This window comes from Sciurus vulgaris, assembly GCF_902686455.1.
Source record: "Sciurus vulgaris genome assembly, chromosome: 8".
Lineage (NCBI taxonomy): Eukaryota > Metazoa > Chordata > Mammalia > Rodentia > Sciuridae > Sciurus > Sciurus vulgaris.
In genome coordinates this window covers 59372409-59949124 of record NC_136468.1, presented here as the reverse complement: position 1 = coordinate 59949124, position 576716 = coordinate 59372409, and the positions used below count along the sequence as shown (strand labels likewise).

The window sequence follows — 576716 nt, the reverse complement described above, 5'->3', positions numbered from 1 at the left end:
AACGACTGGCTCAAAGGCATATCATCCAATGCAGGATTTACAGAGAGCCCAGGGAGTTCCTCAGAGCTATGGGGAGGTGAGAGCAGTTTTGCATCCAGGGGTGCAGCGCGGCTGAGGTGGAGCTGTAGTTGTCTTCCCAGGACAAAGGCACAGCATGGAAAAACAGATCCTAAAACAATCATTTGGATTCTAGTTCTGGAATTTTTTTTTTTTTTTTTTGATTTCTATCACTTTTTATTTGAAAAACTATAATAATTATACTATAAGTTATTTCAAGTATGTATTATGTGTAATGTTATTTTTTTTTTATATATTCTAGGTGCTGTGCTAAGCACTTTATTTTTTTTTTTTATTGTAAACAAATGGGATACATGTTGTTTCTCTGTTTGTACATGGCGTAAAGGCATACCATTTGTGTAATCATAAATTTACATAGAGCAATGTTGTTTGATTCATTCTGTTATTTTTTCCCTTCCCCCCACCCCTCCCACCCCTCTTTACCCTCTATACAGTAGTTCCTTCCTCCATACTTGCCCCCCTCCCTAACCCTAACTCTAACCCTTCCCTCCCCCCCATTATGTGTCATCCTCCACTTATCAGCGATATCATTCGTCCTTTGGCTTTTTGAGATCGGCCTATCTCACTTAGCATGATATTCTCCAATTTCATCCATTTGCCTGCAAATGTCATAATTTTATCATTCTTTATGGCTGAGTAATATTCCATTGTATATATATACCACAGTTTCTTTATCCACTCATCAATTGAAGGGCATCTAGGTTGGTTCCACAGTCTGGCTATTGTGAATTGAGCAGCTATGAACATTGATGTGGCTGTATCTCTGTAGTATGCTGATTTTAAGTCCTTTGGGTATAGGCCAAGGAGTGGGATAGCTGGGTCAAATGGTGGTTCCATTCCAAGTTTTCTAAGGAATCTCCACACTGCTTTCCAGAGTGGCTGCACTAATTTGCAGCCCCACCAGCAGTGTATGAGTGTACCTTTCTCCCCACATCCTCGCCAACACCTGTTGTTGCTCGTATTCTTGATAATCGCCATTCTAATTGGGGTGAGATGGAATCTTAGGGTGGTTTTGATTTGCATTTCTCTTATTACTAGAGATGTTGAACATTTTTCCATATGTTTGTTGATTGCTTGTAGATCTTCTTCTGTGAAGTGTCTATTCATTTCCTTAGCCCATTTGTTGACTGGACTATTTGAATTCTTGGAGTAGAGTTTTTTGAGTTCTTTATAGATTCTGGAGATTAGTGCTCTATCTGAAGTATGATTGGCAAAGATATTCTCCCACTCTGTAGGCTCTTTCTTCGCATTGCTGATAGTTTCCTTTGCTGAGAGAAAGCTTTTAGTTCTGGAATTTTTAGGCATGGAAATCTACATATTTTATTTAACTTAAAGCGTTTTGAATTAAATTCTTCCATCCTTATATCAAAAGGATCCTGTCTCATCAAGTTCTTCAAACCCTTTAAGACTCAGTGCCTACATGGGTAAAATAGGTATAATGCAGAATATAAGTGTATTAGAGTTTTAATAATACAATATAAAATTAATACATTATATATTGATACCCATAAAAATAATAGTCAAAACTTTTGTACTGTGCACCTAACACTATTGTAAATGCTTTACAAATATTAACTTATTAACCCGTATAACAACTCTTTGATTTAGGTGTTTGCCTAATGAAGAAATTGAGATGTACAGAATTTATGGAACTTGTTTTCAGTCATAAAGGCAAAGGTGGGATTCAAGCCTAAAGACTCTGGCTCCATAGTCTGTTCATAATCACTGTTCTGTACTGCCCCTCAGCAATGCTTAGTGCCTGATGTAAAAAGTAAGGATCTGAAGGCTTATTGTCAATGTTCTTATAATTTGTAGTTTTTCACTGATTGAATTGTTTGTTTCTGGGGCAACTGTTGCACCTGCCCATAGCAGATAATATTTAAAGCACTGATTCTCACACTGGAATTTGCAACCAAAACCACCTGAAAGGTTTGTTTAAGCCCAAATTGCTGGGCACACCCCACCCTGAGCTTCTGATTCCTCACTTCTGGTATGGGCAAGCAATCGACTTTTCTAATGAACTCCAGGAGCTGCTGATGCAGCTGCCACACTCACCACCACCTGAGATCCTTCTGTTTTAAAGTAACATTGTAATGCCGCTGGAGTAGATGGTTTGTGCCAAGGGAGGAGAGGAAGGGAACAGGGAGATATTTCTGCCTTTCATAACCCTGGGAGAACACACATTTCATTGTTTCTATGATTGGAAGTTGTATCAATCAGGGTTTTTCAGAGGAACAAAACCAGTAGAATGTATAAGTAAGAGTAGATTTATTACTTAGCTTCCATGATCAGTGGCTGAACAGTTCATGAAGGCCATCTGCTGGGTGGAGAGCTGGGGAAACCAGTAGCTGCTCAGTGTAAGGAGCTGGACACCTCAGAACAAGAAAAAAACGCAGCCTCAGTACAAACCTGAAGACCTGGAAGTTCCCAGAAAGCCGCCGGTGCAAGTGCAAGTTCAAAGGCTGAAAAATATGGAGTCTATGGGCAATGGCAGCAGCGAAAACACCAAACCTGCTCAGAAGGAGTCAATGAGTGTGAGCAAGCCTCTTTCTTCAGTTTTCATTCCATCTGGTACCAGCCTATTGGATAGTGCCGTCCACATTTACAGCAGTTCTTGCCACCCAGTTTGCTGACCCACATGCCAATCATCTTCAACTCCACCCTTAGGGACACACAAAAAAGTATGCTTTGCCAATTTTTTGGGTGTCTCTCAGACCAGTCAAGTTGATCAACAATTTTAACCAAGTTTAATTGTTTAAGCAGCTTCATAAAATCTAAATAACTCCTAAAATTTCAGGAGGAACTGCATAACGTATTTGTATTCAAAATACTAAGAGTGATGGGCTGGAGTGTAGCTCAGTAGTAGAGTGCTTACCTAGCGCATGCAAGGCCTTGAATTCAATCCCGAGCACTACATAAACAAACAAACAAATAAGCAAATACATAAATAAAATTACTGACAGTGAGATTATGGTTAATGTGAAAAGGTGGGCCTATTTAGTTCAAGAGCAGGTTGATTTTTAAAAATGGTACCCTATTGTTTTTTATAGTAATTTTTAAATTTGTCTTATTTATTTGTGTATTTGATTATACATGACAGTATAATGCATTTTGACACATTGTACACAAATGGAGCATAACTTCTTAATCCACTGGCTGTACATGGTGCTGAGTCACACCAGTAGTGTATTCATACATGTATATAGGGAAATAATGTCTGTCTCTTCCTTATCTTCCTTCCCGTCCCCACTACACCACTCTTCCCCTCACTCCCCCCTGCACAATCCAAAGTTCCTTCATTCTTTCCTACCCCTACCCCCTCAACTATGGATGGTATCTGCTTATCAGAGAAAACATTCAGTCTTTGGTTTTTTTGGAATTAGCTTATTTCACTTAGCATAATATTCTCTAGCTCCATCCATTTACCTGCAAATGCCATAATTTCATTCTTATTTAAAGCCAAGTAATAGTCCATCATGTATATGTACCACATTTTCTTTATTCATCCATCTGATGAAGGACATTTAGGTTGGTTCTATAGCTTAGCTATTATGAATTGAACTGCTTTAAACATTGATGTGGCTGTGTCACTGTGGTATGCTGATTTTAAGTCCTTTAGGTATAAACCAAGGAGTGGTATAGCAGGTCAAATGGTGGTTCTGAAAAATGGTACCCTATTTTTTTAAAGGCATATTTATTTTCATCCACTAAAGTATTTCTCAGAAAACAGAGTTTACATCATTATTCATATAATTACACAGGGATGACTTAAAATCCCATTTCATATCTTGAGAAGAATAGATTCTTTTTCCAAATTTCTGCACGTTTACATCTATTTTTTTCATGCTTTCTGAATTCTTCTTTTTGATTTTTAGATTCAAGATATTTTATTAACAACTACTACAAACAGAAAAATAGCTCAATTAGATTACCAAGTACGAAATCAACATACAAAAATCAGTAGTTTACATATATTCAAACAATCTTTTAGAAGATTTAATGGAAGAAGATTTCATATGTAACAGTAACAAAATATATTAATATGTTTGTCAATAAAAATGAGACCTATTAAAAATTAAAATTGAAATACAACTGAAGCCAAAAAAATAGTCTTTCTACAAATAGAAGGACCATATTATTACGTACATTAATTTGTAAATTTAACAAAATTTCAATGAGAACAGTTTTAAGCTGAATCACCTGATGCTAAATTTTGTGAAAAAAATAAACATAGAAGTGGGACTAGCACTAAAACACATTAAGGCTTTTTCAAAAGCCTAAATAATTTAAGAGTATCATACTGGTCTGTTAACAAATCAGAACGCCCAGATGTAAGTACAGTCAGATACATATAGAATTGAATTTATAAAGAGGACAGCATCTCAAATCACTGGGAAAAAGAAGTAGTCAATAAATGTTATAGGGATAAATAAAGTAATATCCCTGCCTTACCATCATAAATTCCACATGTACCAAAGATATTTTTTAAAATAACACAACAATTAAATAATAAGAAGAAAATTTTTTTCTTTAAAAATCTGGAGTTAGCAAGAACGATCTAACCTTTCATGACTCAACATCCCAAGTCATAAATTATTTCACTGGTACTTGTGGTCACCTAAAAATAATTTTTTTATGGAAAGGAGCATCATAAACAAACTTTTAAAAAAAGACAAATAAGGGAGATATTTATAGCTCATATTATAAAGAGCTATCTTTCCTAAAATGTAAATTGACAAAATCATAACCCTTTTGAAACACAGAAAAAGGAAATAAAATTTGCTATTAATAAACAACAAGATAGTTAACTTCTCTCATTAAAAAAGGGAAATGTAAATTAAAATTGTGGATGAAAGACCATTTTCTCTCTCTCTCCATTGGCAAAAATCCAAAGTTAGCTAACATACTCTATTGAGAGGACTCTGGAGGGGAAAGCATTTTCTCATGCATTCTGACAGCGATGTGTTAAAGTCACCCAGAGTTATTGTGTTTTGGTCTATTTGATTCCTGGAATTGAGAAGGGTTTGGTTGATGTACATGGATGTGCTGTTGTTTGGGGCATAAATATTTATGATCATTATGTCTTCCTGATTTATGATTCCCTTAAGCAATATGAAATGTTCTTCTTTATCCCTTATGACTAACTATGGCTTGAAGTCCACTTTATCTGATATAAGGATATAAGGATATAAGGATGTTTTTTACTGAGTCCATGTGTTGGTATGTTTTTTCTCCCATCCTTTCACCTTTAGTCTGTGGGTATCTTTTTCTATGAGATGAGTCTCTGGAAGGCAGTTTATTGTTGGGTCTTGCTTTTTAATCCAATCTGCCAGTCTATGTCTTTTGATTGATGAGTTTAGGCCATTAACATTCAGAGTTATTATTGAGATATGATTTGTATTCCTGGTCATTTTGGCTTATTTTTGGTTTTTAACTAGACTTGGTTTCTCCTTTGATTGGCTTTTCCTTTTGGGTAGTTCCTCCCTTTGCTGACCTACATTGTTGTTTTTCATTTCCTCCTCATGGAATATTTTGCTGAGAATGTTCCGTAGCACAGGCTTTCTATTTGTAAATTCTTTTAACTTTTGTTTCTCATGGAAGAATTTTATTTCACCTTCAAATCTGAAGGTTAGTTTTGCTGGGTATAAGATTCTTGGTTGGCATCCATGTTCTTTCAGAATTTGAATTATGTTGTTCCAGACTCTTCTAACTTTTAGGGTCTGTGCTGAGAAATCTGCTGATATCCCTATTGTTTTCCCCCTATATGTAATCTGATACTTTTCTCTCACAGATTTTAAAATTCTATGTTTATTTTGGATGTTAGGCATTTTCATTATAATGTGCTTTGGTGTGGATCTGTTATAATTTTGTGCATTTGGTGTTCTGTAAGCCTCTCATATCTGATTTTCCATTTCATTCTTCAGGTTTGGGAAATTTTCTGATATTATTTCATTGACTAGGTTATTCATTCCTTTGGTATATATCTCTGTGCCTTCCTCAATCCCAATAATTCTTAAATTTGGACTTTTCATGATATCCCACAGTTCTTAGAGGTTCTGTTCATGATTTCTTACCATCTTCTCTGTTTAGTCAAATTTACTTTCAAGATTTAAATATTTTGTTTTCATTGAGGTTTTGTCTTCCAAGTGATCTAGTTTGTTGGTGGTGCTTTCCATTGAGCTTTTTTATTCAGTTTATTGTTTCCTTCATTTCAAGGATTTCTGTCTGGCTTTTTTTTTCAGAATCTCTATCTTTTTGTTGAAATGATCTTTTGTTTTCTGAAGTTGCTCTTTTAACTATTTATTGCAGTGATTGTTCATTGCCTTCATTTGCTCTCTTATTTCATTCTTCACTTTGCAATCATTTCAATTAAGCAAGTTCTGAACTACTTTTCTGACATTTCTTCTACCATGCTGTCATTAGATTCTATTAATATAAAATCTTGGTTTGTTTGAAGCACTTTCTTCCCTTGTTTTTTCATGTTGTTCACGTATCTTCCCCTCTAGCAGTGCAAATCTGGTGTATTGCAATTTCCCCCCTATAGGTTTATAGTGACCCTGCAGGTTTCCAAAACCTCTTCTTTAAGGGGGAGATCAACATTAGCAGTACCCAGTACAGACAATATGCAGCCCTAAACCAAATAACCCGTATGAAGACATTAACAATATTGTCATAATAAACAGAGAGGATGAGTTCAATTATTATCTATAGTATGACAAATAAATTTACAATGAGGTCTGCAGTTTCTAATGGTGGACAAAGAGGATGGGGAGGGGTGTAAGATGTAACTGTTAATGGGATAAGAAAAGAGAGTATAGAAGTACTAGATCATAGGAAGAATGAAAGTAGAATCAAAAGAAGTTGGTTGTTAGCATGAGAAAAGGAAGGAGGAGACTCTGAGGAAACAGGTAAACAAAAGGAAAATAGAGTGAGAAAAATAAAGAAATAAAAACTTAAAAACTTTTCAAAAAGGAGAAAAAAGTCTACACTCTAACAGTCGTATACTATTCAAACCTCCAAGTCTTTGGTAGCCTGATGCATGAGAGGTACCGGACAATGAACTTCCTGTCTCCAGCAGGCATCTCAGGATGGGATTGGTCCCACCTAAGGATGGGAGCTTCCGCTTCCAGGATAATCCATGATGGCTGCACTGGCTTCCAAATGTGTTGGCAAATGGAGAGCTGCAGTGTGGAGCATGGGCACCGAGACTGTGTGGGGTGTGGTCGGTTAAGCCAGGGGGTCCTAGAGGTGGGGGGTCAGTTGGGCCAGGGGTCCTGCAGGTCCTGACTTTTGTCCCAAAATGGTGACAGACACATGTAACCAAACCTGTGGGTACTGTGACAATGGACTTCCAGGCAACAGCAGGCAGCTGATGATCTGCTGGTGGTCTGTAGGCGACCTTAAGGATACCGGTGGACGATGGGCCGGTGGACCTCAGGCAGTGGGTGATGGGTAGGTGAAAGGCAGGTGATGGGCAGACAAGAGGCAGGCAAACAGTCAAGTGGTGGATGAGAGGCGGCAGTCAGTGAGCAATCCTCTCTTCACAGAGGCCATTTTCCTTGTCCAGGATAATTTCCTCTTAGAGGTTGGTATTTTCTTTCAGATGAATTTCCTGTGATCTCAATTCTTCTGAATTCTTATATTCCATTTTATATCCTCCAGCATCATTTTGGCCTTCACCCACATGTAGGACTCATTCTATTTCTGTGCTTGATCACAAACAAAATGTTCACACACAACTTCATGTATGTGCACGTTTGCTAAAGTGCCAGAATGGTATTGAATTTGCAATTCTCCTGCCTCAGCTTCCCAAACAGCTGGGATTATAGGTGTGTGCCACTACAACTGGTCTGTTTTGATATTCTCAGGTAGCTTGAAGTATGTTGTATAAAAATTTGCAAGATGAAGGTATTCCATAGATTGGCTAAATGTCAGGTGCAGGGGCAATGCCTGTAATCTCAGCAACTAGGGAGGCTGAGGCAGGAGAATTGAAGGTTCAAAGCTAGCAACTTAGTGAAACTCTATCTCAAAATAAAAAATAAAAAGGGATAGGGATGTTTCTCAGTGGTAGAGTGCTCCTGGTTTCAAACCCTGATACAAAAAAAAAAAAAAAAAAAAAAAAAAGAAAGAAAGAAAAGGAAGAAAAATTGGCTAAATATGTGAGTTGTGCTGTATAAAGCAGTAGCCTTACACAAATATTCATTGCATACCTTTGCAGCTTTATAGGAATCACAGGTTTGAAATTTTGAATCTTACTCAGAGTTGCTAGAGAGCATTTCTCTCTACTTTTACTATCTAATTCCAAAAAGATAATTTTACATTAGCATAATCAAAAGCAGAAGTATCATGCAAAATCTTCAATCCTGCAGAAAGAAATTTTAGTTAATGTTTGCATAAAATCATAACTGTGAGACACATGTCAACAGCAAATGATTTACAGATTGGTTAAGAAATTTCAAAATCACGACTCATTTTTGGTCCAAAAAATCATTTAAATAATATATTCGAATGAGGATTTTTTTGAAAGAGGATATTTTGGTTGTATGGGTGCAAATTCTTATAGCAGAGACTTTCTTAAACTCTTTCAAGGCCACGTATCGAGTGACACTTCACTGCAAATTGTTCTATTATATATCTATTAGATATATTTCCCAGTCACAAATGGAAGGTCCACAAGATGCCTCTTACTCTTTGTGACCCTGGCAATGTTATCATGAATAAGAGCATAAGTCAGCTATTTTATGCTCTCAGTGTTTCAGTTTCTGGTTTCAAACACTTTTCACTGCAAAATATTGCCTTCTTTCACTTAAAAATAATTAATAGAAAACAATTAAAAACAGCAGATATGAACTTAAGTATTATTTTTAGCTTCTGGAAAATTAATATATTGTTTTAATAAACTCTTTTACTACTGAATAGCACTATAAAGAATCATCTGTCAGTGTTCACACATTCAAGAGAATGTATTAACATTTATTACCACAAATGTCCTCATTAATATTTTATAAAAGAGCTGGCACAGAAAATGGCTTTAAATCTCTAAAATGCTGCCGTCCTGTTTATTTCATGACTTTACTTGAATTTCCGTAGTAGCAGTAGAGGATCAAAGTTCATAGGTGATTCCACTGAATTTTAGACAAGTATAGTATAGGTGCTACTTTTTAATTCACTCATTACTATCTTTCCGATTCTAAACACAAAATATATTGATCAGTGAGGAGATGAAACATGTGGGTTACAAAAAAAATAGATAAATAACCTCCTAAAAGAACACTTGAAGATGGCGATCGTTCTAAAATACTCAGCATTATCCTTGTTAGAAACTGCTATTCAGCGTAGGAACCTGGGAGGACTTCCCTCCTGTGTGTCTTTGCCTTGGAGCAGCACTTCCCAGCAGAATGTTCTGTGATGATGAAAATGTCCTACACCTACTGCACTGTCCAGGCGGAGAGCCACTAGGCACATGAAGCTTTGAGCATTTGAAATGTGCCTACTGGAACTGAGGAACTAAGTTTTAATTTGATTAATTTAAATTTACATTTAAATAGTCATGTGTGGCTAATGACTCCAAGTTGGACAAAGTGGCTAAAGACATCATAAAATTAAGCTCATTTTCTCAATATTCCTTTGTAATTATTGTAGTCATGTGTCTCACTTATGATTGATAAAACTGTCTATGTCAGAGTACAGTCATGAAAGTGGAGCCACTTGAGACATAAGAAGAATACAATGGCTACACACTTGTTAGAAGGCATGAGTATTCTAACTGACATGTTAGGAGTATGCTCTGCAGCAAGACTCAGGCTTCAGGAACTCCGTAGAGGTTGGCAGGAAAGCTGCCATCTGTGTTTCCACCTGCCTGCATGCCATGCTGGAACCATCTCAGAACTCAAAAGCTATGGAAATACATATTCATGAGCTCCCTGCCCGAAGTGGGTTGGTTCTGCAGGGAACTCCCAGAGTCAAGAGAAATTATCTTCGGTTATTTCAGCTGCTACTGAGACAGACCATCAGAGAACAAGTGCTTCCCTGCTAGCAGTATCTCTCAGCACAGTTTCTAAAGCAGAGTCATTGAAGAAATCCTGAGAGGTACAGGGGAGAACAAGCAAAGGGTCACTGAGGCCACAAGAGGTATATTGGCACAAAGATTCAAGAGTTTTCAGTTGTTCCTTCATCTTCTTGTTACCTGAAATGTGAATGGGATGGCCTTTAGTTCAAGGGGACACACATATGAATGACAGCAAGAATTCTATAATGGTGGAGTGGTGAGACAGAGCCCAGGATCCTGATGACATTGCTCTGTGACTGGACCAGACCTGGATTGTGTATATCTGTTGTTAAGTTAGAAAAACATATGGAATTGATTTCTTTTTCTTTTTTTTTTTTGTCAATAGAAGACATTCCTAAATGATGTAGGAAAACTAAAATTGTGCAGAGCTTCATTTCTTTCTAGTCAAGAGAGAAGACTCTGGAGCAAGCTTCAAGATTCAGTTTTCTTGTTGAGTGCAGTGATGTATGCCTGTAATCCCTTTGACATAGGAGGCTGAGGCAGGAGGATCAAAAGTTGAGGCCAGTCAGAGATTTAGCTAGACTTTCTCTCAAAATAAAAAAATAAAAAGGGCCAGGGATGTATCTCAGTGATAAGGCACCCATAGGTTCAATCCTCAATACCAAGGGGGAAAAAATCAGTTTGCTTAGAAATACTCCAGAACCCTGATGTACTTCTTTCATTCCAGAAAGCATGAAGATGACTCATGAAGTGAATAGCATAAACACTATTGGAAAAAGATGGATGCCAAGTATTTCCTTTTAAGTGGGGGGCAGTACCAGCTATTTATCAGTGTAACAGATCAGCCCAGATCCAATGAAAAGATAACACTGATTCCTGATGAATCCCAAATAGGAAAAATTCAAATAATGAAGAGATGAGTATACCATTTTCAAAATCCCTTTCAATGACAAATTTCCATTTCTATTTTGAACTGTCCTACTATTGTGTCATTATTGTCATTACTATTATATCTCTTGTTGCTATTTTCTTTCTTCCTGAATACCTTAGCACTCTGTCACTGGTAACATTTTAATAAGACATAAAAAACTTACAATAGTCAATAAGTAATAAAGATTTCAGGTTACTCTACTTTGGGGATCATAGCTTCTCAAGATAATAAATTTAGTAACGAAAGTTGAATGTTGGCCAATTGTAATATAACACATTCTTTGATTTTGTTCTGAGAAAGAAGACATTTTTAATAATCATCTTAACATCTTTATAATACTGCAAGGGCATTAGCTTCTTATAATTGGTTGATGACATGGATAATTTAGGACACTGTCATGCTCCTGATCAGAAATATTTGATGTTTTCTCTTTGTTGAAAAAGATAAATCTCAAGCCCTAAGTAAGCATCCTAAGCTTTCTTGTGCACAGACAGTGCATGGTCTACCCCTCCTAACTCTTCGCCATCCAAGGAAAATGCCCCCTGCTCCTTGCATCCCTGCCTTACTCAAACGTCAACCTGTCTCTTCTTTTCCCTTTCTCTACTAGCAAACTGGTAATAACTCTCCAGGATACAATGTGGAGCACATCCCTTTCCACTATCAGCAACAGCCTCCATCACATTATGTTTGTTACCATCTTTTTTTCCTTCTATATAATGAGCATCTATATTCAAAAAAAGCACTGAAGGTTTTGTTGATCTCTTTATCTACAATAAAAAGTCTGGCATGAGATAAATACTCCAGAAATGTTTGATAAATTATTTCATTAATTAGGTTAAGCCAAGATAAGCTGCAGTTGAAATAAAAACACAAGCCAAACTTAAGTGGTTCTGGACAACAATCACATTTCCTGCCTGTTATAAATCAGCTGTGGTTCTACCCCAAATTGTTGTTTTGTTTTGTTTTTTTTCCAGATCCCAGGCTGAAGGAACAAACCCTATCTGGTCACAAGATAGAGCATGGGGAGAGGTGGTGGGATCACAGTATAATTCTTTAAGGGGCCACTTTCATTCTCGATTAATAAAAGCAAACCATGTAGCATTTCAGGAGATGGAAATACAAAATCTTTTGATAGGGAAGAACAATACATATTTAAAATCACAATACAATTTAATATAATTACCCATAATAACCCCAAACTTATTAATCACTTACTATGTAGCTGGCATGGTATCAAATACATAAGATAGTCTCATTGCAAGGAACTTCAGGTTGGGAGATGTCAAGTAATATACCAAGTCATATAGTAAATGACAAGGCCTAGTGTTAAATAAACTTTAATTTTAGGATCAAACATTTGGGTCTTCATTCACTTCCCCATAAAAGATTTACTAAATAAATGTAATCCTCAAGGAAAAGAGCAGAAGCACTAGCAGCAGGCTGCCTTTTTAAGCCACGGTTTTGGTTGCTAACTAGATGACAAAGGACACTTGCTCTCACAGTCTGTCACACATCTTTATCTAAGGCTGTTGTTTTTAACCAGGGCCAATTTTGCCGGGTAAGAATCATATGGCAGCATGGAGACATTTTGGTTGTCACCACTTGCAGGGGTTGGAGGGCGAGTTGTTTGCTACTGCCATCTAGTGGGCAGAGTCCAGCTATGCAGCAAGACTTCCTACAGTGTATAGGGTTCACCCCAACAAAAATCTGGCCCCAAATGCCAACAGCATTAGGTGGAACCCAGGTCTAGGGTATGGAAAAAATATTCAGGTCATCTTTAAGTATGGATACCTTATTCTTAAAGTAAATAATTACAGGAAATCCTTTTCTGCCTAGTTTAAAATGCCTTTTTTTTTACTTCATACCATTTAAGACAACCCAAAACTTTTGATGTGTTCACATATATCTAAAAATTATCCCCAACTTATTTAGAAAAAATTCACATTCTGCGTGTGTTTAGAAGGATGACGGGATTAAGTGGGAAGGTGACATTTGGAAGAGAGGCTCTGAGCACCTCTGGATGTAGCCACCAGACAAAGAGCTGAAGAGACAGAAGCTGCAGAAAAAGCTCAGTTGGCTCTTGGAACCAAATCACATATTGAGACACTCTAGTGATATTTTTCTCCCCCACATTTCTACAAATGCACTTTATATTAATTAGCTAATGACTCAAGTGTTTTAATAATGAAAATTCAAGTAAATAATCAGTACCATTATGATCCGTCCTATTTCTTCTTGAGTTGATCAAGAATAACTTAATTTGCATACTATAAGGCAGAATTATATCCTCATTATATTAGACTCTTTTTCTTGATATATCCCTTGGATTATTTCTCAAGTTTTTCATAGGACTGCAAAATTTAAGAGAGTGTTTTCCAGGGTATTTTATGACTTACATCTAGACCAATTTTACTGTTTAATTTATGTTCTAATCTTTTATTTATTTTTGAATCACATCACAAGATTTATGAGGTGTCATCATATAAAACGATTAAACAAGTACAAATTTTAATATAAATATGCCTCACACATTTTCAGATAGTGCTATGATATAAATGAATTCCCCAAAGAATTATGTGTTGGAAACTTAATGTCCACATTCATATGATGATAACACTGGGAGATGAGGTTTGGGGTGGTAATCTGAATAAGGTGAGGTCATGAGGGTGGGGCTGCCATGATGGGATTAGTGGCTTCATGAGAAGAGAAAGGGAGACTGCGCTTGCCTGCTTACTCCACTGGATCTTGCCATGTGATGCCTTCCACCATGTTGACAAAAGAAGATTTTCACCAGATGAAACCCCTCAATCTTGAATTTCCAGACTCTAGAACTGTGGGTGAAAGTCTCTATTGTAAATAGTTCGTGCAGTCTATGATACTCTGTTATACAAGCAGAAAATAAACTAGACAAGTGGTAATATAGTTTGAAGAATCAAAAAATTAATGTTGAATCAATGCTGGAAATTCTTATCTGGCATTTCATTCAATATAAACAAAATTAATGTGTTTGTGCAGGTCAAATACCATAATGTTTTGGGAAAATATCATTACACAAGGGTTGAAAAACTTTCTCTGCAAAAGATTTTTAGGCTGTGAGTTGTAGGCAACGCTTCCATTTGCCATTGTAGCACAAAATAGTCACAGACAATATGCAAACAAGTAAGATTGGCTATTCTTCCATGAAGTTTATTCCCACATACGCAAGAAACTGGTAGAATTTTCCCTGCAAGAAGTACTGGTCTGACCCTTACTGTAGCACAATTAAAAAGGCAATCGCAATTTCATAGAAAGGAAAAACTTTCTAGTGAGACATAAATACTCTACAAGTTCTAGAGCTGAGTAATCAAAACTCTATTATCTGATATAAATTCTCTTCTTCAGTTTCATTTTCTTCTACTTTTCTTTGCACAAGCCTAAATAAACCATTCTTGAATTCTCTGTGAGATTTAGGAACCCCATACCTGTTGCACTTTATACATGCCTATCTATTCATAACATTTGCATTCTACCTTAAATTCCAGCTCTGTGTGAGATGCTTTATGCTGAAGAATGACGCCAACATGATTTGTCTTTGACCCTTTCAAGTAATTTCCTGCGTCTAACCTCAGATGTTGCCACCGTAGATTGTGGAAAATCATGGGCTTTAGGGTCAGACACAAAAGATTTTAATCTCATACTGCCACTTGTTAGTTATATGACTTTGAAGAAAATACCTGTCCTCTTTGGAGTTTATTTTTTTGTCAGCAATATGAGATAATGAATACTTGCATAGAAGTACTGTGATTTGGAATAAATTAAATAATTTAATGAGATAGCATACATTGGTTCACAGTGATGTCAGGCATTATTCATTTTGTCTCACCTTTGGGGAGTCGTAATCACAAAATGCATCAAATAAATAAATAAATAAATAAGTTCATACAGGGTTTCAAGGCAAAGTTGATCCGTAAAATTGTTCTTACTGAAAATATTTATATGATACAGAAAAGAAATATCAGGGCAATAGAGCAAATAACAGAATTTGTATACCAAAACACTGAGGGGAATTAGATAATAATTGTGGCATTGTCAAACTTGGAGGTACAATAATGTTTTGTTAAACACTTTCTGTTCCTGTAAAAAAAAATACTTGAGATACATATAAAGAGGAAAGGATGGTTTTTGCTCACAGTTTTGGAGGTTTTAGTCCAAGGTTAGGCAAGCCCCTTGCTTTTTTTTTTTTAATTTAATTTTATTTGTTCTTTTTAGTTATACATGACAGTAGAATGTATATTGGCAAATCATACATACATGGAGTATAACTTATTCTATTTAGGATCCCATTCTTGGTTGTACATGATGTGGACAGGCCCGTTGCTTTTTGACCTGTGGAGTGGCAGCACTCCAGGGTGGGATCACAATGTGAAGCAGATTGATCCCTCATGGCCAGGATGCAAAAATCAAGGAGAGAGACAGGAAGGGGCCAGGATCCTAATATCCCTTTCCAGGGCACACCTGTAATGACCTAAGACCTCCTCCTGGGCCCCCACTCAGAGTTTCCACCATTTTTCAATAGCACCGCGAGTTGGCCTTTAGGGAACATTCCAGATTTCAACCAAACTATGGAAAAAATGAAATATTTTTCAAAATGTGGTATGAAAACTGCTACTAAAAAAAATAAAGATCATTTCCAAATAGTTCAAAGATTAAAAACATTAAAAAAAAATTAGACCATAAATAAAACCAAGGAAAGTAAGAGCAAATCTATTCACAATATCAGAACATGGAGAGACTTTTTGATTAGCCATTAATTGCAAGATTGAAAAAGTTGTCCTTATAAAATCATTGACAACAAAACTTCCCCATGATAACAAATAAATTTACAAACACAAGTTTGAAAAATTAATAACAACTTGGAAAAAAGCTTTATTCATGTAACAAAATGGTATTTTTTTAACTTACAAAAACTTACGTAAATCAATAAGAAAAGATGAACAAACCAATTTCTTAAGAACCAAGCATTTTTCAAAAAATAGGAATGATGATAAATTGCATGCAAATGATGTTCAATCTCAGTAACGACTGAAGAAATGCAAATTATGAAAAACAAATTGTATTTCTCTCCTATTAAACTGTCAAACTGAGAATAGTTTGATTTTCCTAGCATTGGCAATAGCGTAGAGAAATGAACTACCTCATATATTGTTGCTAGGAGTATAAATTGCTACATCTTTATTGGAGGAATATTTGGCCTTACCTATCAAAACTTACACTTTTTGCCCACTGCTAAAATTTTAATCTATCATTATAGTTATAAAAGTTTGTCAAAATTCATGTATAAGTATATTCACTACAGAAATTTTTTAAGAGACGAATGCTGAAAACAACCAAAATACTCATTTAAAGAGAACAGATTAATACATTGTAATGGTTAATTTGAATTGTCAACTTGATTGTATTAAGAGATGCCCATGATTAAGAGGCTTCTGGGTGTGACAATGAGGGTGTGTCTAGGAATGACTGGAATGTGGGATAGTGAACTGAAGTGGAGACTCTCCTTAAGGTTGGGCAGTACCGCCCAATAGGATGGTAGCTTGGATGGAATAAAAGTTGGAAGAACAAGGAAGCAGATGCAGATACAAGCTCGGCTCTTCTTGAACAGGTTCTTGATTACTGCTTTGATCATCTGAGGATATCAGACTCTTGCGTCTTCATTCTTCCAAAGTGAATTCTGCTAGTGATTCTCCAGGGAGTTTCCAGAAGCCTTGGTCTCAGACTAGGGTAGCACTGTTGATCCTTCTTGTGATAGGGCTTCTACTTCTTGGACTGCACAGCTGCTGGTTCTTCTAACTCTCCATCTGTAGACGGCCATTTTGGACTATCCAGCTTCTGGTCATGTAAGCTAATCTAATAAATACCCTTTTTATAATCATACTTCCTGTTGATTCTGTTCCTCTAGAAAGCCCTGACTAATACACACATAATAAATGAATATGATGGTATACTGTACCATCATGATAAATAATGGAATGTTGATGTATATGCTAGTATCAGAAGATTTCTAAAGTCTGTTTACTGGGGGGAAAAGATTGAGAGCATTATGTTAAGATTTCTTTTGAGAAAATAGATTTAAAACAAGCTACATATATGTGGATAAATATACATTTCAGGGAGGTGAAGAAATCAAAAGAAACTGAATGGCAGAAGGATTAAATTAATTTTTTTTAAAGGACATTTTAACAAATGAAGGGCTCAAACAGTACATTAACATCATCAGATGAGTTCCTGAAAGCAAACACAAATAGCTTACTTCAAATTTTTCCTGACATGGGCCCAGACCTCATCTGTAGATGCTGATTATTTTAGAGAAAGCAGAGATGAAATACAAGAAGTTGTAAAACATTTTATAAGATGAAAAGAGACTTGAACTCCTGAAAGTTTTTTGTGCAACTGACCTCTCCTGCTGAAGATAGTGTGACAAGAAATGTTCCGCTCTGGGTTGCAGATGTACCTCTCAAGGGAGAGACCATGGTTCTGCAGGTTCATTGCTATGCTCCTCCTCAGTGACTACAAGCCATAGACACTCTGATCCTCAGTGTCCTATGTATCAAAGATTTGAGACATTAGATACCAAAGCTGCAGTGGAGACCCCAAGATTAAGAGATGCCAGTAATGTGGGTCATCTGCCAAAGAAAGATGCGTGAATAAAGCAGAGACAAGCCAAGGGAGAGGCCATGTAGGCTGTGGCCAGCACTCCATTGGAGTGGAGCTACACCAGCTCTTTGGAGAAAACATCAGGATGCCATGTGCCCCAGATGCTGGATGTGGAGCTACAGGACTTATTTGCTCAGCTGTATTTTGGCTTTGCTTTGGTACCATTACTTCTTTCTATGCCCCTATTTCTCCCTTATGGAATGAAAATGTTTACTCACATATACTCTCTGCCATACATATTGAATATATGTAATTTTTTTTTTTTTTTTTCAGGAAGCAGGCTTTATTCTGCAACATGGAGGAAACATGCTTTGCCACCTGTCCCAGACATAAATTGCTAGGACTCAGGAACTGGCCAACAATGCCCCTTGAGGATCCCATGTGGGTTTCTAAAGACAAATCAGAGCCCCAAAATTCTGAGCTTTCTTTCCATAAACACTTGTTTTTGATCTTGGCACATAGCTAAGAACTTGCCTTAAGTCTCAGATGAGAGTTTGGACTTGAACTTTGTGCACTGCTGTAACTGTGCAATGGGGACTCCTAGAAATACACTAAATGCATTTTGCATTGTAAGATAAGCATGAGATTTTGGGGAGCCAAGGCAGAATGTAATGCTTTAGACATAACATTTCCCCTAAAGCTAATGTGTAAGACGATGAAAGAAATTTCAGAGGTGAAAAGATTAGATTATGAGAGGTATAACCTAATCAGTGGATTAATCCACCGATATGGATTAACTGGGTGGTAACGCTAGGCAGGAAGTGTGTGACTGGAGAAGGTAGGTCACTGTGGGCATGACTTTGGGGTAAATATTTTGTCCCTGGTGAGTGGAGCTCTCTTTGATTCCTGGTTGCCATATCCTGAGATTTTTTTTTCTGTCACATCACAATCTTCTGCCATGATGTTCTGCCTCACCTTGGGCTCAGAGCAATGAGGTCCACTGACCATGGACTGAACCTCTGAAACTATGAGTCAAAATAAACTTTTCATTCTTTGAAGTTGTTCTTGTTAGGTCTTTTGGTCACAGCTGTGCAAAAGCTGACTAAAACACATATATGCAACTACTTTTATATATATATTTTTACCTTATGTAAACTTACATATGTGAATATATGTATATATTCATATTCATATATATATATTTTTAATATCTGATATATTTCTACATGTTCCTTTCTTTAGCTTTTCTGTTATTTTGAAAATTCACACATTTTCACTGTATGATCTTAATATCTTTAGTCTCCTTTAAAAAAAAAATCATTGTTTGATGAATGAAAATAAAATTTCTTATTCTTCTGTCTTCTATCATACTATTTTAGTTGATAATATTGTCTTTATTGAGAGAGTGAGTATCTTTGCATTCATAAATATATTTAAGACTTTAATCCTAAATTTGTCCACTTCAATAATATTTTACTTTAAATTATTGCTTATAAGGTAATAAATAGGATTATTTTATAATATACTCTTCATATTTTTGTTTAGTTGAGCTATCTCAGCAACAAAAACATGTATGTTATGTATGTATATGTGCATATATATACCTATACATCTACTCTTTTTGCATATGTATCTATAATATATGAACTTATGTTTATATATATGAATGTATATGCATACGTGTGTGTATATACTGTTGTAATATCTGGCATGTTTCTCTGAACATACAAAATTTATATAAAACTTGGTCATCCTTATCCCGGTCTTTTGTTTTCCTTGTTTTTAGTTTTATGATTAAAAGTACTCAATGTTCAAATTGAAAAAAATTTCTATAGCAAAGTTCTTACTCTTCTTCCTAGTGTTGTTGGAAAGAGCCCTTGAAAGGTTTATCACTCCTAAGTATTGAAAAGCTTGTTTTAGCAAGTATTCCATATTTCTCCTCTTTCTTCAAATTTATCTTTCTCCTTGATTCTTCTTTTCTGCATATAAATATATTCATTATTCTCCTCTTATTAAATAAACTAAAAATGACTTGATCTTGATCTTTTTTTTCTAGCTATCAGAGTACATTACTCTCTATAAGTATATTACTCCTTATAAGAGCATATTACTCCTTATAAGCATTTTAGAAGAGTATGTTTTTGCAACCTGACTCTGAGTCATTACCTACCACTCACTTCTCAATGCATCAGAATCTATTTTCTATTTTCACTCCCAAGAGACAATTGGTGTCAAAGCACTCATGACTTGCTAATACTAAAAAACTGATTATCTTCATTCACAATTCACTTAAATTCTATGTAGTACTAAAAAATGTTGCTGCTATCTCATAATTCATGATTTAAAAAGAAGTCTTTATCCTATGTTGCTAAGTCTCCTGCATTCTCAATCACCTTTACCAGATTTTTTTCTGTTGTTAGAGCTCTCCTTTCTCTTTTCTGATTTTCTTACTTTTAGAGCAAACCTAACTAGGTTTACAACCTCTGCTACTACCTGTAAGTGACAATACCCAAACCTACATCTTGAAATCTAACTTCTCTGAATTCTGGAGCTAATCTATTCAATTGCTGTGGTGACATTCTTACTGAATAGTTAGTATGAGGTGCCATGACAAAGTAGAATATCTGTCTTATAAATGGCAATGTATTACTCACATTCTGAGGGCTGGCAGTTTGAGATCAGGGCGCCAACATCATCAAGTACTGGTGAGAGCCCTCTTCTGGCTTACAGACTGCCAATTTTCTTTTATATCCTCATTAGGTAGAGCACAGACAGAGGAATCAAGCCAGGACTCCTATAAGGGCACTAACCCATTCATGAGGGTTCCACCCTTATGACTTCATCTAATTGCCTCCCATAGTTGCTGCTTCCTGATACCATCACACTGCAGAGTGAGGTTTCAACAGATGAGTTTTGAGAGAAGATGAACATTTACTCTCTAACAGATGTCTCACAGATTTCTCAATTCCATACAATTAAAACTGAATATTTCCTCTCAAATCAGTTTCAGAACTGAATGTTCTCTCTCCAAATCTGCTTAAAATGGAACAGAAGAATATGTTTTTCCTCCTTTCTTCTTACCTGTCATATTCGGATGCTGTCCAGTTCTGTCAACAGTCACTCTTCAACTCTATTACCCTCCACCCTGGCTGCAGTAGTGTGATGGTACAAGCTGGCAACCCTGGCAACACCAACTCCATGCAACAGGTGAGACAGTTGTTCTTTAGCAGTTTAGCTTTGTGTTGTAAACTTGGGAATTTTTTTCTAAAAATTCAAATTAGATCCTGTCTTCAGCTTTCCATATTATCCTATTGGACCATCATAAACCTCTTGCTGCTTAATTTAACTACAACAAATTTTCTTCTCTGCAACTGGACCTAAACCAACTACCCATATAATTTTCCCACAATAGCACTTATTGGCCCCATCAAATTATTTTTGCTGAGATGTACATTTCTTTTATTTGATTGTGAACTGCTTGAGCACAATATTCCTTTTGTCATGTATATGGTAGATATTCAATATTTATAAATTGAACGAGTTCACAATTAAATGCTATGTGATATACAAAGATAACTTCATATCGACTACTCTTTCCTTTAGAGACTATTAAACTAAATAAAATTATGTTTAAAATATTAACAAAATTGTGGCTTCAACTCAGTATGCTAAAAATATCTTTTTGCAACAGAAATTATTTTCCAAGGTTTAAATTTTCTTTAATAATCATATCTCATTTCCAAATTTTCTTTGATCAAGAAAACTACTTTTGTTGTTGTCCTAGAAGTTTTCATGCATGATTTCATTTTCTTTGTTGCACTTGAAAATAGAAATTGAAGTTACAAAGTTATAACCTTAAGATACATTGATGCTGTCAAATTGAAGGCCATGTAATTTTTTCTTTGCTTTCCTCTGTGGTTCTTAGCATGTCAAGGATGACTAGTCACTTTCATTAAGCTCTATGACCTGGGTATGGAAATCCAAAGATATTGCAGAGCTTGTCAAAACAGCTTAGTTCTTCTAGCATTTCTGTGCCATTTATTTTAAAGTTTAAGAAATGGAAAACAAAGAAAGATTTTTGAATAATGACATAGTTATGGTTAAAAAATTTAAATGATAAGTTATGAATAATGTTTAGCAGTGCTTAAATGAAGCAAAGTCAATTTGGAATAGGGGTACAAAATTAAATGTGTGCATAAATTATGTAGTTAGTAAATTGGACTGAGTGAACATAATGGGTGGGGGAACTAAGGGAAATAGTATATTCAAGATCCACAGGGGATATCACTGCTTAGGAGGAATGGATGGTTCCCTTGCAGAAAGGTGGGTCCAGGGTGGACAGATCAGATTTTTTAAAAGAAAAAGTAGGAATCTAGAGTATGTGTGAATTTGCCTGAATTTTACAAAAAGTTTACAATTTTTTGGACAACTAAATCAAATTTACATGAAAACTAAACTGTGTGGGTTAATTTCAACTCAGTTGTTACTAGGTGCTAAGTCTACTTTGGAATCTATTAAGAGGAGAGCAGTTCATCACAATATGGTTTCCATGTAATATAGTTTACATTGTTTATTTTGGAATAATTATTTATTTTTAGCTACATATGTACAGTTTTTATAGAAACAATGGACTTTCACCAATGATTTTTGAATTTTTTTATGTTTAGATCACTATTTAGAAACTTTGTCAGTATTTTTATCTTATTAAATAAATAAGCAAATCATGGTGTGAAATAATAGCACAGAGCTAAAAAGAGAATGTGGATTATTTTGTAAAGGCATAAAGATATTCCTGATCTTGATATCAGGAATCTTACAAAGCTATTGGAAAAAGTATCTAAATACAAAAAATAAATTAGATACAAAAAACAATCAATCATTGCAAATTAGTAAAATGTAATTAACCATTTTATTAGGACTAGGCAGTTTCTCATTAGTGCATCAAACCATGTCTGTTCCTGAGGGAAATAATGGTAAGTAAAAAACACAAAGGAGGAAATAATTCACAACATTTTGCATATATAGAAATACACTTATGATTTTTATATAGATGTGTGCTATGTATTCATAAATGACTTTAATTTATCAACAATATAATAAAAACTTGATGTCAGGTTCGTTATTCAGCTCTGTACTGGAACATGCTGGCTTCAGATGTTAGCTTTACCTCTTAGGAGGTATACACTTGAGTGTGTTGTATGACTCAGTTCCCAGTTTCCCCATTTCATAGGGTTGTTAGGAAGATGGAATAGGAAGTAAAGTGCTGGAGACAGAGAATGTCGCAGTGCCAGCATTCTATAAATAGAAAATATTTCTCTAAAAAGTGTGCTGGGTCAACTGATGGACTACTTGATTTCTTGATTCTCCAGACCTTTATTTTTATTTATTTATTTATTTATTTATTTTTGGTCTATAGAACAAATATTTTAAATTACAGTTGTTAGGATAAGAACAAGAGAAAGAAGAGCTGATATTCTGAAAGTGCTCAATCACTAGTAGAACTAGAAATACTTATGAGCCCAAAACCACCAAAGTGATTTATATTTCATAAGCAGTCTTTATAAAATGTTAAGGAGTATAGAAATATTTTGATCAGAAGGGTCAAAATAAGTTTAATAAAAAGGTGATGTTTAAGCTGAGTGAGTTATGTAGGATGAGCTGAAGTTTTGCTGGTGGAGGAAAGGAAGGGAGCTGGAGAGAAGCAAGCTGGGCACCAACTGGCTGCATGATGGGAACTTTTTTTTTTTTTCCTTGAGAGAATGTTTAGCACATTAGAAAATGAGAAGTCATTTTGACCAAAGTGAGGTGTAGCAAAATGGGAGGACTGAGTTGACCACATGTCTCTGTTCTGAAAACCATCACAGTTCATTTGCAGATCAAACTAATTTTTTCACAAAACAAGTTGCCAACATTTATACAGGGTTTCTTATGCACTGATCTCTGCTCTATGTACTTTCCTAGGGTTAACTTTTAATCTTCACAAATCTACATGGTGAGTAGAATTATTATTCCATTTTTACAGACAATAATAATAAAAAAAGACAAAGATGTTAAATAGCTTTCTCAAGGTCACACAGAGAAAAAGTAGCAAGACTGGATTCAGATTCAGGTTGTCTAGCTCCATGCCCACTCCTATAGTATGATGATTCTCACAAAATCTTACTTTCTATGCATGTAGTTTTCTCAGCATGAGTTTAGTCGGTTGCTTAGACACATTTATGTACTTCAAGATGGTAAGTTTAGGTGTATGGCTATAGGAAAAAAATGAATAATAAGTCATAAAATGTTGATTTTCTGGCTTTCATTTTGGCAAAAGGTATATTGTTGAATTATTTGTAATTTTACATAATTATGTTTTTTATAAGCGACTTCTTGTTTCTGTTACTTTCATGAATACATCAATATTTCACAAAAGAAAACATGAGATTTCAGACCCTGTGCCTCAAATTAACTACATTGATAATATTGTCTAAAAGACTAATAAAATGCTTCATCACAAAATATATATAATTAAAATGGGTTTTATAGTCAATGAAATACCAACCCAAGTATTAAAAATAAAACTTAAAAAAAATCAACAAGTGGCATGGATATCTATTCCTTTCCTTCCTTATAGTGAAAGATTCTACCACACAAATGAACACAGATACTAAAACATCAAGATCAATAAAGCTTTGTGCTCTAGGCCACACCTTCAAAAATTTCTGGTACTGGCATTAATTTAATTTTCTTTCTTTTCAATCCCTACTCACAGATTGCTGGATATTAACACAAAATTATACATGTAGGCATCACTACACATATTGAACTAAACATTTCTTGGATCCTCAGTACCATATTGCCTGGGGATATTAGACATTCCTTTGCTCTGGGAGCTTTTTCTCATGACATGACTTCCTAGTCTAGTTCTTCAAATCTTGCCACCTCTGCTCTCACCATTGTTGCACTGTCCTAGTCTGCAACACTTGAGTTGGGGCTGAAACAATGGAGGGAGTACCTCTGTGTTGCACTATCCTAGTGTGCTACACCCACAACGATGGAAAAAGGGACTCAGACTCTGTGTACCGAGATTTGAGGAGAAGAGCTTTATTTGGGAGAGATGGAGCACTTGTCACATAGGAAGCTGCTTCTGTCTTTACTGCGTATAACACTGTCTTTTATATGCTTGCAGTTAAGCTAGCCACACATCTTAAAGGTCAAGCCTTGTGTAAGCAGTTACTAAACTATTTGGCAGATTATAGGTTAGGAAGAGAAAGTAAAAAACAACCGTGTGAACACAGAGGGTGACAGTTTCACAGATACTGAAGAACTGTCTTATAGACCACAGAGGAACATCCTGTTCACAGAACACAGGAAAGGAGGATGGAGCCCTATTCCCCGAGAATCCTGGCTGGTGCCTCCATCATTCAACAGAACACTTAGTAGGTCTCTTTCCAGGGGACAGGGCCCACACACCATTAGGATTCTTAGCCAAGAAGAAAGATCTGTAGGCAAGAGGTTGCTCAGCTTCCAACCACCCTCCTATAAACCCTCATCCCTTCACAGTCACATGGTTCCATAAGCGAAGCCATGCTGTCTGCCCCAGGTTCACACTCTCTGTCATGAGCATGTCCTCTTCCCAGTGTTCTCTGTGGTCCACCTCTCGCTTGACTTTCTGTTTCCACCTGTAGCACCTGGTACTTTCCCCTCAAGACTGCCTCTCTTTGCCATAAGAATCCTCAGAAAGGTTGAATGTGAGGCAGATCATCCTTATTCTTCATTCCCTTTACATTTAGAATTTTCATCCTCACCCTATAAAGCTGAATATGAGGATAAGCTATTCTCTAAGGAAGATCTGGCTAAAGAGAAGAAACTTCAAAATAAGAGAGAAAGTGTGTTAAATGTGCTTATAAGGGGAAAGCACTTGGGGGCAAGGAAGGAGGCTTTATAAAGAAGATTCTATTTCAAATGGAAGCGGTAACATTCTTCTGAAAATTCAAAATTTGGAACTGTGGCATGTTATAGGTCTATAACTGAGTCACTTTAATGTCAGATTTTTAAAAAAAATCTATTTGTACATTTATATTGGTGGACACCTAAACCTGAACTGGCTTCTTTAATTGCCCAAGGGCTGACTGTACAACAAGTCTTTAATTTCTTGGGTATTTTTCCCAATAAAGTGCCTTTTTTTTTTTTTTTTAATAAAGTGCCTTTTTGATTAAAACAATCCAGTAAATTTTATTTGCTTTTATTTGAAGGAGAATTAACTACTAACACTTTATATAAACATGTAGAGGAAAATTTAGTGGCAAAAGGAAAGACAAATAAAAACAAGAGAAGACATGTGTGGTAGAACATGCCTGTAATTACTCTGGAGGCTGAGGCAGGAGGATCTCAAGTTGAGAATAGCCTAGGCAACTTAGTGAGTTTGTCTCAAAAAAAAAAAAAAAGTGCTGGGGATGTAGAGTGTTTGAGTAGCATGTATGAGGTCCGAATTCCAACCCCAGTACTGTAAACAAAACAAGAAAAAGATGCTTGATATCACTGGTCATCAGGGAAATTAGATGCTCAACATAGCTGTATTTCCTTGAGGTATACTTCACATGCAATATAATATGCTTCAAGGAAATACAAATTAAAACTACAAAGAGATATTACCACAGACTAGAATATCAAAAGTTTAGAAGCTAGGCAATACCAAGTACTAGTGAGGTTGTGGAGTAATTAGAAATTTCATATATTGCTTCTGGGAGTGCAAATTGCACAGCTGCTCTGGGAAACAATTTGGAGATTTCTTACAAAGTTAAACATACATTTTACATATGACTAAGCAATGCAATTTCTATTTACTCAAGAGAAATACAAGCATATGTTCAGACAAAGACTTGTACACTTGTATTCAGATAGCCTCAGAATGAAAACAACTCAATGTCCATCAATGCAATGAACTTCCAATGTATGAAGAAAAATCAGTGAATCTCAAAATCATTATGCTAAATGAAAGAAGCCACTTGCAAAGGAACATACATTGTAAGTTTATTTTTAAGTCAAGAAAAGACAAACTAATCTATGGTGTCAGAAAGCAAATAAGTGGAGGAATGAACTTCTAAGGGACATATGAGGGAAGTTTCTGTGACAGTGGAAATATTCTATATTTTGATTGTGGTGATAGTTACATGAGGATATACATTGATCCCACATTTATCAATCTTCACACTTAAAATGAGCATATTATATTGCATATGAAGTATGCCTCAATAAAAGAAAAACATAAACATAACACTATTCTTTGGGGTTAACATCTAAGATTTTACTCACTGGCTCCTTATAAATAATTTCAGCTTCAAACTTGATTATAAGTTTTTTATTTATTCATGTCTGTGGTCATGTCTTATCACTTCAACAATGTTTAGAATGCATTATACCTAACAATATATGGATATTAATATATGATATTAAAACAATATCCACATATTAGACTAACAGGACTAATTTCTTTCAAACCATAATGTGCACATAAGCATGTTCATTTTTATGTGAATAAAACTTGTTTAGCTGCTAACCAGAATTTATGCTTTTGTGTTGATAATGATCTTCTAAATAGTATCCATTCTGATGCTCTGGAAATTCTAAAATGTGCTAATAAATCTAAATCTTACTGCACTTTGGGAAAGATACTTTGAGGATTCTTCATATACAAAGCAATACCAGAAAGTTGTAAGAACTGCCTTTATATCTTCCTATTTTGTTTATTTTTTCTTCATCTAAATTCTACCAAACATAAAATAAAGGGAAATATATATATGTAAGTTTTTTCTATGAACATACCATTATTACTGTCAGAATAAAAAGATCTAATAATTCTCTCAAAGTCAATTTGTATGGGATTAGCAGCTAATATTTTTTGAACTGCATATTTGCCAAGATAACTCGAGAAGTTCCCTGGGATTTCTATGTATATTCCTTTAAAAACCATTCTTGTTTTTTCTTAGATTAAAATCTATCATTTTCTGAAACTAAAATTACTGACTACAACCTATAATATAAAGCTTTATAAATATTCTATTGAGATTCCTCAAAAGATTTAGTTGAAATTTTACCTATGATGACAGATGGGATAAGGAAGATAGGGTAACATTTTTTACTCTGCCTACATTCTGGACAGACAGGATTTATGTTCCTATTTTCTACAAAGGACAGAAGATGCCAGCTTCTTTCATAAATCTATTTACATTTGCTATGAAAGGAATATCACAGCCAAATATTTGAGTGCACTGATTTTGGGTTTGAAAGAGTCCTTTTATTTCAAAACAGGAAAATCATGGGATGATGGAAGAATGGTATTGGTGCTATGTTGGTAAATGCTTAAAAACCAGTTGTTGGAAAAAAAGGAAACAGTTGATTTGTAGCATTTTCTGATTTCCTTGGTGTGAACACATCAACTATTTCCCATTTCCAAGTCACCAATGTGCTGTCAACATCTCACAAATTCCTGAAACTCTAACTATGGTTTTTACAAGTCATTACCAGCTGGCTTTAGCACACTAGTGAATGGAATATGAGATTCATTTTTAGCAATCAATTTCAAGCTCATTGATGACATGAACAAAAGAAGTATTACAATTCATCTTTTAATTGAAGGTTGGAAAATAAAGTTTTCATTACGCCAACCTAGAAATGCTATAATTTTTTTTTTAATGTAGAAGAAAAAAACATGTAAGTAATCTTTTATCAAACTGTGGAAACTCAGATTAACACAGCCAATTAGTATTTTCCCTGTGCAAGCAGAACTTGTGCCAAAGCATATTCATGAAGGACACCAGGTTATTCTTAGGCAAGAAGAGAGAGGGAGTCAGAAAAAGCAGGGCTTTGAGTCTTGGGAATTAAATTGATGCCACTGTCGTTTCATCACAATAGGAGATACAAGAGAATGAGGGGATGATGATTTCAGTATTGGTTGGCTTAAGTCAAGGTACATGCAAAATGCATTGGAGGAGTTATTCATTAGCAAGAAATATTTAGGTGTCATAAGTTAGGAAAGTACCCTGGACAGTGAAAGAACCCTCAGTGCCCTTGTCCTGGTTAAATCCGAGTGTCTCTTAGTAACACAATAACTTAGTCTCCTACCCCTCATTTCTGATTTTCATTTTAAAATGGTATGTCAATTAAATATTTAAATTTAAACTCAATGCATATTGAGTGTGAAGCTTTAATTAAGAGTCAGTACACTATGGTTTTCTCATGTAAATTTGTTGCTTGAAGGCTGCCTGGCAAATAAAGAAAGGATAAAACAGAAAATGTCTTTGAGGTAAACTCGGCAAATTCACAGATGCAGTTCCTCTGAGTACTCTGCATTGAAAATCCCTTTAGAGATAGGAAAAAATATTCCTGTCTGCAATACTGTATGTTCCCTAAACTATGCTCTTTTGAAGCCGTCATTAACAGCTGCCTCCTCGGTGTATAGTGTTTTATGGCCTCACTGTGTGTGACAACATTAAACATCATTAAAAAGAGTAATTAGAATAAAAATGGAAAGTTCCATGTATCTTTTGAAATAGTCTGTCCTTGAAACAAAAAAGGGCATAATCATAAAGTTAACTTTCCTTCCTTCCTAAATACATAGACACTATATCAAGACTTGATTGCCTTAAGATACATAATGACTCCAAAACAAAAATAAAAATAGAAAATTTCAGTGCTTTATATGATTTTTTAGTATGTGAAATAAGGTTCTTAAGGTAACAACCAACCTAGTAGTAGATGGGTAAGAAAAAGCAAAACACACATAAATGCATCTTTGAAGAAATCATAGGGTCAAGAAGAAAATTATTGCTAGGATTAGTGAAAAATTAGGAAAAACATAATTGTCCAACCTAATGATAAAATACTCATATATGACATATTATATAAGCATTACCCAATATTCTATCAAACATAGTTAATAATAGAAAAATGTTTTATAAACATGAGCAAAGACATTCAAAATATCCCACTATGTAGACAGAATGATTAAAAATCATAAAAACAAATATTTAGTGACAATTGTCTCACTGTACATTTTCCAGAACTGCTAATGGGGAAAAATTAATAATAATTTTAAATGTTATTTAGAAAGATGACTTAGTGTTTCACATGGTTTCTGGCAAATTTTTCTATTAAGTGACTCAAGTGAGTACAAAGTCAATGATAAAGTAAATCTTCGGCTCCAGCACAGGGAAATGGAAGTTTAATTAAAAAGATAATTCTTGTTTTGTTCAGGAAAATCATATTTTAGCTTTGGATCTAGGGTGAAACATACAGGTGGGTACATTTTTCTTTATCATATTTAGCTTTGATTTCTGCTGTACTCCCTGAACATCCTGCATTCAAAAAGTGAATATAATAAGAGGTTTTCATAAAACTTACCAGAATAGTATAAACCAAAAAACTCTGAAATTTAAAAAACATTAAAAAATTCCATGTTGAATATTAAAAATTAAACAACTAAGTTGCTGATACATAAGTTGGTTACTATGAAAGATACTTCCTACGTGGGTTCAAATATTGACATGTTAGAAATGCCTCATGAATTCACAAAGTTGAAATTGAAAGGCATGATTTCCATTAGGAACGTATTTACATCTTGCTTCAGGGGAACAAGATGCTTTCTTCATTCAGTGTTAAGTACTAAATTAGTCATAACTTTAGCCCCAAGCCTCTATGGAAATAGAGTGCCACATAGGAAACCATTCACAATACCATATTGAAAAGACAGACAAATTCCTGACAATAAGCAGTGTTCCCCCTCCCCACCACCCCCAGCAAGATTATATTTGTAACTAGGACATACCACTATGTAAAAAATACTTTGAGGTTAAAGGATAAAAAAGAAACTCAAATTTTAATCTAAAAATGGAAGAAACCCTTAAACATACAGCTTGCTACTAGAAATTGTGATCTCACTGAGGAAAAGTTGCAAAGTTCTTTATAAAACATTTGCTTTAATAAAACCAGATAAAATCCAGTCATTAAATCGATACTCAGGAGTTGCCCTTGATATCACCACTTCTAGGTTACTGCTGAGCACCACTGTGTTCAGGATGTTGGTGTGCAGACACCCGATGGGGCCTTTGCTAGCAAAAGTGTGGCCCAAGGACCAAAATCATGAGCAATTTGGGAGCTTGTGAGAAATGCAAAATCTCAGACCCTGCCCAAGACTAGAGGATAAGAATCTGTATTTTAACTAGATCTCCAGGTGATTTATATGCACATTAAAATGAGAAGCACTGCTTTAAGTGTTTCAGGGTCACACAAGTGGGATTTCCACTTTCCTTAAAGATCATGCTTAGTTCTCAGAGGCCCTATCTCTCTTAAATCACAAGATTTTATTAAATGCCACTTAACTCTTTCATGAAAACTGTTGAGTCCCAGGTTCCTTTCTGTGCTTTTGAAAGTTCTTCTAATTTGCAGTGAGCCAAGTTTCTGCAGTGAGCAAGTAGAATGGATGATGTTGAGGGTACCTGGGAAGAGATGAATGATTCTGAGTTTTATACATCCTCTAGTACCATTAATTGTTTTCTCAAATACTATACCTAAAATAATGGACCTCTCTTGAACTTGAACAATTATTTTTCTGCTGAAACCCTCTTTGGCCTATATGAGACAAGAGATTCTCATTTCTCTTCGAACATAACTTAAACCTTATTTTACTCTAAGAAAATTGAGGACTAGGGTTGTAGCTCAGCGGTAGAGCGCTTGCCTCACACCTTTGAGGCACTGGGTTTGATCCTCAGCACCACATAAAAATAGAATAAAGGTATTTTGACCATCTACAACTCCTACACCCCAAAAGATGTATGATTTAGAAGGTAACTTGCATGATGAGTTTTTCAAATTCTTCTTAAAGGAGATAAAGTTTCTTCCAGTTTCATCAGAATAGAGCGTGGGAAAGATCTCTCCAATAAAATAATGTGTTACTATATAAAACAGACTGAGTTTTAATGACACACTGAATTTCAGGGAAGAACACAGTGACAGTCTCTAAAGGCAGCTCATTAGGGGAAGACAGGCAGGTTTTCTAATTTACATTGGATTTTGGAGTTCTTGGGGCAGGATATCAGACTCAGGGTGTGTCTTGGTAAAATCTTACCTTGAATTCTTCACCTTATGGAAATATAACCAGATCTGGATCCAAATAGGAACAGAAAAGCTTAAACAATGATTCCTGGTGGATCCTCCTGGATCAGACAGCCTCCCTGATTAGCTTCCCAACCTTCTAAAATCAGTATCTTTTCCTTTCTCCCATCCAACTACTCTCCAGGAGCCTATTTTAGAAGTTATCACCTAAAATTGCAAGCTAGATGAGACACCTTTTTACTTTTCACTGGTTGTTAAATTATGTCAAGAATATAATTTTTTAAAAAGAATTGTATCTTTTAACATTAGTACTTAACTTTTCTCTCTGATTTTGAAACTTATAATTGAAAGTAGGATTATAGCCTATTCCCAGGAGGTATTTGCCTCAGAACAGTAGGAGATGCTTCTAGCTCCCCAGTGCTTTTGTGATATGTCCATCAGCTTCTCTTCCTTTATTCAAAAACAAATGCAGACAGATGGCTATTTAGAATTAATAAAAGGATTCTTAAAATAAAGTATATTTATTAGGATGCACATCATCAGTAGAATTTAGGATATCAGTTTATTCATTGTTTAACTTTTTAAAAAGTATTATTGGAATTCTCTTCTTTAATGGAGCTGTATGTCACCTGGATTAGAGAAAAAAATAGTTTCACTTTTAGTTTTATAAATTAACTGTTTGTATAGCTTAGTACTGAAATGTAAGCATTATAATATTAACTAGATGTCTTAAAGTTATGCCCATGTAAATCACAAGGGGCTCATGACAACCACATTAGATTGTGCAATTTTAAGAAGAGAACTTGTTTAAAATGTGGGGTGTTAAAGATTATAATGAGACCACCTGTGCTCTCACGGATCCCCTGCTGCTGGCACAGATCCCACTGCACGTGCCCCCCATTTACCAACCCGTGACAACCTCCACTTTGGGACACTGGACAGGGCCTGGAAACAGTCACCTATGTAGCATCTCCCACCACTGCATAGCATCTCCAAACAGGCTGCCCAATGCCATTGCATGGCCCACCCTCACCGCCCCGTCTCTGAAAGTGGTCACCTCTATCTTGGGACACCTCTGGCATCATTTTGGGCTACCTCTGCTGCCACCATGCCATCTTTAGTTGGGGAAGCATCCATCTTGGGACCCCCACTAGAGGCTAGAAACCCAATATTAGGGTACCTACAGGTTAACCACTGCCACCACCACCAACTAAGGATGTCGCCACTTTCATCCAGGGATAATAGCCAGAGGCCCAAAGAACATCACCAAGGACCCCGCAGGTTTGGCTACATTTGAGGTATCCCTGCTAGGTGTGCTAATCGCCACCATCTTGCTGCAGAGGCAGGAGAGAGACTTGCAAAGAGTTGGTAGGTTGGAAGAGGATGTGAGGGCATCTTGATTCCAGCTCACCCAGCCAACTAACCCAGCACACACCAGGATCCCACAGACAATTCAGACAGCACTTGCTGGGACCTAACATAAGCCTGGTCCAGGACTTCCTCCCCTATATGGAGTCAATCGACTCCCTGGTCCCACCAGTCTGGCAATTCACAGGGCCCTCCAGCCCTTCAATTTCCAGTGTCCTAACCACCCTCTAGCCACCAACATGGTTTAAGGCTGCTATGTGGCTGGCCCACAGTTCTCAACACCTGGCCCTGACCTGCCTAATACAGAACAACTTTCCTTGACAGGCACACAGGTCCCAGCACTCAGCCCCCAGGACCTCCAGGGAGAGTGATTCCTGATTGGGAATTTGAAAGGGCAGGGGCAGGAGATATACAATTTAGAGACTAAATTAGAGACCAGGGATTGTGGGGCCCACAAGTGAAGGGGCTAAGAACAGGCTCCTGGGTCACACAAGTGGACCCTAAAGGAGGTTCCTGGGGTACAGTCTTCCAGTGGGACTGGAAATTGCTACACCCTGCCTTTAGGAGTCCCACCTCTAAGCCTAATCCTCCTGCCTTAGTAACTGTCACTACTTGGAAGGTGGAATTACTATACCAGACAACCCCATCTATCAGATGAGAAGGGAAGCAGAGAAGATATTGATCTCCAACAGAAACAATTGTTCAATTTTCCTTCAAGATTCTTTTCTTTTTCTTTTCCTCCTATTTTTTCTTTTTTCATTGCCTGCTCTCACATCCCCAACATTTTTGAAATCAAGTAATTTTCATGCATTAAGGCTACTGAGGACTGGGAAGTTTTAATAGTGTATTACAGTATGGTTGTGGATTCTTTTTTTTTTTTCACTCATTTCTTTTCTTTCTTTTTTTTTTTTACTCACTCTATTTTCCTCTTATCTGTTTCCTCAGTCTCTTTCTCTCTTTTCTCCTGCTAACAACCAACTTCTATTAATTCCTCTTTTACTCTTTCTATGATCTAACACCTCTATATTCTCACCTCCTACATCATTAACATCACATCCTACCCCCTTTCCCCATACTCTTTCTGTCCTCCATAAGAAATTGTAGACCTTATTGAAAACCTAATGTTCATGTTGTAAATAATAATCAAGCACATCATCTCTGTTTATTGCAATGAAATTATTAACAACTTAATAGGGGCTATTTAAGGCTGCATATTATTTGCATTGGGTGTTGTTAATATAACTAGATATATATAAGGTGGGAACTATAATACCTATGATTCACACTACTAAAGAGGAAGACACATGAATAACATGAAAAAACAAGGGAAGAAAGTGCCCCAAACGAACCAAGATAATATATTAATAGCACATTGAAAGCACAGTAGAAATGTCAGAGGAGTTCAGATTATACATAATCAAAATGATCTGCAAAGCTAAGGATGATATGAGAGCAAATGCAGGCAACAAAAGATCACTTCAATACTTCAATAAAGTTAAAAGAGCAAATGCAGAAAGCAAAAAGATTATTTCTGTGATGAGCTAGAGATTTTGGAACAAACAAACAAACGAACAGAAATCCTTGAAATGAAGGAAACAATAAACCAAATTAAAAACTCAATAGAAAGCATCTCTAACAGACTGGATCCACTTGGAAGACAGCCTCAGACAATGAAGACAAAATGCTTAATCTTGAAAATAAAGTTGACCACACATAGAAGAAGGTAAGAAATCATGAACAGGACTCCAAAAATTATGGGATAACATGAAAAGGCAAAATTTAAGAATTATTGGGATTGAGGAAGGCACAGAGATACAAACCAAAGGAATGAACAATCTATTTGATGAAATAGTTTCAGAATATTACCCAAACCTGAAGTATGAAATGGAAAATCAGATACAAGAGGCTTACAGAACACCAAATGTACAAAATTACAACCAAGGCACATTATAATGAAAATGGCTAGCATACAAAATAGGATAGAATTTTAAAGATCACAAGAGAGAAGTATCAGATTATATATAGGGGGAAAACAATTCAGGTATCAGCAGATTTCTCAACCCAGACCCTAAAAGCCAGATGATCCTGGAACAACATAGACTAAGCTCTGAAAGAAAATGGATGACAACCAAGAATCTTATATTCAGCAAAATCAAGCTTCAGATTTGATGATGAAATAAAAACATACCATGATAAACAAAAGTTAAAAGAATTTACAAATAGAAAGCCTGCACTATAGAACATTCTTCACAAAATATTCCATGAGGAAGAAATGAAAAAAGATCAATGAAAGTCAGCAAAGAGAGAAACTACACTAAAGGAAAAGCCAATTAAAGGAGAAACCAAGTCAAGTTAAAAACCAAAAATAAGCCAAATGACCAGGAATACAAATCATATCTCAATAATAACCCTGAATGTTAATGGCCTAAACTAATCAACCAAAAGACATAGACTGGCAGATTGAATTTTCTAAAATGATCCAACAATATGCTGCCTTCAAGAGACCCATCTCACAGGAAAAGACATCCACAGACTGAAATGGAAAGGATGGGAAAAAGCATATCATGCACACATACTGTGTAAAAAAGCAGGAATTTCCACCCTCATATCAGATAAAGTGGCCTTCAAGCCAAAGTAAATCATAAGGGATAAAGAAGGACATTTCATACTGTTTAAGGGAATTATACATCAACAAGGCATAACAATTGTAAATATATATGTTCCCCCAAATGGAGCATCTATATATATCAAACAAACCTTTCTCAATTTCAGGAATTGAATAGTCCACAATAATACTATGTGACTTTAACACACCTCTCTCACCACTAGATAGATCTTCCAAACAAAAATTGAACAAAGAAAATATAGAACTCAATAACAAAATCAAGTTTAAACTTAAAAGATATATATAGAATAGTTCATTCAACAATAAGCAAATAGACCATATGTTATGCCACAAAGCAACTCTAGGAACAAACCTCAACATTGTAAAGGCTATTTATGCTAAACCTACGGCCAGCATCATTTTAAATGGAGAAAAATTAAAAGAATTTCCTCTAAAAACTGAAACAAGACGGGGATGCCCTCTTTCATCACTTCTATTCAACATAGTCCTTGAAACTCTAGCTAGAGCAATTAGGCAAAAGAAATTAAAGGGATATGAAAGGAAAAAAAGAACTCAGCTATCACTATTTGCTGATGACATGATTCTATATTCAGAGGATCCAAAAACTTCCACCAGAAAACTTCTAGAACTAATAAATGAATAAATGAATTCAGCAAAGTAGTAGGATATAAAATCAACACACTAAATCTAATGTATTTCTGTTCATAAGGGATGAATCCTCTGAAGGAGAAATTAGGAAAACTACCCCATTCACAATAGTTTCAAAAAAATAAAATACTTGGGAAACAATCTAACAAAAGAGGTAAAAGACCTCTACGATGAACACTACAGAACACTAAAGAAAGAAATTAATGAAAACCTTAGAAGATGGAAAGATCTCCCATGTTCTTGGATAGGCAGAATTAATATTATCAAAATGACCATTCTACCAAAAGCATTACACTGACTCAATGAAATTCCAAATAAAACCCCAATGTCTTTCCTCAAAGAAATAATAAAGCAATCATGAAATTCATCTGGAAAATAAGAGACCCAGAATAACCAAAGCACAACTTAGCAAGAAGAATGAAGCAGGAGGCATCACAATACCAGACCTTAAACTATATTACAGAGCAACAGTAACAAAAACAACATGGAATTGGCACCAAAATAGACAGGTAGACCAATGGTACAGAACAGAACACATAGAGACAAACCCACATAAATATAGTTATCTCATACTAGACGAAGGAGCTAAAAACATACAATGGAGAAAAGGTTGCCTCTTTACCAAATGGTGTAGGGAAAACTAGAAATCCATATGCAGCAAAATGAAATTAAACCCATATCTCTCACCCTGCACAAAACACAATTCGAAATGGGTCAAAGATGTAGGAATTAGACCAGAGACCCTGCACCAAATAGAAGAAAAAGTGGGGCCAAATCTTCATCATGTGGGCTTAGAACTAGACATCCTTAACAAGACTCCTAAAATGCAAGAAATAAAATCAAGAATCATTTAATGGGATGGATGCACACTAAAGAGTTTTTTCTCAGCAAAGGAAACAATCAATAATGTGAAGCCAGAGCCTACAGATTGGCAAAATATCTTTAGCACACATACTTCAGATAGAGCACTAATTTCCAAGATTTATAGAGAACTCAAAAAACTTAACACCAAAAATAAAATAACCCTATCAATAAATGGGCTAAGGATCTGAGCAGACACTTCACAGAAGGTATGCAATGGATCAACAAATATTTGAAAAAATGTTCAACATCTCTAGCAATTAGAGAAATGCAAATCAAAACTACTCTAAGATTTCATTTCACTCCAATTAGAATGGCAATTATCAAGAATATAAGCAAAAATAAGTGTTGGTGAGGATGCAGGGAAAAAGATACACTCATATATTGCTGATGGGATTGCAAACTGGTACAGCTGCTCTGGAAAGCAGTATGAGATTCCTTAGAAAACTTGGAATGGAACCACCATTTGACCAGCTATCACACTCCTTGGCCTATACCCAAAGGACTTAAAATCAGCATACTACAGTGATGCAGTCACATTAATGTTCATAGCAGCTCAATTCACAATAGCTAAGATGTGGAACCAACCTAGATGCCTTTCAACAGGTGAATGGATAAAGAAAATGTGGTATATATACACAATGGAATATCACTCAGCCTTATAGAAGAATAATGGCATTTGCAGGTAAATGAATGGAGTTGGATAAAATCATGCTAAGTGAGATAAGCCAATGACAAAAATCCAAAGGCCGAATGTTTTCTCTGATAAGTGGATGCTGATACATAATGGGGGTGGGGTGGGGAACAGAACAATGGAGGAAATTTAGATGGTGCAGAGGGGAGTTGCGGGGGGAGGGAGCAGGATATGGGAAAGTTGGTCGAATGAGATGGACATCATTACCCTATGTACACATATGATTATATGAATGGTGTGACTCTACATCATGTACTACCAAAGAAATGAAAAGTTGTGGGGTTTTCAAGATGGCGGCCTAGAGGGTGGCTGCATTTCATGTTGCTCCAGGACTCAGGATTCAAAAGAGGAGATATTGAGACGCTTGGGACCAACTCAAAGCAGCCGGGTGACTCTCACCCCCTGGGGGGGCATCCCGGATGGGACGGGGGTCCCGGAACTCAGGAAACTTTGTGAAGTAGAACTGCCGGCGAGACGCCCCTCCCCCCGCTGGAGCAGTGAACTCGGACAGCTGGGAGCGCCGTAAAGGAGGCTGCTCGGCACAGCGCTGGGACTCGGAGCAGCCACTGGGGCTCCGGCGGCTGCCCAGGGGAAGAGTGGCGAGGAGAACTGTGTGGACTCAGGACACCGGGGCCTGCCCTGAGGAGGAGGAGAGGAGCGTGGCCACTTAGATTCGGAGAGACTGCACCAGAGCTACAGGCGGTTGCCAGAGGAGAAGCCGCGCGGCGAGCTGTTTGGAATCAGAACGACGCTTCTGAACACCGGGGCCTGCCCTGAGGACGAGGAGGAAGAGGAGCGGCCGCTTGGATTCGGGTGACTACACCAGAGCTACAGGCGGTTTCCAGAGAAGGGGCTGCGTGGCGAGCTGTTTGGACTCTGACCACTTCTGAACCCCGGGGCCTGCCCGGAGGAGTAGGAGAAGGAGGAGAAGGAGCGCGGCGGGTCCTTTGGACTCGCAGTGACTGCATTAGCGCTCCAGGCGGCTGCTCAGAGGAGAAGGCGAGTGGTGAGTTGTTTGGTCTTAAAGTGACAGCTCCTGAACACAGGGGGGCTGCCTGGAGGAGAAGCGTGGTGGGACGCTTGGTCTTGAGTGGCCGCACCTGAGCTCCGGGCGGTGCCCAGAGGACCCGTGCAGCGGGTCACGTGGATTCAGAGCCACTCAGAGGGACTGCTCCTGAACACCCGGGGGGTTATCTGGAGAAGGAGGAGGAACGGGGAGGGTCACTTCGACTCGGAGTGATTGATTGCCCCGGGCTACGGGTGGTTGGTGGGAGGAGGAGGCACGAAGTGAGTTTCTTGGACTCCTAGTGACCGCACCGGCATACTGGGTGGCTGTCTGGAGGAAGAGGCCTGTGGCGGGTCTCTGGGACTCAGAGCGATTGTTCGGGGCCACAGGTGGCTGCTCAGAGGAGGGGCCACGCAGCCAGGCGATTAGGTGCAGAACAGGGTCCCAGGATCTAGGAGGCTTCTGGGTGGAAGAGCCGCATAGAGACAGGCTTAGGGCGGAGCGAAGGTTCCAGGCCTGTGGGCAAATTCTCTGAGGAGGGGCAGCCTAAGGAGATTCATCTGTGAAGGGTGAGGCTCCCAGGCACAGGAGGTAGGGCCGGGCCCCTGGAAACTTTGCAGAGGAAGGCAGCCCAGCCCAGGCAGTAGCTGTAAATTGAGGGGAACCTCTAGGAGGAAACTGACCAGCGAGACCTCCCCACTGGGTGAGTCTTCCCTGCCTGGTGAGGTTTCCCCACAAGGACGGTAAAACCAGAGACACAGGCCCAAACAGGCCTTGCCTCAGCCCACAGCCTAGGTCCCCTTTGGATGACCATTGGTCAACAAGTGGAGGTACCTCTGCCCACTAGCAGGGAATATACCCCACCTGAAGGCCACCACTCCTAGAGAGGCAGCTTCCTTGTGGAGCACCGCATTATCAACTTCCTCCAAGACTTCAGCCTACTGAAGGCTAAGAGGGGATATATATATAGAAATCTTCAGGGACATTGTAAATCAACAGAGGAAATCTGCAATATCTCAGCGGTCCACTGATATCTGAACAATATGAGAAAACAAGGAAAGAAAATGCTGCAAACAAATCTAGATGTTACATCAATAAAACCCAATGACAGCATGGCAGAAGAAATGACAGAAAAGGAGTTCAGAATGTACATAATTAAAATGATCAGAGAAGCAAACGATGAGATGAAAGAGCAAATGCAAGCATTGAATCGACAGTTAAAAGAGCAAATACAGGAAGCAAAAGATCATTTCAATAAAGAGTTAGAGATATTGAAAAAAAACCAAACAGAAATCCTTGACATGAAGGAAACAATAAACCAAATTAAGAACTCCATAGAAAGCATATCCAATAGGATAGAACACCTGGAAGACAGAACCTCAGACATTGAAGACAAAATATTTAACCTTGAAAACAAAGTTGAACAAACAGAGAAGATGGTAAGAAATCATGAACAGAATCTACAAGAACTATGGGATATCATGAAAAGGCCAAATTTAAGAATTATTGGGATTGAGGAAGGTCTAGAGAAACAAGCCAAAGGAATGAACAATTTATTCAATGAAATAATATCAGAAAATTTCCCAAATCTGAAGAATGAAATGGAAAATCAAGTTCAAGAGGCTTACAGGACTCCAAATACACAAAATTACAACAGACCCACACCAAGGCACATTATAATGAAAATACCTAACATACAAAATAAAGACAGAATTTTAAAGGCTGTGAGAGAAAAGAACCAAATTACATTCAGGGGGAAACCAATACGCATATCAGCAGATTTTTCAATCCAGACCCTAAAAGCTAGAAGGTCCTGGAACAACATTTTTCAAGCCCTGAAAGAAAATGGATGCCAACCAAGAATCTTATACCCAGCAAAACTTACCTTCAAATTTGACGATGAAATAAAATCCTTCCATGATAAACAAAAGCTAAAAGAATTTACAAAAAGAAAGCCAGCATTACAGAACATTCTCAACAAAATATTCCATGAGGAAGAGATGAAAAACAAAGAAGCAAATCAGCAAAGGGAGGAATTATCCTAAAAGAATTGTCAAATAAAGGAGGAAACAAGTTGTGTCAAACAAATAAATAAACAAAATTTTAAAAATGAACCAAATGACCGGGAAACCAAATCATTTCTCTATAATAACCCTGAATGTTAATGGCCTGAATTCATCAATCAAAAGACATAGACTGGCAGACTGGATTAAAAAGAAAGATCCAACAATATGTTGCCTGCAAGAGACTCACCTCATAGAAAAAGATACCCATAGATTAAAGGTGAAAGGATGGGGAAAAACATACCATGCACATGGAGTCAGCAAAAAAGCTGGAGTATCCATCCTCATTTCCGATAATGTGGACTTCAAGCCAAAGTTAGTCAGAAGGGATAAAGAAGGTCATTTCATACTGCTTAAGGGAAGCATAAATCAGCAAGATATAACAATCATAAACATCTATGCCCCAAACAGTGGCTCATCTATGTATGTCAAACAAATCCTTCTCAATTTCAGAAACCAAATAGACCACAACACAATAATACTAGGTGATTTTAACACGCCGCTCTCACCACTGGACAGATCTTCCAGACAAAAATTGAACAAAGAAACCATAGATCTCAACAACACAATCAATAATTTAGACTTAACGGACATTTATAGAATATACCATCCAACCAAGAGTGAATACACTTTCTTCTCAGCAGCACATGGATCCTTCTCTAAAATAGACCATATATTATGCCACAAAGCTAATGTTAGCAAATACAAGAAGATAGAGACACTAGCATGTATTCTATCAGATCATAATGGATTGAAGTTAGAAATAAATGAAAGAGTAAAACACAGAAACTATTCCAACATCTGGAGATTAAACAATATGCTATTATATGATGAATGGATAAGAGAAGATATTAACAAGGAAATTAAAAAATTCTTAGAGGTAAATGAGAACAAAGAAACATCATATCAAAATCTCTGGGACACTATGAAAGCAGTACTTAGAGGGAAATTTATTTCATGGAGCGCATTTAATAAAAGAAGTAAAACTCAACAAATAAACAACCTAACACTACAGCTCAAAGCCCTAGAAAAAGAAGAACAGAACAGCACCAAAAGTAGTAGAAGACAGGAAATAGTTAAACTCAGAGCTGAAATCAATGAAATTGAAACAAAAGAAACAATACAAAAAATTGACAAAATAAATAGTTGGTTCTTCGAAAAAATAAACAAAATTGATAAACCTTTAGCCACACTAACAAAGAGAAGACGAGAGAAAACCCAAATCACTAAAATTCGGAATGAACAAGGAGATATCACAACAGACAGGATTGAAATACAAAACATAATTAGAAGCTATTTTGAAAATCTATACTCCAACAAAATAGAAAATTTCGAAGACATCAACAGGTTTCTAGAGACATATGAATTGCCTAAACTGAACGAGGAGGACATAAACAATTTAAATAGACCAATTTCAAGTACTGAAATAGAAGAAGTCATCAAAAGCCTACCAACAAAGAAAAGTCCGGGACCAGATGGGTTCTCAGCTGAGTTCTACAAAACCTTTAAAGAAGAGCTCATTCCAATACTTCTCAAAGTATTCCATAAAATAGAAGAGGAGGGAACCCTCCCAAACTCATTCTATGAAGCCAATATCACCCTGATACCTAAACCAGACAGAGACTCATCAAGGAAAGAAAATTTCAGACAAATATCCTTAATGAACATCGATGCAAAAATTCTCAACAAAATTTTAGCAAATCGCATACAAAAACATATTAAAATGATAGTGCACCATGATCAAGTGGGTTTCATCCCAGGGATGCAAGGTTGGTTCAACATCAGGAAATCAATAAACGTAATTCACCATATTAATAGACTTAAAGTCAAGAATCAATGATTATTTCAATAGATGCAGAAAAAGCATTTGATAAAATACAGCACCCCTTCATGCTCAAAACACTAGAAAAAATAGGGATAGTGGGAACATTCCTTAACATTGTAAAGGCCATTTATGCTAAGCCCATGGCTAATATCATTCTAAATGGTGAAAAACTGAAAGCATTCCCCCTAAAAACTGGAACAAGGCAGGGATGCCCTCTTTCACCACTTCTATTCAACATCGTTCTTGAGACTCTGGCCAGAGCAATTAGACAAACCAAAGAAATTAAAGGGATACGAATTGGAAAAGAAGAACCCAAACTATCCCTGTTCACTGATGACATGATTATATATTTAGAGGAACCAGGAAATTCCACCAGAAAACTCTTAGAACTCATAAGTGATTTCAGTAAAGTAGCAGGTTACAAGATCAATGCCCATAAATCCAACGCATTTTTATACATAAGTGATGAATCTTCAGAAAGAGAAATTAGGAAATTACCCCATTCACAATAGCCTCGAAAAAAATAAAATACTTGGGAATCAATCTCACAAAAGAGGTGAAAGACCTCTACAATGAGAACTATACAACACTAAAGAAAGAAATTAAAGAACACCTTAGAAGATGGAAAGATCTTCCATGTTCTTGGATAGGAAGAATTAATATTGTCAAAATGGCCATACTACCTAAAGTGCTATACAAATTCAATGCAATTCCAAATAAAATCCCAATTGTGTACCTTACAGAAATAGAGCAAGCAATTATGAAATTCATCTGGAAGAATAAGAAACCCAGAATAGCTAAAGCAATCCTTAGCAGGAAGAGTGAAACAGGGGATATTGCAATACCAGATCTTCAACTCTACTACAAAGCAATAGTAACAAAAACGGCATGGTATTGGTACCAAAATAGAAAGGTATATCAATGGTACAGAATAGAAGACACGGACACAAACCCAAATAAATACAATTTTCTCATACTAGACAAAGGGGCCAAAAATATGCAATGGAGAAAAGATAGCCTCTTCAACAAATGGTGCTGGGAGAATTGGAAATCCATATGCAACAGAATGAAACTAAACCCATATCTCTCACCATGCACGAAACTAAACTCAAAATGGATTAAGGACCTCGGAATCAGACCAGAGACCCTGCATCTTATAGAAGAAAAAGTAGGTCCAAATCTTCACCTTGTTGGTCTAGGACCAGACTTCCTTAACAGGACTCCCATAGCACAAGAAATAAAAGCTAGAATCAACCACTGGGATAGATTCAAACTAAAAAGCTTTCTCTCAGCAAAGGAAACTATCAGCAATGCGAAGAAAGAGCCTACAGAGTGGGAGAATATCTTTGCCAATCATACTTCAGATAGAGCCTAATCTCCAGAATCTATAAAGAACTCAAAAAACTCTACTCCAAGAATTCAAATAGTCCAGTCAACAAATGGGCTAAGGAAATGAATAGACACTTCACAGAAGAAGATCTACAAGCAATCAACAAACATATGGAAAAATGTTCAACATCTCTAGTAATAAGAGAAATGCAAATCAAAACCACCCTAAGATTCCATCTCACCCCAATTAGAATGGCGATTATCAAGAATACGAGCAACAACAGGTGTTGGCGAGGATGTGGGGAGAAAGGTACACTCATACACTGCTGGTGGGGCTGCAAATTAGTGCAGCCACTCTGGAAAGCAGTGTGGAGATTCCTTAGAAAACTTGGAATGGAACCACCATTTGACCCAGCTATCCCACTCCTTGGCCTATACCCAAAGGACTTAAAATCTGCATACTACAGAAATACAGCCACATCAACGTTCATAGCTGCTCAATTCACAATAGACAGACTGTGGAACCAACCTAGATGCCCTTCAATTGATGAGTGGATAAAGAAACTGTGGTATATATATACAATGGAATATTACTCAGCCATAAAGAATGATAAAATTATGACATTTGCAGGCAAATGGATGAAATTGGAGAATATCATGCTAAGTGAGATAGGCCGATCTCAAAAAGCCAAAGGACGAATGATATCGCTGATAAGTGGAGGATGACACATAATGGGGGGGAGGGAAGGGTTAGAGTTAGAGTTAGGGAGGGGTGCAAGTATGGAGGAAGGAAGGACTGTATAGAGGGTAAAGAGGGGTGGGAGGGGTGGGGGGAAGGGAAAAAATAACAGAATGAATCAAACAACATTGCTCTATGTAAATTTATGATTACACAAATGGTATGCCTTTACGCCATGTACAAACAGAGAAACAACATGTATTCCATTTGTTTACAATAAAAAAAAAAAGTTAATGTTGAATGCAAAATAAAAAAAAAAAAAACAAAAAAAAAATGAAAAGTTGTACTCCATTTATGTACAGTGAATCAAAATGCATTCTGCTGTCATGTATAACTAAATAGAACAAATTTAAAACAACAACAACAAAAGATTACAACAAGCCAAGTGTGGCATAATTAACACAAATTTACACTCTGGGAAAAATCTCCTGTCTAGAAAAATTTTGGCCTTGGTTGAAGGTACTCCTAAACTGATCATGAGCTTCTTTCTGTACATGGCAGAACAAATGAGGGAAGTACCTTGTTTAGTACATTATAGGTTCCAAATGATTTGTTTACATAATTTAAAAATACAATACCAGAAACACTCATAGGAAAGTAGACCCAAAGTGTAAGTAGGTCCCAGGAGGCAGAAATAACAAGATCAGCAGTAACAGAAATAGTTCTTTAAATGCTTATGATATTAGAATTATTGCATTCAAGCTGTAAAACAATTATGTCAACCATGTTCAAAGAAATCACACCAATAGCTTTTGCTTATTTACAAGTGTTAAAAAATAAAATGTGAACCATGTGTGGTGTTGCAATCCTAAAATCCACAACTATGCAAAAGGTTAAGGAAGGAGGATCACATGTTTGAGGCCATCCTGGACAACCTGGTAAGACCCTGTCTGAAAATAAAAATTAAAAGGGCTGGGAATATTGCTCTGTGGTAGAATGCTTGTCTAGCATATGAAAGACCCTGAGCTCAATTCCCAGCAAAACACACACACACACACACACACAGCACTAGGTAAGTTTGAAGACATCTGCTGGAAACAGGAAAGTAGTCAAAGTAATATGGAATTATTAAAAACAAACCAAAAGATTAGTAAGAATAAAAATAAATGATAAATATTGACTTAGAATCAACTTAGTCTAGAACTTAGAAAATTATATTTATTTGGAGCTAATTAGGATTGTCATCCCAAAAATAATGCATGAAAGTAGTCTTTAAAATATGTTCTGAGGTTTTAGAAAATGGTGGTTCTGTTTATAATTTAATCTACAAGGAGTTTTGGAAATTCCAGCACATATTAGTCAGGCATTATGATTGGTGCTGGTGAAAACTGCCACGAAAGAAAAGGTTTGGGTAGGGTCTGGGTCTCTGGGAAGTTTGGAGGAGAGCACCCATTGCACAGAAGTCCTACAAAAGTAAACACTGATAAGTGAATTCAGTAAAGTAGCAGGTTACAAGATCAATGCCCATAAATCCAACGCATTTTTATACATAAGTGATGAATCTTCAGAAAGAGAAATTAGGAAAACTACCCCATTCTCAGTAGCCTCGAAAAAAATAAAATACTTGGGAATCAATCTCACAAAAGAGGTGAAAGACCTCTACAATGAGAACTATACAACACTAAAGAAAGAAATTAAAGAACACTTTAGAAGATGGAAAGATCTTCCATGTTCTTGGATAGGAAGAATTAATATTGTCAAAATGGCCATACTACCTAAAGTGCTATACAAATTCAATGCAATTCCAATTAAAATCCCAATGACGTACCTTACAGAAATAGAGCAAGCAATTATGAAATTCATCTGGAAGAATAAGAAACCCAGAATAGCTAAAGCAATCCTTAGCAGGAAGAGTGAAACAGGGGGTATTGCAATACCAGATTTTCAACTCTACTACAAAGCAATAGTAACAAAAACGGCATGGTATTGGTACCAAAATAGAAAGGTAGATCAATGGTACAGAATAGAGGACACGGACACAAACCCAAATAAATACAATTTTCTCATACTAGACAAAGGTGCCCAAAATATGCAATGGAGAAAAGACAGCCTCTTCAACAAATGGTGCTGGGAGAATTGGAAATCCATATGCAACAGAATGAAACTAATCCCATATCTCTCACCATGCACGAAACTAAACTCAAAATGGATTAAGGACCTCGGAATCAGACCAGAGACCCTGCATCTTATAGAAGAAAAAGTAGGTCCAAATCTTCACCTTGTTGGTCTAGGATCAGACTTCCTTAACAGGACTCCCATAGCACAAGAAATAAAAGCTAGAATCAACCACTGGGATAGATTCAAACTAAAAAGCTTTCTCTCAGCAAAGGAAACTATCAGCAATGCGAAGAAAGAGCCTACAGAGTGGGAGAATATCTTTGCCAATCATACTTCAGATAGAGCACTAATCTCCAGAATCTATAAAGAACTCAAAAAACTCTACTCCAAGAATTCAAATAATCCAGTCGACAAATGGGCTAAGGAAATGAATAGACACTTCACAGAAGAAGATCTACAAGCAATCAACAAACATATGGAAAAATGCTCAACATCTCTAGTAATAAGAGAAATGCAAATCAAAACCACCCTAAGGTTCCATCTCACTCCAATTAGAATGGCGATTATCAAGAATACGAGCAACAACAGGTGTTGGCCAGGATGTGGGGAGAAAGGTACACTCATACATTGCTGGTGGGGCTGCAAATTAGTGCAGCCACTCTGGAAAGCAGTGTGGAGATTCCTTAGAAAACTTGGAATGGACCCTCCATTTGACCCAGCTATCCCACTCCTTGGCCTATACCCAAAGGACTTAAAATCAGCATACTACAGAGATACAGCCACATCAATGTTCATAGCTGCTCAATTCACAATAGCCAGACTGTGGAACCAACCTAGATGCCCTTCAATTGATGAGTGGATAAAGAAACTGTGGTATATATATACAATGGAATATTACTCAGCCATAAAGATTGATAAAATTATGGCATTTGCAGGCAAATGGATGAAATTGGAGAATATCATGCTAAGTGAGATAAGCCAATCTCAAAAAGCCAAAGGACGAATGATATCGCTAATAAGTGGAGGATGACACATAATGGCGGGGAGGGAAGGGTTAGTGTTAGGGTTAGAGTTAGGGTTAGGGAGGGGGGCAAATATGGAGGAAGGAAGTACTGTATAGAGGGTAAAGAGGGATGGGAGGGGTGGGGGGAAGGGAAAAAATAACAGAATGAATCAAACAACATTACTCTATGTAAATTTATGATTACACAAATGGTATGCCTTTACCCCATGTACAAACAGAGAAACAACATGTATCCCATTTGTTTACAATAAAAAAAAAAAAAAAGTAAACACTGTTTTAGGAAGCCGACATTTGGCCCAATCCAAAGGTGGAATCATATGGGGGTTGGGAATGAAGATGGGGGAGAGGAAGATAGGAAGGGGTGGAGAGTGTATGTGTTCAGAGCCAAGTTCCAAGGTTCAAGTCTGGATACATCTGTGGCTAGATTTAACAATGGCCTCCTGAATCCATTTTAAGTGCCTGGAACCAGTGCTTCTCCATTTTTATTTTCTTCCTTGATACAACTGATTTTAAAACATTCAATATCTTGATGGAATAGCAGACTAGACATAGTAGAAGAGAGAATTGGTGCACTGGACTGTATGTCGGAACAAAATATTTGGAGTGCAGTTCAGAGAAACAAAAAAAAAAAAAAGAAAGAAAATGTAAAGAAATTAAGTAGAGGACATAGTAAAAAAATGTATAACATAAATTCAATCAGTATCTCAGAAGGAAAGTATGGAATGAAGCAAACTTTAAAATGATAGGTGCTGAGAATTTTCCAGAACTGATGGAGTACTTTCATTCACAAATTCAGGTAGCCTGAATAATTTGAATTCAAACAAATAAAGAATTCTCCCCATAGAAAGAAACTCTGTGTGTGTGTGTGTGTGTGTGTGTGTGTGTGTGTGTGTGTGAGAGAGAGAGAGAGAGAGAGAGAGAGAGAGAGAGAGAGAGAGAGAGAGAGAGAGGAGGACAAATAGAAAATCCTAAAAGCATCCAGACTAAAAAAAAGCTAGATTACTTTTAGAGAAGCAGCAACCACATTGAGATAAAGGGAAGTTATTTACAGGTGAAAAAGAAATGAGATCCTAAACATACAGGGAGCAACTGGTCTTTGAATGAAAGAACAAGTAATCTTGTACTCTTGAAATAATAAGAAGAACATGGCTAGGTGAAGACATGTTCATAGATTCATAGAAGAAATAAGGGAATTTCCATCAAAGAAATGTGAGTCATAGTTGTCAGTTAATAACAGAGGAAGGAAAAGAGGTATGGAAAGCCATGGATTAGAGAGGCAAAACTAGGGGGAAAAAAAGAGGATTGAAGCAGTAATGTGCTGTATTAAATGAGAATTGTGTGAAAGTGATATATGAGAGAGAGCTTGACAAAAAGCTCTCTTGACAAAAGCAGGTCTCTGGATGACAGGAAATTTGAAACATTCTACAAGTGACTGCAGGCAGGAGGCTGGCTGAGCTGGCAAAGGACAACCAGGATGTATTTTGGAACATATTAAATTTTCTCGGTGATTTCAACAAATATTTAGTGAGGGAACCTGGGAAAATAGCACACAAATCTGCAATTAAATGTAGGGTTTTCCAGATAAATGTCAAAATGATAATGGAGATTTCAAAAACTGGTTAAGTCTGAGATTTACACTTTATGAATGCAATTCAATATCTACACAAGAAAATAGGTTGCGTTCTCTACCACACCAGGCAGTGATTCCAGACTCCTATCTATGCACAGATACACAGCTACTCTGTGACATTATCTTGTCCATGTTGGCAGGAAGCCAGAAGTTTTATTACATTTCTTTTCAGCTTCATCTTTAATATCAAGTTGAGCAGAAGCACAAGCGTTGTGGAAAGGTTTGAAGGCTATTCTGTGGGTATTATTTTCTTGCTCCTACTTGTAAAATAACAACAATTAAGCACACTGGACTATTTGAATTAGGCTATTGTAATAAACATTAGCTTAGTTTGAAAAACAGAGTAATTTATGAGCCCATGTTCTAGTTAGAGCTTATAAAATATTTGAACAGCTGGGCAAATATTTTTAACTGAATAAAAAGGAAGTAAAGGACAATTAATCACTACAATAAAGATATATAAATGGGTTCAATAAAAGCAATAGTGGGGGTCAATGAATCCCGAGGGAGTGCTGAGTACTTAGTGCACTTAACCAGCCTCAAGCCACAGAAGAGCTTTTGTGACATATGAGATAGCTTCAACAGGGATTAAATGAGTGGTTACAAATTTGACAACCCTCAAAGTAAATACTCATTTAAAATATCTGTGATCTATATTTTCCCCCAACAACAGATTATTTGTCATTGTGCTATATATATTTTTGCTGAATATTTAGCATTTAGAATTGTCCTGGAGTCCCTGATATATTGCCATGCATTGTAAAATAATTGTGGTACTTGACACAGATTAGTATCTCAATAACTGAATACCAAATTCAGGTTGAATGGAGGTATTTTTTCAGTATTTTATTTAACATTGAATTTCTAGCATTTAGGTCAGACTAGTCCCTTTAGGTCTGTAATAAATATTCCTTCAATTAACTTATTATACTTAGTGTAGTCATATTAATATGCTCAAGGTCAAAGTTTTTGAAAATATCTCTACCTAAAATTGGAGTATAAATGACTACTTTATTCTATTTTAGCATGAGTATCTATATTAGTACCTCTCTATATAGTGTATACATTATATAAATTAGTGTGTCCCTCAGGGAAGCCTTGCTTGTCAACAAGTTCAGGCTAGTCTTCTGTTTGTATAGACTTCAAATATTACATTCTGCCAAGTATTTAGAATTGGTGGTTGGTTAATAGGAAACAAGTCAGAAATTTGTATGTGTGTGTGTGTGTGTGTGTGTGTGTGTGTGTGTGTGTGTGTGTGTGAGACAGAGAGAGAGAGAGAGAGAGAGAGAGAGAGAGAGGTATTACTTACAATGGGAAATATAAGTGGAGCATTATGGCCTTTGTATGGGACATAAAATCATTTTCACACTGATTTTTATGATGAGTATTTACTCCAAAAGAGGGCTTTCATCTGATATTCTAATATACAATTGCATCCAACTCTGGTGTCTAGATTCATCATTTCCCTTTAAGGGTTTAAGAACCACAGGTGTTGGTTATGACAAAATTCATTCTTCAGAACTTCCTCCTGGAACAGTCAGCAAAACACTGTGCTGTATTTACCATCTGTTTTTTTGTAGATTTTCACACAAACCAAACCATTTACCTCTTCATTTCTTGGCCTGACTTTTTCCTTAACAACTTAATTTCATATTTAAACTTTGTATAAATAGATAATATCAGAATGAAGTTATATACGACTTCTTGTTTGAAATGTTGCTATTGCCCCATCTTTTCAGATACTTATCTAAATGTAAGGCTCTTGATTTTAAATATGGTTTACTGTACCCTAGTCACTGCTAACGATAAAGTATAATTGCCCAAGCATCAGAAGCAAAATTAAAGTCTGAAAAATTTATTTAATATCATTCACTTCTAACTCAAGGTGCATGATAAATAGAATTGATGAGTTTGATGAAATCATTGTGGTTATAATATTTTACATTTGTATGACATACCGTCCTTTTCAAAGCATGTTGAAAAATATCTCAATTCAGTTTAGTTTGGTCCTCAATTGGGAAAAACCCAATTCTATATTTGTCATCTGAGGCTCACAGAGGTTTAGTAATTGCTAGTAAACAGAAGATGGGGAGGAGTCCAAGAATTATTGGTGATAATTTTCTTCATATGAGGATGAATGCTGATGAATAATAATTCTATTAGTCATCTTTTTGTTGCTGTGACCAAAATACCTGACAAGAACAACTTAGAGGAAGAAAAGTTGATTTTGTTTCATGGTTTCATAGGTCTCAGTCCATGATTGACTGACTCCATTGCTCTGGGTCTGAATTGAGGCAATGGTGCTCTGGGTCTGAAATGGTGGAAAGGCAGGATGGAGGAAAGCTACTCAGTTCATGGCAGACAGGAAGCAGAAGAAGACAGCTCGAGGAACTAGGGACAAAATATAATCCCCAAGGGTATGTCCCCAGTGGCTTACTTCTTCTAGCCACACACCACCCACCTAGTTACCTCCCAATAGTCCATTCATATCATTAATTTGTCAAATGGATTAATCCATGATAAAGTTACAGCTCTCATAATCGAATAATCGTACTTTTGAACTTTCCTGCATTGCCAAACACATGAACATTTCAGGGAATACTTCGTATCCAAACTAGAACAGTGATCAAGTTGAAACACAATGTCAGTCACATAGAAATAGAATGCACCAGTAAGTAGGTTCTCAGAAGATGGCTAGATGTTAGTGGCTCAGTTGGTACATGGAAATAGTGTATAGCAATATTGTGATGAGAATAAAATTTAGATAGAAACCGATAAAATCACTTTTAGAAATACTGCTATTTTTGAAGCCATAACAAAATGAACTTTAAATTATTAAAGTGAGCTTAAGCATAAAAGGCTTCAAAAGTCATGCCACATGTATTTGTTCTTTGGCTCTTGGATTATTCTTTACTCGTTTATGTGAACTAAAATATTCTTTCAGACCATAACTGAATTAACAGACGTTCATATTTTGCCTCCTTCTTTGTGATTTCTTTTGCTCATAATCTAAACAATTTTCAGTTGACTTTTTGTTAATGAAATAAACATGCAGAATGAACTTCGGAAAATGAGTTTAGGTCTAATACATATTCATCATATATCATACTTTTATTTGGATTGTTATTATCTGTTGTAATGTTCACAGGTTTGTGAGCAAATGCTGCCATGGAATATTATTCAAGTCACTAATGAAAAATAAAAGTACTATGAAAACATGCTAGAGTATTTCATAGCTAAATATCACTGCCACAGTTCAAATCTAAGTTGTTACAAATCTCTATGAAAAACAACAATCATTACCTAATATTCTAACTGTATTAATAATCCCCATGATAGGGCACTAATATACATGATAATTTGATAAATCTTTCATGATGCATTTTTTATCTCTCAAAAAATAATTCCTGCACATCTTTTCAATTAGAGGGCAAGTCTCATGTTCTGTAATAATCCCTTGAGTAGAAATCTAATAAAAGAATATGCATGCATCAGAGAGTGGATGCATATTTTTTATTTCCCTTGATTCCAACTTTTACCCCCAGCAAAAATACTTGAATCGCCAAAGGATTTGAAGTTTTTTTAGTAGGATATGTATATTAGAATATAATTTATTCTGATGTTAATAGTTTATTAGTTACCAAGTTCTATTCAACTACAATATTATTTTGTCTTAATTATTTACCATAAATGGATATGAGTAATTATTATAGAATAAAATTTTTCCAGGATACAATTGAAAATAGATTGATGAGCCATAGTAAAGGACTCTTGTGGTTCAAATTCTGACTCCATGTCATTATTACTTATTAGTAAATAGAACCCTGGACAATATTCAGCTCCCTTATTGTCTTAGTCTAGTATCTACTCTCTGGTACTGGGGATTTAACCCAGGGGCACTCTACCACTGAGCTATATTCCTGCCATATTTTATTTTGTTTTGGTATAGGCACCCCCTCCCCACAATTTACTGAAGCTAGCCTTGAACTTGTGATCCTCCTGCCTCAGTCACCAGAGTCATGGAGATTATAGGTAAGTGTCATGTGCCCAGAAAATTTTGCTATAATTGAATATAATAGACTGAGTAGTTTATATATATATAGTAGTCCTGGGGTGGTGCTGGACACCATATGGCATGTGGCCCACATCTAGGAGACAAACTGGCTTTGATGTGAGACCTACTCACATGAGATAACCCATTAACCTATTAATCTGTCAGTGGCCTAATCCACTCATAATGGCAGGGCTCTCAAGACCTAATCACCTCTTAACAGTCTCAAATGGTTTCGAAGCTTTCACTATGGGTATTAAATTTTAAAATGAGTTTTTATATTACTTTTTGAGGTACTGGAAATTGTACCCAGGGCCTCACACACATCCAAGGCAAGTATTCTACACTGAGCCACACCCCAGCCACCAAACATGAGTTTTGGGAGACACATTAAAACTATAGCAGAGGTCTATAAAATTAAAGCCTTTTTATAAAGAACCAGGGATTCAGTTATAATAGTTTTATTATGAGTAATCATTTATTCAAAAGATAACACCTACAGAAAAAAAATCAAATGATAACTATAGCAACTTAGTTTTTCTTTTTTTAAAGAAAGTTTTTTTTTTTTTTTTTGTTCTGGGGATTGAACCCCCAGGAGTGCTTAACCACTGAGCCACATCCCCAGCCCTTTATATGTTTTATTTAGAGACAGGATCTCGCTGAGTTGCTTAGGGCCTCACTAAGTTGCTGAGGCTAACTTTGAACTTGTGATCCTCTTACCTCAGCCTCCAGAGCTGCTGGGATTACAGGCATGTGCCATGGAGCCCAGCTTTAAAGATTTCTTGGTATTACATTTATATATATTCAGAACTGATGATACTTAGAACATACCACCACAAATAAGTTCCCTTTACACAGTGAATACTTCAGACTGAAGGAATTTGAGAACTGGCATGTGCAGGAAGGATTTTCTGAGCTTTTCCTGAAGTAGTACATAGACCCTCATGTGAGAAATGCCCTATCTGTATTTGGAAGGATGGAAAGATGGATGGACTGAACAAACAGCCCTTGCTGCTTCCCCTGACCCATCACATTTCTTCAACTTCTCTCTCTCTCTCTTTCTTTGTCACTCACCCTCCTTCTTCTCTCTCTCTCTCCCTTTCAAGCTGCTGATTGAGACCAGGGCCTTAAACATGTAGGCAAGACCTCAACCACTGAACTAAAGGACATCCCCAACCCTTCAACTCTACATTCTTCATCAAATCTCATATTAAAGACACTTGGGCACAACCTTCTTCAAGTCTTCTTCCTTAGGGAGCCTCCTTTGTCATGTAAAACTCATTTTGTAACAAAGACTTAGAGGCTGCTTTTGCTAATAAACACTTCACTTGAGCCTGCAAATGAAAAAGCTTGGCATAGCTGCTTTCATTTTGCATCCATCTCTTTTGCTCTGAGTCACCTTCGATTCTAGGAACAAGTCTGGTAGATGAACTAATAATGAGGCAAAACTATCCCCCAGGCAACAGCAGCTTTCTTATCACCGCCATCAAGGTCCTGCCTGATGCATCCTGAGATAATGATCAAGCTGCTACAGTTTGACCAAGGCTGCCTGACAGTGCATGATTTCTGATCTCTTTTATCTGTACAATGTGGAAGCTCCTGTCAGTACCATGAAGACAGGGCTGAAAATGCTGGTCCCCTTTGTCTTCCTGGTGTGGCAACACTGATTAAAGTTCCTGTCATGCTTTTCACATTTTTTTTTCATTTGTTTTTTGAGGTGAGTAGGTAGACCTGTTTGTTGGGTTCCCCAGAGTCAGGCCTCTGGTCTAGAACTCTGATAACAATAGTAGATAAGTCTGTATGGTTTTTCTCTTATTAGTTTCTTGTTACAGGATCCCAGCTGAGAATGTAGAAGGGTAGAAGGAAAAGTTATTTTTCCTCCTAGAGAGCTTACATTTCAGGGACAGAAAGGCTTGTTTCTTTGTATCTTATTTGTGTAATACAGAGCTGCTCCCCCGCCTTTCCGCTGCATCACAACCTAGCTTGTCAGTCTGAAAGCTGCTCTCCCTGCCCTTTCCGCTGCACCCATATCCCCGCCTCCCAACTACTTGTCAGTCCGTGAACATCCTAGCTAGCTATTGGTTCCATCAGTTAGCTTGCAAGTATCTTTCTCCGTTATTGGTCCCCTGTTAGCCCAGCGGAATTAAACTGCTTAAGGGTAGCTTCCCGCCATCTTTTCTCATGCTTTCTCTCTCCTACTCACTTGCTTTCTTCTCCTCCCTTTCCACACTCTCTCTTGCCTGTGCCCTTTCTCTTCCTCTCATTTTCTCTCTTACCCTGCAGAGAGACACTGTTTGCTTAATAAACTCCCTTATGTGATTTCCTGTGTCCGGCCTGGTTTTCGTGGGTTTTCTTAAAATTTGGTCATAGCCCAACATGTTAATATGTTTTGTGATTATGATCGCATGTATATTTGTTTTAAGCAATACCTAACAATATCAATCAAAAATCACTTTCCTGGGATTTTAGCAGTAAATGACTTGTCCAAGGCCACACATCTAGACAGTATGGTAAAATCTGGGCTCGAAGCTGAACCCTATGACTCTTGTTGTAATTTTCTGTATATTATATTACATTGTTTAGAGAAAATCATTTATCTTACAATATCATACCTAAAATTTTGAGTGAGTCATTTTTTTTACCAAAAAGTATGCATGCCTCATATGATAATAGCTGTACATTTACTATAAATCAACTGTTAACCTTTGAAATAAAAGTGATTTAAATCTTTAAAAAGAAAAAAGAAAAAAACACTTTCCTAAGTCTCTTTCATGAATGACATTATTAGGCATGCTTAATTTCCATGTCTGTGTATCTTTTTTTGTCTGTGTCTCTGTCTATAATTGAAATGAGGGTATTATTTTATGTAGATTTTTAGATTTGTCTTCTGAAATAAAATGTAAGTTTATGACAGATGTGTGATGTTCTCTCCGGTTATTCAAATGCACAATTTTGAAGTCGTGATATAAATATTATGATTCATAAATGTTGAACAAATATGGTACTATTTTGACCTGCTGTGCTCCTCCTTCTAAAAATAACTCATTTATTACATTTTCTTATTGAAATTTTAATATCTGTATATTACAGCCATAAAACTGTTCACTAAATATGTAATGGGTGATATTGTTATGTTAACTACCTACTTTGTATTACCGTTATACATAATTTTTGACATCTATAAAGGTGATTGAATATTACAATAAAGTTGAAAGCAGATATACCATTTTTCAGTTTTATTTCAGGTAACAGAATATTTTGTTCCAAGCATGAGGTAACCATAGTATTTGAATATCTAGTCCTATATATGGTGCTTAAGCTGTCATGTTCCATTAGAAAATGTCCTCGGATTAGAAACTTAAAAACCTGGTTTTTCAATCGAATTTCACATCACATCAGAAGCCATTCGAATTTAAGCAAGTTCTTAATCTAAGTTTAGTTTCTATATCTGTAATATTCAGTTCATCCCATAAAAATTCCCTGAGACCTTGATATCTTCTAACTGCAAATTTGGGGTTAAAACCACAGACACTAAGAGATTAGTGATGTCAGAGTATAATTTTTAAAAGGTTAAGTATATAACTATTATTGTTTGGACATTCCAGAATGTCCTCCAAAGGCTCATCATTGAATGCTTAGGCCACAGTGAAGCAATGTTTAGAGGAGTGCTTTTGGGAAACAACTGGATCATAAGGGCTCTGACCTCATCAGGATAAATAATTTGATGACAGTATTGGTGGAAACTATAGGAGGTGGGAGGGACCTAGTTGAAGCAAGTGAGTCATTGAGGGCATGCCCTTAGGGACTATGTCTTGTCTCTGGACCCTTCCTTTGTCTTTCTCTCTCTTTGATTGCAGGGGCACCTGGCTCTCCTTGCAGTGCTTGACAGAGTTCCACTCAAGGATGATTGCAGAGACCCATCCTAAAAGGATTGTAGCCAGATGTATGCCTCCCTAGCTTGGATGTTATTCTGTGGAGTTTTCCTAATAATATATTACTCACTTCAGTCTGAGGATCTTGCTAGAGGTGATGGGAATAATTCTACAAATTTCCAGAAAAACATCACGGAGACAAAACACATGTTGAAACCCTGTGATGTTAACCTCACTACAGGAGAATGTTTTTATTATGTTAAAAATCAAACACTGCATTTACTGCACAGCCAGAACCTGTTGGGGCACAGAAATTTATAGATAACAATGTTTCCCCAAGTTCTAGGCACAAAGCACCTCCCACAGTAGCTACTAGATATGGACCAGCTTATTTTATCTATGGCAAGCCCTGGTACCCCCCTAAAGGCAAGCCCTTAGAGAAGGTAGATATAGATCTCCTTCTGTCTCCTACAGGGTGGTTTAATCCAGATGATGGTTTTGTTTATGTGTGGTGGTAAGGTAAAAGAATAAGGTTTCATAACATTCCTTCCTTCCTCCAAAAAATATGTCACCCCTGTAATAAACGTTGATACACAATAACCATTGGGACCGCTGCCCTCCTGTAACCCTTAACTCAGCAATTTAGATATTAACCAGAAGGACCTAATAGAGATGGTCACATGAGATTATTTGTCTATCGCTTTACCGCAAAAAGTAATAAAAATAGCCTTAGGTCATATAGAGTTTAGATATTAAGGAAATAAACATTGTATTAGCTCATTGATGTAATTAGATATTTTTAAAATAACTGTGATTAAGTCAGGATAATCTGTAAGGTTACTGTTTTCTCATAATCTTTCGGTAAAAAATATTTCTGCCTATGCTTTGGAAACTTCTTTGATTTTATTAATCATAAGCCTGTCATCATAGCCTGAAGAAAAATGTATATAAACCCAGCCTTCCCCAGAATAAAGTGGGAATGATTGCACCAGAACTAGAGTCTGTGTCTTTCATTCTCCATCCATCACCGACGCTGTCTCCCCACGCCCCGTTTACCAGTGTGGAACCCATCGACTCCTGCTAGGGCTGGACCCTGGCATTTGATTCCTGGCAGTCATGAAATGAGTAACTCTCTTCTAACACGTCCCCTCCACCATGATATTCTACCTCCACTCAGACCCAGAAACAACGGAGCCAGACAATGATGGACTGAAATCTTTGAAACCACAAGCCAAAACAAAGGTGTCCTTCTTTAAGTTGTTCACGTAAAGTATTTGGGTCACAGCAGCACGAAGCTAACACAATAACCGTCATAAGAACATGAAGTAAGCATTAGTCACAGATTGAATTCACTAATGAATGATGGAACCTGTAAGATGGTAAGGATGGCTCAAAAAGAATTGAAAAGAAGGAAGTATTTAGAGCAGCTAAAAGAATGACTGCCTGAATAATGAAGGTTACCAGAACATACCACCCCAAGATGTTTCTTTGACACACAAATTGCTTTGAGCAAAAGTTAATTGGGGACCAGTAGATATAGGAAATGCTGTCTAACAACCTAAAAAGAGTATAAATTTCCCTTTTGTAAAGGAAATCTACTTTCATAAAGGAAGTTCTTTTTTTCTTGATACAGATTTTCTATGTTGCCGGGGCAGAGCTCGCACACCCAATCCTCCAGCCTCGGCCTACCAAATAACTGGGACTGCAGGTGTGCACCACCATGCATGACAGAAATTCACAATGTTAAATTTGTCTTTTAACAGTAATAACTCTTATTACCTAAGAGACTCTTACCTGCATAACAAGACAGCTCTTATTTACCATACATTTTCCCCATCATTACCTTCTTATATTTCTTCTCTTGTCCGAAATCCAAAACCCCTTTTCCTTTGTTTGGCCTAAGGTAATACATAAACCTCAATCACCTGACTCTCTGCTTGAGTCTCATATTTTCAATGTATCAAGTTAAAATATTATTTTTCTTTTATTAACCCATCTTTTAACAATTTGATTCTGTGAGCCAGCCCTAAGCCCTAAACATAGGAAGGCAAAGGGAAAAATGTTTTCTTCCCCTACAGGATTGCTAATTGAGATAATAACCCCAGTTAATATCCTACAAGGCAACAAAACTGAAATTCTATAAAACAAGTATCACTTGAATTAACCAGTTTATGGAAATCCTTATAGAATTATAAAACTCAAAATCAATAGTAAAACAGCAAGGTAAGTAAAGCACATAACCCTAGGAATTAGGTAATCCCTATCTGGGTTTCTCAATGTTCAACAATGAAATTTAGAGAAGTCATAGCAATCTCTTTTGCTTATTTGAAAGTACCCCAGAATAAAACTCTCACAGGGCTTGGGCCTGGAATTTTCCCCAAAGGCTCTTGGGCTGAAGACTTGCTTCCTAACATAGCAACGGTCAGAGGTGGAGCATTTGGGAAGTGATCAGATCTTGAAGCTTCTGACCTCATCAGTGGGTTAACAACTGACTGATTAATAATATGATGGCAATATGGGGATGTTGTGAAGAATGTAGGAGGTTGGGCCCTGTTAGAGGACATAAATCTCTGGGGCTGTTCCCTAGAAGGGTATTATTTTCTCCCTGGTCTCTTCTCTTTTTCCTACCCACCCCACTCTGCTTGCTATCTGCCATGAACTGAGCAGCTTTCCTGTTCCACCGTCCTCCACCATGATGTTCTGCCTCACCTCAGGCACAGAGAAATGGAGCTGGAATGAAACCACGAGTCAAAATAAACTTCTCTTTCTTTAATTTGTTCATGTCAGGTATTTTGGTCACATTGATAAAAAGCTAACATACAGTGAGGGGCTACTTGAAAGTCCCCTTTGCTCCTTCTCCTTTTGTACTTCTGTCCCTCTGTAATTTTGGGGAATGAAGAGAAGCCCCACTAGATGGTTAACTGATAAATTTTTCTTTAAACTCACAGAACCCAGATGGCCTTGGTGTGACCTTTCCTTAGTAACTAGCCACAGGAGGTTGGAGTCTATTGCAGTGTTCTAGAGAAAACCTGCTCTGGCTAATGAAGAACCCATCCAGACTGAGCTTCACTGTTCCTCCTTTCCCTGCCCATAAAACCCTGTATCCCCCTGACCCCACAAGATGGAGGTTTAAGGAGTTAGTCCCTCTGTCCTGTTCAGATCTAGCTTTGAATAAACCTGATTCCTTTTTACCAATTCTTGTATTCTGAATTTTGATCATAGTAAGTGGTGGGCAGCCTGGACATTTGATTCTGGTAACAAAAGTAAACAAATTCAAAGATCTTAATTAACTTTATTTTGTGATCCTGGACTTGGGCAATACTTTATACCATAAAATAGGATCAGTGTTCTGATGGGCTAAGCAGAAGAGACTGGTTTTATAGACAGAGAAGGGCTGAAGAAAGCAGAAACAAAGAATGAAAAGCAGATTGGTAATTTCAAAGTTACTTTCCTTGTAATGAATGGAGAGGGAGACAGAACGTAGAAAAATAACTGATTGTTATGACTGGGGATGAAGCTCAATGTTGGAGAACCTGCTTATTATGTACAAGGCATTGGGTTCAATCCCCAGTATAAAAGATGAAAGGAAGAGAGAAAGAAAGCAAGGAAGGATGGAAGGATGGAAGGATGGAAGGATGGAAGTCAACTGATTAACATCATGATACTTTTGATTTCCTTAAGTAGGGATTATAGGATGTATGAATTAAAGCAGAAGGACTTCACTGTCATGCCCACTGGCCTATTTTGGAAATTTTACTCTCTCTCTCTCATTCTCCCGATTTTGGTAAGGTCAGATAACAACTTGGTGACATGGAAATTTAGCATGAGTTATTCCACTTTGACATTAGTCTAGTCTGGTGGGACCCAAGATACAGCAGGTTATCGGTGACCAGTTCTGCCTCCTCAAATATTGAAGTTGGAACATTAGAGAAGCACCCAGGCAATCATATAAAGCAGGTCTTAATAAAAAATAGTAACACGGACTTCATGACACCAATATTGTCATCAATAGGTGGTATCCTGGTATCTTAAGAAGTGAGAGTGCCCTGCATCTTTTATACATTTTGACTTTCTTTGTTCTCTTGCTCTCTTCCCCCTTATCTCTCTCCTACACATGACCCCAGGAGATGCTGGTGGGATGGCCAAAAGATGAGACACTGATGGGTAAGGGGAAGGGCCAAATGGAGTGATCCAGGCAGAGGGGGCATTAATTAATAATTCCCTGTCTGCTACCTTTTGGAAGAGGCAGTATAGGCAGGTAATCTTGCTAATCAAAGCGCTCTGGAGACATTAACATTCCAATCTCCCAGGGGTGGTCTCCAACTTCCTGGATCCAAATTATTCTCCATTTTCTCTATCTGACCTGATTGCCTATCTACACTGACTGCCTGTCTTTAATTCTTGCTTCACCAATGAAGGAGCTTAATCCAAAACAATAGCCTCCTACAATTTTTATCTAATGCAACATTTGGGTGCTTTTCTTAGCACAGAGAAAGAGAGTTGTTCAATGATTAAAATATGACAAGTGCTTTGATGTAGTCAAGAGCTAGGTATGAAAAATTACAGCAAAACCACACTTAATGAGTATTATGAATGAGAGCAGGGTGTTTTTAAGAAAAATGCTAAAATACTAAGAACATTTCTCTCGAAACCTGAAGAACAGGTAATCAGGCATTAGAGAGAGAATACAGAATATAAAGGGGAAACTGCCTTTGACTTTTTGTTGGGCTATTATGTGAATCACATGAGACAAAAAACCAGAAATGGAAATAATCAGATTAATGTGTAAACAAGAGGGTGGGAAGTAAAGATTTCAGCAGAATGATTAATTTGACTCAGAAAATCTGGAGCAAATGAAAGTCCAGATCCCAAGGACATACCTCTGGTATCAGTATGAATATTTCAACATTTTGGGAATTATGACTTCCTAGAGAACAATTCCCTTTTTGACCATAGATTACTTCTCTTATTGATCATGGATCACCTGCCATTTTCATGAGGCAGTTCTATTGGTGCTATTTATTCATTCAATTGTCAAGGTTTCCCCATGGGAATAGGGTTTACAGTTTAAGGTCATTCTTATAGGATATACTACACTATATTTACACTCATCTGTATAACTATGCTGAGTAACAAACCAACACAATTTCATCATCTACTCTTCCATTCATTGGAAAGATTAAATGACATCACCTTGGCATCTGCATTGTAAGTGCAAAAGGACAGGATGTAGACCTTAATGGACTCAGAGAATCCTTTATTCATTCGTGCACTTGGGCACCATTGGGGCACATGTTCTGGATGTGAAAATGGTGGTCAGTTACAAAGAGGGATCTTGGTTTTATAGGATACAATGAGGATGATGAAATCATTGGAAGCTGTGCATGTGCAGTTTTGACATCAGAGGCTAGTTGTAGGTTAAAACCGGACCCCAAGGGATGAGTACTCAAATCTTGCCCACTGTTATTTGCTGTGCTTCTGTTCAGGACTAATTTGCCATGGAGGAAGGTCAAGGTCAGTATCCACCCCTTTCCTTTCGGGCTCATTGTTACCAGGAAAAGGTGCACTGGGAGATATTTAATGTTTGGCCAATTTCCCCTCCCTCCTCCCGAGCCACACTGTCCCACTTTTCTTGGGGAGTTGTCTTGTAGGAATATTATTTTCCATAACCCTTCAAGCATTAGCATAATTAAATCTGGAAGTCTCGATCCAGAGAAGTGGTAAGATAAATGTGTGTTTTTTTAAGCTGCTAAGTTTGTGGATATTTGTTATGCAATAATAGGTGGCTAATAAAATAGTCAATTGTAGAACTGCCTCCAATTTTTGAAAATGACGACTCTATAGCAAAACTTTACTTCCTTTAAGCAAACCCAAAATTACCTAACAAATACTCAAATCTTACAAGTTATTCCTTTACCTTCTTACTGAGATGCACTTATGATTTCCCCTTATTGCAATGAGAAATCCCTCCAAATTTTTTCAACAATAGCTGGATTTGTGGTGGATTTTGGCAGTTGGGCCTTGACTCTTCATCTTTGAACACTGAGTTATTTATTACCTGTTAAACATTGACCTTCCAAGAGGCCAACAGAAGCACCTGGTGACCAAACAAAACTAATGCAAAATTTCAGATTACCACTAGTTTCTTAAAATACATAATTTAGGGGATAATATTTATGAGGCTTTAACACCTTAGGAAAGTGTTTTTAAAGTGGATCTTGTGAAGGGGATAAGGACTGGTTGTAACTGGACCAAGTTAAAGTCAGAATAAATTTGGATGGAAAAGTAAAACTAGACAGCAATGTTGACATGGGCTTTGGAGAACAAGACTTCTGTCTTGATAATTGAGATAATTTAATTTATTCAGTGTTATTTTCTAGAAGCAGATATTTTCTGGGTCAAGTTGCTAAGTTATTTTTGCCTGCCTTTAGTATTATTTAACATGTAGCATAAAAGCAAGTTTTCACTCAGAATTATTGCATAAGGGTGGGGAATTCGTTTGATTTCCACTTCATATTGTTGTATCATAACCCTTATTGCTGTTTGTAGGTAATGATTACTTAACAGCATAGTTCAAATTTCCCTTTAAATTCAGATTCAATTTGCTCTTCTGTTATACCATATTTAATTTAATCCCGAGTTATCCCACATTTAATTGCTACCTTGTTTCTACATTTTCCCTTATTCTCTGTTTTGTACACGGGGTCTACGAAAACACACCAAGCTAAAACACCAAGTGTGTGAGTCAGCTTTGCTTAACTATGACTAATATACTCAACAAGAATAATTTGGAGCAGGAAAAGTTGATTTTCGCTTATGTTCTCAGAGGTTCAGTTTATGCTCAGCCTACTTCATAGCTCTGGGCCCCAGGTGAGGCAAAACATCATGGTAGAAGGGCATGGTGGAGGAGAGTTATACAGATCATGACAACCAGGAAGGAGAGAGGCCTTGAGTGCAAGGATCCAGGGATAATATATTCCTCAAGGGCATGCACCCTATGACCTACTTCCTCCAGTCATGCTTTCTCTGCCTAGAGTTATCACCCTTTAATACATTCAAATTATTAGTTCATCAAATGGATTAATCTACTAATTATATTACCACTATCATAATCTAATCATTTTACCTCCAAATATTCCTGCATTTTCGGGGATATGTATCCAAACCATAAAAGCATTTGGGGCAGGATTTCAGTCTCAGGCCTGAATTATGAATATGCTCTTCCCTGGCCTTGGCATATATATCTTGGCTTTTTTGAGTAATACTATTAAAAATCCTCCTTGGGTGTAGAATCTCAGAATTTTAGTATTTAAGAGCCTCATATTCTGTTTTAGTTAGTTTTTGCATCACTGTGACTAAAATACCCTAAGAGAATAATGCAAAGGAGGAAAAGTTCACACGGGGCTTTGATTTTGGAGATCTTGGTCCCTAAGTGGCTGAATCTATTGCTCTGGGCCTAAGGTGAGGCAGCACATCATGGGGAAGGACCCAGCTGCAGAAAGCTGTCAGCTCATGGTGGGGTCAGGAAGTGGACAGGGGTGGCGGGGGAGGCTGGAGGGAAGATACACCCTTCCAGGGCTCACCCCACTGTCCCACCTCCTCCAGCCCTATCCCACCTGCCTACAGTTACCATCCAGTCAGTCCATTCAAACTAGGATATACTGATTAGGTTTCAGCTTTTGCACCTAAATCATTTAAGCTCTGAATATTCCTTCATTAACAGGAGCTTTTGGGGGACACCACACAAATAGATCATAACACTATTCTATATCTAAATTTTTCCAGTATTGAAATAACAACCTATTTGATAAGGTAGTAACTTTTCTACCAATCCAAATACCTTTGTATGCATCTTAGACAAGAAGAAAAATCTTTTAAAATACATTGCCTTGTGGTAACATGTCAAAATTATGTCTTCTTCATGGTAAGGACATGTGGTCTTAACTCAGGGCAGGGACTCATCTTTTTGTTCTTGCAACTCTCAGTTCTAGCCATCTCCTGAGCAGCATCTCCTTTGGAACTTTTCTTTTGCCCTTTGATGACCAAACAGGGAAAGGCAGTTTCTTCCTTCACTAGTCTTATTCAGAAAGTAAGGGCAAGTGTAGCAGGTCTAAACTAACTTATGTGTCATGGTTATAAGCCAGTACAAGCTATCACAGTAATTGGAGGTTTATATTGACCAAGAACTTAAGGCATGTCAAATGCCAAGAACAGATAAAAGCAAGTAACTCTGTTGTAATTCTCTGAAGGAAAATAAAGTAATCCCCAACCCCCAACTGTGGTGTTTACTTTTTGTGGTTTGTTACCCAAGGTTAACCACAGTCTGAAAATATTCAATGGAAAATCCCAGGAACAATTTATAACTTCCATTGTGCAGTGTTCCGAAGAGCAGATGAAATCTCCACTGTGCTGATGTCCATCCCTCCTGGGACATGGAACCTCCCTTTTTCAGGGTATGTCTCAGCCCTGCAGTGCTGCTGCTCAAGTAACCATACTTTCCTTAATAGCACCCCAAAGCACAAGAGAGTAATGCTGGCAATTTCATTACAGTATATTATTACAGTTATTCTATTTTATTATTGTTATTAAACTGTTGTGCCTAATATAGAAATTTAACTTTATCATAGGTATATATTAATGGGGAGCACCACAGTATATGTAGAGTCCAGTGCTATTCCATGTTTGAGGCACCCAGTGGGGGCCTTGGAACATATGCCTTGTACATAAGCGGGAATCACTGTACCCTCTTGTTCCCCACCCCGTTCCCGAGGTAGGCCCATTGCAGCAGGTGCACAATACAGAGCTGTTGATGGATTTGAAGTCAAGTGAACCGAATGGACAGGGTGAGTGCCTGTCTTGCTCCATCCCTTTTCCAGGTGCTTGTGGTCTATCCATGAGGACAATAAAAACTCCTGTCTATATATTCAGACAATAAGCTGAATAAGTAATAAAACTAAGTGGTGCTATCGTCTAAAAAAGGTATGTGAGACGGACAAGGCAGGCAATGTAGTGGGATGAGGAGTGCTGGGGGCCTAGAGGGAGAAGCCTCTGGGTCAGCTTAGTCCAGCGCCAAAACATCTGGAAAGAGCTTTATAGTAAGAAGCAACAGCCAGAAAAAAAATGCTCAAAAATGTCCCCAGCATGGTAAAAAATGTTTGAGCAAATCAGTTTGACCAGAGCAGAGAGAGCAAGGGCAGGGCGTCAGGTGAAGTCAGGAGAGTACTTTCTTCACTCATTTCATTCCAGCATTCATAATGACTTTGATCAATTTTCTCTTTTCAAAAATCACTACCATGAATGTAAATAGCCAAATTAATATTCCGTAATATAGTGATGGTAATTGGCATTTATATTATCATATATATTATTCATTGACAAATGGATCTCACTGAAAGTTATAAAAGATAAGTGTAAAAATTAATCTTAAAAGTCAATTTTTGGAACAAACTTCCCATAGATGGATTCCCAGGTTCTAAAATTAAATTAAAGTTTAAGGCAATTTGAACACACATTGGATCAGACCTCAATCCTGCTATAGTGTTCCTCACATTGCAAAATTTCCACTGATGTTGGAGACTCCATTTAGGCAAGTTCTTCCAGTGATTCAGAAGTTCAGTCACTTGGTGTCACCTTGTGGCCCTTCTTGGTATAGCAAACAAGATAATTTAAAAATGAAATGATTTCCTTTGATAGGGAGCAAATATCATTTGTCAAATTGATATGGAAAGAGTAGAAAGGACAGGAGGCACTGTGATATTAACCAATCAACAAATTTAAAGGAAACAACTGATCATAACCAACAAGGAATTTAAAGAGTCTACAGTAATAGCCCAACTGGCTCAGACTAGACAGTGCAAAGCTTATTTTTAGAATTAGATGTTTGTATCTTTAGGTTTTGTCAAAGCTAAGGAATTTATAAAACGTATCAAACTTTATCAAAACTACAATTGCTGTTTGTCAGGGTATGTCTCAGCCCTGCAGTGCTGCTGCTCAAGTAACCATACTTTACTTAATAGCACCCCAAAGCACAAGAACATCTAATTCTAAAAATAAGCTTTGCACTGTCTAGTCTAGTTTTGTTAAACAGCAATCATCTCAACGTGTGAAACTATGTCACCATTCACTCCAGTATAGCAATGAGAACTCCACAAAATGTCTAGTCCAATCACATTCAAACACTAAGTCAGGGACTGGGGTTGTGGCTCAGTGATAGAGTGCTTGCCTAGCATTTGTGAGGCACTGTGTTCAATTCTCAGCACCACATATAAATAAATAAAATAAAGGTCTATCAATATCTAAAAACAAAACAAAACAAAAAACAAAACAAAACAAAACAAAAAAACCACCTAAATCAATTCATACCATAGTCTAAACCTTCTTCTCTTTGAATCGTGGTTGATCCCTTCACTAGCCCCTCAATTTTTGTCAACACAACTTTAATGTCATCTTTCTATTGGAATATAACATTGTAAATAAGTTTTCTCAATCGAATCTGGATGTATTTCCAAATGTATATGCTGGTTCATTTACTGTAGCATTCTTTTATTTTGTGGTGCCAGGGATAGAACTCAGGGCCTCACAGTTGGCATGATGGACAAGTGTCCTACCACTGAGCTGCATCCCCAGCCCCCTAAAAACTTTTGTTTTTCATAGAGTATCAATTTACCAGTTGTTTGGATAGGATTTTTAAAAAATCATTGTTTTTTTTGTTTTCCAGTGCTGGGGATTGAACTGTGCATTTTAGGCATGTGTTCTACCAGTGAGTTATATCCCCAATCCACCTGTAAAATTTTATCTTGCAACAGGATCTCATTAAGTTTCCCAGGCCAGCCTTGAACTTGCCTTCCTCCTCCTAGCTTCCCAAGCAACTGAGATTACAGGCATGTACCACTGTACCCAGGTAAGGGGATTTCTGATGGAGCACTACACTAGTGCAATGAACCCTGAGTCCTGATCCAGCTCCATCACTGTGTGAACTTAGATATTCATGACAAATACAGGTGAAAGCTCTCATGTTAAAAAGAAGGTAAGAATCTTATTGCCCTTTAAAATATGGTTGTTATTATAATGTTCTCTTATAAATCTGTAAAAGTACAATGTTATAATGCTATATTATAAATATTATTTCTTTATCATGTTCTTAAAGCTTGGGAGTTACAGAGATAATGAAATATCTTTCTCTGGGAAATTATCACGTTAGAAGCTTTTTTTTTAGAGCAATTATTTACTTTTAGTTTAACCTAATATAGCAATTATTAATTATCCATTAATTTAAAAATATACAAGAAAATACATAGATACTATTATTTCTACAGATTTACTTTCATATGTTCTTTTATTAAAACAAAATATTTCAGCAGACTATAAATATGCCTACAATATATCTTAGTTACAGCTCTTATTTTTTTTTGTCTTTCTATTTAAGAAGATCTACTTGAGTAAGAAGATTTGTAATGTCATGAAATTTTATTGCATTAATATTTTTTTAAAGTATATAACATTTAGTTGCACATTTTTTGCTGATAAAATTCTAAGAACCCTGGGATGACACACAAACTTTAAATTCTATGCTAAATATTTAGAATTATGTTCTATTGTCCTATTCAATTGTCCTCCTATTTCTAAGCCATGCATGGCACGTTAGATTTATTAGTTGGAAACTCTAAAGCTTAGCCCCCCCAAATTCTCTTTTTGAGACAATGATGGAAGCAGGAATCTAAGACAAAAGGGAATTTTTATTCTGAAAAATGAGCAAAACCAAAAGTACTGATACACATTACCTAAGAGGAGAGATCTCTAAGTACACATGACACTGTAAGTATTTTACACCTAAATGAAAATGTTCTATCAGTTGCTGCCTTTTGATTTTGATATATTATAGTTCATTCATATTTTTACATTGGGATTGCAAAGCCAGTGAGTAAGGCAAATTATTACATCTTTTTAAAAGAGTTGTGACTAGTGGTTTTATAAGAGATTTTACTAAATCATTATTGCCATACTGCAATTCAATTGTTAATAGTTTGTATACACTGTTAAAATACCCATTAGAAATTTTAAACACTTTAGTCTTGATAAAGCTTTTTGTATCTGATTTTATACATTGTGCAGTATGAATTTCACTGGGTTATCTTTATAAAGGAACAAAACACAAATGCAGGTCACCTTTTCTACACTACATTACTCACCCGAATCCTTAATATCTGTTGTGTCTTACAGTACTAAAAGCCAGAACTCACATGATTTTGATTTTGTGATCTTGATTTTTAAATTTTGAGTCAAGAGATAAATTTCTGGAAACAGGGAATTTAAAAAATGATAAGTAGGTCAGTTAGAACTAAAGACATCAATAAATCTACAATTTAAGTTTGTTTTGCTAAGAATCACATTTGTTCAAGACACAATTTACTAGGCTCTTGTCCCAAACTTGTTAAATCAAAATCTTCAGGGAAGATGTCTGAAAATTTTGTTTTTTAAAACGTACAGTCTTGGAGATTATTTTTGCTGTTTCATAAATCACAGTTCTAATTTAGATATAAAACCTAGCACAGGACACAATCCTAAAAGGTGAAATGAGTACGAATTCATGATCTGATATTTTTAACCTTAAATACATGCCTTAGCTAACCGGAACCTTGGATTTTTTCACCTGAAGAAAGGATAACAATGATTACACCTAAGCAATGATAGGGCAATGGGCATTGAGTCAGTGTATGTAAAACATCTGGCATAGCATCTGGCACGAAATCAAGTCTTAATCTTAGCTGTGATTATTGCTATGTCAACATCATTCTTATAAAGTGATTTCACATTTTATGATTTATAGTTGCTTAAGAAAACTTTACTAACAGTAGAAAATTTCTACAGTTATTAAAACTATGGAGAAGTTAAACTGTAAAACAAAAATATGCTATACTCATGCTTTGTGTTTGTTTTTTTATAAATCTTGAAATAAATGATACAAGTTTGGGAGCTTTTTAACTTTTGAAGAGTTTTACCGCCCCCTTGTGGCAAAATGATGGTAGAACAAAGACAACAATTGACCAGTGTGCTCCTTAGGTATGATGGAATAAAAAATTATTTATCCAAGTGAGGCAATGAATTCAACTTTACAAATATTGGCCAATAATTGCAAATGAGTGAATAAACAAATAACTTCATAAACATAGAAGTAAAGTTTAGAAATAAGATGTTAACTTGAGAATTGCAAATCTTTCAGAGGCAGGAACCTGCCAATTTAAGGACATGCCAGGAGCACAAGTTGCTCCTGGGCTGCAGAGAGCCACATGATTTGCCAAAATTTGAGTTTGAAAAGATCATTTTTAGAGCACTAAGTGTTTCCGTTAGAGCCAACCCTGCTATTTCTACTGGAATCCTATCTTTCTACCTCCCTTTCTATCCCGAGGATGTTCAAAATGATGTTAAATGCTTGTAATGCCAGTACAAACTTTCATGAAAATTTCACAGTATTTCAGTTTCATTGTTCAAAATGAATATTTAAAAAATCAGGCATTTATCCAGTCTGTCATTAATGTGAAACACATTGATATGAGCTGTCACTGGTGCACTGAATTATTTCTCTCCTATTAAATTTCATCAGTTCAAATGTAGATTTCACTACTTATTGGCTTATTTTCTGACAAGTTAACAGCATTGGCCAGCTGAAATTAATTTTAGAAATCCATTTTTGTATAAAATAACTATTGCTAGAAAGATCCTCAGCATTATCCTGTTTTGCATTTAATGAAACTTCTCTGAACAATTTGACAATCCTTATTGAATTCTCACCCACAGGTATTCAATTATCACTTTATGAACATATACGCCAATAATGACTTGCTTAACTTACTTCACCATGGTAGCAAAGAAGATCACACCTGAATATGAGGCAAGAAGGCTTTTTCCTAATAGGTATTTCTTTGAGCCTAGAGAACTATGATAACCCTTAGAATAATTCAACAATTTTCTCATTTTTTAAAAAAATACATATTTGAAAAATAGAAAGTAGAAAGGTTAAATATAACATGGACATTAAAGATCCTTGGCTGTTGTTTCTTTCTCTTTTAATGTGGTGCTGAGGATGGAACCCAGTGCCTCACATTTGCTAGGCAAGCTCTCTATCACTGAGCTACACCTCCAGTCCCTGTTGTGTTTCTTAAAGTTATGATACAAGGCTCCAATCAATGATAATTAAAAAAAAATTTTGAAGTGATGCACCAGGGCATCATACATACTATTCAAATTGTACATTGGAAATACGGTCCTCAATGAGTCTATAGCATAAGTAGGCAAAAAACAGAGACAAAACAAAAAACAAAAACAAAAAAACAAAAAACTAAGTATAAAACCAATATAATACACAATAGTAACTGCTATGAGATTTCAGAGACAGGAGAGATTACTTACAAAAGTGGCATCACATGGCCAGTGATAAGAACTGTTCTCTCATTAGTAGCCTTAGGTCCCTCATTCCTTTATCCTTCTGTGTAAACAACCCATCTACTTAGTACCAACCACAACTTATTCCCCAAATCTACCTTCTCAGCATGCATACCTGATCGACAAACAGAATACTAATGGAGAAACCAGAAAAACAAATGTGACATCATGCCACCAAAATTTCATAGTTTTTATTCATATTCGGGAAACAATCACTAATCAACTTTCATTTGACTTGCTCAAATATTTCCTCCACAATGTGGGGCAATTATTTTGAAAAGTCACCACTCTGTTCCTGTCCTCTACAGAGATCTCTACTCTCTTTGTCTCTATTCAGTCTTCTAGTCCCTGAGAAACTTGAAGTTACCCAGCACATAGTCATCACTTATGCTATGGCTAACCCTACTCTCTGTTTTAGTTATAAAAACATAACTGCTCAAGGCACAAAGTGGCCAAAGTACACAGTCAGGAGAGGGTTGTATAAATTCAATAGAAATGGTACCATGGACACAGTTTGTATCATGTTGACTCGGACTTCCTGGACACAATTTTATTTGGTCTCTTCTTTTTATATGGGCATTTGGAGATAAGCCTAGCCTGATTGTTGTCCAAACTTGCTCAGGCATTCAGGGAAGTAACTTTGCAGATATAAACTATTTGAAAATCATTGAAAATTATTGCTTAAAGTAAATCACATTTTTACATTTCTAATACAGCTCTAGTCAAAAATTCAATATGCTGAATTAAGATCAAATAACAAGAAGCCAATTATATATTAGGTGGAGGTGGTGGCCACAATTCATTTCATAATAAAATGCATTTTCTTGATTTCAAGCTGCAAAAGTGCATTGTTATCTAGACTTCAAAGACACTGAAAATGTAATTTAAAGTAAGAGCTAAAGGATGTGTATGAGTTGAGCAAAGAATGCCTGAGCAAATGCCCTGAGGCAGGCTGAAAACAAGGATGGTTTTAGAAATTGAAAGGTCAGTGTGGTTGCAACATAGAATAAAAAGGGAGTGGAATGAAAAAGTCCAGGCAGGGGCCAAGCCCCATGGGTCTGGATACAGCTTCTTCAGGAGGGCTCTCCTTGTGACCTGATCATCTCCCCAAGTGACCTGCCTCCTAGTACCGTCTTCTTGGGGGTCGCGATCTCAACTTTTGACTTGTGGGTCGACACAAATGTTCAGATCATAGATCATAGCAGGTATGAAGTGATTATATTTCCTTTTCAGGTGAAGTGTTCCTTGAGACAGTTCCTGAATGCCAGGAAGCCAGGACTCACAGCTCACCCCATTACTACTTCCTCCATAGTTCATGGATCAAGTATGGATATGTGACTTCCCTGGAAAGTAAGTGCAAAGGTAACAGGTGACTAAGGAGCAGTGTGGCTTTTTTTAACCCATTAAGTTTTAAGTTTTCACTTCTGTGAACATATTAATTATCTCAAAGTTATCATAAGTGGCATTTTGGCTGCTCAGTTCCAGATTTTATAGGGGTTTCACATCAGGGACAATAGTACAAAATGGTTGATAAGGTTAGCTAGGCTAATATGATTCACTTTCTTAGGAATTTAAACTAATATATGAAAATAATATTACAGTCGTGAGAAGCTATAATAATAGCTGAGGGTGTATTCAGAGACACTCAGTTAAAAAATTAGATTTTTGACTCGGAAATAAAATTAGGTACCTTTACAGTTTTTGAGTCATTGGTAGGGGGCCTCTTAAACGTACCAGTACATCGGCTGTCTCTTTACACAATATCTGAAACCATAGATATCTGTGTTTAGAGATAGGCAAAAAAATATTACTATGAGTTTCTTTGTTTGCTATGAGTTTATTCATGAGATCTGCACTCTCTTGTTTGTTTTCCATGCCCCCCACAACTTTATGTTATACTAAATAAAAAAAAAATTTATGGATACAACGAAGGATTTTTGTATGTTCTGTCAGGGGTGTGTGTGTGTGTGTGTGTGTGTGTGTGTGTGTATCACCATCACTTTTTGACAGGTTTCTGTTACTTAGAAACTCACTAAAATAGGCTCTCAACTTTGCCTTATAGATTTGAATTCTATGAGAAATAGTGTGTGTGCACGTGCTGTTCTCTTTTACATATATACATATATATATATATACACACAAATATATAGTTTTTCTCTATTATACACACACACACACACACACACACACATTTTTTTATCTATTCTGGCAAGTTTATTTTCTGCTGTGCATTTCTTTTTGATTGTAGAACTTTATTCCATGAAGACCCCTTACAGTCTGTGTTCTTCTTTGCCCCCACTCCTCTGTCTTACAGATATCTCACATGCCCTCTTTCATGGGATTGGGTTTATCTCTGCAGTTTTTAAGCTGCTTGTAGAGTGTGGTGCTTACCTTGGCAAAGTGTAGACAGATTCTGTGTGGTTCTCTGGTTGGTCAGGGGGTCTTCATTGTGCTGACCACTATAGTTATACAGTGGGACATACTGACACAGAATAACTGCAGCCTTATTACACAGACATGAACAGCCTCCATATTTTCAGCCTCCAGAGCCTGGTGATCCAGGGGGCCTTTTGTCACCATCTGAAATGATTCTCCTCAGTGTTAATGGGATAAGTCAAACAGGTTCTGTTTGGCTACAGTAAACAGATTAATTTTCAATATATTTCTGAAGTCTTTAAAGGAAGTTGTGTTATTATAATGTTGCATGAAAATTTCTCATTTTTTCCCTCAATAGGGTTCTTATGCCAATTTCTACAGAGGGTAAGTGTTTGTTGTTTATTGTGTCAGGCTATTGAGTTTTTCAAGAAATATGTGTCTCTTTGTCTTCTTCTAGTCTACATAGTTACTTTCAGTTACTAGAAGGATTTTAGGGATGTACTTAATATGATGATCTTTACAAGCTGAGTTAAGCTGAGGAGGAAGATGAATAGAACATCTGTTACAGACCATCCAGGACATCAGAGGCAGCTTTTAGACATACTGGTCAAAGCCCTGGGACTGAAAGGAAGTATTTTATTACAGTTCACTCCAGAAACAAACAATAAAACTTCAGAGCCAAAGACTCAGCTGCAGTCTGATAACCTGAAAATTCACTGATAAATCCATTGATGTTACTTAGGTATATTTTGTACTAAAAAAGTTGTTTTTGTTTATGTTTTTTTTTTTTTTTTTTTTTTTTTTTTTTTTACCAGGGATTAAATCCAGGGGCACTTAGCCATGGGAAAAATAGCTCCAGTCTGTTTTATTTTTGATGTTGAGGCAGGGTTTTGCTAAATTGTTTAGGGCCTCACTAATTTGCTGAGCCTGGCTTTGAATTTGTGATCATCCTACTTCAGCCTCCCAAATTCCTGGGATTACAGGCATGCACCACATATCCTGCTGAGCTCAGTTTTAAGGATTAATAGAGAAGTCCCTGCCCTGGAAGTAGGTAGTACTACATTCCATTCCTCAGTGGCTCTGAGGTGCATAAACAACAGCAAGATATTCATGGATACATTTTGCAGATTTAGAAATGAAACTACCTAGTGATTTGGAGGTTTTCCCTTTATGATCTCTGCATTATAAAATTTATATGTATAATAAAAATATTTTCATATACACAGAAACATGCTATGTTTCCTGATTTCTTGACATTGGTAGTGTAGAAAATGCATTCACAGACCAGAATTTTTTTCACCCCAAATTGACCAGAATGTTCTGAGGCATGTCCAAGAAACAGGGCCAATGGCATAGACTCTGAAAAGTGATATTTTTGAAATAAGGGCATAGACTTTGGCTTCACAGAGAAAAGCAAAGAGAAAAGATAACCAGAATTAAGAAAGACCATATAAAGCCTAAATTGTCCATGTTTTGTAAAACCTAGAGAGATGTCATATACTGATTAAAAAAAAAAAAAAAACAAAAAAAAACCTTGAGAATGGATGAGTGCTTTGATGCCCTCACATGTCCAAGTCAGTCAAGCAAACTAATCATTCAACCAAGAGATGCATTTATAACCTATAATGAAAGCTTACAAAATTCAACTGTGGTCAACCTTCTTGTTCATTCATAGGTTCTTAACTGTTAAATATCAAAAATGTTTAAGAGGGGAAGAGAGGGGGTAGAAAGGATAGTAGAATGAGTTGAACATTTTTACCCTATGTACACATATGATTACACAACTGGTGTAACTCTACATCATGTACAACCAGAAGAACAAGAAGTTATACTCCATTTATGTGTGACATGTCAAAATACATTCTACTGTCATATGTATCTAATTAGAACAAAATTTTAAAAATTTAAAAATATTTAAAAACAAAATATGCCCATAAAAAATGTTTAAGATCTACCTTCTTGTGTCTTCTGGGTTGACAAACGAAGGTAGAGAGAATAAAATGAGACATTTCCGAAATCTTGTTGTACTTCTCATTTCTATGGTAATTCATAATGGATGGCCTGTTTTTAGTGCTATTTTTAAAATATATTTATTTTTAGATGGACCACAATGTCTTTATTTTATGTATTTATTTTTAGGTGGTACTGAGGATCGAACCCAGTGCTTCAGAGGTGCTAGGCAAGAACTTTACCACTGAACTACAATCCCAGCCTTCTAGTGCTATTTCTTTTTTTTTTTTTAATTAAAAATCATAAATTTACATAGGGCAATCTTATTTGATTCATTCTGTTATTTTTTTCCCTTCCCCCCCACCCCACCCACCCCTCTTTTCCCTCCATACAGTCCTTCCTTCCTCCATTCTTACCACCCTTCTTATCCCTAACCCTAAACCTAACCCTAACCCTAACACTAACCCCTCATACCCCCCCTTATATGTCCTCATCCGCTTATCAGCGAGATCATTCGTCCTCTAGTTTTTTGAGATTGGCTTATCTCACTTAGCATGATATCCTCCAATTTCATCCATTTGCCTGCAAATGCCATAATTTTATCATTCTTTTATCATAATTTTATCATGGCAGAGTAATATTCCATTGTATATATATGCCACAGTTTCTTTATCCATTCATCAACTGAAGGGCATCTAGGTTGGTTCCACAATCTGGCTATAGTGAATTGAGCAGCTATGAACATTGATGTGGCTGTATCTCTGTAGTATGCTGATTTTAAGTCCTTTGGGTATAGGCCAAGGAGTGGGATAACTGGGTCAAATGGTGGTTCCATTCCAAGATTTCTGAGGAATCTCCATACTGCTTTCCAGAATGGCTGCACTAATTTGCAACCCCATCAGCAATGTATGAGTGTACCTTTTTCCCCACATCCTCGCCTGCGGGGGCACCTGGCTCTCCTTGCAGTGCTTGACAGAGTTCCACTCAAGGATGATTGCAGAGACCCATCCTAAAAGGATTGTAGCCAGATGTATGCCTCCCTAGCTTGGATGTTATTCTGTGGAGTTTTCCTAATAATATATTACTCACTTCAGTCTGAGGATCTTGCTAGAGGTGATGGGAATAATTCTACAAATTTCCAGAAAAACATCACGGAAACAAAACACATGTTGAAACCCTGTGATGTTAACCTCACTACAGGAGAATGTTTTTATTATGTTAAAAATCAAACACTGCATTTACTGGCACAGCCAGAACCTGTCGGGGCACAGAAATTTATAGATAACAATGTTTCCCCAAGTTCTAGGCATAAAGCACCTCCCACAGTAGCTACTAGATATGGACCAGCTTATTTTATCTATGGCAAGCCCTGGTACCCCCCCAAAGGCAAGCCCTTAGAGAAGGTAGATATAGATCTCCCCCTGTCTCCTACAGGGTGGTTTAATCCAGATGATGGTTTTGTTTATGTGTGGTGGTAAGGTAAAAGAATAAGGTTTCACAACATTCCTTCCTTCCTACAAAAAATATGTCACCCCTATAACAAACATTGATACACAATAACCATTGGGACCGCTGCCCTCCTGTAGCCCTTACCTCAGCAATTTAGATATTAACCAGAAGGACCTAGTAGAGATGGTCACATGACATTATTTGTCTATTGCTTTACCGCAAAAATAATAAAAAATAGTCTTAGGTCATATAGCGTTTAGATATTAAGGAAATAAACATTGTATTAGCTCATTGACGTAGTTAGATATGCTTCAAATAATTGTGATTAAGTAAGGATAATCTGTAAGGTTACTGTTTTCTCATAATCTTTCGGTAAAAACAATTTCTACCTATGCTTTGGAAACTTCTTTCATTTTATTAATCATAAGCCTGTCATCATAGCCTGAAGAAAATTGTATATAAACCCAGCCTTCCCCAGAATAAAGTGGGATTGATTGTACCAGAACTAGAGTCTGTGTCTTTCATTCTCTATCCATCGCCAACGCTGTCTCCCTGCGCCCCGTTTACCAGTGTGGAACCCATGGACTCCTGCTAGGGCTGGACCCCGGCACTCGCCAACACCTATTATTGCTTATGTTCTTGATAATCGCCATTCTAATTGGGGTGAGATGAAATCTTAGGGTAGTTTTGATTTGCATTTCTCTTACTACTAGAAATGTTGAACATTTTTTCATATATCTGTTGATTGCTTGTACATCTTCTTCTGTGAAGTGTCTGTTCCTTTCCTTAGCCCATTTGTTGATTGGATTATTTGTATTCTTGGTGTAGAGTTTTTTGAGTTCTTTATATATTCTGGAAATTAGCGCTCTATCTGAAGTATGAGTGGCAAAGATATTCTCCCACTCTGTAGGCTCTCTCTTCACATTACTGATAGTTTCCTTTGCTGAGAGAAAGCTTTTTAGTTTGAATCTATCCCAGTTGTTGATTTTTGCTTTTATTTCTTGTGCTATGGGAGTCCTGTTAAGGAAGTCTGATCCTAAGCCAACAAGTTGAAGGTTTGGACCTACTTTTTCTTCTATAATCTGCAGGGTCTCTGGTCTGATTCCAAGGTCCTTGATCCATTTTGAGTTGAGTTTTGTGCAGGGTGAGAGATAGGGATTTAGTTTCATTCTGTTGCATATGGATTTCCAGTTTTCCCAGCACCATTTGTTGAAGAGGCTATCTTTTCTCCATTGCATATTTTTGGCCCTTTTGTCTAGTATGAGAAAATTGTGTTTATTTGGGTTTGTGTCCATGTCTTCTATTCTGTACCATTGATCTACCTGTCTATTTTGGTACCAATACCATGCCGTTTTTGTTACTATTGCTTTGTAATAGAGTTGAAGATCTGGTATTGCAATACCCCCTGCTTCGCTCTTTCTACTGAGAATTGCTTTAGCTATTCTGGGTTTCTTATTCTTCCAGATGAATTTCATAATTGCTTGCTCTATTTCTGTAAGGTACACCATTGGGATTTTAATTGGAATTGCATTGAATCTGTATAGCACTTTTGGTAGTATGGCCATTTTGACAATATTAACTCTGCCTATTCAAGAACATGGGAGATCTTTCCATCTTCTAAGGTGTTCTTTAATTTCTTTCTTTAGTGTTGTATAGTTCTCATTGTAGAGGTCTTTCACCTCTTTTGTGAGATTGATTCCCAAGTATTTTATTTTTTTCGATGCTATTGTGAATGGGGTAGTTTTCCTAATTTCTCTTTCCGAAGATTCATCACTTATGTATAAAAATGCATTGGATTTATGAGCATTGATCTTGTAACCTGCTACTTTACTGAATTCACTTATGAGTTCTAAGAGATTTCTGGTGGAATTTCCAGGTTCCTCTAAATATACAATCATGTCATCAGTGAACAGGGATAGTTTGAGTTCCTCTTTTCCAATTCATATCTCTTTCATTTCTTTGGTTTGTCTAATTGCTCTGGCTAGAGTCTCAAGAACGATATTGAATAGAAGTGGTGAAAGAGGGCATCCCTGCCTTGTTCCAGTTTTTAGGGGGAATGCTTTCAGTTTTTCACCATTTAGAATGATATTGGCCATGGGCTTAGCGTAGATGGCCTTTACAATGTTAAGGAATGTTTCCACTACCCCAATTTTCCCTAGTGTTTTGAGCATGAAGGGATGCTGTATTTTATCAAATGCTTTTTCTGCATCTATCGACATAATCATGTGATTCTTAACTGTAAGTCTGTTGATATGGTGAATGACATTTATTGATTTCCGGATGTTGAACCAACCTTGCATCCCTGGGATAAAACCCAGTTGATCGTGGTGCACTATCTTTTTAATATATTTTTGTATGCGATTTCCTAAAATTTTGTTGAGAATTTTTGCGTCGATGTCTGAAATTTTATTTCCTCGATGTGTCTCTGTCTGGTTTAGGTATCAGGGTGATTTTGGCTTCATAGAATGAGTTTGGGAGGGTTCCCTCCTCTTCTATTTTATGGAATACTTTGAGAAGTATTGGAATGAGCTCTTCTTTAAAGGTTTTGTAGAACTCGGCTGAGAACCCATCTGGTCCCGGACATTTCTTTGTTGGTAGACTTTTGATGACCTCTTCTATTTCATTGCTTGAAATTGATTTATTTAAGTTGTGTGTGTCCTCCTCGTTCAGTTTAGGTAGTTCATATGTCTCTAGAAACTTGTTGATGTCTTCAAGGTTTTCTGTTTTGTTGGAGTGGAGTTTTCAAAATAGCTTCTAATTATGTTTTGTATTTCGCTCATGTCTGTTGTGATATTTCCTTGTTCATTCGAATTTAGGAATTTGAGTTTTCTCCCTCTTTCTCTTTGTTAGTGTGGCTAAGGTTTCTCAATTTTCTTTATTTTTTCAAAGAACCAACTATTTATTTTGTTAATGTTTCCGATTGTTACTTTTGTTTTAATTTCGTTGATTTCGGCTCTGATTTTAACTATTTCCTGTCTTCTACTATTTTTGGTGTTGGTCTGCTTTTCTTTTTCTAGGGCTTTGAGCTGTAGTGTTAATTCATTTATTTGTTGATTTCTACTTCTTTTGTTGAATGCACCCCATGAAATAAATCTTCCTCTAAGTACTGCTTTCATAGTGTCCCAGAGATTTTGATATGATGTGTCTTTGTTCTTGTTTACTTCTAAAAATTTTTTAATTTCCCTCCTGATGTCTTCTGTTATCCATTCATCATATAATAGTGTATTATTTAATCTCCAAGTATTGGAGAAGTTTCTGTTTTTTATTCTGTCATTTATTTCTAATTTCAATCCATTATGGTCTGATAGAGTACAAGGTAGTATCTCTATCTTCTTGTATTTGCTAACAGTAGCTTTGTGGCATAAGACATGGTCTATTTTAGAGAAGGATCCATGTGCTGCTGAGAAGAAAGTGTATTCGTTTTTGTTGGATAGTATATTATGTATAAGTCGGTTAAGTCTAAATTGTTGATTGTGTTATTGAGATCTATGGTTTCTTTATTCCATTTTTGTTTGGATGATCTATCCAGCGGTGAGAGAGGTGTGTTAAAATCACCTAGTATTATTGTGTTGTGGTCTATTTGATTTCTGGACTTGAGAAGGATTTGTTTGACGTACATGGATGAGCCAATGTTCGGGGCATAGATATTTATGATTGTTATGTCTTGCTGATTTATGCTTCCCTTAAGCAGTATGTAATGTCCTTCTTTATCCCTTCTGACTAGTTTTGGCTTGAAGTCCACATTATCTGAAATGAGGATGGATACTCCAGCTTTTTTGCTGTGTCCGTGTGCATGGTATGTTTTTTCCCATCCTTTCACCTTTAATGTATGGGTGTCTCTTTCTATGAGATGAGTCTCTTGCAGGCAGCATATTGTTGGATTTTTCTTTTTAATCCATTCTGCCAGTCTATGTCTTTTGATTGATGAGTTCAGGCCATTAACATTCAGGGTTATTATTGTGATATGACTTGTATTCCCAGTCATTTGACTCATTTTTGTTTTTTGACATGATTTGGTTTCCCCTTTATTTGGCTATTCCTTTAGGCAGTTCCTCCCGTTGCTGATTTGCATTGTTGTTTTTCATCTCTTCCTCATGGAATATTTTGCTGAGAATGTTCTGCAATGCTGGCTTTCTTTTTGTAAATTCCTTTAGCTTTTGTTTATCATGGAAGGATCTTATTTCATCGTCAAATCTGAAAGTAAGTTTTGCTGGGTATAAGATTCTTGGTTGGCATCCATTTTCTTTCAGGGCTTGGTAAATGTTGTTCCAGGCCCTTCTAGCTTTTAGGGTCTGGATTGAAAAATCTGCTGATATTCTTATTGGTTTCCCCCTGAATGTAATTTGATTCTTTTCTCTCACGGCCTTTAAAATTCTGTCTTTATTTTGTATGTTAGGTATTTTCATAATAATGTGCCTTGGTGTGGGTCTGTTGTAATTTTGTATGTTTGGAGTCCTATAAGCCTCTTGTACTTGGTTTTCCATTTCATTCTTCAGATTTGGGAAATTTTCTGATATTATTTCATTGAATAGATTGTTCATTCCTTTGGTTTGTTTCTCTAAGCCTTCCTCAATCCCAATAATTCTTAAATTTGGCCTTTTCATGATATCCCATAATTCTTGTAGATTCTGTTCATGATTTCTTACCATCTTTTCTGTTTGGTCAACTTTGTTTTCAAGATTAAATATTTTGTCTTCAGTGTCTGAGGTTCTGTCTTCCAGGTGTTCTATCCTATTGGTTATGCTTTCTATGGAGTTTTTAACTTGGTTTATTGTTTCCTTCATTTCAAGAATTTCTTTTTGGTTTTTTTTCAATATCTCTAACTCTTTATTGAAATGATCTCTTGCTTCCCGTATTTGCTCCTTTAACTGTTGATTGGTGTGATCGTTTAATGCCTGCATTTGCTCTTTCATCTCCTCCTTCAATGCCTGCATTTGCTCTTTCATCTCCTCGTTTGCTTCCCTGAACTCCCTTTCTGACATTTCTTCTGCTGTGCTGTCATTGGGTTTTATTGATATAGTATCTAGGTTTGTTTGGGACATTTTCTTCCCTTGTTTTCTCATATTGGTCAGATGTCAGTGGGACTTTGTGATATTGCAGAATTCTTCTATTGGCTTATATTGTCCCTGTATATTTCCAGTGTATCACCTTCCTGCCTTCAGCAGCCTGAAGTCTTGGAGTAACTTGATAATGCAGTGCTTTTGAAGAAAGGTGCCCTAGCCTGCTACTGGTTCCAGGACTTGTGGCTGGCTCTGTGTGGAAAGGCTCTCACTGGGGGGTCTGCTCCGAGAAGCTAGTCTGGAAAGGCGTTTCCTGCCTGAGGGGGCCGGGCTGCGAGCTGCTTGGGGAAGTCCCTGGCTGCCCTGTCCTGGTCCCTGAAGCAACCTGGGGGCATGAACTCGCCGCCCTGGTTCAGGGACTTGAAGCTTGGTTCTGTGCAGAAAGGCTCTCACTGGGGGGCCTGCTCTGAGATGCTGGAGAATCTTGCCCTGTGGGAGGAGCCCACTGCCAGAGTGCGCAGGGCTGCCTGGGGAGGACTCTAGCTGCTCTGCCCTACTCTAATAAGCCACCTGATCCATGCCTGCCGCCTGGGCAGCGCTTCACCGGGTGGGGGATACTCACCCCGTGGCTCTATTTTAGTCCAAGTCTCTCAATGCCTCCCCTTCTTGGATCCTGGGTTCTGGAGTGACTGGAGATGCAGGCACCCTGTAGTCCACCATCTTGGATCGCCCCGTGGAAAAAACCTGAGGCCGGGGGGGGGGCAGGTCCGCCTGGAGAGGTCTCTGGCTGCCTTGCCCTGGTCCCAGAGGCTGTTTGCGGGCTGGAGGTCACCACTGGCTTGGGGACTTGTGGCTGACTCTGCGTGGAAAGGCTCTCACTGGGCAGTCTGCTCCAAGAAGCTAGCCTGGAAAGGCGCTTCCCGCCCGAGGGGTCCAGGCTGCGGGCTGCTTGGGGAAGTCCCTGGCTGCCCTGTCCTGGTCCCTGAAGCAACCTGGGGGCCGGAACTTGCCTCCCTGGTTCAGGTACTTGAAGTTTGATTCTGAGCAGAAAGGTTCTCCTTCTAGTGCTATTTTTATAATAAAAGTGGATATTTGATTAGATTAGGAGACCACTGAAACATTGTGTTTTTGCCATCATACTCAAAGATGACATCTTTTGGAGAACACTGAATTTTGTTCATGTCATATTTTCTCTCCCAGCTGATTTCAAGGTTGGGTTAGGAAATGGTATTTGGAAACCATGATCCCTAGTGATTCTATAAATGCTTTAGGTCCTTCCCTTACTATGGACAGGGGGCAGAAACCTATTCTCTGAATTTGTAACTTTCCCCATTTTGAGGAGAGAGAAGGAAAACCATGTTATAGAATTACATTTGTCTGTTCTATGCTTTCTTTGCTATCTAGTGAGGTTACATATAAGAATGGCTAAGGGGCAAGTTCATGAAAAGATAGCAAGATTAGGGGCACATCACAACAGACATGGTTCTTATGTTGTACCTTCATCCTGCACTTCCATCTGAGATCTAGCTGCAAGACTTCAAGTTAAATATGGAAGATTAGGCTGGGCATAATGGCACAAGCCTTATATCCCAGATAGTCAGGAGGTTGAGGTAGAAGGATCCCAAGTTTGAATCCTGCCTGGGCAACTTCATGAGCTTCAGTCTCAAAATAAAAGAAAAAGAAATACACTGGTGATGTAGCTCAGTGGTATACTTGGCTAATATTAGTGAGTCCCTGGATTCAATCCCAGCACCATAAAGCAGTTCTCAAAGCCAGAATTATTTCCTCCAATTCTTCTCTGGGAAACTTAAGCAAATGAAAAAAGAAACGAGCAAAAAACCAATGATGCCAACATTGGGAATTTAACAAGGGAATGTCCCAGTCAGATCATTCTACAATGAATACCATAGTTGAAGAGCTTCATCTAAATTCAACTTCCATTTGAGTTTCTGATGTGCCACTCAAATATGAGCATATGACTATTCACGCAGGCAATAAAATAAGAAAAAAGAAAGGAAGGAAGAGGAGAGGAGAGCAGAAGAAGAAGAAGTAGAAGGAGGAGGAGGAAAAGGAAACAGGAATTATACAGAGTAAAGGAAAACAGCATTAATGTAAACATGTAAAAATATAACAGCATTAATATCCATTGGGAAATAAGAATACTCTGAATTAATAAGTAATTCAAAACTCTGAAAATGTGACAAAGAAAAAGTAGAGGGTGTTTTTGAAGATTAAAAATATAAGACATGAAAAATTCAAAATGAGATTTGGAATATGAAGTTAGCAATTCTCCCACAAAGTAAAGAAAAAAGCAAATAAATGAAATATTTGGGAATTAATCTAACAAAAGAGGTAAAAGACCTCTACAATGAAAACCACAAAACACTAAAAAAAGAAAGTGAAGAAGATCTTAGAAGATGGAAAGATCTCCCATGTTCCTGGATAGGCAGAATTAATATTGTCAAAATGGCCAGACTACCAAAAGTGCTATACAGATTTAATGCAATTCCTACTAAAATTCCAATGAGTTTCTTCATATAAATAGAAAAAGCATGCGTGAAATTCATTTGGAAAAATAAGAGGTCTAGAATAACCAAAGCAATACTCGGCAAGAAAAGTGAAGTAGGTAGCAACACAGTATCAGATCTTATACTGCAGAGCCATACTAACAACAACAGCATGGTATTGGCACCAAATACCAAATACCACAAGAAGGTCAATGGTATAGAATAGATGACACAGAGACAAACCTACATAAATACAGTTATCTCATACTAGATAAAGGTGTCATAAACATATATTGGAGAAAAGATAGCCTCATCAAATGGGAAAACTGGAAAGCCCTATGTCCCAAAATGAAATTAAACTCCTATCTCTTACCCTGCACAAAACTCAATTTAAACTGTAGAAAGGATCTAGGCATTAGACCAGAGATTCTGTGCCTAATAGATGAAAAAATAGGCCCAAATCTCCTCATATCATCTTAGAACCCAAATTCCTCAACCAGATTACTAAAGCACAAGAAGTAAAATCAAGAATCAATAAATGGGATGGTATTAAACTAAGAAGTTTATTCACAGCAAAGGAAACAATAGAGAATGTGAAGAGAAAGCCTATAGAATGGGAGAAAATCTTTGCTACCTGCACCTTAGATAGAGCATTAATCCCCAGGATATATAAGGAACTCAAAAAACTTAACACCCCCAAAACAAATAACCCAATTAATAAATGGGCAAAGGAAATGAACATACACTTCTCAGAAGAAACATGATTGGTCAACAAATATATGAAAAAATGTTCAACATTTCTAGCAATTAGAGAAAGGCAAATTAGAACTACAGAGATTCTATCTCACTCCAGTCAGAATGGCAATTACTAAGAATATAAGTTACAATAAATGTTGATGAGAATGAGGGGAAAGAGGTACACTCATACATTTCTGGTGGAACTGCAAATTTGTGCAACCACTATGGAAAACAGTATGGAGATTCTTCAGAAAACTTGGAATGGAACCATCATTTGACCCAGTTATCTCACTCCTTGGTATATGCCCAAAGGACTTAAAATCAGCATACTGTAGTGACACAGCCATATCAATGTTTATAGCAGCTCAATTCAAAATAGCTAAGCTATGGAACCAAATTAGTACCCTTCAACAGTTGAATGGATAAAGAAACTGTGGTATATATACACAATAAAATTTTACTAAGCCAGAAAGAAGAATGAAATTATGGCATTTGCCAGTAAATGGATGGAACTAGAGACTATCATGCAAAGTGAAATAAGCCAGTTCCAAAACCAAAAATCCAATGTTCTCTCTGATATGCAGATGCTAACACACAATAAGAGGATGGGGATGGAAGAATAGAAGTACTTTGCATTAAAGGGGAATAAAGGGAAGGGAGGAGGATGGGAATAGGAAAGATAGTAGAATGAATTGGACATAACTTTCCTATGTTCACATATGAATACACAATCAGTGTAACTCCACATCATGTACAACCACAAGAATGGGAAGTTCTACTCCATTTATGTATAATACATCAAAATACATTCTACTGTCATGTATGACTACAAAGAACAAATAAAATATTTTTTTAAAAATTGAAAAAATAAGTTGAGGTGAGGAAAGCAAAGAAAGAAAGCAAATTAAAGAAAGTCCAGTTCAGGAGACCCATTTTTTAATTTCAGAGAAAGAAAATAAGTATACAGAGAACACAAGGACAAGAGTAAAATAATTTGAAAAAATTTAACTGAAAAATGTGAATTCCTACTTGAAAGAAATCATACCCAGAGTGCCGGACACAATGGACAGAAACAGTCCACCAAATGACACATGTGCAACAAGAACAGAGTACAGACAAATTGGTGGGGGTGGGGGTGGGAAAAGAACCAGGTTTCAAACAAAATGTAAAAAATTTGTATGATTTCAATAACAACTGGGACTAGAAGACAGTGAGTAATACCTTCAAAATTTTGAAAGACACCATTTCCAACCTATACTTTGTTAAATTATTAAGTCGCAGGGTGGTAGAATAAGTAAATATTCACATATACAAAGTCTCATGACAAAGTTTCTTGAATGGGGTGTGGTAGCACATACCTGTAACCCCAGCTACTCAGAAATCTGAGATAGAGCGTTGTGAGTTTGAGGCCAGTCTCAGCAACTTAGTGGTGAAGCTGAGGGACAAAAACACAGTCAAGATAGATAATAAATAATTGGGTCTGATCAGGAAGTGGGGGCTGGTCGGAAAGAAAATAAAATGCTGCCCTTTCTCCCTCCTCCTTTCAAAGCCTTTCCTATTCCTGCTTCTGCTCCAAATTGTTGCTAAGGTAACCTGCCCCAGGAATTGTTCCTCCCTGCAGGGAGTTGTAAGCATTGTTAGTTAATACCTCCTGGCTCTTATCTCACCACCTGGCTCACTCCACCATTGGCCTTTCCCTTGTCCATTTGGCTCACCCTGGCCACTGGTCACCTATGCAGGATGGGGAAAAATCAGGGAGAATAGAGCAGGAGAACAAAGAGAATCTAAATGTATAAAAGGGGTGGGACACTCCACTTCTTTGAATGCCAACTCTGGGTCACCTTCTCTACAGAGAAGTCTGTTTCTGTTCTTTAAATAAAACTTGCTTTCTATGTTTGCTTCGGCATTTCTCTGGCATTCAATCTTTAACATCTGGGGAAATGGAACTCGTCGTCACTGGTAACTAGTGGTATCATATTTGGAGTTCCTACTGAGCATTTCACCAAGGTAAGCTCCTTTACACGCAGCCCACATCTGACTGAGGTGCATCTTTCTTTCTGGAGGGCAATAATGGGCACCCATGGGCTCTTTAAGTTCACTTAGTGAAGCTGCCATTCTACAAGACATGGGTGAGAGGGTTCCTGGCCTAGGCAGCTCTGAGTCACCTATTCTGCAGATTAGGTATGTTGGGTTCTACTGAAGGCATCTTGGGCTCTATTCAGGCCCAGAGAGTGATTGGCATGGGTACACAGTGTCTCTAATCCAGGTCTACCTTTGGAGGCATGGAGTGGGTGAAGTGGTTGGAACAACTGCAGGGTTCTGGCCTGGGCTACTCATAAGCAAATTCCGAAGTTTCCTTTTCATGGACTTTCCTTAGGACCATCCCAAGGGCTATCTAGGCTGATCAGTAGGTAGGTGTCACTGAGGGAAAGGGCCAATAACACTAGCCCCCTTGAGGGTCATGTTGTACTTCCCCGCATCCAACCCCTCCTGGATTCTCCTCTTGCTTTTCAGTTCAGACGCTAGCGATTCACACTCTAGGGCTGAGAGAGGGACATGAAACGGTTAGTAAGAAAACGCCTGGAGTGTGTGTGGGTTCCGGGTCCCGTGTCAGCGGGACAGCTATACCTGGGAGTTCACCACCCCCCACCGAGTTCTCTTGCCAGCAGGTGGAGCTGCAGACTGATGAGAACGATGGCAAGAAAGAAGTGCTGAGTGGTTTCCATGTGATGTTGGAAGACACATTGCTTTTCCCTGAGGGCGGGGGACAGTCTGAGGACCACGGTACAAACACTGACATCTCTGTACTGAGAGTGACTTGCCAGGGAGCCCAGGCTGATCATTTCACATAGATGCCTCTGGTCCCTGGGAGCCAAGTTCAGGTCCAGGTTGACAGGGAGCAGAGGTTTGATCACATGGAACAGCATCCAGGGCAGCATCTCATCACAGCAGTGGCTGATAATCTGTTTGGTTTGAAGACAACATCATGGGAGTTAGGGAGACTGGAGGATAATTGAGCTGGACAGTCCCTCTATGACTGCAGAACAAGTACCTGCCATTAAGCAGAGTGTCCATGAAAAAATCAGAGATCGGTTGCCTGTGAATATGTAAGAACTGAGCCTGAATGATCCTGAGGTGGAGAAGGTGAGGGGCCAGGAATTACCAGATGATCATGCCAGACCCATTTGAGTTGTTACCATTCCAACATGTGCTGTGGAACTCATGTAAACAATCTCAGTGACCTTTAGGTCATTAAAATTTGGGGCACTGAGGGGGAAAAAAACCAAAACCAACTTGATATTTCCGGCTGGGATCCAGGTGCTGAAGTGGATGGAGAGAAATCATGACACTGAAAAGGCACAGACCACTCTGCTTAGGTGTGGAACAGAAGATCACGTAGAAGCAGTGATAAAGCTCCAGAACTCCTCCAGTGATAAAGCTCCAGAACTCCTCCAGTGATAACGCTCCAGAACTCCTCCAGTGATAACGCTCCAGAACTCCTCCTTCTGCTCCTGCAGAAGAATAACCTGAATCCGCTCAGAGACCTGGTTGTGCACATTGCCCATGGTCTCAGGAATAGCCCAGACTGGGGAGGTGTATTGATACTACACAGGAAGGAGGGCGATTCTGAGTTCATGAATATCATTGCCAATGCGATTGGGTTCAAGGAGAACATCCTCTTCCTAACAGTGGGAGATGAGAAAGGTGCTGGGCTTTTCTTACTGGCAGGGCCAGCAGAGACTGTAGACACTGGAGCCCAGGTATTGCTACATGGACTCTAACACTGCATGGACCCTCTTGTGTGAGAGGGAGAGAATGGTAGCTGAGGTCCTGGAGGGCAAAGGAGCAGGGAAGAAAGGCCACTTCCAGGGCGAGGTCGCCAAGATGAGCTGTCAGGCAGAGGTGCAGGTGCTTCTACAGAACTACGTCAGCAAGCAGAGCACTGAGGGGTGAGAATGCAGGGTGCCCACCCCCTGTGACCATGAAAGGAGTCTCCTGGACAATAAAATAATGTGGCTCAAAATGGTGCTACTACCACTTAAATTTATGACTAATTTGTACAGTATACTCCAGTGTGTTTATGTGATTAGCATGTTTGTGAATAACAGTTTTCTGATTTGGTGCCTGATAGGCATAAAAAAAGAAAGGAAGGATGGAAGGAAGGAAGGAAGGAAGGAAGGAAGGAAGGAAGGAAGGAAGGAAGGAAGGAAGGAAGGAAGAAAGAAAATGCCTGGGTTCCCTTTGGTTGCATAGTAAGCCTTTACAAGCCTGTTTAGAATCTTCCCATTGCTGTTCCTGTGCTCAGATGTGCTCAATGTGTTTTCTTTAAGATACAAGAAAGAGGCATTTAAAAAAAAAATCAACTCCTTCCATAAACTCCTCTGGGAAAAGGGTGTTATATGTCTAATGACCACTGGGTGTCCCCCTAAGCCTCTGGAGATCCCTTTGCCCACAGAGCAGAGAAATACGCAAGTTCTTTTTTTCCTTTTTCATGGGTGTTCATATTTGGAAATTTATAATGTTAGGAGAAGGTCAGTAAGTCCCCTAAGTCTGAAATCTCCTGGGTCTCTGGCATGGGGTAAACTGAATCACTAGTATTTTGCCAAATAGGCCAGAAAGATTTGGCAAAACCAGGTGATAAGAGGCAGGTTTTTCTGGACTGCTTTGAAGCTCATGGAGAGACATTTCCAGGACTCAGATGGGAGTGAGCTTCACTCTCAGCAGTATTTCCAGGTTCACCACTAGCCTGCATACTGGGAAATAGGGATGTGTTTGACCCACAGACATCCAAAGCCAAAGCACCTCATTTTCTTATGCTGCCAGGCCTGGCCTCAGTAATCAATACAATGAAAGGAAGACACCTTAAGGAATCGCCTATTGAGGGAAAGGAACAAGGGAAACCCTCAAAACTTCCACTTCTTGCTGGTCTCCATCAGCAGTCCTTCTGTCCTCCATACCCTAGCCCTCCTTCATCTGCCCCAATAGTCAGGTCAAATATATCACCTTGCCAAGAGATGCCAGCTGGAGAATTTGGACTAAAGTACATACCCCTTTCTCCCTCCAAGACTTAAAACGATAAAGATGGATTTAGGGAGGTTTTCAGAGGATCACGATAAATATGTTGAGGAGTTTCAGAACTTAGGCCAGGTGTTTGACCTCACCTGGAAAGATATTATACTATTACTTAACCAAACTTTTATTTCCAAGGAGAAGAAGGCCACCCTAAAAGCAGCTGAACAATACGGGGATGACCTACATCTTGCTGGTGCTCCAGCAGCACAAACTAGAAGTAAACCCAATTATCTATCTGGTGCACAGTGGGGTTCCCAGAAATGATCCTGACTTTGATCTGAATGTTGAGCAGGATGTGTGGAAAATTAGACATGTCCAGATATTAATCCTTGAGGCCCTCCGATAGGAGAATCAAACAAAAGACCATTAATCAAACAAAAGACCATTAAGATCACCAAGTGATCTGAGATTATACAAGTCCTATTTTCGTGGAGAAACTCAGGGAGGTAATAAGAAAACACCATTCTAGATCCTGAATCTGTAGAGGTCCACCTACTTTTGAAAGATAAGTTTATCATTCAGTCAGTCCCAGACATTCAGATGAAATTACAGAAATTGGCATATGACCATGATCAATCCTTAGATGATATCCTCCAGCTTGTGTCTTCCATTTTTTATTATAGAGGTCAAGAGGAAAAGAAGAAAAGGGAGCGTAGCTGAGGAAAAAGGTTGAGGTGCTGGTCATGGCCATAAGAGAGTAAGCTTCCTGGATAAGAAAAGAAAAAACAGAATGCACCACGAGTCACAAAAGAGACTCGTTTCCATTGTGGAGAGGAGGTACATTTCCAATGGGAGCGCCCATGGGTCAAATGGCCTCCGAAGCCCTGTCCTAAATGTCAAGGTAATCATTGAAGTAGTAACTGTCCTGAACCACATAGGTTCTTGAGGCGGATTCCTCCACACAGGCCTGAGCTGGATTCTAATGGTTCCTGTAACTCCTATCACTATTCACGAGCCCCAGGTATGCTTCTATGTAGGGAGCCAAGAAGTCAGTTTCCTCTTGGACACTGGTGCCAGTTTTTTGTACTCACCTCTTACCCTGGACCTCTTTCCTCTAATACTATAATGGTGCAAGGGGTGTCTGGATGGCCTATCACCAGAAAGTTTACTCACCCACTGAGTTGGGAATGGAATGATGTTTTCTCATGTATTCCAGATAGTCTCAGAGGGCCTAACCTCTTTATTGGGAAGAGATTTACTTTCAAAACTCCAGGCTTCCATCAATGAATTTAGGACCACTAGGACCATTATGTCTACCTCTATTAAAATGTGATATAAACCCTGAAGTATAGGTCCCTGGAGGCAAGATTGGATGGACAAAAAGTGCAGTCCCAATTAAAATAGTCTTAAAGGATCCCTCTGTCTTTGCAGATTAGAGAAAATACCCCCTATGCCTAGAGACAAAAAAAGGGCTTATTAAATAAAGATCATTCAGAACCTCAAACTGCAGGAACTTCTAGTTCCCTGCAATAGCCCATGGAATACATCCATCCTAGGAAAGTAGAAGCTAAATGGGGAATGACATCTACTCCAGGACCTTAAAATGATTAGTAACAGTCACTTCCCTCCACTCTGCATTTCCTAATCCAGGTACTCTGTTATCTGAGATCCCAGTTGCTGTTGCTTGGTTTACCACACCAGCTCAACAGTCAGTAGCATATCTTAATAAGATGCTTGACATAGTAACTTTGTTCTCAAAAGTAATGGAAAATAATATCTCATAATTTTCTGCATCCAAACCTGGCCTGATTATCAACTGGGTAATTTTTCAAAAAGTTAAAAATGCCCTCAAAACAGTAGCACAGCAATTTCTTTTACTTAATCGGCCAGAATTCTGCCAGAACTCTGTCTTGCCAAAGCTTGCATTGAAATGTAAATGGAAGAAGCCTGCAGACCCAGCAGGGGACCCGTCAGGGACCAGTCAGGAAAAAAAGTGTCTTTAAATCCCAGCAGCTTGCAAGACCTAAAGATGGGCTGCAGCACAGGGAGGGAGAATGAGATGGCCAAGTCTTCTTTGAGAATCTTTACCCAAGGATTTCAGAGCATTTCTCTCTCTCTCTCTCTCTCTCTCATTCTTTCAGTATCTGAACTCACTGTAGTCTGAGCCAAAAGTAAACTCTGATCTGATAAAAATGTTCTGCATACTCCTTTACTAATTGCAGCTATTTTTTTTTTCTAGGACTTTTTTTTTATTCTATATTTTGAGCTCATAGTTTTATCATGAATTCATATTTTGTTCCTGCACTCCTAATATAGTTTTCTGATCAGTTTTATTTTATCCAACTGTAGAGGTTCCTTACACTCCGTTTTGTCCAGATGCCAATTTGCAAAGGTTAGCTCTCAATCTACTAGGTTTTAATAAACTTCTGTAGCATAGCAATTTAAATCTACCTACAAACAGCTACAAGGTCTTTGTTTCTTGTTTGTTTTGTGTACACACTTATGTATTGTGTTGTTGTGTCTCCAAATGTGCTTGTATTTCATGTACATATCAAAATTGGCATTTAGATAAATGAGCTCTCATAAATTAAAGTTTAAATAAAAAATGGATCCAAATATCTTTAATTCACATGATTTAAAAAGTTCAATGAAATTAGATAAATAGATAAACAAATGAGAGTAAAGATGTCTTTAAAATTACTAACAAAGGTTTCCCTAGGTGGTCAAACAATAAAATGTTGATGTCTATTTATCGAAGTGCATTCTACTGTCATGTCTAACTATTAAAACAAATTCAAAGAATTAAAAATTAAAAATGTCTAAAAATGTAACATCTATTGTTTCTAGAATTTTTCTTCAACAACAAGGAAGAGATAGCTAATACTGTTCACAATACTTGTCTGCTATCTTGGTTTTTACAGTTAAAAATAAGTAAATTAGATTTGACATATATGGGATTAATCATAAATGTGTTTGTTGAAGAGACATTTGATGAATTTACAAAATTAAAATGCTAAGTGCTAAATATAATATTGAATACTCTTCATATCTTAAGTTCCATAGAGTAATATACTTGAACATTATGTATGTTTTCATAAATTGGCAAATGAAAGAAGGTTTAAGATTATTTTGTTTGTGTCTTCACTGTAAACAAGATTACTAAAGGTTAAAGTTCTAACAGGTATAATTATATATACAAATAGTTCAGAACTTTCAGCTGTGTTTCAATTAGAGTACTATAAATAAAGTATTTCATTTTATTAAAATGGAGTAATTTGTCTAAATTCAGAAATTTACAAGGATTGCTTCAGATCGTGAATTTTAAAAAGGGATCAACAACTAGGAAAGAGAAATAAGAAGGTTCTAGGAACTGAAATATATTTTGTAGAAGGAAAAGGAAAACATTTCTGGGTAAGAAAGTCTTTATGTGGTAAAATTGTAAGACATCAAGTAAGCAAGAAGAGGGTATGAGTAAGTGATAAGGTCTGTGTAAGTGAAGGGTAAATTTCAAAAAGTTTGTGTGTAGCTAAGTTGGTTGTATATAAGTAGCACAATCAGTTAAAGTTATTCAAGGTTTTTCCCTAAGGTCAAATATTAATGTACTGATATAAAGCAAAGTTTAACCTATACATTGAAATATTTCTTTAAAACAGTAGTTCACTCTTAACAACAACTGTTATTCTAGAGTATTACACTACATTACAGTTTAGATTTTTCTTTAAAAGCTAAACTTGGTTAATATAAAAACATCAGTGTAATTATGATGCTATTACTGTCTTCTTTGTATATTAAATGTGTTCATATCTTCCAGGTATACAAGTCTTTAAAATAGGAGGTTTAAAAGAGCATTTTTATCAAACTGGTGTTCTCCAAACTATATTTGTCTGTAATGGTAATTTTAGACTTATAAAAACAGTGAATTTAATGGAGGATTTATTTATTTATGTCATTTAAAGTTCTGTAACTGGACCTGTTATGAATAAAATATATGCGATATTTTATGTTACTTTTTACAGTAAAAATTTAAATAGATTTTCTAAAGATAACAATCTGTTTAAAGGTTAGTATTGTAAAACATGAAAGCATTTTGTTACTTTTTTCACAAAGGAAAGTTAAAATTTCTTAGCTTTTGTGTGATTCGTGTTTTAGATGTAATGTTGTATTGTACTTTTTACCTGAGATAGTACCCTGCCTCCCAATTTACTCATGTTAAAATGACTCCAAAAAGGCTGAACTTGAATTTATTCAGAGTTGTGTTCAAAAGATCAAATTTTTATTGTAGGGATTTCTGTGATCTCAAACAGGAGGTATGTAACTAAGGTTTGAAATTATAAAAATTATGTTTCTTGGGTCATAGCTATTATACAAACTCAACATGTTTTTTTTTTTGTTATTTTCATTTTGTGTTTTGTCAACTTTGAATGTTATCTGTTAGTGCCTTACAGAAGTACAACTTCCAATATAACAACCTAAATTAATCTGAGATAATAGACCATCATCTATAGACATAGGATGTAAGGTTAGCTTCCAGACCTAATATAGACCCCAATTAAGTCGAAGGGATAAAATGACTATAAAGTTGTAGACGCTAAATTTTAAGTCCATACTCTTTAAGACTGGTGAGACTGGCTTGCTGGATGTTTAAGGTGAAAGATTAAAGATTAAGGTTAAAAAATAAAAGACCCAAGAAAAATAACCAATATTTGACTCTTGTCATCTGGGCTAGCTTAAACCCAGGGAATTAAAAGCTCTAAGAGCTTTGCTACTCTGAGTCACATGACCTTCTGATCAGGGGGGTCACTGAGACCCTGAAGAAAAGAAAGCTGACCAGTGCACATGCTGCAAAAGAGGAGGGTCATTGGAAAAAGGAGACATTCCTGATGCTTCCAAGGGAAGTCACATGGTCAGCAAGACCCTTGACCTATCCTGGCAGATGACACTAATGGAGCTAAAAGGCTGCTCTCACATTCCCAAGAGTGACCCTGTAAGGGAGCTCAGCTGACTCTTAACGATAGGAACAACATCAATTTGACCAGCTCGATCTTAAATGCCTAGCAAAACTGTTATAACCAAAGTAAAACCATCCATGAACATTTAAAAGAAAAAAGACAATAGTTATTTTAATACACTTGTATTAGCCCCACCAAGAGTAAGTAAAATTGGAGGCTACAAAAGAAAGATTCTCAGGCAGGAGTGCCTAAAAACTATCAAGAGAAACTGTCAGAGTCAGAAGGGATTTTTTTTTTTTTTAGGTAAATTTAAGGTCTACAAATCTTCCTAATCACCTACACAGGTAGGCTTAATCAGTATTTGCTAGTATGAGTATCTAGCCCTAAGTAACAAAAATAAAGGGATCTTTACTAAGCACAGAGGTTATGCCAATACAAAGATATTTTACCAAAATCAGATGACATTAAATTACTAAACTACATCTTATGGGACATCTGTGACATTAAAAAATAAGTGTTGTGTTTACATTCCCAATAACTCTGGCATTGTTAAAGATTTATATTCCCAAATCCTCATTGGCCTTGTTATAGGAACAACTTTTCAGCTCTTGCACCTCCTAGTGAGAGATTACAGGTTTCTCTCATTTTCGAGATATTCATTGGCATGTTCCAGATGCTGTGACATTTATTTTATATTAGTCTCATTCTAGTACTTATGTCTTTTTTTTTTTTTTTTCCTCATAGGGGCACCCACCCCAGATGACTTTACAATCTATTCTTTTTGAACCAGATTTTTCCATGAACCTCTAAACTGACCCAAAACATTTTTAAGAGGGAAAGTCAAATTGCTTGCCCATCCCACATTGTCCCCTCTCAGTTTGAAGCAGCCAGAGCAGTCATCATTCATTATTCTCTAATAGCAGTTAAGAATCACATTCTCAGAAAGGGGACTGAAGCTGGGGAACAAAAAGACAATAAATACAGATGATAAATAATTGGGTCTGATCTGGAAGTGGGGGCTGGTCGGAAAGAAAATAAAATGCTGCCCTTTCCCCCTCCTCCTTTCAAAGCCTTTCCTCCTATTCCTGCTTCTGCTCTAAATTGTTGCTAAGGTAACCTGCCCCAGGAATTGTTCCTCCCTGCAGGGAGTTGTAAGCATTGTTAGTTAATACCTCCTGGCTCTTATCTCACTACCTGGATCACTCCACCATTGGTCTTTCCCCTGTCCATTTGACTCACCCTGGCCACTGGTCAAGTATGCAGGATGGGGAGAAATCAGGGAGAACAGAGCAGGAGAACAAAGAGAATCTAAATGTATAAAAAGGGCAGGACATTACCACTTCTTTGGATACTAGCTTTGGGTCCCCTTCTCTACAGAGAAATCTGTTTCTGTTCTTTAAATAAAACTTGCTTTCTATGCTTACCTTAGTCTCCGGTATTCAATCTGTGACATCTGGGGAATGGAATTTGTCGTCACCAGTAACTGGCAGTATCAGTGGAACACCATCTGGAAAACCAAACTATGACAACAGAGTTTCTTATGTATCTTATACTAGGAATTTTTCAGAAATTATGCTCTAATAAAATTAAAAAGAGAAATAACATCAACATAAAATCAAAGAAACAAAGAAAACAGGAGGTCCTCCAAAAGAGAGGAGAAGGGGACTCCAAAATATAGTGAAGGAATGTCCCAGATCCAGAGAGTGACCACTCCAGCTTGTAGAGGGTCAGAAGTTTCCAATAAATATGTATTTTTCTAAGAAGGGAAAATTGTGAGAAGGCCTAATATGCTTCAATACAATAACAAGTGCTTTATATAACTGAAGGAGAGTTTTGTGTTAAATTAGTGAACATAAAATTATTCAAATAAAAGAGACAAATGTTTGTTCAAAGAAAAGCAAAATGTTATACAAAAAAAAAAAAAAAAAGAATTTTGGTGTACTCAATTTCGTCTAAACCAAAACCAACTTTCACTCATAAATAAATTGCAAGAGATTGGGAGAGAAAGAGAGAGAGAGAGTTGGGGTTAAAGAGGGGACTAGAAAAAGATGTACATTCTTACCTTCACAAAGGGAAGGTCAACAGATGATTCCAAAGAAAAAACCACAGGGTGTAGAAAAGCATAAACATGCTATAGGAAAATATAGGGTAAATTCCAAAGCATCAAACTAAAATATTCAGAGTTATTGCCAGTTGGAAGCATGAAGGAGATGGGAATAAAAAGAGTCTGTGAGAGTCATTTGGTGCTCTGAACACTATGCTACTTTCTTTAATTAAATAAAAACTAAATGAAAAGACTGAAAAATTAAAAGAAGATGCTCTGTCTTTCTATATACATTGAATTTGTACCAACTAAAGTATATTATTTTTAAAATAAAAATTTTCTTTTAAAAATTAAATATATCTATAAATGACATAATGCTTTAACACAAGGTCCTAGTTAGCTGATTCTATGGCAAATATTTCATTAGTAACAGAGACTTTCAAACAAATGTAGAAATGAAAACAAATTTTATTGTTTCACTATGTTTATCATTCTGGGATTATACTTATTTTCTTTTACAAATATCTTATATAAATAACCAGAACCTTTATCCCACCAACCACTGTAAAATGTGGTGCTAATAATAGCAATGTGTTCAACGATTGCAGTGATCTATAAACTTAAAATTTTTTTTAACAACTTCCTGATTTGTCTTGTTTCTTTTAACATTTTTCTTTTTTAATTTGTTCTTTTCAGATGTACATGACAGTAAAGTATATTTTAACATATTATACATACATGCAGTATAACTTATTCTAATTAAGATTCCATTCTTGTAGTTGTACATGATGTAGAGCTACACTGATTCTATACTCATATATGAACATAGGAAAGTTTTATTCAATTCATTCTATCTTTCCTATTTCCCTCCCCACTCCCATTCATCCCTCTTTGTCTAATTCACAAATTTCTATTCTTTCCACCCACCCTCCTGTGTTGTGGGTTAGCATCCAGATATCAGACAGAACATTCGGCTTTTGGTTTTGGGGACTGACTTATTTCACTTAACATGATAGTCTCTAGTTCCATTCATTTACTGGCAAATGCCATAATTTCATTCTTCTTTCTGGTTGAGTAATATTCCATTGTGTATATATACCACATTTTATTTTTCCATTCATCTGTTTAAGGGTACTTGTTTGTTTCCATAGCTTAGTTATTGTGAATTGAGCTGCTATAAACATTGGTGTGGCTGCATTACTGTTGTATGGGTATATACCTAGGAGTGGGACAACTGCGTCAAATGATGGTTCCATTCCAAGTTTTCTGAAGAATTTCCATATTGTTTTCCATAGTGGTTGCACCAAATTGCAGTTCTACCAGCCATGTATAAGTGAAATTTTCCCCCACATTCTTGCCAGCATTTATTATTACTTGTATTCTTTTTTTTTTTTTTTAATTGTAAACAAATGGGATACATGTTGCCTCTCTGTTTGTACATGGCACAAAGGCATACCATTTGTGTAATCATAAATCCACATACAATAATGTTGTTTGATTCATTCTGTTATTTTTTCCCCTTCCCCCCACCCCTCCCATCCCTCTTTACCCTCTATACAGTACTTTCTTCCTCCATACTTGCCCCCCTCCCTAACCCTAACTCTAACCCTAACACTAACCCTTCCCTCCCCCCCATTATGTGTCATCCTTGATAATTACCATTCTGACTGAAGTGAGATGGAATCTCAGTGTAGTTTTAATTTGCATTAATCTAATTGCTAGAAATATTGAACATTTTTTCATATATTTGTTGACAATTCATATTTCTTCTTTTGAGAAGTGTTCAGTTCCTATGCTCCTTTATTGATTGGGTTATTCTTTTTTTTTTTTTTTTTTTTACTATTTCCTTCATTGTTGTGAGTTCACAATTCAAGTTACTCAGCTCATCTGTTTGTTTCACAATCAGGAGCAGAATGAGAATGCTGTAGGACTTTGGATTTTTAAATAAAGTTCTACTAGTCATGCTAGTATTCAGATAGGCAGGACAATTTCACAGTCTCTAATCTTTCTTTGCTTTTTCAACAATATTGAGTACGGTTGTCCCTAAGTAACTGAAGAATTGATTTTGGGACTCTCCTCAGATACCAAATTCCAAGGATACTTGAGTTTCTTGTATAAAATGATGTAATATTTGGATGTAAGCTGATACCTCTTCCTACATATTTTAAACCATCTCTCAACTACTTTTTATGCTTAATATTGTAAATGGTATATAAATGGTTATTGTACTGTGTTGTTCAGGGAAAAATGATCATAAAAAATGTTCTGTACATGTTCAGTACATTTACATTTTTTTCTTACATTTTGACAAAATATGTTGGTTGAGTTTACAACCATGGATATGTGAGAGTCAAATATCCAGAGATTTAGAGTCTACATTTAAAGAAATATAGAATTTGGGTTATGACTCAATGGTTTGAGTACTAACCATTGAGACTCTCTGACACTCAATAACTAACTCTGAGCATGTTGTGTTATCTTAGTTCTAAATCTTTCATTTAAAAAATAATTTTATCATATATGTTGTACATTTTTATAAGGATTGGAAATAATTTATATCATATAATATTAGCTCTGCACATAATAACCACTCAATAAATTTTTACTCTTGCTATTAATTCAGGCTACCTGGTCTTAATAGCTTAAAGTTTGTGACTATCACCACATTTACATGTTGAAGCCCTAAACACAAATGTAATGACACTTGGAGGTGGGGCCTTTGAGAAATACTTGAACTCATATGGGGTTATAAGGGTGGAGCTATTGGGATGCGATTAGTGCCTTTATAAGTAGAGCAAGAAAGACAAGAGGTCTCCCTCATCCCCACGTGAGGACATAAATAATTCGAAAGTGTTCATTTCCACCTGAAGGAGATATCTGTTTCCTAAAGCAGGGCTAAGGCTACTGAAAATCAAACACAGAATCTCATCCTGTGCTTGGGTTGAATTTTAAAGCAAAGGGAACTCTCAGACTCATATGGTTGTCTATTCCTAAGGTGAAGGCAATGACTGAGAAGAATGGAATCCTTTCAGTCAGAATGGGAGTGTGTGGGAAGACCTCAGGAAGCTGGAGACACTGAGTTCTTGAATCCTAATGAGTCATCTCTGCCAGTGAAATGAGCCCATAACAGCACTAGTAGAAGCGATGTTTCCCAATCCCCTGCCAAGTGGTAAGAGTCTTCCCTTCATACAGTGGTAATGAGCTCTCTTCCACTGTGAGGATATTAACCCTACATTGCCTGAGGAATTGCCCTCAAGACAGTTGCCACATATGACAACGCTGATTCTCTTCAGGACTCACCAACACCACCTCTCTTTATCTCTAGACCTATAACTACACTAAAGTCCCACAAGGTTCCTGAAGATGAGATACCAAATATGATTGCACAAGAAAGCTTTGATTATACTCCAAAAGACATTCTTTAATTTTCTAATTTATATAGACAGAAATCTGGGGAGAATATGTAGGGATGGATATTGAGGGTATGGAATAAGAATGGAAGAAAAATGAAATTGGATTAGGATGAATTTATAGGAACTCACTAAGCTTCATTTAAGTTGCAGCCTGTAGAGTAAGGAAAGGGTCTTATAGTTTGCTTATTTGGTTGATTCAAACATCAGCCAACATGTGACCACAGTGAGGAAATTAAAATTTCAGGATCCTCCTTGGTTAAATGTAGAAAAGGAGATTAAAAGTCTTGGGAAGACTGGAGATTTAGAATGGAACTGTCATTTAAGACCTACTCAGCTTCCCTGTGAGGGACTATAAGGCATACCTTTCACCCCTACCATGAGAAATAAGTGTGTGAGAATAGCCTGACATCCTTAAAGAACTCTATAATTACTTTTCTTTGCAGGCCAGACCTTATAGTGGGGATTGTAGTCACTGTACACAGACTGGGAAATCTAAATATAAGTGAAGGAATTGAATACTGGATTGGCAGGGACCAAGTGGGAGAACTCAGCAGCTAAAGGCAAAGTGAGCATGGTTACTATAACAGACATTAGAGTCAAAGCAGCAATCAGACTCTCCTGACTCACACTGACCTGAGATTTGCTAGTTAATAATGGCTTTTTGAGAAGAGAAATAGATAGGAAGTCTACTAATTCTTAATTGACTTGTATAAGCAGAAAATTCTAAGCCAAGCCATGAGTGATGGCATGCACCTACAGTCCAAGCTACTTGGGAGGCTGAGGTAGGAGTCTGAGCCCAGAAGTTTGAGACTAGTCTGGGCAGTATAATGAGATCCCATCTCAAAAAACAAGAGAGAAAGAAAAGGAATGAAATTTCTAAATCAAGTGTGCAGAGGTCTAACCTGAATCATAAAATACGATCCCTAAATCAGTCCCTTATGTTCCATCTATCAGTTCCAGACTTGAGTCAGTTTATAGGCTGGGCTAGTATTGAATGGAGGGGAGAGGAAGTCACCTAGAGAAAGGATGCTGGTGTACTGCCACAAATGTTTATCTTTCTCCCAGTCATTCCCAAAGGGAGTTATGGACTCTACCATGGTAGTTATACATGGGGGAAAATAATATAAGTCCATTCAGGGACTACTAGATACTGGCTGCAAAAAGACACTAATTCCAGAAGACCCCAAATGTCACTGTGATCTATCTGTCAGAGCAAGGCTTATGGAGATAGAGTGATCAGTGGAGGTTTAGCTTAGGTTTGTTCAGTGGGCCTCTAAACACATCCTGTGATGTTTTTGCAAATTTCAGAAGACTAATTATAATAGATACACTCAGCAGCTTGTAACATCCCATAATGTTTCCTGATTGTGGAGTGAGGGCTGTTGAGGTAGAAAAGGACAAGTGCAAGCCATTATAACTGTGTCTACCCAGGAAGATCATAAACCAAAGGTAACATTACATTCCTGAAGGGCTCACAGAGGATGGTGCCACCATCAAGATGAAAAGAGGAAAGATGCATGTGTAATGATTTCTATCGCACCTCCATTCAGCTTAGCTATTTGGCCTCTGTAGAAGACAGATCCTGGATAATGAGAGGATCTTCCTTAGTTTGACCAAGTCATGACTCCAGTTGCAGTGGTTGTACCAGATGTGGTTTCATTGCCTGGGCAAATTAAAACATCCTCTGGTATATTGTATGTAGCTAATGATCTGACAAATCTTTTTTCTCCATAATTGACAATAAGGACCACCAGAAGCAGTTTGTTTTTAGCTGGCAAGGCAATATACCTTCACTGTCCTATGTCTGGGGTATTTCAACTCTCCAGGTCTATGCCATAATTCTGTTGGCAGTGAATTTACTGCGTTTTCCTTTCCCAAGATGTCACACTGGTCCATCACACCAATGGTACTATGCTGATTGGACCCAATAAGAAAGAAGTAAGATCTACCTTAGACTCATGGCTAAAGCATTTGTGTGTGTGACAGTGGAAACAAATGCAACAGAAATTCAGGGACCTTCTAGAGCAGGGAGATTTTTTAGGATTCCAGTGATGTGTGTCAGGTCAGCATACCTTCTTAAGGTGAAGGATAACTTGTGGTATCTGCCTCCTTCTACAACCACAATACTGGATATGCACTGTGTGTGTGTGTGTGTGTGTGTGTGTGTGTGTGTGTGTGTGTGTGTGTATTTTGACACCTACAGATCTTGAATCTCTCAATTTCCCTAATGGTATGGGCAAACTCTTCAAGGTATATCAGTCTGTCTGATTGTCTGTCTATCTATCTATCTATCTATCTATCTATCTATCTATCCATCCATCCATCCATTTATATATCAAATCATCTATTTAATCATGTATCCATCTCTTACCCATTATGTTTTTCTGGAGATATAGACTAACATATTTTGAAGGAAAAGAAATGGATCTCAATACATCAAAATTTGCTAAAACATGATCTCTTACATTGATAGAGATAATGTACTTTTTTGGACACAAAATGAAGGGGAATGATATTGTTATGTTTTTAGCAAACTGCAAAGAGCCAATTTCTGTTTTCCACAGTAACTTCTTTAGGGATACTTTTAAGAAAATCTGAGTTGGATAATGGTGGTGTTGAAAGATATAAAGCATTGATTTGGGATAATAACAAATGCAATTTTCTTTACACAGAGAAACTCCCCTCCTCTCCCAATCTTGCTACATAACTATATTATTTACATGAAAAGAACTTTGTGGATGACAAAGGTCACCACAAAATACTGGAAGGGAGAATACGAGAAGGTTATGTTTGTATGAGAAATACATTTTCTACCTTTATCTTTGCATAGGTAGAAGAAAAAAAATGAAAACACTTTAAATATAAGTTTGGCAGTTAGGGACAGGAAATGATGAATGTGGAAAACAGGACCCAAAGCTGTCAGAAGAATCTGACTTAGCCTCATTAGTCATTTAAGAAATAAATAGATCATAGCAAAAAGACTCATCTCTGAGGGACTACTGAGCATACACTTTGTGCGTCTTCTCCATTAGCAGGGATCACCATCGATTAAAGAGTTCTCCTTAGTGCACTTGGTGTGTTCAGTTAATATCTGTTAAATTGAGCTCATGGGGCTCCAGCAGAGGGCATGATAAACAATTGCTGAAGCATGGGAAACTTGGGCAGTATATAAAAAAGAGGTAAAAATGGATCTAGAATTCCCAGCCAATTTAGATCTTAGCTCCTTTTCCTTTTGCAGTGAGCTGGATTCAGGTAATAACTGGTTCAAACTAATAACATGATTCATGCTTTTTGCCTTACAAAAAGAGCAATGAGAAACAGGAAGCTGATTTTTTGAAGACTAATTATTAAATAAAATACTTAGAATATTTACTGAACAAATTTTTTTTTGTTTTTTTTGTTTTTTTTTTGTACTGGGGATACAACCAAGGGACACTTTACCACTCAGCTACATCCCCAGTCCTTTTTATTTTTTATTTTGAGACAGGGTCTTGCTAAATTGCTTAGGGTTTTGCTAAGTTGCTGAGGCTGGCCTTGAACTTACAATCCTGCCTCAACTTCCCAAGTTTCTGTGATTTCAGGCTTTTACCACTATACCCAGTCTGAACAAGAATTTTTAAAAAATAAATCACATTTTTCTTTAAAATGATTAGAAATGTATCTTTCTTTATCAATATTAGCTAATTTACTGAGTCCAGAATCTGAGGGAAAGACAAAAAATAAGCACATCTTTTTAATGCCATGTTAACAGGGGAGGAAGAATGAGTATAGTGAGAAAACACCTACAGCCTGATAAGACTTCTTAATATTGAATTCTAAACATCACTAAATAAAACACCACTTTGCTCCTTAGGCAAGTGTCTTAAAATATACACATTGCACCTAAAAATATTCCTGATGTCAAAAATATTCAGACTTCAGGGAAACTAACAGAAGTTGAGAAGTTTGCTATAGCATCAAGATGACTTGGCTTCCCCTGATTTCTGAAGAGTTTCTTTAAAAATTTCCCATTGAGTGGATACCTGGGCTCTTTTTGTCCAAATCAGGCTAAACTTCATGAAGACCAGAGAAAATATTTCACATGAATTCTCCTCTCCTACCTTCTGACTGACCCAACATCTGGTCTTGATGTCCTTGAGAACATGTTTCTGTGTTCTTTGAGTGTGAGTTTTTAGCTTTAACTTATATTTGGCATTCATTCTTGACTCTATCTTTCTTATTGTGCATAGGTGGCTGCAAGCCTCACTGAGAAATGTTTAACCTACTGAAGGCAAGGTGATAACACTTTTTGTTTTTGGAACTAGGGATTGAACCCAGGGTTGCTTAACCACTGAGGCACATCCCAGCTCTTTTTATATTCTACTTTGAGACAGGATCTTGCCAAGTTGCTTAGGATCTCTCTAAGCTGCAGAGACTGGCTTTGAACTGGTGATTCTCCTACCTCAACTTCCCAAGCTGCTGGGATTATAGACGTACACCATCACTCCTGGTGGAAGATGGTGACTTTTGATAATGTTGTTGATATTGGTGATGATGATGTTAGTGACTGTGTGAACAGGAAAGAGAACAGGATGGAATACAGAAAAGAACTAGAACAGGCAACAGCCTAGCTGTTTCAACTGAAGCCCTAGTGAAAACAATGATTTCTCTGTCACTTCTGTGTCTCCAGATATCTAGGTCTGAGTATTTATTTTCTTCCTTGGGAGCAGACACACTTTCATATCCCACTTTATGAGAGTACAATTACTGAGGCAGCAGCTCTGAGCATCCCTTTGAAGTAGGTACTAAGGAAGCATTTTAAGCACTACTAAAAGCATGCTGTACCATCATTAAAAGCCAATATTAAAATTCAGAAAACCAAAGCATGTTTACGCCAGGCTAAGCCATTTTTTTTACACATTAAAAGAATATCAAGCTATCCAAAATAATTTAGTTAAAAAAGTCTGTTCTCCTTTTCCCCCACCAACTAACGAGGTGCTTAGCCAACATTTTTTGTATTCATCTTAGCATTTTCAGTGTTTTCCTTTGTAAAAGGAGAAACTCTAAACACATACTATCTGATTGGATATAAGAAATAGATTATTCAAGCAAATCAAAATTATAAAACAAACAAGAAAAAGTGTTCAGTACTCTTCAAAATGGAATGGAAAGAAGGTAAACTGGTTTCTAATTCTTAATCTATTCCCTAGTTTTCCCCTGGTCTTATATTCACTTCCCCTAGCATGTGTTTCCAAATTTTATTTTCTCCCTGTAATTTCATTGGGGCATTATAGTGGTACATAATGGCGGAATTTGTTGTTATATATATATTTTCATATTTCAAAATGGATTCTTGCAAGTGGCCTCTCCTGGTGGCTGTGGAAGTGCTTCACTTGGTTTTCCTTCATGAAAAGCTGCTGTGGGGAGGTATACCATTGACTGTAATAATTTCTAGCTGTGACCCTCATGACCATGGAGGCCCTGCATCCCCCAGCTGCTCCCAGAAAATGGCTAAGCACAGCAGTGAGACCAGAGCTAACCCATGTCTGCCCAAAGTGACACTTCTTCTAATAAGCAAAATAGTCTCTGTGTTCAAGATTTCCTTAGAACTGTTCTCTGCTCTGAGGTTCTTTTTCCTCCCTGCACCCCACTTTATACAGCTGTCATCTTTGCACCCCAGCCTGAAGACCCATCCTGCTTCCTCCTTCCTGCTGCTTTGTCCTTCATAGGAAAGATCCCAACAGATCCCTGGTACACCCAGTCCTGCCATGGTGTCTACTTCTTGGAGGACCCAAACTGAAACAAATGATTCAGATAGTGGTCTGAGAAAGTAGGTGGCAAGATGGGGACAGGAGCACTTACTGTTCAGCTGGCAAATAAAACATCATTCTGGGAAATATGATGCATGAGAAGTCCCTGCATGAGATGTCAATCAGATTGTTGATGATTTCAGGAGTGGTGACTTAGAAGTTCTCATAGAGGGGAATGTCTCGTGGGTGTGATGACTAAAGAAATCGTTTGAAAGACATAGAATGAATAATGCCTGTAAGACAGCACAGTTGACTCTTCACCACTAAGCTGAATTGATGTCTCATAGATATCTAATGATAAATTGAGAGCAGTTGAAGATAGTTAAAGTGTGGGTGTCCTTAGAAGTCCTCCATGGAAGTTTACAGAGAAACCTTGTTTCTTGCAGTGCAAGAACAGATGGGCTAAGACCTAGACCCAAGATTTCAGTTAGAGATACATAGCTCCAGAAACATTAAATGTTCTACAGGCACTACTGGCTCCTCCTAAAGTTTTGGCTATGACAGGGAAAACCTGGAACCCCACTAGATGGAAACACAGGAATGTGACAGCTATGTCCCCCAGCTTGACTGAACTTTAGACAACCTTCTTCCTGCCTCCAATTCCCTGACCTCCCCTTTGTTGAAGCACCTGCTTTAGAAAAATCTGTAACTGAAATTCTCTCCCTGACTTGTTTAGATATAAATCTCTTTAAAACCCTCTTGCCAAGCTGGGCACAGCAGGATGCACCTGATAATTCAGGTACTCTGGAGGCTGAGGCAGGAGGATTGCAGGGCCAGCCTGGGCAATTTAGTGAGAGGCAGTCTCAACAAACCCAAATAGCAAAAATGAACAAAACTCTTGCCAGTGTCACAACCAGGAATGTCTTTGTGAAGGACCTGGAATCCATCCTTGTGAAATGAAATCTCAAGGAAGGTAGTGCACCTCTCTCTCCTCAGCAAGTTAGGGGTCTAACTTCCATGGATGCCAGTCAGCAAGTGTGATTGGCTTAAAAACTGAGAAAAACTTTTTGCACACTCAGGAGTAGCACATCCCACTGATCAGCTCTGTGGCTCACCACCTCCACATCTTTCAACACTTTGTCATTATCCTACCCCAATGCTGTAATCGTTGCTGCCCTTTGTTTCAATGGGGTTGAGCTCAGACTGAGTTTTGGCCTCTCTCCCTTTATTTCATAGTCATGAATGAAGTCTTTCTTACCTTCCAGTGCAATGGCCCTGAGAATTGTGGCTCTTCAGACTCCTCCTTCTCTTGAAACTTGCAAAGGGGATGAAACTGTCCTTCCTAGTAAGAGCCAGCACTTCTCCCACTCAAGGAGAAGCTTCAGAAAGACCTTGCCTCTGCAGAACAACAGGTGCTCTTTGCATGTGTTGCTCCTGCCCTCCATCCTGGCTCTCAGGCTGACAACTGATTAAATTCTAGCATGATCTAACTAGAGACTTGCTGGGCCTGATAAAGAGGAAATGATATTATACACTGAAGGAGCTGCAAGAATTAGCCACAACAGACCAACAGTAACAAAGGGAATACCCCTGGGGTTAGGTTTTGAGGGTGTATGATCAAGGGGGCGAGAAAGAAAAGCTGAAGAACAATTTGTTGACTCAGAAGGAATTTCTTGAAACATTTGGTTTTACGTCATGTTGAGAGCCCCAGATAATGGAACAAACTCACTACTTACTTAGAGTAGCTCTTAGAAGCCAGAATAAACAATAGCTCATACTTGGAAAAAGTGCAAAAGCCTGTGTTGCCTTGTAGACTGTAGAGGAAAAAGAAATAGGTTTGGGAATGTGGGCCTGGTTGAGACCAGAAGACTTATTAGATGATTATGCTTCTTGGAAGGTCCTAGGGAATGAAGCACTCAGTGGTGGTCAGGAATGAATTGGGGGGGCAACCAGTATCAAAAAGTTCAGTAGTGGCTCAAGTCACAATGACAGGGTTGTTAGTAGGAAAGTTGCTCGCAGAATTGTACCTATTAGCATCCACAAGGATGATGAGACCCTGAATGATTGGGGCTAGGTGGCAGTGCTTAACTTCAAAAGAAAGTGACCCATAGATCAGAGTGGTAGCCCAGTGGGCCTTGATCTTTAAGGAGTTACAGAGATCATTCATATGAAAGACGTCACCAGGAGCAAAATAAACAGGTAGCCAATGAGGGTACTATGTGGCATCTATAATCAGAAACAGGCAGGAAAAGCAGGAAGCTGAGGACCGTTGCCTCAATTACAAGTTACAATCCTTTGTATAGCTCTCAAACCTAAATCGATCTTGAGTTCAAGAATTGACTGACGAGATATACCCATTCCTGGGAGGAACACTGAATGATTCAAGTCCTTCCCCGTGGAATTAACAACCATTTTACACCTAGGACCACATGATGGGAAAGGGATATATGGACAAAGGGTCTGAGTTGACACTGAGACTTGGAAACTCAGTGAAGGATCATGGCTTTCTAGTTAAGGTGTGGATTATAGGAGCAATATATAATTAGAGTCTAATAAAGTGTGATTTTGAGTGGACCACAGGCATATCTGGAGTCATTTCATGGTCTCTGAATATGTAACTGGTAACGTTAATTGGCAGTTGGAGCATTCCCCATGTTGGGTCATTGGACTCATTGGAAAGGCCAAGTAGAAGTCTGCAGTTATTCCCTCTCCTTCCCTGTGCCAAGATTGTAAATCAATGCTTCCCTAGAGGACAGGAAAGAATGGTAAAAATTAGTATAAAGGGATAAGGTTCTGTATTTAATTCATCATTCTGGTCCCTGGAGAATCTGAATATTCCAGAAGAATAAATGTACATTACTATAAACTCAACCAATTAATAATTCTGGTTGCAATTACTATTCCATGTATGGCATTATTGATAAAGTTGACCAATAAGACTTTGGAAATGTACACTATTAAAATTGTGATTAAAATATGAGGAAAAAAAGCTGTATTTATACAGAATGGATAATATTCACTTAGTTTTCCCTAAGAACCTTATTAACTCTCTCAACCCTCTATTATAATATATTCAAAGTTGATTTGGACCTTCTGGATATTCCATAGATTAACATTTATTTATTACATTTCTGACATTATGCTGATTTAGGCAGTACAAAGAAAAGAACACAATTGGTTAGAATTTTGGAGGCCTTGCTCATACACATTTAAGAAAACAGTGATTTCAGTCAAGTTTTTAGGGTTCTAGTGGTCAGGGACATTTGAAATATTCAGGTCAAAGTAAAACACTTTGTTACATTTTCTAATGCATATCATGGAAATGGAAGCACAATATCTGCTATATCTTTTGGGGTTTAACTTGGAACACATTGCTCACATACAAATAATCGCAAAGACCTAAATCCCAATGATATGGAAGAATATGAGTTTGAATGGAATCCTAGAATAGAAAAGTACTCTGCAGTTGGTTCAAGGTGTCATACAAGCAGCCCTACCACTTGGGCTATATAATCTATCAGGCTCTATATTGTAAATATCATTAGTGAAAAAGAGGGAAGTGTAAGTTTTGGCAAACTCCAGTGAGAGAATCATAATATGTGCTACTGGAATTCTGGAGCAAGGCCAAGTTATCTGCAGTGGAGAAATGATATTCCTTTTGAAAACCACCTCCTGGTATAAGACTTTACCATTGTACAGATGGAACTCTTGATCACAAGTCAGCAACTGAACACGTGTCTGGAAGTGCCCATAATTAGCTGGGTTCTTTTAGAACGGCACTGTCATAAAAGCATCAGGATCAGCTACAGTCCATCATAAATTACAAGCTGTACATTTGAGATCAAGTTCAAGCAATGGCCGAGGGCACAGAAAGTTGCATGAGCAGATAGTGCAGAGCCCCGTGTCAAATGGCATGGTGGTACCAGTTCTTCTTCTGGGTGAATTTTCTATGACCAACTGAAGGAAGAGGAAAAAAAAAAATCCAAGCTTGGTTATGGATAAGTAGATTCAACATATGAGTTCAAACTGAAACTGGATTTCAGCAGTCCGTAGTATTAATTGCTAATCCATGGAGAGAGAAAATCTTCCTGACAAGTGGAAGGAAAAATGGAGAGTATGATGTGGAAGGAGAAGTGGCCTGCAAGGATCCATTCAGATTTCTGGACATATGCTAACAGTCTAGATGGTTGGTGGAGGGTCTAGAAAGAAAAGACTAAAGGATGAGAAATAAGGAGGTCTGGGATAGCATGATGAAGGACTCTTGGGGGTTGAAACACTGTGAAAATGTACAAATCACAAGCTAATGTCTAAGAGAAAGTAATCACCAAAGAAGAGATGCTGAACAATGAAGTAGACAGAGTAATGTGGTTAAATGACACCAGCTACCTTTGTCATTTACACTCCAGAACTGCATGAGGGGCATATGAATGTTACAACCCTGGCATAATGCTGGTGTTTCTTAATCATGGACAAAGACTAGATTATGCTTATGCTAATTGGCTTGTCTTTTAATTGTCTTCCCAAAATTTTTAAATTTATCTCAGTGATGGTTTACAGACCTAGTTAACCCTTGTGTTTGGTTTTTCAAACCAACAACAACAACAAGAAAGAAAAGAAAAGAAAAAAAAATACAATTTGAGAAAGTAGTGTGAAAAGTGATAGTGGTTGAAAAAAATTACAAATTCCAAATTTGTCCCAGGTGTTTACTTACAGATTTGATAGAGAAAGTCTTTCAGAAAATGTTAATAAGCCTGTTTCAACTCTGGACACTTTCGTTTGTTTTGATTGCCATTTGTTTTGAGAAGAAATCATAGATGTTATTGATCTTTCCCACCAAGTAAGGTGATCTTACTTGAGATTTTCATAAGATTTTGGTCAGTTTAATGACAACAGCTCACTTTCAGGCTTTTTTTTCCTCTTCGAATTGTAAACATCACACTAGTATGGGGGAACTAGCTAGTCAGCATTTCATGCTTTTTTTTTCCCCTAAAACTTTCCCCCTTAGGTTTCTGCAAGTATATTGTCACTGAGCAATGATAACTGTGATTAAAAGGTGTCAAAATTATATCTGAGAATTTGTTCTCTTCCTTCCTACTTATTCTCCAATTTGGTCATTTGCTATGAGATATTTCTTCTATGTATAATGTTGTTTGTGTAATAGTGATCATTTTAAATTAAAGATATTCAACAAATATTTTAATTACAAGAAATGTTTTGTCAGAATTTCTAAGGAAAGAAGTCCACTTGTCTAAGATTTGAATGAATGCTAAAATCAGGAAGGGAATCAGTTTTAGTGACATTTTATGGCTCTTATTGTTTAGAATATTGAAAGCCTTTTGCTATTATACCTATGCCCACAGGGCTCAGTCATTCTTCTTGTTCCCTCTTTCCACATCACAGTTCCTGGTAAGTCATCTCTTCAGAAAGGGTGTTGTCCTTTGTTCTGTTAGTGTTTTTCCTGACCACGAGACCATGAATTTATGAATTCACCTGGTATTTTCTTTCCAGAGGAAAGGAGAGAGAAAAGGGTGTGTGTGTGTGTGTGTGTGTGTGTGTGTGTGTGTGTGAGAGAGAGAGAGAGAGAGAGAGAGAGAGAGAGAGAGAGAGAGAGAGAGTGAGTGAGTTGGGGATGGGGAGTGGGTGGGAACCAAGCAGTGACTAAGATGGCTCGAACACGTCCCTCAGCTTGACCAAACCTTAGATGGCCTTCTTTCAGACACTATGCTTTTCCTTCCTCAAGCCTCAAGTCTGCTTTATAACCCAGGAATGCCTTTCTCAAGTACCTTAGAACCATCCCTTTTGAAGGTAACCATCAAAGATAGCACCCTGTTTCCCAGTCTCAGTACATGGGGAATAGGAGCCTAACTTCAATGGATGCTTTGCACTAAGTTGCAAGAAGTCGTCTAGTTATGAGGAAGTATATTCTTTGTTGGAGAGGAGGAGAGCAAAATTTCCTTAGATCTGGAATTTAGCATTTAATGCTTCCCTTTCCTTTCTTTCCATTTTTCCTCTCTTCATTCATTTCTCCTTCCTTCCTTCTATTGATGCTTTTAAAAAATTCCATTTTGGCATATAACTGGGTTTATTTTTATAAAACTAAAAATATTTAAAAATTTTTTCCCATTGGGAAGAGTTAGTACATCCTGAAGATATTCCTTGCTTCTCTAGGTTAAAGCTTTCTGAGAAATAACAATCCTTTAATTTAAACATTTATTAGGTACCTACTCTATTGCAGACACAATGTTAGGAAATGAATTTATAATAATTAGAAAAATAAATATGGTTCCTTTACTCCTGAAATTTATAATCTCACATTAGTTAGCTAATCACCCAAAATTAATAAATTCAATGTATACTAAGTGCTTTCTTTGAAATGCTTACAACAGCAGATTTGAGTAGCCCTCTTTAAGACAGTATTTGAACCATTCAAAAGCCCTAATCAAATGACATTGAGTTCCTTGAATTTCACAAGTAGAACCAAAAATAAACCAATAAAATAATTAAATTTTCCAGCTTGACAGAATAAAGTCTGTCTGCACAACACAAAAGCAGACCACTAAAAGCAGAAATGTCATCTGAACATCCCAGGGTCAGTATGAACTGATTAAAATAGCACATAGCAAAGGAAAGAAAATTGGTCAATTTTGCTAATAATCAGCTGTTGTCTGAGGTTCAGTTCTTCTTTCAAATGTTCAGGTACCATTTTGAGTGTACTGGAGAAAACCGTAATCTGTTTTTCAAACTGTGAAGGCTAGAGACTCTTAAATATGTCTAGAAATATTTTACTTGCATAATTTTTCATTGATAAATGAAAGGTAGAATCAGATGTTATCCCTCATGAATCATTTAAAACATAAAAATGTATGGCAAGTTATACAATTTGATCCCAATACCTTATAAATCCCTCTTTAAGTGTCATCACCATTGTAAACTATGCTTGGAAAGGTCTCAACGTTTCTAAAATAAATAATACATTTTCACCATCGCTTTGGCTCTTATTCTTTTAGTTCAACTAGTCAACTTTTTAGTTACCATCTGACTTGACTCAGAGTCCCCTGTAATTTTTCAGATTGTCCAAGAACAACTAGTCTTTCTATCCTGTTATTTCAGTTTTAAATGTGTTTCTATTTGCTAGATCTTTGGTCTTTCCCTTTATCTCCTTTTTTAAGTATTATATATTTGATGGTCAAGCAATTTAAAATCAAATCATTCTGTGCCCTGAACTCTTTTGGACTTTGGTTTCTTTTCTCTCTCTCTTTCTGTCTTATCCATCTGGTAAGACCCATTCTAAATAAAACTTACCACATTCTATTTCTGATCTGATGTAGACTCCAAATCCACCATGCGGAATGTCAGAGATGGCGCCAGGCAGATTGATGTCACTGTATATTGCCACTAAGCTCAAAGGTGCCCCAACATGCACAGCATCTTTCTCTTCCTGGCTACTTGTTCTCCACTCTACCCCTAGACTATTTTAAGCTTCTTTACTTCCTTCAAATACTCAATCATGATTAGTTTCCTTTCCACTCTAAGCAGAGAACTTCATTTCTTATTCCACTGAGAAAATTGTAGCCATCAGAAGAACTCTCTTTGAACATCTTCATAAGTGATCTAAAATCTGTCTACATCTTTCTAATCATCTTCTTTTCTTTTTCTTTTTGTTTCATTAGAGTAGTACTTTTAAACTTAGTTTATGCATTGACAACGTTTAAAAATGTGCTTATGCCTGGGGCCAAAATAAACACAAGACATCAAAGTTGATATTTTCAATATTTATTAGTAAGGCTGAGACAACAGCCTTTAAACAGCACAATTTACATAAATTATCAAGGTACATCTTGTATACAATCACAAAACCAAGACATATTTTTACATAGAATAAAACTCAAGACAGATTTACAAGCATTTTTTTAAATATAATTTTCATGTATTTTCAGGTCAATTTATACAATCTTTAGCCCAAGAATTTGTATTTGTTCATTAGATTTTCCAAAGGGATTTGGGTAAACCAAAGGGGGGGGGAGAAAAAAAGAAAAAAAGGAAGAAAGAAAGAAAGAGAAAAGAACATTAGCAAATCACCAACACAGCATGCAACATAGTCAGAAACAAGACATATCTCCAAGTACTTTGTTTTTTATTTTGAAATTGATTTTATTAGGTTTTAAATTTTTTCAGACAAGAAATTGTTTTAACATCAGATGTGTTGTTAGGATATTAGCACACACATTAATCAGTAGTGGGAGCACCTGAGCACATCACCGAACAAATATTTCGACACAGTCAAATAATAATCATATTCACATGCTGAATGCCAAAAAATGAATATTTCAACTTTGTCTATTATACCAAATGTATATTTATGTACAGGGTAACGAATTAAGAAAATGCTCTCAATCTACCTATCAGATAAGATTTGATTAAATGATTTTGGTATAATGGGTAACTTTAATAATAACAACATGGGACATACAGAAAACATCAGTGTGTCTTATTCAATGAGAATCTGTTTCACTCATTCATTCTTATACCAAAGGCAAGAAATTATTAAAGAAACAGCTCATAACTATTCATTGAGCTACCTCTCATTTTCATTTCAAGCTCAAAAAGAGGGGAAGTCACTTCTGTCACACATATATTTATAAACACAGAGTAATTGGCTGATTTTGGAATATTAGACATTCTAGCAATGAAAATAAGTTTTTAAAAATATTGTTAGTTATGATTTAAATAATAAAGTAAAAAAATACTATAAACATCTTTATGACTTCTTAATGAAATGAAGCATTGATCAAATAATTCCTAATATTTTGGGCACAATATAATATACAATTTATTTTACTTCACATCACCACCACTAGTATCACTATGCTACCACCACCATCGTCACAACCCTTTCTATAATAAGAATCAATATCAGCTGGTTACCAGCTATAATAATCCCACAATATGACTATTTTAATGTGTGTGTGATTCACAAAATTAATCTTACTGATATGCTGAAAATATGCATTTAATTAGTGTGATTTATTAGAATATGGGCAATATTAAGGAAAAAAGACAATTGCTAACCCTTCATCTTGAATATTATTCTTTTGAACTGAAATGGTAAACAAAGAGTTCATAGTCACAGAAAATTTCCCTAATCTTTAGTAAAAACAGGGAAAACACCAACTTCTTGCTACTGCTGTTATTTGTGTCTGTAATGACGATTTTAGAGTCCCTATCTTTTGTAAAAATTCACTCTGTGCTTTTCCTCTACAGCTTAACATTTCTTTAGGACCAAATTTTAAAATAATATACTACTTTAGTCTTTGATGACTCAATGAAATAGTGGAAAAATTGTGATGCTTTTCAAGGTATAAGTGTTGTAATTGAACTAATCACATATTAATTAGAGATTACAAACTGTTGCTATAGGATTAAAAAAAGCTAATTCCAATAAAATTAAAGAAAATAAAAAGTGGAAAATCATGTGCTGTGATCTATACAAAAAAGTAAAAAATACCAAGAGCCCTATATGTAATTAAAAAAGAAATAGTTTAGTTGTAAGAAGGGTAATCAACATCATTCAGAAGAAATGCATTCATATAAGGATCAGTGTTGCATAGAATAATTCCAGTACGACCTAGGAGTTTGGTCAGCTGCAAACTTGGCACACTGGCAGGATCTTATGCTCTCTGAAGGGGAATGCTGGTGCGTGAAAAGAAGCCCTGTCATTTACCCTCTTGAGTGACCAAGCCTTATCACTAGTTTATTGGAATAGAGGGGCACCTAGAATAGAAAGGCTCTTATTCTTTCAGGTTAAATAGCTATCAAGGGATGATCTTTGTTTCAGTTGGCCTCCATTTGTATTATTCCAAAAGAAATTGCAACTGCAATGAAGTAAGCTAACTGGTCATCAACCTCTCGTGCATACCTCTGGATGCAAGCGGCTGCAGAAGAGTACCAAGGTGAGTCAGGGTTTCCTTTTAAGAGCAAACAGCAGAGTCTTTTTTATGTCAGAAGGAGATCTTCCTGGACCCTTTTCTTCCCCAATTATGACTGATGATTACAGGCTTCCCCAAGTGCTAGCTTCTGCTGGAAATATCCATGGCAACTATCAGCAGATCTAGTAGTCCCTAAAAATAAAATCCTAGCAATATCATTTTTTGGATGATTTACTTCCTCAATGCTCACTTTAGAGCAACATCGGTGGTAAATGACATTGCACTGTCAGAGGACGGGCGATTAAAAAATAGAAGAAAAGCGATGGTTACGTTAGGTTGGGGAAAAGTGAATTTGTATTTCTTTATGAATATAATAAAGATATACAGCCTGGGATATATATTACAAATTCTTTAGTTGAGTTTTACATTATTCTCTAATTGAAAGTATTTTCTCTCTAAAAATGAGAAAATTTAACATCCAACCAACTTTGTGGTGCTCATTTCCTCTACTTTACCCACTAGAATCTAACTTGAAATAGCAGCTTTTAAGTTCAAAATGCTCTGAGAAGGAATTTAATTTGTTTTGGTCAGGGTATGGAAATAGGATAAAATCAGTATAATTCATTTAATTTAGTATAATAAAACTTACAAATCACTTAATTAATTCATCTTTTTTCAAGTTAAATAATAAAAATTTATATTTTAAATAAAAAATGAGTTTTGGAGCAAATTTACGGTTTCTATCCATGCCAATGCTTATCATTGGTATGGAGGATGTTTCTCACATACAAGATTTGAAAATTAAAAAGCAACATAACAATTATTCTTCACTTCGGTGGAAATGTGCTTTCATCTTTCATAGATCTCTTGATTGAATCATCCCAACATCCCATGAGGAAGGCTAGGAACATATCATTATTTTTACCTACAATTAAAAAAAACTGGGTAAAATTGAGTTTAAGTGACATTTGCAAAGTGACATGTTCAAGGTCAGTAGTAGAATCAAGGCAGAAGCTAGGGTTCTAATCTTAGTTGAGTGCGTTTTCTACAATTCCACCTTACTTCCTTTATCAATGTGGTGGGTTAATGGGGAAGAGGATGTTTCATTTTAATAACTTAAACCTTGGATGTTTCACCCTATATTATTAAAATAGCTCAAAGTATGTTTTAATCTCAAATGTTGACTTTTCAAATTTTTCTCACATTGATGAACTTGATCACTGTGATATTGTCACTAACAGAGGAAAAGAGAGTACTAGAGAGAACTTGAGTTTTATGTGAGGGTTATCATTGTACAATCAGTTAATGACTTCATGATAAAAACATTGTGGATAAGCAAGAAATTATACCAATTTAACTAATCAATGTTACCAGATTAATATGATTTAATTTTTTTGCCAGAGGAAGAATTTTCTGTCTCTGACAATATGTTACTTAAGAGAAAGGAAAATGCAGGATAATACATTTATTTTCAATACCACAAAGAACAAGTGATCATGCTTCCTAGGACATACCAAATTAATCTAGGCCCTTTGTTATGTAGATGGAAATGCTTTGGCTTAATGGTAAATCATGGAGATTTTAATGTTTTCAACCAGAGTTCCAATATTTTGTGGGTCAACATTCTTCTTTATTAACCATTCATGGTTTTATTTCTAGATAAATGTAATTTCATTTCTACCTAGTATTATCTTCACTCTATATTATTTCAAATTGTATTGAAACAAATGTGCTTTTACCACATGGATTCCAAAAGTAATGTTGTATACCCTTGTAACATTTAGACACAGGGAAAAACTGTATGATATGGTCTAAAAGCCAGGATTTCTATATCTTCTGCTCTGTCGTCCCTATGATCACAGCCACCTCATGTCCAGTTCTTTACATATATTATAGACGTATCTTATATCAGGATCTCAAAACAGAAAGTTGCCTGAGAACACTAAGAAGAGGCTTTTTGACAACTGAGATTCATTACATCAGTTCTTTCAACCAATGTTTCTTTGCATAAAGATTTTCATTTGTGCTGCATTTGGAAGCCACATTAATCTTTGAGCCTGTCTTTAGCTACAGCTCACTCTGCCCAAAGATTTTTGCCTTAAGTATCCAAAATTTCTCTCACAGTTTATCTTCACAGTCATGGGAAATCCAAGGTCTGGAGCTCTATTTTTGTGAGTGGTTATCAACGTGTAAACTTTCTCATGTGTCTTTTTCTGTGTTCCACAGCAATAAATTTACAAGGCTTTAATGTATGCTTGTTCCCACCTCATGTTTGCCTCTGAAAATAGCTCAGTACAATAGTATCTGACTACAGTGTTGATTTGAGGCTATGTAGATCCATTCTATATCCTGAGCAGACGCTTTTCTTCAATGTGGTTGAGTAGGACTGACCAAAAGTTTGTGCCAGTTGACTATTCTTTTTCTGAGATCCACTTTGTCAAGCCAGATACAGGCTTCACCAATCAAAGTCTTTTTCATAAACTTCCCTCCATTGGAGAAAAGTAGAATCTATATATAAAAAAGGAGATAGTCAAAATTACATAATTGTCCAGGATCACCAGTAAAAGCACTATATTTATATTTTTAAAAAATGTGGAGTATGGTGATGGATGTAGGGAAATGATGAGGGAGCTTTGACATGAGGGAAAATCTGAGCATGGATTGGAGGCTCAGCCTGATTTGAAGAGATTCTGGAGTAACTGGAGTATGAGTACATGGGAAAGTATATGAGGAGCTAAGACTAAATCAATACAACTAAAACTCACTTTGAAAGACTGAATGACTGAAGATAATGCACTTTAATGAAACTCAACCAGTGTTTTTAAAAGATAACTCGGGAAACAGTGTGATACAATGAATTGAAGGAGTAAGACAACAATGACAATTTGACCATATAAACTACCAAAATAATGTGAATAACAAAGATGGGAGACAAAAAGGATTAATGGCAGTGACATGGGAAGCATGTGAAATCTATGTAAATTAACAGAACGGAGAGAGTAGAAAAGACTTGGCAGATGACTGGATGAAGTGAGAGGGTTATAGAAGTAAAATAGTTCTTGGGGAGATACTTCTAAAGAGTTATCATTTTCTCAAGTGTCATATAGTACCGAAAAGTAAATAAATTTTGAAAAATCAAAGAGAAAATAAATAAATACAATACATATGAAATTTTAAAAATAGTGACTATGTACTAGAGTTACCTGAAGAGAATGTCCAGCAGGACTTAGGCTGAATCTAAAAGTTTCATTAAATGAAGGCTCTCGATCATGTCTACATACTCTTGTTTTTTTCTTGATCACCTTTTTCTGAGTAGAGATGTTCATGACATATATTTTCACATATAAATCTGAAAATAAGATTCCATCCCAGTAAGTGTACATTTATCATATGATTTTCTATTGAAAGAACTATAATTGCATGCTGAGAGTTCTACCTATGTTTTACTCAAAGGCAGTAAATGGTGCACAATGTGTTTCAGACAACATAAAGTGATTAAAAAAAACCCAACTTCTTATCAACTTGGATTTGTTTTTTTGTTCTTTAATAAACATAATGCTCTAATTTGTGTGTTGAAGAATCTAGCCAAAAACTAGGAACAAATTGACCCATCTCGCAGAAATTTTTTTGCTCATATTTTTTTGATATATTCAGTATACTGACCACATTTGAATGAGCATTTCCCATAGCATTTAAGACATACCCCAAATAAATTTCCAGATATATTGATCATTGTCATAAAACTACTTACCTGGTAAATGATCAGGAGACTTAAATTTGTAGGTAATATTTCTGCATTGGAGAATTTCAACTATCAGTTGTTCACCATCTGTCTTCATTTCCTTTTTCAATGCAATTTTGATTTCTCCCATTACCTGAGTTTTAACTGAAAGAATTTAATAAAAAGCTGAGGAACATATAGTGCTATTTATTAAATATTAGTTCAATCATTCATTCATGCATTCATTTATTGAATACTAATCAAATGTAAACACCTTATTGTATCTTTGGATGTCCAGAAGAATAAAATACAGTCCAAACCCTTTGGGATAAAATAATCCCATCAAGAGATGGATAATTAGACAGTTACTTATAACAAAGTATATTAAAAATAATGATGGGCTAGTAATAAGGGAGATATGAGGACTTATAAGTTGATGTGTTACTCAGACATAGATTTGTAAGAAAAAGAGTAACAGATGAGACTGTAGGAACAACATATATGATAGAATTCCAATATAATTTATAGAAAATATTAAGTCATGTGAAATTCAAGAAGTTTCTTGCCAACAATTTCTTACTACTAGGCTTGCTCAAGAACATTCACTAAAACAACTAAACTTGATTGTATATTATTTCTACTACTTCTGCTTCCTTAGTTTAAAAAATAGCTAGCAAGACTATGTAATAATAAAATTGTATAAGGCAAGATATAATGAATGATGTAAATAGGAATCAATGCATTTCCTTCCAGTGTTCTATCCTGGGTCTTACATGCTGGAAGAAGCCATTCATACTAGGACCAATCCTTTATTCTTCCACTCATTCTTTATGAATTCATATATTCATCCATGGACTCATGTGCCAACAAGTATTTTATTTTCCATGCTACTCTGTGCTGAGCATTCTACTACAGAGAATGAACACAAGGGTGATCCAAAACATGCCTGGTTATTGGTTTCATGATTTTGCCATCTACTGCAAGACAAATACTAATTAGATTATTTCCATGATAAATGTATAATTATAAAGAAATGAAAGGTTCTGAAGTACAAGAAAGTCTGTAACAAAGGAACACTTGCCTAGGAAGTACCACTTGAGCTGAAACCAGAAGGATGAGAAAGAATTACCCAAGTGAGATGGATGGGGAAGGGCATTCTACAGAGAAGAAATGGTGTGTTCACAAATGGGTATGTTATGTGGGAAACGAAGGCCCATGTGATAGTAAAATATTTTTAACTGAGGTCATTAGTGACTTGGTTTTTACCTTTAGAACACAGAAATCTATTGACGGTCTCTAAGCATACCTGTCAATAATTGGTTCTCAAGTATTTTGGTCTCAGGATTTATTTTTACTCTTAAAAAAATTGAGGCTCCTCAGAGAACTTCATTTATGTGGATTATAGCTGTTGACATTAGAAAACTTAAATTTCTAACTTTATGTTAAAAAGGTAAACATTTAAAATATTTACTAATTCAGTTAAAATGAAAATAATGTATCTATAAATGTTTTAGTGAAAATTAAATTTTATAAAATAAAAAATAATTGTTTTTTCAAATTTCATAAATGCTTGACTGAATAGAGGACAGATGGATTCTTATGCTTGTTTCTACATTAAATCCAGAGCAATATGGTATTTTAGTAGGAGTATGTATGAAATCCACTCTCACACAGATGTATAGTTAGAAAGGGGAGGAATATTTTACTGATCTTTCCAGACAATTGTGAATATTCTTTGATAGAACATTAAAAGTTTTATAAGAGGTGGTTTCTTAAGATGAGGGGCAGTGAGAAATTTGAAGCCAAATCAATGAGCTTTCTATACTGTTATTTTAAAATCCGTCATTTCACATTCCACTTTGAACAGATCTGATTTTTTGTTTTGGTTTTTGGGGCCTTGCACATACAATCTAAGTGCTCTATACCAAGTTTTAATATCCCTAGCACTTTTTATTTCTTATTTTGAGACATGGCCTTGTTAAGTTGCCCAGGTTGACCTGGAACTTGCAATTCTCCTCCCTCAGCCTTTGTGACTAGCTGGGATTAGAGGTGTGTGTTACCATCCCAGTTGAACAAATCTTTTGACTCTGCCTAAGATGACAATAAATATATCATTCTAATTTATGGGTTGAAAAATATTAGGTTAAAAACTAGGAAAATGTGTTCCATATGGTATAAATAGATCACTTTTTTCCATATTTCACAATATATTATATATATAGAACAAATTTTAGTTAACATTTTTGTTTGGTTAATAAAGCAAAGCCCAACTTTAGGCTGTATACAAAAACCAAAAATCTGCTTTTGTTCTAAACAGTCAAAAATGCAGAAATTGGTACATATATTAGCCATATTTAGATCAAATTTGAGTAAACAAGAAGAAAAACTCTGTATAAAGCCAAAAATTTAGAAATCATAATGAAGGCACAACAATTATAAATGTCTCTGAATCATTTGTGTAGTTATATAAACAAAACTACAAAATAAGAGGATATGGGAGATTTAAGGAGGAATACAGAGAATAATAATAGAAAACTTTAATGCATGATTGGTAATAAAAGGCAGGCCACGGGGACTAAAACAATTAGACATAAAATTGAGACATCAAAACCAATAAAGTAAATCTAATGGATCTATCTCGAACACTACACCCACATAATAGAGAATACAATGTTTTCTCAATCTGTATGGAATATTCACAAAGATTGATAATATATTATGTTACAAAAATCAATAAGTTGTATAAAACTGAGCTATTTCAAAAATTCTTTGATCACACATACAAAAACAATTCTTGATGAATGAGGAAATACTATGAGAAAATAGTAAGTTCTGCAAAATTAATGATGATTAAAAAACTGCAGCAGAATCTGAGCAAAGTAATAATCAGATGAAAATCATTATATTCCAATCTCACTTGAAATAATGATCAGAAGAAAATACATGTACATTAATATTTTAGCAGTAAAAATAAAAAATAATTGGTTTAAATTCCAACTACAAAAACTAGAAAAAGAACAACAAAGAAAAACAAAGAAACATATAAGGAAGAAAATAATAAAGTTCTATAATGAAATTAATGAAGTAAAGAATATAAAACAGTAGGTAAATTAATAAATCAAAATTCTGACACTTGGAAAAATGTTAAAAAAACAGAAAAACTCATAGTGAACTGGTAAAAAACAGTTAAGAATATGCAGCCCTTAACTATGGCAGCACTCTCCTTTCAATGATTTTGGTGTAAAAAGTTGACCTTACTCTAATGCTAATTAGCTGACATTCTGTTTGCACATTCTTGACAGATAGGAAACTACGAATATCATCTAATATATTTATTAGAACTTGCAGGTAAGAATCCAGTTCTGTTTACTTAACTATTTTAAATAAAACTTAACAAGCCCATGCCAATGATCTGTTTTTTGAAAAGGACCTTCACAGGAACATAAAGTCCCTGAAATAAAAATAAAAAAATTGGACAGATATTAGGATCTCTTTCTTTCAACATCTAGAGAAATCAGGGAGGAAAAAAGAAGACAAAGAAAAAGTAAAAATTTAGGGAAGTGTTAACCAGTAGCAACCAAACAAAGAATAAGTTATATTCTCCTGCCAGAAGACCTAAAAACTGGTGTTTAGGAGCAGAAAGTTGATTCCAGTACAGCTTAGCAGCATTCCTGAACAAACCATATATCACAGGAGTTTGCCAGGAAAATAGAATGAGTTGACAAAACCCTGAGAATTATCACTAAATCCTCCATTACTGAGAAGTGGATGAACAGTGAGCACAGCCAGTCGAGAAAAAGTCAAGCCAGCCTGGGAAGCCAGGAGGTCAGCCGTCTATGCACATCACAAGGAAGTTATGAGAGGTTCAGTAGATTAAAACAAAACAAAACAAAACACACACCAGGCAGGGATCCCTTCTACTGGTCCTCCAAGATGCATCAGAAGACTGTGCAAATCTCAGAGTGTCTTTTTTATTAGGATTAAGACATTCCTGGGTTCACTCTAGTGAACATAGGCAAAAATTATTCAATCAAATTCCAAAAAGGGAACAAAATCTAGTCAATACTACATGTAAATGTATCCATCTGGTAACAGTAACTCTTTGCTCTAAAAGCATATAAAAGTAGATAAAATTATCCCTTATCTCTCAAACCACACCTGGAATGGAGGGAAAAAGAGGATTCTTACAGAAAGGGAGGAAGTCAAGGAGGTATCATCCCCAAAATTTGGAACCAATAGATCTTGTAGACAGAACTGACCACACTAATAAGCATGAGAATTTTGAGAATTTTTATTTTCTGGGAGAAATTCATTTTTATAGGTCATAGTCTACTTATACGCCTAAAATCCCAACACACCCACCATGTGAAATTTGTTGTTTCTTCCTACCTTCTCACTCAGGGAGAAAGGTGAATTAAAAACTTGCTAAAGTTTCCAAGTCATCACATTGCCTGTTTCTTTCTTGGGAGTCTAACTTCACATGCTTCACAGTGTGACACCTGTGAAATTTTTTGATGAGTCGCTCTCAGGTCAAAGATTTTTCTAGCTTGCACTTTCATATTTCTACCAAAGGAAGAGGCCGTGCTCACTGGAATTGCCTCAAAGCTGTGGATTGTGCCAATGGTGGTTCATCATAACTATCATATCTTTGTTTTTACATGGTCTGGAAGCCTCTGTCTTTTGAGGCAGATGCCTGGGTGGAGACAGAAACCTCTGTGACCATGTTTCCACAGAGTGGGCAGCAGCTCCCGATCTGCCCAAAACTGTATCACACACACAGAGGATGTGTGCTGATGTTTTAGAATAAAGAGCAAATGCAGTAGAAAAATGCTTCAACCAACTTCCAGGCCTCTTGGTATCCTAAACCTTAGACTTCTTTGATGGTATTAAAAGAATAGAATTTAAAAGCTGGAAGAAAAGATTTTGAATGTTTTTAATGCACACACAATAAATGTTTAAGGAGATAGAAATGTTTAACCTGCTTATACTACACAACAGACACAAGTATCAATAAACCACCTACACCACCTGGTACCCCAGAAACATATATACTTTTTACGTGTCAATTTTCAGAAAATAATAAATTAATCCTACTCTAAAGTGGGTATTTATCCTTCAGGGTGGAACAAACCTGGAAATTAAGACTAGAAAGAAAGAGAAAAGGAAGGAAAGGTTGAGGAAATATTTGAGAAATGACCAAAAAATGATGAGGTAAAAATGTGGATTATAAAGTTAATTATGTAACCTATCTCATTTTAAAAGTATTAATGAATTAGAAACATCAGGGACTGAAAATGGACAATACAAAAATGAATATTACTGTCACAGAGGAAAGGCTTAAGATAATATAAAGAAAAACAGAGAATAACAAGTTAGGAAACAATGATAGACATGTACATGAACAGAATAATTAGATTCAATATAAAGAGTTTCCCAGAAAATTAAATTCAAGAGAATATAAAGTAACATAAAAAATATAGAAGTATTTCTAGAAGTATTTCTTCAAAATAATAGAAAAGTAGATCTGTGGATAGAAAGAGCACCTCATATACCGGAAATGTTGATAAGTTGATATATTGACATAGCCAACATAATGTTATACTTCGCAGATAAAGAAAATATTCTTAAAAGATCCATCAGGAAAAGATCACATTGGTACATAAAAGAAACATTTTGAAATATGTATGACAGTATGAGTATTAATAGGATAATGACTATTTGAGAACATAAAGCAAGGAGTGACAGAAAGAAGGAATAAAGAAGGAAGGAGGAAAGGCAGGGAGGAAATCCTGAAAATGAAATCCAGGCGAGACTCGAACCCAGTGCATCACACATGATAGGCAAGCACTCTGCCAGTGGGCCACAACCCCAGCCCCTCTCCTTATGTTTTAAAGTAGACAATCAATAGAATTTAAAATTGAAATATTGCATTAAAAAATCATAAACTCTAAATGTTCAAATATTTGATTTTATTTCTTAAGTAGTGAAATTTCTCTTGAACTATTATGGATAAAACATTAACACATTCTTTCATCTTTACTTTGATATATTCTCTTTGTTAAATTAAAAAACAAAATAGTCATTTTTTGACAAAGAGCATAAAAATTTAATTCCATTTTTGTTAAAGTATTTTTTTAGTTGTCAACGGACCTTTATTTTAATCATTTATTTCTCTACAGTGCTGAGTATTGAACCCAGGGCCTCACACATGCCAGGCAAGTGCTCTACCACTGAGCCACAACCCCAGCCCCTTAATTCCATTTTAACAAAATTGAGTCCTACTATCTCTCTTTCACTAACTGAAGTGTTCCAACTAATATAATTGTCAATTTGTCGTATTTTTTATTTTCCACAGCTTTTCTTTTTCACTTTCTCATCAAGATACACAATGGTCTTCCCACTTTTTTCTCTTTTCCTTCCCTTCCCTTCCCTTTTTTCTTTTCATGGTGTTGGTGATGAAACCCAGGGCCTCTCAGAAGCTAGACAAGTGTGAGGGACGCCCCAACCCCCACGTTTTTCTCAGAAGAAAAGTTTACATTTACTTTACCTTTAGAAATGATGAGTATGTTGTTATGGTTTGGATGTGAGGTGTCCCCCCAAAACTCACATGTGAGACAATGCAGGAAGGTTCAGAGGAGAAATGATTGGGTGGCAAAAGTCCAACCCAATCAGTGAATTAATCCCAGATGGGATTAATTGAAGTAGTATGGTGTGGCTGGAGGAGGTGGGAATTGGGGCATGGCTATGGGGTATATATTTTGTATCTGGAGAATGGAGGCCACCCCCCACCCACTCCCATTCTCTCTCTCTGCTTCCTGATGATGCGAGCTGCTTTCCTCTGCCACACTCTTCTGCCATGATGTTCAGCCTCACCTCACCTTGAGGAATGGAGCCAGCCTTCTGTGACCTAAGACCTCTGAACCCGTGAATCCTCAAATAAACCTTTCCTCCTCTATAATTGTGCTGGTCAGATCATTTACTCACAGCAGCAAAATAGCTGACTAAAACATAGGTCCTATCTACGTGCCTACATTTACAGAAATATTTCTCTCTCTAATATATATTTTGGGGAAATATATTTTAAAGAAACATTAAAATTAACAAAATAATCATCTCACAAAACGAAATAAGATAGGTATAATTTCTGTTTTACAGAGGAGTAAATAGTGACAGGTATTTAAAGTAACTTGCCATGTTGTTAAATGAGTCAAGCAGAACTTTAATCTAGATCTTCTGATTTTAAGTCCAGGGTTTCATTCTCTCATGAGCACCTTTCATTTTCTATGAAAGAGATCATTCAAAAATTGACTCATGTGTGGGAATATTCATTTTGAAGGATTTTTTAAAACAATATCAGAATGAAAGCATTTCCAGAGCTGAATTTTCTGCTGTATCTTAGCCACAGTCTGGACATTAGCAAAGAAGGTAGCCAGCAACTGCCTACATTCTTTAGACAATGGAAAAGTCTTCCAGAAGTTATTGTCTATAAGCAGACATTAGGTCAATTGTACAGATGAACAATGAAAACAACAATAAAACTTTTTGAAGGACTCTAATACTTGAGATCCTATATGTTTAAACATGCAAACACATGATCTATAAATATTTCTTTTTTATTACTTTATTGGAATCTAACACTTGACATCATGTAAATTGAGTTTTATTATCTCTGAATTCTACTGCATTTTCAAGCAACTTTTTCCAGTGAAAATTTTAGGCAAATTTATCTTTAAAAGGCAATGTTATATAAACTGAAAGTGAGTAAAATGTGGAAAAGAAAAGAAGGAAAGAATAGCACTTGGTAAAAGGAAAGTCTGTGTAAGGAAAAAAATAGAGTGTGAATAAAATTCTCATTAACAGATTTCTTTGCATTTGCAAATTTCCATTAATATATACTACGTACCCCTGAGCAGATCAGTGATACTAGCTAATGAAGTCTAAATTGGTGTTATGTAAGATGTATATTTAGCCCTGACAGTCTTTCACCTCATAATTGTCACCTAGCTCCTACTGTTCATTCCAAAACTAAGAAAAGTCTAATGAAGAATTAAGATGTACTTAAAGAAAACAAACAAGAAATTCTGACTTTTTTGCCCTATGAGAAGACAGGCAAGTCACTAAATCTCTCTGGTTTCTGTTTCCTGCTATGTAAAATGAAAATGTGTAATAAGATCATTTACCTCTCTCAGCTCTATTGAATAATATTTTGGACATTTTCTAAATAAAATAAAATAGCTTATATCCGGCCCTCCAATAACTAAACATCTCTGAATAATTTCTTCTGTTTGTTAAACCTGTCATTATGGAAATTGTTATTAAAGTTCTAATATCTGTCATAGCCAAAGTAGTGTTGCATATTCCCTCATACATAGTCTTATATTCCTCCCTTTCATTGTTTCTACTCTATCAGTTTTATATACGTGACAATTTTTTCTTTTTTAATGACAAGATTGCCAAGTTAAACTGTTAGCACAATGCCTGAAATAGTCATTACCTAACAAACAAGAATTCTTTTATTTCTAAACATTACTTATGTGCTTTTTGTTAAAATTATATTTACTGGACAAAAATGATTGAACATATTTGTGAAGTAAAATGTAATGTTTTGATATATACTTTAAAATATGGAATTAGGAGTTGAAGCTAATTAAATCTTTCATCCCCCCCATACTTAACTTTTTTCAGCATTATTGCTATAATGAAAAATCAGTAACTAATTGACAATGTGTTTCTACCATTAAGTCAATTGTTCATATACTCAGAATAAACAAAACAAGAAAAATCATGTCTTAAGATATCTATATGTCAATATATTTTAAATTGAATTTTCTATGAAAGAAAAGGAAAGGGAAAGAAGCCATTTTCCACTTTGCTGAACCTGTCAGAGAGAGAAAATAGGCTCACTATAATTTGTTCTAGTCACCATTCTTTCTCTATAATTTCCAAACAGGTGTATTAAAGCTGCCCTGAAGTCTATAATAATTTAACTTTCCCTCTTCAAAAAGTTCAAAGGCCTTTAGACTGTGGGACTCAATAATTATCCATAATTAGCACCTTTTCTTTATACCATATCCTCAAATAGAAAGAAGAGCTACTGGATTTTTAAAACAGGTCTGGCCATCTTATTTGAATTGAATTTTATCTCCTGATTTAATCATTTTGGGTAGGCTATGTTAAAGCCACTGACATGTATTTTAATCCTCAGAAACACATTTTCTGGACAAAATTTCTTAGCTATACAGAATAGTTTATGTGTAAGGACAAAATAGAAGGAATGAAGAATTATATCATTTGAAGGTTTATCTTGCTCATGTCAGAAAGAGGGAAGCAGAATGGAACTAAATTCTTTAATTAAGTAGTGGATTAGATTCTATTCCAAATGCCCTATGGTATAACTTCCTGGGTTTGGTTCTTGATTAATCAGTTTGTTTATACAATGAAAATGACAGCTAGCTCCACGATCCAGCTCTCTTTCTGCCTATGTGGCTATGAGATGTCTATATAACGTTTGGGTCCAGCACTTTTTCCTAACATACACCATGCAAAAAGAGTTTGAGAATTCCTAAGATAGGATTTGGAAAATGCTAAGGGACTAGATAGGTCTTTAGAGAGCAGCTCACTGGATTTGGTTTCAAGGGAAGAAAAAAAAAAATCTCATCCCTAAAATATATCAATAAATTAAATTTATATTCTTTCACAGTATATGCTCATCTGTAACCAAATAAATAATACTATGAAGTGATATATAACAATTAAATGATTAAAAATAACATGTAAACTTCTGTCAGATTATCTTATTTCTTCTCAGACATATGAAATAAAGGAGGCATTATTGCTCTTACTGCCCTTGCTTTAAACTAATAATGAGTTTTAGTCAGTTTTTTCCACAGCTGTGACTAAAAGATCTGACCAGCACAATTGTAAAGGAGGAAAGATTGATTTGGGGGCTCACGGTTTCAGAGGTCTCAATCCATAGAAAGCAAACTCCATTCCTCAGGGCTTGAGGTGAGGCAGAACATCATGGTAGAAGAGTGTGTAGTGAAGCAGCTCACAGGATGATCAGATAGCAGAGAGACTCCACTCACCAGATACAAATGCCCCAGATAAATATACCCTAAAGCCATGTCCCCAATTCCCACCTCCTCCAGCCACACCCTACCTGACTTCAGTTAATCCCTATCAGGGGATTAATTCACTGATTGGGTTAAAACTTTCATAATCCAATCATTTCTCCTCTAAACTTTCTTGCATTATCTCACACATGAGCTTTTTGGGGGACACCTCACATCCAAACTATAAATGATGCTACAACTAGATTAGATGTTTCCAGCAAGATGGTCCAGGTTAGAAAAATCACAGTAAACTGTGTACCATGTGATAGTAATTTTATGCCAATTTTATGTGTGTGTCTCCGTGTCTGCATGTGTTGGGCAGGGAATTTGGAATGGCTGGGAATCAGCAAGCATGTGCATATGTGGATTTGTGCTCAGGATTTGTGGGGAGGTTGTCCTGAAAAAATAAAGTATGATCAAGACAGGAAAAAAATGCTTACCCATTTCTTTTCCAAACTGCTAATTTATGAAAGGATACATCTTTATCTGTTATGTGTAGGCAGTTACATTGACCTGAAGGGCAGTTACCATGAATTCAATTTATTGAACAAATCTTGTGTTCTAGGTACTGTACGTATAGTTCATAGCCTTTATAGTATAAGGATAGTATAAGTACTGAAACCTACTTATTCTTGTCTTTTTAGACTACCATAAAATACCTAGCATATATCAGATATTTAATGGTTGAATTTGTATAATTTATCTCTCTCCTTCTCTTTTTTTGTACAGAGGATTGAACCCAGGATCACTTAACCACAGAGGTACATCCTCAGCCCTTTTTATTTCTTCTTTTGAGGCAGGGTCTCAGTAAGTTGCTTAGAGTCTTGCTAGAGGCTAGTCTGAAACTTGCAATCCTCCTGCCTCAGGCTCCCAAACCACTAGGATTACAGGCATGTGCCATTGTACCTGACTTGAATTTGTATAATTTGTCTATCTTTACAGCACACCTACAAGGTAGATGCCATTTCCACCTAGATCTGAACAAAGTGATCCCTCAGTTCTCAAAATTCCAGGCTTTCTCCCACTCAACTATGCTGAGGTCAGTGGAAAGCTTTCCGAGTCTATATGGAAATAAATGATTGTATGTTAGCCTATTAATTTCATTTTCACTTATGTGTACATCAGAAGCTCTATTAAAGCTATAGAGTGGCATCCTGTTACACTCATATCTTAGGGCTGAATGGGAGCTGAGGAAGGAGGCATTTATTATATTTTCATTAAAAATATTTTTTCCAAGGAAGAAGAGTTCTTGTAAACTTTCATTAAGACCTTTATTTGAAATAACCCAGATTCAAGAAGATATATCCTACAATAAAGCAGGCATTCTGCCCTGATAAGATTTAAGAGTTCTGTGAAAATAGGGCAAGTCTGCACATTCTCTCTGTATTCTGTTACATAAAAGAAGCCATTCTCTCTGAGATAAAGCCAGAAAGAACATAATTTTAGGAGGAAAAATAGATTTTTCCTGATTGAGTTCCTACAATGTTTTTGATCTTTTTTTTTTTTTTTTTTTTTTTTTTTTGTCCTTTCGGTAGATGCTTTTTAACATTCATTTTATTGTGACTAAAAATAACCAGACTTCTTTGTAAACATTTTTGATTGAAAGCCTCCTATTATCTTGTATGAGACAACAAATAATTTTCATGAGAAGCAAAACTGAAAACTTAAATGGACATTACCTTCAACATGCTTAGAGTTTTAAAACAACTCCCAAGAGCCTCACGAAAACAAAGCCCAGGAATGAAGTAGGAGAGGTAGTGCGATGACCAATATGTTAATAAAATCCTTTTCCAGAGAAGAGTGAAGCTTAAAAAGACAAGAGTAGCTTCCTGTGTCCTCAAGGCCCTGGCTACCGTGTTCTCTCAGTTCTACTGACCTTTTGTCTGAAAGCAGACAAATCACCCTTCTAGGGGACTGGTGCACCCTGGTGTGTTCTCTTAGTATGGAGAAATATCAGGATCATCACATAACAGATTGAGAAAATAAAACCAGACAATGGTATAACTCAGGGTAAGTCAGAGCTCTTAGGAGGAAAATAGTGTCTCTGTAAGTGTGACACTAAGTAACTGCAGAACAGACTTGGGCTCCTCTCTGGAGTGAATGGTCACCAAGGAGCCAGGTAAGCTCTGAGAGTACCTACCAATACCTCCTGAACAAGGGTGAACAGATGGTAGAAGTCAAATATTTGCATTGACCCATGGAGTTATTTACATCATTTATCCTTCTTTGTCCTTAGTTTAGTTCAACACTCTTAACATCCAATCATTCAGATTTTCCTTGTAATTTTAACTGAATCTGTGGTGTTCTACTTTCTACTAGATACATCACATAGGAATAGTTTACTGTTCTATAGGACTCTTCTTCAACTTTGTTTTTTCCAGCTGCTATTTCATCTCCTTTTTCGTAACTGCCACACTAGATAAAAGAGCAGTGTATTTCTACCCCAACAATTTATTCGTAACACTCATATACTAGATATTTTTTTCACCTCTCTGGTTCCCCTCTTCGTTTGTCTCCCTTTGCTTCACCCCAAGAAGATCCCCATGACCTTCACTGCCTGAGTTTTCTTACCTAATTTTTTTTAAAGATGGTAGATTTTATTCCAATTATATCCATGATCATTTTTTTAAATTATTTTTTTTTAAAATTTTTTACAGACTGCATCTGGATTCATTGTACACAAATGGGTACATCATTTCTGTGGTTGTACATGATGTAGATTCATACAATTTGTGTAATCATACATATACATAGGGTAATGACGTCTGTCTCATTCCACCACCTTCTAATTTCTGATGTGGATAAAATTTTAACCAGTAGGAGCCCTGAGGGTAGAAGGAGAGGCTTCTACCCTCTTTATTTCCTTCTTTCACCCCATCCAATCTGCCAGTTTATTGTTTTGCAAAGGCTTCTACTATTGTACAGGTCCCTTCTACCACAGTATAGCTTTCACTGGGTTCTATAACAGCTTCTCTCCTTTTTATTAGACAGAAGGATGGCAATGGATCTTTGTTGTAATGAATTCTTGTGTGCTTCACCTTCCCAGGTTGGTTCTCAAAATATGCCTCACTTTGTAAATGGTCATTTCATTAAAATCTTTTCAACTACCTTCTTGATCATGTCAACTGGTGAATATTAGTACATTATGTGACATTCAGTATTGCATAGGAAGTGAGATAAGGATCCAGGATTTTTTTCTCCTGAGAGGAGAAATGTTCCCCATTCTGTTTGTGATAATCTTTTTTGATTTATGGTGTCACTTTTAGTTCCATATATTCTCATATCTATCTCTGAGCTTTATATGCTATGGCATTGTTTCTTTATCTTGCATAAGTCCCAGTCAATTGAAAGTTGTCAGGGTTTCTGATCATTATAGTTAAAAAAAAAATCTCAGGTTGATGGGGCAGACATTATCTTCTCCCTTGATGACTGACATACATGAAGGAAAAGAGAACTCTGCAAGTCCTATTGAGGTAGGACAGAAAAAAAAAATAAGAAATAGGTAGAAAGGAGACATAAATGAAGGATAGAAAAATAGGATTTTAATTCAGAAGTTTTCCACAGACTTTTCCAGGCCTTTCACTCCCCAACCCAGTATCTATCCCAGGCCTGTTACTCCCTGGGAAATTTGGAAATCTACCTTTGTACTGATAATTAACTCCCTGATAAGTAGATTAAGGAAAGAGAGACATGACATCTTGAGGGACCTATGATTTAGGGAACTTTCTAGCACTATGTATAGATCAGATAATGAAGATCACAACAGTCTATGAATCCAGAGACTGACAGACCACCAAAAACCATCTGAGATCACTGGACTGATATCATTCCTACACACTTTTCCATACCGACTTTTCACTAAGTTTCCTTTAATAGAAGAGCTACGAATGTGTCTCTCACTCTCAAGATGGCTTCCATTCTCCCTTGAATGAATATTCCTTGCTTTATCATCAAAGGCATCTCTCTCTTGAGTTGCCCCCATTTTCCCTTGAATGTGTATCTACTTCCCTAAATAAACCTCTGTCTATGCCTTTGATTGAAACATGCTGAAATTCTGTCATATATGCCAAGAAGACTACTGGTCCTGAGTTAGGTTCTTCCTTCACTCCAGGAATTCCTCAGTCCCTTCTTTAGAGGCATCTCTTCTCCTATGACATCTTTTGGGGTCCAAATATGGGGCTTGAAGTCACTGACTTTTGTTAAGTCTATTTCTTTCTGTATGGAATATGACTTATTCTGTTAGTTCCTGTACTTAAAATCTTTTCCTTGGCTTCCTTAACTTTCAAAGAACAAGAGCAAAAGCTCCATCTGCCTTTCTTGCCATTGCTCCCCTTTGTGGGTGGCTGGAAAATCCCCAAATCATGTAGATTCAAGTTGCAAAAAGGTGATGGTTGACACCTTCCTGAGTATCTGGTAAGAGTCTTTGAATTCTAAAACCATGAAGGAGCTCAATGATCTCTTTCTAAAAAAATTTTTTGTAGTTGTAGATGGACAGAATGCCTGTATTTTATTTATTAATGTGGTGCTAAGGATCAAACCCACTGCCTCACACGTGCTAGGCAACTGCCCTGCCACGGAGCTACAGCCCCAGCCATTCAATGATCTCTTTAAAATCCTTTCCTTCTCTTCTTACACTGTGTTGCAGGATTACCTCTGTAGGTTCCTCAGCTGCCTGCCTGATATCTGTCTGTCTAAGGTCTGCTAGCTCAATTGGACTAGAATGTAAACTATGTGAGTCACTGTCCATACTTCCTTATGACCAGTGGGAAAAAGTGTTACTTTTAGATCCAAGCCACCATGGAACTTAAACAGATGATTTCTCACTGTTTTGCCTCTTTTACTTGACCAAAACCCCTCTTCCACTTGGAAAATGAGTGCTTGTTCATTAAAGCACCAGGTAAGTTAGAAAACGAGCACTTGTTTATATAACACTGAAGAAAGGAAATAACCATGGGTCTACATGCCCCATTTCTGGGTCAGACGGAATATAAGTTGCTTATCTGGAAGATTCATATGAAGAAGTGATCTCCCAGTGTCCCAAGCACTCCCTTGTTTCATCAAACATGGGGTTCATCCAAGATATTGTTTTTGGAAGGACCTGACCTTGACATGATAATCAAGGAAGCTACCTTCTCAGTCCCCACATTCAGATCTGATAGATACTCTTAGAGGTCCATTTCTTAACTCTTTAAACTTTTGCTATGAACCTAAGTTCTGAGAACTCTTGTCTTCCCACACTCTCTTCTCTAAATTCTCTCTGTGCATTCTCATATTTCGAGCTCCAGCTAAATCAGACTGTCGAGCTAAATCAGCTACCATCAGCTAGAAGGCATTTTTAGTCCTTTGATTTAACAAAATCATACTTGTTTTCATGTTTATTTTCACATTTTCTTTGCTTGATACCTGGGGAATTAAGTCATTCAAATCCAGACCCAAAGTTTAACAGATACAGTCCAGAAGGAAAGTGTCCTCCCCTCTGTCCAACCTCTCATTTTAGTTGCAATAAATACCCGACCTACTGGTACTATCTAACTGAAAGAACAATGACTCCACCTCTAGTAGGGAAGCAATTGCCACACTTAAGTTTCTTTGCTTGACATCAGAACTCACCAGGAAGAGACAATATTGCCTTGAGGCATTCATCCCCTTTTCATATCATCCTTCATGATATAAAATGTCAGCTATAAGCAAATCTCATTCTAGTTCAACTTACCTGACTTTATTCTGTTCCAAAATGTCTCCAAACTCTCTACCAGGTCTTTGTGTCCTCATTATCTTACAATCATAAATGCTCAAGCACACCTAGATTATTTGCGATCTCAAAGATATTCTTTTCATAAAGAACTACGCCACCTTCTTTCTTTCCTTGAGAATTCCCGAGTGGGAGATCCTGGGGCTCCAGAAATTCCTGGAAGTGGAAATCTTACTGGCAATAAGGAAACTTGTATCACTGAAATGTGCAGATGGCGTGAAATGACATTGTTCTCTCAGGTTGGGTAGCATCTCTGTAGCAGGGACACCTGGCCACTGTGAGACTAGCAGCATAGGACAAACTTAAAAAATCTCAGTATGGATTTGTAGAATACCCTGAAGTCTATCTTTTGTCTTTCTTTCTTTTCAGAAAAAAGCGCACACACACCCCTTAAAGTATACAGATTACAAGATCATGGGTAATTTCATGTCTATCCCTGAGAAGTCACCAATAAGGTGCATAATAAATAATTGATAAATAATTGGAGTTATTTTAAGTCCAAGAATTTAAGAAAAAGTAAATTTATTTTTTTCTGTAACTCAGCTTGGCCCCAATATGGAGAATAAGGAAATACAGCCAAGAAAAATGGGACCCTAAATATGTCAGCTTATTTTATTTGTAAATGGGGAAGAAATTGACAAGGACCTGACTATCTCCCTGCTATCTTTTCTAAGAGAACCAGTTATTCAAGTGCTGTTATGTTAGGCGATTATTCTAGCACTCACTATTCCCATTCTATAATCTTTCTTTTATATTGCTTGCCAGCCATCTCTGCTTAATGAGCACCTGTAACTTTCTTGTTCCCGACCTGTGGGGATCCAGTGAAGGGAAATTAAAAACTATTAAAATCATTGTTTCTATTTTTATGTATGCTTGGATGCATGTGTGTATTGTGTATCTATATGCATATTGTCTATGTGTACCAAATTAGCTTATAGATAAATGAATATTCACAAATTTAAAAGAAGAATTAAAATCCCTCTAAGTTCATATGTTTTAAATAATCTTTAGCAAAATAAGTTAATTTAAATTATTGGTTAAATAAAAGTAAAGAATATTTTAAAAATTATTAACATATGCTTTCGCCCAGGTTGTTAGCCAGTCAGGATGTATCTGTTTCTGTTAGATGTTTAAAATAAAATGTTCATTGTTTTTAAGATTTCTATTTGACAAAAAAAAATAACTGCTTGTTTGATATCTTGATTTTCATGGGTGATCTAAAAATAGCTATTAAAATTTGACAAATTAGGTAAATAAAGACAGGATAAACATTTATATGTTTAAAAACATGATTTGTTTGTAAATTGAACTAAAATACTAAAACACCAATTGCTAAATAAAAATTTAATACTCTTAGTTTCTTAAAGTCTATAAAAAGATAATATATTTGGGTCTATAAAATGCATTTTCATATATGTAAAAAAACAGTTTAGATTGCTTTCTTCCTAGATTTTCACTAAATTTAAGACTACAGAGTTAGTTAGCATTTTATACAAGGAATACAAAATATTTAAGCTGTATGAAAAGCATAAAGTATTTTATCTTATTGAGAAGCGGGAATAGTTTGTCTAAGTTCAAAAAAACAGATACAGGCATGTGGAGGAATTTTGTTAAAGAAAGGAAACAAAAATTGCTTTTCAATGAGAAAGTATTTTGTATTGTAAGATTTCTTATCCTAAAATAAAATGACTGGATCATTCCAGGATGGGTTAAGAGACAGAGGACAAAAATACAAGGATATTGAATGTTTAAATAACTTGCAGAAGGTAAATGTGTGTGATGAATTGACTATAATTTGATCATTAAAAGGGTTTTCTAAGGTCAAAATTTAATACACTGATATAAAATTAGAATCTTTTTTATATTTAAAACAATAGGTTTTCTGCTCTTAGTAACATTTGCAAATAATAGGCTTAAGGAACAAAGATTTTTGTGTTTTATAAGACAATCTCTTATAATTACTTAAACAGTCCCAGAGTAAAGATTTATTAGTCTATCTGCTTCATAACATTTTAATGACCATACTGTAATTCTCATTAAATGAACAACTATTATTTCGGGTTACTGAAGTATGTTTAATACTCTAAATATCTGAGACTATATATGTATATATATATGTGCATGTATATATACTTCAGGGCTAAATATGCTATATATATGGGTTTTATCTAAATAATATGCAAAAGTATGTTAAAATTAAAGGTATATACTTCTAATATATGCAAAAAACTGGTAAATGCTATATTTTATGCATTTTATCTAGACCTTAAAACATGCAACATATTGAATTAAACTTTTAAAATTTTTATCATTTTTTTAGTATCATTCATACACACACACAAACACACACACACACACATAAAACACCTGCCCCTGGCTTTCGCCTGTTTTCTTTGACTAAATAAATGTTTTATTATTGTATAATTGAGATGTACTTATATATCAGGTAATAAGTCTATTTCTGATAATTAGCACTCTTTCCTATACTTATAAGAGGATGGAAGTTACTCTTTGAGTTGTATCAATATACACTATATTTACAGCTACCAAATTATGGATTCTAAATTTTAATCCAAAAGCTAAGTTAATATATAAAGGACTTCTATGTTACTGTGATGTTAATTATTACTTTTTTTTATGTTTTGTGTTAAATATATACACACAATGTGTGTGTGGGGGTGTGTGTGTATATGCGTGCCCCTCAAATATACAAATCTTCTAAGAAGCAAATGCTTAAAAAAAAAAAAAAAAAAACAACTTTAACAAGTTGGTCTCCAAACTCAAATTTTTAGAAATAACAGTATGTTCATTTTTTTGTGTTTCTATTATGACCATCATTTTTAAGCACACATAACTAAATATGCCCAAAAACGTGGTATTCAAACCATGCTGCTGTGATGATCAAAACATTGGACACTGATAACCTTAAAGTCACAAACATTATAATAATAATCTGTAAAGAGTGGGATTTAAAAGGGGATTTATGTCACCTAATATTTCAAAACTACTGTACAAACTTGATTTGTTTTGTTCCTAATATGTTGTTTTATATTTTCCTTAGAAAACTTCATAACTGCTTCCTTATTAACATTTTATAGAAGTACAACTTAGAATAATCTAAAGAGTATTTTAAGATGTAAGTATTTTAAGACCTGTAAGACAGGCTACAATACTGACCCCTATTCATTAACAAGAACTGGTGGAACTGACCTTCTTAGTGTTCAACATCTGAGAATTAGAGAAAATTCAAGAAATGAAAGGGCTGAAAAAAAAGTAGTCAATATTTTGGCTCTTATCCCCCAAGGTCAACTAGGACCCAGGGTATGACAGAAATTCTTTAAGGGGCCTGCAACTCTGGTGAGTCAACCAACCTTCCCATGAGGAGATTGCTAAGACCCCAGAGGAGGCACCAGTGGTGTATAATCTGCAAAAAGGAGAACCACTGGAGAGGGGAATGTCCCCAGTGATTCTGAAAGAAGGCATATGTTTAGCAGGACACTGACTCATCCTGGCAGATGGCTTGACTGATAGAGGAGAAAGACTAAAGAAGTCTGTAGGTTCCTTACAAAGTCTCTAGAAGCAATACCTGAGGATCCTTGACTGACCTTAATGAAAACTTTAGAAAAAGATGTTTGCCCAACATAGGTTTATGCACTTGGTCTTGGACACCCAGCAAGGAAGTATGAGCAAAGGGAATTATACTGTTATGGGAGTAATGAAAGAGTCATACTCATGGATCACTCCCCCTCAAGACACAATTCATTTCATTAGATATCTTCTGACTTTCGTTCTGTCATATATTCTACTTCATAATTTATACTAATTCTTCTATTTTTGGGCTTCTAGTATTGATTAAGATATGGCCCTGGCTCCTAAAACTTGTCTCCAATTTATGTTATAAAATTAAAATTGTCCTTTTTGAGGTTTCAGAGGTGCAGGACCATATGCCACCATCAGAAGGGAAAAATTTCTACTCATATGAGGCACTGGAGGGTCTATAAATCCTGCTTTTAAAAAACTGCTTATGAGCCAGGTGCGGTGGTGCACATCTGTAATCCAGCAGCTCGGGAAACTGAGACAAGAAGATTTCGAGTTCAACGTCAGCTTCAGCAAAAACAAGGTGCTAAGCTACTCTGTGAGACTCTGTCTCTAAATAAAATACAAAATAGAGCTGGGGATGTGGCTCAGTGATCAAATGCCCCTGAGTTCAATCCCCAGTATCCAAAAATAAATTTAAAAAATATTTTTTTAAATGTAAAAAAAAAAAAAAACTATTTATAAGGCAGGTGTGGTGGCATATACCCATAATCTCAGCAGCTCAGGAGGCTGAGGCAGTGGGATTACAAGTTCAAAGCCATCCTCAGCAATTTATTGAAGTCACCTAAGCAATTTAGAAAGACCCTGTCTCAAAATACAAAATAAAAAGGGTTGGGGATGTGGCTCAATCTTTAAGCACCGTTTGATTCAAGTTGAAACAAAAACAAAAACAAAAACAAGACTGTTTATGCTGTTACCCTATGTAGTATATATCAGATATCTTGCTTATTACCATTCTTGTGGGACTTTGACTTTTGGCTATGAGAATTACTCTACTTCATAAGGAACCAGTGCTTTGATGAGGAATCTACGTTCTCTTAGCAATCCTAATCCTTTAACTCCTCACCTTCTTATATATGCTCCCTGGAGCAACTGTACAGCAATGCACCTTCCAAGAGTAATAATATTAAAAATTACTTGCCTGCCTCCATATGGCTGTCACTACTGTCTGTTGGAGGCAATATATAAATTATGGGTTTGTTCGAACCATTAAGGCAGGAAAGCTGCTCTTCTGGTGAAATTCCCCAGTTCAAGAGAGCCCAGATCATGCTGGTGCCCTGTCTTATCTTAGCTCACAGCCTTAGGATCAAACAGCCTCACCGAGATGAGCATAACCTGCCAAGCACCAAGCAACCTGTTTACCCAAGATCCCCTGCTACACTGAAACCTTATACCTACCCATCCCCTTTGATCTGTACCACTATAAATAAAGCATGCCCAGTCTTTATCTTTGTTAGAAGTCAGACCCCTGTGGTCAGTTCAACTGGTAACACCCCTACTTTGAAAATACAGAATTCTTGCCTTTTTGTCTTGATATATTACTTCCATAGCTTTTATTTTGTATCCAGCCCATACCTCCCATGGGTACCCACTCCTTTGTCCTCTATGTACTATCACGACTTGCTATGTTCCTATTTCTATTATTTTCTATTATTTGTCCCTTTCATTCTTAATCTTATGACAAAATTTGTATCTTCTAGATTACAACACCTCTGTCCAAAAGATGGCAAGGCAAGAATTCTAACCCATGCTCACAACTGAGAGCAGTGTCTCTCTGTCTCCTTTAGATCAGTCAGGATAAAACTTCCAATACCTGGCTATGTGGGGTCACTGCCCCTTGTCAGCATTAAGTAGTCAGAAGATGGGTCTTCACCCTCACTGACTCTGAAGACTAAGCTATCAGTCTCCAGGAGGGTGGTAAGGTAGGACCCAAAAAATAAAGAATAGGTAGAAAAGTGATATAATAGAAGGAGAAGAAAACAGAATTTTAATTCAGAAGTTTTACGTACATTTCCAAGTCTGTTATTCCCAAGCCAATCTTTCTCCCAGGCTATCTACCTATATGCTGTTAATTAGCCCCCTGATAAATAGAAAAAGCAAAAAGGAATACAATATCTTGAGGAACCTAAAATTTAGGGGATTTTCCAGCACTATTTACTGATTGGATAATGAAGATCACATCTGCCTAAAGTTCTAAATTGACCAGACCACCAGAAACCATTTTGAGATAGTGGGACTGATGCCATTCTTGCATACCTTTTCATACCCACCCATCACCAAGTTTTCCTTTTTTTAAAAAAAAGGAGTTAAGAACCTCCAAAGCAAGTAAGTCTCTTAATCTCTTGAATGCATCCAAAATGCATCTCTTCCTGAGAATGCCTTCATGCCCTTTTGAATATGTATCTACTTTCCTAAATAAACCTCTGTCTGTGCCTCTGACTAGTATGTCTTGAAATTCTTTTCTTTCATGTAGGCCAAGAACACTGCTGGTGCTGAGTTCAACTCCCCCTTATTTCCAGGAACTCCTCAGACCTTTCCTTGGGGACAGATTTTCTCCCATGAAACTGGAAATTTTGGGTTAGAACTAATCAAAGTTCTGTCTTAAAAAAAAGGTAAGGAATCTGGGAGATGGAGCAATAGAAATAATCAGTGAGCAACACTAATGAATAGCACAGACTTCATTGCCTCTCATTTTGCAGTGGACTTGGATATTGCAACTTCTCTGTTATTTCATGTCAATTTAAATATGTATTTTGAGTTCTTGAAACATATCAAACTCCTAATTCAATTGGAACTTCACTAGACTTAAATTTTCTTATCCCACTAAGGAGCATGGAATCACTGCATTTATTCAGATCTCTTTATGTCTTTTGATGGAATTTCGGAATTGTTTGTTTTTCTGAAGGTTTCTTTGTTATTTCACACATTAAGTTCAGGACACTTTAAAAATTATTGTAAAGTTATTTTAAAAAGTGGTTTTATGAGGGAAGATGGTGGGGGGAAGAGAAAATGAAGGAACTTTGGATGGTGTAGAGGAAAATGAGATGGGAGGGGGTGGGGGACAGAAAGATAGTAGAATGAAACAGTATTATCCTATGTATATGTAAGATTACACGAATGGTGTGAATCTACATTGTGTACAACCATAGAAATGAAAGTTGTGCCCCATTTGTGTACAGTGAATCAAAATGCAGTCTGTAAAAATAAAAAAGATTTTAATAAAAAATAGTGGTTTTAATTTCATGGCAAATTGAGAGGAAGGTACAAAGATTTCCCTTATGTCCCTACTCCCACACAGGCACAGCCTCCCCATTGCCAATACCTCCCACCAGTGTGGCTTGTCTGTAACAATTGACAAACCCTACATGGACCCACCATGATACATCATTACCACCCAAAGACCACTACTTACATTACGGGTCATTCTCAATGTTGTACATTCCATGGGACAAATAATAATGATAAACATCTACCATTATAGTGTCATACAAAATATTTCACAGCTCCCCAAATCCTCTGTGCTCTGCCTATTTAGTTCTCTTTCCCCTTAGCTCCTAGCAAACACTGATAACTTTACTATCTCCAGTTTTTCCTTTTTTTAAAATGTCATATATTTGGAATCATTATAATCATCCAGTATTGTAATATGTATAGCCTTCTCAAATTGACTTCCTTTAATTTATAATATGAATTTAAATTTCTTCCATATCTTTATGACTTGATTGCTCATTTCCTTTTAGCACTGAATAATATCTCATTGCCTTTGTACCATACTAATTTTTATTTATTCATATATTGAAGGACATCATGGTTGCTTTCAAGATTTGTCAATTATAAATAAAGTTGCTATAAGCATTCACTGAGGGTTTTTGTGTGGACATAAGTTTTCAACTTCTTTTGGTAAATGCCAAGAAGCATGATAACTGAATCATATGATAAAAGAATGTTTAATTTTGTAAGAAATTACCAAACTATCTTCCAAAGTGGCTGTACCAGTTTGCATTCCCATTGTCAGTGAATGACAGTTCCTGCTGTTCTGAATCTTTGCCAAAGTTTGGTGTTGTCAGTATTAGAGATTTAGGTCATTCTAATACATGCACAGAATTACCTCTTTGCTTTAACTTGCATTTTTTTGATGAGATATAATGTGGAGCATCTTTTCACATTCTTATTTGCCTCTGTGCAAGGTATATGTTGAGGTCTTTGTCTCAGATTTTAATTGAGTTGTTTGGAGAGTTCTTTAAGTTTGGACTACAGTCCTTTATCAGATAGGTCTTCTGCAAATATTTATTCACAGTCTGTGGCTTATCATTTCAACCTCTTGACAGTATCTTTCACAGGGCAGAAATTTTTAATTTTAAAGAGATCTAGTATATTGTCTTTCATAGATTGTGCCTTTGGTGTTGTATCTAAAAAGTTGTTGCCAAAGCCAAGATTTTCTCTGGTTATCTTTTAGGAGTTTTTTAGTTTTGCATTTTACAGTTAGGTCTGTGATTCATTTTGAGTTACTTTTTGTGAAGAACAAGATCTGCATCTAGGTTCATTTTTTGCCCGTGGACAGCCAGTTGTTCCAGTATCATTTGTTGAAAAGATGAAATGTATTTTAGTTTTCATAATATAAATATTATTTTTGATGCTATTGCTATGTGTATTTAGGATCACTTATTGGTAATTTAGAGAACTTTTTATTAGTTATAATACTTATCTGTTGATTTTTCAGTTTTTCTGTATAGATGCTCACATTGCAAATAATTTGTTATACTTTTTCCTTCCAATCTTTATACATCTTACTTTATTTTTTTTTCTTATACTTAATGAAGGCTGATATTATGTTAAATATCAGTGTTAGTAGTGAGCATATTTATTCAGCCAAGGGCAGGAACAAAAATCTCTCCAATAAATAAAAGGACTTAAATAGTAGAATCTTTACAAAATTTAGAAATGGCCCTATATTTTTCTAATTTGCTAGAAGTACTCATAAAAAAATGGTGTTTAATGTAAGTCAAATGATCTTTCTTCATTTAGGTACTGTTTCATTTATTGCAACATTTATGAATATATAAAATTGTCAATTTCTTGTGGATATAGTTTTTCAATCCTTTACTAATATAAGCAAAGCTTAATTGAACATTTTATATGTAACATTAAAATGCAAGTATTTATGTGGGATATATTCAAATATTTAGGATATATTAGAATCATTGGTTTTAAGAACATATACACATTTTTATCTTTGTCTTTGATAAATTATTCTCCAAAATATTTATACTAATATTTCATGTAATATTGATCTATTAATAACATTTAATTCCATTTTGCCACATTTCTATGAACTCTAGTGTTTTCTTAATGATTTTTTAGAAAAACCTTATGAATGCATACACATATACACACTGTGTCTTGATCCATTTTCCTCTACATGCATTGTAAATGTCTACACTCAGTCTTCATATTGCTTTATTTTGCTTCTGGTGCCATTTGTTGAACAAAAGTTCTGTGAAAATTGTAATGTAGCCAAATGTTTTAGTCTTTTATGTTATTATTTTGGCTTTAAATTTTAAAAATTTATTATTATTCATTCAATAAATACATGTTGTCAATTTCCTTTTGAAAACTTCAGAGCATTACGTTGTATTTTAGATGCTTAAAACTTCCACAATTGTTTAATCCTTGCATTTTTTTACATTGTGAGGTGGTAGTAATTATTTTTTATGTAGCAACCAATTTTCTTTATCTGAGGAGAAAATTCTTCATAAATAAAGTTTCTATATATATAAGAATATTTTCTGGGCTTCCAGTTCTGTTTCTTTGTTTGGCTAGATTATAACTGTTCTATACCATAGTGTTTTCTATACCATAACCTTATAATTAATTAATCTTGATAACTGTGAGGAGTTGTATTTTACCATTTTTCTTCGAAGGCTATTTTATCCCTTTAATCTTTTATATGAACTTTAGGGTCAGCTGTCAAAAGTCAATAATGAATTTTTAATTAAATTTTTGCTATATTCACATATTAACTTGGGAATAATTATAATCATTTTGATATTCATTTTATGGCATGCTCTATATGTCTGTTCATGTCTTCTTTTGAAAATGTCAATATTATTTTATAATTTTCTCATAAATGTGTTTTTGTGTTTTTTGGTTACATTTATATATTAGAATCTTAGACTTTTGCAGCTATGATTTAAAATGCTTTATTATTTTTTTAAACATGCTTTAAAGTGGTCAAGAGAGGCAACACAAGAAGGCTATTTTTTCTTGCCTTGATTTTTAATTTTACCTGACTTTGATATCATTTTGTCAGCTTTATTTTGAATAGCAATTGCATGGTATGTATATTTTCATCACCATTTTGTGAAATTTAACTTTAGGTATATTTTATGTGAATAATATGCATCTAGGTGTACATATATATGTATATTATATATTACATATTTATATATTACATATTTATATATATGTATATTTACATATATATATATATTTACTGTTTTGATTAAATCTGCCTCTTTCTACTTATTTATTTGCAGTGCTGGGGATGGAGCCCAAGGTCTCATGTGTGCTAGGCAACACTCTGATCACTAACTTATAGGTCAGCACTAAATTTGTCCTTTTCTAGATGATTTAAATACATCAATATGGCTCAGAGGTGACTTGGTATTAATCTTACTTTGTTTAATGCCTTTTTAATTTTACTTTTTCTTACTCTTTCCCTTCTTCATTTTTAAGGAATACTTTAAACTTTCATTGACATAAAATTTCACTTAGAATGATGAAATAAAATAAATTTAAAAAAGTAACAAGAAATCCCAGGTAGATATAGGTTTGTCATCTTAGTGATGATTTTAGGAACTTGAGTTCTTTTAAAATTTCTACTCCATCATCTTTATGATTTCTTTTCATCCTTTTTGCCTCAGGGTTGCAAGATGCATGCTACATATTCAGGCATCACTTCTGCCTTCCAGACATCATAATACAGGTCAGGGAAAAAAAGAGTTTAAGTCATAAGTTTCTTGCAAAGAGTAACTGAGCTAGTCTAGTACCAAGCATATTTTAAGCCCTATATAGGTGTTAATCATTAGCAATGATTCCTTTCTATAATATAAATTACTCCTTACCTTTCTGTTCTTGTAAACCCAAGGTTTTCTGACTTAAATTTATTTGGACTTTTACTGCTTCCCTGCATGCAACATTGATAACTCCAGAGGGTACAGATTACTAACTAGTTTATGTGAACAGTGCTTCCTGGAATGCGCTGTGCAAATTCTACTTGTTCAAACCTTAGTGGTAGTAAATGAGACATTCAAGATTATCCCTGATCTTGATAAATACAAAACATGATTGCTATGAAAGCTGAAATTACTAAGTATAGAATTTGGTAACCTATCTTAAAAGACAAAATATAGGATGCTTCATTCATGAACTTACTGATATATCTCTCCATCTCCTCTAAAAACCTGCTACCATTCTTCCCAACAGACTGCAGTTAAAAAGCCACCCTAATCTAATACCACTCTTTAATTAGACAGAGCTATCATCTGTTCCGGTGCTTGAACAGCAAATTAAAAATCTCTCATTTTATACTCAATTTACATAGTAATATTATAAATAAGTAGCTACTAATAATATTTGCATTCTTTTAAGCCCACATATGTCAGACATTTTCCTCAAATGGTACAGACAATATCTGGTATAAAAGTACTTGGAATTATTATTATCTCCCAAATTAGCGGATCAGATTTTCATTAGTTTAATTTTAAAGAAGCAAAATCATAGGAAATGGATGAACCATAACATTCAGACTGGCTGAGGGATGTTGAGAGTATATTATTTGGCACTGTAAGTACTGAAATACAAATTTTAACTCAGTGTAAAACAATCCTTGAAAACAGACTCAACTAGGACTTTACCAATATTGGATCAAAATGAGCAAGCTTTCTGAGAATGAAAGTAGGGTAAATTATTTTTAAATAATCAATATACCAATAAACATTGGAAAGATAAAAATCAGTACTTTTGAAAAGAAATGTAGGCAACTGCATAGTGATTTTAAAAATATTAAAATTTATATAAATTAATTTTTAAAAATTCTCCATTTCAGGTAAGATGAAGATCATGCTCTTTTTATATATTGGAAAAGAAGATCATGCATTTTTTTATTGTCAATTATGAGCTCAGGTCAAGTGTAGAAACCTTCATAGTTAAAAAGATCAATAATAGACTTTTTCATCATTACTCAGAAATGATTAGCCTTAGACACACCACACACACACACACACACACACACACACACACAGACACACACACAAACTCTCTCTTTCTCTCTCTCTCTCTCTCCCCCCCAACCCTGAATCTTGCTCATCCATTAGAATGTCTTTAGTTATTCACTATTTTATGAGTACACACACACACCAGACACATGCCCAAATTACTTTAAATTACTTAATAGTTTTGCTTCTCAGAACACAACAGATCATGCATCAGATTGACTGGAAGGTTTTCTGATGCTCAGATTTGGCTATTTTCATCATTGTTCTACTTTAATAAGAGCAGATCTCAGAGAACAAGATCAAGCATTTTTATATGTTGAATTAAATGTATTTCTTATGATTTATAATTTTGTATTTATATGAAGGAACTCCCATTTCTATGATGACATGTAATGGCACTTCCTCCTAGAAAGAAAAAAAAAAAAAACTTTTGTATATTAATGCTCTGTTACAGCATGCAAACTACTGATAATTTATTATTATTTTTATTTATTTTGATTAACCACCAGGATTAACTACATCAATTTTAAAAGACTGATTGTGCAGTCCATCTAAGTTTGTAAATCTATTATAGTAATATTTGCTTAGCTTCAAAAAGCTGAAAGAGTAGAATGCTGAATTTCTGGAAAAAACCTGAAAACATCTCTTTATTGATGTTTTGTACCTCTTTACATGCCAAATATGTTGTTTGTTTAGTATCATTTTATATTTTATTTTTGCTTGCATCTTATGTAAGCTTTGTTTCTGCCTTAGCAGAAATGAGGTCTTCAATGATAAAAGCTAAGAAATCCTTCTAAATATCCCTGTAACCCTCTAGCTCCCATCTCGGAGAGCTTTTAGCTCAGTCTGGCAAAAGAAGTCGAAGTTAAAAAGATTACTACAATTTGGTGCAAAGATAGAGGTAATGAGGGTAGCAGAAGAAAAACATCCTTAAAATAGCCAGGTGGAGGTGGACTGGATGGATAGCTTCTAGAAAGAGGTAAGCTGAGGGTTGGATCTCAAGGATAGATATTTTCCAGGCCAGACTCATCATAGTAAGCAAAGAGAACATCCTGAGCTAAGGAGAGTAGAGAGGAAGTGTAGAGCTTATACGGAAAACTATAAACAATGTAAATATAACCAGGATGTAAAATAGGAGAAAGGATATATCAGAAGACAACCCAGAGAAGTAGAAAGTGGAACTCATTGTAGTAATCCAGCTAGGTTTATGTGGTCGATGGAGGTCCATAGAAATGCTTTATGCTACAGATGGACAAAGTCAGATTAGACAATAGCTCTAAGTGTGAAAAAATGCTTCGAATATAGGTTAAGGGAACAATTATGATTTTGTCATTTCTCTTGGTGAGATGTGATGAAAACCTAAACTTGGGCAATATTGGAATGAAAAAGAAGAGATTTAAGAATATTTAAGAGGTAAAATCTGCAAGGATTTACCAATTACCCAGCTGTGAAACTGAGATAGTGACTAGAATAATAGTTTGACAAACCTTAGATAAAAAATATAGAGATAAGTTTTGTTGTTATTGTTACTGGGGATCAAAACCAGGGACTTCCACTTGCGAAGTAAGTCCTCTACCACTAAATCCCACACTTAAAATAAATCAGAAGGGGTTGGGATTGTGGCTCAGTGGTAGAGCACTGCATAGCATGTGAGAGACACTGGGTTCAAGTCTCAACACCATATATAAATAAAATAAATAAAATAAAAGGTTCGTCGACATCTTAAAAAAATTAAAAAAATAAAGCAGAAGGAATTTACAGCTTAAGAGTTATAGTCTTTACCTCTATCCTCTAGTAAAACTAATCCAAACTAAAGTCTTATATATTTTTCTATGCAATAAATCTGCATAATTAAAGTTTTAAAATTTTCAGAAGTTATGTTTAAACCTGCAGGGAATAAATAAATAATAATTAAATTAATTAATTAATAAAACAATTGCATTTCTTCAAGTAACAAAATTGTGTGATTCTATAACATGCCTTTATACTATCATGTCTGCCATTATTATAATTCAACCTAGATTGAATTCTAGTTAATATTCTGGCAGGAAGAAAATCTACTTACTCATTATTTAGGAAAGATCAAACTTTTAAAAGCAGGTTTCCAAGTAACTCAATAATTCTGTTCCATATTGTTCTATCCTTTTAAACTATGTATAACATGATTATTTTCAGGAATTTTTTAAGAATATTTTACTTAAATGCGGAAATTATTAAGAAAATGTCTAGGAACAAGAACATGATTAATCAAATTTAGCTATATAAAAGTTTAAAAGAGTAAGTGTAGTGCTATAAAAATTTCAATCTGAGACTGCTTAATCCATGTTCCTAACATCACAAGAAAAACACATCTGAAAACATTATATTCAGAGCTCCAAAACACCCATAAGTCAATATATAATAGCAGCTCATATTAATTTTACTCAGAAAGCCTCACTGGTAATGATTTCAAAAAGTAAACTGCAAATTGACTGAGAAATATCACATCAGTTGCAAAATCAAAGCAAACTGAACAAATTGACCTCGATGTTGACCCAGTCAATTCATCATTCATTAAAAGGAAATGAACTCAAACTATCAAACTATCAAGAGTGGTAAACACTTGAAGAAAAGCTATTTGTCTCGAAAATAAGTTGTTGAAAAATGGTTCCTGTTCTTTGGCCTCTTGTAACAACTGAAATCACTTTAAATTACCTTTACCACTGATTAAAACAGTTAGAAGCCAAACAGCCTTGCCTTGCCCAGCTCAACACAGAACCACGCAACTTGAAATGGACTCAAGACACTCTTGAGGGCTAGCAGACCATTACAGATGGAAAACGTTCAATCAAGATGCCTGATTCTCAGATTTAATGAAAACCTAATCAAGGAAAGAAATGTTAAAAAGGCAAAATAGTAACTCAGTTGACTGTCTTACTTTAGGAAATAAAGTATTTTGATGAATTCCATTTCTTTTGGTTCAAAGAAATTCCCTAATTCTCCCGGAGAACTCTATAAAATTTATATATCAACAGAAGTCTTTCTGAATAACAGAATTGTAAGGTTTGCCTTGTGGTAGCATTTTGGATTTCTGATCTTTTTGGATAATACCATACAATGAATTCCCTCACAGTCTTCAGGATATAATCTAGAAATTTTTATTTGAAAAATCATATATCCTGCCTGGCATGGTGGCACACACCTGTAATCCCAGGGGCTCCAGAGACTGAGGTAGGAGGAGAGCAAGTTCAAAGCCAGCCTCAGCAGTTTAGCAAGGGTTTTAGTCAGATTTTTTGCTGCTGTGACTAAAGATCTGAACAGAGCAATTGTAGAGAAGAAAAAGTTTATTTGGAGGCATATGGTTACAGAGGTCTCCATCCATGAACAGCCGGCTCCATTCCTTGGGGTTCAGGTGAGGCAGAACATCATGGTGGAAGAGTGTGGTGGAGGGAAGCAGCTCACATGATGAGCAGGAAGCAGAGACAAAGATTTCCACTTTTCAGATACCAATATAAACCCTGAAGCCACGTCCCCAATTCCCACCTCCTCCAGCCACGCCCTACCACTTCAGTTACCACTCAGTTGATCCCTATCAGGGGATTGATTCACTGGGTTAAGACTCTCACAACTGAATCATTTGTTCTCTGAACCTTCTTGCACTGCCTCACACTGTCTCACACTTGAGCTTCTGGGGGACACATTACATCTAAACCCTAACAGCGAGACTCTAAGCACCTTAGTGGGACCCTGTCTCAAAATTAAAAATAAAAAGGACTAGGGATGTGGCTCAATGGAGCAACCCTGGGTTCAATCTCCGGTTCCAAAAAAAAAAAAAAAAAAAAATTCATATTCCACATCTGAACTTGTCTGCCAGAGATTCTTGTCCTTCGCTCTGAGAGTTCTGCACACGCACCCTAAGTACATGGAAGGACGGGATTCATCAAGCCTTCCAAACATGGAACAACAGATCAACATCACCATACATAAACACAAAGTGTAAACTGTAAGCATCCTACCTACTTTAAACTCCAGTTTATGCTTTTAATTCATCTTTGAAACGTACTTAGCCAATTTCTTTCTTAAAAACTTTCGGAAGCATAGGTTTGCATTTCATCCTTTGCCCATGGTTCCTCTTATATTCATGTTTCACCTTGACCTTTGTTGTTAACACTTTTTCTGTGTAAATCATACTTGCATTTAATTGTTTGCCATTTACACAATGACCATTACTGCATCATTTCAGTTGTCTGTTACTAGTACCCAAAGCTGTTCTGTTTGCATTTTGATTCTGAATCATTTTTAGAACAAAGGCACCCTCATTTCTCTTCCTAGACTTTGTCCTCATTTCTTCTACTGCTGCAGTTACATGCATTCCAGTCCTTACTCTTTCACATTTGGAATATGGAAGTGTCTCCTAATAGGTCCCTTGATTCAAGTATGATCCCCTGTAATTCATCCTCCACAGCTACAAGATCTGTGTAATTGTCCCTCTTGAAATTCATCTGTATCTTCCAATTGCCTATATACTGTGTGGAGTCTAAATTTCTCTTGTTGGCATCTTGTATTTAATAAATTATCTGAACTGTAATTCCCTTTCAAGTTGCATCTCCTTCTACTCCCTCCAGCTCAGAACTATGATCCAGTCAAACAGGCATGACTGCAGTTCATGCATGTCACATATTCTCTCATGGTGCAAGGACTTCATTTCCAGCATTCCCCCAGCTAAACTGCACATACTCTGATTTCCAGAACTATCTAAAAAGTATTCTTCTTCCAGGATTTCTTTCCTATTCAACATATATTCAACTCTACCAGAACTCTTATCCCAGTTGTTCATGAACATGTCTGTCTGTCTCCTTGTGCTGGTTCTTTCTGTTAGAGACTCAGCATTCATTATCTTCTATTGATCCAGCTATGCTTTGTGAAAAAGGAGGCACGATCAATAAAAATGCAGTTACTATACTTTTTAAGTAAATTACATAGTTTTAATTGAAGCAATATCATTTCTCTGGGTCCAGTTTTAGGGAGGTAAACTCCTTAAAAGCTGTAAACCAATACACAGGGTTAACATCACTTGTCAAGATGTTTGCATTTGGCAGGCATAGGCCAAGCACCTTCTGCTTTAAAATTCTCTTACAATATTCTCTCAAGATATTTACTTTAATTTGAAAACTATGTTATCAGGTTTGATTTGGCTCTTAGTTTATTCGAATCTTGATTTATAGATTCAATTTTGATTCAAAACTATTTATCAAATGGGTATTTTGCACATGTCTCAATGCTAGACACTGGGAATCATAAATATTATAATATCTATTATGAAGTATTGTCAGTAGAAATAGGGCCAGCAATTTTTAAAAGATTCTAGCTGTGCTTGTCAAAAAAATGTCAGTTGTACTGTTATTGTTATTAAGGGCTACATTTTTTTCAAAAGACGAATCATCAAATAGAATGAATATATATGTATAATATGCATATACATATATATATATTCATATATACATATATATATTATTCAGTTGCAACAATGTCATCATAAAGTGTAGGATAAAGCTCTGCTACTGCTACTTAGTATTCTGTAATACCAATGAGGGTTGTCTGGGCTCCAGAATGCAATGTAAATTGCAGAAATCACACTGATATGCTATTTCCTTGATAAGTAAGCATCTGTTTCAGATGATAATGGTTTAAAATTGCATCTGCTTAGTAGAGGAAAATTCTCAAATGCAAAAGATGATTAGAGACCAATTCTTCTTAAAATGAATGTTTAAAAACCAAATGTCCCCTCCCCCCAGTTTTTAAGGTCACAAAGCAAATAATAGAATGTATTGACTATTTTAGGCAGTGTGCACTTTCCTCAGAGTATACTGAATCCTGTCCATGTGACTTTCTTATCTGTGAAGTTGGTTCCTTAAGGGAATGTGATAATTGATTAGTCAAAGTCTTCTTTAGTGAAATATGTTGGTTGTTTCTTTTTTCAGTTCTACTTCTTCACTAAGATAAAATGTTTTGCTTTAGAAAACTAGATAAATTCCCAAACTTGCTGGATAATATAAATAAGAATGTATTTTACAGAAAGTAATAATCTAAATAGTAGAAAATTAAATCATCTTCAATTAATTTAAGCATTTTCCAAAGTTCTGAAATTTTTTCTTGCTGAACATTTATGAATTTCATTTTGAACTTTCGCGTGGAATGAAAAAAATTAGAATAACATCAGCACTTTCCCCAGAGATTTTATATTTTCCTGTTGTCAAAGTCAGATTTCTTAAAAGGAAAAAAAAAAAAAAAAAAAAACTCTTATTTATACAACATTGGTGCCAACAAAAGGTCTTTTGTGAGTCTGTTAAAGACAGTCTGTAGCTGCAATAGCTATTATAAAAGAATTCTAGGACAATGGACATTGACATCATTCAGGAGAAGAGTAGGAAGTTATTTATTTACTGCAAAATTACAAAACAGTTCTTCTTTGATCTACCACTGAGCTACATTCCAGCCCTTTTGTTTTTTTTAGTTTGTTTGTTTGTTTATTTTTGTTTTTGTGATACAGATTCTTGTTAAATTGCCCTGTCTGGCCTCAGCTTCTGGAGTAACTGGGATTAGAAATATGCACCACCACGCCCCTCCATTTTCTCTTCCTGTTATTCATTAACATGGTTTGATTACTTTTACTCATTTTTTATTTCCTTATAGTCAAAATGTCAAATATTTTTATGCTTTATGATGTCATTTAAAAATATCAAACCTCATATCTCAACATTTCATTTTGCCTAACCCTTAGAATTGCCAAGAAAAATCTACTTCAACCTTTATGTTTGTTTGGTTGGTTCTTTACATTCATATTTCTCAAAACATGAATAAATTTTCTTTTGCTCTCATAATGTATTGATTTTTCTTTATGGTAGATGAAGACTTCTTGCCTTTCTTTTGATTTTCTTTATCCTTGTGATATAATCTTAATTAAAAAAATATTTTGCATATACATTAACTTGTCTAACTTTTATCACTTATCATTATTGAGACAACTGGCAATCACATGGAATTCTTGACTTAATTTTGTTGTTTCTTCAAAATATTACTTTGCTTTACAATTTTCTACGTACCCATCTCTAATCCATCCCAACATTTCCATGAGTACTAAAACCCCTCTCAGTTCCATTGTTTGTTTGGTCAAACACATGATTACTTCTACCAGTTTCTCTTCTTTCCCACCTGAAAAATTTCATCACCCTTTCACAGTTGAGAACTCCCCATTTATCTATACAATGTGAATGATATAAATGTTCTCAGAGTTTTTATTAAAACTAATAATATGGTCAAAGTTAACAAGTGGATTCCCATAGATTTTGCTTTTCTCTCCAGTGCCTTGTAGAGATTACATCTCTTAGTGTGCACCCCCCACCCCAGCTTTCTCTGTGTATAATTGTGGTGGAGAAGTCAACAAGAAGGAAGATTTACATTCTATGTCATCACTAGTCTTAATCCCTCCTGGTTTCAATCTTAAAGGACCACCACCTGTGTCCGTCAAGGGAGCACCTGGGTTTTCTCCTGTGTGTGTTTGTGGGTGATTATTCTCTACTATAGTAGAGTGCATCCTTTAGTAGCTTTCTGAGATAGAAAGTAAGATTTTAGCCTTCCCTTAAATGATTTCCCAAACCTTTACACTTGACCCGTGGTAAATGAGTACAAGTTTAGTTTGTAAACCTTTTCATCTGAAACTTCAAAGACATTTCCAGATAGACCCTTTTATTAAGCGTCTATTACTGCTGTTGAGAAACTGTTTGTACCCATATCTTGGTTTCTTTGTACATAATGTATATAATTAGTTAAATATCCCTAGAAACATTTGGGATCTTCTTTATATCTCTTGTTTTCTGAATTATTATAATATTACATAGTATAATTCTCTTAATTCATTATCTTTCCAATACGGAAGTTTGTTTTCTTCAGTATGTGAGAATACGTGCTATTTTTGAATAATATTTCTCCTTATTTCTCTCCTTTCTATGGAATTACTACTAGTAACTTCATGAGTTATTAATTACTTAAATTTTTTTGTTTGTTTTAACAATTACAAGTTTTTCTTTTTTTTTTTTTTTGCTAATTTCTCTTCTTCAGGCAAAGACCATTTTCATTGAAAAGACAGTTCATAGCCTTTGGCAGGTTTTATTTTTTTCTTGATTATCCTTTTTTTGAGCAAAATGTGGGAGCCATTTACTTAGAATAGTAATAATTTAGCAATTATTGTCTTTTGGTTTCTTTTACTATATAATTCGTTGTCTTTTTGTAAAAAAAAAAAAAAAAGTTTACCATCTCTATCTTGGTGTGTGGATTCCATATCTCCACTAAGGTTAAACATGTTCTCCTAAATTTCACTCAAACATTTTTATAATTTTATTTTTAAACTTTAACTTTTTAACTTATCTTATATTTATTTGGTTCATGGTATAATCTGGGAGTATAATTTTTTTCTTACATGATAAAATTATGGCAAACTATTTGCTAATAAATCATCTTTGTTTATTTCCGCAATCTCACAGTGCTAGGGACTTGAACCCAGGTCTGCAGCATGCGAGGCAGGTACTCTACGTGATGGCTATATTGCCAGCACTAAATCATCTTTTTCTACTGAATGAAATGTCTGTTTCATTGGACTTTATAAAAATTACTTACTTTAGAGCAACATATGGACTGTCTATATTATTCCACCTATCTATTTGTCCAGTTTATTATCGAGCAAAACAATTTTGTGAAAATCTTTAATATATGATATAACAAGATTTAATTTTTTGTTTGATAAGATAGTGACTGTAATGTATTGATATTAGTTGATCATTCTTAATCATCAACAGTGTTGGATGTTTTCCTCCCTGAACCATTAGAAACAGTTTATAAATTTTAACAGTTTTTCACAAAATAATACTATAATCAGTATTGAAAATGTTGATAGGTTCAATGGCAGGTTGGGTGGTATTAGATGATCTATAGATTTTAACTCAGATTGCTTAACAAGTTGCCAATTATTTCTGGGTAAAATGGTTTCATTGCTCTGGGTTCCTTTAAAATGTAAATCATAATTCCAATTATTTCACATCTATATCTCCTACTGTTTAGAGACAAACTGTCCTAGTAATGTAAAAACATTTACAACAAAATAAACACCACATGTCTTTGGTATTTATATATCTTTTGTTAATTGTCTACATCTATACAAAAGCATTCTTGGCTAATATTCATTCAGTGTCCTACACTTTGCTATGTTTGTTTGTTTGTTGCAGTGTAAAAATTATACTCCAAGATTATACCATGTACTCAATAAATTTAAGGTAGGTTAAGGAGTGCTCAGAGTCTTGCATGTACCAGGTGAATGTTCTGCCACTGAGATCCAGCCCCAGCACTTTGCTATCTGGTGTTCTTTTCTTGATTCAAAAGCCTCTCTCAAGAAAATGAGAACATCAACTCCCAATGCATCTATTTGATGACCTTCTGAGCAAAGAAGACTTTTTTGAAAAATATTGAGAACTACCACTTCATACATTAATCTCTGAAAGTCTAAAGTACTATAGGCCTTAAATGAAGCAATTGCCAATTCTTTGGTGCATGTAACACTAAGAAATATTCAAGGTAAGTTCAAGAAGTTTAATTCATTTAGCTTTTTAGAGGTCAGTCAATACCCTACAGAGGTGGATCTGGCTCAGTCAAGACTTGAAACATCTTATATTTCAATAATAGACTATTTTTCAGTTGATGACTTCAACTTTAAATTCACAATGAGGGAATTCAGGACTAGAAATCAATGACACTACTTTCTTCATACACCTGGCCTAGAATTTCTCTTAAAATGAGTCTAAGAAAATTTTTGTAATTGCTTATTGGTATCTTCCCCTATTTAATCTCCTCTCCAGTGTGTCAAATATCATACTATAATACCAATGCTTGAGTATATTTTGCTTTGTTTTAGGGGATTAATAATTCTGGAAAAAGCAAAAACTAATCTATACATTTAGTGTGTATGTGTTTCCCAATTCTAAATGGTTTGTTTGGAAACACACACACACACACACACACGCACGCACACACACGCACACACACGCACACACAAATACACTTATATAAATTCTCTTTGCCATCAATCCTGTGTAGCTGCTACAGTACCTGACTTGCTACCACCTTTCTATCTCATAATGTAAAGGTCTGACATGCAAGTAAATCTCAATAACTGCATTAGAAAGTAACATATATCAATCAGTTAAAAATAGAGAATTTTATCACAATGAAAGCACAAGCAAATAGCATTCTTTAGAATAAAAATAACTAGAATGTTTTAAGTGTAAAGTGAAAAAAATGAAAACAATTTTACTAAGAAACAAAAAATCTATTAAGTATAGACAGGCATATATGTTCATGGATAGGAAATATTACATGTGGAGATGTCAATTCCCTAAAAATTATAAGTTGTAATATAATTTAAACAGATCTTTGTGTAGATTTTTCTTTGCTTTTCAACAGAGTTTTAAAATCACTTTAAAATGCTTTTAAAATAAGTAGGTGAAAACAGTCCAATTTAGAAAAACGGAACTTAAAATTGGGATAGTTGAATATGGCACTGGAAAATTCAAGGAGACACATCAAGGAGATTATCCATAAAACTTAGACTAAAACCTAGTTGATAATTTTCACTGGTCAATGTGATATTTCATATTAGTGAGAAATGAAAGTTTATACAACAAATGTTTCCAGGAAAATTGGTTCACTATTGCTTCTTTTTTATAATACTGGGATTCAAACCCAGGGCCTTATGCATGCTACATAAATGTTCTTAGTACCTCAATTTATAATGAGATGGGGTCTTCCTAAGTTGCCTGGGCTGGCCTTGAAGTTGTGACCTTCTGTTTTCTCTCCTAAGTAATTGGAATTACAGGTGTGACATTGGTTTAAAGAATTAAATATTGCCTTTTACATCATAAAAGAGTTGAAAGAAAACAGAAGTAATTACGTACCTAAATTGGACATAGGTACAACATAAGCAAATAAATAAATAAATAATAAACAAAATAATTCGTACATTTGACCTTAAAATTTTAGCATTTAATTCATGAGTGAAAGTCGGGGATTTAAAAAAATCATTTTAAAGCACTAGATTCAACCTTTGTTCACATGTTATCTTACTGATTCTAATGGACTGAACAGCCACCCTCTGTACTTTCCATTCTTATCAGTAACATCAATAACTTCAAATGCCATGCATAAAGCCTTCTGAGGCAGTGTTGTATGCTGATTAAGAGCACAGGCTTCAGCATCAGACACAACTAGGTTTGTCTTGACTTTGCTGCCGAAGGCCTTAAAATCTTCTGGCCCACATTTCCCTGTGTGCTAGTTGTAAGAAAATAAAGCTTATTACATGTTATTACTGTGATTTGTCTTTTTCCGGTGGATGGGGCTTACAAGAGATAATGCTCCTTCCCAATTCTAGTTTATGTTAGATGCTCCACAAATGTTACTATATCATAACTGAAATCTAGATTCAAATTGGGACTTATATCCTGAACTCTAGCTCCATAGTCTCTCTATGTATTATGCACTTTTTCTCGGCTTGAATCTTCCATGCATATACTTCAAATACAAAACTCTCTAAAAGTCTTAAAGAAAGAGGAGTACCCTGTTTGGGAATAGAAATGCTCAACATTGTAAATGTTGATACTTTAAAATTCCTCATCAAGGTTTAATTATTCTTACATTAATCAATCTTGTTGCTCATAAAGCATCGAACTCCCATATCTAATTTAACGTTGTAGAAATTTCCAGTTGCTCTGCTCTCTCTTTGCTCCCTTTGCTCTAATTTCACTTAATTACATTCCTCCTTGACACCCTGACTCCATTTTTTTCTATCATCATATTGTTCCTTCAGCCTGGAATTTCCCTCTCCCCTTACCACATGTTAGACCTCATTCGTCTGTCAAAGCAGTCACCACTTGTAACCTCTTTCACAAATCCCTCCTCCAACCCGACTCTTTTTTTTTTATTTAGCTTTTAATTTTTTACAGACTGCATTTTGATTCATTGTACACAAATGGGGTACATCATTTTGTTTCTATGGTTGTACACAATGTAGATTCACACCATTCGTGTAATCATACATGTACATAGGGTAATGATGTTTGTCTCATTCCACCATTTTTCATACACCCCTTGACACTTAACAGATGTAGCAATGTTTTCCAAAGCTGAAATCTCCTGGCACATAATTTGTTCTTTTGGCTATGAATTTTTGTCATAATTCTTTCTATCATGGTTATTAAAGCCCTTCCTCAGGACAATTGCTAAAGTATTTAGCAATAGATGTGATATGGTTACCAATCACTCCAAATAGCCACAGGCTGTACACACCTGGGTGAGCAAATGTGCTTACTGGCTAATTGTGAGGTGGCCCCATCTACATAGACCATATGTTCCCTCAGATCAGCTTCCAGATTCACTTGTTCTCCACAGTATCCAGATATTTCACAGTGTCTTATGCATAATATACATGTTAATATTTAGCCCTAATTGGAAATATAAGAAAAGTAGTATATATATTGGGAGAAACAAGGCAGTTAGCTCACATATTTGTGGAGCAAATTATTAGGTGCTGCAATAACAGCTGTTATTATGTTCTGATTTAAGGTCTTCTATAGTGGTTTTAAATTTTTCTCTTTGAAGACTACTTTTTAAACAACCCAACAGAACAAGAGAAAAAAGAAGATTAAATGAATATTTACATAAGGCATTTGGATATTATAATTTGCAAACTCCTTAAGACATACAATTATTTAATCCAATTCTTATTTAACAGAGAAAATACTTTTAGAAAATAATTTTTCAGAAGTCTTTTTGCATTTATCTTGAATAAGACAGAAGCCTTGTTCAAGATATTTAAGTCTTGTGTATCTTAGATTTCTGTTTAACACAGGTAGTCATTTCTGACCCACACTTGTGTTATGGACTTTGCAAAGTGTGTTCATTTACCTAAAACAGGTTCCGTTAGAACTATACATAAAATATACATCTATATAAAATAGGTATTGAAACACTTGGTAAAATGATATTGTTGTCATTACAGATTCCTGTAACATCTGCATAAATTGTTATGCTTTAAATTTTTTTTTCAGTGAGATATTGAATCAAATTTCTGTCCGAATCTCCTCTTAGGTAGATATTAATGGTGGTGTGTGCTTACTCAATTATCTGACAACATTTGAGAATACAGCTTTGTATATTTCTGTGATGGTAGAGGTTTATTTGTTTTGGCCCATTGAGAATACAAACTGAATTTCCATTCTCACTGAAACTAAATTCAAGCTTTCAAAGATGCTTAAGAAAATTAATGATTTATTAGGGCTATTTTATTTGTAAATATATACAGCCAAGAAAATTAAATCTCATAGAAAGTTGGGATTATAATGCTTGTAAAAGTTTCAAACACCTAGTTTAGGGGAATGATTTTATCAAAGTAGTTATTACATGGATGCCTGCTGGCAAAGAATAACCCTATTAAATACATCTAACTAACAAAAAAATGCAGAGAAGGGCTAGATGGCATATCTTAAGGGTATAATTAGAAATCTTAATGTAAATTGGGGAAAACTCTTCTTTACAATTGGAAAGGCTAATTGGTTTGATCTAAATCTTTAAGAGAAGTAGTTTTGTGTATCCTTTTCAATAAGTGCATGGCATTTTATCAATCCTGAATGTTATTACTTCTTTGGATGAGATCCAATGTCCCCATCTCAAATCATCTATTACAACTTAAAGGGTGTTAACCATGTGCAAAACACCATAATTATTTGCACTTTATATTATTCACTTATTTAAGTCATGGAAATTCAACCAATCATTAGCAGAGATGATCCCCAAAACTATTATCATTTTCTACTACAACTAATCCCAAACTTAATAGATCTCACATTCTGAACCACTCAATTAATCTCATGCTGAGATTAAAATTTATGGGTCCCTGCTATGAGGAAGACAAAACATTATTAGAAAAAATAATAAAATAGACATTAGGGCTTTTTTTTTTTAATATCAGAAGCCAGCACAAATAGACTTATTTAATAAGTGAACAAGGGTATGGCTATCCAATATCAAAAAAACTCAATATCATTTGCAACAGAAAATTTCAACCCCATGAACATTACTTTTGCATTCTATACATTGTAGTTCCCAAACAGAAATAAAAAAATTTATGAGAAGAAACTGTTTAAAGGTGATTACCTAAAATTCATAACATATTTTGATATAAGCATATGGTACATTCCATGTTACACATTAACATACTTTGTCCTAGAATGAGTCTTTGCAGATTAATTTCTCTTAGAGGACCAAAGTGTTCACAAAACAAAGTGCTTCACTCTTTCTGCTAAGGATTGCTTTAGCTATTCTGGGTTTCTTATTCTTCCAGATGAATTTCATAATTGCTTGCTCTATTTCTGTAAGGTACGTCATTGGGATTTTAATTGGAATTGCATTGAATCTGTATAGCACTTTTGGTAGTATGGCCATTTTGACAATATTAATTCTGCCTATCCAAGAACATGGGAGATCTTTCGATCTTCTAAGGTTTTCTTTAATTTCTTTCTTTAGTGTTTTGTAGTTCTCATTGTAGAGGTCTTTCACCTCTTTTGTGAGATTGATTCCCAAATATTTTATTTTTTTCTAGGCTATTGTGAATGGAGTAGTTTTCCTAATTATTCTTTCCAAAGATTCATCACTTATGTATAAAAATGCATTAGATTTATGTGCATTGACCTTATATCCCGCTACTTTACTGAATTCACTTATGAGTTCTAAAAGTTTTCTGGTGGAATTTCCTGGTTCCTCTAAGTATATAATCATATCATCAGCAAATAGGGATAGTTTAAGTTCTTCTTTTCCTATTCATATCCCTTTAATTTCTTTGGTCTGTCTAATTGCTCTGGCTAGAGTTTCAAGGACGATGTTGAATAGAAGTGGTGAAAGAGGGCATCCCTGCCTTGTTCCAGTTTTTAGGGGGAATGCTTTCAGTTTTTCACCATTTAGAATGAAATTAGCCATGGGCTTAGCATAGATGGCCTTTACAATGTTCAGGAATGTTCTCACTATCCCTATTTTTTCTAGTGTTTTGAGCATGAATGGGTGCTATATTTTATCAAATGCTTTTTCTGCATCTATTGAAATAATCATGTGATTCTTGACTTTAAGTCTATTGTTATGGTGAATTGCATTTATTGATTTCCTGATGTTGAACCAACCTTGCATCCCTGGGATGAAACCCACTTGACCATGGTGCACTATCTTTTTAATATATTTTTGTATGCGATTTGCTAAAATTTTGTTGAGAATTTTTGTGTCGATGTTCATTAAGGATATTGGTCTGAAATTTTCTTTCCTCGATGTGTCTCTGTCTGGTTTAGGTATCAGTGTGATATTGACTTCATAGAATGAGTTTGGATTCACAATAGCCAGATTGTGGAACCAACCTAGATATCCTTCAGTTGATGAATGGATAAAGAAACTGTGGTATATGTATACAATGGAATATTACTCAGCCATAAAGAATGATAAAATTATGGCATTTGCAGGCAAATGGATGAAATTGGAGGATATCATGCTAAGTGAGATAAGCCAATCTCAAAAAACCAAAGGACGAATGATATTGCTAATAAGTGGATGATGACACATAATGGGGGGTGGGAGGGGTTAGTGTTAGGGTTAGAGTTAGGGTTAGGGAGGGGGGCAAGAACGGAGGAAGGAAGGACTGTATAGAGGGAAAAGAGGGGTGGGAGGGGTGGGGGGAAGGGAAAAAATAACAGAATGAATCAAACAACATTACCCTATGTAAATTTATGATTACACAAATGGTATGCCTTTACGCCATGTACAGAGAAACAACATGTATCCCATTTGTTTACAATAAAAAAGAAAAGAAAAAAAAAACATAGTGCTTAGATGAATAATATGAAATACTCAAGATGAAGTGGAATTGCAAGCATCTTTAATTTTCAGAAAACCGTCTTATTTATAAAGAGACACTATTTTTTCTGGTCTCCAGGTCAAGAATTAAAAGGAGTAAAGATACAATTAGGTAATTCAATATTTGGTCTAAAACCAAATTACATTGATTCCTTTTTGTTTCTTTGTTTTCCTATTAAATTATTTATTTATGTTCACTGACAACAAAAGGAAGTGAAGGTAATTCTCTGGAACATGAAAACAAACAAAATGAAAGATATATATATACCTGAAGTACAACACAAAGTTGATTCCATATTTCTACATGGACATAGATCAAAATCTTGCACTTTAATTTGATGCCTTCTCCTTCTCAGAACAAATATGTTAAATAACTTTCTCCTTACTCTGTCAATATATTCTTCCTAATTTAAGGTTGTTTCTAAAGGTTTAATGTTTATTGCATACTATTAACTATCTTTTATATATCTCTTCTAGCCCAGTTTCACATAGACATTTAAATTAGAAATTTAATTATTGTCTATTGTCTAGTATAACTAAGTCAAAAACAAGTTGTCTAGAATATTGCTACCAAAAGGGCTCATGACTGTAAATGACTCACATTATATTACATATTCCATGTTGCTCCCATCTTCAACCCCCACCCCTCTGCTCAATAACTAATCTGAGATCAATTGTTGGTCAAGGTCAGTTCACTAAATATAAATATATTGTCTCATAAGTTTAAATAAAAACAAAGTAGCCTCTGATTGGCTCCTTGGAAAACAAACATGTTTTGTGTGGGATTGATATGCAAAAAGAAAGCAGTACTGGGATTAACAGTATCTATTAATTGACAGCTGCTAACTAAAATCATTGTATTTATAAATGTTAAGGTTAAAAGAGGGGTAAACCACACAAGGGCTCGGATGTAACTCATAGAGGGTTTGTTTAGTGTATGGTGGGTTCTGGGTTCAATCCTTAGGACCTTGGGGGTAGTGGGTGTGGGGAGGGGTATTAAAGCTACCCATGAATTTCTTCTTTTTATACCTGAATTCTAGAGTCATGTGAAATCAAAAGTCATTAATTTTATGTATAATCATTCATCCTAGTTATTCATTCACTCAATAATTTTTTTTGCGTGTGTGGTCTCGGTGATGAAACCCAGGGTCCCACCCATGACGGGTAAGCACTCTACCAACTGAACTATCTCCCCAGCCCTCCACGAGCATTTTTAAGTAACTCTATGGATAAGACTTTCTGCCAAGTGCTGCGATATCAGGACGAATAAACATATTTCTGCTTTGAAAGTTGTTCAGCTTTATGGAGGAGATAAGCATAAATACAGGCAATTTAAATTAAAAAGCAGTAATAAATTATGCAAATTATGGTAAAAATAAGTGCAAATTTTGTAAACTGTGGAAGAGCATAGACATGAAAGGAAACAAAATAGGGGAAAGGGTGAACCCAGTCCAGGGAATATATAGCTTGATGCATCTCTGGCATTCTCAGGTAGAATACGTGCTTGCCCTGTGCATTTATGCTCTCAGATGTATTCTTTGGTCTTTCCCTTGCACCCCTCTTAGAGTAGCTGTCTGTTGCCTGGCTTCCTGTTGGGTTTGATCAGGCACTGGCAGAGATTGTAGAGGAGGAAGGTAGAAAGCAGCATATTTCTTCTCAAACTTATTCATCTCAGGATATAATTCTGGCGTTTGCTATGACTCTTCCTTGTCTCTTGTTCCTAGTACCAAGCTTGTCCTGGTTTTAACTCTCATTATCCTTGATCCTACAGGGAGAGTAGCCTCCTTCTGCTGTCTCACTATCCCCTCCCTCTTCCTTTTCTCAGGTTCTTCCTGTTAGTATATAATCAGTTGTAGTCATACATTTCTTCTATTTTAAATACTTTCCTGGTTGGAAACAAATGCCTGACAGTCTGAATTCCAGAAAATATGAGCACCTAGAATTGGGGCTAAACTACAAATAAGAGGGTGAATAGCTCGTGTGAGAGGTTAGGTGAAAGGATGGGTGGATTGAGGATGGAACTCTGGTGAACATGGCAGGAGGTAAAGGAAGCACAGACTTTGCATGAGTCCAAGAAAGACTAAGTAGAACCAGAAAAATGTGGTATCCTCTTGATTCCATGGGAAATAAATATATAGACCCAGAATTTGTCAGATAAGGTTTCTGAAGACAGAGAAATCACATCACATTCCTGGTAACAGACCGAAATTAAACCTAAGTCTCCTCTTTCCTTTCTAGCGACATTGTGATACCATGCCCATAATCCGTTATTTTAATAGTGTGATATTTTGCTGTATTTTCCTGGGTCAACTCACTTGGTCTGGCCTTGTATGCTATTTGTATTTTGGTTTCCTTTCATGTAAAGCCAGTATGCTATTACTTACTTGCAGGAATTATAAGAATTAAATAACAATAGATGACAAGTACTTAGGATAGTATAAAATATTTAGAATAGTTAAAATTATTGAGGGGTTGGTGCAATTAGTGAAGCCTAACAAAGCTCCCAGATTTTATCATGATGTTGTAAAAGAAAAGTTAGTCATCGTACATCTCATATTCTTATTATGTGTTTGCTGAAGTTAAAATTTTTTTCTTGCATTTTGAAATGATTTACTATTTGTTGAATTTCAAATTGAATTTTAAATTTAACTTTTACTTTAGAAGTTAGTTCAATAATTAATTTCTTTATAAAATGATTTGCATATCATTTGTTTCATTTCAGCTTCATTTATTTAAATTTCCATGGCTTCAATGAGATTTTATGATTAATTTTCTATTTGCATGATATCTTAAATTTTTTTTTATTTAAATAAGACTTTTTTCCTTGAGAAAGTCTCCTGAATCTTTGTTGTCACCCTTTACACTCTTCTTTCTCTTTTAAATATTTAAGTTTTTCCCAGTACCTTAGGGAAAAAATTAAATGTAAGTGAATAAATCAGAAAATCATTAAATAAATACAAAGTCATAATTATTTAATGGGTAATAATGATTCACTACCTTGTGTTTTTGCAATTAATACTTAGACATTTAATTCGTGTTAAAAGCAAAGAATTTATAATACACTAAGTAAATTCAACCAAAATTTAACATTGTAAATTTTAACTTACCTTCAGTGTCTGCTAGTCCTACTCCTACTCCTGGCTGTTTTACAGGCTCTTGTCCATTCTGTCCCATCTTCCCTCTTTTTTTAAAAGAAATCAGAATGATATGTTTAGCTATAATCCCCTGAATGAAAATGAGGAGGTTGTGTGTAAAAAAATGAAACAACATTGTGTATTCAAAACTGCAATGAATCATTTGAAAGGCAAATATATGGATATACAATTGGCAAATATAAATGGATATCATGTTAATTTCAGAATGGAAACTTGTTTATTATTCCAATTCAGTCAAAATGATATCTTGAAATTCAATGAGTTTAAGTTGTAGACTCATTTATCAAAAAATCAAACCATCATTAAATTTTCCAATTTTGCTTTATAATTTCCCCATTTAAAAAATTCTTCATTTAACTGATACATAAAAGCATAAAATTGCACATATTAATGGGAAACAATGTGATACTTAATGAATGTATACATACATGTACAACATCTAAACCAGGTCAAACATATCCATCTCTTCAAACATTATCATTGTTTTCCTTGTTAATTCAAGAAGATTTTATAACCTTATACTTTCTTATAATGATTTGTTACAGATTATGTTGTGAGAAGGGAAATACTGAATGAAATAACTTATGGAAATAACCTAAATAAATATTTCTTAAAGAAAGATGTATAAATGGCTAACAGGTATAGGGCAAAATGTTCAGCATCACTAATTAATTATCAAGAAGTGCAAATCAAAGCCCCAATGGGCTATCACCTCACTCCAGTAAGAGTGACTTGACAAGTCTTGGCAAGGATATATGTGAAGAGCATACCCTTTCACTGTTGCTGGGTGTAGCCATTACTATTATTCATTAGGGAAAGCAGTATAGAAGGTTCCTCAAAAACCAAAAGTAGAAGTACTATATGATTCAGTAATCCTACTACTAGGTATATATCCAAAGGAAATGAAATCAGTACATTGAAAACATAGGCACACCCACTGCACAACTACTTACAATACACAAGAATTGGCAATATAGAGCTCAGTGTCTATCAACTGATGAACAGATAAAGAAAATGTGATATATATACACAATGAAATACTATTCAGTCTTAAAAAGAATGAAATTCTGTCAATTGCAACAACACAGGTAAAATTAAAAATCATTATGCTAAGCGAAATGAGTTGAGCACAGAGAGACAATTTCTGCATGATCACCTCACTTGTGGAATCTAAAAAATGTTGACCTCATAGAACTTGATAGTAGAATGGTGGTTAACAAAGGTCCAGGAGAGTAGAGGTAAGAAAGAGGATAGGAAAGTTACATTAACGAGTACTGAGTTCTAGTGTGCTGTTGCACAGTAGGGTGACTATAGATAATGATGATGTACTGAGTGTTTCAAAAAGGCTAGAAAAAAAGGATTTTGAATCTTTTTATCACAAAGAAATGAAAAATGAAGAGGTAGATCTGCCTAACCTGGATTTCAAAATTACAGACCATATATATTTGAATCACAATACCATACAAAAATGTACATTTTTTATGTATCAATTAAAAATAAAAACTGTCTATTTACCTAAAATTGTTTATATATGTATATATAATTTTATTCAGATTATACACATTATATATATATACACATATAAATATAATTTTTTCCAATTCTTCCTCTGTTTTCTGCTGTGTTGCACAAACTGCCTTTTAAAGTCAGCTTCTGGCTTTGCTCTTTCATGCTATGCAGAATCTAAGGCAAAGTATTTGGTCAAGAATTTTTTTCTTTTATAATATGATAATAGCCATATTAGCAACCTTTTGATAGAGGTAGCAAATGGCAAATATATATGAAGGGTTTAACACAGTGCCTGAGAAATTGTTAAGTGTTCAATAAGTACACTGTATTAATAGTGAGATATACACATAGTAGCCTTAGATTTCAGCCAAAATCTGTCACTTGTTTTTAGTTTCAGCCTCAAAGTTTGGGAAATCCTGTTAGATAATGAGTTCATGATATTTAAAAACTGAGTTTTGTTATCTGGTAACTTAACAGCTAAAAAACTGTAGGCCACTTCTTATTGCTTCAGTCAAAGGAAAGGCTCCTTGGCATATAAAACGGTTTTGAGATTGCCTGCATGTGTACTTTGATAAGACATTAAAAAATGAAATGAAATATCTTAAATCCCCCCCAAAAAGATGGTTGAACAAAAGAATGCCGTGTTATTTTACTTTCAGTAATTTTAACATATCAGGGTTTACTAACAATTCTGATTTTCACAAAAAGTGTTCGGTTTGCTGAAACTTTTGAAAAATGTTAACTATACACATTTTTTAAAGAACCCAATTATATCTTACTTGAAAAATGCTCTAAAGATCCTCTTATCATTCTACTTCAGAGAAGATGCTGAAATATTTTTGCACATGATAAAAGAGGAACAAATGTAAATTTAGAAATTATTTTAACTTGGTAATCATTACATTGTTTCATTGTGTTAATTCAAGGTTAAAGATTTAAACACAAATTTGTGTTGAGATTATCTGAAAACCAACTGCATGCAAATTAAATAATTTCTAACACTTATGTGTGCTTGTGTATATACATGGTTTGCATCTCAACATATAGTGTTGTTTGAGCAATGCATAAAACTGCAATTCATGTAATTGCTTCATTGAAATTCAGGTAGTTAAGTTAAAAAAAGTGAACTCTGCTCTCTCTATTACCATTAGGAAGAAAAACTTAATAACCTAGCAGTAATGTTCTTTTTAGCAGTATACTATACAAGTAGAAAGAGCCAAATCATCTCATTACTGAGTCAAATTCAGTTAAAAGTGAGTTTCTTTTTAGTATTACCAAGCTAGCAGAGCACAGTATTGAAAAATTACTATTCATATGCTTTGACAAGCTCTAAAAAAACTTATTATAAATTTTAGTAGTTGTAACTAAAATAAAGTTTTGATAATTTTAGATTTTAGTCCTAGATTTCACATTTTTAATGATATCTGGCAACAGTTTTTGTTTCTAACGAAAATTGATTTTAATGTGAGATACTTAGCTAAAGTGCTTAGACTCCATTTTGAAGACTTAAACAGAAAACTTGAAGCACAGCGAAGCTAAGTGAAGAACAGGAAATGCAACTGTGGGTTGTGTGAAGAACGTGATTTTTCTGAATTCTCAATGAACAATCTTCAACTCAGCACATTTTGACTGTATGTTTTATAATTTATATATTTCAACCACCAAATATTTATTGAACATTTATTGAAACAGCCCAAGTAGAATAATTGTGTTAGTCACAATGGGGCACATAAAAGAATTAGCAAATACTATTTCTTATACATACCATATAATGTTTTTAAAAGTAAATTTTCTTTGTGATAATATGGTAAAAATTCTAAATCAAAGCCTCTCTTTGATTTACAAGAGAAATAGAAAATGGGGGAAAAATGTCAAATTGGCATATGGTATATATGTAAAAAATATGTAATCTCATTTCAGACATTCAGATATTGATGGAATAACATCATTCACTCTCTGGAAGTCATAACTTTATCATCAAGGTTAAATTATGTATTTTGAAGGGCACAAGTAAATTGGAAAGATATAAAATTATTGTACAAAATCTTTATATGATAGTCACACTTTAGAGAGAAATGTAATGAATTAGCTGAAAAATTTTTTTTTTCATTCAAACTGGATTATCAGAAGCCAAGGTCTAATGAGATCAAATTCCTTTTAGGAATAACTTCCAATAAAATAGAACTGATTAAGTACAAATAATTCTATTAAATCCATAGCCTTAGTCTCAAAAATAAACATAAAACCCCTCAGGTGGACAGATGATACAATAAAACTTTGTTTAATTCAAGTTGGAAAAAATGTAACTTGAACACTACAAAATAAACATGTTATTCACTGTGATAATCTATTTCCCTACTATTTTAGTTTTGTAAACTTGAACCATTATCTAACTATTAGAATGATAGAATGGGAAAAATGAAAAGACTAATAACAGCCGTGATTAGGGTTGGCAAGCTCTGTAAAGGGCCAGCCAGTAAACGTTTGGGGTGGTCTCTGTTGCAACTATTCAATTCTCCTCTGGTAGCACAAGGGCAGCATCTGGCAGCACAGAAGTTCATGGTCATGGCTGTGTCCAGTACAATTTAGTCTATGTTCACTGAAATCTCAAATGATTTTCAAATATCCCCCAAAATTTCTTCTTTTATTTGTTTTTAAAAAGCATTTTAAAATTCAAGAGCCATTTTAGCTTATAGACCTTACAAAACTAGGCAGAAGGCTTTATTAACCCAGTGGCATATCTCCTGATATCTGTTGGCCCCTGTGGTAATTTGAAAACCCACAAGACGAGTTAATGGGCGGAAGGAGAGATCTGGAAGTTTAGATTTTGATATTGGAACAGATATAATCTACATATTTATCTTGAATGCTGCTAAATTTTGCCACCAATATGACTAAATCTATTCTAACACATTCTAAATACAATCTGCTTGAGTTTTGCATGTGATTTGCAAGATGATTTTCTTGAAGCTTAACATACTATGAATGAGCTTTATTCCAAGAGTAACTACTTAGGAACCTATATACAAGCTGATATATTTATTCTAGAAAATATGAAAATACTTTAAAACTATCAATTTTAATTATAGAGATTTATAGTTGCAAAGTTTATATGATTAATTCAATGGATCAGCTATTTCAGAGATGATATCTGTTCTTCGAATATGTTTAAATCTGTTCTGAGTCAAATTAAATTAATCTATGTTCATCTCAAATAGCAATAATATTTGTGTTTGGTAATCATGTGATTAAAATACAAATGTACTGTTGGTGAATTTTAGTCAGGTGTGGCTCAATTATTATTTTAGCAGTTTTTATATTAAAGACTATACTGATTAAGTAATGCTGCTAGTGATTAGCATTCATCCTTAGAATTAACTGAATTAATCCAGCCTCTCATGAGTAATCTATTTTTATGTAGGCATAAACAAATGTTTTAGGGACAATGATTCCGAATTGGTTAATTATCTACTTATTCCCTGTTAAATGTTAAGAATGCCTTAGTCATGATGCTGTTAACTTTGTAGTAAAATAAAGAACCACTTACATCCTTGGAATAGGAAATAGATTAGTCTCCCCTGCAGTGCTGCTGCTTCCTTCACTGTCCACGCTATACCCACTGCCAAAGCTGCTGCCCGAAGAGCCGGTGGACACGGAGCTTTCTGCAGGCCGGTGATTGGTAGGCTTTGCTGCATGATGTGGGAAGAGTCAACACCACAGACAATAAGTGAAGCTCACCTTGATCTTCAAATGTATAATCATACGTTTTCTTAAATTATGTGTATAAAGAAAAAGCTGTAGCAAGAACCCTACTTTTTCCAGCCTAAATTTCACCTTTACTTCCTTAGCCAGTAATGAGCAGGGGCAACACTAAATTACTTTGCTTTTTTTATTGGACATTAACAAAATTACTTTTAGGGAAAAACAATTTAATTTTTAGACAGTGTTAAGTAGTATGTAATTATTCTGCAAGCATTATTTTTGTGGTTTGTACAGTATAATAGTGATATGGCAAACAAAACTTTGGGCTATTTCATGGAGAAAGTAATGTAGGAAATTTTGTAGTTACAAATAGCAGAATACAAGAAACTGTTTTAATTACTTTCTATATTAATGACTAATAATATTTTTTCTCCTTAGACATAAAGATGCAAAATAAAATAAAAATGGAATAGACACCTTAAAAAAGAGTTTGAAAATTCTGTGCTTGTTTGTGTGTGGTACCAACAATCTCCGGGAGGATTTTAAAATTTAAAGATAATTGTTTCTCCTTAGGCATTTCATGGTTTATGATTAGAATTTGTTTTAAAAGTTTCATAATTTTGATTTTGGGTATATGAATTCACATTCCCATAGAAACATGTAAATTTATGCTGCAAATTATATAGTTGGGGTGTGGTACTAAAATTATTAGAAGAGTTATAGATTTAAAGGAGATTTGGGAGGAAATTTCTATGCAAAAAGAAGAAAGAGAAGGCCAGTATTTCCTCATATTTTGCGGGGGGGGGGGACAGAAATTTTTCTAGCAAGTTTTAAAAATTGTTGATATTAGTATTTTGCCAAAGAGAATTCAAAACCTGATGTGGTTTTGAATCTCAACCCACTGTGTATTAACTCTCTGTCTGAGATTCTTCATTTGAAAATACTGGGGTCAGTAATGCCTACTTCATAAGACTGCCATACCCTCTTCTCTTCTTCAGGGATTTACTTCAATGGCTGTGTCTTTAGGTTTACAAAATCCTTGACAATGAATTTATCTTGATTTGCTTCTAAATTTAGGTGTATTCTGCTTTCTTTTTTTCTTTTTTCTTTTTTTTTTTTGATGGTACTGGGGATTGAACCCCAGGGCCTTGTGCTTAAAAGGCAAGCACTCTACCAACTGAGCTAGATCCTCAGGAATTTAGGTGTATTCTAAGCTACAAAAAACTACTTAAGAGTCTCTACCCTCCACAGTACATTCTTGTTCCATTAGGAGTCTCTTAGCTAGTTGACTGGATTCATGCTACTGGGGAAAGAGTTGATAATTATTTCATGATCCAACATATCTACATGTTTCATAAGGAAAAGAATAAAGTCACAACAATTCTTAATCTGGGAGATTTTTAACTAAAATAACCAAATGAAACAAAAAAGTATGGGTATTTTGTGGGAAACCATTTGAGGACAGGATATCCACCATCAAGGTAGCTAGCATCAGCTCTTGTAAAAGACTTAGCTTTTTCTTCCCTCTTCCAATTCAGCAATAGCAGATTCTCTAAAAACACCAGGAATTTACACATCTGATTCAGTGACAGTAGTACCAGTCCCCCAAAATAGGAAAATAAAAAAAATTAATAATGTGTCAATTTTATATCAGGTGTTTATAAGTTGGGAACAGCTGTATAGAATAAAGGTCTGACTAGCTGGTCACCAATGTATTACCAGTCACCACAGGACTGGAATTGCAGAGAAAAAAATAGTTACAACATTTGTGTAATATTTTGTACAATTTTGTGTAGAAGAATCCCAGTGTATTTATTTAGTGTTAAAGAAAATATTTTTAAGGGATAATTTAAAAAATCTAAAGGCAATATGATTAGGATATAAAGTCATGAACATGTGTAAATTAAATTGCGTAATAAATCACATAATGAATCAGAGTAGGTGCCAATTGATTGAAAAGGAAAGCTGTCATACTTTTTGATTGGTGTTATAATCCATCCAACTAGACTGTTAATATTGTGTGTAGTATGAGATTAATTGAAAAATATTAATTTTCTCAAGCAAAAGAACAAGCTTAATATACTATTTTCAAAGACAACCTAGACATTAATTTTAACCAACTTATCCTTACTAATTAAAACAATTTTCATGTAAGAGCAACCTCACAGTGCATCAGAATAGTCACATTATGGAAATAATACCTTATTATTTACATTTCAAAATAGTCTTGTCATCTTTGGTTTAATTTGGTGTAATTTCTAATTCTATTCTTGTTCTGGGAAATACGAGAAATATATACAGAATGTAAAACACCATAAGACGAGAAAGAAACAGGGCTGGAAATAAATTAAGGGAAAGTTTTTTTTTGTTGTTGTTGTTTTTTTCATCTTGCCTATCTCTTGAACAGAAATCTCAATTGTAAAGTTTGAGCAAATGCTGTCATGATTTTAAGTGCAAACAAATAATATTTTAGAAAAATATAAAAAGAAGGAAAATCAAACACAGGGATATATACAATGGAATAAGTCTATCTAGCACCTCTGCAAAGCAAGATTACATTTAACATTAAGTCTACAAAAATAAGTGAGGAAGTCAGGTGACTAATTGAAACAAATCTAGATGTTTGACATTATTGTAAGCAAACATCTTGTGCCTTATTGAATTTTTCTTTACCTACTAAGTATAGTATAGATATGGACAACCTGACATTTAGTGAGTTTCTGAAAATTAAAGAAAAATGCAGAATGATCCTTTATTTTTTACCAGGTTTTGCCTACATTGCATAAAATGCTAAGCTGTTGCTAAAAATCCAAGTATAATAGTTCTTTTTCAGATACTTGAAACAACACATGTATTTTCTAATTTCTCTTGAAACAGACTTCAAGTAAAAAAACAAAAAAAAAACCCTCAATTTTAATAAATTGTGCTAAATCTGTGTTAGTGCACCCTTTTTAATGAAAAAGTGCTTTGGACTTATCATTGAGGCTAGACTAGTGTAATTTCAAGACATCAGCCAAATTCTTTAGTTTGCCTCTCAAAATTCTTTATTGGTCTGCTCCTTCCTAAATTTATCTCCCACAATTCTTCATGGCTTTTACATTAAAGTCCACTCATATCATTCACGCTGGTTCCCTTGGTTTGGTCTTTTTCTGTCCAAATTTTTTATGTCCTTCTCTATCCAAGCACTTTCTTGTATCTAACTTAAACTTATATTTTCTTTGTCTTCTCAATCAGCATGACCTCTCCTAATTCTGGACACTCCATAGCATATGATATGTGTAATCATTTATGGAAAACTATCACTTTGCATTTTTGGTTATAGTTGTTACGTTAATGTTACATTATTGTAAGCAGAGTCTGCTTTTACTCTTGGCAACCTCCTTAAATCTTGTTCTGGAAGCATGAGAAAGCATTATTGAATAATAAATATATAAATAACATGACGTTAATACTTCTTTACCTAAACCAAACAACTAAAACATCTGAATTATTTTTCAACTAGAATTTCATGTTTTAATCTAAGTCTGGGTTTTAAACAAATCACATCAATCTCTTGTCAAAAAGAGCATTTGATATGGAAAGGTTGTTTTTCTCTTTTTCTCTCAATATTTTTTTAAAAAAATGTAGAATTAAATATCTTTCTGGATTTTAAAATCAGAACTGACAAGTTTAATATGCCATATCATGTAGAAAAATATGATCAATCAACTACAAACTACTGTTTTTATCCCAGTATCCTCAAAAACTGGTTTGATTTGAGAAAATATTTAGTGATACTACCCTAATACTTGAAAAGCATAGGTTTTTGTACTACAAAAAGTTAGTAACAGACCATGAATATTACATCTACAAACGTATATATTCACATACACATATATATTTAAATTTGAGTGATGAAAAATAATGTGTATAGTAACTGTGTGGAAGTCATCGCTATTGCAAGTGCTAGAATTTATGTTCCTCTTCCATCTTGGTAGATAGGCAGTTGAAGAGCCTGGATTTTAACTGCAATATCTCTCTATGTTCCTGAAGGAAACAATATTTTAAAATGTTAAAAGTTAAGTATGATCTTCCATAATTTTATGATTTCAAAGTTAACAATTTAAAAATATCCTACCTCTGCCTTATTTTTTCAACTTTATTAATCAAGAGTTTGAACATATACCTACTATGCATGAATGTATTATGACCTGCATATCATACATGAAAAATGATTATTTTATAGAACTGATGTTTTTACAGATAATAAAACACATTTTTAGCCACTTTTATGAGCTACATTTTTGTGTGTCTATTTTCTTTTTGAAATTTTAATTATGCAATCAAGTATCAACTAGAAGAAAGGGTGGTTGATGTACATATTTAATGGATTATGCTCACTACTGTAGAGGGGATCCCTGTGTCCTAGAAGAATAAATCTTAGAATGTTGATCATTTTTGAAACTCAATTATTGAGGGGGTATTTCAAGTAAACAAATTTTATCTTCTGTGAGGCAATTCAATTTGTTTTAAATTATCCTTTGACCTCTTCATTTTCTTTGACTATTAGATGGTTAGACATCATTGTGTTTTATTACTCCACTGTGGCTAACCTTAATTAAATCTGGTAGTTTCTCTTTGCCCATCTGTCTTCAATTAGTTTGCTCTATTGTTTTTTTCCCACTTTACTAAAATGTGCAAAACTATCACTGTAGCTACCACACGATGGCAGCACTGCACTCAGCGTCCGCACATCAAACTGTAGACTGGGGAATCTGGAAATTAGAAGCTGGTAGGAACTCTGAAAATAACCAGCTCCAGGACCATTATTCTGACTTTAGAAAACCTAAGCCCTGTAATGATTAAATAATTCATATAGGTCACACATTTAATGAGAAAAAATTTAAAAGTGTTAATCCACTTTTATATCACATTCAGTGGTCTCTACTGAAAATGTAAGGTCTCTGCCTACCTCAGAATTCAGTGCTTGGAATGTATGTAGCTTGGCTGCCTGTGATATTCTGATGCTGCCTTGTCAGTGTGGTCCACATACTGCTGTTTACCACTAGTTCAGGAATAGTTCATTATATAGGTATCCTGTAATTTCCTCAATTACTTGGTTGACAGAGTATTAAATATTTTCTTTATAGACACAATCTATAGGATTTTAAGAATTATTTGAAATTATAAGAAATCAATCAATTATTTTATTCCAATAGTTTAATGATGGAACTGAAGTAATGACCTACTTGTTTTAGAAATCATGTGTTCAGGCAAGTTTCTTTTCTTTAGCTAGCTGTAACTTTGACTTTGCTGGTTTTTACTTTAGGAACACTTTCTACTTCTCCCCTCTGCTGGCCTGCCTGCCTTCCTTTCCTTTCCTTCATTCTTCCTTCCTGCCCTTCCTTCCTATCTCTGTCTGGCTCTCTCATCTATGTTTCTGATGTTACTTTCTGTTGTTATTTTGCTGAAGGTATTTTAAGGTTTTACTTTATTTTTAAATTTCATGTGAGCATGAATCTGAAATGTTTGGTTTTAAGTTTTAATGTGACCAATATTATTAGGGCTTTTTGTTTGTTTGTTTTCTTTTGTTTTTGTTTATTTGTTTTTGGTATCAGGAATTGAACCCAGGGGTGCTTAACTGCTGAGCCACATCCCCTTTTTCTAAAAAAAAAATTCATTTTGTGACAGGGTCTTGCTAAGTTGTTTAAGGCCTCACTAAGTTGCTGAGGCTGACTTTGAACTTATGATCCTCCTGCTTCAGCTTCCTGAGCTGCTGGGATTACAGGTGTGGGTCACTGAACGCAGCTATTATTTGAACTTTGTGTCTAATCACATGTTTTGTAATTTCCTGTTACAGTTCAGTTATTAATTTAAGAAGAGATGTTGCATCTTATAAGTAGTACTTAAGAAACATATATTTTTCTAAATCTATTTCAGTGTATTCATTGTCTAATTTGGAAATCATTGAAGAAAATAGGACACTAGAAAAATGACATAGTTCATATACAGCTCTTTGAGGCAGTGTTCACATACCTACAAATTACAAGTTTTCCTGAGTAAAAGTATTGAAAATAGATAGATTTGACATCTATACAAATCATTTGTAAATTCTTAAGTGGGACAGTTGAAGGAAGGATGTCATTTGAAATATCTTTAAAATGACAAAATACTAAATGAATAATACACATATCACATATACACATATACCTGGCATAATAAAGTATTACAAACCATCAGAAAAGAAATGTTGTAGTCTTTTTTCCTTACAAAAAAATCAAACTATGCTCCTTAAGATATTCCATATTCATATAACTTCTTTAAGAGACAGAGATGGAAATATGATGTCTCATTTGTTTTATCCCCCCAAATTTGGAAAATCTCTTAATCCTGTTTGTATTTTTCTCTTGCCATTCATATTGGCTTTATGAGTGAAGTTTTCAAGACATTTTAATGAAGAATTCAATCTGTTTTTATCTCAAGCTATCAGTAATTTGCAGGTGTTTCCTATACATACTAATCATTCCTATGGCACTGTAGATAACAGGATCAATGATCAGTTCAGGGAACTGAAAGAGTGTATAAAAATGAGAGTAAAGTTAGTTTAATGATGTGGTAATAAAAAACTATAATGGTACTGAATACTATAATCCTTACGTTTATCCTATAATTTGTTTTTTAAGCAGATCTTCCCTTTTTGAAATTATTTTGATTAGGAACTGATTTTGGAAAAAGTCACTTAAGCACAACTTATCTAGGGACTAAAATTTCATTGTGAATGTTGGAGAAAAGTTTGATTAAGATATTATCATATATGGATATTAAAATTCCTTTCCTTTTATCTTTAATAAATTTTGGCTATAGCTTTAGCTATGCTCAAATAAAGAGAATGAACAAAAATGTATCAAGTAATAAGTTGCAATTTTGTGCTAAAAAACTAATGCAATAAACATTTTTATCTTTAAAAGATTAATAATAAGGAGGATCAGATTTGAAAGAACATTCTAGAGCTATATTAATTTTTCATAGACAACTTAATATTTCAGCATTCATTTCATTCTGTTTGAAGCACAAATATTGTCTTGAAGTTTGTTTGTGCTAATCCTGCATTAGTTTGTCAGAGAGGTATTTCTAAGAGCTGACAAGCAAAGGAAAAACACAAAAACAAAAACAGGAAAGAAAATAAGCTACTTTAAAACATGCTAATTGACTGCAAGGCAATTCTAAAAATAGTCATTTAAAGAAATGTCATATAATCCTAAAACCCTGACCCTTCATCACAAATATTTTGATAACAAAGGTATGATCTAAGTGAAATCTTAATAGGTTGATTTATAAAATTCTGCCCAAAGGAAGTGGAGTAAATAAATAATAAATTAATAATAGCAAAGTGGTATATGGCTAATGCTACAACAAACATATAATTCAAATTTGGTTAAGGGCCATGGAGGAAACTTAGATAATTATTTGAGAATTGCACATGCAGACCACAAGAACTAGCCTCCTTAGTTAATTTCCAAACTGCTCATTGTCAAATACTTTCCCTCCTCCTATACTTGGTTGTATCTTAGTGAATTATAAAAATTATGAGGGAAAATGAGAGTCAGAACAAATAAAAATATCATTGATTCTATTTCCCAGATATTTCTAAACAGGTCAATGACTTCCTTTCTTTCTCATCTCAGTTGGAGATAGACAAACTCAATTCTGTCATACTTTACATTTCTTCCCAGATACTTCAAACTATATTTAATAAATATTACTAGGATGAGAGATTGATAGGAATGAGGATTATTGTCTGTTATATTTGCTGCAGTGTCAGACAACTTGAAGGGATTCTGGAACAAAATACGTGTTCAAAAGATTAAGCAAATGTATGCTTGAGTGTGAATAAATGATGAATATATGGAATTCAGGTAATACTTGTTTTAGGTGACAACATTTTCAGAACCTCCTTCTTAAAGTATTTAAAATCTCACTAAATTATATAACCAAAATTAAGGATCAGGTCTAAGATAAGAGTTTAGACACTCAATTTTTCCTCAAATTTGAATCAAAATCAAAATCTTCAGTTTTTCTATTGTTTATGCCAACATAGTTTGTAATATTATTTGCAAATTAATGGAGACAAGCAATGCAGATATGATGGAAGAGAAAAGGAACTAATAGTATATAAATAATTGTTTTCCACTAAGTTTTCCCTTTAAGAGGAAATCAAAAATAAATTTTTTTCTGCCTTTGTAAAACTCCCATCACCCATATTAGGTTTGAAGCAACTAGAAGAAAGCTGAGGCACAACTTACCAGTCAGATTTCAAAAGGAAGAAATAATGAAGATGGACATAAAATCATAATTCAATCTAAATCTTGCCCAATGAAAAATATTTTTAATTTGCTATATAAATAAAAAATTGTCATTTGTTGATCTTAATAGTTATAAATTAACATTAAAGAGAAAGAAAAGAATGGGTTCTGAAATGCAATAGAAGAGATATACAAGGCACAGAAAATTTGGACACAAATATGATGTCTTAGAAGAAAGCCTTAATTATCCAGTCTTTGGCTATTATAAAAATTATGACTGTACATAAGATCTAGGTCTGTGGGTTCTTAAACATTTTGGTCTCAAGATCCCGTTTATGTTCTTAAAAATTACATAATAATCCAAAGAAATTTATATAGGATATAGATATTGATATTTACCACATGCAAACTTAAGAAAACTTGAAAACAGTCAAGAAGCCCATATTCCTTTATCCATCAAAGAAATGCTGTTTTGACTCCTGAAAACTCCACTATACACTTAAGAATGAGTGAAAAGGCATATAACATCTTGATACTAAAGTTTTCGATCTTGCAGGGACCCCCAGGAGATCAGTGGTTACAGTTAGAGTATTACTGGTCAAGACCTATGCTGGTGGAAATGAAGAACTATGAGAATAAGAAATCAGTTATCATCAGCTTCTTTGACAGTCATTACAGACACCAAGATCATTTTATGGTGCTTTTCATTTTTCATTTTATGTGTGAAAATATATCAAATTGTTAGCCTCTTTTGAGAAAATTTATTATTTGTATTATTATTCACTTAAATGGTCTTTATTTCAGAACTTGCTTCACACCTCTAGAAGTATTTTTGGTCTTAATTAAAAACTATAGGTAGCATCAGAACTTGCTTTGCTGTTCTACCTTTGCTTAAAACAAAACAAAAAAATTTTTATGGTGCATAGAAACCCAGAGTAAATAATGAAAACTGGCAGGCTAAAACAATACAGATTTTTCCCAAAGGGGATTCTGTACATGACATCTTTTAATATTCTTGTATATTAATAGTTGTATGAAGCAAAAATAGTAATTTAGTAGTTATTTACTTTATGAAATGTCATTAGCAATGAGAATGCTTTAAAAGATACCAAAAGTATAATATATCTGTATAGACATTTAAGTAGTTATAAAAACGTCCATCTTCTATTTTTATCTAAACACCAAGTTCTTTTTATATAGAGTCAGGTTAAAAAAAATAATGATCTAAGAACTTGGAATCATATTTGAATTTAAATATTTTATGAGGAGAAGCAGATTTTGCTTCTACATTCTTTTTAAGAACAAATACAGCAAAATTTTTATTTCACTGTCTTTTCTATAGTTTTACATATAGGGATCCAGGCTCTTGGCATTTACCAAGCGTTTTTCTTAAAACTTGAACTGCCTTATGTGATTTGTGATATTAGTATTTTCATTAGTGTTTGTTCAAATTATCAACTAAATTTATTACTTGTATCTTTCAGTATTTTTGAACAGATTAATATGTAAAGCTGTGATTGTGTCTTGTTATTTCTATTTACACATCTAACAAACACAACATCCCAATCAAAATTCTATATTTCTGATACATCTTTTAAAATTCATAAGTATTTTTGGTTTCTTGATAGTTAACTATGTATTTACACATACTGCACAGTAATAGAGTAAATATAAAAAGGAATTTTTTACAGTCTGGCTCAGTACACATGACGACTCCCCCATTCTATTTTATACCCACATCCCTCACCACCCCAATTCATCCTGCATAATGGAGAATGGGTGAAATATCATGGTTTCACAAAATGTGTGTAATATATGTTGATGAAACAGAAAAATAATCAAGTAATTCATGGACAGTTAAAATGTGAATTTAGGCAAAACAGTTAAGTAGTCAAATGGTGTCCTTGGTACTCCTCCACTCCTTTTGAGTGGAGGAATCATTTCCTTAGTTCCATGACCCCTCCATCCCAGATGAAAAAGCTCCTGGCCTCATGATCATATTGCACCCTGACTGTCCAGTGTCTCCATCAACCTTCCCATAGTCCATGCTTCTCATTTCTTTCTTCCATTTACTTGCCTTTCTTGTTTTTCCTCAGGTCCTGTTCCCTGGTAGTAATTTTATGAACTGACTTTCTGAAAATGATTTGCTGCAGCTCAATATAAAATAATTTGCATTTAAAAAAGTGTGCTTTTCTGAGTATTTATTGATAAACTAAAAACATGTCATAAATAGTATTTAAAGGAGTTTATTAATAAGATTTCCTCTTCTTAGATCCTGAATTGATAATTCCATTTTCATTATAGAGGCTCATGGTTAGATCAATTGACTAAAGTATTGCAATGTTGAAGCCAAATTTAAGATTTAGATGGGTCAGTTGGTTTCCTTTTGTGTCAGGTGAAATGAACATAAAAATCGTCATTGTGGACCAGATCAAAGTACATGGATATCTTGGTGGAGATCTACGGCCACTACTGGAAAAGACCAAAAGTAGCCATTGATGGGAGATCATTGGATTCACCTTCAGAAATGAAAGTTCATAAATAAGAGAGTGTCATATGATCAGAATATGATTGCTATGCATTTACTGGCTATGACTCTGCATGTATAGCAGATATATTTCTGCTAATAAATTCAAATAACTAAATAAATACTTGAAAATGCATATGCAATCATTCTAAGATATGGAAACTCTCAAAAAACATTTTGATTTTCACACAGAACCAAAAATGAATGCCCTTATCCCCAGAGAACAGGCAAACAACTTTGAAAACTGAAAATTATTCAAATTGATTCTCTCAAGTTTTGTTGGATGTTTGCTGTGTTCACATCATTGCAGTTTCAATTTTCTTGTTATTTTAAATTTCTCAGGGTTTTATTTTTTAAAATGTTTTGATTTTTTCTTTGCACAAACACATTGAAATGAGGAATGTCAAATTTGTTTTTATTAACCATGTACATACAATATTAAAGCAGATTTCCCCTCCAAATGAACCAATTCTTATTTCTCTTATGATTTCTCCTTACTTCCCTTATAGGCCCTATTCTTTCCAGAAACAGAGAAGGCTAAATTCCTTCTGACCAAAAGTGATCTTCTACTTTGGGTCAGAAGAAAATGAGACATTGATTAGTTACTACATTTTGTAACCAATAATTTGCTCCATTCCCAGAGCCCATCGACTCCCCAACCCAGCCTCCCACTACCACTTGCCCAGGAGAGCAACTCCCACAGAGTGATGGCTTGGTAAGAGTCTGGCAAGGCAACACATGCATATGAAACTCTTGTTTGAAAGGTGCCGCAAATGAGCTTTATTGAAAGTGGAGTCTCCAGCAGCGGTCTGTGGAAGTAGCTTCAGGCTTTTCTCCTACAATTCGGCCACACCACAAACTGGCTTTCATATTTCCCTCATGCAACTTATTTAATAATTCAGCTTCCCATCTATCCTCTTCCACCTGTCCCAACAGCTCTTGTTTTATTGCCCAGAGAGAAGGGTATGTCTACCCATCCTGTATGATCTCTAAATTTAAAACTCAAAATCCCAAATCTTAATATCAAACAAAAAGACAGAAATTTTCAAATTGCTTTTAAAATTTAATGTATTAGTGTCGACTACATTATTCTTCCAGGTTTTAAGAATACTTTAATTTGTTTTGATTTTGGTATGGTTCTCCAAAACGTAAAATAAGAAAACAAAACAAAACTACATTCTAAACTCTCTTCCCTGGCTGGTCTCGCTTTCTAAAATAGTAGGACCTGTGATCGACCAAACCAAGGAGATTGGAAAAAAAAACGCTTTCAGGGATTTCTAGATACAAACACAGAGTTGTTAGGCATCAGGATGATTTGGCACAATCTGTCTAATCTTTCCCTTCAGATTTCCTAGCATGCAACTAAACCCCAGAGGGAGAGAAAGAGTTCCTTTTGGCTCACTCCATAATTCTTGCTTGACCCATATATCATGCTAGTTCAAGCAGAAATCTGCTGAGAAGCTTACAAAAATATTTGAAAAGCTCTTTAGGGACAATTTTGTCACCCTTGATAGAAATGCCTACAGATGCACACAGCTTCCTCTACAGATCCTGCCTACTGACTCCCTGGGCTTGTGCAGCAGGAACATTTTCTTCCGTGGCTTTTTAAGTCTCCAGCCCTTGGAAAGGAGGAATGATATAGGTAGAGAAAGTCTAAAGTGCATCCTGCCACCATTTCTAATAATTTGCAGAAATTTTAGTAATAAATAACCAGTAGGTAAATGACAACTGTTTTTATTGATATTAGGAGTTTGATATTGAAAGATCCCATTTAAAAAGCAAAGGTCTGAGAGTCACAAGACAAGGGCTATAGTTGCTAGTCTGGAAAATTTCTAGCTATATTCTTAAATCAACCATCCTACCCCTCTGACTCTGATTGTTCACCCACAAAACACGGATAAGAATATCTGAATGACTACCTCATCCACTTGGTGTGATAAAATGAGAAATGGATGACAAAACACTCTCTACAAGGTGAAGAACTATTCAAATGCAGAACATTATTTTCAGAATGCAGGTGGGATTATATGAACTCCATTGTGAGGATTGAAAAGGAGACTTCTATCTGAATATGTAAAATTATTACTCATACTTCTAAAGGCCGTGCCTGCTGCTTTTATATGTTTATATCTCAATCAGTTTCTTTTCCCAAATTTTAAACACATTTCACTGCATTTTATGTAAATTTGATCCTGTAGTATGTTTGCTATTAGGCAGTTGGCATGGTTCAACTTTATTATTGGTTAATTTATAATAGGGAAAAAATTCATTTATATTTTAGAAAACAGCATTTTATCTACTATCTATTAGGAAAACATTAAAAAAAGAAAGCATGCTACGTTATCTAGTTTTCCTTTTGGTTGTAATTTCAATACAGTGATTTCTAATTCATTCATAGCACTTTAAAGATAAGCATTATCTATTTGAGCATTATTCAAAGAAAAGGGATTAAAACATTTTCATATAGATTTTAAGAGCCACATCTATGATGAAAATCTTACAAAATAATTATATAAGTACTTAAATCACAATACATAAAAATAAAGCATGAAATAAGGGAAATATTTGATTACTGTGCCATTTGTAATTAATGTAATATTCAAGTAAGAAAATGAATACTATGAAGAAATCACTTGAACTTATTTGATTGAAGAAAAGGTGAGAGGTAGACTTTTAAGTACTTTTGGAAAGTACCGGTAAGACCAGAAAGGACAGGGAAATTGTGCATTGGTGCTAATTTATAATTGTGAAAAAAACACATTCAAAATTATACTAATAAACTCTTTCCTTATTTACTGAACATTTTTAAGAAACATCTCAGTGGTTTGCCTTCATATTGCCCTATACGTCCATTACCCCAAATATCTAACTAGTTGGGGAAAAAGCATATTAAATGTTTTTAATTTTCTGAAAATAAATAAAAATTAATAGATGAGTACAAGACTTTAATTTTGTGGCAATACTCATGAAAGTGAGTGTTTTAAGGTTGGAAAATACTTGATAAGGCTAATATTGCTATCCTAGTATTTTTTTAAAAATTTTTTTAAAAGAAGGGTTTAAATTAAATAGGAAATTATTTCAAAAACATGCTAGTTTGATTCTTGTCACTGGCAATGGCACTTTTTGTTGGGGAAAACTCCATGAATGCTGGGATCAGGTGAGGGACAGATAAACTTCCTTTCCTTTTTGAATATAACTATGGGATCTCTATTAGCTGCTTCTCTAAGCAGGGGCTCATGGAATTTACTTTCCTCTATACTGGTACGTGAGAAGATTGCCAATAACAGTGGAAGTGTTGCCTGGGGTAGCCCAATTTCATTATCTACGTTTTTTAATGTAAACTCTGATGCTTCCATTGGTAATGATTTTCTTTCTATTTTGTTTCCAATGTGAATTTTGTTCTGTTCCCAAATGTTTCTATCATTACAACTGTCACTAGTAATGGAATAGTAACTACACTCTACTGCAACGATTCAAATGAGAAAACAAAAACTGACACATTTTATACTGTATCATATAACAATGGCTCAGAACCCAGTAGTTATGAATGAAATAAAGATACTTTATTTATTACACAGGCACTTGGATATTCACATGCCCAACACATCTGATACACTTAACAACTATGGAAACACGAATGGAAAATGTCTGCTTGTAGGATCGAGAAAATTTCACCATGGAAAGGTGAATGAGTGCATTGACAATTTTTCCTTTACTTTCCTCTAAGAATTTCCAAAAGTTACACTTCAAATAATATGCAACAAAAACTGATCTACATTCCAACTGGTATGCTAACTTGAACTGTGAGCATTTTAAACTTTTATCACAATGCAACATATTTATAGTCATGCTTGAACAGATTAGGTTAGTAGCATGCATTCCATTCTGCAATATGAATACTGTTAATCTATTTCCCAACAAAAGTCAAACGATGCCCAGTGCATAGAAAAATACAAATCACTGTAGTCAATATATTACGAGACTGATCTTGGGACTTACATGGTGATGATGAAGTCCTAAAATGCCATGCCCACAAAAGCACATTAAAAAGTGGATAAACATTTTATCAGACAATCTCTAAAAAATTAAAGATGAGAACTTTAAATTTGGGGAATGTTCTTGCTGTGTGCTTTGAACAGGGCCTTTCTGCTCACCTCCTTCTGGCTTGACTGGTCCATCAGACATCACCTTCCTGAGGGCTAGCTGGCTTTGGTCTTGGTTGCCATTGGCTGGTGGAGGCAGATTATCAGACTGAGTTCTTTGAATGGGGAGGACTCCTGCTATGCTGTGTCTGTGCTGCTTCCTGGCATGATTAGACTGACCGCTTTTATGTGCTGCTGTGGCAGTGTGGGTGAAATGGAAACCCAGAGTATGTACCTCAGATGGAACCAGCTTAAATGTTATTCATGCAAACAGAAGTGTTCTTTTGCTCTATTTCAATTGTGTTTTCAAATGCCAAAATGACACCACATGCACAGCACTAGAGGACGTTAAAACTGGCTGTTTCTTTGAAAATGATGACTTGGGGAGATGGGAAAACAACCATCTATCTCACTGCCTGGCTGATGCCATGTGGAAGCAACAGTGCACCTACACTGGTGAAATACCTGCACTTGAGTTTGTATAAATTGATTGGCTATATTTTCACAAATAAAGTGAAAAACAAAACCCAGCAGTTAAATGGGTGAACTGCTATACTTTGATTGATTTACAGCTACTAGACACAGCACATCTTGACTTTTAAAGGATTTCAATAATTAGAAAAAAATAACCTGTAAATTCTCTGTTATCATATACAAAGTGTGATCCAACAGAAGGGACCAATTGTGCTCCTTAACGAGGTCACATTACCTCATCACATATGCTCATACATATATCAATAATATATACTTTTTAGAATATATGAAATATGATCTTCTTCACAGATTTTTCAAAAAGACTAGGAAGTTTCACACATGGAAAGCTACAACATCTCACATGCATAATTTCTTCATGTTTTAAAGCATTGGTTTGAAATGGCTTTTTCCCCTAGGTTCTAGAACTTGACTATTAGTCTCAAGACTCTTCTGTCTAAATTTTGAGTGTTTTCAGGTGCAAGAATCTCATTGCTAATTTTCTACAAATACTTGTGCGTGTGTGTGTGCGCGCGCGCGCGTGCTTTTTTGTGTGTAATGCTTGGAAAATTGGCAGCTACTTGTGCTTATAATTCCTGCATTCTAGAGAATATTTAAGCACACACAAAAAGGACACACAACACTGCTTTGCCTGCAAACATCACAGACACAGCTACCAAATACTATGAGCCAGGGTGGATGGATGGTGGAAACAATGGAGAAACAGCCAGTTTTACTGCAGTCTATGTAAATTAAAATTTAAAAAAAAAACTGAATAAGAGAGAGCATATTTATGTATTGATACTGTTCTTACACGGACAAAAGGACAGAGAACAGAGTGAGCAAGGGATGCCAAAAACAAAGCAAACAGGGAAGGACAGCAGGAGAGAAAGGCAACAGATGAACATTAAGCTGCCATGCTGAGGAATTTATTTGCGTCTTTTACTTGGTTGAATGCGGAGTTGTTGCACGGCGGCTTCGGCAGCGGCTATGGCAGCCCCTGCATCTTCCAGGTGGGTCTGAGTGACGCTGGTTTTGCTTTGACTGCGAGATGGTCCATGAGAACGGAGATGGCCTTCGGACGATGATTTTGAGCTACCAGGACTACTATGGGATTTCTCAATGGTAGGAACCTGCATGTCTGGTTACAAAAGGGTAAAACAGTTAAAGTTAAAGTTGCTCCAGACTTCCTGCAGTCGAGCTTAGTCTACATAAAATTTGGAACTGCCTCAGATTTATTTTAATACTGTCTTTCATGAATCATTTGTGCTACTGCTTACCATATAGTAATATGACTAAACTTTGGAAAACAGTTTTGGGGATGAAATCAAAAGGATTCAGATCTTGAAAAGAGAGAGGATTATAAAGAGGAATACATCCTAACTTGCCTCAAGTAATGCATTTGTTAATTTCTAGTTTCTTCTTGCAACTCTGATCATTCTAGTAGAGGTCAGATAAAAGATAATAGGTTTAACATTGCCCCAGGGGGATCTTTAAGCAAAAATATAGTGAAGTTTTAAATGAGGAGTGAGAATCACTAGAATATTAAATGTAAAGATTATAGAATCATTTTCTCTGGTAATTTTATAGAATGTATGGATCACATTTACTAAGTCGCAAAGAGAGAGAGGTCTGGACTAAACATCTTGCAGAATGCTGGATAGGGCAAAGTCTACATGGTTAGGCAGAACCCATAACGAACTATGAAACCTAATCATAAGTAGTCTACTGCACTCATTGCAGTCAGTGGTTACCATATCAACTCGGTGGACTTCTAGACATGGCCTTAGATTCCCATCTCCTAGAGCACTATATAATCCATTCTCTTCTAATGTATATAGAAGTGCTGTTCAATTTGATGTACTTTCTGATAAATGCATCAGAGACAAGAAAACAAAACTAAAGTTTGGTATAAAAGTTGTATTTAACACTTATTAATAGTTCAGCATTTCTAGATAAGATATCACATATTTATCCTAGAACCTAATTTATGACAAGGAATCATCTTGTGCTGAAGATGGTTGGTAATAAACCTCCAAAAGGAAAATATCACTCAAATGTAATGCTGTATATATTGCCAAATCCAATATATGCCACTATTATTTTAAAAATAATAATAGTTTAAAAATTAGTTTTAGTCAAGTGCATCTATTTCTGGACTGTCTATTCTGTGTCGTGAACTACTGACTACTCTTCAGCAAATATCAAAATATCTTAGATATTGTATTTTTATAGAAAATGTTGAATTATATATTGTAAGTCTTTCAATTTTTTCTTCTTTTTCAAGACTGGTTTGTCTATTCTAGGTTCTTTATATTTTCCACATAAAATTTATTAAAAATTTCATTAGATACTTTTCCAATATTGACTTTATGTCCTTGAATCTTGCCAAATACACATTAATTTTATTACTTGGAATTTTTGTTTTGCCTTTTTGTTTTGATTTCTTAAAATTTACCATGTTCACATTTTATTGTAAATAATACAATATTGATTCTTTTTTTCCTAAAAAAATTTAGTTTCACTCCAACATTTAGGAAAGACAACAAAATTTAGCATACCAAAATGTTTTGATGACACAGGTAAAATGTTCTTGACACAATAAGTAAAAAGAAGAATGCAAAATTATATCTATAGATTAAGAGTATATTCATGAAAAATCAGAGATTCAAATAATTAAAAGGAATATACCTAAATAGAAATGCTGATTATGTTTAGTCAGTGTGCTAGAAGGGATTTTTATATTTTCTTTATGAAATACTCCAATACATCTTCTAAAATCATATTATCATGGACTTTGAGGAATAGAAAAGACCAAATAGTTCATATAGCCCAAACTTCTCCATTTTGCAGATTGAAAAATGGAGAGGTAAAGGGAGGATTGGAAAGTCATTTACTTAAGAATGTGGTTATCTGAAATTAGAACTCAGTTCCCTCAATTCCATATCAACTCTTTACATACAATCATGTTTAATTTTTTTCTGACATTCTCTAAATTTTCAATATATATTAAATATACATTCAAGAAGATACTGAGTGAACAAATGGACAAAAACTTTTTTGTACTTGAAACATCTCCTACCCTTGGATGGGTCAGGGAAGATACCATGGCTCCTGCTTTTGATGACAGATGGCTTTGGGGACTGCTGGCTGCTCTGGCTGGAATGAGACTTGCCATGATCAATACTCTCAGTCTGTTCCTTGAGTGGATACCACCTAGGAGTGTTATCCAGGTGAGACGTGCTAGATAAATCAATCAGTACCTGAAAAAAGAGTGCAATGAATCAATGAAATCTATGAATTAATGATGATCAATTAATTACTTTTTTCTGCAAATCTAAAAATTGTTCAAGGATATAAACCAAAGGACTCAGGGTAACTTGTGAAGATGGTGATGCTGTCCTCCTCAGTTTTCTTTTCATTTTTTTCCTCATTTTTCTTCACCTATGATATTGGGAACAATGTCTTATGCATATTGGATACTCAGAAAATGTTGATTACATTCAACTTTATAATGTCTTTGAATATTAACTCAATTATTTGGATATCATGTAAAAAGGTAGGGTCCCAAATCAATCTTTTCATGAAACTGAAATTTTTTTTTTTGAAATTCTAGTCCTAAACTCAGCTAGCAACTTTAAAAAAATGTATGACTTTAGTCACAAGAGGGACAAAATGAAAATAATGACAATAATGGATAATTTGCAATTATTAATTTCTTCTATTTTAAAACACACTTTAATACCTGAAATAAAGATGTGACTAACAACACGATGAGAAAGCACTGTGTCATGGTTTAACTGATGGTATATTTTTTTCTTAGTGGCATATAAATAATGGCACATTACACAGTTGCTGTGTCTTAGTTTTGATGAGTTATAAAGAACTAATAAACCCCACTGCAATGGACATATGCTCTGGATTTGGGTAAATAGAAAACAATAAATTGGAAGGACTTCCACACGTTAGTTTTTTGAATGAAAACATTAGCTCAGATACAGCATTATATCCTGGAGCAGTCCTGCTTATGATCAAGATTAGTCCACCGGGCTGGACTAGGATTGAACTCCGAAGGTAAGGGTTTAATGGTCTGATTTGTGCAGGTACAACGTCTTAAAAATCAAAGAAGCCCACATTATCACCTGCTTTACACAGTCTCTAGCAAAAGAATATCACCTTGTGTAAGTTAGATTTCTTGCAAATAATTTATTTTTCAAATGCATCCAAAACTTCTGCTCTAAAAGCACCAACTAAAATAGATTTGGAACACCATAGATGAAAATGCACCACAAGATCTTCTTTTGATTGTTAGGTCCTATTCCTAGTTTTGTTTCTGATAATATCTGAGAAATTTTTTCCTAGGATAATTAATCATAAATTATAATGTATATGCCATATCAAGTCATTTATACATGCAGTAAGGAACAGCAATTGAGGAACATGAAATTCCATTTAAAAACATCCAGCTCATTTTATAACATAAATTCATTACCTCAAATCTTATTTGGATTCACAGCATGATTATTGCTGTGCATTAAATAATTAATAAAATAATTAATTATTCTTGCAAATAATTATAAAGTACATAAAGTAGTAGGCAAAACCATTTCTCAAGTTGTTCAAACATTCAAAAAGTAACTCAGGAAATAAATTATATCAACAAAAGGATTTTATTTAGAAGTGATTATTTTATAAACTTAAGATATGTGCTTTGCATCATGCTTTAAATTGGTGGTTTACAATGGTAGCAAATAAGGAAAAGGAAATCAGAGGCTTACCTCCCCAAGGAAGTCATTGGAAGAAAATCTATCATAATCCCAAACTGTCACCTCCAGCGTTTTCTTCTTGAGCTATAGTTCAAATAAAACTGTCATCAAACCCCTTTTCCATCAGAAAATTTCACTATATTCACGTAATAGACTAATTTATTGTCACCTTTGAATCCTTTTCACTTGTGTAAAACCACTTGAAATCCTATCTGAAATAATGCAGATTTATCCTAAATATTGTTTAAAATTAGTTTGCAGTCCCATCTAGTGTTTGATCATATTTTGTGAACAAAATGGCAAATCTCATTTCCTATTGTTCTATCCCACTCTCACCCACCCATTTTTTAAAAAATAGCAAGCATAATCTAAACAATCTTTTAATATAAGAAATCCTTAGATAGCAAAAATATCCAGGATTATTTAAAATATTTTTGACTTTTAAAAATATTTAAACATTTTTGTTTTAGTGATTTATAAAAAATATAGTGATACTGTCTTATTTTTGCAGGTAAATTTCACTTACTTTAAAGAACTCAGATTATAATGTATATCCAGCTGCAACTTCATAATCAAGTTCATCTTTCAGAGGACAAATGAAATGCCTCATTTTTGAAAGACAATTTCTTCCTGGTCTGTTAGTATTCTCTTCTCTCTGAATTTAACCTTATAAACTATCAGTTATTTTCTGCTATGCATGGAAAGTTAAGATTTTTAAAAGCACATTGGAGCAATTTTGTCTCAGGTAACGTATTTGTGGTAATGATTTTTATGCTAACCACTGTGATCCTTCTGCACAATTAAGCCTCATATTGCCACCTCTAAGGAGTCCTCAATTTAGGGAAGAGATGTATTCCTAAAATATGGTATGGTGTAGTAACCCATTTTGATGTGCTGAATTTTGGTTTTTTTTTTTTTTTCCTTGTATCACTTGTAATAGTCAAAATAATAGGCTGTTGAAAATATTTTCCCCCAAAGCATAAAGATGATCCATTCTATTGAAATATTTGAATTTCAAAATAATCAATGGAAATCATTACACTAGACTAATTTACTTATTTGCTCATTTTTTGGCTGTTTTGTCAAAATACCTACATTTACTTTCATCATATCTGAACTTCACTCATTTTTTACATGTATTTTATTAAACTGTTTGTTTCTATGGGAAAAATTAATATGGGTCCCAATATTTTTAAAATTTTATCATCCCTATATTTAAATTAGCCCAAATCTGTCACCTAGAAAATAATCATTACTTACCTGTTCCATGGAAATACTTTTATAAATTACTGTTTGATTCCACTCAGGATTAAGACTTTTCTGAACATATTTAGTCCTTCTCTTGTACTCAGCACTGAAAAGAAAGAGCTGTTTTGATTATTCACCTTAACTGATGACTTCACAGTCAAATTGAAGGACATGCAGACTTTTCAAGATATTTTCTTCCAAATCAGTGCATAATCGTTACATCATACTCATGTCCAAAGGCTTATTTTAAATTGAATATACAATGACAATTTAAAAATATGTTGGAGGCCTTCAGTTTTGTTTGCCCTAATGAGTATTTTTTAAAAGAAATGCCTATAGATGTTTTAACAATACTATAATTTTAGAAATCTTAATCTTTCCTGAATGTAGGAGGTAACTGCACAAACTATTTGGTAACATCAATATCTTCTTTCCCTATAAATAATGATTTGGTGTTTAACTTTCCAATGGTTTTGCATCTAATCAATCTAGTAAAGCTATATCATCTTGTAATTCATTATTTCTAAAACAGACACAAAAGAGCAATGAATGTATTAACTGAGTAAGTGATGAAGAATAGCTATTGATATAGCTGGAATTTCGTAAGCATTTATCTAATATTTAAAGTATATCCTGATGCTCTTGATAAGGTATGATATTTATTATAGCTAGAACAACTTTAATTAAATATAAATTTTTAACTGTTGAGAATCAAACTCTAGTTCAAACCCACATTTAGAGGTAGCTCTGCCATCTTCCCTCTCTCTCTGGCTTTATGCTCTTACCAGCCAGTTGCAGGGATGGTAATTCATAACAATGACTTCAGGGTGGGTCACTTGGGGATCTGAGCTCTGGCCAGGGAAGGAGAGGCAGTTAGCATTCCATCTACACCTCCTTAACCCCTGCATTGTCAAGGAAAGTCTGATATAATTAATTCTGGCATGAGGCTTGAGCATCTGGATTTTTGAAAGCTCCCAAGTAAATATAATGTGTAGTTAAGACTAAGAGACACTAAGCTGGTATCTCAGAACACCTCACATGTCAGCCATTGTGACCTGAAACCTATTTAAAAAATAAAGTGATATTCTCCCTTTTAACCACCCATTTGAACATATAAAAATAAGGTCAGTATTTGATGATTTTGTTATTTAAGATAAATTGCATACATTCTTGGGAAATATATAGACAATCATTTAAAGAAACACGAACTCATATACTGTGAACAGAAAACATGTTTGCACACACACTTCTTAGGTAACTTTGTTTATTTCTAGAGAAATTTAAGTTTATATATACTTTAACATCTGGAATATTCCACTTCAGCCCTAGAGAAGTTCTCCCCTCTGTGCAAAAGAAATTTGTTCATTACAATATTGTTCCTAATAATAAAACAATATTGTTTGCAATATTGTTGCTAATAGTAAGAAATAGACTACATTATGATATATTCAATCAATTATATACTAAACAGCAGTTAAAATAAATTAAATATCCATATATAAAATATGTAGATCTTAAAAATATATTCATCAAAAAATTTGCAGAAGGATAAATATAATAAGGTATGATATAAACCTAAAACCACATGAAATAATAGTATAAATTATCTAGTATACATGCATATAAGACATTTATATACATATAATATGATAAAAGGAAGTATAAATATTAAATTCAATTGAGTGGTTATGTTAGGTAGATAAGGAAGGGATTTCAGAAGGCTCCAGGGGTCCCTATAAAATACCTTTTATTAAATATTGAACAAATATAACAAAATTTGAATATTTGAGTATTTGAATATATGATATAACTGGATAACAAGTACATAGGTATTTGTTAAGATATTTTTTATAATTTTCAGTACTTTGTGACAAAAAATTCAAATATTTTGCTGAACTACGTCTTCTTATATTTAGGAGTTTTTTTTGTTTGTTTTGTTTTGTTTTTTGATGATAAGAATAACATGACCACTTTTAAGTTAATAGCAAACTGGCCCTCTAGAATCACAGCTATTCCTATAGGAAACAATACATGATAGTATCAGTTTTGAAGTTTCTGCTTGTTTTGGACTTAGGTAACAAAGGGTAAGACCATGGGAAAACTACAGAAAGGACTTATGACACAGTGATGAGTAGTAAAATTATTTCCCCAAATTCTAAAAATTTGAATCTGATAATGTTAACAATTGAGAATAAATGTCAAATGCAAACTCATACTTTCAGTAAAATTTTGGATATGTCTATATTGAAGGATATGTAGTGTTGAAATGTTTTCCAAGGGATTTATCAGTGTCTTTTTAAATTCATAAATATAAATAATTGTTATTAAAATTTTCACATCCATCTTTAGACTTTTTTTTATTTACACAGCAACATTTATTGAATACCAACTCTCTACCTGAAACTGTGCATCTCTATCAAGTTTACAACTGCTCAATTCTTAATTGTATTAACATGTGATCACATATTTGATTATCATGATCGAATTTGATTCATGCATAAAAAGCACTTTATAAAGCAAGCATGCTAAAATAATAACTTTTGTAAAATTCTTAGTTTTTCTAGGCAGAGTTCTAAATTATTTTTATGTGTTATCTCAATTAACCCTCAAATCATCCTTAAAAGACAGGTATTATTTATTACCTCATTTAATAGGAAGAAAAACTGAAGTTCAGAGGAATTAAGGTAGGTTGACAAGGTTGCATGCACAGTTCTTGACTGTCAGGATTAGGATTCAAATATAGGAATCTGATTCCTTGCTCTTAAATATATAATACATGAGTTTAATTGATTAGGTCCATCATAAAATGTCACTTATTCTTCTATTTTCTTAATTGGAGGCTTTATTAGCAGGGGTATCAATTTTTTTATTATGTAAAGTTCTCCACTTCAATTTAAATACTTATTTTATATGTATATGTATATGTGTAGATATTTATATGTATATAAACACAATATGTATATATATATATACATGTACTATAAATTACATGTGTATACAAACACATGATACAAAAAAGTAGGCCACTCTTAGAGAGTTGTCTAAGGAAATTCTTAATGGCATACCTATGTGAATATCATGGGACATGATAGTTATATAGTTATTATAGATACTTTTTTTTTTAACAGATCGATTCAAAAGCAAACTAAACTGGACACAAATAAAGATGTCCATTTTGAAAGAACATGTTAATCTTATTAAGGAGTTTGATTCTCTAAATCTCTCCAGACTCTAGACATTCATTTCTTTTTGGATGAATAGAGGTAAACATGCTGCCCCTGCACACACACACCTTGCCCACCCCATGACTGGGCTGTGTAAATTCCAGGGAAACCTTCTGCCAACTTTTTTTGCATTTGCAATCCTGACATGCAGAGCTGGCACACAAAGCCATTTCTTCAGTAACACTTGTATGTAAATACCATGTTGTGCCCATATTTTGCATGATCCCAGCAGGATGTATTGGCATTTCACATAATTGAAAACTTGCCATAATTCTCAAAGCCATGTTGAAATCTGTGGGTTAGAAGAGTGGTGAACAGCTAAGCTGGGGAATCTTGAATGTGAGAATAAATTCAGGCTGAGAAACAAGAGTTCACTCTCATTTTCCTTTCTTGTCTGGTAAATGCATGACAGTACATTCCCTCCTGGAATATTACATTAATGGCATTGTACTATGACCATTAGGACATATCTCATAATCAAAAATTTATTAATAAGGGAAAATAAAAAGTCAATTCATTAAGAACATGGTGTTTTTCTTACTATGTATATTTTCAATTTTATCCCCTTGAAGTTTTGACTGATTTCCTTTTTTTTTTTTTTTTTCATTTGTTTTCACTGGCTATTGTGTCATAGGTAGATGTTTTCAAGGAAGTCACCAGAAAATATTTTAAATTCAGATATTCCACCTAAACCATCAGAGATGAGTTGTCCATATTTTTTTCCCATTTTAAAAGAAAAAAGATAAGGAAAAAAAACCAGAATGTGGTAACTTCTTTGCATTTTATTTTCATAGAATTAATTATGTAAAACCTTGAAAGTATTCATTTCATTTAGTTGATTTTCCTTTATGGTTTCACAATGTATGTGTGTGTATATTGAAAAAAAAAAAAAGAGGTACAGTGCATACACCATTGTGTAAGCTTTATTTTTCTAAGCAGCAGTATATTGGTCATCTGTCACTTTATTTTCCCAGTTGTTTCCTGAGATAGAGACTACTACTGTGTTGTCAACTCAAACCCCAGCAATTGGCACAGTATCTGGCACATAGTTAGGCTAAAATAAAGTTTGTTAAATGAATTCTTAAAATGTTTATAATTCTTTTTTTTCTTTAAAATTCATTGAGACAAAATAAGTTTTGGTTATTATATTGCAAATGCATCTAATATCCATCCCAGAGGAAATAGTTTGATATGCTAACAACAAAGTTTAGAGAAAGTCCAAAAATAATTGGGTTTCCAGGCATAATGATAGCTAAACCTAGTTACGATCATAGAAAAACCTCATTAATGAGAAAGATATGTGCACTCTGCCCAACAGTGTGAAAAGAGACCAGAGGGAGACACTTCAGATATGCTCATTTCCACTCCTTAATGATCCAGGGGTGTATATTAAGTTCATTGACTATCTGGGTTCCTTCCTTGTTATTCTTTCACCTTCCCTGGCCTGACATTTGTTCTCTCAGAGCTTGAGTATATTAATTGAAGTCCAGGAAGAGGAAATAAGAAGAAATGAGAAAAATGACAAATTAGCTAACAGAACTTCTATTTTTTTTAACTTTAATCTTCTGCATTTTGTTAATAAAGATATGTTGTTTGGTTTTCTTAGTTTTGTTAAAGAAGTTAGTATAATTGAGTAGCCCAAATAGACCATATTCCCCAGTCCTCACTTTTGTTTTTTTTTAGAGATAACTAACCAGTTTGGCTAGTTTATATTTATCACTAGCAATAATAATAGCAATTGCCATTAGCTGAAATCTTATTATGTACCTGACATTATATTTATCACTATGGTTTATTTCCCCATGTATTTCACAAAAATCATGTGAAATAGGTTATTATTCCTGGTTAGCAGAGGATAAAATAGTTTTAGATAAATCTCATAGTTTCTAAGTGACAGGGGTGAAACTCAAACCCAAGTTCTTTTTTTGCTTTTTTCATGTTTGTTTCTGTGGTATTGGGGATAATACCCAGAGCACTCTGCCACTGAGCTACACCCCTAGGCCTATTAATTTTTATTTTGAGAAAGTGTCTTGCTAAGTTATCCAGACTGACCTCAAACTTGTGATCCTCCTGCCTCAGTCTCCCGAGTCACTGAAATTACAGGCGTGTGCCAGCGTGCTTGATCAAACCCATATTATACGGCTTCCATGGTCCAACTTGATTTCAGTACCTTGTCATTACAGTTACCTCTCACACTGATAATTCTTAAAGATATTTTGAAAGTGACTTTTAGATGAAAGATTGACTCCTAGAGCTTCCAAACTGTAACCCAAGATGTCCTAGACATTCAACCTTTATTTACATTGACAAAACAAAGTTTCCTCTAAGCTAAATGCAATCACTACTATGATGGTGTCTCCTGCCCCCAACCAGTTTCTCTAGATTAAAGCCCCAGAGATTCTGAATAATATGATTGATAATGTCTGTTCTAAAAATGACACTATCTCTTTGAAACAGAACAAATTTCACATATCAACCCAAGAGAACTGGAGTGTGTCCTGAGATGACAGAACTAGTATTAACAAGAAATCCATCACCATGTCAAAGTGCAAAGTAAATTGAGATTTAGTGAATGTATTATGAATAAAATATTTAGTTACATCTAATTTCAGGGTGGTAGTTTCCATGTTTACTTTGGTTTTTAATATTTTCTACTTTTTAATATTTTGTACTTTTCTGCATCCTATTGCATATACCTGCTAAAACTATTTAGAAATGTGGTCAGAACAATTTGCTGTAGGGTTAGATAAAAACTATAGAAAAATAAATGTTACAACCCACATTGAAGCGCAAATCAATGTATATAACTGTACAAAAAGCACAACTCTAGGCATAAGAGCATAGCTTGACACTGAAAGAGAATCAACTCTACCTTGCATTCTGGACAACCATGACTTGACTGCATTGATTCCAAGAGCAGAGTGAAGGACACAACAGGAAAGCAGGAAAAAGAGGAAGAAAAAAGTTAGGAACAGAAATAAGGAAGAAAATATGAGAATAATAATTAGAGAAACTATACCATAACAGATAAATGACATGAGTCAGAAGATCATTTTAGAAGTACAGAGAAAAAAAAATACTTCACAGTAAACCTCAATGCCTTGGTCACTGCAGATAATTAGGAGTAATTTAGTGAAAGAGTTAGGAGTTGAATATGGGTAGCATATTAGCTGACTTTAAGCTCAATTCCACTCATTAGGATATTTCCTGGAGAAATTACATGAGAATAGCTGGAGGTAGGCATTCATCTCCATTTCGCTCTAGTTCTCATTATTCCCTGTTATTTCCTCCAGAAGGGACTGACATATTCACATTGTCTACCTGTTCTTTTTGGTTATTCAAGTTTGCAACATTCTAATTAAAATATATCCTATATAAATAAAAGACAGGTACTCTCATGTAGTATAAAATACTTTCATTCATTTATTAAAAAATACTAATTAGAGACAAACCCTTGAAATTGATGTTTCCTTGTTTCATAATACTCTCATTAAGTAATACTAAAGCTTTGCCACACGTGGTGACACATGCCTGTGATCCCAGTGGCTTGGGAGGCTGAGAGAGAGGCTCTGGAGTTCAAAGGCAGCCTCAGCAAAAGCAAGGTGTTAAGCAACTCACTGAGACGCTGTCTTAAAATAAAATACAAACAAATAGGACCGGGGATGTGGCTCAGTGGTCGAGTTCCCCTGAGTTTAATTCCGGGTACCTCCCCCCACAAAAAAAAAAAAAAAATAAAGCTTTAATGACCACAGTTCAAGTCAGAATGAAGTTCGTTTTTTTTTTGTCATTTTTGTTATACTCACTTTAAACGATGTGGCCATGCAACTACATAAATGCATAAATTAATTAAAAGAAGAGATCTCCATTTTTAGATTATGTGAATGTAGGTAATTGCTATGTATAAATTATTGAGGGTTTAAAACTAATAAATAAATTAAAGCTAGAGCAAACATACCAACTATTTTAAGTTTCTAAGTGAAATTTTTGGGAATGATGAAATTAAAGCCTGTCTACTGAATTTAACTTAGTACCTTACAATTTTCAAATTACTTTCTGAGTATTACCTAATTTCTTTCCCCAGAAAAACTAAAGCTATGGTTCTCCTATCCTAGCTCTCTCAATATTAATCAGAAACCAAATTTCAAAGAAATTGTCATATACCATGGTGACATACAATAAATAGCAGATATATAAATGCAATGTATGACTCTAATTTGGATCCCATTCAAAACAATCAACTAAAGTCAGAAAACATATTTTGTAGGATTTCAGTGTTGAAGGATTTTTGTTTCTTGTTTTTGCCTAGAAAATAGTTTTGGTGATTGCTCCATGTGTACTTAAAAAGACTATGTAATTTGCTATTGTTGGGTAGCATGCTCTATAGATGTCAAGTAGGTCCCCAACCAACTAGGAAAATATTATGAAGTAACTAGAGAAATAAGAAATTATTGGTAAATTTTACAATTATGGCTATATATTTGTATTATGATTATTTTAAAGTAAGTCCTTATCTTTTAGATATGTATACTAAAATATTTTCATAGAAAGTTACAATAGATGAAATTTTTTCAAAACAATCCGGGTGGAAGGAGTGCACAAGGGTAAAAATGAAACACAAATGCCCAGTAAGTAAAAATTCTTGAAGACAAGTGATAGGTACATGGTGGGTCATCATACTAGGTTCTCTGCTTCTATATCACAGTTGAAAATTTCCAAGCAAAAAGTAATATTCAAATGTTACTCCCCAGATTGAAAGAAAAAAAATAAACAAAATATAAACTGTTTCTTCAAATTATCAACCCAGAGTTCTTTTTATTATACCTTCATGTGTTGATTACTTATGGTTTCATCATGCTAATTTGGCTAAATAAGTTGTTCAGATAAAAATGATTTATAGAAGCCAAATCACTGTTTTGAAAGCACCCTTGAGTACTGAGTCACATATCAGAACATAGCAATTAGCATTAATTATATGAAAATTATACATCTCCAAAGAGCACTTATCATTTATTTATTAATTTTTTTGTTGCTGGGGATTGAACTCAGGGCCTCCAGCATGCTGCCCATGTGCTCTCAGCAACACACTCAGCTCTGAGCACTTACTTTATGTCAACGAGGTATATATCACACAAGAGATTCAGAGATATTTTCCATTTACTTACTCAAGTCAACCCCTCAAATATTATTCTCAATTATTATTATTTCTAAAACACTGATGTGGAAATACACATATAAATAGGGGCATATCAACAGCCATTTAAAGAACATCGAACACATTAGAAAATACTAGCATTTATAAAAGACAGCAACTAAACATCGATTGATTTAAAAAATTTGGGAATGAAAACTAATTCTTTACATCTACCACAGGTAATTTCTTAATCTGATTGATCATTACAGGAGTGGTTCCAAGAATTGAATGCTGATTTGCTCCAGAGGCCGGTTGAATTGTGATTACTGCTATTTCAGAACTCTTTAAGGCTTAATTATGAATTTTTAATTTCACCTTATCTACTAATTAGAAAATTTAAAATTGTATCATAGAGACAAAATTAAAGAAAGGGCACTACATTAAGGTGAGGTTTTAGAAATCAGAGATTTTAAATCCTGGGCTCTTGTACTTCAAAGACATTGCTGCTTCACTTACCCTCGCCCTGGGAGAAGGTAGACTTTAACAAAAGGGTCAGAATAGCCATTGTTGTCTCGAGGGACTAGGTTTCTTGCTTGGAGAATATGTATTATGAGATTTCCAAGGTCGTAGTTGATTTGAAGCTTTAGGGGACAGCAAAATAGTTCATTAATTTATTTAAACATGTAATATATTATCACTCAGTATTCTACCAGTGTGTGTTTTTTTTTAAATCTTATAAATAAGAAGCATCAACCCTCATTTCCATTTGATTTGAAACTAAACAGACCACTTATGGTCTAATTTAATTGGGCACTCCCAGGCACATTTTAATTTCTAATAAACATGCTGTTCATTCCTTTTGCAGTGAAAAGTCCTGGCCTATCTGAAGTTCATTAGAAGGAAAGTAATACAACAAATGCAAATTATATTTTTCCACTAAATTTCTACTCTGAAGAAAATACTACATGTTACTACTATTCATAACTACAATTACCAGGATTCAGAAACTAAATTAAATGGTAAATTTATTATAAAATGCTATTTGCATTTCACGTGTTACATAATGTTGATACTGAGATGTAAGAATATTTAAGAATGTGTAGATTTTACCTCCTCCTCCTTTGCATGCATGGATGTCAAACCTATAGCTTCTCTTTTTTTTTTTTTGCCCACTTTTATTTTAGAGTGAGAGACTGGGATAATATAATCTTGTTTAATTTAGAAGCTGAAGAAGAAAGAAAAGTAGTGGTCTCAAAGATGCTTAGTGGCTGTGGCACTTTGTCATTATATAGTAAAAGAGTTATAATTCAAACAAATATTTGAGAAGCTTACATACATAATCCATTATAATTGAACAAACTCATTTTTCTTTTTCATAATTAAAGGATTCTTTTGGCATCATTTAAAATAAGCCTTAGTTCTTTTTGATGTTCCTTTTGTTTATTAAATAGAAACAGAAAGACCTATATTCAAAGGGAAGATCCATAAATAAAAATAGTAACATTTTCTTATAATCTATACAAAATAGATATGCAGATTTATATTGAAAACGGGACAACTAAATAAGTTAAACTGGCATCTGAAACTTCAAAATTGAAATAAATCTTCATTTTAGCATGACTTCAGTCTAGTTAAGTTTCCTGGCAGAAAATGAATCTTTAATTGCCTGACTCAATCAGAAAAGCCTAGAGTCTCTATGATCATCATAAAAGCCATGTGACTAATAAAGCAGTGTACCCTAAGGAAGAGAAATGGGAGTATAAACCTTGTATCATAATGTGATACTGAAACATAGAATAGGAAATTATCTGTGATTAATTTCCCTGAAATTTAGAACAGCTCCCAAATCTTAGGGAGAAGTGTTTCCTGTGCTCTCCTTTTTCTGCCTGACTTGGAGTTCACTTTAATAAAGTGTCAAAGACATTCCTTAGTGAAATGCAAACTTGCAGTTTACCCTAAGAGAGTGCATTTCAAAATGTGCTACTGTGGTCTTAGAGAACATATAGAGATGTTCAGGGCTCAATTCTGAGACAGAAGAGGATACTGCCAGTGACTAACAGCCACACAGCTCCAATGCTTGTAGATTCATGATCTGGCTTTCTACATAAAATTCCATTTGTAATTAGGTTTTGCTTAAAGAAAAAAAAAAAAAAAAAAAACTGAAATTACTGCCCTGAGAAAATATCCTAAGGTTAAGAATAATATTGTTAGGACAAATTTTACCTACAGAATCAAAGGGAAAGACAAATAAAAGAAGAAGAAACAACAACAAAATAGTCATAAACCAAAAGGAAATGCAGCGAATAATAGTCCAAAGGCAAAAAGTTTAAAAAAATTTGAGAGAGAATCAGTAATTCTGGTATTGTCTTTATTGGATGTGAACTGATGAAAGATAAATGAAATCCGGGCCTCCTAGAAGTGGGGAAACAGCAGAGATAGCAAAATCTGGAATACACGAAAAATCGGGCTCCATTCAGCTCCTTCCTTCTAAGTAAGGTGCCCACATTCTGCACTTCTCCCATTTCACACTCTCACCCCACTTTTGCTTTGATTTATATGTGCCTAGATAATTGCTTAATTGATATTTTTGGTCTGCAAGTCCTCCCTTTTACAGTATTTTTTGCAGTTACTATCATATGGATTTTTATTACTTTAGTCATCATACTACACTAGGTAACAATTAATATCCCTATGCTATGTCCAAGTTCTTTTTAATTTAAAACTTATCTCTCACAGCTGATCTCTTTCCTTCACTTTCTGAATGGCATGCCTTTACTTATACCCCTTTTTCTTCCAAGAATACCCTTCCCCCCACTTTACTATGCTTATCCTCAAGTTAGGCCAAATCTTTGTTATCCTTTGTGAAGATGTTCATGAAAATTTCCTCTAGAGGAGGAGGAAATTTTGCTGGACACAGAGCTAAGATGGTTTCTTTTCCTTATCTGACACTATTTTCAAACAGTTAATTTATTGTGGTAATTCTTTCTATGTGTCCTTTCTTATCATCTTCAATTATTTGTTATCACTTAAAGCAGAGTTTTTCTAATATTTCTTACTATGAACCACCCGAAGAAATACATTTTTACAATACAATATGCAAATACAGAAACACACTCAGATATCTTAAAATGATAGTGATCCATACTATTTTTCTTCTATTTTCCTAGTCAAAAGTATTTCAATTGATTTTATAATTGACAAAGTCATTTTGACCTATAGTATGAAAAATGCTTCTTCTCTATAATAATCATTCAGCAATTGTTTAGCAATTATTGATTATAAGGATAGAATTAGATTCATAATACTCTTAAAGACAAACCATTGGGTTTCTGGGAAAATCTGTTAGAGTTGAAACACATTCAGAAGTATATAGTTAAGAGAAGCACAAAAAATATTGATACTGCCATTAGATTTCAAAGTAAAGAATTCCAAAGCTATGATTAGATCTCATAAAGCATAATTTATATTAATATACTAGGCTATAAAATTTTATTTTTCCTACGTAGTTCTGAATGTGTTATGGAAAAAGAAATATTCTAAGATATTTACAGTTTCAATAGACTAGTGGCAAAAATGGTCAAAAAAGATGGTGGAATGACAACTATTTAAAAACTTTCATACCTGAATTTCTCCCGTAATTGGATGAGAGACAACCTTTGTTGCATCAGTAGGCTGCAATATTAAAGACCATACATTATTTTAAGAGATAAATTATTCATAGAGTTTATCATTTCAAGTTTATTCTGAAATTAATTTCTATTTGGTCAGAGCACACTGCCTGGAAAATATATTTCATTCATTTGGTTGCTTCAGAATAACAGGGTCTACTTATATTTCTCAATACAATTTCAATTTAATAGATACATAAATCTATTTTTCATTTTGCCAGGACTGTTTTGAAGCTGTAATTTTATACCGGCAGCATTTTCAATTACTTAGGAAAATGAACACTTTTGGTATAAAGTACTTCATTAAAGTATTTAGAGGATTTAAAGATCTATATAATTTTTACCTGACTATAGCATAGACAAGACCTGACTAGGAGCACAGACATTTTAATAAGAAAAGTTCTTTCTTGTACTTTGCTGGGTGCTCAGCTTCTTCCTGCTCCCTTCCAGAGTAAAGCATCCAAGTGGTCACTTTCTTTTAGTGGATGATGCTTAATTAAATTTCTATCCATTACAGATAAATTCTCATCTATTTGATAATGTCTTTTACAAGTAAACCTTAAAAATGGCTTCAGGAAAGCAATTCATGCTGCTCTTCATGACCCCTTGTTCACTTGTTACATTTGCACGAAGTAGGATTTTTCCAGCCCTAAATCTATAATAGAATTTCAGGCAATGTGGTATCAATATAGAGGCGAGATTTACGGAAGTAAATCTTTTTACTTATATATTTATTTTAGAAATGAGGGCAGTCAAAAGAAGATAGCTTTATTCCAAGTTTTGTTTTATGAAATAACAGAAGAATAACATTCATGTCATCACTGATAAAGTTATGAGGGTGAGGGTTAAATCTTCTAAGCCACATATCCTTCATTAGTTCAACTAGTTTATTTTTTTAAAAAAAGTAGAGTTATTATAACTCAAACTGTGCCCTGGCTTCAAAGGATAAACTGTTAAGTTATCAAACATTTACATTTATTTAATAATTATCTTTCTGTTTCAATAAAAAAGACAACTAAATATTGATAAAAAAAATGGTCCATACAATTCCTGTAACTATTTATATTGTAATCAAAGATTTGGAGTTTCTTCAAACCAGGAATCTTGCACCTTTTAAAAATTAAAAATTATGTTTTTTTTTTTTGTTTTACTTTTTAAAGTTTTCAGCTGACACAATTTACATAGTCACAGGATACAGTGGTAGTTTGGTAAACATTTGATAAATAAACATTATACAATGTATAACACTAGAATCAAGGTAATTATGATTTAATGGGGCACAGAAAAACTAATGTGCATGTTTTCATTCACATACAGAAAACAGAAAAGTTGATCTCATAGTAATAGAGAAAAGAAGAGTATTCAATAGAGGCTAGAAAGAGAAGAGGGGGAGGGAGATTAAATAGCAGAACCAAACTACAGTAAAACAAAGAGAAATAAGTTTTAGTGCTCTATGACACAACAGAGTGACTACAGTTTATAACAATGCATTATACATCTCAAAATATTAGAATAAAAGTATTTGCAGATTCATAGGACAAACAAATTCTTGTGTCTTAACATATAATTGGTGAAAGACTGAATAAGAATCCCCCATTCTAGGGTTCCCATGCAAAACTAAAAAAATGGTTACTGATAAATCGTTTCATTTGATTTTTCTTTGAGAACTGTACTTCATTTGACATATGATCATGGAAATATGCTTTTATTTAGTGAGTAGAATAATAGGTCATTTTTAGTTGTCCTATGGTTCTCCTATGAATACTGTGGGATATTTTAAATTATGGAGAATAAAAGACCAATATCTACTGGACACAACTATAAAATGAAAAACTGACAAATTAAATTAAGTTAAAATGCAGAGCAAAGGGAAAAATCAGCAGAACAAAGAGACAATCTGCAGAAAGGAGAATATCTGTAAGCTATATATCTGACAGGAGATCAATATCAAGAATATAAATGGAGCTTTAAAATCTCAATAATGAAAAACCAAATAACCTGATTTAAAGAACTATCAACAGACCTAAATAAACATTTCTCAAAAGAAGATAAACATATGGCCAGGAACATGAAAAAGTGTTCAATATCAATAATCATCATGAAAATGCAGATCAAAATCACAATCTCACTAAGTCAGAATGACTATTATCAAAAAGAATAGAGATAATATGTGCTGGTGAGGATGTAGAGAAAAGCAAATCTCATGCACCTTGATGGGAAAGCAGAGTTAGTACAGCCATTATGAAAAACAATATGGAGATTCCTCAAAATTAAAGCGTAGAACTACCACATAATCCAGCAATCTCAGTACTTTATATATCAAAGGAAAGGAAGTCAGTGTGTAGAAGAGACATCTGCACTCATGTTTACTGTAATATTATTCACAATAGACAAAATATAGCAGTGTTAAGCTAAGTGTCCATCACCTGATAAGTGGATAAAGAAAATGTGGTATATCACACAATGGAATGATATTCAGCCTTAAAGAAAGAATGAAATCCTGTAATTTGTGATAACATGGATAGAACTGGAGATCGTTTTGTCAATCAAGTAAGCCGTGTACAGAAGACAAGTACTAAATGATCACACTCATATGTGGATCTAAAAATGTTGACCTCATAGAAGTTAAGATTAGAATGATGGTTATCAGAGATGTGGGAAGATGGGGTGAGGGGAAAGGGGAGTGATTAGTACATGTGCACAGTGTTACAGCTGAACAGGAAGAATAAGCTCTAGTGTTCTATGGCATAGGAGGGTGAATATAATTAAGAATATTGCAATAAATAACATTTGAAAGACAGAATTCTAAATGTACCCACCAAAAAGAAATGATAAAATTTTAAGGTGATGGATATGTTAATTACCCTAACTTGATCATTATCCAGGATATACTTGAATCAAATGATCACAATGTACATCATAAATAGATACATATGTTAATGTCAATCAAAAGCATAGAATAATAAAATGCTTAATAGATGTGTTCTATCTACATATAAAATTATGCTAATTATTTGCATATTTTAGTTCTATTACATTTTATTACATTAATAGACTTTATAATTTAATATTTAATTAGTCTCATACCAATTGAAACAAAAAGAAGTTAAAACTATGATTCTTAAAATTATCTTAGGAACATATGCTATATTTGGATATATCGTTACCTGAGTTAGGGATATACAAGCTTCAGATTATCACCTGATGTTTTTATAATTGCAACATGATTTTTTTAAACTGCAGGATTTGGGGAACAAAGTATTGCCTTTTATGCATACTACATGTTAATGGGTCAAAACATCATTAAATTTGTTTATTTATTCTTTAATTCACTCAGCAAAAATGTTTCAATAAATTCTACATTTGCTAAATGTTAAAAAAAAGATGGAGAGGCTTACCCCTCTCTTCAATAGTGGCAACATATACTGACTAAGTTTTTCATTTAAGAATATATATATATCCAAAATAATCAGATTTGATTAAAGTTACTATCAATAGAGTTGACTATTATCCATGCAAGCATCATCCAATAGATTTCACTGTGAGCCACGTAAATAATTTAAAATATTCTAGTATTCATACTAAAAATACAAAAATATACATTGAGATAATTTCAATAACATTTTATGTAATTGCATTCATTCAAATATTACAGTTAACATATTAACATAAAATTGTAATGAAATATTTTATGTTCCCTTTTTTCATACTGTCTTTGAAATATCTATCACCTGGAATTTATATACAGGGCAGCTCTCAGTAGGACTAGCCACATGTGGCTAGCAGCTACTTTATTAGATGGTGTAACACTCTAATAGCATTTTAGCAAATACACTGTAACACTACATAGACCTACATTCTTCACAGAAAAGAATGTCGGAAAACTTCTCACTATAATTTCCTTAATGTTGTTCCAACACAACTGTTTTCATCTTTTAGTCATTACCTAAGATGTTCAAATATTACAATAAGTCAACTTTGTTCTCTCATAATACTGAGGTTCACAAATGACCACTGATGCTTTCATTCACAAATATTTATTTATTTTGCTATTGTTCTGTGCAAGTCACTCAACTATGAGCTTAAGGGGCTATAAGTTAAAATAAGAAGTGGCTCTTAGTTCTTACAGAGATTGTAACCACTGGGAGGTTTAAACAAGCAAACAAGTAATTATAATTAAGATACACATTGTCTTAAAAGATAAATAAAACATTTGGCACTTTGGAGGAAGGAAGGAAGGGTATCTTCTGGTATTGGGGAAAGACCACGGTATGTGAAAATTTCTGGTCTTCATATTATTTTTGCTTAAACCTCATCACTGATCCTTTATTACCTGCAAATGGTAGTGGAAAGGTTAGGCACAATCTATAATATTCTCCAATTTTTGATTGTCTGGACTTCTACTTTCTTACCCCTCTAGATTTTGTACATCTATGTAAGCAATTTTCTACTTGTGAGATTTTCTTCATGCTGCACTTTCTGCTTGGAATGTTGGTCCCTTTTCCCTGTTACCAAGGTAAGTTCATTAAACATCAGCTTTCCTAACCCATTCTCAAGGAGTCCTCCCTCTACTTCTCAGTGACTTTCAACTATACACCTTCACTGAATTTGAAAAATGATTCATAACCAGTAATTAGGTCAGCAGTTCTCAAAGTTTAAGAGGCATCAAACCCACTTGGAGAACTTACTAAAACCCACGTGGCTAGATTCCATTTCCTAAGTTTCTGATATAGTAGACAGGGGTTGGGGTCAAAATTTTGCATTTCTCACAAGTTCCCAGATGGTTCTGATGCTGCTAGACTGGGAACATTCTTCAAGAACAATTCCACATGCTATGGAGGGATTTTCCCATCTTTGCATCTTGGTTATAGAGATGTGGCATTAAAAAATATCTGCGGAAATGGGAATAGGTTGGAAACCTAAATAAATACAGTTTTTACTGCAAGGATATTAGTAAAGATTTGACAATATTGTGCTTACTGTGATATTTTCCCAAGGAAAACCATTTGACTCAGTCCTTTCAAAACAGGTAGAATACAGCCATAGAAGGAAATAGGGCAGAGGATATTCCAAGTAGAAGGGATGTCTTTTAAACAAGAGAGTGAAACAATTAGATAATTTACGAATTGTCTGTCATCTGCTTTTATAAGAGTAAAAAATTAATTTTGCGTTCCCTTTTAATTCCCTAAAATTTTAAAACAATGGTATTAGAAGTATTTGTTTCAAATGAAGATGTACATTAAGAAAAAAATGATTAGTGTGTAAATGTGGATAAAATTCAAAATGGTGACAGTGTGTTACGGGTTTTCCTTGTTTCTTATTGTTCTAAATTTTCCTTATCTCTATTTTTTTTTTTTTTGCTTAAATTATAAATCTCATGTAATGTTTCACCTTTCTTTCCAGAAAAGATGCAAAGTCAATGTCTTCTACACAAAGAAGCTCAGATTCATGCAACAACAAAGAAAAATAATCAGAAGATATGAAACATCGGGCACATTTTTCAAATTCCTCATGACAAGCACTACAAGAGATGTGGACATACATCATCTTGATGCATCTTGATCAGTTATACATTCGGAAGAGGAAAGAATGTTTTGTTTCAGTAGATTGTTAGGAAATAAGATATCACAAGAAAAACATTTTAGAAAATGATATTTTATTTCCTGTCCCCTGGACTGAGTGAAGAGCTCAGAACAAGTGACTTGGAAGTTGTTACACCCAACACTTCTCACCTTGCTACTGCTGTGCTTCTTTTTGCTCACTGAGGGTGACCCAGGCTGCCCAGGGCTGGGAACAGAACTGGATCCTGCTGATGTGGGACCGGAATGAGCATGAGATCCCTTCTCAACCACTGAGGACAGGACCAGGGGTGACTGCTGTAGCGAAACCTTTTGGAGCTCTGCTGCCAGTTGCTTGGGATCAACCCCTGGGGATTTCGCTTTGTCCACTACAAAACAATGAAAAAGCTTTACATACTTCTCTGTTTCACTGGCATTTAATTCCATAGGACTTATTGGAGTCCTATGTGACAAAAAGCAAACTATTACTTATTAACTAAGCTAAGGTTTCAAAATTAAAGCAACTTAATTGCAGTTGTCTGGATTAATTTTGGAGGAGGTCTGGAGGGCCCAGAAAAGAGTGACAGCATGATGGATTAAGAGGAACATAGAAGTTCCAATTCTCTTCAGAGAAATGTTTTTAATGTTTCATGTAAAAAAATGCATGAATGACAATGATATTTTATCCAGTGCAACTCATTTGTGTGATCAGATACTTTTCCTTCTCCAAATCTTACGTATCTCTTTCTTTTTAAGGGGAAAATTTCACAGAGAATACTTACATTAATAAATTTGTTAAAATTCCTATAGAACTTGGTCTGTTTAGTGCAGCAACCCAGATTTTAGAATTGTCACTTTAATCCTAGGAAGTACTTGATAAAAGTTAAAGGAAAAAGTGATACTTTTAGTCTTACAATTGATCTAAAAAATGTGTAGATTATATTTGTTATCTAAGAAAGAGTTAAGTCTTACACCATCTACTTATGAAATTATACGTTGGTTTTTATTTATTATAAAAAGCAACCAAAAGGATCAGGAATTAGTGTTTCGAATGCCAGTTATAGGGCTGGCAGTGTAGCTCAGTGATAGAGCACTTGCCTAGCATCCTAGCATGCCCAAGACTATGGGTCAGTCCTCAACGCCACCAAACCAAACCAAACCAAACCAAGAAATAAGAAAAATAAGTATTATATAAGATCAAAAGGAAGTTTTTAACTAAAAATTATATAAGATCAAAAGAAAATGGCTCTATGGATTACTTTCACAAAATGAATTTAAAGAATTAAAAATGTGGACTCACACAGCAAGGACTTCATGTGAATTTCTTACTAAATGAGTCTAACATGCAAACATGTGCTTCCCCAGAATGTTAAAAACATCACTATAATGCTTTTGATTTTGTTAAAATTTAAATAGAAATCTATAACTTTGTCAATATCTTTTCATTTTTTCATCTACAGCTACATTTTCCTCTACAACTGCTTCTGCATCTACATCCTTATCTATAGTTAAAAGTAGATTACTTCTACCTACCAGCTCTTGGTGGTTCGTGAAGTTCCAGGTGCTGAGGATTTTCTGAATCTGATAGCATATTGAGATCCCTAAAAATTAAGACAAAACATTAAGAAAGAAATGGAGGAAGCCTGAGACAAAGTGCATTTTTTTCCAACTACCCTGATTTTTTTTTTTCAGTAGATAAATGAGAAGTGGTTAATGACATAAAGCAACTTCAAAGCATGCTCACCCTTCTAAACCAATATATATTTGCAATGACGTTAAAAGTCAGAGCTGATAAAAATGATTATTTAAGGTGAAATCTTTATGGATTAAATGTAAGTTCATTTGAGATATAACACACATCCATGAAATCTTAATGGTTTCAGGCTTTTTTAAAAATGAAGCATGTTTCAATAAAAGCATGAAAGGGGAGAGCTATTGACATAATCAGAAACTAAATTAGCTGAATTCTGTTTATGCTTTAGACTTGGACTCTGAACACAGGAAATCTATGAACTTTGTTTTCACTTATTTTCTAATTACTGAAAATCTTGCTGACTGGCAAAGGTTCCACCTTAACAATTATAAATTAAAAGAGCCATGAATAGCCAAAAAATGGAAACAGAAAGATGGGGAAAAACTCACAGTCTTACACATATTTCTGCTTCCCCACTTTGCTGACTAATGATACTCTGTACTTCTTCATATGTTTTGGAAGTTAAGGGAATTCCATTCCATTCCAATACTTGCATCCCTAAAAAGACAAATTTGAGTATAAAATCAAACAGGTATGCTATCTGTAGACTGGGTCCACAGGGCATAGAAGACATTTCTTTGTATTTAAAATTCAACTCAGCACACCATTTCAGAGAACATAATTTCAAAGTTCTCTGGAATTTTCTGTATTTTGATTTCATAAACTTACCTGAGAACATAAAATACACTTAATACAACATGCAAAATTTTGCTCTAGAAGACTTATAAATGTTAGCAAACACATGCATAATGTTCACACTGCTATCAAGAAAACATTATTGAATATATATTGCTTAGACAAACTCTGTTTAGAAAACAAACAATTAATCAGTATAATTTGCTTTGGGGAGCAAGCTACTAGAAAAGTATAAACTTCCATATTCTATCATGGAATGAGAGTGGCAGAAAAAAATCATCAAGATTTTCTTGTTAAACTCTCTCCAGAAACTGTTTATCTTGCCTTTTCCAGGTAAAACAGATTTTACTTTGTATCTTGTTCTTCGCTGCATGTCAGATATTCCTGAATACAGTAGCAGGAACATATAGGAAGGGCAGCCATGTGGGTCTGTGACTTGTACAGTGAAGGCCCTGTGCTCAGAATGGCTCCATACTTGAGGCTGTTGCCATCTCAAAAATGTTTGATAATGTGTGAACAAACAACCCACATTTTCATTATGCAAATAATCCCATAAATTTTGTAGCTGGCCTTGTCTGGCCAGGGCATTTCATTTTTCCTTTTTACCTAAAAAGATAATGCTATACAAAAAAAAAAGGAAAAAAGTTATCACATAATTGATATTTAAACATTTTACACCTAGTTTCTTTGGTCCATTCTATATGAACTGCCAAAATAATTTAGGGTACACATTTGGCATGATACACATGGAACTAATATGTGGCTATGTGAGCTGGATATACAAAGATGAAATCATTCCACTCAGTGCTGAAATATTTGAGAATGTTAACCAGCTTCACCTGAGAAAAACGTATGTATGCCATTATCTAAATAAAATAATAATTTTATTTATTAGGTTCTTAATGAGCTTTGCCCTTTTCCATGTTGTTCACCATTGGCTTTAATGGAAAATTCTAAATATGTGTCTTTAAAAGTTTTAAAGATTATGATATACATTCACAGAAAGCATATTATAAGTTGCAATCAAGTAAGAGAAATGCTTTTCCACTCCAATGAAATACCAAAAGAAGTCCATAAAAAGGCTCACAGTAACACAAACACAATGAGTTTTCTATAACTTACTCCAAGAAAACTTTATCTTCAGATGGGCCTTAGGTTTATTTCAACAATCCAAGGCTGTTGCACACATAAAATGAGAAAATTATGTAAAAGACAGTGACAAAGCCTCTAAAGAAAAACATGACACACTGAGAGAGGAAAGCAAAGCAGTTTTTAAAAGTCAGGACAAAAAGTACATTTAAAAACAGATGATTCTGAATTGAAACAAATTAATGCTGTTATAATTCAGAAATTGCATTGTCACATTTCTGCAGGAGTGTATTTTATTGAAAGAAATAATCACATATCTTCATTCTCTTTCTGTTGAATTTACCTGTTTCTTTATATCTTGAAATGAAGAGCAAATTGACAAAACATGATTATTCAGTGAAATGAAAAAAAATGCATCTAGTCATAGAAAGAAAAATTATCCAGTATTGTTAATAAACAATATATTTCTTTCAGTACTGTCAAAAAATTATAGATAATTGGGGTCTGGCTTGGATATGTATCTGGGACTATGAACTACTTGATCTGCTCTGTCTCACAATAGGCCAGTTGAACTTCTGTCCCACTCAGTTTGTCCCCAGAGTTGGTACAATACTGCAGTTCAAAAGATTGTCAAGTTTTTTTTTTTTTTTTTTTTAAATCTTGGTTTTGTGCCTATGATGAAATCCTACAGGAAAGGTGACAACTGGAACAATTATCTAATTCTTTCCCTTTCCATTGTTGAACTTCCTACAAATCCTATGAGAACCATACTAAATAGTAAATGGAAAAATAGAAATCACCCTTTATTTATTTCAGAAAATGATTTTAGGAGTTGTGAGAATTAAATATGTAACTTTAAAAAGATACACTTGAGGAGCTGAAGAAATAGCTCCATTGGGAGAGCGCTCACCTAGCATGCACAAAGTCCGCTGTTCAAATCCCTGGCCGCTCAACTGAGAAAAAAAAAAAAAAAAAAAAAAAAAAAAAAAAAAAAAAAAAAAACCTACAGAAAAAGATATACTTGATAAATCACATCCACAAAATGAAGGACAAAAACTGTATAATCATCTCAGTGGAAGAGAAAAGGCATTTAAAAAGATATTTATTATCCCTTCATGATACAAACAAAGAAGAAATCAGGGACACATCATATAAAGATCACTCTTGTTAAGCCAGTAGCTAACATTACACCAATGGGGAAAAGCTGAAAGTTCTCTAAGATCTGGAACTAGACAAGGATATTCACTTTCTCCACTTGTATTCAACACGGAATCCTAGCCAGAGCAAGACAGAAATAAAAGATACCCAAGTTGGAAAAGAGGAAATCAAATTCTTACTGTTCACAGGTGATATATTCTTATATATAGAAAGAACCACAAACTTCATCAAAAAACTATTAGGACTAAGAAACAAATTCAGCAAAGTTGCAGGATACAAAAGCAACATATAAAATCAGTAGTAGTGCTACATGCCAGAAGTGAATTATCTGAAACAGAAATCAAGAAAGCAATTCCATTTACTATAGCTACAAAAATAACCTATTAATAAATTTATCCAAAGAAGAGAAAGACTTCTAGAATGAAAGTTATAAAACATTTATAAAAGAATTTGAAGAGGATACAAAAGAATAATGGAAAGAAATTTCGAGCTCATGGTTTAAGAAATCAATATTGTTAAAATGTTATACTATCCACAGAAATGTATAGATTCGAGGCAATCCCTATCAAAATAGCAACAACATTCTTCACAGAACTAGAAAAAAATTCTAAAATTTATGTGAAACCACACACACACACACACAGAAACTGAATTGCTAAGGTCACCTTGAGCAAAAAGAACAAAGTAGGAGGCATTACATTACCTGACTTCAAAATACTTGAAATATATTTGTTAATTGTAAAAATCCTATAATTTAAAATGCTTGAAAAATTTTTTGAAAATCATACTCTGTGAAAATTCAGTTAAGTAATGTTTTATCATTTAATAAATTTGAACGCTTTTCAATCTTAAAATACTTTACATATTGTTTTAGAAAGACTTCCTAGAAGATAGTATGCATATGAATGATGATTATTTATTACTGTGAGCAAACATTCACATTTTTCTTATATCAAGATGTATAGTGAACAGTTTTTCAGGTTTGCAAATGAACAGATAGATGATAACTATTATAGAAGCTTCCAGTAGGAACACTAAGACATAATGGGGACAGGATTTGCTGCTCAAAATCTCAAACCTAATATGTCACAAAACACTAAAAAGAAAAAGACAATTATTAGGTAAGTCTAGAACTTTAAAACAATTCTCTTGTATATATCTTCATAATTCCAGATTAATTTTGAATGTTCCTCAAACCGGTTAAAGCCAGTCTTAACTTTATGACACATAATTTCATGGTATTTTACCAATTGATTTGTTTAATATGTACCATTACATTAAAACACCTGTGGTTACCGATTATTTAGTTAACAGTCAAAATCTTACGGGTTAATGTATATTCAAACATATATCACACCAAAGCTTGTGACTCAAAACTTATGCCGAAGCTCTTTTTTTCTTTCCACATGTATTTTTCCAGCACCTAGCATGTTACTTTTATGTCTAATATTTGTTATAAAAATAAAAAGATCATATTAGAAAGACAATAGAAATAACTTGGCAATTAGTAAAATAAAGGTACATTAACAGAGGAGCAAGTCCAAAACTGTTGCCAGGTAAATCAAGAAACATCTAGATTCATTAGCGATTAGGAAGTGCAAATTAAAATAAGAATGCAATATTACCTAACTCATCAGATTGAAAAAGGCATGAAAGCCAGAAAATGCCACCTGTTGAATGGATATGGGATCAGGAGACCCTGACCTCTTCACGGGAGGTCATACTTGCTAGATGGTGTGCTCCAGCTTATTCCCACTGTGATGTGAGAATGCTATGACTAGGATGTGACGCAAAAAAGTTTGTTTATTGAAGGTGCAATTATCCTAATGAGATTAAAGAATGCAACTGTTTCAGAAAGCAATCTGGCAGAAACTAGAGAAATTAAACACACAAATAACCAGACATTCCCTTCATGAATATCTGTGGAATTAGGAAAATTGGGCATGGGGAGTATAGGAATGTTAACGATGGAAATACCTGGCAGAAGCTGGAAGAAAAAGAACACAACTAATGCTGACACCAGAAGGTGAATCCATCTTAAAACCTTTGGCAGGTAAAAACAAGTGAGAAACAGGATCTGGTCTATAGAGTAATGCCATTTAGGTAGATTCAATGATATGCATATAAGATTACAGTATATATTTTACAAATAAATAGCAGGCATCACAAAAATTATAATAGTTGCCCAAGAAGGGAAGAAGGGAATTGGAGAAGAAAATAAGAGAAAATGAATGAATAAATAACAAATGCACACAGGATGGAAGCTAACATGAACCAATTAGGATGGCATGCTACAAAATGAGGATTTGATGTTTGCAGGGGTCCAAAACAGAAGTGAGAAGTCTAAACTTAAATAAACTCAAATATTGAATACAAACACACATACACATACACACATTTATGTAGAATTTGTGTGTGTGTGTATACAATATTTTTGTAACTTCAGGGGTCCAACACATTTATATCAGTTATACTAATTACTCATTCACTTTTATTTTAGGCTATGTTAATTATGAGAAATATATAGATAAATTTTATTCTATTTTGACAAATATACTTTTTATAATTTACAATCTTGACCATTTATATAGTAGCATAAAAAAGAAAGAAAAAGGAAGCATAGAAGAAATTAAGGGATATGAAAATAGGAGGAAGGGAATATTTAGCAAATGGGGAAAAATGGTGATTGAACAGTGTCCTACTTATAGGACAAGCAGATACTTGCAGTGATGATAAGATACTAAAAACACTGGTGTGTTTATTTGAGGAAATTCATCTGTAAGTATGAAATCCAAAGGTTGGGAAGTATCTCACTGAAGAGCTAATATAATAATTTTGTTATTTTTGTGTTTATTTTTGCTATCATGTTTACTCTTGATACTCGTAGTTCAAACAAAACTTAAAATAGTGCAAATACACAAAAATGGACCTACTTTTATTGAATCAGGCTCCATTTTCCTGTTCTTTCCCTGGCCACACACTTACATGGTATCCTGTTTCCCTGATGTACATGAATACATTATGAATTCAAATGACCTCAATATGTTAGTCAGCTTTCACTCTAAGCAAATAATTGAAATAATTTACTTACAAAATGTTTATTTTGGTTTGCAATTTTCCAAGTTCAAGACCATGATTGATTGGTCCCACTCTTTTATTTCTGAGCATGTAGTAGAGCAACACCTTTTACATCACAAACCAGGGAGTAAAGCAAAAGAGGACAGGACCAAGGTCCCTCAACTTCCTTCCTTCAAGGGCATGAACACAATGACTTCAAGACCTCTCATAAGGCCTCGGATGGTTCCACCATTTTACAAAAGCACCACTCTAGGGAACCAGGCTTAAACACACGGACTTTTAAAAGACATTCAAAATCCAAACCACAGTCCTGAATAAGAATAATTTGCATTAACCAAGACACTGCCTTCAGGAACATACTGGAAGAAGGATAATCTGACTTTTGTTCTATTGAAAATGGAATCTGAATTGGAAAAAATTGTGGCGGTTGAGACCCAGGGCCCAGGGTTATGCCACGTGCACTGGCAGAGAGCAAACGGCATCCTGATTATGCCTGGAGAGAGGCAGGAAGGGTTTACAATTGGCTGTATGATAATCAGTTCTGCCGCCTAGCGCGTGGACAGATATACTTTACATGTATGCTTGAGCAAGTGATCGCTTGACCTTTAACAGGATTGGATGGACATATCTGGTTACAATTGCTTATGCAAGAGACTGCTTATATATTGAGGGTGTTATTTGAATAAAGGGGAAGCTGCTTCATGAACTTTGGAAGAGTACGTGTCTTTTGTCCCGCTGGTCGGGCTGAAAGAGCAAGAGCAGCGTGAGCCGCTTGAAGCAACCCAGGCTAGAAGCAGCAGTTTTGCGTAAAAAATATTTTTAACCCAATTATTTTAATGATGTTTTCACATACAACTCTGTGTGTGTGTGTGTGTCTGTGTGTGTGATATAGCAATAAAAAATTAAAATCTGCCCACTTCTCAGTAAAGAGAATATGCACTATTTTCAGAAGGATAAATATTGTATTTATCAGCAGTTTATTTTATGAATTCCTTGCTGCTAATTGCTAACAGTTTAAACTTTCTCTTCACCACAATCAAACTGTGCTCACATTTAGTTTAGTTATTAACTAGCTGCTGTACCTTCAAGCAAGATGGTTAATCTGCCACCCTTGACTCTCTCAAGGGAGATAACACTTGCTCCATAACTAGTTTATTTCTGTTTCATGACGTGGAGAATGAGGGGACTGATAGAATGGGAAACAAAAAAACAGAAAAGGCAATATTTGAGCTCCGGATTTACATGAGAAATTTAAAGACTATTTTAGAATCCTCAAATCTACATAAAATAAATTATTTTTACTATCTACAACTTTTCTTCACAAATGTAATAAATTTCTCAAGCACATAAGGTCACCTTCTATTTTGCATTCCTCATATTTCCTCTCACTTCTCTTTTAGTGGCAGTTTTTCAAGTTCTTGATTTTTCCTGGCTCCTAAGGTGTCTATGGCATTATTCTGACGTAGCTTCCCCTTACTCCCAGCTATTGCTGTGCTTGTCAGCTCTGGGTTTTGAATATGCAATGTTAAGTTTGCAACTAAACGTGGTTTGAATTTGCATGCCAAATAAAGTATTGAGTGTCTAAAGTTGATATAAAGCTAAAATGCATTTCATTGATTTTAGTTATTTGCATTAAATTTTCATCAAAAATTCTTGAAAATAAAAAAATAAAATATCAAAATTTTACTCTATTAAAGTATATATTTTTAAAATATGTGATACATCACAATGGACTCTCAGTCATAAAAAAAGAATGACTTTATGACATTTACCAGTAAATGGATGGATCTAAAGACAAAAATCAAAGGTTGAATGCTCTCTCTCTGATATGTGGATGTTAACACACAATGCAGGGCGGAGAACAGAAGTTCATAGATAGACAAAGGGGAATGAAAGGAAGGGAGTAGGAAAGACAGTGGAATGAATCTGAATTAACTTTCCTATGTACATATGTAAATATAACACAGTGAATCTCTTCATCAAGTATACCATAAGCCTGGGATCCTAATTAGAATAAGATGTGCTCCATGTTTGTAAAAATATGTCCAAATATGCTCTATTGTCATTATAACTAGAAAGAACCAAAAAAAGTGATAAGTGATAATACAATTTTCATAGTATGAAGATAACAGAATTTTAAACTCATTGGTAATTTTAATGTGAATTTAATAAGTGCATATTCCCCTAAATATCAGTAATATCAAACTTGCTATATCTAAAATCTCTAGGAGATTTGTGGTAATTGTCTACTTTTTGTAAGCCACTGTATATTTTGTATTGAATATGAAGATTAAAAACATTATTAAGCAAAGATATATGCTAATGTAATATATTTATTTCTATCCTTGGGCAGGAATGTAGGCAAGATTTCTACAGAGAAACATTATACAGTTTGTATATATTTTTAAATTGCTCAGAATTGGAGAAATTAAATTCTACATTTGAAGCATTTGTTGATTTGGGTTGTGATCTTGAGAAATTTACTTCCCATGCCACTTCCTTCACTAACATTTTTTTTGGTAAGAACCAGCAATTAAAATTAGCAGGGTTAAATTGCATATGAAAATTCTCAAATAAAGTTAATTTATATAAAAAAGTTCTCAGGACATTTAGAACAGGAAAATTTAAAAAATAAATAAATAAAAACCTAAGAATACCAAAATTGCCTGAGCTGACCTGAGCTATCTGAGCTGACCTAAACTTCTTTTCTAGGCCTGACTTGTATTGAAAAATACTTATAATCAACAGCTTCAGCACTCACAGATCTACTATAGATTTGGCTCTAATCACAAAAGTATAATTGTAAAATAAATAGATTCTCACATACTTTGCAGTATTAATGATTAATAATGAAAATTTCTTGATGGAGGATTACACGAATCAAATGTGTTGTAAAAGCACAAGTTGGTACCACTTCATAGACTGATGCTATAAAGAAAGATCCTTGCAGATACTCTAATTAAATTTGTTGTCCTAAATATTAAAAAGGTGGCAAATAAGAGTTGATGTATCTTGATATATCTTGCCCACATACTACAGAACTCCAATCAACTATATCCCAGGCCAATGCTAGTACCAATTATTAGGGAAGTACATTCAAATGATGTCATCTAAACCTCCATGGTAGCCCACCTGAATATAAACAATGTTCAAAAATGTAAAACTCAGCAAAAAACATATGAATGATTTATACGGCCAAATTGTATAATCTGTATGACAATATTATTTTGAAGACCTGGGCATGTAAAAACTGAAGATATTAATGAACACATAGAAAGTTCTTATTGCATATATTTAGGGTGGTAACAATAAAAATTATGGATGCATGAAAGTGGACAGGCTTCCTCATCTCTTTTCCCCATCCCTCTCCCAAATAAGAAACCAATATCACATTTCTCTAGGAAGTTATGCTGTTACCTGCCAGAAGAGGAAATAATAGAGCAATGATTAAAGAAATGGAAGGCAGAGAGTCCCTTCTAGGAAAGGGATGTAGTTGGAGTTTTCAAAGCAATTGGAACTGTCATTCTGCTTGTCATATTGTTAAGGAAGATGGCATTACCTCAAAGAAAAACACTATGAGGCACCTTTAGAAAGTTGGACATTAGATTCTGTGATTCACTAAAAACTTGGGTACAGTTAAGGGAGCCAGTTACTCTTAAGGAAGTGTACTGGCTTTGATACAGCACTTTTAATTTTATGGATCAAAGCATAGAGACTGAGACCCCAGCAATTCAGAATGTGTAATACCCTCATTGGGTATTTCCTCAGTTCAGGTGGGGCAGGAAACACCAAATAATAATTTTGCTTACATTCCCTCCCCCAGGTGAAGGGAACATTAGAACTGATTACATTAGATTTATAGGGGAAAAAAGTAATGTTTCTAGAAAACCAGTGTAACTTACAAACTTTTGCTTTTAAAACAGTTAAGTTGAATAAGGGAATATAATTAGCCATAGTTTGTGGTCCAATTGGGGAAGATTATCATGATAGGATTCAGTTTCTACTCATAATGGTCACTAAAACAGTCAAATATCCCAGTGCAGTATTTTCTGGAAAGATTAATGCAAATGACAAAGCCACTCTATGGCTATAATTTATTATATTTAGATTTACATGTGTTATTTGAAACAGACCAAATCAGAGTGGTTGAATGAGTCAGAATAAGGGGTAAAGATTTATTAGCATAATTTTTATTGATCTCCAGAAAATGTAACATATAATATCACCATCTCATTTGAAGTAGATTACAGTTCCTAAATTTATAAATTTCTTTTGCTTTCCCAATTTATTTGGATAAACTGCCTAGAATGTGTGCTTTCTACCTATTTTTAATTAAGTGCTATTAATAGACTCATACTACCAAATTCGAATACTGCCATGACCAGCTAATCTGAACAAACAAAACTAATAACATGAATTACATAACACAGTTAGTTGAATGGGCACAGGAAACTAAGGGAAATGACACATTTGTGTGTGCGAAATTCTCGCCTTACCTGTTGCCCTCTCTGTCTTAAGTATTCTTACTGAATCATTAATGATTATAACTTTAAGCCCTTAATCTTCTTTGATGTCAATATTTTATGAATTGTTCATTTTTAAATGTTATTTAAGTGTACCCCACTACTCAGACAGTAGAGTTTAACATAAAATATCACCACTTTATTCGAGGCAAATTATTTCCTACAACAATGAATTAGTGGCAAATCATCATTATTCCCACTGAACTTACATGAGAAAATAAATTTCATTTCATAACATTATTTGATAGATTGAATACATAGAGCTTTTCTTACACTACTGAGATATAACTTTAAGTCATGCATAAATGAGCAAAAATGGAATTATATTTCTAAAAAGGAATGTTATGACAAAACAAAAATTAGCAGTAAAAGGAAAATTCAAATGCCCTCATCCAAGCAGGGCAATAAGGCACATACCTGTAATCTCAGTTATGCTGAGACAGGAGGATTGCAAGTTCAAGGTCAGCCTGAGAAATTTAATAAGATTCTTTTAAACAAATTAATTAATTAATTAAAGTCTGGGGATATAGCTCATTGATAGAACACCCCCAGGTTCAATTCCCAGTACTGCAAAATACAAAAACAAAACAAAACATATACACTCGTCCCACTGTATGAGAAAATAAAATGTTTCCTTTCACAAAGGAGGAGGGATGTCTTAGGACAACCCAAATACCAAAAGTGTTCTTCCTCAAAGTATGCCAGGGGTTGGGTGGGAGGGTGTGAATGTTAGAAGAAGAGTAAGTGGATATGATCAATACGTGTTATATGCATATATTGAAGTATCAGTGAAACCCATTTATTTGTACAATTAATGTGTTAATAAATATAATAATAAGAAATAAATTAAGAAACTATTCCTCCCTAGAAAATCACAAAGCAGTTATTTGCTGTGTTAAAAAGTTAATTAAATTTATATTTTAATTGAAGAGTAGGGCACATTTCCAAACTCATTTTATGAGGGTAGCATTATCCCAATACCAAAACCAAACAAGGGCATGCCCACAAAAGAAAATAACAGGTCAATGTCACTGATTAACACAGATACAAAACTCCTCCACAAAAGACTACCAAAACAAATTCAACAGCGAATTAAAAGTTTTATTCACTGTGATAACATGGGGTTGCATTCTGGGAGGCAAGAATGGTTCAACATACACAAGTCAATAAAAGTGGTACACCATGTCAGTGGAATGGAGGAAAACCATGATCATCTCAATAAGTGCAGAAAAAGCATCTGACAAAATTCAAAAATTTCCATGATAAAAACTCTCAACAATTTGAGTATATAGGATATATTGCCAAACAGTGAAGGGCAGAAAAGCAAGCCAGCAACTAATATGATACTCATTGGTAGATAAGCTGAAAGCTTTGTCTAAGACAGGGGTGGCCACTGTCACAAATTCTAATCAAATTCCAGCCAGACCAAATAGGGAAGAAAGAAGTGGGGGATGGGGTGAAAGTGGTGGAGGAGGAGGAGGAGGATAAAGAGAAGGAAGAGAAGAAAGAGGAAGAGGAAGAAGATGAGGAGGAGAAGGAGAAGGGGAGAAGAAGTAGTAACAGCAATAGTAACAGTAATAGTAAAAGACATCCATATGCAAAAGAAAGAAGTAAATCTGTGTAAATGGCATGGTCTTATGTATAGAAGACCCTTTTAATTCCATCAGAATATTGCTATAATGAATAAATTCAGTCAAATTGCAGGATAAAAATCAAAATATAAAAATCAGCCACCATTCTATAAACTAACAATGAATCACATGAAAAAGAAATAATTAAAAAATCTCATTTACAAAAGCAACAAAGATAAATTAATTACTAAGCCATACATTTAACCAAGGAGATGAAAGATCTCTACAGTGAAAACGAAAACACTGATGAAAAAGATTGAAGACACAATTACATGGAACGATGTCCCATGCCCATCCATTGGAAGAAATAATACTGTTAAGATTTCCATACTATTTCAGTAATTTTGTAGATTAAATATGAACCCTATAAAAATTACAAGAACTTTTTTCACAGAAATAGAAAAAAATAGTTTTAAGGTTCATATGGAATCACCAAAGTACCCCAAATAGTCAAAGCAATCTTGAGAAAGAACAAAGTTGGAGGCATTCACTTTTTAATTTCAAACTGTATTACAAGCTATAATCTCCAAAATTATGGTACTAGAAAAAATGCAGACACTCAGCCCAATGGAACAGAACTGACAGCCCAGTAATATATCCAAAAATATATGATTAACTAACCTGTAACATGGTACCAAGAATATATAATAGGGAAATGATATATTTCTGTTTGGGGGTATATATTTGAAGGAAGAGATAGCCTCTGTTTGTTACATTATTCACAATAGCTAAGATATGGAATCACCTTAGTATCTGATGATGGATGAATGGATTGAATGAATAATATATACATATATGTAAAATATAAAAAACACATAAAAGAGAAATAATTTTTGCTATTTACAACAACATGATTGAAACTTAAGAGCATTATTCTAAGTGAAATAAGTCAATTAGAGAAAGACACTGTGTGATCTCACTCACAGGTGAAATCTAAAAAAGCTGAACTCACAGAATCAGAGTGAAATGGTGGTTTGCCAATGGAAGGGGGATGGGGGAAATGAGAAACATTGGTCAAAATTTTGAAACTGAGTTACAAATTGACTAAGTTCTGGGGAATCTAACATTCATGACGACTAAAGTTAGCAATACAGTTATGTACTTAAAATTCGCTAAAAAGTAGATCATAGATATTCTCACTAATAAATAAACCCATACGTCAGATGAGGGCTATGCTAATTAGCTTAAAAAATTTGATAAATTAATTAACTAAAGCTAATTAATTTAGCTTCATAATATATACATAAATCAAAATAAGGAAAATAGTAATAAAGTGGAAACAGTCTTTGAGAAAGACTTAAAAAATAAAATACTTGCTTATGTTTAAATCAATGACACTATATGATTATTATGAATGATAAAATAAAAATTAGGAAAGTGATCCTTTGATACACAATTTCTTTCATCACTAGAAGTAGAAAAGTTATAAATACTCCAGAGAGGTCATTTCAAACAATAAAAAATCAGTAACCCTGTTACCTTCCCGAGAGAATTTTCAAAGAAATAAATTATGAGTCAAGTTATTTCATAAGAAGTGCCAATATTCTCCTCTTTACATTATATAGAAGAGTTAGCAAATAATCCACTTGACTTTGATAGATGTTCAATAAACAATAATTGGCATTTGATGGTTGAATTCCATAAAAATGTTCCCAATCACTTTAAATAAATAGAATTCAATTTCAAATGCTATCAATCCATATTATAGTATAAACAACATTCTATAATTGATTTTTCATTGAAAAACAAGAATTGTCTAAGAAGAGTTCAACAGCATATCTGTCATCTGATATATGACAAATAACTATCTTTTCTCTAGTTTTCTCATATTCATGCAAAGAAATAATTAATCATAAGCAAACATGATTGCAACATAAAAAAATCAAGGCAGTATAGTTCTAAATGAATTATGGAAGATATTAATATATATACTATCTAATCATCAGGAGTCCTTTTGATGAGAAGGAAGGAAATTAGACCCATTTCACTTATGTTTCTATAATATTAACAAGTAGCACCAATAAAGGATATTTTAAAAAACAACAACAAAGTCGTTTTGCCCATTTCCCCCCCTCATTTTATCTTCACAGTCATCTAGTGAGATAGAATAAACATATCCCTATTTTTTACAGATGAAAAACTCAGTTTTATTTTTTATTATTTATTTATTTTTTATTGTAAACAAATGGGGTACATCTTGTTTCTCTGTACATGAAGTAGAGGCATAACATTTGTGTGATCATACATTTATATAGAGTAATGGTATTTAATTCATTGTTTTTTTTTCCTTCCCTCCCATCCCTCCCACCCCTCTTTTCCCTCTATACAGTCCCTCCTTCCTCCATTCTTGCCTCCCTCCCACCCCCCATTATGTATCATCATCTGCTTATCAGAGAGATCATTCATCCTTTTGTTTTTTGAGATTGGCTTATCTCACTTAGCATGATATTCTCCAATTTCATCCATTTGCCTGCAAATGCTGTAATTTTATTATTCTTTATGGCTGAGTAATATTCATATATATATTCATGTATATATATATATATATATATACATATATATATATATATATATGACAGTTTCTTTATCCATTCATCAATTGAAGGGCATCGAGGTTGATTCCACAATCTGGCTATTGTGAATTGAGCAGCTATGAACATTGATGTGGCTGCATCTCTGTAGTATAATGATTTTAAGTCCTTTGGGTATAGGCTAAGGAGTGGGACAGCTGGGTCAAATGGTGGTTCCATTCCAAGCTTTCTGAGGAATCTCCACACTGCTTCCAGAGTGGCTGCACTAATTTGCAGCCCCACCAGCAGTGTATGAGTGTACCTTTCTCCCCACATCCTCGCCAACACCTGTTGTTGCTTGTATTCTTGATAATCGCCATTGTAATTGGGGTGAGATGGAATCTAGGGTAGTTTTGATTTGCGTTTCTCTTATTACTAGAGATGTTGAACATTTTTTCATATATCTGTTGATTGCCTGTAGATCTTCTTCTGTGAAGTGTCTGTGCATTTCCTTAGCCCATTTGTTGATTGGGTTATTTGCATTCTTGGTATAGAGTTTTTTGATATCTTTATATATTCTAAAACTCAGTTTTAGAAACCATATTTAATGATAATTCAAGAAGCCAGGTCTCTTGATTAGTTGCCCAAGTTCAGCAATATTAGTGTTCTGAAGGCCTTTTTTATGTTTATTTGGAATATCTTATATTTTTTTTATAAAATTTTGACTATTTCCATAGCTAATACCTAAGATTTAAGTACATAACAAATATAAATGAATGTATTTAATTGAGATAAATCTAACCACATAAGTCCACATATATTTAGTCAGTACACGTCAAAGAGGGTTCTAGATTCTGGGCCATTGTTATCAATTGGTTATGATTTTGGGTCATACAACTAAGGACCAGAACAGGAGCAAACACTTTCAGAGTGTACATGAGGGACTGAGGTATCATATCCAGGGTTAGAATGAGGAGATGGGTGTGAAGCTGGGAAGTGGAGATGGGGTGGGTCAAGAGTTCAAGTTGGTCAGTGTCTGTTGTGCAAGGTCTTGTAGGTCACATTATATTCAGACTTAATTCAGTTGATGATATTAAGGCATAAGAGGAATGATTTACAACAATTCAATCAGCATTGTAATAACATTCTGCCATTTGGAGAGACATGTGCTTTCTTCCACAAAGTTGTTCCCAACTTTGGCAGGTTAGTGCCAGTGTGTACGTTTTTTCGGTATCTTGCACATACTTCTATTGTTATTCAACACACATTATTTCATTTTTGTAATTGTCTCCACTGATGTTCTGAGAATTTCTAAATCCATTGTATATATGTTTACTGAACAACTGAATGAAATCAGACAGACTTGGAGCTTGGAGAATGGTTGGAAAGATAAGAATTCAAAATAGTAACTGATTTTACATTTTTACATTAAATACAATTTTCAGAGACTGTTATGATAAAAAATGGGATTTCTGGGAATCAGTTCTTCAAATCAATATAGTACTTAAATCCATTGTTTCATAGTTCATTAATGCAAACTCCCTAAGCACCATAAAACATCGGGAAAGATTTTATTCAATTTGTTTTCCTTAAATACTTTAGGGAATATTTGCAGAGACACAATTTTCATAAATAAAGAAGTATTACATAGTGAATTTCCTTCATAAACATTAAAAAATGTGGCTTTTGACCATCTTTTGTTCTAGTGAGATGTGAATTGACAATGATTAAAATAAAAAAAAATATTGAAGTGCCATCTGAAAAATCAACAAATATACATTTAAGAGGTATGGGTTCCTATTAAAGGATATGTATATTGTATTAATTTAAAACAAGACAGAATTCTTACCAAATACTTTCTAGTTTTGTTACATTACATACAGTTTTTGTTTTTTTTTTTCTTAAAAAACACTTGTGACTTTTGAATTACTAAATGTGGAAACTATGTATAGGAACAAATGACTGAACATATTGAGCTCATTTTCATTGAGCTGAAATTTAACATATATATGTGAAATTTAACAAACATAAGAAGTTTTGCGTGCGCGCGCGAGCGTGTGTGTGTGTGTGTGTGTGTGTGTGTGTGTGTACATACATATATATCTCATTTCTCACCACCTTCCCTATCCTCTTCCCACCTGGGTTATTTCTAAAGCTTCCTAACTACTTCCCTTGCTTCTACCTTTTATTCCTTTCAAACAATTCTTAATTTGGCAGCAAGAGTAATCCTATTTTAACAGTGTTCAGCTTGTGTCAGGTAAATGACTTCTCATCTCACATTAAAGGCTGAAGTTTTTACAGTTGCCTATAAGATTCAATCTCTTACTTCTCTAACTGAAACTCTTGCTGTCTTCCGTCCCATGTTTCCTCAGTTCCAGCCACACCAAAGCCTCTGCTGTCTTGCCACTCCTTGGCACACACTCAGCATGCTCTTGCTCAAGGTCTTTGTCCCTGTCATTCCTCAGCCTACAATCAGGCAACACCTGGGTCACTCCTTCCTCTCCTTGGTGGCTTTACTGAAGTCTTCCCTTCTCGCTAAGGTGGTCTCAGATCACCCGTCTAAAAATGAAATGCCACCTTTCTATCTGCCATACCTACCCTCCTTCCTTTACTTTTCTTCTTAGCATTTACTACCATTTAATATATGATATTGATGAAAAATTTTTTCTTTATTTGCTACTAGAATGTAAGATCCATGCTTTATTCATTGAAGCTCCAAAAGGACCAAGAAAAGAGATTGCTTTATCTAGTATACACTAAAGAATTTTTTAAAATAAATGGATTAATGATGAGGCCCAGCAAATTCAAGCACCACAGGCAACAGTGATGAGGATCTTGGGCATGAGCATAGAATAAAGTAGCTTAAGAAACAGTATCAGGAATCTTATTTTCTTCCACCACAGTCAGTGAAACTCAATAAATATATGAAAAACAATTAATGTGAACTTGTTGAGTACTGAAATGAAAACTTGTTCCTATAGAATACTATTTCTGCTTAAGTTCTGGCCACTCTATCCAGAATGTAGTATATATACACAATGCAATATTATTCAGTCATAAGGAAGAATAAAATTATGGCATTTGCAGGTAAATGGATGGAGTTGGAGAATATCATGCTAAATGAAATAAGTCAATCCCAAAAAACCAAAGGCTGAATGATTTCTCTAATAAGTGGATGATGATACATAAAGGGGAGGTGGGGAGGTAAGAAAAGAATGGAGGAAGGATGGATTGTGTACAGGGAAATGAGGGGAAGGGAGGGATTGGTGGAAGGAAAGATAATAGAATTAGACAAACATCATTACCCTATGTACATGTATGATTACACAAACGGTGTGACTCTACTTCGTGTAAAACCAGAGAACTGAAAGTTGTATCCCACTTCTGTACAATGACTCAAAATTAAAAAATAATATGAATGGAATAAATAAAAGCCTTGAAAGATCTGTATGGTTTCTGCACATTGTCTTTTCCACAGAAAATAATAGTTTGCTTTAGAAAATTGTCTGAAAATTACTTGGAATTCCTGGGTTGCAGGAATTTAAATCTGTAGGCTCCATTTGGCCATCATACTGGTTGTATTGCATGCAGAATTGAACAATGTATTCTACATCACTCTATTTTCATTATCTTTCAATATTATAATGAGAAAACCACAAACATCATTAGTTAAGGAAAAGAGTTTTCTTTCCCTAAAGGCATCTTTTCCATAGTATTCAGATTTATTTTATATTTTTGTTCTTTCAGATCCTGATCAAACTTCCCCTCCACGATGGAAATTTTGGGTCCACTGCTTTTGTAGGGTCTTAGCACTGTGAGAACAAGAAGAACCAAATCATTTTATTTCATTCTAGGATACACCTGTACAGAGTAGATACTAAGTGAATGCTATGATCTATTTTAATTCTTCATTATTTCTAGTATTCCTAATGTTCTCACCTCTGCTCCTTTGCAGCAACCATCCCTCTGAACTTCTGTTTATCCCTTCCAGCCATTTTTAAAAATCATTTTACTATTTCACATTAGTAGGTTCTTGTATTTCTACAGTAAGTTCCTCAACATCCTTCACCAGGAAGGAACATTTCATTCAGGAATAAAGCCAGGTCTTGTAAGGCCTGAAGCTTAAACGGTTTTATAAAAAATAAAATAAAATAAAATAATTAATATTAAATTAAGTACAAATGGATATTTGTTAAAAGAAGAAACAACAACCAATTACAAATGCTATAAAGCTGACATGTGCCACAATTCTCTAATATTTCTAAGCCGACCCTAGCCTTGTAAGGAGCTATACAGGAGGGAGGAACACTGAGAGTCATGATTTATCTACTTCTCATCTCACTTATTCTTTTATCCCTTGTAATTAGTTTCATATACTTAATTCTAGTTCTTGGATCTCCACCTTACATATCCAACTTCATGATGCTCACATACTACCACCTCATCTCCCACCTCCAAACCTTTGATTCCATGTTTCTTCAGCTTCAATCTGTCCCTCACATCTCTTCAACAGGCAAAGTGTCTCATAAGTCCCACAGGCTGAATGCCAAAGATCCATTAATGCCAAATTTCTGTGACTTAAATGAAGATTATACTAGCAGTTGATGAGAAAGATGGCCAGACACTAGGCCATGTAACTCAATACCAGAACACTGTTAATTGACATGATGTGTTTTCAGTGACTCACAGACTGAGAAAATATATGCACAGATATCCACTGTATATATGTTCATAGATTTAAATCAGAATGCTAAGTTTATTGATTAACACATGGTTGATAAGAAGAAAAATTCCAAAGCCTTTTGAAAGTTTAATCAGTACGATGTCATTACAGTTAGAAAGTAGTGTATTTATATGAGACACAGTTTAGTCATGTCAGGTACTGTAATTTATTTATGTAGCTCTGTTATTTATAATGGCATATACCATTATATCAGTTACCTCTACCTGTTTAAAGTTTACTTACAGGAAGTATAAACTTTATCAGGTTAGTTGTCATCCATAAAAATAATTTCACCCATCCTTAATCAAAATAGCTTCTGTAGTGGATCTACTGTGTTTTAGTTATATAAGACATCAGCTCCTTTCATCCTCACTGTACCCTGTGACTTAGATCTTGAAACCTTTTAACTGTACAGAGATGAGATAAAAGATGACTCAGAGAAGACAAGCAATTGCCTAAAATCATGAAGATGACACTAATTCAGAGTCTTCTGACTCAAAGTATGATGCTTTTTCCATCCAGAATATGATATATTCCTGTAGTTCAGAGTTAAAACTTGAGCATGGTCAATGATCTAAATAGTACAGGTATGGGGCATGAAATTCACAGTTAATATAGCAAAAAATTATTCTTACCATCTAAGAGCTCCAAAATTGAAAGTTAGGACAATTTCTGCACCATTTACAATGTGCCAAACATGATGTGTTCTGATAAATTTATTATCAATCTGATAACAATTTGGTAAAGACTGCTATTATCCTAATTTTCCAACTATGAGTACTCAGATACTAAAAATTAAACAACTTATCAAGGTAGCAATTACTTGTCCTGATCTTAAATCCTAACCAATCTCACTCTAAAAATATGCTCTCTATTATTAAACAAAAAGCAAAATCACTTGAACACAAATAAGCATTATCCTCCAAAAAACATCAAAATAAATGGGTACAGGAAAGAAATATCTTTTTCCTGGCAATGAAGCCAATTATTAATACCCTGATATGATAAGAGTGATATTACTTGCAGCCAAAAAATGTATTACAACTACCAGTCTATGTATACCAACGATTTGTATTTTTCTTCCCAAAAGAGTTTCCTAAATATTTACAAGAAAATCTCTGTACCAACATGAACTATAAGCTTGTCCTGTGTATCTAACATACCAACTTTAGGGAATTTTGAGAAATCTCATGCTAATTACCAATCTGTACCTTGTATTCCCACCCCCAGAACAAGAACAAGGAAGCTCACTCATCTGTGTGCTGTGTTTCTTGAGCTCCAACCTTGATCACTGCCATGCCATCTGTAACATATGCCAAAAAAGCATAAGCAGAAATAGAGACTTTCTTGCCTGGAAACATTCTCCCTTAGTTACATAGGAGTGTGTCCTCTAAGAATGCTACTGGCATTAGCTCTTGTATCATAGACTTCTTCATGGCAGGGACTTTCAGAGGTCACCTTCTTAAAATCAAATTTACTACTCCTAAAACAGTTAACATCACTCTTACAGTAAGTACTGATTCTCAACAATAAATCCACCAGTATTTTCTTGCCAGAAACCGTCAGGTTATCTTTAAGAACTAGCTGGTTGGATCAATATCAATCACTTTCACTGAAATTACTAAAAATTTTAAAATATACATGAATTAGAATTTATGCACAGATAAAATCCCTCGTAGACTAGCTTACTGACAAACAGTGAGGTTTTTCTCATTTCTCTATAGGTCTAATGGTCTAGGAAGGCTAACTTACCATAAGTTTCTTGCTAAATACACAAGTAAACACTGGGCATTACTAGTTTTTAACTTCTGCTCTCATTGTATTTCCACTGATTCATTAACAAGGTTCTTGAAGCTACATTCATATTTTCATACTATATTCCTACTTTGGCTCCAAACAAATTTCAAAAACTTTTCCAAAAAATTTATCCATTATAATAGTATAGATAATATCTTCAAAGGATTTTACTAAACCAACTTTCAAACAATGTATCAATGGACACAAACAATTGCTTTTGGTTCACTGGATTAAAAAATATTTTAAGTCTTCATTGATTCTTTTTTTTCTTATGAATATTGTTGGAATTATAAAACTATCATCCAGTAGTGTATTTCACAATTAATGTTCTGATAGAAAAAAGAAAAGGACAAAATTTATTTGGAAAACAAGAAATACAGTGATAAAATAAAGCTTAGAACTAAGGATATGCACATAAAGTATTAGATTTACACACTATGGTTCCCAAATAAATTTCTACTTTATTAATATTTTCTACTCTGCCTGTTTTGAATACATGATAATATGTATTAAGTTGGCATAGAAATATATGTATATAATTATAATATATTATGATTTGGCATAGAAAAATACAAACTGTTAAATAATTGTTATGTTTTTATTTTTTTATTTATAGCATTCTTAATGTCCTACCTTACTTTAGTGTATTGATTTAGAATACAATGATTAAATCCCCAGGTAAAGCAAAGACTGCATTGTGAATATTTTGAAGGTTCAAATAGATATGACTATATGTAAGAATATATTTTTCTACAATAATCTATACATTTTGTACAGTAATTATCAAATCTCAACAGAGATCGTCATGAAAATTAACAAGCTGATTTTAGAATTTATATGTAAGATCAAAGGGTCAAGAATTGTTCCAAGAGGATTTTGAAGAATAACAATATAGTTTGTTTTCTTATAACATGTCAGGACTTAATAGAAAGATATCATGATTAAAGAGAAGGATATTGAGAAGGAAAGCAAAACTAAACTATAATGTTTCTACTCCAAACAGAACTAACAATTCTGTGACTATAAAGATGTTCATGAAACATATAGTTTTATGATTTTTTAGAAGAAAAAAACTAATATTTTTAAGACTTTAAAGCATGAAACATTTCTTCAATTTGCAAAACATAATAGATCAAAAAGAAAATTTTGACTATATTATAATATCACCTGTTTAAAAGAGAAGAAACTCAAAACATAAGCCATATACTAGAGGAAGGTATTCCCATCCTACATACTTGGTGAAGTATTATATACAGAATATATAAAGATTCTCTAAAAAATCAATAAAAATACACAAAAACCCAATAGAAGAGTAGGACAAAGAATAAGTAAATCACAAGTGAGAAAAATTGAAGAGCAAATATGATTACTAAAATATAATCATTTTCAACACTATTAAAGGGAAAGCAAATGAAAACAACAGTAGGATCTCATTCTATATTACTGTTAAAAAGAAAATGAAGGCCTTGTAATATAATTTAAGGTTTGGTCTTGTGATGCCTCCAGCTTCACTTTTCTTTGGCTATTCTGGGCCTCTTATTTTTCCAAAATGATCCCATGATTTCTTTTTCTATTTCTATGAAGAATGTCATTGGGATTTTAATGGAAATTGCATTAAATCTGTATAATGCTTTTGGTAGTATGGCCATTTTGACAATGTTAGTTCTATCTAAGAGCATGGGAGATCTTTCCATCTTCTAAGGTCTTCTTCAGTTTCTTTCTTTAGTGTTCTGGAGTTTTCATTGTAGACGTCTTTCACCTCTTTTGTTAGATCGATTCCCAAGTATGCCATTTTTTTTGAGGCTATTGTGAATGGGGTAGTTTTCCTAATTTCTCTTTCACTGGATTCATCAATGTTGTATAGGAATGCATTTGTTTTATGGGTGTTAATTTTATATCCTGCTACTTTGCTGAATTCATTTATTAGTTCTAGAACTTTTCTGGTGGAATTTTTTTGATCTTCTAAATATAAAATCATGTAATTGGTAAATAGTGATAATTTGAGTTCTTCATTTCCTATTTGTATCCCTTTAATTTCTTTCTTCTGACTAATTGCTATGGCTAGAGTTTCAGGACGATGTGGAATGAAAGTGGTGGAAGAGGGCATCCTTGTCTTGTTCCAGGTCTAAGAGGGAATGCTTTAAATTTTTCTCCATTTAGAATGATGTTGGCCTTGGATTTACCATATATAGCTTTTACAATGTTGAGGTAACAAAAATGGCATTATATTAGCACCAAAACAGATATATAGACCAATGGTACAGAATAGAAGACACAGAGTCAAACCTACATAAATAGTTATCTCGTACCCACATAAATACTGTTTGGTGCTCATAAAAGCACCAAAAACATACATTGGAGAAAAGATGGCTTCTTCAACAAATGGTGTTGGGAAAACTGGAAATCCATATACAGTGAAATGAAATTAAAACTGTATCTCTCACCCTGCACAAAAATCATATCAAAGTGGATCAAGGACTTAGGCATTAGAATAGATGCCCTGCACCAAACGGAAGAAAAAGTAGGCCCAAATCTCCACCATGTTGGCTTAGAATATGACCTCCTTAAGAAGACTCTTAAAGCACAAGAAGTAAAATCAAGGATCAATAAATGGGATAGAATCAAACTGAAAAGCTTTTTCTCAGCAAACAATCAATAATGTGAAGAGAGCCCACAGAATGGGAGAAAATTTTTACCACATGACTCAGTGCATTAATCACCAGGATATATAAAGAACTCGAAAAAATGTAACACCAAAAAAGCAAATAACCCAATCAGTAAATGGGCTAAGGAACTGAGGAGTTATTACACATATGAAGAAATACAACTGATCAACAAATATATGCAAAAATGTTCACCATCTCCAGCAATTAGAGAAATGCAAATCAAAACTACACTGAGATTCCATCTCACTCTAGTCAGAATGACAATCATCAAGAACACAAGTAACAATAAATATTGGCAAGGATGTGGGGAAAAACTTACACTTATATATAGCTGCCAATTGGTGCAATCACTATGGAAAGTTGTGTGGAAATTCCTCAGGAAACTTTGAATGGAACTGCCATTTGATCCATTATCCCACTCCTCAGTTTATTCCCAAAGGACTTAAAATCAGCACACTACACTGAAGCAGTCACATCAATGTTTACAGTAGATCAATTCACAATAGCTAAACTATGGAACCAACCTAGATGCCCTTCAACAGATGAATGGATAAAGAAAATATGGTATACATACATAATGGAATAATAGCCATAAAGAGGAATGAAATTATGGCATTTTCTGGTAAATGAATGGAATTGGAGAATATTATGCTAAGCAAAATAAGCCAATCCCAAAGAACCAAAGGTCAAATGTTTTCTCCGATATGTGAATGCTAATTCACAATACAGGGGCTAAGGAAGAATAGAGGTACTTTGAATTAGACAGGAATGAAGAGAGGCGAGAGGGTATGGGGATAGTAATAATAGAATGAATCAGACATTATTACCCTATGTGCATATATGATTATTTGATCTGTTTAACTCTATATCATGTACAATCAGAATAATGAGAAGTTATACTCCATTTGTGTATGATGTGTCAAAATGCATTCTACTGTCATATATAACAAATTAGAACAAAAAATACCCCATGAAAATAAAAGGAAATGTAGGGAAAGGAGAACAAGGATTTAGAAAAACAAGAATACCAAACAGTCACCAATGAACATATAAGAGTAAAACGTCAGAAATTTGGAAAGTTTACTATAGTTGAAGTATCCACATAATTTTCTCCTACGTTATCTATCAAGATTGACAGTCACAATAACCCAGGAATTTGACTTAAATTTTAGAAGAAGCTCCTGGACTTCAAATAATTATAGCATTGTTGCAAAAAGTAAAAAAAAAAAAAAAAAAATCATAAATAAACAGAATTTTTAAACTGTAGTAGTGACATACAATGATAAGAATTCTGTTCAGCTGTTGAATAGCATGGCATGATTCTGCCCAGTACTTAAAATAAATGAAAATGTTTCTCTGGTTTGGATAAATCTCAAAAACATCATGTGACCATAAAAAGATGGCACAAAGATATGTAGAGTAAGATATTATTAAATGAATCACATGTGGTTGTGGATGCATATATAACACTGAAGAAAAGCAAGCAAAAATGTGACTCTGAAATTAAATCTGATGGTTTATTCTGGGGCAGTAATAGGTTTGTGAGAGGAGAGGTGTCTACAGGAGGCTTTATCTCATTTATACATATTTCTTTTAAAAATACAAAATATGTATGGTCAAATGCTATGACTGAAATATAATATGCTAGACATATCACTGTTGGCCATTGACACTCAAACATTTGTAATGAAAACTGGCCGGGGGCTCCATGAAGTGTTCAATTGCATTCATCACACGATGACGCTGAGAGGCATTCCTCCCTGCCAAACATCCCCTTATCAGAGATGTTGAACGGGGCATCTTAATAGGTGAGATGAGCACAAAGTAGCAAAAACTATGTAAATGTGGTAAGGCCATTTTCCTTATTGGGGAGGGGTGTAGACTGGAAAATCGTGGCCATTTAAAAATATTTCTTTATTATATTTGATTGGTACTTTTACAGATATATATAGACAGAGTTGAATTTCACTGTGGTATATTCATATATGTACATAGGATAATTTGTGGTCAATTTCATTCCACAGTTCCTCCCTTCCCCTCCAGCCCACCTCTCCCTTCTCTCAATATGTTTCCTCTACTCCACTGATCTCCCTTCTATTTTCTATTTTCCCTTTTCCCCTTATTTTGCTCTAGCTTCACCAAAGGAAAGAAAACCTTAGATTCTTGATTTTCTGAGTCTGGAGTACTTAGCATGATGTTGTTCAGCTTCCCACTCCTGAAGGTCACACCCTGACTTTCTGTGGTTACTATGTAAGAAAAAATTAACCATTGAGTTGTTTCCAGAAAAATGTATGACTGAGAGTAAAACGTGCTTGCCATTTAAGTGTGAATAAATCCAAAACAAATGTGTCAGGCATCAAACTATTCCACAGAACTTACTATTTTGAGTGGAGATTTTAACTTTAAATGTAAAACTCCTCTGTTCTGTGCCCTTCACCTCTCACAACCACAGTTTTGCAGCTTCTGAGTTGAAGAACTGGCAGAGAAAAATCATCATGCTCAGCCACTGCACAGGAAGATTGCACTGCATTTTCCAGATGGAGCTTTCATTTCTGTGAGTAACAATCCCTGCCCCAACCCATCCCTGAGATCTGAATTTAATTTCACAGCAAAGAAAAACACTAAGGAAAAACAACAGCAAACAAACCTAGAGTAAATTTATGAAAATTTATGAGCAGTAAAGCTCAAAGTTGTGAGAATGTATGCCCAGAGGAAATAGTTTTCATTTTGTTCATCTTTCCTGGAAAGATAATCAAAAGTTATATTACAAAATGTCGATGATGCTATAAATGTACATGGTTCTTTACAATGTGTCACTTTGTCTCACATAAACCTGCGAAGAGCTGCATTTTAATAACTATTCAATTTTTGTAACTGAAAATGAGTTTGTTATCACATTTCTTCATACATTACCTAAACTCGTTTTATTAGTCACTTTCTGTGTTGGACACTGAGTATGCAGAAAAAAAAAAATTCTCGGTGTTACAGAACATAATAGATGTCTACAGAGTGGTGTGGGACACAGAAGAATTTATTAGATTATAAGAACCAAGTTTAAGTTGTCGATAATTGTATTAAGAATGTTCCAAAGTCAAAATTTTCTAAGATTGTAGTGACACTGAGTAGAGAAAAAAGTTTGTAACAGAGGAGACATCTAAATTTTGAACCCAAAAGTTAAGGTGATTATACTGAACTTGGTATTGATATTATGATATAAAAAGGTTTATAATCATTTGTATAAGAATAAAGACTTAAAACCAAATGACAAGTTATAAATAAACTTTCAAAATCTATATATTTGAGTTTTAGATATCAAAATTAGTCCAGAAAGAGATACCAATATGGAGATAGCAAAATGGGAAAAATACAATATTTAAGACTCTAACATTGGTGAACATTTCAAACGTCAGCATTGTTGGTCTAAAAACTGTTAAAATGCTTAATACCAAGCATTTAGTAAGAAATAGTACTTTAGAAACATAGATTTGCAGTTAAATCCCCAGCAAAACCTCATGGAGTAAATCCTAATAATTTTGCAATAAAAATTATTGCCAATTCTTAGCATTCTTAAAACCAACAGTCTCCTCTATTATTAAATAAGACAAAGTACCTTGTTCAGAAAGGGTTTTAAAAAAAGATTAAAACAAATCTTTTTTCAAACAACTAATGGGAATGGTAACTCAGAAAATACATTGGGAATTCTTTTATCATTTAAAATAAGCCAGTACATGCAGAAAAGAGCTTATGAGTATCAGAAAACTTATATAATTGGTATGATTTAAATGGATAAATCTGAGAACAAAAAAGAGGAAATTTGAAAATATTCTCACTTTCAGCAAAGTCAACAACATCAGAATTCAGTGCTGTAGGAGTGTTAGAATATCAGAACCTGATGAGTTTGAAAAGCCTTTTATAGGAGAGATGAACAAACTCACAAGAAGCCTTAGATCAGAAAACTCTTCTGATAACAGCTTTGTTGTTCAGGGTAGAAAGAAGTACAGTTTAAGAATTTCGTAGCCAACCAAATTTTCATTTATATTTTAAATTATTTGGGAGAAAATATTCAACCTGTAAGGGTTCTGTTGACATAATTTTGTATTTGAAAATAAAGAAAGCAAAGATATACTTGGAAGAGATCATTAATTCTTAAGTTTATCTGGAATTTATTATGCAGATAGAGAAATCTCTATGTATATATTAATTTATGTAAAAATTTTCCCTAGGAAAAAATTAAATTCAAGGGATAAAATTAATTATCTTGATTATCCTCAATAAATATGTTTTTAAAAATTACTGACCATGAAATAAAAATTTTAAATGAAATTTAAAATGATACAAAATTGGTATTATAGTAATGCTTCACATCAATCATAAAAACCACAATTATTTCTCAACCAATCTACTGCTTTGAAATGTCTGCAAAATCTATCAGGGGTTGAGGTGGAAGATCCTAAGCTCTCAGGATATAAAGTATAAATACAAACACATGCATGCACACACACAAACACACACACAAAGCACCAGAAAATATACTAATCTTAATAAGATTAAATGATTTTGCATTCTTATTTGGGTGGTGGCCTTACATGGTAATCTTTGGATACAAAAGGAATGAGCCTTTACTATTTAACCTGGTGGCACAGAACAAGGAAAGGGTATGATTTATCATATGTTAAATTAAATATTGCACAAAATATTTAATATAAAAACAGTATTTAAACATCAACAGTTAAGAGAGCAGCATGAATTTAATAGAAACATTACCAAGTGTTTTATTAAGGATTGGTGGTTTAGGAGTAAATAAACTTACATGGAAAACACAAATAACCAATTATGGGTAAGGGTTATATAAAAACTGAACTAGAGTTCATTTAGAACCAGAGGATCTGTGCTCATAAAATTAGCACTATGGCAAAACTTTGAGAGAATACATAAACAAACTAATTAATACAAATTAAATACATGCACATAGTTTTTAATGATTTCTCACTTAAATAAATCAGATAAATTGCAAAACTATTACTTCTAAAATAAGATATGAGGGCATTAGTAATAGTCTTCCATCTTAAAAAATCACAAAGGTAATTTTAGGTTAACTTTCATGTTTTTTCTTGAATGAGTTATATTAATCTATTTTTAAATTAAACTTCTGAACTTTAGAAATGCCACATAGGCTAGCAAGTGTAGAGTATCACCTCATCACCGTATGCTTCGTTGATATTATCCTTAAAATCACCCTAAATTTGCAGCATTCACTTATTCCCTTGGTGGCATGCTAATTTAAAGAAGGCTATGAAATTTTATCTGTAGATCTGAACACTTAGTTTCCTTCTGGAATCTATTATGTGAAAGTGATCCTATCATTCCATTCTTCGAAAATGGGTCTCAATTCATGTATCCTAGACTGTAACACCCAAAGAGTAGTGTTAGCCCTGAAAGATATAGTTATAGAAAATTCATGTGGTCCCAGTGTTTTTCTGATAATTGTTATTTATTGATTCATACAGTCCTTTGCTTCATGAGATATCTGGCTAGCTCTCCTAACTTTTCCTATTTTATGAATATCATCAAAATATTTTTGGTAATATGCTTTCAGTTACATACTTGCTGATGTACTGCTAAACTAGTATTCTGAAGACAAGCAAGCTAACAAGCAAAATACAAGCAAAAAAGGCAGCATTTATAATATTTGCCTATTTTAACAAGCATAAGTACTTCCAACTAAACAACTAAACAACTAAACAACTAAAGCTACCAACACTATGTCAATAAATTTGAAGCTGGGAAGAAATGTATACAGTACATTTTAATGAGCTGGATCAAGATGCATGTGGTACAACACTGAAGAACAATTACCTCCAGTTTGTTTATTTTTGTAGTTTATCAAAATATCCAAGAACATTTTTGGTAGGTTCCAAAAAATTTGACTTAAAAAGATGATGATGAATCATTTCTAGCATAATTAATGGTTTTAAGTAACAACAAGCAAAAGTTAAGCCATGAAATGACAGAAAATGGTTTTTCTCTAAATGGGCATTTAGAGTAAAAATAAAAAGGTTATATCTACTTTATGATAAACAATGTTCACTGTAAATAATATCACAATAAATAATATTGCTGGAAGCTCATAAGCTATACACACACACACACATACAAATGTTTGTGTGTATATGTGTGTTAGAGAATTGGAATATATGAATGACTACATTATATGATTGACAACTGAAAACTGTCAATTGTATTTTGAGAATTCAGTTGTAATACTATTGTGAACAGAAAATATGTAATGCATATTTTTGACCACTGGTTTCATTTATCAAATAACTACTTAAGTGCTTATGGTGTAATAAGGTGAGAATCATGTAAAAGAAGACAATACCCAGAACGTGGGTTGAAAAATTTTATTATGAAGGGCCAAAAAAGTAAATATTTTAGACTGTAAATCACATGCTCTCTGTCATGAGTGCTGTCCTAGTACTGTAGCAGGAAATCACCCAGGTTCCACATGAGAATTGATCATCCTGCATATGTTCTAAAAGACATTGTTTACAAAAACAGGTAGCAGATGGATTTGACTTGTGGACTATCTGTAGTTTGATGACCTGATCTTTACTTGTATTGAATTATCTTTTGAATCTTTGTAATTCTTCTTTCAATATACTTTCTCCTTTATTTATGAAACATTAGAGATGACCAAACTGTTTTTGTTTGTTTGTTTGTTTAAATGAAATTTTCCCAGTTAGGGAAACTCTTGGTTCATTAGTATCTTTTAAACAACATAATCCTGTAGCTAACCAGCTGCCAAAAGGACAATGCAATTGAAAATAAAATGAATATGTTTGTGGACATAGTTTCTTTTATATTGCTATACCATGATTTCACAATTTACCATAAGGACAGAAGCTTACCACACAATAATGAAAGAGAAAATCTGCATATTAAACTAAAAGTAATTTAATATGAATATATTCATTTTTCTTTGTTTTGAAATCTCTTATTCTTACCTTCCATAAGTTTCCCTGTCTGTTCTGCACCTCCCCCAGGAAGAATTTTGGCAATATAGGCTCCAATTTCTCCACCATGTCCAGGGATTTCTTTACCACCTACAATTCTGATGCCTAGTCCATTACCTGTTGTGAAGAATTAGCAAATTAGTAATAATTCAAGAAGAGACTACATTTATCATAGTTTTAGAGTCCACAAAAAGTGGATCTGGTACCAGGAAGCTAAGTATAATAACAGCAATAATAGTACATCATTTTGACTTCAATTTTAGTTTAAAAACTAAGGCACTGCCAGTTTTTAACCAAATACATTACAAAAATTTTATAAAAGGATATTCTCAGTGTAAGAAACTCCAAATTGAGAATTCACCTATGAAACTAAGGAGCATCTTACAGAAAGGCAGTAATGGCTGTCATAAACTGAACATACAATCTAAGCATACAAAAGACTTCAACTGATGATGTGAAAACATGATGATAACCTATGAATTATTATTCACTTTTCAATCTTCACTCATCAATGAACACTGCTCGTAGCATAATAAAATTGTTCTTGATTTATGAACAATCTAGTAAACTGTTTCTTACTCCACAGGACGGGTTTATCTGTAATTAGCTAAATGGAAAGAAGATAGTGAACAATAATTATGAGTAACCTAATTGAGATAGGTATAAACTGTTGATATTTTAAAGTTACATATTTTTTTAAATCAGCTAAAAACTAGTGATGGTACATAGTATCACATACATTATCATTGTAATTGCCAAAAATATTTTAACATAAAAGCACTAAATGAAAGCAGAATTCTTCATCTTTAATGAAGGCACAATAAACTATTTTTTTAAATTGAAATTCATTCATTCAGTGATTAAAGTACTATTTTCAAATTTTTTCCGATTGTCTTTCAAAATCTCTGAATTTTAAAAGCTATTGATTCTTTAAATTCTGTGGATTTTCTACTTTGCTCTTAAAAAAAATGCTATGGTCAGCATCTATATATTTCAAACATTCAACCACCATTAACACCAAATTATGGAACCATCCTGTCACTTGAAAAACAAGGAGATACTCTGGTAAAACATTTCTTCTTCCCAATTGTGATGATTCCAAATAATTCCTTCCTTTTCTCCCTCCCTCCCTCCTTCCTTCTCTCTCCCTTTTCTCCTTTTCTACCTATCTCTTCCTCTCATTCCCTATCCTTTGTTTCCTCTCTCTGTTTCTTGACCAATATAGATATTCAGAAGGTTTAGAATTCAAAATAAACACAAAAGAAAAAGTGAAAATCAAAACAAATTGACTTTGTGCTTCTAAATGCCCTATATTAGGGTTCATAGTGAAACAAGATACTAGCTCTCCTTAACCCCGCCTGTGGAGATTTTCTGCTACATGTTTCTTGGTCTAGCATTACTGTTCCTAGCAGAAATTAATATATAATGTAAATTTAACACAACTGTGAATGTGTTCTACTAAATGACTCAGCTAAGTTTGGGTAAAGGCAATTAGACTTTAAGGAATCACCAGGACTGAATCTATAGTTTAACACAAGATAGGTGTGAAGAAAATCACACTCAATTAATTTGGTCTAATTTTTTCAGTGTACTAAGTACATTTTAGAAATTACAAAATGAGTATTTTCAAATTACTGGCTATAACAAAAGGTTATTCCTTTATTTATCTTTAGGAATAAAAGTATGTTCATAACCAACATTTTCCTTTCCACAGCTGAATCACTCACAAATTGTAATCCACTATTTGTTCAATAAAAAGTTGCATAAAACTTCACAAGGATATTAAATTTCTAATGTAGTTAGTATATCAATATCAATTTTAAGACCTGGTCAGTCTAAGAACTCAAAGGTGATTCACAAGGTTTATTTTTAGCTTATAGGGATATGTTTAAGATCATGTTGTTACAATTTCTCATATAACATTTTTATGTAGATTATAGCAGAGGAAGGAGCTCAGGGCACTGGCCTTGCATATATCTTTTCCCTTTTATTTTTGTACCAGGGATTGAACTCAGAGGTGCATAACCACTGAACTACTTCCCCATCCCTTTTTAAAAATATTTTATTAGAGACAGGGTCTCGCTAAGTTGCTGAAGGCCTTGCTAAATTGCCAGTTCAAACCCAGTCATCCTCCTGCCTAAGCCTCCCAAGCTGCTGGGATTACAGGCGTGTGCAACTGTGCCCAGCTAGCTTTGCATGTATCATTTAAACCTAAAATTTAGTATACAAAGGTAGCATGTAAAAATAGTTTTAGCACAATGTGTTATGTGGCACAATCATATGCTAAGAAGTCTCAGGTATGATCATCACCCCTTTTAAAGGTATAGCTAAAAGATTAGTTGTAAAATTTCAAAATCTATATTCAGTAGAAGTGACTATTTACACTTTGGTTATAGTCTAATTCTGAAGATAATAGTGACTTGAGGGTTAAGTCATTGGGTTCTTATAGCTGTTTGCTTTTTAGTGACTGAACATATTCTAGAACCCTGTGGTAGGATCAGTGACAGGAAACCAGAACTATGTCCATCTTGATAAAGTAGAATAGACAATAATTGTTTAACATGATGAAATAAAACCTCACACAGTGAAATTGAGTATTTAAAATATTATAAAATATACTTTATAGACTTCAGGGTAGATGATAGAATGGAATAAAACATAATAATGACAATAGTGTGAAAAATAAGATTATATACATGAAAAGTATTTCAGGCACTTAGTCAATTTTCAAAAATTACTGTTAACTCTCATTGATGTTCCTGCAGTTTACTCATATAAACAATAAAGTTGCATAAAAATATTAAAAATTTTCACAAGAATAGCATGGACAATAAAAAGACCTAAGAAAGACAATTTTGGGGGTAGTTTTATAGTAGCTGCTTATACAATTTGGATATTATAAAAACAATAAATTATTTAAATTATGAGAATTTAAAACTTGGACATTTTGATTTTATGTTTCTATAGGTGAATTTTGATATTTTATATATTAAATATAAACAAAATATTTTCATAAAATTTAATACCATTCTTCAAATCTAAAAAGCAGAATGCCAACCTAAGTTCTCATAAATTCAAGAAGCAACGTTAATTTTGATCTGAAATAGTTAGAACTAAATTGCCCTTGACAATTGACATTTATTCAACCAATTTTTATCAGCAAAAACTCCTTTGCCTCTTTTGCTTCTGTTTCAATTAGAAACATTGATAAAATGTCTCCTCAGATGCCATGAAATGCATTGGGCTTGTTCTAACTTCACATTATGGTAGAGAACATAGGGCTTTAATAAGTGAAAGAAAATTTAAAAATAATGCAATTTCAAAACATAAAAGCATAGCTGTGGTTAAGGAAGTCTTATGGGGTAATTTCAAATTCAGAAAAAAACTTAAAGCATGTTGGGAATATAATATTTGTAGAAAGGAGAAGCCCAGTGATAAAAGTACCAAAACATGAAGAAAAAATATTACTTCTAACTTTAGAATTACAATTTAAATGCTAATTACTAATTATTTATTTGCTTTTTAAATTGGCCCATAATTATACATAATAGTGGAATTTATTATGGCGCAATCACATATGCATATAACATAATTTGATCAATCTCATTTCATAGTACTTTTCCTTTCTTGTAGGGAACATTCCTCAAGCTTATTTGATAGCAGTCGCTGACACCTTGGTTCAAATAAACCTAACAGTCTGGATGGAGAAACTGAAGAAATGGTAAAGACTCACCATGGATTGTAGGCCTTTGCAGTTACTGAGGCTGAGCTATGAGCTGAAGGAAAGCCTTGCTCAACAGGCATCACAGCAAGCTGTGATGTGTTGTTCGCTGTGCTGCCTCGCCTCATGCTGTGTGCTAGAGCTTGCCCTTCCCCCAGTCCTTTGTCTCAGACTTGTGCCGGACAGAATCACTTAGGGATACTTGGTTTGTTTACATTAGTATGACGTATAGCTTACTTATAGTTTGGTTCTGTTATGTTTTAACAAGCATCTTAACCTGATTGGATAATGTGCCTATATATGTCTTGTACAATCATAAGTAAAATTAGATCTGTGTCTTCCGAGCCTGGTCTCTGATGTCTGTGTTTATTGGGAGGCATCGCTGTCCTCACCTGCCACGGGACCTCGGTCCGAGATAAGTATACTTTCCCGCCTTTCTCCTCAATCTGCTTCATTTTCTCTACTGATTTCCTATTATTATCATTATTATTTTAATTAATACTCTATGATTATATACATGATGAGGATTCATTGTGGTATGTTCATATATGGACATAAAATAATTTGGTAAATTTAATTTCCTAGTACTTCCCAATGCCCTCCCCTCCTCCCTCCCCCTCAATCCCTCAATCCCCTTCCTCTACCTTACTAGTTTCCCTTCTATTATTTTTTAGATCCCTTTTTATTCCTTTCTTCTCTCCCATTTCCACATGTGAGAGAACACATTTGACCCTTGGCTTTCTTACTTTGGCTTATTTCACTTAGCATGATATTCTCCAGTTCCATCCACTTACCAGCAAATGACATAATTCATAATTTCATTCTTCTTTATGGTTGAGAAAAACTCCATTGAGAATGTGTATGTGTGTGTGTGTATCATATTTTCTTTATCCATTTGACAGCTGATGGATTCCTAAATTGGGTCCATAACTTGGCTATTATGAATTATGCTGTTTTAAACATTGATATACAGGTATCACTATAATATGCTGATTTTAGTTCTTTTGGATAAATACCAAGGAGCATTAGACTTTCAAAATCTCTATTTCTAAGTATTTGACCAATATACTATGGTATTAGGTTAGTGAACTCACTTTTAAAATGTTATAAATAAAACAAATATGAGCATATATAAGGAGCATCTTTACATTTTCATTTAAGTTTGCATTCAAAATCTAATTTTATGACTAATGATATGTTACATTAAAAGATTTGTTTTTTATTGTATCAAAAGAATGTTTTTATTTTATCATTAAAATGGTATATGAAAATATCATGAAGTCATAATTAGAGCATTAAACTTTGACATAAAGTACTTATTTCATTTAAAAACTCTGTGATATGTCTAAGCCTCAAGGAGAAGCAAATTTACACAATATAGTATATCATACAGAATAGTAGTAGATAAATAAATGTATTATTCATAATAGTTATAAAAATGAAAATAAATTGCATTATTTTTAATTGGAAGAAAGTGATAACAGACTAGCTGTACAAATATTAAGTGGATGAAGTACCAAGGAGAGTGGAAAAGTATTTAAAAGATGGTTAAATTAAACCTATGTTTGTGTAGTTTAAATGTTAATTATACTCCTAGGCTATGAAAGTTTGTTTTCATGTTCCTTCACCTACAAATTTCTGTTATAAATTATCAATGTAAACATTTAGGAAAATTAACCAAATTATATTAAACATTCATAGTAATGTCCCCTTGTATCCAATGAAATCCTATAATTTGTTCATCAACACTGAAACACAGAGAACTAAGGAATATTTCACTATTTTTCCTTTTTTTTCAGTAATGTTTTGCTCACTACAGGAAAACCATTTCCACAAACACAACAATATCAATCATCTTAACAATTCAGGCTTGACAGTTTCCAAGAGTATTAAACTGAAAATATACCAGTGCCAACTCTAGCTATTTTATCCAAATGCATGAAACCATTTTTAGCCAGGTGTGGTGGTACAGGCCTATAATCCTAGAGGTTTGGAAGGCTGAGGCAGGAGGATCACAAGTTCAAAGCCAGTATCAGCACTTAGTGAGCAACTAAGTGTTTCAAAATAAAAAATTTCAAACACATCATAACAAAATCCCTGGGACACTATGAAAGCAGTACTTAGAGGAAGATTTATTTCATGGAGCACATTCAACGAAAGAAGTAAAAATCAACAAATAAACGACTTAAAACTACAGCTAAGAGCCCTAGAAAAAGAAGAGCAGACCAACACCAAAAGTAGTAGAAGACAGAAAATAGTTAAAATCAGAGCTGAAATCAATGAAATTGAAACAAAAGAAATAATCAAAAAAATTAACAAAATAAAGAGTTGGTACTTTGAAAAAATAAACAAAATTGATAAACCCTTAGCCACACTAACAAAGAGAAAGAAAGAGAAAACTCAAATTACTATAATTTGTAATGAACAAGGAAATATCACTACAGACACGAGTGAAATACAAAACACAACTAGAAACTATTTTGAAAATCTATACTCTAACAAAACAGAAAACCTCGAAGACAACAAGTTTCGAGAGACATATGAATTACCTAAACTGAACCAGGAGGACATATACAACTTAAATAAATCACTTTCAAGCAATGAAATAGAAGAGGTCATCAAAAGCATACCAACAAAGAAAAGTCTGGGACCAGATGGGTTCTCAGCTGAGTTCTACAAAACCTTTAAAGAAGAGCTCATTCCAATACTCCTCAAAGTATTCCATAAAATAGAAGAGGAGGGAACCCTGCCAAACTCATTCTATGAAGCCAATATCACCCTGATACCTAAACCAAACAGAGACACATCAAGGAAAGAAAATTTCAGACCAATAGCCTTAATAAACATCGACACAAAAATTCTCAACAAAATTTTAGCAAATCGCATCCAAAAATATATTAAAAAGATAGTGCACCACGATCAAGTGGGTTTCATCCCAGGAATGCAAGGTTGGTTCAACATCTGGAAATCAATAAATGTCATTCACCATATCAACAGACTTAAAGTTAAGAATCACATGATTATTTCAATAGATGCAGAAAAAGCATTTGATAAAATACAGCATCCCTTCATTCTCAAAACACTAGAAAAAATAGGGATACTGGGAACATTCCTTAACATTGTAAAGGCCATCTACGCTAAGCCCATGGCCAATATCATTCTAAATGGTGAAAAACTGAAAGCATTCCCCCTAAAAACTGGAACAAGGCAGGGATGCCCTCTTTCACCACTTCTATTCAACATCATCCTTAAAACTCTAGCCAGAGCAATTAGACAAACCAAAGAAATTAAAGGGATACAAATAGGAAAAGAAGAACTCAAACTATCCCTGTTCACCGATGACGTGATTATATACTTAGAGGAACCAGGAAATTCCACCAGAAAACTTTTAGTACTCATAAGTGAATTCAGTAAAGTAGCAGGTTACAAGATCAATGCTCATAAATCCAATGCATTTTTATACATAAGTAATGAATCTTCAGAAACAGAAGTAAGGAAAACTATCCCATTCACAATGACCTCAAAAAATATGAAATACTTGGGAATCAATCTCACAAAAGAGGTGAAAGACCTCTACAATGAGAACTACAGAACACTAAAGAAAGAAATTAAAAAGAAAATCTTAGAAGATGGAAAGACTCCCATGTTTTTGGATAGGCAGAATTAATATTGTCAAAATGGCCATACTACCAAAAGTGCTATACAGATTCAATGCAATTCCAATTAAAATCCCAATGACATACCTTACAGAAACAGAGCAAGCAATTATGAAATTCATCTGGAAGAATAAGAAACCCAGAATAGCTAAAGCAATCCTTAGCAGAAAGAGCAAAGCAGGGGGTATCGCAATACCAGATCTTCAACTCTACTACAACGCAATAGTAACAAAAACGGCATGGTATTGGTACCAAAATAGACAGGTAGATCAATGGTACAGAATAGAGAACATGGACACAAACCCAAATAAATACAATTTTCTCATATTAGACAAAGGGGCCAAAAATATGCAATGGAGAAAAGATAGCCCCTTCAACAAATGGTGCTGGGAAAACTGGAAATCCATATGCAACAGAATGAAATTAAACCCCTATCTCTCACCCTGCACAAAACTCAACTCAAAATGGATCAAGGACCTCAGAATCAGACCAGAGACCCTTCATCTCATAGAAGAAAAAGTAGGTCCAAACCTTCAACTTGTCGGCTTAGGATCAGACTTCCTTAACAGGACTCCCATAGCACAAGAAATAAAAGCAAGAATCAACAACTGGGAGAGATTCAAACTAAAAAGCTTTCTCTCAGCAAAGGAAACTATGAGTAATGTGAAGAGAGAGCCTATAGAGTGGGAGAAAATCTTTGCCACTCATACTTCAGATAGAGCACTAATTTCCAGAATATATAATGAACTCAAAAAACTCTACACCAAGAATACAAATAACCCAATCAACAAATGGGCTAAGGAAATGCACAGACACTTCACAGAAGAAGATGTACAAGCAATCAACAGATATATGAAAAAATGTTCAACATCTCTAGTAATAAGAGAAATGCAAATCAACTACTCTTAAGATTCCATCTCACCCCAATTAGAATGGCGATTATCAACAACACAAGCAACAATAGGTGTTGGTGAGGATGTGGGGAAAAAGGTACACTTATATATTGCTGGTGGGGTTGCAAATTAATGCAGCCACTCTGGAAAGCAGTATGCAGATTCCTCAGAAAGCTTGGAATGGAATCACCATTTGACCCAGCTATCCCACTCCTTGGCCTATACCCAAAGGACTTAAAATCATCATACTACAGAGATGCAGCCACATCAATGTTCATAGCTGCTCAATTCACAATAGCCAGATTGTGGAACCAACCTAGATGTCCTTCAATTGATGAATGGATAAAGAAACGTGGTATATATATACAATGGAATATTACTCTGCCATAAAGAATGATAAAATTATGGCATTTGCAGGCAAATGGATGAAATTGGAGAATATCATGCTACGTGAGATAAGCCAATCTCAAAAAACCAAAGGACGAATGATCTCGTTGATAAGCGGATGATGACACATAATGGGGGGTGGGAGGAGTTAGCGTTATGGTTAAGGTTAGGTTTAAGGTTAGGGTTACGGAGGGTGGTAAGATGGAGGAAGGTAGGACTGTATAGAGGGAAAAGAGGGGTGGGAGGGATGGGGGGAGGAAAAATAACAGAATGAATCAAACAACATTACCCTATGTAAATTTATGATTACACAAATGGTATGCCTTTACTCCATGTACAGAGAAACAACATGTATCCCATTTGTTTAAAAAATAGAAAATAAAAATAAAAATAAAAAATAAAAAATAAAAAATTTCAAAAATGAAGCTGGTGATGTTGCTCAGTAGTTAAGAGCCCCTGGGTTCAATTCCTGGTACCAGAAAAAAGCATTTTTATTCTTTCAAAGATTTGAAGAGATCATTTCATCTCATATTTATATGTACTTAAGTTTATACTTGGATTTTGCAATCCAGTATAAATAATAGTACATCAAACATGTAATGTTGAAATCTAAGAATATACAAAAGGATATCTACATCCAAGTTAGCATGCCACAGGACTGAAAGGACCATTGGAATGTGATACACAGAGGATGAGTCAAAATATACAGTAGAGGACATTAGTGTTCTGACTTCATTGAACCTTTTTTTTTCCAATGACATATGAGTGTGCAGCTAGAGTAATTTTACTTAAAATAATAGGATTTTCTTCTCTCAATATACTTCAGAAATAATTCTCACAAAAGTTTTTTCCACATTGCCACATTCATAAATGCATTCATTTCTGCAATGACCTATAATTTTCTTTTTTCTTCATTTTATCTTCCCTAATGCAACTGTAAAATTACAACCATAAAGACCAAATCTGAAGGATTTGCCTGATACCTGTATAAGAGGAAACAAAATAAATTTATTACATTTAGCAGGTCATAGTTTCCAGAACAAAATGATTGCTGATATGAAATTGGATGACCCTCTTAGAAAATATCGTCAGTTTATAGGTATGTCCTTAATATTGAATTATACTGAATTAATCTATTGGCATCAGTGTAGAGTTAAGGCCAGGACTAGAGTTGGGGTCATTCATGATATCTATTTAAGAAAATTATTTTATTGGGAGATATTTATGTAAACTTAGATCTCACTGGAAATAAAATAGTTTGAATTTATATTAGCACAAATCTAGGATATACTTTCCAAAATAATTTTAATTATAGAAAATTTTTAATTACAGAAAAAGTTTTAAGTTTTAATTACAGAAAATAGGAGGAGGAGAAGGGAAATACTATTATAATTCAAAATTGAATACTCCCTTTGTACTTCTGAGTGTAATATGGATTTGTGGCAGACATTTTCTATCAAGGTCACCAATAAGCCATTTTCCATGTTGTCTCCTCCCTTAGAGGGCAGCTAGAACTTGTGACTTGCTCTATTCAATAGAATCTAGTGACAGTGATGGAACTCCCCACCATGATCACTGGATATTATGAAAGGCTTTGTCTTAGAAGATTAGAAGAAGAGATTATCCTGCTGGTCTTTAAGAAATAGGTTGCCAAGCCCGAGAAGCCGTAAGAGGGCCATGTGGCAAGGGAGTGAGGAAGGTCTCTAGATGCTGATTGTGGCTCCAGGTAAACTCAGGTAAGGGTCAGAAATCCAGTCATATAACAACCACATCATCTTGGAAAAGAACTCCCAACCTCCAGAAAGAACACTACCTGGCTAATACACCAATTGCAGCTTCATAAGAATACAACCGGGGGACTCAGTTAAGCCAAGCCTAGGTTCTTGACCCAGGAAAACTATGAAATACTCAATATGTGTTGTTTTGAGCTTCTAGATTTGTTATGCAGTGATAGAAAACTAAAACAAATATGTGAACATAACCTCAGTAGCAAAACGTGCATGATATTTATGTTTCTAGTAGTGACAACAGTGACTAACGTTGTGATAGAGTGTAGGGAAAAAAGGGAAAATAGGTCATGAAAAGACAGTTTTGACCTTCATGAGGGCAAAAGAAGGACTCTGTTGTCTCAGTTCTGCAATGTTGGTGTTCTGGAATGTTATAGAGACTACATATTATGTAGACCACACTAAACATATGCTTGAATGCATAATGAAGAGATGAAAACTGAAGACCATTTCTTTCCAAGTGAGACTAACACATCAATGAAAATAATGTTAAAAATAATATATGTATTGTATTCTGTTCTTACAAAAGGCCTTTAAAATTACATCATTTCATTAGATCTTAAAAGAACAAACAGACCAGAAAAAAAAAAATCTTTCTATTTTACACATGAAAAAAGTGAACTTTTGGGAGGTTAATACTCAAGACAGCACAGCTAATTTACTGGAAAGTTGGAACAGAATTCAAACTCTTATTAAACAGGAGTGACTTAGCAGTTATCTTCTATCTGGTGAATGCCAGTCCACCTTGTTTGGAGTCTTAAGGAATCAGTTTGACAGCATCACTCTTCAGTCCCTTCTTTCCCCCATTCAATTGTAGAGAAAGGGTGATGAGAAAGGATGCCATTGGATCATTAAAAGGAGAAACTAACAAGAGATGAATCAAAGGTATCTGAGTGCCCATCTGTCAGTCAAGATGAGAGAAAGTATTTCTGGTTCAGGCAGCCCACAAGTTATACCATAAAGTTTAATCTGTAGCTGCAACTGATTCGTTGGGAAAGATTTTTTTGTCAGTATAATTTCTATTTTTCTATTGCTACATGTGTTTTTGTGCCATGCTCATCCTTATCAAACATTGTCAAGATGTAACTATTGGTATTTTTGTATTGTGACTTTTAGCATTGTACACATGTGAATAAGTGGATTAATATTTAAATATCTTGGTATGCAATATAAGGAAAAATGTATGCAGAAGCCTGCTAACAATTATTTCAATAGCCAGTATTTTGGGGACGAGTTGAGAAACTGTTTTATGAAGAAAGGTACTAAATTAGCTGAATCACTTTAGGGTTATAAGTAAAATCCAGGTGTTTAGATTATTTTTATAAAGAGGTTGAAATTGTTCCCATCACAATTAAATTATTGGTGAAGAAGGTCTCAAAATAGTTTAAGAGCTTCTACCTTCCAATATCCATTAGGTAATTTTTTTTTCAACAAAAAGTTATTTAGTACAATTAATTTTGGTTATTTGCATTAAGCTACTGAAATTGTCACTACTATCTGGAATGGACAAGAAATGGGCTATATAGTATTAGATAACTTGGGCAAGAATATTCAAACATTACATTAAAATTATACTTTGAGCAAAAAGTGAACTGCTTTTTAAATTTATTTGCATCTAATTTTCTATTACATCAGATTTACTATCTCCTAGTTGTCAAAGCATATCAAAAAAATGACTTCAAACAGATGGATTATTTGGGTTTTATTATATTCATACCTTGTGCCAATGTTTTATTTTATTTTATTAAATATTGCCCTGAATTTCACTATTCTAATTTGGATACATTTATTATAACATTCCTTTATACCTCATATATACATATATTTATAATTATATATAATCATAATGTACCAATATTACTTTATATTTAATGTATTATTTGATTTTTCTCAAACTCTTGAGTATCATGGTCACAGATGGTAGGAAACAAAGTAACTAACATTACTAGACTTTATCCTATGTGAGAAACAATTCTGTAACCTTTTGCTTTATTATATTTATTTTTTTCTTTTGATGCTGGGGGATTTGAACCCAGGTCCTCATGCATGCCAGGCAAGTACTTTACCACTGAACCACATCCCTGGCACATTGCTTTATATTTTAAGCCATCACTATAACATTCTAAGTTAGGCACTATCTATACCATTTTCAGAACAAAATATGTGAGACTAAGGAAGATTAGAAACTTGCCATAGGTTCCTAAGATTAGAATGCATTATATTTTCTTTACTTCTACATCCTTGTTCTTTCTGTTTTCTCCAGGTCATCATTCCAATTGTCAAGAAAATATTCTAGAGTATCACTAATCCTACTCCTTCAGTTGAATATCATTTTTTCCTGCTCATTTCTCCATTGCCAATTTATGCACAGTGTATGTATATACCTTATATTTCACAATAATATTATCATTTATCCTTCTTTCTTATAGTTAAGTATCTGGAATGCCTTCACTGCCCCCCTTGGAATTAACTATTCAGTCCTTTAATTTCATTTTACTATGAGTGCACAGAAAAGTATGCTAAACCATCTACAGTTGGATTACAGACTACAATGTCACTTCCTTAGCTGGGAAACAATGTACAAGTGATATTTGTCCTGACAGATGTCAAGAAAAGTAGTAGTGTTTTGTGGAAGTAGCCCTGATAAGAAAAACCTTCTTTTGTTACTGAAGAAGTGAATCCCAGGTTTCACTAAAATTTACCTGGAAGGAATTATGATTTCAGAACAGATTCAAACTGAACCTTACTTTATTTCTATAGCCTTTTACTCAATTTGTTGCAAAAAATAAGGATTGCAATGAGTAATTGAGTCACATACCATTGCACGGTTAAAGTAATGAGAGAAAAGGTCATCTGTGTGGTCAGAGAGAAACTTGGGTCACCTTCATAGGGTGCCTTTTGCTCCACAGAAGTCTCAGCTGTGAAGATGGAACATGAAAGTCTCCCAGGTGGTAGTTATCCTTTTTCTTGGGCTTCCAGAAGAAGCAGAGGAGGGGACACAACATTGTCTCCTAACTTTCTATTCTAAGACATGGCTGGCCTGAAAAAAGTTACTTTTCTCATGAAATGTTCATGTAAATGATGGCAGAGAAATGTTTACTGGGCAATAGCCATGATCATCTAAATTGTGCATGGAACGTGGAGTTTCTCACTTTATTTTTGCTACCATTCTTTATTTGACACACCATATTTGAGACCAGCAGCACAGCCTCACACAAAGGTGCACTTTGAAAACAAGGTTTATCTTTTTCATTATGATTCAACTGTCTTCAAAATTCAAATTTGAAGCAATTATACACTTTTTAAAAAGGCCTTAAAAAGGAGTTCTATTTTCAATGATTGCAATGATGCTGATAGTGCCTATTTAATTAAATTCGGGCTCTTCCTTTGTCTACCTGGCCCAGGTCCTAACACTTTATTGTAATTCCTTTTATACAATCTGCTATAGCAAAGTAAAACAAAATCACAATAATCTCTTACCTCACATATTAAATTGATAAGTCACTGAAAGGAAATAGAAAGGGCTAATTGTGGCCTAAAGCTTAAAATGAAGATAACACTATTTGTGCCTTCATTGCTCAGTGACATCAGAAGAGATGAACCACAAGATCTCTTTCCCACTCTGCTTTGATGGATAAGGTTTCCTAGCCTCATTAAGCAGATCAAGTGCAGCTACTGTGTGTGTGTGGGGCGGGGGGGACTTGTAATTTTGTAATTTCCTGTCAGTCTGAGCAATTATTTAACGAAGATAGTCATATTCTGTGGGAATCAGGGGCACTTCAATTTTAAAAATCCTGCTGTTCCACAGGCCCTAGTTGTTCACCCTTTCCAAATACCAATCTCACTTTGCCTTGTGTATGGTATCCTGCTCTCCCAAACTGTGTCTGTGACTGATAAACTGCTATTGCTCTCACCTGTCCAGTGTTAGGTGTTATGCGTCCAGACCTTACCACAACCCTAGGATGACAAGAATCGCTCCCTCACCAAAAAAGAAGAAATTAAACTATTAAATGTAGAAAAGAATATTTTGATAATTAATAATACTTAAAGCAACATTAAATATAAAATTTGACTCCTGAACTAGGTTAAATGTTTTTTCTTAAAACTACGTCATTTTAGCTGGGTGTGGTGGTTCATGCCTGTAATCCCCGCAGCACAGGGGGCTGAGATAGGAGGATCAAAGCCAGCCTCAGCAAAAGCGAGGTGCTAAGCAACTCAGTGAGACCATCTCTAAGTGAAATACAAAATAGGGCTGGGGATGTGGCTCAGTGGTCAAGTGCCCCTGAATTCAATCCCTGGCACCCATTCCCAGCCAAAACAAACAAACAAACAAACAAACCAACAAACAAAACCATATCATTTTAAATATCAACAGCAAACAGTGAATGAAAAATTTCTTAGCTTAGAAGTGCAAATTGGTAGAATTTTCTAGTAAGAAATTTGGCATGATGTCTAAACATTTAAAATATCTTTTCCTTTTATGCAGTAATTTTACTTCTGGGAATATAGTCTATGGAAAGATCATGGCATTTTTAACACTGTTTATTGTAGTGAAAAGGAGAAGACAGTACAAATGTCAATCAATTGAATAATGGTTGAAGTAAATAAACATCGATATAATATAATAAAAATAGTCCTTAGATATATGTTTCTGAAGAATTTTTGATGTTGCATGTATTAAAATGCATTTTAGGCAATTTATATTAACATGTATATGTGAACTACATTACAATGTATCTTCAACTTTTAATATGTGTCCATGTGTATGAAAAAGGTAGGTTGAAGATGCCTGAGTAGAACTTCTGACCACTCCTTAGCCACTAAGCTATGCAGACCCAACTTCTATGAACAGGGTTTAAAAATAAAAGAACACAACACTAACAATAAGATGATGATGATTATAATTATAACAGTAATAGTAATAATAAAACAAATGCTGAGTAGACATTCAGATTGAAATACCAGAGGAGAAATTTCTCCTTAGGCAGAAAATGTGAATCCAGTGATAGATTCATAAATTATTCAAAACATCTGATTTTCAACAAAAGTATATGATACATGCAATCAGGAAAGGATGATCCACATTCAGGGAAAAAAGAAACAAACAAATGCAATAAGCTCTCAGTACCCCCAGATGTTTGTGTAATAAACAAAGACCATAGAGTTCCTATCATAAATATGTTCAAAGAATTAAAAATTGTGCTAAAAGATTTAAAGTATAAAAACAATGATTCAAAAGTAAAAAATTCAACAAGGAACAAAAATTACACAGAAGAAGGAAAGAGATGTTATAAGGTACAAATGAAATAATAAATTACTAGTGTTTTCAATAGCATACTTGAAGTGGCAGACAGAAGAATATGCAGATTTGAAGACTGATCAAACAAAATGATCTAACCTGATGACTAGAAGTAAAGATGAAAGAGAAATGAACAGATTTTCAGAAACCAGAGAGAAATCAAGTGAAGAATCACATAAAATGGGAATCACAGAACTAGAAGAGAGGAAGGAACAACAAAAATATATTCTAATAAATAACTGTGCAAAACTTTCCCAATTTGAAGAAAAGGCTTTCACGTGCAGATCTGAGAAACTCAACCAATCCTAACTGCAATGAATTAAGAGAGAGCCACACTTAGATGCATCAGAATCACATCTGAGCCAAAGGAAAGGAGGCTATCTTGAAAGGAGCAAATCTTTTCTGACTGAACTTAGGCCTGATTAGTTTCTCATTGGGAACAATGGAAGCCAGAAAGCAGGGGAATGTCACTTTCAAAATACTAAGAGGAATCGACTGTAGATCAAGAATTTCATATCTAGGAAAACTCACTGAAAGTAAAGATGAATTCAAGACATTCCCTGATAAAAAAAGACAGAGATGTTATAGCTAGCAGGTTGAAAGGCAATGTCTCTAGATGGTAATTCAAACTGACAGGAAGAAATGAAAAGCACTAGAACATTCTCTGAGAAAGGGTATATTTCAGGTTATAAAACACATCTTAATAAATTTAAAATGACTGAAATCATACAAAGAGGTTGTCTAACCACAATAGAACTTGAGATAAAAAACAGCAAATAACAGGAGAATTCCCTGAACATTTTGGAATTAAAATGTTTCTAAATAAAAAATGAGCAAAAGTAGTAAGATTAATAAATGCTTAAAATGCTTTGAGCTGAATAAAAATGAAAATAAAATGCATGGAATACAACAAAGCAGTTTTAGAGGAAAAGAAATAGCTTTAAATTATATCAGCAATGGGGGAAGTCTCAAGTCAAAGACCCAACTTTGCACTTAAGAAACAAGGAAAGAAGAGTTAACTAAACGTAAAATAAGTAAGAGGGGCTAAATAAATGATGTTTAGATAAAAAATTGATACAGTGTAGAAAAACAACAGAAAAAGATCAATGAAAGCAAAAATTGGTTCTTTGGAAAAACTGGCACAATGGCTCAATCTTCAGGTAGACATATCAAGAAAAAACTGAAAATGATCCAAATAAAGAATGAAGGGAGCATCATCATGATCTAAGCAGAAAGAAAAGGACTGTAAGAAAATATTATGAATAGATTTATAATAAAAAGTATAAAACTTAGGTGAAATGAATACATTTCTAGAGACACCCAGATTATCAAAACTAAATACAGAAGAAATAGAAATTCTAGACTTATATTAAGGAAAGACATTGAATTAGTAATGAAAAGTCTTAGCTCAAAGAAAAGCTCAGGCCATGACTTCCATGTCGAGTTCTAATACTAAAAGAACAGACATACTAATTCCTCAGAAGTTATTTTTAAAATATACAGAAGAGAGTTGCTTGGTGCAACTAAAAATTGTGGTGATGCTTCCATAACCCTGTAAATTCATTAAAATTATTTATTTTCACATTAACAATGGATATTTATAATATGTAAGTTATATATCAATAAAGTTATAATAATAATGGTAATAAAAATGAACTGTCCACATTTAGTATTGCTACTAAGATCCAATGAAATTTGTTATAATTTGTCTACCGTTCATTAAGACCCAAAAGGTGGTGACTCATGAGGTATAAAAATGAGCCATATTTCCTAAGAAAATACTGCTATATCTTGAAGTTAAACATTTTTAAATTTCCTCACTATTATAATTGCTAAGTTGTCTTCCCAGCCTTGCAGATGTAGCCAGCCTATTATGGAACATACATAGCAAATGCCTTTTTTAAAAATCACGAGAATTTCTTTGGCTTGTTTCAAACAGCTGTATTTCTGGAACCATAAGATTGGATTCTAAATTTTTTAAAAAAGAAAGTCTCATTTCTTGAGCATTACATTTTATTCTTTTTTCTGATCATTTCTTTCGAGAAATAATACTTGTTGAGAGTGTAGTAAGTCCAAGATTTTGTGCTAGGCCCACTTGGGATTTTGTGAAATACATGGAGCTCATCTTACTTCACAGATGAAAAAACTTATTCTCAAAATTTAGGTAAATGTTAGAACTGAATTCCAATCTGGGTCTTTATGACTCCAAAACTCATTACCTATTCTCTCCACTCTGTTGCCTTGTGTTGAGTAAAGACTTTGAAATCCATTGTATAAATTTTGATAATACCTATTAATTACATCTTTGAAATTTATGTGTTAAAAGTTAAAGGATCTATTTTCTAAAAAGTAAAGATCATTTAGTAAGAGGTTATTTTTATGTATTTCTCTGAATATATTACAATGTTATAAATTATGGTGCACATATTTTCATGTGTATACACTTATTTATATATAAGTATGCATATAAGTGATAATGCTTTATAAATTCCTTAGATTTTTTTAGTTCCTTCTATAACTTTATGTATGAATTATTAATTACTATAGTTCAAGTCCTTCTACTAAATTATCAGTAAGTTGAGGATCAGTGTATTCCTTTTATTCATATAGCATCCAATGTGAGTCAAGTTGTACCATGCATTTAAAAATGTATGCAATATGAGTTACAGAAATATTTACAAAATAGACTTTAGGTTGCATATTTTAATGAAAGGAAATAAAGCATATGTGCTTTTCTGTTTGTTTTTAACCTCGGTAAACCTCTTTACAGAGGTGACTTTCTGCTATTCACACTCTAATATTACTAGGGACCTCAAAGAGCTTTTGACTGTATGGATTACAACTATGTACATTTACTATAGAACAAATTAAAATGGAGAATTAAATTATGTGTTACTGCATTTCAAATAATGACATGAATTTTATGTTAAAATAAGTCACATATTTTTATGAAAAAGTAACTATTTTATAAACAAAAACTTAAAAGAAGTGATATTGGTTTAAATTTTTCAAATATGCTTAACTGGGGTAAATGGAAGAGAGCTGTGTTCAGATCTGATTCTGTGTACAATCTCTTACAATGTTAGGCAGCATGTAGCCTCTGGAAGTCTCCTGTGTATTCACAGGAGGATAAGAGGGAAAGGGCATACCTTAATATCTCTATGAATACAATTTTGATCTGAGGACCCCCTGAAGGTATCATGGGAAACATGAGGGTTCAACTGTCATATTTTGAAAATCCTGCAATGGAAATGTTAAAAACACTCTTTATTCATGTTTTTTATTTTGAAATTATTTTTGTTTCCAAAACTTTTTAATTAATTTGCAAAATGAGCTTGTTTTATATTATTTTTAAACAAAAATTCTATGCTATATTTAATAAGATTATTTGTCTGATAAAATATTTAAAGAAGTACACAGTATTTCCACTTTCAATGGGTTTATGTAACCAAAATGAAGATACACTAATGTCCATTTTCTTCTCTGTTGCAGAGAGCAGGTATGTACTACATTTTATTTTTTACTTCTTCCTTGCTTACATCCTTATCTTGCTTTTTGAAGGCAGTTAAATTATTGGCTTGGCTAGCTTTTTCAGTGTTGATAAAGTTACTGGACACTGTTGTGTATCTCTAAATATGAGAAACACTAATTTTAAAAATTTACTATAATTTTTGCTAAAAATTATAAGACTATAAATAAAACCCAAATGCAGTTAAAAATTATCAAAATACAGTCAATTTGGTTTCATCTATTTCTACCAATTCCAGACTTAGTTCATTTTGAAGCTAATCCCAGAAATAGTATGATTTTATCTGCAAATATTTTAGCATACATCTCTAAAAATGGTTAAATATAACTAATAACAACATATTGTGCTTTTGAAAAATGCTCAGAGAGTGAAGGTACTGTTTTCACCATAAACATGATAACTATGTAAGGTAATACATAAGTTAGCTAGCTGTATTTAGTTACTACACATTGTATACATACTTCAAGACATCATGTTGTACATGATGAATACTTCCAGTTTTACATGTCAATTTAAAAAGATGTATCCAATAGAAACATTGACACAAAATGACAATCATAGCTAAAAAACCATTAAGAACTCATTAATATGAACAAATATTTAGTCAGTCCAACGAGGTTTTTGCTTGAGCAGAAAATGGCATAGTATTTCACCAGGAGTGTATATACTCTATTCCAGGGTTTGCCTGCCACTAGACACTGTATGAAAAAGACTGTCATTGATCACTTTAACCTTGCATATACCTGTATTTAAAACAACATAAAATTCTAAAGACTTATTTAAAATATTACAGACTGTTTCAAACATTTAATTAGCACAGGATATTTCCTATACATATGTGGATAATACATTCAGCAGTAGTCAGTAAAGGGAAACACAAGAGGAAAATGTTATTATTTGGGGTAGATAGCAAAAGAAAGATGGGGTAGGTAGAGAGATTATATAATACATTGCTAAAAAATTTATCCTTCAAAATAATAATCCTCTTTCCTCAATTTGTGAAATTTAAATAGAGGAAACTGAATTTAGTTTTGAAAGTAGACTATGACAACCAATCAACAGCACTTATTTTTGTTATTCTTATATTTTAAAACTTTTTTTAGTTGAAGTAAAAGAACAAATTAAAAATGAGTTGCAGGCTAAGGGGATCATTCTTACTATAGAGTAAAAACAACAATACAGGTAGAAAACAGACACACTGAAATAGACTACTGATGATTTAGGAAAAATGGTTTGAAGATTTCTATTGCAAATCCTGCAAAAATAATTTTGGCATTGCTGTAGAGTATTATGTTATTTTGCTTTATGAGCTGGAGGACTGAAATCATTTTCAGTAATAACTTCTACAAAATAGCCCCTGGATTTTAAGATCCACCTCTGGAATTTTCATCAGTGCTTAAAATATAGTCTAAGTGGCAATATAACTCTTGGAATTACTTGTCTTTGGCAGAAGAAAAATGACATAATCTTAAAGGAAAACAATAATAATAGAGTCCTAATTGATTGCTTCTCTATGAAAACAGAGAGGAAAATTGCTCAAAGCAAAATCTTTTCTACATTTACATATTCTATGGTCTAAAATCTGCCTTAACAATAAGTGAAGAAATAACTTGTTTTTTTGGTCATATAGTGCTTAAAAATCCCCAATAAAACCAAATCATGCTACCATATACCATATTACAACTACTGCCTATACATATATTCACACATGAATACATATAATGAATATTTTCTGTTCGTATACATTGTTCATGAAACACAAAGAATATATAGTTTTTGTGTGAGAATGTAGAAAATATTCAGATTTGAAATTGAAATTTCATTAACTTTGAAAAAATGCTTCATCTTACTAACTTAAACAATAAAATATTTGTAATATAGGAATTCCATTATCATTCATAAATTTCAAGCTCATGAAAGATAATGAAGACTGAGGAACTATCCAGAACATGCAGGAGTCATGACAATTAAATCTGGTGGTAGATCCTAGATTGGATCCTGAACCAGGAGGTAAAAATTAGTAGATCTGGGTAAGGCTAATAGATGTCTTAAAAAATATCATAGCAGGATAAATTCTTGGGTATAGTTGAACAAAGAGTGAGCAAGAGAATAGTGTGTACTATTCTCTGGAAGTCTAAAATTATTTTAAACTAAGAAGTTTAAATATTCCTATTCCATTATCAAAATAGATTCTATTGTCATGTATAACTACAAAAACAAAAAAAAATATTCGATTTTCAGCTTCAGTTTATAAAAAGACACAAACAAACAAAAACAACATAATTGATTGTGTTTGCATTGAGCAATATAGGATAAAATACTCATTTAAGAAGAAACTAATAAAGTTCTTTACTTCCTGTATAAGAATGCTTTATACTCCTAAAGCCAGTGACTGTATTACTTAATAGAGCAATAGTTATGGACACTGTCTTATTTTGTATGTTTAAGAAATACAGTTAGGGAAAGAATGATCTAAACATGTACAACTTAGTGACTCCTCACATTGAGGACCATATGTCAGTAATGTCTTTTCTGTTTACAGGGATAGCCTTCTTATTTTTGGACACTTTCTAAAAAAACAATTTTGATATGAAAAGTGGTTTTCTAAAATTTAATGAGTCTTTTAAACTGAAATCCAAATACATGCCAATCTGACATTAAAATAAAAAAGACTAGATTATTTGATTCACTTTACCTGAAACTGTGTGATCCTTAGAGTCTCTTGTTATTTTTATTCTTGCATGAGGAAAGATATAATGCATGGTCTTCCCATTCATCTGTATAATCTAAGACATACATGTGACAAGGTGAAAACTCAAGGTCAAAGACACAAAATACAGCATACAGACTTTAAACCTGTTCATTTAAAAGCATATTGTTTAAATCAATGGCAATGCATTGGAAGATTGTCAAATGGTAATTTAAGGACCACATATTCACTGTATATAATTATTAACTTGGTTTCTGAGTTCATAATGAACATATATACCTAACTGTTCTTGCAAACTGGTTTATTTTATTTGGGAAATTAATGAATGTGTGCAATAGGTCCTGGAAGGTTTCTGGTATAACAGTGGTATGTAGTTATTATTGATGATTATAAGAATGTAAATGCAAAATTGTCAAACTTTTGTGATTTGTCATGGACAGTCTAGAAACGCGAGAGCATTTAAAAGTATTTTTCAGCAATTAAGTAGTGCAAGTAGAGAAAACCAGAGAAAATTTCCCATACTCTATTATTATAATTAGGATTGCTTTATGTTTAAGTTGCTTGGTTTTACTGTTGAATTTTACGTCTGTTGAGCACATCTAGAAATATTAACGTATGCTGAGACAAATTCCACTTAAATAAATAAATTCTTTTTTCATTCTAATACATTCTAAACCTTCTTTTCAACCAAGGGTTGTGTTATTGATGATGTTCTTTCTCATTTATTGTAGAAGTTTCTTAGAAGGAGTAACACTTCAGGCTACTATTCCAAGTCTGTTATTTTGATTCTCATGACTGAGACTTGAATGTGATAGTACTATAGACTATTATGTCTGTTTCTGCTTGTTGAAATGTTGTTTCTGAAACAAATTGAGTGAATACAAAGTTGACTTTATATTTTACAGAATTTTGCTTTCAAAAGAGACTTGTGAAATATTAAGAAGTAGAAATAGGAAATATTTATTCATATATAATAGGATGTTATGGAATCTTTTATAGTACAGAATCTTCCTATTGACTTAGAAAAAATTTTGACTCAAATTGAAAATGAAAGAAAGTTCAATAAACATGGACCTATTATGTTATTTTAGAATATGTTTAATATTTTAGAATATGTGTTCTAAACAGAAGACCCGAAGAAATGTATTGTGTGAAGAAAGATTCCTAGGAAAACTCATGTGGCCTTAATGTGCCCTGGTAAATCTCAGTTGTAAAATTATTAGAATTCTCAATATTAAAAGTAAAATAGACATTAAAAATGCAAGTTATAGCCTTTAGCATTTATTCTTCAATGTTGCTTTCAAGTCATCTTCATACAATTTCCTAGAGTTTCAGAAATTGTCTACCACCAGTTTCATGAGTATACCTAATAAATAAAAAATATTAAACTTCCATAATTAAGGTCATAATGACCAAGAACTAGGGCTAGGGCTATAGCTCTGTGGCACAGCACTTGTATAGCATGTGTAAGGCACTGGGTTTGATCCCTAGCACCACATAAAAATAAACAAATAAAATAAAGGCAGGCTGTCCATCTATAACTATAAAAAAAAAACATTTAAAAAAATGACCAAGAATCTATAAAAGCGGAGGCATCTTTTCCTACCTAGAAACTAGATGTGAGTCAGATTTTTTTCTAATCATTGCATATGAACTTGAGAAAGTCCTCTAGTAGATGGAGTCACAGGTAGGGTAGGTGCCAAATAAGAGTAGAAGCAAAGCCAGGGGCAGAACTGAGATTAAGTGGTGTCCCATATCTTATCCTAAGGATATGGTATCTGTCCCTATTGTCTTTTGTAGATTCTTCACTGACAGAGCTATCACTTGCATACCACCCCAAAAGGATTGTTTTTATTTCTTAACTACAAATATTTCAAAAGAAATTATCTCTGTGAAATGAGCTCTCATGTTTATGAAATAACAAATTTGTGTTGACATATCTTTATTTATACAGACATTCATACATTCTTTCACCTGAATACTACACTGGTGAGATGCAGGGAACAGTGTGCCCTACTGGCTTCAGAGCAATGGATACACCATGTGGATGCAATCAAGAGCTGCTTACTCTAGATGCTTATAGTCCAGGACATAATACACGGAGTAGTACTGGAGCCCAAACCAAGAACACCTGCAGATTTGCAGGGTGATGATGGTGGTAGTCTCAGGGAAGTCTTGGTGCAAGAGGGAGCATTGCATGGAGACAAGAGGGATGAGGAGGGTTAGCTGAGAGAAAGAGGAGAAAAGTCCAGGAAAAGGAAACAACATTCAAATGCCAGCATAAGAGAGAGTGGCACCTTCAGAGGAACTTCATGTGCCTCAGTGCAGCAGCTGCATGGGAACTGCAGAGGATGTGGGCATGAGTGCAGGGTGGAGGTGTTTTGTAATTGTCATGATATGTTGACCTTCACAGCCATTCTATAATGGGTATTAGTCATATTTACAGATTAAGTGACTAAGGAAAAATTTAAAAATAAAAGTTTATGTGATATATTCAGTTCACAAAGCCAGAGTTGAAGATCTATTTAGTAAGGCAAAGGTTAAACATAAATACATGTATTCGAAAGGTAACAAATACAGGTTTGCAGATTTGTTACTTTTGTAGTGAATATACTTGTGAGTATAATAAACATTCTCAAAACTATTCTTCTATCCCTACAATATATGTTTTACTTAATTTATTTTTAAAGCAGATGAGTGCTTGCATTGGTTGGTTTGTTTTTATTCTTTTTGCCTCCAGAGTACTTAATAAACACAAATTCTTGTTATGCTTATGTTTTCAAATAGAAACATCTGACTTTATTGGTTCCAAGAGCTCAATATTACCTTTTTATGATTACAGATGCAAAGCAGTGAATAAAACAAAAATATTTTGCTATTCTCCAGAAAAAAACATACTTATGATGTGTTAGAGACAGTACTTGAAATATTAATGCATAAAAAGTATGAATTTTGTGCTTTATGTAATAAATTTTGAACTGCTATACAGTTAAGCATATGTTATCTTCTATGTAGTGTCTATTTAGAAAAGAATTATAAAGAAATACAGAGAAATTATGTATTGCAAAATCAAATTATTTGTTACTTGTTTGGGTGAGGGAGAGGTAATGACCCAGAAGAGTCACCTGAGTTTGAGGGGTGGGCATTGTTCCCTTGGCCTGTGCAGGGGTTATATGGATATTAAATCTATTACTAGTTTATAACTTTATGTATTTGCAGTTTAGGTTACTCTACATATAGTTTTTTTTTTCTTTTTTTAGTTTTAATAAGGGATATCAAAGTAAAAATGTAAAGTTAAAAAAGGTAAAAGATTGGTGTCAGCAAGAAAATACACATTTGTCTACTACATTCACTTAATGACAATCATGTATTTTCTATTTTATCAATCATAACAAGAAATTTATTAAATGATTCTCAATATATCCTCTTTACTTAATTCTGTCATTATATTAGTTTATAAATTTATATTGTTGAAAATTATGATGTACATATCCTCAGTAAATCCAATGTATGAATTCATATATGTTAATAACAGAAAAGTAGGAATAAAAATGTCATTGGAGATACCATGTTTCATCTACTTATAGAATTTTAGAAATTTTTTGAGGTTGAACATATATTTCTTAAATATATTCTCAAATAATATTAGATGAAAAATTGATTGTAGAACACTGTTCTGGGTATTTCTGGGAATAGTAGTATTGTATAAAAGTTTATGTTTTAGCTGTCCAGCTTATATAGTTAAGCTTATTATGATTTTTTAAAAAACATTTTCAGTTGTAGATGGACACAATACCTTTATTTTATATTTATATTTATGTAGTGCTGAGAGTCAAACCCTGTGCCTCATGAGGCAAGTGCTTTTACCACTGAGCCATAACCCCAGCCCATGATTTTCTTAAAATACTTGTGTTTTCATTGACTTGACCTAGGTTTGTGGGAAATACTAAACTTTAGAGAAACAAATAAGTTGGGTAAGATATATTGACTATGCCATTACAAAGCAATTCTTATAATAAAATATATTTGAGTGTGATTTTGAACTGGTATATTTATTATTTTAGTAACTGTAGACTATGAAAGTAAATTTAAGATTTTAAAACACATTAGAATGATTTTATTACTTGTCTAAGTTCCTAGCTAGATCTTTTTCATAAGAGTTGACATATAACAATCAGGAAAATTCTAGGAATAAAAAGATAAGCTAAGAAAAAAGGATAAGATAATTCAACACCAACTGATATAGTAAAATGAAATACAAAGAAATAAAAGCATGTTGACATGTTTATAGTAGCAAGGCAACCCTAAACCAAAAATGCACTGAACAGGTCAAAAACTAAAGAAAGAATATTTCTGATATGTAGAGAAGAAACCTAAAATATCTAGAAAATAAGATAATGTGAAAAACATAAAAAGAAGAAAATTCTCAGAAAGGAAAATTATATTTAATATTCAGAAATTTGCCTATGAAAACTGAAATTGTTTAGGAAGAAATAAAATCTGACACTACAGATGAGGTATTGACATTAATTATACATGCAAAAGTCTTGTTTTCTTTTACACCTCAATATAGTAAGCACTGATTTAAATTATAGTAAGTTCATGTGACAGGTCTTCTTGGTTTTTGAAAATATGCTTTTCATCTGTATCAATGAATCACCTGAAGGAATAAGTTAGAAGTTAACACAAATGAAATAAGTAAATTCTCTTTTATGGGTATTCTAATGATCATAATGAATACACAATGCGCAAATATCTGAGGTTTTAGGGCAAATGATTTAAGGCCACTAGGTTTACCAGAGGAATCTCCTTCAGCTTCTCCAAATGTTAATCTCCTTCGTGTCTTTCAGGATTTACCAGAAACATCAGCTCATTTGCTCCAAAGTAAGATCATGAATTTTGGTATCATGTTTATGTAATTACAAAATTTATCTCTGAGTTTAAGTTTCTTCATTTACAAAATGACATTAATAATATCTACTTCATGTGAGTTGTTTTGTAGGAAAAAATAAAAATGAATGCAAAACAACCAATGTTTTCACAAAATAGGCCATCTAAAATATCAGTTTCCTTTTCTCCTCATGTGAAAATTTCCTTCTTTCCTAGCTAACTTGGTTTAATCATCTTACTATTTCTTAGTTCCTGAACATACTGTTATTAGAAATCATTGAAAACCACTCAAACCTATTTTACCAACATTCTTATGCATTCATCAGGAGGTCCATTATTCTTCTTGCATATCAGTGCTGGATGTCTTATACAAATTTAATGAGAATCTTTTGGAGGAATAAATCATTTAAATGGGTTTGTAGAAGAATCATAGTTATGATCCAATGTCAATGAGTCACAGTGATAAAGTGGGTTACATACTTAAGCTACTGAAAAAAATAATTTGTGCATTTGTTTGACAAACATCTAGGATAATTTTGAGACCATTCTAGGGTAGAACTGAGTGTTTTGTTGTTGTTGATAAATCTGAAAGAGACTACTAAATATAGCACTTACTTGCTCTTGATGTTGACTGAGAGGTCTAGAGTGGACCAATCTTTCTGGCAATTTTCGATCCAGACCATGTCCATTTTCCAAACGAGACTCCCTGGGTTTATCAAACCAATCCGTTTCCTCACGACGCAAGTGATAGGCTTTGGAGACCAAGGAAACATCATACGTTGCAACCACAACTAATAGAGATGACAGAGGGCAGCAGCTGTTCTGCAGTACTAACATGCACTAGGCTTGTTAATCATACATGCATTTTGAACATAACTCTCAATGGGACTAGAAACATAACTTTCATTATTATGCCAAAGATAAAATTATGCTGAAAATTTATACAAGAAAATAACCTAGAAAATATGATGCACATGGATTTTTCAACATCTCAGAGCAAAATAAAGCAAAATCAAAATTTAAATCAGAACAAAATGGAATTTAGATAGTGATGAAAAAAATAGATGAACAAGAGTCATTTTATTGAACCTCAGTTCATCAGTTCCCACTTCCTCACCTCTCCCTATAACTCATCACCCCCCACTAAAAGTCAAAGTATGCCTTTAGTGTGGAAGTTTCTGTTGCTTTTCCACTTTTATATAAACCCAATGCAAATATGAAGCTTCTGGCCCATTTTTATAAAAACCCAATGAAAATATGAAGCTTCTGGCTTTAACACTGAGTTTTTTTTTTTTTTTAAATATGACATTTCTATGACATTCACAAATAACCAAAAACATTTATTTCTAAGAAGATCCCAAATGTTATTGCTAGGAACATGTGTGCCACAAACACTTGCCAGCTTAATATTAAAAATGTATCTGTTGGAAATTTTAAATACAAATAAAAGATTACTCTCTGAAAAAAGCACTGATTTTGAAATTAGATCAAGAATTGTTTTTTCTAAATTTATACTGTGACAAAACTTTATAACATAAAATACTTTTTTGAAAATGCAATCACAAAGTACACAATTATTACTTAAAATTTTCATCATGCCATTGGTACTTCCAAGGTTTCTTAAGGCTATTATAAAGTTACTAAAAATCCTATCTTACCCAATATATAAACTTTTCCTATTATGAATTAGTTATATTCTTTGTAAAAGGGTCCCTAATTCATAGTCTTTTTGGAAATACACTGTTGCTTCCTAAACAGTAAATCCTTCTCAAATGTTCATCCTGAAAGATTTGTGGACGATGCCGTCAACGTACATTTTCTTAAAACAGCAGCTTCTATGAAGCCACACTATTGAATTTATCTCTCTCATTATAGTTTCATTTTTCTGGCTACATCCCTGAGAACCTTCTCTTCTAAAACTTGCTCCCAAGATCCTTCCCAGGACATTTCCAGTGTATTCACCACTACATACCTCAAAACTTCTATGACCCTGGCCAGAACTGCTACTTAACCACAGCATTTCCCAATTAAACATGGACTGAGAAATGATATGCACTGAGTGGTTCAGTTAACCTTGGATTTGAGGAAGTACAATAGTACGTACCTTGCTTGTGGTTGCCTATGTACTTAGCTGATCTCACCTATTAGAGTATAAGCTGCTTGAAGGCAAGGTTCAGATCTTCTTTGATTTTTTAAAATTATTCCTTAACACTAAAAAAATACCTCACACATGGCGTAACATTCAATTGATATTTGTGGAATGAATGAAGAATAGGTAATTAGTTATCAACTAGAGAAAGATGCTAAATATTTTAAATATGGTAGATTTTAAATGAAAAATTAATTTATCCCTGAGTTTCATTAATAGACACAAAGAGTTCTTTTTTAAAATCTACTCAATTATTATGGCATACTATAGTCTTAATTTGAAACCAATGATTAAATTAAGCAATATTTAGTTTTAAGAAACATTTGAAAAGTAAGTAAAAAACAAACCTTTAATCACCAGTGTTTGAAAACTCATTGGATTATCCTCGACCACACTGACTCCATTTTTGTCTTATGTGTTTTTATTATAGATTGCTCATGAAAATGAAATAATCCATATTGTCTTCAATAAATAAATTATACATCACATGATTTTACTTCAATATGTAATTGAGATTGTATTTGAAATGTGATTCTGTAAAGTAACCTAATCCAGATCTTGTCAATTTATTTTCAATACTGATTGCCTACTTTTTTGTTATATAATAACCCTGTATGTAACTGAATGAATGTATACACCATTCTTTGTATAGAGATATAAAATCAACCAAGAGCAACCAGAGTGAATGAATGGACTGTAGTATTAGATTCCATGTTCATCATTTATAGTTAGTTGTACATAAATGTTAATTGCTTATAACTATAATTGATCTATCATGTGGAGTCATATTTATAAAATAACTTTTATAAAAATAGTATCGTGTTCTAAATTAATTTTCTGGAAATTTATACTCTTTAAAAACTTGATAATATTTTCCTGAATTCTTTTGTGAAAAATAAGACAGGGAAGAATTCCATATGTAGTTTCATTCTCCTCTGTGTCAAATTTTTTTTTAAAAAATGTACACACTGATATTTGGAGGAAGGGACATGGGATATAATAAAGAATGTTTTCAACAAGAATTGTGGTAATAGAGACAATTATGATTGGATTGTTTCTACTTGGCTTCAAGCCAATGACCATAAAATCAAGTGAAATAAATTATGTCTACCTAGATATTTAACCCATGTGAAATATTTCAAAGAACTAGAGTCTTACAGAATATATCTGAAAAACACAACCTATAAGAGTTTAATTCAAAGAAAACATGTAACACATAATTTGAAAACAGAAAATTTGTTTTGTCTCCATGAGGCTAAATAAACTGTTATATGTTACACTGTTTGAAGATATGTTAGTAATATTCAGAAACAGACATAGGATTATATTTGATAAAAGTTTGTTTAAAAATACCTAATATTCTGAGTTCATACATATCATGAATACGTGATTAGGAAAAATAATTTTTATTTTCCCTTGAATAACTAAGGAATTTAAGATTTCAAAATAAAAGTAGATCATTGGTCATCAGAGAAAAGCAAAATATTTATGTGATAAATCACTGATTCACGTTACATATATAATTCAATTTGTTATAGCTGTCCTTTATATTTAATTATATCAACATAATCTTTATGAATATGTTTTAACTTATTTTAAAATGCATTATAGTTTTTAAATGTTATTTAAACTGCTTTCTTCTTTGGTCTCCATTTTACATCAGAATTTAATAGGCTGCATGATATCTAATCATCTGTATCAAATCATTTCTTTTCAATCTTTGATGACTATGAGCATACATCAAACATTTAAATGAGAAATAAATGCTCATATTCACATGACTATATATAAATAAATGCCACATACTGGGATATCCATAAACACTTATATATCCAGTCCCATGATTACAAAACATTAGTGAAGAATAAATGTGTATTCAAAAAAAATGAAAAAAGTATTGATTCATTTGAACAACTGGCTAAATTTTAAAACATACACAAATGGAGCATTTTATTTAAATGAGTAATTATCAATACCAATGGTCAACCCAACATCCTAGAGATAAAACAGAAGGTAACTGGACTACTGCAATCTCACAAGGAAAAGTATTTTGTCTTCAATCCAGTGATTAGTCCTATAAAAACTGTAGAACTGAGTTTTTAAAATCATGGTTGTGTCTAAGCTTCAGGAATTTAGTGAGGCCCTAAGAAACTTGGCAAAACCCTGTTTCAAAACAGAATATCCATAAAGGTCTGGGGATGTGGCTTGGTGATTAAGTAACCCTGAGTTCAACCTCTGGTACCAAGGTAGGTAGGTAGGTAGAAGATAGCTATATAAAATAAATCATGGCTGTTCTAAATATGGGAATAGAAAGAAATTCCTTTTCCTAAAACACATTTTCTTCTAAGTCCTCAGGAAAAATGTTTGAAAGGAGAGATGTTTGTATTAGGTTAGTCTTTGAAGTCTCCAAAGAAATGAAGTAATGATACTTTTGGTTGATCAGAACCTACATTCTTATGTAAACCACAGAGGGAATTGGGGTCAGGGAGAGCTAAGAATGGGCAAGGAATGGGCAAGGAAGGCTTTTCACACCCCTGTACTTTTTCTTCACGTCTAAAACAAGAATTGCAGTAATTTCCTAAAATTATTATGCTTCTATATAATCAAATAAAAATCCATTTTAAACTGGTTTTTAGCTAATTATGTGCTTGTCTTAAAGCAGTTGTTCAATATGAAAAACTATCAAAACAACCTAGGGCAGAAAATGATAGATGATAACAAAAAGTAAAGTCAAAGAGAAGTTAATGTGTGCACCAGGAAGGACTGAACTCCAAACTGTTAACATACAACAAGCAGTTTACAAATTTTTGAATTTGAAATCTAAAAAATGCTTCATAACTACTGGTAAGTTTCTTTTATTTTCAATATGTATTTAATGCAAAGATTTCTAGAATGTAGTGCAAAATGTACAAATCTGTCAATAATAGAATTCATGAGAGAGATAAAATGGAAATTGTTCATTTAATGAGAATAACAAAATTCTACATTATACTGACATCAGAGACTGACTGAAAAGTTCTTAAATACAACACATTCTCTGAACTAGTAAACACTCATGTCATAAAAAATGATGAAATAATTCTCTATTAGAGTCTAGCAAAATATTACTAAATGGCTCTACCCCTTCATAATGTCACAAGCTGAAAGAAATTTATCAAAAATTTTAAAAATGTACTTTAAAAAATGAAAAACTTTCCAACTGTGGATTTAAAGGATGACCATATTTTATTAATATAATTATTTGGTAATGGTTTAAGAAAGCAGACACAAAACAAATCAAGCAATCAAGAAACAGAATAAAAGAATAAATTAAAAATAAAAGCATGCCACAAAATCTATACACAAGATAAAATTTCCATGTACAAGAAATAAAATTGAAGTAAACATGCACAACACACACCAAGAAAGGTAGAATACATCCTTGAAGAAGGAAAATTAAACATGCAGAAAAATGAGAGTTTGAGTTTTGATAGTAACAGGGTAGTCTGAGGCCCAATTTACCTTCACTGTCTGACATGGCATGTTGGAAGTCATCCATGATGAATGCTATGTCACGGTCATAGCCTCGAGTTCGTGATTCTTCTCTCATGTGTTGCTGAACCTCAGGTAAGGAGTGACTTGATCCAAATTGGTCTCTGGTGTCTGCAGATATTGGTGGCAGGGGTCCAGCTGCAGCTCTGGCCATTCCCATGGGTTGGCCAACAGGACTTAGTGGACTTTCTTCTTCAGAATTCTGGGCCACAATAGGTATCCTTCCTCTACTCTGGCTAATTGGCAAACTTGTAGGCTTAGTTCTGGAAGAGGATGATGCATGACTAAAGGAAACATCTAGAGCTTCAGCTTCTTGAGCTTTCAGTCTCAGTGACGAGCTGGAGGAATCCCTTTTAATTGACAAATCAAGCCCATAGACAGATGAAGGTCGAGAGGAAGGTCTGGATCTGCTGCCACTACTGTATGGCTTATCCGCTTCATCCTGCAGAGCTGATCGTATGGTATTTCCTAATGTGCCCAATCCTGAGCCAAGTGATGATCCCATAAACTTTTGTTGGTCTGTAATATTTTTTCTGAGGCCAAAAGTGATGTCATCTTGAAGAAGCCTTGCCCTAGAAGAAATACCACCAATAGAAGAAGTGCTAGAAGTCATATAGCTCGAATAGTCAGGTTCAAGGTCTCTACTTTCTTGGATAGGTGAAAATTTGGACATTTTAGGGTCAATTAGTGATTTCTTATGCTTTGACTGCTTTTGATAAAGAATGGCTGCTGGCAGTTGTTTGGCTGCTTGTTTTTCAAGTGTGAGTCTACTGATGCTGTACTTTTCAGATTTTGGAAAATGTCTATAGCTTGTATCAGCATGGTAATAATGTGAAAGACCAGCAAGATGATCTAAGCTCTCTGTCCCTCTACGGAATTCTTGTTTAATCTGATGTTTGAGAAGTTTTAACTCATAAGGATCCTCCATTGGATCTTCCTCTGCCTTCACATAACTATGCAATCTGGAGGAACTCTGTAAAGGTGCTAGGAAATCCGTCACTTCTTGAGACCTGCGTGCCTCAGTGGTTCTAAGGAGTCGGTCTGTTTTTGACAAATCCTTTTCATGAAGACTAAATGCACTGCTTAATGCTGCTGTTCCTTTGCTTATCTCTCCAATGTCATCAATGAGGACATAATTCCGTGAAGTATGATGGTCAATATCTGCATAGAAAGAATCTGCAGATATGCTTGATATTGGACTGCTTGCCATGCTACTTCGTTCTTCCAAACCTATTCTCAAGTCTAAGCTATTATACTTACTACCAAGATGGGAAACAGCATAGGTATTGTCAGTAGAAACTGGTGCTATCATCAGGGGTTGATTGCGAATCACTTCATAGTTTGAAGTTATCTTGGGCTCCAAATACAAAGTGGCTTGCCGTGGCTTCGGTTGTATCACCATCATCTGTGATGGCAACTGATAAGATGGTTGTGGGGTTGGTGTAGGTTGAGCTTGGGGAGTGAAGGACATTGTTGCCACAGCTTGGAAAGTTGGCTGAGTTTGATAAGGTGAAACTTGCTGATGATACAGAGTTTGTTGCTGAAAATGGGATTGTTGGGTGTATGGAGTGGGTGCTTGGGTAGGAAGAGCAGGGGAAGAATACTGGTATTGTGTGTAAGGACTTGTTGGAGGGACTAGTTGAGAGTCTGTTTGTGTCTGTGGTGGTATGAACTGGCTGAATTCAGTTTGGGGGGCAGTTCTTGGTCGCTCAATGCCATGCTGACTTTCAATTCGGGTTGGCCTGGTGCTGCTGACTTCGCTGTCAGACATGTAATCCCGATCCTCAGCTACCCCCTGGAGGTATGCTCGCTCTCTCTTTTCCCTTTCCTTTAATAAAGCCTCTTTTCTCCTGTTAATTCCCATTTCCAGATACCGCAACTTGGCATCAATCTCCTTTTCTTCTTCATCCAATTCTGCTTGTTTCTTTCTGAGCTTTGCAGATTCCCTTTCCACAAGATCAAGCTCTCTGTCTATGTCCTGGAGAATCTTGGCTCGAGCCATTGTGTTGGTTCTGCAGATCCTTCTCCTAGACACAGTGCCCATTGTGCTGAAGGTTGATGGAGTTCCTGTGGAAACTTCCTCAGGAGGTGGATTTGGCAGTGTTCTCTTAACTTTTTTCTGTGTGCCAGAGGGTGTCATGGTTTGAGAACCTTTTGTCTATAAGCAAGCAAACAAAATACAGTACTTTTATTATCAATGACAAAAGCAAAGGCCAAACAAATTTCATAATTTACATTTATAAAAATGATTTTATGTATACGTTTTAGCTATCAAAGCAAAATAAAATAAAAAATTTATATATAATTTAATATATAATTTTAATTGGACACGAATATAGTTAACTGGAAAATAATTTTTTCTTTCTTGGTAAATTGGTTACTTATAAAAACACCAGTAACATGAGAGAGCAGCTTTGAAATGTGTACCAAACTCTTTGCTTATGTAGACTTGTATTTAGTTTGATTCTTTAGGAAGAATCTTAAAAACTCGTTTACCATCTAAACACACACACACACACACACACACACACACACACACACACACAGGATTATTTACTGAATCTGTTCCAAGACTCTCTGTGTTAGCCACCTAAAATACAAGTTACTATTGTTGAAGATGTTTGTTTATTGTGTTAAGTTTCATATCAGACCTATCTTGCCATTCCTGCCTCTCCCCACTAGAGTGGCTGTCATTCCTTTTCTAACCCTGCAACATTTTGAAATGATATCCTCAAATTCTCTAATATCTCCCCTCCCCCGAAACAAAGAATGATTTGAGTTCATTTCCAATTTACTCTTTCAATATTTTCATTATTTAGGTTCATTATTTTTAGGCTTTAGTATTCTCAAAATTTTTTTTCTTCTTTATGTTTTAGCAATACCTTCATGAAGCAAAAAGACTACAAGAAAAATTCACTGGAACCACTTTTAAAATCAATCAGATAACAGACTATTGGTCAGTTGTTGAGTATTTTTTATTTTATTTGGTTAATTTGCCATATACTTGCCTACTAATAAGCACAAGTTTTGAGAATCATAATTTTAGGCTATCATAAGACATAAGAGATCTTTTTGATAGTTAAACGGATGTTCTCAAAGTATCCAACTATTCCATAGCAGATTTACACTAGATCTCCGGTCTTCTGCCTGCCTGCTGCCTGTTCTTTATGAGACGCTATCTTTCCCTTTCTTTCTATTGTCATCCAAAGACATGAATTCCTCCCCTTCTCCTCAATCACCACAATACTGGTGGTAGAAAAATAATAAAAAATACACAAGGCTACGAATTTTGAACTTGAAATTAATTAGATTGCATTTGTCCTAGACCCTGTACTTTTGTTGCCTTTTTATCACTTCCAAATTCATTTCCTCCTTGGCTTTCATCTGCTTTCTGGTATCATTTTTCTGCTCATGTATCTCCACTAGTTGGTTCCTCAGTAGACAGCCATAATATGAAATATTATCCAAAAGGTTTATTGAAGTTTATGTGTGCTTCTGAAATTTAAAATATTGGATGGAAATGAATAAAGACTGTCAGTCTCTGTAACAGGTTATAGTGATTTTTAAATTTTAGTGTTTTCTTCCTCAAAGAGAAATCTGAAGAAGAATGCAGAAGGCATATGTCCAGAGGGTCTGGCTGGCATGTTACTTGTTTTCTCTCAAACCTCAGTTCTTTTTCTGTTATATAATAGGCACAGTTAAATCATAAAATTCTTTTGAAGATCAAATGAGAAAATTGTATAATACTGTAGGCACTCATTAAATACTAGTTTCTTTAAAAATCTTATTTATATAGAAAGCTACTGGGTATTGATAAAGTCACATTCTAAATCCCTTAAAAATATTGTCTTATAAAAAATACCTATATATATATGTATATTCCATATCTTTGACTAACAACTGGTTATAATTAAATAATAATAAAATGAAAACAGGGATCTTATCATTATTTTCCTCATTAATAATTTTCCAAAATGCAACATAGATATATGTTTCATAATTTTGAAAATTTTTCCACAGTAATTTTTTTCAGTCCTCTGAGTATAACAGGAAGGTGAAAATTACATTTTGGGAGTCTGGGTATAAGAAGTTTAAAATTTAAAATGTTCTCCTGTACTACACGCTGATGATTATGAAATGGCTTGATAAGGGATGTTTTGTTTTGTTACCATGGAAGTGTTATAGCACTGAATACAGAAACATTCCAAATTAAGAACTCTCCTTCCTACTAGAGGAGATGAATATGTTAAATACCCTGATGTGATTATTACAACAATGTACATGTATCAAAACATCACACTACACCCAATAAATATGCACAATTATATTATGTGTCAAAACCAAAAGTAAAAATATAGAAACAGGAAAAAGAATAAAAGTCCACTGCAAATACAAACTAAATGGTTTCCAACAGAAAAAGAAAAAGATACACAAACAGAAATTACTACTAGGGAAGGGAGAAATAGAGATAATGAAAAGAAATTTCTAGGTCGATAAGCAAATTTTGAAATATTACTTTTAAAAGTACTGTAGGCACTCATTTAATGGGTTCAAATATTTGTTGAATAAAAGAATGAAGAAATGAAACAAAATAAGAACTTGACACTATTTTTAAAGACTCTTAACTTTTCAGAATTCACTGAGTAGAACTGGAGTATATATTGTGAGGTATCATAAAAATGACTACTTATTATATTGAATAGTTTCTTAATGAGATAATCTATAAATTGACATAAATTGTTATTGTTATTACCTGTACACAATTTTTTCCTAATTAACTTTGTTTCGCTGTTTATATTTTCATTCAAGAGAACAGGCTTAATCAAATCTTTTTTTTTTTTTTTTTAATGAAGCCCCAGGTTAAAGGAACATTTCAGGTATTGTGAATTTCTAATTATCCTCCCTGATTGCAAATATTTACTAATCCATGACTTATGTCCCTTAATATTTGGGGAGCCATGGATTTGAATCATGAGAATAAGAGACAAAGAATAAGCAGGAAACTTACTGAATTAACCTAGTTTACTACTCAGTCTCCAGGTATGGAAATTGCTTTGGTTTTGTCTAGTTGGTTACATAATAGTTTTTATCCTGATTACAAAGGTAGAAACAAAGGTGGAGATTTGCCAAGGTGCCAGTCATCTATTTCACAAGTGAGGGGCAGTGTGACACAGTGATTGAAATCTTAGTCTCTCATATTATATATCTCTAATTCTGCCCTTCTTATATATAAAAGGTTAATATTTACTGCTACATTAATAATGTAATTAATAATACATTAATAATGTAGCAGTGGTCTAAGGAATAAATTAATTAACACAAGAGTCTGGATTAGTTCTTAGATCAGAGAAATCACTGCATGCACACACACACACACATACACACACAGACATGTAGGAATATACATTTTTTTCCTTTTAAAACTTCGCTCTAATATTTTACTGAAGAAATATCTTAACTGGACACTTCCTAAACAACATTTGGTCAAAGTCCTACCCAAAGTGAGCAAACACAAAGCATTTGTTTTAAAAAAAAATTATGATAGGAAATTCCATATTACAACAATGTTGATTTAATTCTTAAAACTTTAATCTATAGCTTCTGTTAAAAAAAGTCAAAGGAATTGTCTCCAAAGATGAAGTAGTCCTTTACTGATGCTTAAGTAATTTTCCATAAAATGCGTTCCCTAATCCTAAATTTTAAATATTAACTAAGGAGGTAATATTTTGTCCCTATCAAAAAAGTGTTCTAAATGAATGATAATGAATGAAAAGATATTTTAATCCCTTAAAGAAGTTTTCTCCTGTAAAGGGGTCCTCTATAACACAACATCCTATTAGGAAACTCCTAGTACATGGGCAAACCTTGCAATAGTGAAATCTTCTACTGATTATTCAAAATAAGCTAAATTTTCAAACGTGCTGACCATGAGAAATGATGAAAATTATTTTCATAAAATGAAAGGTAAAACAAAGCAAAAAAAATCAAATACTTGATTTCCCAGCTGTAAAATTCCAAAAAGTAAATTCTACATGTCAAGTTTATCCACTTTAGCAAATCAAGATATTTTTCAATCACATCCATGCATCCACACAGAAATAAAAAGATTGCTGGCTACCATGTACTAAACTCTGGCATAAAAATGATGATAACTATAATTATATTACTAGCCTGTTATCTATTAGCATATATCAATATACAAGGTATCTTAAAAATTGCATGGATACTTCAAAAATATGAGTGTACATAGATAACAATTGTTTCTTATCATTCTGATTGAGAGCTGGTATATTCCCATAAGAGCTCAAATATCCAGAACCTTGCTTTTGGAAAAAGGATTGGATCACATTCTGAGTGTAAGGGATTAGAAGGGGTCAGAATTGAAGGTTTGGAAGCCTAACAAAAATGCAACAAAGAGGATATCAAATGAATATTTTGCTTGAATCACTTTTCTTCTGTGATTGGCTTTGCATTATGGTGCAGGACTTATAGGTATGTTCTTTAGATATGAACATAAGACCATAAAACAAGAACAGTAATTGTTCATTTGTTCACCTTTTAATTTCCTAAACCAGAGAGGTAATAACCTACCTTTCATATAGGTATAATACATAACTACCTATAGTATGTAATTTGAAAAGAACTGATTTCCAGGTCCAAATATAGCTTCAAAAACTGAACTTTTTTAGGACTTGAATTTTTCACCATTATTGAGATCTCTGGATTATGACAACAATGTCTGTGGTCACATTTAAATTGTTAGTATTGATAAAATATTAGAATTTGATGTAAGTCATAATAGGGAAGCTATATTGGGGATGAAAATGGAGGATTATTTTGACTATAGCAGAGGCCATAAACCCAAAACCTAAAGGGCTAGAAGGTGAGCAGCTTAGAATGAGATTAGAGAAAAATGGAGGTGATGTGTTGAGCTGAGAGATTAAGTCCCATCTGTCAAGGTTATCTCTAGCAGATTACTATCATGGAGAAATGGAGACCCAGTGTTGTGAGATCTTCTGTGTTGTTTAGGGAAAGTCTGAAATTCATTTAAAAACTTGGGTATCTGTTTAAAATGGCTTCAACATATTGCTGAGGCCAAAGAAACCAAGTTTTGGGACTGCACAGGCAGTTAGAAATCACTGTTCTAAAGAAGGTTTTCCTAGCCAAGGTGGGTGCTTACCAAGAAGTCATTGGCTGGTCAATCAGTGATAGAGCTTAGTTGAGAGAAAGAAGGAAATGAAGCAATGAAGGAGGAGGTGGAAAGAAGGAGAGGAGTCCTGCAGACAATCTTCAGTCCTTTGTTAAATTTCCCAACTTCCTTCATCATCTTTGCTTAACTCTTATCTATGCTCATTTGAGCACTTTTCTACACAATGCCCCGTTTCCTCTTCTATTGTTCCTAGGATACTTTCAGCTACTCAGATAACTAAGTTCTTCCTTGGTCACAGCTCACTGCTGGACACATTTGTATTTAGTGAATACAAGGGGACCAACCATTCAAAAAGCGAAGATTTAAGTTTAAATATGCAAGTTTGTGTGTGTACTTAGGTTGATTAGTATCACTTACAAACAGAAAATATAATAATAAAGAATTTCAAGTGATGTCTCACCAACATATAATTTAAAATGAACTGACTTACATGACCATGAAGTTTATAAACTACTACTTAATTCTAGTTAATTCAATATAATATAAAATGGTAGCATTCAGGACTCCAAAACAGGGAATAAAAACAAAATGATACAATATTCTTAGAGAAGATCGAAAGTTGTATAAAATTAAGTTTATCATGATTAAAGATGATGTAGTTGCAAGTCATGATCAGAGGTGACAAGGGTCAAGAAAAACCTTGGTGTTTAATAAAATTTTCCTTGTTGACAAGTTTAGTAAAGTTGTTTTCAGATAGAGATGGTGCCCTTGATCTGAAAAAACATTATTGTAATAAAAATTCTGGATATAATATTTAAAATATTTTAAAATAACTGCAAATAGCAGACAAAGGGAAAAAATCCTACTAATAGAATTGAATTTGAAGGGGGGACTAGAAGAATAGCCAATTCTTAGAAAATTACAATACCAAGGAAGCAATTGGGATAACAAGCAAATAACTTTCAGGTTAAGTTTTGCTTTCCAAAATTCTTTTAAACAATATTTTCTCTGGGGAATCCATTTAAACCATTCAACTCATATGGCAAATGAAAGGAAGTTTTGCTTGTCCTAAGCTATTAGGAAAATAATAAAAATAATAATAAACTAAGGTATATATGGGTACACTACCATAAAGATGTTTTTAAAATATATATATATATATATATACACACACAAACACACGCAAATATAATGAATTGTCTTATTATCAAGATAATCTAAGCTCAATCTAAGAATGAGAAAAGGACATCTATGTTTTTCAAAAATTTGAATGTTAATGTACAGGAGTTATTATTTAAAATCATAGATGTGAAACCAAATTATCCAACTATCACATGCAATATAGAAAAATTTGATTTATTCATTTGTTCAGTTACTAATAATTTATAAGTACATTGTTCTAGCTGGACCTGGTGACACATGCCTTTAATACCAGTGAGTTGTGAGCCTGAGGCGGAGGATCTCAAATTAAGGGAATCCTTAGCAGTCAGGAACTGACCCTGTCTCAAGGGGAAAAAAATAAAATAAAATATAAAAAAGGGCAGAGGATGTAGTACAGGAGCCTCAGGGTTAAAGCTACCCTGGGTTCTATCCCCAGTGCTGTTAGAAAATTTGTTCTCAGTATTAAAAGCACAGAAGTAACAGATATGAGATTAAACAAATGAAGAACTTGCCCACAAAAGACTCAAACATTGGGGATATACTTTAGGAAACTGATGTATAAAGGAATCACCTCAAGATGGATGTTTAGTCTGATTTGAACAAGTATGGAGACATTACATGGTACCCCATTAATACATAGTGAGACATTACATGTATAATTTTTATGTTTTTGTGTTAGTTAAAAATGAAAGAAAATGAAAATTACCTCAGTCTTTTGCTAAATAGCTCCTGCTATCAATATCCAAGATATGCTTCTAAACTATTTTACCCCTAGAGAGGGATGAGAATGTACTTTTCATTTTATAAATACAGAAACCATACTGGCTATTTGAAATAAAGTTTCATCGTGAAAATCATGACATATCTTAGATTTTTAGGTTTGTCCTTTCAGTTAAGCAGGAAGTTTGAAAGGCTTGTACTTTTAAATGATGGAGATAGGGACTCATTTTCAAAATACAATTCCATAAATATTTATTAATATGTAGATATTTTGTTACATATGAAGATATAATTTTCTAGAGAAAATGTAACCTCTTTAAAGGTCATTCATGTGACATGCCAGGAGAATTAGAGGAGTATATAAACAAAGTTATATTGGGAACCAGAGAAGGGTTTATCTACAGCTTGGAAAAGGTCAAGAGGTGACAGACCTAACAGAAGTCTTGGCCTTTTGAAATAGATGGGATTTAAACAGCAGAATATTTTCTAAGTGGAGGGAATAATATTAAATATAAAATTTCAGAGAAATACCAAAGATGTGCTAGTTTTATTTGGAGAAGATGATGCATCAGTATCAGTGATTGGAAAACATATCCAGAGAATGCTCAGTGAAATCCCAGACAAGAAAATGGAAGAGTAAATAAAATGTACAGGAAAATACAAAAACAAATCTTTTAAAGCTGTATCTATGTTAAAATTTCTGTTCATCCATTTTCTTCTTTTACAGATGGAAAAAGCATCCCTGTTTATTGCATACTGAACAAATTGACTCCAGTAGCATGTGCAATACCAGGGAAAGCAATAATGGTAATGACTTACAATGCACTGTACTGGGCAGCAATCAGTGTGGTTTTGTCAGAGAGAAAACTGTGATAGCCCGATTTAATTTCCTTCAGTGGAAATGTGGCAGTCTGTGCAGATAACACAGAAGAAATAGATATCATCAGAAATGCCTCCAGAACAGCTAATGCTTTCCCAGGATAGTCACCAACATGGCTTTGGTCATAAGAATGAATAGTAACACAGTGTATCAGGTACCAGCCTACAGATCATGGTTACTCAGAGGCCAGCACCAATGTATGGAATCAGTCGAAGTTTCTTTCACTTAATACTAATGATATTTTGTACCAGATGATTCTATGTTGTGGTGGGCTGTTCTGTGCATTATAGGATGTTTAGTTGTATCTCTGTATATGCTGAATACTATCAGTACACTGTATCAATCAAAAATGCCACCATGACCATAGAAATGAAATGATGTACCACATTTGTGTACAGTGAATCAAAATGCAGTTTGTAAAAAATTAAAAGCTAAATAAAAAAATAATAATAATAAATAAATAAATGCCACCATGTATTCCAAACTGTCTCCAGGGAAGCAAAACAGTCTCTGGTTGAGAATCACTGATGTAGGGGGATGTACTAGGCAATGCTATCAGGAAGGGATCATTGATGTTAATATTATCATTATTAATATATTTATTGATGAGAATGCTACTATTTGTATATGAGAGTATCTTAGTCTATGGGAAAACAGACTTCTTAGAGGAATTGGGACTTCAGTGGTGCCTTGAAAGGCAATTGGGTGGGATAAAGGAGAAAAGATAAAGACATTCTAATTTATGGTAATGATCTGAGAGAATAAAGATAAGTATGTACCAGATTATTTTACCTTGTTTTGAATGTTTTATGGCCCTAAAATCAATTCCTTTATTCTGTTTAGCAGTCCTAAGAATGAGTTGTTATAAAGAAAGAAAACCCCAAGCCCTTGGGCTCTTCTACAAGAACCATTTCCCTTTTTTCTTATCTGCCATGTTCTGAGCATCATGTGAGCCAAAATGACACTGATAGAGCTCCCTGGCCTTAGACTTTCACCTCCAAAACAACATATTTTTCTATATATCTTACCAATCTCAGGTATTTTGTTATAGCAACAGAAAATGGACTAAGACATCTGATAAAATTCATGAGAAAATTTCTACTACTGCAATAGCTACAAAAAGCTTAAAGTGTAAGGAACTGTCACATTAAATAAAAAACTTTGTAAATGCTAGCACTTAGTTAAGAGTTGTCTGTTACTCTAGGTTTTATTTAAAAATAAGGATCAAAGATGTAATTTTAAAAAGATTAAAACCTTAAGAAAAAAGATAATTCATTGGAGAAATTAAATACCAGAATTACTAAGAGATATCAGTTGAAGAACTAAGCTTAATTTTAGAATCAAGAAACTTGTCATCTTAATAATTTAGAAAAAAAAGAATTAGAACCAAGAAAATTAATCTATATGGAAGTCCAGGGAAAGTTAAGAAATAGTTGGAAACATTTTTAATGAACAAGAAACATTTACATGTTGTTCATTTCACTGTATTAAAGATTGAGAACACAGTCTCTGCCCTTTAATTGTGCAAGAAAACACATAGAATTTGAAAAAAGAAATCACTTTCAGGGTCATTGGTCCAATCCTATTTGAACTTGCCTCATCTAGAAATTCTATTTTAATATGGGAATAAATACTTTTTTTTTTTTAAACCTTGGTAAAAAGAACAATACTTATACCTACTGTACTGCTCTTTGACTTTATCTTCAGCTCTGTTCCTGGCCATTCATTCTTCTTAGGATGTAAAGATAATCTACAAAGAGGTATGATTCTTTAGCATTAGGAAGGGAGATAAAATATTTAGGGTTTTGTCCCCTGCTAAATAAGGTAGCTCTGTAAAATATATAAACATATATCATCATATTCCTTTAACTTTGGAAAGTCAAGGTGGGGGAAGATGATGAAGTTTCAAGGCAAGCATAATGGCACACACTGGGAAACAAGCCTTTGCACTTCCTTCCTACTAAACTCACTGTTATGCAGAGTTTCACTCTGAAATATCAACGAAAATATTAATACACCTTCACAGAGTCCTCACCTGTACCTCAACAACAGAAGTTTTCAATTTTGATACAAAACCAGTGTTTTGTGTCAAAGGGTAGACTTGAAGAGGGTAGACTTGAAAATTTCAATTCTATCCTCTGCTCTACAACATTAGTAATTTGTTTCCAGACTAAACCATTATTTATCACCCTCATTCTATCTTCTACCCTCATCTCCACCTCCACAGAGCTAAAACATACATTTTTAATGTAAAGGAAGTTCTAAATGATAACGTTCATAGAAAAATACTTTTAATACTGACAAATCACTGCAAATCCATTAGGCATTGCAATAGAGCACAATGTCTCACTACATAAAATGAAGCCAACAAATCTCTCCAGTTAGAGCACTTGGAATGGTTGAGCAACTATCTCCATACAGCAAACACGAGATAAGCAGTATGATCACTATGAAAATATCTGTGAATTATGGAAAAAGTACAGTTTTTTTTTTAATCAATAAACTCTCATGAATCTGTACTGCCAACAGAATTTACCATTTGTAAATGTAATTGAAATTGTTGGAAAAAGTACTTTTTCACAAAAATATGAGAAACTAATTTACAGGACCCTATTAATAAGAGAATAAAAGTAAAGTAATCGAATGTATTTAGAAGTCACACACAAATTATTTCTCATCGTCTAATAGTTTAGACAAAAATGTTTTCAATAAATTTTGTGAAAATGGCACTCATTGTTCCATCCAACATCTTTAAGCTTTTCCTTAATGCACCTCTTGTCCCAATTTGTTTTGTTTTCTTGCTGAAAGCCATTGCTCTTGGGCTGAGCAGTCAAGCTGAAAACGAGTTTCTACCTCACTGGAGAGAGTATTAGACATTCCAGTCTGTGTGGCATTTATTGTCTTGTATTTTCTGGAGAGCCCCAAAGAGATTAATTTCTTCACTTTTCTAAAATCTGTATGAGGGGTTTAAGAAAGCCCTCTAAGAGTTTTTTTTTTTTTTTTTAGATGGACTTTGAAAAATGTTTATATGTGTATATGTATTTCTTCCTTTCCTTTCTTTTCTTACCTTTCTCTCTTCCTCCCTTCCTTCCTGTTAAGTGGCTTTGCCATAATGAATAAAACTATATATTCTGTTTATATACTCTTTTGATATAGCCCAGTATGATGGCATAGGTTTCTTTTTTCTGTTTTTCCTCTCACCTGCATGCATACACACACACACACACACATATACACATACACACGTTTCTATATTTCTGTTGAGATACATAGAGATACAGATACATATATAGATCTATCCATGTATACATATATAGATCTACATGGATAGATCTATATATGTATATATATATGTAGATCTATATAGACAGAAGTAAATATGTCAACAGAAATATCCATAGTCCATACCAAACCTACTCAGATTATTACTTTACTTAGAATATTTTATTGGAAGCTGGATTCTTCCTGAAACTCATTTTCATCAAAGGACAGCCAGCCCCAAAACCATAAAAAATGGGAACTGATAATATACTGCCTTTAGAGTTTTCACCAATCATTTTTAATATTTACAGCATAATGGTATGTGTGAAATAGTTATCATACATACAATTCTTGGCTGATACTTTATTGTCTATAAAATAACCACTATTCTTTTTGTCAATCTATTAATCATCCCTATCTGTTGATAAGATGTGCTTACTTTTCTCTAAGTATCTGAATGCTTTTAAATTTAGAGTCTTTATCTAGTATCATCTTATTTCATAACTGGATAATGAAAACAGCTTTCTAGGAAGTCTCCTAACTCTGAGCCATCTCTGAGACAATTATTAGCATGCCAATCCTTACTTTACTTTTCTCCGAATTTCCCTACCAATGATTATGTGTCAACCAAAGTGTCTCGCCAGAATTTCAAGGGTATGTTAAATACTCACCTATCAATTTTTTTTACTCTTTTCATCAGTTTCTTACATCTTATTTTAGCAAATTAGATTGCAGTGTCAACTATTTGTTCTTTATTGCACTATACTTTATCCACGCTGGTATTTCTTCACTATGTATTTATATTTGTATTCTCTTTTACAAATTTTTTAACATTCAGTTGAAGAATCTTATATGTATATTCAAGTGAATACTCTATACTGGGGTTTGAATGTGGTTTTTACTCCAAGGGTTCATAAGGGCTTGACCTCAATTTGACAGTGTAGATGTGGTGTGGAACCTTTAAGAGGTGAAGTCTAGTAAGTAGTCCTTAGGTCACTTGGGGGCATGCCCTCTGAAGGAACTCTGACTCTGGCATGTGATTGCTGCCTCCTGCACATGTTTCTCTCATTGTGATGTCATCACTATGAGGTCCTGATCAGAACTGAGCTGAGACCGGTACCATGAAATCAAACTTCCCAAACTGTCAGCCATGTAAACCTTTTTTTCTTTATAAAAGAGACTCTCAGTTATTTTGTTATATCCATGAAGAATTGAACAGCTTACCATATTTGCAGCTAGGATACATATAGTTTTGTTTATAAAATGAAGTTAAGATTTATAGCTAAACATAAAGTCATACTTTTAATACCTAAAAATTTTTAAATAGAATTTGAGTCTCATTCAATTAAAATTTGTTTGTAATAATAATTTTCATATGCAAGATTAGTTAATTTCAGTTAATGTTATTATTTTGAGAGTGGGTAGAGAAGAGCTATATCAACCATTTTCTTTTAAGTAACAAAATTTTTACTTTGGAATGGCATTTTTTTTTTTTTTTTTTTTTTTTTTTGAGACAGGCTCTCACTATGTTGCTCTGGTTGGCCTTGAACTTTGGTCCTCCTGCTCAATTGCCTGGAATCACAGGCATGTACTTCACCTGACATAGAATAGCATTATGAATAATATATAAAGACTTATAATTTTTCTTTTAATCAATGTTACATGGTATTGTAATTAGAACTCACTAGATATTCAATATGTTTTCTCTGTTTACTCTAAGTAGATGTTTAAACAAAAGAATAATATCTTTGCTTATTTAATTCACTGCTAGCTGGGAACACATGCCTAAGGTAACATAAAATTTACAATATTTTTGTCAGTGGTTTAGGTTAATTTGTAATCTTTCATTTACTTATGTGACAGCATCTAATCATTCAACTTTATGAAATACTAAGGAGAAGTATATAAATCAGTTAAGAGACTGCTGAGAGAATGAAAAAATAATAAAAATAAATTAGAGCAGTTATAAACAATGTAATGAAATTAAGTGGCACATAAAACAGGAATTTTTAGACAAGGGTATAAGAACAAAGTAAGCTAATTCTGAAATGGAGCAATCAGGCTATCAGAAGCACAGGTGGTAGAATCAAGATGTAATTGCTAATCCATGATACCTAATATATAGGAATCACTAAGAGGCAGATTTAAACATATCTTTTGAGTTATCAGTTATAAAGTTATTGGTGATAATAAGAAAGAACAATTTCACTAGATTAATGAATAAATGATAGGACAAACTGACTCTTCAGGCTTTGATAATGAAGATGGACAAGATTGTGGTTTGGGGTGAGTCTTCTGAGTACTATTTAAGGAATAAGTTAGAAATAATCTGAGGGTCAAGGGCAGAGAGGGGAGGTGTTTGAAGTTAGACAAGAGAGAGGAGAAAACAAAGCCTTTATATGAAGATATCATCTAACTAGGGATAAAACTGGTCCAACAGTAATAACTAAAGAACAATATCCAAAATTATGCACAAGCTTGCTATGCATTGAGCATCATTAAGAGCTTCATACATAATATCTTATTAAATCTCTATGACATAACTGTGAAAGAATGGACATTTTTTTAAGCTGTCTGTTTTATCTCAACTCCCTAAGGTCTCCCTCCCAGTAATGGGAACAAAGCCCTTAAAGCTGTTCCAGGAAACAGCCCCAAACAGAGAGTAAAAGAGTAAATTGAGCCTGATAGCCAGGTAGTGCTCAAACAGTAGGATTACCAGAAACTATTGACCAGAATCTACACCCTGTTGTAAAACATTGTGAAACATGTTGCATGTTATCAGCAAACCCAGACCCCCTTTGAAATTTCCTGGCAGCTTTGTTCCCCATTTTTCCTTTTTTTTTTTTTCCCCCTTTTCCCCCTTTCATGTGCGACCCCTCCCAATGTGTGGTTTCTGCCTTTATAAACCTACAAGATTTTCTGCTAGGGACTCGACTCCTGGACTCCTGCGTGAGTCATGAGTCGGGTCCCAGCGTGCTGGAATAAACACCTCTTGCAGTTTGCATCAAGTGACACCTCCTGCGGTTAATTGGGGTTGCGGTTGATCCATGGGACAGAGTTGGGGCTTCCTTTTTGGGGGCCTTACATTTGGGGGCTCGCCCGGGATAAGACGGCCCCCCCTCATCCGCGGAGTTGACCTTAGAGGTAAGAAGGGGTACCCCGAAGTTGTCTGTCTTTGTCTTGTGTTTTGTTAGTTGGTCTGGTTCTGTGAGCGCGCTTTCAGTTTCGGTGGCAGCCGTTCGGTGACTCGTGAGAGTGGCCGAACGGGGTCGGTAGACGAACCCGGAGGGCCACAGGTTGCAGCCCTGGGGGACGCCCTAAGAGTGGAGGAGAGCCAGGGACGCCTGGTAGTCTCCATCGGTAAGGGCGCTGATTGGGTTCAACTGGTGGATCAGAGATTGGCGCCCGTCTGTATCTGGTTCTGTTGTGTGTTTGTGGCGGAGGTGGAGGAAGGGTTGGAACAACTGCGGGGTTCTCGGCCCGGGCTACTCTCAGGTGGACCCCAAAGGTTCCTTCTCTGGACTCCCCCTCCCGACAGCCCTGAAGGGTAACTTAGCAAATTAGCTTCAGTCTCAAAAGTAATGAAAAATAAGGTCTCATAATTTTAACATCCAACCTGTCCTGATGAGATGGCTAAAATGCCTTAGACACAAAGTTTCTGTTAAAACCTGTTAGATCCTTCCAGATCTCAGTCAAGGCTTACATTGAAATATAAATAAAAGAAGCCTTTCAGTAGGAGACTGGTCTCAAATCCAGGGAAAGAAAAGGTAAAAAGAGTCTTTAAACTACAGCAAAGTAAATGCTATATTTTTAATTATATGTTTTTTTGAGCTCATGATTTTTTGATCAGTTCTATTTTTATTCAACTAGAGTTTTTGAACATCTGTTACATTGCAATGGAGATTCACCTATAAAGTTACAAGGCCTTGATTTTGTGTTATTTGTATGTTGTGCTGTCTGATGTCATGTTTTATCTGTATCAAAACTGAGCGCTCCTAAAATTAAAATTTAAAAATGGATCCAGATACTTTTAATTCACGTGATTTAAAAAGATTCAAATTGGGTAAACTAATAAAAGCAAAATGTCTTTGAAAATAACTCACAAGTCTCTAGGTGGTCAAGCTAATAAAATATTGATGTTAATAAAGTGTCTAATATCAATTGTTTCTAGGACTTTTCTTCAACAGGAAAGAGACAGCAAATACTGTACAGGACACTTGTCTGATATCTTGGTTTTTACAGAATAAGTGAATTAGAGTCAACATGTATGGGATTACTCTAATGTGTTTGTAGAGACATCTGATTAATTTACAAAGTTAAAATGCTAATTGTTAAATAACATCAAGTACTTTTAACTCCTTAAATTCCATGGGGTATCATACTTAAACATTATTGGTGTTTTCATAGGTTGGTAAATAAAAGGGTTTAAACTTGTTTTGTGCCATCACTAAACTAAAAACAAGGTTACTAAGAGTTATGTCCTAACAAGTGCAATTCTATATACAAAGGGTCCCAAAAGTTTCAACTGTGTTTCAATTAGAGTACTATAAACAACAGAATATTTAATCTTATTAAAATAGAGTAATTTATCTAAATTCAGAAATTTCATAAGAGTTGTTTCAGAATGTAAACAAAAAGGTGTCGACAGAAAAGAAAAAAGAAAATAAAAGGTTCTGGGTATGGAAATATATTTAGTAAAAGGAAAAAGGAAATGTTTCTGGGTAAGAAAGTGCTTGTGTGATGAAATACATGAGGGTCTAAGTAAGTGCTAAGAAAGTCTGTGTAAGTAAAGGGCAAGTTTCAACAAGTTTGTGTGTAACTAAGTTGGTTATATGTATGTGAGACAGCTAAAACTATTTAAGGTTTTTCCTAAGGTGAAATACTAATGTTCTGATATAAACCAAAGTTCAATCTATAGGGTAAAATGACATGGTAAAATGACAAGGATTTGAAACACTAATTTACTCTTAACTTTGTGTCTATTACTATTAAGTATTTTCTTTAGAACAATTAGTCTTAAAAATTGGGGTGTATACAATTATGGTTAAACAACTGTTATAGAGTATTGTACTATGTTACAGAGTCTACATTTTTCTTTAAAAACTAAATTTGGTAAGATAGAAGTGTCAAGGTAATTGTGAAATGGTCACTAGTTGTATATTAAATGTGTTCATATTTTTCAGGACCACAAGTTTTTAAAGCAGGGAATTTATCAAGCTCTGCTATTCTCCAGGTTAAACTTGTCTGTAATGGTAATCTTAAACTTATAAAGAGTAAATTTTATTGGGGATTTATTTCTATCATTTAATGTTCTATTATAGGACCTGCTATCAATAGGGTATGTGTAAAATTTGTTACTTTTTACACTGGGATAAAGAATTTCAAATGTAAATGTATTTCTAAACATTAGAGTCTGATTTGTTTAAAGGTTAATATTGTGAAACATGAAAGAAACATGAAAACATTTTGCCACTTAATCACACAAAAGGAAAGTTAAAAGATCTCTCAGCCTTTCTTTGATTCATGTTTTAGATACTGTTAAATTGTGTTAATTATAAAGTTTATATAGACTCAGGAAACAGTATATGTAAACTACTTAATGATATTTAAGGAAGAAGCAAAGATCAACATCAGAATTAGAACACTTAAGATCTGTAAAGAGCCCTGCCTTACCTGAGATAAGGCTCTGCCTCCCACCTTACTGTATGTTAGAGTGACTCCAAAATAAGTCAGACTTCAGCTTATTTAAAGTTATAGTCAAAAGATTGGTTCTTGTTGTAAAAGTACTGTGATCTCAAATAGGGGATAGAATGTAGTTCTCAATCAAAATTCAAGATAGCTATTATACAAGCTGAATATATTTTTACTCTTGCTAATTTCATTTTGTAAAACTGTTACCTGTTAATGTTTTGCAGAAGTAGCTGCTCCAAGAACACACAACCTAGGTAACTTGTGATAATAAGCCATCACCTATAGAATAGATAGTGGTAACTTCCAGTACTAATGCAGACTCCAGTTAGATAAAAGGGTAAATAACTGTAAAGTTATAGACATTGAAGTTAAAGCCCAGTACTCTTATTTTATGACTGGTGAGACTGGCTTGCTGGATAATTAAGATCAAACTTAGAGATTGGAGTTAAATACAGAGGTCAAGAAAAGTCCATATTTGGGTCTTGCCCTCAACATCAGCCTGAACCCAGGGAACAAGAGAACTTCTCTAAGGAGCGTTGCAACTCTGGGTCACACAACCTCCTGATCAAGGAGATTGTTGAGACTAGAGGATGAAAAATCACCCAGTGCATCTGCTGCAGAGGAGGGTCATGGAAAAAGGGAAACATCCCTTGATGCTTCTAAAGGAAGTCACCTCATCAAGAGACCCTGCCTAATCAAAGTCACTGGTGGAGCTAAGGAGCCGCTCTTAAGTTCTGTACAAGTGACCCCTGTGGGAACTCAGCTGACTCTTTAACAAGACAGGAACCAGGTCAATTTGACCAGCTTGATCTTAGATACCCAGCAAAACAGTTAAAACCAAAATATAGCCATTCTTGGGCATTTAAAGGAAATAATAGTTAAATGTAACTTAAGATGTACACTTGTACTAGCCCACTAGAATAGACTGGAAGCTACAAATGAGAGATTCTTCAGCAAATGTGCCTGATAACTATCAAGAGAAGCTGCCAGAGTCAGAAGTTTTTAGTCAGTTTAAGGCCTGCAGACCTTCCTAAGCTACACAGGTAGACTTAATCTATGTTTGCTAGTATGATTATCTATTCCTAAGTAACAGAAGTATAGAGATCTCTAGTAAACACAGGTTATACCAATAAAGGGATATTTTACAAAATCAGATGACATTAAGTAGCTTAACTATATTTTCTGGGGACATCTATGACATTAAGAGTTAAATGTTGTGTTTACATTCCTGATAACCTGGACAATGTTTAAGTCCCCAAATAAAGGCCTTGTCCTCTCCAGCCTTTGCTAGGCCTAGTTATGGGAACAATTTCTCAGTTCTTCCACCTCCTGGTGAGAGATTAACTTCTGTCATTCTCATGATACTCAGTGGCATGTTTCAGATGCTGCAACATTTACTTTGTGCTAATCTCATTTCAGTACTCATGTCTTTTTGTTCTTCTATCATAGAAGCACCCACCCCCAGATGACTTTACAACCTGCTCTTCCCCAACCAGGCTTCTTCCTGGGACCCCTCGATTGACCCGATTTTTTTAAAAAAAGGAACTCCAAACTGCTTGCCCCTCGCTGCCCCCATCCAGCTTCGAAGCAGCCAGAAAGACCGACGCCCATTTTCATTTCCTTAACAAGCAGTTAGGGGTTCCTACAGCTAAAGGGGGGAATGAAGCCAGAATTGGGAACAGGTAGTCAGTGTAGAAATAGGGGATCGGGTCAATTGAGGAAATGAAGCCATAAAGTCATCTGCCTCTGCAAGTTGGAGACTGCCCCTGGAAGAATGGAATGTCAAGGATCTCCGGAGGCCATTGATTACCAAATTTACCTGCCTTTATTAAGGACTGTTTATCAAGGACTGCAAACAAGGGGCTGCTAATTGGTGCCCCCTGGGCCCTTGCCTGCCTGAAAAGTTGATGGCATCCCCGCCTGGATTCACGCTTTGCATGTCAAACCTGCACCACCACCAGACCCAACGTGGAAAGTGGAAAAATTGGACAACCCCCTCAAGCTCCACATCCACCGTGTTCCTGCTCCTGTTGAAGCACCTCCCGCCGATAAGTAGATAAGTAGTCCCAACCCTCATGCCCCCCAATGACTAACATGGCAAGTCCTCTCCCAGACTGGAGATATAATATGGAGCACCACCAGGGAGAAACCCCTTTGGGCTTGGTGGCCGTCCCTAACCCCAGACACCTGCGCCTTAGTAGCTGGGTTAGATAATTGGGATATCCCTACCCTGACTTCTGAGGAGGCCCATAGACATTGGCCAACATCACCCAGGCCTTTTGGGGGAACAGAATACCGCCTAGTTGAAGGGTACAACCCAGGATGTAACTACCCACGCTCCTGTGACAATCCAAAACAGACCCCTTTCTATGTCTGCCCCCGGGATGGGAGGTCACGGAATATGGCAAGGACATGCGGAGGTATAGACCATTATTATTGCTCTGCATGGTGGTATGAAACTACTGGCAACACTTATTGGCGCCCCACCTCCTCCTGGGATTTGATAACTGTACAGCAAAATCTTACAGCAGCCAAATGTAACAACCAAGGGTGATGTAATCCTCTGAACATCTCCTTCACGGAGTCACCTTCATCAGGGAAAGAGTAAGTGCTGTACAGGTACTAATGCTCAGGCAACAATACCAGTCCCTCGGCCAAGGAAATAGATTCGGAGAAGAGTATATAGAGACAGAAGTTCCATGATTAGAACTTACCAGAAAAGAAAATGGGGAAATGAAAGAATGGACATTTTTTTAAGCTGTCTGTTTTATCTCAACTCCCTAAGGTCTCCCTCCCAGTAATGGGAACAAAGCCCTTAAAGCTGTTCCAGGAAACAGCCCCAAACAGAGAGTAAAAGAGTAAATTGAGCCTGATAGCCAGATAGTGCTCAAACAGTAGGATTACCAGAAACTATTGACCAGAATCTACACCCTGTTGAAAAACATTGTGAAACATGTTGTATGTTATCAGCAAACCCAGACCCCCTTTGAAATTTCCTGGCAGCTTTGTTCCCCATTTTTCCTTTTTTTTTTCCCCTTTTCCCCCTTTCATGTGCGACCCCTCCCGATGTGTGGTCTCTGCCTTTATAAACCTACAAGATTTTCTGCTAGGGACTCGACTCCTGGACTCCTGCGTGAGTCATGAGTCGGGTCCCAGCGTGCTGGAATAAACACCTCTTGCAGTTTGCATCAAGTGACGCCTCCTGCGGTTGATCGGGGTTGCCGTCGATCCATGGGACAAAGTAGGGGTTTCCTTTTTGGGGGCCTTACAACTGTATTAGAGAGGAACTGTTATTAATCCTATTTTTCAGATGTTTACAGCTCTAGAGACACTATGTAGCTTTGTCAGGCTTGCATCACCAAGAGTGGCAGACCTTGGATTTAATCCATGTTTGTCTAATGCTAATGCTAATGCTAATGCTAATGCTCAAGTTTAAGTACAATGTGATTGAAGTACAAATAAAAAAATCTAAATAATCTACAATGCGAATTTCTACATTAGCATATATAATAAATAATGAGCATGTGTTAATATGTGTTCATATGTGATACATAAAATCAGTGCTACACTTCATGGTTTGTAGGAAGCAAATGAAAGAGGAGAAGACAGTAAACTAAATCAATTATCAATATAATAAATTTTTGTTTCAATTTTATTCATATTTACACTCATCTGACAATTCAAACTACCAATTCTTGTTCTCTAAACATAATGTGTATTTCCTAAACTTCTAAAAAATATGTTCAAAGAAATCACTATTATTTGATGGAATAAATTGGAGTCATTATTGAGAAGCCTAACATTAAATGTGTACTTTAAACATTCAGGACTGAAGGTTTCTGTTTGTCCCTCTGTCCATTCACCCAATGAGTTTCCACAGAATCTTCATTTGGCACCATGTTCTGTGCTAGTCCACTGTGACAAAAAGATGAATGATTTGTATGATTTTTGCCTTCATGTAGATTTTAGAGTTTAGAAAATATAGATGTTTCAACAAGAAGTATAATTTAATGCAATAAATTTTGTAATAAAAGCTTATATATGGTTCTTAGTATAGGAGAAGGAAATCTTTGTCTCAGGTTGAGTTGAGTCAATGCATATAAAACATTTGAGGAAACACATAAGGTAGTTCTAAATGCTAGGGGAAAATCATAAGGTCTACAGGGGAGAGATTTCCTGGCAGCTGACTATGGACAAAGGCAATAATGATGGACACACATATGCCCCAGGACCCACAATGCCCAATGCATTTCACACAAAAGTGTTTGACGTAGAGATTGCATTTTGGCTTTTAAAGTGCTAGGTTTTTTTCATTCTCTTACTCCTTTTCATATTGTTTGTCATATTTGCATATATTTATATGTTAAATATAGTTTTGCTATATAAACATGTCTATTATTGGCAGATAACATACATATTGTGTGAATTAAAGTTTGCATTTTTATGAATAATACATATTAAAACTACTATTATGTATCTCTCTATTGTATAATTCAATGGTTTTTAGTAAAAAATTATTCCTAATAGTTACATACATCTTTGCTGCCATCCATACCTCTGAAGCTAAGTCTTTGCTTTAGTGTAGGATATCATTCATCCTACTAATATTTACTCAGCACTCACTTCCGGTGTGAATCAAGCACTGTTTTTGATCTGAGGAAAACAGTAGTGAAGTCATATGACCCCTCTCTCATGAGTGAAAAATTCAGATATTAAACCATAATATACTAATGACAAATTGTGCTAAATGCTAAGAAATTGTAGCTAGCAAAGGGCTGCTACATACATATAGGAACAGACCCAGGTGAAAATGTAGGATATTCAACAGACTAAATGTGGTTGAAACATCACAGCAAGGGGGAGGATGGCATATTATGGGTATAAAAGATGGGCAGGTTCCTGTCAGTCATATTGATAAATTATAAATTAAAAGGATCTTTCTGTGTGAAAACAATGAGGAGGAAAGACAGTACTAGTAACATTGCCATATAAAAAGCATTTGGGCTAAAGTGTAGAATGAATAGAACAGGACTAAAGATAAAAGTAGAAAACATGTTAACAACTGTTTTCATGGTCCAGGAAAAAAAGAAGAAAACAGAGTGGTATTACTCAGTCATAAACAAGAATGAAATCATGGCATTTGTGGGCAAATAGATGAAACTGGAGACTATCATGCTAAGTGAAATAAGCCAATCCAAAAATCCAAAGGCCAAAGTTTCTCTCTGATATGCAGATTTTGACTCATAATACATGGGGTGGGGGGTTTACCGGACTGGAAATGGGGAGTTGGGGGAAGAGAAGGAGTTGGGAATTGGAAAGACAGTAGAATGAATCAGACATAACTTTCCTATGTTCATATATGAATACGCAATCAGTATAACTCTACATAACGTACAACCACAAGAATGGGAAGTTATACTTCATGTACATGTGATATGTCAAAATACATTCAACTGTCACGTATAACTAAAAAGAACAAATTAAAAGAAAGGAAAGAAAATAGAGTAGTAACAGTGGGAGTTAGAGCTAGAAGACTCAGAATTTTGGGTTTTATTATTATTGCTTTGCTTATTTTAACTTTTTCAACCTACAGTAAGCTTATAAGGTAGGTACTATTTAGATCCTTGCTTATAAATGAGTAAATTCAGGGGCAGCAAGTGAAGCAACTTCCTAAAGTTCACATTGCTGGTTTATGACAGGATTTGAATTAAGGAAACGAAGAGATTTGAACTGAAGCATTTCTAGACTCATGTTCTTGAACAGCATTTGAAATGATCCACTGTTAGTTATTTATCACTGTATAATAATTCACCTCAAAATTTAGTGGCTAAAAATAACAATATTGCCTATCTTACATTTTCTGAAGGTTAGCAATCCAGTCATGGCTTGTTGTAATCTTTGCTTAGGGTTTTCTGTTAGACTGCAATTAAGTTGCCATCCAAGGCTGTGGTAACTTCTCAGGGTGACTGAGGAAGGCCTCTCCCAGGCCCATTCATGTGATTTTTGATAGGATTCAGTTGCTGGAGGGCTGTTGAACTGGGGGCCTCAGCTTGTTGATGGCCTCCTTGTTACTCTCCACGTGTGCCTCTGTAGGAAAGCTAATTGCATCATCAACATAAGAGCCAGAGAAAGAGAATATAAGCAAGATAGGAGTGACAGTCTTTTGTAATATTTTCATGGAAGTGACATCCCATAACTCTTTCCATATTCTATGCAACAGAAGCAAGTCATTAAGTTCAGTCCATATTTAATGAGAGAAGATTCCACCAAGACATGAATACGGGGATATTGAGAGCCATGTAGCAGCTGTATTAAAATGTAAAATAAATTAGATTTTATGACTGCATGCAAAATATATGTGATAGGGCAGACTCATGGGGGTATATAAGATGATTATATATTTGGTAACTAAAAATTGAGGGGACTTGTATCATCACTGTAATGTAGGAAGCACATTTATTCACTGTTTCAAGGTGGGGATTTGAGCAGAATGGAAAATAAGGGAACTGAATATTTAGGAGAGTTTGGCAGTGGAAGTGTCTGATTGAGATAGGTGACTGAAATTTATTCAATATCCCTTCTGCTGAGCCTTACTCTGAAAGTGATCAATAAGCCACAAACACATAAGGAAGAGGCAGATACTCAGATTCATACAGGATATATTTTTTTCCAGGGTTATGAGACAGATTAATGGCAAGAAGTTTGGTGAGGTGGTGGAACTTGGATTATGAGAGCAATAGAGAAAAGAGAATTGATAAACAGGGATGAAGTAAATATTCCAATGGGTTAGAAAATGGATAAATATGAAAAGGCACCAAGTGAGCAAGTTCTGAGTGAAAAAATTACATCTTAGGGGTATATATATTATTTCTGAGTTAAATTGTTTTCAAGTAACTTCAAGAGAGAAAACAATTGTGGGAAGACATGGACAGCATGAAGGAGATTGACAATCACTAGAGATGGATTTTAAGAAGGTAATAGAATAGAAAATTACGTGTTAAGTCATCATTCTCATAGATGTTGGATTTACTCAGGCCCTGGCAGGACTTTTGATGGTGCAATATTGGTTTATTACAAAGAAGTGGAGTCACATGACAAGTCACATGTAGATGAAGCATGCTGCATTCCACTGTCAATGCAAAGATATTCTCGAAGAGAAAAACTAACAACACTGGGTTGTTGGTGCTTTCCTTTATATTTACCTGCAAAAATAGGTTTTGAGGTGTTTTTCCATGCAAAAATAAATAACTAATATGCTCAGTGACCCTTTCTACATTATTAGACTTATGCATAAATGCCTATTTACCTTGCTTAAAATTTAGCCTCAAATTCTTTTGACAGACAGCCCATTCATTCTGATAATTCTCCCTGGGGAGTGTCTGTTACATGCATTGACTCCTGGTTGTTTTATTTCACCTTGCCTGTTTGGGCTATTTTCCCTCATAAATATTTGATTCCAGACATGAAAATGACTCACTGTGAGGTCAACAGGGCCCTCTCTGAGTTACTGCTGCAATTTCCCTTCCCTCTGACTGTTCCTACTAGGTAAGATTGGACCAGTCCTTGAACTATTTCCAGGAAATGAGGAAAATTCAATAGGGTGTTAATTAAATACCAGAGGAACATTTTCTTGTCTTCATAGTACTTTAAGATTTTAGTTAAAGCCTCAGCACTTCCATTTTTTCAAATTATCCTGAGGTTTTCAATTTTCTAGAAGGTTAGAAATTTCTGTGAAAATTATTGCAAGTATTCCTCATGTGGCCACTTCCAAAAAGAATAGCATTTGAGAAAACATCTTGCTGAGAGCAAAATGTGTTTTTCAAGCCTTCCCCTTTCCTAGACAGACAAGCCCTTGGAGACTCACCTCACTGGCATGACTGCATGCAGGCCCTCTTAGATCATAGGAGAGGACAAGACAATAAGACAGTATCTGTTTCATATTCCTATACAACAAATGAAGAATTGCTCCCAATAAGATCATAAAGCTGTGATAGATTTTAAATGCTGATATTGAGGAATTATGCTTTCAAATATAAACAAATGCACAATGACTTGTATTTGAAGGTAACATCAGAAGTCCAAATGTTGAGGCCCTTTGTCAAAATAAGATTAAGGTCAATGGTCTGCCTTGATTCTTCTTTCTAAATGAGTGAATTCTTCCTCAAAAAATTCAAAATTAGATCCCTCTCAGATGCATATAAACTTTAATAGTTTGCTTTATGTGTGTGTGCATGGCAGGCAGATTTTAATTACTTAGAAATAAATAAACATGCACATTAAATTCCAAGTCTGTGTACTTGGCCACCGTATCTTTTGAGTTATAGTGCCCACATAAAGTCTTCCTCTTCTCCTTAAATATACATATCTATAGTCTAGTTGGATGGAATTTCCAAAGATAGAACTTTTAAAAGCAATGGTTTTGGAAGCTACTGGAGGCACCACGTGTCAAACTTGTCAGATACAAAGGTAGAGCTGTTCTCTTCAAAGGACCATCAAGACCAGGAATAGGACAACACCATCAGGGAGCAATAAAGAAATGATGGGTCGATTTGTTTTAATGTATTAAAGAAATATTATGTTTAGACATTTCACTGTTGTAAAGTGAAGTATTAACTATGAAAGTATAAGATTTAAAGAATGGCTAACTTTAATGTCTAGAAAACACTGTATTTCTAAATTTTATATTTCATTAGAAAGAAATTGTTAAATGAGAATGTTGATAGTATTTTTAAGCGATTTGTTACTTTATTCAAGGTTACATTTTCTTGAATTTGTCTAGGAGAAAAGGTAATTAAAGGTACTGATGACCTCCTTTTTTTCTCCTTTTAATCTCCCAATAAGAAGTTATTAGAAAGTATAAAAATAGCTCTTCCTGGAGATGCTACTTCAAAAACTTATAGGAAGCTTGTGCCCAAGTACCCTCAGCCAGGCTCAAAGAAGATGTGATGACTAGTGAGCACGAACAGAAATAATGCAGTAATTTCAAAGAATTCAAATAACTTAAAGGCTACAGAAACATGATAAATAAGAATTTAAATAACTGGAGAATTCACATGCAGTTCATATTTTCTCATTTCTATACCATTTGACCTTCATATGATGCTGCTGGACTAGGATAATGAATCCTATGCATAACTATCTAATGCTTCATGGCCAAAATCATTTATACTCTACAATGATGTAATGACTATATTCCTTTATTTAAAAATGGGTTGAACAGTCTATGTGGGAAATCTGAAGTAGAATAATAAAGTTAACAAAAATTTCCAATAATTAAAATGACAATTTGTCCTAAGACACTAACATAATTAAAAAACATTAAAATACACCACCCCTTTGAGCAAGTTCTTAGTACTCTAGGGTACTGAATATTGTAGCTGTCCCTGATAATCAATCCATTTTGAGAACAAATCATTGGCCCATAATGAGACTATAGTTATTCAATGCTCTTGTAAAATATTTAATGACACCTCATCAGAACAAAATTAACTATATTCCACATGGTGCAAAATATGAATCTCTAGTGATGCTATGTTTCTGACATGAAATATTATAATTACGACTGCTATGTGTTTTCAAGAACATCAGATCTTTCGTTAGCAATATGAAGAATGATTAATACCTTCCTATCAAAAGCTATGGCAAATATAATGATGATTTTAATAGTGGCACAAAGCTGTCACTAAATTACATCTCAAAGATATTTTATGTCAGATTCTTGTAATGCTTAACCATAAAATCACAGAAATCTGTATTGCTGTTTATTTCTGTATCACTGATTAAATATTCCTTGGTCTAGAGCACAACCTTGGAGCATGACATTAAAATAGTTAAGAAATAGTTTTATCTATATATATACTTCCAATGAATAAAATATCTCTTCTTCATAAACCTAAACCATGTGAAATAGCTCTTCCAAAGTTCAATTAAATAATGAAACATTCTTGTAAAGTACTTGAATATGGCTCATAGTCCATATGGACTACAGAAGCATTTCTTTTTTTAGAAAATAATATAATTAATAATTGATTAAGGGATGATAAATTAAATTATATCAGTGTCAAAAAAATTTTATTGATCTAGAATATAAAATTAGTATATTTGTATATTCATCAAAACATGAAAACACTAAAAGTCATTTTAAAAGGTTAACTTTTCTTTCCTTTCTCCATACTATCCATTCAGTACCATGAGAACAGAGGTTGATTGAAGTGACTACATTATTAAGTGATTTTCCAAATGAATAATCAAGGAAACCTGAGCTTACTGGTTGCTGTGCCTTTGGATGAGCATTTGTAGATAACAATTCCTGACATAAATGGAAGAACTTTTTGAAACCAACAGCAGAGTTTTTTTTCTAAATGCAATGCCATTGCTATTTTTGTTAGAACTATTTATGTCATCTCAATACCTAAATCACAATGAAGAAATTCATGTACATTTATTCATGTCAAAGGGAAAATTAACGTTGGGATGTGAAGTAATTTAAGAAGATTTTAAAACTCTTTACACTTGGAGTAAATTAGTTCGTTAAGCAGTGGTTCAGGTCCAGATTGAAGACGTAAATGACTAAACTATGTAAGTGTCCTCTGCCGGGAGCATGAGCTCTGTAATTAGGGCTGAGTTCTGATAGGGGGAATAAAAAAAGGAACCCAACTCATGCTAAAATGTAAACCTAATATGTCAGGAATTAAATTTGGTTAAGCCTTTTAAAAGTGACTTATTCATGTAGTTAAAATGGTTTACCAGAAAGGCAGAAAAAAATTTTGTATATTTTTCATAGACTTTAACCATTCAGTTGGGAAGGAAGAAGAGGGAGAATGACAAGGGAATGATGTTTAGTTTCAAATCTATTTTTACTAAACTGATTCTTTCAATAGAATTACTTTGTTCTTCACAGCGCTAAGCTTTTGTGTTTTTACTTGTAACCCTATAAAATTGGAAGTGCCCCTTTTTGTAGTTAAGAAAAACAACTAAAACAGTAGTTTTATAATCTAGTTTAACAATTTGTTATATTATTCTTAAGGATTAAAGTCAATTCTTCAACTGTTTTAATTTGAATCCTTTGTAACTTCTTAAGGTCAAATTAAAATAGGTAAACACCCGCTTTGCTATTTACAGCCTCGGGCTAAACTACCTGTTTATTTACTAGTTCATTTAAGACTCAATTGAGCTTCCCATACTTATTCTTCTGCTCTTCTAATTCAAACTCTACACATAATTCTAGATACAAAACTGTACCAAAAAGAAAAGTCTGTTAAATGGTAGGGCCTTATTTAATGCAAATAGTACTGATGTTGGGGAGGTGCAGGGGTACAAAGAACAGTGATCTGGGCTTTAGAGTCCTCATTTTAAATATATAGACTAAAATAAACAAAAGTCTAGAGAAATTTAAGTAGTTTCTAACTTGACCAAGAAAGTGCATGTGAAATATTTTATTCTGTTATTTAAGGCAATATGTAGGATTTTATATGTATATGCAGATTGTGTACATGAATATTGCCTAATATAAATGTATATTATGATGCTGAATATATAAAAAAAATCAAACAACCACTGGAACATGCTGTGATGCTACCACAAAATGTGCATTTCAAAATACATCCCAAACTGTTTCAAATTTTTATATTACAATCCTTTTTAGTTGCTTGTTCATTTTTTTGGCAATAGTAACTAATGCAACAAATTATGAAGTCCTAAATAATTAGCAATTTGTAGAAATATAGACAAATATGCAAAAATTCATGGGTATTTGTGTTTATTTTCGGGGAGATATATTTGGAAGAATTTGTGTGAGCTCTATTTTAGAGCCAATTGTAACCCTTTCAACTGTTCAAAATAGAAAGTGTAAAGAATTGTTTAAAACTAATATGATAAAATATTTAGAAGTGAATGAACATTAAATAATGCTCTATGTTATTTGACTTGGTCAGTCATACTCAAATCTTAGTTAAGTCAGGACTCCCTGTGTTAGCATGATGGTGTATGGAAAATGCTGTTAGGTTTTGGCAGAGGTCTTTTACTATACAATTGACATAAATCAGTCTCTAAAAGTCATGTTAATTTGCATGTTTTTAAATATGGATGTCTGAAAAGGATAACAAAAATTATCTTCCCTTTAGTATGCAAACATTTTTGGAATTAATTGTTAAATGTGATAATAATGAAACAGTGATATTAACTACAGAACACTAAATTGAAATCGCCTTAAAAACTCACCCAACTCATATTTGAATATATAAATTCATTTGTTTTTAATTGATTTTACCATATTTCTTAATTATTAGGGACTATAAATTATTTTATTGCTATTTATTTTTAAAAACTCTAATATACTATTTCCTATTTTAAGACGTTTGATTTTAAGGTAGAAAGTTTAAATCATAGAAAAGAAATATGTAATATGCCTTCATTAGTAAAGAAGAAAAGAGATATAGAATGAATCTCCTATCATTCACAAAGTCTATCTTTTAGTATATGAATATATTATACATATGAATATTGTTTTTTAACATCCATAATACCATCATTACAAAGCAGCTGATTTCATGAAACTCCATTTTAGTAGACTGATTTCTTATTCTGCTTTTCAAAAAGAGTAATGAAAAAGACCCCCTAATAAATATTAGTCTTCAAATCCCATTTGGCCATCATAACCATTATTTTCTAAACTTTATACTTTAGAAGAATATAAAAATAAAATTTTGACAAAAGTAAAATTTCTCAATTTAGGTTATGGAAATTACTCTCAGAAATAGATATTGAAAGGTTCCAAAAATCTTAAAAATAGCTATCAAAACAGCAATCAGTGAAGCAAAACATATTCTTGTAACAATCAGCTCATGAATACCATCTGCTTTTTAATAGGATTCTGGCTTAAACTCCAAAACAAAAAGATTTTAATAGAGTCTGCCTATTACTATAAAAGCTCTCAAATAATTAAACAAGTCAAAAAGTAGGACAGAATAGTTTCAACACAAATGACCTATGTACTTTTATGGCCATGTAGTGGTAAAAATATTTTAAGTGTAGCCTTTTAAAATGAAAAAGAAAATTGTATGTGCTACCATTGATAAAGCATGAGCTATTTATGAAACCTCTCTTTTTGATAGAGATCTCTTAAAAACTCCTGTGCTTTAAGAGAGATAAATCTTAGAATGAATTAGATCCCTCACACCTCCAAATAAATTCTTTGACTCTACCTTGCTATTTCTTCCAATGGATAATATCACTTTCTTCTCTGACTTAAAAGAGAACATGATTAATTAACTTTCTTTCTTGAACTTAGTGATTATCTGGAGTACTGATGCAAACCTCTCATTGTATGGAAGTAAAAGAGGGGGCATGAAGGACATATTTTTGTTCTGTGGTCTATGAAATTTTCATAGACATGATGCTAGAGATAACCCACAGATACATGCAAAAATACTAAATTGGACTAAATCCTGAGAAGATACAGGGTCACGCATTCAGAAATTGAAGAATAAGGAGGAGAAAGCGGAAGGAAATATTGTAGGAGAAGGAAATATTGTAATACTGAATCACACTGAAAGTGGAGTAGGATAAATATGCTTTTGTTTCTGATTTTGTCAAATTAACAGAGTTCATGTGGTAATTTTGTGAATCCCTTTAAAATGAAAAGTTTGATGGATAAAGAGGTTAATTCATATACCAGATTAATCAAATAAATGATCATTCAAGAGAACCTATTATGAGTTAGTAAACTTAATAGACAAAAATCCTCATCTATGATAAGAGCTTATATTCTGCTGGAAAAAATATGATATTCAATGAAAAACACAATGTATTTAATAAGTGATCTGTGCAAATTAGGGGCAGAAATGAAGACTTGTGGTGATAGGTAGACATTTAGAGAATTAAATAAGGAGAGTATCTCTGTGGTGGTGAAATCTGAGCTGAAACTTGTACAGAGTAGTGAGACATGCAAAATCTGGGAACAGATGCAGATGTGAGCCCTTGATTGGGATGAGGTTGGCGCATCTAAGAACAGCAGAACAGCTTGGCTGGAGCAGAGAGAGAGGAGTTGGGGGTGTCTAGAGAGTGGCTGAGGTGGTGAGACAGGCAGACATCATAACATATGGGGCCCTGTTAAGAAACTTCTCATATATTCTGAAATTGATATGACTCTACTGATAAGCTTAAGCTCTACCACAAATAGCAACATCCAATATATATTTTAGAAAATCACTCTCACTGCATTTTAGAGACTTGGCTGTAGGGAAGGCAACAACAGAAGGAGGCCAGGGGATAGAACATAGTGTAAATAAAAAATGTTGTGGTCCTGGACAGGCTGTCAGGGTCAAGGAAAGTGAAACCCAAATTATATCCCTTGCTATCTGGCCCTCCCTCAGCATTCCAGTTTCATTTATATTTTCTCCTCCTCTTTGCTGTATATACATCATCACTGTGAACCTCTGTACATTTTATTGCCTCTATTTAGAATGAACTCAATTTTTTCTCACCATGGTACAATACAGAGTACAACCTTCATGCCCAGAACTTCCTCTTGGAGCCTTTCCTGACATTTTGGGAAAAGGAGATGTTAACACAGAAACTCCTATAGTATAAAATTTATTTTCCCCTATGTGTATACTATATGTGTTACTGTCTTATCTTAATGCCTAATAAATCCTAATTCCTCCACCCTCCAACTTTATTGGTCTGTGAAAATATACAATCTGTAAATTATTGAGCTAGACTACTTAAAGTTACATCACTTTGACTACCACTTAGGAAGATCTCAGTACAATTAATATCTAGTAATACATACTTATGATTCAGAAATTTACTTTAAAATAGTTTAAAAGCAGGTCTGGACATTTGTATAAAAATTAAAAATTCACATCTTAAATTCAAAGTATCTAAAATGCTAAAAAAAAATCTCTGCCTGTCTATAAAGTGGCCTACTTTGTTCATGCAATAACACTATAAATCTGACTTTGTATACAGTTAGTCCACATTAAAGTACGCATTGAGTTTGACCAACTAGAAGAATTATTGAATTGTGTTCTAAAGCTCAATACACCTAGGATTTTTCACACTTGGTATTATTTAATAATTTTACTCAATTTCTTCTATGACTAAATAGTTAATCAGTATTGCTTACACAATCAGTAGTGTAACCTGCATCACCCTATTATACACTGCCAAATCCAAAGTGAATACATCAGGAAAAATATTGGTAACTTGAATCTCTTCTTTAATTAAGTGCATTTGAATTAAGAGCATATTTCCTAATGATAAATGCTTGGAATATTACTTTTAAATATGAACATTACTTTTAAATACTGTAAAAATATTTCAAAATTTTCGACACGACTCATTAAAAGAATGTATAGAATAAAACTATAAAAATAAATACTATAAAAATAAATACACATTATAACTGAGTTAAAAACCACTCCCCATAGATTTAATTCCATAAACAAACCATAGGTAAAATAACTATAAACTGGATAAAATCTCAATGCACCAATTGTTCCCTGACTCTATGGTTATGGCCTCTGAGCCTCACATGATGACATTCTTACTTCTAAGATATATTGTTTGATAAAGAAGAACATAATAGCAAAGTTACATTATAAAATTAGAAAATTTAGAAATTTTAATTTAGTAATATGACTACCTATCATAAAATGTATGATATGGGTCTACAAAGAGACTCATAGTGATATATTATGATGGCCAATGTTTAACACAAATGGACCAATGAAAATATGGCATTATCACAGAAACCTATTTAGAAGCTTTAGGATTTAAAGACCTAGAGTTCAGAAACTAGTGCATAAAGGGGATCTCTTAATTTGAATAGAACACTTCTTCTAAATTGAACTACTATGCTTATCAATCACCTTCTAAAATAGCTACACATTGGATTTTCTTACATACAATATGGCTGCTTTTATAACTGATTATTAACAAAATTCTCATTGTGAGATTTTCACAAATATGTCTAAAACATCTATGTGTTTTTCCTCAAAGCATATGTACACATTTTAAAATAATCTCGACTATTCAAACAAACCTATAAATTCTTTTTGCTTCTATAAGCACTAAGACCAAGGCTCACTTGAGGTTAGAGTAACAAAGTTTCCAGATATTAAATAAGCAGGGATGAAGTATGATGATTATATTACTCTTTCAATCCACCAGTCCAAGAAATGCTCTCTTTTGAATAGTCAACGTTCTAAGACTTTTAATGTAAACATTCTGACTGAAAGAAGAGGAGACAGACCAGATGGTCTCCATGAACCTTTCTATTAATGAATTTTAGTACTTAGCATATAAACTTATGGTCATCCTTTGCCAAATCTGCTTATAGTCGACGTTTATTCCATCATGCTTAGAAATGAATACTCACTGAAATCAACTTCCAATTGATATTTGAGAGATTTTGATATTAGAACAAAACATTCCATCTCATTAAATCATAAAATAATAAACTTCTCACTGGGCACAGTGGCACATAACTATAATCCCAGAGGTTTGGGAGGCTAAGGCAGGGGATCTCAAGTTCAAAGCCAGTTTCAGCAACTTAGTGAGGCCCTAAGTAAGTCAGTGAGACCCTGTGTCCAAAGAAAATATTAAGAAGGGGTAGGGATGTGGATCAGTGGTTAGCATCCCTGGGCTCAGTCCCTGGTACCAACAAATGAAAAAACACCCCAAAAAAACAAAATGGAAAGAAAAAAAAGAACCTCTCATTTTGCCTCACAAAATATGTTTTCTTCCCTTGTTTTTTTAACAAATGCTTTTCTATTTTTTCCTCAAATTCCAATGCCATGGTCTTCCCTGACATTTAGTATTAGATTTCTAAATTACCACGAGCTTTATTTACCTTCTAAGGTCTGCAAACACATGATTAACATCAATTCATCCATTGTCTTCTAACTAAAAAGAATCACGCTTACCGTGAAGCCCTCGGTATACTGAAAAGGAGCCCTGGAACTTTCGTCTGCTGTTGGACTCAGAGGCTTGGGGTCAGACATAGAACGCTGCATCATCTTGGCTGTCTTAGGACTTGCTGGGGGAACTTTAGCCATATCTGGATGCAGTACTTTCTGTGGACTTATATCATCAGGGAGGGGTTTTTCATAAGGTACAAAGGCTGATTCTAAGGCTTTGCCTGATGAAAGTGGTGAGATGGGTGAATAAAGGACTTTTGGAGATTTGGGAGGGGAAGGAGCCAGCTGTAGTGTGGAATCTGCCCGAAGGTGAGATGAATAACCAATCTCTAAAGGTGTTGGGCGTTTCTTGTCTTTGGGTGGAGATGTGGCACTCAGATATTGAGGACTTTGTGTGTCTGAATCTGCTTCTGTTTGACATCCTAAACTGCCCCCTTTGTAAGTCTTTTCAGGTGCTGAAATGTGTTTAATTATTTCTACCTTGGCGTCCACTCGAGCTCGTACCGAAGGTGTTCTTATGGTTCCAACTGGTTCAGTTTGCACAGATATCTCTGCTACTGTCTGGACCGCTATGCTGGAGACTTTGGAAGGGGGTTTGGTCTTGTCAGCCTCTGCGGTGCTGTCACCGTATTTCCCCACACGAGCCTTTCTCCTCGATCGGGCAGGCATGTCCCACTCGTCCTGATCTTCATCGTCAGTTTGGACGCTGGTATCCACGCTCTTTCTAGTTCTCCTTCTCCTACTCGCACAGCTCCGATCGGCAGCATCTTCGTCGTCTGTTTGTACACCACTGTCCACTATTTTTTTAAAACTTCGGGGATCATCTGCCATGTTTTCCCCCATTTCATCATACTGTCCCCGGACTTTAGCTCCAGAACTTCTCTTTTTGGGTGGTTTTTCCTCTTTTACAACAACATCTGTTAGTGGTATTTCTGAGACAGTGCTCAGGATGCCAGGTGGGGCAATGTACTGAGTGACACCATCAGACTGCACTGTGTACCATCCTTGGCTCTGTGGTATCTCAATGGCCACCACAGTGGAAGCTGTGGTCGTTGCATCTTCAGTTGCCCAAAACTGACCACCTTCTGGGGCAGCATACTGACCTTCCAAAATTGCCTGCTCTGTAGTAGTTTGTGGGGAAGCAGTCCCAGAAGGGTCATAATTATACTGGTAGATCTGGCGGATCTTCTGCTCCTCTAACTGCTGGTGAAGCTGCTGTTGCAGCTGCTGGATCTGCTCAAGCTGTAACTGCTGCTGGGCTAGTGTCTCCTGCCTCATCATGAACTGGGCCTGCCGCTCTTCTTCTTGCTGATAGAGAAGGTGCTGCTTCATAGACTGCAGCTCCTCCAGCTTTTTTTGAACCATGATCTTTTCTTGTTCTCGGAACCTTTGAATTTCCTGACGCTCCCACTCCAGTTCCTCAGCAAAGCGTTGTTGCTTAATCTTCTCCAGTTCCAGAAGCTCACGCTCTAAGTCAAGTTGTTGCTGCTGTTTGTCTTCTTCAGGGACAATTAACAGGGTGCTTTCGTCTCCCACCATTTCAGAAAATATTTCAGATGCTGTGGTTAAAGTGGGAACAGAATCTATTGTCTCAGCAGTGAGAGTTTCCATTGTAATAGTTTGCAAACTGGCATTGATATCAATACCGGTTACTGCAATGTCTGTTTCGGATGCACCTGTTGTTATGAAATATGATCTAGCCATTGGCTGGCTCCGGTGCAGGGCAGATAATGAAGTCACTGCATCAGTTGTATGAATACCAGACAAATCCCTCACAGTGGTGCTGAAAATTGAGCCAGGTTGTGTGGTGATGGCAAAGGTGGAGGGGATCGGAGTTGCTACTGAAGAATAGACAACACCATTAGATGACCTCAAAACACTGCCCACACCATACTGGGGTCCTGGAGGTGGAGTCATTCTTGCTGTGGAATACTGTGGGGTACTAATTCCAACTCCTGAAATGACTTGTCGTGTTTCTGGATATGGACCTGTAGTCTTGCTTGAATAATCCATTACCTCACCTGAAATACAGGGTAGAGTTATAGTCCAGTTCTCAGAATGAATGATGCTTTTTGGGTATGAAAACCCTCTCATCTTGATGAATATAATGAATAGGACCACATGCAAATCCATAGGTTAACCTAATTAGGTGCGAATTAAAAGCAATGTTGAACATGCAGGCACATGCAGGTGACTCTGGGCAGAACAAATTAAAACTGAAGAAACAAAAGCGCACATGTACTCCAAAATATGTTGCCAAAACATCCAAAGAAAGAGAAAAAGTAACAAAATCGGAATGGGGACCGTATTTTCATCCTGAAATGAGATGAGGAACACCGTAATGATATTTCAAGGAAAGGTCTGTTGCCACATCATACTGACCTGTAGTAATTCTCCCTGAAGTTAGATCGACTGCTGCATCAGTTCCTCCAGAATAATCAAAAGCATTCTTACTTTTATAGAAAAAATGTCCAGCATCTGCTAAGTTAGTGTCAGACATAGAAGGTTTCATTCCACCAATCCCTTTGTAACCATATGACCCTGAACGATCATATTGATAGTGGTCATCCCTATAACCAAAACGATCCTCAGGCAGAGTAGTTGCAGGCTGCTGTGCTGTACAGCTCCTTCCAAAAGGTAACTTATAAACCATGTCACAGCACACCGCTCTTCTTCCTGCAGTCAAATCTACAGGTTTTTCATCATCCTCTATTATTTTGGTCACTACACTTGAAGTGGATTCGTCCATTGTTACAACGGTTCTATGAGACTTTGTTGTACTGAGATCCACCACTTCCCCATCAGTGATCCCCTGCAATGTGATACTATCAGTCCATCCATTTGTGACACCAACAGGAGGCACAGTGACAGGTTTTGTGATGGCCGATGTTACTGCATGTGCTGAAGTACTTAGAGATAAGTTGATTGGAGCTTCCTCCCTAACTGTAGCAAAGGCCTGGCCAATTGGCATTCTGTATGGGGACTCAGCATGCTTTGATTTAGTAAGCTGGAGTGGTGCTGTCATTGCTTGTTCTATTCCCATTAAGCTTTCAGTGATGGTAGTATAACTTGTGGTAGCTGTGCATGTGGCAATAGTCACTGTCTCAGTGTCCAGAGATACTGGTGTCACAAGTGATGAAGTCGCACTGAGGTTTATAATAGAAGGTTGGACAGCACTAATCTGTCTCCCATAAACTTCACTTGATGTGGTCTGTCTCCTCACATCTGTTGCAGAAGCAGAAAGATCCATACATTTTTCAGTTGCTTTAGCTTCTACTTTTGGTACTGTGCGCAAATCAATGACATCACCAACAAGTTGCAACTTTCCATTTTCCTTGTACTGATGCTTCTCTGAATGTAGGCTATCTAGAGCAAGAGGCTCTGGAGGAATTGATATAGAAACACTGCTGGGACCAACACTAGGGGCTGTACTTCTAGCAACTGAAACCTCAGCCTTGGAGACTTCAGTCGTGAGAAACTGTGTAAGTGAAGTTGGAGCTCCTTGAAATGAAGACGATGTTACAACAGGGGCAGCAGAAAATGTCTCCAAAGCTCTTGAAATATATAGGAGTTGTTGAGAAGAACTTGGAATTTCTGCAGATGTCACAGGAGGAACTACAGAAAACACTGGTTCAATGGAAACCAGATCTTTTGGGGGTGATCCCACAGGCCAACTGGTAATTGTTTGACTCGCTGAAGAATCTGTTGGAGTCCCAGGTTCAGATGGCAATGTAATAACCACATAGGTTTCCATGAGGGATTTGGAAAATCTTGGTGAAGATTTGTTAGAGTGTGGGGAAAGTGGAGAGGTAGGGGAAGGCAATTTATAATCTGCTGAGGTCACTAAATTTAAGGTCATACTTGAAGTTAAAGACAGACCTGTTGGTTTGGGGTGTATATCTGTTGGTTTTTGTGCAGTCACTGGTTGCTGAGGAAGTGCTGGTTTGGGGGCAATTGGAGGTTTGCTTGGCTCAGGCCTATGTGTAAATACAAGTCCAGATGGAATTGAAGAAGGCTTAGGAGGGACAGGAGGAGGTGCAGTGGTACATATTTTTGTTACAGGTAACTCATCACCCCTCTGAACAGCTGGGGTGTCTATAGGAGTCACAGCATCAGCCAGAGGTATAGCTGGAATAGCTGGAGTCACTGGAGCTGCAACTGTCAGTTTTTTTTTAGGATGAATAGTTGGTTTAGGTGAGGTTGGTGGTGGGAGAGGTGGAGGAGGAGGGGGAGGGGGAGGAGGTGGTGGAGGAGGGGGAGGTGGGGGAGGAGGAGGAGGAGGTTGTGCTGATATATCCAAAGAAGAACTTCGTAGGAATGGACGAGATTTAGTTGGGAGAGAGGAAGCAGGACTGCCAGATGGTAACTGAGATGGAGGCTTTTCCTGACCAAAGACCTCTCTGGGTATAAAGTATGCAGATGAAAGCTGCTCCTTCATTGGAAGGGCTATTGTAGAAGAAGGTGGTTGGTCAAACATAGCTTCAGATATGCTAATTTTTGTTAGTTCAGCCTCAGACTCCTTTGTTTTATCTTCGTAAGCTTCCAAAACTTCCAGAATCATTCCATTCTCAGTTTCTTCCTTGGCTTTCTTCACTGGCTCTTTTTCAGATGTAGATAAGTCAGTGGAAGTAGTTTCAGCAGTTGGCTCCTCAGGTTTAGTTTCTACAGATTCTCTGATAGAAGGTACTGCATCAGATAAGGAAATCACAACGTGATCAGCTCTAGCTCTACCTCCTGGTGTGGTGGTTCGGTCTAAAGATATACTTATTTCTTCTGGATAGTCTATAATGCTGCCTGGAAAGTATGTTGATGAAGAAATTTCCCCAGAATCCTCAAATTTCGTTATGATGTCCACTGGCTCTGTATAAACTGTGGTTATACTGTCCAAGGTAGTAATGGGTGAGGAGCTATCTGTGGTACAAACTGAAGACACAGATGATGTGAGTGAAGGTGTATCAGAGGGTGGGACAGATGTAGCACTTTCTGAAGGTTCAGAGTAGGTCAAAATCAGTGATTCATGGGCAATTATTTCTTGAATTTCTCTTGTATAATCAGTTACATATTCATCCTCAATTTCTTCTGTTGAAAAGTGTTGGGTTATTTTAACATCTGGAATAGACAGAGTTGCACTGCTGGTTGAATCTGTAAGAGATGCTCCTGAGAGAACACTTGATGTCAAAGATGCATCTGGCACCCTGTCAAAGTCCATGGTGGACTCTGTCATCTCTGTCATGTCATCACCTATGGGGGGCCGGGTGGGGCTGGATCCAGGTGATAACTGCATCTGTTGCCGCTTCATGAGTTCTTCATAGGCAGCATCAGCATCTAATAGTTTTTTTTCTTCACTGGTAGAAGGGACCATAGTACCCAGATCCACTATCTCATGGCTTTCTGGAATGATGTAAGAGCTTGAAACAATATCTTCTTGAGGCACAAAAGAATGCAAACTTTCTAACTCATAAAACTCTTTCTGGAGATCTGTAATTTTCTGCATGGGATCTTCATAAATCTGTTCTGAGAGTCTAATTTTTTGCTCTCTTCCTCTCTGCTGCATGAATCCATTTTCTTCTTCTGGCCTTGTTAGCAGACTGCCATCTACTGATCCATTGTATGTATCTTCTACTAAAGATTCATAAATGTAATCCTCTATTAGCATCCCACCATACAAAGGCTCTTTTTCAAACACTTCATCTCGTTCATTTGCAGCTGGAAAAGCTTTATATTTGTGAGTTTTATGCATCATTTCTTCATACATCTCCTCAGCACTTTTTAATGCCTTTTGAACACCTTCTTTCTGCATAATAGATTGCTCATCTGTTGGAGAGTATAAAGACACAGCTGTGGGCAATTTATAAACTTTTTGTACTTCAATTATTTTTTCCGGGCTTATTTCAAAACCTTCTGGGTCTGATTCTATGCTAGGTGAGTATTCAGAACATGAAGATCTATGGAGCTCCTCCATTTCTGCTGCTTGGCGTAATTCTTCTGTTGGAGAAGCATCTTCTATGGGAGAGAGATTACTGGGTGGGGTCTTTGGTCTTTCTCTCCTTCTCTGAGCTCGAAGTTCATCTTTGTCTTTCTTAGATTTCTTACTAGAACTCTTTCGTTGTTGCTGTTCTAATTCCCGCTGTTTTTCTTGCTCTTTTAATAATTCTTCTTCCTCTCTCAATTCTTCTTCTTCTGAAGAATCTTCAATGGTAGGTAAAAGGGGACCATGTGATCTATGCCGGGCTTTGCGTTGCTGTTTGCTTTCTCCCTTTTTGTGACTTGGGCTACTGTCACTGTCCTCATCAAGTGACGACACCGATGTAGGAGATGTACCAGGAGTGAAACTGGAAGCGTGAAGACTAGAAGACCCTTCTCCCCTGGACCTGTCTTCTGGTGAGTCTGTCAAGCTTTCCATTTCCAATTCTGGCTCTTCATCAAAATACAAAGTTGTTTTTTTCTGTGATGACTCTGCCGAATATTTATCTGCTATGGTGCTGTTCAGTTCAATTGTTTTAAATCGACGGAGCCCGCCTCCTCCAGCAACGACAAGTTCTTCACTCTCCTGACTTTTAGTCTCTCTGTATTTCAGCTCCGGACTTTCATCAAAAGTCTCGTCATCCTCATCATGCCATGAATGACGCCTCCCTGCATCATCATCAAAGCTTGTACTACTTTTTCGAGACAGTCGTCTGTGTTTTCCTGCAGTAGCTTTCCCCTTCCCCTTCATTTCCTCCTTCTTCTGGCTTTCGGTAATACTACTCAGCTCTTTGAGCTGGTTCCTAATAAATTCATCATCTTCAGAAGCAGAAGCATCTTCATCAGCACTCATTTCTATGATTTGCTTTCGAATGAAGTCCTCGTCTTCCCCAGACCCTTGACTGTCTTCCTGTTTGTACTCTTCACTGCTGGATGAGCCAACACTAGTTCTCCGTTTTCTTTGTGGAACAGGTGAGTTTTCACTTTCACTACTGTCTTCAATGGAATCATAGGGTTGTCTTCTCGCAGCTACATCATCGAAAAGCTCAGACTTTTCTTTCCGGTCCTTACTGGAAGGAATGGCTTGTTGGCTATCCTTTTTTGAAGTTTCCTTCTTTTCTTCTTGACTCTCCTTGAGCTCCTCTTCTGGAATAGTAACTTCCAGTGTTTCTGATAAAATCTGAGTTTTCTGTTGGTCCACAGGCTGCTCTGAAGAAACCTCATGGGGTTGTGCTTTCTTTTCTGACTTTTCATCAAGTGCACTTGCCTGAGCTTCCAGAATGGACAGGACTGTACTTTCTAACTTAGCTAAGTCTGAGGGGCTAGAAGGGCTGCTTTCTTGTGAAAAAGAGTCCTTTTTGAGTCCCTTAAGCAAATCCTTTTCATCACTTGGAATAAGACTTGGAATTTCACCAAGTGAACCTGATATTCCATCAGAAGAATATCCCGTGTCACTCAGGCCTTGTGGACTTTTAGGCTGCTGAGAACTTGAGGTGTCTGATTTGTCCTCTTCCTTTTCCTAACAGAAAGGAAAAGATACAGGAAAACTTAACATGGTTAAATTCAACACATGGCCTCTCCATTACTCCCAAATAGCCATTAAGAACTGAGGAATAATCATGGAAATTATTTTCAACTATATAACCACATGCCAGTATTAAAAAAAAAAAGTTGAAATGAGAATAAAAAATGAAAAATAGTTAATACATACTGATCAAGGTTAGTTTTATTTTTACTAAGTTTAATTTACATGATAATTTATAATGGTATTTTATTTTCTTTCATTAGTACTCTACCCTTTTACATTTCAATTTCATTATCCTTCAAATTTACTCTCTCTTCCAGTATATTTACTTTGGGATAAAATTCAAATTGTGAAGACACACTTTAATGATTACTTTGCCACTGACATAATTAAACTTTGGATTATGAGGTCAGGGAAAGGAGAAGAAAGAACAGACTTTGTATCTGACTTCAAGTTATACTGGTGATAGAAAATTTACTTAGCAAAATAAGCAAATCACATAACAATACTACATGTGCCTCCTACAAAGGAAAGCTATAAAACATTATGTATACTTGGCATTGTTAATATTATTACTCTATATCATTTGGAATGAATGTTTAGAAATTGTAAACTTTGAAAAAAAATCATGCACTAGTTATTGGATTCATCAGTTTAGCTAAAGAGAAATATTCAATTTGTTATTTCCAGCATCCTACTTCAATGTTGTTTCACAGATACTACTTATGTCATTTGATTTTGAAATTACTTGGTGTTTTATCCTGAATGCAGATAACTTCAACCAATACAATAATTTTGTGAGTGGGAACATGGGCTTTCCAGGGACCGAGGACACAGTACACAATTCAGTCTAGACCTGGCTGCTTTCTTGTGCTACGATGATGTCATGCCAACAGTTTTTAGTTGAAGAATCAGAGAGCCCTATAATGAAAATGTTAAACATACAGACCTTTTGCAAAAAGATTTTGCTAATTAAAAATACCCATGAACTGATCCAGTGAGTGTCCATGTTTAGAGGATGTCACGATAGCCCACAGTCCTATGGAAGGAAAGGGTTAGAGGAAGAGCTGCACAAGAGCATACTGCATCTCATCCTGGCATGGGAGGCATCTGCATTTCACTAGGTCTACACCATGAACTACCCAGACACTGTCAGTAGGTTTGTGGGTCTAGGCTCTTCTGATCTGTCCACAGCTCAAATGAACACTTGGCCAGGTTGTACTAACAGACATGCAAAACACCTTCTCTCTCTCTCCCACCTGCCTCCTCCTCCACCTCCCTCTCCTTCCTTTCATCTTCTTAGCTGTAGAGTTCTCAAATATAAATACTATTGGCTTAATACTTGCTTTACATTCATTTTCATCAATGTAAATCTTTATTGTACATGGTTAACAACATATCCTGAGCACATTATAAGGTAAAAAAGGTTTTGTAGAATTTATAAAATAAATCAATTCATAAATACATATATATTCTTAGTAACTTTAATGCAAAAAGCAATTGCAACTCTTTGGTCTACCAAAGAACTGTCCTAGCTCATTTCTGATGTCTTTCTAAGCACACAATGCTTATCTGGAACAGTGAGACTACTGTAGCAGTGCTATTGAGCACTCAACTCACTATAGTTCCTTTATTTTAGGAGCCACACATTGAAGAAGCAAGCAAAGGTGAAGCAACCTTCTAACAAAAGGTTTCTGTTTGGTCATAGTTCAGGGACATTCTTATGTCATCACATTTCACATAATGTCATAGTAAATTTTTTTTTAGTCCAATATGCTTTCTAGGCTGCTTCAGTTAGTGACATTGATCCTTCACTGACTCAGTAAACAACACTACTGTGGGAGTGGGGTACCTAAGCTCCTGGAGAAAAACAGAACAAGAAAATGATCTTCCATAATCAATTTTGGTAGTATCATTTATATTCTTTATTTTGTGTGTGTGTGCGTGTGTGTGTGTGTGTGTGTGTGTGTGTGTGTGTATATATATATTATAATATACATATATTGCAAAATATAACAAGTCAATAAAACTACATATGGGGCTGGGGTTTTTTGCTCAGTGGTAGAGCACTTGTCTGGCATGTATGAGGTACTGGGTTCGATTCTCAGCACCACATATAAATAAATAAAATAAAGGTCCAATGACAACTAAAAATTTTTTTTAAAACTACATATATACACATTTTACAAAAGAAATGGAACTCTTATTTCTGACAATTCATTTAGTGTAATACAAGAGAAATTATAGTTTTATTCAATAGGTTCTGAAGACTCTACTATTAAGGTCTGAATGTGATGTGTCCCCTAAAAGTTCATGTGTGAGATAATGCAAGAGGGTTTAGAGGAGAAATGATTGGGTTATGAGAGCCTCAACCCAATCAGTGAATTAATCCCCTGATGGGCTTAACTGAGTGGTAACTGAAGGCAGAAAGGGTATGACTGGAGGAGGTGGATCATTGGGGTATGCCTTTGAGGTACAGATTTTGTATCTGATAGCTGGAGTCTCTCTCTGCCTCCTGATCATCATACGAGCTGTTTTCTTCCACCACACCTTTCCTCCGTGTTGTTCTGCCTCACCTTGAGCCCCAAGGAAGGGAGGCAGCTGTCTATGGATTGAGACCTCTGAAACTGTGAGCTCCCAATAAACTTTTCCTCCTCTAAGATTGTGCTTGTCAGGTCTTTTAGTCACAGCAGTGAAAAAGCTGGCTAAAACATCAACTAACATTTTACAAAAATAAGATTTAGACCAGACATACACATGTGAACAAAGGAAGTCACAGATATTAGATAAAACTAACAAGAATTTCAAGATACCCACTCTACCAACCCCTTAGGAAACTTTCCCCTATATGTCCATGCTTTCCCTCTTTCTCAATACTATGTTCTACCCACTTATCCTCCTGGTCTTGGTCTCTTTCCTCTGTACTCTTCACAGGATCCAATTCATATTTGCCTAAGGTGGTAATTCTGTGATGATTTTTTTCTTTCCTTAATGACTTCTTCCTATTTCACACTATAAGCTGACAAGTCTGTAAAATATTTACTCTACAGGCGTCTAGGTCTAAGGTAAAATGTTGGAAGTGGTAAATAAGGAAGTCAAGTTAGCTGACCAAAAGGTGTTAGGCTGAAATAGTCTGAAAGAAAAATAGGTCATTTACTTATTATACCAGAACATGTAAAAAAATTAATAGTGTCAATTTCCCTCACACTAACTAGCTTTAGGTGTGAAGTCCCCTAACAGAGTGTCCTTCTACTTCATTACATTGTTAGCCTGTGAACCATCAGCAGACGCTAGCCAGGTCTGTTGCCTCTTGGATTCAAGACAACTACACATTCATCTTTACAACTGCAACTAATAATTTTTTAACCCTTTATACACAGAGATTGGCATACTAAAGTTCTTTTTATACATAGGGATTAGCATATTAAAGTAATTATCCACTGTCCATCCATCTACCCTTCAGTACTACCTAGTTGGTTTTGTGACAGATCTGGGTTAAAATAGTGCAATCTGTACTCATGCAAGTTAACTAGTCTATACTGCTTAACAGTGCTTTATTAATAACATCGTCTAATGGGGGAAATTAGATCCAATACAAAATAGTAGATGAAACAGAGAATAACGCAAAACATAATGAGTAAGATCTTGTTTTCTCTAATTATTCATCTTCAAACAAGTGTCTGAAGTCTTATAAACTAGAAGAATATGATCAAAGGATTTATGTGAGGATGACATAATTTAGCTCATTTTCTCCTAAATTCCTCAGGATACAAGACAAAAGATTGGGAAATTTTTCTCAGTTGCTTCAAAAGTGTGTGTGTGTGTGTGGTGTGTGTGTGTGTGGACTTATTTTAAAGAACATTAAATTATTTAGTAACATAATATTTAACAAACATGAATTGATTCAAATGGTATTTTTGGTAAGTTATATATTTATATATGTGATGTTTATGCATATACATGTGTGTATAAATATCACTGATTTAAAACATATCTATTTTCATTATTTGAATATTCAAGACATTGGCATTTTTATTAAGTATTTCACTTTTTACATGTAATACAATTTAGAACAACCTATGCTATGTAAACTCTTATGTAAGTTTAAAAATTCATGTGTTTCTTTTGCATAAAATTTTTCTTTGTCATCTTTGATGTAGGCAGTGAGAATAGGTACAATTTAAAAATACTTTTAAAAATAGCAACCTCATTTTTCATTTCCCCTGAGGAAAACATTTTCTATGTATTTTTAAAATATTTAGCATTAGACTCTATGGCTCTTTTATTTTTACTATACATTGCATTTTCCCCATGTATAGAATTGACTTGAGTCTTTCTATTCTGTAAATATAAAACAATTACTCAGAACTTCTAAAAGCTAGGGTTCATTTTTTAAGTTTACTAACTAAAAGCAGAAAGAGAAGAATATCCTTCCAACATGCCACCGCCATTTATTGAACTGCAGACCAGTCAGAGGAAAGCAGTGATGAGTTGAGCTTCATTTGAAACTCTTCTGATGACAGCATATCTTGAAGCACTCACTAATACTGGAGAATGTGCCAAAACACATTTTCAATATCAAACTTGGCTGTTCCCTGTCCACAAATGTTGAAGCTTTTAGTTTTCCCCCTTGGAGGCAAATATAATTTTGTCTGAATATTTTTGGGGATAAGAACTGAATTCTAGATTATATATAAATGTGTGCAAAGAAAAGGCCAGAGTAAGTGTTTGGTTAACTTTCCCAAAGGCATTTATTTTGGATGGTCTAAAATTAAACAATGAATGGTCTTTAATTATTATACAAAGTTTATACTAACATGAATTGCTAATCTGAGTACTTGAAACACTCGAAAAAATATTAAATGTAGAAAACTCACTGGGCCTAAGCAAAGAACGTAATACTCCCACTCAAACACTGATATGAGAGTTTTTGTTACTACCGAAAATGTGATTATTTTTAATCCCCAAATGATATGATTATACAGTAGCAATATGTAACTTGAATATTAACCCTTCAGTTATTTTAAAACAGAAAGTACACGCTAAAGCCTGGTCAAAGTTTAGTTTTGATCAGGAGGGCTATCTTGCTCCAGTGTAACATATCAAGTATAGACTTTAATAGTATTCCGCTTAAGTATATAGGTCAAAAGACAGAATTCTGTAGGAACATGACTTTTTTATTCCCTGATAAATGGATGATGATATATAATGGGGGTGGGGGTGGCGGTGAGCAAAGAATGGAGGAACTTCCAATTATGTAGAGGGAAATGAGAGGGGGGTATGAAAAATGGTAGAATGAGATATCATTACCCTATGTACATGTATGATTACACAAATGGTATGACTCTACATTGTGCACAACTATAGAGACAAAAAAATTGTACCCCATTTGTGTACAATAAATCAAAATGCAGCCTGTAAAAATAAAAAAAAATTGAAATTGAAATAAAAAAGTATCAAAGGTATACTTTCCAAATTCATTATTATATTTCAAGGTTAATTTTAATTCTACCTGACAAACACATTTTGAAAGCCTGAATGAAGAAACAAAATGATGTAACAACCCAGAAATATAGACAACATATAATAATAATGTGAATGTCACAAGTAACAAATCAATCAATAAAATAAATATGTAAAATCTGAAAATTACGAAGTAATCTTACGAAGTAAGATTGTGGTGGGAATTGCTAAAAGAGATAATTTAATAATGTGAGCACAGCCTTCATAATCAAACCATTATATATCATCATTCACTTCTTTTAATATAAACTCTATATTACAGTTTATGGTTCAGTTAAGCAGAGTTGTGGTTTATAATACCTAGTTTCAACTGAACTATAATGGGTAAGTGGTAGGGAAAACATTCCTGCAAAAGAATCACATCTTGATAAAACTAATAATATAAGAAACATGTTACTAAGGAAAGTAATGCTTTTCATATTGTTATAAGCTTTCAATTGGCTTGTAACACAACACAATAAAAATAGATCTGATATGACGTTAGCCAAATAGTTTTCAGAAAAATTATTTGAAATCTGTATCTACTTTAATTATTGCACTTAACAAACCTTATCCTAAACGCATCATATGCTTTGGAGTTGTAGTCAGTTTTTACTGTGACACCATCATGCAACTTTATAATTTTCAGCAAGTAAGTTTTTCAATAATTCACAAAATTTGACGAAATTAAATTTAAAACATTTGAAATCTTCTTTTCAATTTTCTTATTTAATAGTAAAAGACAAACAAAGTCACATATTATTTGGGGAAACATTTTCTCCTGCCATGAAAAAATATCTAAAGTAATAAGTGGAAAAAAATAGAGTGACAAATCAAATTGCATTCTTTGCTGGAAAATACTGCTGAAAGAAACAAAGAAGAAACTTCAGGTTTGTGGAAAATTTATTGGAATAAATTAAGTAGCAAGAGGTTTGGGACTATTCTAATCAAATCTGGATATTTCTAATGCCCTCAGTTGGTAATATTCCCTATTTCTGTTTAAATGATAAAATACTTAAAGAATTACTATTATGAGCACCTAGAGAAAAATGTACCAATGAGAACATCCTCAATATTAAGTGATTTGTTTAATTAAGTACATGTATATTTTCAATTTTGTATCAGTGCATTATAGTTATATATAATATTGGGGTTCATTTTGACATACTTAACGCAAACATGAAATTCAATTTGTTCCAGTTTATTCCCCAGTATTTTCCCTTTCCCTCACCTCCTCTTCCCTATTTCCCTTTCCTCTATTATACCAGGATTTCTTCTATTTATTTATTTCTATTTTTTTTTTAAATTAGTGAAAAACCATATAGAGATTCTTCAAAAACTAGGAATGGAGCCACCATATAACCCAGCTATCCTACTCCTTTGTATGTATCCGGATCTAAAAACATCATGTTCTAGGGATATAGCCACATCAATGTTTAGAGCAGCACAATTCACAACAGCTAAGTTATAGAACCAGCCAAGATGCTTGTTAACCAATGAATGGATAAAGAAAGTTTACATATGTATACATATATATGAGTGTGTGTGTGTGTGTGTGTGTGTGTGTGTGTGTGTGTGTGTAGTTTCATTCAACCATAAAAAATAATGAAATTTTTGGATTTTCTAGTTAATGGGATGGAAATGGAAAACATTACCCTAAGTGAAATAAGTCAGAAGCAGAAGTCAAGTGTTGAATGTTTTCTCTCAGATGCAAAAGCTAAACCAAATTATTTTCTAAGGGAGAGAAAAGAGTTGGGGAATCCCATGAAATTAGAAGTGGGATCAGTGGAATACAGACAGGGGACTGAGGGGGAGGGAGAAGGGGGAGGAAAAAGGAGAAACAGTGGAGTGAAACTTATGAAACTATCCTCTGTACATACATGAATATAGCACAGTGAATTACACATTTATGTATATCTATAATACATGTTTTCATATAAAAGCTCTATATTAAATATTGAGTGGCTTCTCTTATTTGAATTGTTTTTTTTTAAAACAACAAGGTTGCAAAGTTTATACAAATAGCAGTATATGTGAAATTCATTTACTGTATCAGTTATAAGTAAGCCAGGATTGGACAGTACCTCAGAATGTTACTAAAGTAGTCCATTTCATATAAATGAGATCTTTATATTTTAAAGGTATTTTAAAATTTTGTGCTGAGATGGAAAATAACTATGAAATTATTTTACTCACAGAACTTCACTAATTACCTCCTGGTAAATTAATGTAAAAGTTGCAGAATGTGAAGATTTAATTAATTTTAATAAAAATAGAAGAATCCCAAAGTTGTCCAAGTTTTTGGTGATGACAAATGGTTATTGGCAATGTGCTACTTATTAGGTAATTAGGAAGAAAGTAAATACTGGTTACCAGAAAATGCTACCTGTTACATGTTCAGGTATATTATGCAAGTATTATCTATCTCCATGAGAAAATTATGATATGGAAACAGCTCTTTAAAGATAAATATTTTGAAATCATCATGTTATTATGCTACATAAAATGACATTCCATTTTTAAAAGCTGTCATATCTACTCATTCAATAAAATTTAAAATGGAATATTTTAATAAGTTTAAAAGTCTCCCAAATGAAATCAAAAGTGGTTTTTAAAGCCATTTGTTAAAAAATATTTTTTAAAAAAATGCACTTTCTGTTAGTTAACAAGAACAAATGATGAGAATTAGTGAAGAGTAACATTTATTTGTGGAATTTCCACATTATTTTCATTACCGATGTCCAAAGCTACACATGAAAATCAGGTAGCAAGATTTGGTGTTTAAAAGTTTTGGGCTACTTCTGGAATATTCTTGTGAAAATTATCAATTTTTAAGCCATGTACAGTCAAAATAAGTTATACTACAGTTTAACTCTGAAGCTGGATTTCAAATAATTCTAACATAAAACTTTAGACCACTATTTTTAAAAATATTAATATGTATTCAAAGTTTTAAAAAACATTATTTCTAATGACATTTTAATGTGAGAACATATGTATATTTAAATAAATATGATAATGATGATCAGTTTATTTCACTGAATTATTTTCTATTCATTGTAAATGTTTTACAATATAGTAGTAAAATAGTGCAAATATTCCATTTATGAATAAATAAATACAGGTTAAGTACCTATTATACAAAATTCTGGAGACAAAAAGTATTTTGGATTTCAGATTTTTTTGGATTTGGAATATCTGCATATACATAATGAAACACCTTGGGTTTGGTACCCAAGTCTAACATGATTCATATATACCTTATATATGCATTGCCCCAAGGTAATTTTATACAATATTTTTAATGTGATGGCATTTTAACTAAGACCCATACATGAGGTCTGGTGTGAAATTTTCCATTTGGAGCATCACATCTGTACTCACATAGAGTTTCCTATTTTGGAACATTTTAGATTTTGGATTTTTGGATTATAGTTATTCAGCGTGAACACATATATTGAGGTTGCAATGATAATAATAAAGAGAAAAAGATAAATGTGTGGAATGGAAGCAAAATGAGTACATTAACAAAATATCTCAAATATTTTTGGGTTTACATTTAAAATGCAAAAGTGAATCATTAGGAGTATTTGAGTGATGTACTTAAATTGTTAACCCTGAAAATACTTATCTGAAAACTATATTTAGAGAAGGGGGAAAAAGGAGTCATAGTGATTACTAATCAGATTACCCAAATCATCAGCAGAGGCTAATAAAAGCAGTAAGTAGGATAGTGTCCTTAGGACTAGGATCTAATGGAGGGGAGTGTAATAACTTCCATGTAGAGAACAAAGGGAAGGTAAGAAGAACTCAGATCACTCAGATTAGTGACTGGAAAGCAGGTGGTAGGTGAGTAATGGGTGTTGGAAGTAGAAAATGCTCCTATTGAAAAGTGAATAAGACTTAGACATACTGAATTTGAACTTATAGTAAAGCTTTGAAGGGAACTTTCTACCTGTTACCTTCTAACACTCAGGCAGAAGGAACATGAGTGAATTTAGGAATTGTTCATGTGGCTTTCCTGGGAGAAAGAAGTCAGAACCCAAAGAAAAACTTAATTGCTTCGGAATGGGCAAAAGAAAAATCACAGAGACAGTCAATTTAGAATTTACTGGAGATATCAGAAAGAAAATGAAAAAAAAAAAAAGGAGTTCATGAATGCTATGGAGAGTCTCCCAAAGTGGCAATCAGTACAAAACATTAAATTATGGAAAACAGCTAATAGAGGCAGTGGGAAGTGATGGCTAGAGCTAGTCATTAGAATGGAGAATCTACTACATCTGCTTTTTTTTTTTTTTCTGTCTGATAAATTAAATTTATATAACACAGGAATACCAAGATTTATTTAGCTAATGTGCAGTGTCACATACTAGAGAAGGGTATAGCTATAGACAAAATAAATAAATAAATCAGAGTTGAATAGACTATAATTTCTAGTCAGAGCTTTAGTACTAATAGAATAATTTCTCTATATATCATTGCTGTTTACTGTGAATTAAATTATTCAATTAGATGGTACAAGATCTTTCATAGTTCTGAAAACATCAGAGCTACTCTAAGAATGATAAAACTGTGTGAGATACCCTTAAAAGTTTCTGCTAAAGAGAAAGAATATGTATTATTCCAGATTATACTTGGATTATGAATAACTCTTCAATATTGGATATACTGAACAAAATTACTAACAATACATAACATTAAAATCATGAATAAATACTAAAATAAACTACCTGATGAATTTTTAAAATTATTTTTTATTTTGGATTTTAGCCACACCTCTTTTGTACATTTGGCAATAATTTTATGGCCGATCATGCCTTTTAAGGCTTTCAAGTGCAAAGAAACTTGTAGCCTCTTACAAAGCCAAGTGACCAAATGAATAGAAACATAAAAAGACACATAATTTTATATTAAAAGGTAATCCTAACTTTTAAGTTCATTGTGAAGAAAAGTAACTTCAAACCATAGGAAATATCACTGTATATAATTTTGATAAATTATTCGATAGACATGAGATAGAAAAATCAGTTATTTTTTATGTCAATTTGATTAAGCTATCTAAAGTTAAAAAGTTAATTTCAGCAAAAATTTCACTTCTCTGAAAATGTAATTCACTGTGTAAAGGCCTTCATGTCTGTAATTATCACTGAATAATTTGTGTATTTAGTAAAAATTAGTGCATTTTGTAAATATTGGTATATGTATATAAACACAAGAACTATGCAAAGTTAGGAAAATACAACTTACTGTTTTTTCTTTCCCAGGTTCCACCTGATCAGATTTTGCTATGCCTGCTGCCTGTGCCTGTTCTTTTGTTTTTCCAGTTATTTTAACATCTTCCTTGGGTAAACCCTGTGTACCAGCTGGCAGATCTTCCATCTGGGCCTGTGGTTGCTTTTCTTCTTGTACCACTTTTGGAGACACTCTGCCTTCATGCTTTTCTTCAGCAATCTGGCCTTCAGTTTGGAGCACCTCATGTTTTTCTTTCTCTTCTACAACCCATGATTTTGAATCTGGGGGTAACTTCTTGTCTTCAGGGGTTGGCTGCTTTTCTTTGGGGATTAATATTTTTTCTTCTGAGAGTGGCTTTTCTTCTTTGGAGGGTGGCTTTTTTTCTTGAAGAGTTGAAACATCTTTCTTTAGTTCACTCTCTTCTTGTTTTTGATCTGTGGTTCCCTTAGGAGGAATTTTTTCAATTGAAGGTATTTCTTTTACTTTTTCAGGAATAAGTTTTTCAGTTTCAGCTTTTACTTCTGGCTCCTTCTTTTTCACTTTTACTTGGGCAGGCACTGCTGTTTTCTGAGATGGTGGTTCTGTAGACACAGGTACTGGGGAGGCTTTGGTAGCTGCTGGTGTAGGTGGCATTTTGCCCATGTCTCCAAGCTGTCCTGATATTGCTCTCTGAGTTTGGCAATTTAAACAAAGCCATTCTTGAATCTGAAAATAAAACAAAAATGAACAGATTGACTATAATATATCTGTTTCAGTGTACTTAAATAGGTGAAAATTTGGCAATGCCTACTTGCTTTTTTTATATGAAGAAGGTGGGTGTCATTATTTTCTAAAGCAATGAAATGGTGATTTTTTTAAAGAGTACAAACAGACTACTTGAAATCTAAAAATGGGCAAAATTCTCTAGAGATTAACAGTTTGCTATGCTCACCATAAATGAGAAAGCAAAACAAAATATAAAACAGAGAGAAAGAAAAATACACTAAAGATGACCCAGGGAAATCTCCATGTTTGGAGGTGGAGGTGGGGAGAATCTGTGTGCTAGAAAAAATTATTTTTAAGTTTGGTATCTTCAAAATTAGAATTTCATCATAAATTTATTTGAATAATATTATATTTTATAGTAATTTTCTTTTTAACAATCAATTAATCAAAAGTCTTTGTGGGATTTAGCCTATCATCTCCTATCTTCTTGGCATGGGCCAAATACATTTCTGCCTACCAGAGTAGAACTTTACAAGCACGGGTTCAGTTTTTAAGAACCACTTATTCATAAATATCTATCTGCTTTTGAATTAACAAAATAACATTATTATTAATACTAATCACATTTCCTCATGCAATTGAGCAAAAAAGAATGTAATAGCTCAAACTCTTTGTCATCTTTTCCCCAGAATGTTCTGATCTGCTATCTGAAACATTTCCTGTTATCTCTGCTTCTCAGTGTGTAAACCAAAACCACCTGCACCAAATCAACGGAGGTGATATTCAGACACAGTTTCCTGGCAACCGCTCCAAAACTATTTTAGCAGAATTCTGGGAGTTGAGGAAGGAGTATCTGCCTTTTTGATGAACTGTCAAGTTAAAGGTTTTGCAATTAAAGACTGAAAACCACTCATAAATAAGAATACATGACAAATGATCACACAAGGGACAGATGATGTTAGACTGATAAAATTGCAGGAATTGTGCCGTATTGATATGTTGTAATTTTTTCTATATAATACCATTTCTAATATCAGAAATAAAAGCTTGCATGTAGATACTTTCTAATTATTACCATTTGATGTGTACCCATTTTATAAGACACAGGTTGTAAATATTTCATACATATGTTGCATTGTCTCCTGAGAAGTTCAATTTCAAATTGCCTTTCTGATTGGCATACTCGTAGGAGCTTAGCTTTATTTAGAGATAAAAACCACTTACTATTGTAGAATATTATCAAAGATCTGTTTCATTTCTTATTTCAGCTTCCAGTGTCTTTAGACAATGTTGCCAAATATCTGTGAGTATTCTGAAATCTGTAAACCATTATAATTCTTTTTTGTTGATTAAAAATTGTGAAGATAGTGCTGACGATATAGCCCATCATGTAGAGCATTTGCCTTGCATGTGCAAGGCCTGGGTTCGAGTCCCCAGCACTGTGGGGTTGTGGAAAAATTGTGAAGACAAATGTCAATTCTTTAACTTCAGTAAAAGACTATCTATAAAACATTAGGATGTATTATTGATTCACTTACTTTTTAAAAACTTTTTTTTTAGTTGTAGATGGATACAAAATCTTTATTTGTTGTGGTGCTGAGGATTGAACCCGGTGCCTCACATGTGCTAGGCAAGCACATTACCACTGAGCTACAACCCCAACTTTTCATGCCTGTGATCAACCCATATCAATTTCCTTAATTTAATATTTAAGCAACTCTGAAAGATACTGTGACTTCATTATATAATGACTGTGCACAAGTCATAGGAAAGAAACTTATCTGATCCCTTATGTCAAATACTAAAAGTTCCAGTCCTGTGTTGAACAGTCCCTGAAGGAAGCATTTCCATTAATACCTACAGAAAACCAGTCATCATCTGTGCCTCACCTTTAAAAACCACTTACTGGATTGAACAAGTCTTAAGATATTTTCATTCAGAGCATGACTTTCTTAAAGACAAAAACAGATACAAATAGCTGCAGCACAGTGCTATTTTGTCACATGGATTCTGAAAAACGCATGCAGGTGTCTTGAGCATTCCCATCAGGCCATGTCCTAATGTTAGTCAGTCAGAAACTTTTAATATACCATGAATACAACTTTCATCTCACAGGACACTTTGTCTATTAGAAAACTGATAATATTTTATCTGAGTTTATGGGAAAAATGAATCTTACTAAATTGTCATTTCTTGCTATCTACAGCATACCTCAATGGTATATTGCTCTTATTAAAAGGGAAGTGTGTTAAGAAAATAAAGCATGTGATTAAGACAGTACACTCATTTTCAAATGATTTGAAATTAAAGTAAAAGGATAAAAGATATAATATACTTACTCTATTAGGTAATAGTGCTTCATTTTCCTAATTTAATGTAATGCTTGGTAAACTATATAGCAGTGACAACCACTGTACCACTAAGGTCTGTGATGTGAACAGAAGGCAATGGTGTAAATCCAAGAGAAAAGGGATGTCACTCAAGATCTTCACTGGCTATTTTGAATTAAAGTTTTGCTTAAATTCCCATCCATATTCAGTTAAAACCTTATAGTTTTAATTATTGCTATTTTATAATTATTTTTAACATTAATTTGCCATATTCTCAGTACCTTGAGTATCTGAGTGCTTTATATTGCTAATAAGGAGGCAAATCCTAATTATTTTCACTACATTTTGACTAGTTGTAATCAAAATTAACTTGGAAATTGATATTTTTATCATTTCACATAAGGAAAACAAAATTTATTCCTTTATCTATCCATTCTGTACATATTTATTCTGTTTATACCTATTGAGTATATACATCATTTGGGAAGTGTATACAGAAGGTTTATTCCATCAGGAAACTTACATTTAAGGAGAAGAAATAAAGCATGAGTAAAAAAATCATAATATGCAATAAAAAATAGAGGGAAAGATACTGTGTTGCAGTGCAGAGGGAGGGAGATACTATTGTTAACCAGACATTTTCCAAGATTTGACCTTAAAATGGAAAAATGAAATAAATTATGAATGTAAACTAAATTTAAGTTTTATCAAAATTATTTATTGTCACTATTTGACAATTTGACATAACAGAAATACTGACTGCAAAACCATGTTTATATTCAGTACCAGTCAAAGACAATAATTTCAGGGAAAGGCCTCATTATTTGATTCACATTAGTATTCAACCACTATGGTAAGGGATGGGGTGTAGCAAAATTACATACAAATGCTTGAAAAAAGGCATGATTAAAAACAATACAATCAAGTATATACATATGGAAATTTAAACAATACATATGTTGTTTAGCTGTAAGAAGAAAAAGATAATTGAAGAAAGAAGTAAAGATTCTTAGCACTCATTGCCACATAAAGAAATCAGACACTTTGTGGAAGAAACTGAGATACAGTGAAAGTTTCTGCACAAGGCCTGCTATATGAAGATCAATCTCGCAGAATGTAGTTATCTAACTATATGGGTAGAAATTAAATCTATGGGCAGAAAGAGACTAAAATTATTAGAAGAAATGGAAGGCTCTAAAGGATGTAACAGAATTGTCCAGTGAATTTAGTTTGGAACCAAGGCATTTCATTAATTAAAAGTTGCATTAAAATCTATTTTTAGACTGAATTGACAGCCTTGTATATTTGTCTTCTTTTTTCTGCATACCTGGAACCAAAATTAGAATTTCAACCAAAATCTTCAAGTAAAACTTACAATGTCAATGAGGAATTGAAAAAATAACCTATAGTATGGGGGCCTAGGTATGCCAACAGAAGCAAAGGTCAATGGTAGATAAAATAAAAAATCAAATGAGAAAAATGAAACATCAAATTTTTGACAATGAATAAAAAAGAATACCAATGAATTTCCAAGAAAGTACATTTTGGACAATAAGGGTCATTATCATTATCAAAACAAAATTACCTGAGTTTACTACAAAAAACTATAGTTGTAGATACTGTATAACAGCATAAGAATACAAAAATCTATAGGTTACAAATTATTTATATTCTTTAACAGAAATAGTACCAAAGATTTCTGTATCACCATATTCAGGAATTTAATGAAGTATTATATTTATAGGTCCAAAATATCTTATCTGTACTCTTAGTTCCTTAATAACCACATCATTAACTACCAATGTTTCCAAACCAGTAGCAACTGGGACATTATAATCAAGAGTCCTTAAGTTTTATAAAAACTCAATGCATAATATATCACTGACATATATGACTTTTATTAGCTGAAAAGATTTAACTAAACATAGCCTCCACCCTTTCTATAGTAGGAAAAACTGGAAGACATATGACTGTTCATATCCTATCTCAAGGTGAAATATCAAATGAATTTGATCTTATCTTTGAAATATTTTCATATCATCATTGAGATAACCAGAAAGTTTTATATATTTTTATTTATATATGTACATATATTTTATATAGGTGTGAATATATATATGTCACTGTACATACACACACACACACACACACACAACGAATTTCTATTATATCACTGAATTTACTACATAGAGAAATACAAATTATTGATGTTAATGGAGTTTTTTAAAACATACCAGTCATCACTATGGATATTTTCATATCATTTCCATTTGTTTTTCTGTCTTTTTAAAATATATTTTGAGTATATATTATACATATATCTCAACAGTATAAAACTTAATAAAAGATTATGTTTCTACTATTTTAGTTTTAAATATATTAAGCTCAGAAGTCTACATACTATGAGACCAAGCAGATTCCTATTTGCCGCTTTAACATTAATAACTAGAATTCAAAAGTTCAGTTCCAAGTAGAGAAAAATTCTGGTAAACAAATAGTGTATAAAAACTATCTCCAGGTTGATCACACCATACTCAAATATATTCAATTTTCAGCTAGTGCATGATAATAAAATGCATTTATTTTAACATCAAGTCATCGAAGCTTGCTCAAAACAAAACAACACTCCAAAAAATCCATTAATCTTAAGAGTAGAGTTGGAAATGAAGGCAATAAAAAACCAGAAAAAGGATGCTGCTGTGCTACTCAGCATTTTCCCATCAATAAGCAATTTGCTTGGTATAACATTTCAGCTGTCACTATAGCAACAATACCATCAAGGAAAATCTTAGAACTTCAGGGCTCCTATTTACTTTTCTAAATATCTTTTCTGAAGCCTGATAATAAGACCTGCAGCAGGTTGAAAGTTTGCCTTCAGGCTTAAAATGGTAGGGAAATGATGGCCACAAATCCTACATCAGCATTTTATTTGTATCTTGCAAATATCATTTTATCATGAGCTTTCAGTAAAAGTCCAATTAGAGTGATTTGCAAGTTCCTATAGTTCCTTCTAGTAGAAGTATTTAAGCAAAGACTGTAGGGTACTTTTTAAAAAATTAAAATCTAATTTATTTTTACAGACTGATTTTGATTCATTGTACACAAATGGGGTATAACTATTCATTTCTATGGTTGTACACAAGGTAGATTCACACCATTCATGTAATCATAAATATAAACAGGTAATACATTCTACTATCTTCTGTCCCCCACCTCCTCCCACCCCATATTCCTCTACGCCATCCAAAGTTCCTTCATTCTTCTCTTCCCCCTGCCACCCACCACTCATTATATATCATCACACACTTATCAGAGAAAACATTCAGCCTTTGAATTGTTGGTTTTGGCCTATTTCACTTAGTATGATATTCTCCAACTACATCCATTATCAGCAAATGCCATAATTTTATTCTTCTTTATGGCTAAGTAATATTCCATTGTGCATATATACCACAGTTTCTTTATCCATTCATCAATTGAAGGGCATCTAGGTCGGTTCCACAATCCAGCTATTGTGAATTGAGCTGCTATGAACATTGATGTGGCTGCATCACTGTAGTATGCTGATTTGGGGTATAATCCAAGGAGTGGGATAGCTGGGTCAAATGGTGGGTCCTTCTTAAATTCTATAAAGGAAAGACTTCACAAATCATCATGGGATTGGTACTATAATGTCATTGAGTGCCTTGTCTAATAAACAGCTTTATTATTGAGCCAACAGTAAAAATTTGATACAATAACAAATAAAATTTGGTTGGTTCTGTTGATTTGCTTATTCAGAAAGTTATTTAAGCAGAGAATTAATTACAATAATATTCTGCTTATAAACCACCTTTTCACTCACTGACAAATCCATGAATTAGGGAGTTATGTTACTTTCAAATTACCACATGTATCAGTGGCACTGACAATCTTAGCAATATAGTGTTCTGTTCATGTTAGATCCACACGGTCTTACAATTCAAATTGACATCACAATAATTTGTTTTTCTTTCACATTTCCTTTTGTCATCTATAAAGGGGAGAAGGAGTGAATTCACAATAGATGCAGTTTTTGGAGACTATACATAATATTGTTCAGACTACAATATTAGGAATCTGTGATCATTCATGAGATTGCTGATTACAAGTATGCACATTAATGTAGTTGTGAGAATTCTGACCATATTCCTCCCAAAATTGAATGTGCATGAGGTTCTTTTGTTTTACACTTTTAAATTAGACTGCATAGATTCCTTTGCATTTCTGTTCCTTGTATAGTCATGAACACAAAAATTATTGATGTAAATTGAATGTTTAGGGTTCTTTCTTACTTGCTCATACCTAGAAGTGTAATTACATAAAATGTACTATAACATAAATATGCATGTGAAGAACTGAGCAATAATGGAGTCAATTTATTTGAGTGGAATTACTAAATGTAAATATTAGAGAACAATAATGAAACCTAACAATATTGAAGGCTGTTAGAAATTGTACTGTGATTATCATTCCCAGGTGTAAACTGATCATGCCCTCCTCATCTCTTCTTTTTCTGTGTATGTTTCATCTCTTCTATTTGTGTATGTTTCTCTAAGACCCTCCTATTCCCACACGCCAACTAAAATAATGTATATTACAGCCAGAGATTAAAACTACGTTTAGAATTTCATCCTCTTTTGCTTGTTTGTTTGTTACCCTTTGACTAAACCAGAATCATTTTCTGGTTGCTTTATCAATATACTTTATATATATTTTCCTAAACTAAAAAAATCTCAGAGTATTTGATGTCTTAAATATCATTATATAAATAACACATAAAACATGCCCAAATTAATTAAAATACTTGTGAATTATTACATTAACACAATTTTGACAGAACTAGCTAAAGAAAATCCTGGACTTACTTTGCAAGATCTGTATCTATATGTATCTGTATATGTATATGTATACATTTTTTCAGGCTGCTTAAGCTGCTATGACAGAATTATTATACATGGATAGCTTATAAACAGTATTTATTTTTCCTAGTTCTGGAGGCTGGAAAGTTCGATTCAAGGTGCTTACAGATCTGGTATCTACTGAGGTCCCACTTCTGGTTCTGAGTTAGTGCATTCTAGCTGTGACCTCAGATGGAGAGTAAAGAAACCTTCTCCAGGCCTCTTCTATGAGGGCATGAATCACACTCATGAGGACTCGGGGCTCATGACCTAATTCCTTCCCCAAAGGCCCATATTCCTAATGCATATAACCATGGGGATTAGGATTTCAATTTATGAATTTGGAGGGGGGCACAAATACTCATACCACATATTAATATATACAACGCAATTGTTTGAATATATCTGAATTGGTTAAATTTATATTTATATATGTATTTAAATAAATCAATTATTTGAATATTTATGTATACAGTTTTAAAAAGATATAGTTTTAAAACATGTTTAAAAACATGTAGTTTTGTATTGTAGGGGTTTCAAGTGAATTTGTGTGTGTATATATGGGGTGGGGTACTGGGAATTCAACCCCAGTTGCTAGGCAAGCACTCTGCCATTAAGCTACAGTCCCAACTTTTTTTTTACTTATATTTTCTTTTTTAAAAAAATTGAGAAAAGTTACCCAGTTGCCTTCAAGATGGGTTCCTCGTACCTCGGTCTCTTGAGTAGTTGGGATTACTGGGCATGTGCCACTGTGCCTAGCCCTCAAGTTTATTTTTAAATAATAAATTCCAATCTTTACATTCTTGTATCATATTTTGTTATATACAGTTATAAGAACTGTGAGTGAGTTTTCATGTATGAATAATTAAATCCAAGCCAAAAAATATCTCGTAAGTCTTACTTAATCACTACTCTGTACTATAAACCATGATTGACTGAATTTTAAAACAATATTTATTTTAAAGATCTGAACATATGTTACCATAGGAGGATTTTATGTTAAGATGATTCAAAGTCATTTGCATTTGGAAGATAGACTATTTAGAGCATACTGCAGATGAATAAAATTTGCAGAATATTTTATAGGATAAATAAAAGTCAATCCCCACTTTTAAATTTAAGCATATTCAAAGACAGAATAATCTCACAGACCAAGAAGCCTGAAATGCAGAGGAAGGTGGGTTGCACCAGATTGATGACATAATAAAGAATGGATGCAAGGTGATTGGAGAGACAGGTTAGGCAAAGCTCTTGTTGCAGGAAAGAATCAATGTGTTGATTATGCAAAGTGCAAACTTAAGTCTAGCTTGAACTAAGTTTCCAGAATTGCCTTCCCAAATGATTTCTATTACAGTGCATTGTGGGTAAAATTCTGTCTGAGACTTTGCAGAGAGAATCAAAATACCAGTCATATTCTTTTTTGTAGACACAGAAAAACTGGGCAAGGCCACCTTGTGCTGTTACGGAACACAAGTAATAATCACTTATTGTTTGGCTTAGAAGAGCAGACAGGAATGCAGCTGCTCTACTCCCCTCTGGATTCGCCTTCAACTTCTTGATCAGTTTTTAGTTTGGAGGTAGTGAGAATGGACAGGAGTTCTAGCCCATCCTTGTGGTTTCAGCTTGTTTTTACTCTGCCCCTACACTTCCCCTCCTCTACCTTCCCCTTCAGCCTTCAAACCCAAGCAGCCTTTCAGCAATCATGAACAAGTTGTCAAAATTATGTGAGGTCAAATGCCTAGAGTAAATCCTTCATTATATGCATTCTCTACCTCTTAATAGTTCTGCTTTTCTGAATAAAGTCTAAGTGAAACACTCAGGCTTAATCAACTATTATTCAAGGTATAGTCATTTTTCATAGATTTAGCCATTATTGTTGGTATGTGTGCCAAGTAATTCATGAGAAAGATAGTGCGCTTTAGTGAAATTCAAGAGATATAGGGACTGTAGTATGCATAAATGGTCCATTTCAAAACGTTAAGGGCTTTTTTCTTTTTAATAATGATGAGATATTTTAGTCATCAGTCATCTAAATAATTTGTGATATGTAAGGTAATGGGTATGTTAACAAGCATGACTTAATAATTTCACAATGTATACATGTATCAAAACATTGCATTGTACTGTTTGTCAATTTAAAATAAAATTTTAAAAAATTAGAGGTGAACATTCACATGTCCACTATTCATTTAAGAAATAGAACATCATAATACTATATAACACATAGAGATATTGCTCTTTTTGATAACATCCTATTATATACTCTTCAAGAGTTACCACTATTTTAGTTTTTATGTAGTTACATATTAGTTCTTTGTTATGGTTTTAATATTATGTCTTTCTTATGTATTGTTACTTTTATATATTTTTGAGTTTTATGATAATAGTTTGGGGTTATCTTTTTTTCCTTTTTTCCAGTAAACACTGCCTATGTTTAAGAATATCAACTAAAAATATGGTGTATAAAGAGTAACTTTATAATGAATGCCCCCGAACCATGCATTGATTCAAAGCTTCCTAGAAAGTGAAGATGTGAGACCTCAAATGAGTCAGAAGAAGAGAAGCAGAAAGAAAGAAGAGAGTCTTAGTAGGAACACATGGAATGTTTCATATTCACACGTCCCCCATTTCTGTGAGGGTCACTGTGACAGTAGTGTGGCCAGGACATCTGAGACAGAATTGCTACCTGGAGGAAGTCAGCTAGAACCTTACTGCTTGAAATGCTCAGATGAGACAAATAAAGATTTTTTGAGACAGAAAGTGGAATTATCGAATCTGTCATTTTAGAAAGAATCCAATTAAAAAAATGTACCCTAGGGGGCAAAAAAAAAGAAAAAATTCAAACTCAATGTTGCTTTCTCACTCTTTAACTGTGTATAGTGTACCGGGTGAAGAAACAGAACTATAAAATGGGATTTCCATTTTTAATACATATCTGGTTTCCATTTGGCATTAACATCCTCTGTAGGCCAGTTGTATTTGAAGAGGATGAGTTTACCCTGAAGGACTGATGTTGCTTTGCAGAGGTTCAAGCTTATGTAGATGATTATAGCAGCAGCAGAAGAAACTGAATGATGGAATTGGCATTGCCAGGAAAAGCACTGTCCTAATTTACAAGGAAACTGGTGAGTTAAAAAACAGAGGAGGAAGAACAGGTCCCAATGGGAAAGATGGGGTTGAACAGATTGAGTTACTATGCTTATCTCATTGAATTCTCACAATCCTAGAAGAGTTTCTATACCTATGTTCCTTATTCAGATGAAGAAACTGAAGCAAGGAAACTAAAAAGTAATACTGTGTTAGGTGCCCAAAGCTAAAAAGTGGTGGAGTACAAAGAAATGCAGTAGTTGAAGATTCAAATTTTAAAGATGACAGATGGAAGGAACTTAAACCAGAATTAAGGGGAAATTTCCCAGAGATGATGTGCAAAAGAAGAGAACAGAGGGCAGATTCTTGGAGAAAAACTTATTTAACAAGAAGCCAGCTGAGCATAATACTCAGAATCATTAACAAAAGTGGGTGGAAAGCAGCAGTTTTTAACAATCTGGAGTGAAATAGAGAAGAATTTCAAGGAAGTGATAGGTTACAATAACAAATTCTGCACCAAGGCATAGTGACATATATCTAAAGAGACATGTCTTTTTTAAAAACTGAAATGAATACTCTGTTTATATTTCCTTCTTAATCTCTCACTTTATTTCTCTTACCTTTGCAATAAATATTCTTAGTTTTCTCAAACAGCAGGCATAATTGGTTGTAAATAATTGTTTTACCTGTGATTAAGTATGTGCCTATTCTTAAGAAATGAGTTATGGTGTATATTAAATTGCTTCATGTAAACATCTAAACACAAGAAATTTCAGAATCAAATTCAAGATTTACTGATAGACTACTGCTTTGAACATTAGATGTTGAAGTAGAAATTAGTGGGTGTCATTTTTCTCTTAACTACGAAGTGTCATATAATTAGACCTCATATAGACTAGTTACTGTTGAATGTAATACTTTATCCTCTTACTTTTTCTAAGCTTTTAAAGTGAAAAAACTAACTTGTAAGTAAGAAATGAGAACATTCTATAAATTGTATTATATCAATGCACACATAGAAAATGCTGCAGTAATATTTATTCCTGGGGAAGTTATCGAAATATTATACTGTGTAATTCATTAATTAACTTATCAGACACTGTTCATATGTTAAAATAAAGACATAGCTGTATAGTACAATGATCCCAAGTTCTAGCAGGAAATAATACAAATAATCTCAGTCTTTATAAAAAAAAAAAAAAGTTAAAAGAAAATGCTCTAGAAGCACAATGAAGATACAACTTGTATAATGTGGGGGACTAGAGGTGTCATGTCAGGCTCTTCTGAGGAATGACAACTCAGCTGAACTGTAAGAATGAGCATTATTGAGTCAAAGTGGGTATGTGAGACGGAGGGGCCAGTTTGATGAGGACTGTTTCATGACCAGAAGGACAATGTGCATGAAAGTGGAATACTCACTGAAACACAGTCTCAGTGGATAGGATTTTGCTTTTCCTCATCTCCTAAAATATTTCCTTTATTTTGAGGAAACTAAAGTTAAGAACTATTTAGACTTTTAGGCATTAGAGTTATATTGATTTTTAAAAAGACAAGCAAGGACATAAAATTTTATATTTAGTTTTAAGTATATACTGAATTATTTTTAAAGTGGGCTGGCTGTTTAACATTGAGACACATAAATCCAACATACAGGGACCCATGAATTAGGACATGAAACATTTTGGTCATATTTTAGTATGGTATTACACTACTGGTACTCTGATACATTCTACTTTGTTCAGAATACTTACTGGTTGTATTGTTGTAAGATTAGGGTCCACGATTAAACTTTATGCCCTCATACTGCTATTCATAATGATATACTTGATGTGCTAAATAAATTGTGAAGGAACCAATAAAATTTTAAGCGTAACTTTATTATACATGAGGCTTTTAATAGCTAGTCTGTGTGTGATTTAAATTTCCTCACCTGTGAGATTAGGACAATAATATACTCACTCAAATTAACTGATAAATTATGGAAAATACTGAGGTCAAAGTTGCTTAGTAGTTTGTAAAGCAGTTTATCAATGTAAGGCATTTTAAAATTACTTTTACTACTATTTATGAAAGCAATTATAAGAGTTATTAATGGTTTTCAGTGTGAAGAATTATTCTTTATTCACAGTAAGTTCAGGAATTGTTGACTTTTATAAGAAAAAATATTAATCATAATATAATATTGTACTCATTTTATATTGTCAAGTTTTAAGGTATTCCTAAAATTACTCTTTGATTTTTGTTTGGTGAGAGTTTTTATCTTATATGTATATATAACTAACACTCTATCCAGTTTTTAAAATTATTTTTCTATAATATCAAAAGTATAGGTCTGAAAAACAAAATATTGGGGTGGAGCAAGATGAGAGCTGAGTAAATTACCTTAGTAATCACCTCTCCACAGACATACTAGATTAAACTGCTATTCACACACCAACACACCTTCATGAGAGCTAAGGATGCCAGGTGAGAAGCTATAAATGCCTGGTTTTAGCACAATGAAAAAGTGGGCATTAAGAAGGTAGAAAGGAAGGAGCTGCCTGTGCTATCCCTCCAACTCCAAGCAGCAGAGCAGAGAGAGAGCCACTTCTGACTCGGGAGAGGTAGAGGGAATAAAGTTTAGGCTTTAGACTTGAAACCAGCCCTATCTTGGTAAAACATGGTGCCAGTCAGAACCTCATAATTCCTACCCCCAGGCCAAAAGTCATGGATTGAGCGGATGGAACTGTGTCAGCCAGGTGGCTGACCATCCCTCCCCAATCCTTGAGCAGCAAAGTGGGGAGTAAGACTCCAGCTACTAGGGTACATGGCACAGAATCTAGCACATGGCTCTGTCTTGGAGCTCCATGCTGGGCCCAATACAGTGAAACTCAATACCAGGCAAAACCTAAATGCCCCTGAAAGGCAAAAAAGAACTTTCAGATTTGCCCACCATCAAGAGGAGACTTGACCTGATAAAAGAGACACGTTTCTGCCTGCATTTTTGCCAGTCTTACACTAGGTGTGGGCACATCCTCACCCATGACTCAGCATATTCTTGTGGCTGTGACAATCATGTGAGACTTAGTCATGGGGCCAAGGGACTATCTCTACCACCTTTTCTCCAACCACAGGCAGCACAACTATTCCCAGGTCATTGCTCATAGACAGAGCCTCAAAACTCGACCTGTCCTGGCACCAGGAAGGTAACTGCTGAAGAGGACAGATTCCCTTTTTGACCTGCATCACTGCCAGCTTCAGCAAGGGGTGAGGAGTACCCTTGAGACTCTGTGCATCCTTGTAGCTGTGAGATTCAGATGCAATCTGGCTTAGCCTCAGCCTTGTTGGTCAAGGGACTGCATTCACCAACATTGCCCCAACTGATGACAGCATACCATGGAGCAAGTTTCCATTTCCTGAGGGTAGGAGGGGTAGTAGGCAAATGACTTTGCCCTGCAAACTGAGTGCTGAGCTAGTGAAACCTAACACTGGGCAGGTCCTAATAGCCCACATTCCTAGGCCTGCTGTGGTTGGAGCTTCTGAAACAGCAACTATGCCAGCAGAAGAAACAGTACCCCAATCTATTGAACTTCTTTCCTGGCCAGTAACACCTGTGACAGGCTGCAGTGATCTTGAGTCACTACTTGATCTTGGCAGGAAGCAGTGATGAGCAGTATAGACCTTGGTCCGAACTCAGTGCTTTGCTAGTATTGGCAGGTTGCAGGTTCAGGTTGTGATACAGCATTGCAGCAAGCACAGGGCCTGGGGCTGGTCCCTCTATGTAACTCTTCCCAGATATGGATAGAATCCCACAATGACCAATCCCAAAGTTTTGGACTCTTCATGAGCCATTTGGGCCTAGCCACACCCTTGGGAAACGTCTGCAGGGACAGATATATTTCCTTCTGAACAAACAACTGTGGATTTTGCACCAACTGAGGTTGGGTCATCTTCTAGTACTAAAAGAGTGACAACACACCAACATCAGACTTATGACAAAACTGGACTGAAAGCATCTTCTAGCAGTGAAATAGTAGAAGTGACTACTGTCTCAGAGAAAATAAGCAACTGCTTAGAATTTCTGGAAATACAGACACAAACAAAGTCAGATTACAAAGACTGGGGGGGAAAATACCTTAATCTTTCAGTTTACAGTTTCTGCACCAACAAGCATCAAGAATTTTCAGGAAACTGTTACTTCACCTAATACTTAAAATAGGGGCCAGAAAATAGCCAGATAGTTAATTATTATAGGAGAAATCTCAGATGGAGAATATAAAACATCTGACTTAAGGAAAATCAGTGAACTTAAATAAAACAGAGAAATTAGATTTAGTACTCTAACAGAGAAGATTAACAGAGAGATGGAAGCAACTGACAAAAATGAATTAGAAATCTTTAAGCTAAAAAATACATTAAGCAAATTCAAAAGTACAATAGAAAGCATCATTAGCAGGATAGATCAAACCAAAAAAAGAATGAGTGAGTCCAAAGACAGTCTGTTTGAAAATAATCAGTAGCAGAAGAACAAAGAAAAAGAATGAATAAGACTGAATAAAGCTTACAGGAACTTTGGGACAGCAATAAAAAGAACAAATATATAGGCTATTGAAATTCATTAGGGACTTGAGAATGCTAAACAGGAAGAAGACATTTTCAATATGATGATAATAGAAAACTTTTCAAACTAGAAGGATATAAATATCCAGATACAGGAAAACCAATCATCACCAGTCAGGTTTAACACAGAACTAAGTCTACTCGAAGCTTTCAAAGAGAAAGATAAAAGATTCTCAAGCAGCAAAAGAGAAAAATAACACATAAAGATGTCCCAATTTGGCAGATAGAACATTTCTCAGCAAAAAAAAAGAGACCAGGAAAGGTGGCATGAAGTTTTTTTAGTATTAAAGAAAAAAACAAGAACAAAAAGCAAAAAGCTTTTTAATTAAAAATACTGTATCCAGGAAAGTTATCCTTTAAAAATGAAGATGCAATGAACATGGTCACAAATAAAAGCTAAAAGAATAGTATATACCTCCATCAAACTTTATTTATTTATTTATTTTTTTTTTGGTAGGTCTTATATTAGCTACACAGCACAAATATAATCTAAAAAAAAACATAAAATAATAAGTAAAGAATGAAAACATACTACTAGGGTAAAGCACTTAACCACAAAGAAAAGCTATGAAAGGAAAAAAGGAACAATAATAAAACAAAAAAAACAACTTACAAAATGACGTTAGCAAGGCTAATAATATCAATAATTATAAAATGTCTTTAGTAAGACCATGCTTATCAATAATTACCATGAATATAAAATGAATTAAATTCTCAATTAAAAGACATAGACTAATAGAGTGCATAAATATACAAGACCAATACAAGTAAGGAAATTTGTAAAAATACAAGTTTCTTTACAAAAAACTCACTTCATCTCTATGGATAGGCATAAACTGAAATTCAAGGGATAGAATAAGATGTTCCTTGAAAGAGGAGTCCAAAAGAAGGCAGAATTTGCCACACTTCTTTCAGATAAAATAAAACAACAACAACAAAAAAGACAAGTAAAAAGACAAGGGAGGTAATTATATAATGATAGAGGTAAATTTATCAAGAGAAAATAGTTCTAAATATATATGTTTCTAATATCAGAGCATCCAAATAAAAAACAAAAATTAACATGCATAAAGGGAGAAACAGACTCAATCCAACACAATAACAGTTGAAGAATTAACACCTCATTTTCAGTAAAGGACATATCCTAAAACAAAAAAAGAAATTAACAAAGAAACAACAGAGTTAAACTTCATATTAGGCCATTAGGATCTAACAGACATCTACAGAACATTCTATCCAGTAGGTACAGAATATCCATTCTTCATACCAGCACACAGGGTATTCTCCAGGATAGATCATTTGATAGGAACAAACTAAGTCTCAAGAAATTTAAAAAACTGAAGTCTTTTCAAATATTTTTTTCTAACCATAATGTAATAAAACTGAAAATCAATAACAAGAGAAACTTGGAACCACACAAATAAATTATACATGAAGCTACTTACTTCCCAACAGTCAATGAATCAAGTAAAAAACCAAGAAGGAACCTGACACATTTCTTGAAACAAATGGAAGTAAATACACAGTGCTACAGTTTGGATTTGGAATTTCCCCCAAGGCTCATGGACTTGTTATCCAGAGTGGCTCCATTGAGATGTGGAGCATTTAAGAAGTGAGAATGGGTCTTCAGGTCACTGGGAGTATGCCCTTGAAGGGGATAGTGGGACACTGGCCCATTCCTTTCTCTTTATTTTGCACCTTAGCCCAGGTGACTGGTTTTGTTCTGCCTCATGCCCTTGTCATAATGTCACCAAAGGCTCAAGGCAATGAGGTCAACTGATCATGGACCGGAACCTCCAAAATAGTGAGCTCAAATATAACTTTTCACTTTATATTTCATTGATTATCTCAGGGTTTGTCATAGTGATAGAAAGCTGACTGACACAGAAAACTGGTACTCTGAAGTGGGATCTTTGATATCCCTATACCTGATAATGTAGCGAAGGTTTTGGAATTGGTTTGTAGAAGGAGTTTGGAAAGGTTTGAAGGAGAAACCTAGAAAAACTTAGAATGCTGTAAGGAGTGCTTAAAGAACAATTCTGTTGAAGGTTCAGAAGACCAGAATGTTGAGAGGAATGTGCACAGTAAAAGCTACACTGATGAAGTTTCAGATGGAAATTAGTCTACAGGCCATTCTTGTTAGATCAAAGCAAAGATTTGGTTGTATTTTATTCTTGTCCTGAGACTGTGGGAGGTTGAGCTTAAAGGTGACAGATTAGTTCATCTGGTGGAGGAAATTTCAAGGCAACATAGTATTCAGGCACCAGAATAGGTATTGCCCAGGGCTTTTTAGCAATATTCCCAGTGAGAATCAAGAGCAAAGAAGAGCTGAGCAGAAAGATTTGGAAAAACAAAACAAAACAAATAAACAAACAAAAATTAGCAACTTGACTATAAAAGGGAAATATTTAAAAATAGTCCCAAGAAGGGTAAAGTTAAGGAAAATGTGATGATTAGCCACATGTTTTGTATCAGGACAACAGGAAAGATGCCTCTAAAGCATCTCAGGAATCAATAAAACCATAATAATTGTAGGCTGAAGTTTGCATAAAAGTGCAAACTTGCTGCAGAGATTTTTTTCTTTGAGAAAAGAGCCCTTTTCTTACTTGCTTATAACTTACTTGCTCAGGATTGCCTATGCTGACAAGTGCTAAAAGTCTACTTCAACCAATGTTCAAGTGGGTCCAGGTACAAGCCATGCTGGTAGTCGAACTTGGCACTGTGCATGTGATACTGTTTTGTAGATGTTCAGAATTAGTAGCATCAAGGAGGATTCCACTGAGATTTCAAAGGAAAGCCTAGGAGGCCAGACAGTGTTACAGGGTGAATCACTGCAATTTGCCTTTGACAGGTCAATGTATAGAGCTGAGGCTTCAACAGAGACCCCAAGAAGACAGAGAAGGCAGTAATGAAAATCACCTGCCAAGAGAAGATGCAGGCATGATGCAAAGCCAGCCTAAGAGAGTGGCCATGTGGGCTTCAAACAGCAAAGCTGTATGGGTGGGGCTGAACAAGCCCCTGGGAACCCAGATATTTGAAATGGAGATGGACGACTTAAGGTTTGCCCTGCTGGTTTTTGGTCTTGCTTTGCCATGATCCTCTCTTGCTATTTTCTGTTCATTCTTCTTTTGAATGAGAACATATATACATATATACTATGCCTGTTCCAACACTGTATTTTGGAAATATGTACCTTCTTTTTGACTTTAACAAGGGCATATAGTTGAGATTGCCTTGAGTCTCAGAGATATTGGCTTGGACTTTTGAGAAATACAGAACAGTTAATGCTTTGGAACTCTGGGGCTAGAATGAATGCATTTTGCATTGAGAGATGGATGTGGACCTCTAGAGGTCAGGGTTGAAATGCTAGTTTGGATCAGAATATTCCCCCAAGGGCCTATGTGCTAAATGCTTATTCCCTAGTGTGATGCTATTGAGGGGCTGTGGAAGCATTAAAAGGTAAGGGATTGTGGGAAATCTTCACATCATTGGGGGTGTGCCCTTGAAAGGAACAGTAGAACCCTATCCCCTTTTCTCTTTCCTCTGCTTTCTGGCAGTGAAATGAACAGTTTTTCCCTATTCATAGTACCACCAGGATGTATCACCTCATGCCCAAAGCAATAGGGCCAATTGATCATGGAGTAGAACCTCCAAAACTGTGAGACCACAAAAACACTTTCTCTTTTTAAGTTGATGGTCTCAGTATACTTCTAGAGAAGTTTCTAGAAGTTAATTCTAGAAGTTTTCAGAAATTGCCTCAGGTGTTTCTAGAAACTTTCTAGAAAATCTAGGAAAATCACAAATAACCTATTACTGCATCCCTAGGAACTAGAAAAACAAGAAAACAAACTCAAAATTAGTCGAAGAAAAGAAATGATAAAGATCAGAGCAGAAACAAATGTTTCAACAAAATAATTAATTTTTCAACAAGATAAACATACTCATGAAATCTTTAGCTAGAGAGAGAGAGAGAGAGAGAGAGAGAGAGAAAGGAAAGCTTCAAATAAATAAAATCATTATAATGAATGCTAGAGAAACACGAAATATTCCCCCAGATCATTATGAACAACTATATGCCAACAAAATTTGATAACCTTAAGTTATTATAGCCACATAAAAAGAAAAACCTAAAAATATATTTAACCCAAAAGATCAAATATCTCTATAATGAAAATTATAAAACATTGATGAAATTGAAGAAAACAAATAAATGGATAGACATGTTAATTGAAGAACCAATATTTTTAAAATGTCCCTATTATTGAAAGCAATATAAAGATTCAATACAAATCCTATCAGAATTTCAATGATATTCTTTGTAGAACTAAAAAAGCAATGCTAAAATCTGTATGGAACCACAGCAAACTGAACAGCCAAAGCTATTTTGAGCAAAAAAACAAAGCAGGAAATATTGTACTACTTGACTTCAAAATATACTACGATGTTACAGTGATTAAAATAGCATGGTATTGGCATAAAAACAGACATATAGACCAAAGGAAAAGAACAGAGAGCTCAGAAGTAAATTTTCATATCAATAGACTGATCTTCGACAAAGGTGTAAGAATGTATATTAGAGAAAGGATAGTTATAGAAAAATAAAACAAAACCCCTATCTTTCACTAGTTACAGAAATTCACTTAAAAAGGATTAAAGGTTTAAATATAAGATAGAACCTGTGAAACAGGGAAACAATTACCAGAGTGAAGAGGCCACCTATAGATTGTGGGTAAATATTTGAAAATTATACATCTAACGAGGCATTGATATCTAAAATATGTAAGGAACTCAAAAAATTCAATACCAAAAAACCAAACAGATTAAAAAATGGGCAATAGACGTAAATACATATTTCTCAAAAGAAGATATATAAATGCATACTAACTAAATGAAAAAGTAGTGTTCAACACCACTAATCATCAGAGAAATATAAGTTAAAAGCATGAGATATCACCTCACTCTAGTAAGAATGACTATTATCACGAAGACTAAAAGTAAGTAAGTGATGGCAAGGATGTGGAGAAAAGGAACCCCTCACACTGCTGGGAATATAAATGGGTATAGCCGTTATGGGAAAGAATATGGAGATTCCTCAAGAAGTTAAAAAGTGGGCTCAGGGTATAGCTCAGTGGTAGAGCATTTGCACAGTATGTGCACTGCCCTGGGTTTGAACCCCAACACCACACACAAACAAAAAATCAGAAATATAACTACCATGATTTGTAACCCCACTACTGGGTGTGTGTACAAAGGAAAGGAAATCAGCATACCAAAAGTACATCTGCAGCCCTATGTTCATCACAGAACTACACACAACAGACAAGAAATGGAAACAGCCTAAGTGTTCATCAACTGACAAATCGACTTTAAAAAATTATACATATATACAATGGAGTACTAGCCAGCTACAAATCCTGCCATAGGTGACAATACGGATGGAATTAGAGATCATTATGTTAAGTGAAATAACCCAGGCCCAGAAAGACAAGTACCATATGATCTTACTCATCTGTAGAATATTAAACAGTTGCTCACAGAGGTTGAGAGTAGACTGATGGTTACCAGAGACTGGGGAGACTCAGGAGGAGGGAGAATTGGGAAGACGCAAATCAATGAACTAAGTTACAGTTAGAAATTCTGGTGTGCTATTGTATGTATCTAGGATGTCTATAGATAACAAATAGGATGTCTATAGATAACAAATGTATCTAGGATATCTATAGAAAACAAATATTTCAAAAAGCTGAAGGATTTTTAAAATAATTTTTCTACAAAGGAATGATAAATGTTGGAGAAGATAAGATATGCTTAACCTGATTCAAACAACATACAATGTATAAATGTATTAAAACATCACATGGACCCCCACTAATACAAATAATTGTTATATTTTTTGCATTAGTTAAAATAGTTAAAAATAAATTTAAATTAAATTAGTTAAAAATAAATTTAAATTAAAAGATATTCTCTCTGAAAAAGTATAGGGTTTTTGTTACAAATATTTCTAAATATTTTCTATGGCTTTATTCAATGAAATATTTTTTATATTAAAATATAGCTGCAATATTCTAGCTAGTATTTAGTTTATTACAATGCTTATTTCATATTTTATTTTGATTTCTTAAGAATTAGAAATTTAAGGAATGAGATAACACATTAAAATTTATTAATAATATACAATATGGCCTTACATTAAAATTTGCATATCTAGATTAAAAACTATATTTTCAGGCAATTAGCCAAAATTATAAGTTTTACATATATATAATTATTTACATTTATAAAAGCATATATTACAGCATATAACTATTTAGAAAAACTAAAGTTTTGAATGGTTCCATCACATTGGCACATGTAAATGAGGTCTTGGGAGAAACATCAAAATAAGGGCAACAGTATTGCCAAGGACATAATCAATGCTCATTTCAGAAGAAATATTTTTGCAATTACACTTGAGGTATGTTCCTTTAGTTTCTGCATAAAAATCAAGATAATCTAACTGCAACAGTTTTAAAACCACTGAAGGTGTTATAATCTTAAACTGAATAGGCCAACTTCAAAACATGAATATATTTTGGCGGCTAGTAGGAAAATAAATTAGAATGAGAAAAACCAACATTTGAGATTAAGTTGTATGTAGTTTCCACTTTTCATTCTATTGGGACTTGGATATGTGAACATATAAATTTGTTTTCTTAATCTGCCAACATGTACAATCATGACATATGATAAATATATAAAGTTTAGTTTTTTGAAAAAATTCACCTTAATATGAGCACTAGTTTAGACCATTTAAAGCATTGCTTTTCCAACATAAAATATTCCATCTCTCTGCATGAGTTACTTAATTTTATGATGCTCTTTCTCAAATATTAAGATTCTAAGGCACATATTTGTTTAAATCATTTAAACATGACCTCTTACTACAATTATTATCTTGAACTGTAACAAAATCAACTTTAATTCTCTCATGATATTGTCAATACTGTCCATTCCCCTTAGTTTATATCAAATGTAGTATTTTTTTTTTTTTTTTTTTTTTAGTTTTACAGAAGGTAGAAGATGTATTTAAAAAGGAACAGACATGAAATCAGCATTGTGCTCAAGGACCTACGTCAAAGATCTTGAGAATAACTACATTGATAGGGTCACTACTGTGAAAACCTTAAGGATAAAGGTACATAATTTATCATATGATGAGGTCCCTTCCTATGACCTTAAATCAGCTTGTTTTGTTATTTTATTTGTTCTCCACAGCTACTGCCAAACTTTTGCTCACTTACCTTTAACTTTATTAATTTGGGATATATAACACATTCATTCCTTCCTTTCTGGGAAAACCTTTCTTTAAGATCTGTGCCTACTTGTTGCTACTTCTGAGGCTGTGATAGAAACCTAATTATTGGAATAGGTATTACTTTAAATGATAAAATTAATTTTACTTGATTTGAAAATGATCTTTGAATAGGCAATGGGAATCAAAGTAAAAATATTATTAGAGTGCTTTATAAAATCAATGATGAAGCTTATATAGTTTTTATTAGTGAAGTTGAAAGAATATTATAGTTATTATTTCCATTTAACCAAATCACTCCTAAACCTAGAATAACTAAAACTATTTAGTTAAACAAATGTAGGTATATGACTAAACATGCTCAGAGAGAGCAAATACTGACACTATAATTGTGTTTCCTAAATGTTCTAAATAAAGGCTGATGATATAGAGCCACAGTTCAATACATAAAAGCAAGTATAATGGCATGGATATGGGGCAGGCAAGATAATAATATCCCGGCTCTCTGATTCTGTTTTAGTCCAAGAGTACACTTAAGAGGATCAAAAACTGAATGGACTGAACAGCCTTCAAGCAAACTGGTATTTATTCTGGCTAAGCTTTAGAAAAAACTTGACCTGGGGCTGATTCAGAACGATACTGTGACAAGCACCTGCAGAGCAGTTATTCCATGCAACCAATTAATTGGGCAGCCATATGTTTTAATATTTAGCCAAGTTGGGGTTAGGGCTGATATACTGTTATCATTTTGTGAATGCTGATTAGTTGAACAAGGGCATGTACTAAACAGCAGACAAGGCTGTTTCTTTTTCTACTTGATTTCAGTAGTATCTAGCAAAGATTAATAAAGCATTTTAACTAAATTAAATTAAAATTGTCAATGTATGAATCTAAAACTGCTCATTCACGAAGCACTAAATATTCCAGACTAAACAGAAAAAAACATTTAAAATGTCCTTAATTTTTTTAAAAATATGTAAGAAAAAAAGTTGAGACCTTTCACTTTCTAAAAATATTTCATAGAATGCCCATGTCATTTATTCAAACATCACTTGGCATTTCAATCAGGTGCTTAAAAATTGGACATAGTAATACCATTCTATGTCTATCCTCATATATACTTCTTATAATTTTGTATTCTGAATAAAGCCTAGTAATATTAGAAAGGACTATTCATTTTTTTCTTCTGTTTCAAAGGAGAAAAGTATCAAATAAAACTTGAGATAAATATCTTCTTATTTCTCATATGCATTTAGTTCCATGATTATCAATACACTAAATTCAGGAAAAGTCATTTGATAAATTTAAAATTTTCGTAAAATTATTTAATAAAGTCGTGAATAAGGTTATGACTACATTCAAGTATGACCAGGGAGAGAAAACAAGAACTCTATAATAATTTTGAAAAGATTACTGGAATCAGAAAAAACATTATAGACTGCATTTGTTTAAAAATCTTGGCACTAAACTTCATCAAAACTTACTAAGATCATTACATGCATCTCTTTACAGATGGCTTCATTCATATATGACTTGTAACAGCTTTCTTCTCAAATAGATATTTAAATGTGTACCAAAATAAATTAGAAACATGCTCGGTTATAATTAACAAGACGGGGTATTTTTTCTAGGTCCAAATATGCCTGTTCCAAAATAGCAAACCATTTTATTCTCCTTAAAGACTCCATTTTATTTGAATGAGAAGAGCTTTACTTACATACAGTTAACTCTTTCATATTTAAATTACAAATTTAAGATAAAATTCCTTCTTATAATTTACCTAATTTTTATTCTTAACTATTAGAATTAAAAAGCAGACCTAATTCTGATCTTGTTCTGAATAAATCCAATCTAATGAACTAAATATCAATACTTTAGAAATGCAATTTACAGTACATTTAACTGATTAACCAGGAATTTCACTAGATCTGGATAAGATTCATATTTCATGAAATACATGTGCAATATTTACTATAGGCAAATGAAATTTGTAAGAACAGACAAGATTTCAATAATAAAATCATTGTTTTATAAGTTCTATTAAATACATACATAAATATATATACATATATAAATATGTGTGTGTGTATTTGTATACATTACACGCCAAAACAGGTATACGTACAAAAATAACATAAGGGCATTCCATTCTACTAAAATATATTTTTCAACTTATGACTCATTATAGGTAGAAGTCATATTAATTTGTGGTCCACCTTAAAAATATCAATCAGCTTCAATAGAAGGAAATCAGGATAGCAAATTCTAGGTCGTCTTTACAAATAGCATTATAGTTTATACTCTTAGGCAGATAAAATATAAAGCAAAATATAAAAAATCATTTTTTTAAGTACTATTTCTTTGACTTCTTAAGGTCCAACCATTTTCTTAACTCACTGATGAATGAAAAATAATAAAATATAACCAAACATATTTCAAAATACCGAAGAAAGTTAAAATTATCACAATTCTATTATTTGATTCTGTGCATCCAGTTCTGAGTATTTAATTTATTCAAATGAAAATATGATATTCTCATATTTAAGGAAGGCAAAAACCAATCATCACTTTTAAATGAGATGTTATGCATTTTTATATGATTTTAAATAAACAGAATTTAAATATATTTACTCTCTTCATTTGACTATTTGATTTTTTGTTGTCCTTATTGAATGGGGAACTGAACCCAAAGGCACTGTACTACTGAGCAACATCCCCATTCCTTTTTTTTTTTTTTTACTTCTTTCCTATGGTGGGTGTGTGCTTAAGGGCAGATAACACTGCATAGGATAGGGAAGAAAGGTAATCCTGTTCCCCTTGAGATTAGGGAAGGGTAGAGATTAAGGAGAAGCAGGGAGAGAGGAAGAGAAGGAAACAAGTTTGTTTTAAAAACAAGTGCAGTGGCAGAACAGCAAAGGCCATATTCAAAGCATAAAGTGGATCACTGTTACCTTAACAAAGGCAGTACACTAGATAACAATTTCAAAGTTACTTTCCTGGGACTAGGTGTACAGCTCAGTGGTAGAGTGGATTCTTGACATGTGCAAAGCCCTGAGTTCAATCCTAACACCCAAATAAAAAGTTAAATTTCTTGTATGGCAGGAAAAGGGAGGCAGAACAATAGTAAATAACTAATTAGTTCACTTCTGTTTATTTGTATACAGATTAAGATGAGGAATATCATTATTATGCTGATGGAAACTGGCCTTTGGTGGGCAAATGTTTTCTCTGATAAACAGATGTGACCCATAGTGGTGGAGGCGGGGCACCGGAAGAAAGAATGAAGAAACATTGGATTATGCAGATGGGAGTGAGGGGAGGGGTGGGGCCACGGGGATGGGAAAGACAGTGGAATGACACAGACATTATTACCCTATATCCATGTAGGATTATACTACTGGTATGACTCACCACCATGTACAGCCAGAGGAATGAGAAATTATGCTCCATTTGTATACAGTGTGTCAAAATGTGTTCTATGGTCATGTATAAACAAAAAGAGCAATTTTTTTAAAATTGTGAACAAGTGGGATACATTTTGATTCTCTGTACATGGAGTAAAGGCATACCATTCCTGTAATCATAAATTTACACAAGGCAATGTTGTTTGATTCATTCTATTTTTCCCCCTTCCCCCCCACCTCACCCACCCTCTTTTCCCTCTATAAAGTCCTTCCTTCCTCCATTCTTGCCACCCTCCCTAACCCTAAACCTAAATCTAACCCTAACCCTAACACTAACCCCTCCCATCCCCCCATTATGTGTCATCATCCACTTATCAAAGAGATCATTCGTCCTTTGGTTTTTTGAGATTGGCTTATCTCACTTAGCATGATATCCTCCAATTTCATCCATTTGCCTGCAAATGCCATAATTTTATCATTCTTCATAGCTAAGTAATATTCCATTGTATATACATACCACAGTTTCTTTATCCATCCATCAACTGAAGGACATCTAGGTTGGTTCCACAATCTGGCTATTGTGAATTGAGCAGCAATGAACAATGATGTGGCTGTATCACTGTAGTATACTGATTTTAAGTCCTTTGGGTAAAGGCCAAGGAGTGGGATAGCTGGGTCAAATGACTGTTCCATTCCAAGCTTTCAGAGGAATCTCCATACTGCTTTCCAGAGTGGTTGCACTAATTTGCAACCCCACCAGCAATGGATGAGAGTTCCGTTTTCCCCACATCCTCGCCAACACCTATTGTTGCTTGTTCTTGATAATAGCCATTCCAATTGGGGTGAGATGAAATCTTAGTGTAGTTTTGATTTGCATTTTGCTTATTACTAGAGATGTTGAACATTTTTTCATATATCTGTTGATTGCTTGTAGATCTTCTTCTGTGAAGTGTCTGTGCATTTCCTTAGCCCATTTGTTGATTGAATTATTTGAATTCTTGGTGTAGAGTTTTTTGAGTTCTTTATAGATTCTGGAAATTAGCTCTCTATCCGTAGTGTGAGTGGCAAAGATTTTCTGCCACTCTGTAGGCTCTCTCTTCACATTACTCATAGTTTCCTTTGCTGAGAGAAAGCTTTTTATTTTGAATCTATCCCAGTTGTTGATTATTGCTTTTATTTCTTTTTTTTAATTTTTTTTTAAATTTTTTTTTATTGTAAACAAATGGGATACATGTTGTTTCTCTGTACATGGCGTAAAGGCATACCATTTGTGTCAAAATAAATTTATATAGAGTAATGTTGTTTGATTCATTCTGTTATTTTTTCCCTTCCCCACACCCCTCCCACCCTTCTTTACCCTCTATACAGTACTTCCTTCTTCCATACTTGCCCCCCTCCCTAACCCTAAATCTAACCCTAACACTAACCCTTCCCTCCCCCCATTATGTGTCATCCTCCACTTATTAGCAATATCATTCGTCCTTTGGCTTTTTGAGATTGGCTTATCTCACTTAGCATGATATTCTCCAATTTCATCCATTTGCCTGCAAATGCCATCATTTTATCATTCTTTATGGCTGAGTAATATTCCATTGTATATATATACCACAGTTTCTTTATCTGCTCATCAATTGAAGGGCATCTTGGTTGGTTCCACAGTCTGGCTATTGTGAATTGAGCAGCTATGAACATTGATGTGGCTGTATCTCTGTAGTATGCTGATTTTAAGTCCTTTGGGTATAGGCCAAGGAGTGGGATAGCTGGGTCAAATGGAGGGTCCATTCCAAGTTTTCTAAGGAATCTCCACACTGCTTTCCAGAGTGGCTGCACTAATTTGCAGCCCCACCAGCAATGTATGAGTGTACCTTTCTCCCCACATCCTCGCCAACACCTGTTGTTGCTCGTATTCTTGATAATCGCCATTCTAATTGGGGTGAGATGGAATCTTAGGGTGGTTTTGATTTGCATTTCTCTTATTACTAGAGATGTTGAACATTTTTCCATATGTTTGTTGATTGCTTGTAGATCTTCTTCTGTGAAGTGTCTATTCATTTCCTTAGCCCATTTGTTGACTGAATTATTTGAATTCTTGGAGTAGAGTTTTTTGAGTTCTTTATAGATTCTGGAGATTAGTGCTCTATCTGAAGTATGATTGGCAAAGATATTCTCCCACTCTGTAGGCTCGTTCTTCGCATTGCTGATAATTTCCTTTGCTGAGAGAAAGCTTTTTAGTATCAATCTATCCCAGTGGTAGATTCTAGCTTTTATTTCTTGTACTATGGGAGTCCTGTTAAGGAAGTCTGATCCTAGACCAACAAGGTGAAGATTTGGACCTACTTTTTCTTCTATAATCTGCAGGGTCTCTGGTCTGATTCCCAGGTTCTTAATCCATTTTGAGTTTAGTTTCGTGCATGGTGAGAGATATGGGTTTAGTTTCATTCTGTTGCATATGGATTTCCAATTCTCCCAGCACCATTTGTTGAAGAGGCTATCTTTTCTCCATTGCATATTTTTGGCCCCTTTGTCTAGTATGAGAAAATTGTATTTATTTGGGTTTGTGTCCGTGTCCTCTATTCTGTACCATTGATCTACCTTTCTATTTTGGTACCAATACCATGCCGTTTTTGTTACTATTGCTTTGTAGTAGAGTTGAAGATCTGGTATTGCAATACCCCCTGTTTCACTCTTCCTGCTAAGAATTGCTTTAGCTATTCTGGGTTTCTTATTCTTCCAGATGAATTTCATAATTGCTTGCTCTATTTCTGTAAGGTACGTCATTGGGATTTTGATTTGAATTGCATTGAATTTGTATAGCACTTTAGGTAGTATGGCCATTTTGACAATATTAATTCTTCCTATCCAAGAACATGGAAGATCTTTCCATCTTCTAAGGTGTTCTTTAATTTCTTTCTTTAGCGTTGTATAGTTCTCATTGTAGAGGTCTTTCACCTCTTTTGTGAGATTGATTCCCAAGTATTTTATTTTTTTCGAGGCTACTGTGAATGGGGTAGTTTTCCTAATTTCTCTTTCTGAAGATTCATCACTTATGTATAATAATGCGTTGGATTTATGGGCATTGATCTTGTAACCTGCTACTTTACTGAATTCACTTATGAGTTCTAAGAGTTTTCTGGTGGAATTTCCAGGTTCCTCTAAATATATAATCATGTCATCAGCGAACAGGGATAGTTTGAGTTCTTCTTTTCCAATTCGTATCCCTTTAATTTCTTTGGTTTGTTTAATTGCTCTGGCCAGAGTCTCAAGAATGATGTTGAACAGAAGTAGTGAAAGAGGGCATCCCTGTCTTGTTCCAGTTTTTAGGGGGAATGCTTTCAGTTTTTCACCATTTAGAATGATATTAGCCATGGGCTTAGCATAAATGGCCTTTACAATGTTAAGGAATGTTCCCACTATCCCTATTTTTTCTAGTGTTTTGAGCATGAAGGGGTGCTGTATTTTATCAAATGCTTTTTCTGCATCTATTGAAATAATCATGTGATTCTTGACTTTAAGTCTATTAATATGGTGAATTACGTTTATTGATTTCCTGATGTTGAACCAACCTTGCATCCCTGGGATGAAACCCACTTGGTCATGGTGCACTATCTTTTTAATATGTTTTTGTATGCGATTTGCTAAAATTTTGTTGAGAATTTTTGCGTCGATGTTCATTAAGGATATTGGTCTGAAATTTTCTTTCCTTGATGAGTCTCTGTCTGGTTTAGGTATCAGGGTGATATTGGCTTCATAGAATGAGTTTGGGAGGGTTCCCTCCTCTTCTATTTTATGGAATACTTTGAGAAGTATTGGAATGAACTCTTCTTTAAAGGTTTTGTAGAACTCGGCTGAGAACCCATCTGGTCCCGGACTTTTCTATGTTGGTAGGCTTTTGATGACTTCTTCTATTTCAGTACTTGAAATTGGTCTATTGTTTATGTCCTCCTCGTTCAGTTTAGGCAATTCATATGTCTCTAGAAACCTGTTGATGTCTTCGAAATTTTCTATTTTGTTGGAGTATAGATTTTCAAAATAGCTTCTAATTATGTTTTGTATTTCAATCCTGTCTGTTGTGATATTTCCTTGTTCATCCCGAATTTTAGTGATTTGGGTTTTCTCTCGTCTTCTCTTTGTTAGTGTGGCTAAAGGTTTATCAATTTTGTTTATTCTTTCGAAGAACCAACTATTTATTTTGTCAATTTTTTGTATTGTTTCTTTTGTTTCAATTTCATTGATTTCAGCTCTGAGTTTAACTATTTCCTGTCTTCTACTACTTTTGGTGCTATTCTGTTCTTCTTTTTCTAGGGCTTTGAGCTGTAGTGTTAGGTCGTTTATTTGTTGAGTTTTATTTCTTTTATTAAATGCGCTCCATGAAATAAATTTCCCTCTAAGTACTGCTTTCATAGTGTCCCAGAGATTTTGATATGATGTTTCTTTGTTCTCATTTACCTCTAAGAATTTTTTAATTTCCTTCCTAATATCTTCTGTTATCCATTCATCATATAATAGCATATTGTTTGATCTCCAGATGTTGGAATAGTTTCTGTGTTTTACTCTTTCATTTATTTCTAACTTCAATCCATTATGATCTGATAGATTACATGGTAGTGTCTCTATCTTCTTGTATTTGCTAACATTAGCTTTGTGGCATAATATATGGTCTATTTTAGAGAAGGATCCCTGTGCTGCTGAGAAGAAAGTGTATTCGCTCTTGGTTGGATGGTATATTCTATAAATGTCCGTTAAGTCTAAATTATTGATTGTGTTATTGAGATCTATGGTTTCTTTGTTCAATTTTTGTCTGGAAGATCTGTCCAGTGGTGAGAGAGGAGTGCTAAAATCACCTAGTATTATTGTGTTATGGTCTATTTGGTTTCTGAAATTGAGAAGGATTTGTTTGACATACATGGATGAGCCACTGTTTGGGGCATAGATGTTTATGATTGTTATATCTTGCTGATTTATGCTTCCTTTAAGCAGTATGAAATGACCTTCTTTATCCCTTCTGACTAACTTTGGCTTGAAGTCCACATTATCAGAAATGAGGATGGACACTCCAGCTTTTTTGCTGAGTCCATGTGCATGGTATGTTTTTCCCCATCCTTTCACCTTTAGTCTATGGGTATCTTTTTCTATGGGGTGAGTCTCTTGCAGGCAACATATTGTTGGATCTTTCTTTTTAATCCAATCTGCCAGTCTATGTCTTTTGATTGATGAATTCAGGCCATTAACATTCAGGGTTATTATAGAGATATGATTTGGTTTCCCGGTCATTTGGTTCATTTTTTAAATTTTATTTATTTATTTGTTTGACACAACTTGTTTCCTCCTTTATTTGACAATTCCTTTAGGATAATTCCTCCCTTTGCTGATTTGCTTCTTTGTTTTTCATCTCTTCCTCATGGAATATTTTGCTGAGAATGTTCTGTAATGCTGGCTTTCTTTTTGTAAATTCTTTTAGCTTTTGTTTATCATGGAAGGATTTTATTTCATCGTCAAACTTGAAGGTAAGTTTTGCTGGGTATAAGATTCTTGGTTGGCATCCATTTTCTTTCAGGGCTTGAAAAATGTTGTTCCAGACCCTTCTAGCTTTTAGGGTCTGGATTGAAAAATCTGCTGATATCCGTATTGGTTTCCCCCTGAATGTAATTTGGTTCTTTTCTCTCACAGCCTTTAAAATTCTGTCTTCATTTTGTATGTTAGGTATTTTCATTATAATGTGCCTTGGTGTGGGTCTGTTGTAATTTTGTGTATTTGGAGTCCTATGAGCCTCTTGAACTTGATTTTCCATTTCATTCTTCAGATGTGGGAAATTTTCTGATATTATTTCATTGAATAAATTGTTCATTCCTTTGGCTTGTTTCTCTAGGCCTTCCTCAATCCCCATAATTCTTAAATTTGGCCTTTTCATGATATCCCATAGTTCTTGTAGATTCTGTTCAAGATTTCTTACCATCTTCTCTGTTTGTTCAACTTTGTTTTCAAGGTTAAATATTTTGTCTTCAATGTCTGAGGTTCTGTCTTCCAGGTGTTCTATCCTATTGGATATGCTTTCTATGGAGTTCTTAATTTGGTTTATTGTTTCCTTCATGTCAAGGATTTCTGTTTGGTTTTTTTTCAATATCTCTAACTCTTTATTGAAATGATCTTTTGCTTCCTGTATTTGCTCTTTTAACTGTCGATTGGTACGATCATTCAATGCTTGCACTTGCTCTTTCATCTCATCGTTTGCTTCTCTGATCATTTTAATTATGTACATTCTGAACTCCTTTTCTGTCATTTCTTCTGCCATGCTGTCATTGGGTTTTATTGATGTAACATCTAGATTTGTTTGCAGCATTTTCTTTCCTTGTTTTCTCATATTGTTCAGGTATCAGTGGACTGCTGAGATATTGCAGATTTCCTCTATTGACTTACAATGTCCCTGAAGATTTCTATATATATCCCCCCTTAGCCTTTAGTAGCCTGAAGTCTTGGAGGAAGTTGATAATGCGGTGCTCCACAAGGAAGCTGCCTCTCTAGGAGTGGTGGCCTTCAGGTGGGGTATAATCCCTGCTAGTGGGCAGAGGTGCCTCCACTTGGTGACCAATAGTCATCCAAAGGGGACCTAGGCTGTGGGCTGAGGCAAGGCCTGTTTGGGCCTGAGTCTCTGGTTTTACCGTCCTTGTGGGGAAACCTCACCCGGCAAGGAAGACTCACCCGGTGGGGAGGTCTCGCTGGTCAGTAACCTCCTAGAGGTTCCCCTTAATTTACAGCTACCGCCTGGGTTGGGCTTCCTTCCTCTGCAAAGTTCCCAGGGGCCCGGCCCTACCTCCTGGGCCTGGGAGCCTCACCCTTCGCAGATGAATCTCCTTAGGCTGCCCCTCCTCAGAGAATCTGCCCGCAGGCCTGGAACCTTCGCTCCGCCCTAAGCCTGTCTCTGTGCGGCTCTTCCACCCAGAAGCCTCCTTGATCCTGGGACCCTGCTCTGCACCTAATCGCCTGGCTATGCGGCCCCTCCTCTGAGCAGCCACCTGGGGCCCCGTACAATCGCTCTGAGACCCATAGACCTGCCACACGCCTCTTCCTCCAGACAGCCGCCCAGTATTCCGGTGTGGTCACTAGGAGTCCAAGAAACTCACTGCGTGCCTCCACCTCCCACCAACCACCTGTAGCCCGGGGCAATCAATCACTCCGAGTTGAAGTGACCCTCCCCGTTCCTCCTCCTTCTCCAGATAACCCCCCGGGTGTTCAGGAGCGGTCACTCTGAGTGGCTCTGAATCCACGTGACCCGCTGCACGCGTCCTCTGGGCAACCGCCCGGAGCTCTGGTGCGGCCACTCAAGACCAAGCGTCCCACCACGCTTCTCCTCCAGGCAGCCCCCCTGTGTTCAGGAGCTGTCACTTTAAGTCCAAACAACTCACCACTCGCCTTCTCTGAGCAGCCGCCTGGAGCGCTAATGCAGTCACTGCGAGTCCAAACGACCCGCCGCGCTCCTCCTCCTCCTCCTCCTAGTCCTCTGGGTAGGCCCCGGGGTTCAGAAGTGGTCTGAGTCCAAACAGCTTGCCACGCAGCCCTCCTCTGGCAACCGCCTGTAGCTCTGGTGTAGTCACCCGGAATCCAAGCGGCCGCGCTCCTCTTCCTCCTCCTCGTCCTCAGGGCAGGCCCCGGTGTTCAGAAGCAGTCGCCCTAAGTCCAAACAGCTCGCCACGGAGCTTCTCCTCTGGCAACCGCCTGTAGCTCTGGTGCAGTCACTCCGAATCCAAGCGGCCACGTTCCTCCTCCTCCTCCTCAGGGCAGGCCCCGGTGTTCTGAGTCCACACAGCTCTCCTCGCCACTCCTCCCCTGGACAGCCACCAGAGCCCCAGTGGTTGCTCCGAGTTCCAGTGCTGTGCCGAGCGGCCTCCTGCTTTTATTTCTTGTGCCATGGGAGCCCTGTTGAGGAAGTCTGATCCTAAGCCGACACGTTGAAGATTTGGACCTACGTTTCCTTCTATAAGATGCAGGGTCTCTGGTCTGATTCCGAGGTCCTTGATCCATTGTGAGTTGAGTTTTGTGCAGGGTGAAGAGAAAGGGGTTTAATTTCATTCTGTTGCATATGAATTTCCAGTTTTCCCAGCACCATTTGTTGAAGAGGCTATCTTTTCTCCATTGCATATTTTTGGCCCCTTTGTCTAGTATGAGAAAATTGTATTTATTTGGTTTTATGTCCATGTTCTCTATTCTGTACCATTGATCTACCTGTCTATTTTGGTACCAATACCATGCCGTATTTTGTTACTATTGCTTTGTAGTAGAGATGAAGATCTGGTATTGCGATACCCCCTGCTTCCCTCTTTCTACTGAGGATTGCTTTAGCTATTCTGGGTTTTTTATTCTTCCAGATGAATTTCATGATTGCTTGCTCTATTTCTGTAAGGTACATCATTGGGATTTTAATTGGAATTGCATTGAATCTGTATAGCACTTTTGGTAGTATGGCCATTTTGACAATATTAACTCTGCCTATCCAAGAACATGGGACATCTTTCCATCTTCTAAGGTTTTCTTTAATTTCTCTCTTTAGTGTTCTGTAGTTCTCATTGTAGAGGTCTTTCACCTCTTTTGAGAGATTGATTTCCAAGTATTTAATTTTTTTCGAGGCTATTGTGAATGGGGTAGTTTTTCTAACTTCTCTTTCTGAAGATTCATCACTTATGTATAAAAATGTTTTTGATGACCTCTTTTATTTCATTGCTTGAAATTGATTTATTTAAGTTGTATATGTCCTCCTCATTCAGTTTCGGTAATTCATATGTCTCTAGAAACTTGTTGATGTCTTCGAGGTTTTCTGTTTTGTTGGAATATAGATTTTCAAAATAGCATCTAAATATGTTTTTTATTTCTCTCGTGTCTGTTGTGATATTTCCTTGTTCAATTCAAATTTTAGTAATTTGAGTTTTCTCCCTCTTTCTCTTTGTTAGTGTGGCTAAGGGTTTATCAATTTTGTTTATTTTTTCAAAGAACCAACTATTTATTTTGTTATTTTTCCGATTGTTTCTTTTGTTTCAATTTCGTTGATTCCGGCTCTGATTTTAACTATTTCCTGTCTTCTACTACTTTTGGTGTTGATCTGCTCTTCTTTTTCTAGGGCTTTGAGCTGTGAAGTTGTTTATTTGTTGATTTCTACTTCTTTTGTTGAATGTGCCCCATGAAATAAATCTTCCTCTAAGTACTGCTTTCATAGTGTCCCAGAGATTTTGATATGATGTGTCTTTGTTCTCATTTACTTCTAAGAATTTTTTTATTTCCCTCCTGATGTCTTCTGTTATCCATTCATCATATAATAGCTTATTATTTAATCTCCAGGTATTGGAGAAGTTTTTGATTTTTACTGTCATTTATTTCTAATTTCAATCCATTATGATCTGATAGAATACAAAGTAGTATCTCTATCTTCTTGTATTTGCTAACAGTACCTTTGTGGCATAAAATATGGTCTATTTTAGAGAAGGATCCATGTGCTGCTGAGAAGAAAGTGTATTCGTTCTTTGTTGGATGGTATATTCTATATATGTCCTTTAAGTCCAAATTGTTGATTGTCTTATTGAGATGTATGGTTTCTTTATTCAATTTTTGTTTGGAAGATCTATCCAGTCATGAGAGAGGTGTGTTAAAATCGCGTAGTATTATTGTGTTGTGGTCTATTTGATTTCTGGAATTGAGAAGGATTTGTTTGACGTACATGGATGAGCCAATGTTCGGGGCATAGATATTTATGATTGTTATGTCTTGCTGACTTATGCTTCCCTTAAGCAGTATGTAATGTCCTTCTTTATCCCTTCTGACTAGTTTTGGCTTGAAGTCCACATTATCTGAAATGAGGTTGGATACTCCAGCTTTTTTGCTGTGTCCGTGTGCATGGTATGTTTTTTCCCATCCTTTCACCTTTAGTCTATGGGTATCTCTTTTCATGAGGTGAATCTTTTGCAGACAGCATATTGTTGGATTTTTCTTTTTAATCCATTCTGCCAGTCTATGTCTTCTGATTGATGAGTTCAGGCCATTAACATTCAGGGTTATTATTGTGATATGATTTGTATTCCCAGTCATTTGACTTACTTTTGTTTTTTGACATGATTTGTTTTCTCCTTTACTTGGCTATTACTTTAGGCTAGTTCCTCCTGTTGCTGATTTGCATTATTGTTTTTCATCTTTTCCTCATGGAATATTTTGCTGAGAATGTTCTGCAATGCTGGCTTTCTTTTTGTAAATTCCTTTAGCTTTTGTTTATCATGGAAGGATTTTATTTCATCATCAAATCTGAAAGTAAGTTTTGCTGGGTATAATTCTTGGATGGCATCTGTTTCACTTCTAGCTTTTAGGGTCTGGATTGAAAAATCTGCTGATATTCTTATTGGTTTCCCCCGAATGTAATTTGATTCTTTTCTCTCACGGCCTTTAAAATTCTGTCTTCATTTTGTATGTTAGGTATTTTCATTATAATGTGCCTTGGTATGGGTCTGTTGTAATTTTGTATATTTGGAGTCCTATAAGCCTCTTGTACTTGGTTTTCCATTTCATTCTTCAGATGTGGGAAATTTTCTGATATTATTTCATTGAATAGATTGTTCATTCCTTTGGTTTGTTTCTCTAAACCTTACTCAATCCCAGTGATTCTTAAATTTGGCCTTTTCATGGTATCCCATAATTCTTGTAGATTCTGTTCATGATTTCTTACCATCTTCTCTGTTTGGTCAATTTTGTTTTCAAGATTAAATATTTTGTCTTCAATGTCTGAGGTTCTGTCTTCCAGGTGTTCTATTGGTTGTGCTTTCTATGGAGTTTTTAACTTGGTTTATTCTTTCCTTCATTTCAAGGATTTCTGTTTGTTTGTTTGTTTTCAGTATCTCTAACTCTTTATTGAAATTATCTCTTGCTTCCCTTATTTGGTCTTTTAACTGTTGATTGGTGTGATCATTTAATGCCTGCATTTGCTCTTTCATCTCCTCCTTCAATGCCTGCATTTGCTCTTTCAATCTCCTCGTTTGCTGCCCTGATTGTTTTAATTATGTACATTCTGAACTCCCTTTCTGACATTTCTTCTGCTGTGCTATCATTGGGTTTTATTGATATAGTATCTAGGTTTGTTTGGGACATTTTCTTCCCTTGTTTTCTCATATTGGTCAGATATCAGTGGGTCTCTGAGATATTGCAGATTTCCTCTTTGGCTTATAGTGTCCCTGTAGATTTCCAGTATATCACCTCCCAGCCTTCAGTAGCCTGAAGTCTTGGAGGAAGTTGATAATGCAGTGCTTCCGAATAAAGCTGCCCCTAGCCTGCTACTAGTTCCAGGGCTGGGGAATGGCTCCTTGTGGAAAGGCTCTCACTGGGTGTCCTGCTCCAAGAAGCTGGCTGTGGAAGGAGTCTGCCACCGGAGGGAGCAGGGCTGCTTGGGGAAGTCTCTGGCTGCCCTACCCTGGTCCTAGAAGCTGCCCCTGTCCCGGCCTGCCGCCCGGGCCAAGCTTCACCCGGTGGGATAGACTCACCCCGCGGCTCTATGTTAGTCTGAGTCTCTCATTGCCTCCCCTTCTTGAGTCCTGGGTTCTGGAGAGGCGAGAGATGCAGTCACCCTCTAGTCCACCATCTTGGATCCTTTTTTATTATTTGTTTTGAGACAGAATCTAACCACGTTATCCAGGCTGACCTGGAACTTGGGATCCTTCTGCCTTATCCTCCCAAGTAGCTGGGATCACAAGCATGTGCCACCTTCCCTGATTTCCTAATGGGATATTACATCCACTAAATACCACAAGTCATTTAAGGTAAGACATATACAAGGATATCAGATATGTCTTCTCTGTAGAAAAAGAGATACTATTTTTAAACTATCAACATCTTTTTCTTGTGGATTTTTCCCTTATGCATCCACTTTTTTTCCAACAAATATTTTATTCCATATTGAGTACAATGGGGAAGAATTACAATATGCTAAAAAGACTTAGTGACCTGGTCTTCTCTCAGATGTGTGCTTCCCCAAACCTCACTCCATTAGGAGGATTATGTTCAAAGTGTCTGTGGCATCATACAGGCAGTGCCTCAGCTGAGGAAACACCAAAGTTTAAGAGTTAAGATTTTTATTTTCCTACAATAACATTTCTTGGCTTGCATGATGAGAGAGTTTGAAGGGAGATTGTGGGAGAATACTGGAAGAAAGACTGGTGGTGGCGGAGAGACCGAAAATTATCCTTCTAGGGAGAAAAAAGCCTCAACAGTGAAGTATGAAGAAACTTTCCCCAGAGAGGTTGTGGGAGTTGTAGAAAAGACTGGGTGCCAGTGGATTCACTGTGCAGATTTATAGGTCCATTGAGAGTCTGGCAGAAATTTATATGTCCCAGAAAGACACAAAAGAAGCAGACAATCTCTTTGCACTCCTGATGGCTTCCCAAACTAACTGAACCCCAGAAACTGGAAAAGGAAGAACTTACTAAAATGTGTGGCTCAAGACCAAAGACAAGATGGATTTATCAGTATTCTTTGCAGACATATAACTTGATTATCCAACAAATAATTAATTACCACCCCTCTCCTCATCCTTTATAAATCCACTGGATCTTGTACACAGTGTTTACTATCATAGGGTGATTCCAAAGTGGGACAGATGAGGTTTTTGCTAACTTAATGAATGTTACTCAGAAGAGAACTTGAATTTGGTTACATACAGACACATAATTGAGCGGAACATAGCATTTATACTTTTGGAATCCCTTAACTACTAAAAATAGAAAGACTTTGTCCTCTATCATGCCTTTAACAAAGACTTTATGTTAATGTATTATCTATTTGCATGGCTGGTGTTATTGATTAAATATGCTATCTCCCCAGAGATATCTAAATGTGATTATGCTCTCTGAGAAACATCATTAAGCATTGATGTAATTGATTATATCATATGAACAGGGAAAAAGTTATTAGGAAAACACATCATGGTATGACAGGCAAATAAAATCACTACCAAAGTCATACATAACAAAAAAATCAATTCATAAAATGAAGCATGAGTTATTTCTAAGTTTTTAAAGATGATATTCATTTATCTCTTGCATACTAATTTTAGAATCAACTACTTGTCAATAAACCAGAAGCAATATTTTTCCAAGCTCTGCAAAAGTAGTCAACTATTTGCATCATTTAAAGATTCAATAACTATTTATGAACAATGTAAATTATAAAATAATTATGAATGATAATTTTCTAAGAAATCTATCCAATGGGGGAAAAATGTGAATTACATATGGATGTTTTTTTCCCCAGATAACTATGTATCTGTGTATCATTATTTGTCTACAATGTCACTACATTGGAATGATATGAATTTTTATAGATTTTATACAAACATCATATAGCTTTAGTATCTCCAGATTTCATGATGTAATTTTAAATATGCCATGAAACACTGAATTTAGATTAACAATTCAAAATTTAATACCACAAATTAGCCATAATGATTTCAATGTCTTATTAACTAAAATTGTTTAATAAAGTATATTATTAAAGCCTTAACATCCTTTCTATTTTTGTGCTCACATCTTTGATAAACAGAAAAAATAAAAATATTTGCATTTTGGAAATTTATACCTATGACAATTGACTGATTTTAAGAAACTCACAATGGTATAATGGGAGAAATCATTTTCATTTTGAAAATTTATTGACAAGCAATGTATTCAGATCTTGGGACTACTAGTTCTTTCTCCTGGCTCTCAACAAATAAAAATCTTTGCTCATGGTTGCATAATTTAATATTTTAAAATATAATTTTATTGGGGCTTTTTAAGAGACCTTTCAAAGATGTATAGTAGGGTGCTAGATAAATGCCAATTCTAAACACATTGGGATCATAAAATTGTTTTAAATATTTGTAGTATATTTGGAATTTGTTACCATTCACTATGAAAACAAAATAGCAATGAACTGCCGTGCACTATTATCCTGCTGCTGTGGTACAACTCCTGAACTTCCTTTCCAGGGGAATAATTCATAAAGCAAATATAAAATGCTCTCAGTGCAACACCTGCTTAAATTAGTTTCACAGGACAATAATTTCAGGTTTCCCACATAATTCTTACTGCTTTAAGATAATTTAAACTATCTTATGGCATCAGCTTGCATAATGTTGAAAACCCACTAAGAGCTCAAGAGAGACACACACAACTGTGAATTTCAGAAACTCAGGCATCTTCTTTTGCCTAGATTAAAAAAAATGTACTTTAAGAAAGATTTTAATCTTTTCATCTTAATAAAATAATAATCAGAATAATTATTACCAAATTCTTAATAATTAGAGTGACAATTATTATTGCAGAAGAAATACCTTCTGCTGTCTATTCTGTCTGAATGGCTAACATTGGAAAACTGACTAACCAACTTGGTTCCACATCATCAGAACTGTTTCTTAGTGTTTTCAGCCTTTGTTCCACAGATAGCCCCATAGATGAAGAAAGATGTAGGCTCATCCCCCTTATTTCCCTCTGAAATCATAAAAGTTTGTGTTTGGAGGGAGAAGAGAAGAACACAAATGGCTGTTCTCTTTTTCCTTGTTGCTTTCCACAATTAATACCAGGTAAGACAGTCATTATTTAAGATGAGCTAATAGCCAAGAGTTGTTCAAAGTGACAATCATAGTGCACAGTAATAATGGAACATCTTCTACCCAGCTTTTTGAAATCATTATACTACATTGATAAGCCTGAATATGAGACTTCCATAATATTTGATGCCTTTTTGTGAATTCAGAGTACTGATATTCATAATATTATACTCTTTCAAAGCACATTCAACCATGAGTTGCTTTAGAAATAACATCAAATGTTTTATGAAATAGGTCAGGAATCATCTGGTAACCAATGCATCTAAATCAAATGTGATTATGGGCAGTTCTTAATGATTTCCTAGACCCAGGGCCAATAATGCATCTGGTAACTAAGATATGTGCTTGGTATTCACTTTATAATGCAGAGTAACATACTTTGGGTCACAGAACACTGTGTTTGATCTTATCATTTAAAGTGAATCTCTGACCACATAAAATTAAAAGCATGTCATTTTTTCCCCTTTCCTAGATTTTATCTTTGAAATCTCATGTTTATATGACTTAATATCTCAATATGAATTTCTTTTCCTTCCCTTCCCTTTCCTTTCTTCCTTTCCCTTTCCTTCCTTTCTCCCTCCCTCCCTCCCTCCCTCCCTTCCTTCCTTCCTCCCTTCCTTCCTTCCTTCTTTGAAGGAGGAGAAGGGAAAGGCTTATTTTGGTTCATGCCTTCAAAGGTTCAGTTCATGGTCAGCAGGCTCCAAGGCAGAAATATGACAGAAGGGCATGGTGGAGGAAAACTGCTCAGCTCATGGCAGCAAGGAAGCAAGGAGAAAACGGGGCCAGAGAGAGGGTAAACCCTTCTAGGACATGCCCCCAGTGTCGATATGAATTTCTTATATTGGATAAATTTAGTAGTGTACCTTACTGAAAAACAAAATTGCATAGGGGAGATAAGAGTAAATGTGAGATAAGTCTGCAGAATGTTTAAAAAAGTGAATGGTCTCTTATTGTTTATTATAAAGTGTTCTTTTTTATTTTTATTCATCATAGGTATACATGGAAGTAGAATATGTTTTGATATAATTATACTAGTATGGAATGTATCTTATTCTAATTAGGATCCCATTCTTGTGGATAGTGGGATTCACTGTGGTGTATTAATGTATGTACACAGAAAAATTATGTCAGATTCATTCTCCTCCTTCCTCTTCCTATTCCCCTCCTTTCCCTTCATTTCCCTTTGTCTAATCTGTTGAACTTCTATGTGCTGCCACCTGCCCCACCACTTATTGTGGGATAGCTTCAACATATGAGTGAAAACATTTGACCTTTGGTTTCTTGGGATTGGTTTATTTCACTTAGCAAGATAGTCTCCAGATCCATCCATTTACTGTCAAATGTCACAAAGTCTTAATGGCTAATACTACATTCTGTATATGTACCACATTTTCTTTATCCATTCATCTGTTGAAAGGCACATAGGCTGATTCCATAGCTTAGCTATTGTGAATTGAGCTGCTATAAACATTGATGTGGCTAGATCACTGTAGTATGTTAACTTAAACTCCTCTGGGTTAAATGTATGAGTGTACCCTTTTCTCCACATCCTCACCAACACTTGTTGTTACTTGTGTTCTTGATAATTGCCATTCTGAATGGAGTGAGATGGAATCACAATGTATTTTAATTTACATTTCCCTAATTGCCAGAGATGTTCAACATTTATGCATATATTTGTTGACCATTCATATTTCTTCTTTTGAAAACTGTTAATTTAGTTCCTTTGATCATTTACTGATTGGGTTGTTTTTTACAGGTTCTTTCACTGTTGTGAGTTCACAGTGTAAGTTACTAAGCTCACCCCTTTGTTTCACCATCAAGAGCGGAACAAGAATGCTGTAGGGCTTTGGAGTTTTAAACAAAGTCTTGAATTTGAATTCTGGTTCTTTAACAGAGTTTGATTTGGATTCATCATTTAACATCTTAACCCCCTCTTGTGGTAGGAAAAACTAGTGAAAATAATTGTATTTAAGCAGTACAATGAAAATTTGAAAACTTCGTAAACATGATTACAGATTAAGTCTTGTAACAAGAACCTAATAAGGGAAAAACAGATGAAGAATTAGGAAAGCAAATTAGTTGATGAAATAATAAATCACTAACTTGGAAGGCAGAGATTGAAGTGAGAGTATATCAAATATTGAAAAAGATTAAATGATGAGTTTTTAAAGTGAGAGTCAGTTTGTCTTACTGAATGATATAAGTTAAATAATATCATACTCCATGTAATACATAATATGAATATCAAAAATTGCAATGTACATTCAATAGCATTCATCATTCAGTAAGTATTTACTGATTGACTCATAAATGCTAGGCAATACAGCAGTGAATGGACAGACACATTTCCCACTCTCCAGAGGCTAACAATGTGACATGGGAGACAAATATCAACAGCTAATGACAAAATTAATAATTACTTAAAACTGTAAGGAGCACTAGGAAGAATTTTTCTGTTTTGAAAAAGGAAATGCAACTACTCAGACTTCAATGGAGGGAAAGTCTTCCCTAAGGAAGTGATAATTGAAGAACTGTGAAAAGGGCAGGTGGCTGATCTATGAGATTAATTTGTGGATGGAAATGACATGGGTAGGGAAGCAAGGCCATAGCACACTGGGCTTTGTAAGCTACATGAGGAATTTAAAATATAATATCAAAAGAAGTTAGGTCCACAGTGTGTTTAACCAAGGAATAACAGGTTATCTATTTTCAAAATATCATTTTATGTGAAAATGGAATTCAAGGGAAAAAAAAATGAGTAACAGACCTGTACATAATAGGCAGGTAAAACATGGAGGGTAATTTTTGGTAGTGGTGGAAGAGATGAGAAAATGAAGTGATATGAGATAGAAAGTACAAGTGATAGAACTTGGTTTTTGAACAGATGCAGTGATAAAGAAGGATGTATAAAGATTACTTCCTAATTACTGGCTCAGATTTCTGGTTAGATTATTGCATTATTTACTAAGATAGCAAAAGGAGAAAAAGATCTTTGAATATCCAATATTTTCAAGGTAATCCTTAAGATACCAAATGATGAGGCTGAGTTATTGGATATAATGACTAAAGCTAGGAAAAGAGATATGATTCAAAGATATGTATTTGGAAATTAAATTGAATATATGATGTTTTAAACTATAAAAATTGATGGTTAATCAGCTTTCTAATGTTGTGGGAAAATACCAGAGATAAACAAAAGGAGGGAATATTTATTTTGTATCAGTTTCAGGGGTTTCAGTCAATGGCCACTTGGCCCTGTGGAGAGGCAGAAGATCATGGTGGAGAGGGTTGTATAGCAAAGCCATTCCTCTAATGGAGCAGGGAAGCAGAGAGGGAGAGAAAAGAGCTAGGTTCCCAATATCATCTTCGAAGGCATGCTCCTAACAGACTAGTTTCCTTCCACTATGCCCTATCTCCTAAATGGTCCCACTAGATACAAATAGTGCCACAGGCTGAGCACCAAGCTTTTAACACCTGAATCTTCTGGTGGCCATAATATTTAAATCATACCAGACTCCTAAAGAAAAAAAAGTGAGAAGACATGAAGGGCTATGGTCAATCCCTGAAGCTATTTAACCTTTAGAAACAAGGTTAAAGATAATGGTCCTGCACTGGAGTCTGAGAAGGAGCAGGTAAAGGCATACATGGAACGTAGAAAGAATATTGTACCACGGAAAAACATGGGTAACATTACCCATGGTTTACATGGGTAACATTACAAATAAACTAGGTACCCAAAATGTCTATTGGATTGGAATTCATTAGAAAATTTAGTAAGAATCAATGATTTTGGCAATTTGATATAAGAAATTGCTGAACTAGAGTGTGTCACGATGGTCGGTATGTGAGGAAATGCAGTCATAAAATATAAATAACTCTTCTGAGAAATTTGGCTGTGAAGGAGTAGGTGGAAATAAAGCAATTGCCTGCAGTGAATATAATATCAAGGGAGAAGCAATATAAAATACTTGTTTTTAAGGTCACAAAATCTAGGAACAGATGGCCTGACTTTGGACCCTGGCTTTCATTCTTCCTAGTTATATGATCTTAGGTAAGTAACTTAATATTTTTTGTGCTTTAATCTCTTAAAATTGGTAACAATCATTCCACTTATCTCATTAGGTTTTGTGAAAAACAATTAGCAATTAACTGATGTATGTAAAGTTCTTCAAAGCATACCTCATATATAGCAAATACTATATAAGCATTGTTAATGTTTTTCAACATGTAAAAATCTTTAGTATATTCAAAGGTCTGCTGGAATAATCCAATATAGATTAATAATGAAGTAAATATTTGTCAACTTTAGAGAGAGAGATTATGGGTGATTTTATTATTGTATTTTTACTTAAGAGTACATTCTATTGTTTATGGTAAACATGTTATCAACTTTATAAGAGAAACACTGTTATTTTAGAAGAGTATGTATAATGTCATGAAAGTGGTACATGGTATGTTGGGTAAAGAATGAGAAAGATAATAAAATAGCATTATAATTATGATCTGATTTTGTTGAAATCATGTGTATATGTATGTGGATGTCTCTATATATACACACATATACAGAAAATAAGAAAATGTGTAAAAATGTTAATAGCATTAATATTAATAGTAGCTAATTATAAGTGGTAGGGTTATAGAGTATCACAATTTTATTTTCAGTTCTCTGTATTTTCTAACATTTCTATTTTTGTGTATAAGGCATAAAATATTATTTAAAAACTAAAAATATTTTTTTCAGGAACCTGAACATTCAGAAATTAGGTACTTATTTGGCATAGAAGTATCAAACCCATCAGTCTTGGGGCACTGAATCAGTATTAGCCTTTCTATCAAAATTCCTGAGGTATGGCAAAAAATCTTGTTGTTAACACACTGCTATCCAAACAATCTCAATAAAATGTAAGTTTGAATGTGACAAAATCCTACATTAATCCCCCTTCATCATGAATAAAATGGCCCATTTGCAAGCCCCATCACACACACTTATAAATGGAAGAAACACTAAATTCATTTTTACTCCCATAATGCAATATATTCCAAAGGGCTTCCTTGCCCAGAAGCCCTTCCTTTTTCTTTTCTTATATAGTCAAGTTCTACCTGTCCTTCAAAGTTCAAGTTTTTCAGTCACTGCTCCCAAAGTAGACAACAATGGTTTCATACTATAGTACTTTTCTCTTCGCATCCCCTGAACCCTTAACCACTTCACTCAAGAGCACACATGTCCCATAACTAAGCATCTTGATGAAAAACTTTTTGCTAAGTGAGTTGTGCTAATTTTAAGCCAACTGCTATGTAGTGCACCTAAAGTTTCTAAAGCCTCTGTGAATTTTCTATAAACAAGTCTTAAACTTTCAAACTGTTTTAAATTGTTAAAAAAAAAAAATTCTAGAATTTTCTCATTTATGTTCAAGAAAGAGATTAAAATTTATTTTAAATCAAAGGATTCAGACAGGAAAAACTAGATGTGAGAAAATAAGTTAGAGTCAGAACAAATATTTTGGGGTCCTCACTGTACTTCAATAGATAATTACACTCAAGACGTCAATGAAAATTGTCCTATCACTAGTAACATTGAAGACTGAATCAGAGAAGAGTGCAACAGCTTGTCCCTACTGTGGTGCAGTTAAATAGGATAACAACCATCTCAGGAAAGGTGATTACAGGCTACATCTCAGGAGAGTACAAGGCCAAATACTATTGGGTCCACTCCAGGTTGAATCTAGAGATATTAGCAGGTGGCTTACAATTTCTATCACCAAGATAAATATCAGCTTTATACTCTTTCAGCTATGTTTAGGGGGAAAATAAAAATATCTATTTTCTGTTGTTTTCCTGTAAAGGGTTTGAACCTTCAAACCTCGAATGACTTTTTAATAAGTCAGTTTGTAAGCTATATTAACTAAAGAGTAATGATATCTATAAAGTATGAGAAAGCTATTCTCCACCTATCTATAAGTTACATATAGGCAATTAGAGATGTATAAACAAACTTTTTTCATGGTATAAGTACATATCATAGAAAAACATAAAGATCACTGTTATGGGTCAGCTGGCTACTTTGCCCTCATATCAGCCACATATATGCAATTTTTCCTTATATCTGACACTGATCAAGAGACCAGCAGGAAACTATCATTAGTGAATAAAGAACCAGTTCAAACTTACTCTATCAGATCATTTGGAAGGAAAATTCATAGGGAGTGTTAACTTCATGATATTTATTTATGTATCTCTGTTACATTCAAAAGAGACGTACTACAGCTAACAGTTAAATTACAATGTGATGAAAACTGACTTCTGGTTTCTAGTTATATATGTAAGAATCTGGGAAATCACCACTCTATTCTAATAACATATAAACAAGTTGAATGAACTGAAAAAGTCAACAACTTTTCTTAGATGTGCAAGAGAAGTGAGGTCACAGGTCAGATCACTGTGCTCAAAACTGCACAGATATACGGATGGATACAGATAATTACAACTTCCAGAACAGAAACTGGGGAGCAGAAAATTCAGTAGGAATCAGTTCTTCCATAGAAAAGCTGGAACTACCACTCAAAAATTCTGGAATCTTGATATGAACAATTCTGAGGGTTAAAAATCCCAGGGAATTGAGTCACTAAAGAGGGGAGGCCCCATTGTTCTATGAGTTTTACTTCCAGGGGCTCCAGCAGGTTTTTTTTTTGGGGGGGAGGGGTGGTGGGTGGTATTGGGGATGGAACGAAGGAGGCACTCAACTCCTGAGCCATATCTGCAGCCCTATTTTGTATTTTATTTAAAGACAGGGTGTCACTGAGTTAGTACCTCACTTTTGCTCAGGCTAGTTTTTCTTCCCGCCTCAGCCTCCCTAGCCTCTGGGATTACAGGTATGCTTTGCTGTGCCCAGCTCTATCAAGTTTTAATAGTAAATACTAGAGAAAAGTCCTTTGAATGCTTTTGGCAAGAGGAAGAAAGATTTTATTTTGAATTGTGCCAGAGCAGTCTGTACTCTTTAGAAAGATTTGTTCTCAGGAGAATCTACTAAACCAGTGTCTAACCTTGCTGGGGTTTTAATAGAGTTCAATTGATTAGGGGAAGGGACACCCAACTATATCTAGCTCTAGCCCTCCACATGGGAGAAGGGAAATACTGAACTGAAACTCATTCTAGCCATGCGGACCCACCTAAAGTGGGGTAGAGAAACACTCATGAAGTTCACAGTTCAGAAGTATAAGTTCACTAAAACTGAGACTTAATCACTGTAATACAGAACGCTTTCTCTCCTTACCATCATACCATTAAAGGCTCATGTTTAGTACTTCTTTTTATCCAGTTCATCATGTTCAGCTATCAAAAAAAAAAAAAAAAATCACAAGGCATACACAAAGGCAAGTAAAGCACAGTTTGACAAGGCAGAGCGAGCATTGGACCTATGCACTGCAGAGATGATGTCATTATTAAACCAACTGATTAATAAGTTATTGCTCCAATGAATAAAATAGACAGTATAAAAGAATAGATGGAAAGTATAAACAGAGAGGTGAAAGTCTTAAGAAATAAGCAAAACTAATGCTAGAAATAAAAGAAAAACACTAACAAAAATGGAGACTCCCTTTGATTAACTTATTAGTAAACTGGACATAAGTGATGAAGAATCTTTGAGTTTGAGAATATATCAATAGCCTCTCAAGCTAAAAAACTAAAAGAATGAAGATTTAAAAAGACAGACTAGAATATCTAAACTGTGAGACAACTACAAAATCTGTAAATACAAAAAAGAAAAAGAGGCCAAAAAAAAAATTTGAAAACAATAACAATGAAAAATTTCTCCCCTGTGAATGTCAGACACCAAACCACAGATCCAGGGAAGTAACAGAACACCAAGCAGGATAAATATTTTAAAAAAGAAAAAAAAAACCCACAACTATGTTAGACATGTCATATTTAAATTATGGAGAATTAGAGATAAAAAAAGTCAATTCTGAAATACACCAATGTAAAGAAATACCTTAATGTAGAGAAACAAAGACAAGAAGTATATCTGGCTTCCCTTCAGAAATTCTGCAAGCATGAAGAGTGGAGTGAAATATTTAGTTTTGAGAGAAAACAAAAACAAAATAAAAACACCAACTCAGAATTTTGTGCCTTGTAAAATTAGCCTTCAAAAGTGGAGAAAATTTTTTCTCAGATGAGCAAAAATTGAGTGAATTGTCAGTAGATCTTCTCTAACCCTGATTTTCTTCATCTGTGAAATGGTCTATCAGACCCAACTTAAAGAATTATAGTAAGAAATGTAGTAATCTTTATAAAGCTTACCATAGACCTGTAACAATAAATGATGGCTGTGTTTTCTTAATAATAATAAAAAGAACATAGTATCTGGAGCAGCTGGGCAAACACATACTTTTCTTGATTTTCCACTACAGTTTTAAAAAGAATAAGCTGAATAATAAAGATATTCTACATTCTTTCAATAGACATGAGAAAAGAAAATAAAAAGCAAAAGAAAACAAGACAATCAGACAAAAATTGGGCACTAATGTGCTGACCCACAGGTACACTGGTTACTGTAATGCTCCTCCCTCCCTTCCTTCCTTCCTTTCTTCCTTCACAAATTACTAGCATAATAATAAAAACAATTGAGTTAGTGAATTTCTAATGAAGCAAAACGTTTTCAACTAAAGAATAACACTTTGAGATTATTTTTCCAACTTTTGCTTTTAAAAAATATCCTACCTTTTCAAAATAATGATGGTAGTATTGATCAGTTTATTTCTTTTCTATGACTTCAGATGGCAAAATATTTGACACACAAATCAGACCCATTATTTTCTTTTTAATATTAGTGTTTTGTGAATTTTAAGTCTCAAAATCAAGGTGTGTCACTGGAGCTGCAGATAAGAAAATTCTCAGATGCGTTGACGCAGAAAAAGGAATAAGCAGATCCTATTTCTGCCATGGAAATGAAGTAATGCCAATTATCTGAAGAAGTAGCTATACATTTGAGATAAAACAAAGAAAAACTCTTACATACATAGAAAATCTTTGTGACCAATTCACACTTTGTGTGACATAACAATACATTAGCAGGTATGTTTGATTTAAAGAAAAAGAAAAATCAAGCCTATGCCAAGGACCTTTGTTTACTCTCAGGTGAAAAAAGATTATTGGACACTTAAGTCAGTTATCTGTACTGACTATAAACTTAGTGGCTCAGAAAACAAAAATTTCTCTTGATCCTTCATGTTAGCTGGGGCCCCTCATGGGGCTACATTCAACTGGAGGTGGACTTGCTGAGCAGAACAAAATGGCCCCCAAGCATGTTTACCACAAGGTGCCAACTTAGAGTTGGGTCCCTGTCCATGTTGGCTTTTGTTCTGGCAAAGCATGGAGATGTCAAGGAAGCATGTGAGAAGCTGTGACTCATTGGGTCACATTACACTCCAATCACTTTGTATGAGCTTGGTATCATTATGATGAATCCAGGCAGAGGTTTTTAAAGTTTATCTTAGGATACATATATCCCTCCAGATTTTGGGATTACATTCTTCCCTCAGTTCTCAGCTATTTGTATCTTCAAGTATTGCCTCTGTCCTTTCTTTCTGTTATTCCATTCTGGTTCTCTAATTGAACATATGCCAGTTTGTTTCTCATTTATTTAATTATCCATATTGCTAACTTCTCATTTGTTTTCTCCCTTTCTCTGTTAAATGCTGATTTTATCATGTATATTTTCCTGCTCATCAATTCTTACCCTATAACTAATCGTATCTATCTCATCCATTCTTGTTTTCACTGTAATAATTTTACCTTCCATTTCTAGAAATCTTTTTTGGCTCTGAATTTTACTGACCATTCCTTTACTATCTTTCACTTTGATTCTATCCTTTCTTTCTATATCCTATATAATCTCTATTCTGTGTTTAACAATGCAATTTTTTCATACTCTAGAATCACATTTCAATCTACTTGAATTTGATTCTAACCAACATAACTTCATTTTTCAAATGACAGTTTATTCTAAAGACTATGGAACAATGCTTGTAATATGGATCATCCAAGTAACTTTCATAACACTCAAAATTGTTAAAGCATTAAAAATGCAACAATAGAAAGTAGATGAAACAAATTATAGTTCAATAAGATAATGCAACACTATAGAATATCTCAAAGGATGACATGACCCAGGCATGGTGGCACATGCCTGTAATCCCAGCAACTCAGAAGCCTGAGACAGGAGGATCACAAGTTCCAGACCAACCTCAGCAATTTAACAAAGGCCTAAGCAATTCCTATCTCAAAATAAAAACTAAAAAGGGGTTGATGATGTTGCTCAGTGGTTAAGCACCCTGGGTTCATGTAGGGAACATTCCTCAAGCTTCTCTGACAGCAGTCACTGACACCATGGTCTAAGTAAGCCAAACAGTCTGAACAGAATAACTGAGGTAATGGTAAAGACTCGTCATGGAATGAAGGTCTTTGCTTGTTGAGGCTGAGTTTGAACTGAGGGAAGGCCTCATTCTGTCATGCATCCCAGAAAGTTGTGATGTGAGCTCGATGGCACTGCCTTGCCTCATGCTGTGTGCAGGAGCTTACCGTCCTCCCAGTCCTTTGTCTCAGACCTGTTGCTGGGCAGAATTACTTAGGCATACTTGACTCGTTTGCACTACCTGGACCCTCAACGTATAGTTCTCCTATAGGCTGACTCTGTTATACTTTAACAAGCGTATTAACCTGATTGGATAATGTGCTTATATATGTCCTGTGAAACCCTAAATAAAATTAGATCTGTGACTTCAGAGCTCAATCTCTGATGCCTGAGTAAGCATGCTGGGTAAGGCTAGGTAGGGTAGGCATCGTTTGTCCTCACCTTCAGCAAACCTGTCTCTGAATATCTAAAGGTTCAATACCCAATACCAAAAAAAAAAAGAAAAAGCATGAATTTGTCTTTATCGACATTGAGGATTACACAAAAGTGAAAACAATCAGTCATTCAATTCAAATAGCTAGTAGTGAGAATTCTGAATGTTCCCAAAACAAAGAAACAATGTCTGAAGTTAAAGGCATGTCAGTTACCCTGATCTGATCATTACACAATGCATCCATGTATTGAAATGTCACATTGTACTCCATAAACATGTACAATTACTCTGTATAAATTAAAAATAAAAGCAGCATTAAATATCTAATGTATGTGTCAGACATTGATGTGCTAAGACAATGGAAAATAAGAGATTACAAATAGCAATGTGATTGCAATGTTTTCTCTATATTACAAATAACTTCTGAAATAATTTATCATATGCATTGCAAATATTTTTCCACTTGTTATTTCAAGTTTGTTTATTTTTCCATTTGCCATAAACCTTCATGGAAACCTGTCTGAAAGATCATGCTCTCATATTTCAAGTGTAAAACTGCCATTGGTTTCATACAGTTTTATATTCTTTTATAAGCTATATATTATATTTTGTCCACTGACATATGCTGTTTGTAAAAGAAGAAAAGAACTCATGAGAACACACAATTTCAGCAAGCATTTCGAAGGTTGTGTATATGTGTGTGTGTAAAATTTCTATAAAAGATACTGCCATTTCAAGAAAGGATTAATATGTTCCTCATGTGTATTTTAGATCCTTTCTAAATGTATACTGTACAGACATTTAATTTTAGATTTGACCATTTGTACACTGATGATTGTGTGTGCATGAGTGTGCATGTAGGGGGTGGTGTATGTGTAAGAGAGTATTACTGCTAAATAGCCCAGATGGGATGAAAACACATACACATAATACTCAAGACAGTTTAAACAGTTAAAAGCAGAGTAAGAACTTTTATTGTGAAATAATGTTGATTTTGTTAAATGTCTTTTTTTTTTTTTTTCATTTATTGAGATTGCCATATGGTTTTTAGCCTTCATTTTGCTAGTGTGGTATGCCACATTTATCACTTTGTCAAGCGTATCATCCTTGCATCCCTGAATCTCACCTGATCATGGTGCATAATCCTTTTAATGTGGTATTGAATTTGATATGAAAATATTTTCTTGAGGGTTTTTCTATCTATATTCATAGGTTTTGTTGTTTGTTTTTGTTTTTCTTGCAGTGTTCTTGTCTGACTTTGCTATCAGGGTAATACTGGCTTAAGAAAATGAGGTTGAATATATTCCTTCCCCTTTATATTTTTTGCAAGAGTTCAAGAAAGATTGGTATTATTTTTCTTTAAATGTTTGGTAGAACTCAGCAGTAAAGACATCTGGTCCTTGCCTGTTTGGAGATTCTTTTAATTACTGTTTCAATCTCTTACTTGATATTGGTTTATCTTCTATGAGCAACATATGACAAGCCCATAACAAACCACATACTCAGTGGTACAACCCCTATCAGAACTTCAGTGACATTCAGTGAATTAAAGACTTAAAATGTAAGATGTAAAGCCATAAAAATTGTAGGAAAACAACAGGGAAAAGCTCTTTTACATTAGTTTTGGCCATGATTTTTTTGTATATGATGCCCAAAACACTGGCAATAAAACCAATACTTTACACATGAAACTATTTTTTTTTAACAGCAAGGGAAATAATAAAAAAAAATTAAAAGGAAGCCTATGAAGTTAGAGAAACTACTTGCAGATCATGTACCTGATAGGATGCTAAAAATCCAAAATATGAAAAAAATAACTCATACAGCTCGATTTAAAAAGATTTAAAGAGTAGGTGAAGAGACTTTGATAGACATTTTTCTGAAGAAGACATACAAATAACCAAGAACTAAATGAAAAGCTGTTCAATATCACTAATTATCAGAAAAATGCAATTCAAAACCACACTGAAATATCACCTCAAACCTGTTAGAATGGCTATTATTAAAAAGTCAAATAAGAAATGTTGGAGATGCAAAAGAATGTGCATGAAACCACCATATGACCCAGCTATACCATTTCTCAGTATTTGCCCTGAAGAATTAAAGTCATCTTACTACAGTGCTACCTGCATGCCAATGTTTATAGTAGCACAATTCATAATAGCCAAACTATGGTACCAGCCTAGGTGCTCATCAATGGAAGAATGGATAAAGAAATGTGATATATACACACAATGATTTTATTCAACCATAAAGAAAAATTAAATTGTGGCATTTGCAGGAAAATAGATGGAACTAGAGACCATCCTGTTAAGTGAAATAAGTCAAACTCAGAAGGTGAAGAGTCATTTTTTCTTGTATGTGGAAGCTAGAGAAGAAGGAGGAAAACAAAGGTGGGTGTAGATCTCCTAAAAATCAAAGGACGATCAGTAGAGGAAAGGGATAAAGGGGTGAGAGGTGAGGAGGGAATGGGGAAAAGCTGGAGAGTGATATTGGTCAAATTATAATAGTTATATTGTGTGACTGTACAAATATGTAACAACAAATCCCATTGATATGTACAACTATAACATACCAATAAAAAATGAGGAAATAAAGAAGAAATGTTGGAGGACATGTAGAGAGAAGGGAACCCTTAAGTGCTCTTAGTGGGAATGTAAATTGTTGCAAGCATTATAAAAAATAGTATGGAGGTTCTTCAAAAAATTAAAAATAGAACTATCACATGATCTAGCATTCTCACTATTCGTATATATTCAAACAAAATGAAATCAGTGCGTATTTTTACATTATCATGTGTACAAGAAAATTGCACATAGATAGTGAAATATTATTTAGGTTTTTTTAATGATTTTTAAAAATTTTTATTTAAGTACATTCTGGATAACCTAGAGAACTACATTGGTGACCCAGTACCAGCACGAGATTTCAGGGTCCACTTTTGTTATTATGTTAGCAGTCACATTAGCCCCAAGCAATCTTCCATAGCCTTAGTATTTCACTTTCAGTATCAACCTGGGTTCTTGGAAACCAGGGCTTGCAGGTCAACAAGTTTGAAAAGCACTGCTCCATAGGACCACTCCTTATGGTTGTGCAGGTTCATAGCACAGGGGTGCTGAGCAGGCCCACCTTGAAGGAAATCCTGTTGTTTGTGACAACATGGATGAAACTGGAGAGCATTAGGACAAGTGAAATAAATGAAGAACAGGAAGACAAATTCTGTATAATCTCATATGTGGAATCTAAAGAAGTCAAACACAGAAACAGAGAGAAGAATGCTAGCTGCCAGGAGTTGGAGGGTGCAGGAGGTAGAAGATACTGGTAAAAGAGTAAAATTTTCAGTTATGTGGTACGTGGTACGAGTAGGCTCTGGAGATCTAAAGTATATCATGGTGATTACAGAAAATTCTAATACATCATATACCTGAAATTTGCAAATACAGCAGATCTTAAGTTTCTGTGCCACACAGAAGAAAGGAAGGAGGGAAAGAAAAAAGGAAGGAAGGACATGGGATTTTGTTTGTTTTGTACACAGACATATCCCTAGATCCTTGAACATTGCCTATATAATAGAAGAGCCTTCATGAATATTTGTATACTTACATAAATTTTAATGAGTACTTTGTCTTTTCCTTAGAAATTTAAAATTTTTCTAATAGAAAAATACTCAAACCATAGGAATAAGAAATTCTCAAAGAAAAACATGTGGAAGTATAACTTTATTTCTACATTTCTTAAAGAAATGTAGAATAAATGGTGAAATGGATTTTAAACATTATAAAACAGGGTTATATAGGGTGTTAGCAATAAGTCAGGCAACCAAGTGCAGTGCTGTAATATAAATAGGATATTTTTTTTAATAGAGAAGGCAAATTAAAATCAAAATTTTTGAATAAATAATGGAAAATGGCACTTGTTTTAGTTACCTTTTTAGCTGCTGCAACCAACAGACCTGACAAGAACAGTTTTAGAGAAAGAAAAGTTTATTTGGGGCTCAAGGTTTTATAAGTCTCAGTCTATAGATGGGTGATTCCTTTGCCCTGGGCCCAAGGTAAGGCAGAAGACCATGGAGGAAGGGTGTGGTAGAGAAAAGGAGCTGGGCACATGGCACCAGGAAGCAGAGAGAGAGTTCCTTTCAAACCAGACAAAATATAAACCGAAAGGCACACCTCCAGTGACCCAGTTCCTTCAGCCACACCCATCTTGCCTACAGATTAGTAAAAGGAGAAAATGTGGTCAACTCAAGCAAAGTTCATGGTTCAGAATTAAAATCTAGAGTTTTCTACTAGGAGCACTTGAAAAGACTGAGTGTGTAAGCCATAAAAAGGAAGAACATTTTTTAGGGTTTGAGTCAGAGAAAATAATTTTCATAAAAACATAATAGGTTATCTCAGATAGCATAGCTAGTATTAACAGACTCAGAATTTTTAACAGATGTTTCTAAATATATTACTCATGACATTAATATATACAGATGAAAATTACTAGTTCAAGTTATCAAAATATGTACATTCTCATACATTTTATATTTTGGTACAGGTATCCAGATAAGATGCACAGTCAAAATAAAATGAAATAGAAATCTAAGAATAAGGGGATGGAAAAAATATATCAAGCAAATATCAAACAAATGGTAATAAAGCTATGGCAGTGGACATTCAGACAATAATCCCACTATGTATAACATCAGCACTATGCACTAACAAGAGGAAGGCTGTTATGAAAAATGACAATTTTGAATTTACACACACTTAAAAACAAACTTAAAAACTACTGCAAAACTTTAAAACATTAAGGACAGATGGAAAACTTATAATCATGAGGTAAAATTCAACTAATTTCTCAGTTACTGATTGCTTATGATGACCAAAGAATTGGTAAAATTGAACTTGTTCGATCTGATGGTCTTACACAAAAACTTGTATTCAATAATTAGAAAATTAATATCTTTTAAAGCAGAATAGAACATTTGTTTAAAAAACAACTAGGCAAATATTAATACACAGCAATAAAACTAGATCATGCAAATGATGTCATCTGACCATAATACAATAAAATTAAAAATTAATATAGCATAACATATCCATCTATATTTTAAAATTTAGAATACATTCCATACACTCAGATATATTTTCACAGATAATATTTATATCAATATATATGTAATGTAAATGTGACTCATATCTTAAGTATAGCAAAATGCTAACATCTGCCTAATTTTAGTGGTATTTCTTATAGTACAGAATTTCTGAACTTTACCATATGTCACTTTTCCTTTTTGGTAATACCAAGGATTGAACCCAGGGCCAAGTACATGCTACCACAGAGCTACATTCCCAGTCTTTAAAGTTTTATTTTGAGCTAGGGTCTTGCTAAATTCCTCATGCTGTCCTCAAACTTGTAATCCTTTCTTTGACCTCCCAAACAGCTGAGAATACAGGCATGCACCATTGTGGCAGGCTGCCACATGTCATTTTTAATTTATAGAAAGGTAGGGGGAGAGGGAGAGAGAACAAATTAAAGATAATTAAATAGTTAAAAGGAGGGAACAAAAATGGCAAAAATTATAATATATGCAAAAATAAGTTTAGATTTAAAATGTTTCCTCAGAAAATAACTTGTCACTGGAAGTATTCAATCAACCTCTATGTGTGTGCTAATTGGTTATATAAAACATTTCCTTTATTTTGTAAGTAATTGTATTGGCTATACTTTATATTCTTTAAATTTTTATATAATCTGATAAAAGCTAAGAAAAAAAGACAATTTCTACAGTGATTTCTATATCCACGAATTTCCCATACTGAAACAGTCACCTGTACCCTAACTAATTTTAACTTATTTTAAAACAGTCTTCTTAGTGAGTACTATAAAAAGATATTTTATAATGTCTAAATATAGTTGGTCTACTGAATTTCTCCATGACTAGCAAGTAATAGATCAATCACAGATTACATAATATATGAACGTTTCAAAAGATAGATAATTCCACCAGTACCAAATGGACTCATTGGCACAGGTTTAAAATAAAGATAGACAACAATTTTCTGAAAAAAAAAATGTTAGTATTGTGAAATTAACACTTGAGAAGGATGACAGCTTGAAGCTAGTGTGCTTTCTTTGTGATCTATGAGCAGGTTATTGTGCCCATATGTGCCAAAGATTTCCAATTTCTATTTAAATATGAATTCTACCAACTTCTGATAAATGGTTGACGTATAATGAGAAAGAGATAATAGCTTGTTTTTTTGAAACATTATTCATTCTATGAGCTGAAAGCACTTCATAAAATTCTCTTTGAATTTCTATGCTAACTTGAAAAATTAATTAGTATAGCATTTGATGATGTAGAGAGAATATAAAGTTTGTATCAAATTCAGTGGCTTCTTAGCATAAGCAACTTCCTAAAATTACAATAATATAAATTTGAAATAAATGCTTATTTCTTTGGTAAAGATTTGAATTACACTTGAAACTTTACCTAAGAGTTTCTTATTGTAGGAAAATAATAATACTGGGTTACATACTGGCTTACATATGGTTACCTTCCCACAATGTTTAAAAACATTTCTGAATAATAAAACCACAAAATCTTAAGGTAAGAATATAATTCAATTATTTATTAAACACTCAATTCCAATATTACTTTCAAAATTATATTAATTTGTAACATGAAGACACCTGAACACCATTCACTATTTTCTCTGACATTTCTGGACACCACTTTCTAATCCATGTGGCATAGCCTCTGTGCCTCTTGTAGCTCCACGCTGCCCTGTGGATAACATCTGACACTTCTTAGGATTGAGATGAGGATTAAAGTAATCACTGTCATACCAACTTTATATTTATTCTATGCATCTTTTCTTCATGCCCTTAAATATCAGTGCTCCTAGGACTCCACTCTCAAACTATTTCATGCAGTTCATTCTTTCTTCTGGGAACTACCTCGATTGGAACACTGACTATAAAATCTTGGGCTCCAAATTCATTTACAACTTTTTTTTTTTTTATTTTATTTATTTATTTTTTTTATTGTAAACAAATGGGATACATGTTGTTTCTCTGTACATGGCGTAGAGGCATTCCATTAGTGTAATCATAAATTTACATAGAATAATGTTGTTTGATTCATTCTGTTATTTTTTCCCGTCCCCCACCCCTCCCACCCCTCTTTACCCTCTATACAGTAGTTTCTTCCTCCATACTTGCCCCCCTCCCTAACCCTAACTCTAACCCTAACACTAACCCTTCCCTCCCCCCCATTATGTGTCATCCTCCACTTATTAGCAATATCATTCGTCCTTTGGCTTTTTGAGATTGGCTTATCTCACTTAGCATGATATTCTCCAATTTCATCCATTTGCCTGCAAATGCCATAATTTTATCATTCTTTATGGCTGAGTAATATTCCATTGTATATATATACCACAATTTCTTTATCCACTCATCAATTGAAGGGCATCTAGGTTGGTTCCACAGTCTGGCTATTGTGAATTGAGCAGCTATGAACATTGATGTGGCTGTATCTCTGTAGTATGCTGATTTTAAGTCCTTTGGGTATAGGCCAAGGAGTGGGATAGCTGGGTCAAATGGAGGGTCCATTCCAAGTTTTCTAAGGAATCTCCACACTGCTTTCCAGAGTGGCTGCACTAATTTGCAGCCCCACCAGCAATGTATGAGTGTACCTTTCTCCCCACATCCTCGCCAACACCTGTTGTTGCTCGTATTCTTGATAATCGCCATTCTAATTGGGGTGAGATGGAATCTTAGGGTGGTTTTGATTTGCATTTCTCTTATTACTAGAGATGTTGAACATTTTTCCATATGTTTGTTGATTGCTTGTAGATCTTCTTCTGTGAAGTGTCTATTCATTTCCTTAGCCCATTTGTCGACTGGATTATTTGAATTCTTGGAGTAGAGTTTTTTGAGTTCTTTATAGATTCTGGAGATTAGTGCTCTATCTGAAGTATGATTGGCAAAGATATTCTCCCACTCTGTAGGCTCTTTCTTCGCATTGCTGATAGTTTCCTTTGCTGAGAGAAAGCTTTTTAGTTTGAATCTATCCCAGTGGTTGATTCTACCTTTTATTTCTTGTACTATGGGAGTCCTGTTAAGGAAGTCTGATCCTAGACCAACAAGGTGAAGATTTGGACCTACTTTTTCTTCTATAATCTGCAGGGTCTCTGGTCTGATTCCGAGGTCCTTAATCCATTTTGAGTTTAGTTTCATGCATGGTGAGAGATATGGGTTTAGTTTCATTCTGTTGCATATGGATTTCCAATTCTTCCAGCACCATTTGTTGAAGAGGCTATCTTTTCTCCATTGCATATTTTTGGCACCTTTGTCTAATATGAGAAAGTTGTATTTATTTGGGTTTGTGTCCGTGTCCTCTATTCTGTACCATTGATCTACCTTTCTATTTTGGTACCAATACCATGCTGTTTTTGTAACTATTGCTTTGTAGTAGAGTTGAAGATGGTATTGCAATACCCCCTGTTTCACTCTTCCTGCTAAGGATTGCTTTAGCTATTCTGGGTTTCTTATTCTTCCAGATGAATTTCATAATTGCTTGCTCTATTTCTATAAGGTACGTCATTGGGATTTTAATTGGAATTGCATTGAATTTGTATAGCACTTTAGGTAGTATGGCCATTTTGACAATATTAATTCTTCCTATCCAAGAACATGGAAGATCTTTCCATCTTCTAAGGTGTTCTTTAATTTCTTTCTTTAGTGTTGTATAGTTTTCATTGTATAGGTCTTTCGCCTCTTTTGTGAGATTGATTCCCAAGTATTTTATTTTTTTCGAGGCTACTGTGAATGGGGTAGTTTTCCTAATTTCTCTTTCTGAAGATTCATCACTTATGTATAATAATGCGTTGGATTTATGGGCATTGATCTTGTAACCTGCTACTTTACTGAATTCACTTATGAGTTCTAAGAGTTTTCTGGTGGAATTTCCAGGTTCCTCTAAATATATAATCATGTCATCAGCGAACAGGGATAGTTTGAGTTCTTCTTTTCCAATTTGTATCCCTTTAATTTCTTTGGTTTGTTTAATTGCTCTGGCCAGAGTCTCAAGAACGATGTTGAATAGAAGTGGTGAAAGAGGGCATCCCTGTCTTGTTCCAGTTTTTAGGGGGAATGCTTTCAGTTTTTCACCATTTAGAATGATATTAGCCATGGGCTTAGCATAAATGGCCTTTACAATGTTAAGGAATGTTCCCACTATCCCTATTTTTTCTAGTGTTTTGAGCATGAAGGGGTGCTGTATTTTATCAAATGCTTTTTCTGCATCTATTGAAATAATCATGTGATTCTTGACTTTAAGTCTATTAATATGGTGAATTACGTTTATTGATTTCCTGATGTTGAACCAACCTTGCATCCCTGGGATGAAACCCACTTGGTCATGGTGCACTATCTTTTTAATATGTTTTTGTATGCGATTTGCTAAAATTTTGTTGAGAATTTTTGCGTCGATGTTCATTAAGGATATTGGTCTGAAATTTTCTTTCCTTGATGAGTCTCTGTCTGGTTTAGGTATCAGGGTGATATTGGCTTCATAGAATGAGTTTGGGAGGGTTCCCTCCTCTTCTATTTTATGGAATACTTTGAGAAGTATTGGAATGAACTCTTCTTTAAAGGTTTTGTAGAACTCGGCTGAGAACCCATCTGGTCCCGAACTTTTCTTTGTTGGTAGGCTTTTGATGACTTCTTCTATTTCAGTACTTGAAATTGGTCTATTTAAATTGTTTATGTCCTCCTCGTTCAGTTTAGGCAATTCATATGTCTCTAGAAATCTGTTGGTGTCTTCGAAATTTTCTATTTTGTTGGAGTATAGATTTTCAAAATAGCTTCTAATTATGTTTTGTATTTCAATCCTGTCTGTTGTGATATTTCCTTGTTCATCCCGAATTTTAGTGATTTGGGTTTTCTCTCGTCTTCTCTTTGTTAGTGTGGCTAAAGGTTTATCCATTTTGTTTATTTTTTCGAAGAACCAACTATTTATTTTGTCAATTTTTTGTATTGTTTCTTTTGTTTCAATTTCATTGATTTCAGCTCTGAGTTTAACTATTTCCTGTCTTCTACTACTTTTGGTGCTGTTCTGTTCTTCTTTTTCTAGGGCTTTGAGCTGTAGTGTTAGGTCGTTTATTTGTTGAGTTTTACTTCTTTTATTAAATGCGCTCCATGAAATAAATTTCCCTCTAAGTACTGCTTTCATAGTGTCCCAGAGATTTTGATATGATGTTTCTTTGTTCTCATTTACCTCTAAGAATTTTTAAATTTCCTTCCTAATATCTTCTGTTATCCATTCATCATATAATAGCATATTGTTTAATCTCCAGATGTTGGAATAGTTTCTGTGTTTTACTCTTTCATTTATTTCTAACTTCAATCCATTATGATCTGATAGAATACATGCTAGTGTCTCTATCTTCTTGTATTTGCTAACATTAGCTTTGTGGCATAATATATAGTCTATTTTAGAGAAGGATCCATGTGTTGCTGAGAAGAAAGTGTATTCGCTCTTGGTTGGATGGTATATTCTATAAATGTCCGTTAAGTCTAGATTATTGATTGTATTATTGAGTTCTATGGTTTCTTTGTTCAATTTTTGTCTGGAAGATCTGTCCAGTGGTGAGAGAGGCGTGTTAAAATCACCTAATATTATTGTGTTATGGTCTATTTGGTTTCTGAAATTGAGAAGGATTTGTTTGACATACATGGATGAGCCACTGTTTGGGGCATAGATGTTTATGATTGTTATATCTTGCTGATTTATGCTTCCCTTAAGCAGTATGAAATGACCTTCTTTATCCCTTCTGACTAACTTTGGCTTGAAGTCCACATTATCTGAAATGAGGATGGATACTCCAGCTTTTTTGCTGAGTCCATGTGCATGGTATGTTTTTCCCCATCCTTTCACCTTTAGTCCATGGGTATCTTTTTCTATGAGGTGAGTCTCTTGCAGGCAACATATTGTTGGATCTTTCTTTTTAATCCAATCTGCCAGTCTATGTCTTTTGATTGATGAATTCAGGCCATTAACATTCAGGGTTATTATAGAGATATGATTTGGTTTCTCGGTCATTTGGTTCATTTTTTAAATTTTATTTATTTATTTGTTTGACACAACTTGTTTCCTCCTTTATTTGACAATTCCTTTAGGATAATTCCTCCCTTTGCTGATTTGCTTCTTTGTTTTTCATCTCTTCCTCATGGAATATTTTGCTGAGAATGTTCTGTAATGCTGGCTTTCTTTTTGTAAATTCTTTTAGCTTTTGTTTATCATGGAAGGATTTTATTTCATCGTCAAACTTGAAGGTAAGTTTTGCTGGGTATAAGATTCTTGGTTGGCATCCATTTTCTTTCAGGGCTTGAAAAATGTTGTTCCAGGCCCTTCTAGCTTTTAGGGTCTGGATTGAAAAATCTGCTGATATCCTTATTGGTTTCCCCCTGAATGTAATTTGGTTCTTTTCTCTCACAGCCTTTAAAATTCTGTCTTCATTTTGTATGTTAGGTATTTTCATTATAATGTGCCTTGGTGTGGGTCTGTTGTAATTTTGTGTATTTGGAGTCCTATAAGCCTCTTGAACTTGATTTTCCATTTCATTCTTCAGATTTGGGAAATTTTCTGATAATAATTCATTGAATAAATTGTTCATTCCTTTGGCTTGTTTCTCTAGGCCTTCCTCAATCCCAATAATTCTTAAATTTGGCCTTTTCATGATATCCCATAGTTCTTGTAGATTCTGTTCATGATTTCTTACCATCTTCTCTGTTTGTTCAACTTTGTTTTCAAGGTTAAATATTTTGTCTTCAATGTCTGAGGTTCTGTCTTCCAGGTGTTCTATCCTACTGGATATGCTTTCTATGGAGTTCTTAATTTGGTTTATTGTTTCCTTCATGTCAAGGATTTCTGTTTGGTTTTTTTTCAATATCTCTAACTCTTTATTGAAATGATCTTTTGCTTCCTGTATTTGCTCTTTTAATTGTCGATTGGTGCGATCATTCAATGCTTGCACTTGCTCTTTCATCTCATCGTTTGCTTCTCTGATCATTTTAATTATGTACATTCTGAACTCCTTTTCTGTCATTTCTTCTGCCATGCTGTCATTGGGTTTTACTGATGTAACATCTAGATTTGTTTGCAGCATTTTCTTTCCTTGTTTCCTCATATTGTTCAGGTTTCAGTGGACCGCTGAGATATTGCAGATTTCCTCTATTGACTAACAATGTCCCTGAAGATTTCTATATATATCCCCCCTTAGCCTTCAGTAGGCTGAAGTCTTAGAGGAAGTTGATAATGCGGTGCTCCACAAGGAAGCTGCCTCTCTAGGAGTGGTGGCCTTCAGGTGGGGCATAATCCCTGCTAGTGGGCAGAGGTGCCTCCACTTGTTAACCAATGGTCATCCAAAGGGGACCTAGGTTGCGGGCTGAGGCAAGGCCTATTTGGGCCTGAGTCTCTGGTTTTACCGTCCTCGTGGGGAAACCTCACCTGGCAGGGAAGACTCACCCGGTGGGGAGGTCTCGCTGGTCAGTTCCTTCCTAGAGGTTCCCCTCAATTTACAGCTACCGCCTGGGCTGGGCTTCCTTCCTCTGCAAAGTTCCCAGGGGCCCGGCCCTACCTCCTGGGCCTGGGAGCCTCACCCTTCGCAGATGAATCTCCTTAGGCTGCCCCTCCTCAGAGAATCTGCCCGCAGGCCTGGAACCTTCGCTCCGCCCTAAGCCTGTCTCTGTGCGGCTCTTCCACCCAGAAGCCTCCTAGATCCTGGGACCCTGCTCTGCACCTAATCGCCTGGCTATGCGGCCCCTCCTCTGAGCAGCCACCTGGGGCCCTGTACAATCGCTATGAATCCCAGAGACCCGCCACACGCCTCTTCCTCCAGACAGCCGCCCAGTATTCCGGTGCGGTCACTAGGAGTCCAAGAAACTCACTGCGTGCCTCCTCCACCCACCAACCACCCGTAGCCCTGGGCAGTCAATCACTCCGAGTCGAAGTGACCCTCCCCGTTCCTCCTCCTTCTCCAGATAACCCCCCGGGTGTTCAGGAGCGGTCGCTCTGAGTGGCTCTGAATCCACGTGACCCACTGCACGGGTCCTCTGGGCAACCGCCTGGAGCTCTGGTGCGGCCACTCAAGACCAAGCGACTCACCACGCTTCTCCTCCAGGCAGCCCCCCTGTGTTCAGGAGCTGTCACTTTAAGTCCAAACAACTCACCACTCGCCTTCTCCTCTGAGCAGCCGCCTGGAGCGCTAATGCAGTCACTGCGAGTCCAAACGACCCGCCGCGCTCCTCCTCCTCCTCGTCCTACTCTTCCGGGCAGGCCCCGGTGTTCAGAAGTGGTCCGAGTCCAAACAGCTCGCCACGCAGCCCCTTCATTTACAACTTTCTATGACAGTACCAATTGGATATTTTTCAGGCATCTTAATTATAACCTAATCTAAATTCATTCTTAATCTACCCCTCTCCTTAGCGAAACCCTCTCCCTCTTGTATATATCCAAATTCTAACACTGAATATCACCAGCATCCACCCCATTTAGTTGACATCCAATTAAGAAAAAGCTGAAATTTTCTTTCACTTAGCACCCATATTATTTTGGCCATCAGACATGATAATCCAGCCTACAAAATGTTATGATAATCCAGCCTACAAAATGTTGATTTACTTATACCCTATCACCATCCTTTCTTGTCTTTCACTCCAAACCTACTGAAATTACTTCCTAGTTTTTCCTCCAAATTTACTTTACCATCCATCTATAACACAAAACCAATCCCTCTTCAAATATCACCTTAGTGGTATATTATAGAACCTAAATTGTCCTGTTGATTCATGCCTAAAATATATGGATGTCCTTTCTCCATGTAAAGAAGGAATTTTCAAATCTTTGGTCCTTGAAATCCTTCAATAATTTGCCCTACATTATGTCTAGTCTCATCTGTCTCTATCCTCTCTCCTTTGCACACTACTTCAGACCTTCATGAATATTTCTCACATCCCAAACATATATTCTTTCTTTACAACTTTACTACTCTATTCTTTTCCCTCTGGCATAATGCCCACTGCCTAAGTGTCTGGAAATCTGAGCTCACATTCTACCAATGAAACCGACCATGATCTTTCCCTTAGATTCACAGTGTGAACTTTTGATCATAGAACTTTTCCAATACCTTGAGCACAATTCTAACACTGCTCATATCAAACTGAGCTGTCAAGATCTACTTTTTCTTCTTCTCCAGGAAATAATGAAGAACTTGACCTTTAGTTCTTATTTTATAGCTCCTATGACTGAACCTGGCATGTTCTAGTTACTTAAAGAATGTTGAAGAAAGGAATATATTTAATATAAAGAAATAAAGGAATAAAAAAATGTAAAGTTTATATAGGTGCATGTTTAATACACTAAATAAGAAATACAAATAATGTTTCCTTTTGAAATTTATAATTCATTTTCTAGCTATTTGCATATTTTGGTGCAATATTATGTTTTTTTATCTTTAGTTCCTATAATTAGTAATTTTCTTCTTTTGTTCTGATTTGGTTTACCTTATAACTTTTATGTTCTAAATTGCTCTTTATTGTTCATTTCTTTTCAAAATTATTACATAAAATTTATCCAATATAAAAATAAGTATTGTTAATTTGCAAAAATCAACTAAATGTTTTATTGCCAGTGTGCACTAGCTAAACTTTATATTAATGGGTATATCTGTACTAGTGAATATATATACTCTGCTAAGACAAAAACACCTAAGCAAGTGAATGTTGTATTCTCTACAATCTTATTTTGTGATTTTATTCTGAAAAACTTACAAATAAATAAGATCAAGATAAATAGATACCAATGCAATGTAAAGGTCTGACACATATTTTAAAGCAAAAATGAACAAACAAAAACAAAGCCCAGGAGAATTTAAGCAAAATCTTCCAAATTTAGCTTCGGAGTGCTGACCCAGTGTGGAGTCATATATCCCCATTGGTGCAAAATACAAAACCCTCAAATGATTGGTGGTTCTAGGAGACTAAATGATTGGTGGTTTCGAGTGGTGTGACATGCTGATTGATGAGCTGATTGGGTAGGTGCTCAATAAAAGAAGCAGCTTTCGCAATAAATGAGTCAGCAGCTACAAGCTCCCCTGCTCTTACCTGGCTCCCAGTGTCTGTGTGGTTATTGACACTTCGCCCTTCACCCCCCATTACAGGAACCCCCGTGGTAAACATTAACCCAACACTCCTAAACTTTACTTCTAAGACACAACCATGACTAAATTTCATCTGGATTTAAGTCTGGTAATAAGAATACACTGCCAAAAAAAAAATCAGGAGTGTTTAAATCCCAATGTAAAGATTCCTCTATGAAATTCTCACAGAAATAACACTGAAATTTATAATGATATTTTACTAATGTCTTCATTCAGGAAACACTGGATGTCTCCAGAATGACAGACACTGGCATTGAGAGTCAGACTAGCACATCACAGCCATTATCAAATACTAACACTTGAAAGAAACAATGAAAAACTCATGCTTGAAAAAAATAGCAGAGAACACATAAATAGAGACTAAAAGAACAATTCAGCAAAGTTGCAGGATATAAAATCAACATGGAAAAATCAGTAGTATTTCTATAAACCAACAGTGAATTATCTGAAATAGAAATCAAGAAAGCAATCCAATTTACAAACTATAAAAAAATCTAGGAATAAATGGTACTAAAAAGGTAAAAGATCACTATAATGAAAATAATAAGACACTGATGAAAGAAATTGAAGTGGTATTAGTAAAATGTCCATGGCACTCAAAGAGATCCATACATTCTTTGCAATTCCTGTCAAAATACTAAGGACATGTTTCATAGAACTAGAGGAAAAAAAAAAAAAGCAATCCTAAAGTTTGTGTGTAATCAAAACAAAACAAAAAACAAACAAAAAGCTCCAAATAGCCAAAGAGAACTAGACCAAAAAAAGAACAAAGCAGAAAGCAATATACTACTAATTTTTGCTGATTTTAAAATATATCTCAAAGTGGTAGCAATCAAAGGAGATACACAGAACCATGAAACAGAATAGAAAGCCTGGAATATCTACAGCAAACTCACTTTTGGCAAAGGTGCTAAAAACAAACACTGGAGAAAAGTCAGTCTTTTCAGTAAGTAGCTCTGGGAAAATTGCTCTCCATGCAGAAGAATGAAGTTAGACTTCTTATCTCCCACCAGTTACCAAAATAAACACAAAATTGATTAAACTCTTAAATGTAATACCTGAAACTACAAAACTACTAGATGAAGAAGTAGGGGAAATTTTACAGGACACTGTAATGTGCAAAGATACTTTGTATAAGACCCCAAAAGCACAAGAATCAAAAGCAAAAGTAGACAAATGGGATTACATGAAGTAAAAAAATTTTTTGCTTATCAAAGAAAACTATTATTAGAGTGACAACCTACAGAATGGAAACAATATTTAAAAGTATACATTTTACAAGGAGTTAATAGTATTTATAAGGAACTCAAACAACTCAGTATCAAACAAATTAGCAAATGTCCAACATGTATGGGGAAAAAAATGCTCAACTTCCTTAATCAGGGAAATGCAAATCAAAACCAGAAGGAGATATCACCTCACCCCAGTAACAATGGCTATTATAAAAAAAAAAGATACCAAGTGTCAAGGGGGTATAGAAAATAGAACCTTTACACATTGTTGGTGAAAAAGCAAATTATATAGCCATTATGGAAAACAGTACAGAGTTTCTCCAGGAAATTACAAATAAAACTACCATAGAATCTTGCAATTCCACTACTGGATATACAACCAAAGAAAATGAAATAAGTATGTCAAAGACACAGTTACATTGCATTGCAGCACTTTGTCACTGAGCTACATCCCTAGTTCTTTTAATTTTTTATTTTGAAATAAAGTCTCCCTGGGTTGTTTGGTGCCTCGCTGGGTTGCTGAGGCTGACCTTGAACTTGCCATCCTTATGCCTCAGCCTCCTGGGTCGCAGGGATAGCAAGCATGTGCCACTGTGCCTAACCCTTGGAGTCTCTACAGTGTTCCTGGATCCTTGTTTTCTCTCTCTCTCTCTCTGCTTTCCCAGCTGTCATATACTGAGCAGTTTCCCTCCACTATGTCCTTCTTCCATGTTGTTTCCTCAGATCACAATGGACTACAACCTCTAAAACTGAACCAAAATAAACTTCCTTCTCAAAAAATAAAAAAAATAAAACAACTTAAATGTTTTTCAAATGATGAGCACTTAATGACAATGTGGTATATATATATATACTGGAATACTGTTTAGTCATAAAAAAGAATGGCATTCTCTCAGTTGCAAGAACATGGATAGAACTGGAGATTATTTTATTAAGTGAAATAAGCCAGGCAGAGAAAGACAAATACTGCATGGTCTCACTCATATGTGGAATCTAAAAAAGTTGATCTCACAGAAGTTCAGAGTAGAAGATTGGTTACTAGAGAATGGGCAGATAGAGGGGAAGAAGAAACTGTGAAAGGTTTACAAATATGTACTAGGTTATGGTTAAGCCAAACAAATTCTGGAGTACTAAAGATAATGAAAATGTACTGTATATTTCATAAAAGCTAGGATTGCAAATGTTTCCACTAAAAAAATAATGAATGTTTCAGGAGACAGATTTGTTTATTTTGACCTGAACATTCCATAATTATGCATGAACTGAAACATCACATGGTACCCCATAAATATGTACAATTTTTATAGATCAATTTAAAAAATTTAAGACTTACCCTTAACAAGTATAGTTCAACAACTCAAAGCATCAACAAATAAGTAAAGCAAACAAGACACAGGAAAATAACATATCAGCATAATGATCATTTTAATGGAAGTTTTCATAGATATAATAAGTAGTACAAAAACTATTGTGAATTGGAGAATATGCACCTTTGATAAAGAATGAAATCATTACTGTGTTCCTACCAATTGTTCTTCTGAGGAAATGGGTACACAGAGCTGTTTGATAACCCAGTTTTTAAAGAAAAATCAGAATCTCAGATTTTTATGTGAAACCTCTTAGAGTTCAAATATTCACAATCAACTATAACCATCTAAAAACAAAATAGAACTCAGTAGGGGAGAGAACGTCACAAGTCAAGAAAATACTGCTGTTGAGTGGTTCTTGAGAAGAAAATGTTTAAACTCTAGTGTTAGATAGTAAAACAGATTAGGTATTTCAGTTATAGACATTTTCTTTCTATAACTTACTTCTACTGGAGTTCAGTTAAGGCAAAAAAGAAAAGCCAACTTGCCTATTCTGCCACATCACAGAGTGAGTGATGGGCTTTGAATTTGCTTGCAGTTCAGTTCTCATTAGATCTCATTAGATCTCTCCTTTCACTTACTATTTAACTTGATAGTAAGCCTTCTAATTCCTAAGATCATATATATGTTATATATTTATTTCTACATGCATACATGTGTAACATGTATGCTTTTATATGTTACTTATATTTTACAGGTAGGAATATAAATAAAAATGATATTTATCATGAAAATAAGGATTAATCACATTAGTTGTTCTATGATAATTGTTATGGTTTAGATATAAGGTATCTCCTGAAAGTTCATGATTAGATTATTAGAACTATAACCTAATCAATGGATCAATCCATTTGCTGGATTAATAATTTGAATGCATTACTGGATGGTGGCTGTAGGCAGATGGGGAATTGCTGGAGGAAGTGGGTCATGGAGGCATGCCTTGAGGATTATGTTTTATCTGATTCCTCATGTGCTTTCTTGTGCCCTTGTGCACTCATCCTCACCCACCACCACCTCTCTCTCTCTCTCTCTCTCTCTCTCTCTCTCTCTCTCTCTCCTTCCTAGTTACCATAAGATGAGCAGATTTTCTCCACCATACCCTTCCACCATGTTCCAACTCACTTCAGGTCCACAGCAATGGAGTCAGCTGACCATGGACTAAGACCTCTGAAACTGTTAGTGCCAAATAAACTTTTCCTCCTTTACATTGTTCTTGTCAAGAATTTCAGTCACTGCCATGTAAAGCTAACGCAATTTATAATACATTTCTCAAGGAGTCTGATATAAACTGAAAGTTCAATACACATAAATAATCCAAGTTTGACAAAACGTATCAAGTATTTCAAGATTTAACAGAATATTTTCCTTGGTGTACTACACTGCAGTATAATATGATATCATATGCAATCAGTATACCTTCTGATATTTTCAGATCCTGAGGCAAACTTTAGGAACTCATTCTTCTTCCTCCTTGATGATGTTTAGTAGCCTTCTCTCTTTTCATTAAATCAAACTGAAAACAAATATCTCTTATGTATAAAATACTGTTATTTTATACACAGTGGATACAATGTTTTATCCAAATATACATGCAATAGAGTTAGGAGCTTTGGTAATACGTAAGATTTCATTGCATCACTCATATCTCCAGGATTTAAGAGTCTCTTAGTAGCTATAAATCACCAAAAGATATGAAAGTCAATGTAAATTTGGGAAAGATAATTATTTTGATACATACATGTAATAATAGATTTCTAAGAGATTGGTATATCATTGGAAAGCTAAATGTGAACTAGAAACTTAAAATACAACAAAAAAAGATAAACAAAAATACTTTATGAAATAAAACCAACATATATCCTCATACAGATAGAAAATGAACATTTTTCAGAAACTAATTAATGAGGAAATTTACAGATGTTACAACTAATTCAAAAATGAACTTAAAGTACCACATATTTTATAGATAGACATAAACACCAAAATTAATTTACAAATGGATACAAAACCACCAATCGTTATCTATAATTTGATAATCACTTGTTTATCAGTTTTCTATAACTTTACTTCTACCTCTACAAAGATGTAAAACAGACTATTCAATGGCAACCAAAGGTGGAGATAATCAGAAAGATGAGACTGCTTGGACTCAAATTTAAAAGTCTATTGTGATTTTTCCTCATGGCAATTAAGAGCATTTGCATATTTCACAATTAGACCATTGAACATTCAATGCCTAATATTTCCTTAAATGAAGAGACTCTCATCTAAATGAAGAGGCTAACCCTAGAAATTTTAGCTTTATAATTGCAAATTGTTTTATTCATCTTGGTGAAAACTGAAACTCTCAGGAGGAATTTAAAGAAATGTCTAACCAGAAGAGACAGAATCAATCTTCACTAATTAGTCTACCATAATTAATATAGATTTGTTATACTTTGAACAGATCTAGTTAGTAGTGACTAAATCATAAATTGGAAATTGAATTATATTAGACAACAATACTGACAAAGATAAACTTCATTCATTGGAGTTTAAAACACAAACAGCAATAAATCTTGGGTTAGAATATTTGTTCTACATTGTATTTTCTATGAGAACAACCTATGTTCCTATGTCCTTCTTTCAAAGTAGTGATAATATCACAGTCTAAGGAATGTTGTTGACATAAAATTAGAAGAATGTGATCAAAGGTCTTGTTCAATGTCTTCGGTCAAGGTAAATCTATTTACCATTGAGCAAATGAAATTACTGAATGCTTCTTGGAACCAGAGTGGATGCTTGCTGCCAGAGATGCCAGTCTGAATAAGGGACATCCCTGCCCCAGAAAATTTCACAGCATGGGATATTTTGGCTAGGTCCTAGTAAATTTGAAACAAAAAATGTTTTTCTTATTTTCTGCATAAGGAGACAATAAATGGAGACACAATTTCTGAGCTTGCTTTCTTATAGTCCTAGAAAAGATTTGAAGTGGAATATTTGTGTGAATTAACACAACTGAAAGACATGTAATGCTTTTTTGAAATATCAGGATAATAATCACTAGATAAAAATAATAAATACAGTATCAGATGTTCACATGTGAGATATTCTTTCATATTAAATATATAAAGCCTAGTTTTGAGATTTTGTTGTTCCTGTCTCTACTGTAGTATAGCAATTCCTATAAAAGTACTGCTACACATCTGCAAAGCAGGAGAAAACAGCAATCCATGGTTTCATATGAAGAATGACCAAGTATTTACTGAACATTAATTTTGGGCTGAACTTTATGCTTAGCACCTTGAGGAAAGGCATTCTAAGTATTAAAAAGTTATTTCTCTTAAAAAATTTACAATCTTCCTTAAAAGGTAAAAGAAACTCATGAGATAGATTTAAAACAAAAAACAAGAAACAAGTCACTGAATGAGCAAATGTCAGACTGAGTAATATAAGTAAGAGGCCAAGCAATTCCCTGAGAGGTCTTCAATTCTTCAATTAAGTATTAGGTTATTCTACTGTCCAAACCAGCAGAAATATTTGTCAATTGCCAGAAATTTAGAATGATTAATTAAACATTTGTATATGTAATGAATAGAGTGCATGGTAGGCTAAAGATAAAATCTCCCTGAGGACTTGGAGATAAGTAGGTTACCTGTAGAGGTTCAACTATGAAATCAATAGATATTCTATCAAAGAATATATTTCTGTGAAACTCCCAGTCTAGAGCAGAATTTCCTAAATGTAACACACTAAAAAAAAAGAATGTGCAAGTCCTAAGGCAAAGGGAGAGGAGGTGTGTTCAACATTGGAAGATAGAAAAACAATAATTGCGAAGTCACAAAACTAGCAGTGCTCATCTAAGCACCAACCAGAGGAATGTCTTGGTCCATAGACTTTGACTATTCAGTCTCTGAGGCAAGGCTGCACCATTTGTGAAAGCTGGTAAATCAGACTACCTCTTTCTAAACAAATCAGACAAATTATGTAACACTTTCTCCCATTTTCTGATTAAAAGAGAAAACCTTGGATTTTCATAGAACTTCTGTGGAAGCTTCACACGAGTGAGAAAGATAACAACAAAAAAGGATATGATCATCCTGCCCCTTTATAGTTCTATTTCTCACATTATGTGTAACTGAAATAGGGATTTTTTTTTTTTTTTTTTTTAGCAATTGCTATGTGCCTGGTGTTAGTGCTTTACCTAAATTAATTCTTTTAATCATCACAATGACTGCATGAACAATGCAGTTATTATTTCCACTTTGCAGATGAGACTGAGACACTGAGAGGTAGCATGACAGAGATCACTCAGTCAGGAAGCCACAAACACAGCATTTGGACTCAGGGAAGCTGACTCTGAAGTCCTTGACTTCTTTAAGCATGACATTTCACTGCCTCTCACAGCATCATATTATGATTACAATTCATACAAAAGACTTATGTGAGTTTGATAGGCATAAATTGGTATCTTTAAATCCCTTACTCATTGTAGACCTTGTAAAGGTCAAATATGGGGGCTTGAGATGCTAGGTCTAGATAAAAATAATTAAAAATAAAAATAAAAAGAATTATTTTTTGTGGGCAGTCATCCACTACAGGTGCTATGTGACTTCAACAACAGGTTTTCTTTTTTATTTTCCTGTATCAAAATTTCCTCCCATATATTCTCTTCTCTATATGATGTAGATAACACATAATACTTTGTACTGTTAAAATAAGGCAGCAATTGCTTTAAATAAACACACATTTTGGTAATAAAAATTTCAATGAGTTGTATAAATAAGATATTGTTTCCTGATATAAACAGATGGGATAGGCAATAATCTATAACAAATTGTCATTAGATTTCTTTACTATGAAAACCAGGACAAATAAAAAATAACACATGTTGCTCATGAATAACACCATTTTTAAATAGCTAAGTGACATCATCTTTCAGTGTCATTAGCAGTGAAATATATCATAGTCTTCTACTAAATCACAAATTGTTTTCTTTTTTAAAAGTTTATTCTTTTCCCCACAATACTGGTTCTTAGAAAAGGTCCCAGAATGTAACTGTTTTTGCCTACCCTAAGGAACATATGCTTCTTTTTCATGGCCAAAAGCCAAGCATAAAAACCCTTTCCTTAACACAATGGTTCTTCAAAGACTTTTTAATTTTGAAATGTCACACATACTTATGTCTATTTCCTGAAAAAAAAAATGGAGAAATTTGGCAGCATTCAAGCATCAGCTCCCAATTTGTTTCCATGAAAGTGCACAGCCTGCTTAGAAAATAAAACATTGGGAGACAGGTGATGTTCTTCTCACAAGCTCACTGAGTTCCCCATGTAAAAAAGGACATGGCACAAGGTTGGACACCCACTATCAGAGGCCCAACAACAGATGGACTGACTAAGAATTTGTACTGAAGCCAAAATCTGGAAATGTCAAAATAAAATAAAATAAAACACATAGGTTGACAAAAAATGGGGAAAATATATGTGAAAATGAAAACTTGAAATTAGAATCAATGTCAAAGGAAGCGGAACCAAAAATATGTTTTCAATTGCTATAAGTAGAATTCAGTTCACATGTCAGGGCTATAACAAAATGAATGAAGAAAGTTATTTATTGTTTGATAATTCTAAATGACTGTTCAGACCATAGCTATCTCATGTTGATTTAGAAATCTTAAGTAGCAAATATAGAAGACTGGGCATTAAAGAATTGTATTTTGACCTTGTCTTCAAAAGAAAGTCACTGTTAAGATAATTAGTGGGATTAGAAAGGGATTTTGTTTTAGGCAGTAGAGATGATGTTAGAAAAATAGTTCTATTATGGAGGGTCTCATATGCCAGGCTCATAAACATGTAAGTTATCCTTAAATATGGAAGAAATCATTGGGATATTCTGGATAGAAAAGTATACTGTGTGATGTGGAGAAAGTAAATAGTAAGAAAATTATTCTAAGTATTATAGAGGATAGATTGAAATAAGAAGAATGGAGGCTGGACAAAGTATGTCAAGGTAGTGGAAGGGTGGCAAAAATCCAACCTATCAACTTTCCCCTGGCTGTACAAAGGTTTTAAGCATCATTCCTAGGACAGTCCAGCCAAGGGCATTTTCAATGCCTTGCGTGCAGGCTTATATAATGTCAGGAATGACTGCCGTCCATTTGAGAATGGCTTAAAGTGAGTAAAGGGGGACAAATGGGCTTCATACTCTTTATGAATAAACTGTGACTCTCTAAAAGACTAATGAACAAGAAAGATGAAAACCTTTCTAAAGACTCAAAAGAAAAAAAACCTCTTAAAAGGATTTATTGAACAATCAGGAAAAATAATTAGAAAATGACTTGGTAACTTTAATGCAAAGCCAAAAAAATTTTATAAAATTAGGTGTAGAAAGAACTGCAAATGAAAGTACATCTTCTATGAGGTAATAAAGATGGATGAGAAAAGGAAGAATTGAAGACAAATTAATAATGCAGCCAATGAATTAAACTATATTAATGTTAGAAAAGAACAGCAGAAATATTTTCGAAAATTTTAAGAACACTACCAAGATGCAATTGAACATGCAATTGAAAAAGAAACATGAAGATGGACAATTAAAGGACTTCTGATGAAAGAACTGTAATTATTCTTGAGAATAAAACCAGAATAACTGGAAGAGCAATAATAATAAAAGATATATTAGTCAATATCTTCACTGAGCAGAAAAAGCAGCTGATTATGCAGATCACGTGTGCTCACTGAAGTTCAAGAAAAATCAATGCAGAGATAAATCTAGATTTATTATGCAATTACTATAGCAACCTTTTGAGGAGATATTAAAATACATAGTACATACACAGTCACAAAATCAGATTACTCTTCTTCATCAAAAGGCTAGAAAAAACTTGTACACATTTGTAGAGAAAAGAGAGCATTCTAAAAAGCTATAAACAAGACAGTTATAGTCCCTCTGTAAATATTCCTGTAACAGAGAAATATACTTTGCAATATATAAAAACTCATTATGCAATATTAACTATAAGATTTTCAAGAGGGAAAGCTTGTTACACTTCAAATGGCTATGAAATAAGTAAAAATGGGGATATTATAGTATAAATGAATTAAATGTATTGAATCTCTCTTCTGAAACACTTCAAAGTGCACAAAATTGCTTATAGCAGTATCATTTATAAAAAGCTGAATTAGAAACAAGGGCTCCACAATAAATATATACTGACATAAAAGTTAGGCACCAAATGTTTACAAAGTGATTTTAATGCCAAAAGATACATTTACTACACAATCTTGTTCATAAGTGAAAAAGCCAAAATACAGACAAGCATAAAGAATAAAATATATGTACAGATTAAACGTGAGGAATAAAGAAAATAAGTTATATTAAGAGTAGTTTCAGGCCCACCCAGCACTGCACCCCCATGTGGACATGCTGTCCTATGGCTCCCTATCTACCAATGCCTTGGGATGCCTCTAGCATCATATTGGATTATCCCTGCTGCTGTTGCCACCATCTTTAGTTGAAACAGCTTCCATCTAGGGACACATGCTGGAGACTAGAAGCTCCTTATCAAGGTACCTAGAGGTTAGCCACTGCTGTTGTCACCAACTAGGGATATGGCCGCTACATCCAGGGAACCATAAATCAACAAGATGTAACAATCATAAATATTTATACCCCAAACAATGGAGCATCATTGTATGTCAAACAAACTCTTCCAATTTCAGGAATTAAATAGGCCACAACACAATAATACTGGGTGACTTTAACACACCTCTCTCACTACTGGACAGATCTTCCAAACAAATATTGAACAAAGAAACCATAGTACTCAATAATACAATCAATAATTTAGACAACAGACATATATAGAATATTCTATCCATCCAGTGAATATGTTTTTCTCAGCAGCACAGGATCCTTCTCTAAAATAGACCATATGTTATGCCACAAAGCAACTCTCAGCAAATACAAAAAAAAAAAAAAAAAAAAAAACAGATAACACCTTGCATTCTTTCATATCATAATGGAACAAAATTAGAAATCAATGATAAAGAATAGAAATTACTCCAATACCTGGAGACTAAATAATACACTATTGAATAATACATGGGTAGCAGAACATATCAGGGAGGAGATAAAAAATTCTTAGAGGTAAACAAAAATGATACAACATAGCAAAATCTCTGGGACGCTATGAAAGTAGTACTAAGAGGAAAATTCATTGCATTGAGTGTATTCAATAACAGAATAAAAAGTCAACAAATAAATGCCATAACATTACATCTCAAAGCCCTAGAAAAAGAAGAACAGATCAACACCAAAAGTAGTAGAAGACAGGAAATAATTAAAATCAGAGCTGAGATCAATGAAATTGAAACAAAAGAAACAATTCAAAAAACTGACAAAACAAAAAGTTGGTTCTTTGAAAAAAATAAAATTGAAAAACCTTTAGCCACACTAATGAAGAGAAGGAGAGAGAAAACTCAAATTACTAAAATTTGTGATGAAAAAGGAAATATCATGACAGACACTCTTGAAATACAAAACATAATTAGAAGATATTGTAAAAATCTATATTCCATAAAATAGAAAGTTTCAAAGACATCTACAAATTTATAGAGACATATGATCCACCCAAACTGAATCAGGAGAATATACACAATTTAAACAGATCAACTTCAAGCAATGAAATAGAAGATGCCTACCAACCAAAAAAAGTCCAGGACCAGATGGATTCTTAGCCAAGTTCTACAAGACTTTCAAAGAAGAACTATACCAATACTCCTCAAAGTGTTCCATGAAATAGAAAAGGAGGGAACCCTTCCAAACTCATTCTATGAAGCTAGTATCATCCTGATATGAAAACCAGACAAAAACACATCAAGGAAAGAAAACTTTAGACCAACATCCCTCATGAACATAGACATAAAAGTTCTCAATAAAATTTTGGCAAATCAAATATAAAAACATATCAAAACAATAGTGCACCATGATCAAGTGGGAGGAATTCAAGGTTGGCCCAACATACAGAAATCAATAAACATAATATATCACATCATTAGACTTAAAGACAAGAATCATATGATTATCTCAATGGACACAGAAAAAGCATTTGACAATATATAGCTCCTCTTCATGTTCAAAACACTACAAAAACTAGGGATAGTAGGAACATACTTGGATATTATAAAAGCTATCTATGCTAAGCCCATGACCAACATCATCCTAAATGAAGAAAAATTGAAAAAATTCCCTCTAAAAACTGGAACAAGACAGGTAGGCCCTCTTTCACCACTTCTATTCAACATCATCCTTGAAACTCTAGCCAGAGCAACCAAATAGACAAGGAAATAAAAGGGAATGAATAGGAAAAGAAGAAATCAAACTATCACTATTTGCCATTGACATGACAGCATATTTACAAGATCCAAAAATTCCACCAGAAAACTTCTAGAACTCATAAATGAATCTGGCAAGGTAGCAGGATATAAAGTCAATACCCATAAATCAAATACATTTCTATACATAAGGGACAAATCCACTGTAAGAGATATTAGGAAAACCACCCCACTGACAACAGCCTCAACAAAAATAAAATACTTTGGAGTCAATCTAACAAAAGAGGTGAAAGACCTCTACAATGAAAACTACAGAACACTAAAGGAAGAAATTAAAGAGAACCTTAGACAAATGGAAAAATCTCTAATGTTCTTGGACAGGCAGAATTAAAATTGCCAAAAATGGCCATACCACCAAAAGCACTACACAGATTCAATGTAATTCCAATTAAAATCCCAATGACATACCTCTATAGAGAAAGCAATCATGAAATTCATTTAGAAAAATAAGAGACCCAAAATAGCCAAAGCAATCCTTAACAGGAAGAGTAAAGTAGGAGGTATCACAATACCAGACCTTAAACTATACTACAAGAGCAATAGTAACAAAAATGGCATGGTATTAGCACCAAAATAGGCAGGTAGACCAGTGGTACAGAATAGAAGACACCAAGCCAAACCCACATAAATAGTTATCTTATACTAGACAAAGGTGCCAAAAACATATAATGGAGAAAAGGTAGCCTATTCAACAAATGATGCTGGGAAAACTGGAAATCCATATGCAGCAAGACGAAATTCAACCTCTATCTCTCAACTCAAAAATGGATCAAGGACCTAAGAATTAGACCAGAGACCCTACACCAAACAGAAGAAAAAGTAGGCCCAAATCTTAATCACATCAGCTTAGGACCAGACTTCTTTGACAAGACTCCCAAAGCACAAAAATAAAATCATGAATCAATAAATGTGATAAAATCAAACTAAAAGGCTTTTTCTCAGCAAAGGAAACAATCAATAAGGTGAAGAGAGAGCCTTCAGACTTTAGATAGAGCACTAATCTCCAGAATTTATAAAGATCTCAGAAAACTTTACAACAAGAATACAAAGAACCCAATCAATAAATGGGCTAAGGAACTGAGCAGACACTTCACAGAAGATATGAAATTTATCAACAAATATTTGAAAAAATGTTCAACATCTCTAGCAATTAGAGAAATGCAAATCGAAGCTACTCTAAGATTTCATTTCACTTGAATTAGAATGGCAATTATCAAGAATATAAGGAACAATAAGTTTTGGTGAGGATGCAGGGTAAAAGATACTCATACATTGCTGGTGGGATTGCAAATTGGTGCAGTCACTCTGGAAAGCAGTATGGAAATTCCTTAGAAAACTTGAAATGGAACCACCATTTGACCCAGTTATACCACTCCTCAGTTTATATCCAAAGGACTTAAAATCAGCATACTACAGTGATGCAGCCACATCAATGCTCATAGCAGTTCAATTCACAATAGCTAGATTGTGGAACCAACCTAGATGCCCTTCAATAGATGAATGGATAAAGAAACTGGTATATACACACAATGAAATATTACTTAGTCATAAGGAAGGATAAAATTATAGCATTTGCTGGTGAATGGATAGAGTTGGAGCATATCATGCCAAGTGAGATAAGCCAATCCCCCCAAAAACAAAGGCTAAGTATTTTCTATGATAAGTTGATGCTGAAATACAACAGGAGGAGGGGTAAAGGAAGATTGGAGGAACTTTGGATTGTTTAGAGGGAAATGAGGGGAAGGGAAGATGCCATGGGAAGGAAAGAAGGTGTAATGAGACAGACATCATTACCCTATGTACATTTATGATTACATGAATGGTGTGACTCTACATCATGTACAACCAGAGAAATGAAAAGTTGTACTCCATTTGGGTACAATGAAAATGCACATATATTCATGAAAAATTCCAGAAATAAACTATTTGTAAGTTCTAAAAAAAGTAATAGTTTTTCTATTAGAAAATCAGTTTACATTGACTTTGTTAAATAATTTTTGTATTTCCTAACTTATTTACAAAGAGCACTTTTATAACCAGAAAAATACACAGATATAAAAGATTATTAAATTTTGATATTTTGTGGAAATAATTTGCATATTTTGGTATTTGGATGAGAATACATCTAACAGAGTTACAGAGATTTAGAATGTTCCTAAACGGTATATTAAAATAATCATAAACCCCATCTTAATTATTGATTTCACAAATCATTCTGTAATTATATAAGGATTAACCATTAATTAGCATTTTTTGGAATTATACTAGTTTCTCTTTAATTATAGAGCACAGTTAAACTGTTCCTTAGTTAGTGGTGGATATTTTTGCTTTTTTCAATGGAAAAAAATGCTTTGACTTTCATACAAGTGAATGAATGAGTGAATGAAAGTGCCAATATTTCTCTCAATGTATATGTATTTTTCTTTTTTTATAAATAGTTTAGCTATTTTAGATTACATAGACCAAATAATTTTAAATTGTGTTGGGGGGGTATGGAGTAAGGTAAGAAGTAGAGTAGAAATAAAGAATTAAGCTCTTTGTTTTATGTTAACCCTATTTAGGCAAAAACTTTGTAAAATCTGTATTTTATAATATAGGGTCTTTTTATTAGACAACTTACATTAGCTGATACATGTCATCTAATTATCCACAAAGTAGAAAGCATTACCATAGGCCTTAACACAAAAATTATTAAATAAATGGTACATATCTAAAGAAAACCTTTAATTTCTTGAATTCAGCTTGATCCAACTATGTTTGTGATTGATAGCTTTGAAAGAAATCAGCAAAGGAAAAAGTTGTTGTGTTTATGCATTGCAGCGTATCTTATCTTTCACAGGGTTTCATAATTCGCTGACAATAGATAAAACTTAAATGATCTGAGTTAATAATGTTATAAAGCCTATTAAGGTTTGAATGTGTTCCCTCCCGAACTCAAGTGTTAAAACTTAATCTCCAATGAACTGGGACTTTTGGGCAAGTAATTCATTCATGAGGACTTAACCCTCATAGATAGATCAGTGCTTTAAAAAAAGGCTAGAGGGAACTAGCTTAGACCTTTTTTTGTTCTTCTGTTCTGCCCTGTGAGGCTGCAGAAAGAAGGCCCTTACCAGACATCTAATGTTGGTGCCTTGACTTTGGACTTCCAAGTCTAAAAGAGTTAGAAATTTCTGTTGCTTATAAATCATCTTGTCTGTGGTATTTTGTTACAGCAGCACTAACAGACTAAGATAGTGACCATAGCATTGACAAGAGCTATCAAAGTCAATGAGAGCACTAACTGAAAACTCCTGAATCTAAATTCCCCATTTATCGACAATGTGATCTCAGGTGTGTTAGATAAAGTTTATAGCTTTCAGTTTTCTCATATACAGATATAAAAAATGGAAATAAAAAGAGTTACTTTTTAAGTCTAAGTTTCAAGCAAAATGAATGAAAATACTGAAAGAATGAAACATACTCTTAAAATATTAATTCAGTATGAGACAAACATCATTACCCTATGTACATGTATGATTACACAAATGGTGTGACTTTACATTGTGTACAATCAGAGAAATGAAAAGTTGTACCCCATTTGTGTACAATGAATCAAAATGCATTCTGCTGTCATGTATATCTAAATAGAACAAACAATAAAAATAAATAAAAACTACAATAAAATATGAATTCAATAAATGTTACATCCCTCCTTTTGACCTCCCTTCTTACCCTCTCCTACATTTATTTCCTAATGGAATTGCCAATCCATAGAAATAAAGACATATTTTGGTATATGTGAACCTGACCAACACACATTATATAAAGTAAAATAATATGTTGAAGAAGAATAAGGTATTTAATTTTTAGGGTGCTTCACTACAATAAGTTTAAAATACATTATCCTATTTAATTTTCCATAGAGTTATCTACAAAAGCTAAAATCCCAATCTTTATTACAAGATTAGAAAGATATAAAATATATTTTACAAATATATCTTAAAGGCCATTTAGTATAAAACTGTTATTTTGACCTGTATGCACTCCAGCAAGGTATCATTATATAAACTAATCACTGGGTGTGGTGGTACAAACATGTAATCTCAGCAGCTCAGAAGGCTGAGGCAGGAGTATGGAATGTTCAAAGTCAACCTCAGCAACTTATTGAGGCCCTAACCAACTAAGTGAGACTGTGTCTCAAATTTTTAAAAAGGGCTGGGGATGGGGCTCAGCGATAAAGTGACCCTGGGTTCAGTCCCAGGTAACCCCCCAAAAAAATTATATAAACTAAAATTTTTATTTTTTTATTTATGCTATGGTCTGCATGTTTTCATCTCCAAAATTTATATGTTGAAATCAAAACCTCAAAGTGTTGACATAAAGAAGTGAGGTCTTTCAGGGAGTGATTAAGTGATGAAGGTAGAACCCACATCAATGAGATGTACCTTATCAGAGGCCTGGAGGCAATATTAGCCACTCACACGGGGGGGGGGGTGGGGGGATGGGGGGGAGAAGGGGCACACAGAAGGTGCCTTAAAAAGGGCGGGTTTTCATCAGACACAATGTGATGATACTTGATACCGGACTACCCAGCCTTGAGACTGTGAGCAATAAATTTCTGTTATTTATAAATTTGTTAGAGTAATCTGAAAAGACTAAGAAAGTATATAAATAATTACTTCTAAATTATATAGTTAATAGTTCAAATGCAAAGTGACTTATGCAAAGGTAGCTGAAAACTGAATGCAATGATATGAGATCAAAAAAATGCCAGGATCCTACCCAGGACCAGTTAATAGTCTTCACTGGAAGTTTATAGGGTTGTTGCAAGATCACCACCTAGTATTGTTGGCAAATGATGCACAAAATTCCATACTTTCAAGAAAGACATATTCTTAGTTTAGATTTACAGAGCAAGAACTACTTTGCTGCAGGGTTTTTATAACCCTGTACCGTATGAGTTCTTTAAATTAGAAAAGATTATAGCACATTTCTTGTCCTTATATAAGAAAGACACAATAGCTCCCAAGTGCCACTAGGTTGAATGAACAATCTGAAAGCCTGAAAATAAGGGATAAAGATTTAACTCATTCACTTTCCCAAGAACTTATTATGGATGAAGGTTGAAAAGAGGAAAGCTAACTTTAGATCCTGCTTTGCTCTTGGACACATGACTCTACTTTTAATTGTTGGTATGAAATAAATATCCTCTGTAAGTGCAAAACTAAAATCTCAGAAAAAAAATTTTTAACCTGTTACCACTATCTATTTTGATCTGGAAAATTTACTATCACAGAGCATGCCAATTTTAAAACATGAATTGTTGACAACATACAGATAGTAAATTGCAAAATGAATTTTTGACCTTCAAATCTATTCACTTAATGATTTTGTAGACAGTAATGTAAAAATCATACTTGCATGTACATACAAAAGTAAGCTTTTTTAAAAGTAAAATACAGAAAACTTACATTATTCTCTTTTTGCAATCCACAAATAATCTGAAGTAAATGCACAGTAGAGGTGGTAAAGAAACATTTAGAATTCAATAGTATATTCTATCAGCCTGACTCATTTACACACATATCCTCGCACCTGAAAACTGGTGTACAGTGCCATATATATGGTGTTCTGATTGGGAAATAGAGAACCATAAATAGGGCACATTTTTGAATCCAAAAGTGATAACAAAAATTCAGAACTATGTAAAAGTATTGTCCCTAAGTGCTTTAGCACAAAAGATTGTGTACTTGAGTATAAAACCAAATGATTAGTATCTCAGCAAACTTCACTTGGCAAAAAAGATGTGAACATATATCTGGGTGCCATAATTAACAAAAGTTTAATACTATTTTGGGACCAAATTTAATAGTTTTGTTAAAAAAAAAATAAAATGTAGTAAACATGTATGAGGCCAGAGTGGTATAGGTAGAAAGCAAAACTTATTGCTTTTTTTTTTTTTTTAGCTGTAGGTGGACACAATATCTTTATCTTATTTTTGGACGTGGTGCTGAGGATGGAACCCAGGGCCTCACGCATGCTAGGTGTGCGCTCTACCGCTGAGCCACACGCCAGCCCTGATTGCTTTCTTATTAAAGTGAAGCAGAGTAGAGATAATGTGGTCTGGGAAGTCTTCTAGTTTCTCAAATTCTGAAATTCTAATAACCATTCCTAGAAATTTTACTTCTGGAATACATTTCAAATTAAACAGACAGTAAAGCAGTCTGATGGGAAATTCTTGAGAAATGACTCATCTTAACCATTGTATCACTCCATGATTATTTATTACTCACTGGCTTTGGGCCAATCACCATGTTAGGTGCTAAAGTTATTCAGATAAGAAAAGGCTCAGTTCAGCTTTAAGAGCTTCACAATTGATGGGAGGAGAGAGACATTTAAAATGCTAATACAATTCAACAAGCCTGACAGTTGGGCTTTGCACAGGGTGTTACGTGTATAGTAGAGAGCTACAAATAATTAATCATGTCTGAATATTAAAACTACTCTACAAAGGATGTCCATTGATCTGGGATGATAGCATTTCATCAAAATGAAAGGAAAGTAGATGGCCTAAGTACAGGCAAGCTCAAGGAAAACATCTGGAGTGGTCTATGAACTCTTGGTTGAGTTCTAAAACATTTTTGTGTCAATCTTTGCCCTTGAGCTCTTCAGCTCCTCTTCAGCCTTTTTACTTCTGTGCAATTTACACTGCAATGTAACCTAATAGGAAGAATCATACAGCAAGGCAAGGGATAGGGTGATGTAACACACCTTGGGAGCAAATCTAAGGTGATAAGGAAACAAGAGCCAGGGGTATTTTAATATAAAAATATATGAATAAAAGAAACATTCCTGATTTCATGACCTCCTGTTATTACCCAATGGATGAAGTCATTTCCAACCTGCACAAAGGCTCCTGGCCTACACAACTCTTTCAGGTCTCCTTCAGGTCAGTGACTGTGTTATGGAGATTGATGATGGTTTGATGACAGAACAGTGAAGGCCTTTATATATACAGTGACCTTTTTTGTTGTAGAGTTTTTGTTAATTTTTTCCACTTGGCTTAAAAATCAGGAGGATATTATGATAAGCATCTCTAATGGAACAAATTTTGTTTTTCTTTAGGCTCTGATATGGCATCTCAAAGTCAAGGGCTGTAGGAGTCTATTCCCAGCTCTGGTTGAAACTTGCTATAGGATATTGGAGGATTTACTTAGCTCCTCAGACTTGTAATGTTCATATACATTACTAAATCAGAGATTATAGCAACTACTCTTAACAACAGAGCTACTGTAAGAAAAAGAAAAAAAAAAAAAAACAGAAGGATTTTGTTGATCCAATTTCCAACTCATAATATCAGTTTATTAATCTCGTCAGTTGAAATACAGATATGTTTTATATATATATATATATATATGTTCCAAAACTCTATTTCATACCATACTAGTAAAAATAGGCAACTGTCTTCTTCGGTCAGCCTGGGATTCTAAACATGGAAATACACAGTTTGCTACCCCTAAAAGAACCTCTCAGGCCTCTATTTAGTAGACACGCTGAATAGCTAGATCAAACATCTTGGGATTTTTTAAAATTCTAGGCCAGAGCTATAATTTTAAATTTTCTTCTGGTTATGCTCCCATGTTAGTTTACATATTCTGGATGTCACGTGGGTACAATTTCATTTCCCCATGGATAAAATACCCTATTACTAGGGAAAAGAAACTGATAAAATTAAGATGGTGTCTCTGAATAAATACAAATACATTTTGAACAGTTTTTAGAATTAGATGCTAAACATACTTGTAACAACTGCCCCTTTTTCTTAAAGAATCATCAATAAATTAGTTAAGGAATAAAAGATATGAGGTTTCAGGGAAATTTCAATTTCTCTCTTCTCTTTCCCTCTCACATATATACAAACACTGGCCCTTACTTCAGAACACCTAGAAAAAAGAATCCCCCAAAAGATAATCGTTAACAATAAGTAGTAAAATCACATATAATCTTTTCAATAATTTTTTTCTACACTCATACGGTTTTCAGAACTAGCCTTGATCTATCTTTACTCAAATCCTAGGGTTTTTCTTATTTTGATTAACTACTTTCTTCAGTTTAGCCGTGGGATTTGTTATGTGCTTATCTCAAAAGAGTGAATTTCTCACTTAAACTTTTCTTGCCATACCAAAAGTCGTGACTGTTATCTTAAGACATGTAAGAGAACTAAGTTTTAATTTCTCAGCCCATGGTCTTTGTATCCATTTGCTTGTCACGCTGCCCTTTTCCTCTTTCAGTCTGGCTTCTGCTTTCACCACACACTTCTTACTAGTCTTTTAAGGATCTCTCTGACAGTTGGTAAACTCATTATCCTATGAGTGTCAGACACTTCACCATTACTACCTGAAACTCTTGGTCTTGAAATTCAAAAACACAAATTTCCCTGGGTTACCTCTTCTCATCCTGGCTGAACTTTTATACTCTAATCCTTCCTCTCAAATTTTGACATTGGTGCTCTCCATGATTTTATTCCACTGCTGTTCTTTTCCTTTCTGCCCTGAACTCAGACACATTCTCCTGAAATTCAAATATGATTTCAGTTTTTATTTGATATAACTTCCTGAAGGTCTGTTAATAATTCTGTTAATAATTTTTGATTTACATACCCATGATGAAATTCTTTCCATTTATGGTACCATAATTTTCCAAATCACTCAACCATGAAACATTAGCATCATTTTTTATTACTCTTTTTCCTTTATCCCCCACATCCAAGAACCAGAGTTAAATCATGAAGTTTTAATGTCTGTAATTCCATAAACATCTGAGTGGCAATGAAACACGGGGTTCAAGCCAATTTAACAGATTTGATTAAAACTACCAGTCCAATTTCTTACTAGTTATTTGACTTTAGCCAGTTTATTTCCATCTCCAAAAATAAGTTATATTATATGATAATATATTATAAAGATTAAACAAAATAACATTTAGAATGGTGAAGGCATTAAAACATCACTAAAAAAAAAGTATCCCTTATTATTATGTCATCTTTCATAAGGAATATGTTATTTATTCAAGGAATATGTTACTTACCTCAAGTACCACCTAAAAGAACCAATGTATACTTATGCACCTGCCCTTCCATCTGTTTAGAACATCCTACTATAATGCACTACTAGCTCCAGTCACTCAATGATCACCCAAAATATTCCTTTCTCTATTAAACCTTTGCTGCTGAACTACCCTTCCACTTTATTCCTTTGAATACATATATTACTTTATAGTTCTCTTTAGTCTTTCTGACCTCTATTTTTCAACCTATTTTCAATTTATTCACTGAATATAGAGAACATACAGTGTATACCCTTCCACTGTATTTTCAAATCTTCCCAAACATCCCTGCTGTAATGTACTGCTCTCTCAGGTTTTACTAGTTTTACCACACCCCTTTCTGTGTTTTTGTAAAGTCATACTTAGTTCATTCCTAAATAAAATAATAACTTCCTTAGAAGAGTGTCATATTCAGCTTTTTCTTGTCTGCCGTGCCTAGTAATCAGCCTTATTCAAGTAGATGTTTAATAAACTATAGTTAATTAAGTTCAAAAATCTGTAAATTGAAAATACATTAATGCAGTTAAGAAAAGAAAATCTGAAGCATCTCTTCCAATCATCTGTTGTTCCACTCCAGCACAGAAAGTCAGAAAACATAAAAAGAATTCAATTTCTCCTATATTTTCCCTTGAGAACCATGGTGTTTTCTAAAAAAAAATCTTTGAAAAACAAATTGGATATAACTTCTCCACAATGATTCAGGATTCTTTATGTGAGTAAATGGCCACTTATCACCTAATTTTCATTCCTTTCTAGCCAAATCATTTACATATAAAATTTATTAATCTAATTCTGGGTATGGTATATGCCATCTTGAAATCATTGTTCAACAGTGGTCCACAGTAAAACTCACCATTGTGGACATTCACAAGAATGGGATCCTAGTTAGAATATGATATATTCCATATTTGTATAACTATATAAAAAATGGACTCTACTGTCATGTATACGTAAAAAGAACCAATAAAAAAGAAACTATGAGATAGAAAATGTTTGAGGTTTTAAGTCTCTGAATTTTGCTCAATTTGTTATTTAGCCATAGGTGACTAATACAAAAATCAATGCCCAAAAATAAACTGAATATCCCTATATCAGCAATAAACAGATTTTTTTTTAACAAAAAGGAGTATTTTGCAAACAGCAATAGTATAAAATTCTTTGAAATAAATTTAACTAGTTTCACAAGATCTTTATACGGCAAATTATTTTTAAAAATGTACTCAAGGGCATTTGAGAAATCTATAAGAGAAATACTATTCCATATACGTGTTTAGGAAGACTTAATACCATGAACATATCTGTATGTTATGAATGTCAATCAAAACCAAGATACATAATTTCTTAACTGTTTTTAAAGAATCTGACAAATAGTTTCTAAAATTTATGAGCAAAAAGAGCCAAAAAAGGCAAGAGTCCCCTAAGAAATGAAAAAACATGATGGAGAGACTTGTTACAAATACCAAGATTTTTTAATAAAATTATAGCTTCTAATACAGTATATAAGCTTAGGGATGAATAATTTCTGGTGGAACAAAATACAGAGCCTAGAAGCAAGCCTATATACATATGAACATGTGGTTGTGACTGAGCTGTAAATGATGCTGAGTGAGTAGGGAAGGGACTTCACAATCATTGGTGTTGGAGCAAATAGTTATCCACATGCAAAACTTGAAACCAGGCTCCTAGTACAAGCTTTACACAAAAGTCAGATACAAGGGACTAACAATAAAGATGAAAGGAAAAGTTTTAGTAAGATATAGTAGGTTTTTAGGATATTGAATTGAAAGGATTTTTAAAATTTGAGTTAGAATTCTATAATAATTAAAGAGACCCAACCAAAAAGGAACAACTGATAAATTTATCTATATTAAGATTTATTTTTTTAAGTTAAAAGATAGCATAAAGAAAGTGAAAAGTTTAATTACAAACTGGGAGAAGCTCTAACTGATGAAGAATTAGTTTCTGGGATATGTAAAGAACTCTGAAACTTAGCAAGAAAAACAAAACCAATAGAGAAATAACCAAAAGTCTTGAACAGGCATTTCACAGAATAGGAAAACCAAATGGCCAATAAACATATGAAAAGATACTTAATCTCATTAATAACCAGGGCAATGCAAATTAAAACTACAATGAAATACTATGTTACATCTACCTGAATGGCAAAATCAAAACATCCCTCTGTAAATACCAACTGTCATGAACTTGTGGGCAATGGGTTTCATACCCTGCTAGTGAAAGTGAAGTGGTGTGTTCACTTGGGAAACAATTTGGCATTGTAAAGTTGAAGAAACATAGCAATCCCACTTCTATGTATATATCCTATGAAAAAACTTCAGCATATGAATACCGGTAGCCATATAAGTAAGGAGGTATATATGTATATAAGATTGTCCTTTATTTAAAAAAAAAAAAAAAAAAAAAAACTGAAACTGACACAAATATTCACTAAGGGTAGATTGGATAAATACAATCTATTACATTATTTCAATGGAACATAAAAATTAGTGAAGATGATGGCATTAAAAAAACAGTGGTCATATTAGTGATCTAACTGCATGTATTTTTTTTTTACTCTTCTTAAGCAGTATCTACATTTATGTTTTTATATTCTACTATCGTATGATACAAATTTAAAGTCCCTTACTAAGGTAATCATGCAAAACTTTCTGATTCCATTTGCATTACAGAAAAACACACGTAATATCACAAGTGACTCAAAATAAAATCTGTGGCTGCTTTGTACGCTTGGTGATAATATTACTTTGAATAAGTAAATGTCTTATACTGATGAGGACTATGTTCCATCTGGTTTCTGTGAACCAAATATACTGAATATACTTTTCAAATTAAGTATGTATTTCTCTTTCTTCATAATGTATACCTCATTAGATGCCAAAATGTTCATGCAGGTGCTCTGGTGATAAGTTGCTAAATCTTATAAAATTTTATCTCTGTCTGAAGGTCAATAATGCCTCAGGGTTCAGAAGCATGAGGCAGGTCAACTTTGTCTCTGGGAAAATTGGGAAACTTGAAACTTGTCCCTGGTTCTGATTTGTTCCCATACATCAGTTCCAATAACCTGAAACATCAGTCAAGAAAAATTATCCTGAAATTGGAAACAAATTCAATTACTGCATGATCTTTCAAAGCAGTTCTAAGGTCATATTTGATTGACTTTCTATTAAGTAGGTCACTTTTATAATTTGAAAGTTTAAAGGTACTTTATAAAAAAACTGATATTAATTCAGATGATTCTTATCCAATAGTAAAGCAAATAACTCCTGTATATAATGATGTAAATAAATGTTGTCTAGGAGAGATGCAACTGGTTTGAGTCTGATTTTAGAAAACTCTAAACATTATGGTATATTGCTCTGTATGACATTAACCAGTTTTGCATCCATTAGAAACTCATTTCAGCATTGGTAGATTACATCTGTGTCCTCCAAAATCTCTTTAAAACCAAGTCTTGACAACTTACTAGTTACCCCATCAAAGAATTTTTTTAAAATTTTGACATTTTTTATTTTATTACGGATGAAATCAGGTCTTTAATTTTTTGAAAATTATAATTTAGAATTCCTAAAACTTATAGCACAGTTTTAATAATATAAAGAATATGATATGAGTTAACATCTATTCTGACCTTAATATGTGACAGGATTATTCTTAGTATTCTAATTCAATTCATTTTCACAGTAATTCTGAAAAGCTATCCCCACTTTTATTATGCTGATTTAGAGAAAACTGAGGCATAAGCAGTCTACCTCCTTGTAAGTTATACAGCTCCATTTGTAGCCATATGCTTTTATTTGAACCCAAGGTCATGCCTTCCTACACAGTGCACTAGTTTCTTTGGGACTAAGGAAGTGTCTTGACCACATTCCTTCTATGATTCATGCTGTTATTATGTCCTACTGCTTCCTAAGCTCTGTCCAGTCTGTGAGCTGTGGATAACATCTTGCAAAAAACCTTCTTAGCATGTTTGGCTCTCAAATTTCACTACGCATCAGAATCACCTAGGCAGCTTTACAAAACACAAATTGTTGAATCCCACTCACAAAGTTTCTGATTCAGTTGCTGTGAGAATAGAAAGAGAATTTGCAATGCTAAAAAGTTCTTAGGTGCTGCTGATGTGGTTCCTCTGGAGATTGCACAGCACAGGAAACCACAAAGTTAGTCCACACTACTAAATCACCTGCAAGTCTATTGCTAATGAATCTAGAATGACTACCACCTATTACTGAATCTTGGTATTTGTTTTGCTCTACTATTATTCCTGGACTAGTGTAACTTCTCTGCCTGCTTTTGTTACGACAGAAGCACTTGTCCTCATGTATGTTCTTATAACTATAGAGGCAGATATCCTCAAATATACTGGGATGGGGGTGACCTTAGCACAGTAAGGGGTCCTCCTAAAGGCTCCAGTACACAGCCCTATTTATTTCACCTGCTTTACCCTGAATAGAGGATGATTAACATTACAGGAGGTAGGAAGTATCAGGGACATCAACTCTACATTGTCATAATGTCTACAGAAATTTACCCTTGACACAGCTATTAATTACACAGTTCCTATGACCATTACTTTTATAATTGCTTCCAACTTGTCCCCTATTGCTTTCTGGCTTCCAGGCTGCTTCTTCATGGCCAAACAGTTTTATAGACACTGTGTCCTTTTTTTCAAAGTTACTTCCTGATGCAGCATAGATGATTTATAGGGTCAATGAAATACTGGTTAAACAATAACAAGAAATGGAGAGGAAAACAGATTTGACACTCAACTCAGATGCCATTACACTGATTTGAAGAGAGGTAAATAGGAAAAAAAAAATATTCATTTTGAAAAAGAATAGAGTAGGAAGAAAAATAATAAAGAAATATTGTTCATTATTTATTGACAAAACAAACCTGTTTTGGTAATTAAACAAATTGTTTGTGATTATTAGTGGGTTGCTAGGCAACCCACATATATTTTCTTAGTAGATTTTCCAACAGCTAACTAGCCTTTTACCACATCATAAAACCAAAGTATATGATGCTGTAAGTGTTAATATGTCTAGGACAGCAACTGGTTTGAAAGGTTTGATAGATTCTTACTGAGACATGGTTTTTACTAGAGTTTATGAGCTAGAGGATCTGATTTAATAGAGACCAAAAAGTACACTCTGCTCTTTTCTGATGGCCAGATACAAAGAATTAGCACCGAGCTTTGGTCAGGAATAGAACAGAGGGAAATAGCCAGTTACTTTTTAATTAATAACTTTTACTCATACCTGACATGGGATGCCATTTCTCAATTGTTTTATAGTAAAGAAAAAGACCATGCATACTCTGGGGCTTTAGCATGCTCTGGCTTCTTTCACCAAAAATATCATCCAGAAAAAAAAAATTAAAATTTAGTGGCAATTATTGAAATTACGTCATACTGTTTACTTTCACTTAAGAAAATTATCCAGCTTACAGTTCACCACTTGTAGTTATTTTCAGTCTGCAAATCACCTCATGGTGATGACTGTTTTTAATAGGAACATTGAGGGATAAAGTGCATACTAACTTCTGCCAAATAATGTTGGTTCTGTCTACAATTTGCTAACCTGTGGACCAAATTTTGACTAAATTTCCTGTTGAAATGCATCGTTGTGGGGAAGAGGCTTTGTTATTATTATTTTAAATAGCAACTGAGATATAATTTATATGCCATAAATTTATTCAAATATAGAATTTAATGGCTTTTAGTATATTCGCAGATATTACAATCTTCATGACTGTCAATATTTTTTCTTACAAAGAAACCATATGCCCTTTAGTTATCACTCCCAACCAAATTTTGCCGATTTACTCACCCCAGTCACTAATCTATATCTCTATAGACTTGACAATGCTGGACATTTCATATAAATGGAATCATATAATATGTAGTATTTGGTTATCAGCTTCATTCAGGTAAAATAAAACTTTCAAGTACCCCCTTGTTACAGCATGTATAAGTAAGCTTATTCATTTTTCTAGCTGCATAGTATTTCGTTCTATGAATATTGTGCTTTGATTATCCATTCATCCATCATGAACATTTGGGTAGTTTCCATCTTTGGTTATCACAAGTAGTATTGCTATAAACATTTGTTTATAAGTATTGGTATAGACATAAGATTTTATTTTTCTTAAGTTTATATCTAGGAGTAAAACTATTGGACCATACAGTAACTCTATGTTTAAGCATTTGAGAAACTTCCAGGCTATTTCCAAAGGGGCTACACTATTTTATGTTCACACTAGAAGTATGTTAGCAAATGAACGGATTTATTCACACACTTCATTTTGTATTTTATCTTAGTGGATATAGTGTCTCACTATGGATTTTATTGACATTTTCCTGATACCTAAAGAAATCAGTATATGATGCCAAGGATACCTATACTAACCATTTGTATCATTTCTTTGAAGAAATATCTACTTATATTTTTGCCCATTTTTTGAGTGGGTTATTTCTCTTATTATTGACTTTTAGAGTTCCATTGAAGTGTAGATCTGAATCTCTTATCAGATATATGATTTGTAAATGTTCTCTCCCATTTTGTGGTTGGGCTTTTCACTTTCTTAATAATGTTATTCAAATCATTGAAATTTTTAATTTTGATGAACTCTAATTTCTGGCTTTCTTTTGTTGCTTGTGCTTTTGTAGACATATGTATGAATCAATTGGCAAATCCTACTTCATGCAGATTTACCCTTACATATTTTAAGATTTTTATAGTTTTAGCTCTTACACTCATCCATTTTACTTCATTTTTATAAATGGTTTGGAGTAAAACTCCAAATTCATTCTTTTGCATGTGGTTATTCAGTTGTCTCAGGACAATTTGTTGAAAACTCAGTTATTTCCCTGTTGAATTGTCTTGGCACTCTTGACAAATATCAGTTGACCGCAGACACATGAGTTTAATTCTGGATTCCATAATTAAGATTTTTATGTCCAACCTATGCAGTATAACATTATCTTTGTTTTTCTTTTCTTTCTTAATTATTATTTATGAGATTAAATTGCTAAATTGCCATGGCTGCATGTCAAACTTGCAATTCTGCCTTAGCTTCTTAAGTAGCTGGGATTACAGGCATGTGCCACCATGCCCAGCTGTTACCACATTATCTTGGTTACTGTCGCTTTGCAGTAAGTTTTGAAATCAGAAAATGTGAGTCTTCCAATCTTGTTCTTCTTTTTCAGGATTATTTTGCATATTCTGTACCTCTTGTGATTTCATATGAATTTTAGGATGATCCTTTACACTTCTACAGAAAGCCAGCTTGAATGCTGATAGATACTAAATTGCAGAAGAATTTGGGAGTGTTTCCATCTGAACAATGTCTCCTGATTCACAAACATGCAAATGTTGTTCCATTTATTTACATCTTCTTTAATGTCTTCAATAATGTGTAGTAGTTTTCAGAGTATAAGTCTGGTCTTTCTTGTGTTAAATACATTGCTAAGCATTTTTTTTTTTCTTTTTGGTATTATTATAAACAGAATTATTCTAATTTCTTTATCAGATTGTTCATTGCAAATGCAGAGAAATACAGTCGATTTTTAATATTGATCTTTATTCTGTAACATTGCTGAACTTGCTTATTAGCTCTAAAAGATTTGAGTGGATTCCTCAGGATTTTCCATGTACACAATCATGTTTCCTTATCACTGTATGGGGGTCCAAGGAGGTCTCCAGGAGTGGAGGAGGCCCCTATTTAGACCTTCAAGGTTCTTGACCACAGAAAAGCATTTAAGTGCATGTCAGAGCAAAAGATTTATTATAAAGGACAAGAACACACTTCAGGATGGGAGTGCAGGTAATCTCAGAAGGAGAGAGGGAGGATATTGGGAAGGAGGGAAGATGTGAGGGAGGGAGAAAAAAGAAAGAAAGAGAGAAAGGAGCTGACTTGGTCTGGAATTTTAATAGTTTATAGAAGGACAGTAGCTAGGGGGCTGAACTAGAGGAGGAGTTAGGGTGGGTTACCTAATTTCAGGCCAGTTTTAATTGCACTTGCACATTGCCTTCCTCACATCTTGTAATCATGTCTCATTAGGATCCTAAATCTCTACTCAGGGGTGTGCGTCTGACTATTATGTATGAGGCAAGAGTCATTAACAGTGTCTCTGATGCACCATCCTCCCTAAGGGAGTGGTTCCTCCAGATGGCTGGTAGCGTTATTGCCGTTTTGTCACTTTTCTCCTCAGTCAGCCAACCAGAAAGCTGCAGGAAAGGACACAGGTCAAGTACACAGGGTGGGTTGCTCACAGTTGTTTATTTTGCATTCCAACTGTTTATGGACATTTCTCTTTTAAGACTGTATCACTAAATTCCTATCTCAACCTGAGATTGTAGGTCATAGTTTCCTGGGTTTGGTTTTTTGTTATTGTTGTTTGTTTGTGTGGTTTGCACATCTTATAACTTTCTGTGAGAAACAAGACATTTTAGGTAATGAATTACAACAGATATAAGTAATAGCCATCTTTCTGGAAAGTACTATTATTTACTTGTTTAGTGACTAGGTAAATATTTCAGTGGTTTATTCTCCTGTCTGCCCACAGTGTGTGAAGCCTATGATGCATAGGGTGTGAGTGACAGGTAACCCTGGAATGTCAGAGGTTTGGAATAGGTTCTCTTTGTCTTTTCTTTCTCCAGATGACACCAGCTGTTAAACCCCACTAACTGCAACAGCCCCTTCTTCTACTGTTTACAAAAGTGTCTTAGGGCATGAAGTATTTCACAGTCTATTCTATTCAAAATTGGGTTTTTTTGAAGGGATAGTTCCTAAAGTCATATAAGAAATTTACTCTGACCACAGAAGAGCTCCTCCCAGCTGTCTCTTTCTGTTGCATTTCTCTCCTGAGGACCAGCTGATCTATACAGTTCCATTTATATCTCATGAGTCTTTCCATCATCTCCCAACTTCCTTTCACTACAAGTTTACTGCTTTGAAAGTGCCTTTAAACTAGAATTTCTCCACGATCTACTGTTCTCCTTTCCTTTGAGAAGGGAGATAGAATTTACAATTCTAAGGCCTGTATCTCCCCTCAGGGAAAAGCTCTGAGGTAGGCCTAGGGCTGAGCCCAGGGACAATGATAACCTTCCCTCTGGTAACACATCCCTCTTTTTTAGGTGCTGAGCAATGGTTAAATGTAGTCTCAGCAGCCACAGGTCTTTTTGCCTTGTCTTTCTTTGTATGGATTCTTTCATGGGATGCCCTTCCTAAGACAGGGCCTTTGTTCCTGTGTAGAGACTAGACCAAGGGAGCTGCTACCTCTCAGCCGCAATGGCCCAAATCTCAGCTTCAATAATAGGCAGTTGGAGGCTGGATGAGACATGCAGGATGAGAAATCCTGCCCCTTCCAGAAGGATAGCCATCTGACTGAGAGCCTGAGGGAGAGGACACCCGTATGGGCTGTACCTCTCAGAGTGCAGTTCATCTCACAGAGCAGGAAGAGGGAGGAAGGTGATGGGTCTTGGTTCAAACACCACAGGCTCTCCCAGTTCTCACAGAGATTTAGCAGCCATTATTGTTTCTTCACTTGTTTGATATCCCATTTCCAGAGACATTAAATGACTATTTGTTTTCTAAACAATGGGGTTGTCTGTCTTAACCAGATTCATTCAAGCCAGCAGATCCCTGGAGTTCCTCATGCTGTTCTGCCAAAAGTGAAACTCCAGGGGCTTTATTTGTAATAAGCATGAATTGCACATGTTTTGCCAACTGGAGAATCTTTTCTTTCCTTTTTCTTTTTATCAATCACAAGCAGTTACATAACAAGGGAAAAGATAAGGATATTGAGAGAGAAGTTACACTCATCTTAGGCCATCAGAAAGAGCTTAGCAGAATCTAGAATATATAGTAAGCCTTTAACAGTATAGACACTGCGTTTTGTGTTTTTGGAGTGATATAAAAATACACTTGATAGCAAGTGCATGAAAAGTACATGAAAAGATTTGCTGTACATTAAAATTTCAGTAATTATAAGAACTATGCATGCTATCAATAATTTTATATTAAGCATTTTTAGTTTCTGTTATGACATTAACAAACTTCTGCTTAACAAATAAAAAGCAGTTTTGCAGTTTTGTCTATCCTCTATTATCTCCCAGAAAGAACAGGCAAACATACTATGCACAGATCTTCATTACAAGTAAATTTCTAGTCAATCCGTAATTTATTTGCTCAATAAAACATTAATACTAAAATTTTCTTTTTTCAGAGATAGTTATTAACTTTACCTCTGAAATATAAGCTACATTGATAATATAATTTCCATTAAGGCAGTATAAGCTATACTGAATATAATTTCCATATAGCTTATAATTTAGTATAAGCTATATTTTGTTTCCCTTTGTTTTTGGTGTATATAATCAGATATAAACTCTGTAATATTGTACTAATCACATAGTTAAAAGCATAGTATTTTTATTTATCCAGGGTTTCCATTTTTCCCACATGCTTATACCTCTTAGCAAAGTTTTTTTTAAAGAAAACTTGTAATGTTTAAAATCTGCTTTTTAAGCAATTTTGCAACATAAATACATTACTAACCATGCTGTAAAAGAGACCTCACAAATTGTTTCTTGTAACTGAAATTTTGTACACTTTAGATATGTCCCTATTCCTCATTGTACTTGCCCACAGGTTCAGAAACAACCACTCTACACTCTACTTCTATGAGTTCTGTGATGGACATGTTAATCAGTACTTGATTTAATTACTACTGAATGTAAATATCTATCAAAATACCAAATTCTATCCTATAAAAATATACAATTATTATTTGTCAATTAAAAATGAAATTAAAAATTTTAAAAGGACAGTTATAAATGGTTTTAGAATGAGTATATTGAAACAAAAAACCCAATGCTTGTGAAATGTCTATATCTTTTAATGACTGAATTAATATAAAATCTTTCTAGAAATGTGGAGCACAAAATGGAGCAGACAGGGGCATAAAGTTTCACTACAACATTTAAGCAAAAGTCCATTCAAATATTCAAGAATATATGACAATATTAAACTCTATTATTTAAGAGCTTTAACTTTAATTCCTACAATTAAATTTCCTAAGTAAATAAAAACAGTATAGGGCTTTATCATTATGTGTGTACTACTAAATTGAATCAGAAAAATGTTCTTGAAACATATTAACACAAGCACCAGCCAGGGCTTCCAAACACATTTGTAGAACAGTGACAGAGAACACTAAAAAAGACGAATAAAATCTAGGCTGGAACTCAGACTTTCAATTATTAAAGTCTAATGCATTTTGCAGCATGAATATTGATATATTCTATGGTGCTATAAATGAACTTAAATTGATACAGAAGTTTGTTTCCAAACACATTTGTTTTGAAAATATACCATTAACTTTCTTCTGTTTGAAGAATATTATGCAAAGTATCTGTTATTATTTTAAAATTAATGTCATTTTACTCTAGCTATTTTTACTATAAAGAAGGAATATTAAGTCCTATATTTTCAAACTTCTTTCAATTCTTGCATATTAATAAAAAATAGCAAGTGAATCACATTTTTATATTTGCAGTGGTAAAAATACATTGAGAGCTTCTCCAAAACTATGACCTAAAACTAATTATAACTGGAATAAGTTAATTAAATGTTCTCTTAAAATAATTTCACATGTCCTGCACATCACAAAGTAAATTATAAATTAATTTGGCAAGATATAAAGTTTGACAGATATGATCTTTATAGCTCTTTGACAGATGATTTCATCAAAATATTTACCTCATAAACAAGGAAGCTAGATGAAAGTATGGAAATGACTAATTTAAGAGGACAACAGGACAATCAGATCAAAATAGATCAAACAATGGGCAAAACTACCTCTCTATATTTTATTCTGTGTCTCAAGTTAATTTTTTCTTTTAAGCAGATTTAAAGATGCTGTCAAATGTGTAAGTAAGTTTTATGTACATATAAAAAAACACTGAGGTAATCAACTTTAAAAAGTGAAAAGTTTACTTTGGCTCACAGTTTTGGCGGTTTTCGTCCATGGGCAATTGGCCTTGTGCTTTTGGACCTATAGGGAGATACTAGTATATCATGGTGTCAGAGGATAGATCTAATGCCCATCTCATGGCAAATAGGAAGCAAAAGAGAGAGTAAAAGGGGGGCCATGGTCCTGATATTTACTTCAAGGGCACACCCCCGCAATGATCTAACTTCCTTCTAGCAGGACTTATTTCCAAAAAGGTTCCATCACCTCCCAATTGCACCACTAAGCTAGAGCCAAACTTTTCACAAATGAAAATATCCCTTAGAGGATAATCATTGTACCAAATAGGAGATAGATTCTCATCCAGCTGATAACAACTTACTTTAAATTAATGAAATTGAAGTTCTGGAGAAAGTCTTAAGATAGCTGACAAGAAAATAAAAAGTATTTGTGAATTTGAATCCCTGTTCTATTCATTTTCTGTGAACTTTCAGTGTATAAGTTCCTTGAATACATGGCTATGTCTGATTGATCTTTTTTTATTTCATAGCCCTAGTATATTTATAGGGTAAACAGCAAGTAAGTTAGTTTTAAATGACATTATTTCAAAATAATTTCAATATTTCAGAGAGGAAAAAATGTGTTGAATATTTGATTATATATGCCCTCTTGATTTCTAACAAGGCATAAAAGTTTCTATATCTATAATTCATATGGCAACTTCTTACATAAGTGTGGAAGCAGCAAATTAACAGAGAACTGAAGTGGTGTTAGTTTTCTTTCATGCACCATTTGAATTGCTCTCAATTTTCATTTGTATCCTATATTCCAGACTTCCTATATCACTGGAGCTGCCAAAGCTTCTGACAGTAACTTAAAGACTCAGACCATGATTAGGGTGGGCAGAAGTCTGCTATAAGCAAAAATTATTGTAAATGTTCACTGCATGCAAATCCATTGTTTATTTAATGCTTTCCTTTCAAATTCTAGAGAAGAAATCTGAACCTTGCCTTTTTTACAAAAAGCACACACACAAATATTTGTCATTTATCTTGTCAGTTTGAATCCCAAATATTTCTAAAGTGAGCAAATAGAAGAATTTGTGAGAAAAAAAATTATTTCAACTTGAAGGAATTTGGGTAACAAAAAAAAAAAAAAATAGAATCTGAGCAGTTAAATACATAGCATCTTCTAGATAGTAGATGATTAGTATAATATGACCTGGTGGTTTGAATGACTGAAATATAATAAGAATTATTAAGCAAATTTCAATTATAAATATCTTTAATCATCAAAATTATAATAATCCTAAAATCAGTCTTTGTTTTGCTTTGTTTTTGTATAAACAAAACACACAAACCAGTTACACCCTAAAAAACTCGTGAAATATTTAATGAAGAAAACTGATAAAATCAGACTTTACAAAATGCAGAAGAAAGGATTGTGCTAACTGATAATCTGGAATACTAAATTACACATATTACATATATAAGCATAAGAAGAGTCTAAAATAAGAATTGTCAGCATATTATATGAACTATAATTTCTTGTCTACAAATGGTGAGGGTGTCATAGTTGGGGAAGACATTATTTGGCTTACTGGAAGTCAGAATTTTGAAAGAAGATATTTCTCTTACCATTTAACATGACTTAAGTTAAAAGAAACAATGATGAAATGAAATCAATCTTCTTAACCCTAGTGTATAACAAAAATATTTGTAACACCATATACTTCTATTATTCAGTGTTTCTTACAAACTGATGATAGTTTTAAAATCTAACTGAAAAACAACTATTACATCTTATAAGGGCAGGATTATTTCAAAACATAGGTGATGTGATTCAATTTTAATGGTATCATTTAGCCTTCTGATAATATGCCAATCCAATAAATCTCAGATGCTAACCTAACAATGTATACTTCCCCAAAATCCAAGATACATCTTTTTGTAGAAAAAAAGAACATCCCCAAACAAAAGAAAAAATATAGAAACAGAGTATGTTAATGTATTAGGGATGAAACAGAGATTATTTTCCATGAATGAAAGTGAGTTTATTCATTGCTACTGTCATTTAGTCTTAAAAGTCCTCTCTCAAAAACTATACTCATTCTCTACAATCTAACTATAAAGAGAACTTCTGCAGCAAGAAGACTTCCTTAATTTGCCCTCTGGAACAGATATTGCAAACGATTTGTTTTTTTTCTTTTTTATCCTCAAAACTTTACATAAACGTGTGGATTATCTTGAGTTTAAGTCACTGAGCCTATTTTGACTCAGCTATCCATATTGAGAGTTTATTTTCCCTGTAGCATTGTAAACTCTCTAAGGGCAGCAATGATCCTATCTTTATATCTTGAGATTGCATAATATAGAAATATTTTTTGAATAGAAATATTGAAAATATTGTTTATTTAATTATATTTTCATTTTCTTTAGTCTTTAGGCAATGAATTTCCAAGAAGTTTTGTAAAATGATGATGATCTATAAGATATGATCTTTGACTCATTCATACAAATGAATCGTCCAATACTCCAAAAGAGGGGGGGGGCGGGCCTCTGTCAGGAGGACTATCACCAAGTTAAGGATTCCAAAACCTAAAATATGAATTTTATGATACTTAGGTATTTGCCTGTGAGTATTCTAGGGTTGTTATAACAAAGTACTTCTAAGTGGTTTTCATAAAAGAAATGTATTGTCTCACAGCTCTAGAGCCTGAAAGTCCAAGGCCAAGGTTTCTGCAGGTTTGGTTTCCTGATGGCTCTCCTCCTGGCTTGCAGATGGCTGTCTTCACCCTGCACCCTCACAGAGCAGCCCCTACAGTCTGTGTTGCTTGTGTCCTAATTGCCTCTTTATAATGAGAACACTTGTCATATTGAATCAAGTCTCACTCTAATAATGCTGTTTTAACTTAATCATCCATTTAAAGACTATATCCCCATTTACAATCACATTCTGAGGTACTGGGTCAGGAGTTCAACATATGAATTTGAGGGAAACACAGTTAAGTCCATAACACTGCCTATTTGGATTTCTGAATTTCTTACTGTACCGTTTTACTTAATATTTCTATATGATAAACTACTAGAATAAAAGCAAATACATATTTTGTTTGTTTTCTATTGTACATAATTATTATGCTGTTTTAGATTTTATAAATCCATTAAAGAAATTTTAATTTTTAAATAGGTAGCATCTTCTTATGGATAATAATTCTAGTTCCTCAGAATTGTTTCAAGAAGAATCTGAAAATATTTCATAAATACAGACTTTCTAAAATAACAATTATATTTTTCAATGCTTTTGAAAATGCTTTTTAAAAAATATTTTTATTAGTTGATGATGGACCTTTATTTTATTTATTCATTTATATGTGGTGCTGAGAATCAAACCCAGTGCCTCACACATTCTAGGCAAACACTCTACCACTGAGCCACAACTCCAGCCTGATTTTGAACTTAATACTAATTTTTTCAGATTTTCTATATAAAATCATGAAATATAACTATTTTTATACATAAAATCATGAAATGTGATAATTATTTTTATGAATTCTGTTTTTATTCATATCTATTCCGACTCAAAGTATTCCTTTTCTGAAGGAATAAGACTCTGTACCCATGGCCCCAAATGTGTGCTGCTAATAGCTAACAAATCAATTTTCAAACATAAAAGACGTCACTATCTTTAATACTTCTTAAGTTCTATGCCTTAACTTGTTCACAAATATGGAACATTAAGAGCATAGCTGAATTTTGCCCAGAAGCAATTACTTTAAAAATAGTAAGAAAAATCAATATCAGACAACAAACCTAAGTAGTATTAAAATAAAAATAGCTAGTTATTTTTAAATACTCTACTAAGTATGTATTCTAGCATGTTCTTTCTTATCATAGAAGCTACTAATACCTCACTATGAGTACACAGGGAAACAACAGAAACTCTACCACATCTAGAAAAGCATGACAAAGAAGGATTCCCTTTCCATAAATCACATTTGATAACTTTTTTTGCCTGATACACTGCTACCACTTTGGAAAGAAATGATGAATAAATTGCCTTTATTTGATCATTTTTAACATCAAAATAATTATTGAGAAATGCTTATTATCTATCTATAAATGAAAACATCCTTGTATGTACAGGCATGATACCTGCCAACATCAACAAACATGTATGATTAAATTTAGAGAAGTATTACATACGGTTTGCACTTTAAATCAAATAAATTATAAGTAAAAGGTATGTTCCTTCACCTCTTATGTTGTGTGATGTATATTTACTTATTTTGAAGATACTAAAGATAGTTGACATTACCATTAATTTGATTTTCATTATTTATTTTAAAATTCATTTGCATTGGTTTTCATAGGAATGATAATAGAAAGAAGATTGCTATAAAATACACAAACTATATATATAAACCATTGCAATACTGCACTTCTTAGCACAAGTAATAAAAACCCTCATTGAGGGTTTACTGTTTTCCAGATATTATGTTAAGTGCATAAGCACACTGAATGATCACATCTAATACACAAAACTACTCTGAAGAACTATTTCACCCATCATAGATAAAGAAAAAAAAAGAATCAGAGAATATAAAAGGTTTTCTTAAAGTTACATGTAAATAACTGGCAGATCCCTGATATGAACCCACGAGGTCTAACATCAAATATGTAGATTTAACCAACAATTCATCCATCCGCCACCCACATACAACCCCCTCCTAATACACATCTCACACACACACCACAGAAAGAACGAATTGTCCTAGACAAACACAGGAATGCAAGCAAGAGATACTTGAAGATCAGGTCCAAATCTTAGAGTTATCATCCACCTCCATGGGGTTTTTCCCTATGATGCCAACATATGCTAATGTCTCCTTTTCTGATAGAATTTATAATCTAAACCACATATTTTTGCACTGAATTAGTTATTGATTTATATTCCTGTTTTATCTGCATCTGCCTTGTTTTCCCACCTGTATTTGGAATTTCAAATTAGATTATTATGAGATTAAAGCATTGTTATAGCATTAAATTTGTTATGTACAGAGTTCTTACTAAAAGGTTCTGCATGTTGCTTGTTTTTAATAAACACGCTGTTGACTTGAGTTGTTGATACATAGAATAGACAGTATGTAGAAGATCAGATCAGTTCAAATATCCTAGCCCAACCTAGAAGAAAAAAATCACTATTGAATCAGATTATTTTTAAGGATCTTCTCCACTGACATAAAGTCAACTATATTCTTTGTTAACTGTAGTCTTTGTTTATACTCCAGGTAAGCCAAATATCAAACCATCCCTGGAAAAGTAAGGAAATTAGAATATTTTCCTCTTTTTTCTCCCATTTCCCCCTAATACTGTAGGTAATCCTGAAAAATTACTTGATATTCTTCAGAAGAAAGCAGTGTTACCTGAAGAAGATGGCTAAGTAGCTAACTAGCAGAGTATCCTCAGAGGTGTAATTAGGAGCTTGTAAAAGGAACATTCTGAGATCCTTATCTGTGGGAAGCCATTCGTGTTTAGCAGAATCAGGCTTGACTGAGACATGGGATACAGGGGTCTGACTCCCAAGAACTGGCAGTCATGAGAGACTGTTTCAGATAGCCTGGGGTAGGTGACCCTGTACAGAGTTGGCTCATCCTCTGAGGAAATGCTAATTCTCTAAGCAAATGGCTTCCCTAACTCCACCGCATCCTGTTCCTCACAGAAGAAGCCTTCCTGGCCCCCTTAACCTGGGAAGGTAGGCTTCTCCATCTTGTGGGAGGCCAGATCTGGCATGGCGCAGTCCATCACACCTCCTTCGTTTGAAAAAATTATTGGTTCTTGCATTTATTTTATTAGGTAAGTTTCTTGGTGATTAATGATAGTAGGCACTGTCCTTCAACAGAAACTCTTTCCCTCATCCAGGAGAACCCCCAAAACTTACCCTCTTTTTAAGACCAGTTTAACACGCTGCAGAAGCCTTACTCTCACCCTGCTGATGGTTTAAAAGGCACAACATTGTAAAACCTCTCATATGGTTTTCTGACCTTTCAAATCTTAGTTAAGATACTGTTCTGATCCACTATAATACACTTGATATCTTACATGTGTTTTACCTATATTTTTTAGGATAATACCTTTCTTACCTTATACTTTTACACAATTGGGAAGTTAAGTATCCTGCACATAGAAAGTATTAGAACAGATGGCTCAGACATGGATGGTTAAGTGTCCTCCCAAATGACAATAATGCACCCTATGTATTTTGATCAAGCTGATTTAGCCACCTGCTGCTAACCTCTCACTACCTTGATTTCTCCTACAGTCATCAAGTTCACCTCTAAGGAAACAGGAAGAATATGGGATGCTTCAAGTTGGCTCTGACATATTCTAATATGAAATCTTGTAGAGATGACATGGATAATGAATGTTTTAGTGAATGAAATATAAAACAAGTGACCTCACAGAGCATGCTATAAGGGAAATTTATGGTCTAATAATATGATTCAAGATGTGTTATATCTTCTATGATAACATAAGATTAATTGAGGTTTGAGGTTTCCTTAGTGTACTGAGAATGAATGGTACAAAAATTCCTGGTCCCAATCTTTCTTACCTCTTCTCCAAATTTATTGTTTCTTCAAATATAATATTCCCTTCCTGATCCACATATATTGATCTTCCCAAAGCCCTGGCCCCCGTCTTCTGTTCTTACACTACCACAGAGGATCCTCATCATTAAATTTTTGTGGTGATTGAGGACTAGAATTCTAAAATAAGAATATCTGGGCCTGAAATGCAGTCCTGGAGAATATTATTTAACCTGCTAGAACTTTAATCTTTCCTCATCTATAAAACTGCAATAAGCATAAGAGAAAAATCACAGTGCCTCTTGAATACTTTTAAACCAACCTAGAAGATTATCTGGTATAAAACAAAAACTCAGTAATATGTGATATTAAAATAATAATAATTATTATTAATGGTAATATTAATTTGTATACTATCATTTCCTGGCTTCCAATACAACACTTAACATTTCACTCACTAATACTGCCTATCATTTATATACTGTTGACTCCTAAATTAAAATATCTTTCCTAGACTACTATTAGAGAATGACTAAAAACACAAGGTCTTAACAAAATATTAGCAAATCAAATCCAAAAAAGTATAAAACGAAAATTATGTTTCATTACCAAGTAATTTAGTATATATAAGGCTGGTTTAATATTCAAAAATTAACCATACCAACATACAAAATGAGAAAAATAGTATGCTCATGTGAATAGATGCAGAAATGTAATTTTGAAAATGCATGACCCACTCATGAAAATAGAAATCACAACACACTAAGAATAGAGGGCAACTTTCTCAATTGGTAAAGACAATCTACAAAAAGCAAGCAGCTAATATGATACATTCTGGTGGGAAACTAGATGCTTTTTTGGAAGGACTGGTAACAAGCAAGAATGTTCCCCTCACCAACCCTACTCAGAATCCTGCTAAGATCCTTAGGTAATGGAAAAAGACAATAAAAGGGTGGGGGGAGGTATGTACACTAGGAAAAAAGAAATAAAACTGTTTTTGTACACAGATGACATGATTGTCTACGTAGAAAATTCTAAGGAATCAATCTAAAAATCCTCTTAGAATAAGTGAGTATAGCATGGTGGTGGCATATAAGGTTAATGTAATGTAAAGCTGCTCCCCCGCCCATCAGGTGCAGCCATTTTCCCCACCTCCCAACCACTTGTCAATCTGTGAACATCCTAGCTAGCTATTGGTTCATCAGTCAGCTTGCAAGTATCCTTCTCTGATATTGGTCCCCTGTTAGCCCAGTGGAATTCAACTGTTTACTATAGCTTCCCTGCCATCTTTTCCCATTCTTCTGTCTGTCCTCCTCACTTTTCTCTATCTTCCTGGCTTTCCACTCTCTCTAGCGCACGCCCTTTCTTTTCCTTTCTCTTTTCCTCTCATTTTCTCTCTTACCCTGCAGGGAGACACTCTGTTTGCTTAATAAACTCCCTTATGTGATTTCCCATGTCCAGCGTGGTTTCGTGGAAATTTCCTTACAGTTAATATGCAAAAGTTAATTGCTTTTCTATATACCAGTGTATCCTATATACCAATATTTAGTTTAAAATTTAAAATAAATACCATTTACATTAATACCAGAAAATGCAAATACCTCAAAATTTACATTTAGTGTAAATCTAACAAGATATGTACAGGATCTACTAGAGGAAAACAACACAACTCTGATTAAAGAAATCTTTAAAAATCTAAGTAAATGTACATATGCTACATGGATGGGAAAACTTCTTAACTGAGATGTCTACTCTTCATAAATTTATTTACGGGGGTCAATACAATCCCAGTCAAAATCCCAGTAAAAATCTATACTGTAGATAGCCACAAATTTATTCTAAGATCAATATAGAAAGGCAAATGACCCAGAATAACCAAGAGAATATTGAGGAAGAAGGTTGGAAGGCTGCCACCACACGCCTTTAACATTTACTATAAAGCTACAGCAATCACAACACTAAGAAAGTATGATTTTGGCAAAAGATTAGATAAAGAGATCAATGGACTAAAATAGCCCAGAAATAGGCCCAGAAAAATACAGTCAACTGGTCTTTAACAAAGGAGGAAAGGCAATTCAGTGGAGAAAAGATGTTTTTTCAAGAAATGGTGCTAGAATAGCCAAATATCCACAGCATAAAAATGAATCTAGATTCAAACTTGTGCCTCTTATAAAAACTAACTCAAAATAGACTAAAGACTTAAAAGTAAAATGCTAAAAAGCAAAAGCCCTAGAAAATGGCATAGAAGAAAATGTAGGCAACACTGAGTTTCAATGTAGAAAGTCCTTAATGATCTGGTTTTTCCTACATCCTAAGCCTCATCTGCCAGCACTACAGATTTATATAATTTATTCAGTCATTTTAACTCATTTGGAATTTTCTATAGATTCTCTACTCCCACAAATCATGCCTTCCTCCTCAGTAAAGGTTCATCCTTTTTCATCTGGAGATTTCTTAATGATTCTTTGAGACACAGATCAGGCATCACCAAGTCTTTCCCCTTTAGATCCCACTCTGACACAAAGCGTATGGCTTCTCTGGGCGCCACTACTGCAGACCATTACTTTGCCATGAGAAAGGTTTGTTCTACTATTCATTTGCAAATCATGGATAAGTAACTTAAAATCAAGGGAACTATCAAGTTCATACCCATGTTTTTTTAAAATCATAAAAGTGCTCATTAAAGATTTATGAATATTGAAATAAACTAATGGAGAAAGGAACAAAGGGAGGGACACATGGAAGGAAAGAGGGTAGAAAGAAGAAATGGAAGGATGAAAGAATGGCAGAGTTAGGGTAAGTATTAATTCGGAAAAATCACTTAAACAAATAGAAAATATAATAATTAGTTCCATGAAGAACCAGCAATTGAGCCACATTTTGGAGTTATGTGAATATCCATAACAATTTGAGAATTAATTCTAAATCTACCCATTTTGTGTTTTTAGTAACTCTGTTCTTTTCAATCTAGATAAGTATCCCTAAAATGACAATACTGTGTATCCTTTAGAAGAAACAAAAGGAAATGTCAAACTCTAACAAAACTGTAAGATGCATCTTTATTTCAAAGATGTTGAAATATGAAAAAATGTATTTTGTGGAATATATGAAAGTAGGTAGATACAAAGTGAAGTCTTTTTGTGCACTGTTCCTTATGTATCCCAAAAGAATAGAAAAGCTTTAGTCATTGCATTGTGGAGATCATCAAATAACAGCTAGAGAACCACAAAATGATCTTAACTTGATTCTAAAATTTTCAGCGGTTATCCTCAAGAGGGAAACATGATACTTTACACAATTCAGAAGATCTATAAAATATTTACTGTCATAAGCAAAATAATTTATCCTAGTTAATAAGAAAAAAGGGAAATTTCTACCACAGGTAACAATAACTTCATAGGAGCTTTCTTATACAAAAAAGTAATGCTGTAAAATCAAGCTCTGGAAATGTTCTCATGCAATACACAGACAAAAAAAAAAAAAATGCTCTTTCTGTAAAACATCAAAATACTCCAAATCCAGTCAACATCTGAGAGATAGTAATATGCCCCATGTTTTCCTTTTCAAGACATATATAATAAGTGTCAAATATATTTAATCCTTCAAAGTAGTTTATCCCCAATTTTATGACATTGTTGGAATATTTGTTCAATTAATGTTAGAAGCCATTCTGTAACTACTAAATTTTAAACATAATTTAAAAAACAATATTAAAAATATTAGTTCTAAGGCTGAAATCAAGGAATCAATTCAAGCATGAAGCCAGAAACAGGAATCAAGTAGCTGAATAAAAATTCTCCCTGTGGTTAAGATGGAACATCAAGGTCAAAATTTCCATAATAGCTCATCAGTATAAAATCAAGGGTCAATTAGCTCAAAAAATGAGTGTAATTTTAATACAAATAACTGGCAAAACAAATGGGCAGTAAGGCAGAAGCATTGCCAATGAGTAGCAATTTCCTGCTAGGGAACTTAATTTTGTTGAACCAGCCAACCAACTTCACAGGTAGGTATATTAGCTCAAAAGGAATTTAAGTGTTTTAACCACTGCACAGTAAAATAACTATACATTTGCACATACAGAAAAAACTCATTTCTTTCTTCACTCCCATATTTAATTATAAAAAGCAAGTCTCTTGCATATTTCTAGTTGCTAAAAGAAGTTAATCAAAAGTGTTCTAAAGGTAAACTCGATCTCCAAAACCCAGAAGTCTTCTGCAGGGTCTGGGTATTCAACACACTGTCATCATAACTTCATCTTTATAGGAAAAAAAGCATGATTTTTATTAATAACAAATTTAACATTTTTATACAATTTCCCCCAATATTGTGAATAATCCTGAAATAAATTCAAACCCTAGAGGGCTGCAGAGATTGGAGAATAAATGGGACACCTTCCTTCCCACTGGGCAAAAAGAGAGCGTAGAGAAGAAAGTGCCTAGGGAAGAATTTTAGAATGAGATTCCTAATGACCTGTGACATTCCGTCACAATTACTTATTGATTTTATTTGAAGAGACTCACCATGAGCTTTATGAAACGCATATAAGAAAGTGATGACCTTTTATTATTTTGGGACCTAAGGGAACCTTATGAAGAATCTGTTTTAACCTGAACACATCAGCATAAAATTATTTAGCTGACCTATTATCCCCAACATTGCATTCCCAGTGTGAATGTGAACTTCTTATGATTGTATCCATCAGACACTTGTCTGGATCTGTTTTTGAAAGGCAGACCTAGTTGCAAAGTTGTCAGGGTCAATTATTTCTCAGGAATAATGGGTAAAAGCAAGTGTCGGTAAGTATATGTGATTTTAAAACTTTTTGTGAATTTTCTAGTAAAAAAGGAAAGTACTGCTGAATATTTTAAAGAAATGTGGGGGTTTAGTACTCTAGAATATCTTGTCTTAATTTTGATTTTATGTACTAAGAAAACTATATTGGTTACAAACAGGGAGATAATTTAAATAACTAAACAATTTTTTTTTTCAAATTGAAATTCAGGTCACACATACAAATGTTACTATTTTAGAAATCTGGTAACAGGAATGCTTCCATTATGGGTAAAAAGACATTTAGCTTTCTTTGGGAAGGTCTGTGATTTGCATAGGTATGTTTTAATACAACAGTTTATAGTCAGAGAATTTGGAATCAGGGCTCAACCCAAACTCAATTTATATGCCATTTAACTATATTTTCCCAAGTATGGGGACACCTAATCATATTCACACAGAGTGTTCATTAAAAATGTCAGTTCTGGAGCCTCACATATCAGATTGAATTTTAGAATCACTTTGGAGTAAGTAGTATGTATTATAAATTATATTTATCTTGGATTTCTACAAACTTATCCTGAGATTCTTAAACACTATAAACTCAGTGAGCCACTGCTTTAAAACAAATAGTACGTGCACTTTTAGATGAGCTTATCCTGCTTCTCTTTGTGAGGAAGGATTGATTTTGGACTGAAAGGTAGACAATGAATGCAACTTCCTGAATCTCGGGGTTTAAATTAAGCTGTATTTAAACACTTTTTTAAAAACATGTTTTATATAAAATTGTCCTCAAATACTGAGAAATAATTCAAATTAGTCATGAAAACAATAAATGTACCTATCTTTATTACAGAGTAGTTCAGCCCTAAGCAGTCAAAAAGTAACCATCATGCCACTGTCACTTTGAGACCTAATCAGAGAGAATAAGGATGCTTTTCAACTTACAGTGAGTAACTTCATTGTAATCTCAAAATAATAAGTTGACAATGGATTTAATACACTTAGTCTAGCAAACCTCATAGCTAAGCAACACAGTGCACTACAGAGGTTGTTTATCCTTGGGATCATGTGGCTGACTGGGAGCTCCATCTTGCTGCTGCTGCCCAGCACCACAGATAAAATTTTGAGGTGCAGTTTCCAGTGAATGCAAGTGGTTCTTACAGCATTGTAAAGATGAAAAGTCCTAAATCAAATCATCACAAGTCAGGTCTTTCTATATTTAGCTCCTGATCACATAGCTATGTATCTTCTGAAGCTATTTTCAATAAAGTTAAATATGACTTTAATTTCCAAATTGTACAAATCCAAACCTAACTGGAGATACAGATTTTAGAATCACAGAGGTTAAGACTGGAAAGAAAAAAACAACAACAAAAAACAACACTTGGCAGGTCATGTAGTCCAGCAGTTTCATTTTACAGTTGTAACCACAGATACTAAGATAAAGGTGCAAAAGGGAAAAATTTCTTATGCTAAATTCATTATTTTTATTAGTGCCTCAACCATACAACATTCTGATATCATTGGCTTATAAATTTTTAAATTAATGACATTTTTTCTTTCCATACATTTTGACTGTTTGGGTTCCTAGAAATGATATTTCTTGTGCTTAAAAATTTATACTCATCTGTCATTTACTACAAATTGTATAAACCATTAAATAAGTAAATAAAAATGATAAGCATACACTGGAATATTACTGAGTCACAAAAGCATGAAATCCTGTCATTTGCAATAGCATGGATGGAACTACAGGATATTAAGTAAAATAAGCCAGGCACAAAAAAAAAAAAAAAAAACAAACAAATATTGCTTGTTCTCACTTGAACAAGATAAAAAATGTTGATCACACAGAAGTACAGAGAAAAACAGAGGTCAATAACAAGTAGAAATGGTAGATGGAAAGGAGGATACTAAGAAAGTGGATACTAAGAAAGTGGACCTTTGTAGAGAGAGAAGGAATTCCAATGTTATAATACACTGTAAATTAACTATAAGTTACAGCAATTGATTATACATTCAAAATAACTACAGCAGGAAATTTTGAAGGAGTCCCAGCACATAGAAATAATATTTGAGGAGATGGAAATGCTAATTACCCTGGTTTGTTCACTGTATGTTGAATTTATACTGTATTGCATATAGAAGTACAAATATGTCAATTAAAAATTAAAATAAAAAATAATTTTATAATCATTGAATTTTTTAAAATAGTATTTCCTTGGTATCCTAAACCTATATAAGGATCAATCACCACACTCACTTAAAAGACAAAATTAGATTTAAACTTATTAAGAATTTTCATGGGAAGTACATTGAAATTTTATAATTTGCATATTTTATATAATTAAATTCAAAGTATGATATATATTTCTCTCAAGCAGTAAAGACTTGCAGTGTTTTATATCTATTTTTGAAAACTATCCTTATGTTGAAAAGAATACAGTATTCCTCCAAATCACTTGGATGAAATACAATTCGCTAACTTGATTTTGTAATGATATGAAAGACCAGAAAATTTGATTCTGAATTTATCACAAATTCTAACTAGGACAGGACAGAATGAAAACCTTGGAAAAAATAGAATATGGGCAGTTTGGGGACTGTGAAGTTTAAATAAAGGAGTTTTCTTTGAAGAAGAGAAGTGTGCAGCCTTTCACAACTCTCACGTATATTCTAGGCTCAAGCCTATTTTATGTGGCTACAGCAATTTGTAACTAGAGGTGAAAATTGCAAGAATATAAATTCCTATTCGTTATTTGGAAGAAAATTCACATGTCCAGAGTTATTTGAAATCATATGTTAACAGGCATCTAGTAGTTGCCTCCTCTTCTGTATCATTTGTTGGAAGTAACCTCAAAGGAAGCAGCATTGTCTGCCAATTTTATGCTGTTAATATATTTTGAGCCACTTTAATTACACAGAGAGCTGACAATTTCTCAACAAGTATTAAGCCCTTTTGGAAAACAAAACTCATAAAAGAATTTAAGGTACTTCCCTAACACATGGTCTGACAATACAGCATTAAGCTATGAATAAGAGTAAAACTTTATAATTTATAATTTTAATTAATATTTATAATTTATTGTGTAATTTAAATACTACACACCAACACTGACTAATTTAAATGTATTATCAATACTGATTGTTAATATTTATCAAGCACTTAATAAGTCAGGTACTGTTCTAAGAATATTACATGAATTGACTAATTTAATCCACCTCATAACTACCCTAATACCATTTCTCATTTTATAAGTAAAGAACCTAAGAGGTAGGGAAGGGGGTTTACTATACTGTCAGCAAGTCTGAACCTACACCATCTTGATTCCACAGCCTGCCCTCTTAACAATCATGTCCTATCACCTCCATATAAGCAGCCAAGGGTTTACTGGACTATTGCACCTGAGAATAATGAAAGTCAGTGTTATAGAAGAAGTATTACCAAACATGAGAAATGACAGTACTTGTGTGACCAAAATTGCTGTTCTTCCCTAAAGGATGGCTACCCCTCTCCCCATACTTAACAGGAATGCAAACTACAAAGAACCTCAGATTAGAAGGATCAAAGTTCTTTCTTACATTTATCCTTGTTAGAAGCACAATTATCAATAGTTTTATAAGTTATATCATTGTTGTGAGAAAATATGTGTATATATCCTATATGCTGTATACATACCTTGGAGTATATATGTAGTATAGGAGATTAAATTAAAAATAAGACAGGAACAACCAATAAAGAAAAGTTTTCATTAACATATTTGTTACTATAGAAGGCCTGAGTTTAAAATACACAGATCATGAGAATAAATGTTATGATAAACTTTCATTCTTCTTTGATTCTTTTTTTAGTCGTAGATGGGTACAATACCCACACACATGCCCGGCAAATGCTCTACTACCGAGCTACAACCCCAGCCCCTAAACTTTCACTCTAATACAGGTAAGAGTGACTATCAGTTGATTATTTTTTAATAAAAATAAATGAGAATAGGCCTAAAATACAATCGTGACAGAAATGTATCTAAGCACCCTATGCCTTGCTGACAAGCAACCTGACAGAGTGCTAAACCTGAGATAAGTAGTAAATCCTGAGATCCTCTCAGCTTGGTGCTTAGGAAGGAATAAGCTGTGGCATCTGAAAGGAGTGTCAAGAAGGGAATCCTGAAGACAGATCAGGAAGAAGCCAGCGTAGAAGACAGCAGGCAGGGTTCTCCATTTAAATGGAAATCAGAAAAAGCAGTAGAACAATAAGAAATATCAAAAGCCATGGAATAACATGAAATGAATAAAGGAAAAGTCCCCTGGAAGTGTGCAGTCTGAATCAGTGTAATGTAAGGCTAAGAAGACGGTAGCAGAATTATTCTCTGGAGGCTGGGATAATCCAAAGAGAAACAAAAACAGTGTAATGATTTCCTGGATCTTAGACAGTCACAAGCATTCATTTTTCAGTGTGCCTTGAATCATCTTTACCATAAGAAAAGAGCTGCATGGCAAAGTTATTTTTGAACGAGGAGGGCTCATTGCTTGTGCATGGCAATGAGAGCAGGTAATAAATGTCACCCTAAAAGTTCAAACCCAAATTTGATAATGTGAGAGCCCTCGACAATGAAAGGGTCAGACCTCAGTCCCTGTGAAGTCATACTCCAGATATACTGTCTAGAAGTTCCTCTGGTAGGTGTCCTACATGCACCTAGGGAAGAAAATCAGGATGCTACTTCTGCTTGGCTCTAGCCTGGTGCCGAGGCTGCTGTATTGTGACTACCATTAAGTCCAAATAACTGCTCGTTGTTGTGCCAGAAATGCCACTTGACACTGCTGCTCCTTACTGATTTCTCTCTGCTGCAGCTTCCACCACAAAGGAGCTTGAAACCTGCTCCAGAATGCTCTCTCTGCTTCTAGCCATCACTCAGCCCTCCCCTCATTGTGCTGACAATGCCACTTGCCATCACAGTGCTCTCTCTGCTCTGATGTCTCGCATTCAATCCTCTAAATTCAACTTTCTTAGAGAACATCTTTGGGGACATGAGGTGCACAAAGGACTAATTCTTTTAATAATATTCAAGCAATCATTTCTCTTACATGCATAAAAGTCAGGGTTTGCAATGGTGGGAAAAATTGATATCAGTTGGTTTTAGACAGTTTCTAAAGCACTACTCTATCTGTTGTGGTTGTTGAATACAGTTTAATAATGATCATACCATTAAAATTATATATACGTTTTTAAATTTATTTATGGGTGATATGGTATATCCTGATAATTTGCTTTTCACTACTGCTCTAGAGAATTTGGTAAATACCAGGGCCTCATGCTTGCAAGGCAAGCACTCTACCGACTGAGCTATCTCCCCAGTCCCCTGAGAATTTGGTAAATATACCAGAATGTATTTAAACTTCAACTTTGGAAATATTATTTCCCTAAACACTTTTCTGACCCTGCTGCAAAGTTATTGGGTACAAAGATATAGAGCAGTATATTAGTTCCTGTTGTTATGTTAAAAATTATTAAAAAGTTAAAGACTTAAAATAACAAAAATTTTTCATTACATACTGGAAGTCAGACATCCAGGAATGATATCACTGGCTTCTCTGCTCAGGGTTTCAGATGTTTGAAATCAAGGTGTTGGTTGAGCTATGTTGTCATTCGCAGCTTGGTATCTTCCAAGCTCATTCAGGTTTTTGGCAGAATTCAGCTCCTTATGGTTGGAGCCTCAGGTCCCCACAAAAGGTTCCCTTCTGTTCCCTGCCACATGGTCATCTCTACAACATGGAAGTTTGCCTCTTTAAGGCCATCTTGGGAATAGCATCTGCTCCTGTTGTCTTTTTTAAAGGCTTATACAACTAGGTCTGGATAATCTCCAAAGTCAACTGATTATATCACTTATTACATCTGCAAAATTGCTTTTGCCATAAAATATAAGACAGTCAGGGAAGTGATAACCTACCTTATTCATGGGTCCAACTTACACTCAAATGGGGAGGATTATACAATTCATGTGCAATAGTCTGAGGATCTCAGGGACCATCCCGAAATTCTTCCTATCACTGGCAGACTGGTTACCTAAATACTCATACTAATCATACATACAACTTTCAGCACTCTTTCTTACATTTATTTTCTTGCTGAAAATAAGATTCTTTCTACCTACACAGTTAATTTGTGAATTGTATTATTTCACATCACTCCTCAACTACACTAGTCATAAACCACTGGCTTTAAATCTAAGTATAACCTTGACTCAGCTCAAGATTCACTCTATACCTTTGTGGGTGGACACTGGCTTTTAAGTTCTGAATATAAGAAATTGTCTATCTCAATCCTATTTTTAAGAACCTGTCACTATTTTGGCATCAAGATCATGTATTTTAAATATCTGGGGATTTTAAACTTGACAGCAAAGAGAAGGCAGAGGACATTTCCATTACCTTATTCAGGTTATCAGAATCTGTATGACACTTGGTGACTAAGAGTCAACTGGCATAAAGTTAACAGTTAGCAAAATGTGTACCAAGCTTGAAGAAATGTGTCTTTGGATCTCAAACACAGCTTTTGTTTCACAAAGTTTGTCATGGCTGTTATAGATGATAGTCTTAATTAAACTTATATAATACAAAAAAGTGTAGATACAATGGGATCTAATTTCAAAGTTCTCACTTAACAGGAGTCATTAAAGGATTATGGAGAATCAGTGCCCCTGCTAAAAAGTAATGATTGCCTTCACCAATTTGCTAAGTCATTAGGTAAAACAAAAATATTCTGAAAACTCATTGTCTTTCTTTCTAGTTAAAAGACAAACTGTATTTAAGTCCATGATAAAAGTGCAAGAGAGAGTCATTTGAAACTGAACAAAAATTTGGTGTTGAAGATGATATAAAGCAGAGTTTATTTATATTTCCTTCATTTTCTTTCATGATATGATCTATAAGTTGCATTTAAATAATATCTAAGTTTATGTATAATCATTAAATAAAAGCAAAAAATAGCTTTGTTGATACTTAATGGAGGACCCCCTTATGCCATTCACCAACAGAAAATGCTCACTGAGAGAGGCATTTGCTATGCGTGAGGCAAACATCAGATTTAATACCACCCTACCTCAGCATCAACTATCATGAATTCAACTTCTGCTTTATTTCAACCAGTGCAATTATCATGTTTTCTGTTGTTCAAGCTCAAAACTATCTTTTCTTGACACTTTGGATTAACTCCATTCATGATAATGAACCTGATAGGTGTTTTTGTTGTAATGTCACTTGTCCAAACCCACAGAATGAACTGATAGACAAAAGTACAGAGACAGCGAGGGATTCAATGGCAGTCTTGCAAGACTGGGTATCTGGGTGAGCAGGCATACCCAGAACCATTATAATTAGCAGTTTTTCCCTAGTGAGCAAGGTCCCTCCCCAAGTTCCTCACTGGCTGAGCACTATGGGGTGTAAGGTCTTCCCATATGTCACCTAGGTTTTATTGTCTTCTATTGGGTTATTTAAAGAATTGTACTTTTAGTTGTCCCAACTTCCCTTTGTTCTCTTGTGGTGGGAAGGCTTTCTTGGGGTAAGTGCATTTTGACAGGCATGTATTTTATCTTTGTTAGTTAGGTCAGCCCTTCCTCCTCACCTCCTGTTTGTCAAGGGGCTGTGAATTTGTCACACTCTGGTGCTAACTGCTTGTAACTTTCCACTTTGCTCTTCCCTCCTGCTGCCTTTCTTACATTCCAATTTTATATTTAAGGCTAAATACTATATTCTGAAAATGGGCCACCAGACTTTCTATTTCTCACATGTCCACAATACATTTCCTTTCATTTTCATTCTCCTGACACTTTTTAATAATCATGTATCACAAACCTTTATGGTTTTATAGTACTAACTCAATCTTCTGCCAAAATTACTATTTCTAAACTTTCACATATATAACTATTGGATTAATATTCCAAATTCCTGATAAAAGCTAATGTTTGCCTATATAGTTGAGTAACATTTGTCAGATTCTAGTATTCTAATATATATTTTGTAATCTGAACCTGTAAAAACCTAGTTGAACTATTACCACTTTTGTTGTTCAGGACGAAACAAAATAAAATAAATTCCAAGGAAATTTCCTAATTAGAGCCAGGTATCTGACTCAAGGTCTACTTTATTATCACCACTCCTATTGCCTTCTTAGGTAAATTTACAAATAGAATAATGTCCATGAAAGTCTAATCGGGATGCCTCAACTTAAATTCAAATCTTTTTGCACTTATAAAATATTCCTTTAGGGGGCTGGGGAGATAGCTCAGTCGGTAGAGTGCTTGCCTTGTAAGCACAAGGCCCTGGATTCCATCCCCAGCACCCAAAAAAAAAAAAAAATTCCTTTAAACTGTGGACATTGGCCACTTGACTATACTGTGTGATTTGGCCCTTATTTGAAAGAATATAAATTATTTAAGGACAAGGACTTTACCTTGTTTTTTCTTGTAACCTTCAAAGAACATGGAATTTTGTCTTATTAGCATATTCCTTCTACTAATGACTACCTTAATTAGTATAGTACTTTGTAGACAGTGAATTTTAATTCATTGCAAACTTAGTAAATACCTTCTGTGGGCAAACTCTTGCAACTAAAAAATCATATCAAGAAAGAAATGAAGGATGGATAAGTAAACAAATAAATAAGTTGAATTCTTTATATAGAGATAAATAAACATTATCCCTGAAAGAATTCCCTTGCTGTGAAAGAAAACTTCCAAATTGTGGGACAAAGATTGAATAATCACATGAAACGAGATATATGCACTATAATTCAAACTAACATTTGCTTTAGTAAAATAATAGTATTGGGGAGAATAATCTATGTATATTACAGGAACAAAAAAAAACAGTAGGAAATATAAGCATAGATTATATTCTTCAAGAAAAGGGCACAGACTAGTCTCACAAAAATATAACACAGGAAATGAAAGAGTAAAAATTAGTGAAAAAGTAGATGAAAAAAGCAAGGAGCACCTAGCATGGCGAACTATGAATTTTTGATTCTCCGAGGATATTCCATGGTTTTGAGTATCAGCTCATAATGAGCATAGCATTGCAACACTGCATTGCTATTATGATGAAAGAAAACTGTTTGTAAAACACCTAGCATGGTTCCTGGAAAATAACAGATGTCCTAAATGATGACTTTTCATTGTTCACTGATCAAAATTCTGCTTTATGTAGATAAAGCTGCCAAGACTTCACAGAATGGGGAAAAAAAGTAGAAAATGGAAGTAGATTTCTAGTTAATGTGTCTCTGAAAGGACAGAGAGATGCTCAAGGCACAGAAATTCAATAAATATCTGTGTGTGCAGTAAGAAAACCATGTGTTCATCTGTCTTTCCCTGAATGTCATAGACATTCATGCTCCCTCAGTGAGTCAGGAGAAAAAACTATCCTGTAATTTCTAAGTAGTCTCCCATTTGAACTCACTTTCTCCCCTTAGTGAACAGAAGCTTTGTAAAGGTAGAAGGTGGATTCTGTTGAAAACACAGAATACATTGCCTAGTCTTTTTCCTTAGACATTTCATTTCCTCCACTGGAATCACTGTGTGGAAATTACCTTTGACTAATCATCTTCACACATGCTGTGTACCAAGAAAGACACTAGGTGGAAATGAAACATTTTAGACCTTTGATCTTCCTATTTCCCAAGGCAGATACTTCATCGTGTGCTTGAAAATAGAACTAAAACTTTTAATTCCTAAACTCCTTTGCTGTGAAGAGGTATGTTTTCATTTGGTTTGAAGAGTCTCAAGAGAACACTTTTCTGAAACACAGCTAAAAATGTGAAAGGGGAAAAAAAAAAAACAAAAAAAAAAACCAGCAACAGTTTCCTAAGCTTTAAACTATTGAAGATTCCAGAAACAGAGCTAAGCTTTTCTTCTAGCCTATGAAAAACCATCTTCTCAATAAACTTTTTTATTAAAGAAAATAAACACAGGAAAGCTTTGTCTTTCCTGTGCACCACATAAATGACCAGGCAAATCGGAACATCAGTAGTTATAATTATTATGAAAATGATAGGTCAATAGTTATAATAAAAACCTGATCATCTTTGATAATTGTATAAAGGTTAAATAAAAAATTTCCTTAGGGCTGTTTCCCTATCACATCTTTAGCAGACTGATAGAAGATTCTATTTCCTTATATGAATACTACCTGCTATACTCAATATTTTCAGGACAGAATTAGTAATGAGAAAGTAATTTGGTACTTAATTTTCTTCTGAAAATCCCTGGCTGGTTCACGAGTTTTAGTTGTAGTTTCTACAGGTCCTCTTCTATAAATAGTTGTTGCTAACCCCAAAAGTTTTACCTCTATAGACCAAAGAGGTCATTGCTGAAACTTTTTAATGCCTTTAAGTCACTAGAGTCAAATCTTTTTAATACAATCTCTTTTATGACATTTACATTTATTTTCATATTTATTATATTGATGGTATTAAATTCCAGTCCTGGGTTTTTAATTTACTTTGTCTACCATACCATTTATCCAATTTTATAATCACTTACTTTTTCCAACTCTATAATGGAACTTTAAATACCTGCTCAGGAAGGAGCCATTTTACATGATACACATACATAGTGTATGTACATACACATAATATATGTGTATACACATATAAGTTGAAAAAACTCAATTTCAAAGACAATAAAACTTTTAGGAGTTTATTCATCTATATAACCCTTAGATTCATTTATATTTTTTAGAAAGTTAACTTTAGGATAACTTCAATGTACTTCTTGCTTACTGTATCAACCTTATCACTGTACTTATCAAAGTATAGTGAGTTTCTAGTGGGTTTAGTAGGTAAAAATATCTGTTGAACTTGAATTATTATTGATAAATAACCAAAAGGGCATTTTCCACTATCCAGTGTAAGCTGCCTCACTGAACTCAGCTCAGAGAAATGTCCAATGGGGCAGAAGAAAAACAGAAACAATCTGGGACCTAGATAGAAAAATTAAGTCCTATTACTTTTTTCACATATGAGATAGACATGTGTTTTTTGCCTCCATTTATTAATATGCAAAGTAACAATATTAACACTTCGTTAGTTGCTATAAGGATTGTTGGAAAGCCATGTGTAAATTATGGGTTTGTTTGAGCCCTCATAAGGCAGGAAAGCTGCTTTTCTGGGACACCTGGGTAAAATTCCTGGTTCAAAAAAGCCCAGATCATGCTGGCATCCTGCCTTAGCTAACAGCCCTAGGATCAAACATGGTTGCCAGGATATGGGTGTAACCTGTCAAGTACCAAATATTCCATTTTTCCTGAATAAGCACCTTACCCATCTCCTTTGGTCTGTACCGTTATAAAGAAAGAATTCACAGGGGTTTTCTCTTTGTTAGGGTCAGACCCATCAGGTCTGCTTAACCTGTCATGCCCCTCTTTGAGAATATATATAATTTTTGCCTTTTTTTCTTTATTTCTTAATATACGACTTTCATAGCTTTTATTTCACAGCCCACACATCCAATGGCCACCCACTCCCTCCCCACACAGAGGGCAGACAAGGGTTAATGGGATTACATGTGAAAAGGGTTAATTTAGTGACTGGCTTTCCTATTCCTGGGGCTTCCTTCTCTTGGCTTCCTACTCTTATTTTTATTTAGATTCCAGAGATTTTCTCTGAAATATTTATCCATTTATATCAATTTATTGGATTGCTTTCCAAACTAAATTTCAAGGCAAGGAATTGAAATAACTTTTTCCTTCTGAACAAGAGATTTTTTTGTTTCTGCAGCCATACCTTTTGAACTATTTATGGTAATAAAGAGTAGAGAAGCAAAAGTTCTCTATCACTGAGTCCCTAAAGCCAGCACACTAGAGTCTCTCTCCACACCATCTGAACGCCCTGTTATGTCAAGTAGCCTTTCTCAGAGAGTCCATCTTGGTTTTAGCCACCAACTTGCTTTGTGTTAACAACAAAAGATCTGTTTCATCATCTAACATGCTTTGTTACATTTACTATTCTCAGTAGGATGCACCATGTTTTTGCCATTCCTTTTCCTCTGAGGCAATTCAATAGGAAGTCGAATATCACACTTAAAGAGTCACACAACGAATTCCTCCTGTGCAAAGAAAGATCACAGGAGTCAATATGTAAAATTTATAAGAAACCCTTCTTGGGTAAACCTTATATATGCACTTTGTGTGCCTATCTGAAATCAAGGGGTGTTTCCCTTCTGTGTTTATGAAATTACTTCTTGTTTACCTTCTGGCTGGTTTTTGTAGGTTTGTTTTAAACAGGTAATGAGAAGCATTATTTTTAGAAGGTATATGTACATAAAAACTACTGAGAATTCTCCTTTTAATAATGTTGGATAATATTGGAGGCTGAAATTTTATATTGAAAGTGAAATTCAGCCAAGTTTCCAGAAGATATACACACTTAACCAAAGTAAAAATTTCTTCCTACTGTTAGTCCCTTGCAAATTAAAAAAAAAAAAAAAAAAAAAAAAAAAAAGCCTAATATCTAAGAACTCTGGAAAACAAAGTAACTATAAAGAAAATATATTAAGGATAATATGCATAATATTAAGACAATTTTATTTGAAACATACTTAAAGGGGTGAGTAGAGAAAAGCACTAATTTTGATGAAATATATTATATAATTGCAAGTTTATTAACAAGCCATATTTGATAAGGGATTAATATCCAAAATATATAAGGAACTGCTTCTAAGCATATCACTCTTTCAGTTATAAAACAATGGCATATTTCACAATATCAAATCCTTATTTTAATCTCAATTTCTCTTTCCCTCTCTCCCTCTCTTCACTCAGATAGCTATAAGAGTAGTGCTTCCCAATTAGACAGTAATCAAGTGCTGCCAATAACACTACATCACAAGTCTCTCAAATATTACTAATTAAAAGAAACTTACCATAAGTGAGGGTGGGGAAGAACAAAACTTTTATTTTTTTTCTTCTTATAAAATTAACTTCCAACTAAATACATGACAGATAAAATGATCTTTCTTTGGTTATGTGTTTTAGAGGAAGAATTAGTAAAGAAAATATTGTATAAGTATAACCACAATAACTATATAAATAATGATATATGACTGACTTTAGAATGTAATCTGCATAGGACCTATCTAGAAGGTAAGAGAACTAGTAAATATTGAACATATTGAATATTTTTCACATGGAAGATAATGAACTTATCTTCAAATTATGCTATTCAAATTCTTTTTTAGGCTCAATTTTGTCATTTTTTGTTGTCATTGATTAAAATAATAGCTTAATGGCAGCTGAAGAAAGTTTTTATTAAAAAAAAAATCAATTCATCATGGCTCCTTGATTTTACAATAAGTACATGATAAAGGTTTTCTTGTTGTGATTTTTTTGGTACAGTTTCTATCAAAAGTGCTTGGCATTAAAAAAGTATAAACAAGTTCATAACTCAGGAGAGAATTTTAATTATGCGAAGCATTTAAATACTTTATGAGGAACACATTTCACAGTAGAAGCTTGACTACTTAAAAGATAACACTTCATACAACTGCCAGAGCTTAAATAAAAAGTTAGGATGAAAATGTCTCTTCTTTCTTTTAAAAAAAAAAAAAAATCTTTTTAAGTTGTAGATAGACATAATACCTTTCTGTTATTTATTCATTTCTATGCAGTGCTGATGACTGAACCCAGTACCTGAAACATATGAGGTGAGTGGTCCACCACTGAGCCACAACCCCAGCCCTGTCTCTTCTTTCTTGATTGTTAAAATAATATTATCTAGGATGGGGTTGTGACTCAGTGGTAGAGAGCTTGCTTCACATGTGTGGGGCACTGGGTTTGATTCTCAGCACCGCATATAATAAATGAATAAAATAAAGGCCCATCAACAACTACAAAATATATATTAAAATAATAATAATATTATTTAACATTTGTTCTTTTTGCCTTTGCATCTAAAATAGGTGCATTAGTCATCTTGCCTCTTATTTTACTTTCATAAAAATATATATACATATACATATACATACACACACACCCCACACACATATGTCTATACATATATACCTCTACATCTTCAACTAAATATAAGAAATATTGGGACAAAATGAATTGAGAAAAGAGAAGAGAATTCCAATCTTCACTTTCCCAATATCTCAGGGACCTTGGCCACATTACTTCATTTTCCTGGACTCATTTTAAATTAAGTTTTGTACTACTTTATTCAGCTACAATATTTTATGTCTCAAATCTGATATCCAGATCCCATGTCTACTAAGTTATAAACATTCCAATATTTTACCCCATCTATACATTTGTGTAATTGCTGTTTCCTCAAAGTCAAATTATTTAATTAATCAGCTCTTCCTACTTATCTATTCTCTGCTTTGCCTGATCAGGGCCTTATAATTGTCTGAAATCTTTACGCCTTTCCATTTCCCTCTACATCATACAAGTTGCAAATTCATTCTAGTTTTTCTTTTGTCTCTCTAGTCTATTACCTTCCATTTTTATTTGTTGCAAACTATTTCTGATCTTTCTTTGTGGCTTACTAGGACAACTGCTAAACTTCCAATTACTGGTCCTGCCAACAGTCTCCCCAAAATCCAGTGACAGCTTGAAAATACTACTAGGAAGCAGGGACAATGACATTTTCCCCTCTAAGTCCCATGGCATACTGGAAATATTTCTAAATTAAAGATGACATAAATTAGCACAAACTCTAAAATATCTCATAAGTTAGATAAAATTACATTTATATCAAAATTACAAACTATCATCATAAAATAGTACAGAGCAAATATTTTCTTACCTTCTAAATCATGAACCATTCCAGTAAAAAGTTATTAAACACATTATATGCGCCAAAGGAGACAGAAATACAACCAAAGATAAATCACAATAAAAACACAAAAATATCTCGTACTGGAAGAGAAAAAGACCTTATGCTTTGTATTTATCTAATCTTCACTCAAATACCAAGACATTCTTAATGCAAAAAAAAAAAAAAATCAAATAAATGCTACCCTGCATTTATCTTATTACTTTATTGTAAAAATTTAGTGAAAGACATTAATTCCAAAATGCCCAAGAATTACAAAGTAATACTTGGATGAAACTCCAGATGCTATACTGTAACCCTGAAATTTAAAATTGAATTTAGTTTTAGATAAATTTTATTCTTTAAAATTTTTAATTTTCATAATAAAATTATTTATGGAAATCATGATCATATAATCTAACTATATTTGAAGATGACAGCTAAATAACTATGAATAATTCAAACAAGACCCATACCTACTATTAATCTCAATACAATTTTTGTGTTATTAAACAAAAAAAAATAATTCATTATATTATTAAATACAAATGAAACACATTATAATTCTGGATAAATGCTCTGTTTCTGGACTATTTCTAGGTCTTGACTTTAATTTTAAAAGAAATAATAAGGAATTTCAAGGTCAGGCAGTACTAAAATAAATTTCATCTTCATAATATTTCTAGTATATAATACATACAATAATTCATTACCTTTTAGAACAAAGATGATTCAGGCCAGAGAGATAGTTAGAGACAGAGACAGATAAAAACAGAACAAGATAGAACTGATGTTGGGAATCTAGATTTGTTTAATAAAAGCTGATCCTCTGGTCATACAAAACATAGCCCATTCTAGGATCATATGTATAAAAGAATTTTGTTAAACAAAGAGTGATTCTACACCCGACAAAAAGACATACCAATTTATGGTATGAAATTATGTTCAACAGATAAGGGCCCAATTTTGTGCAATTATGTCCTGATAAACTGGATGTACACTTGCAAGATATGAAACAAATATCGAAGAAGATACTCAGTGTCTACTGATCTGAACCACACCAGCAATTAAAGTCTTCTACAGGAAACTTTTACATAGGGAAACTTAATAAAGCTGTGATTTATCAAATTACTTTTTATTTAAGTGCTTAGTGATTCGACCCAATATGAGGAAATTAATCGAACTGCCACTAGATATTTGAAAATTATAAAATGATTAACAAAAGGTAATGCTTTAAAAACAAAAATTAAATCTATTTTGGAGAAAGAATGTTCGTGATCCAAAAATTGTATAAAAGACACTTCCTCACAATATGTGTATTCAAATTCAAAGAGGAAGTACACTGTTAATGAAGGAATAATTATCTCTTGTTTTATAGCCTTAACTATAACCAAATATCTACTGGGTTATTCTAACAATGTGATAATCACTAGATATCCCCAAAAGAAGACAAAGATAAAATACTAAATGTTCCTTCATGGAAAGACAAAATCAATCCCTTAAATTGTTAAATAAAGTACATCTGAAACTGCTCATAAGTCATGTCACCAAGTTAGTATGTTGTAATGCTAAAGACTATTACAAAATTCATAATATATTTAACAAAATATGCTCACTTAGAAGACAGATTTCTTTTAAAAATTAATATGCCATCTATCTGACCCCATTAAAACTAAAAAAGACATGTAAAAATTAAGATATATCACCAAGTATAAATGTGAAATAGTATCAAGTCCTTTTTTAGAGTAAAAGTGAGATCTTTAAAGGGCTGAATTTCTTGTCTTATGACAGCTCTTATAGATTTGGATCAGAAGCCAATCAGGCTATGAGTTGTTTGTTCCATGTCTGAGGGTCGCAATAACACTAGGTCAAGCCTCAATTCTAATACATCCCATCGAAGCAAGTAGTTCTTTTGCTTTACTTTCATCCCAAAGAAGCCAGACTTGAAAACTGTATTCAGTATGTTTTTAACACATAAAATGACTATAAAAAAGGCAGTAATCAGAAAAAGCTCATAAGTTGTAGAATATAACTGCTATTTCTATTCAATGTAAATTGATACTGACAATGAATACAATCTAAATAGAATAGTACTTTGAAGTAATTGTTAGCTTTTCAATGCATTTGTATGAAAATAATAAGTCATAGTGATGTTTTCTGTGCAGTACCAAGTTAAAATTTTGGGAAATTATTCATATATATGAATATATGCTTTCAATTAAATATATTTAGGAATTTTAAAATAATTACAAATAATACACTCACTAAAAGCCTAGCTAAACCACTGGTACATGCCTGTAATCCCAGCAAACAGGGAGGCTGAGGCAGGTGGATCAGAAAGTCCAGGTCAGCCTCAGAAGCTTTCAGAAGCCCTAAGCAACTTAGTGAAGACCTGTCTCAAAATGAAAAATATAAATGGCCGGGGATGTGACTCATGGTAAAGTATCACTGGGTTCAATGGATTAAATGCACCCCATGGAAAAAAAAAAAGCTTCATTAACTTATGTCCACTAAATAATAAGTATTATGTCTCAGAAATTTTCTTTAACATATCTTTTATAGTTTACCAGAAAATTTAGAGGTAGAAATGAAAGACTACATATATTGAAGAGTTTTCAGTGGAAAACATTTTGTCACTCTCAGATCATTCTGAATACATCAAAATCACGATTTTTTTAACTGAGTTAAAAATTGATGTCAAGTAGTGCTTCCCTAAACTGCTTGCCTCCTCAAACCACTCCTAAACAGTAATTCCTCAGACTTTTAAAAAACGCATAGCCTTCATAAATCTATACCAGTTCATAATGAAATACCTATGGATATTTATATTCACATAATTTACTCCTGCTATGTAATTGATTCAAACAAAGAATCCTTTCAAGGGTAAATGGTTGATAAATTTTCTTCTTAAAACTTCCATGTAAAATATTTATTTTCTGCCAATGTCATTTCCTGTTAGCCAAAAACAAAGAAAAAAAGCATATAAAAATCCAACAAAACCTTCTAATCTTTCTGATCCTTTGTTCAGCTATGAATGATAATTGGGGAACACATGACTGGCTTATGGTTAAGGAGCTATTCAATAATCAGCTCTCAAATCTGTCTACTCTAGATAACAGTGAATGTTATGGTTTGGATACAAGGGGGCCCCAAAAGCTCCTGTGTTAATGCATGAATATTCAGAGATAAAATGATTAGATCACAGGAGCTGTAACCTATCGGTCCATCCTAGTTTGAATGAACAAGTTAGTGTGCACTCAAACTAGAATGGTAACTGAAGGCAGGTGGGGCATGGCTGCAGGAAGTGGGTCACTGCAAGTGTGCCCTGGAAGGGTTCATCTCCCCTGTGGCCCCTTCCCCTCTTGCTCTCTGCTTCCTAGCTGCCATGAAGTGAATGGCTTTCTTCCACCACTACTCTTCCATTGTGGTGTTTTGCTTCACCTTGGTCCCAAAATTATGGAGTAAGTTGACCATGCACTAAACCTCTGAAACTATAAGCCCAAAATTAATGTTTCCTCCTCTAAGTTGGATATGTGAGGTATTTTGGTCATAGCAATGTAAAGCTGTCTAACATAGAAACCAGTACCTAAAATGGGGTTGTGGCTATCACTAACCTGACCATGTTGTTCAGATGCTTTTGGAACAGGTGTGCAGGACTTTGGAAAAATTTGGAGATGCAGGCTGCAGATTACTTAGATTGTAGTAAGCAGAGTTTAATGTGCAAATCTAGTGGGAACTCAGAAGTCCAGAATTCCAACAGAAATGTAGATATTATAGACTGTATTTCCATGAGGTTTCGAAGGAAAACAAGGGCTGTATTGGAATTGGACTAAAGGCCATTCATGTTATATTCTGGCAAAGAAGTTGCTTACATTTTACCCATGTCCTGAGACTGTTAGTAAAATTAAATTTAAAGATGATGGACAAATGAATCTTGTAGAGGAAATTTTAAGGCAGCACAACATTCAGATAGTAGCATGGATACTGTTGGCAGCATTTAGCCAGATTAACTATAAGAACTGAGAACAGAAAGCAGATAAGGGGGTTTTTAAAAACTGCTGTTTGGACAATAATGTGCTTGTAAAACTGGGGCCAAGTAAAGGTGTGATTGTTGAAGATATTACAGCCACTAAAGAGTTGTTAAGTACTTCCTTACAGACAATAGGAAAAATGACTTGAGGGCATCTCAGGAAGAGGGAAGACCATATCCACTGTAGGATCACAGGTATAAGAGTATAAATTCTTTTAAAAGACCATAGTGGTTCCATGCTCACACAGGGGTACCCCAAAGTTTTGTTTCCCCAGGATTCATTCTGCTGTGATTAGTAGTCAAGCACTCAGCATCCATTATAGTGGTGATCCCAGGAGAACTGACTAGTGCTTAAGCTGGTGGCAGGTCTTGGCAACATCTATGTGGTGCTGCTTCTATAGAAATGCAAGATATATTTAGGTAGTCATGAAGTGTCCAGTGAGATTTCAAAGGAAGGCCAAGGCCAGTCAAGTGTGGCAGGGTTGAAAATACTGCAGGAAGCCCCTGAGAGGACAATGCATAAAGCTATGAAAAGGAAGCAAAAGCTGTAGTGGAGACCCCAGGATTAATAGATGCCAGGAACATGGACTGTCTGCTGAGGGAAGCAGCTGGCTTCTGAGATAAGTCAAGACGGAGGCTGTGTGCACTACAACTGGCAAGGCCAAAGGTGTGGCACTGTCCAAGTTGTTCACAGAGAATATTATACTGCCACATACCCCAGATGCCAGAGGTAAAGCAATAAAAAAATGTTTTCATGGCTGAGTTTAGGTCTTGTTTTGTTATCCCATCCCTTCTTCCTATGTACCTCTTCCTCCTTTTTTGGAATGGGAATGTTTACTCTGTGCCATTATGTATTGAATGTATGCAACTTGCTTTTGACTTTGAAAATGGCTCAGAGGCAAGAATTTGCCTTAAATCTTAAAAGGAGACTCTGTAGACAGACTTGTGGCAATGCTGGAACTATTACAATTCTGGGGATTCATGGAAATGGGACTAAATGCTTTTTGCATTGTGAGAGAGACATGAACTTCTGGGAGCCAGAGGTGGAACATTATAGTTTGGATATGAGGTATCCTCCAAAAGCATCTGGGTTAATACAGGGATGTTTAGAGGTAAAATGATTAGATCATGATGACTGGAATCTAATCAGTCCATTCTACTTTGAATGAACTAATTGGGTGATGACTGTAGGAAGTGGGGAATGATTAGAGAAGGTGGGTTACCTGGGCATGCCCTGGAAGGGTTTATCTTCCCTATGGCCCCTTCCCCTCTGCTCTCTGCTTCTCAGGCACCTTGAGTTGAGTAGCTCTCCTCTACCACTTCCTTTCCACCACTGTGTTCAGGCTCAAAGTGATAGGGGTCACCTTACCACAGACTAAGCCCCTGACACTGTGAGTCCAAAATAAACACTTAGTCCTCTAAGTTTTGGGTTCTTCAGGTATCTTGATAACAGTCAAGTAAAGCTGACTAACATAGTAAACTATACTTGTAGAATAGTGAACAGTAGAAATCTAACATGGCTACTTTCGAAATTTTCTTGAGTACTACTCTTTTAAAATGTAACATTCTGCTGAACACAATTTAAAGGTATAATATGATAATTTTAACATTAAAAATACATTGACATACATTTATATGTATAGTGTTAAAGAATATTCTAAAAGTTTCCATAATTCTTAATAATCTTCCTTTTAGATTAAAATATGATTACATTCTGCAGATAGGAAACTATTTTACAAAAGCTAGTACATAGAGTATAACAAAGAAATGACCCTTGCTATTACATTAATGAGAGCTACTATTTTTTAAAAATTGTCCCTAATGCTCTGCTGATATCACTTCTCTTTTCTAGATTGTGTGAAACAGGTTAAGGAAAGAATGGGAAAAGGTTGGTTTTTAGTCATTAATGATAGAAGGCAATTCCAAGGAGCGGGTCATTGTAAATGTGTAAATGCTGCCTAACCTTCCTTTTCTAGTCTCCTACCTCCTTTACTGGTCTCATCACCAATGGCTTCTTGTTGCTGTTCTCATTAGGCTTTTAAAGTAGTTTCACCATCAAAAGTAGCTTCTGCCAGATTATACACTAAGTATGAAAATGAAAATAATTAAGAACTTAATTACAGTTCCTTAATTACTTAAGGAACAGATACATTCTTTTAATAACAAAGACAATCAAATCTAGATCAAGTTTCAATCAAATGAAAAGCAGTTATTAGTGCTTTAGAAGTTCTTACTGTTGTGTTCTGATGTGAGTAGACTCTTGTTCTGCAATCTAATCACATCCAAATCATTCTGTCCCCTAAATGTATTATTGCTTTATGCATAAAGTTAAATAAGGAACATTTGAGAAGATTTATTTGAAGGATATAAAATGAAAGTCGTGAAAACCATCAAGGAGAAACACTCAAGTTAGAAAAGATAAATCTAGAAATCCAGGTCCTTAGAAGACTTAATGTGAAAGGTCCAAATTATCTCAGCAATTGATGGAAGAAGACAGAAGAGAAAAGGCAGTCAGAGCAGTTCAGGTTGGGGATTGCATTTGAAAGCAGTCCATGCAGAGCCATTTCCAGTAGTCAGAGTACAGAAAAAAAGATCTGCCCTGCCCTTGAAGCTCTTGAGTCTCTCAGATGCCTCTTAATAATGGCTAGAAAGAGAAATAAATCATTAATTTCTCAAATATAACCAGATAAGTGGAAACTGAACCTATTATCATCATCCTATAATCTGTAAACATACATTATTAAAACATCAAAATGATGACATTTAGCTGAGGGATTTGCTAGATACCAAAAGCACTCAAGCATTACTTTCAAGGAGTTATTTTCAAATAGAATTTTGCGCTGGTAGCACTGAGCCAACTCCTATTTATTCCCAAAATAGCCTATGTCAACCTTAGCTGCCCTATTTTTTGAAGAGAAATTGTGATGATGCACCCAAGAAGAAAAAAAAAAAAAAAACATTTTATGACACACAAGAATATTTTTTCTTGCAGTTTATGTAAGATGACCCTATCTGGCTAAATAGTTACGATTCAAATATACTCCATATTTTGCTAGCATTAAATGCTAATACAGACCTATTTTGTAGAACTTAGCATTAATAAATTAGTACCAGGGAAGACATAGGCTTAGGAATACAGCCAACTTAAAACAAATGAATATTATAAAACCATACATGGGGGATGCTTAGATAAAGCAAGTTTTTCATCAGCATTTCCTAAATCCAAGTCAAACAGTAAATGCAAGGTTAATATACTAACAAAGTGAATTATAAGCAACATAATTTTTGCAATACTATTGGATGCAATATTGCTAATGAAGTAATGTACATTGGGCATGGTATTAAAACTAGAGGACACATTAATAATTGATTTTTATAACAGTATAGTAGCATTCTAAGAATATCAACAAATGCTACAACAAAATGGTTAATCACTCAACCAGTATTAACTTAAAACTAACATGAAAATTGCAGTATGACCTATAAAAATAAGACAAATTATTTTATTCTTATTTCTAAACCAGGTCAACTGAAATAAAAATAGGAGTGGTGACGAATAATCAGCTCTCATTTTGCCTTCCTGCTATTCAAGGGGCAGAAATAACTCTGATAGAACCATTGAGGAAGAAGAAATTCTTTAAAATTCTCTTTCAGCACTTCCTCCTGATATCCACTTTTCAACTTTTTCTAAATGTGGATTTGTCTGAGTACAATATAACTAGCTGGTCTCTGGAGACCTTATGCTTAGAACTTAACTCTACATCCATGTTTATATGCACTTTTTGTTGGTGGCTGTGACTGCTTCTCAGCAGGCTATAACATTCTACTCAGAACACACTCAGTTTAAAGAAAATTATGATTGAGAGGACTTTTTTGCATAGTGAATAAAGCAATGCTTATTTTCTCCAAAATATATTAGTAAATAGAGAACTCAAAACTGTCAATCATAAAGACTAATTTAAAAGCCTATTTTCTTGTTATTTAAATGCTTAAATATCATGAGCCCTTATTTCTTACTAAATTCATCATTTTATATTTACAGTTATAATCTTAATAAACAGAATGAATATTAATCAATATATTTAATATATTTTCAAATGTTTTTCTGTATATCACTAATTTGAAGTATTGGATTATTTTCATTACATTGACTTCTTTCAGAATTTAAAAGAATAACTTTAAAAAAAAAGAGGAAGAAAATTGATAACCTTCCAACATTTTGCAATTTTATATTCTTTATCTGACCCATATACACATACACACTTACAAGTAAACTTTGGACTACTCTCTCAAAACTCACAAGAAATAAATATTTTCAAATTATTCAATCAGAAAAATACAGATTTTATAATTAGTGGAGAGAAAATTAATGTAATGTATTCTGCACAAAAGTTTAGCAATGTATATGACAATTCAAAGATGAACTTAATGACTAGTTGAGCTCAGACAGTATGTATGGCCAACTTCTAAGAGCCTAGTATCATTTCATCATGGTGCTATATTATCTGAATGAAAACAGAAAATTGCCAGACTATGCTCACATATTAAAATTGGAAAAATTTTAAGCAGATACATCTGATCTCACATATTATGTAAAATATTTCTTAAATAAGTCCAACTGTATACTTCTTAAATAAATCCAACTGTATATATTTATAAAAATACTTAGGTTACCTGAGATTTCTATTTTTCCTTTGGTTTCATGTCTGTCATACTTCACAGGTAGTTCAAAACTATATTGAACTGAGCATATAGATAATAGGACCAGCCATAGTTTTGGTAAATATTAAATTTTTACTTATTATTTCTTAAACCTATGTTAGCTATCCTTAATTTTTTTTATATTTTGTATTTGCTTCTATATTTAAGCTCATGAAAATAAAGTTATTTTTTTATCTCCTATGCCACCTAGAATGATGTCCCTATTAAATATTTGCTAATTGTAAATGAACAAGATATAAATCTAACACAAAGCCTGTTAAATTATTAACTGTATATATTTCTTCATTAAGCAGTATTTAAAAAGTACAGTTTCTGTTTATGAATGGAATCAAGCAAAAAGGATTAGACAAAAGTGATACTACTTATTTTAGTGGAGGAATTTATAAGGAATGTTCCCCTATTATCAAATATATTTTTATACAATTTTATTTTATAAAATTTAAAAATGTTATCAACTATGAAACAATTTTTATATGAGGGCAATGATCAGTTAAAATATGCAACAGAAAATCCCACCACTCTCAATAACAATGAAAATTATTTTTAACATAATATTTATATATTTCATGTTTCATATGTAGAACATAAAAGAAAATTATTTTGCTTTATAGTAATGGATATCTAAATGAACAACCCCAGATTAAAATCAGAGTAATATAAAGAATTTAATTTGCCAAAATTGTTACAAATTAAAGGCAACAATAATAAAGATCTTATGTATATGGAATTTGGGGAGAAGTATGTCTAGGAAAACATGCAGGCAAAATGGTTATGAAAATTTGAAAAACAAAAAGAATTATGTGGGGCTGGGATTATAGCTCAGTAGTAAAGTGCTTGCCTAGCACCTGTGAGGCACTGGGTTCGATCCTCAGCACCACATAAAAACAAAATAAAGGTACTGTTTCTATCTACAACTAAAAAACTATTTTAAAAAAGAGTTACGTAGAGAATCTGTTTATTTGAGCTATAGAACATTAAAAAATTACATTATTTAAAGGCTGTTATGAAGACAAATCAAAGTCATCGAAAGGTCAAAGTATCTAAAAACACTGTCAAAAAGATTTATGCATTCTACATTTGATAAAAAAATTCTCATAAATCATTGGGGAAGAAAAATTTTTATTTAGTGATATACACTGATAGAATCAACTATTTCCCTCAAATCACTTCAGAACTTTAACTTTTACTCTACACACAAGATAAATACCATATGATCAACATGGTCAATGTCAAAAACACTAAAAGCAAAAGCAAATGTTTACTGAGGAGTATGTTTATCTTATTAGATTAGAAGTAATTAGAAGGATAATACTATAATGTTTACATGACAATAAAATATTATCTAAATCCTATAATGCTTAAACATTTTGTTAATATGGAAAATAGCTATGTTTTAAAAGCAACAAAGTAAAATATACTCACAATAATCACTTTATTAAACATTATGTAGCAAAAGTGTGGGAAATGTTAGCCTTTTGTATATTCGAAGGTTTCCTTTTACATTGTGAAAAACATAGATATTAGAAGTTGAAGTCTTCTATATTGCATAGCATAACTAAATTAATATAGACAATGTTTCCCTTAACCTTTGTTAAACTTTACTCCTATGTGTTTCCTGATTACTCCCAAGTTGATAAGGAAACACTCCATATATTCATGGATAAATTATAATCACCTTTATAACAGCTGGACCCTACAATTTTAAGCAGATGGAAAATTAGTCCATCTGTTTCCCATTAGTAAATGATTTTTTTAAAAATTGGGAACAAGTATGTGCCCTATATCTTCATGGAGAGAAAGTAAAAATTCATTTCTCAGTCACCATTTCAAACAGCAGTAGTGATGACCCTACCCCTCAAAAACACTTGCTGTTAATTTTTAAAAATTCTTGGAATTCTGCCATTACTAACATACTCCTTTTATACAAATATCTCTTTTTTAAACAATGAAGACCTTTAAAATAAACCAATACATTTAAGTTCCATCTGTCATTAAGTTCCATCTGTCAATAGGATAAATATAACTTTGCAAACACTTCATGAGAACAAGCAGTGAAGAGGAATGGAGCAGGTAAACAAGATTTCCCACTTATTTCTCTGTGGGAAATAAGTCAGAGCTGCTCTGTCAAGAAGGATGAAGGCTGAAAAAAGAGTGAGAATAATGAAGAGGCTCCCTTTCCAATGTTTATCTGTGTGAACTACAGACCCAGAGAATACACTACACTCAACTATCAGTTACAGAAATTCACACATTAAGATGTCCTTAATTTTGTAAGTTGATATTATAATGAATTTTCTAAGTTTTGCTTGATACATACTGATAATTTAGGAATGTGGTGTGGAGATCTTGTGTTTTGATAGGTAAGCAGGCAAAGTTCTGTGTGTTTTCATTCCAAGTAGAACTACAGTTGAAAGTGAAAAATTGATCAAGAGTCTCTTAGAACTTCCTTCAGTGTTTTTTAAAGTGTGTGTATATGTGTGTGTGTGTGTGTGTGTGTGAGAGAGAGAGAGAGAGAGAGAGAGAGAGAGAGACAGAAGACAGAGAGAGAAAGAGAGAGAGAGAACATAAATGTTCTGAAGAAGAATGAAAACATATCCAACTATAACTTTTACAGATGAGAAATCAAGGTGCAAGGAGCATGGTGGTGAAGTATCTGGCTCAATGTCACACAACTGTGAAAACCTGACAGGCTTTACAATCAGCCAACCATTGCCACAGTCCACACTCTTTCCACATGTTTCAGAGTGGCCTACGTGGTATAGTATGCTCATCTCCCCTTATTTCAAAGACTCTGTGTTCAGATTTCATAGTACCAAGAAGCAGCATTTGGAAATATGTGTTGGATGAATTCCCACGAAAGGGAGTGCTATCACATTTATTTGAAGAATTCAGTTTCCTTTTTTTTTTTTTTTTAAATAACTAAATTTCTTAGCATACTGAACTAAAAATAGAACAAGTCTTCTTCCTGACAATGGCAGGTACAATCATGCCAAATGACTCTCAGAATAAAAAAAAAAATTTATTTAAAACATTCAACAGCCTAAAACATTACACTTACACAGTATTTATACATGAAAAGCAATTTTTTCTACAGTTTTAATAATGGGTGACTTTTACCATTTTTCTTTATATCTTCTCAAATATTCTATTTTGAATACAACATTCCTGTACAATGAAAAAAAACTGAATGTTACCAAACATAAGATTATATACACATGTAATCAAAATGAGATATATCAAAGATTGATGCCTAATATTTAAAGAATTCCATTTCCTTTTTAAAAATAATTGAGTTTCTCAACATATTAAATGAAAACTATACTTTACCCTTTTTTTGGGGGGGGGGGGTGCTGGGGATTGAACCCAGGGCCTTGTGCTTGTGAGGCAAGTACTCTACCAACTGAGCTATATCCCCAGCCCTATACTTTACTCCTGAATAATATATTTGCTTAATGTAGTTTTTGTTTCACTTCTCATTCTTTTTTATTTGATCTTTTTTTTCTCTTTAGTCATACATGATGGTACAGTATATTTTGATATAGTCATTCATATATGTACATAGGAAAGCTAAGTTAGATTCATTCCACTATCTTTCCTATTCCTGAACCCACCTCCCTTCCCTTCATTCCCCTTGTTCTAATCTAATGAACTTCTATTCTTCTCCCCACCCTGCTCCCCCTACGCTCACTTGTGTGTTAGCATCTATATATCAAAGAGAATATTCAGCCTTTGTTTTTTGGGGGGATTGGTTTATTTCACTTAGCACAAGTCTCCAGATCCATTCATTTACTAGCAAAAGTCATAAAAATCATTCTTTTTTAATGGTTGAGTGATATGTCATTCTGTATAGATATCACATTTCTTTATCCATTCATCCCCTGAAGGGCACCTAGGTTGGTTCCATGACTTAGCTATTGTGAATTGAACTGCTATCAACAATGATGTGGCTGCATCACTGTAGTATGCTGATTTTAAGTCATACAGTTCTAAATTAATTCATAGTCACTTAGACTTTTACAAACTCATCTAAGGTCACAACTTCACAAAGAGATTTTCATAGATTCTAGGATGCTTTGTATTTAATTGCCTGAGAAATCACTAAATTTCTATTCAGCATTTTATTCTGAAGGCTTACTTCAAATATTATGCCAAAATATAATCCATAATATGCTGAAATTATTTTGTTTGCCAAAATGTAAACCCATGAAATAGCTCTATTAAATATATGATAAGCAATTTCTATATTTTCCTATATGGCTCCAATTTCTCCAAAAATCATCATTTGCTTCATTCTCAAACGGTTAGTTTTGAAAAATTTATGGTTGGTAAAATGCCAACTGATACTTCTTCCTGAATCACAAGCTGTGGATGGTACTTGGCAGGGACATTCCAACGAAGGCAAGATTTTAGGAAGAAGGTGGAGACAGGGCATTCCCATACCAGACAGACGTGAGGGCCTGGCAGCCAGGTCATGCAGTGACAGCACTGTGTTCATCTGGAACCCAGAGACTACGTAGGCAGCAAAAGAACACAGAGTTGTCAAACATGTTTTTTTTAAGGTCCCTGAAGTCCTAGTAGGGAGCTAGGAGAAATGGTCCACTTCACTGTCTCAGTCCTCAGTGGTTCTAGACCTGTGTGGGCACACTTCTCTGTCTACATGCTGGTGAGTTAACTCCTCCAGCAGGGCGCAAGCCCTGATTCCTTGTCATGTTCCACTTCCAATACAGACTTTATCATGACTCCTCCTTCTCTCCTACCCACAGCCAGTATGTTCTGCTGTCCTGCCGCCTGCATGCCTCCTCTCAGGTCTCTCAGGTCTTTTCTTCTTGTTTTCCTGTTCACTAAGGCTGCCTGAGTTGAGATGTCCTCACTTGCCACAGATCTACAATGCTGCCTCCCTCACAGGCCTCTCCTTATCTCATCTCAGCAGTCTCCTCTAGGCCATTCTCCACCATGCTGACAAGATTATCTTTTGAAAAATCAAAAGTGATCATAAAAATCCTCTGTGAAAAATCCTTCAATATCACTCCAATTCCCACAGGATAAAATCCAAAATCCATTTTATGGTTTATAAATCCCTTCAACAGAATTGCATTACACATTGGAAGGGGAAGCATGCAGGAGAAGAGGAGTCAAGTTGGGTAACGTCTCTAAATTCTACAACCAAATTTGGGAAGGAAGCTACACTACCTGTGTGTGTGCACTATTTTGTTTCAAGTTTTAATAAAAGATTACATTATTTTTTTTATTTTGGATTCATTTCAGAGTCCATGGAGTTAGAAATGCTTAAAGCCTTCTGAATTGTCTGCTACTCTGACCTTCTTGAGGCCAAATTTTCTATTTCAATAGCTTTATCTCTCCCCACTTGTGCCCTCTGGCAATCCTCCTCCATCTTGTAAATGCTCTCATGTTCTAGAATATATCATGCTCTTTCATGTCTCTGTAGCTTTGTACTTTTTTTCCACTTCACTGAAATGTTCATCTCTTCCTTCTTTTGGAGAAATATCTATTAACTAAATGTCTACCAGATTCCACTATTGCCTTTCCCAGAAGGCTCCTTTGGATCAGGCCTCAAAATACACACTATTCAAGGTAATACTTCTTACTTTTATTCTGCCATACACTCTTTGAAAACCACAGCACCCAGTATTTACCTAACTCTATTCACTATTTCATATATTCTTCCACTTCCTTCAGAGGATTTGATGTGGGTTACTATATAACCCAGTACAGGCACAACTGGTAGGACCAGGTATATGGACAAGCAGGGCAGGAAGCTTCAGCACCTGAGATCACTAAGGAAAATTATGGGGTCCCATGGTAGATGAGTCTGTTATCTACCCTGGTTTGTTCCCAAATCCCCTGGCCTTCTGAATCTCTTACCCTATTTCTGTCAAAACTAGTTAGACAATCAACATAACAATGTATGCATGCACGGACATAGTGCAATGAGTACCATTAATCTCCATAATTAATATGTGTTAATAATAATGTAAGCCAGGTGTGGTGGTGCATGCCTGAGATCCCAGTGTCTTGGGAGGCTGAGGTAAGAGGATCACAATTTCGAGCCTAGCCTCAGCACCTTAGGCCCTAACCACTTAGTGAGACCCTATATCAAAATTTAAAAAAAAAATGGTTTGGGGGATACAGCTCAGTAGTAAAGCATACCTGGGTTCACATCCCAGTAGCCAAAAAATAAAACAGTTGTAATTTAAAAAAATATGGACAGAGACTTCCCTCTAAATTCAGTACTTCTTTTAATTCATGAATGTTAAGTAGTATGTATTCATATAAATCTGCAACCAACTTTTTGAACATAAAATATAAGAAATCAACAACATAAAGCCCAAATAAAGGTAGGTACTTACTATGAATGTAGACATGTGTAAGTTACCTGTTGGTGTGTACTGAAAACATAAAGACTTCAAAATGCAGGTAGCTAAAAATCCAGGGAACTAAAGTCAAATGAAAAGTGATATTTATATGCCCTCTAAACATTTAAGACTCTTCAAATAGTTCTTCAGTTAGGAAGTGACCAGCATGACTGAATTCCAAAAACCTTTCAACCAACAACAAACATTCTGCATTCATACAAAATACAATGAGCTTCAGATCAGGAACCCTGAATAATCTATGTGAGCTGAGCATGGCATTTAAACTCTGTGAGTCTCAGCTTCCTCATATTAACTGATTTGCCTTTCATTAGGGCCCTTTCTCAGATCTAAATTCCCATGATTCCATAACACACAAACCCCTGTGATGTCTAACTTGGGCTGACACGTACCTCCAGAAGAGCAAAGAGAACGTTCATGTTCGCTATAGTTCCATTTTTATTTTATACTAAAATATTCCAAAAGCTATTTCTATTAACATAATTTCTGATAAACATCTAACTGGAATATGTTTTTTTTTTTCAGTGAAACTCCACTTTTTTCAAATAAAAAAAATAAGGATGGCTGTCTTGACTCTGCACTAAATGTAAACTACACTACTCTATCATTGCCCCTCTTCCCTCACAGGAGTCCTCCTCTTTGGCGACTAAAGAGGCCAGAGTTACAGATTTTAGTTTTTGAGAGAGAAACTTACATGCAAAGTACTTTTTTGTACTACTTAGAAAAACACTCTAGATATAAGTACCTTAACTAAATGTTTTAATAAGCACTGAAATATACTGATCTAAGTAATTTATTTTAGTCTCCTAGATAATAGATTTTATAAAATGTAGGAACCTGCCCCTTCTCCAGTCACATGTAGTCCTCACCACTAAATAGAGATATGTGGGATGAAGTGATGAAAAAGAATATATATGTGTATGTGTGTGTGTACACTGTGTGTGTATATACATATATATTTCACCTCTTTAATACAAAACCATATCTGAAAGTGGGAATATAACTTGCCAATTGAATGTTAAAAGGGTAAACAAAATTCATTTCAAAGTACATCAAAAGATGGATGAGATTAAAATAGTTGTGGAAAATAGAATCATATTCTTTCTGGCCAAATGAAGAAAATGGAGTACTCTGCCACTTGGGTGAGGGCTTATAAGAAATACAACCCTGATTTTGAGAACTTCTGAAGAATGGTGCAATCTTAAAAGTAAGAACTGAAGTGATTGTGAGCACAAAAACCTCTAATTAGCTACCAATTTGTATCAGTTCTGCTAAATTCTCTTGAGAAGGAATTGCTCCTTAATTTCCTCTCTTCACTTTTTTCATCATATACTGATAGAGATTTTATACACTTGCTTGTAATAAATGTTCAATTGATTTTGCATTTTTAAAAACAAGGCCAGCATGTATTTTAATCATGTAAGAAGTAATCTTTTATCTACACTAGAAAGAAAATCAGTTGTATTACCAAGTCCTTTAAAACATTTACCATGAAGGTTTTAATCAGATACAAATTAAGACATGTGCCATTTTTAGAGGATTAGAGAAGATGAGAAGCACAAAATCTGGAACAGAGTTGGTGCTTCTTCAGTCTAGAATCATCCAGGGGGCAGATATGAGGATTACAGTGGGGACTAAAGCCCTATTGCCTGAGCTCATGAGAGAGGAATAGTCCATCAAGAAATAAATTTGCCTCAAAAATAACATGTCCTCACCAACATTTATTGTTGCTTGTATTCTTGATAATTGCCATTCTGATTGGAGTGAGATGAAATCTTAGAATAGTAAGCAACAATAAATGTTGGCAAGGATGTGGGGAAAAATGTACACTCATACATTGCTGGTGGGAATGCATAATGGTGCAACCATTATGGAAAGCAGTATGGAGATTTCTCAGAAAACTTCGAATGGAACCACCAGTTATCTCACTCCTTGGTTTATACCCAAAGGACTTAAAATCAACATACTACAGTGACACAACCACAATAACATTTATAGCAGCTCAATTCACCATAGCTAAAATATGGAATCAATCTAGATGCCCTTCAATAGATGAATGGATAAAGAAAATTATATATATATATATATATATATATATATATGATGGAATATTACTTAGCTTTAAACAAGAATGAGATTCTGGCATTTGCTGGTAAATGGATGGAGTTGGAGAATATCATGCTAAGCAAAATAAGCCAAACCCAAAAAACCAAAGGCCAAATGTTTTCTCTAATATGCAGATCTAATTCACAATAAGGAGGGAGATAGGGAAGAATAGAGTTACTTTATATTAGGTAGAGGAGAGTGAAGGGAGTGGAAGGGGTATGGAGGTAGGAAGGACAGTAGAGTGAAACAGACATTATCACCTCATGTACATATATGATTGCATGACTGATGTGATCCTACAATATGTATAATCAGAAAAATGAGAGATTATACTTCTTCATTTATGTATGATTTATCAAAATGTGTAAATGCATTCTACTGTCATGTAAAACAAATTAGAACAAATTTTAAAAAAAATTTTAAAGATATGTGCCGTTTGTACAACAAAGAAAAAATACCCTTCACTTATTTATAGTGTTTTCCTGATGCTACATCCAAAAAATCATTCTAGAGTTGTCACTTGATGTAGTATTATGGAAGCTCCATTTCCAAATTTCTTTCACTTATCACTGGTTCCTTAAAAATGTGCCTGTTCCATACTTGGATTCAATATGACTACTGAATGTTACATTTGAATGGAGGCAAGAGAGTAAAGCATTAATTTTAAAAGTTCAATTTAGGAAACTCTGATGCAATATATGGAACACACCAGTTAGGGATAACTAAGGATACCCCAGAGTGGCAGCTGCCCACATAACATGATTTATGAGTCACTCCACAGAGCCCTTCTGAACAAACTGTTCTCTTACAATCTGAAATTCTGTCATCACAGTCCTGAAAGCTTTTCTGACTACAGAGATTCTCTACTAAACCTGAACCCCCTCAAAAACAAAACACCTTAAACCATTATCTCTGATTCATAATGGCACAGAACTGGCAAACACTTGAGAGCAAAGACCCAGGGGGCTGAGCAAAAGCAGACAATGGAACAAGGGGAAGAAGAAACCCAGAAGATGGGAGGTGGGAAAACATGAAACACAGAGTTTGCCTATTTTTTCAACTTAGCCTAAGTCCAATTCATAAATTTATTCTCAAATTTGATGACAGAATTAAAACTAAATCCAAGTCCACTTCTCAGACTAACATTCAGATGTTCTGTTAAAACTCAGTTAAATGTGAAGAGTCCTAACCCCTACTATTTGATTAAAATAGGAATAATCCTAACCTATTAAAAACATAGAAAGTAATTTCCATCAAATAACAAATAACATTATTGAAATAACAGACAAAAAGCAAATTTTATGTCCACTGCATTCATGGACATCACTAAACTCAGAAATCAGACCATATACTCCCTGGAAAATACTATAGTACACAGATACAGAATTCTGTATTTTCTTTAACTCCTCAGTTGCAATTGAATTTAGAAAAATATTCTTTTATGTTTTAATAAAAATTTATATTAGTATGAAACCAGAGAGAACTAAATATTTCTAAATTCAAAATAAATAGTAACCATCTTACTAAGGGCTAATATCCAGAACACATAAGGAATTCAAAAAACTTAACAACAAAAACCAAGCAATTCAATTTAAGAAGTCGGCAAATGAATAGACACGTAGTGAAAGAATAAATATAAATCATCAACAAATATATAAGAAAACATGCAATAGCACTAGCCATTAGGGATATGCACAAGTTAGAATGGCTATTATCAAAAAAATAATAACAACAAATGCTGCCAAGGATGTAGAGAAAAGAGAACTCTCATGCACTACTGATAGGAATGTAAGTTGGTACGGTTGTTATAGAAAACAATACAGAGGTTCCTCAAAACACTAAAAATATATCTGCCCTAATACACAGCTAACCAATTTCTGGGTATATATCCAAAGGAAACAAAATCAGTATAGCAAAGAAATACCAACACACCTATGTTTACTGTGACATTGTTCACAAGAGCTAAACAGATGAACAGATAAAGAAAATGTGGTTATACGTACACAATAAAATACTATTGAACCATAAATAAGAATGAAATTCTGTCATTTGTAGCAAGTTGAAGGGAATTATGTTAAGCGAAATAAACCAGACACAGAAAAACAAGTACCTCTTGTTCTCTCCCATAGGTGGAATTTAAAAGTCAACCTCAATGCAGAATAGTGGTTATTGGAGATTGGGAAAGGGAGGGGGAAGTTGAAAAAAAAAAAGGAAAGATTCAATTAGTGCACACTGTATGCATGTGTTGAAATATCACACCGAACCCCATTAATGTGGAAATAAAAAATAAAATATTAACAAATTATTAATGTGTTTATCTACTCCCTTGAAATATATGCTATACCATTAGCTAAGAAAGAATTCATCATTCTACATTTTGGATTCTAAGAAATCAAAATAATTCTTAAAAAGATCCATAGAATGCTAGGCAAAGACTAAACAAATGAATATTTGTCCTGTGTCATTTTACCAGTTACCACAAATGATTTTTTCATTTCCTACATTGTCCTCTGGAGATTTACTCAGATTATTATATGTACCAATATTTCAGATTGTTACTTTCATTTTGTTTAATCATTTACCTATTGAAGGAAATCTTGATTATTTTTAGTTTTTGGCTAATACAAAAAAGGGGGCTCTAAATATCTGTGTACAAGTGTTTATATGAATGAAAGTCTTCATTTTTCTGGGATAAGTGCCCAGGAATGCAATTTATGGGTTATATAGTAATTGTATACTTAGATTTTAAAGACAAAAGCATACTGTTTTCCAGGGGGCATAATTCTTGTTATATACTGTTAAATTCTATTTTTTTCAGGATTTCTGTGTCCATATTGATGAGCAAGAATTGTCTAGAATTTTCCTGTTTTGAACTTCTTTTCTTATTTTAGTATAAGGGTAATGCTAACATTGTAAAATGAACTGGGAAGTTATCCGCCTCTTCTATTTTCTGGAAAAAGATTATATAGGACAGGTATTAATCCTTTTTTCAAATGCTTGGCAGAAGTCTACAATGAAATCATCTAGACCTGGGGATTTATTTTGGGGTGAGCTTTCAAATTACAAATTCAATTTCCATAATGATTACAGAGGTATTCAATTTACTCATTTTATATTGTACGTTGTGATAGGGCTTTTGAGAAATCTTTATATTCTGTTTTTGTTGTCAAATTTACTCATGTAGAGTTGTTTAGAGCATCTCATCACATTTTCAATGCCTGTAAATTATGTACTTACATGCCTAGATTCATCACTGATATTGCTAATTTGCGTAGTTTTTTTTTTTTTCTTTTTTGTTTTTGACAGCCATCCTAGGGATTTGTCAATGTTATTGAGATTTTCAAAGAACAAGCTGTTTCATTGTTTTTCTCTATTTTTTTTTTTTTTTCAGTTTTCAATTCCATTGATTCCTACTGTTTATTACTTCTTTCCTTCTACTTGCTTTGGGTTTGCTGTTTTTCTTTGGATGGGAGCTTAGATTATTGACCTGAGACTCTTTCCTCTTTTCTAATTTATGCACTTAATGGTATAAATTTTCTTCTCAGCAAGGCTCAGGTATGTCCAACAAATTTTGGTATTATTTTTATATTAATTCTGTTCAATCTACTTTTTATTTTATTTCTTTTGGAACTTCCCCTTTGACCAGGATTATTTAAACATATGCAGCTTCTTTTCCATTTGTTGGGAGATTTTCTTATTATCATCCTATTTATTGATTACTAGTTTGTTTCTCTGATGATTTCATTTCTTCTGAATTTGTTTGGGTTTGTTTCATATCCCCTGATGTGGTATGCCATTCTTCCCTTGCTAATTGAAAAGAATGTTGGAAGAGAGTTTTACAAATGCCTATTAGATCATGGTTATAAAACCAAAATCTAAAATTTTACTCTTCATAAACAAAGCTCCCATTAAATCAGGGGCCTTACATCTATTCTATCTCAGATACTTTGGTTGTAAAAAACAAGTTTAATGATATTGAACACACCTCAAATTAAACTTCTCAGTTCTATCTTCTGAGACTTTACACTTTATTAATATGTGAAAGACTGTGACTCACTCTTCATTGGTTTTACAGCACTTTCCTTTTTAGTAGCTAACATGTTCCTCATATTACCACCTCTGAAATATTTGCCTACCATCACCACTTTCACTGATGATTAAACTATGTAGAGAGAGAGATAAGCCACTAGAACTTGCACAAGAGACTTGAACCTACCTTTTAAATCCCTGATTCATATTCTTCTCATATTCTTTACAGCAGAATTTAGTTGTCATCTGAGTTACTATGGCAGAGTGGTGGGATACAAACCCTAACTCTATATGATGAGATTTGGAACCCTATACAAATTACAAATTAGCCTCCTAAGTCAGTTTTCTCATCTTAAAAATAAAAGCATTGCTACTATGTTCTGCAAAGTGTGGTTTAAGAATTAAAGTGGTACATGTAAAGAACTTAATGATCAGTGTCTATTACACAGCATCTGGGCTGTGTGTGCCAGTCATGACTGCTTATCACCAATGAATAGAAAAGGCAAGACTGTCAATATTTAGCACATCGATATCATAAAATTTATCTTCCATTGTCACTACTTAGAACATTATCAACTGACAAGATTAATAAATATCAGTGGATTGACTAGTCTTTTGTAGTATATGAAACATATTTTTAATGGTTTAAGTGCTACTCCCATTTTTTTTTGTTTGTTTTGTTTTGTTTTTCCCATTACCATGCTTTACAAATCGTGCCCCAAAATATACATGCTAAATGTGTTCTTTTAAAAACTGGTCCAGAAGAGTAGAAAAAGTTGAAAATCTTCAGTATGCATGTTCTAATGAATAAGGCATGGGAAAGACTCTTCTTTGCTTAACAAAAATCATCTCCAAGAACTGACTACTAAATGTGTTATAAGTATACTATCCCCCAATCTGTATTTCTAAAGAGTGACAATTGCATTAATACAATTTGATAATAAAATAGTGACATAAAAATGTAATAAATATTTCTTAAATTATGTTCTAAGTTGTCTCATATTCTTACACTTTTATTAGGGAAATGAACTGTGAGACAGTTTATATTCAATAAAGGAAGGAAAGAGAGATGTCTCTCAATGTATCTCAAATGAACATTAGAAACATCATTCTAATTTCATGGGACTTATTGAAAGTCATGAATTTGGAGTACTTTGAAGATCACAGCATCTCATTTACTAATGGTGTAAATAAGAAAATCAGAATAACAATATTCATTCCAGAAAATAATTTATTAATGAACTGATTTCCTATTTGGGAAAGAACTACCATTCTAATGGTAAATGGTGCAAAATGAGCACAAGAAGATACCTTCTTTCAGAAATGCAATATACAACCACAAAAATTATTATTAATGATCAAGTAATCAAAACATAAATGAATTAATAATAAGAAGTTAAGGAAATTCTTAACTGCTGGACACGAAGGGAAAGTAAATTCTTATTTTCATGAAGCTTATGGTGTATCTAAAGCAACAATGTATGTCCTAACAGTGACTCTTAATCTTTAGTTTGTTTGTAGAATACTTCTGAGTAATAGAATTTTGGCTCACACATATACAAAGAATAAGTAACTCAACAGAATAGCAGCCACATCAGTAATGGGCCTAAACAATATCTGCTATTATTTGCCTTAGCATATGTCTATAAAGGTGTCTGCACATCTTCCACCTTGCTTTCTTTCCATGGCTATCCTTCAGCACTGTCTTACTAAGAACAGTTACCTTCCCAGACCAAGTTCTCTTTTATACCCAAGAGAAAATATTCCCTCATGTTCCAGTAAACGAGAGGTATTCCTATGTTGATAACTTGATGTTATGTTCTATCTTCTGAGTGATATGAACTATGGAACACCAGCATAGAAAATCATCATGATGAGCTACACTAATCAACAACTAGTTCACAAATTAAAAAAAATTCATATTGGGTCTTGAAGGTTAAATAGTATTTGAGTAAGAAAGAAGAAATTTACAACAAGTCAGAACAAACGCTATGGAGTCGAAAAACACAAGACATATTTAAGGTCAGCGGGTTTACCTGTAGGGTTGAGGAAGTACATGTGATGAATAGCTTACAAAAATGCTAAGCACTTAAATTAAATGCAAATTTAACAGTTATAAAATATCAGATTAAGGATGTTGAGATCTCTTCTATAGAAAAAGGAAATTTCCTGAGCATTTACTAGCAATGTTTTGGTTTGGTGGCAGAATGATGGAGTAGGTAGGAAGGAAGAGCATAAGTATCCAGATCAAAAGGGATACTGTATGCTTCCCCTACTGAGGTCAAGGGGAGCATACAGGAAACTATGTTGGAGGTGACAAGGATCCAAACAAGGTTTATAAAAGGAAAAAATAATTGAATAAACAAAGAACATAAAAGGGAAACAATATCTGGTGATACAGATTTTTTTTACTATCTTTTTAATGTATAATATACTTGCAAATCTTCTAGGATTAAATAAATTTAGGCATATATTAATCTAAATTTACATCATAGGAAATGATATATTCTTCATAAAACTTTCCCAACTGTTCTTTCATTTTCTACTCTTGTCACTGAATCCATAAATTGGTAGAGAAAATATTAGAAATGTCAATATGCTAAAATGTCTTTTTGAGAGGTTTCTTACAAAGCATAGAATCTTGTTCAAGTTACACTAGATTATAATCTATAACTCCTATTATATTAATTATCATTGGATTGATTACTAAAATATCTCTACTTTTCTGGAAGTAGACATATACATGTCTATTATGGTTTAAATTTTAAATTACTCCCAAATGTTTAAATGCTAAAGCTCTGGTCATCAGCTCATTCACCTGTGGCATTATTGGGAAGTGACAGAATCTAGGAGGTAGTACCTAGTGAAAGGAAGTTAAGTCCCTTTGAGCATGCCCTTGAAGGAGTCATTGGGACCCTGGCCTCTTCCTTTTCTCTCTTTGCTTCCTAGCCACCATAAGTTAGAGCTTTGCTCTAGTGCACATTCTCATCACAATATCCTGCCTTGCCACATACCCAAAGCAACAGGACCAAACAGCTCTGAAATCTTCTGAAACTGAGCCCAAATTTCTTCCTTTTAATTTTATTTTCTTAGGTATTTTGACCCAGGAATGAAAGCTGACTAACAATTACCTATTTATATAAAAGAACTTGTGCATGTTATTCAACTGAAGAATACATGCTTGTTATAAAATTATTATTTTAGGTATGAGAAAATCATATATTGTGTCAGAATTACTTTAAAACAACAAAACAGAAACACAGATATACAAACAAAATTTTAGTCACTCAATTTAATAGTGGTTTTGAATCCACTTTTTACAAAAAGTACATTATGCTTGGATAATTTTCTTGAATAGAATAAATACTATACCATTTGTAGAAATATATTAAACACAGGATTTGGGCATTTAATTATAGCTACCTTATGATCCTTTACTAAACTGATTAACAATATACTCTTCCAGTTATTTAAACTAGTGCAATAACCATTTCTTGGTTAAATATCATTTCTAACACTGCTGAAGGGGAACACATTATGATCAAATCACTTTTTCTTTTTATATAACCTATAAAAGAAAGTCATGATCAGTTAGAACTCATTGAAAGTAACTACAAAATATTTAAAGTCTTAAAGCAAAGTGAAATAGGACTAACATACTGAAGTTCTATGTATTTTACTTAGGGATTGATATAACCCCATTTTAGATGTGACTGTCTTCTGTTAAAGGTCAGCAAAAGAAAGGAAATATCACCATGGTTAAATAAATTTGCACTGTCAATAATTTACCAAGTAATTTTATTTAGTTGGATATTCACTCTTAATGGAAAAGAATTTTGAACAAGGAAAAACAAAACAATAGAATATAGCATAATCAACACAAAATAAAGTTTTGTTGTCTTTTTTTACCCCCAAACTAACAATTTTATTGAAATTACTTTCTTGAGCTTCATTCTTTGGGTATAGTCTCAAAGTTATTGTGTTATGTGCTTTGGTGCCTCTGGGTAGGATTGAGGCAAAGATCTCTTCAGCCTGGGGCTAAAACAGTCTAGTGTGTTTTTGTTATTGTAGTTGTTGTTGTTTTGTTTTGTTTTGTTTTTTTCTCCTTTAGTACAATTGGGAAATGGCAGACGTGGTATGTAAAGAAAGGAAGAACAGCTCTGGCACAATTCTGCAACTGGACCTGGAAACAAACTGTGCATGATTACCAGCTTGCCTCCAGTACCACCGGCACATTTTTGCTGTATCACTTTTTCACTATGGTCCTGCCTTAGAATGGCTTCATGTCCAAATGCCTTTCCAACTCAACTTTGAGTGTTAGCTCCTTCTTTACAAAGCAAATCCTGCCACAGATCAGAAAGCAGAATAATTAAGCAGCAGCTTTAATATTATCACATGAAAAAGTGCCTCAGAGATGAAAAATTAAAACAGCTTCCAGTGTTATATAGAATTCAAAAAAGAACCAGAGAACTCTGACATTTCTAATTTGGATACATGGTGAGTAGGGTCATTTAGGATCAGGACGCTCAATTAAAAAACAGGTAGATCATTAAATGGCCATCACAGCTGGAGTTCAATTATTATAATCTTGAAGTAGAGGCAGGGCCTCCTTCATTTCCAACATGTACACTCTTCAGATTTGTCTACCCAGAAAGGGTAAATAGTAAAATGGCAGATAGCAAAAGATGGACCAGTGGATCCAAGTACCTTCTGCTTATCAATAGTATGATTTATAATTAAGATACCTAAACAGTAATCATGTTGTTTCATTGTCCAAAAATAGCCAGTTGATTTAACTCTGTAGTACTGGTGGTAGTAATTTTCTGGAAGTGTTCTGTAAAGGTATTTAAAACATTATGTGACTTTCTTTGTTTTAGGTTGAACAACTAAAATCATTATAACTACATCAATTTTTTTTCATTTACCTCTCAAATTCTTCCTTTTTTATTTATCTGGATATCCTATACATCCAGGATGTACTTCCTTACCTCAGGGAAGATAAAAATATTCTCCCACTATTTACAACACTGGGCATTCAGAATAAGTCCCTTAAGTTCATAGTGACTAAGTGCAGGAGATAAGGAACTGCAGGCAATTGTGCATTTTATCACCACAGGGTCAAGGACACCACACCTGTGGCTTAACACAGCCCCAGGCTTCTTCTCCAGTCCTTAGAGAAAGAGGGACTTCACTTCAGGTTGTCTCAACAACATAAAGTGAGTGATCATCTCTTAAAAAATAAAAATAAATAAATAAATAAAAAGTCTACTCTGTTTATACAGAATTTAAAAAGGAAAGATTGTAAGGCCCTTACCACTACAGAGGTTACATGGTGGTAAGGGGAAAGGCTATTGTAAGTCAGGGAGTAATGATATCACCAAAGGAGAATTTATGAGAAGAAACCATCAGTCAGGTATAGTTAAGATACATAGAGTCAGGCTATGATTAAACCACACACACACACACACACACACACACACACACACACACACACACATACTTTAATGCTAGATCCAGAAATTAAATGAGAATCCCTTTTATTCTATACCCTGCAGGAAAGATATGCACAGTTTCATTACTTAACATCCTATTATCATTTATCATAGGTACTAAACAGTCTTTGAGTAGAATTTCTCATTTCATCACTTGGTTGTGACCATAAAAGGAGACATGAATTTTAGTTGTGTGTGTGTGTGTGTGTAATGCTGGCATTTTCAGGGTCTCATGGCCACTCTGCAAACGTTCCACCTATGAACTATATCCCAAGCCCACTCTAAAGGCAATCCTTAATCTCTAAGGAAATGCTGGTGCCTGAGGGAATCAGTAGCCCCTCCTTGAATAAAGGATACTTTAATTTCCAATGAAAGCTTCAAACTTTTCGATAAAATCAGTCATAAGCAAAGTTCCGTTTGGACCCCATATTTCATGTTTTTATTTAGAACAATCATTGTTATTCTGCTCCTAAGCTGAATGACATCTCTGTGCTAGACTTACACAGAATTCTGAGGTAGGAGGAAGTGTGAGGCATGAGAGTACATGACAGAAAAAATTTGCACACAACGCCAATTTAGAAATTGAGTTCCTTAAGGGCACATGTTACATAATTAGATGTAAGTTTCTCCAATAAATGAGTGAATCAATCTTGAGAAGGCAAACAATTGGTACAAAATAGGGAGAATCATGATGGTATTTCCTTTTTTTTTAAATTTACTTTTTTATTGTAAACAAATGGGGTACACCTTGTTTCTCTGTACATGAAGTAGAGGCATACCATTTATATAATCATATCTTTACATAGGGTAATGGTGTTTGATTCATTCTGTTATTTTTCCTTCCTCCCACCCCTCCCACCCCTCTTTTCCCTCTGTACAGTCCCTCCTTCCTCCATTCTTGCCGCCCTCCCAGCCCCCATTATGTATCATCATCCACTTATCAGCGAGATCATTCATCCTTTGGGTTTTTGAGATTGGCTTATCTCACTTAGCATGATATTCTCCAATTTCATCCATTTGCCTGCAAATGCCATAATTTTATTATTCCTTATGGCTGAGTAATATTCCACTGTATATATACCACAGCTTTTTTATCCATTCATCAATTTAAGGGCATCTAGGTTGGTTCCACAATCTGATTATTGTGAATTGAGCAGCTATGAACATTGATGTGGCTGCATCACTGTACTATGCTGATTTTAAGTCCTTTGGGTATAGGCCAAGGGGTGGGAGAGCAGGGTCAAATGGTGGTTCCATTCTAAGTTTTCTAAGGAATCTTCGTACTGCTTTCCAGAGTGGCTGCACTAATTTGCAACCCCACCAGCAATGTATGAGTGTACCTTTTTCCCCACATCCTTGCCAACACCTATTGTTGTTTGTATTCTTGATAATTGTCATTCTAATTGGGATGAGATGGAATCTTAGGATAGTTTTGATTTGCATTTCTCTTATTAATAGAGATGTTGAACATTTTTCATATATCTGTTGATTGCTTGTAGATCATCTGTGAAGTGTCTGTTCATTTCCTTAGCCCATTTGTTGATTGGGTTATTTGTATTTTTGGTGTAGAGTTTTTTGAGTTCTTTATATATTCTGGAAATTAGTGCTATATCTGAAGTATGAGTGGCAAAAATTTTCCCCCACTCTGTAGGCTCTCTCTTCACATTGCTGATAGTATCCTTTGCTGAGAGAAAGCTTTTTAGTTTGAATCTATCCCAGTTATTGATTCTTCTTTTATTTCTTGCGTGATGGGAGTCATGTTAAGGATGTCTGATCCTAAGCCAACATGTTGAAGATTTGGGCCTAATTTTTCTTCTATAAGATGAAGGGTCTCTGGTCTGATTCCAAGGTCCCTGATCCATTTTGAGTTGAGTTTGTTCAGGGTGAGAGATAGGGGTTTAGTTTCATTCTGCTGCATATGGATATCCAATTTTCCCAGCACCATTTGTTGAAGAGGCTATCTTTTCTCCATTGCATGTTTTGGCACCTTTGTCTAGTATGAGAAAATCGTATTATTTGGATTTGTATATGTCTTCTATTCTGTACCAATGATCTACCTGTCTATTTTGGTGCCAAAACCATGCCATTTTTGCTACTATTGCTTTGTAGTAGAGTTGAAGTTCTGGTATTGCAATACCCCCTAATTCACTCTTCCTGCTAAGGATTGCTTTAGCTATTCTGGGTTTCTTATTCTTCCAGATGAAATTTCATGATTGCTTGCTCTATTTCTATGAGGTACGTCATTGGGATTTTAATTGGAATTGCATTGAATCTGCATAGCACTTTGGGTAGTACGGCCATTTTGACAATATTAATTCTGTCTGTCCAAGAACATGGGAGATCTTTCCATCTTCTTTCTTTCTTTTTTTAGTGTTCTGTAGTTCTCATCGTAGAGGTCTTTCACCTCTTTTGTGAGATTGATTCCCAAGTATTTTATTTTTTTTTGATGCTATTGTGAATGGGGTAGTTTTCCTAACTTCTCTTTCTGAAGATTCATCACTTATGAATAAAAATGCATTAGATTTATGAGCATTGATCTTGTAACCTGCTACTTTACTGAATTCACTTATGACTTCTAAAACTTTTCTGGTGGAATTTCCCAGTTCCTCTAAATACATAATCATGTCATCAGCGAACAGGGATAGTTTGAGTTCCTCTTTTTTTAATCATATCCCTTTAATTTCCTTGGTCTGTCTAATTGCTCTGGCTAGAGTTTCAAGGACAATGTTGAATAGAAATGGTGAAAGAGAGCATCCCTGCCTTGTTCCAGTTTTTAGGGGGAATGCTTTCAGTTTTTCACCATTTAGAATGATATTGGCCATGGGCTTAGCATAGATAGCTTTTTCAATGTTAAAGAATGTTCCCATTATCCCTAATTTTTCTAGTGTTTCAGGCATGAAGGGGTGCTGTATTTTATCAAGTGCTTTTTCTGCATCTATTGAAATAATCATGTGATTCTTAACTTTTAGTCTGTTGATATGGTGAATGACATTTATTGATTTCCGGATGTTGAGCCAACCTTGCATTCCTGAGATAAAACCCACTTGATCATGGTGCACTGTCTTTTAAATATATTTTTGTATGCGATTTGCTAAAATTTTGTTAAGAATTTTTGCATCCATGTTCATTAAGGATACTGGTCTGAAATTTTCTTTCCTTGATGTGTCTCTTATGGTTTAGGTGTCAGGGTGATATTGGCTTCATAGAATGAGATTCCTGTATTTCATGGAATACTTTGAGGAGTATTGGAATGAGCTCTTCTTTAAAGGTTTTGTAGAACTTGGCTGAGACCCATCTGGTCCCAACTTTTCTTTGTTGATAGGCTTTAGATGACTTCTTCTATTTCATTACTTGAAATTGATCTATTTAAATTGTGTATGTCCTCCTGGTTCAGTTTACGTAATTCACATGTCTCTAGAAACCTGTTGATGTCTTTGAGATTTTCTATTTTATTGGAGTATAGATTTTCAAAATAGCTTCTAATTATGTTTTGTATTTCAATCGTGTCTGTTGTGATATTTCCCTGTTCATTCTGAATTTTAGTAATTTAAGTTTTCTCTCTCCTTCTCTTTATTAGTGTGGCTAAGGGTTTATCAATTTCTTTTATATTTTCAAAGAACCAACTATTTATTTTGTCAATTTTTCGATTGTTTCTTTTGTCTCAATTTCATTGATTTCAGCTCTGATTTTAACTATTTCCTGTCTTCTACTACTTTTGGTGTTGCTCTGTTCTTTTTTTTCTAGGGCTTTGAGCTGTAGTGTTAGGTCATTTATTTATTGACTTTTAATTCTTTTATTGAATGCATTCCATGAAATAAATCTTCCTCTAAGTACTGCTTTCATAGTGTCCCAGAGATTTTGATATGATGTGTCTTTGTTCTCGTTTACTTCTAAGAATTTTTTTATTTCCCTCCTGATGTCTTCTGTTATCCATTCATCATAAAATAGCTTATTATTTAATCTCCAGGTATTGGAGAAGTTTCTGTTTTTTATCCTGTAATTTATTTCTAATTTCAATCCATTATGATCTGATAGAATACAAGGTAGTATCTCTATCTTCTTGTATTTGCTAACAGTACCTTTGTGGCATAAAATATGGTCTATTTTACAGAAGGATCCATGTGCTGCTGAGAAGAAAGTGTATTCATTCTTTGTTGGATGGTATATTCTATATATGTCCATTAAATCTAAATTATTGATTGTGTTGTTGAGATCTATGGTTTCTCTGTTCAATTTTTGTTTGGAAAATCTGTCCAGTGGTGAGAGAGGTGTGCTAAAATCATGCAGTATTATTGTGGTCTCTTTGGTTCCTGGAATTGTGAAGGATTTGTTTGACATACATGGATGGGCCACTGTTTGGGGCATAGATACTTATGATTGTTATGTCTTGCTGATTTATGCTTCCCTTAGCCAGTATGTAATGTCCTTCTTTAACCCTTATGACTAACTTTGGCTTGAAGTCCACATTATCTGATATGAGGATGGATACTCGGCTTTTTTGCTGAGTACATGTGCAGGGTATGTTTTTTTCCCATCCTTTCACCTTTAATCTGTGGGTATCTCTTTCTATGAGATGAGTCTCTTGCAGGCAGCTATTGTTGAATCTTTCTTTTTAATCCAATCTGCCAGTCTATGTTTTTTGATTGATGAGTTCAGGCCATTAACATTCAGGGTTATTATTCTAATATGATTTGTATTCCCAGTCATTTGGCTCATTTTTGTTTTTTTGACACAACTTAGTTTTCTTTATTTGGCTATTCCTTTAGGGTAGCTCCTCCCTTTGCTGACTTACATAGTTGTTTTTCATCTCTTCCTCATAGACTATTTTGATGGCAATGTTCTATAGTGCTGGTTTTCTTTTTGTAAATTCTTTTAGCTTTTGTTTATCATGGAAGGATTTTATTTCATCGTCAAATCTGAATGATGGTATTTCTTGAAAGGAACTTGAATATCATCTGTCTTATATAAGGTATTCATCTCATTTTATATGTTTTACTACACTGCTTTATTCATTATTTTTTCCTACTGTAGGGTTATAAAAATATATATGCCCATTTACAACAATAAATACAGTAGTCCCACAGTTTGAGAGTCACAATTCAATGTGAGAAGAATTTGCTTTACAGTTAAGAATGAATTTTATTTTTAAAATTCTGTCAGATAAAATATACTAAACCTATGTTCTACTTTGCTTTACACTCAAGAAATAAAGACTAGTTTTATTTAAAAATATGTAAATATCTTTAGTGATATACTGAATTTTATAAGTGATATTTTATCTAAAACCTAAATATGAAATGCTCATGAAATGTAACTCTAAGAATTAGAGTATACTGGTATATGCCCTACCTCTATTTTTTAAAGTCTACAAAAACAAATATTATAATTATTTTTTTCAGTGTATTTAATCTGTAAAGCAATAAACAGCATTCTTCATTCTTAATTTTTGAACTGTGAAATGTGAATAAGACACTGAAAATAAATATATATTTATGCTAAGACTCAACCAAATTTAGCAGAAGCTAAAAAAAAATACATAAGTGTAATGAAGTAATAAATAAATAAATGAATTCATTTAGGAAATATCACATGGTGTGTCTCTGGGTAATAAAGCTGTAGGTATGATGATCACAGATTCTGAATGACTTACCAACCCACTGGAATTATTTAGGTATCTCATGACCTCAAGTCTTGAACAAACAAGAGGCTGAAATTTGTAAATTGAAGAGGTGTAATGTGTACAATAAAATTATAATTTCCAAAATTCATTAAATACCTACCCACTACAGACTACATTACAATGAGAGTCAGAATCAAGTGCTACTTCTCTTTTGAGTGTTTATTCTCCTATCTTTTATAAAACTTTCTCTCAGCCTTTATCCTATAAAATACACACAAGCAGACAACAAAGGGTGAAAACAAAGCACAGACTTTTGAATATGGAAGCTCCTGGGTTTGAATTCTACATCTGCATTTTGTGATAATGAGCAAGTTACTTAAAATCTCTGATACTCTGACATTTAGTTTTTGTAACTGTAACACTGAAATGGCAATACTCATTTTGTATCATCATAATAAACTGTCTCCTGAAATGATTTTCATAAGCACACAATCAATATGTATTAGACAAACTTTTATTGAAAAATATATACTATTTATAAAATCAAGGTTTCATATACAGTTATATTTATATATTTTATAAATATAATATATACATATTTTATGTATATAAATATTTATAAATTAAATATATGTATAGCTAAAATAGTAGTTTTACTTTCTTAAATTAAAAAGTCTGATTTTTAGCTATCTTTGATTAACAGGTATGGTATAGTACAAATTCTGTTCCCTGAAAAATACTTCCTTAATCTAATGAGTGATTTACTTGATGATTATTCACTTGATTGAAAAAAGCCTAGTGATGGCAGTATATGGACATAAAATGACAAACTGTCCATTTTGCTATATAATGTTAAATACTTCAGTTTTCTTCAGAATTCTCTAAATCATAAAATAGCCATTTTCTGCATACAAATATAATCTTAATAGAACATAAAATTATAAATACAGACAAAGCCTAGTGATTGCCAAAGAGTTGATGGACATTATTTAGTTAATATATGTGAAAATGAAAGAAAATTTGACTGGTACGTGTTTTACTTTTGGCATAAGAAACTGTGACATTTCATTGCTGCAATGGCTGAAATCTGTTGCTTCTAAGAATAAATCTTCCAAAATTAACTTTGCCAATCACGAGGCAATCCTACCTCACGCTGCAAAAAATTCCAAATTTGTTTATTTCGGGATCATCCTCCCCAGAGATATTCTCAAGTCTAACTTTCTTAGTAGACATTTAAGTGCTCCAGTGATAAAAAGATTTAACTCAAATAAGTCTACTTTTTTTTTCCCCAAAAAGATGGAGTCACTACTTCTTTGTGTGATTCAGATCAAAAGAACAATGTAATTTTAATCAAGCAAACAAGAAGATCTTCAATATTTCAAATAACTACATTTGGTACTTAAAGAACTGAATAGGGGAAGTTTTAGAGTTGAAAAATTGTAATGGGCCTTGTAAATTTAACCTTGACATGATTCATCATAATTTTTCTAATCACTCAAAATGAATACTAATTTACTTCTGATTGTACATTGTATAGCAGCTTCTATAATTCATCTAAGTCCTCACTCAGATGAGGACTGGTGTTTCTTGCAGGTGAAAAAAAATACCTATTATTTTCATACAACTCAGACATTAATTACTTTGCATACCAAAGTCATGTTTTCTTATTTAATCATGCTAAATGCTTATAAATACAATCACATGACATTTCTCTGCTTATTAAAATGTATCTTTCTAAGAAATCTGGAACCTTTATTTTATTAACACTTTTTAAAAGCTTATTACTGGGAATATTGATTGTCTATTCTGAGAAATATATATCAACAGTTAAATATCAGAGATAAGATATTAATGTAATAACTTTGGAAATGTATCAACACTGTGGATCTTATCAGGTATATAACAAGTAGTTGGTAATTTTTTGACCACTGTTAAAAAGTTATTATTAATTTGAGATGTACTAACTGTAATCTGCTCCAATCTGTTTTGATAATGTTAGACAAATTAATTCAAATACAATTTTAAAAATGTTTTATGTTTGGAAAATTAGGTTAACATAGCAAAAATACTTTTCTTTACAGTGCCAGTGTCAGGGGATCAAACCCATGATCTTCTGCATGCTAGGTAAGTGCTCTATCACTGACTTACATACCCAGACCATTAAAATACTAGTTTAAAGAGAAGACGTTAAATTTGGGGGAAAGAAGAAAATGAAGCAAGACAAATTTACACTAATGGACAAAGAGAAATTAAGAGTCAACTTGGTTTAAAAACCAAATTAACTGTTCATCTCCAAGGGAATATATAAATTATATGGCATGATCATTACTAATGCAATAAACCAACCTATATAATAAGATATAGGTATTAAAAATACATGTATCATCATGAATTAAATTTCCAAACAATACTTTATACAGTTTATTGAATGTACTTGTGCATGAGAAGAGCATACCACCTTGCTTAGGATAAGAATATAGCTAATTTGGTATGGTAGTCCCCCCCCACCCCCCCCCAGGATTGAGGCAAAGTAATAGAACCAAAGAGCAACACGGAGTGCTTTTTTTTGTGCCTATAATGAATATGTCTAAAGCTATTATAGCTGCATATTAAACTTGACAAGATTGGATGTTGTGTGCCTTAATCTGTTTTGTGCTGCTATAACAGAATACCTAAGACTGCATAACTTATAATAAGCTGAAATTGATATCTCACTGTTCTGGAAGTGGGAAGTCTAAGACTGAGAGGCTGGCATCTGGTGAGCACTTTCTTGTTAGGTCATCTCACGGCAGAAATTGACATATGGAAGAAGGGGAAAGAGGTTAAGAGAGAAAGCAAGAGGGGGCCAAAATCATCCTTTTACAAGAAACCCACATCTGTGACAACAAATCCTGAGATAACCCTCTTCTGCAAAAACAGCTTTGATACGTTCACGAGATAGTGAACCCAATACTCCTCATTATGCCCCATCTCCCCAGTCCTGCTGTACTGGGGGATCAATTTCCAGTACGTGAACTTTGAAAGAGACACTCAAACTATAGCAGGGTGCACATTACGTAATTATGCACATACTTAAAATATTACCTAAATTGAAAATTGTTTTAAAAATATTTGGTTTTAAAGACTGATAAAATATAAGAAAGTATCAGCAATGTGAAGGACTATCTAAGTTGTACGGAGATGTCTGTAGAGCCCAAGATATAAAATTGTGAGAACCATGAAGTCACTAGAAAATAAGAATCTAAATGTTTCTATTTAATCCATGCACAAACAACATTCATATTCAAGTTTTCATGGGCATTCCAGAAATTTATTTGTGGTGAATTAAAGCATTATAGTAATTTACAACTACCACAAATAGGAAAAAGAGAAATAATCCTTAGTTCACTACAAATAATAACTCTACCATTTACCCCTATAACAAGCTTATCAGAAACACATCTGTGTGAAAGAGGAAGTCATTCTTGGGTAAACTTCAAACTGTACCAATGTATTGGTTTATGAACATTATTAATAAACATCAGTCTTGTATGTCTGGGAAGTGCAATCTCATGCTACTTTTTCCTGGTTCCCTCTGCTTACATCACAATTGACTTTCTGTAACTTTCAGGGCTTCTATGTATTCATTCCTTGTGCCTGGATTGCCCTTCATATACCCTACTCACATGCCTGTGGCTTTATTCTTCTCGCTGGTCTCAGTTAAATGATCTTACCTCAGAAAGGTTCTTGGTGAACCATACTATTTTAGTAGGATTCACTTATTTCTTTCTATTTCCTGTCTCTGCCACAGATTGGAACCAGCATGGCAGGCAGGTGCCTGCCTATTTCATTCACTGAAGATGACTTAGAAGCTGATGCAATGTCTAACTTTGCTGAACTATAACAAATACTTCAAATGCTCTTATCTGATTATGAAATTATCAAAGTAATGATTACTGAAATTTCAAAGAGATTTTATTATGCTATCCTACAAAGATCAAGAAAAACTAAACCATAAAACATTAAGCAATAGCAAATACAAGGACAACTTCCTTACCCTCCGCTCCATCATTAATTGTTATAGGCACAAACCAGTATATTGCATTAAGCTAAAGTTTTGGGGTCTTCCCAAAAAGAAATGTCACATCCCTGAAATAAAAATATTTGCCTATACTTGTGAAAAATAAAATTAAATTTCAGGAAAAATCTCCCAAGGCACTGACTGATTCCCAAGACTTGTCTAAGTGATTATGACATTTAGCCTAAGAATGCTTTTTAAAGTTGGAAATTACTTTCTTCACTGGGACATTTAGAGCCTCCAGGCTTTTAAACTCATTTGTTCTCTCAAACACATATTCTAAAGAAACATACTAGCAGTACAGGACATTTGAAAAAAAAACACTTTCATATTTCAATTTATCTGGAAATAGTTTAAAAGCGTGCTAATTTTAGTAGTTTAAGAGGAAGATATAAAATAATAAACATCATGCCAAAGAATATGCCATAGAAAGGTTGAGTATACCTTTGATCACACAAGTAAATTCAAAATATTTATTTGATTTTAAATCATACTTGATTTGATTTTAAAGGGAAATAATTTGTTCAGGAGAAATAAGCAAAGTAGTAAACACTAAACAAATATTTTTTCAGCCACTTTAACAATATACACATATACTGTATTTCACTTTCACTATTCTTTTACATAATTCCATGAACAAGATTCTTCACTAAAATAAAATATAATACACAAACTCCATCTAAGATTCACCTAATATAGCTTTCACTTATAGTCATAACACTGTTAATGAGGCACCCAAACAAAATCACACCATGGCTGAAAAACATTTATGACCTGGCTATAGTAGCTACCTTACACTTGAAATTAATATATTTTCCAAAACCAATCAAAAAGAACTGATTTTAATTATCTTAAAAATACATCCATTTTTTTCTCAACTCAGAAGTGAATATTTAAAATTCTATAATATTATAGTGGGACTTCTGTAATTTCAGCACTTTCTTAATATGCTATTGAACTCTACTCTTTCAGTTGTTTCAGGATCAAGGAAGAAATGACAGAACTAATGCACAGATCAAAATGTAGACCTGGAAAAAGGCTTCTACATCTTGCGTATTACTTTCAACCATCTCAATGAAATGAAATGTTTAGAGAAGTATTCAATAAATATCTGTCCATTGAATGAATGAATAAAGAATGAGCAAATGAATTATCAAAAGGCAGAATTCAAGAAGTTCAGAGGTTTCAATAGCAAAATCCCAATTGTTCCTATAATAGCACAAATTTTGATACAAAACATCACTTTTACATGTAAATTTTCAATATCAATAGAAACTTGGACGAATAGACACTGTTTACCAAGCATAGCATAAGTTTTATAGTGTAAACTATGATACAGACAACAAGTTGTCCTTCTAGTTAAAGAATCCATGGTCTACTTGAAAGCAACAGATAACTTACAAAAATTAGATTGCTACTCATGGACTGTACAAACTCTTTTTTATCTGGACAGCCCTATCTCTGCTTATTTATTTACTTATTTACTTACTTACTTATTTAGGCCTGGGGATTTAACCCAGGGGACTTTACCACTGAGCTACATTCTCAGTCTTTTTTTTTTTTTTTTCCTCTTAGGAGACAAGATCTTGCTAAATTGCTGAGGATGACCACAAACTTAAAATCCTCCTGCCTCTATCTCCTGAGTTGCTGGGATTACAGGCATGTGCCACCATGTCTAGCTTCTTCACATTTTTTTTTAAATCAGAATATTTATTTTCATTGCATTAGCCTTGTAAATCTATATATCCTAAACCTGAAGTGTAATTGCTATGGTCAGCATAGCTTAGAAAAATAAAGATTTGGGTTCAAAATAGTGTCATATTAACTATTTATACACCCTTAGTCAGATTACCTTACTTTTTTTTTAATTTTTTTTAATTTTTTATTGTAAACAAATGGGATACATGTTGTTTCTCTGTTTGTACATGGCGTAAAGGCATACCATTTGTGTAATCATAAATTTACATAGAGTAATGTTGAACCTTACTTTTTAAAAAAAATTTTTTTAGTTGTCAATGAACCTTTGTTTTATTTATTTATATGTGGTGCTGAGAATCAAACCCAGTGCCTCACACATGCTAAGCAAGCACTCTACCACTGAGCTACAACCCTAGTCCAGATTACCTTACTTTTCTGAATTTCAGTTTTTTATGTGAATATCTCATGTGAATATTGTTAAGCGTGAAATAAGAAACATAAGTTTGTTAAATAAAAACTAAAATGCTGAGAATCTCTTAGGTTTCTGCTTCCCCAAAAAGAGTGTAGAGGCACCTGAGACAGTACAGTGAGCTACCAGGGGCGTGAGGTATTTTAAATTTTCAAGAGAACCACAGAAACAACCCTCAGACATTGCATAAACTATGACTATTTTGTTGTTTGGGTCCAAATTCTTAATTAAAAGAACTATTAGACATTTCATTTTGCCTAGGGGCACTATGAAAATGACTGAGAACTAAGGGTTCCGTGAACCAAGAAAGTTTTGGAATCTTCGTTTTGAGTTAGTAAATGATTTCCTCTCACCCTCTTTCTTCTCTGGTTTGACAAGGAAACTCTCCCTACAGGATTTTCTGCATTGTCTTTGCTTAACTTTTACTGTAGAAGTCAAGACATATCCTTTCTGACAAATTCAATTTTGGAAGCTGAATGAGTAGGGTCTTTGTTTGCAAATACAAACATCCAGTTCTGATAAACAAGGATAAAAAGGGCATTTGTATTTTTTTTCCCTGGAAGACTAAATATAGTTATCAAAATCAGCAGGAAGGTGGAAACAGACTGGGCCACAGCAGCCAGAAATCAAGATGCAGAAGCAGTCAAGTAGGAATGCTGTCCTGACAGTGCAGCTGCCATGGGGACCCTTCACTTGGGGAGTATGAGACAAAACTTTCTCCCACCAAAACCACCAAACAGAGCATTATCCTAAATTATAAGGATGATCAGATTCTGGAAGACCAAAGCAACATAGCAAATTCTATCACAAAAGCTTTGTCTACCTTCCAGGGCAGCTAAAATTCTACTCTACACTAAACTCTTCATGTCTTTGTATTTTTATGACACCTTTATTCATACTATTACTATAGTAATTACTACCATATGACTTTTTTTGATTTTTTTATGTGTTTTTTTGTTTCACTGCATTATGAATTTTGTAAGGGTAAAAGTCATGTTATTGCTTTTTAAAAAAAATTTCATAGCATTTAAATTTTTTAATTAAAAATTTTTAATGAAACAAAATGAATAGAAAAGGGAAACATAGGTAAATCTTATTTTCTATGGTTATTCTATTTTGATAGACTACAATAATTTTAACTAGGTCATCATTTTCAGAAGTATGTCTCAAATAATATACAAAAAGACCTAGGCACATTTATGAAAATAAGAATCAGAAAGGTATAACTATTCTGTTTTTGAAGGTTCCATATATACATTAATGATATAAAAATTCTGATTATTCCCTATAGTTAAAAAATTAGCTTTTTAACCAATATGATATTATATGTCAAACACTTGTGGTTTATCATTTTTATTCAGCTATTTTGATCACTCAAAAATTATCTGTTAGCCTGTGGATTTTTAGGTGCCTACCTCATATTTGAATCACTAAACAAATAGGTTAGTAAATACATCTAAATGCTTTGGAGAAATGTACTAAATACATGCTTATTGCATTTTCAAAGGAAAAAAAAAAAAAAAAAACCAGTCACTATGCACATTGATGGAAGCACTCTTCATCTCTGTCAATGTGATTTCTTTCCTTTCTACTCAACCTCATCTATCTGTACAGCCAGGTTGTGGCTTGCTATGGAACTCTTCATAACCAAATGAAGAAAGAACTATCTAATCATAACTACAGAGTAATATTCCTTGTTTATTCAATCTAATTCAACATTCTAAAATTTCTCTTTTATGATTTAGATCCCATTCCTGGTAAATATCAATGGCAATAGTTTAGGCAAGCCACTAACTGTAACAAAAGGTATCAAGGTTTATTTAACTAGTCAAATTCTTAAGTCTGCTGCCATTGAAAGAAGCTTTTATTTTTCAAAAGATTCACTAGCTTAAAATATAATCATTCATAGATATGTCACAACACTGAAAACAATGGAATACATTTCTTACCAACTGCTATTTCACCTTTTCTTTCTTTCTTTCTCTTTTTTTCTTCTTTTTGGTAAAAGAAGTATTTAAAAGAAAGAAATTCCCTGCCTGTTAATGACAAGTGATGTGGAAGTCAACTAAAGACGCCAACAGAAGAGAGGCGTCTCCTCAGTCAGGCAAACATGCTTTATCCTATCAGTGACCATAGAGCAAGGAGAAAACTCGGGGCCTGAGCACAGCCACCCCATCATTGTCAGCGTAACCTGCTGGAATCACAAGCTGGGACAGAATTCAAAATTCAATCACTCTAGCTCACCTATGTCTACCTTTCTGCTATTTGCCAAATACACAAATTACAACAGCATCTGCTTATTTACTTTTTATTGGTCTTAGCTTAGATTTAAATATGACTTAAATTATAAATTAGTCACGACCAAAATATTTATTTAAGTAAATCCTTAGTCACTTTCAAAGTTAACTTTGAGTTGGCATCTGGAGTTTTAAAAGCTAAAAATAAAACCAGTTGAATTCATTAGAAAACTTATTCCTTGTAAGATGCTTAACTCATAAATAAACAAAACCAGGCCTGAATTACACACACACACACACACACACACACACACACACACACACACACGCATTCAGAGTTTCAAATTCTAATTGTTTGTACCTATTCTTTGGCAATAGTTATAGCTATTAAAAGACAGCAAAGACAAAATAATAATTTACATAAAGTCAAAGAAATACTTGTGTGTGTATACACACAAAATACAACCCATCTCTAAAAAATTATTTATAATAATTAAAATACATACTAAAGAGTAATTGATTCTCATGCAAAATTTAACACGGAACTTCCACTTTAAAAATTCAATTTTCCATGGTATGTGCTGTAATAAATATCTTAAATGAAATCTTACACATAAATTATATCAATTAAAAACATTGCACAAATGAGATACAAAATATTTTCTGAATACTAGATGCAAGAACATAATTTTGAAGCAGACTAAACTCCATACTTACTTTTTAATCTTCAAAAGCAGAAAAGGATGCATGTTCAATATTGTTAATGAGATTCATTCTTCACTTTATTTGTAAAACATTCTTTTTCTCCACTTTTTTAACCTGGGTGTGATTAATCAGTATACATTGCCAATAATAACCACCACAAGTTAAACCACCTCCCTCCTTAATGTATGCCTGAACCATGCCAATGCCGCAAAATGTACTGGAGCTAGAAATGGCCGTGGTAACTGAAGTGGCTCTACATGACGATTCTGAACCTTAGATTCTTATTTAGTTCCAGCTGGTTCCTGCTCACTTCTCCCCTCCTCTCAGCCTCCTAATGTTGTTGTGCTTATAAACAATAATTACATATCAAAGTACCTGTCCAACTCTCACACTAAGATACCTGTAACCATATCCAGAACTTAACCCTGTACCTTTACAGGCAAACCAAATATGTGACCACAATTCTATTATATTTTCAATATGCCACAAGCAAACCCTGTTTTAACATTGTAACTTTTAAATTTATTTATTTAGCTTAGCTTAGCTGATGGGTTTTCCCTAATTATCCTTTTGCTTAGGCTGATTTTCAAAAACACCTGTCCAGGAGTGGGACGTGGTATATTTCCTGTTCTCTAGTGCTACTTTCCAACCATGGCTCAACAACTAACAAACTGGTCTGTATTGGTTAGTTATCTGCCAACGTGCGAATCCCACTTCCATAGACCTTCAGCAGTTTCCCGATAGCTCTAAGCCTAACCTCCCCATCCATCTTCTGTGACCTTGATATTAATACTTGATAATTCCAGCTGTCTGGCTTCAGAACAAATAAAATGCATCAGTTTCAAATATGGTTATTTTGATGATGTGAAAGTCACCTACCCATATGATATTCTTCTGATATTAACATTACACTGTTCATATTCAAGTTATATAAATGCTATTGACAGTCTCTCATTTTCATAAACTTTAAAAAGATCAAAGACAAAAAATTAAGAAAATAATATAATTACATCATTCTAATCCATTTATTTTTACCTAATAAAAGTTCTTTCAGTTCTTATAAATTAGTACAATAACAGCAAAACCACATTTTGCTTGATATTACATTATAAATATATAAATTTTCTAAATACTACTCAGTTCTTATATTAATGGTTTCATAATATTCCATCAAATTTTTCAAAGACAAGTTTGCAAATGAATTAAGACTTTGAAGCTTGAATCCAGATTACCTGGGTTAAAATTTCTTTATTCTGAGTCTTACATTAGCATGGGAACTTAGCCATTTCTCTATGTTCAGATTCAACTTCTACAGAAACAGACAATAATAATGCAAACTTACATGATTTTGCACATAGAGTGCTTGGAAATTGGCACTTGAGTAAGTGCTCAATATGTATTATATAAATTGAAATGTGCCATGCTTTCCTTATGTGACTATATCTATTGCTGAAAATGATGGTTGGGTAGGTTTTAGGGTTTTTTTGCAACTGTTTTCACTACTAAAGGAAATTTTGCAATAAGTAGTAAACAATGTTAAGTTTTCAAGAATACTCAATTAATAAAAACCAAGCTATGGAACCAACCTAGGTACCCTTCAAAAGATGAATAGATAAAGAAAATGTGGTATATACACCCAATGGAATATTACTCAGCCATAAAGAAAAATGAAATTATGGCAATTGCTGGTAAATGGATGGAACTAGAAAATATCAAGCTAAGTAAAATAAGCCAATCCCCAAAAAAACCAAAGGCCAAATGTTCTCTCTGATACATGGATGCTAACACACAACAAGGGAGAGTGGGCAGGGAAAGAATAGAAGTTCATTGGATTAGTCAAAGGGGAATGAAGGGAAGGGAAGAAGATGGGAATAGGAAAGACAGGAGAAAGAATCAGACATAGCTTTCCTATGCTCATATATGAATACATGACCTGTTTAACTCCACATCATGTGCAACCACAAGAATGGGATCCTAATTAGAATCAGTTATATTCCACATATGTGTAATATGTCCAAATACGCTCTACTGTCATGTGTATCTAAAAATAACAATTTTAACAAGAATACTATTAATTAGACCCCAAAATATAGAGGTTCTTTACATGCCTGTTTAAAGAAAATATTTGTAATAATGTATAGTACAGCAATTAAGAGATCAATTTTATCCACATTATTGGTACTTGTTTTCCTTAAATAGTTCTTTTTCTATTGCTTTCAAATGCCTTTGCTTAGTTTTCCTCTTTAATCAGTCAATATGTCATTTTTGTCTATTTCCTCTTTCCTAAATTAAATTTGATCTTTCCAGCTCTTAGGTCTACGTCTGCTTTTCTATGTTGTTTCCTTCCATATTATAACTTCATGACTTTGACATCATTTCAATTCTGACAACATGCAAAACAAGATGATTATCCCTAAAATATCTTTTGTGACCTAGATTTGAGTAAGCTAACTTCCCTCTGAACACCAACCTTTTACTTTACTTGATCATTACTTCGGTCTTCCTTGATTTTACAATGGTTACCCCAATATCCCAGGATAAAAGCTGTGGGGTCATAATTTATCTTTCCACTTCCACATATCCAGTCAGCTGCTAAAGTCTATTAAGTCACTCTCAACCCCTTGGGAAAACTACATTTCCAATATAATCTGGTTCACTTAATAAATTAATACTAAAATTATGAAATAAAATCAAGCATTGAGCTATAAATCCATATAGACCTATCAGTACTATCCCAAATAAAGAGGGCAATATGCTACTGGTTTTATGTAGAAGCCTTAAAGGAGAGATGAAGCCACAGAGAGAACTGCAGGTGCTGCTTTAAGTCATTCTCCTCCCTGCCATGGAATTTAAGGTAAATAAGTTCTACTTTACATTCCTATGTCAATGAATTACAGGTGTATATTTATGAACGCAAGCAGGATTCCGTCCGCAAGGCAGCCATCACCAGATGCAGCCCCTCAAACAGATTAGAACACTCAGCAAAGTAAACCTCTTTCCTTTATAATTTATCCAGACCAGATCAATTACATAAATGCTACCTTCTTTATAAAATTCTCTTTTAATAAATCCAATAATGTACTTGCCTGTTAGACAACTCTAATTCTACCCCTTCATTCTTGAATTTTTTGCTTGTTAGTATACACACCTTATTTTATTTTCTTCCCTTTGAGAGGTTGAAAACAGTAAATATGATAGTATATCACTCTGAGTAAGCTGCGAACCAGCAGATTTTTGATGAGCTCAAAAAGGATATTATACAACTAGGTTCAACCTCATCAGTAAGCTCCTCAAAGGGCCCTTCTTTAAGTCACAGATGGATAAAATCTATTTCCAAGTCTAAGATAAATTTCATGAGAAAAATTATTTGAAGATGGGTACATTTCACTGAGAGTAACAAAGTGGTTTAATTAGAAAATGTCTGCTTGTTTTATTAAGAACTGGGATAAATCATTATAACAATTCTGGATACTGGGTATCATTTAGCAAAAAGTCATAATAATAATAAAACTTCTCAATCCAAAAATTTTAGAAATGCGAAAGTAGAAACAATTCATCTAAATGTCAGAAAAGAAGATAAATCTCAGATCATACCCCACATAAATTTAGACTTTCAGCCATATATTTCAGTCAGCATTTCTCATGTCACTATATTCTTGTTGGTAATCACTTGTCAGCAATTTTCTAAGGTTTTCCAAGTATACTCATTTTAAGCAATTCTATGAAAAAATTTCTTTCAATGAAACGCTCTTCAAAATCTTACATATATTTTGCTCCTTTCATATGTAAAGAAAGCATTCATATTAATATGACACAATCATAGAAAAAAGCTCATCAAATAAGTAAAAATAGAAGCAGTATCTACATCACAAATGAAATAATAGCAAAGCCTCTGTTTTCTCTTTGGTCAAGGTCCATTACTTTTTATCACATTATATAAAATAATCTGGAATAACTTTTCAAGCTTGAAGTAAAGGTCCCCACTCGCTGTTTAACATCAAAATCCATTTCATTAAGCAGCTCAATTGCTCTTAGAGGAGACACTTCAGCCAGAACAGAATCATTTTTAACTCAACTGTTCAGAAAAAAAAAAAAAAAAGTACCTTGATACCATATACCTTTTAGACCTAGCATTTGTTGCTAACAAAACCAATGTTCATTTTAATGTTTCTAGGGCCATGTACATGCTTTTAAAACTCAATATATTACTTTTCGATTCTTACAACAAACCTAGCCCTAAGAAGTTAAGGAATCTGTACTCACAAGATTTGACCCAGTTATACCACTCCCTGGCATATATACAAAGAATTTAAAATCAGCATGCTAGAGTGATGCAGCCACATCAATGTTTACAGCACCACAATTCACAATAGCTAAGCTATGGAGCCAACAGATGAAGGAATAAAAAAAATTGTAGAATATATGCACAATGGAATATTACTCAGTCATAAAGAAGAATGACTTTATTACATTTACCAGTAAATGGATGGATCTGGAGATTATCATGCTAAGTGAAATAAGCCAATCCCCCCCAAAACAAATCAAAGGAGAATGTTTTCGCTGATAACGTGCAAACTAAACCACCATAAGAGGATGGGAGAAGAGGAGAAGTTCAGTACATTAGACAAAGAGAAATGAAGAGAAGGGAGGGGAGATAGAAAGAGGAATGACAGTGGAATGAATTTGACTAATTTCCTTATGTATATATATGAAAAAAACTAAGTGAATCTTACCATCATGTACATCCAAAAGAATGGGGTCCTAATTAAAATAAGATAAAAATACTCACTATAATTCTATCAAAATGGATTCTACTGTCATGTATAACTAAAAAAAAATCAATTAAAAAAAAAAGATGACTAGGATCTGATGTTGCTAGATCTGATTTTAAAGCCCAGGTAATCATCACCATAGGAACTGTCTTACCCTCTGTGCAACACAGCCCTTCTATGGATCTCCAAGCACATTTTCTCTTTACCTTGAAGCTGATTTTCATTTATTTATCCCTCATCCTTAAGAGAATGTATTTTACGCCAATGAACCTAATTCAAATAATTATGCTATGTACTTTTTTCTTTATTGATATGAGGCATGCTAAAAAAATTCAGTTCAGAAACTGGTTAAAAATGTTGTCACTAATGAAATATGAGGCTAACCAATCTTCCAGCTAATACATCGGTAGTAACTATCTAGAATTCTTTCAGTCTACAAACATTTGGTTAGCATATATGCTAGTTACCTGGACCCTGGAATAGGGACTGATATTCACAAAGTTTGCATTCTAGTGAAGAAGAGGGATTTTGTTTAAAAAGGACAATAAATTAGTAAATTAACTAATATGTTAAACAATAATAAGTGCTGTAAACAAAAGAAGATCTGGGTTAAAAGACTATATTATGGAAGGTGGTAGGCAGTTTTAGTATAAAATAAGGTAGTCAGGGATAACTGACTAATAGTTTAAAAACACAATTTTTTTCAAAAAAAAAGAAAAACAGCCTCTTTCTTATCCTTCCATACATTAAAAAGTAGAGATGAATATTAGTACTTAAAATTTTTCCCAAGGGCTTTAAAAATCCTTGCAGCCAACATAGAACCAAATGAAGCCTCAAGCCATTTCTAACTACAATTATAATTCTATTAACATAAATCATGCATTTTACTCTAGAAGCCATTTGCCAAAAGGCTGTTTTTCCTTCATTAAGCAAATGTGTATTGATCACATGTAGGAGTTAAGAGTGCTGAGGAGACTAATTCTTGTGTTCCTAGGTTCACATTCTGGTTCATACAAATGAACAGAGACTCGCAATGGTAAGAGGGCTTACTAGATACTAGGGAACATGAAACAGGGCACAAAGAGAAGTGATCTTCGAGATGAATCTGGAAAAATGGAGAGGAGATAAAGATATGGTTAGCGGAGAGCATCAGAGAACTACATAGATCCTGAAAGCCCACACTTCGCATGTGGCACTGAGCACAGTCTTATATTGGAAAAAAATAAAAATAAAAAGATTTAGTAGAATTTCATAAATAAGGAAACTCCAAAAATAATCAAAAATTTTTTGAGGATGAACTTTGAGAAACTGAGCTTCTCAAACTATTAAGTGTCTACTGCATAGCAAAATTGATAAGCAAACAAGGCTCTTAGATTGAAGATTAGGAGATAAAAGAACAGAGATGAATTTAACAGGAAGAACTGACAAGAGGTGAAAGCCCTTGCTTCTGAGGATTTGTCATGCTTTTCAAGAAGGCAGGGAACAGCAGAGGAGGAACACACAGGGAAAAGAGGATGAAACCAACACAGGCCACGTGGAACACAAAGTGTCTGCGCTACGTTTCAACGGAAATGTTTCCTGGACAGTATAATTTATGACTCTGGAGGTAAAGGCAAGAATTCTAGAAATAAAAAGGAAGTATTTAATATTTAAAATACTATGCTGTCAGTCTAGGCAGGCTGGGAAGAGTAAGTAGGTTATTTCATCTAATACAACCACACTCTGAAGTCATAGCTATTTCTACTTTCATTCTTTCAGAAATGTTTATTGAGGACTCCAAGTGTCAGGCACTGTTTAGGGCAAAAACAAGACAAAAAAAGCTCCTGCATCTGTGAGAATGCTTTTCATAGATAAAAACCTGAGGAGTAATAACTCACTCAAAATCATACAAGTAGCCAATACATGGTCGGATAAGAATTTGAGTTCAGTTCTAACTCAAGAATCAGAGCCCTAAACCATCATGCTATTAGCTTGGAGAATACAGGTCAGCATATTTCATATTTTAATAAGACAATAAAATATCACAAGAAAGCAATTGAGTCTACACATGATAAACTTCTAGAGTGTCAATAGTTTTTGCAAAAAGCCACTGTTCTAAGTTATGCAGAGATGATGAGAAGATGGTCTGAGGATATTTTTCTCACATTGGTTTTTATGTACTTATGATTCACCCTGAACAATGTTATTTAATCTAATTAGGAAGGTTTCTCTCATCTGTTTTGTTTCTGTTTTTAAACATACAAACGTGGTTTGATGGCTCTGGGTTGTTCATTAACTCAAGCAAATTTCCATTTTTTCCATAATGACAAAATGTTTTCAAAACATACATCTATCTCAGCATTTCCCAACAAATGTCTTCTAGAACACTAATTCTCTCAACCACAAAAATGATTATGTAGCAAAATAAATTTGTAATAAACTTAGTTTAAATAAAATCCTATGTGGTAAGATTTCTTATAGCACTAATATATTAATACATGCAAGTCATATCTATAATTGGATTAAAGGCGGTAAGATTTCTTATAGCACTAATATATTAATACATGCAAGTCATATCTATAATTGGATTAAATGCTTCACATTTTGCAAACTTCCTTGACCAAGGAACATATTTTTAGTTGGATCTACACTTCAATTAAATAGATTTCTGAAAAAAATAAAACCTGTCCTACGTTATTCAACCAGGCATAATACCAGATTGTACTGGGATCATTAGTTATTAAGTGCATTACAGGGACATGAGGACATTAACTTCAGGTGGCTTAGTGTACTGATAAGTGAGCAAGGTTTCTAAATAGAGGATTTCTCTTATAAAAACTGCAAAACATATTCATTCCTTTATTCTCATGGCTCAGTTGGCACTATTCACTTATGATTCTATTACTAGGGGTTTGTATGCTTAGGTAATACCTGCCTCATTACTTTGGCATAAATGTGGTTTTTTAATGAAGAATGTTATTTTTCTAGTACTCATGTATTATATAGTATGTTTATGAATTAAACAAGAAAGAAGTGATAAATATGTGACATATAATAGATGTCAAGAATTCCACAGAATTTCATGAAGGCTGAGAAAATAGTGAAAAAATTAACAAGCGCTCCTGCAAGCGGTTCAATGAAAAGGTGTTTTATTTACTGAAACTTCTAATTAGCTTTCCTTTGGAAGTGTGGTTCAGGTAAAGCAGTTTTATTTTTAGCAGGTTCAAAAGAAAAGTACTTATGATTTACTTTGAGATAATGAGAGAAATAGCAATATGTTGTATGTTGAAAAAAATCATTCCACTTAAAAAGTTACAAAACTAGTAAGATAAACTGAAACTGGTTAGAAAATGTATGATAGTTGTTACTGCAACATGATTAAAAGGTAATCTAAGTGAATATAAATCTAATTCCAGGATTTAAAAGGTAAACTTCACAACCATTACTGATTTGTAACCTGTATCAGTTGCTAAAGTCCTATTCTATTAAGACCTGGAAGTGCTTTAAATGAACATCTTTCTGTGTTTTCCCAAGCTGGCAAATTAAAACAGCATGTCCTCTCATACCAAGCTGTCCATAAACATGCTTTTTCATAACATTTTTGAAAATACAGCAGAGAAACAAATAGTCTTTAAGTACAACTTTAGGCATTCCACACAGAGATAAAAAGTTATATTTATTCCTGTGGTCAATGCCATGTGTAAATCCTGCTTGCTCTATAAGTTGTCATACAACATATTTTTCAAAATTGACAAGGCAAATGTGGTACACAGTTGTATATGTGAATACACAATACTGTGTATGTCATCTCCCCAAATGACATACAAAATCATTTTGGGTATTTTGTGGTATTCTGGATCTTAACTTCTTCCCAAGGAAATTTTATTATTTATATTTAAAATATATAAAAATACACATACACACATACATATGCACATGTACATATACAATTTTTCAATATTAGCAAATATTAAGGCAAAATACATTATATCAATTACTCACATGATATCAAGTATTTCCTTTTTCTCCTAGGATAAAATAGATTTACAGTAAATAACATGAAACTACATGTAAATTATATCATCAATAATGAAGACTGACATATTTATACCTAAACATTTTGCCATCTGATTACATGGATTTGTATAATTTAATGAAGGAGTAATCTCAGAGTCATGGTCAAAAATCTATTTGCATAGTGGAAATGCCATTAAATTTATCTTCAAATTATATGACATTTTATTAGTATGTAGGATTACACCATCCACACTTAATAGGGCAAGAAAGTGTTAATATACATTAACTTATAGAGCACATATTTTCTGCTACAGCAGTGCTTACCTGGATATAAGAATGTTATGGTGTGGACATGAGGTGTTCCCCCAAAGCTCCTACATTCATGGAGAAATATTCAGAGGTAAAGTGATTAATCTAAGAGCTGCAACCTAATCACTCCATCCTAGTTAGTTTGAATGGACTAACTGGGTGGAAACTTTACACAGGTGGGGCATGGCTGGAGGAGATGGGTCACTGAGGAAGGGTTCATCTTCCCTGTGGCCCTTCTCTTTCACTCTTTGCTTCCTGGCAGTGCCATGAGCTGAGCAGCTTTTCTCTGCGGGGCCCTTTCCCCACGATGTGCCTTATCTTGGGCCCAGAGCTGGGGAGCCATCTCACTCTAAGGAGTGACACTTCTGAAACTGTGAGGCAAACTTTTCCTTCTCTAAGTTCTTATTGGGTATTTTGATCACAGGGACAAAAAAAAAAAAAAAAAAAAAAAAAAAAAAAAAAAAAAAAAAAGCTAACTTACACATAGGATTATTAGTTTCACTAATGTTCCCATCATTTCTTTTCTTCACATGGGGTCAACAGAGGGAAGAATTTTTAATTGGAGAGAGCGAAAAAAGAAAAATAAAGACTTAACAAAAAGGGTATTTTTATTTAGTCCTATAGCAACCTAATGTGTCCTCGACTTGGGATTATTACACTATTTCCCTGAGTCTAATTTCTTTCATCTTTAAAGTAGGTCTGATAAGCATTCCTCCTTCATGGCAGTTTCATGGAGTTGATTCAGGGGCAGATTCAAGAATAAGAAGAGTAGTTTTTAGCTCACAGTTGAACGATAAGTTGGCCAAAACCAGTGCACTTTCATTTTTACCTATTTTCTATAGTCTGGCTCTACACTTCACAATCATTTGAAAAAGGAATTCATAATATTATGAAGAAACACAATATTCCCCTGTATATCTTGCATCATATGCCAACAAGGCCCTGGTAGCTCAATACTCTGGCCATTTCTCAGGCTTATCTTTACAACAGGCAGCTGCAAGGGCTGAGGTATTCTCTCACATTCTGCTTGCTACAAAAGAGGAAAAGCCTACAAACTAAGTGTTCCTTGCCTTCGACTCAGACTGACTATGTGCAAAGCATCAATCTAGGCCCAGACTGCATCACCCACAGGGGACTGTGGGGCAAAGAGAATTGATGCAAACATGTTGATTTTTATGCTACCTGCTGTACTTTCACCCAGGAATCTTCAGTCTACTATTAGAATCTATGAAACAGTAACAGGATAACTTACTAGGTGTTCAAGTTAGGCAAAGTCAAATCCCAGGCCACATTAATCCTATTACCAGACGTTTTGCCAAGATTTATATGGGTACTTAATATTTAAATATTAAAATTAGTCGAATAAAAATAGTAAGGTACTAATACCATAAGCTAGACAATAGCAGTACAAACTCAAGAATTTAGAAAAATAACTATTTTAATGTAAATTTTTTGCATAGTAAAGGTAGCACTACAAATCAGAATAAAAGGGGTAAATTATTTAGTAAATGACATAGATCATGCATCTGTGCATTTTGAATATATGAAATTAGACCTTCTCCTAATATTCCACCGAAAAATAAAGATGCACAGATAAATAGATTTAATGTGAAAAATAAAATTACAGATGCTTAAGAGAAAATACCAAAAGTTATTTCTTATAAGGAAATGTGAAAAAGTCCATTAGAAAAGTAGGTAATGATGGAAAATATTAAAAGATTTGATAGCATAAAAAATAAAACAACCCATATGCATGGATGTAATTCATAAAGAATATTAATAACAAGTGATAAGAGAATCATTTCAAGATAGGTTAACAAAGAATTAAGTTATCTAAAATATGACAAATATGTAGACTTCCTCCAACAAAAAAATAGCCATGGTATAAATCAGTAACATAAAAAGAAGAGAAATAAAAATGATTGATAAGTTCATGATATTGATAAAACTTACATGATGTTTACTTTAAAATGGGCAGGAAAATGTAAATTTATTCAATCAATAACACGACATAATTTCTGACTTATGAAATTGGTAAATGTGATATACTAGCAAATATAGGGGAAAAAGACACTGTTGGCAGTACTGTAATTACTATCAGTTTTAAACAAAGTAATAGAAAACTTTTGATAAAATTTAAAACCCCATTTGCCTTAGCCTTATATAGTCATTTCAAGGGATTTATCTAACATATAAATGTATACTGTAAAATATATGAATAGACATTTTACTTCAGTTTTATTTAAATAGTAATGGGAGTTAGAAACACTCTCAATTTCTCAGGTTCCAAGAAGATAATGTTTGTCCCGACGATGAGATATTGCAGCCACTTACCTCATTCTACTTATTCAATTGAGAAAAATCCTTGCTGAATTATCTCATTCTACTTATGATATATTCATATAATAATTGGATATATCACAACCCAATGATATATTCAATTTTGAATATTCTGTGTATCTGAGTCTTCTGGTAGAAATTGATCCAAAACTTAAACTTTTCACCAAATGCCACAGGGAATTTATAAATAGACTCACGATTTCTGAGAAAACTAGAGATCATTTGGAGGCAGAGGGAACATTTGAGAATATAGACTGTTCTGACCTAAAGGTTGAATGGCTACAGTAGATAGGAACTAGCAAGAACTAAGAACTCATTGCAGTGTTCATGATGGGAGTACTGAGATCTGTATCATCAGTGAAACAAGTAAAAGTAACCAGTTATCTTGTGTAACATAAAGGAGCCCTAAAAAAAGATAATTAGATTGCAACAAATACAATAATAGTCATGTTTTTTATATAAAGAAACAAACATTGTACATAACAGCAAATCATACTGTATGCATATGCAACTACAAAGTGAAAGGATAAGAAGACAGGACAGTAATAATAGCAATATTCAAGGAACACAAACTTTATGCAACAATAACTGGACTTAAGTGAATTCAGAAGTCAGAGGAAACCTTTCAGCTCTTCCACATTTTAAAATATTAATTGCTACCCAAAAAGATTAGCAGGACAAGGATAAAACTCAGATTGAGAGAAAAAAAAAAAAAAAAAAAAAAGATAACTTGTACAAAAGAGCAAGTGGGAACATGTAACCAGTAAGGAAAACATATATCATCAAAAAAGAATAATACAAAACCAATATGTAAATTTACTGTTATTTCAGTATACAACCAATGCAAAATTGTTATTAATAAGACATTTTACATTTGCCTCATGTTAAGGCTTTGAAATCCATTGTGCAGTTTACATTTAAAACACATCCTGCTGAGTGCCAAGGTATACACCAATAATCCAGCTACTCTAAAAGTTGAGGCAGGAGAATTTTAACTTCAAGACCAGACTGGGTACTTTGTGGGAATCTGTCTCAAAATAAAAATTTTTAAAAAGCTGGAGATACAGCTCAGTTGTAGAGTGATTGCCTATCACGCATGAGGCCCTGGAGTCAATCTATGTACAAAAACATACAAATCCTAACTTGTAACATGTTCTTATAGTGCTCATAAGAACATGTGGCCAGATACTACTATATCACATAATGCATCTCTGGAAAAACAAGAGCACACATGAAAAGTAGGTTAGAATAAAAATTGATACAATCAGTATGAAGAACTAGCATAGGGTGTGCATTTTCAGATATTCTGTATCTGGGAATATAACCAATGGACTGTCAAAACATTGGTAGGAACAAAGATTCAACTTCCACTATCACCAATAGAACACTGAGACCTTCACCATTTTTATGGTCATTATTTGTAAGCATTGGCAAAAAAATGTTTTTGGCAATTTGAGCAAGTATGCTTTATACTCTCATAGTCACTACATATGAAGACAGGGACATCACTTCATCATTGAGCCATATGCTTTTATCAGTTAGTACTGGCCACTTGGTGGACTTATCTGGGGAAAAGACTGCATAACAATGCTGGCTTTTATGTTCCTAAACCTCTGAATAAGCCCCTTCTGAACTTAACTGTGCAATACAGGCACTATTATTCCCAAACGTTAACTGGATTTCATGTACATATTTACAATTTTTTTACTAAAATCCTAGCAATTACAAACTGACACAACTTACAGATAAGACAGCACAGAACACACAGTATTTGTTATCTAGTTCCCTAGGTTATTTAAATATAGTATAGTAAAGAGCACTGACAGCCTGAGTTAAACCTTTGTGGCTTGAAAACTGCACCTTGCTCTGATTTTCATTCTACTAATCTCCGAATCTGCAAACTCACCCCAGAGAGTGGATGAAAGAAGAAAACCTTGCACAAGGCCTCTCACATAGGTCTTGTCAAACATGTACCCATTGGAATAAAAAGAAAAGGAGCATGGGTGATAGCAATTTACCTTTTTAAACACTGTCTGCTCAATGTTGTGTCTGGATCAAGATTAGAGACATTTATTTACATTTAACATCTAAAATAAAAAACTTCCAGGAAGCAAAGAAACACAAATCAAAGCAAACAACAGCATTTTTACACTTTCAAATTAACAAATGTTATTTTAAATGATATTTTTTCACATTTGGAGAGGCTGCAGTGAGAAAAAAATCACATGCATGAGTGGTGGCAATGCCAACTGCTATCACAGCTCTGAAGAGAATTTGATACAGCCGGGTCCTTTTCCTGGATTTAGTAACCTTAGTATAAGCACATTTGCCTTGGGAAACTGTTCAAAATACAAATATTTATGTTCAAAACATTTAACTTGTTTATAATGAAATAATGACTACAACCTAAATTCCTAACAAGAAGAAAATGCTTATAACAAAACACAAATCCACAGAATTAATACTTAATCATTTAAAATTATTTTTAAGGTGTTTAATCACATGGGGAAATGTTATATGTTGATTAAGATACATAAATACCATAGAGTATAACATGTAAAAATGCCTAGAAAAATAAGAACTATTTGGGAAATTTGTTTTGCACAAATTTGTTTAAATGAAAATATCTCAATTTTAAATCAATTGTTTGAATTTTTTAACTATCACTTGGTAAGTGTTGACAACAGTGATGGAGGATGGGAGAGCAGGGGTCTCTCATGCCCTCATGACTGTGGCATACCCGGTTCCTGGGAATGTTTCTGTGCAAGAGCACAGGATGCTTAGCTGCTGTAGCAATGCCCCACATGAGGAGGCTCTGTGCAAGAGTACTATGAGCTCTGACCCTGATCTCAAGGCACACAGCTCCAGGGAAGGAAGGAATTCTTATGCTAGACAACCACAATGTTTCACCAGCTCAGCTTCTCCGGTTCCTGCCAGTCTTATAGTAACTTTAAACAATGGACTTTCTTGAGAGCTACATAGAGCTCCTAACATTGCACTTTGCAACTATGGATTGCAACTGTGGAAAAACCACATAGGATGTCCTAGTTTCTGTAACCTCCCTGGATTCAAAGAATAATGGTTGCTTAGTCTTTAACCTGATAATGAGGGATATATAAATAAAGATTGCTGGTGTAACTCTTTAGATCTGCATCTCCATCAGAAAGCAGAGCTCCACCTGATCCCAGCTTAATCTTCAAGATCTGCATCTGTGAGTCTTTATTTTCCAATCCCCCTTCGTCCCTCATTGGACCTCAGACTTTAGTCACGCTGGTTGCGACAGATAAGTAACATCGAATTTGATCGTTCTTTTAGCCTTTCATTTCTTTTTTCTTTTTTGAGGGTGTGGGGAGATACTGGGGATTAAACTCAGGGGCCACAGCCCCAGCCCTATTTTGTATTTTATTTAGAGACAGGGTCTCACTGAGTTGCTTAGAGCCTCACTTTTGCTGAATCTGTCTGAATCTGTCTTTGAATTCACCATCCTCCTGACTCAGACTCTGGAGCTGCTGGGATTACAGACGTGTGCCACTGTGCCCAGCAGCCTATCATTTCTTATGTGCGTGTATGAGTGTTTGTGTGTGTGTGTGTGTGTGTGCACATGCCTGTGGTTCTTAAAGGTTTTTCAATATTAAGACATACTTTTGAAAGTAGTAAGTAAAGTTCATTAAAGAGAAAATAATATGTGTTTGCCAAGTTAAGAAACATAGCACACCCGCACTAAGCCACATGTTGGGTATCTGATAGAAAATGCAGATGCTGCTAGAGAGCAAAGATCTGAAGGGACTCAGTCACACCACTGGGTCTTAATCAACCCAAAAGACTCATTTGTTGCCTAGTGACAAATATATGCCAGCTATTTCTACATCATTCAGGCCATGCACAATTATCTTGCGAAGGAAGCAAAATTATGACTCTAGGACTTCCTGAAACACGAGAAACATTTCATTTTATTTCCATACTCAAAAGATACTTTAAAAAGAGGGTGTCAAAAACAATAAAATAAATATCCCTGAGTTCTTCTGGCTCCTTTAGCATTTAAATTAAGCCAGAATGATTAAAATTCACTAGGTAAATTCATTGCCAACTTGGACTGTTTTTCTCACTATGCTTTCAGATTTTGTAAGACTAGCACTTTCAGAAAGCCCTACTGGGACTTTTAAACTCCTTCCAATACAAAACATTCCCTGAGTTGGCAGAAATTGAAGCCTAAAAGAACTGTCTCATGCTATCAAAGGTTAACAGGTTATAGCACCTTTTATATAAACTGGGCATCAAACAGTTAAACAGTAAAACAGGCTGAAGTCTGGCCTGCAGGCAATTCCTGGAACTCAGAGGCAAGGGGAGATGTTGGCACCAGGACCAGAAATCATCCTTACAGACAGGTAAGTTGGATTAATGGGTGGGGGAAGAGGGATACAGTCTACAGCTCCCCAATCCACAGCAAAGAATAAGAAGTCCTTTCACCACCAGAGGAAGAGAGAGCAAAAAAGGGTGGGATGCAAGATGCCACCAGGAAGGAATTACTTCCTGCCTCATGACTAGTCTACAAGAAGCAGAAGCTTAGGATAGAGTCAAACATAGCAGAAAATAAACAGAAATCACTGAATCCTTTCTTGAAGAATACCATTTGCACTTCAGGTATAAAAGTCTGAATATTTTCAGAATGTCCTCTCTGAAACTAACATGAAAGTATAGTAATCAGCCCAGCAGAAAATAATGAATCTCATGAAAAATATCACAAGAAGAAAATAGAAAACAAAATATGAATCAAGAAAAATGCTTCCCTAATTCCTAAGTGAGGTAAAGTAAAGGTATTTCAGCATGAACACTAGAATCAGCACAAATTAAGCCTACAAATGATGTTTAGAATTCATATATATATATGTGTTTGTGTGTGTGTGTGCACATATGTGTATATGTTTATATACAAACATACACAAATGCACACACATACACATGCAAACACACTGAGACCTTTTCAATTAACACCTTTTGCTGTTTTTCAAAAGTCCTTTAGGGTATTAATAATAAAAAGTCTTTGAGCAACCAACTTTAATTCACTCCCATGATGCCAGATCAGCCAGTGGACCCTACCAGAAACAGGAACCCAGTCCTTGAGCTAACTAAAAACGTCATGCAGATTAACACAGTCAAGGTGAGCAAGGGACACTCTTTTGTTATATCAGATATTCTTTCCTTCTGAAATATAATCTTCCAAACTCAAAAGAATTGACTGCAGAGCAGAATTTCAACAGTGATAGATCTATATCCCACTAACAATATTCAAAGTAGGATTTCACTTAAATGGTCTAAACACTTGAGACAATTTTTATTTTCAAATTATTCAAACTTGATTTTCCACACATCCTCATTAATCCTGCTTCATTCAAGAAATCTCACACCCAAATTACTACCTCCAAGGTCTAGTTTACCAACACAAAGAAAATCAAAGATTTCCCTGGAAGATTCATTGATTTATATTAAAGGGCTCTCATTTCATTCTTCCAAATATTGACAGACTTCTAAGCATCATGATGATCCCAATGTGCCCATGTGCATATGCACATATGCATACACGTGCATGATATGTAAGTTATAGCTCTCCCCTTACATGACACACACTTCTCTAAAAGTGTTCAAAAAATTTAAAAATGTGTATATAGTTTTGTTTTCAGTGGTACAGTTTGTTTTGAAACTATTTTAACTAACTGTGTTGTATAAATACCATAAGGTTCGTACAATCTTTTAAGTGTTTAGAATAAATGAAGTTGTATTGGGGAGAAAATGAAAAATGAATTTTCCTCATCATGCATGGATAACCAAATGCTGTTCTTCTAAAATATAAAAGAAATGTAATGAATGGTTTTTGTTTTGTTGTTTTATTGAATCCCAAATGCTGTATGTATTAACTATAGTTTAGTTGTTACCACTCATGAAGTGCTAAGAGAAACTAAAATTTATCTACCTTTAAAATGGATCTTAGTTAACATTATTCATCACAGCTGAAGCTTACTGCTTAAGCCTGTAGTGAAAATGCTTTCATATGGTATTAATTAGGTCAAACCATACTAATGTGTTTTTAAAATAAAAAAAATAAAAATTTTCTATGATTTGTTCCAAAAATAATTCTTTAATACACAAACCTCTAAAAATACAAACTTTAAAGCTTTTTGTTCTGTAAGATACTAGCCTATTTGGTCTTACCATTCCAATGATTTACAAAATCAAGTACAGTGAAGTAAAATGGTCCTTAAGTATTTTTGACTTGATGAAAGCAATGAATGATTATTTTAAATTTACTCTCAAAATGCTTATTAAAATATTGCTGTTACTTACTAATACCAGAATGATCATTTAACCCCTGAGAGTTCAAAAAACAATATTCTGATAGCCTTAATATGCTATTAATGCCTATAGACTCTTTGTTTTATAACTACAATTAGGCAGAGATGCACCATCTGTTTCTTGGTCATTGACATTGAAGAGAATTCTTGACATCCAATAAAACATATCTTCACATTAAGTTACTGAAATCCATCCATCTTTTCCTTTTCCACAGTTCCTAGTAAAGTATTCTAGGTGCTGCCAGATAATATCTCAAAAAGAACCATAAAAAGCCTAGACATAATTGAGCCACTACTTTCTACTTGGCAACATTATTAATTTACACCAGGTTCTTAACAGTTTTTTTTTAAATAACAGATTTCATATTGTTATGGGATCTGCAACCAATTGAAGTTATTTTTTAACATATTAAAGGGAGTAGAAGGATTAGAGAAAGGAATGATATATTACAACCCTTATTTGCAGTTTCCACATGAAAACCCAATAGTCCTCCTAAGATACAGGCCTTGAATTCATGAAGGATTAGGATCATTGTTATTTTAATTTATCAACTTATTCCATCTTCTTACTTAACCCATAAAAGTACAAATAACAGGAACTCAATAAAGTAAGTGTGGAATAGATAATTAAAACTACTAAGATAATCAATACTGATTTGTTTTCTTCACTAGAAACATACTCTTTGCTCAGAAATTTACCCCCAAAATATCTCAGAATAAACCATCATTCGCATATCTCACATACACAATGCTTACCTCAGTTAAATGGGGTGTTGGGTTAAATCCACAGAGATTACACACTTGATTCTTGCATTCAGTACAAGTGTTGAAGTTAGGAGGCTCCTGAGAACCTATATTGAGTTCAGTTTTGCAAAGAGGACAGGATGGTTTGGGTTTGGTGGTTTTCTCAAGCTTGTCAGGGAGAACAGACTTTGGGGGTTCAGCTGTTGAAGGTTTGCTATCCTTAACAGGTGGGGGCTTCTTGTCCATTTCTGTTCTTTTTGTTGTTGGAGCCTGTTCAGTTTTGGGCTCTAATTTTTCAGATACTGGAGCTTTTGTTTCCTTTTTCACAGGTATGGCCTTTGCAGGTGCAGGTGATGCTTGGCCTGTGGGTTTGGGTGGCCCCTGAGAAGTTGGGGGCTGGGGTGGGGGAGCAGCTTGTTTTGTTGGGACTGTGGGCCCTCCTTGTGGCTGAGGTCCAGTCTGACCAGCTGTGGAAATTAAACTCGATGCCTGGCTAAAGATGGATGCTCCAAACCCAAAGAGTTTCCCAGTCACAGTTTCCTGAGGAGTTGTGGGCTGTGATCGCGGTGTGTCAGTAATACTGCCCAGGTTCAGGCTGAAGCGTCTGGGCTGCTCCTGAGGCTTAGGAGGCTGTGTAGACGCCGGGGCAGTTTGGCCAGTGGAAGGCCTTGGGCCAGGGGGTGTCGGCGACCCTTTTGGCACTGGCTTGGCATCTGGTTTGGGACTCGTTTTGGTTGGCGCTCTCCTAGGTTCTTCCTTCTTTTGAGCTGGATCAACTCGTTTTTGATCCTTGCTTTCTGAACTAGGACCAGGCTGTGAAATTATTTTTGAATCTGATGCAGGCCGAGGCATGGCTTTAGAATGGAATGGGGTGACTTTTTCTCCTGCTGGTGGAAAACTCTGAGAGGGTTTGGCAGAGTCTGTTTTCACAGGAGGGGCTGTGCTCTCTGGAGCCTGAGCCTGTACTTGGGAGCCTGGAGCATCGGGTTTTGTTGCTGCTGCTGAAGACTGAATGTCCGAGGGTGGCTTTGTGGTCTTGGGCTGCTTTGATTTCTCCTCAGCTGTGGGGGCTTTGGCCTGCTCAGCAGATGGGACAGAAGCGTCTTTGGGAGGGGCTGTCTTGGAGGAGGACTCGGCTGCTGGCGGCTGCTTGGCTGGCACTGCAGGGGAGCCCTGAAGGGTTGGTTGTTTCACTAGTGGGGGTTTTTTAGACTCAGGGGCCTTTGCCGGGTCCTGTTTGGGTGTTGCCTCCTTCTTTGGGGAACTCTGCGATGGCTGCGCAGGTGATTTGCTCGCTGTTGTAGGAGTAACAGGGGCAGTCTTCGGTTTGGGCTGGGGTGATGATGGAATTGGAGCGAGTTCTCCTCCTAGAGCCCTTTGCATCTGGCAGTTTAAACAGAGCCACTCTTTTACCTAAAAATAACACAAGATAATGGTCACTGAGATAATAACACCGCGAAAACGCACAAAAAAACTTTTTAAAATATGGCTGCTACTATTTCAAACTATATTTCTCATTATTCAAACTATAAAATATAAACTACCTTATTTTAATTAATTTATATAAATGTTGAATTATATGAAAATATAATTAATGAACTCAGAGACCAAAGAATAATGTTTTAAAGAAAACAAAAAGTAAAAATTGATAATTTTGTTTTTCCAGTGTTAATTTTGTTATTTTCTATTATTTATTCAAATTCTGATTACTCCCAGGAATAGAAAACCATATAAAACTCCTTTAGTCATTATTATATACATTTTTTCTATTTATGGCTCATAAATTGTTTATAGTTATAAAACTCAAAGTAGGCTAGTCAAATTCTGAAAGCATTGCTAGTTTCTTAAATTAGCAGAGCATTAGAGTATGACCTCCTTGATCGAGTTAACATACTCATGTGAGAAAACAAAAACTTGCTAACCATTCTAGTTTAGAAAGAATATACTCTCCAAAGAAAATATTTTTTTAAAAAATGGCATCCCCTCAAATTATCATAAATAACCTTATTTAACAACAAAAAAATTCCCTTATAAATTTTATGAGCATACTTGAAAAAGCATTATTAACAAGTAATGTATATATTTGACTAGTGATATATGCATATGTGAGAGAAAAGAAGAGGGAGAGAAGTGTATATTTGGACATATACATACATGCACGTATATATCCAACTGCTCTTTTCATATTTCATCCACTATGAAAAGATGTTGAATTTAATGCCATAAATTGGAAGGTAATTTTAAAGTACCCATATTTAACAATTCTTTCTATTTTTCCAAACTATGTTAGTTTGTCACAAATATTTTAAATATCTCCAAAAGAATTTAGAACACCAACTTCTACCATAATCCAATCTCTTCCACCCACAGTAACCAATATATATAGTTTGGTACTCAAGTTCTTTGTACAGAATAATGCATGGTAAAAAAAATATAGAAATATATGGGGAACATTTTCCCATAGCACAAACTGGTTGCCAACAACATGTTTTTTTCAAGCAGCTGACTTTTGAAAAGAAATATAATTTTTCCTAAACTTCAAAGTTTCTTTAAACTTATATGCCAATACAACAAGTTTTATTTTGCAATCTCATGAAAAACATACTTATGAATAGAGAAGGTTAAAACAAATTTTCAACTCAAACTAAAATATCATAATGTAAAATTATGATATTTGTTAAGCATGTGTGGAAAGTATTGGGTGTTCATTACATTTGTTTTCAATATAGGTGCCAAGCATTTGTGTGTTCATTGTATTTTTTATCTTTCTATATATTTGAAGCATTTCAAAATATAACTTTTTATACATATAGCTATAAATACTTGAATTTCCAAAACAACCAAAAAATTCCTACGTCAGCAAGTACCAAGACAAAAGGCAGATTAAAATATAAGAAAACTTTCACTCCCATTTTATTTTCATTCTTGAGGAATGAAATACCTCTGTAAATATGCATCTACCCACTCATCCACATTCTCTGTTGCTGATGTCAGTTCTGCTAATTTTTTTTTCTCATTTATTTTCTTTCACATAGCCTTATATGATCACTTCATACTCACACAGGCAGACAAAAGTAAAGTATAATTAAAAAATAATTCTTTACAAGTATGTAACTGACTGTTTTTCTATTAAATATCTACTATATGAGATGTGTATACACATTAGCCAATTTAAATGATAAACTTCTATGGTAAGTCATTTCATTACCATTACTTGCTCTTATCTTTTTAACAAGTGTCATAGCCAAAGCAGATGTGAAATTTACATAATATTTGTTCCATTAGTCAAATATATACTAAATACTTTCTATAGAGCAAATGCCACTGAATAAAGAACCCCAAATCCCTGCCCTGGTGGAAGCTATGTTAAACAGTAGGATTGGAAACAAGTTAAATGCAGAATGCAATTTCAGGGTCTTTACATGTGTATAGTAAGTACTTGATAACATTGTAATGATTCCTTCTTTATTTCCTGATGCTTTCTTCCTACTTCCACCCCTCCAGATAATTTCTTTGTATGTATTTGGCTTTATCAATGAACTCTAAGTTCCTTTTCAATGTGACCATTGGAGCTTCATGCACAGCCTGTCCTAAGGCTCTAACTTCATTTTTGGTCCAATGCAAAATCAGAACACCACCATGATAAATCCAGTATATGATATATACCAACACTGGGAAGCATATTATATGCAGTATTTATTTCCAAATAAAATTATTTGTGATAGTTTATCAGTGTACATAAATATATCTCCACCAAAAACAGAAAAAGGAGAGTTAGGAAAAGGGATAAAGGAAACACGAGGCCCTGCTCCTTCACTGAGAATTCTGCTTTTCTCTTAACATACTCTTTTCATGAACAGAACTCATTGTTCTATCTCTTGTCCTTTTAATGACCACATTTTTTTTTTTTGGTAACACATAAAAGATATTTGCTCCATGTTTTCTCTCACTGCTAGAATACAGATTGAAATGACTGTCTATAGCTATCACAATATGAAAAGTTTTTTATCCTCTTAGGATGGTTTAGAAAAAGCCTCCACTTTAATTCTACTAGCCAAATCTGGTGAATACAGAAATTATGTTTATCTCATTACTCAACAATTTTTCTACTGAAACAGCAGCATTTCCAATATTCTAACTGAAAAACAGGAAAAGAGAAAAGGAAAAAAAAAAAAAAAAAAAAAGGTCTTCCTATATATTAAGCAAATAAAAAAATTCCACAACCAGCCCCAAAATTAACATTGTGAACAACCTTCCACTCTGCTGTTCAGCAGGTCTTTCATGGTGCACTCAGGGAAACACCACTAGGAATAGCAACACCACCCCACCACTCATGTTAGAAATCTTGTCTTGAATTTCCCCACATTCTCAATTATTCCCCAAATGGATCTACATTGCTTATGAAAAGCAATTCCCCATTCATTCGCTCACATTTCCAAAGCTACTCTCCCTCATTTGGCCCTTATCATAAATTTCTCAGATATTTTACACTTACACACACACACAAAAATCTATTTCAAATAAACAACAGAAGTGGTTGACACTAATCCCTTCCCCTGAACTTCAATGCCTCTCTGCTACCTATGAAATAAATTTAAAATTTTACAAAAAATTTAAAATACATAATTGCATTGGTGTTCTTATGCTAGCACTTAAACAACTCCGCTATTTCCAGGTCTGTACCCCATCCTTCAGCATGACTGGGTCTCATTCTACTATAGCCATGAATGAGGATCGTATCTTAGTACTTATCATTTCCTCCACCTACCACAGAAGTCAGACAATCTTGAAGACCAAGACTTATTCAGACAAGTCCATTCACAAAGATTATGTTCATAAACAACTTCCCTGGTCCCCTGTCACAAGTAGCACCCCCTCCCTGACACTACACAATAATCATCTACTTTCATTTGATAAACCATGAAGCAAATGGGATAAACAGTACCAGTAGAGCCTACAACTTTATCAGTGTGTTCTAGAGGATTCTTACCTCCAACATGCAAGCATTAAATGAAATCATCTAATTTTATTAAATAGGTGTGTTAAGCCTGAACTATACCTTAACTTTACATTGTACATGACAAACAAGGAATGTGGATGGCGGTGACAGAGGATGGGAGAGCAGTTACTGAGACTGGGGGGATCTCTGATGACCTCATGGCTGTGGCAAGTTCGGTGCCTGGGAATGTTTCTGTGCAAGGGCACAGGACGTCCAGCTGCTGTTGCAATGCTCTGCATGAGGAAGCTCTGTACAAGAGTACTATCAGCTCTGACCTTGATCTCAGGCCCACAGCTCCTGGGAAGGAAGGAATTCTTATGCTAGACAACCACAGCTCTGCCTCTCCAGTTCCTGCCTGCCTTACAACAACTTTAAACAATGGAAGCTCCTAACATTGATTGCACTTTGCAACTGTGGATTACAACTACAGAAAAGCTACACAGATGTTTCTGTAACTTTCCTGAATACAAAGAATAATGGTTGCATAGTCTTTAACCTGATAATGAGACATATATAAATAAAGATTGCTGGCATAACTCTTTAGATCTGCATCTCCACCAGAGAGCACAGCTCCACCTGATCCCAGCTTAATCTTCAAAATCTGTGTCTGTGAATCTTTACTTTCCAATCCCCCTTCTCCCCTCTCCAGACCCAAGAGTTGGGTCACGCTGGTCTCGGCAAAGGAGAAACAGTTATCTTTTGCTTTCCCTATCTATGGCCTTACAGAAGATCTATAAATGAAATTCAAGTTATTGAAACAATTGTTTATTGAGCTACACTAACTGAGGTCTACAAAAAGCATCAAAAGACATGCATAATATTTTTCATTCATTTAGTCTTCTGGCTTAATATGCTACAGAGATGGGGATAAGAAAGTGGACAGAAAGCATTCCTGCTTATTCTCTGATCACTCTATATTTTAATATAGGTCTGCATTTAATTACTCTAACATACTTCCTTGATAACTGTAATCCACAGGGTTTCTTTTTGTTGAAACTGTAGTCTATACTGGTGCTAGAAAACAGAGTAATGAAATTTCACTGGCTAAGGCTTTTGCTGAATAATCATAAATGTCTTGGATCTTTCAAGAGTTTCAACTTGAAAGTTTAATGTGAACATTACATACAGAATTTCAAAGGGTGCCACGTTCAAAAAATGACTCAAAACTCGTATTACCAAAGAATTACATTCTGATTTTTAAGAGTGTCTTCAGAAACAATTCAAGATAATTGACTTGATACATTTAAGTAATGAAGTGAATCAGCAGATTTTGGGAACTCAGAATTAAAGCATATTCCTGCTCAGCACTATTAATTTGTTTGGCTTTGAAATAAATGAAAGTCTCTCAAAACAACAACAACAAAAATTCTTCCAATACACAAAATCTGCATAAGATTTACAATGAAATTTCTACTCAATTACATAGCATGTGTACTAGGAATAATGGAACATCAAAAGATATGTTAGGCGTTTACATTTTCTGGTTTCATATTAGTTATCAAATAAACTGTCTTCAAAAATGATCTCATCCTGTATATATACAATATCACCTGTTAGGTTCTTCTTGATTCTTCACAAATAAGCTTTTCTGCGAACCATAACATCTGAATTGACCATTTGCCATCCAGGCAGTATTCACATCCTTTCACCTGAGCAATGATTCTCAGCCAACTGTGGGCTCCTCTCTCATTTACCTAAAAGTGGCTCATTCTTTACAGTTCACAGTGAATTTTTCCTCCTTTACCACTTACTATTTCACCATCAATTAAGGTCTACTACTTTTGAACTATTAGTCTTATAGTATGAAAATGGCATTTAGATTCTAATATGTAGTGGTTTAAAGTATTTTCCAATTTTTTCCCCTTCTCTCATTATAGACTTCCAAAAGGAGTGACATCTGATATCATTTCCCTATGTACGTTTATGAAAACATCACAGTAAATCCCACCATCACGTACATCCATATATGCCATACTTGTATAATTATATCAAAATGTATTCTACTGTCATGTATATCTAAAAAGAACCAATAAACGTTTTAAAACTATTTTTTAAAAAAAGGAGTGATGACTTTTTAGTCTTACTTTTAACCTCTGAATTGGATACCAATTAAATTTTGAATATAATTTAATGAACTATTTAAAAGGGTTTTTTTCCTATTTCTGATCAAATTGTCATAAAATACTTATTGAAAACCTTACATTGTTTTAAATGCCATAGAAAAATATGACATAACCAGACAAATAGATCTAAGAAATCATCACTATAAAAAATAACTCAAGCTAAGGTTTGGGGACAGATTATGCTTTCTGCTGCTCAAAGATTGCCCAAAACACATGACCTCCCCCACAGAGGCAGTTACTCCCAATAGCAGTTTGGCTGCAGATGGCTCACTGCAGTTATCATCTTTAGCTCTGCATATTAATGCATAATTTATTTTGGTTAAAAAATAGACAATACCATTCCTCAGATTTTGATAAGGTGCTCAGCAACTTGGTGAAGCAATTTCATTTAAAACATCCAGAAGTTAGCTGGCTATTTCCTCTCTGAAATTGTATGGATTACAATTTTCTGCTGCATAATTCAGCAATCATAAACAAACCTTGTGATATGCAAACTATGCACTTTTTCATAAACTGTAACAATGTTCATCACTTGCTAGCAATAACATTTGCAAATCCTCATAAATAGGATAGAATATAGAAGAACATTTTAATATGTTTGTCAGGGTAATCCAAAACAAAGAAAACTGACACTTTCACTAAAGTACAATTTGTAAAATAATTACAGCACATAGACATGAAAGTATATCTATATTCTATTACAAAGAAAAGAGGATGACAAATTAGTAAACTAAGTTTACCTACATTATATATTAATACTTTTAGACTGCCTCACATATGGTGATTTCGAATTTTAATACTTCAATTGATTAACACACACCTCAGGCAATCACGCAATTTTGCAGCCTGTGATCCAATGGCTCCAATTAGACAATGTTTGTGCAGTTATTTGAATAGCTTATTAAATTTTCCTTTTATGATTTTATTTTAAAATGAAAAATGAAATAATAAATTACATTAGTGAAATGAAGCAAAGGTCTCATGAATTTAATATAAAGAAAGAAATATGTCAGATGTTCACTGGAATTAAGCCAATCGATTTTGTGTTGACTTGGAAAAGACGAAATGCATTTTTGAAAATATATGAAATACGTAAATTATAGCTTCAGTAAAAGAACAAAATGTTTTGTAAAGGAATTTTAGCCTTTTCTAGCTTGTCCTGAACCCTTATAGCTTTTAAATTACTCAAATTTAACATAGTTTCATGAAAGTTTAAGGAAAATTTGATTTTGAAATGATGCTTAATCACTTTATTATTTTGTATTTTCCCCAAGAATCCTATCTCTATTTTTCATTATCATTTATTTTCTTCTGATCATTTTTCAAATCCTTGTCTGTAAATATGAAGATCTATGCATTAAATTTTTTTTTCAGTAGGTTCAATTTTAGAATCCCTAATCACATGTTCATATAATGAAATCTGCCACTTATTTCTTTTCTTTTACATAAATAGAAATCTGTTGCCAAGTGTTGTTGAAAGTATATTCTGATAAATGATAAAAATATCATAATTCTATGAATTGTTCTGCATTTAATAAAATTTTTATTAGAAAAATAAACACAACAAAAAGATGATTCAATGTTTTACATCAGGTAAGGCCAGATCTCATCTATAGGTACTTTATTACATTCTACTTTAGAAATAGGATTTTTCCATCTTTTTTTTTTTTTTTTTTTTTTTTTTTTTGCGGTGCTGGGGACTTTTCCATCTTAAATTGCTAAATTATTGGCTTTTCTAGACTTTGAATTCTGTTCTTGACAGTAAGCAAAGTTATTACCTTTATAATCTCTATTATCAAAATTAACAAAATAGCTGGCTCAAAAGAATATGAATTCTAACTTTCCTATTCTGTACATTCACTTTTAAAATGTGAATGCCACTTCAATAAGGGAACATTAAATGACAAAATACATACACATTGACTAGTAGTGTTTGAAATGCACAGTATTCAAACTACCATCTCTCATCCCTGTGACAAAGAACCAATCTGCTTTCTTTCTGAAGTAAGAAAAAGGCAAGAAACTTTGTAGTGAAGTTGTTGCTAAGTAACTGGAAGTATTTTCAAGTAGACTTATAGTAATATCAGCAAGAGTGTAGCTATGTGAAGGGCAGAACTAGCTAGCACTAGAACCAAGATCACCTGATGCCTTCCTGATGCCTGTAATACTGCTATTTCTTTAAGGGAAATTATTGTACACTTCTAGTAGATAATCTGTATCTTTGTCTTCAATGCAATGCCTTTGATATTTTATAAATAAGACCTCACTTTTATCTAAGTTAATTAAAACATGGAATTGGAAGAAGTGTTAGATGTCTATGTTTTCTCAAGGGACATGAACAGCAAGTGAGTTAACCTACCCCTGTGTTAAATTTACTGATCCAGTAAATGATTTTGTTAACTGTATATATCTGCTTTCACAGAACATCTGTTACTACCAAGCTATATAGATCATTGTATGACTTGTAATAATACATAACAGCAAGCTTACTAGATATAATAAGTCAGCTCTTCTAAAAGATATCTGAAACATCTAATGAGTTAAAAGCTGGAAGTAAAAACAGTCTTAGTTTTAATGACTCAAGTATGAGTACAATATGAGGTACACACACACATTCAGGAAGAAGCCACACAACAAGGAAAATGTTATAGTGGACTGCTTCAAAGATTTAACCAAAACAAATATGGTATTCTTAAATACATATAAATAATACATACTTTTAAATATTTGAGCCATTCTATTCCTTTAACTTCATTAGAAAACTATTCTGAATAAAAGTAAATTATTTTGTTATAATTAGGATATTCTTATTTTAATAGTATGAACAGGCATACTCTTATCATACTTAATCATGGGAATTTTCAGAGTATTGCAAAAAAGAACTAGATAGTATAGCAAAAAGAACTAGAGAATAGCCTTTGTCTTCCAAAATATACACAGCTTTCACAAAGAATGATGAAGAAGTTGACTAAACAGCATCACAGACATAAGATATTTCAAATTTTCATTGTTAAATAGAAACAAAAATTCATAAAAATTCACCAAGTAGAATACTGCTGAGGTTTGGATCTGGAATATGCCCCAAAGACTCATGTGTTAAAAGTTTGGTCCCTACTATGGAACTACTGGGAGGAGTTGGACACTATTAAAAGGTAGGGCATAGTGGGAGACCTGTGGTCACTAGAGGCATGTCCGTCAAGGAAACAGTAGCCCCGCCGCTGGTGCTTCTTTTTGTTCCCTAACCATGAGGTGAATGTTTTTTATCCACCATGTGTTTCCTCCATTGCGCACAGTGTTAGCACATACCCAAAAACAAGGCTAAGACACCAAGGACTAAAACCTTCAAAACTCTGAGCTAACAATATAAAAAACAAGAATTTAAATCCTTTATCTATCCCTTCGCATCATATACTTGGTTAGTCAATCACTTGAAGATTCAAAACTTTTAGATTTCATCAGGGTTGATTTTAGTTACAACATGAATTCACAAGTTGAAAAAAAATACAAATGTCAGTAAAAGTGTCCTCTAACACCAAGGCTGCGCTTCAGAATCCTTCAGAATCAATCAGTATTAAATTTTGCTTTTAGTTATTTGTTGTGGTTGCCATTATGACCTTAAATAATGCTTTGATTTTTTTTTTACTTTTATTCTATAAATTTAAAATGTTACCCATCTACAGCTTGCATGAATTTTTTCAAGCTGAATTTTTTTCAAAAGACAATACTATCATCTATTTTTAGGAACAGGACTAGCTCTCTATGGAAAAACATGAGTTCTTATTTATAAATATTTCAAAGGCATTGCATTGAAAACAAAGATACAAATAATTTATTAGACATTTATAATAATTTTCCTCTCATAAAATGACCAGTTCCCTACCTCTACAGGAGGCAGGAATGAAGAGAAAAATCTCAAAATTATACACATTCCTGGATTCATTCCTCCTCTTCCCTATTTACTGCCTTCGCCCCTTGACTCTCAGCCTCTGTTAGGACTATATGCATCAATTAGACCCTTACTCGCCATTCAAAATTTTTGAAGCTCAAGTCATTCATCAACTTCAAGACTAATCTTCCAATGATAAGAGTGAGGGAACCCCACAACTAATCTCCACCCCTCTCTTGGTACATAATATAACCCTGCTGGACTTCAGTTTTCTTCCTTACACTGCCATCTGTCACACCATATGTTTTATTGATTTGTGACTTCACTAGAAAATCCACTCCATAAGGGAAATATTTTTGTACATTTTGTTTATTCCTATTTCCCTGGAGTCTAGAACATGCCTGAAATACAGGAGATGTTAAGTAGTTGAATACTTTCAATGTTGTTTAGCTTTATCATATAGGAAATTTCTGAGTCCTGATTTTCCAGGTCATTATGGGGTGCATTTTTACTCTCAACCAGCCCATTAATATTTTCATGTGATAACTATCAATGAAATATCCACTTAAATCTTTCTGAGGAATAGTAAGAATTTTTATAAGTTATTTATTTTTCCTGAATGAACCCTTACAAGTTTAGGTTTATATGTTTGTTTGTCCTATTAGTTCATTTCTATCATTCATATGGTATTACTGCTAAAATGTCTAGTTAGGCTCTTGCCTCCACTCATTTATAGTGAATGTCACCATTATTATAAGTAATTAACAGAACTTATTCTGTGTAGTCAGCTTTGTTTTCCTCCTATTCCTCTCCTTTGAGGGCAAGTAAGATGGTGGTAAATAAGTAAGGCCAACTTTGCTTTGATGGTAATAGATTTAGTGCAGTTGACTCATGGTTGAGATTTTTTTCTTCTTCTTCTTCTTTATAACACTTTGTTGTGAGAGAGGAGTACCTCTACTTCTACTCTTCTTTCAAACACTTCCAGTTTTCTTAAGAGGGCCCTTCTTGGGCAGTTCACTTCTTCATTTGGAAAACATTCGCTGATTGTACAGGGAGGAAAATGAAGTATCCCCATTCTATCATATCATGTCTTATTTATCTCTGATCTTTACTAGAATGCATGCTCTTCCCAGTGATGGCTAGGAAAGAATCTAGGGGTCCTAATTGTTCCTACTGCAGTTTTTAAGTCTATTCTTTGATTACTACCCATAAGCCACTACTACTTTTTATATTTGTTGACTCCAAGTTTAGGGCCTCTCTCTGGTTCCTTCAGAAAGCCACTTGTACAATGGTTTTCTCGGCTCTTTGTTGAACTCCTTCCCATTTTCTAGGAGTTCCTCAATACAGTAACTGGTGTTACTGGTGCCCTTTCACCTTTTCTGGAATTGCTATACTTTTAATCTTTTAAAAAGTGGGATCTTTAGAGAAAGCAGATGAATATTTAAGTGCTTAGTGCTCCTTTTGGAGAGGAACTGTGTGGCAGTCTGCTTTGAATTTGAGGTGACAAAAAAAAAAAAAAATTCCTGAAAAACCTGTGGTTAAAAACACCAAGGAACTTGAAAAAGACTATCCTCTTTTTTAAATGTTCTTTCAGTTATCCCACCATGAGGAATATCTTACTGGTTTGCTTTATCCACAGATGCCAGTCTCCTGATACTTGACATAGCTCTACTCTTTTCTTACCAGCTCTTTTTAAACAAATCCTTATTCCCATTGCCCCTGCCAGCCAATTCTGTTCCTCACTAGAACCAGAAGCAGCAACACAATCACCTAAAAGAGGCAGCCAGTTAAGCCATTTTACCCAGCTGGAGAATTTCAGTCATATTGTTTGTTTTGACTTTTTAGTAAATAATGAAGGTTTTTATGCATTTCTACATATGCAAGACTAGGGGTAATTTCTTTTTCTCCTGAAACGTGGTCATATTTTAAAAAATAAAATATCTAGTTTTAACCAAAAGACTAATTAATATATCATGACCTAAGAAAATAGCAGGGAGCAGGGCAGAAAGCTACCTAAATTCACTTTCATTGCTAAGATTTGATTCATTATCAACATTATGAAAAGTGACAATTCATTTTCATATACTGTAAAACTTCAGAAAAGTTGGGAGAATTACCAAACATTAGGAATAAGCCTTTCAATCTGGCCCTAAATCTAGCTTGCCTGAGTCTAAACACTGAAAAAGATAAAACAAATCCACAAAAACAACAATAAAAATGCTTTTGTCACTAATCAGAAGTCAATGTTCAGTTTCTGTGTCAGAAAGTAAGCCCAAAAAGACGACCTATATTGTAGTGATTAATTCCATTAATGGACCAGGAAGAAAAGCTATACTCATAAACTCCTTTTGGCATCAAAAATCTAGGCTTGGAGCCAATGGACTCTTAAGGTTTATTTGGAATAGCACACATCTCCATATCCTCCAAGGAGGGCAGTTAATTTAAAAGCCATCCTCACACATTGATGTCTAACATGTCTGTGTGTAGCAGGGGTAGGAGAAAAGTGGGCAAATTTATAATTAAAGAAGAAAATATGCTCCTAAATCTTGTGGCTGAGTATAGTAACCTCTCTAGTCCTTTCTCCCCAGAGGTTGTAGTAATTTAAGTCAGGATAGTCACAAGTAAATATAGTCATAATTCTGATGCGTTGGTTAAAAAAAAAATCAGAGAAATTCTTCTAGTCTTTGCATTACAAGAGACCAGTATTCTGTTTTACTCATTGAATACAAAAGTCATAATACAGAATTACTTGCATGAAAAGGTCAAACTGGAAAATAATATATTCATGTAAATTGTATTACCAAAGAATGTCCAGCATCTGTCCCTAACTTGCATAGACAAACTGTTTAACGAATCTGAATATTTGAGGGCAACTTGGCAGATGCACAGAAATTTACTTTTTCATGGATACCTATAACAGTTTAGAAACAGTGATCAGCCCCCAAATTTCATCTACCTTATCTCCTGGAACAGAAGTTTTCAGCCTCTACCCAGCTCTAATGTCCCAACTCTGACCTCCAGATAATTCAGGAGTTTAAGGAGTTGGCCATGTGGTGAAAAGATTAGGGAAGATAAATTTCTAGAATTCAGAATTAGAACTGATTGTATTTTTTTCCTTATGGAGAAAAATAAAGTTAAAACAAAATATTATTATTAATATTATTGACCAAATATGTTTAGATTGCTACCTCAGAACCCAACAACTTCTGATGTGTCTATGCAGAAAACAATGTGCAAGTAAACTTTAGAAGTCAAATATATTTAAGATGTTAATATAATCTGTTTTGCAATATATTACAAGTTCAAAAGCACATTGTATACATAAAAAATGCTTTCTCATATAAATTTTCACTTAATCCTTCTAACAACCCAATGTGTTTGACAGAGAATGTGTTCTTATTTTTTTTTTGTTCTTATTTTTATATTTTGAATGATGCCACTATAACAGGAAGTGTAAATTACTTGTCCAAGCCTACTCAATCAATAAGGAATGCTTTCCTTCACTTAGCCAGTGAGGACCTCTGCCCCCTCAGTGTCACATTTCCTACTCCTTCAGTACCCACCTATATGTGTTCAAATTCCTATTATCCTTCACATTCCTGTTCAAGTACTTCTGTTTTCATAACAGAGCTCCAAATTCCCTCTAATAGTGATGGCTTTTTCCTTTGACCTCAGCACTGTCTCTTTCCACAGGAGTAAACAGATTTGGAATCAAATCTGCTTTGAGTTCCAATTGAAAATTTACTATCTGAGGAACTTACTAACTAAAGCAATCGTAGCAACCATTTGAACACCAGTTTCCTCATTGATGTAATAGAAAAAAGATAATATATGCCCATGGAACTATTTGGAAATTTAATTTTGATAAAAGAAATAAGAAAGAATTATGTGGACTGGAAAGCCCTATATAAAGTTATAATTCTCTATCTTTCTGATGTGCAATTTTATTTCCCCATTTCTATTTTAGAAAAGAATTCATTATGTAACAAATATTTTATTCTGTCATAGCATTCAATGGTGCTTTACAACTTGGCATTTGATACAATTTGGAAAACGTTCAAATGCATGACTACCTTAATCAAGGTATGTTTTAGAAAACAGACATCACATCACTACTACTGAATATAAAAAGCAAAAAAATATAACTTCAACCTATCTCCAAACTCACTACCCATTTTCTCCCCATCATCCAGCTAACCTGGATTTATTCCTGATTCCCAACATATATCTTCCACTTTTCTGTCTCAAGATCTTGGTCCAAGTCATTACCCTTTTTCATGTTCTCTATCTGTTAAAACAGTACTTGTCCTAATACCTAGCTCAAATGCCATTTTCTTCATGAAGATTTCTTTGATCTTACTCACTGGAAATGAGTACTTTCTACCCTGAAATCCATATTGTTCCTATCCCTCACAGCTCTTAACATCTGTACACACACCATATTTCCTTGTGCATACATTTTCTAAATGAGTACATTTTAATCATGTAAAGATCAGCATTCATGTTTTAGTTATATTTATGTCCCACCAAACATGTAGCAGAATGTAATATAGTACATATTCAAATACTATCTATCTTCCAACTAGTAGCTATACAAATAACATATGTGGTTTAAATTCCCAACTGCATGTATTTACCTTATAAATTGTCACCCAAACATAACAAATTCAAACATTGATGAAATTATCATTATTTGAAATCATTATGACTTTTTCTATTGAGATAGTATACTATGAGCAAAAATATATTACCAAAATTTTAAAAACTACATAAACAAACTACTTATAATCTAATTTCATTAATTTGAATGTAGTGTGTTCTTATTAAATACAACATCAGTAAAGAATAATGTACTTAAAATGTTAAAGCACTTAATATGACTTTTGGTTAAAAGAGTGAATAGTATTTTAGAAAAAAAACAAATTGTCATATTTTAAATCTACATCATTTTCATTTTAATTAGCACCCAATTTAACATAACAGTTATCAATACTCATCGTTACAATTATCATAACAAAGATTTCACTTACAACAAGAGTATACAAACCTCATCTCAGGGATATTCAAATCAATAATCCTTCACTGCCTGCTGTCAGTTACTTCCTGGGTATTCACAGATATGATGCATGGTCAGCCCACTAACAGCTGTCCTCCAGATGGACTCCACATGCCTTCTCATCAAATAGGGGCTATTGGATCTGCTCCTCTTATACTCTTTTAGACCCTGCATCTATTCATCCCCATTTTACTTATATATTGTCCCATCTTCACTGTATCCTTTTGTAACTCCAGAGAATTTCCTAAGTTCTGTGCTATTTTATGTTTTGTTCTTTTGTTCCTTCCCTATAGAATGTCTCCAATCCTCTACCTCCTAAAATACCACTTTATTCCAGGCATTTAAGTGCTGAGTTTATATTAACTGACCAGCTGAGAATGACTTTTCTATCTTTAGTCTGATAAACAGCCTATACCTATCTGTGTTACTCCTGTGCTTTTATGTGTCGTGGTTAGGCAGACTTACCTAGGTACAAGCCTTGGAGATATTAACTGTAATCGTCAGAGAAGACACTCATCAATGCTGAACTTGCTCTAATGGATCTATGCCATTATCAATGACTAGCAACTAATGAGGTATACATGCTCTCACTGTGTATATCAGAATTCAATTTTACATTAAAATTGTATATAGAATCTGAGAACACTGTCCAATTTTTTCTGAAACAAACTTGATTCCAGTCAAGAATATCAAAATTTTGGTAGGTAGGAACATCGATTTAAAACTTAAAGCAATATCATTTTATGCCAAATAATAAGTAATGTAGATATTACACAGAGTGAAATGAGTAGGAACTCGGAATCTTTCATTCAATTTGTACTTGTTTTATGTGCTAAATTTTCAAAAATTGTGCAATATTTGGAGATTACTGGAGAAAATATAAAAAATTAATTGACAATTGAGAAAGAAGGAAGAGGGGAGGGAAGGAAGAACAAAGGAACTAGAGGAAGACAATGTCATTGTATCATACGAGATATATTAAGCATCATTTAAGGAGGTGATGATATGCTTTAAGAACATGGATTCTGACTAAATGCACTCACCTTGGTTAAATGAGGATTGGGATTAAAACCACAGAGGCTACAGACAGTGGTCTGACACTCAGTGCATGTGTTAAAATTGGCCTTTTCTGGAATATGCAACAGAAGTTCAGTGGTATTGCAAAGAGGACAGATGGTTTTAGAGAGGCCTTGTACTGGAGTCTGTGCTACAGATGGAGAAGTTGGTGGTGGTTGTGGAGTTTTCTCAGTTACCATTTGGCTTACTGGTTTTGTAGACTGCTGAGCTGAGGGCTTTGCTGGTCCAGGCTGCTGAGGTGGAGGCTTTGCCTGGCTAGGCTTCTGAGGTGGGGGCTTAGCTGGGGCAGGCTGCTGAGGTGGAGGCTTAGCTGGGGCAGGCTGCTGAGGGGGTGGCTTTGCAGGGGTAGGCTGCTGAGTTGGAGCCTTTCCTGGCCCAGGCTGTTGAGCTGGAGATTTTCCTGACCCAGGCTGCTGAACTGGAGCCTTTCCTGGCCCAGATGGCTTAGCTGGAGACTGTGGTCCAGGTTGTTGACCTGGGGCTTTTGGTGTAATGGGCTGCTGGGCTGGGGACTTTGGCCCAGGCTGCTGAGATGAAGGTTTCTCTGACCCAGCCTGCTGAGCTGGAGGTTTTATTGTCCCTGGTGACTGGGCCAAGGGCTTCACTGTACCCTGCTGTTGAGCAAGGGTCTTCCCTGGTTGCTGGACTGCAGGCTTTGTAGGCCCAGGCTGTGGTTTTTCAGGTCCAGGCTGCTGGGCTGGAGATTTTCCAGGAGTTGCCTGCTGAACAGGTGATTTGGATGGGCTCTGCTGTGTGGGTTTAACTGGTTCTCCCCGAACTAAGTCTGACTGTTTCGCCTGAGGCCTGGTTGCATCTCGCTGAAGTGGTGATTTTGCCTGGTCTGTCTGAGCAAGCTGGGCAGGCCCATGAAGTGGCTTTCCTGTACCAGGAGGTTGTGGTTTAATTTTTTCTGGTTGCTGAGAAGATGCTGATTTTGGAGAGCCATCCTGCTGAAGTGAGTCCCTAACAGGTCCTTGCTGCTTGGGAACCAGCTTCGGTGACTGTTGCTGTGGTGGAGGTTTTGTGATTCCTTCAGGTTTTCCCTGATCCTTTTGAGCTACTTTTTGTTTCTTGGTGGCTTCTTCCTGGGATACCTCAGAGTCTGATATTAAATCAAAAGGGTTGAATTTATTTACAACAGAGGATACAGCACTTAAAGGGTTAACTTCAGAGAGAAAACCAGGCATCATGCTAGACTTGTGCTCTTCCTTAAAATCAGTTCTGGACTTTGATTCTTTCAAGCTAATAGTGGAAGGACTCCTTCCGGGTAATTTCTGCTCTGACTTAAAAGTATCTGTAGTTCTACTTTTACTGAGACCAGGTTGAGCTGGACGCCCAGGGTCTGGAGGTTTTCCTGGTTGCTTTGGAGAATGACTACTATCCAACTCTTGTTTCCTAGAAAAGAAAAAAAGTGAAAACAGTAGAAGTTACTTCAAATCAAAATAATATTAAAAGGCTATCACTTTGTTATATTCCTCAAAATTATGAATGCAAAAATGCAAGTAGAAACAATTAGGTAGCATTCTGTGAGTGATCATAATGGTCTTACTAGGTTTTTAATATATGGATAGAAATTTTCAACAGGGAGGTAAAGAAACAATACTTGCAAAAATTAAGATACAGTTTACAAATACTTATAATGAAAATAATTTACATATATACTTGACTCTTCCCATACTTAAAACCTAATTAAATATACATTTAAATTATAAACCTAACTAAGTCAATGCAATGTCCTATTGTAGTTCTCATGTGGTCACCAGTGCATCTTCTTTTAATTAAAAGTTATGGTCATAGAAAGTCTCCTAAGTACTAGGATCATCAAGAAGTAAAAATATTGATTTTAAATTGTAGGAGTTTGCTTGACTTTGAAGCTGTACATTAGTTACATAAGTCATACAATGTGACATTAGGGGGGGTTTGTATGGAGGATACATGTTATCTTTCCAGGGACACTAAGAAATTTGATAACCTATTCATACTTTCTCTATCTAGAAATATGCATCAAATACTGTGCTTATTCAAATTTATGGAATAAGGACTTCTACTTTCATTAGACATTCTTAAAAACCCCATCTTTTTGTTAAGACTAATGTTACTTATTTTTTCAAACAGATAATTCTTAATCTGAAATTTCCACTCAATGTTAACAACACATGCATGCTTAAAGCATCTTGAGATATAGTCTGATATCCAAATAACAGCAAGCTAGGTATGCCCACCCTCCCACAATCAGGAAGTCTGTTACTTTCATCAAGTGAATACAGTGATCTTTATACTCCATGTTTGCTTTAATAATCTTATTTATTATTATTAACATGGGTATAAAGATGTAAAAAGTAATTTTAAAGTTTCCTTTAAATTTGTAGAAATATATATGAATTTATTTAAAAAATCATTGTAAATATTATTAATTTTAAATGACTATGGTTAAATAATTAAAATAGGTGTTTCTTAATATAAATACATATAATTTACCTAAACATCACATTAAATACATTTTTAAAGTAAGCCATTCTTTACATATAAAGTTGCAACTAAAAGAATATTACACATTATAGTGTTACAGAAAATAAGTATTTTGTTTGCTATTTACTGCTTTTTAATTTTAAGTTATATTTTTCTTTAAAGGAGACAAGGGTAAAGAAAGAAAGATTCAATAGCACCTAAAATATGATATGATCACAATAAGGCTCCACAGATTTTAAATCGGTGTGCCAAAATTTACCTATTGAAGTACAATACAAATTTTTAAATTTTGTACCATGCAATAATATGAGTTTTTCAGAACTTCCCTACTGATGTAGAAATCTGAGTACAGATCATGAAATAAAACACAGAAGAAAGAAGCACTACTTAGAAATAGCAAAGACTCAGAAAGAAACAATCTATAAATGGCAATGTAGGCAAATATTTGTGATAATAGTAAATGCCAAAATTGAGAGCAAGCTCCTTGTACCACAAATTATAATTTTATGTACTTCCTACGAACAGTAATATTTTAAAATTCTTCCTGTCAGAAAAGATCTATGCAGCAATGAATATTGTTCTACCATGTAAACTTAAATTTTGGCTGTTGCAATTATGTAAATAAAACACAGAGATCAGAGAGTGAGAAATAGAAAATCATTAAGAGGAGATATCAGCTTGATACCAAACAAAAACATAAAGCTGACTTCCTTAATTATGGTCTTCTGTGAATTTTTGTTGTTTTATCAGTTGTTTTGTTAAAAGAAACTAAAATGTAATCTGTGCCTTGCACACTGGACCATGAACCCTAGAGAGAGTGTATTTCACTCATCTTTTCATCACTAGAACCAAGCCTGTAAACTAGTAGATGGGCATTAATGTTTGATGAATTAATGAATAAATGAATGGTTAACAATGAGCAAACTGATGAATGAACATATCAGGTTTTTGTTTTACTCTAGATTAATGTTTCTTGAATTCTTTTCACTTAAAATTCTTCTACAGGCTTTCTCCCATACTAATGGAAACATTCCATACTCATTTTAGAACCTGGACTTGTCCTGTTGCTGTGGGAAAAAAAAAAAAAAAAAACAGCAGAGCAGGTGGCTACTCAGTAGGGGAGGACCAAAGGAATACTAACAGAAGTAATCAATTCAGCCAGCATTCTTATATTCTCAGAAAAGTTTTCTAGTAAGCCCTTCTCATATGACAAACCTCCAGTCATAATAGAATGAATAGAAGAAGTAATAAAATTGTACTTCCCTAGGTCTACAATGAATAAAAAATCTAGGAGACTTTTATCTGTAACTGCTTTCTACTTGTAGCTTGTAGGTACTCAGGTTTAATGCTATCTCCTTTTTCATTTTACTATTGTCATCCCCAGAGCAGAAATTTTCTTTCAAACATTAGTAGAAAAAATATTTCAACTAAAATAAGGTCAATATGTTTGCAAATATAAGAATGTAAAAGCAGCTGAAATAATAAAATATTTTTGGATTTTCATAACACTCTGTAAGATTAGTATTATTAGTCCTATTTAGAGACAAGGAACCTCAGGCATATATTGGTTGTGAAGTGCATGTAATTTGCTATGAGTCAGTTAAAATCAATAGAATAAGAACCTGGTTTTGGAGCTGCCAATCTTTGTTTCTTAAAAGTAAAAAAATAAATCTCAGCATGTCCAATTTGTATCTATTTAACATCTGAACTTCAAATAATGTGGATATAGTCTCATATACATATATAAATTAACATGATTCTAAAAGTCTAAATGACAGACCTATGTTTCTCTGCTTATCATATATGTGGACAATTTTCCAAAAGTTATGTACATTTTACAGAAATCTTTTAGTAATGATAAAAGCATTTTGCAAAAATCAAAAATATTGTTATTTGAGTATCTGGAGGAAGCCTTCACCAAGAACTATTTAGGTCACAGATCACCTGTTCATAACAGTTTCACCATAACAAACTTATGAGTGGAGAGATTTAAGAGTATATTTTCTAATAAAATACTACATAAAGTAACATTTTATGGGCTGAAATAATATTTCTCAGTCACTCTCTGAATAGAAAAAAGTTAAGAATCTAAAAATCAAAGACCATACTTTTCTTGGTATTTGTAACCAGCATGCTAGACCTGTTGCATGTGCCTCTTTGGAAAAATTATAGATGAGCTGGCATACATTTCTAAAGGGCTAATAAAAAATACTGTACCATGTTATTATCCTATGAAAATCTAGTATATGAACAATAAATGTTTTTCTAAGTCAAGTTTTCATGAAGTAAATAAAATAAATACATATTGTAAACTACCATTGAGGGTAATAGAAAAGTCAGGCTTTATATAAAAGAAATGGTCCAATACATGAATATTATTAAATACCAAAAAGCATACTTAATATAATGGGGCAAATTTCCACCAGTAATGATTTTTTCCAAGATAAATAATGGTTTTTACCTGACAGATTTTCCACATTTAAGGTATTATGTGACAATACTGTAACCATCCATAAATTTTTCAATTTCTCCTATGTTAACTTTAATATTTTAATTATCTGGAAAAATTATATATTTATATGATAGTGACTAGGCTAAAATGCTCCCATTTTATGAATTAGAGGACTATACATTGATATGTCCAGGTCTTTTGCATTTTCAATATCTTTAAAAAAGTGTAGATTTCCCTTCAGTGTCATAAAGATGGGATGATTTCAGGACCATGGAAAGAGACTTGTTCTCTGCTGAAGGACCAAAGTTAGTTTGTTTACAATTATAAAAGCAGGGCAAGCTCAATGATTATACCCTCTTTGTACTTTAATTTGAAAACAAGTAATTTATGGGATGAAGAAAAATAGAAAAGGAAGTGAATATGTTAATTTCAGATTAGCTCTCATAATGGCCTATACAAGTTGTCACTTATTTGTTTTGTTTTTTAAAGTGTGTACTGAAAACTAATTTTAAGGTAATAAAAATTCACATGTTCTTCCATAGACTGAAAGTCACTTTTGCATAAAAAAGAGCAATGGTTTAAAAATGACATATGCTACTTCAGAAATACATGTACAGCACCTGCTCTGCTGTGACCAAACCATCTGTTTAATGCCACAACATATTTCAGGGTCTCAAAACTGAATATATAAGGTGTGTTCATTCTATGCTTTCTACCTAAACAGCTCCTGTTCTCCTCTGGGGGTAGGGTGGGGAGGACAAATCACTTCCAGGGAGATTAAGGGTATTGTTATAGGGCTATTTAGACAACACTCGCAGAGAAAAAGACCCCGAAAATGCTGAGAAGGTTTAAACAGATAACAGGTAAACACCCAACCCAGCTCTATCCATTTTCAAACACGTCCGCGTTGTATTAATGGAAGACTTCCAGATTAGTAAAACACTGGAGGGCGTCTCTCCATGCCATCCTAGAGGGAAAAGGTTCCAAAAGGCCAAAAATCACAACCTAAAATCACAGTTCCAAGAATGCAACCCTTTACTATCCCACTAGAAACTCCATAATGCATCATTTTTATTACGCCCATGAAAAAGCTTTTGATCTCTTTATCGCCACCCCATTAAGGAGAATGAAATGAACGGAGGCGACATATATGTACCGCCGTGCTAGCACATACGGGTTGGCACATATGTGCACGAGAAGCTGTACATATATGCCCGGACATATACAGCATGCTGTGCGTGCCTGTGCATGGAAGGCGACTCCGCAGCGGCCGGGGGAACGCTTCCCTTGGGCAGCCCCTGCGCCCTTGACATGACAGCAGCGATCTGTCTCCTCTCCTCTTCGCTCAGCTGGCTCAGATCCGCCTCCATGCCGGCCGGGATCACGGTGTGCAAGGGGGTCCCTGCCCCGCCGGTCCCTCCTCCGGCCGCAGCCGCCGCCAGCCCTTCGGGGAGCCCTTCCCCTTCCAAGCTCGCCTCGTTGCCCATGGCTCTGGGAGACTCGGGGCCGCTGCGCTCCCGCCTTGCGCTGCGTCCCGGTCGAGAAGCCCGCGGCCAGAGGAGCAACTGGAGCCGGGTCCGCCTGGGGCGTGCAGGCTGCTGAGTCCCTGGTTCAGCACCGGCACCTCTGCCGGGAACGCCAGACGGGGATTAGTCCCGTTTGCAGGTGACGCCCGCCTGAGCCGGTGCCTCCTCCATGTTGGACAGCGCCAGGCAACCTTTGCAGAAGACGCCTCCAGGACGCCGCCTCAACGCCCCGAGCCGGGGAGAAGCAGATCTGAGCGGTGCCAGCCGGGCGCCGTCCGCCCCTCCCACAGTGCCCCGCCTCCTGCCCGCGCCCTAGCTGTGCGCGTGCGCCTCCGAACAGGTGATGCCCGCGCCCCTTGCCCGGCCCACTCTGCGTCGCGCTGTGTCTCTCTTCGCTCTCCGCACCGATTTAAAGGAGCCGAGCAGGAACACTGCTAAAAGCCAGGACCAAAGAGCAGACGTTTCTTTCAGGCATATTTCAGGATGCCTCAACTTGAGTTTTAGCAGACCAGATTCAAGGGGGAGCCGGGAGGCACTGAAGGGAAGTGTCTGCTTCTAGCTTTGGTTCCTGGGATTTGTAGTTTCTTTCTTTTTCTTTTTCTCTTTTCTTTATTTTAAGAGAGGATTTTTTAAAAATCCTAGGAAAGGGTTCAGGTAACTGGAAATGAAGAAGAAAGACCCCTCATACCTTTGAGGGACATTTCCCCGAAGGACGAAGAATGGACTTTGCATTTAGAACTTCCCAATTAGATTAAATCTATTTAAAGTGATACATAAAGCAAGCAGTTAAGGTTTTTGAATCCTTATAGCTTGTGTTGAACTCTCAATGGAGTACACAGAAGTAAAGGATTATGGATAATGGGAAATTTTGCACTAGGGAAACATCTAGATTGTTAACTATTAAAATGTTATAGTGATGTTGAAATATTGAAGACAAGATTTTTATCCCCTTCCTCCTCCACTCCACGCCCACCTTTTTTTTTTTTTTTTCACAAATATGGAGAGAAGATCCCATAAAGGTAGAGTCACACAACTGTTAGCAGTAGAGCTATAACTAACACTTAACTTTTTCAGATACACCCCTCGCCCCCTACACATACACTTTTCTTGCCACTCCTTTTCTTAAGCGGGAAATCATTTCAGTCAGCTGTATCCATGGGTTTTTGTTGTTGTTGTTGTTTTGTTTTGTTTGTAGATGGACACGATACCTTTATTTTATTCATTTAAAAATTTTATGTGGCACTGAAGGTCGTGTCCCACACATACCAGCCCCATCACTGAGCTACAACCTCAGCCCTCTGTTAGCTGTTTTGAACAAAAGACCTGACAAGAACAATTAGAGGAAGAAAAGTTTATTTGGGGGGCCCACAGTTTAAGTAATCTCAGTCCACAGATAGCCAACTCCATTTCTAAGGGCCTGAGGTGAGATGGACAACATGGGGGAAGAAAGTGGGAGAGAACTGGGATCATGGCACCAGGAAGCAGAGAGAGAGAGAGCTGTGCTTCACAAGGACAAAATATAAACCCCAAAGGCAGGGAATGACCTCCACCAGTCACATCCTACCTGCTTCAAGTTACCACCAAGTTAATCTCTATGAGGGGATAAATGCACTGATTAGGTTAAATTTTCGTGACCCAATCATTTCACCTCTAAACTTTCTTGCATTGTCTCACACATGAGCTTTTGGGGATATCACATAACTAAACCATAACAGGACTGTTCTATTTCAGCAGTGGATTTTCAATTACAATTTTTCTATTTACATTTTCTCTCAAAGTAAACTTAACACCTCAACTGTTGAGGTTAAATTCAAAAGCTAACAATTCAGAAGGAATAAAAAAAAAAATCAAAGGAATAGGTTGCTCAGAAGGTACATTTCCAAGTTTTTTCTATAATAATTATATATCTATATAATAGATACTGTGCTTTTTACTTGTTTTAAAACTAAAAAGTAGCACAGTTATAATAATTAATGATTATATTTGTTGGTTTTAAAGATGGCTAGTTGTCAATGTCATATTACTGGCAAATTTCTTACAGAAACTTTGAGTAAGAATTGATTCTCCAATAACATACTGAGAATTTTCAAAGTCAAAATTGCAGGAATCACTCATTGAAATAAAGAAGAGAATACTCTTCACTTCAAACAAATCAAGATTAGGCAATGTAACATTCAGATGGCCACTTCTGTTGTCAAATATAATATACTCATAACTCCTAAAAGTGAGTTTTTTTTAAGAAGGACGTAATTAGGTACAGGAATTGAATCATAATCCCTTCTCTTTTGAAATAGGTAGTTGCTCCATGGTCCAGGCTGCCTGGGGATAAATAGCATTCATAGATGAATATGAGAAAAAGGGAAATGGTTTACATGCTGGCTGTTTTCTCATAATATGCTCAGGTTTTGTGAGAATAAAATAATATTTGATGTTTCACATCCACAAACCATAAGTTTAAAATTGATAAGATGAATAATCTTTCAATCTCTAGACCTAGAGTAGTAATTATGCAGAGAAAATATATTAATTCCATATTCTTTGTCATTGTTAATGAAAGGAACCATTGAAGAAGAGAGAAGTAATTGATAATCAAAATACAAAGTCATATTGCTAGATAAAGAAAAAAGCAATAATTTACAAGATATGAATATCATGTAGCCCATTTTGTGAAGCTATCGATTTGCTTTCTCCTTCCCTCTTCTTTTCTAGGAGCAAATATTCTCAGAAAACAGGAGAATGAGTTGTATGATAGGAAGAATAAATGGACTGTGAAACAAGAACTGATGTTGATGGCACTTTGGAAATATTTTGATTGTCCTCTTTTTAAATTTATTTTGCCTTTTGGACCTTTATAACTCTGAGTTTTAAAAGAGCTTTTATTTTTCTCTAAATCTTCAATTTGGGGTTAGGTTGCTTGTACTTCCTAAGTGGTTTTGATCTAAGGAGAAACACTAAAGCAGAGTCCAGGTATATTCCTTATGTGTGAATTATTAGAAATCAAAGGAGCAAATATGAGAAGGTAAGTGCTGCAGATAATTTTATGAAATGTCTCCCTGATTACCAGAAAAATATCAGAATTAGTTTAATTCTGTAAATGAAATGATAGTGCTATATCCAAAATTTTTTTTGTTCCTTGTTCATTATTTATACTTAGTGTAATAATAATGTGAATTTTGATGTAATTCAACAAACTGATAGTTCATATCTAATAAATTCAACTTAATAGGTTGGTCATGAACCAATTTCTGAAAACCTCTACCAATACATACTTTATGTCCATTAAAATGGCAACTCCATTGAACCAAAGCTTTTCCTTTCATTTAAATTTTGTCTCATTTTCCCAGGTAGTTTCTAATTTAATAGATAGAAGCCAATGTAACCATGATAATTCAAAACAAAACATGACTAGAGAATGATACTTGGGAAGAGGGTAGAAACATCTACCCATGTCCTTGCAGATTCCATTCATCCCAGGATTAAACTAAAACACCATCTGTATACTGCTGTATATGAAATAACTGATTAAATCCAAGACTTTGCAAAAGTTGCAGTTAAAAATATTTCAAATATGTAAAATATGTAGTCTCACTAGTTTTTAAATACCTACAATTAAATTATCTTCATATAATCTGCCTATTAAACTAAAAATAATTGCATATACTTATTAAAATCTTTTTAGAAAGTAATAATATTAATATCATTATGATAGCACTAGTGAATGTTTTGTAAAACAGGTCTTTTGTAACTTAAATTTGAGAATATAAATTAATTCAGGCTTTCTGGAAAACAATTTGGCAACAGTTATTTATCAATAGCCTTAAAAAGATTCTTAATCTGTGATATATTTCTGGAAATAATTTCTAAAGAATCATTTGAGTTATGAAAACCGGTTTTGTGAAAAAGATGTTCAGTGATTGTTACGTATGATAACAATAAATTTAAATAACCATTACTGTCTCAACACATAAGAATGAAGAAATAAAATCTGGTACAAGGAGGTAATAGTACTTTACGAAAATATTTATTTAAAATATAAGAAGTTATGACATGGAATATACCATAATAGTGTTTTCATGTGATGTGTTGAGTGATTAAACTCACACTAATCATATTCTATCTTTAAAATACATGACCTTTTCTGTATGATGAATCTGTAAGCATATAAATATAGAAAATATAGTTTATAATTTTTATATTGGTGCATATAGAATGTTCTTTTTTTAAAATAATGTTCCTTCTCTAACAGGAGATGATAGAGGATTGTGTTCGTGTAGTGAAGAAGAACCTGCAGTGGCTTAAGGTTCAGCATTTCATTTTTTGTGACAGTTGAGTTGCTTCTGAATTGCTGCTCTCAGCCATTTTTGTTAACTGTACTTTAAAGTGGGATTTACAGCTAGAGTGGAGGAAATTCAGTGAGATTACAGTTGATTATGAACTGGTTTCCCAATTTTAAAAGAAAAATCATAAAGATGTCTTAGAGAAAACTTTGAAATCGATTTTTGAAATTCTGACATCTGAAACATCATTTTTTTCTTTAATACTATTCCAAAGTTAATCTGTAATTTAAATGAACAAGTCACTTACATTTAAACTATGTTCCTATAGACATATGGTGTGTAAAATAGTCATAAAATTTGTTTGTCACTTTAAAATATGCAAATTAAAATATATTAATAAGTCATGTTATATCTTAGATGATTAAGCATTATTTGTCAATTTATAAATAAACTTTGAAATCTACTGTATAGAAAATGGGGACATGTGTGCATGTCTTATTCTTGATGATTTTTGAATGACAATGTCTAACTTTAAATCCTCTCTCTGCCATCTTATAACTACTTGGATATATATGTCAATATGTCAGTGCTTTTTCAGATCTTGAGGTTCCTGTAAAAATGGATAAAATAATATGCTACTTCTCTTCATGGTTGTGACAATTAAATGAGAAAAAGGTGTGAATGTAGTTGTAAATTATCAGATATACTATCCATGTGTGGTAGATGGTTACAATACTGGTCCTCAGTAAATCACAACTACCCATATCCAGCACTTGGGAGTGGGACAAACACACCTCCCATCAAGAGGTAGGGTTGATTTCTTTACCCTGGACTGGAACTGAACACTTTGTTTTTTTAACCAAAACTATGTGGGGGTTGGGAGTATCATATAATTTCCCAGGTTAGCTTTCCAGTTTTGGCCTCTGTGCATCCTAAGAACTCGAAGTTCTAAAAAAGCCCAAGTTGTAAGACTATGTGGAGCAAGAAGCCTAGTTATTCTATCCTTTAGCCATCTCAACTGAGGCCTTAGTAAAGCCCCTGAAAGCACACTGACCCAGTTGAGATCCCTGCTGACTACAGTCCTATAAACAGGTGAGAAGAGCCAAAATATTCAATCAACCCAAAGAATCACAAAAGGCAGTCAGGGCATTGAAAGAATACAGAGCTTTATATCCAAGTTGATACACATTGCAGACATAAGCAAAATAGCAACTGGAGTACAAAAAGTCATCTGACATCTATGTTTCAGTCAATAATATCATATGTGCTGAAGTGCAAGGTTTGTTGTGGTTTTAAATGAGCACCATAGTTTTCCCACATGCTAATTCCAAGCTCATGGGAGAAAATGTTGGTAGATTTTTACCTTGTATAGGTCTGTGTGCAAGCAGAAAAAAAAAAAAAAAAACAAAACATGACTTTCAATAAGGATGTGTAAAATGTAATTGGAAAAAAAAATCACAGATTATTCATATTGCAGTGCTTAAATTCCTAACAGAGTATTACATGTATCTATAGCTATTTTGAAAATTGTTACTATCAGGGCCTCACCTCAAGATAATTAAACCAGAATCATGAGGTAAGTTGACAGCATCAATATTTTTAGAGCTCCCTAGAGAATTATAACATATAGATTTGCTTTAGGACCACTGCTTTGAAAGGATAGCAAGTTTAAATATCAGAATTACAAGACCAAAGACCTGGAAAGGCACTTGGGATGCAGTCTAGACTTTTATTTGAAGCTGTAGCAAAAGCTATCATTAGAAAATTTTAAAGAAAAAGGTAGAAGGCACAGATTACCTTGTTTAAATTGGTATATCTGCACTTGGAATATGGGGTACAGTTCTGGTCACTGCATTTGATAAAATGTGTGATAGAACTAGAGAGACACAGTAAATTAAAGAAGATTAATTAATCACTTCATTCTGGAAGATTGAAGAGGGTGCTGTAGCCTATTACTGAAGAATATGAACATAAAAGTTCACTCAAATCTGATAAACTGAAATTAAAGGACTTTTTGAATACATGGAAAAATCACTTTCAGTAAAATAAGCAAAGGTCTGGTTCACTTATTTTTCTACATCTGATATTAGGTGAAAGATGCTTCCTCTTCACTAACATCAGTATGGGGCAAATGTCCAACCACTTTTAGAATTGTTTGACCTTATAACCAGATTCCACCTCTGAAAAATGTGTTGCTTTCAGGCCTGGCACAAAGGACTTCTAGTGTATGCACCTCTGAAACACAAGGGATGGAATCAACAAGTTCACTCCAAAGGTTCCATGGATTGAAGGTAATAAAGCCATTGGGCAGGTTCCATAGAGTGACTTTGTGTGGAATTCTACTTTCCTTTACTAAGATCACCTTGGGCTGTAGTTTGGATCTTAAATGTCCCCCAAAGGCCCTTGTGTTAATGATTTCATCCCCAGTGTTGCACCTCTTGGGAGATGAGGAAGACTTTAAAAGGTGGGTCCTAATGCGAGGTCTTTAGGTCTTTAAATAACTGTAATACCTCAACCCCATCCTCGCTTTTTTTTTTTTTTTTTTTTTTTGCTTCATGGCCATGAGTTGAGCAGTTTTGTTCCAATATGCTCTCATCATTAGCCTAAAGCAATAGGACCTATTCTTCATGGACTGGAACCTGCAAAACTATGAGCCATAATAAAACTTTTCTCTTTATAAGTTAATTATCTTGTATAAGTTAATTATCTCATGTATTTCATTATGGTGACAGAAAGGTGACTAATAAGCCTTCCTTGAACAGTTTTGTCAATGTTTTTATCAGCTTTTTCACTGTTGTGACTAAGACGACCCAACCAGAACAATTACAGAAGAGGAAAAGTTTATTCGGAGGCTCATGGTTTCAGAGGTCTCAATCCATAGACAGCAGGCTCCATTCCTCCAGGCTCCAGGTGAGGTGGAACAGCACAGCAGAAGAGTGTAGCAGAGGGAACCAGCTCACATGGTGATCAGGAAGCAGAGACAGACTCTGATCTCCAGATATAAAATATATACTATATAGCTACCGCCCCCCCCCCCCCCCCCCCCATTAACCACTTTCTCCAGCCACAAACCGCCTGCCTCCAGTTACCACTCAGTTAATCCCATCAGGGATAAATTCATAGATTAGATTAAGGCTATAACCCTATCATTTCTCCTCCAAACCTTGTATTGTTTATACGTAAGCTTTTGGGGGAAATCACATCTAAACCATAACAATCAATGAGGGAAAATATTATGTTTGAGCCATAGTAGATTTTTGTTTCTTGGTCTTTTAAAAAAGTAGTCTGTGTTAACTAATACAAGATGGATTGGAGGTATTTCTTTACAAAAGAAATTACCTTTAATAGAATATATCATCTTTTTTAAGGTAGCAGGATGAGTATGTCTAGGTACCTCACTGATTCCCACATGTGCCTTGCTCTCTTACCTCTATAGCCATTTCTGCTTTTCCTCAATCTGCCAGCATTGTTTCCTTGCCTCTTTCCATCCAGGCATTTCTTAAGCTCAAAGCCCATTTAGCATGATAAGACCTTTTCCTATTCTAAAGGCTATTATTATTCTCCATTATTTTTTGAGAATATTATTATTCATTTGACATTCATTTACATATGGTCTTGCTTTATTTGTTTTACTGTTGAGCACTGAGTTCTTATAATGATGCAAATTATTGTTATTGCTCTTGGAATCCTATCGGTATCTAGTGCACAAAGTGAAACTTGAGAGCCATATGATATTGCAGTCACCATTATGGGTCTGTTTTGCAAATGGTTAAACTTCAGAAATGAATCTCCAGCATATCTCTGGAATCATTTACACTATTGGTATCTAGTGCACAAAGTGAACGCTCAAACCAACAGACATGAAGTGCAATATTCAGTGAGAAGTCTTCAGGTTAAAAATGTGTATGATGCAAAAATTACATTCATTTCTTTTGTGGAGGACAACTATAAAATGAGGGAATGATTTAATTGACATTAAAAAAAAACCTCTTTTATAATTATGCAATTCTAACCCATGAATGTTCCATTGTATTTAATATATTACCAAGACCCTCTGTTAAGAATTTTATCTATTTTTGATCTCATATATGCTTTCTGACAATCTTGATATATACTACTATTTTATCCATTTGATAAAAAATAGATATTCAGAGAAGTTATTTAAATTTCTTAAGATTATTTAACTAGTAAATAAGATGGAATTCAAACACAGTTCTACATGAATCTAAAACCTAATTATTTCTCCCCTACACTAAAACTGCCTTTGATTTCTAGTTGGAAAATAAAGATTTTTATGGGCTCATGGATAATACTTGTTGTGGTCACTTTATGACCTTGTAGAATACACTATGTATTTTGGAAATGAACACAATGTAATAAATTGACCAAAAATTATAAACATAATTGGAAAATAACCTGTTTGTACTTCGTTTAAATATTCCATGTAACCAGAGGTGAAAAAATGAGACTATCAAAAATTTCAATGAAAAAATTCTTACTATTCTGATTTTATTAAATAATTCAGTAAGAAATTATCCTCATCGATTTATCATTTATATTTTACATACAGCTAGATGTCTTATCTCAAACCTTGGGGTAAGAATTGAACCATACACCATTTCAGGAACCATTTGGAGAGTGTTTAATTTTATTCTAACCATGGTCTAGATTTGCCAGATTAATAATTGATGAATAAGCTGAGGATGGAAAGAATTTTATATAATTCTGCCTGAGGCTTCCCATGTCTTCCTCCACTCAACTTACTGCTCACATAAAAAGATCAGTGTCTGCTGTTGGCAGATGGTCCATAACCTGCCTGCAATAATAATACTTCATGTTTTCTAATGGCATTCACTGCAGGGTACTCAAACTTCTGAAAATTGACAGCCATATGATATTGCAGTCACCATTATGGGTCTGTTTTGCAAATGGTTAAACTTCAGAAATGAATCTCCAGCATATCTCTGGAATCATTTACACTGGAGAAGTTTAATTTTTTTACACAATTTATTTTCATCTTCCATCTCAGAGGACCAAAGACAGCCCCATCACAGGTTCAAAATCTGAACTCTTCAAAGAAAAAAAGTAATTATATCAATCTAATAAATGATACTCCAAGATAGATAATCAGGCTGTTTTATTGATTTTCTTGCAATTCTTGGCAGAAAGCAGTGGCTATTTTCAGTCATGGGTGGTAAAATACCCAAAGAGAAGCTGCTTGAGATATTTTCCATAAAGGAAAGGCTCTTTTTGAAGAGAACAATGTAGTTTGTTTTTTCCTAGCTATTTTACATGATTCATTCCATTCTCAAATGTGTCCTGAAGACACATTTTGGCACCATCTGGTGCCAAAAGCATGGCTACATCTTGCAGCTTACTGGTCAGCTGTAGGTGGCCAAGAGGCCAGGCCAGTCTTAAAGTGTGATCTCTGGGCTTGGCTTAGTGGAGCAGGCTTTCTCCATTCAGCAAAATAGTTTTAAATACCTACTATATACTGGTGCTTGAGGAATAATGGAATACAGAAGAGACTACTTTCCTGTTCTATAGTTTATATTGTTACTGAAGTAAAAAGACATTTTAAAGAGTTGACAGACTTCTTATTTTGAGAATGAAAAGCTGGGATTTTTGAACAAGTCACCTTGTTAAAAAGAAGGAAGAAAAAAAAAAGAATGAAGAAGTTAGACAAAATTCACTTTAAAGAATATGAATGTACATCAAAGAGCTGACAATATAGTAAGATAATACCAGGTCAAAACTCAAGGGAAATTGGAAATAGTGAGCTCCTTTTGTGCAGAGAACATTTGCTGATTCACAAAAAATGTGCATGATCCTTTCAAAAGCCTTCTTGAATAAGGGGGAATGAAATAAGAGCATAGACCCTGCAAAACGTATTGAGTCTAACTTGAGATTCTCCCAATAATAAACTGGAACACCAAAGGCTACCTGGTAAGGGTAAACTAGAATAAGATCACTTCCTTCTTTAAATTGCTTAAGTTTGCAGGGAAATACAAAGTGCCCTGGACTATTAGTACCTCTAGGTGAAAGGCAGAAGAAAGTGCAAACCATATCTGGAGGAAGGCACTTCTACCCTAGAACTCTATGATTTTTGCCATTTCTGGGAAAGAAGAGGTGTCCTACGCAGAAATTTAAGGTTTTTTCAGGAGAGCTGGTGAAATGTAGCTAAAGTTTAGAATGTCTCATAAGAAGAATAGGGAAAAAAACTGCAGAGATTGGAATTTAATTTAAAAAAATTAAAAACAAAAACAGAGAGCAATAGAGGGACCCACCTGATCCTTGAGCCAGAGATTAAAGTAACTACCTGTGAGCTTTCTGGGCAAAGTGTGGTCCTTGAGCCTTTCAAATCAAACAAACTTTGGAGCCTAACCCCAGACCTCTTGCATTTTAATGTGCATTTTAACAAAATACCCTGATCATTCATATGCATATTAAAGTTTGAAATAACAAATGAGAATAATGAAACCTGAACTAGATCGGGAAAATGGAGAACAGGAAGAATTGATGGAAAAATAGATGTAGAGTATCTGCAGATTCCACATTAAGCACCTGGAAAGATGATGCTTTCATATGTTTTCAAATTTTGTGGCATACACAAAGCCAATAAGAGAAGGGAAACGATATTATGTTACGCAGCTTTTTTCGGTTTATGCTATTGGCTTAGAGAGTGTCAGCATTTAGATAGTGCATGATTTGGTTATGGTAGAGGTATAATTGGAATTCAGTATCTAAGTCTGGAGCCAGTGCTCTGTCTTTTGAGCACATTATTGGATAGTCTTTTCTACTTGTGAAAAGCAAGGTTGAATATGAAAAGGAATTTAGCAGTGTTTTTAAAACTTAGAAATGTTTATATTATCCCAATAAACTTCAATATTTCTTTAAGCTTGAAAATGTGCTGCTAAAATTGTTCACAACTTCTTTTTACCATCTGACAATCATGTACTAGAATTTGTTTCTAAAGCATTATTTTCATGTGTAGAACTGATATTAAAACAAAATCAAATTAAATTTAAATACAAATAAAAGTGCAAAGTTTAACAAATCTTTGAATTAAACAAAGGCAGATGAACACATCGTGAGAATTAAGTTTGGGCAATAACATATGTAAAGATTTAGGAATACTTCTCCAGGTATAAGTCTGGGTGAAGTGGTGATCACATGTTCATTTCCTCTTCCATCATTATAGAGAGGACAAAACAAATGCAAGAGGACTTAACATACCCCACCAGACATTTTGTATGTGCTCTTATTTTAATTAGGAGATTTCTCATTAAAACTTTTGAATTTTTTGCTCTTTTTTTGAGAAATAAAAAACTGAAGCATTGAGTTCCTTCCAGCTTGGCAACAATCAAATGCAGTGGGGTAACAGCTTCTCCTTTAAATCTGCTCCACCTGCCTTCTTAAGTTATGTGCATTTCCACCTCCTGTTGACTTTCTGTATTTGACTACTCTGTGTTCTCCACTTCTCATGAAAAATGCAGGACACAGTCTTCTACCAGTTAGCAATATCAACTAATGCTTACAAATTTCATAATTTGTTTTGGACCAGTCAACTGACCTACATTTTTTAAAGATGGGGGACAAGATGCACAATAAATTATAGATTCCTGTCACATTTTCTTCTTTGCATCTCCACTGATTCCTGTTATTGATTTGCCTTTGAAGCATGTTGGTTTGTGTACCTGAATTTTAATTAGTGATAGGTTGAATTTCCTCTGTACCTGCATGTATTAGAGTTGTCATTAACAATCATGTAGGTAGAGTAATAGTGATTGCAAAATAAAAAGAAAAGAAATCCTTCTTCTAATTTAGTGTCTACATGGTTTTTATAGTGAATATTTTCCTTTAGCTGCAAATATTTCCCTAGTCAAATAATTTCTACAAACTGCAGACTCACGTTCTATGTAACTATGCTTATTTCTAGAAATCTGTTTGAGGTCAAGAATTAATATTGACCTATATTCTTTTACAAATCACTGTTTTGGAGCCTATAAATTCTATGGGTCTTAATAACTTGAATAAGTTAGCAATATTTAAAGACCTTATAGATACTTACAAAGATTAACCAGTTATACATCTGATAATAAATTTGATACTAAAAAAAGTGCCACTTAACCTTTAAAGCTCACATTACATTTTTATACTCATTTCAGAAAATGAAAGCTGGTCCAAGCCAGAAATATTTGTTACTTGAGTACATTCTTTCCTGAAGTCGAAATTGTATAATCCATGATTTCTGACACAAATATTCCCTTCCAGATTTATTCCCTTGTACATTACTTGAACCCATTCTCCCTTTCAAGATTTGTCTCATATTATCTTTTTTCTTTGTCAGTGCTCAGATATTCCCCAGCACTTGTATTGTCACCCCAGTTGCATTCCATCTGAACTCTGTCCAAAGGTCATGGACCTCCTAAAAGGCTCCTGGTCTGTGAAACCATCCCTGCTCACTCTAGTACTACCTCTCTGAATCAAATACTTAGTGAATATCATGTGCCAGATTGCAATATTATTTCTCTTATGAAATAAATATGTCTTAATTCCTTTAGTGATGTGCTTACAAAATAAATTGAAAGTATTCTATGCTTTTTTATTCTACTAAATTATTTTCCATGGGAAAGATTCTATAAATACTCACTGACAAATAGCCTAGTTCTGAGAACTAAAGGCTTAAATCAAAGATTCAGCACCATCAAATTTTCTCTCTCTAGAGTGTCTTTCCTATCAGCAGACAAACATGTTGCTATTCCCAGTCTTTTTTTTTTTTTAATTTCTCTTTTGATCTCCTTTTCCCCTCCAGCTATAGCCCATTTCTCTACTCCCCTTTGTAGCTGAATTTATGATATTATCCAGATTTAAATGTCTAGCCCATATGATATCTAATTGTAATATCAAAATTAACATGTCCTAGCATTACTGATCTTCACCTTGACCCAAAATATACTAATCCATTTCCACATTTAATTAGTAACTCTGTCTCCAGTTTTAAAAATCAGAGTGTGGGATCATTTTTACCTCTTGTTCCTCTTTATATACAATATCCAAACCAATGACAAATCCTATTGTCTCTAGCTTCAAGAAGGAGTTAAATATATAGCAGATATTCACTTGTATCTGAATACTTTTCAACTTTGACCCTGCTTCTATTTAATTAGCTACTGATCAGAAAATAGCAACAACCTTTTATGAGGTCTGCTAACATCAATCTGTTCTCCCCAGTAAGAACCAGAGTGATGCCATCAGTCATATCATTCCTCTGCCTCAGACTCATCCATTACCTTCCCATCTTAATCAGGGAAGAAGCCAAACACTTTGCAAGTGCCCACAAAGTCACGTGTGATCTTTACACAGCCCCCCTTATCTCCTAAGACTCTCTCTTTTATTTTCCAGCCACATTAGTCAACTCATTATTCTTCAAACACACCAGTCATGCTTACACTTAAGAGTCTTTGTTCTTGCCATTCCATGTGCCTACAACATTCTTTTATCCTGTACCCAAATAGCTCCATGTTTTCTCTTTAATTGTTGCTTCAGCATCACCTTCTTAGTGAGACCTTGCATGAACAGTCTCTTTAAAATGGTAACCCTTGCCCACATTAAGTCCTTATTGTCCTCCTTTGCTTTATTTTTTATTTTTTAATTTGTTCTAATTAGTTATACATGACAGTAGAATGCATTTGTACACAAATAGAGCACAACTACTTCTTCCTGTGGCTATACGTGGTGCAGAGTCACTTCAGTAGCGTAGTTGTACATGTGTACGGAGTGATAATGTCCTTCTGTTTCCACCATCCTTCCCACCTTTACACCTATTCCTCTCCCCCACTCCCCTCTGCCCAATCCAAAGTTCCTTCGTTGTTTCCTACCTGCCCCCCTGCCTCATCATTCTGGATCAGCATTGGCTTATCAGAGAAAATATTTGGCCTTTGGTTTTTTGGAGTTTGTCTTATTTTGCTTAGCATGATATTCTCTAGCTCCATCAATTTCACTTATCTACATCTGATACATCATGTATTTTACTTATTTATTTTGCATTCTCAACTAAAGTGTATGCTACATTAGAACAGGGGGTTCCTTTTGCTATGATGTTTACTGATTTCTCTCTAATGCGCAAAACAGTGATTGGCACATAATAGATATTCAATTAATATTTTCTAAATGTAAGAATGGTTGAATGAATGAATAATTAATAATATACTAACAGAGCATCTGTTGCAAAACTAAATTATGGGTCAAATTAAGTTGTTATAATTCATTTCCTCTGAGAAGGAAAAATTTTCATGATGTCTTTGGATGATATGTTACTTTTTTTTTTAAACTTATATAGCAGATATTCACTATTACCTTTCAAAAATGTCTTCACCTCTCTCTGTTTCTTGGAGCTGTGCACTTAGCTCTCTGATGGATATTGTGTATATGTTGCTTGGGTATAATAGATTCAACATGCTCAAAACTTACCATATCCCTTTATCATACAAATTCTATTTACTCTGCTATGCTAACCACATCAACAATGACAATAGTTCTTCTCCAGGCCAGTTAATAGATAGTTCTCCTAGTATCTTCTTTGTCTATTCTAATTATAAAACAGCATTTCAAAGATAAAAATTGCAGGCATAATCCACCTTTTCCTTATCATTTCAAGCAACTGTGGCAAGATAATTTTGGAAAGAAAAAGTTGGGGGATTTTTTTTGTGTGTATTTTCTTGTTTTACACTAAACAAGAGGGTAGTTATATAATTTTTTTTTTCTTTTTGCTACAGAATTTTTTTCAGGGTTGAATGTAGAATCCAGGCCATAAAAGGCAAAAAGCAAACAAAGACAGAAAGATGAATGACTAAGGTATCAAAACAGATAGTTAATCATATGAAGTACATGGTATTTCCAGAGATGCACTGTCCTACATATAGTGGTGATCAGACCTTCTAAAGATTCATGCATTTCAGTCAAATCTCAGAGCTGAAGAGTACTCAGATGCAAAGGAAGGCTATATGCAGACCATAGCAGAGTGTTCTTAGTAACCCCAACATGATCAATGACCAGTGGCCTTCTTTGCTACTGCATGAAATATTTAGTGATAGCATGACTTTGGGGTATATATTTGTATTTGGCAAGTGGAGATCTCTCTCTGATTCCTGATCATCATGTGAGCTGCTTCCCTCTGCCACACTCTTCTTTACCTTGAACCCTGAGAAATGGAGTTTGCTGTCTATGGATGGAGAACTCTGAAACCTTGAGCCCCTAAATAAACTGTCCAAAAAAAAAAAAAAAAAAAAAAAAGGTGTCAGCTTTTTTGCCACTGTGACTAAAATACCTGACCAGAACAATTTTAGGGGAGGAAAAGTTTATTTAGGGGCTCAAGGTTCAGAGGTCTCCATCCATAGACAACAGACTCCATTTCTCAGGGCTCAAGGTGAGAAAGAGTGTGGCAGAGGGAAGCATCTCATATGATGATCAGAAATCAGAGAGAGATCTCCACTTGCCAAATACAAATATATACCTCAAAGCCAGGTCCCCAGTGCCTACCTCCTCCACCCTACCCACCTTCAGTTACCGCTGTTACTCCCTATCAGGGGATTAATTCACTAATTGGGTCAAGACTTTCACAACCCAACCATTTCTCCTCTCAACCTTCTTGCATTATCTCACATGTGAGTTCTTGGGGAACACCTCACATCCGAACCATAACTGAGATTGAATGTCCCAGCAGAATGGTGGTTCGGTTAGCTTCAAGTTCACTCAAAGGAAATAATTATCCAAGATATTTAATATATGCTAAGATTTATACTATTTAATCAACAGTCTAACCTTCTTTCTTTTCCTTACTCTTTCACTCTTCCTCTTTCTCTCTCCTTCTCTTTCTTTATTAAGAAACAAAGACACCAAGATGACTAAAATTTCAGATAACAGCATTCTTTAATAACAATCATAGAATTAAAAAAAGGAGAAAAGCATTGAAGTCCTAAGGACTGCGACCCTTCCTCATACCCTTTAAAGTTGAGAGAGACTAGTCTCTCCTTCCAGTTCTCATTTTTCCTTTATCACACACTTAAAAAGTAGCCTTGTTCACTGATACAAAACACAGTACTGCTAAGTTAGGGTCAAAATCTTTCCAAACCTAGAACCTTAAAAAATGAAGTAGAGAGATTAGGAACTAGCACTTATGCAGATGTGATGACAATGGGAAGGAATGATAAGCTTGAACATATGTGTTTTGACTTAAGTCATGTTCATTTTTGACTGAGGGGCATTTTTGATGCAGCCTTAGAGATGAGGTAGAAAGAAGCAAGTAGATCAAGCAGGAATGTTAGGCCAAGTCAAGGGATTTGGATTTTATTCCAAGAGAAATGGGAAGCCATTAGAGGCTATTAATTACAAGATTAACATGGCCTGATTTACATTTTAAAGGATCATCTGGAAGCTTTGTAGAGAATAATATCAAAAGTAACAAGATTAGAAGTGTTTCATTCATCTCTTCATTCCCAATTCCTTGTAGTACATTGGCCAGAGAATGAGTTGCAATGACTTTGGTGTCAAAAAATAATTACAGTTCGAAGTTTATAGACAAGCCAAGGGGGGAGCCTACAAAGATCTATGTGGGGATATATTAGTGTTGGAGACACCTTTATAAACTATGTTTGGTTTAACAGAAATGTACACACAAAATTATACCTCAGCAAGGTGATCATAGTCAACAAAAACAGGGAAAAGTCACGTTGATAGTATGTATGCTTGATATATAATGAAAACAGTGCTATGCTTCCATGGTCTTGCTCCCAGAAACCTGCAACCACAGTCACATCACAAGAAAAATATCAGACAGATCCCAACTGAGCATCAACAAAATACATGATCATTACAACTTGAAACTGTCAAGGTCATCAAGAAAAAAGAAGGGGGTGGTAAATTTGAGAGACTGGAACAGCTAAAAGTTACCTACGGAGACATGATTAATGTAACATGGTTTTCTAGATGGAATCTCAGAACAGAAAAAGGGCATTAATTACAAACAGGAAAATCTGAATAAAGCATGAACTTATTAGCAATAAAATATGAATATTTATTCTAAAATTATGGCAAATATAACCCTAATGTAAGATATTAATATTAAGGAAAATTCAATGTGAGGTATATTGGATCTCTTAGTACTAGTTTTGTAGCTTTGCTATAAATCTAAAACTACCAAAAGTTAAAAGTTTATAAATTATAGTAACAAAATGCACTATCTGGTAGGTGAAGTGGATTTTTCCAAACATGCAAAAATCTGTCTTCAAGGTTTCTAAAGATTAGGTTAGCACTGCATGGAGGAAGGATCCAGTTAAATAATTACATCCCCATCTGAGGTGCTTGACCGGAAAAGTTGATCCACGCCAGCCTCCTGGGCCTGCTCTGAATCAATCCATGGGTTCTGGTTCAGAAGGAAATAGAAACAGCCGTGGGTTCAGAAAATTATTGTATGGCTGAAATTATTGCATCTCTAGCACCTAAATCAGTGTCTAAAATGTTAAGTACATGGTAGATATCTGAATATAGGAAACAGAATAGCATCATGGTTATGCACATACACTTGGATTGACTCTACACTGTCAACTTAATAACTGCATCCTTAGAGAAGTTTTGTGTTTTGGCTCAAGCATTAGAATGCATCTGTTTGACTCAGTTGTCTTATCTGTTGAATAGAATTTTAGGGATTCATCTGATTATTATGAAAATTAAGCAAAATGATTTATGTAAAGCAGTTAGTACATATGAAATAATGGAAAAAATATTAGTACCATAAAAATTCAACCAATAAAGAAATTAATCATCCAAGAATAAGTATCCTCTCCCCTATTTCTGGTTCCTAGTATTAAGACAGAAATTCTCTGTGGGAAACAGTGGGTAAGTCCCAGGTTATTTTCCAGATGTCCTTCTTTGGTAGTAGGCCTAGGTGAAGCCTTGCCCCTCTATTCGAACACCAAAAACAACAATGACAACAACAACAATAACAGAACACTTTGGAATTCCAAATTAGAAACCAACTGAGTAGAAATTTGGACAACCACCTAGCAGCTTGTAAATGCCTAAAACGGAGATCAAAAGAGTCCTGAAATACACAGTAAACAAAACAGCAAATACTTCTTCCACCATTAGCACCTGGAGATCATAATTTTGAGACCTCTAGGCAATCTTCTGGAGAAAAGAAAATGGGACAGCAGATAGAGGTGCTTCTTGGGAATTTCTACCTTCTCCACTGAATTCTGTAATAATAGAACTGTGCAATTGGAATCAGAAAGAAAGATTTGTCTCCACAGGTTCTGTGTGTGCCTAAGTCTTGTTTAAAGACCATTTAAGATATAAAAAAATATATATATAGGACAGCATCACTTTCACCCTTTTTGTCTTCTGCCTTCCCTAGTGAAGTTACAAGCTTCACATTTCAGACACAGTAAAATGTCAAAGTCAAAGTATGAATTTGAAGTTAGGAAAGGAATAAGGGGGCGGAGTCACTGAGTGGTCTTATTACCTAATATAAATCAATAGAAGATTCAGTGCTTTTAATTTTGACAGAGAAATGTAGCCTGCCTTTTATAAAGCATATGTAGGAGTGATTGCCTTAAGATATTAGGCTTCACAGAGCATTACCTGGGACAAAATTTTTGTTCTGAATTATCTGTCTGGAAAATTGCTAAATTTCCACTTCAGTTTATGAAGCATAGTTTTAAACTATGATTTGAAGACTTAAGCCCTTTACCCTGAGAAATCAGAGTCACCCTCTTTCGGAAATTATGGTCAAGATTCCAAAGAATAATTTTCTAGCAGAGTCCTGTCTGTAGAAAATAGCCCTTTGGGAGATAATCTCAAGATTTCCTTTAGAATTTAAACGTTAAATAAAAACTGATGAAATGTTATATCCAACTCTGTTTCCATCTGTTTTGTTTTCTTTCTTTCATCATAGGAAAGTATTTTAATTAATTTTTGACGCAAGCTCACAGCTAGTCCTACAGTAACAGGAAAGAAGGGTGTTGTTCATAAAGGGACAATTGAAAGGACATCATCAAAACCATGTTTCCTTGTAGCTGAACATTATGCCCCATACGTCATTGTCTTTATGAGGTTATAATGCAGTGATCTTTCTTTGTGTGAATTTCTACTTCAGGTAAAAAATCCAAATCTTGGCTTAACTAGAAAAACATATTAATATCATAACAGACATTAATATATCTATTTATCCACCTACTTAGAAGAATAAATGATGCCCAGGTAAAAAGGATAGAAAAATTCTAGGAGTAGAGAAAAAGGAGGTGAGAGGAATCTGAAAAGTAAATGCCCAGGGTTTATCCAGGGAGCAGCAGAAATGACGTCCTGGATAGGAAATTCAGTGACGTTTTAGCGATGTTTCCCATACTACTCCACCCTCTATGCCATCACCAGCTCTCAGAATATCTGTAGTGTCATGGTCTTGGAAACAGAGTTTTAGGAAATAGCAACTAAATGTATTTGTTTATTTCTTCTGTGTGGCCATTGAATGCACTTTTTTTACCTTCCTTTTGCTCAGTTACTATGCAACATTAATAAAGATCCATAGAAATACCTTCAGTAAAGAAGGCCAAAGAAGATTTTAGGGATTAAATTCAGCTTTTAGAGAAAGCAGTCTATGTATTAGAATGCATTGTTAAAAGTGAGATGCATCAAGATTATGATAAACATATTTTGACAAAATAAATTTTCTTTTTTTTCTACAGTCAATATTAATAAATCAAATATTTTTTAAATTATTAAATTATATAAATTTTTACTTCTATGATGAATTCTTTTCTGAGACTAATTAATTAATGTCTCCAAATCTTTTAGTTTAAATGATTTTTCAATTTAACTTTTTCATTATGACTTTACAAACAAGAAAGTGTTCTAATTATTTTTGAAGTTAATAGAAATTTCACATTAGGAATACTTTGTGCTTGGTGGTAAAAAAGTGATACAAGAGTCTTCACTAGACCTTTTGAGGAAGTCGATATGAATAATAATAGTTCTTCTACTAATTCTTCCTTTATTTACAGCATGAAAAGTCATTGTTATAACCCAAAGAAGCCTTTTGTGATGTCAACAGTATTTCTTTCTTTCTTTTTGAGGTGCTAGGGATGAAACCCACAGCCTTGTGTATGGAACGTACGCATTCTACCACTGAACTGCACCTCTAGCCTGACAAGGGTATTTTTCTAGACCAAAGATTTAGTTGCTAAATCTCTTAACACTAGATGTGTGGGATGACTACACTTGCATTTTAAAAGCCTTTCAATTTAGACAGGGTATTTTAACAAGCAAAGGATGCCATATTTTCAATTCCTGTGTTCCCACACATTCAAAATTGCTTTATATTACTCAGGGAGATGGTTTTTAAAAGAGGATTGAAGAATAGTATTTCTTTCCATTCTGCACATTCAACACAATCAGGTCAAATTGTGATATACTGGTTTCACTAATCTCTTCATTATTCTCCTTGCAATAAAAAAATGCATTATGTTGTTCTCAATACTAAATATAAATTATAAAATAAATAATACTTTAATGTAAAAAGCATTTAATCCAAATAAAGTTTCTATAAAAATTTATAAAATGAAATTGTAATGCATGATTATCCTTTCAGTTGGTATTAAGGAAATATGTTCAATGAATAGATAATCCCATATGACTAATTATAAAGCTTACACATATCACATTCAATGAATACTAACCATATCACAATTAACTTTTTAAATGTACTCCTTTCTAAAACCAGATAGTTCCTTCCAACATGGTTATGTTAGAATTTCTAATTACTCTTTTATTTAAGTAAGTAATAGGAATGCAATATTAGAAAAATGAGCAAGGATGTTATCAATTAATATGTATGTTTATTTGTGAATTATAAATTGATATGAAGCATGGCTTTTGAAACTATATTTTGCAAGTAACATCAATTTTAGAAGTCTGATTTCCTGATTGTTCACAGTTCCATTTCAGACCAGTTTGAATGCAGCTGTAGATTAAACGATCATATTTTTTATTGTAGATTTTGGTAAATGCTATGTAATTTGCATCTCATTTCCTTGCCCAAAGCTCAGGGGAGTTTCCTATATTTTTATATCATATATTTATTTACAAGTAGAAAAAACAAAAATTTAAAGATGAAATAAAAACCAGAAAGGTTAAACACGATTTTCCATTCTGGAGGCAAAGAGCACAGCTTGAGAAAAGAAAAAGTAATTTTATGTGACAAGACCATGTGCCCTTCTAAGTAAGGAACTGAGGTCCATTCTGCACTCATCTATTTACTCTTTAAGTATTTTGGGATCATTTTCCTGTAAGAATCATGGAACAGGATGGGGTAAATGTTGGCAGAGGTGGGGGTGGGAGGAGGGGGGCGGTGCAGAAACAGCCAAAGAGAAGCAGTATAATCAAGGGTCAAGCAAGGGATCAAAACCCAGCTCTGCTCCATGGCCTATTCGATTTGCATAGTAGTCCTAACAGTTAACCCTCCTGATGCATTTATAACCTGCCAAGTTATAAGTGCTGTTCCATGCACTACATCATTGTCATTTAGCTTCAAAACAGATTCATTTTGTAGATTTAGAAATTAAGTTTGCTTCATTATTTCATGTCCATGTTGGCAATGGAGTTGAGCTTTTATCTTTGGTAGTCCATCTCCAGTGCCCATTCCCATAATGACAACTTACATTAGTTTATTCATGTAAAATAAAGGCAAGCGTACTCACCCAAGTACTCATAATACAATATTACAACAGTAGGAACAGTGTAGAGTTAACTATGGCTTAGTAGATATTGAAAACCTTTCACATAAAAGTTTCAGGTACATTCTTTTCAGGCACATGTAGACAATTACCAAGCTGGAAGTACAGCAGCTGCAGAGCCTGGAATCATAAAATAGAGCTTTAGAGATTATTTTGTTTTCTTTAAATTTAGATTTCAGACTCAGAAAAAGTAAAACTATTCTTGAAAGAGAAGATGATTTTAGAACCATTAACTGTGTTAATCAAGTGAACTAATTTTGAAATATCAACTATTTGGTACTGTATTGAATTTTGACTTGTCAGAAAGACTTAAGGAATATTGAATGTGCAATAAATGGTTTGAATAGTTATACAATTGGCAAATCCGTTTTAGTTTTTGATGGGCATTGACATGATGGAACAGTGTTCTAGCCTGGAATTCACTCAGTTGATAGCCTACTAGTGCCCAGTGAGAATGGGCCCATTCTTCTCAATTAATATGTAATATTGATTGCTACATAAATGTCAGATATCACAGGCTTCCACACTAAGTTACAGCTTATTGAACTGAAGAGAGCAGTAGAATTATCCTCTAGATGTAATTTGCATAGATTTGGGCAAGTCACTAATCCTGCTAAGATTTTTCATCAACCACACAAAGTTTTTTGCATAAAGATGTCATGGTACCTTGATGTGCCAGGAGTGGTACAAGGCCGACTTGATTTGTGCTTCTAAGGCCTGTAAAGAAATTTACAATCTAATGAACTAAAGAGCTTACACTTTATTTTGGTAATATGTACAGTGGTCAGAGATGAGGGAGGAAAAGGCAATAATGAATCAGATGCCAATGGATTGGCTATATGCCCCAAAATAGTGATTATATTCAGTATGTTTTGTTTTTAAATCTATAGATGATGTTTGATTGTTTAAAATGCAGAAACTGGTACATCTAAACTGAATACTTTCCTACATATATGATTAAAATATTTGCACCAATGGTTCAGAGTTGACAGCTTAGAGAACTCTTCCCTGTGTTTCCTCAACACTTGTTTACAGGATTTTTTATATATAAGACCATTGCTATTCATTTTTAGTTTCCTTTGCATATGTGTAATCTCCACAGAAAGCAGTCATATCTAGATACTATTTAAACAATTGCATTAGTCAAAGATATAGCCTTCAAAAGTTTATTAATGTGACCTGCATCTTAGGAGCTGCTTCAAAAATGATATGAGATTTACATAAAATAAACTGCTTATAAGATTCAGTTATGCTACATATAGTTTCCTTAAACTTGATTGAAAGTAATACTCATGAAGCAAATAATATTTGGTTCATTGTTTTGATTACTTTGTCACTTTAAGAATTTTGGTGATAATTTCTAGGAAGAAAAAGAAAGGGACAAAGACTTTGTAAAGAAAATTCCAGTCAATAATTCTGTAATTAGAAATAAAATTATACACTTTAAGAAGATTTCCCTGCTTTAAAATATCACATATATGACTAAATTTGAGCAATTAGGACAATTGTTCAACTGTTAGACGTCATTTTCTTTTTAGATAGTTTCCAAATCATTGTCCTATTGTTCAACAACTTCTCCCCTTTGTCCCCTGCACATTGGTGATAATGTCCCATTGAATGGAAGGAACCAAATGTCACTTGAGTTATGGCATCATGACAACCTTTAGCAAGCAGAAACATATCCTGAATGAAAATAAACATTGTCTTTATTTTATGCATAGTTAAGACTTTCCAGTAAAATAAACACCTTTGCTTGTCAACAAAAAAACCGAATAGGCTAACTTTTAAACACATAATATCTAACATAACTAGTACACTGAACTAGTGTCTACTAATAATAGAACATTCTTGTGCTTTGAATAATTTAGTATTAAATCTTTCATCTGTTCAACCAGGCATAAAATTGCTCCTTTACTTACTATCAAATGACAACATTGATTTATAGTGACATGTGAGCTCAACTGGGGAGCTAAATACTCCTAGGAATAAATATACTTGAATTTCATGGGAAAAATAAAATATTGAGTTAAAAATAACATGAAAAATACTTTTATTTTTACCATATGTATTTCTGACGTGTACCATTTTTTAGTTAGTAAAGTGTCCCATACATGTTTCAAAATTTGTTGTACAATCATTTTCTTTAGGAAAGAACATATGAAGATTCACACATACTTATATAAATTTCAGACTTACTGTTTACCTTTCCATTATAATGAAGTTTTAAATTATGAAAATTTGTTAGATAGCTCAGATTCAGGATTGTTTCATAAGCACGCAAACTTTATAGTAACATAGGACTCTCCACTTTGAAGGACCCTGACCTTAATATAATCTTGTGTTGTCCTCATCTTGAAATTATTAATACTTAAATGAGGAATCCACATTTTTATTTTCTACTGATCCTTGCAAATCATGTAGTCATGCTGCTCAGATATTCATTATATCTATGATTTTAATGTTGCTTGTGTTAAAGAAATGTTGTTAATTCAAACATTTTTAAAAAACCTAATAGCTGGTTTGCCATTCCCTTAACTAGAAGAACTGACCACTCAAAATTGGATTTGATAAATCATATTACTGCATGGGAGACCTTGAAAAAAGCTGATTGGCCTCCTCCTGTCACCTTCCCCTATCTGACTATCACAGCGTCTCCAGGGATTACATGTGAGATAACAGGAAATGCCTAACTAATTCTCTGTTAGCTTAAAACAACATATGAAAATTTCAATTAAATTTAAACAAATTATATTTACTGATGTATACATCATAAATAGGAATTAGATTAAAATAAATAATGTAAACTCCATTAAACAATATAATGCAATATTAATTAGAATAAGATATAGCTATGAATATAATATGGTCAGAAAAAAATAGCGATGTCATTTTTTTGGTTTTGGAGTTTTATCGGGGGCAATACCGAGGATTGAACTCAGGTGCACTCGACCACTCAGCCCCAGCCCCAGTCCTATTTTGTATTTTATTTAGAGACAATGTCTCACTGAGTTGCTTAGTGCCTTGCTTTTGCTGAGGTTGACTTTGAACTCGAAATCCTCCTGCCTCAGCCTCCCGAGCTGCTGGGATTATAGGCGTGTGACACCAAGCCTGGCAGTGTTGTCAGTTTTTTAAACAAATTGCTGGAGAATATGTAGGACAATGTTTCCTTTTGTTTGTTTTTTTAAAAACACATTTAAAAATTAACAGACTTTGGAAAGATGCATATTCAAACTATTAACAGATAGTTATAAGAAGTAGCTATGTATATAGGGTTATATAGATATATATGTGTATGTATATACATGTGTTTATATGTGTATGTTTATATATATATATATATATGGACTTAGACACAGGGGTTGTTTATAAGATAATTTTATTTGTAAAGTTCAAAGTTTTGCTTTTTTTAATTAGAGAAAACTTGAGGATTGATTTTTCATAATAAAATGTCTATAATGTCTTTTTTAATTAAAGGTATCCATCTACATTTCAAAACTATTTGGCCATTTCCTAAATGAATTAAAACTGAAATTGGTAGCATTAGAATGTGAATTATTATAATCCCCTATATAAATGTGTCCCTAGAGATCAAGTCAATTATCCATTTTTAAATTTATGAAAATGAGTTCATGTGGTTTAAACTTTGTGTATAGACTCTTTAAGGTTCAAATATAGTTCATGACCAAAACAATCAGCCAAGTAACTCCATTCGGGGATTAAATATAAAATTACAGCTCCTGCCTTCAAAAATTTTCCAGTTTAGTGAACCAGACACTGACAACAACATATAACTTAATTCACATTTAAAAACAGATTAATGAGCTATTGGAAACTCTTCTAATAAGTTAAACTGCAGAAGCAATTACCTGTTTTGATTATTAACTGGCCTTAACTGAGACCTTTTCCTGAGTATCATAAAATTGATTAACTAGGAAGATAAAGAATTCTGTGTAGGGAAATATTTGGAGAAATTATTTTGTTAATCCAAAAAAAGGTGACTCCAAATACAATAAGGAAAGTCAATGAATAGTGCCTTTCTAAATGACCTTATAGAATAAAGTAAACCATGTGTACCTGAAAAAAAATTGTGGATGGGGTAATATTACCTTCCTATGAAAGTATGAACATGGTGTATGCTATTAATATTTTAATCAGTTTGTTCATGATACAGGCAATTACCAAAATTTTTAGAGTATTCTCATTGTCATTAGTAGATCCTTTTTTTAATATGCTTTCTCAAAAACCCATACTGCAATTGAAAAATTACAATTTATCATCACTCTCCAAATTCAAGCATATGCTACAAGAACTTTCATTAGTAAAGAGCAAATGCTTTGATATGTGCTCCATTTAAACATGCTTAGAAAGATCTAACAATGTTTTATTCTAGATGCTGTCCATGATCTTTGTTTAGTAACTTCCCTTTTAGATAATTTCAAAGAATTATTAGTAGGAACTTTTGAAAATAATGTCAACATGGTCTAAATCTTTCTAAACAATTTGTCTAGCAAATGATATTAAAATAATGATGTTCATGTTGAAAAACATAGAAATCCTTATATGACAAGAAAATGGTATTACTAATATTACTAATTTGAAAGATTTTCAGATTGTTATAAACATGTGAAAGTAAAATGCATTCCAAAACTTTCCATTTTCACTTCTCGTACCAAACCATATATGTGTAAGTTGGTAATCTCTCAAGGATTTTACACACACATACATAAACATACACAACACATCACAACAAAATATAAAATGAAATAATTGCAAAACCATAACCATTTATTTATCATTAAATGACTCATACTTTCAAATATAAAGATATTTTCAAATATGATAAGCTTTGTTATAATGAATTTATATATTAAAGTTATAGCCTCCAAGAACATAAAATGTGACCATATTTAGATATAGGACTTTTAAAGAGGTAATTAAGGTAAACATATTACAATTGTGGGCCATATCCAATATGTTTGAATTCCCTAAAAAAAGAGATTAGAACCCAGTTACACACAGAGGTAAGATCATATGATAATAGCTAGAAAATGATGACCATCTACAAGCCATGGAGAGGCCCTTGGAGAAAAGCAACTCTGCCAACACCTTGGTCTTGGAGTTCCAGCTTCCAGAAATGTGAGAAAATAAATCTCTGTTGTTTAAGTCACATGGTCTAAGGTACTTTTATGGCACCCCTCTAACAAACTAATATAAACCTTCACAGATGCTGTTAAAAAATACAGTGCCCTGAACTGACATTTTGATGCTAATTCCACACAAAAGCAGAAGTGGATTTTCAAAAGAAGCTAGAATAACAGCTGAATAATTATAATTAATTACAAAGACCACAATTACCTTGCTACCATAACAAGCCTTCACCATAGCCACCAAAATAGCACATCATCTCAATTATGTGATTATTATGACAAATGCTTTTTTCACAGAGAGATTATATAGGTTTTAAAATTACATATAATGCCTTAAGAATTTTTATGTTTTCAGAAAATTTGGGAAGCAAATATGCAGGATATAGTGACTATTTTCATCAGTTTTTCTTTACTGTGACCAAAAGATCTGATAAAAACAACATGAAGGAGGAAAAGTTTATTTTGACTCATGGTTTCAGAGGGCTCACTCCATAGGTGGCCAATTTCATTTCTCTGTTTCCTAGGTAAGGTAGAACATCAAGGCAGAAGGGCATGGAAGAGGAAAGCAGATCAGGACATGAGCACCAGAAAGTAGAGAGAGTTCCATTCACCAGGGACAAAATATAAACCCCAAAGGCATGCCCTTAGTGATCTAAATATTCCAACCACACCTTACCTGCCTGTAGTTGCCACCAAGTTAATCCACACTAGTGGATTAATTCAATGATTAGGCTACAACTCTTGTAATCTAATCATTTCACTTCTGAACGTTCTTGCATTGTATCACATGTGAGGTTTTGGGGATACCTCATATCTAAAGAAAAATATTCCACCCTGGACCCCAAAAGATCACGCCTTTCTCACAATGCAAAATAAGTTTAGTCCATTTACAAGAGTTCCCACAGACTTAACAGTCCCAGCATTTCAAGATTCAATTCTAAAATCTTTTCTGAGACTCACAGAAAACTATTATCTTTTTTCCCCTCTAAATATCTAAAGCAAGAGAGGGGGCTGGGGTTGTAGCTCATGGAAAGAGCACTTGCCTCACAAGTGGGAGGCACTGAGTTTGATCCTCAGCACCAGGTAAAAAAATAAGTAAAATAAAGGTATCATGTCCATCTACAACTAAAAATAAAAATAAAACAAGTGTGTTTGTGTGTGTATATGTATTTATATATAATAATAGTATGTATTTGTATTTATATATAACATTATATATGTATATATACACATATGTACATATATATTCATATTATATTTATGTGTATATATAAAATTTTCATTCCACAAAGGAGAAATAGGGGAATATAAAGAAGAGATGGGGCCAAAGAAAGACAAAAACTCAACCAGGCAAAGAGGTCCTACAACTCCTTGTCCAGCACCTAGAACACAAGGCATCATGATGTTCTCTCCAAAGAGCTTCTGCACCTCCACCCCATAGCCTCTTCCCAAAGGAATTTTTACTTTTACACCCTTGACCTGAGATGGCTGTGGTCTTGCCAATTTCTGAGATGCCCTTGAGTCATCTTTTCTATTTTCTGTCTAAAGTATTTAGCATCTCCGTAGTTGCCATTATCTCTTTAACAACCATACCTTCCATAGACCCAAGTTTACCCACACTTTTCTTTCCAGACTCCAAGTTTTTCAAATCTTTCTGCTCTAATTTCTACTCCTGATTATCACAGTAAACCTGGTTAAAAACTTGCCTAAAAGACACCAGCAATATCCATGCCATTACCTGAATGCTGTGCTGCCTTGAAATTTCCTCTGCCAGATTAATTAGTACATCACCTTTAAATTCAGCCTTTCAGGACATAGGCAAAATATAGCCAACTTCTTTGCCAGAATACAACATGTATGGTGTCTAGTCCAATTTTGAAGAGTCCTTCTTCTCTAAAACCTCATGAGCCCAGTCTTTATTGTCCGAAGTTCTATCAGCATTCTAGACTTTTGGGCTCCCTCCAAAAGCACCCATTAAGTTACACCCATTAAGTTCCCTTACAACTTAACATGTTTTTAGCTTACATATCTAAACTTTTCAAACCTCCTGCCCCACCCCCACACACACCAGTTCCAAAGACTTTGGATCACGTGCTCAGGTAAGTCATAGGACAATCTCACTTTCGGTACCAATTTCTGCTTTAGCCAGCTTTTTCATCATTATGACCAAAGACCTGACATGAACAATGTAGAATAGGAAGAGTTTATTTTGACACATGGTTTCTGGGTCTTGGTCTGTAAATAGTTAATTTCACTGATTTAGGCCCAAGGTGAGGCAGAACTTCAAGGTAGAAGGGCATGGCAGAGGAAAGCAGCTCAGGACATGGCAAAAGGAAGCAGAGATCTGCTCAACAGGGACAAAATATAAACCCCAAAGGCAGGACCCCAGTGATCTCTCTCCTCCAACCACACACTACCTGCCTGCAGTTATCATCAAGTTAATCCATACCAAGGGATTAATCCAGTGACAACTATCATAATCTAATGATTTCACATCTGACCATTCTTGCATTGTCTCACTCATTAGCTTTTTGGGGATACCTCATATCTGAACCATAACCATATCTATTGAATTTAATGCCCATTCACTTGTTGATATTTGAGGATATGGTGAAGAAATTAACTATTAAAACTTTGACAAGAAGCCAATAGTGTGCAAATGTGAAAGGACTGGAAGTTCAAGCTGATGGAGGTTGATGTACAACCATGGATATTCATACTACCTTAGCTATATATTCTATAACATAATTATTTTGACTTGGATCTTAAATGTCTCCCAAAGGCTCTTAAACTAAAGGCTTAGTATTATTGGGAGTTTGTGGAACTTTTCAGATGTGAGGCCTAGCAAAAGGAAGTTAGGAAGTTTGGTCGTTGGGGGTTGCTCTTGAAGGGGATATTGTGATATTGATCTCTTTCTCTTTCTCTTTCCCCGCCCTCTCTTTCTGCTTCATGGCCAACATTAGATGAACTTTGTTTCTCCCTACCCTCCCTGCCATGAAGTTCTGCCTTGGCATAGGTCCAAAAACAATGGTACCAAACACCCTGGATTGAAACCTATGGAACTCTGAGGCAAAAAATCTTTCCTCCTTTTAAGGTGTTTTTCTCAGGCATTTTGAAAGCTAACACAATAATGCACCTCACAATTGGTGAAGAGTAAACAACTATAAATGTGAAGTTCATGATGCAGTTTCTGAAAGAGGACTAATGTCCCTTAAAAGTGTAAAGGAATAAATGAAAACAAGTTGAATGGTTTGGAACTGAAGGGAAAACTGCTGACTTCAAATAAGAATAATGATAGAGAACACCCAGTAGGAAATCTTTTACTTGAAATTCATTGCAGTAAACAAACAATCATCTAAATATATATTCAAGAATTGCCAGTTGTACATCTAATTTATGCCCTGAGATGACCTTGCACATCAATAATATTAGTTGTGCTAGTGTGCATTGTGTGGGGTGAGGACAAATGTGGCATATGGGATGTAAAGGAAGGCTGGCATTCAGTCTTTCCTTCAAAGACCAGTGATAGCAGTCAGGCTGCATCTTACATGGAGATGGGAAAGGATTCAAAGTTGTGATAGATTAATGTCAATTTAAATTTTTATATGAAGAAAAATTGTTTTGACTTTCCCTCTTTTATATTAAAATCACATAATTTCTTTATTATTCTGGTTTTCATTACTACATGGAAATACTAGAGGCAGTTAACTTTATAAAAAAAGAAAAGAGGTTTGTTTACTTAGCTCACAGTTTTGGATGCTGAAAGTCCAAACAGCATGGCATAGTCTCTAGGGAAGGGCCCATGACAAATGGCAGGATTACTGCAGGGCAGGAAGCATAAAGAAAGGGAAGGTCCAGGCTAATTATTTTTAAAACAACACTTGCATAAGAATTCATGTTTTCAAAGAGTTATAGCATAATCCCTTTAGAAGGCAGGATTTCAGTGAATTAAGGGCTTTCTACTAGGCCCCACCTCTAAAGATTCCATCGTACTTCCCAATAGTGACTCATTGGGAACCAAGATTCCAACAACATGGACGCTTGAGGGACACCCAAACCATTCTCCAACCATAGTAATTTCTCTCAAAGTTAATCCTATAAATGTACATGATATAATGATAAACTATAAAATTCTCAGTTTATGAAATGAGAAAGTAGATTATATTAACTTGAAAATAGTTTTTTGTAGATACAAATAAAGTAGTTGACCTTTGAACTATTTCACAAATTGTTTTGAGTTACATAAGAAATGACGAGCTCTTTCTGTTAGAAATTGCAACTGTTGGATAAATAGATTTTTAGAAAAACATTGGAATTTTTGGACAGTCTTTGGCTTTGCAAGAATGAGTATTTATTTCTTAGTTCCAAATTTTGGATGGTCCTGACTTTTGTGTATTAACATGAAAGGTGGAGGTAAGATGCTAAAGATGTGTTCTGCTATAGTTCAGTGCAGGAAATGAGGTCTGAACCATCTCAGCTTTGACCATTTTCCTAAGATGCCAGGAACACTTGTGGGTGGTGACCACCTATGATCATCTGTAGAACTTTCATTGAGTCTTTCCGAATCTTGAGTTTTTTATCCAAATAAATCCAGTGGTGAGTATTCTAGTAACTTCCTTTGACTAAATAGAAAAAGGGCAAGTAAATTTATGAGTTTTAAGGCTTATATGGTCTTAGGAGATAAAGAAGGATTATTTTTATGTCTGATCATAAAACTGAGAGTCTTGGTGGTTTAGATAAAATCATGGAGTTAGAAACCATGTATAGTTAGATATTGTGATGGTTCAGATGTGGTGTCCCCCAAAAGCTCAATACCAGAAGGTTTGGAGGAGAAATGAATGGGTTATAGTATTAACTATTAACCTAATCAGCAAATTAATCCCTGTTGGGATGACTGAGTGGTAAATGGGGGCAGGTGGGTTGTGGCTGAGGAGGTGGGGCAGTGGGGGCATGGCTTTGGGGTATATATCTTGTATCTGACAAGTGGAGTCTCTCTCTGCCTCTTGATCATCATGCGAATGGCTTCCTTCCACCACACTCTTCCTCCATGATGTTCTGCCTCACTTCAAGCCCTGAGGAGTGGAGCCAGGCCTCTTTGGACTAAGACCTCTGAAACCATGAGCCCCCAGATACATTTTAATTCCCTAAAATTGTTCTGGTCAGATCTTTTAGTCACAGTGGCAAAAAAGCTGACTAAAACAGAAATTGGTACCAAGAAGTGGGGTGGTTGCTGTGACTAACACAATCATGTGGTTCATAAGCATTTTGAGTTTTTTGGAATTGGTTAGAGGAATTTTGAGGTGTTTAGGAGTGCAAGCTGGAAATGCTTTAGATTGTTGTAATCGGAGCTTAATGGACAATTCTGGGTGTGAGCTCAGAAGACCACAATATGACCATGGACAGAGAAGACGAAGCTCAAGAGGATTGAAAGAAGGAAAATTTTTAGAATTTGGAGTAGAGGCCATTTGTGTTATGTTCTGAGTGAGAAGTTGTCTGTATTTTGCCAGTGTTCTGAGACTTTCTGTGAGGCTGATTTTAAAAGCAATGGACTACTTAATCTGGTAGAAGAAGTTTCTAGACAGTATAGTATTCAGAATGGGGCATGAGTATTGGGGGCAGTTTTTAGACAAGTTCATTGTGATATTCCAGAGCAGAAGGCAAAGCAGAAAGATCAGAAAAACTTGAACTTGAAAGGCAGGAGTAAAACTGGGGCTAAGGAAGTTGCAATCATTAAAGACATTACTGCTGTTAAAGAAATGCTGAAGATTTTGCCCAGAGACAATAAGAAAGATGGCCCAAGAGCCTCTTAGGAACTGGAAAGACCACACCCAACTCAGGCTCAAGGGAGTAAAAGTGAAAATTCTCTTGGAAAGAGACCAGTGAGGAATCCTTCTTGCACAAGGGGGCCTAGGAAGTTTTTGCAACATGCTTAGCCACCCAGACATGCAGAGGCTGCTGCAGCCAGGGTTCCTGGAGACTTTTCTATTGCTCAAAAATGGCAACAGACCTTGGGGTTAACCACATGGTGCTGGTTCTGCAGGAATGCGGGATGCTTGAGTTAGGGGTTCATGGAGGCTTCTACCAAGATTTCAAAGGAAGGCCTTGGAGACCAGGCAAAGTACAGCAGGGTTGGATTCTCTTCAGGTACTCCCTGAAAAAGATAAATGTGAAGATTTGAGGAGGAAGTTGAAGCTACAGTGGAGACCACACAAGATTAAGAAATGCCAGTAACATGGGACATTGTCCTAGGAACACTTCAGGAATTAAGCAGAGACCAGCCAACAGAAAGGTCACTTAAGCTGCAACCAACAAGGCCACAGGGGCAGAGCTACACAAGCCTTTTAAAGAGAATGTAATGATGCTTTGTGCCCCAGTTGCCTCACATGTTACTATAGGACTTGTTTGTCCAACTGGATTTCAGTCTTGCAAGGATAGTTGGTCCTATCCCTTTTTTCTATGCCCCTAATTTTGTGAATGGAAATGTTTACTTTGTACCATTGAAGCCAGAATTAAGGACAGGCAGTTAGTGTAGAAATAGGGGATCAGGTCAAATCGAGGAAATGAAGGCCTTGAAAGCCATCTGCCTCTGGAAGTTGGAGACTGCCCCTGGGAGAATGGAATGTCAAGGATCTCCGGAGCTCATTGATTACCAAATTTACCTGCCTTTATCAAGGTCTGCAAGCAAGGAGCTGCTAATTAATGCCCCCTGACAGTAGTTAGAAGGTGGGGAAAATGGTTGCACTGGAAAGGGTGGGGAGAACAGCTTTGTACGTTACAGTCAGTGTGTGAACATCCTAGCTAGCTATTGGTTCATCAGTCAGCTTGCAAGTATCCTTCTCCCTTATTGGTCCCCCGTTAGCCCGGCAGAATTCAACTGCTTCACGGTAGCTACGCTGCCAACTTCTCTCTTGCTTTCTCTTCTCCTGACTCACTTTCTTTCTCCTCCTCGCTTTCACACTCTTTCTTGGGCACACCTTTTCTCTTTTTCTCTCTTTTCCTCACATTTTCTCTCTTACCCTGCAGGGAGACTCTGTTTGCTTAATAAACTCCCTTATATGATTTCCCGTGTCCAGCGTGGTTTCTGTGAGATTCCTTACAACAGGGACTCTTGGGAATGGACTAAATGCATTTTGCATTGTCACATGAGTGTGAACTTTTGGGGGCCAGGGGTGGAATGTTATGGTTTAGATGTGGTATCCCCCAAAATCTCACCTGTGAGATAATGCAAGAAGATTTGGGGGAGAAATGATTGGGTTATAGCCTTAACCTAATCAGAGAATCAATTCCTGATGGGATTAACTGAGTGGTACCTGGAGGCAGGTGGGCTGTGGCTGGAGGATTTGGTTCATTGGGGGTGTGGCTATAGGGTATATATTTTGCACCTGGAGACTGGAGTCATTCACCCCTACCTTCTCGATCATCATGCAAGCTGCTTCCCTCCTTCACACTATTCCTACATGATATTCAGCCTCACTTTAAGAGCCCCAAAGAATGGAGCTGGCCTTTTATGGACTAAGACCTCTGAAATCATGAGCCCTCAAATAAACTTTTACACCCCTAAAATTGTTCTGGTCAGATCCTTTAGTCACAGCAATGAAAAAACTGACTTACACAGATATCTCCTAAAAATAGCCTAATAGCTGTGTACTTTTAAAATCCCCTCACTTCCTTTTCTTTTCCTTTTGTGTGTGTGTGTGTGTGTGTGTGTGTGTGTGTGTGTGTGATCCTGGGTATTGAACCCAGGGTCTCATGCGTGCTATGCAAGCACTCTACCACTGAGTTAAAACCCAACAATTTCTCTTTCTATTTTATTTTAAGTTGCCAAGGCTGGCCTTGAACTTGTGATTCTCCTGTCTCAGCCTCTTGAATAGCTGGGTTTATAGCCATGTTGCCACCATATCTAGTTCCTAAGGTGCTTTATAATACAATTTGGTGGATACTTTTTAATTTTTTGTGTGTAAACAAACTCTTAACTTCTGGGAAATTAAGCTTTCCCTAACACCTCCATTTACATTTTTAAAGTGAGAAGAATTGTATGAATTCATATGATTCTGCTCCTTTTGGCCACAGCTGACCTAAGTCCTGAATATCCTTTTTCTAACCTAGAGTTTAGAATTATTATTAGAACAATCTAGTTTTAATGTTGCTGATTTCTTGAAGGAAGAAAACGAATACCTGAGACCTCTAAGGTGCCTCTTCCTACCATGTTAGTAGATAATCAAAACAGATGGAAATGGAGAGTAGAAGCCATTTCACATAAAGGGCCACAGGCAATAGAGTGGGTCATACTGGAATTCAGATTTCTGGTTCAATTTACTACTAAAGTCTTAAATCTCTGCCTTCAGGTTCTTGAGTCACCTCTAGATTCTTATAATACATTTATCTTTTCTTCTTAAGCAGACCAAGAAGGCTTAATGAATTCATACTTTATGTGCCCCTGCAATGATTAAAGCAACAAAATTTGTCTAAAATGATAAAGAAATAAAGAAGCAAAAAATAAGACAGAAAATCTATATATGGATATATAAAGCTGCATACATTTATGTCACATGAACAACTAAACAATCAAACAATTATGTGACTAATTTCTTTTGCTTTATTCTATTTTCTCC

General features: G+C 34.5%; 1 protein-coding gene and 1 pseudogene across 9 annotated transcripts; one reads left to right on the top strand and one right to left on the bottom strand.

The window, feature by feature from the left end:
- The first annotated feature begins 88078 nt into the window (after window positions 1-88078).
- LOC306668858 (alanyl-tRNA editing protein Aarsd1-like) lies at window positions 88079-89952 on the top strand (annotated as a pseudogene). Its single transcript has 3 exons — window positions 88079-88179; window positions 88585-89428; window positions 89494-89952. The product of its transcript is annotated as an alanyl-tRNA editing protein Aarsd1-like (transcript).
- A 24958-nt stretch (window positions 89953-114910) lies between these two features.
- Window positions 114911-541124, bottom strand: PCLO (piccolo presynaptic cytomatrix protein). 8 transcript variants are annotated; one of them, XM_079150544.1, is made up of 27 exons: window positions 540611-541124; window positions 534414-535842; window positions 517319-518719; window positions 331035-331724; window positions 315179-320279; window positions 312803-314817; window positions 276982-279169; window positions 271947-272083; window positions 266427-266517; window positions 244451-244576; window positions 214025-214133; window positions 213416-213483; window positions 212057-212271; window positions 206278-206328; window positions 203173-203297; window positions 200398-200424; window positions 194314-194407; window positions 193066-193137; window positions 191370-191550; window positions 189234-189428; window positions 187829-188011; window positions 172711-172852; window positions 167607-167680; window positions 120824-120958; window positions 120276-120421; window positions 117063-119580; window positions 114911-115098 (listed from the first exon to the last, which is right to left on the bottom strand). In XM_079150544.1, exons 1-26 carry the CDS (start codon window positions 540853-540855, stop codon window positions 119440-119442), a joined length of 15381 nt encoding a protein of 5126 aa, XP_079006670.1. In that variant the 5' UTR covers window positions 540856-541124; the 3' UTR covers window positions 114911-115098; window positions 117063-119439. The 8 variants fall into 8 exon arrangements, with proteins under 8 accessions (XP_079006670.1, XP_079006671.1, XP_079006673.1 ...); XM_079150545.1 differs by having other exon boundaries at window positions 114911-119580; window positions 187829-188008; XM_079150547.1 differs by having other exon boundaries at window positions 114911-119580; window positions 187829-187903.
- Between the last annotated feature and the right edge of the window lie 35592 nt (window positions 541125-576716).

What these genes read in the sequence shown, in the direction of transcription:
- PCLO (XM_079150544.1), bottom strand. Translation starts at nt 540,855, where the DNA reads ATGGGCAACGAGGCGAGCTTGGAAGGGGAAGGGCTCCCCGAAGGGCTG. An exon ending in AAAGTATTTCCATGGAACAG is followed by an intron (nt 193,138 to 194,313) that starts GTAAGTAATGAT and finishes TTTGAACTATAG; the next exon opens with CTCAAGAAGAAAACGCTGGA. An exon ending in GTCTCCTGATCATTTACCAG is followed by an intron (nt 120,422 to 120,823) that starts GTAAGTAGTTTT and finishes TCTTATTTTCAG; the next exon opens with ATTTATATGTGAAAATATAT.